A 510,473-nucleotide genomic window follows, 5' to 3' on the forward strand; every position below is an offset into this window, starting at 1 on the left:
ACAAATGTTATGAGTTTCACTAATTTCTTGAGCCAAAGAATGTTAAATAGGTGCTGCTACCTCCCTTAAAGAACTATGAGCCAGTGGCTTTATGAGGATAGATTATTCTTTTGTCTTTAAGGAAATTGAGGATTTTATGTCTGTTTCAATCAACTGCTTCTACATAAATTGTAGGGCCTGTGATTTAAAGCTAAAGCAAATTAGAGGCTTGTGTAATTATTGACATATTTGGGACATACCAGAAAAAAGCCCTGGAAAACCACATACAGCTCATAATGAGATCGCTCCTCTGTCATTCATATGTGATCTCATTCAAGTTTTAGGTGTTAGGCTATTATAATTTAACAATGGTTTTAGACATATACAATGTATTTCTATAGATTTTTATATGGATGTAGTTATTTAAGCCAGATAGATTTGAATTCTAAGCCTAGCTCTATCAGTAACTACATTAGGCATCTTACTTCTCTAAGCTTTAGTTTCCTTACCTGTAAAATGGGGATGGTAGCAGCATCTAATTCTCAGGATTGTAGTAAACATTAAATAAGGAAATGTAATAGAGTGCTTAGCACAGATCCTGTTACACAGCAAAAGCTTAATAAATATCAGCATCACTGCCATCATCATTATTTTATTATTATTATTATTTTTGAGACAGAGTCTCATTTTGTCGCCCAGGCTGGAGTGCAGTGGTGCGATCTTGGCTCACTGCAACCTCTGCCTCCCAGGTTCAAGCGATTCTCCTGCCTCAGCCTTCCGAGTAGCTGGGATTACAGACGTGTGCCACTACGCCCAGCTAATTTTTTTGTATTTTTAGTAGAGACAGGTTTTCACCATGTTAGCCAGGATAGTCTCGATCTCTTGACCTCATGATCCACCCTCCTTGGCCTCCCACAGTGCTGGGATTACAAGCATGAGCCACCGCGCCGGGCCTATCATCATTATTTTTTAAAATCAACCTTTAATGAGGTTTACACACAATAAAACGCACCCATGAGTTTTGACAAATGCAATGCCTGTGTAATCACCACCATAACTGAGATACAGAACATTTACATCAACCTTAAGCTGTTATTTTAAAATAGGAAAACTGGTATCTTATCTAGTAATAATAAACAGGAGAAGTCATTGTGCAGCGCAAAATATGGTATCAACCATTAAAAAGCATGAATAAGTGCTAACTAGAATTATGGGGCCATGAGAATGTGGCAGGAGGCACATTCATTGTGAGGGAGTTGGGGACAGGTCAAATGTACTATACATTATTGCCTCTGCCTGTGCAGCAGCGATCCCCGTTTTCCCTGTTAAATGCGCTGTGCTTGTCCTTTGGTGGAACAACTTCACCCCAGTACTTTACGTTTTTGGAGTGGGGCTGTTTTATCCTTGACTCCAGTCTTGTCATTTCTATTGGAATTCTTAGAAAACCCTCTTCCTGCTAATATTGCTGGGCGTAATTTGGAGAAGCTGAGAGAGTCACTGAGACTGAAGCCACCACAGACAAAGGTCAGCTTGGGGATGGAGAGAGAAACCTGTGCTGTTATCATCTTCTAGATCCCCAGAGGCTGCCTTGAAGCTGGATCTACCCCTGAACTTCTCAGTTACATAAGGACCCATGAATGCTTCATCATGGATCAGATCTGTTCACAAGCTGGTGTTCAGGAACCAATGTGTGACTGGTTCATGCCCACTTCTGATTATATGGGCTCAGAGACAATGTAAATGGGAGTGCTTTGCCAGTGGTGAAGTCTCTACAAATGGGAGGTAATTGCATGGCAGGTGTAAAGTTATTTGGACCATTGAGGCCAGAAATAATGTAGATTTAAAATATACTGATACTGAAAGCAGAACTGTTTGAACTAATTGCTAATTTTAAGGAATTCAGACATTTATCCAAAGGATTTAGGCCAAATGTTGCCTAAATTGTTTCTCTATTTCATATGAAAGTGATTTCTGCGGCTTAACTGTTCTCTTCTATTTATGTGCATGGCCATAACTGATGTTGTCACATGAGTCCTGTTTCTTTCTTATTAAACATGTGTCCCTCCCATTGATGTTCAGCACCTTTGAAGTTCCAATTGCTGTTCTAAGCTGGGGTTGCTGCATTGAATAATACAAAATCTCTACCCTCATGAGCTGATTTTCTGGGAGGAGAAAGACAACTGCACCCTCCATGCGCCAGTTTCTGTACTTCTGCATTCTTCTTTTTTTTTTGAGACAGTCTCACTCTGTTACCCAGGCTGAAGTGCAGTGGTGCGATCTCAGCTCACTGCAACCTCTGCCTCCCAAGTTCAAGTGATTCTCCGGTCTTAGCCTCCCGAGTAGCTGGGACTACAGGCATTCACCACCACGCCCGGCTAATTTTTTTTTTACTTTTAGTAGAGACGGGGTTTCACCATGTTGGGCAGGCTGGTCTCGAACTCCTGACCTCAAGTAATCTGCCTGCCTCGGCCTCCCAAAGTGCTGGGATTACAGGCTTGGGCCACCACACCCAGCCTGTACTGCTGCATTCTGATTCTCTCTTTCTAGTAATACTGCTGAAAGTGTGGGAGGTCTTTTGTGGAAATTTCAGATTAAATTTATGAGAAATTTACACATTATTCACATATACATATTTGTCTGTGAATGGACATATTAAGTTATATGTTTGTGCCACATAGAATTATTAATATTATCTGGGTAAGCTGGTTCAAGTTACAACTCTGGGCCTCAATTTCTTATCTGAAAATATGAGAACTATCATAGTACCAGTATCACCCTGTAGGGATTATATGCATGTAAATAATTTTTTTGTTTGTTTTTTGAGACAGAGTCTCGCTCCGTCACTCAGGCTGGAGTGCAGTGGCATGACCTCAGCTCACTGCAAACTCTGCCTCCTGGGCTCAAGCAATTCTTGTGTCTCAGCTTCCTGAGTAGCTGGGATTAAAGGCATGTGCCACTACACCAGCTATAAATGCATGTAAATAATTTACCATAGTGCCTGGCATAAACTGAGAGCTTAACAAATGATAGCTGATATATTATTGTTGTTATTATTAATACATATATATTATTTTACACACATTTGCCTACTATTCCTCAATGGGATAAAACAAATAATTGTGGATCACATTTTATTTCATTCATTTAGCATGTATTGAATGTTACCATTTATGCTGGCCCCACTGTGGCAGATTATGTTTTTCAGAAATAGCTACGATAATGTCTCCCATTCTTGTCATTCCCCCATCAAGAGGTACAGTCTAATCTCCTTCCCTTTGAATCTGGGTGGGCTTATGAGTTGCTTGTAGCCAATGAAAGTTGTAGAAGTATGTGGCTTCCAAGTGATTCAGGGCAGGCAAGACCCAAAATTGCAGCTTAGCCCAGGAGGCTTCTTGGCTTTGCCCAGAAAAGAATTCAAGGGCAAGCCAGTGGTAAGAGAAAGCAACTTTCATTGAATCAGTGCTGCTCCTTGTGGAACAGGGCTATCCCATAGGGAGTGTGCTCAGGATGGGCAGTGTACAGGGCTGTTGGCAACTGTACCTATACCTACCTTTAATTATATGCTAATTAAGAGGTGGGTTATTTAGAACTTTCTGGAAAGGGGGCAGGGAGTTTCCAGAACCATATAAGGTAACTTCCAGGCCATTGCCATGGCCTGTTGCAATGGCATTTGTAAACTGTCATGGCAATGGCGGGAGTGTCTCTATGCTAATGAGCAGTGAGGGCAACTAAAAGTGTCTTTTTTACTTGCCTGCTGGTTTCTGCTGGCTGCTTCACTGATCCCATTTGGAATGAATCCTGGTTTGATCAGTGGGGTTGTGATTGGAAAACAAGTCCTGCAGGCCTCTCACCTCACAAGGCTAGGTCATAAAGGGTGATACACCTTTCCCCTTGTGAGCTGTATATGTTCACACTGGAGCCTTAAGGCTGCCATACTGTGAGGAAGCCTAAACTGGGCCACAGAGAAAGGCCATATGGAGAAGCCCTGAGTCTACCTTAAAAGTGGGAGATGCCCAGCTAACCATCCACTCCTCCAGCTCCTATCACCATCCAACTGCAATCACATGAGAGACCTCAAGCCTTTGGCTTCCCTAAATTCCTAACCTACAGAGATTGTGAGAGAAAATAAAATGATTGCTGTTGTCTTAAACCATTAACTTTTGGTATCATTTATTCTGTATTAATAGATAACCAGAACACCTACCTTTAGGTGCTCAAGATAAAGCATTAAACAGATTTACTTTCATAGGGTTTCCATTCTAGATCTTTCTCATCTTTGGCAAGTGAAGAACAATTATTTTTGGGTTGTAATTATCTATCAGATAGCTGTCTGGACTTGCTATCAAGTCTAAATTTGTAGATACACCTATCAAACAGATCACATTCATTTATTTATACATTTACTTATTTATTTTACAATTTTTTTGTAGAGATGTGGGGGTCTCGCTATATTGCCCAAGATGGTCTTGAACTCTTGACCCCAAGCAATCCTCTCACCTGGCCTCCAAAAGCTATGGATTACAGGTGTGAGCCGCCATGCTCCATTTATGAATTTAATACATCAATTGCTTTCTTAATATAGATGGGACACCTCTGACCCCTCCTGAGTGAAAAATCCATGTTCCCAAGCACCCAGGCCTTCTATCACAAGGCATGGTTATCGCTTGTTTGCTTCCATCTCACCTCATTCCATCAGCAGCTAAATTCATTCTGTTATTCATCTTTGTATTCTTACCATCTAGGCTAGTGCCTGCACATAGCAGACCTATTTAAAAAACAAACCAACCCAAACAAACATGAAGCCCCCACGTAGCTGAAGGTGGGCTGTTGGTTCCTAGACATAGAGATAATTTATTCAAGGACAGTCCCTATCCTCCAGGAGTTAACAATTCAGCACTAGACACCCTGTGGGACCCAGCCTGACAAGTGCAACGAGTGAGATGCCAGAATTGAGTCCTGCGGTCGAACAGAGGGACTACAGGGCAAGCACTGGGCGTGGGAGGTGGAGATGGCTCTGGGAAAGGATCCATTCATTTATTCTACAAACATTTATCAATCACCGTAGCACACATAGCACATAGTAAGTGCTCAATATCTGTTATTAAATGCCAGCCACTGTGCTAGGTGCCAGGATGCAACAGCGGACAAGAAAATTGCAGGGGCACTTGCCCTCGTGGGGCTTACCGTGTAGTGAAGGATGATAGGCAGTAGACTGTCATCTTATTATGTAAAATTGTGCTAGATGCAGAGCAGGAAAATAACAGGCGGCTGAAATTCTAGTAATGATGCGAGCTTCTTCGGCTGAGGGGAGCCGTGGGCGGGTTCTGAGCAGGAGTGGCCGTGAGGGGGACGGACCGTAGGGGGCGGGAAGACTGCAGGCAAGAGCTGGTAATTTTAAGATGCAAATAACATTTTTTTTTCTGCCTGACTGGAAGAGGAGCGTTTGGTCGCTCGGGATTCTCCCGGAGCAGGGGGCTGTATTTTGAGTGTAAAATCGCTTGCCCCGCAGTGCAGGGCAGGCGGTGGTGAACTGCAGCCCTAGATCCCAGGTTTTTCATGCTTGGCACATCGAGGCTCTTCGTCCCCCAGGACAAGCAGACTCGCCATGCGCGGCTCGGATTCCGGCTGGAGTAGGCGGGCAACGTAGCGGGGGCGGGTGCACAGCAACGCTCACCCCCAGGTTTCGGGGTCTGCAACGCTGGGAGGGCAAGAGGAGGCGGAGTTTGCGCTGCGGACCTAGGCGTTGGCGAGGGCCACGCCCCCAGCCGCAGACCCTGCCTCCAGGCCCCTTTGATTGGATCAAGACCGCGGAAGGGCCGGGCGTCCCCGGGCGGCCTGAGGCTCGGGCAGGGGAGGGTGCGCTGATTGGCCCAGCGGGGATTAAGTCATCGCTAGCAGGTTCGAGCGGCCCAGACACCGGCGGGGCGGCTGAGGCTGCTGTGAGAGGGCGCTCGAGGCTGCCGAGAGCTAGCTAGCGAAGGAGGCGGGGAGGCGGCGTCTGCACTCGCTCGCCCGCTCGCTCGCTTCCCGGCGCCGCTGTGGGTCCGCGCTGCGTTTCCTGCTCGCGATCCGCTCCGTTGCCCGCGCCCCGAACAGCAGCACCTCGGCCGGGTCCGAGCTCGGTTCGGGAGTCTTGCGCGCCGGCGGACACCGCGCGGGGAGTGAGCCAGCGCCACACCTGTGGAGCCGGCGGCCGTCGGGGGAGCCGGCCGGGGTCCCGCCGCGTGAGTGCTTTGGGCGGCGGGCGGCCCGGGCCCCGGCGGAGGCGCGCCCCCCGGCTGGGCGCCGCGGGCACCATGGGGCTCCCAGCGCTCGAGTTCAGCGACTGCTGCCTCGATAGTCCGCACTTCCGAGAGACGCTCAAGTCGCACGAAGCAGAGCTGGACAAGACCAACAAATTCATCAAGGAGCTCATCAAGGACGGGAAGTCACTCATCAGTGCGCTCAAGAGTGAGTGTCCCGAGCCCCGCGGGGACGCGGCTCCGGGGCGGGAGGGACTGGGAGGTGGCGCTTAGCCCGGGTTGCCCGCGCGTCTGCCGGGTTTCTGCTCCCGGTACACTGGGGGACGGGTGTCGACGCCTCCGAGGCAGGAAGGATACGTAAAGCGGGCGAACCAGCAACCATCAGATGAAGAGAGAGACCCGTCGCCCCGCCTTTTGCGTTCGGGGATGGTCGGGAGGTGACCCAGAGCGGGTGGTGCTCTGGGGCAGCGCGGGTGGGCGTGGGCGTGTGCGGCAAGCAGGTGTCCCAGGAGTGGGGCCAGAGTGCAGAGCGCGCCGCAGCCTGCGGGCAGATCCCATCGTGTCCACAGCTCCAGCTCTCTTAGGGGCAGAGTTGCTCAGCCTTGAGTGCCCAGCCGTGAGAATGGAGCGTGCCCTGCCGAGGGGGCGCTGCCTCCCCTTGGGAAAAGGCGGGTTGTGACTGCTTCGCTCCCTGTACGCAGCTCCAGCCTAGTCAGGTCGCCGGGTTCCCTGGGTGGAATGCTTGGTTAGCTTGCGATTCCTTGGAGTATTGGCAGCCAGTAATCTCTAAATCTAGAATCAGTACGTGCGCAGGTTCTGATTCTTGTGTTTAGCAGAAGGTGATAGGGGTGGGAGTAGAGAATCAGAGTGTTCCTTTACTCTAAACTGTGGGCGAGGGTTTAAAAATAGAATGTACATGTCCCAACTCTCTCCCTCTCCTGCTCCCAAGCTCTCCTTTTTACCTCTCCCGTTATCCTTGTAAAGGTCTGAGAAGGAATGTCCATAATCCTCAGAAAGAAGTTCAAAGGTATTTCAAAGATTCTTGGACCTTTTGTAAAACCATTTTTGCGTTTTCTCCTTTTGGTACAAGGGGAGAGATGCAATTTTGCATTCTGCTTCACTTTTGCAGAGCCAGAGAGTTTCTTTTTCTGGCCAAATAAGCGTGCTCTAGGGATGAGTGCTTTGGATTGTGAGAACATTTTTGGTGCCTTTTCAGTCTCCCCATTTAAAAATAGCTCAGTCCATCTTTTAGTTTTAAGAATCAGGAACCACATGAAGGCAGATAGTGGAATTGTCTCTGACTCTGTTATTGTATCTGTTTCTGTGATGGATTTCTTAGTAGGTGATACCTTTCAGCTAAGAAATGTTGCCTTAGCAGAGTAGAGTCGTAGCTGTGGGAATTGTTCCCAGGCCTCTTTAAAGGGCACTTACAAAAGTCAGGTGCCTGAGATGTCATTTTGTCAGCTTGTTGCTTCTAAAAATGAAGAGAGAGACAATAGAATGCCAGGGCAGCCCAAAGTGCCAATCTTTTGGGATGAAATGAACACAGGACTGTGATGTGATGAGGTTTCTTAGAGGCAGATTCTTAGGCTGTGCCTTACCTGAAACATATGAACAGACCCTTCCTTTGTCAATAATCAAGGCCATTCTTGGTTTAGGGGATGTGGGTCCCTGGTTTGGAGTAAGTTAGGGGCCCACTTACAGGTTGGGCCCAGGAATTTTGATTGAACCTCAGGCTGGCTTTAGTGGGTTCTCTGCTTCACTCAGAAAACTTTTAGTGTGATTGTGGTGTACTGGATACTGCACTGGGCACTGAGGGTGTAGGAGTGAATATTTTGCTACTCCTGTGCTTACAGAGGTGTACTTCATTCCAGGCACTGCTTCACATATAATTATCTCATGTGCTTAGATTCATTTTGCAAATGAGAAAACAGAGACTGGGGGAAGCACTACCTCTGAGTCACACAGCTCTAGCAGCAGGACTAGAGCTTTTGAATCCACCTGGTTTGAGCCAGAGATGGAGTCCCTGCCAGTGCAGAGCTCTTACTTCTGCCCCATCTCACTTGCCCGGAATGGAACCTCTTGCACCAAGCCCTAGAATTTGGACTTGTGTTTTCTATTTTGGCATTGAATCTGAGGAGGGTGCGTTTGGGTGACTTGCAGTTTTCCTACTACTAGTTTTTGGGGCAAGAATTCTTTGGTAGGGAGAAACATTGCAGTGATAGAGTTGAAGGGTTCTTTAAGCTGTCTAATGGAATGGATCAGCCCTGTAATCTGGAGGAAAGACTGATGGGGGTCTTGGTGTTCTGTTCTCTCTACGTCCAGCTCTGCTAATATATTCTACCACTAGTAACTACTATTTGATCAGGTCAGGTGACCTCTAAAAATAGAGGGTGGAGTCAACCACTGTGTCCTGGATTTCAGACATTCCGATATCGTGAGATGCTTGCTGCGTTGTGTACTACTATATTAATGTTTGTGTATTATTTTTCTTCAGTCATGTTTATCACATCTATAAACAGAAGTGTTTTCCCAGTACAACTTAAACATAAATACATAATTATATAAACACTGGGTTTAGATAATCTATGTTCTCTTATAGCTCTAAACTTTTGTGGCTTTATTTTATAGCCGTATTTTATTTTATTTTACAGTTATTTTATAACTAGTATGTCTAGCTCTTTGGATTTAGCTTGGTTTTGAGTGTTAATCATAGGCAATAAAACTGTCCTCTAGGGATTGCCAAAGTTCAGGTAGATCATTGTTACTATTACTTCCACTTTATGAATGAGATGCTGGCAATGGAGATGCAAATTCTTTATAGATCTAGATCCCGTAAAGGAGAAACATGCAGCACGTGCTTGATTAAGTGAAAATATTGCCAGTTGTTTTTTAGACTCCGAGCCCTGGGTAGCAAAGACCAGCTAAGATTTTGTATTATCCTCTGAAGTTTTGGAGTTCTTTCTCCATCACGGGCTTTGAAGGCTAGAGGGACAGATGAGAGTGGCTGAATATGTCTTGGCTTTGTAAAGCAGCAGAGTTTCTTTTGGGGGTAGCACTGAATGATTATCAGTGATTGTCTTTTCACTGAGTAATATAGCATTGAACAGAGAGGCCAAAAACCTGTTCTTGGTATGATTCAGTAAGGTAAGTAAGTGGTTCATCCTCTTTGCCTTTTAAAGCAAGAGTAAAAAGGTCAGCATTGAGTTACATGCTTTAAATTAAAGCCTGTCACCCTTTTGTACTTGTTAGAATTAAGCATAGGCGTTTTGCAATACATAAGCACTTCTTGAATGGCATAAACTCTCAAAGGATGTTCGATGCCAACGTGCTTTGTTTAGGAGTAATTATGTTACTCAGAAAATCCTAATGGAACAAATGGATGTGGAGTTGGGTAGCAAAATATTTTCCCCAGATCCTTTGCTTTGCTTCAGTACCTTGTGAATAAAGAAAAGCAAAGGCATTTCCTAATTATTTGTAAATGGTAGTAATTGACATTTTGAATATTACTCATACAAACATAAATGACAGCAGATTAAATTCAAACAAAGTTTTGTAGTTTTTATATAACATTGGCTGAAAAACATCCCTTCATTTTACTCCATTCTGTGTTCTTAGTTGGACTGAATAAATTTGCATCCAGTCTATAGTTCTCAGTTCGTTGACTTTGGCTTAAACCCTCCTCCCCTGCACTTCAAATCATTAATGGACTTTTCTTTCTTTCTTTCTTTCTTTCTTTCTTTCTTTCTTTCTTTCTTTCTTTTTAACAGCAGTTTTAGATTCACAGAAAAATTGAGTGGGAAGTATAGAAAGTTCCCACATAGCGCCTCATACCTGTCCGTTCCAGTTGCCACTATTTCTAACACTCTGCATTAGCATAGTACAGTTGTTATAGTTGATGAACCAATATCAATATAACATTATTAACTAAAGTCCGTAGTTTACATTAGGGCTCACTGTTCATATTGTACATTCTGTGGATTTTGACAAATGTGTAATGACATATAACCACCATCATGGTATCACATAGAATACTTTCACTACCCTAAAAATCCTATGTGCTCCACCTATTCATCCCTCCCTCCCCACTAACCCCTAGCAACCACTAATCTTTTTACTGTCTCTCTAGTTTTACCTTTTCCAGAATGTCATATAGTTGGAGTTAAACAGTATGTGGCCTTTGCAGATTGGCTTTTTTTCACTTAGCGATGTGTACTCAAGGTTCTTTCATGTCCTCTTATGGCGGGGTAGCTCATTTCTTTTTATTGCTGAATAATATTCTGTTATCTAGATGTGCCATAGTTTATCTTTTCATCTATTGAAGGACATTTTGGTCATTTCCAAGTTTTATCAATTATGAATAAAGCTGATATAAACATTTGCATGCAGTTTATATGTGGAAATAAGTTTTTAACTCATTTGGGTAAATACCAACGAGTATAATTGTTAGATTATATAGTAATGTATATATATATAAAATAAAATAGTACGTGTAGTTTTTTTAAGAACTGTCAAACCGGCTTTCAAACTGATTGTACTGTTTTGCATTCTCACCAGCAATGAATGAGAGTTCCTGTTGCTGTGCATTCTGCTCAGCACTTGGGTTTGTCTGTGTTTTGGATTTTGACCATCCTACTAGGTGTGTAGTGGTATCTCATTTAAAAAAATTTAGCTATTTCCTTATGACATATGATGTTTGGCATCTTTTCATATTGCTTTCTTGCCATCTGCATATCTTCTTTGGTGAGGGGTCTTCAGATCTTTTGCCCGTGTTTATTTGGGTTATTTCTCTTTGTTGAGGTTTGTTTGTTGTAAAATATACATAACACAACATTTACCACTTTAGTCATTTTTAAGTATGTAATTCAGTGGTTTTCAGCATGTTCACTGTGTTGTATAATTGCTATCTCTTTCGAGAACATTTTCATAATCTCATACTGGAACTCTGTTCCCATTAAACAATAACTCCCCACTTTCCCCTCCCCCAACCCTGGTAAGCTCTATTCTCCTGTCTCTATTAATTTGCCTATTCTATGTACTTCTTATAAGTGGAATTATACAATATTTGTCATAAATATCTGGCTTATTTCACTTAGCAAAATATTTTCAAGGTTCATCCATGTTAATAGCATGTGTTAGGATTTCATTTCTTTTCATGGGTGATCTTATTGCTGAGTTTTAATTATCAACAGCTGTCATTAAGAAAGACTGTTCTTTCTCTTTTAAAGTCATAAAAACGTATTTTTTTTTCTTTCCATTTCGTTTCCCTTCAGTATGATCACTAACACTTGGAATTGACATATCAATTTATCATGGTTGTCTCTCACAAGAACACTGTATTTATATTTATTCCTTTCAAAGCAGTTACTTGCTTCAGATCAGCATATTTTTAGGGGAATTTTTCATAAAAGGTTAATTGAATTATAATTTACATTCCATAAAATTCACCTTTTAAAATTTTATTTTTTATTGTTTTTATTATTTGTAGAGGTGGGGGTCTCACTTTGTTGTTGCCCAGGCTTGTCTTGAACTCCTGGCCTCAGGTGATCCTCCCATCTTGGCCTCCCAAAGTGCTGGGATTACAGGCATGAACCACGGCTCCTAGCCACTCACTTTTCTTAAGTGTATAATTCAGTGGTTTGTAGTTACAGAGTTATGCAACCATCATCCTAGTCCTGTTTTAGAACATTTTTTAGCACCCCAAAAAGCTTTCTCATGCTCATTTGCAGGCACTGCATTTTTGTCTGAAGCCTCATACAACCACTGATCTACTATTTTCTGTCTCTATAGATTTCTCTTCTCTGAAAAATTAAGCTAAATGGAATCATATAATATGTAGTCTTATGCATCTGGCTTCTTTCACTAAGCATGCTGTGTTTGAGGCTCATCGTGTTGTAGCATGTATCAGTAGTTTGTTCCTTTTTATTGCTAGAAAATACTCCATTTTGTAAACCATAAGTTGTTTATCCATTCACCAGCTGATGATCTGGGTCGTTTCCAGTTTTTTGCTCTTATGAATAATGCTGCTATGAATGTTTGCATACGTGTCTTCATGTGTATATATGTTTTCACTTCTAATTTCATTTTTTACCTAGGAATAGAATTTTGCTGGGTTGTATGGTAAATTTATGTTTAAGTTTAATTTAAACTTGTGTTTATTTAAAAAACCTACCATACTGTTTTCCATAACAGAAGCACCGTTTCACATTCCCACCAACAATGTATGAGGATTCTGATTTCTCCACATCCTCGCCAATACTTGTTGTTGTCTTTCTTTTTGATTGTAGCCACTCTAGTGGGTGTGAAGTGGTATCTCATTGTGGTATTAATTTGCATTATCCTGGTGACCAATGAGGATGAGCAGCTTTTCATGTGTTTGTTGGCCATTGGTGCATCATCTTTGCTGAAATGTCTATTCAGATCTTTTTTTTCCTTTACTTTGTCCCATAAAACTTTTGATGATTAAGTGAACAGCACTTAGTATATTTTCTCCATTTGCCCTCTTTTGGGGACTATTTGTTTCCATGTGCTTCCACCTTAGATGTATTTAACTGATCAGTTTCAGGATCTCAGGAATTAGGAAGGTGGTTCTTATGAGGCTGTGGTTCGGATTTCTGCTCTTGTTAGGCCAGTGGGCATCGCTCTGGGCAGATGCCACAGGCTGGACTTCCTAATTCTGGCCTGCATAAGCTAATGATCCAAGCCCTCTCAATGTACAAAATGAGAACTGGCCGAGGAAGAACTGTTATCACCGCTGAGCTACTGGGGAAAGCAAGTTGTAAAGCGGACTTTGTTATCCTGTCAAGGCCATTGCATTTCTAAAAATTAGCCAGTGGAGGAATAATAACCTAGCAGTCAAAGTAGTTTTTCTAGATTTAAGTTTCTGAGTGAGCCTCATTTTAACTTTTAAAATTATAACCCATTCTGTTTCAAATTATATATTTTTTGCAATCAGAAGAAGAGTTTCGTTCAGCAAATATGGAGAACCTGCTCTGCCTTTACCATGTCCTCCAAAGCCCTAGACTAATGAGTTTTTGGATGGAGGTAACCCATGTAGGAGTCATTAGGGGGGAGATTGAATGGGACGTTTGGGGGCCAGTGGCACGGCCAGTTGTGACTGTAGCAGAGTGAAGGCGAATGCACGAAGAGATAGGCCAGGGCCAGGTCATAGGGATCTTGAATTCTAGAAAGGACTTAGAGTTTTATTCTAAGTGTGATGGGCAGCCATGGAAGGCTGTGCCACGATCGTACTCGTACTTTAAAAAGATTATGTAGGCAGCTGTGTAGAGACCAAGTGTAGTGGAGCAAGAATGGAGGCAAGATGACCAGTAAGGAAGCTGTTGTAATAGGTGAGGTGAGAGATGATGGCACCGTGGGCTAGGGTGGCAGCATCACAGATGGTGGTCAGAGGCTGGGTATTTTTGGAAGTAGAGCCCACAGGATTTGCTGCACAGCATATGGGCTATGAGAGAAAAGAAAGAAGTCTAGAATGATTCAGATATTTTTGGCCTGAGCAGTTATGTGAATGATGGTACTATTTGCTAAAATAGTTTGCTTGGGAAGGATTAGGTTTGGGGTAAAATTAACAATATGAATGAATGACCTAATCTTATAGTGCAAAGACAAAATAATATGACATGGATAGTTCCTGAATACATTTTCATGCAAGCATCAAAGAGTATGGACGTGTACAGTGTAAAAGCACCCACTTTTCCTAGTTAACAATCATTGTCAGCAGGTTGGTATGCATTTTTTCTTGTCCTTTTTCTGTGTGATTTTTTCGTAAATGGGATTATACTATAAGGATTATTTTGTGTTTTGCTTTTCCAGTTGATCATTTGTCTTGAAGACCTTCCATGTCAGTACATGCATGTAGTGCATTCTTTTTAATGACTACAGAGAGCTTTATGTGGATATGCCATAGTTGGTATTTACTCAGTTTCCTGTTGAAGGATATTTGGATTGTCTCCGTTGTTCACTATTAGAAGGCGTGCTGCAGTGATTATTTGCACACCTGCTTTTGTGTGTGGATTCCAGCATTTCCCTGAGACGGATTCCTTCAAGTGGAATGGTTGCTGACTCCAGTTTTTACAAGCCCTTTGACATCTGTTGTTTAGGTCCTTTGCATCCTTATAGCCGGTTGATAGTTTGGTGCTCCTTTGAGTCTGTTAGATTGTTTCTGAAGCTTAATCTTTTGGCTAAATCAGAAGCATCCTTAACAGACCGTTCTGTTAGACACTGACACTGATTCTAAAACAACCAAGGGATAGAAAAAAAAAAAACTTAGTGTGTGTGTATGTGTGCCAGGGAAAGAGAGATGACAATTAATTGGATGTGTCCCTATTGGCCCTGGAACTGCCTGATATGCTTTCTGAGTGGCATGTTCTTATAGGTCAGATGGGAGATGGGATGGGGCTTTGCCCATATCTAACAGTCTATTCTGGCCTCCAGGCTCAGGGACTAAGAAGGAAATCATGTTTATTTAGGGCGAGAACAACAGCATTAGCAGCCAGAGGAATTTTTACAAATTATAGTGACTGGGGTTTACACATTTTTTTAGCAACTCAGAATGGAGAGAGAGGAAATGGTAAGGAAAACAGCTTGGCAGTGTGGGCCACGAGCTGTCATGGCATGTTTGTGTCTGGCTCATTTCACCTTGGTTGGAAGGCACAGAACGCTGCCCTGGGTAAGCTGGAGACTGGGCAGTTTCCTGCTATATTTAGAAAGAGGAGATTCCTGGGGTTAGGGTGGTCTGTGTGTGTGTGTGTGTGTGTGTTTTCTTTGCCAGATAGACAAAGGTTTGAGGGGTTTGTGAATTCCACACCAAACTGTTAACTAGCTGGTTTCTCTGGGCCAAGCCAGTAGCTACTCTTTGACTCTTGCTGCTGCCACACAGCAAAAGCTCAAAAAACTCCTATTTTATATGGTTTGAAAAGATACCGCTGGTAAGTTTCAAAACTCATTTGATCTTGCTATCACATCTGCTTTTAAGTTTACGGCAGGCTAATTTGAACACTTTGAAAATATGAACTGCCTCCTCCTCCGAGACTTCAGATAGATCTACAAGCTGACTGAGTTGAACTTTGGCTGTTTCTGTGCCAAGGAGACTGTCAAACAGATAGGACCAAAGCCTTAGCAAATTCCTGACTGTGTATCTCGTTATCACACTTGTGGGTCAGGGGTAGACAATGAATATTAGTTGAACAAATAAAATAAGGCATTTTTACTTTAACTCATAGCTATGTTTCTTTTTAAAAGGGTTGTCTAAATAGGTAATACCTATAACTGGTTCATAATTTGAAAGAGACAAAAGAGAATGTGAGTATCTCTCCAACGCTTCCTGTCTCCTCATCCCCACTTCTTCCTCTGGAGGTATGATTTTATCAGTTTCTTTGGTATTTTTCAGATGTAATTTATGCGTGTGCCAACAAATACACATACACATTATGCCATATGTGCTGTTTTACCCTTTGCTTTTAATATATTAGATATTATTCTACATTGGTACATAGATAGCTCACTCATTGTTAGATTGCATTGTATTCTATTGTATGAATTAAATATAGTTTATGTAACCATTCCCCTAATAATAAACATTTAGATTATTTCCAACCTTTCACCATTGCAAGTAATGGTGTTGTGAACATCCTGGCACCTCTGGCATGAGGCACATGAGTGACAAATTCCTAGAAATGAAACTGCTGGACCAAAGGGTATGTACATTTTTCATTTTAATAAGTATTTCATAGCAGTGTTTCTGAAAAGTTCTAAGTGAACTGAATTTGATAAACCATGATTTTAGAGTAGGAAGGAAACTCACCATTTTAGACAGTTTATTACAGAATGGTCTCTGTAAATAAAACGATACTTAGAATTTTCTCCATTTTCCCCTTTCCAGTTTGTATGTATTGTTAATTCTGGGATTAAAAGCCACAGCAAAAATCATTCCCTAAACTGAGACAGCTGTACCTAGAAATCAGTTGAATGTAGGATCCCAGAGACCTTGTTTGTGTTCCTAGTGATGGTGCTGTTGAGTTTTTATCTTCATGCGGTGCGTGTAACATTCAGGAGATTCGGCAGGTTTGTTGAAGGAGGGCAGTCTTCTGCCTTCTGTGACCGGAGACCATGATTCTGGTCTAGGGGACACCTTGCCTATCATAGAAGCTTCCCTGTGGGCACTGGAATTCCTGGGAACTGGTGAGGGAGTGGGGAGTTTTGCATGACATCTCTCTCTGGCAGCTTCTCCTGCGGAGCTTAGCACTTTTCCCTGATGGAGGACAGGATCATGCCACATGTCCTCTGCCATCTCTGTTCCAGCTCCTGTTGATGTAGAAGGCTACTTCGGCCAGGTTCCTGGCATGAAGCAGGCACAGTCCTTGTCTCCTAGATGCTCACTGTTTTGAGAGGAGGCAGGGAAACAGGCAGCCCACAGCACAAGGGGGAGATTGCTAGCAGTTTAAAAGGGTCTCTGGGGGAGGGAGCAGAGGCCTGTGGGAAAGGCAACTGAAGGCTTATCAAGCCCAAGGGGGCAGTGTGGTCACTAATGATCAGTCATGTGAAGGGTACCTCTGTTATTTTTGCCCCACCTCACCACCATTTATTTACTTTGAAAAAAGTCTACTCATTACAAAATACATTTATTTCAAAAAGGAGCTTTTGAACCTGCATTCAGAAATTGCAAGTTTGATATGGTTAACTTTTTTTTCTAAATATCTTCAAATAATTATTAAATCATAATCATTACATTGAAAAGTATTTGTTATTGTATTGCCTAAAATAATCCCATATTTCACCAGTGGTATGAGAGTCATTCTCTTCTTAACACTGTCCCAAGGCAGAAGTATGTGGGAGAATGGACGCCATCTGCCCATAACACCCGGGGGAAAAGGGAGGGGAGCAATGCAATCCTTAGACTTGGGTGCAGGTGTCTGGGGCAGGAGGCTGTGTGCCAGCGAATATAGTCTGCTGAAAATCTGTTTTACTCAGTGGAATCACAATTTGAATATTCAAATAAACACTGATAAGTTATAGAGTGGAATGCAGAATTCATGGCTTTTTTTTTATTGTTATGTTTTTGAGATGGAGTCTGTCTCTGTTGACCAGGCTGGAGTGCAGTGGTGTTATCTTGGCTCACTGCAACCTCTGCCTCCCGGGTTCAAGCAATTCTCCTGCCTCAGCCTCCTGAGTAGCTGGGACTACAGGCGTGTGCCACCATGCCCGACTAACTTTTTGTATTTTTTTTTAGTAGAGACGGGGTTTCACCGTGTTAGTCAGGATGGTCTCGATCTCCTGACCTGGTGATCTGCCCACCTTGGCCTCCCAGCATGCTGGGATTACAGGCATGAGCCACTGCGCCCGGCCGATTCACGGCATTTTTGAGAGAGATGATCAGTTGTGGATGAAGAGAACACATAGTCAGCAGCATAGTGCCTGAGGAAGGGATGACAGAGGAGTTAGGGGCATCTCCAGAGTTTCCTTCTTAGGCCTTGGGAGAATGGCTGAACTGCATACAGGAGAGGAATCATGGTGTGTGATGGGGGATACAGAGTTAAGTAAGGTTTGTCCTTGCTGAGTTCCTGCAGGGCATGCAGGTGGAGACACTCACAAGGCTGTGGGAAGCACAAGTCTGGAACTCTGGAGGAAGATGAGGGCTACAGGTATAGATTTGGCTCTCTCCAGATGGTATTTGAGGCCCTGGGAGTGACTGAATCTGTAAGAGTGAGACCCACGCAGGGGTCCTCAGCCTCTGCTGTCCGTTGAAATCAACTGAGGAGCTCAGGACTCACCTTCAGAGATTCTGATATAATTTGGCTGGGTTGCAGTCTGGGCATGGGATATTTTAAAAACTCCCCAGGTGATTCTAATGTGCAGCAAGGGTGAAGAACGCCTGGCATGGAGTGAGAGAAGAGAGTGGAAGCTGAAACCATGGGGAGCATCCACATTTAGCAGGTGGGTAGCAGAGAGTTGGAGAGGCTTTGATGACTTGATGTTTCATCCTGGCCAGTTTAGGTGAGACTGTTTAGAGGCCTTTGGATTTGACCTTTGGAGATGAAACTGGAGAAAGCAGCATAAGTGCAAGGGAGGATAATAAATATCTATTATACCTTACAATATTATTGTGAGGAACAGCTGAGATAATTGTAGATATTGTGCTTAGCAGTGTAAGCAGGCCTGTGGTAAGTGACCTGTTATTGGAATCTGCCTTTAGAGTGTCCTTGTAAGATAGTGGTTCTTAAAAGTGAAGGTATATAAGAATTCCCCTAACTGCAGATTCTCTGGCTTTACCCAAGGAAATGCTGATGCATGAGCTCTAGGCAGGTCTGGAAACCCGAATTTCCTATACCCCTGCCCCCACTCCCTTCCATCTCACCCCAAGTGATTTGCATGGTGGGAGTCCTTGGACCACACATTAAGTCTAAATAGGTCAGAAGAGATTCTGCATAAATCTAGTCCCCAAATCCTGTTCTCCGTTAATGTGCACAGCTGTGCTGTCCAGCCTCATGTGGGCACATCTCAGATATCTGGAGGGTGTTTGCATTACTGCAGGCCTAGGAATGATGCAGGAGGTTTTCAGAAGCGTAAAAGTTCTAGCAGCTTGAGAACATGTCAGCCAGTGTGGCTCCACGCCTGGGATCCAGTTGTTCCGTGAGCTTGGCCTGTGAGCAGGAACCCTTCTGCAGCATTGCCAGCGGATGTGGGGGAGCTCCTGAAAGGAAACTTTTGCTCCTGGGCAATCACAGGGAAACCGTATTCCCATAGTGAGTCTTGGGTGCTCTTGTCAGGGTTAAAGTCATTTGGGGTCAAAGCCTGTAATTATGTTTCACATTTTTTTTTTCCTTTAAAAACATTCAGGAAGCATAATGAGCTGGTTGAGCTGTTGCACAGCAAGGGGAACTCAGGATCTGGGGAGAGGAGGAGAGAGACTGGCTGATGGCTCTGGAGCTGAGATGCCTTAAACCCAGAGAGAGCTGATCTCCTCCTTCTACCTGGAGGTGCCCCTGGGCAACTCATTTCTGGCAAATATTGCTGTCTCTGTTCTGATCTCAGGTGGTTCTCACCCTGTTAAAGCAGGGCTGGGTGACTGGGCAGACCACAGCTGCTGCTGGTGTGATCCCAGGGTGTCACCACCAGGAAATTAGTGCTGCTTTCACTCTGCTGTTTGCTTCTTAAGAAAATCTGTGGGTTGCTCTTCCAAAAATAAGGTTTTCTTGCATTTGTATCTGACTAGTGCACTGAAATGTTTGACACAGACTTTACCGTGGGCGACTTACCCAGCAGATCATCAGCCACACAACCCCTGCTGTGGACAATATGTCATTGTGGAGGCCAGGGCAGGCACTGGAGACGAGTGCCTCAGCATCTGTAGGCTTCGGCCTCCAGATGCTCCTGCTGCATCTGTGTCTGCTGGCCAGGCCTTGCCGCAATCTCCTGGCCTTCTGACTGAAGCTGCCCTGAGCTCAGTGTGCAAGGTCAGCAGACTACCATGTTGCCAGCTCTGTTTAGAGCAGCAAGATGGGTTTCTGTCTGGAAAGAAAGCCTGTTTCCTCTTATGTAGCCAGCATGCTTGTAATCGGTTCCCCAGCAGGGAAGCTCTGCTCCATTGCATAGGAAATTGGAGTGGAACTGATAGCTTTTGACCTCTGTGTCTTTTGGGATATAACTTTGGCTTGCTTCTCATCTCCTCCACCTCTCTTGGCCAGCGCAACTTCATACCATACTGCAAGGAAAAGGCACAGCCCAATGGGGCTTGCTTGGGATTTTGTGCTTGAAACCATACGTAATTTGTACATGAAGATGATCACCAGTTGAAGATAACTTAAATTTTGCTTGTTTTCCTAAGGAGTCTAATCCTTACTGCCCCTAAACTGAGTCTCTTTAAGAAAGACAATTTAAGTGTTTTTTTGATGGTTAAGCAAGAAACTTGTAAAATGTCAAACTGGAGAAGGATGACTCATATCTCTTAATGTGCCGTCTCAATCAGCCATATTACTGAGCTCCCCAAATGGGCAGCATGGGGGTAGGCGATGGTAGGCAGAGACCATGGACGATGTTTTTTAAAAACAGCTTTTTTGAGATACAATTCACACCACACAATTTACCCATTTGCAGCATACAATTTAATGGCTTTTAGTATATGCACAGGATTTTGCATTCATCTTTACGATTAATATTAGCATATTTTCATCATTCCCGCAAAGCAATCCTGTACTCCTTAGCTAATATCTGCCATTCTTTCCATCCCTACCTCCCATCCCTAGGCAACCACTTCCTTAGGATTTTTTTTTTTTTCAGATGGAGTCTTGCTCTGTCGCCCAGGCTGGAGTGCAGTGGCGCGATCTCGGCTCACTGCAAGCTCCGCCTCCCTCCTGGGTTCATGCCATTCTCCTGCCTCAGCCTCCCAAGTAGCTGGGTCTACAGGCACCCACCACCACGCCTGGCTAATTTTTTGTATTTTTAGTAGAGACGGTTTCACCGTGTTAGCCAGGATGGTCTCAATCTCCTGACCTTGTGATCCACCCGCCTTGGCCTCCCAAAGTGCTGGGATTTCTTAGGATTTTTAACTCATGTCTCCAAGTGTGGCACTCTCCTATCTGCTTTGTCTCTTGATCTTGTGAAGCCACATACCCTTTTCCTTCAGTGCATCCAAACAATTTGCAGTTCCTCAGAATGCTGCAGTTCTGACACCAGGATGTTCCGACCTGGCACTGTTCTTGCTCTTCACACATTCTTGTCCTCTGACAGATTTACTAGAGCAACCTGACTAAAGCATACTCACTGCCGAGGGGGCCTGTAGGCCTCTGGTTTCACACTTCTTTTGTCTTGTCTGTCCCTTGGTGTTGATCTTGCTTTAGAGAGAGTAATTGGAATGAGAGCATGTTATTTCTGCTTGAGAATGGGTACCCCAAATCCAGTAGGTAGATGCATTCCTTCATTTCTGCAGAGGAAAAAAATTTCCAGTACTATCCTAATTTGGCTGGTTGCACTTGAGGGTTTCTGCTTTAACCATTTTAGGGACTATTGACAAAAGTAAATTTTTTATGTGCTGAAATGGTGATGTTTGGGGGTGTCAATGGTCTTAACAGAAAAGCCCTTCTTCTTCACTAGCAACCTTGCATTATTCTAGGAAATTCTAGTCCAAATGTAGAGAGCGTGTTTTCTACCATCTATATGTTTTCTCTTTCTCTCATTTGCTTTCCTCCCTTCTTTTTCTTTCCCTTCATCTTTCCCCACACACCCCCCTCATTTGTTCACTGTGTCTGGCCTTCTCCCATCTCTCTCTTGCCTTGCCAAAGGACCAGAGAGGTGACTGATCCCTGATATATTTTTTTTTTTAAATAGACAGAGTCTTGTCTTGTCACCCAGTGTGGTACTACAATCATAGCTCACTGTACCCTCAGACTTCTGGGCACAAGCAATCCTCCCACCTCAGCCTCCCAAGTAGCCAGAACTACAGGCTTGTGCCACTATGCCTGGCTAATTAAAAAACTTTTTTTTTTTTTTTTTGTAGAGATGGGGGTCTCAGTGTGTTGCCCAGGCTGGTCTAGAACTCCTGGCCTCAAGTGATGCTCCTTCCTTGGCCTCCCAAAGTGCTGGGATTACAGGTGTAAGCCATGGTGTCTAGCCCTAATACATTTTTTAAAAAGTTAATTTCTTTAAGAGTTGGGGTCTTCCTTTATCACCCAGGCTGGGATGCAGTGGTGTGATCATAGCTCACTGCAGCCTCGGACTCCTGGGCTCAAGTGTTCCTCCCACCTCGTTTTCCTGAGTAGCTGGGACTACAGGAGCATGCTACCATGCTCAGCTAAGTTTAAAAAAGTGTTTTTAGAGATAGGATCTTGCTGTGTTGCTCAGGCTGGTCTCAAATTCCTGGCCTCAAATGATCTTCCCGCCTTAGCCTCCTGAGTAGCTGGGATTCATCCCTGATATCTCAGTTATGGAGAAAACAAAGCCTTTGGTAAATGGAAATGACCTGAAACAGATTTCAGGAGTTCTAGATTTTTTTTTTTTTTTTTTTTGAGATGGAATCTTGCTCTGTCGCCCAGGCTAGAGTGCAGTGGCATGATCTTGGCTCACTGCAACCTCCGCCTCCTGAGTTGAAGCAATTCTCCTGCCTTAGCCTCCCGAGTACCTGAGATTATAGGCACATGCCACCACACTTGGCTAATTTTTGTATTTTTAGTAGAGATGGGGTTTCACCATGTTGACCAGGCTGGTCTCGAACTCCTGATCTCATGATCCGCCCGCCTTGGCCTCCCAAAGTGCTGAGATTACAGGCATGAGCCACTGCGTCCGGCTTGGAGTTCTATAATTATAGCTAAAATGACTCTCAGATTTGAGGTGACTAAGATGTTCTGGTTCTAGAGAACTCTTAGTCGGACTGTGAGTGGTCTCATCTAGGTAAACAGCACTGTCTAGGGCTCCCTTTCCTGTTATACTTCCTGTGTTACATTTCAGAGTGAGAGGATGTGCTCAGAACCAGGGTGGGCACAGAACATCTGGCTCACTGGTTAGCTGTTCTGATGGGTAACATTTAGTGGCTTATTTTCTGCCTCTCTAATGGGACCTGATGACAGTGTCAAGTGTCCCATTTTTATCTTTGGGGTGGGAGAGTGCCATTAAAATGGTCTTTAACAAAGTAGGTCAATGATTTATATTTCAAGAAGAGAAATTTGGGGACATGGAATGAGAGCATGGTATTTGGGTTAGTTAAACAGCTCCAGAAATAATTATGTATTTTTAATGCCAATTAGGGACCTAGAAACCTATTTGGGGAGGTCAGGAAACTGAGTATGAGGTCTGAGTCTTTGCAGGTGCTCGATCTAGAATCTCCAGGGAGAATGTATTTTGGACATATACAATGAGACGTGGATAAGATGGATGGCTTACATCTCACTCCCTTGGACAGCCAAGCCCACAACTGACAAAGCCACTGACAAAGCCACCAACACCAAAGGAGCAGGCTGACCCTTCTGCCTTCCCCTGACTTTCTGTCTACATAGGTTAGTCATTAAAAGGAAAAAAAGCAATCCAAAAACCTGTATTTTTTTCTTAGATAACATGATTATATAGACAATACATGTTCATTAGAGAAAATTTAGAAATTACAGATGGATAAAATAAAATGCAAATTATGCCTATAGTACTGATTAGAGATTGTCATTTTGGTTTTATAGTCTTTTCAACAGTTCATGATCATCCCTATGTATCGTTAACTACTCTCTAAGATGGTTTTTAGTGGCTACATAATACTCCAAGTATATTGTATGAAGACTTTTTGAACTGGTGACCTATTTTTGGATGGTTAGGTTGTATCTCTCTTTTGTCCATGATTATTAACCAATTCTTTTTTATTTTTTAAGACGGAGTCTTACTCTATTGCCCAGGCTGGAGTACAGTGGCATGTGGCATGATCTTGGCTCACTGCAACCTCTGCCTTCCAGGTTCAAGTGATTCTTGTGCCTCAGCCTGCCCAGTAGCTAGGATTACAGGCACGTGCCACCATGCCCAGCTTATTTTTGTATTTTTAGTAGAGATGGGGTTTCACCATGTTGGCCAGGCTGGTCTCGGACTCCTGACCTCAAGTGATCCACCCACCTTGGCCTCCCAAAGTGCTGGGATTACAGGCATGAGACACCGCGCCCGGCCAATTAATCAGTTCTTTTAAAACCAGCTCCCATTTCTCTGCTTGCTTCCTGACTCCCACCCCATTTTTTTGTTGCTGGTTTAGCAGAACCATGGGGACAAAGAGAAGATACCTTACCAGAGTGTCACAGAATAACAAATTTCATATGTTGAAAGCATGATTTAAATTTATTTGAACCATACTAATAGTACAGTTGACCATCTGTATCTGTGGGTTCCTCATCTGGGGACTCAACCAACCACAGATCAAGAATATTGGGTTGGGAAAAGAGCATCATTACTGAACATGTTCAGACGTTTTTTCCTTGCCATTATTCCCTAAACAATACAGTACAATAACTATTACAGAGCATTTACCTTGTATTAGGTATTATAAGTAATCTTGAGATGATTTAAAGTATATGGGAGGATGCGCTTAGGTTATATGCAAATACTATGCCATTTTATATCAGGGACTTGAGCATCCATAGATATTGGTATCTGTTGGGAGTCCTGGAACCAATGCCCCACAGATACTAAGGGACAACCGCAGTAGAATATCTCCACCATTTAAGTGTTTTCTGTGAGTCAGATGCTTTTGTTAAGTGTTTTATAAACTTTATTTCATTGAACCTTCACAACAGTCTTAATGAGGTATGTACTGCTCTGTTCATTTATAGACTAGCAACGGAAGCATAGAGAGATTAAGTGTCTCAGACAACTAAAAAGTGCTATTGTCAGAATTTGAACCTTGATCCAATGCCAACCCTTTTGCGTGGAACTATTGTTATACTGCTGACTATAAATTGTTAGCCCAGCCCTTAAATCTTCTGTTTTCTCATTTACAAAATGGAGACAAGTGCTTACTTGGGAGCACTGGAAGAGTTAAATGGGGTAGCACGTGCAAAGCAGCAGACACAAAAATGTAGCAGCTATTGCTACTCTAATCACTCATTATTTTCACCTTTTGTGAGATAGTAATAGTATAGACATTTAAACAAATTGTCTCTCTGCTGTCTGTACATCTGAATCTCTGGCTTACTCCGTGGAGATAAATCTTCATAATTATCTCTAGAAATTAGAGTAGACCTCGTACTCTGGCCAGTATTATATTGAATTTAATCCAGATGTCTTGGTTTTAAATCTATCTAGTCACAAGATTCTGCAATCTTTTCTGGACTGTTTGGGAGGCTGAGTTATCAAAAATCATTATAAAAGCAACACATCACATGAGAGCCCCTCCCGTCCCAACCCATCTCACTACCCAGAGGTGATTACTTAAGAGTACTTCTTTGAGTCTAATGTAAGTATCTGTTGTAGTACTTAACAAAAAGTTGCCTTATTTATACAATTGTTTGTGTTAAGGACTGATCTCCATTCCCTGGTCATGAATTATTTCAGTTCTCAGCACTAGAAGTTTACATTTCCTTGCACCCCCACCCATACACACTCCTGCCACTCAGCAGACTCAAACACTTGGGTGGTTCTGGGGTAAACAACAGCACAAGACACTCCAAAACATATCTAGACTGGGTTATGATGGGATCTAGGACAAGGGAACCCTTCTTTCCTTATGTATCCAGGACCAGGGCACTCTTTCCTAATCTCTGCTGAATTTCTGAAGTCATTTTAGTTATAACAACCCACATAAGAAGCTGATTGCCCTAGAAAGGAATCTAGAACTGGGGACTGGTAGAATTTTTTTTGAATACAAATCAAGATAAGGTCTTTATTAATCCAGTCAACAAATGTTTATTGTACTCTAGCTGTATGGTAGGCATTGTTGTAGTGTTGAGGGGTTAGCTTTGAACAAGATTAAATTCCAGCCTTATGGAGCTTTTATTTCTGTGGGCAGACAAACAAGTAAACAAGTAAGAAGGGTGCTACTGGATAGGGTAAAGTACCATAATGGAAATAAGATAACACTGAGTGATGGATGGTAGAGGGTAGAGGCACCTTTAGATTATGTAGTCAGAGAACACTTCTCTGAGGGGCTGAATGACCTTCCATTCTGGGCCTATAGTTGGTGACCACAGTGTTGAAAATTGTAAGGCATCCCTTTATTAAAGGAAAGACTGCTGGATAGTATTTTTTCCCATCGTATTTCTCCTATTTTTGTGGGCAGAATGATATTCTTACTCATTGGAATCATGACCACCTGGAACCTCAGTGATCTTGGTAAGATAGAATCCATTTCTTACATGGCAGGCAGACCAATATTTTAGAAGTCATAAACCTTATTCCACTCTTTCTCATCCAGAATTTCCCAGTGGCTTCCCATGCCATTCGTCATACAGTTCTGACACCTTACCATGGTTCATGTGGCCTTGTATGATCAGGCTTCTGCCTACCTTACCTAATGCCTCTCTCACCTTCCTCTTTCTACCTCACTGTGCTTAAGCTTGGCTGACCTCAGATTCCTCTGATGCTCTGAGCACTTTCCCGCCACCTTCTCTTGCTGTTCCTCTGGAATGCCTTTGCTACAGATTTTTATGTCATCAGCTTTTCATCCTTCAAGTCTCAGCCAAAGGTCCTCTCAAAGAGTCCTCCTCTGACCACCTGGCCTAAAGTCTCAGGTAGCTGTCCCATCCTTCCCCTTCTATCTTGTTACCCCATTTAATAGTCTTTATGTTACTTCTCATCCTCTAAACTCCCCGCTGCATGTTGAATAAATGATGTCGAATGTTCCTTTAGAGGGCCCTTCTCAACCACTTGACTTTTTTCTAGAAGCAACTCGAAGTGTTGATGGCCTCAAGCATCTCTTGGTTCTCCTTAGGGTTTATTTTGCTTTAAAGTTTTTTTTTTTTTTTGAGACAGAGTCTCGCGCTGTCGCCAGGCTGGAGTGTAGTGGCATGATCTCGGCTTACTGCAACCTCCACCTCCCAGGTTCAAGCGATTCTCCTGCCTCAGCCTTTTGTCTTGGATAAACCAGGTGTAACTGCTCTGATAGGGTGGCATCTGGCTTCCTTTGGGCTAGCCCAAGAAATGATGCGTTAAAAGAAGCAAGAATCAGAACTAAGTGTAGATTAATGCTGTCACCAGCCTCCATCTCCTCTCCCATTCTTTTGCCAGTGTGCTCATTCTGTTTCTCTCTTAGGTCTCTATTGCTTTACTTTTATCAGGTAGGGGAAAGGGGAGAGAAATTGAATGTTTCTAAATCTCTTTCATAAGTAGCACTATGCAGGAAGGCCAGGTCTGCTTGGCTGGGCCAGTTGACTTTTGGTGAATTGATGTCTTTCCTAATCTTCACATCTAGAAGAAATGGACTGATGGCTAACTCTTAAATTGACAAAGCTGTTTGTTTGTGTATATGGAACTGCTTTAAAAAGAGAGATTTTGAATATTAGAGTATATATTCTCCTCCCTACCCCTCACATTTAAAGGTGTTAAGTTGGCCGGGCATGGTAGCTCATACCTGTAATCCCAGCACTTTGGGAGGCCAAGGCGGGTGGATCACCTGAGGTCAGGAGTTTGTAACCAGCCTGACCAACATGGTGAAACCCCATCTCTACTAAAAACACAAAAATTAGCCAGGCATGGTGGCACGCGCCTGTAGTTCCAGCTATCTGGGAGGCTGAGGGACGAGAATTATTTGAACCCGGGAGGCGGAGGTTACAGTGAGCCAAGATTGCGCCATTGCACTCCAGCCTTGGCAACAAGAGCAAAACCCATCTCAAAAAAAAAAAAGAAAGGTGTTAAGTTTTAACAAATCATTTTAGTTATAGTACCACTAATGGGAAGGTACACTTTATAAGCCTCCTAATCAATTACAAAAGAGTCATTTTTCACTTTCCTTTAAAATTAAAAAGAAGTTTCTCCTGTCTTTGTCCATATTTCAGGCCTCTCATACATTGTTTGCTGACAGCGTTTCTGTGTTCTAACCACATCTCTTGTTCTTCCAGTAGATACCCTCAGGGCATAGTTTCTGCACAAAATTTATCTGAAATCTTTAGTGACCTTTTGCAGGATTTAATATCAGTTCATTTGGATAGTTCCATGTGCATAAATGGGCCTTAACAGGAATTTAGCAAACAAAAGACAGTGCCTCCCATAGAGCTTCTTATTTTTTAGGCTTGCTAAGTAAAATTTAAGCAGAAGAGACTGTCTCTGTCTCTCTCTTGGGCTCAGTTTCTGTGTTTTTTGTGGAACACTACCATTCTTAGGTAGAGTGGGTAGGGAGAGAGAAGGAACAGCATCACCTCTTCTCTATTTTTGCTCACACAGATGCCCTGTTTGGCGACATCTAAGCACTAGAGACTTATTGACCCACATTTTTTTTCCTCCTTCTCCTCCAGGGTACTGACCGTGCGGGGATCTAGTACCACAGTTACTTCTAAAATGTGTTGCCAAATGTAGAAATCTCTATCCCCATTGACTTCTCAGTTGGAAATTAGTTCATGACCTAGAGACTGAGAGCACCCCGGCTGTGCTTTCAGAGCAGGAATCCTTGGATGTAGCTGTGGAATGAGCAGCATTGGAGGATTTGAAAAAATCCTGGACCTGAAACGTAAGCTGGCCTGTGTTTTCCTGATGTGCCCTGTGCCTTTTATTGTGCTGATTTCTACTATCTTAATAAATAATAACATTAAAGTTCTTTCTGTGTTCAAAACCTTTTCCTTGTTTTCCTATCAAACTGTTTTTGAAGGCCTATTTCATCTATTTTGAGCAACAATGATAAATGATGTTCGTTGAAGGCAGAAAGGTTGGAGGAACTTTGGCCAGCGTGGGGCAGACAGAAACCCACGGGTATTCCCCTTAGGCATCAGGGGCTTTGGCAGCTGCATTCTGCCAGCTTTGTAGAACAGCATGAATCCACTCCTGCCCTCAAGTAGTGGGACCACAAACAGTACATGGTGCATGACCTGGAGGCCTGACATTCGTTCCTCTGCCTGTCCACTGGAATGACCAGGCTGAGACTGGTTGCCAAGCAACCCTGGACCTAAAAGAAGCAGGAGAATTTGCCCACTGATTGTTATATCCCTTTGCTTTTTTTTTTTTTTTTTGTCTTTCTTTAGAGGCTTGAGGGGTCGTAGCTTTGGTAGGAGGAGATGAAGCATGCTAATTTGAAACACTGATGGTGAGTCTTAGTGTTTTAGTCTCTCTGGTCCCAGCTCTAATCCGATCACTTGGTGTTAAGTTAGGAGGCCTTAATGTCTCTCTGAGAGCCCCAGAGAGATGGAATAGATGGGGAAAAGAGAGTTGAACCCCTTCAGGTCTCAGTATGGACATGGAGTATTGGTGAGGAGCTTTGCTGACAGTGAAGGCAGTGCTAGTTATCACCATTCTCTCAGTTGGTTTTATTTATTTATTTATTTATTTCTTTTTTGGAGACAGAGTCTTACTCTGTCACCCAAGCTGGAGTGCAGTGGCATGATCTCAGCTCACTGCAACCTCCACCTCCGAGGTTCAAGTGATTTTTGTGCCTCAGCCTCCCGAGTAGCTGGGATTACAGACGTGCACCACCATGCCTAGCTAATTTTTTTATTTTAAGTAGATATGGGGTTTCTCCATGTTGGCCAGGCTGTTCTTGAACTCCTGGCCTCAAGTGATCCACTTGCCTCGGCCTCTCAGAGTGTTGGGATTACAGGCATGAGCCACCATGCCCATCCTCAGTTGGTTTTAATAAGTTACATTTATAGATGTGGTGCTTCTCTTCTGGCCACACCAAACGGTGTTTTCCATGGTGAGGGAGAGAAGAACCAATCCAAGTGGCTTAAACAGAAAGGGAATTTGTTGTGGTATGTCTCTGGAAAGCCCAGTGATGTTCTAACTGAAGACCTGCCAGACTCTCATGACTCCAAAGATATCAGCAGGCTCTGGTCTCTGCATCTCTCAACTCCACTCTTCTCTAGGCTGGCGCCATTCTCAGGCAGTCTTTTCCTTCACATTGGTGGGATGACTTGGCCAAGATTTTGAATGGAAGCCCTCAGCATGGTTCTCATTGGCTCTTTGCTGAAGCCTGTGCTCATCCTTGAGATAATCCCTGAAGCCGACCTGACCCAGCCCCAGAATAGAGTTGACAGTGGGTGAAATAAGTGTTCTGAAAGTCAGGGAGGGATGATTTCCCAGAGGAATACTGAGGTGCTATAAATACAGAAGGAGGGGGGACAGAGGCCAAGGCAATGCAGTTACTCCACACTGGCATAAGTAAATTGAACACGGTCATCTGTGGAAGAGAAAGGGCCCTGCCTTCCAGATATAGCATGGTTGTTACCCACATTTGAAAATTACTTTGGGCGATCAGGCTGTGGTTTAATAAAGTAACCCTGGACATTCAAATTTGTAGGGGGAAAAATGAGATAGTTTTAGTATTTTAGTATTAGGCACCACCAGGATTGGGCAGACTGTGAGCAGCCTAAGAATAGTGTTTGGGAGTTAAGTGCCTAGAGAGTAGGGAACAGGGATGTCAGGCAGATAGGAGGGAGAGAGGGGACTGCCCCTGTTGGGACAGATGATAAGAAATGAAAGCAAAATGATGTATGAGAACTATTAAGTAATGCCACAGAGTTCTGTAATACTCTGGCCAATGATTGATTGCCCTATAGCCCAGCCAGTACGAGAGCTAGTTCTTTATCTTCCAGAGTCTCTTTCTCTTTATATTTACATTTTGGGAAATAAACTACAACTAATAGAGCTTGTTGTGAATCTGTTGATGTCTCGTATAATGGATTAGACTACAAAGGTGGGCAAGCTTTTTCTGTAAAGGGCCAGTTAGTAAATTTTTTAGGCTTTGTGCACCACATAGTGTCTCTGTCATATCTTCTTCTTCTTTTTTTTTTTAAAAAAATTTATAGCCCTTTAATAATGTAAAAACCATTCCTAACTCACAGGTTATACAAACACAGGACAAGAGCCACATTTTGCCTACCCCCAGAATGGGTTTTGGAGTCAGATAGACCTGGATTCCAGTCCTGGCTCTTGCTCATTGACTGTGTGGGCATTTTAATCTCTCAGAAACTCAATTGCCTCAGTTTTCTCATCTGTAAAGTGAGGCTGATGAAAGTGACCACCTCATAGGGTTATTGTGAGGATTGCTTAGAAATCTGGAATGATATTGTTGACTCTACCACTGCACAGCATGCTCTAGGGAAGAAGAGGCCAAGCTCTAATGGTCTTTGTAATCTCAGTTGTTCTTCTTCTTTTGGTGCCTCCTTTTTCTCTGTTCTGGGCAACTCTTCATCAGGTTTTGGGAACTTGGTGCCAATCTCGGTTTCATTTCTGATGTGTTCAGGAAGTGACCCACATTTTAATCCATATTTGGCAGTAACCAAAATAAATTGGCTTGGTTCATTATCCAAGTGTAGAATATGTACTTGTTTTGCTTCCAGCCCCAAATTCCCTCCGTATCCGCTTTTTCATTACATTACAATTTATCAGTCTATCAAGGCCTCTTATTAAAGCCAGGAGGATAATTTTTTCCAGTTTGAAAAGAGAGAATGTTAGAATTGTGGAGTTTTGTTTGTTGGACTTGGTAGATGGATGTCACCAGGTTTGGAAAAGGGGCTGAATTTATCCCCAGAATCTTAGCCCTATTACCTACCACTTTGTACAGGTAAGTTATGATGGAATGGATAGAAATCATGTGACCTCTCAAATCCCCAGGATCCTGAAAGTATCTGCCTTCTTTAAGACTTTCTCAAATGTCATCTCAGCAAATTTTACCCTGACAGCCTCCCCCATCCCACTTCTCTGCTCTACTTTTTTCTGTAGTACTTATCTTGTTTTAACATGCTGTATAAGTACTTATCTTGTTTTAACATGCTGTATAATTTACTTTGTTTACTAAGGTGTTTTTCAGTGTGTGTATGTGTGTGTGTGTGTGTGTGTGTGTGTGTGTGTTTGATCGTCTCTCCTACTAGAATGAAAACTCCACAAGGGCAAAGATGTTTGTCATTGTTCATTTCTGTATAACCAGTGCTTAGGATGGCATCTGCTGTATAGACAAATATTTGTGGAATTAATGAATGAATTCTTTGATTCTTATATTGGAATGTTTACTATATCCTATTCTCTCTGGCCAAAGAAGACATAAGACTTGGCTTTAAATATTGACTCTGCCACAAATTACCTCTGTCTTTGAGCAAATTATTTAATCTCTTAGGACCGTAGTTCTCTTATCTTTAAAATAAGGGGTTAGAGTAAATGATTGCTAAAGTTCCTACTAGTTCTATAGTTCTGTGATTATAATTGCTGGTTAAAAGAGAAGATGTACTGCTATTAAAATTCCCACATATATTTCCTAAAAACAGTTTGAATTTCATTGGTGGGCAAAGTGAATCAAGAGTTTCAGAAGAAGTCTTTGGAGGTACCTTCTGCTTTCACTAAAACAGTTCTCAAGTATTACAGTATAGTTGTTTTCAAGAACATTTCTGCTAGCCCTTTTAGGATAAAGTTCAGACGTCTCGATAGGGCATTCTGAGCCCTGTGGACTCTGGCCCCTGCCAGCTCCTCCAGCCTCACATTGCCTATGTGTATAAGCTCTCTGCTCCAGTCTTTCTGAATCTGTTTTGATTTTTTCTAATGGATAATGGGTTTCCCAGCATAAGTCCACTGAATATTTCTGTTCCTTCTGCCTGGTGTCTCTGGTACCATCTGTGTCCTCCTTTGTTTGGCCAGTGCCTACTGGTTGTTTAGGTCTCAACACACAGAGGGTGTGGACTTAGGGAGGGATTGGCAGTGGGGTTCCGTTTCCACTGGGAAGCTCACTAGCTAAAGTGTGGTGTCAGAAACTGACTAGCCTGGTTGGCTAGATCATCTGTGCAATAAGAATCCAAAAGTTGTTGGAATTAGATTGTGGAAGGTTTAGGTGACACAGTGAAGAGTCTTTGTTCAGTGGACACTGGGAAGTCACTGTAAGTTTTTTGAGTAGCATAGTGACATAATCAAAGCTTTGTGAACTAAATAGCCCAGATATACCTCTAAGAGCATTGAAAATATCATTTCTCTGATCCCTAAAACATCCTTTGGGAGATAAACACTAGGATACCTGTTTTGTAAATGAGGAAAAGCTAGGACACTTAATGATTAAAGGACTGATTTTCAGCATCATAGGAAAGCAGTTGATTGAGCCAGTGTTTTTATAATTAGATAGAATTGTGATCTGCGGGATTGATGAATGTTGCAAGTAGTTTTGTTCATTTTTCAAGTGGGCAACAAGATGAATATTTGAGTGTTGAGAAGCTGTCCCTCAAAGGTGACTGACTCATGGATTTGTCAGGAAGCTTTGGCAGAGACTTAGATTCTGCTTAGGAGGTAAGTGATGCTTTTGGGCGTGGTCACAGGGTGATTTTTTTTTGTATCACAGCTGTCTGTGCTCACCCTACGTGGTTGCTTTTGTTGTGTTGACTTGGCAAGATCAAAGAACAGGTGGATGCTGATTTCCCCTTCCTGGCTAGTTTAGGAATTGAGAGTTCTCTCACAGCAACCCTTGTCTGTGATTCCATTCTATTTAAACCCTAAGGCAGGTATTTCGGTTTTGCAGCTTCATTAACAAACTGTTTAAAGCTGAGTTTGAAAAGGCAAGTCTTTGGTGGTATGATTGATAATCTCCAAAGACCAGTTCCCGCTCTGTTGGGGGAGTGCTTTTCAAACTTTAATGTGCATCCGGATTGCCTGGGGACCTTGTTAAAATGCAGGTTCTGAGGTGTGGGGCTTGACATTCTGCATTTCTTACAAGCTCCAGTTGATGTTGATGCTGCTGAGTTGCCTGTGCTAGACCAAGTTTCCCTTTACCTGACCCTTCTTCTTTTCCCCTATGTCCCAGCCTTTCTCTTTCTTGATGTCTTGAACAGTGGTCCCCATTTAGGGGCTACTAGCATTTGCCAGGTGGACTCATTGATTAGCTTGCGGCTACCACTATAGCCAGGGTGGTCTTTTCAAAATGAAAATCTGATCACATATGCCACTTCAGTGCTTAAAACCCTTTAGTTGTCTCCCATTGCTCTTAAAATGACCCCCTTATTGTGGTCTGGCTTCCTTTGCCTCTCCACTCTCATCTTACACCATCTCTGCATCTTCCGGCAACAGGACCCTTTTTCTGCTGCCTTTGATGCTCATGTGCCTCCTCTATCACAGGGCCGTGGTACATGCAGTGCCCTCTGATGCAGCATTCCTCCGCTTCCCTTCACCTCTTCCTCCTTTTATGTCTCAGCTCAAATGCCACTGCCTCTGGAAGCCACCTGGTTTCCCAGTCTAGTGACCTTCTGTCATTGGTAGGCTTCTTTGGTGTATAGCTGGGACCAGCATCAGAGAAACAGGCTTGGCTGGGGCATGGTGGGATATTGTGCTCTGATTGTGCTCTCAAATGGAGCATTATGTAGCATTTTAGGAAGTTGTAGATTGCCTAAGAGCTGTCTTTCAAAAGCCACTCTGCCTGGAAGGGTGGTGATGGCGCAAGTACACTTTGTGGTATGTAGCGAGAAGAGGAAGAGCAAAGAGTTTCCGCCCAGGACCTATCATGCCATCTAAAGCTGGGTTTGTGTCTATGTATGCACTTGGTGAACAGTTATATATCCCTCCCCTCTTCCCCATGCTTCTCCTTTTTCTACTGGCCTTGTCATTTTATAAATGCAGGAACTATATACCCTCAGGGAAGGAATTGACTAGTTCAGGGCTGTAGGATATATGGCTGACCTGAGAAAAGAATCCAGGTCTCATTGCAGCATGGAGCCCCTTCATCCACCAGGCCAGGCTGGTCTGGCATTTGAGTGGTAACCTTGAAGGCCCAGTAGCTGCCTGGCAGCTTTCCTGGGCATAGAAACAGCCCTGTTTAGGTGATGCTGTTCCTTCCCAATCTGGTATACCTCGAAGAGATAATGTGTTCCACATTAAACCTAACAGACATTGCTAATTTGGTCACCTTTTCTGCTTTTACTCTTACTGTAAGAGTAAAGTAATGCTGGAGGTATTCACTCTTATAGCAGTGAATGGTATTAGGAGTAACAACTGTGTTGGGTTTTTTTTTGGAGGCATATTGTAATGTATTTTTATTTTCTTTAAAGATATGTGTTTCTGCATTTTGGTTCTTTCTTACATTCGTTACAACTCAGACTATAAGATCCCCTTAGATGCCAAGCTCCATAAGGATAGGGTTCATGGCTATATCCTGAGTAGTTTGCATGGTGCCTGGCACATAGTAGCCATTCTACAAATGCTTGTCAAGACGAATGTCTTAATTTGTAATATGGTGAGAAGTTTACCCTCCATCTTTCAACAGTCCCAAGAGTGGATGCTTTGAGGCTGAGAGTATTTGTACCTGTGAATCCCTCAGCAGGATTTATTCCTTGAGCTGTAGGAATGACATGTACCTTAGTTCATTTTGTGCTGCTCTAACAGAATACCACAGATTGGGTAATTTATAACCAACAGAAATTTATTGGCTCAAAATTCTGGAGGCTGGGAAGTCCAAGACTGAGGGCCCGGCATCTGGTGAGAAGGGGTCTGCTTTCTATGTCATCCCATGTTGGAAGGGGAAAGAGAGGATGAGAGAGGCAAAAGGGAGCAAACCCATCTGTTTATAAGGAACCCATTCCTGTGATAATAAACTCACTCCCATGATTACAGCATTGTTTCATTCATGAGGGCGGAGCCCCCGTGGCCTCATCATCTCTTAAAGGTCCCCACCTCTTTGTACTGTTACAGTGGCAAGTACATTTCAAACATGAGTTTTGGAAGGGACATTCAAACTGTAGCAAAATGTAATTGACTTAGCTGCTTATTCACATGCTTGAGTCACTGGCCTGTGGTAGTGGGACACACAGTGTTAAACGAGCACTTTTGACTCATTGGTACAAATTTAAGTTGGTACCTTCTTATCCTTGAATGCAGACTCTGAGACAGCGATACTTCCCATTGTCTGGCACAGTGATCTAGAAAGAAATACCTGAGTAATAAGTAACTATAAAAAATCCACACTAAGTTTCTAATGATGAATAAAATTTGCACTAACTTAAAGGCTTAAAGATTGAGCCTTTAAAGGGGAACTAGGGAGGGCTCTAGAGACATGCAGCTTATTCACTTCTGTTCTTTAGTGACTCATTGGAGTCCTTCCTCCCCCTCTCTCTGTCTCTCTCTGTCTCTCTCTCTCAAACTGCCATCAGAAGGCCAAGGTCTTTTTCTTTGTAATTTTTTTTTTTTTTTTCTCAGATGGAGTTTCGCTGTTGTCACTCAGGATGGAGTGCGATAGCGTGATCTCGGCTTACTGCAGCCTCCGGGTTCAAGCAATTCTCTTGCCTCAGCCTCCCGAGTAGCTGGGATTACAGGCACCTGCCACCATGCCCAGCTAATTTTTGTATTTTTAGTAGAGTCGGGGTTTCACCATGTTGGTCAGGCTGGTCTCTAACTCCTGACCTCAGGTGATCCACCCACTCAGCCTCCCAAAGTGCTGGGATTACAGGCGTGAGCCACTGTGCTCAGCCTCAAGGACTTTTTCTCGTCTAATTCCATTATTTGTGCTTTGTTAATAGACCTGCTTATGGTGTCAGTTCAGTAGTTTCTTGGCTTTCCACAACTATTCTTGTGAACCTGGCAGCACATTCTCACGTGCTCACGTGTGATTTGACCCCCACAGCTAGAAGGTGTCTGCCTGCAAACTGGAAGGTCTTAGAATCAGGGTGGGAGGAAAGCGGAGGCCGTGGCAGAGAGAGATCAAAATGATGCCAGGTTCATTTTTTGTTCCAGTCTAAGAAGGTATCCAAACCTCCACATTGTGTGACTCCTGTTCCTCCCTGATGGGGAACATCAGGTCACAGATGGGGCTCTGGGCAAGAGTGTGTGTGTTTGCCTGTACGATTCAGTCATCAGCTTACTGCAGGTGCCGTTTCCTGTTCTTGAGGCATCTTTAACTGCATGATGGTGGCTATGTGGTTTTAGTTGGTTGGAGCACAGGTCTGATTGCTTTTTCTTTTTAACATTTTTTCTGGGCATAGCTTTGACTCTTTCCTCTGGGTTTGAGCTGTGGAATTGCTATAGGAGCTTTTTGCATTGTGTTTTACACATCATCTAGTTCTCCCTCCTGTCATCTTGAAGTTCACATCTGTGCTATTCTAGTGCTGCACTGTGGGATAATAAGAGTTATAGTCATAGCGAATAGAAATTGATGACGCCCTATGTGCCAGACCTTAAAATCTTATATGTACTGTCATTCAGTCATCAGAACTTTATAATGTATAGTGTCACTGTTGTGCCACCATCTCTTTTTTTTTTTAGATGAGGAAAGACATGAGATCCATGGGAAAGACACTGGATGCCCCTTTTTGGTAAATACAGACAAACATAAAAACCCCAAACATCTTTTTGAGAAAAAGAGTGGGTACCTTGCCTGAATCCCTGGCATATTTTCAAGACTGCCTGCTAAGGTGTAAGATTTAGTAGAGGGTTTTTTTTTTTTTTTTTTTTTTTTTTTAAGAACTGTTACCAAGGAGATGGATTGCCTTCCAAAGGCAAGTATGATGAAGAATTCCCACCACCCCCCCCAAGCCCCCGCCTTTGGCTGCTCTTGTGTTTGAAGAATGTCACTGTACCCAACTGTTTTCCTTGCAAGGAATGGGGATGAAAGTACCTTGTCTTAAACTTTTGTGGTTAGAGAAGCCCACAGCCCTTAGGGAAACATTGCATTTTTAAAAAATGACTTTAAATCCATGCTGTTGATACTTATGTCTAATGCCAGTCATTGGTCTGGGATCTGTGTGCAGAGTTGCCTTCTGTCTGGTGAGACTGGAGTGGGTGTGGGTCAGATTCCGTAACCTCGTGGAGAGAGGATAAAAACTAGATTGAAAGAAGAACATCAGAGGGGATCTGTTCCCTCTTAAATCCCTGGAAGTTCCAGAGGCTGTGAGAGTTGAGATGAGAGAAACTATTCTGTGGTACCTTTTATATGAATGAGTATTTGTTTACAACAATATCCAGATAATTTTCTTTTTACAGTAATGGCTACACTTTTGCCCCATCCTATTATCATCGGTGATGAAGGCTATAAACAGATGTGTGGAAGTTGATGTTTTTCGGATTTCATTTTCATTTTATTCTGAGCATTCTTTAATAGAGCTGTACCCAGTTAGCAGGATTTACCTTGTTTAAAGTTTGGTCTCCTTTTATTTTTCTGGTCCTTAATTTTAGTGGAGAGGTCCATGTGAAGTCAATTTGCTGAGATCTGCCAGTAGATGGAGGAAAGAAAAAGTACAGTAAGTCCTCACTTAACATTGTCGGTAGGTTCTTGGAAACTGTGGCTTTAAGTAAAATGGGTCCTTGAATAATGTCATTTTGTTCAACGTAGTTTTTATTGTAATGTTGAGGACAAAAAAATTGGTTTTGTTATGTGTTGTTTTGCTTAAAGTTGCAGTTTCCAAGAACCTATCGACGATGTTAAGCGGGGATTCCATGTAATTGTAATCGTCAGTTGAAGTGGCTCTGGAGTGTTTTTGGGATTGAAGTTTTATTGATGAAAAAGTAGGCATTGGCAGATTTTTTTTTTTAACAACTGTATTGAAATACAGTGCACATACTAGGGCACTGGAAATTTAGAATTAGCTCAGGGACACTAGAGTAGACAGTAGACCAAGTCTGGGACTCTGATGAGAGGCCCATTGACATTATTTGTTTGTTTAAATTAGGAGGCCCAAACCTGAGTTTGATTTCATCCTTTCCAAGCCTCAGTTTCCTTACCTGTAAAGTAGAGAAAATAGTACTTGGGCCTACCCCATAGGGCTCATTCAAGGATTCAGTAAGCCTCTAGTCCATATTAAGTGTTTTGGGGCCATGCAGGCCCAACTGAAGTTCCAGTGTGTGGTGGCGGGGAGATACCCCTTAATCCAGCCTCATCCACAGACTCTCATAAAGTTTGCGAACCTTATCTTTCTGGTCTGCATAGTTTCTTGTGGTGAAAGAATGGTTAATTGAACTGAAAGTACATCGTGTCTTGTGTTTGGGAAATAAAATAGTGATCTGAGATGCCAATTAAATCTAGGGTTGCCAGATAAAATATGGGACACCCAGTAAAATTTGAACTTCAGATAAATAATGAAAAATTTTCAGAATAAATATGTCCCAATATAATTGTAGTTTACCCTAAATTTAACTAGTTGTTCTGCATTTTTATTGGTGAAGTCTGGCACCTCTAATTTCATCTCATTGTTTCCCCGTTTAGAATCTTTTGGCTGCCTTTATGATAGCTAAAAATGAGTTGAGCAATTTCAAATAGGATGCAGAGGTATGATTTTATTTGCATCTGCCCCATAGCTCCTGTCCTTTGTTGTTACTAATAGAAACCTGGCCTTTTACGAAAGGTCTCGTCATCTATTAAAACACTGGTTGCATAGCAGCCAAACATTTTTGTTGAGAAATAAGCCGGACGGAAATCTCTGTGGTGACGCTTCCTTCAACCTCACGCTATTGCCGAACATGCGACAAGGAGGATGTTGGGAATGGAATCATAAGAATCCTCCTGCAGCACGTCAGCAGTTCATCCTGGAGCAGTTAGAGGTCAGCAGGCAGGGACTCTCTGGTGGCATCTGGGGATGTGTTCTTGGGCTTTAATAGCAGGTAGGAAGCTTTATGTGGAGGAGTCCAGCGGTGAACATCCCATTCTGCATGCCAAGGGAACGCACAAATAGGCAACACACAAAAACAAAAGAAGTCAAAGGCCTGGTCCTTGATCACTGAGGAGTGTATAGTTCCAGAGAGGGATAGGACCAGCAGGTATTTACACAACACTTCCTTTATGACTTTGTGTCAGCACTGATAGATGCTTTCCACGCACTGTCATAGTAATCCTTACAGCAGCCCTGTGAACAAGATCCTGTTATTATTCCCATTTTCCACATGAGGAGACTGAAGCTTAGGCTGTGGGATGGAGCCTGCAGCTGTAAAGTCAGCCTGACCTAAAAGTTCCTGTTCTGTCTTGACTCCTTATCAAATATTGCAAGTATAGGTTGAATCATATGAAATTGCTAGTATGTAACAATTTTGACCTACAAAAAATGACAGTTTCATATGGTTCAACTTCATCCAAAGAATGAGACCCAATATTATATACACACACATATATATTACAAATAACTTGCTATTCTGTAACTATTACACATAACTTGCCGAGGCTGACTAGGGTGAATGAAATATGTGGACCTAGTTTTGGGCTAACCAGAGATGCTTCTGGGAAGCCAGTTTTCATTCATTGACTCACCCACTCACTCATTGGCTCACTCACTGAATGGAAACTTACTGAATTCTTCCAAGCATATTATTAAGCATAGGTTTGAACAGATTTTTTTATTTTTTATTTATTTTTTGGAGACCGAGTCTCACTCTGTTGCCCAGGCTGGAGTGCAATGGTGTGATCTCGGCCCACTGCAACTTCTGCCTCCTGGGTTCAAGCAATTCTCGTGCCTCAGTCTCCCGAGTAGCTGGGACTACAGGCATGCACCACCACACCCAGCTAATTTTTGTATTTTTAGTAGAGATGGGGTTTCACCATGTTGCCCAGGCTGGTCTCAAACTCCTGACCTCAGGTGATCCACCTGCCTTGGCTTCCCAAAGTTCTGGGATTACAGGCATGAGCCACCGTGCCTGGGCTGAACAGATTTTTTTTAAAAAACTTTTTATCCAGAAAAATTTCCCTCCTGTTCATTTGTAGTCAATTCTGCTCTCACCATCATGCAACCACTAATCTGTGTTTTGTATGTGGGCCATTTCTGGCCATCTTGTATGAATGAAATCATTCAATGTATGATTGTTTGTGTCTTGCTTCTTTCACTTAGCATAATGTTTTTCAGGTCCATTCATGTTGAAGCATGTGTCACAAGCTTATTCCTTTTTATTGCTGAGTAGTATTCCATCATGTGGCTATACCACATTTTCTTTTTCTTTTTTTCCTTTCCTTTCTTTTCTTTCTTTTTTTTTTTTTTTTTTTGAGATGGAGTTTCACCCTTGTTGCCAGGCTGGAGTGCAGTGGCGCAATCTCAGCTCACTGCAACCTCTGCGTCTCGGGTTCAAGCAATTCTCCTGCCTCAGCCTCCCAAGTAGCTGGGATTACAAGCATGTGCCACCACACCTGGCTAATTTTGTGTTTTTGTAGATGTGCGGTTTTGCCATGTTGGTCAGGCTGTTCTCGAACTCCTTACCTCAGGTGAACCACCCGTCTTTGCCTCCCAAAGTGCTGGGATTACAGGTGTGACCCACCGCACTCGGCCCACATTTAGTTTTTCTATTCTCCAGTTCATAGACATTTGGATCATTTTTACTTTTTGGCTATTACGTATGTTGCTACTATGAAATTTTTGTACAAGTTTTTGTGTGGATGTATCATTTCTCTTGGGTAGGTAACTAGGAGTGGAATTGCTTGGTTATGTGGTAAGTTTATATTTTACTTTTAGCAGGTTTTTGAGGAGGGAGAGCGAAAAATGAGTTTATATGAAGGCTCAAAAGTGTGACTGAGGTTTGGAATAGCTAATGAGGCAACTGTAACCTGGAATGAAGTACCAGAACCCAGAAATATGAGCTGGACAGATTTTAAAGTAGGAAGGTTAAAGGCGCTCTGGAGTTAGCCAGCGATCCTGCTGCCTCTCCTTCTCTATGAAGCCAGTGATCCTTTCTTTGCACATTTGGTAGGGTGGGTAAAAGGCTTCTCTTTCCATTGCTGATTTTGGACCAGGAATGTCATTTTTTAACCTTCCAGTGGCAATAGTCCTTAACCGGGAAGTAGCAATGCTCCGCCTTCTAGAGCATCAATTCCCTAATGTGGAAAACCAGTCCCACAGTTTTCTCTGAGAAAAATATGGACAGTGTAATATAATGGGTTATTCATAAACCTAAATTTATATAATGCAAAGGTGTGTGTCTTATTCTTGGAGTGTATCTTTCTTACTATTTTGGAATAATGAAGACTTTTTTTGTTGTTGTTGGGGACAGAGTCTTGCTGTTTTGCCCAGGCTGGAATGCAGAGACACAAAGATGGCTCACTGGAGCCTTGACTTTCTGAGCTCAAGTGATCCTCCTGCTTCAGCCTCCCAAGGAGCTGGGACCACAGGCATGTGCCACCAGGCCCATGTATTTTTTTATTTTTATTTTTTGTAGAAACGGAATCTCACTATGTTGCTCAGGCTGGTCTCGAACTTTTGGGCTCAAGCAATCCTCCTGCCTGGGATTACAGTGCTGGGATTACAGGCCTGAGCCATTTTGCTGGCCATGACAACTTTTTAATTCAGTGATGTTAATATATGTTTTTTAATGGTTGTACATGGCATAATAAGTTATAGGCAATGAAATGTGTGTGTGTGTGTGTTTAGTTTAAGTTGGTTGTTGAAATTCCCAAATCTGGGGACTCCTGCTCCAAAGAAAGTTTTGGGAAGGCATTAGTTAACATCTTTGTATTTTGCCTTCTTCCTTATTCTCTTACATTATTGTGTAGTGTGGGCATCTAGAGTGATGCCTGGACGAGATCACAATGAAAGATTAGAGCAACGAAGAAAAGACAATCCCAGTTATGTACCCCCCACTACTTAGACATGTAACTCTGTGTTAATATATGCAGTTGATGGGCACACGTCATCCTAAATCCTTTTGGTAGTACAAAGAAGCCAGAACTAAGTTTAATTTGGATTTCTTACACATATTTGGAACTAACCAGCAGTTGACTCTGTTCAGGATAAGCAGTTGTTTTCTGTGGATGTTCTGCTGAGGTTGGAGGCTCGGCACCAACTGTATGTGGTGAGGGCTTTGATATAGAACAGCAGCACTGGATCCTAAGTGTGAAGGGAGCACTCAGGCTTGCTATACTGTGCCCGTTCTCAAGGTTGAGGCTAGGGAGAGGGATTTTTCTGTAGCATGATCCTACAGTACACATAGCCACATTCTCCAGTTAATAATGACAACAGTGATGATGGTTGAAATGAAATTAATAACAGTGAAATTAATGGCATGAAATTAATAACAGTGAATGCATTGAGCCAGCATCGTGCTAAATGCTTTCAGGCATGATGCAATTTGATCTTAGCAACAGTTGTGTTAGACAGGTATGGTTATTCCTTTTTTGTGAGAAGCAACTTAGGGGCAGTAGTGTTTGGTTAATTGCACACTTACCTTGCCACTGGCTGGATGAGAGATGTAGAGCCCATTGCCAGAAGGGGCCAAGCCAGGGTTCAAACCTAACCTGTTCTTTTAAAACCCTGAGCCTCTCAGATCAGCAGTTTCTACACCAAATCTTATTCCCAGAGGCCCAGCGCTTCAGTTCAGCTGTGCTGCTGAGGTCTTGTGTATGAAAAGGGAGCTGGGAATGGATTCCGCGGGCCATGCTTAGCAAAACCTCCCTGAGGCAGCCCACGGCTCTGGTGTATCCAGCACACTTTATTGCTGCCCCTCTGTCTACAGACGGCTCTATTGATTCAGCCTTGGGAAGTCTTTGCCCCAGCTGCCCTCTTCACCCCTTTTGTTGATATATTCCCAGAGTGTTGAAGTTCACACCCATGTTGCAACCCTGGCTCCTAAGCCTGAGGACAGGATGTGAGTGCCTGCCCTGGTGCTCATGGGTATCAGCGGGACAGAGATTTGTGCTGAGCTACGTGCTGCTGGCTTCCCCCTTGCCTGTCCTTGGGAACTGGGGACTTTACCCGCTGTCTTTATGCAGTTCTTACAGGCCATATTTTAATGCTGTGTCATTTCTTAGAAAGATGGGTTGAAAAGGATAAACTGGAAGCTTCTATCCATTTCTCTTTTATTTTTAAGAATGTTGTATTTTGGCAGGGCGTGGTGGCTCACGCCCATAATCCCAGCACTTTGGGAGGCCGAGGCGGGTGGATCACGAGGTCAGGAGATCGAAACCATCTCGGCTAACACGGTGAAACCCTGTTTCTACTAAAAATACAAAAAATTGGCCGGGCATGGTAGTGGGTGCCTGTAGTCCCAGCTACTCGGGAGTCTGAGGCAGGAGAATGGCATGAACCCAGGAGGCAGAGCTTGCAGCGAGCCCAGATCGCGCCACTGCACTCCAGCCTGGGCAACAGAGAGAGACATCGTCTCGGAAAAAAAAAAAAAAAAAAGAATGTTGTATTTTAGGAGAACATTGATCCGAAAGGTGATTTACATGTCTTTTCTGCTTGTTAAACTCAGCATATTTTAAGGTGGGGAAATCCCAGTCATCTAACTGGTGTCAAATTTTGTTTAGTAGTAATTTCTGCATTCCCTTTTCTTTCGTTTCCTCCTCTCCTCTTTTTTTTTTTTTCTCATCAGTTTAATATTTGCCATAGTTTATGCTTAGCAACCTGTGAGATATGGCTAGTGTCACTCACTTTCGGTAACATGGAGTCACCAAGGTACAAAATAACTAAGTGGGGTATGCAGGGTCTGGCCAGAAATACAATCTTTTGATTGCTAGCCCAGCTGCTTTCCTTGTTATCACTTTGTGGAGCAGGCTGGACATTGACAATGAGTTCTGAGACTGAGTGGAATGGGAGACCCCTCCCAGCTGGTGGTCGAGCTGCTTAGAGCATGGTCCATCTGTTTGGGACTAGGGTTGAGCTCCAAGATGGACCAATCAACCCCACGAAGAAAGAAACTCCTTCTATCACTGTGGAGTGTACCATAGCTCCTGTCAGCTGCTCTGAAAGTTTTTGCCACCAGAAGAGGGATGCAGAGCATCTTTTCTTACCACAGCTGAACTGAGAACATATGTTTCATCCATATACGGCACCTTACTTATTAAGCTTGTGTCCTTGTCCTTTCTAATACTCTGGCACCTTGCCCATCAGATGGCTGCCTCTTTTTATAAGATAAGTGCCTGTATGGCTGGCTGTTCTGATTTTAAGTCATGAGCTTTGACTTTTATCAGAAATTTACAGCTTGGTTTTCAAAGGACTTAGTTGAGTGTAACTGCATTAAAAGGTAGTGTTAAATTTTATACTGTAGAAATGTTAAAATGGAACTCTATAAAATATGCGTTTCAGTGTCTTTTTTGAATGGTTTTATTTGTGTGTTTTATCAGTCTTAGGCATTTTTATTACTCAAGTAGTCGTTCATTGCAGAATGATTAGAAAATACAGATAAGCAAAGAGAGAGAGGAAAAGAAAAGACAAAATATATGTCTACTCTAAATAAAAGTTCCCCAAGAGAGAAACCAGGATGTGAAGGACTTTGAGCTTCTTAGAAGAAGGGGTCAGATCAGCTGGTGCAATTCTCCATTTCCAGCATCACTCTGTTCTTCCTGTTCTGGACACTAGCGATCAAGACAGAAGTTGTAGCGTCTGAGGATGTCCTGGAGAAAGTCAAGGTGGCTTTTGGTTTGCTGCCCCAGGCAGTGAGTCCCGGTGGTTCAGGGGCCAAAAGTCCTGCAGTTAATCCACCACCTGCAAGGGACGGCTGTGAAAAGAGAAAAATAGTCCTCCTTTGGAGTCCCATTATTTATACAGTTGCTAGCTTTCAAGCAGATAGAGAAAAAATAATCTTACAGTCATGCTTTCCCTTCCCTTCTCCCAGTCCTGCTGGAGCCATCCATTCCTTCATTCATCTGTCCATCCATCCATCCATTCACTCATTCGTTCATTCATTCATCCACTTACTGGCTTACTTCATTCATCCATTCAATACCAATTTACTGTGTACCTGCTGAGCCCTAAACATTGTTGCATTTGGTTCTGGGAATGCAGCATAAATAAGATAAGGCCCTTCTCTCATGGGTCTTACATTGGACTGGTGCAGGTTGTAGTATCATTGCTTCCCTTTCAGCCTTACCTTTCTACAGCTGTGGATAAGATGCCATGAATTCGCGAGTAAACGTGTTTATCTCTCCCTGGAGCAGACTAGACCCCTAGGCTCTGTCCTAGAGCACAACTCACCCTCAGCTGCCCTGCAACCTGATCATCTCCAACAGGGAAGGTGAAGAGAAGGCAGTATTTGGCTGATGAATTCCTCTCAAAATGATACTTTAGTTTTGTCTGGGAGGGGCAGGGGAGCAGATCACAGAGGGAGGGGTTTTTGGCTTTATCAGAGAAAGAAGGCCTCATTGTGTGTTGTTGTTGGAACAGGTCCCAGAGACCTCAGTACAATTATTTGGACAGGGCTGAGCTAAGCTACCATGTATAAAATAATAGTCGAAAGAATAGTGTGGAATTTAGGGTAGTATCAAAGGGAGCTCTGTGTTACAGCTGTCTCCAGGCAGAGGGCATGACTTCAGCCCCAGGTCAAGTCCTGTTGTTAACTTCGTAATATTTTAATGAACATGCCTTTTTGTGTCTGTGTCTGTTCCTCTCCCGTCTCCCCCATCTCTTTCTCTTTTTTGTGTGTAGTCATTTATTAAGGGATTTTGATAGAAAATTTAAAACTTAATCTCTGTAAACTCTTCCTTTTGAACTATGGCATACCTGAGTGGACAGGCAAGTTGCAGGGTTGGGGACATTTGACACAGAGAACTTAGGAAGTTCCAGGAAACCAGTATTTCTGAAACTGTAGTCAATTCTATTATGATTTTTTGCTACATTGATGTAACACCTATTTCATTGTTGACCTAATATTGTTCTTTAAGTGGGAGTGCTTGTTCTTTTTGAAGGGACACTCTGTTTAATAAAGAACTAGTATAATTTGCCCAAAATAGTAAGTAACCATAAGCGTTGATATGTAAACTCTAGTGTTTGTGTCCTACATAAAGCGATTTGTGGTATGCAAGGTCATATACATACCACATTTTGGGAAGTTCTGTTGTAGATTGTACCAGCTGTATTCACCATATTCTTGGAGAGTCAGATGAATAAATCTACCCGCTTCCAGTCCTTTCCTCCCATCTCCCTCTCCCACACTAAAGTGAATTGCGGGGCATGACACAAGTTGGAGAGAGGCCCCAGGGAGTGTTCCAGGACTGAGGGAAAGGAGCATTTGTGGCTACTCTGCACCCTGCCAGTGGAAGTAAAAATAGACCTACCTCCTGGGGTTATTGTTAAGTTTCAGTGAGCCAGTGCATATGGACTTTGCTTATTAGCACAATGCCTGGGCTTCCACTTTTCCTGATCGTCTATAGGCACTGGCCCCTTGAATAACTTCACTCTGTATGCTGGGTACACAGTAATATTGCCAGCGCTGAAGCAGAAGATGCAGACACTGTGAAATGTGCTGTGGACAACCAAGCTGTCCACATGCCAGGAGATTTATTTCCCATCTCTTCAGCAAGCTCTCTCCATCCTGGGTGGCATAGAGTAGAAGCTGAGAGTGTGGGCTCTGGACACCCACAGCATGGGTTCCAATCCTGGCCTGTCCCTTATGTGAAGTTGATAAGTACCTTATTTTTTTCATGTATTCAACAAATAAACATTGTGTGCCTACTGTGGGCCAGCCACTGTTCTAGGCTCTAAGGATTTGCTAGTGAACAAACTGAGGGACAGAATCATGCCTTTGCAGTGCTTATATTCTGGCCTTATTTTCATCTCTTAAATGGAAGTAATAATAGACTTACCTCCTGGGGTTATTGTTAAGTTTAAGTGAGCCAATGCATACAGAGCCTACTTATTAGCCAATGCCTGGCTTGCAGCTATTGCTTAATAAATGCTAGCTTTTCACTTATGATACTCTTGTGCCCAGCCTTGCACCAGGCTTTGAACCCATTTTCATCATTCCATTCCTGCTTTGGCTTCAGTAGCACCCACCTGAAATATTCTCTCCTTATTTCTTGGCCTCTAAGTAATTCTTGAAACCTCCCAGCTCTAGGAACCTCTTATGGCTTGCAGCCTCCTCACCTAATCATAGCACTCTAAGAACTCCTGGTCACCCGCTAAAATAAGCTTACTCATCACCTAGCTGCTGTGATGAGTTGGCATTCTCATCTCCTGGATGACGTTTTTTGGAAAGGATCTTTTGTGAAAGGCTCCCCCCCGCCCATCTACTGCGGTGCTTCCTCTTCACTTCCTGTAGTATAAGGGTTGTTCAGGCAGACATCCTGACCTTGCAGTTGCTGTAAGGATCTTTTTAACCCAGTTCTTTACAGGAAAACTCACTGTAGCATGGTTGGTCTAATACAGAGGTATTTTTTCATATTTTTAGAGCTGGGGTCTCACTTTTTTGCCCAGGCTAGAGTGCAGTGGTGCAGTCATGGCTCACTGCATCCTTAAACTTCTAGGCTCAAGCAATCCTCCTTTTTTTTTTTTTGACAGAGTCTTGCTCTGTCACCCAGACTGGAGTGTAATGGCATAATCTTGGCTCACTGCAACCTCTGCCTCCTTGGTTCAAGCAATTCTTGTGCCTCAGCCACCCGAGTAGCTGGGATTACAGGTGTGCACCACCATGCCTGGCTAATTTTCGTATTTTTAGTAGAGGTGTGGTTTTGCCATGTTGGCCAGTCTGGTCTCGAACTCCTAGCCTCAAGTGATCCTCCTGCCTTGGCCTCCCAAAGTGCTGGGATTATGGGCATGAGCCACCACATCCAGCCTCAATCCTCCCTTTTCTGCCTCCTAAATATCTGGGACTATAGGCACATGCTATCATGTCCAGCTAATTAAAAAATTTTTTTAGAGATGGGGTCTTGCTATGTTGCCCATGTTGGTCTTAAACTCCTGGGCTCAAGCAGTCCTCCTGCCTCAACCTCCTGAGTCTTTGGAATTATAGGCATGAGCCACCATGTCTGGCTCCTAAAACAGGGGTATTGATGCTGGGCCTTAGCAACCAATTATCTTTGGGAGGGCTTGACTGCATGTTAATTCTATATAATTTCTTTTTCTTTTCTTTTCTTTTTTTTTTGAGAAGGAGTCTCATTCTGTCGCCCAGGCTGGAGTGCAGTGACATGATCTTGGCTCACTGCAAGCTCCGCCTCCCAGGTTCATGCCATTCTCCTGCCTCAGCCTCCTGAGTACCTGGGACTACAGGTGCCTGCCACCATGCCCGGCTAATTTTTTTTGTAGTTTTTTAGTAGAGATGGGGTTTTACCGTGTTAGCCAGGATGGTCTTGATCTCCTGACCTCGTGATCTGCCCGCCTTGGCCTCCCAGAGTGCTGGGATTACAGGCGTGAGCCACCGAATTCTATATAATTTCTAAAGAGAAAAATTCTACCTATCATCTCTGTGTAATTGACCTAAGATTTTGTCCTGGGTTCTCAGCCTCTGAAAGGCAATGTCAGGTCAGTCTCCATTGACTTCAGCACTCAGTGGTCTGATAGGACTTTTGTGCTTGGCCGTGCCATATGGCTGACTGTTTCAGAAGGAAACCAGACTACTCTGCCCTTCAAAGAGTGGGAGGGAACTGGGTGACAGGGGTGACTTGGACAGTGTGTGTATTAATCTGCTAGGTCTGCCATAACAAGGTCCCACAGACAGGGCAGTTTCAATAACAAAAATTGGTGTTCTCATAATTCTGGAGGCTAGAAGTCAGATCAAGGTTTTGGCAGGGCTGTTTTCTTCCCAAGTCTCTCTCTTTGGCTTGTCTTCTCCCAGTATCTTCACACGGTCTTTTCTCTGCTGTGCCTGTGTCCTAATCTCCTTTTCTTATAAGGTCACCATATTGTATTAGGGCCTGCCCTAATGACCTCATTTTCCTTAATTGCCTCTTTAAAGACCCTATTTCCAAATACAGTCCCATTCTGAGGTACTGTGAATGAAGACTTCAACATAGGAATTTTGGGGGCCTCAATTCAGCCCTTAACAGTGTGGTTCAGGAATGCAGTTCCAAAATAGACTCCTGTTACATAAGCCTTGAGTTCCTCAGGTAGGCCTCTGAGGGCCAGCAGGGAAGACAAGGTCAGCCAGCTTTAGGCTTGGGTGTGGACTTGGTGGCCACCATTACTAGTTTAATAGGATCTTACTGGTGGCTTAGGCGAGTTGGCTGTTCCTCAGGAGGGTTGGCCAGGCCTGAAGTAGGTGGACAGTGTTATCCACAAGTAGGTAAGCTTTGCTTATTAACCCTTGTGTCCTGGCTACTTTCAGACAGGAGTTGAGAAAGAGGAGTAGGAATAGTTTGGGGAAGAATTTGTTGATGGTAAAAGTGCGATATTGTCCTTCAGACAAGACTCAGAAGTTTGTCAAGAGTTGGGAACACCATGGCTAGAGCCTTCCAGTAATCTGCAACTTCCCTGTTCTTCCTGTTAGATGTGCTGTAAACAGCGACTGCTTACAAGAGAGGTTTGGAATCTGTTGACTTTGGCTGGGATGTAGCCTAAGGAGATTCATCAGTTTCCAATTCCTGTTCTCTCAGGATATTAAGTATTGCCATGAACTGGAAAATTTTTCTTTATTAAAATTGGAGGAAGAGTTGGAGTGTTTTGAAAGAGACCTGGAACAGGAAGGGAGTTGACATGAGACGTTCCACTGCATTCCTTCAGAGATGATTTTTATCTTTTTTGCGTTGTCGGTGCTCAGTGGCTTAAATCGTTAGTACGACAAGGTGAGATAAACAAGTAAATTAGACTCTGGAAGTACTGACATGGTAGCTAGCTTGTGAGGCAGTGTAGCATGGTGACTAAGTGTACAGGCTCCGGAGTCCCACTAACCCGCATTCAGAACCTAGCTCTACTGCTCATCACCTGTGTAACCTTGAGCCAATTATTTAACCTCTCTGGGCTTCAGTTTCCCTATCTGTAAGATGGTAATGATGTTGGTACTTACCACACTGGTTGTTGTGACAATCAGATGAGATAATGCGTTAGTGCCCGTAGACAATGCTTAATAGTTATTAGCCAGTTATTAGCCTCTGCTCTTGTTATCAGTGTAGGATGATTGAGAGGCTGTTTCCCTAGTCAGTTGGCTGGCTCCTAACTCAAGGATAGAGCAACATCATATTACTTATGGAATTACATGATTTTTATTTTTTAGAGACAGAGTCTTGCTCTGTCACCCAGGCTGGAGTGGGGTGGCATGATCTCGGCTCACCGCAACCTCTGCCTCCTGGGTTCAAGGGATTCCCCTGCCTCAGCCTCCCGAGTAGCTGGGATTACAGGCCAGCGCCGCTACACCTGGCTAATTTTTGTATTTTTAGTAGAGATATGGTTTCACCATGTTGGCCAGTGTATTGTTAGTAGAGATATGGTTTCACCACGTTGGCCAGGCTGGTCTCGAACTCCTGACCTCAGGTGATCCGCATGCCTCGGCCTTCCAAAGTGCTGGGATTACCAGTGTGAACCACCATGCCCGGCCAGAATTACATAATTTTTATGCTTGCTCTTCTATTTCTATTTTAGCTATGAGAACTCACTTTAGTCTTTTTTAGAGAACAGCAGTTAAACTGAAGGAGGACATTTCTTTTAAATGGGAAAGAGTATTTTTTAAGTTATATTTTGTGTTTTGTTATAAATCTAAGGTTGGTTAGTTTTATTGGTTAAAAAAGTTTGCTAAGTGATGAGGGTCATGGATTCTTATTCACTGCACACATTTACTGAGATGTCCTTGCCACCTTCTAGCACCTTTCCCTGCTTCCTTTGCAGTCTCCAACCACACTGGCTGTCAGCCCTGGTCCACCACAGGGCCTTTGCACAGGCTTTCCCCAGGACCTGGAGCACTTTTGCCACTTCCCCTTCTCACCACTTTCAGACTCATTCGAGCCTCACTTTCCCCGGCTAGCCTTCCTGGTCCATCTGTGCTACTGCTGCTCTTTTCTTCTTATTTTTTTGAGACCAGGTCTCACTTTATCACTCAGGTTGGAGTACAGTGGTACAATCATGGCTCACTGCAGCCTCAACCTCCTGGGCTCAAGTGATTCTCCCACCTTAGTCTCCTGAGTAGCTGGGACCACAGACATGCACCACCATGCTTATTGTTTTTTTTTTTTTTTAATTTTTGTAGAGATGAGGTCCCGATATGTTGCCTAGGCTGTCTCAAACTTCTGGGCTCAAGCCATCCACCCGCCTGGGCCTTCCAATGTATTGAGATTACAGGTGTGAACCATGGTGCCCAGCCCCTCTGTGCTTCTATAGGACTCTGATTCTTTCCCTTCTACAGCATAGAGATATTGCTAACTGTACACTCATTTGGGTACAATTTGATTGAAGTTTGGCTCATCATTAGACGGAAAGCCCATGAGGGTAGGAACCATGTATTTTTTTGTTTACCATCATATACTGAGCAGCTGAGAGCAAGTTGGTGCATGATCGACACTGGATAAATATGTGTTAATGAGTGAGTGGATATCATTTTGATGTGAAGAGTGTTAGGTACGTGGAGGCTGCAGCGATAAAGCTTGTTCAATCTCTTCCCCTAAGGAGCATCTGGTATCATAGAGAACACAATTAAATAGTGCCATAGGAGGAGTACATGAGTGAAGCCACAATTCACAGGAGGATAGTCACTCTCCATTAGTGGAGAAGCAAAGGCATCTTGTAGGAGATGCCATGTGCGCCCTGGGCCTTGGAGAAAGAGGAGTTGAGTCAGAAGAAATAGGAGGAAGAGACACATGAGATGGAAAGAACTGTGTGAGCAAAGGCTTGTGAAGTGCAGTGTGGCTTCAGGCAATGGGAGTCACATGGTTTGGCTGGAGCCCAGCTGCCTTGCAGGGAAGCAGTGGGTAGTAAGTTGGAATGTATGTCACAGCCACATTGTGGCAGGCCTCCAGTGCCAGGCAAGTCACTTGGGGTTGGTTTGGAGGAAAAGATAGGGGGGAGGTGTGATCAGTCCTTGAGCAGAGGGTTAGTGTGATCAGCACTGTGCTCAAGAAGATAGTGTCCAGTGTGGTTTGCATGGAGTGTGGAGGCAGGAGCAGCGGGAGGGGGAGCAGGTAGGAGACAGAGTGTGGGAAGAAGAGGGCTTACGGAGAAACCTACAAGTGGGCTGTGTAGTGAGGAGAGAGAGCACGTGGATGGGGCTTGGTCACTGACTAGATGCAGGAGCCAGGGCAGAGGGAGGGGACAGAGAGGGTGATGGGATTTTGCATCTTGGGCTTCTGAGACTTTAATGATTCTTTTAAATGAAGGAACATGGAAAACACTCAGCATGGTCCTGGAAGTGTGGGAAGTTCAGTAAATGTTAGTTCTCTCCCCAGTGCCAGAAATCAGGAACTCAGGCAGAGAAGCAGGTGGGAGGGGAGGGGGAAGGTGGAGGTGCTGGCACTGTATTCATTCAGGTGATGAGACCCAGCAGCTGGCTGGAAAGAGCAGGAGCAGAGTTGGCAAGGAACAGCGGCGAGTGCCACCTTCACAGAGTCATTGTTGAAAACAAGGAGGAGAGAAGAGGCTTGGGTAGAACCGGGGAACCATTCCCCTTTCAGGGTAAGAGGAGGAAAAGTGAGAGGCAAGTGCAGAACGATCAGAGATAAAGGGGAAGGGCACCGAGAGGATGGTGCCTTGCAGTCCTGGGTTCATAAGACAGGTCTTCCTGCTGTAGAGGTGAAGGATAAGAGGGCTGTTGGTGGCCTGTGGGTGGGATTGGGTCTGGGGTCGGGCCTCCATTTCAGCCAGCCATCTTTGTTACTCAGGTTCGCTGACCACAGACCTCATCCCCATCCCTGGGTGGCCATGTAGTAAGTGCCCACCTCTCATGAGGTGGTGTGGACACATCAGCACAACTTCAGTGCTGGCCTCAGTGACTTGCCAGGAGCAGTCATTACATCCGTACTCGCCAAATTGCACTGTTTGCCCATGCTGCAGAGATGGTGGAGAGTGGTTGTATCAGCATTATTTTTATAGGACCAGCCATACTAATGTTGAAAAGCTCAGGAGACTTACTTAAAATTCCTGGACAGAACCTGAAATCTACTTGGAGTTTGGGGAATCAGAGTTTTAGTTGTGATTGATTTGTGAACTTTGACAGGTTTGTTGTCTTCTCTGAGCTTCAGGTTTTGGAAATGAGATATGAGTTATAGGGTGTCAGAACAGGTTCTGGGCTTGTAATTAAGGTTCTGCTTTCTCTTTCTTAGCATGTCATCCAGTCCTAACACCAGGAATGTAGTTTCTGTTCCAGTATTTGTTAGGAGTTGGGACAGCTTGGGTATTGGCAGGCTTCCTTGGTTCTGCCTGGCCTGGAAGTGTATCTTTCCTTCCACCGTGCCATGTGGGACCACAAAGGAGAATGCCATATACCAATTATTGTTAAAAAAAAAAAAAAGTCACTCTGGTTTAACACTCTGTGATCTGGGACCAAGCCAGGCTCCACTGGGCCTTGTTCTGGCCAGCCAAGCCATGCCCCGGTCAGGTGGCACAGCCTCTCCCCCAGCCTCTTACCTCTGTACACCCTTGTTTCTTGGTGCCGTGCCCATAGGTGTGGCATTGCTGGCTGTGGTCAGGGACTGACTGGCACAGGAGACAGGGCTGCTGGAGGGAGGACCTTTTGGTGGCTGCACCGTCTGCTGTCACTCAGACAGTAGGTCTACTTGGGGTCTCTGTCCTGTCCTTTGATATCATTTAAAAAAGCAATGTAGTGAGATGGCTCAGACTCTGGAGTTTGGATCTTTTATTTATTATCTATATCACCTTGGAGATCACTTAATATTTCTGAGTCTTCATTTCCTCGTGTATAAAATGAGGAAAATGACGTTACCACCTTCATGGGGCTCTCAAGAAAAACAATATGAGGTAACAATTGTAAAGAGCCCGATTCACATGCTAACATACACAGTAACTATAAGCTGTGTTTGTCGTCATTCTTTCCCCACCATCAGCAGGAGGGAAGAGCTCCAGGTACCCTCCTGTTTGCTCCTTCTTGTGGCACCTCTCACCTGGAGTAATGTGGAGGGGACCCACATTAGAATACCCCTTCCCTGCCCCTATGATAAGGTTCAAGTCCTACCCTCTTTTGGGGTGTATCTGGGAAGGGTGCTCACCCAGCTTCTAGCCTTCCTTCAACTCCACCTGGACATTGGAGCCAGAGCTCTGCAGCACAGTGAGTCTTAGGGGTGATTTGGTTGCAAGGAGAAACTGCCTGCTCAGACCAGCTAAAGAGAAGTTTATTGCTAGGTTGCTGGGATGTCCCTGTGCCTACTTTTTCTCTAGGGCAGCTGGTGTCTCCTCTTACTTGCCTCTATGGACTGGTTTTCTGCCTTAGGAGGTCACCCCAGTCCACGTCGAAAACATTCCTCGGTTTGCATGTCTAACATCAATTAACAAGCTCCTCTGTGCCCTAATTACAAATTCCCCTGAAGAAAAGCAGATTGGCCCCAATAGGTCAGAGGTCAACCATGGTCCTTGCAGTGGGGAGTCTGGGCTGTGGGTGGGTGGGCATTTTCATCTCACTGATGGGGCAGACAGGTCACAAAAAGGACACCTGGACAAGTCAGTCACACCCACAGGTGGCATAATTTTCTGGCCTTCTGGCAGGAGGGAAAGCTCTCTCCTCCCATAGCCTGCTCTGCCAGGCATATGCAGACTGAGGCTGTTAGGTCTTCTGGAGTTTGCCAGAATAGACAGCCTTCCGCATCACAGGCCATGCATGCCTCATAAAATCCCCACATGGTTCCAGATCTCTGGATTACACAAACCGATGTTTCCTGAACAGGAAGAGTAGTCATATATAGGTGATAGGGGAGATGATTTTAGGTGTGCAGTGACACAATATTTTATACTGATAATTATATGCTTTATTTGGGAAACTTATAACTAAGAATCAAACCCACAATTTCACAATCATTACATAGAAAATTTACTTTCATTATAGATGTAAGTAATAATGAGTTTCTTATAAAAATTTACATCGTATGGACTTGATTTTTTTTTTTAAAGTGAAGGTGGGATAATTGAATGATGAAAGTTAAGAAGCCCTGACTGGTGTTGCATACACCAGGGATTCTTACCTGTGAACCTGTGGGAAGACTTCAGGAGGCCTGTGAAGCCCTTGAAGTTGTAGACAACATTTTAGACTTACTTACCGGTCTGCCATTGTTTGTGGAGGAGGGAGAGTGAGTCATTGCTTGGTTTAGAAATTTAGTGTTGGAACTTTCTGGGGGTTATTTATTAAAGGTTCCAATTTCCTTCCCCGGAGATTTTGATGTAGCAGTGGAAATGGAATCCACGAATGTGCATTTCACATGCATTTAGATGAGGAGTGCAGGTGGTTCTCAGACCTCACATTGAGGAACACTGCTTATCAAGAGTTTCAGGAGACCTCAACGTTGAGAATTCAGTTCTGACCCATCCCAACTTCTTAGGATTGTTGTGCGGTGGTTAAAACTTTCTTGTTAAGAGTTTTTGAGATCTTTGGATGAAAGGTTTCTGGATACATTTATATCACAAATTAGTAAGGGTTTCTTAGTAAGGTGGCTCTCTTTTCCCTGATCAGTCATTTTGTGGTTGGGTTTGATCTTTTTAGTCCAAGATGCTTAAAAAAAAAAACAAGCAAAAAAACCCACCTAAGGCTCATATTGAACATTGCCGTCCTGGAGCTGAAGGTGGTAGAATAACTTCAATTCAGTGTTAGAGAGAGACAATCACAAGTGTTTGTGAGCAGCTACGATGGCCTCCAGCATGGTTCTCAAACAGCAGGGGTGTATCTGTGCAGCAGTGGGATGGGCAAAGCTGGACCTTGCCCTAGACATACAGAGCAGCAGTTACACTCTTCCATTTAGAAAACAAAAGCCTTTTCTTTTGAATGGATCTTGATCTTTGCATGTTCGTAAAGGCCGTAATAATAAAACATAAGAATGAAACATTTTTAAGCAATTGCAATGTGTCAGGCACATCACGTATGCATTTTCTTATTTTTCCCAGAACATTATGAAGTGGAGTCTATTCTTGATTGCATTTCATAGACAAGGAAACTCAGACTTCAAGGGTAACTAGGTAGGACAGCCAAGATGACCAGCCTTCTGTCCCTCCACCTCCACTAGAAATCAAATTACCTGGGAAGGCAATGCCAGGTAGTGGTGGGATTAAGTAGCTTTTGCTCTACTTAGAGCAGACAGAATGCCAGGAATGAGGACTCCTTGAGGTGGAACTCAAGTGGAAGATGAGTAAACTGTATCTTAGAGCTATATTACAGAGCTTCTTGATATTCTGTTTTTATTTTCCTTTTATTATCCCCTATCTTTAAGGCATCTTAACTATGTTTCTGTGGACCAAGAGAAGAAAGGGTGAATTACTCACACGTGGGCCAAAGTGATCAAAGGGATGCATCTCTCTACTCCACCCCAAGCTAGTTTGGTGTTGGCAGCCTTCTTAAGGGAGAGTGTTTTTTTTTTTTTTTTTTTTAAACTTGGCATATCATGGACTGCCTTATAGAGGTGGGAAGTTCTTTTGATGGCCCATAGTAGAGTTTGGAAATTTTGTGTGTGTATGCCCACACCTGCAAGTGCACTCATACATTTTTCTAGGTGGTAGAGTCGTTGACTTCCATTTTAGTCTCAGAGTCATCTGTAACCCTGAAAAGATGCCTTAGAGCAAGAGGAATGTTTCATTGCTGGGCCACGGCTGGGAATTATCGTTCCTGGACCAGTACCATCAGCATCATCTGGGAATTTGTTAGAAATTCAGAATCTTGGGCCCCATCTGGTAGCTACAGAATTGGAACTGGCATTTTAACAAGATACCCAGGTGATTTTATATACACATTAAAATTTGAGAAGCACTCGGACTGAGTAACCCTTCCCATTTGGTGAGTTAATTTCCAATGCCAACTCTGTGTAGGAGGAATTTTTATTAAGAAAAGCCATGTTTCCTTACAGCTTTGTTTAGAAAGTAGGGTGCCTCTGGTAAGTGTAATAGTTCTCATCTTTGCCCCTTCCATATTGGTGCTCAGCTGATTATAAATTGAGTCAGATGTAGATAAAGGAATTTTTGTCCTACATAGATTAATTGACATGAGCTGTTAGGTTGGCCATAAAGGGCTGACCCAGCCCTTTGAGAGAAATAAAGTTAGAGATGACAAACTATTAACCTGTTAAACATACTCCAACCCCCATAAAGCCGTTCTTCTAAGAGTTCATTGGTGGGTTTTAAGGAAATGATTGCACTGGCTTCTCAACTTGTCATGGTTACCTTGGAGCAGTCTTTACTGGTCTCTTTTCTTCCTCTTCTTGCCTTTTGCCTAGAACTGGCTCACTCTCCATCTTTCTATCACACTAACTGTTTGATGAATCATCAACAGTAGGGCAGTTTAGGCTTACATTTGCTCAGAGTGCTGCCTGATGACTGAGACTCACAGTTAATAAATGCAGCATCTTTAGTTTTGTGATTGTTTTCTGGTGACATACATGCTGGGCTCTGTTAATCTCGAAAGGGGAAGACTATCTTCATTTTGGCGTGCTTGGATCTGGCAGCTCCTCCAGTTAATGCTGAACTTTAGCTCACTGTTGAACATTAACTCTCTGTGGGTGTGTTGGCAAGAGATGTGCAGGGTTCAATCTCAGTATAATTCCTAAATAGGAAACAAGTATAATGTGGTACTGGAGATACATACACAAACACACACACACGGTGTTTGTGTACATATTTATCAGATACCATATATATATATATAGCTGATGTATATGTATATGTATAATGTGTATACACACACATATTTCTCACTGTGTGTGTGTATGCACACACACCATACATATATGTATATTCATGTCACAATTAAAGTCCATTCTAAATTACAGTAAAGCATTCGAATGGTTGAATTGTGTGTGCTTCTTATTGGTCTTCATTTGGAACCTTGGACACTGTATTGGTTATATGACAGTCTCCCCAGTGGAGGAGTTGTTGAAGGCTAAACCCCATATTATTCCCTTTTATATCCCTAACCTCTAGCCTGGTGCCAGGCACATGGGAGACCAGTCAGTAAATAGTTGATGAGTGATGGATGAACCATCTAGGGATCAATAACTGTACTGGTTCACCAGTGAGCCCTTATTTATTGAAATATGAATGATGTTGATAATAGCAGCTATCATTTATTATGTGCTTACCATCAAATAGGCACTTTAAATACATTTTGTTGTATAATTCAATAACGTTATTGGGCAAGGGGCATCACTATTCCCATTTTACAGCTGAGTTTCTTATAAAGTAACTTGATCAGCGTCATTCAGCTGGTGAGGGTGGAGCTGAGGATTGGACCCTTGGGCCTCTGGCATGGAAGCTCGTGCTAAACACTTGAGCATTTAATTCTCTTCAGGTAAGGACACTGACCTGTAGAAAGGGATAGGAAGCAGCAGGCCATGGCTTCTGCATGGCTCCTGTAACATGATCAGTATATGCAGATTACAAATGTTGGCTACCCCAGTGCCTGGTGCTCCTCCCTTCATTCAGTGTGCCCCTCCCTTCTGTGTTTTTTTTTTTTTTCTTTCTCTTCTTCCCTGCAGAAATAAAGCCACAGACATCTGAATGTGTTCCCACTTCTCCCATTGTCCACCCTAAAGCCTGGCTCTTGGGACTGTGTGACGTTATACACCACTCTTTTTGTTTTTGGAACAAACTGTTACTCTACCGTTTGCTGGTGTTAGTGGCAAACTAATCTCAAGGCACTGATCATAAGCAAGTACTATAAGAAAAAAAATTCCTGTTTCCTTCCTCTAGGCGTAGGACCAAGGGTCTGGTTTGAAAAGTATTTTTATTTTTTAGATTTTGCTAAAAATCAGTGTCCTGCTGTCTTACTGAAATATGAATGTCACGGTGTGTGTGTTAACAAGTATTTGATGGCAATAATTGCTTTTGACAGATTATAGCTTGCTGATGGTTATTTAAAGGCAGTCTTTCCTTAGGTTACTTCTCTCTACCACTGCTTCGGGTAAAATGATTTGTTCTCTTATAAGGCCTGTCGTGACGGAATTTTCACTTTTTAAAAGTGGTCGTCTTATTTGTAAAACTGAAAAGATCTTTTCTTTCAGTGGTTTATAGACAAATAACAAAGCAATGGATGAGTACTGTAAAAGTTTGGGGACGACTTCACTTATTTTTGTGGTTCCAGGGCTGGATGTGACTCATGTACATTTGGCGACCAGCTCCACAGTGGGTTTCACACCATAATTTTTTGTTTGTGGAACACTGTATGAGTTTCAATATGTTTTGTGTGTGTGTGTGTGTGTGTGTGTACGTTTGCTGCAGTTCACGTTCCCATGCTCTGTGTCTTAACAGCTGTGTCCTGGGATGTTCTTGCAGTCCAGGTTCTTGAAGATGTGTTGTTGCTTGCTGAGTGGAGCTATGCTAGTTGCTGTTGCATTGGGCAAAATGGGAATATTAAAAAATCCCCAAGAGCTAAGCATGGAGTAGGAAGCATAGTTCCTGAGGATCTTCCCTATCAAACACCACACCCTGGTTCTCTAAGACAGGACAGAGCTGGAAGTGTGTGGTCCCCAAGGCTCAGTACTTACTGGTTTAGCTGACATCCCACAGGCAAGGCTGCAGCCCTAGCATCAGCAGCTGTGTAAGCTCCAGAGTGGGTGTCCTGGCAAGAGAGCCAGACAGGTGTTTTGTTAAATTATTACCTGTGTGCAGTTTCTGGCCTCTGGTGCCAGGCAGCATGGAGCTCGGCAGGATTAAAAGGAGGTTGATTACACAGCCAGCAAAGGTAGGAGGTGAGACTGCCAGCTGCCGCTGTGCTTAACTCTTGAGACACCCACAGAAAATGGTCCCTGCAGCTGTGTCTCTGTGGGACTTAAGAACATATAGGGAATGAGAGATCCAAACACGATGCATTGACAATGATAGGATTTCCTAGGAAGCCTTATTAATGGGCAGGGCACCAAGAGTGCCGTGGAAGGGGCTAGGCTTTCAGCAAAATATGCAGGAACTATATTTTAGGAGTTGGGGAGAATCTGGCAAATGTTAAATATTTATTGAGGATCATCTGTCCTCTGCTACTACAGGCAGAGAAGGGAGAAAGTGGGCTCTTAACTCTTATTGGGGCAACCAGTAAAAATGGGCCAGCAACTCTTTTCATTCATTATAATTATTCAGTGTCTCCTATATGTAAGAACAAGAGGACCCCTCCCCTCTCCTACAAGCTTGGAAAGTGGGCTGGGATAAGTAGTAGAGGCAGCTGTGGAGCATACTGTTCTCTTGCTGTGCGATCTTGGGGATAATAACAGTGCCTCCTTTACAGGACAGTTGTAAGGATTTAAACCAGGTTATGTATTGAAAGTGCTTACAACAGTACCTAGCACACAGTACATGCTCTATATCAGTAACAGTAACTGTTGCCATTGCTACTATTGCCATCCTTATTGAGTAAGCAGGGGTCCTTGTGGAGGAAGAGGGTAGTTGGGATCCCACTCAGGAGGTGGCCACGAGGGACAGAGGCCCCCTTCCATCCATTGTTGGAGGGCCTGGAGGTCTTGGTGCCCTTCCTGCTTGAGGTGCACATGGGGCTGAGGTTATGGAGATGAGAAGGAGGAGCCTGAAGGCTGGTCTCCTTCCCATTGTCCAGCCCAGCAGGGGACCTATGTCAACGGCCTCTCCTTGGGGACTGCCTGAGTGTCGTCACCCTGAGCAGCACAGGCTCCTTGATTTAATTTGTTTCCTGCCCACAAGCCACCTGAAGTTCAAAGGGTTATTATTTTTCTATTGTAATTCCTTAGCGGGACAATAAATTCCTTCTGGGACATTCAGGACTTTTTTTGGAAAGCTAAATTGGCAACACTGACTCAAGGAAAAGGCAAGTAGTTAAGAGCCAATATTCCGAAGCAAGGTATTCTAAAAAGGCTTTTCTGTCCAGCAGAGACTCCAGATCAGAGAGCAGGAAACTTTTCCTGAGCCAGAAAGTATCATTTATAGGTGTCCTTGGCGGAATCCCTCAGAACACAGTTTTCGAATCTGCCTGTGACAATGTTGCCTTTCCCGTGCTGTGTGCTGCCTTGGGAATTGTGGAATTCTGCACATGATGCATCTGGGTATTTAGTTTCTGGTGGCTGAGGAGAGATGATGAGGAAGCAAAGATAGAAGACCTAGATTTTGTTATCGATTTGCCGGTTAACCCAGGGAAAATTACTCTGTGCTTTATTGATAGAATTAGATCATCTTTCTGTCTCACAAGAGTGTTAATGACCAGTCGGGCAGTGTTGAATCTGGGAATTATTTTTCAAAGAGGGGGATATGATATGTGATCAAATTGTCTTTTATATATTTAACAGACTAATGAACTGATGCTTCGTCTGTCCATATTATCAGGGAACGGGGGCTGCTTCCTAGGTCAGATTTCCAGATAACTGAAGATTGTCCATACACTTGTCATGATAGAGTAAGACTCACATCTGGGGTGGAGGAGGCGCTGTACACAGTTAACTCATTTAACCCCTGCCACAATCCCATCATGTTAGGAATTGTCATACTACCTATTTTGCAGAGCAGGAAATTGAAGTTTAAAGAGGGGTAGATAATTTTTTCAGAGTTGCCCAGTTCATTCAGTTATTGGATAGCCATTTATTGAATTTCAACTACGTGCTAGCATGAGGGTTATTATCACCACGGTGAGCGGACCAGGCTTGGGTTGTCCATAGGGGAGTCAGGATTCTTCCCAGGGATGTCCGGCAGGTGACTTGTCGCCACACCATGTTCTCTCTCACAGGATTTTAGTGGTGGGAGGTACAGGGCCTTCTTGAGACCCATGAGGTGGGGTGATTCCCTGTGTCCCTGGCCCCATCACCAGGTGCGATCTAGTTCTCAGCCCTAAAGCCCAGGTCAGTCTGCTGTCCTCTGTGCCTAGTTCTCAGCCCTAAAGCCCAGGTCAGTCTGCTGTCCTCTGTGCCTATCTCCACGAAGCCCTCCTGCCTGCTACTATTTCAAATGCCAAGACTTGAAAACTTTTAAATACTTGATAAAAACCTGGCCTCCAAGTTAGGCATTTCCCTGCTTTTAAAAACAGAGGAAGCTTGAGCAAAAGCCAACATTTTTCTGGATGACTCAGACCTGTCATTATGTGCTTCATTGATATAATTTTGAGTCTGTACTTTCAGGTTTTCATTTTCTTTCTTTGTGTCACTTGTCACCTCACCTGTGGCCACTGAGATTGTCACTAAGTGCCTCTCATTTCCTTTGGGTTGGCTGTTTTTCATCTGCTGTGAATGAGGAAACTGAGCTTCTGTTTTTTTTTTTTATCCTATTTTTTTCTACCCTATTTTTTTTCTAATGAAAAGCCGGAAGTTGCTGGGTGAGACCTGAGGAATGAGTCAGTGACTGTTACAGCCACCTCTGGTGTTGGCTGACCTCCATGGTTGGTTGTGGCATGGCCCTGTGTCCTGTGGTCATGGTCTTACTACAACTGTGGCCTCTGCAGGAGGGATTGAGAGCTTGGGCACGGGAATCTCCTGGACGTGGGCTCAGGTCCTGGCTCCACTGCATATTAGTTTGGGAGCTGAGTCAGCTTAATGCCTTCAAGCTAAAGTTTTCTTGTCTTGGCACAGCAAGCCCTGCATAAATGATCCCCTTTATTATTAGCGGTTGTAGAATTTGTGGTGCTGGTGGTGGAGGTTGAGGTTGGGGCAACATGACCAGTGAGTGTTTAGGTAACTGTGTAGAGTGTGGGTTAAGAGCATGGGCTTTAGGGCCAGGATGACCTGGGGTTTAGTCCTTACCTCTTCATTCACCAACCAGGTGACAGATAATCAAAGGGATACTTATAGAGGTCAATGGCGTGGGCTGTTGAGTTAATGTGGGAGTCTGTTCCTGGCTCTGCTGCTTACCCTCTGGTGACCCAAGTCTAGAAGCTGCTTTAGGTTTCTCATCTCCAAAACGAGGAAAAAGGACCTACCTGTCAGGATTGTTGGGGGAATTAGCTTAATGCATATACCCTTAGTGTTTCAAACAGTGTCTGGCACATGTAAATGCTCAATAAATGTCAGCCGTTACTAGCTAATGATTCTCCTGGCATCGAGGAAGTGTAGATACTGCTTTTATTTTTTAAATATTGTCATTTATGCTGTAGCCCTTTTCAGCACTTCTTCCTGGTCTTTGTTCCTTTGGCTTTTCTTGGTCTTCCAAGTATTGAAGTAGGACTAGTAGATGGCTCATTCTGGGAATAGTTACGCACGCTATTCAGAGGGAATAGATGCTTTGCTTTGTGAGTTTCCCTGGATCAAGTTTCCTCTACAGGTAGGAATTGTCTCCTTATCAGGCCCTCAGCCTGGACCTCCCTGGGAGCCGCTGGCAGATTGTATGAAATAACAACAATACTCAGGGGATGAAGTATCTTTTAAAAATTCCGAGTGTTGTCCTCTTTGACATCTCCACCCTTTCTTATGGAAAAGATTTTGAGTGCACTGTAGCTGAAAGATTATTCCTGCACTCTGTACGATTCCACTTTTACCCATGTAGTTTCTCTTCTTTTCTTGGTAGGTTTACAGCATATGCACCACAAAATCAGTCGTTATGACTTAAGTTTTTTTATTTCTTTTAAGCCCAACATGTAGGTGGTAAACTAGGGTCCTTCCTGGTCAATTCTAAAATGGTTGGGAAAATGAAAATTAAAAGAAAAGCGTGGAGAAGGAAATTAACAAGCATATATTATTCTTTTCCCCCTAAGGTTTTTGCCTTCACATGGGGTTGCTTTCATTTTCCTGATAATTAGTTGTAACTAAAATACTGTGTGTCTTTGGAATAATTTAAGAAGAAAGGTTTTGCCTCCATGAGGCATCAACCATGTGCAGGGTACTGGTGATGGACGGTTGCTGTGACGGGGGTAGTCTGGTTTGGCAAGGACTTGTCATGTAGGGGATTGTCTCTATATTTTGAGGGGTTGGCAACTCTCTCCGCATGCTCAGGGAGAGTTACCACCTGGCCCATCTGTAGAGTGGCCCAAATCTGGTTTTTGCCTCCTCTAACAAGACGGGTTTGGTGTGCTAGGTGATTCTGACACACACCAGGTCCCCTCATTCCTCCAGCAGCCTGACCCTGTCCTCGGTCCAAATCAGCTAGAAGGCCTGCGTATCTGTTTCACCTGTTTAAGTGTTTCTGCGTGCTCATGATCCTCACTATTGGTGTGTTATTGGAAGTTAGCCACTGTTCAAAAGAAAGGCACAGCTTGATTAAATAGGTTAGTAAGTGCTGGTTAGGCATGTGCTTCTCTTGAGTTAGGGAAAGGCTGGTGGTGATAAGGAGAGGAGGCTTTGAGATTTCTGTAACCTTTCTGTCCTTTAGATTTCTGAGGTTGACACTTGGTAGAAGGGAGAGAGAATGCTGTATACCATCATCTTCTCTGTGCAGGACCCAACCAAGTTGACCAAATGTCCTGGGTCACACCTGCTATCTCAGCATGATTATTAACAGTGCCCCCTTTCTCGAAACCGTCTGTTTGGATCTGGCCACCCCATGTATGCGTCACACAGGTCTCTTTGAAACTTTTGTCAATAGGAATGAACCTCATTTTCCAGTGGCCTTTTCCCCCCTAGTAGATCATGATAAGAGTGAGATCACCTTCTTTTCCACCCAAATTAGCAAGAAAGAACAGTTCTGTGAATGGTTGTTACAATTCTCACCATTAATAACTTCAAAAAGCTACAGATCTGCAAAGCAGAGGGCACTTCACATCACCATTGTGGAGAGGGTGAGGTGCAGTGTGATATAATTGGTATTTATCTCTGTGGCCTGCTTGCCACACTGGGTTAAAACAAACCAAAAATTTCAAGGCTAATTGGCTAAAATTATATGTGTAATTAGAGAGAGTAGAAAAGCTAAAGGAAATGAACTTACCCAGTGTCACCTGGTCAAGTAGGTAATGGAGAACAAAGAGTGTGTGCCCAGGTGTGTCTGGCTGTCTCCACTGCCCCTTGCTATCCACCATATTGGCCTAATGTTTTCCACTTATGACACTGAGGATGGTGTCATTCTCATCATGCAGGGGATGAGCTGATTCAGAGCATGGTCATTGTTCCCACTGCTGTCTTCCCACAGCTAGGAAGTGGCAGAGGTTAGGTTTAAGCTCAGGCCTTTATACCATTGTTACTTTGGGGAGGGCTAAATGGTGGATGTTTTTGACCTGATGAGAATAGTAGGAAGGAGCAATTGGTGTGAGGAAATATTGGTCCAGGGTGAACCTTTTCAAGTTTATTGGTGTGAGTTAAGTCATTTCCCTAGAATGTTGGCCAAGCCTCAGGAACACAGCACGTGGGGATGTTATTCATGTTCAATACATGTCAGATAGCATCCACAGATTTGTGGGTTTGTAAATCCAAATGAAGTGCTGTTATTCAGGTTTCTTGTATGCTCAGGATTGTTAGCATTTGTTTTTGAACAGTTCTAATAAAATAGCTCATTACTATCAAGTATGGATTAAATACCTGGCTGAGAAAAGTAAGGTGATTTATGTATCTTCTAATTAGTGCAATTGAGAGTGACTATGGCAATGATTAAAAATTATTTTGTGGTGATAATAAGTTGCGGTGGAGGGTAGGAAGGGGAAGTGAAGGGTTTTTCCATTTGTGTTATATTTCCACAGGTTTGGGATGTTTCTGACAGTACATTATGGCAATCAGTCTGTTTTTCCATAATTGTGATGACCTCTGAGTGAAGACTTGACTTTTAAAATTAATGATCTGATCAATGCAGTCTTTAATTAATATAGCTGTGCAGGTGGATAAAAAATACCAGTCTTCAAAAAATGTTACCGATAGTATCAATTTTCACTGGGGCAGATTGACCAGACTAGCATGGTTTTGTATTTTTTCTCCCAAGCAGTTCCTGTGGGAGAGACAGACAGACAGATACACCCACAAAATATATAGCCTCTGGGAGTCAAGTTCATCTCTTTGCCATTGCAAATACTTTGGCCATTGTGATTAGTCACTCAGCCAGACTGCTCCATATCCCCCTCTCTGAGTTTGTATCATTTTCCTTGATATCTGATTCCACCTACATGCCTGCTCTCAAATCTCCATGGCTACATCAAAATATGTATGAGAGGTATGTTTTTTCAGACAGGCAAATATGACCTTGCAGATGAGCTCCTTTCATTATTAAGTTTTACACAAAATGCTCTGAATACAAATTATAATAGCACCTACCCTGTAGGAGTGTTTGTGGGGACTAAAGATGATAATCCATATGAAATTCTGATCACAATGCCTGGCATGCACATAGATTCTCAGCCTGTTAGTGTCTGTTTCTTTCTTGCTTTCTGTGGTTCTCTGATTTGCTGTCTCCACCGTGTTGAGTTGGTTCTCTCAAGAGTTCCACTGATCACGATGGAGCCAGATCCGAATACTCTGTGCTCAGTCATTTGATATCTCTGTACCTCGTTCAGGTGCTGAACACTCTGTCCATCCTGGAAACAGTTCTTCTCTGGATTTCGTGACACTGTGTTATTCTGATTTTCCCTCACCCCCTGGCCTTTCCTCATCTTGTTTCCTTTGCTCTTTGGTCTCCTTTTTTCTCCTTGTTGTCCACAGAAGACAATCTCTGAGTTTCGGTGCTCAGTTCATTTAGGTTTTATCAGCCATCTCATTTACTTCTGTGGATGAAATTCAGATATTCACCCCTGGCTTGACTTCTAGGGTTCCATACCTCCATTTCCAAATGCGTGCCTAATTACCTCTGCCTTGATGTTTCATGTCAGCTCAGATCCAACATGTCTCAAATGCAAGCCACCCTCCCCTCCCTTCTCCAAAGTATCTCCTCCTCCTCCACCATACCCTACTCCTCCTCCTCCCAACCCGTACCCCCCACCCTCCGCTGCCCATCCCTGGGTCTTTTGATGGTGAAGCCTTTCTCTCACCACCTCTTCCCTTTACCTTAACACTTTGCTGCTTTTTCTATCTCCCATTATCCAGTGGGTAGCAATTTCTCATGGATTCAACCTTGATGATTCCTTCTTGAATCTGCTTTTTCCTTTCTCTCTCTGCTCCTTGCAACATAGCTACCTACATAGCTGCTTGACTGACTCTTGCGGTGGCTTCTCACCTCCTGTGTGTCTCTGTTTGCATCAGATTTACTGCCCCCTCATCACTCCTCCTAAAGCACAGGTTTGGCCATATCATATCCACCCCCAAATCTTCCCTTGGCTCCCTGTTGTCTATTATGAAGACATACCAAAACTGTACACATGTCCTTTGGTATACCCTGTCAGTGAACACAAGGGATGCTGCTGTTCAGATGGTCACAGATAATACTCCGTTTTTGATGTCAACTTAATGGTCTCCTGGTGAGTGAAGTGTTATCAGTTTCCCTTTAATAAATGCTATGGACTGAATTGTGTCCCCTGCCAAAATTTGTGTGTTGAAGCCCTAACTCCCAATATAACTACTTGGAGATAGGGCCTATAAAGAGGTAATTAAGTACAGTTGAATGGGGTTATATGGGTGAGGCCCTGATATGATAGGATTAGTGTCCTTATAAAAAGAGACAACCGAGAGCACGCTCTCTCTCTCTCTCTCTTTCTGTCTGCACACATGCACAAAGAAGAGGTCATGTGAGTGCACAGCCGGAAGGCAAGCCAGGAGGAGAGCCTGCAGCAGGACCTAACCTTGCTGGCACCCTCATCTTGTCTTCCAACCTCCAGAACTGTGAGAAAATAAAGTTATTTTTCTTATGGCAGCTCAAGCTGGCTAATACAAATAACAAACACTTATTTCGGGTCTTTTGTGTGCCTGGCACAGGACATCTAGGGAAGCGTGGCCCCTGATGTTATGCAGTTTAGGTAAGTCCCTCTGTCGTTGCCCTGATGTCTTGCAGCTTTCAGTCAAAATGTAAGAGCAAGACACTGTGTTGGGCATTGAGTTTACAAAGATCATGAAGAGCTTATATCTTAGAAGGAAAGAAAGAGAAATGATTCACTGGGAGTTGAATCTGCTCAGATGCTTAAGACACGTGTATAGCTGAAATGATGATCTAGGCAAGCAATGTAAGGAATAGATTATAATATTAATTATTTTTCAGCTTAACACAGTTCAGTTTTTTACTTAAAAAATTTTTTTGATTATAGAAGAAGTGAAAAATACATGTATCTGTAGAACATTTGAAAAGTATAATATGGAAAATTTGTAAAGCAGTAGGATGGAATACACTCATGATCTTATCACAGATAACTTTTATTTCTTTTTTTTGTTTGTTTTTGAGGTGGAGTTTCACTTTTGTTGCCCAGGCTGGAATGCAATGGCACGATCTCTGCTCACTGCAGTTTGCCTCCCGGGTTCAAGCAATTCTCCTGCCTCAGCCTCCCGAGTAGCTGGGACTACAGGCACCCGCCACCACACCTGGCTAATTTTTTGTTTTTTTAGTAGAGATGGCATTTTGCCATGTTGACCAGGCTGGTCTCAAACTCCTGGCCTCAGGTGATCTGCCTGCCTCAGCCTCCCAGAGCGCTAGGATTACAGGCATGAGCCACTGTGCCTGGCCCTTTTATTCCTTTTTTAAAAAATGTTTTTTAAAAAACATGTTCATGTACTTTTAAATGTGTACTGTTTCTGTTTTATGGATATAAGATAATTTTCTTACCTCTTAACTTTAAACATTTAGAGTGTTTCCTTTTTAAGTTTTTTTAAAACTATTTTAAATAATATGATGGACATTTTTGTACATACTTTATCCCCCCATTTAATTTCCTTCAAACAGACTCCTTGAAGTAGAATTACTTGGTCAAAGGGCACAAGCATTTTTAAGGGCTTTGGGGACATCCTACCTACCGCTGATATTTGAGTTCTTTCTGTGTGAGCAAGGGTCATGTTTGGCTTTGGCATTGGGGGCGGAGGCCTGGGGACAGTGAGAGGAGAATGAGATGTGGCCACTACCCCTACAGAGTCTGTGTAATCTACCAAGAGAGGCATACACAGAAGTGTGGGAGCTTTGAGGACCTTTTACCTCATCTTTCTGAAACAACACAAAAATTTCAAACTACCACTTGGAAATATCTTGACCTTGGCATTGGTAAATTTTCTGGGATTTCGGGGCCATCTTTAGACTCATAAGTGGGACAGTCATGCTTTTGGCAAGAAAGAAACATACTCATATTTAATAAGCCATGTTCAGTTTTAAACTAGATTTGTTCCAGTTTATCGGGGTGCTTCTTGAGGAAATTTTGATTTGTGGACAAAAAATTATGAGCATGATAATTTGTTTCCTTAGCCACATACCCCTATTTCTCAAAGAGATTTGCCAAGAGAGGCTTATTTTAAACTATTTAAATGTAAGCTTAGCATGTATCCAGAAAAGTACACAACTCAGAAATGCACAGCTTGATAAATTATCACACAGTGAATACTCTTATGTAATTGCAACCCAGGCCAAGCAATAAAAATTATTACCATCCCGGAAAGCTCCATCTCATCTCTAGCCTTTCCCTCCTCTCCTAAAGCAACCATTCTTCCTGAGTTCCAGCAACTTGGATTTTGCCTCCTGTTGAGTTTAAGAAAAGTTTTTAATCATTTTGGAAACTTATTTTAAAAATTAAATTCAAAAGCCCTAGCTAATCTACCTGTATCCCTTATCTATTATGGTATAACAAATCTTCCCAAGCCTTTGATACCAAAGATGACAATAGTGTTTATTTCTTGTGACTCAGTGGATTGACTGGGTGGTTCTGTTGTCCTCTTCTGGGCTCACTTGTGCAGCTACATTCAGGGCGGGGACCACAGGGCCCCTCCCCATGTGGTCTTTCATCCTGGGCATCTACATGCTCTGGCAGCTTCAGAGCAGCTTTCCAAAAGGACAAAGGTGGAAGCGCTGGGCCTCTTGAGGCCTAGGCTTTGGAATTCGCATGGCCTCACTTCTGCCACATTCTGTTGGCCAAAACAAGTCACAAGGGATCCAATTGTATCACAGAATCCAGACAGTGGAGAAATTGCCTCCAACTCTGAATAGGAGGAATGGCAAAGTCACGTTGCAAAGGAACATGCATTAAAGGTGCATGGCCATTAGCAATCTACCATATCACCCAAAGAGTGCTATGATCCTGTGTAGACCAAGTTTATTGTTAGTACAGAACTCTGTAATACTGAGGCTCTGTTCCACCTGGTTCACGTGTGAACACTGTCAGTTGACAGAGCCAGGATGCCTGGGGCTAGTAGGGGATGTATTGTCTCCATCTGATAGAAGAGGATTAGATCAGAAATAGGAGAGCTTTTAAGGATTGCTTTTCTTTGGTAAATCAAGTTTGATCTGTACTAAATCATTTTCTTTTTCTTGATGTTTCTTTCATTGTTTGAAATAGCCTCTGTTTATCTCATGAAGTGATTTGAAGTTAATGCTTTAACAACATGAAAACATTTCTGGAGTTGGAATGGCTGTTCTTCAAAGCACATTGTACCTTAACCCATGAGAGGTAGAATTTATGGTATAGAGATGTCTTCTTTTTCTTCTGGCTCTAGACACCCAGTATAAGAGAGTATTCAGGTGGCCCCATTCATTTAACTCCTGGGTCTTGCAATCTTTATCAAAGTGAAATAGTCAAGGTAATATCAAGTCTATTTGATACAAGAAGAGTCTCTGACTCATCAAAAACATCCAACTGACATATTACCCAGATAGATGCTTATAGGGTGGTTAAGTCTCACAATTTCTTTGACTTGTCTTTTACCCAGGTGTCTTTTCAGAATGGGGGGAAATGGTGTTTTGGATTTGATTTGGTGATTTGGTGATTTGGTAATGATAATAGCAAGAAGTGGGTCCTTTTTTTTGAGCATTTTCTATGTTCATGGAGTTCCCTGAGCTTAGTGCTTTTCACACATTGTCTCACAGGGTTTGTGGGGAATGAAATTAGGTAACCCATGGTTAGCACATGATACATAATAAAAGCTCAATAGTGGTTAGCCACCAACACCAAGAGATGGATAATAATAATTTTCATTTAATTTAGCCCTTACTGTGATCTAAATTAGATTCTATTTGTGTTATTAACTTGCACAATCAAATCATCACAAAACCCTCTAAGATTAGTTTTAGTATTACACCCATTTTATATATTAGGAAATTCAGGTACACAGAGTTGAAACAATTTACAGAGTTAGTAAATGGCAGAGCCAGGATTTAAACCCAGGCCACGGCATCTGAATCCAGGGCATTGGTACCCTTTCTTGGTTCTTGGGAATGGAATCTTCATGTACATTGACTTGGTGTCTCGATTGTTGGAGAGCAAAAGTAAGATATCAACCCACTCCCTCCTCTAATGTTTAATTCCAGGTCCAGACATCCTGGGCAGGGGCTCTGAACCGGTGATACCAAGTTGCTGCTTCACTCAGTTAATGATCTCTCTGGGATTTTGGCTTTTCACTTAATCTGTGGTTCATTCTTCCCCTCTGAAGAGAGGAGCTGGCTTCCTTAAAGCCTGACAGCATTTTTCCCCGGTGATGAACCAGTCATATAAATCATTTACAACTTACTCTTTAAAGAAATGTTCCTTTTTCCCAATGCCAGAATTCAAGATACTCTGTAAGGCAGGAGCTCAAAGCCCTTTACCTGGGCTAATTAGACCACCTATGCTAATTAGAGCACCTCTTCTCATTTCTCTGTTTGAGGCTTCAAGTAAGAAGAAGTCTCCCATGCACTCAGTCTGAAGTAATTGCCATAGTTTTCCTTGGCATCACTGAGTATTTTGAGACATCACGAGGCCTGTGTTTTCACAGAAGTTGTCTCCGGGTTTCTTATAAGAAGAAGGATTGGAATAGAATTGCAGGGTACCCCAGTTTTGGTCTCCCCACGGAGTAGTTCAAAGGAATTTGAAACTGCAAATATAAATAAGACTTTATGGTTCATTTTTTTATTGCCACCCTTCCCAATTTAGAAAATCTTTGGATCAGATACCATACTAGGCATTTTATAGGTATTATTTCATGTATTCCTTAGAACAGTTTTATGACATTGGTATTATCGTACCTACTTTCCAGACATGGAAACTGAAGGACAATTATGTAACTTGCCTCAGGTCAGGTAGGGAGGAAGTAGCCCAGGTGGTACTGAGATCAGAGCTCAGGTTTTTCAGATTTCAAATCCTGTTTTTTCCTGGGTGACTTACCCCATTGATGTGTCCTTCAGGCACCCTTTAAATCTCTTGCAGAACACATTTGGAAACCAAAACAGTTTTTGTCTAAAATTCATTATCTGGAACTTCTGTAGTTAGTACTCTTTCTCCACCTCATCCTCTTTCCATTTTTCTCCTCTGAGTTCTTGGGATGAAGTAATGAAGTTTGGAGGCAAGAAGGCCTGGGATTAGGTTCCTTTTAAGTTACTTGGCAAGAGAAAACAAAAGGGTAGACGTCATGAGAAAGTTTCCCATTGTATCTCTAAGCTCAGTGGAGGATACTCTATTGGAAAGTTCTGTTCTTCCCATGAGAGGAATTAAGGAAGGGAAGAAAGATATTGGCAAAATTCTGTTTTTTTTTTTTCACCCTCTCCCTCTGACCAGCCTCAGTGCTTTGGTTCACTTCTGCTTTCCTCTTCTACCACCCGCCCTGGGTTCCTCGTAGTGAACACGTCATTCGAACTTGGTATCTTGTTACTCTCACGTCTCACTTGAGCTTCACTTGGCGATGATAAGAAGACCTGGTTTTTAGGCTTGCAGTGGCCAGTTGTGCTTGCTTCTCCTGCCTTGTGCCCTGTACTTGCCCTCTGGTACTTTGTGCAGCTGCGGAGCTTAAGGGTGAGCTAGTCCTATCTTTTCTCTGCAGTAGAAGATACTTTTGAATGTGAAATCAGTATTGAGTATTTCGTAAGATCCCTGATTCTTCTTGTTCCTTTTTGGGCATCATGTTTTATGAGATTCTGGATTGGCAGCCTTGGTAGAATAGTTATATATTTATACCCCAGCTCATTCTCTTTTCTTAGGACTAACTCAAACAATACAAAACAGTTTTGCCCCTCACATTGCTTCAGATGAAAGCAGAAGAAAAGAATAGTTATTTATGTGCATAATTTCACAGTAATCAGATCTTTCATTTTTCCCTACAGGGATATTGGCAGATAGCAATCTGAGTGTTTGCAGGTATGACATGTTGAGGGTAGGCCGGGCGCGGTGGCTCATGCCTGTAGTCCTGGCACTTTGAGAAGCCGAGGCAGGTAGATCACCTGAGGTCAGGGGTTTGAGACCAACATGGCCAACATGGTGAAACCCCGTCTACTAAAAATACGAAAATTAGCCGGGCATGGTGGGTGGGCACCTGTAATCCCAGCTACTCAGGAGGCTGAGGCAGGAGAATTGCTTGAACCCAGGAGGCGAAGGTTGCAGTGAGCTGAGATCGCACCACTGCACTCCAGCCTGGGCAAGAGAGTGAGACTCTGTCTAAAAGAAAAAAAAAAAGTTAAGGGTAAAATATTGATTGATTCTGTAGTAATGTTTGTATGGTACCTTAACAAGGAAATAGGTTTTACATTTTTCTTCCTCCTTATAGCCAAGCTTTCATTGTTCTTACCTTTTGATTGAACAGAGAAATACAAAGGAAGTTAATTTTATAATGAGATGGCCAAAGGCATAATGATATACTAACGCAGGTATGAGGTCAGGTAAACCTGGGATAGAATCTAAGTTTAGCCATGCTTATTGGCTGTGTCACCTCAGACAGGTTGTTGAACTTCTCTGAGTTTTGCTTTTATCATCTTGGACAATAATGCCTACATTTCAAGATGGTTGTGACCATTAAAAATAATTAAATGAATTCGTAAGCATCTTGGAATGTCTTGTATATAGTGGGGCTTAGTACATTATTGTTCTTATTTTTTTTGCTACAAATGCACAGAACAAGCTGGTTTGAGGGACTTGTGTCTAGTAGTCATGTTGTGGGATCAACTTTGGAAAAAGAGACAGCTTTGGAATGATCTAGTCTGAAATTTTCATTATGCAGAGAAGGAAACAGACTCAGAAAAGCTAAGTGACCATGTCAAAGCTGTAGAACTGGATAGGGACAGAGCTGAGACTAGAACTCGTACCACTGACTCTTAGCTTATGGTCTTTTTATGCCATCATGACTTATTTGGTCTAGATATGTATACCAGCATCTCTAGGGCAAGATTTCCTAAAATCACCTGGGAAGTAGTAGTGTTGATGTGGTTAAAAAAAGTACATTCCTGGACTCCATCCTAGATTAATGACTCAAATCTCTGGAGTATAACCAGGGATCTGCATTTTAACAAACATTTCAGACGATTCTTACGTATCTTATAAGTTTACATTTATTTTGTAATGTAGTACGAAGTACATTACAAAGTGAGTTTGAGATGAGTCGTTTGAGTTTACTGGGTTTGAGTCTCTGTTCTTATGCTGTAATTAAGATTTGATTTTCACAGAGTTATCTGAGCACCTTCAGGCACTTAAAGAGTGCCTGGCACATAGCAAGCACTTTACAAGTGTTAGTTATAATAACCCCATTTAATTGTTATAACAATCCTTTGAAGGTTTTTTTTTTTTAAATTTCTTTTACAGATATAGGAAGCTAATGTACAGAGCGGTCATATAACTTGCCCAAGGTCATCCAGCTAACAGTTGACAGAGACGATACTTGAACTTCTGTGTGTCTGATGTTGGAACCCATGTGGGATAGTAGATTTTTTTCAATAAATATTGAAAGTTAAAGGATTTTTCTCATTAAAAGAATACCCCTCTGGGTTTGGTTGATATTAGTCTGTTGAGGTAGGCCAAAGGGAGACCTCATATAGGTAAAATAATCCCTATTCTGGTTTTCAAAACCAAAAAGTTCTGGAATGAGGCTTTCCTGAGAGTGAGAAAGCTGGCAAAAATAATTTGTTCAAAAGGGAAAGTTTTTATTTTCAGTCTCTGTGCAAATGAAATGGATGGTTAAGGGAGAAAGTGGCAGCTGGCCGAAGAGCTTGACTCAGCTTCTTCAAGTCCAAAGAGCTCAGAGACTGGAGACCTTGGGGAAGTTTTGTGTGCTGTCCAGTTTTGTGTTGTGAGAGAGAGAGAAAGAGAGGAGAGAGACTGAGCTAGCCTCTGGAGTCATGCGTATTATTTTCCCCATGTTCTTTTGGTTGAGGCAGTTGCAGTGGTCCAGCCAGGTTCGAGGGAATATAGACCCCACTGCCTGGTGGAGGAGTGCCTGTGCCTCATTCGTCATTAAGAAGAATATGTGGGATGGGATGTATGGGTGTGGCTATCTTTGGGAAGTAGAATCTGCCACACGTGTTGACTCTACTGTTGCTAAATAGGTTCATTCAAGGACTGGGTAGTTTATTGAGGTCCTTTATCCTCATAGTCAGTGTGATTTATGGATTTGCTGATGTTAAAAAGGCTAAACTTAAACAGTTTTTGGGTGGAACCTGAACTGTGTTTATTCAGAACTATGTAAATATATGATGGGGAGTGTCTGGCAAAGCCTTACCTCATCATGGAGGAATAATACATTGGTTATTTTTTTCTTTTAGTAGGGAATAAATCCTTAGTCCTTGTCCAGAATCTTAGGCAGTACATAATCACTGTTTTTTTTTGTTTGTTTGTTTTTTGACTATTGTTAAATAGGGCCTAAAATGTCTTAGGGGTTTGTGAACAAGACAGCCAAGGTTCTACTCTGATGAATCTTCAAGTCATGTGGAAAAGACAGACAGTAAACAAGAAAGAATCTGTGTTTAAGAATTGTAGTTCTAAGGTTCCTAGGTAAATGAATGGGGAGGCCCACGGCAAGTGGTAGTTGTCATCATCTTATTTGAGCCTAGTTGGTCAGTAGAGGCATCAGAAAAGCCATGTGAGGAGTTTCACTTAGCCTCTTCTCTGAGGTCCCGGTGTGTGTACTCCACCCAGAAGCTGAGATGAAATTGTCAGGGAACAAACATGGACTTGTTCACAGAATCCTAGAATAAAAGCTAGATTAAGCACCCCTTCCATATCTACTCTGCCAGTTCTTTTTCTTGCCTTCCTGCTCCAAAGAAAGGTTCAGTAGAGGTAATGTAAGAACATAAAAGGAAGTAGTACTTTCACACAGCAGACAGTAAACACGTGGAATTTATGTGTTTTCCTTGAGATGGAAAGTGTGAAAAGATGGAGATTTCATAAGTTCATGAAAACTGGATCTATAACAGGTTATTTAGGGAAGTTAGTAATATTATGATCTATGTCTCACCATTTAAGGATATCCAGGGACCTCCCCTTGATTTCCTTTCCTCATCTTACCCCACCCATACAATAAAGATTAATTGCCTGGCTTCTTTGTATCAGCCTCGGGGGTCTGGGGATAAAACAGCATTCAGGCTTCCTACCTTCATGTAGGCAGACAAAGAAGAAGGCAATGAGACAAAAATCACTGTAAGTCATCAACTAGGAAAGAAACAAATCCTGGGTGATAGGGAAAGACTAATGTCAGATGAAGTGTCAAGATCTGTCCCTGAGGAGGTGGCCACAGGTTTCAAGTCTCACCGTGCTAAGCCCAACACCTAGACTGGAAGATATATTAGGCCAAATCCAGGACATCATTACCATTACGTTTACAGTGTAATTAGGGAAAGATTGGATGGGAGCTGAGGATGCAGCGGTTCCTGCAGTGTATTGAATCCTTGGAGCCTTCACATTGAATAAGAATCCTTTACCCTAGCTGGAGGTGACTGTTTAGTCACACTGAGTGCGGGCAACCCCGCAAAGCTCCTCAGCCTCTGAGCCCCATGTCTGATGGAAACTGTAGATTTCTTGGCTCTGCTGAGAGCTTGTCCCATGAGTACAAGGGAGCAGGAGATGTCAGAGGCCTGACTTCATCTTGGCTCCTGTTTTTGTTGGAGGGCAGTTGCTAAGCAACGCATCCCTCTGGCTGGAGCAAAGTAGATGGCTGGCGAAAGAGGGTAGAGACAAGGAAAGTAGAGTAGTGCCTGAGTCGTGTGGAAGGATGACTTCTAGGAACAGAAATCCATAGAGAGATTTTTGTTTTCAGAGGGAGGTCCTGTTGCAGAATTTCCCATGTTCATTGTGTCTACCTCTCCCCACCTCTCTTGTGAGCTCTGTTCTTGGTTTAGGGGTTCATAGACTTTTGCTCATTTGGTAAGAGCCATGCAAACCTCCAGGTCTGGTGGTAATTACTGAAGCGAGGTGGCCTGGTATATGAGAGTGCATTTTCCCTTGTACAAACCTTCAAGGGGGAAAGGGCCTTTAAATGGGAACTTTTGGTTCAGATTATTTTGATTTGTGTTAATGGGTTGGTTCCAAAGTCATGATTTGCTTTGGGAAATTTAATGGAGAACACTTGCAGGGTGTTATATGTTTGCTTTTTTCAAGTGATATTTCCCCTGCATTCTTCTGTGGTCACCTTTCCTTATTCTTTAGATACTCCACCAACATTTCAAGAATTTTATTGTGTTGTGAAGAGGCATGTTTCTTGAAATTGTTCTTGAAAAGAGAGGAGTGTGGAGTTATCTGGGTATGTAGTCTGTGGGACAGAAGGTTTGTGGCCGCTTCTTCCATTCCTTCTACCTGTTAATATCCACCTCACCCATACTTTGTGTCATTTATGCCCCTGTCTTGTGTGCTTCTAAGCATAGCAGAACCTTTGGTTAGTGCAGTTTATTCTTGGGTTCAGCAGCCAGCACAAGAAATCTTGTGGAGTAGGATAGAATGGAATAAGTTCATCCCTATGTTTCGGGAAGGACTAGGAGAAAAACATGCCTAGAGGTCCCACAGGTGAAACCCAATAATAGATCTAAAAGTGCATAGTAGTAGAGCATGGGATTTAGAAATCTGTCTTGTCACCTACCAGCCCTATGTCTTTGGGCAGGCGCTTAATGTTTCTGAGGCTAATTTCCCATTTGTAAAATGAGAATGGAAATTCCCTCAACATTTCATTTGGAGGATTATAGGAGGTAATATATGCAATAGGCTTAGAACGTAATTGTTTAATAAATGAATGGCAGCTGTTACTGTTGATAATTGTCTTATGTGTGGAGACTTCAGAGATTACACTAGTGATGTTATATTCTTGTGGGACAAACTCATGAAAATTATCCTCCTTGAAGAATCACATCAGTTAGATGGCTTCTTGTAGGGATGTAGGGGACATGGTTCAAAGGTCCCCCAAACCTTTGTTCCCCCATACCCTGGCTTTTTCTTCTGTTGGCATATCTGGCTTGGAGGTGGACCTACCCCGCCTTTGGCAACTTCTTATACTTATTTTCTGGGTTGCTTTCTGTGTCTGGAGAAGCTTGCCATGAATATTCCCTACCCCCTGTAATCACCCTGGAGGTTTCCAAGACCTCTTGGCACCTCAGATGATGTTGGATAGTTGGCTCTGGGACCCAGGCATGCTCCCAAGTCTCTCTGGCTGCTGCTGCTGTTGCTTCCCAAGCATGCAGCTGAGGCAAAGAGTGTGATCACTCCTGGGAGCCAAATTGAGGCCTCTGTCTTTCTGACACCGAGTGGAGTTCAGGGATGCAGGGACGTGGGCTCATTGAAGCAACTAATGTGGGGTTCATCCACTTAAAGATGATACCTTTGATTGCTAAGGCATGCTGTTTCACTAGATTGTCATGATTACAGTGATACCTACCATTCATTGAGTGCTTACTCTGTGCCAGACATGCCAGGCAAACCCACGTGCTTTGCACATTTTGCCTCCTTTTAATCTCAGTAACATACCTATGGAGTAGTGCTGTATAATCTCTGTTTTTCTGGCGAGGAAGCTGAGGGTTTTATGGTACCACTACACTTCCTTATGGCGTGTTGTTTTTTTGATGATTAAAACATTTCTCAGTATGAGTTGTATGAAGACATGGGGCAGGGTGGATATAGTAGAAAAAGCATTGAATTATAAGTCAGGTTCTAACCAATCTCTCATAACCTCTACCTTCTTTCCTTCCACTTTTCCTTTTAGTTTATAAAATCTGGGGCTTGATCTGCAGAAGGTGACACTGTGATGTGGTGATGAAGAGCCTGAGCTTTGGCTTCACACATTCTTAGGGCTGAGTCCTGGCTCTGCCATTTGTTAGTTATGGGGTCTTGGGAAGTGGTGTGCTCCTGAGCCTTGGTTTCCTTCATCTAGAGATGATAACTGTCTCCTTCCATTGTTGTGGGGACTAAGTGAGATAATATACAATAAGATACTTGACAAGTATCATTACATGTGAGCTAAAAGTGAGATTTTTTTTTTTTTTTTTTTTTTTTTTTGAGACAGAGTCTTGCTCTATTCCCCAGGCTAGAGTGTAGTGGCACGATCTCGGCTCACTGCGACCTCCACTTCCTGAGTTTGAGCGATTCTCATGCTTCAGCCTCCTGAGTAGCTGGGATTATAGGTACCCACCACCACACCTGGCTGATTTCTGTATTTTTAGTAGAGATGGGGTTTCGCCATCTTGGCCAGGCTGGTCTCAAACTCCTGACCTCAGGTGATCCACCTGTCTCGGCCTCCCGAAGTGCTGGGATTACAGGTGTGAGCCACAGTGCCCAGCCCGAGAAATTGCTTTATATTAGTCTTTCTCAGACATTCTTGTTCTTGTTTTCTGTGAATGAGTTGGCAGTTTTAAAGCTTTTTTTTTTTTTTTTTCTTTTTCAGGGTAGTGTCAAAGACTTTGAAATATGATGAAAGTTCAGGACAATTTCCCAAGAAAATGCCTCTTTACCCAAAATTCATTTTCAATTTCAGAGGGTTCAGGGTCAGGACCTTCTAGAGCTCTTTGAGAACTCCAGAATAAGAACTCTTTTAGGCTGGGCGTAGTGGCTCACGTCTGTAATCCCAGCAGTTTGGGAGGCCAAGGCGGTGGATCACCTGAGGTCAGCAGTTTGAGACCAGCCTGGTCAACATGATATCATCCCGTCAATATAAAAATTAGCCGGGCCTGGTGGTGGGCTCCTATAATCCCAGCTACTTGGGAGGCTGAGGCAAGAGAATCGCTTGAATCTGGGAGGTGAAGGTTGCAGTGAGCCGAGATCACACCACTGCACTACAGCCGGGACAATAGAGTGAGACTACGTCTCAAAAAAAAAAAAGAACTCTTTTAGTTGATTGTAGGATGGTAGCCCCTGTTTTGAGGGCCATTCCTCACCTGCTCTCTGATGCCTGCTGAACTTAACTGAGACCAGCACATGTGGAGGAGCCCTCTGTGAGGACTGGAGGGATGCACTTCCTTTTCCTCTTCTCCTCTGTTCGCTAATGAGCAGCCTCCTGATTTCTTGGCCCATGTTGCTGCCCAGAACAAGCACCAGGAATATCCTGAGGAGCTGCAGCTCTTGAGGGAGGCTGCTAGGAGAGCAGGGAAAATCAGTCTTTCTCTTCCTTGGTTGGGTTATTTCAGGGATGAGAGGAGAGGGAGCAGCAAAGACTCTGGGATTTTAGGAAGAACCAAGCTACTGTGTGTTGATCGTCTGTTCTGTACCAGGAACTGTGCCTAGGTGGTTTGCATTCATTATTTCTCATCCTTAGAAAAACGCTTCCCTGTGGGTATTTGTTATCACCCCGCTTCACAGATGAGGAAGCTGAGACTCAGAGCAGTTAAGAATAGCAAATGTCCAAGGTGGGAGTCAGGTCAGCTCTCTGAAATCATGGAGGTCTTCTGTGCCATGCAGTTCCCCTAGATGGAGTCAGGCCTCTGGGGTAAAGGGTGACTTCATGCCCTTTGCTGATAAAGGAAATGCTTTTCCTTCTGGTGGCCAGACATCCGCAGTTGCTGTCTTTGTTATATGCTCTAGATGGCCTTCTCAGTGCTGAACTGCAGACCCGTGTATTTTTAGAAAAGGAAGAGGCTTCTGTGTGTACTGTTTATGTACAGACACATATCAGCTTCTGAATACTAAAATCAGCTAAAGCAGCTGAGTGTCAGCTCTGGCTGGTGTCCAGCTAACTGGCGGTCCTGTCTTCTGGCTGGCAGGTCCTCACCATGATGGCTTCAGGGACAAGACTGACCCCTCACGTCTCTCTTCTTGATAGACTAAGCTCTGAGTCCCCACAGAGACCTGCCTCTACTTCCTCCCCAAGCTCAGCTCCTGGCTTGTCAGCAGTTGGTCAGGCTGCATCCTTTTCTTTTTTTCCATTTCCCTGCCTGCATTTTCTCCTTGTTTGCTCACCCACACTTCACTCACATGCCTTTTTTTCCCCTGTGAGACCAATCGCGTTTTGATTTTTTTGTTGTTATGGTCAAAGAGGTGTATTTTGTGCACCGCAGTGAAACTGGCTACCTAAGGTATCCATGTGTGAAAGCCACGCATTGGTTTCATGGGAGGGCGGTGTACTGCAGCGTTTGGGTCTCTGTATCACCATTGCCTGCTCACATTTATAGCTGACTCATGTTGAGTTATATGCCAGATGCTGGCTTTGTGTATTACCTGTTGAGCCACAGTTACCTGTGTGAGGGTGGTTCTGGTATTATCTCACGGGCCGGAGACCTTTCCAAGGTCACATGGCTGGAGTTGTATCCGAGCTCAGAGGGGTGCTGAGGTACATGTGTTGGGTGAGGAGGAGTCACCAGCACATAGGCGGGAGGGTGGGGCATGCCACCTTTCGTGCCTGTCTCTTGCTCCCAGGGGAATGTCTTTTGGTGTGGCCCAGGTGAGCCAGAATTTCAGGTCTTTTTGAGGATTAGTCTGTTTGACCTTCTTCTCCTCTCTGGCAAAGAGGATTTGGATGGGATTTCCCTTCAGTGGGGATTTTGTCTTAGTAAGGGCTGCAGAACTGGGCCTGCTGCTTCTAGGATGTGCTATGGCATTCCTGCTCACTCCTCTGCTGTGACAACCCCTACCTCTTCCCCTTTATACCCCAGAATGAAGACTGCATCTCACAGACATTTGGGAGCAAAAGAGACTTCTACATTTTGTGCTGTCCTGTGAGGATCTGTATATAGGATGTTGAGTAACCACTTGTAAGACACTTTGGTATCTTATTTGAGTAGTTTGGCAGATGTTCTTTAGTCTTGTTTTCTCTTTCTTCATTCATTAATTCATTATGTATTGATTAGTATGCTTAAAGCATATATGGATGTGAATAACTCTCCTTTAAAGGAGGATACCATGGGAGACAGTGAGATCCAGAACCAGTCGGTGTGCTAAGGACTTTTCATGTCTTATCTCAGAACAACCTTATGAGGTGGGTAGGAAACCGAAGAAGGGGTCTGTGAAAAAAGGGGTAGTGGGTGGTGATTCATGAAGGGCCCCATGTGGGGCTGCCAGAGTGAGAATCTCAGCTCTGTTGCTTGCTGTCTGTGCACCTTGGGCAAATCACTCTGCCTCTCTCACCTTCTGTTTTCTCATCTGCGAAATGGAGATAACAGTGCCTGTCTCATGGGATTTTGAGTGTCAAATGAAACAACGTTTGTAAATTTCACAGCATTTCTCTGATACACGGTAAGATCTCAATAAAAGGTGGCTATTTAAAAAATTACTATTGTTAGGCACTGTTATCTCCTTGTTTTCAATATACAGAACCCAGGCCTTGGGGAAGCTGCCTCAGCTTAGGTCACACAGCGAATACAGCAAAGGATGGAGATGTCTTTTTTTTTTTTTTTGAGACGGAGTTTCGCTCTTGTTGCCCAGGCTGGAGTGTAATGGCACGATCTTGGCTCACAGCAACCTCCGCTTCCCGGGTTCAAGCTATTCTTCTGCCTCAGCCTCTGGAGTAGCTGGGATTACAGGCATGTACCACCATGCCTGGCTAATTTTGTCTTTTTAGTAGAGACGGGGTTTCTCCATGTTGGTCAGGCTGGTCTCAAGCTCTGGACCTCAGGTGATCCGCCCGCCTCAGCCTCCCAAAGTGCTGGGATTATAGGTGTGAGCCACCATGCCCCGCCAGGATGGTGATGTCTTAACTGCCATTAGGTGGCACAAATAGAGTGCCACTAAGAGGCTTAAGGGAGAGAAGCAGGACCTGTGTTGTATGGGTGGTGGTCAGTGCTGCAGGTGGACTGGCGTGGGCCTGGGAGGACTCCATGGACGAGATGGCATTTGGAGGATTGGCCCATCTGGACACCTGGAGGTGGGGAAGTACAACATTGTTGGTGGAGTGAACATCAGGGCAGATATTCAAGATTGAGAATTGGGTTGTGTGTGAGCTCAGGCATCCTCTGATTCAGAGCAGAGGTGGGGCTGTGTAAGCCCATGAGGGCAGGGGCTGGGCTGGGTTAGTTCTGTCCTAGAAGAGTGCCTACCACCTGGGAGGGGCCCCACACACAGTTGTTCAATCCAATTGAATGGCAGTGTCTGGAGGTGGCAAGCTTTAGTTGGTGAAGGGGAGTGATCTGGGAGAAAGGAATTTTGAACTTCAGTTGGAGAAGTTGATTTCTTCCCACAGTGAGACGTGGAATTCTTTCATTTGTATTGCAAAAGGCTAGCTCTCTCAGCCGCCTGGTATTAAACTGTAAGTTGCTCTAGACACTAGTTTTGGTTTTATCTGGACAGTGAATCTGATACTCTCTGAGTTGTTTGGTCAACATTGCTTATGGTAATAGGAGATTACAGGACTGGGTGGCCATCACTCCCTGGGGTCTTTTAAATTTAAGACCACAGAACCTTGAACCAAACAAAAGCTTGTTTGAAGTAAATATCGTGTGTGGCCCTGTGGTTTTCCCAGTCCCATTTTCCTCCTTTACTCCCTTCCGGTTCTTCCTTGTTTTCTGTGGTCAGATTCTCACCATAGGTGGTTCTCCAGCCTTGGCACATCAGCTGAGTGCAGGCGCTCCTCACTTCGTCTAACATGTGTGTTAGAGTAAGGCTGTGTGAACATCATAGTTATGTAGATGGCGTGGAAGCTGCCGAGGTGAGCACAGTGTGAAAGAGTCTTGCTTATAATGAGTCCTTAGTGAGGCAAAGGACGGCATTAGTTTTGAACATCTGTACCCTAATTCTGTATATGATTCTTTGCATGGTTTTTATATGTTAGGTTTTCCTGTAGCAGTCTACAAAATTGGAAGCTCCTTAAGACAGGGGCCTGCTCCCTCACTATGTAACCTAGCCATGGCTTGTGGGAATTAACCAGTGGGCATCCGATTTATGGGCCAGGCAGCTCTTTCTTTCCCGCCTACTTGGTTTCTTGGCCCTACTAAGTAATGACTGTCAGAGGACAAACATGGGTGTGTTAGAGATCTCAGAAGTAATTAGTTATCTTTGCACTAAATTGGTTTTAAACTAGAGGTAATGATCTGAAATTTACTGAAAGTCTCTTCCATGTTGTTTATTGGTTCCATGGTGATACGGTGCCCAACTCTAACTTGATTTTTTATCAAATGTGTTTATTACCCTCTTCTCTGAGCCACAAACAACACTTTAGAAGGGCATGAAGGGATGGGAGTCAAGGTGAGCAGTTTTGAGAAATTATTTGAAAGATTGAAACCATCTCAGGATAATTTTCACTAGCTAAAGCAATTCCAGTAGGTTTTCATTGTGAAGTAGGTGTGGACTCTTGTGTTCTCACTCTTGGGTAAGACAGGTTCTCACACTAAAAAGACCCAAAACTTCAGAGCAGGGGAGGCACACCTCTTATCTCTCCCCTCCCAGAGCATTCCCATTTGTATTTGGCTTTTCTTTTAAAAAGACAAATGGTGCTTGAGAAGTTGTGCATGCTTTCAAACATTAGCCGCCATGAGATTTTGCTAACATTCCCTCTCTGTCTTGAAATTCTCTCCTCCTCCATTGACAGTGTGCTCTCCATGCTTCATTCATCCCCTTCTGAACGTCCCTTCCTTGCTCACCTTCTTTGTCCTGTGGGTCTTCTCAAGGTTCCCTCTCTTGTGGTCTTCTCCTCCCCAACCAGAAGGTCTGCCTCTCTTTGTCACTAATCTCTCCAGTCCCTAGCTTCTGCCACCACCCACATGAATGTGGCTCCTAGACTTCCCTCTGGCAGCCCCAGCCCCTCTCCAGTTCTTTAGTTTCTTGATGTCTGCTGGCATCTCTAATCTGTATGCATTGCTGGTGCCTCAATCCTGCCATGTTTCTGTCCTGTTTCCTCCAGTCTGCTTCACCTCCCATGCTCACTGTTTCTGTTAAAAATGCTGTTGCTGTCCCCGTCATCCAGGCACAACCTCTGGACCCACATGTGATGATTTGTTTCACCCAGTTAGTCCCCAAACCCCACGGGTGTTCTTTTGCACACACTCTTCTCACCACGCCAACCCCTGCTGGTTCAGACCCTGGCTGCCTCTAAACTAGGCCCCAGACAGAGCCACCTCACTTGGATCTTTACTTCCCTTCCTCTGTGGAGACAGAGACTCTGCTCTGCTGCCTCCTGCAGCCTCATGCCCTCACTGTGTTCCCCAGGCCTCTGCAGAGCTCTGCCTGCCTCTCCCGCTCTGCCTGTGGCTTCTCCCCTTCTTTTGGCCCTACTGTTTCCCGTGTGTGCAGCCCAGTGTCCTGCCTCTGTGATTTTGTTTAAATTGTCCCCTCTTCCCATAGGGGTTATTCTCCCCATCTCTCCTTGGTCAATTCCTTAGTGACCAGTTTATTCCTTCCTTAGAGGAACATCATCCTTTCAATGGGGGCGGTTTCTCCTCTGACTGAATACTTACTACAGATGATCTCTCTCTCTCTATGGTACTTACTGCTTGTTCTTTTTCTTGTAACCAACGTTAAAAACGACAACAACAACAACAACAAAACACACACAAAAAAACAACATTCTGTATTTTTGAAGCATGGTAGAGTTGTTAAGAGTAAACTTAGGGGTCAGACCTATACTTGCATACAAACTTTTGAAGTTATTAGCTATATAAGGTGGAAAAATTTCTTATATCTCTGCGCCTCAGTCTCTCCGTAAAATAGGTATAATGATGCCTTCCTGATTGAGCTCTTGGGAGGATTGAAGGAGATGGTATAAGTCAATGTCAGACACGTAGTAGGTCCTCTGTTAGTCCTGTTTCTACCCTCCTCCCTTCTCATTAGGCTGCTAACTTCTTGAGTCTGCATATGTTTTAGTTTTGTATTATGCAGAGCCCTGTGCCTCATATGTAGCAAATAAGGGATAGCTATTAGCTGGATAGCCAATGGATCTGAAAGGACTTTAAAGAGAAAGGATTTTAAGAGAATCATTGGTATAGCCAATGGTTCTACTATGCAAATGTCTAGCATTAGAGCAGTGGATAAGCTTGATGTGCAGTGTCAACCAGGCCACAAGAAGATTTCTGTATCACCTCTGAGACAAGGATAGTTTACACTACAGATTAATCAGGATGGATTTGACGATGAAATAATTTAATTGTTTCACAGATGAGTGGATTTTGTATTTTTGTTCACATGGAAAATACATTTTTTTTTTTTTTCCTGAGACAGAGTCTCACTCTGTCGCCCAGGCTGGAGTGCAGTGGCACGATCTCGGCTCGCTGCAAGCTCTGCCTCACGAGTTCAAGTGATTTTCCCGCCTCAGCCTCCCGAGTAGTTGGGATTACAGGTGTGTGCCACCATGCCCGGCTAATTTTTGTATTTTTAGTAGAGACGGGGTTTTGCCCTGTTGGCCAGCCTGGTCTCGAACTCCTGACCTCAGGTGACCTGCCTGCCTCGGCCTCCCAAAGTGCTGGGATTACAGGTGTGAGCCGCTGTGCCCAGCCGGAAAATACATTTTTGACATTAGCTAAGATAACATCAGGCATTAGCTTGTTAGCAAACATTATTCTACCACATCCAGGCTTGAGATTGTAATTTTAGTAGTTCAGTTCAGTTGTTTTATTATGAACAGCTTGGCATTTTGCCCCTCATAGGCTCATGTACAAGAACTGAGTTTTACCTCATAATCAGAAGGTAATTCCCAACTATTTATGGATCACTGATGGAACTAGTGCCTCCCTGGCAGCTGTGCAGAATTGGTTATAATCCTTTAGGCCCTGTGTGGCCGCCCCCTCCCTCCCATTTTACACTGGTCTCCCCACCCCTGCCCTTTCTCCCACGTGCTGGTCTTTAGTTGCTGTGTTTTCTCCAGCCACGTGGTCTTGTGCACCTGGTGTTCTTTCGGCATGGCCTTCTCTTCTCTCTCATCTTTGTCAGGTTGACTATTTCTGCCTATTAATTTCACACTTTGTCACACAGAGGTCCAGAGACTTGCCTGAGGTCATAGCAGGTTATTCATGGAGTCTGGGTATTTCCAGGGTTCACTCTACATAGGCACGTAGTCCCTCCCCAGTCTTGGAAAGATGATTCATGTTGACCAGAAATTCAGCTGTCCTCTAGCAATAGTTTGGGTTTGCTGACAGTCTCACTCCTTCCAGAACTTGATAAAATAATGATAAGCACTTGTTCTAGAGGGTTGGATAGGTTTTCTGTGAAGAGGCAAGTAATGCTGTGCAGAGGAATGTTAACGAGAAAAGAAAGAGTGAGGCATGCAGCTGCCGGCAAAGCATCAGAGAGGTAGTTTGTCCTGCAGGGGCTCTGAGTGGTCAGAGGTAGTTTAGAAGGGACAGATCTCAGGTGGGAGTCATTCAGCCTTTGCAGTGTTGTGGGATGCTCACATATGTTAGTGAGTATTGTTGAGGGGACCTCATTGTTCTCTGGGGACATGGAATTGGCCCTCCTCACAGGCATTGCTGAGTTCTTCTTTACTAGTGCAACAGCTGGGTAAGGTCAAAGGCATTCTTGGGAAAGCAAGTCAGCATGGCAGGATCAGCAATCTTAAAACCATCTTTCTAACTCTTACAAAATTCAGGGAGACTGTCCTGGAGCAGATTTATTTTATTTTTCCCTAAATGACTAATTATAGCATTCGTGGTATTAATATGGATGCCTATGGCTTGTAACAATAGGGATTTCTATCCACATCTCACATGCATTCTTGCATGTTGATGCATTTTGGCTGCTTGCTGCCTGTGGACTGCCAGCAGTTGGATTGGTTTTGCATGATTTGGTTGCGTGTCTTGGATGGAGACAATGGGAAGGTTCTTTGATCCAGAGGAGGTCTGTGTTTCCCTGGAACTCTGTCATCATGACAACATGATCTCACTCAGTAAGTTGGTGACTTACTTATGTTCTAAAAGACCAACAAAACAGAGTTTACCATGTAGAAGCCTTGTGTGTTGCTCTGCCTGCAGTCAGGGATTCGAGCTGCTGTCTCTGCATGTCCCGTTGAAGCACCATGATATTGAGCCTCTCCTTTGGCACAGAGATGTCAGAGTCTCTCTTTTGCAGAGAGCTGCTGCTTTGAAACCTTTGACCTCCCTCATTTCTCAAGCTTGCCTTTATCAAGCTCCAAAGGTGGAGGAAGTACTGATGGGGGGAGGCCAGAGAGTCTACTCAGCAGAGAGCAGTGTCAGCTGATTCTCAGTTTGGCCCAGAAAAACTACTTAGACTCTGAAGTGGGTTTCTGGGGCAGTTGGTGAGAACTTATCTTTATGGTAGCTTAGATTTTATTTTTTAATTTTATTATTATTTTTTTGAGACAGGGTCTTGTTCTGTCGCCCAGGCTGGAGTGCACTGGCGCCGTCTTGGCTCACTGCAACCTCCACCTCCTGGGCTCAAGTGATCCCCCTATCCCTACCTCTGCCTCCCAAGTAGCGGGTACTACAGGCATGTGCCACCACATCCAGCTAATTTTTGTATTTTTAATAGAAACGAGGTTTCACCATGTTGGCCGGGCTGGTCTCAAACTCCTGACCTCAAGTGATCCACCTGCCTTGGCCTCCCAAAGTGCTAGGATTATAGACATGAGCTACTATGCCCGGCCTAGCTTAGATTTTATATTGAGGGTTCTAGAGTCAGGCTTCTGGGTTTTCACCTTGGTTCTATCACTTACTGGCAATTTTCCCTTTTGTAAAAGGGATTTAAACAATAGCATCTACCTCATAGGGATTTGGGGAGAGTTGAATGCATACTATCTTTGAAAGCACTTGGGGGCTAGCACAGAGTAAGCTTTCAACAAATCGTTGTCTATTATGATGTTGAAAATCCTTCAGAGTAGCCTTGACTCCACGTTCTCAGATGCTGTAGGTCCTTCTCAGTGTGTAGGCAGCACTTACGTTTTCCACTTGAGTCCACACTGGCAGGAGGCTACAAGCTTCCAGAGAGTTGGGTTATGCGTGTTTCTATTTGTAGTGTAATGGGAAACACTAATGGACAGTACTAGCCCTTAGTACTTATATTAATAATTACTTATTGAAGGAACGAATGAAGCTGTGAGCAGGCCAAGAACAACAATGTGGCAGGGTGGTGTGTTTCCTGTAGCTAAGTCAGTTTTGTTAGTTTATGACTACAAGAACCTTCATCATCCTGGAGATCTTGAGAGATGATAAATGAGTAGCAAAATATTGGGGAAATTATTATGTTTTTAAATATAATAATTTTAAATATAAGTTTGTCACACAAAAAACTGCATGTGTTTAATGGCACACTTTGATAAACTCTGTTACCTGTATAAATTCATGAAGCCACCACACCAATATTCAGAGAATTCTTAATGCCTGTCTCTGAAGTGTTTTATTTCTCTGTTGCTGATAAACCACTTCCACCTTTGCCTTGAATATGGCTCCCTGCCTCATAAGGAAGGTAATGGGAATCTGCTTTTTCCTCTCCACCATATTCCTTTCTAGCTTGCATGTGCAGTTTTACATTCTTGCCACTGAAATTTTCAGTGTTAATAGTGTGTATTTGTTGAGTGTCTGTCTCCAGTAGGTTGTAGGTTTGGGGAACGGAAGGACTGTGTCAGTTTTGTTCAGTGTCTTATTCTCTGTGCCACCCACAGTCCCTGAAATAGGAGGTGCTCAATGAAGAGTTAAAGGATGAAAGGGTGAGCCTATTGCCAGAATAAATATATGACACAGTTCTAATATATGGCCCTGAGTTGGAAGCAAAGGAAACTTGAGTTGTTCTTGGAGATTAAAAGTTATTCTTACCTTCAGCAAAGGAAAATGAAAGGGAAGAAAGGTCTCCTAGGATCTGAATTACTTTAACTTCATTACTGATATGAGACCAAGTAGACCCTGGAAATGCAGGGAATCTAACATGGCTTAAGCCAGACCCAAAGATGAGGCATGTTGGGGTATTGTGAGACCGCTGTCATTCTAAGACCCGGCTGCTTTGTAGGAGGTTAAATGTTAATGTTGGGGCTCTGTATTTTTGTTTTATTGCAAACTGTTTCTCTACTCTCGGCTGCCATGGAAGGGGGCTTTAACTGGATGTGCTGTTCGAAGGACCCACCCAGTCCCTTTTTTTCTCCTTCAGCTTGTGGTATCCTTCCCCTGCCTCCCCATCATATATGACAGTAAGGTGTTTAGAGTCAGCTCTGGGTCCCTCAGAGAAAAGTCTCTCTTAAGGCACTAGATAAAAGAAGAATCACAAAAATAATAATTAAAAATGATACAACCTGGCAGTGGTGTGTGGTATGTGTTTTGGCAAGAGTGAAGTCACCGTTTTAGAACATAAATGCTCTCAGTGGTGGAGAAAGACTGGCAAAACAGCCTCTTAAAACCCCCATTACAGAAAGAAAGGGCAGGGGTGGGAAGAGAGAGAGCATATTTGTGTTTATGAAGCTGTTTTTCTACTAAATGTTTACAGAGGAGCTGGAATGCCGGATGCATTTAGAGTTATTGTTTCTTTCAGTTACTAGGAGGCTGCTGGTTGGTCTGAGATGAAATGAAGTGGAGGTTTTAGAGGTGCCACTTAAGGAGGCTCTGGTATCTTTTGCACTTTTGAGTTGTGCTTTATGCACATTTCATCCCAGGTGCTTTGCTTCCTAGATATCCATCTGTCCTTCCATCTGCCCATCATTATTGACTGCCTGTTACGTACTAGGCCTATATCCATACATCTCTCTGTCCATCCATCTGTGCATCCATCTATCCTGCTGGCTGCCTGTTATGTGCTAGACACTATTCCTTCCTTCTATCCATCCTCAGTGTCTTCATCCTCTGTCCATCCAGCATTATTGGTTGCCTGTTATGTGTCAGGCACTGTTCTCGGCCCTGGGTACCCTGAGTAGGAAATAATTTAGCTGGGAAGACAGGCTCATGAGCAAGATTGTTTTATTGTTTTCTGGTTTGGATGTGAGGCTACTAATGACTGACTTATATACCCTCACTTGTAATGCCATGAAGGCACAGGCTGTCTACTTTTTACTTACTGTTGTCTCTCTAGTGACTTATACCAGGAACGTAGGTCCACAATACATAGATTTTTGAATGAATAACAATAAATGAGTGGTCTTTATGGCATAGTCTACTCCTTTAAGAGGTGTATAATCGCGGCTGTGAGAAGTCACACAGCAGACAGGCCTCATTTCTGGACCAAGTAATGAAGAGTGAGAGACGTCTCTTTATGTCATTGTGTTGACTGTCTGTTTGCTCCTGTGGACAAAGCTGAAGTGAATACTGGGCTGTGGGTGGTGTACAGGACTGACCTGGTCCCTGTCTTCTTGGAGCTGCCCACACTGAGCAAGTGTGAAAAGTGTTGGGAGAAACCCAGGAGCTGTGGGCACACAGTGGAGGCCAGCCTGGGCCATGTGTGTGAAGCCACACCTTGAAAGGGGTTCCTGGAGGGCCAGGTGGCGGTCGGTTGGTTGTGTTGGTCAGGGTGGGAGAGGCCTGTATGAGGGTGCCGATCTGAGGACATCTATCTTGGAAGATCGCTGTTTGGCCAGTGGGTGGGTGACTCTGAAGTGAGGCTGAACAGACCACCTACAGTGTTGAAAGAGCAAGGTTTCCTTTTTTCGTTGCGGCAGAACCCCTAGGATTTGGTAACAATATGACTTTAAGGCCCAGGCTCCCTAAGGAAGGAGGTATATTAGCCTCTTTAGGCTGACATCACAAATTACAGCCAGGCTTCTATATCTGTGGGTTCTGCATCCATGAGTTCAGTCAACTGCGGATGGAGAATATTTATTGCATCAGTACTGAACGTGTACAGACTTTTTTTCTTTTTTCTACTCTCTAAGCAATACAGTATAACAATGATTTACATAGCATTTACATTGTATTAGGTATTGTAAGTAATCTAGAGATGATTTAAAGTATACAGAAGGATGTGTGTAGGTTATATGCAAATACTATGCCATTTTATATCAGATACTTGAGCATCCATGGATTTTGGTATCTGTGGGGAGTCCTGGAACTAGTCCCCATGGATCCCGAGGGACAACTGTACCATGAACTGGGTGGCATAAAACAACAGAAATGTGTTTTCTCACAGTTCTGGAGGCCAGAAATCTGAAATCAGTGTCAACAGGGCCATATTCTTTTGGAAGGCTCTAGGCAAGAATCATTCCCGGCCTCTTCCTGGCTTTCCTTGGTGTTCCTTGGCATGTAGCTGTGTCACTTCAGTTTCTCCCTCCATCTTCACAGGGCCTTCTTCCCCGGGTGTGTGTGTGTGTCCTCACCTCTTCTTAAAAGGACACCAGTCATTGAATTTAGGACCCATCCTAATCCTATATGACCTCATTTTAACTAGTTACATCTACAAAGACCCCATTTCCAAATAAAGTCACATTCTGAGGTTCCGGGTAGACATCAATTTCGAGGGTACTGTCCACTACAGGAGGGGATATTGAAGTGGGTGGACCTGTACTAGGAGGCTTCCTCCAAGTCTTTTCATTCTTCAAGGTTCCTGGGTTGATGGGGCCAGTGAGGCTGCTCGGGGGAGGGTGGGCCAGCAGCTGCTAGGATTCCTGTCTCTGGTGAGGGCTCCTGGGTACAAGGTTCTTCTCAGGTGCCCAAGAGAAGCTGTGTGACTGAGAGAGGTGGCCCTGATCATGCATGCCCCTGGCTCAGGGTCACCTCGTCCCTCCTGCAGCAAGGGAAGCATGTCAGGGTTTCTTTCTGGCTGTCCTAGGAGCACCTTGAGATAGGAGGAAGTGTCTGTGAATAAATAGCTAAAATAATTAATGACCCTAGCAAACAATGGCTTAGGGTTTTTCCACGGTTCTTCTCTCCTCTGGGAACGGTTTCCCACTGCTTTCTTGGAGGTGTGTTGCCAGGGACTTTCCGGGTCTTCGGGACATCACTTTCCTTTTCTTTCTTGTTTCTCTGCTTTCTCAGGTTTAGTGCTATTAGCTTCTTCCATTTCTCTGGTATTTAAATATTACCTGCAGTGTCTTTCTATAACAGTGGTTTTTAAACTTATTGTGCATAGGAATCATCTGGAGAGTTTATTTTAAAAAGGCATACTTCCAGAAGTATTTTCCAGAATTTCTGATCCTATAAGTCTGGGGCAGTCAGATTCAGGTGAAATTCAAAAGCCAAATCAAGAAACACGTCTCCAAAGAGAGAGGGAGAGGGAGAGGGAATGAGAGAGAGAGAGAGAGAATCTGTGTGTGTGTGTGTGTGTGTGTGAGAGAGAGAGAGAGAGAGAGGGAGTGTGTGTGTGTGTGTGTGTGTGTGTGTTGCAGGCATGCTTTCCCTCAAGTGATATAACTGATGTATTAGAAAGGATGGTTTTTGTATTGACCTGATGTTAATTGGCACGATTTGTCACTAGTTTATTTATTTAAAATTCTGGCCTAGATATGCTGTTTAGATACACACATGCAAATTCTTCTTTTATCATTTGCCCAGAGGCAAAGTGGTTTTAAAATAATATCAGTAGTACCTTGAAAACATTATAGGCATCTTGTTGGCTAAGGAAGAAAGTGAGTGGGGAATGGAAATGGGTGTTTTATGGCTTCAAGACTAAGCCTAAGAAATGGTGTTCTAATGAGAACACATGGACACAGGAAGGGGAACATCACACTTCGGGGACTGTTGTGGGGTGGGGGCAGGGGGGAGGGATAGCATTGGGAGATATACCTAATGCTAGATGACGAGTTAGTGGGTGCAGCGCACCAGCATGGCACATGTATACACATGTAACTTACCTGCACATTGCGCACATGTACCGTAAAACCTAAAGCATAATAATAATAATAATAATAAAATAAATAAATAAAATAAAAAAGGACCTCTTGTAAGGCAGGTATGGTGATAATAAATTTTGTTAGCATTTAGAAAAAAAAAAAAAGAAATGGTGTTCTGATTGTTTTGTGTGTCGTGAAGGAGTGAGTAATGGGATGGCTGTTTTGTCTACGTTTCTGGGACTTAGCTTTCCCTTTTTAGAAAAAGGGGATTGCAGGGTTTATCATTCTTCTGACTGAACTCTTAAAAAAGGTTACACTCTTATTTGCTTGCTTATTTATTTATTTAGAAACTATTGGGGGCTTCTGGCATGCTAGAATTGTGATGACTATCCTTTTATGAACAAAACAGTCACGGCTACTGCCTGCCTGGGGTTTATAATGTCACTGGAGCTGTGCACCTTAAACAGTCACCAAACTCAGAGGAGATTACCAATTGAAGGGATAAGAAAGGGAATTCTGGGGAGCTATGAGAGTGTACCCCTGGGGTGAATAGGGAATGCGAGGAGGCTGCTTCCCTGAGGAAGTGACCCTTCAAGGAGAATCTAATGGGCTAAGGGGCAGTAACTAGGTGGGGAGACAGGGGAGTGTTTCAGGAAGAGGGCACAGGACAAGTGCTAGGCTTTGTAGCTGGATGGCCACCTTTGAGAATCTGCAAGTTGGCCAGTGGACTGGGTATGGAGTGAGGGCAAGGCCAGTGGGGTGTGCAGACGAGGCAGGTTTTGTAGGCCTTGGTTGGATTTATTTTGAGTGGGATGGGAAGAGTTATAATCAGGGAGGGTATGGAAGGGACTATCAACAAGATCAGGTCTGCCTTTTGAATAGGTTGTTCTGGGCAGCTGAGTGACAAATGGACTGGGAAGCATCAGGAGGGAAGCGGGGAGGCCAATTAGGAGTCCAGGCCAGAGATGATGGTGGCATGGACTCAAGTCTTTCTCAGGGTACCAGTTGGAGGAGAGGAGAGCTAATTGAGGTTGTAAAGCAATTCCAGGGTATTCCCGTGCCCAGGACCAGGTACTTAATCTGTGGGGCTCCTTTTCAAAAAGCAGACATAAGTACTGTTAAAAGCATTAAAATAGAAAGCTGTTTTCTTTCTTTCCTGGTTTCTTTCCTGACGTGTGGTGGTATTTTTAATCTGCCCATGTTCTTCTAAAAAGGAAGAATTAAAATTTTAAATTATTAGTATGAACTCTTCTGTTCATCTTTATATTGTACAATGCCAATTTTCAATAAGATCATCTGACTTATATGCAGAATCACTAGAATTATACAATCCATATTTCATAGCTCATGTGCATTTATTTCATTCTTCCAAGAACAGTGGAAATGTTGCACAAAATCAGTTTTCATTTTTCTTCGTGATGCATGCACATTTTCCCAGTGTGCTCCACCTTCGGCTTACGATGTGTGAGGAGGGCCTGAAAGGAAAGGAACTATGGGTTGTCCAGTCTGTCTCTGTCCTAGGTTACCACGGTCAGTGTCAGTGTTGGCTTATTCAGGGAAATAACATGAGGAAGAAGGCTATGATAGGGTTCCTGGGCTGTTCATGTTTCTTTGGATGCCATTGTCTCATTGTCGTCTTCTTGCATCTGGCAAGTTCTGGTTGAAATGGTAAGTGTAACCCCTCAGGGCTGTCAGTGTTGCCCGTTACTCAGTCGTAGATATAAGACACTTACCTTGCACTTACTTTGAGTCTCACTGAGCTCCCACACATGGTGGGTCCACCAGAATTCTGTGCACCGGGGCCACAAGGAGCCCCAGTGGGCCCGCATGACATCCAGGTTGTTGTACCTGTCTCCTCTACGCACACATGCTCCACTGTCCCACTGGATCTTACTTGCAAAACACAAGTTCAAAGATAAAATTATTAAAAATTTCAAGACAGCTACAGCAGAGCATTAAGCCAAGCAGGCCCTTCTGAGCATGGGACCCTGTGCATCTGTACTGGTTGAAGGCCCATGAAGCTGCCCTGCCTATACCTCAGGCACTTGCAATTTTCAGCTGCCCTGTGAGCCTGTTTTCTGGATTCACTTGAGTCTGTGTGTCAGGTTTAATATTTGCAAGCTCAGAGAAGATTAGCTGGGCAGAGCCTGTATTGGCAGCTCCAGCCTAGGACTGTAGTCCAAGAGTGCTTGGCTCTCCAGCTGCCTCTTCTATGGGAAGCCTGCTTTCCGGATTGGTTTCTGGGCAGTCAGCTCCAGGGCCATTCATCAGCTCCAGGTGCCATGAGCTGGGTTTCTACAAAACAGAGATGTGTTCCCAGTCAGTTGTGTAGGCTTCAGAATAAGGAGACATGATTGAGAACATGTTTTGAAGAAGACTCAGGCTTCGGAATTTGTGATTTTTAAATTGAATTAGGGTGTTTCCTCCTCCCACCCCTGCTGTCACCTAGCTTTCTTCTACCACGAGCATTAATTGCCTGCTTTGGGAACATTTGTAAACCCGCTGTCATGATTTAGAAGATCCGGCTTGCTCTGTGGAGCTCCACCTTTGTCATCTGGAGGGGTTCCATTACTGGTACTTAGTACTAGATGTTCTGAAGGGTTAGGTGATATCAGCTCTCAAACTTCAGCATGCGTAAGAACTGGCTCCCAGGCTCCTAGGCCTCAGCCCTAGAGATTTTGATTGAGGGTGGGCTCCCTGGAAGGGCTCTTGCAACACCTATTGCAAGCGGTGTTCGGACATGTTTTGAGAAACACTCATCTTTGGCCTCCCTCATTCTGTGGTGGTCTGCAGTGGCAAGGAGTACTCCTTGCTGGAGCATGAGTTCCTGCCTGGACTGGCATCCAGGCTGGAGAGGAGACGGTGCAGAGTGGGGAGGCGGGGAGCCTGGGGATTTCGTGGGCACCTATCAGGAGGGTGTTTGCCCACTCAGACTTCTGTTCTTGGTCCCTGGAGCACAGCCTCCCCTGAGGTATAGCAGAAAAGTGACTAATTAAAGAGGGGATAAAAGAAAGTGGAACCAATTTCTGGGAATGTTATTAGGTGTGTCTTTGTTCAGAATGGCTAGGTCTTTTTTTTTTTTTTTTTTTTCTTCCAGAAACATGAATTTAATTCAGGGGGAGATGAGTGGATTTTTGTTTTTTAATTGAATTTATTCTGATGCTTAGGAGTTGCCACCTTGCTTCCTGTGGTATTAGTGGCAAGGAGTGTCTGAGCTGTGTCCAGGGATCAGGTGGATTCAGTTTTGACCCTAATTATGCTGCATGGACTGACGGTGAGGAGGAGGGCGAGAGGAAGTCAAAGTGGTAGGGGCTGGGTGGCTTCATTGTCCTTTCATTTTTATGCAGAAACAAATCAGCCTGGCATGTTATTTATTAAATATATATGTAAATGATTCTAATACCTATGGTTTATTGAGTGTTTGCTGCCGGCCAGGCCCTGTGCTAAGCACTTCAATGCATCATCTCTCTTCTCACAGGAACCTCAGGAGGCAGGTTTCCCTTTAGTGCCTTTTCACACAGGTGGAAATTGAGTACTTTGTAAGTGGGTGAAATGGGATTTTGAACCCTGGGAGTCTGTTAACCACAAATCTAAGCTTATTTGGCTGGATGAAGGCCTCGATTTACTCACCATGCCTTGTTTTTCCCTTGATTGCCCTCAAATTCATGTTAGCTGTTGGTAGGAACAGTGCAGGGGTTTCTGATCCTTGTTTATGGCTCCAGGTTCTGCTGTCTGTGACTTTCTGAATTCACAGCTGTTGAATGCCAGTGAAACTCTGATTCTTTGGGCTTGGTTATGGGTTGGCTTGTTTGTTGTTCCTTTTTTTCTTTTTCTTCTTTGCTAGAGAAAGCGAGAAAACTCAGGGGTTGCAGGGAGGTGACAGACCTTGGCTTCTCTTTTCCTGCTTTTCAAGTGAGGTTCTTGCTTGCCCAGATTTGTTCAGGGCAAATGTGACTGCATGGACCCTGGAAGAGGCAGGCCTAAGGATGTGGAAAGACAGTAAGTTGTAGAACTTACAGACGTTGAGTTTTCCATTCACAGTTCTAACTCCAGTCAGAAAACCTTGGAACAGAAAGATTTGCATCCTGTGATGACCTGTGGAGAAATTAATTTGGCTGGAAATGTAGTGTCAGCCCTAATTTGTTATTTTGCAGTTGTCCTCTTTTTCATTTAAAAGTTTTTCAATTATTTTGGTAAATATTTCTGCAGACTCTTCTGAGGTAGCAGTATTTTCCTTTTGGAATATGCATGAAGAAAGGCATAGAACAAGGATAAAATGGCAGTCTTTTGATAACTCCCTGGTAGAAGTGGTGGTACTCAGATTTGTAACTGTTTAACCAATTTCTGGGTTCTGTCTGGGTGCGTGGGCCCTGACTGTGTGAACCTGGACAGGCAGAGCAGTCCTGCCCAATTTCCTCATCTGCTTGACTTCTCTGGCTCTTTGTCCTGAATTCCATTTATTGGCAAGGCCTTTCTTTTACTTATAAACCTCTTCCAAGAAGGTCTGGCTTTCACTGTAAGTTTACGACGATAAATTTTCAGATGGTACACGTCACCCTCTTAATCTAATTGAGCCAGCACATCATTGTGAAGACATCATTTCATTTGGGGGGTATTAGTTGCTATGGTTATTTGCTGAGACTAACAGTCTGTGTTCTCTCAATTGGATTTTTGGAAACTGCTCTTTGAGAATGACATAGAGGTGTGCCTTGCTGTAGGAATATCCAGTATATAACCTCACTATTAAAAATAAAAGGCACAGAAAAGATACTTTGGGAGGGATCTTAGAGCTAGAGAAAGGGATTGGCTCCTCGGTTTTCAAGTGAGGTTTTTTTTCTTTTTGAGAAGGAGTCTCACTCTGTCACACAGGCTGGAGTGCTATGGCACGATCTCAGCTTACTGCAAGCCCCGCCTCCTGGGTTCAAGTGATTCTCCTGCCTCAGCCTCCGGAGTAGCTGTGATTACAGGCGCCCACCACCACGCCCAGCTAATTTTTGTGTTTTTAGTAGAGACGGGGTTTCACTGTCTTGGCCAGTCTGGTCTTGAACTCCTGACCTCGTGATCCGCCCGCCTCGGCCTTCCAGAGTGCTGGGATTACAGGCGTGAGCCACGGTGCCCAGCCTCAAATGAGTTCTTTAAGGCCGAGTGTGTCACATAACTTTCCCTAGGTTCATGTGTATAGTTGGCTGCACAAGGAGACAGGCCATTTCTGGTTCTTTTTCTAGGTTCTTTTCTATTAGGTCTGCAACAGCTTAAGTTCTCTCAAGGAATTTATTCATTCATTCCTCCAATATATATTGAGGTCCTGTATGTTCCAGGCACGTGCTAGGAGACTAAAGAAGCTGTGATCTTTGCTCTCAGGGTCTTGAGTGAGAGTCCAAACCCTTGCCTTAGAGGGTGTGGTGCCTGGATCAGCACTATTGGCTTCACCTGGGAATTAGAAATGTAGACTCTTGGGCTCCCAGGCCTGCCGAATCACATGGGAATTTTGACAAGATCCCAGGTGATTGGGTGCACCTTAAAGCTCGAGTAGCTGTCTCTGCGGCAGAGGAAAAGGCATTCCAGAAACAAAATCTAAGTCTTGAGGCTCAAGCCAGGATCAACCCTCCCAGCCCCACTGCCTCCCATCTGCGCACCTGCTTGGTGTTGAGCAGAACAGAACTGCTGAGGTGTTGAGAGAGAGGAATCCCCGCTCCACTTGCCCCTCCCCACCATTTTTAGACCTCTATCTCCCTCTGTCTCCACCCACCAGCCCCTACCGGTTTTTCCAGCCCTAGTCTGACCCAGTGAGTGGGTCTGACTTGTGTGGTCTCCTCTTAATTCACCACCCCCTCCCCTTTCTAGAAATGTGTCTACCTTAGGGGCCAAGCTCAAGTTCCACCTTCTGAGGAAGCCCAGTACTTCAGGCCTGTGAACGCTGTCAGTCTCTTGTATCTTAAATGTCGTCTTAACACACTCATTCTTTTATCTGTTTCATCTGGGGCTGGCCTGCCTCCCCAGGCAGTGGACAGTAAGGATTTGATGATAGCACTGTTTCTCTAGTGCATTTAAAAGGCACGACTTGAGCTTAATAAACTTCTCAAAAAGAAACCCATACTGCTTTGAGTTCATTTAGTTAAAAAATGGTGTTATTTAGTCCATCGGGGTTTTGCCTTGCCTTTCATCTGCCAGGGGTGAAAGGAAATTGTAAATTTGTAGAAGCATTAGGGGTTTTCTGAGCACTGAAGAAAACCCTTAGGAACTCAGGTGTGTTTTTAGTAGTTCACAAGAATGGGGTTGATCTGGTGACTCAATGAGGCAAAAATTGCTCAATTGTTATGCTAATTAAGATTCTCCTTTGGTTGATTCTCCTTTCTCCAACCTGCTGGTAAACTTCCACTCCACCTCTGCTGTGGGAAGGAAAGCAAGGCAGGGCTGAGGGCATCCCTGTCCTCTCTCTTCCAGAACACGTTTCTTTCCTATTTTGAATTCCCACAACAGCCCTGTGAGGTACATACTATCCTCACAGTTACATACATGCTTGGAAAGGTTGGGTAATTTGCCAAAGGCCACACAGCTGGGAAGTGAGAGACCGGGCATTTAAGCTGATGTTTGCGCAGCCAATGCGCGTCATACGCCTCTGAATTACCTTCCCCTTGCCCCGTGTGTGTGTGATATTTGTACTGGAGCTGCCTGGAATTACCCTCTCTTTTTTGTTCCCTCACTTGATTAGTCCCTCTCAAAACGGGTTTCTTTGTTTTCATTAAGCAAATGTCCACAGTCTTCCTTGAGGGAGTTTTTCCTGTGGTGACCTTCTGCTGTCTTATCATGTCTTGGGGCAGCATGTGAATGCAGTTGTTCTAAATACAGTACCTCAGTTCTCTGTGCCAGGGCGGAGCTGGGGCTGGGCCCTTTAGGGTTTGAGTTTTCATTGGAGATCCAATGCTGACTAACTCACTTGACACAGCGGTCATTGATCCAGTAAATGTTTATTAAGCACCTACTATGTGACTTGCACTGTCATTAAGCCAGTCCTTAATTTCTTCATCTAGAAGCGGTCAAGTGCTTTCACTTAACTCTCAATGTTCTTATGAGGAAAAGCCAATACAGCACTTTGGAAATACATATGTATTTGTATACATTATTTGCATATAGTTATGTATAAGTCATAGTGGGCCTGAACTTGGAGTTTTCAACACGGAAAAATTTTTTTTTTCTTATAACTCTTTCCTTATCTCCTGGCTGACCGATGGTCTGTGCACAAATGTCCAAGTTGAGAGGTGTTCCCTGTCATTTAGTTACCTACAGGGAGAATGCCCTTTGGCTGTGGTTGCACATTCTCATAGTGAAGCATGTTGGAGGAGTTACAGTAGGTGTCTTCAACAAAGTTCTGGGCCAGCTCCTTCGTAAAAGGCTTAATTGTTGTTTAAGTTGATCTTGTTGCTCCTCTGTATAACAATCCAGTTCCCATTTCTTTAAGGGAGTAAGTTCAAATTCCTTAGCTTGGCATTCAGGTCCTTCCATGGTTTGATTCTAACCGGTCTTCCCACTCTGACCTCCTGTCCATCTAGTTAAACTTGCTGCTTTTTCTGGGTAGGTTCTGCATTTTGCATCTCCTTGCTCCATGTTTCCACTTCTACAGCATCTTCCCACAACTGCTTCCCTGCCTTGTACTGCTTCCCTTTTCTACATATCCAAATAGGACTGAACTTTAAGGTTCAGCTCAAATGCTACTCCCTGTTCTTTTTCTTTTTCTTTTTTTTTTTTGGAAGCCCCCTCCAATGGTCCTAGCCGGAATAATATCCCACTTGCATTTCTGTAGCCATTTTTGTCTACTCTCTGATTGCCCTAGCACAGTCTACCTTAATTTTGTAGTTTTGTACACACAGATTAGGCCCTTCTAAAAATTGTATTCCCCTTAAGGCACGGAATGTATACATACCATCTTTTCATTTCTTTGAATACATTGATACCAGATTCTCAAATATTTGAGTAAATGAGGCAATATAGTGTAGTAGTTAAGAGTTTTGGAGTCAGAGAGACCAAGTTTCTTACATTACCACTCATTCCTTGCATGATCTTGGGCACATTATTTAACCTCTCTGAGCCTCAGTTCCCATCTGCAAAATGGAGGTAATAATATCTACTCAACAGAATGGTTGTGAGGATGGAGGGATTTAAAGTACTTGGTAGGTACAGTATTCAGTAAGTTAATGTATATAATATATTCATAGTTATTTGGATGTAGATTAAGGTGAGTTTGGGTAGCCCAAATTATTTTTAAGGGGTATTTCATCTAAATAGAATTAGAAACCTCATTTTGGAAAGAGGAACACTTCTTCATTCTACTTGATTTCATTTTAAAAATCAACTCCGAAAATTTCATTAGCCTTAGTGCTCTGGTTGGAAAAACAAATTTTCCAGAATCAGTGCTGGTGATGGCCTCATTTAGGAAATGCTGTTTTAGGGAAATGGCCTCAGGAAAAGCACGCAGATGTATGATCAGAATGCATGTTACGTAACGTACTGTGGCTGATGTGGTCGGTGGGCGCATCATCCGCCTGGGTGAGATAAGAGGTTTTCTGAATCTGCTCCAGCCAGATCTGAAAGAATGTGAGAGACACTGTGGTGGTGACTTCATCCCTATACCCCTCCCACTCCATGTCTCAGGCTTGACTCGCTGTATGAGAGCACAGGCCCTCTGAATGTGTTAGAGCACTTCTTCCCACGTGGAAGCCAGGGCCCCTCTCTCAGTTGCTGAGTGTCCACTGGACATTTCTAGGTGGTTATTTGTACCTCAGTGGGACAGGATCCGTTCTCAGCACTGCCTTTAAGGCTGGCCCTGTCATTTCTCCTTGAGTCTTAGCTGTTGTTTAAATTAGCTCCTTGGTCAAGGTGTTCTCTGATGTAGTTGATTGCCACCTAGTGGCCACAGGTAAGACCGCGTGTCACGGAAACGAGAAAAATGCTATGGAGAATTTTGTTTCATTCTAAGATTTGCACAGGGTGTGTGTGTGTGTGTGTGTGTGTGTGTGTGTGTGTGTGTGTGTGTGTTTTGTTTGTTTTTGCTAGTACAATGCCAGGAGTCTGGGCTGCAGAATGGTATTTACAAGGGACTGTAACTTGCTTTTCTTATAGTGAAGCACATCGAACTACGTTTAAAATGCTACATACAGACTTGGGGAAATGGGGAGTCGTGGGAAATGCCTCTCTCCAAGCACAGTTTCTGATTGGATGTGTTTTCAGTTTTCCCAGATATGGGGAGAAAGGAAAGAGGGATCTCTGGGGCCTCTTCCTTAAACTGTTTTAACTGCAACCTGGGGCTTGTGCTGGGGCTAAGAGAGGACAGTTGGTTGTGGCCAGCAGTTGGGTTGTATGTAGCTCATTTCTCCAGCTTCCTTGGTATAGGTGAGGTTTTATTTTATCCTCCTGCTGGTGGAAGCTCTCCCTCCAGCTCTGTGGGACTCAATGGACAACATGAAGGGAGGTGGTCACATGCTAATAGGAAGCACATTCCCACATATATATCAGGCTCTAGCCAGACTTACGTAAGTTGGAGAGTTTGTCCTAACTTACCTGCTTTTTTTTTCACATGTCAAACATTGAGTTGGGAGGTTCACCTTTGATGAAGGCTAATGGACTTATGGAGTGCCCAACTTCCTCTCTCTTTGTTCTTTCTGCAATACCTGCTCTCAGTCAAGCAGTAGAGTGTTGGGCTTTGGGGATAGAGTGGTGAGCATGAAGGGATATGATCCTCGTCCTTATAGAACATACTAGTTGGGGAGGCATTACTTGAAGAGAAGAATTACCTGAACAAATATAAAATTGCTCTGAAGAAAAGATGTATAGTACTCAGAGAGTGAGAAATAGGGTTGGGTTCGGCCTGATTAGAGAAGTCAGGGAAGGCTTCCTGGAGGAAAGAACTTTTGGGCCAAGGGCTGCAGGCAGAGGTGGCATGTGGTGGCAGGTAGGAGTTGGGCATGCCCCAGGAACTGGCAGAGGCTGGAGCAGCTGGAGCCCAGAGAGGGGTGTGGGGAGGCCAGACCCTGCAGGGCCTCTCAGGCCTTGGGAGGGACTTTTGTCTTCACCTCCAGAGCTCTGGGAAGCCATCACAGGGCTCACTGCTGGTATTGACACAATTGGGTGGAGAACTGACTTGATGGACAAAAGTGGATGTGGGGAGGCCGGAGAGGAGCAGTTGCAGTTATCTAGGCAAATGGAGGTGTTTTGTTTAGGGGTTGCTGATAGTGATGGGAAGGAGTGGGCAGAATTGAGATGTGCTTAGGAGACAACATGGACAGACTTGGGAATGGACATGGCACATGGAGGAGCCTGCTGTGTGAGAGGATGACATATACTGGTGACTTGTGTGGCAGGGTGAACGGTGGTGCCCTTCATCACACTGGGGATGCAGGAAGAGGCCCTCGGCTGGCTCTCTGGGGAGAGGGTGGCAGAGGGTGTTTCAGTAGAGAGAGTTTTGTTTTGAGTGTGTTGAGTTTGACCTAGGAATGGGGGTGTGGGCTAAACCTGAAGTTTCCCTGGGGCTCGTGTCCATCCATGTCTCAGCTCTCTGTCATGGGTCCTCTCTGGGGACTCTCAGGTGTTCCACCTGTAAGCCAGCTTGTGTTTCCTTGCCCGTTCACATCAGTACAACAGGTTTTGAGGGACATTGTGTCCAGCCCTGTCCGAGGCACTCTTTGTGCATTGTGACATGAAGCCATTCATGAATAGTTCCAGAATTATTCCAAATACAAGGTGATTTGTATTCCAAATACAAGGCACAGAGAGTAATTGGCGTCCAGGAAAGGGAGAGATTAACAAGGCCCGGGGACTTTGGTATTCTTGAGCTTTTTTAGGCAGCCATGAGGCCAATCCTGTTGCAAGTTCTAACCTCAGTGATGGCCTTTCTGAACTGTAATCACTTTCTTTTTTTTTCTTTTCTTTTTTTTTTTTTTTTGAGACGGCATCTCACATTGTCGCCTAGGCTGGAATGCAATGGTGCAACCTCAGCTCACTGCAACCTCAGCCTCCTGGGTTCACACGATTCTCCTGCCTCAGCCTCCCTGAGTAGCTGGGATTACAGGTGCACACTACCACACCTGGCTATTTTATTTTATTTTTTTGTATTTTTAGTAGAGATGGGGTTTCACTATGTTGGCCAGACTGGTCTCGAACTCCTGACCTCGTGATTCACCCGCCTTGGCCTCCCAGAACTGTAATCACTTTCTAAGTCCAAAGAGAAAGATGTGACTGAGCAGCAAAACATTTCAAGGGTAGTTAATACACAATTTTGGTAACTTTGGAGGTCACAAAGGCAATAGATGCATTGAAAATACAGTAGTAAGGTTACCTGAGTCCATGTTTGTGTGTGTACATGTATGTTAAGTTTTACCCAAGGAGAAAAAGGAAATGGCTTGACTTGTGGTATTACTGGTACAACTTGTATAAAATTAAGGTAGATTCTAATTTTTAAAAGATTATGGTAAACCTTCTGTGTTAGTGAAAGTTGGATCTATTTGGGTTAAATTCTCTTAAATCCGGTGCAGATTAATATCTGCTGGCATCTCCAAGAAAAGAAGGGTACTTCCTCTGGTCCCTGAGTGAGCAGGTGGCTCTGGGAGCAGTCTCTCAAGGCCCAAACTTCTAGCTGCTTCCATATTTCTTAGCCATCTGGTCTCCTCACTCAGAGAAGCACAGCCCTACCTACTCTGGAAAGCAGATACTTGGCCTCCCCAGATGCCGGCAGTTATGACTTCTCTCCACTCTGGCCAGGATTCTGCTTTTCTAGCAACAGATGTTTCTGCAGAGTAAATATTATTGACTCTGCTTGGCTCCTTGCTGTGTCTTGCACTGCCTGTACATGAAACAGCAGGGTTATATGAGGAGGGTGCCACGACGCTTGGCATGCACCCAGCACCAGTGCCAGCCTCTTCTCTTTTCTCCCTCCTCTTACTGGAATGTGTGTGTTAGATTCCTGTGTGCATCAGAGGGAAAGCTCTTGAAATAAATCTTTGGGCTGCTCCATATCCAAGGTGAAAATTTACATAAGATACCACCAATCCTACTGGATTGAAATAGGCAAGAAACAATGGTTTTTAGGTAGAGAGTTCTCTTTTTAGTGTTGTTTTCAATCTCTCAAGTAGCATAGAGGGTTTACCTTAATGGGGTGAAGTGGTATGGTGTTCCCACATACTACAAGGATCTCAGTTCACAGGACTTAAGTCACAGGTCCTCTCCTTAGTGGCCTTGCACTCTTATGTCAGTCCTTTAACTTCTCCAAGCTCCAAACAGTTATTCATGCTTACCTTTCCTGGTTCCTCTTACTGGAGGATTCATCTATAAGGAAAGAATAGCCCAGCTATACCTAGAACTGAGTCTTGAGATGTGCAGAGTGCCTATACAGTGTTTCTCACTGGATCCTCCCTGCCTAATGCACAGGCTGACAGCCTCCGTCAGATGAGATAACTGAGACTTTACGACTAACCCAGGGTTGGTTACACATCTGATCTATGTTGGAGCTGGAACTTGAACCCAGGAGCTGTGGGATTGGGGTAGGGGCAAGGGGTTGGGGTTGATCACCCTGTCACCAGCACCCCATAGAATGCAAGTGGAGAAGGGAGGTTCTCCAAAACAAGCTTGAGATGCTGTCCCAAAGTCTGGGGAATGGATTCCAAACAAGTAAAAGGACAGGTGTCCACTTTAGCTTTACTGAAAAATTCCCCTATCAAGCCTGAGGTGAGTTTCTTTTTCAGGTCCATTCATTAGGATTCTCACTCTACCCAGCTTTCCTCATTGGCCTGAAGCCCAATACTGACTCCATACCAGCAGTCATTACCTAATCATCTATCGGGGGATCAGCCTGTCCCTCAGCTTCATGGGGTCCTCACTGCTTCCCAGGCTTGCACTGTGGCAGGGTGTGCTCCATGCCAGTGGACAAGGAAATCAGGTCACCTGCTGGTCATAAGCTAACAGGCCCTGTGCTGATTCAGTGGGTCCCCCTGTGCAGAAGCCTCACAAAGGCCCCGTTGTGCATGACCAGCCACTCCCTGATCCTCATGGCAGCTGCCCTTGGCAGTGCGGCTTTTCAGGTGTGTGCTGGGAGCTTTCCTGAGCCTGGCTTGCATTTCACCTGTTTCCACTTTGTTGAGGTGATTGAGTTTCTCTTGCTTATGGGGGAGGCACAGGATTGTCAGGTGGGTAGAAAGGCAAACCTGTGTTACTCTTAGTGCAGACCTTTGTGAGTTCTCATCAGGAAACATTCTGACTAAAAGGGGAATGTGTATAACCACACCCACATTTGATGCACACACATTTGGAGGCTCTAACAGAACATTCTCTTCCACTCTAAAATATTATTCTTTCCCTTTTTTCTCGTGTCTACCTGTAGCCTCCTCCTGCCTTCCTACCCACGGTGTTCTGGCTTTTGGGTGCATCTGTTTCCTTCTTGGCTTGCCTTTTGTGATTTGTGTTCTGAGGGATAGCCTCAGCCTGGGCTGGCCATTTTTGTCAGATGCCTGAGTACCCTGCCAACATCTTTTGACATTTTGGTAAGGACCATTCTGTGAAAGTGACTGAACGAGGGAGAGATCAAAGACTGTTGGCTCCTGTGTTCCCCTTCTCCACCCCAAGTGCCTTCTTTTGGTGTAGAGCAGAGCGCTTTGGACAAGCCGCAGCTAGCTCGGGACCGTGTCATTACAGCGTGTGGGAGGGCAGTCCAGGAGCAGGAGCTGCAGCTGCTCTCCATGCAGTAGCTTGAGCCCTGGTCCTGAGAACAGCAGCACAGCCCACGCCCAGCTCTTCCACTAGCAGCTATTGCTTGGAATGAGCACTGGGGATTGGATTTGTATCCAGTGCCCCCCCCCACCCCACATTTATTCAGCATACACTGAGCAGGATGCACTGCCAGGTACACAGAGGAAACAAACCAAAACAAACAGAAAGATGGAAAACACGATCCCTAACCTCAAGGGACAAATCTGGGAGCTAAGAAAAAGGACTGGGAGTCACGGATGCTTTTATTCTAGTAGGTTATGTTGATCTGTGCAGCCACAATACATCCCGCCCCCGCCACCCATATCTTATTAAAGCCAGGCCTTGTTGCTGGTTCTGCCTCATGTTTCCCTCCCTTGGGCATTTGGACATAATGCCATTTCCCCTTCAATGAGGGAACCATGTATGAGGGTAATTTGAATGATTAGCCTAATCTACAGGAAGACTGCACATGGAATTAAGTTAAGCACATTTGTCCTCAGCAGCCAGATCTGCCAGTCCACTTAAAAGTACCTTGGTGGTTTCATACCCTTAAGAGACGTTGAAGGCTCCAGAAGGATCACTGGCTTTCATTACTATCTTCAGTGAAAGTTTATGATGATGACTTTTTAATGATAAGGGCCCTTGAGAGTTTTTCTTATGGATACTGTCTGTGGAATGTGCTTTTACCCTAATACAAAACATTGCCGGGGCTTTGTTCTCCTGGTGGTGTTGGATGTGGCCAGCCAGGAAAATTCAGGTGAGCTTTGTCAGGCTGGCGGTCCACTCTGCTCATGAGGAGGATGGAGAGGATTGTGAGAACCTGGGCCTCGCCTGTGCTTGAGTCAGAAGAGGAAGGCCAGGTGCTATGGGCAGGGCAGTTCCCAGCCCCTCCTTCCAGCCTTCTCCAGGCTCCCTCCCTAGTGAAAGTTTGTGTTGTGAGTAGGACCTAGGGGAAATTATTGTTGAGTCAGACGTGTGGGGGAAGCTGCACTGACTGTGTGGAGGGTCAGTGGCAGAGCAGACCTGCAGGCTGTGGACACTAATGTTGGCTCTGATCCAAGCTTTCTCCCTGACTTCCTTTGGCAAGTGGATTCCCACATGTCAAACGGAGATGACAAGTTGCCTTTAGGAAGCAGAGATAGAACTTAAATTGTTAAAGCCAATATAACAAAAATATTAATTTCTAGAACAAATCAGTGCTTCATGTTATAACCAAGTGTTGACTGTTTTGAATTTATATTCTTTTGTGCTTTGAAATGGACTCAGGAACAAATCTGCCTCCTAAGATATTCCTAGAAGGACCAATAAGGGCAGCAAATCAGAAAGCCAGTTTAATTTTAGTAATTCCTGATTTTTCCTGTCTTTTTCTTGCTAGATTTGTCTTCAGCGAAGCGGAAGTTTGCAGATTCCTTAAATGAATTTAAATTTCAGTGCATAGGAGATGCAGAAACAGATGATGAGATGTGTATAGGTAAGTCATAACTGTGCAGAAGATAAAAATGTTCATTGTTTGTCATAGCCTTCAGTGTCCCAGCAGAGCCTTTTTCCTGAGATAGGAACTCTCTAAGGTTAGTAAAGAAAGAAGTCCTTAGTGGAAGTGGAGGGCCAGAGATACGTGAAGATCAGAGCTTGGGGCTACTTTGGTCTTCTCGAGTTTTGGGATTGCCTCACCCTCCAGCATGCAGGAGAGAAACTTGAAGTTTTTCAGTGGGACTCTCCTTTCCACCTCCCTTTAGTATTTTTCTGGCTAGTGACGTTCTTCCCCTCCAACCACAGTACTAAGAGCTTAGAGCATACGCAGAACACAGGTAGATGAGGGGAAATTTAGATCAGAGGTTGCAAAATGATAGGCTGAGATGAGAACACAGCCCAGTTTTCTTTGGCTCTCATTTTAAAAAATTGAATTACCATATAAATTCAATTTATAATCTAAAATTCCAGTTTTCCAGCTTCTTCGAAAAGTTTGAGAATTTGATCTACTGGCCCCCTCTTCTGACCTGGCAGCAGTTGGCTGAGCTATGCATCTGCCACTGCCTTCAGATAGGGAGAGGAGCTCCGTATCTGGTTCTCCTGTGCTGTGGACAGGGAGGTCCCCACCTCTCCTGTTTCCTTAAAAAGAGGCTGAGGTGTGTTACTGTTTATCACCACGGTGTATTGCTTCACTCTTCACCATCACCTGCCTTGGTCTGTAGGCAGCCGTAAGCATGGAGGATTTGCAATGTCAAGACACCTTTCTTTGCCAGGGCCTTGTCATTGCACACTATTCTTCTATGGGCACCTTGGTTGACTCCATTAAATGAGCAAGAATTGAGAAAGTTTTATTGGATTAATTAATTCATCAAATGCTTATTGAGTTCCTGTTGCCATGCAGAACATCAGCATCCGGGGCTGAGTACAGGCAATTGGGAGACAGCTGAGAGTGGTGAAAACGTGTCCTTGTAACTTGTGAATGTATGGCTGCTTTTCCCAACATATGGCTCAAGGGTCTCGAGTATCCTCAGGGCCATTGCACGTAATGCTTATTGCTTTTATGAATAATTTTGGCAAAGACGACTGTTCATGTATGAGCACCATGCTTCGAGCTGCATTCTATTAATGAGTGGCTTGAGGACTCAGAGAGGAGGAACCCAAAGAGAAGCCAGAGATGTGGCTTCCAATGCCAGCAGCACTGTTTGTTTAGCTCTGGCGCCAAAGAAAAGGCTGGGTTCTGACGCAACGCCATGACAAAGGTTGAGGAGGTCGAATCCGGACAGGAAATCCTTCAACTCCTAAGCGGAACTCTGCCCCTTCCAGCCCGGGGCCTGGAAGCCTGCCAGCATCTCACCAGTCCTGGGTACTCTCAGGAACAGGCAGATCTTTTCCTTGAAGAAATCGTTCCCTAGCTAGGGTGCCAGGTGGAATTAACCTGCGTTTCTGGGTCATCCTTAATGGTTAATGATTAAAAAGATGAAGGGAGCCTTGGGAAGCAATTGACTTTAGGCATCTGTATGTGCCAAGGAAATGAAATCCATAACAATAGCCAGAGCTAGAAAGGCTCCCCAAGGCCCATGACACTCCTTCCACCTCATGGCCCCTTTCTGTTTTCCAGCAAGGTCTTTGCAGGAGTTTGCCACTGTCCTCAGGAATCTTGAAGATGAACGGATACGGATGGTGAGTAGGGCTGGGCTACTCTTGGTCCCAGATAGTATATTCATGTTGAGGGAGCAAGGGATGGGTTATCAGAAGAACTAGATTCAAATCCAGACTCTGCCATTTGAATGTTTTGAGCTCTTCAGCAAGCCTCATCTTTGTAGAATTTGAAGGCTTTTGTAAATATTAAAGGATTACCCTGGTGGATAACTTTAGAACAACGTAGTTAAATGATGTCCTTCTGAAGATTCATTTTAAGGTCTTTTCATAAGGTGTATGACTTAAGGGTGGATCTTTTGAATTATTTCACTTTTTTGGGCCTCGGATTCTCTACCAGCAGAATGGGAAAGAAGGTGCCCCACTCTGCCCCTCCCCCCATCTTATTGAACCTGATGAAGAGCTCTTTGAGGGCAGGATCACTTTGCTCTTCATTTTTAAGCACCCAACACAGTGCCTGCCAGGTAGGAGGGGGACCCAGTAAACAGGTACTTTGTAATGAAGGTAACTATAAAAAGCTCTTCAAAGAGAGGCATTGTCCACATTTAAGAGTCAAATGCTGATCTCCAGATTCTTAAGATATATCTTTTGTACTAGAATTTATTGTTCTGGGAGACAGAGAGGGTCTCACTCTGTCACCCAGGCTGGAGTGCAGTGATGCCATCACAGCTCACTGCAGCTTCAAACTCCTGGGCTCAAGCGATCCTCCTGCTTCAGCCTCCTGAGTAGCTAGGACTATAGGTGTGCACCACTGTGCCTAGCTAACTTATTTTTGTTTTTTGTAGAGATGAGGTCTTGCTGTGTTACCCAGGCTGATCTCGAACTCCAAACCTTAAGTGATCCTCCTGCCTTGCCTCTCAAAGTGCTGGGATTACAGGCATGAGCCACCCTGCCTATAATTTATTCTGATATAGTTCAGCATTAGCAGATAAGAGATTCCACATCTACAGGAAGTTCCTTTGCATTTTCCTCCATATCCCTAAGATATGAGGAATGAAGTCCCCTGCTGCCTGTACACTGATTTTCTGCTAGGAGGGCGTGTCTTCAGGTAGCAGTGCTCCAAAGTCCTAGGAAATATTGCATCAATCAACATTTTCTTTTCTTCCCATGCTAACAGTTGGTAGTTTGAACACTATTCACCAAGATGTGTTTTCTATTTTAACCCCCATGATGACTCTGGGAAGTGGTATCTATATTATCGCCATTTTTCAGATGGAGATATTGAGGTTTACAGAGGTTAAGTAACTTGTCACAGATCACACAGTTAATAAGTGATACAGTCTGGGTTCAAACCCAAGTCTGCATTATATTAAAAAATATTAAAAAATGTGGGGGCCAGGTGTGGTGGCTCATGCCTGTAATCTCAGCACCTTGGGATGCCGAGGTGAGAGGATCGCTTGAGCCTAGTAGTTCAAGACCAGTCTGGAGGCAACATAGTGAGACCTCATCTCAACATTTTTTTTTTTTAAGAAGCCTGGCATTGCGACATATGCTTATAGTCCCAGCTACTTGGGGGGAGGTAGGAGGATCGCTTGTGCCAGGGAGGTCAAGGCTGCAGTGATCTGTGATTGCACCATTGCACTCCAGCCTGGGCAACAAAGCAAGACCCTGTGTCAAAAAAAAAAGGAAAAAAAAAAAGGAGGATTTCTTTAAAACTCCAAACAGAGTAGAAGCCTCTTACCTTCTGCCCTATGGAAAGACCAGTTTCTTTTGATTGCTCACTGCTGGTGCCTGAACCAGAATCAGAAGGGTGGTGGCAGCAGCAGTGGGGGTTGGTGGTGGGTGGAAGCAAGGGAAAGCTTGTGTGTTTGTGCACGTGCTGGTGCCTAAGAAAGGGAAATGATTCTTTTGAGTCTGATTCTTGGCTGAGTTAGTATTTGGGGGTGGGGGTGTGGTAAGCAAATCACCATGAATACCCTGCAGATTGCTATGGCCTGTGGTAAGGGAACAATGACTGGATTATACTTTTCAGCTTGCCTCTGCAATTTTATTATTAATGTCAGTGAATTGAGTTTCTGCTGTCTGCATCTGAGTATCTGGCCATTGCAAGCCCCTTCTCTACCTCCTTGCCCTGTGACAACTCCATCAGTTCAGTTAAGCTCAGCAAGCAAAGCCACACCTTCTCTGGGAAGCCTTTCCTGACTTCCTGGGTTATATGGCTACCGTTGGTATTTTCTTAACATCCAGTTCATGCTTCTGATCCTGTGTTTACCACATTGTGTCCTGATAAACATTGTACCTGTCTGTGCCCTGTAGTAAATATGAGTTCCTCAAGGGCAGAGAATGGGCTTCCATGTCCCCAACATCAGGCAGTGTTGGAACCAAGTGGATGTTACACAGTCGTAGAATCTTAGACTAAGTGGGATCTTATTCCTCACCATCTGCAATTGCTCATTTGACAGATGAGAAAACAGGTCTTATTAAGGCTGATAGCAAGTAGTAGTATGGCTGGGCCTAAGGACTTGGGTGTCCTGATTCTCAGGTGAGCAGTTGAGCACTTTCGTATTATAAGCGACTACTTATGACTGCATTCTCAATCATGGATGTCCACTGGAATAACTTGGGGAGTTTGAAAAATAGTGATGTCTGGGACTAAGTCCAGGGATTCTGAGTTAGTTGGAGTGTAGCCTAAACATAGGGATTTTAAAAACTTTCCAGGTGATTCTATTGTGTAGTTAAGGTTGAGAATCATTGACTTTAGGGGCTTGGCACACCTTTGTAAGCTTCAGAGACTTGCAGATGATTTGTGGAGAATACTTCAGTGAACTGATTAAGTAACATCAAATAACAATAAAAATCACAAAATCAAACCAATTAACACCACAACACTCTAGTCTTAAATTTCACTCTTCTGAAATAAGTGATCGCCAAATTGAGAAAAAGGCAAATAGGAATAAATTTGGAGACTTGACTTTTTCTGTCCCTTACATTGTTCAGTTAGTTCTTTACTGTGCCCATCTGTGACTTCTGGCATTTACCCGGTTAGTTTCATTGCAGTGGACATGCATGTGGTTTAGGAAAAATAATGCTTTGTTGCAGCGAGATTCCTGGAATAATTGGTTGAGCAAAGAGTGATAAATGAATGACTTAAAAGGAGAAACTGTAAAATATTGTACTGCCTTTGAAAAGACCATAGAATCTTAGAGCTGGACAATTCAGCCCACTCGTTTTGCAGATGACGAAATTAGAGCCCAGAGAGGTTAAATGTTTTGCCCATGGTCACACAGTTGGCAGCCAATCAAGAATTAATCCATTCATTCATTTAGTCATTCAAAAATGTTTGAGTGCTGCTTTGTCTCAACACTCTTCTTTGTTTTGGGGATAGTGGTGGCAAAGTGAGCCTTTACAAGATACTGGTGTGTGTGTGTGTGTGTGTGTGTGTGTGTGTGTGTATAAGTGTGTAGTGTGTAGTGGTGAACCAGAACACACTTGGTAGGGGAGGGAAGTTGAGTTATGTTGGTAGTCAGGGAAGGCCTCCCTAAAGAGGTGACCTTTAAGCTGAAACCTTAATTACATGAAGGAGCTGTCCCTGTAAGGATTTGGGAACACAGTGTCTGAAAGAATAGCCAAATGCTATGGCCCTGAGGTAAGATGAGTTTGGTGCGTTTGAGGTGCATTGGAGTGCCGGTAGGTTGGAATGCAGGACCTGAGGGGTGAGCCCTGTGAGATGAAGTTGAGAGGCAGCCAGTAGTCAGGAGGCACAGGTGTCCTGGCTCTAGTCCAGTCCTGTCTTGGTAGAGCAACACAGAATCAGGCTTGAAAGGTTTTTACGCCATCAGATGTCCAGAGGTGTTTTGTTTGTTTGTTTGTTTTTAACCTAGACTCAGTGTTGATCTACTTTACCTATAACTTGGGTAAATGAATATTTGCAAGAAAATGTCACCTGAAGCTTGTAACTTAGACCCTACTCTTTCACCAGTTCCCCTCTGCCCCTTCAGAGGGTTGCTTACAGTTTTAGAGTTCCTCATTTTTGCTTTTAAAGAATCCATATTAATCATGCATGGGAGGAAGATTATCATGTTTTGAAATGACAGTTTTGATTTGACATGCTATTAGTTCAGAGGTTGTAAACAGTTGACATGTACAACACTGCCTCCCCCAATTTTATCTTAAGACATGGGGAGGCATCTCGTGCTGGAGCTGCTGTAATTCTTTACTGATACTGCTTTTGTGTCTTCTTTCCCCTACTCTTGTTCTTCACCAGATTGAGAATGCCAGCGAGGTGCTCATCACTCCCTTGGAGAAATTTCGAAAGGAGCAGATCGGGGCTGCCAAGGTGAGAATTTTTTAAGCTTTGGTCTGGATTTTAGGGTGAGAGGTCTGGAAAACACAGCACCTTCTTTAAAAAATGTCTTCAGAAATGTCTTCAGAAAATCGAAGCCCACCTTCTTCAGAAAATCTTAGGCAGAGAACTCTATAGAGCCCAACTCATCAGTTCTTTACGGGTGACTGAAGTACGACCATCTGAGCCGTCAACCCTGGAGGAGCCATTCTGGATTGTTATCTCATTGTTTTGTGCTTGTTCATAAATCATCCAAAGGTAGAAACCACACCTCATTTGTGTTATTATAATAGATAGCTGTGTGCTTAGACAATTGCCTTTATCGGACAATACATTTATTTTTGTGGAATTGTATTTTGTGGAGATCCAGGACATGCAGCCTAAGCAGGGGTTGCAGATTTGTGCCCTGTGGGTACAGGGACTTTCTTTAAAAGGAGGCAGCTAGTACTTAGGTTTAGCTGATTTTTGTTGGGTCTGGAAATGGGCCCTCTCTTGCTGATTCTTTAAATGTTTCAAGACAAACTGAAAAGCCAGTTTTATGTGAAATTTCTTGTTGGCAAATAATTTTAAAATATATATTACCCATTGTGCAGGTCAAAAAACGACATCTGCAGGCCTGCTTCAACCCAGAGATCACTGTTTGTTGTCACTGACCTGGAGGGACTGTAGCCTAAGCTTGACTAATTCTGATGTGTTCTTGAGAGACTGCAAAGGGAATCCTGTTCCTTTTTAAAAGGTGGATTCTCCAGGGCTCCTTTGCCCTGTAATAAATCACTAGGAGGGCTGGGCGCAGTTGCTCATGCCTGTAATCCCAGCACTTTGGGAGGCTGAGGCAGGCGGATCACGAGGTCAGGAGTTTGAGACCAGCCTGGCCAATATGGTGAAACCCTGTCTCTACTAAAATAGAAAAATTAGCTGGGCATGGTGGCGGGTACCTGTAGTTCCCAGCTACTCGGGAGGCTGAGGCAGGAGAATCGCTTGAACCCAGGAGGTGGAGGTTGCAGTGAGCCGAGATCGTGCCACTGACTCCAGCCTGGGTAACAGAGCAGGACTCCATGTCCAAAAAAAAAATCACTAGGAAACTCTAGCTGGTTTGACCTTCGGTAGAGTGTTAGAGGCTACCTGCAGAGAAGATGTTTTCATTGGAATCAATGAAAGCAAATAGATTTCCAACATTTTCTTCCTGTTTTTCTGGAACTGTGAGTCAATTCAGCTGCGGTCTCTTATGCCACCTGCAGGGGCTTTTGGGCAACACCACCCTCTTACTTTGTGTGGATTTTGCTTAGTTGCAAAATGAGGTATTCCTCACCCCTACCACACACACCCCCCTAAGTGCATCTGCTTTCTGGAAATAGATATGATTAGGGCCTGCAAAAGATGATGTTTAGTCAGGGTCTTTCTGAGGGATGGTTGATCACAGTTTGAAAGAGGGACTGTGGCAAAGACTTTCTCCCAGTTTTAGGGTATTTTCTACTAATTTTAGTTTATACATTTATGAGGAAGTGGGAGCTCACTGGTGTTGTATCAGAGATTAAGGAATGTATAATTTGCACGAAGTCTTATTCCACTAAGAATTCATACAGACTGTGAACCAGTCCAGTGATGGCAGATAATAAGCCGTGAGCAAATGCTCCTTCAGTTCTGGCAGTGCAGGCCCTGCCCGCAGGCCTCCTCTTGGTGGCCTTGGGGCCTGTGCCTCCCCACTCTTGAACATGCTTGGCAGTGGCTTCCGGGGGTTATGCAGAGCTTTGAGACTGAGGCAGAGCAGACCTGTCTGTTGAGTCATCTATCTTTTCAGTAGTTACTTCTCCTTCTCAACACAGATGCCTCTCTCTCTGACCTCTTCTCTCACTGGCTTGAGGGTTACCATGGTTACCAAGGAGGTGAGGCAAGAGTCTGAGTGAGCTCCCTTTGGGCTTAATACCAGTGATCTAGCTACTGTCCCCCGGGGCGGGGGGGTGGTATAGATGGTGACATATTAGAATAAAAGAATTTAAATAGTCACTCACCAAAGCATGTTTCCCCTCATGCATATTCTATTCTCCTATTCATTAAACCATGAATAATTATTGATTATTAAATAACTTTTGGATGATCACTAAAGAAGAATTGTGATGACATTTGGGTGATTTCTCATCCCTCCCCATTTGTCATTTTTTCCTCCTGGTATGTCCTCCTTTGCATCACTCCACACACACATACATTTATATCATAACATTATGTAAATTTAAGAGAAAACAAACAAGCAAACAACAGATCCACTTCTAGGCGACCCAGGGAGCAGTCTCAAGAACATCTCAGAGCCAGCAAGTGCTCTTCAGCTGGTTTTGGTATCGGCCAAGTGGAGGTTCTGAACTCTGTGCCATGCTAAAATTACTTTTTCCTCCTCCTCCACTCTCTGGTGCTGCTTCAGTTGCCATAACAGCCTGTTGCAGAGTGCACCGTGTGAAGGCTGCCAGGGAGGAAGATTCTTGGGCATTCTTATGCTAATGTGCTACTCTGGAGTAGGGCACGAACCCGGGTGCTTAACATAACCATGGCCCTACGTTTCTATTTCCAAGTTTGAGGAAATTATTTTTTCCTGTATCAGAGGTACATTTCGAATGCTGGACTCTAGAATAAGTATTAACAGACATAAGAGAGTAGCGTAGAGAGTGGGTCTACAGCTAGACTGTCTGAATCCAAATCTCACTTCTGCCATTTGCATGTGGACTTGGGGAGGTTACTAAACCTCTTCATGCCTGTTTCCTGATCTCTAAAATGGGGGTAATAATAAAACTTGCCTCGTAGAGTTATTATGAAGAAGAAGTGAGTGAACTCCTATCAAATGCTTAGAACGGTGTCTGTTGTGTAGCTACCTGAACATGTGAACAAGGTCATGTAGTCGTTCAATGTTAGTGATTATATTAGATACACACAGTTCATTTGTTTAAAAAATATGTGAGAGCCTGCTGTGTGCCAGCACTGTTCTGTGCCTGATATTTGGTGGAGAACAAGGCAGGCGTGGTTGCTGTGCTCATGAAGTAGCTGGGGTGAAAGACATTAGAAAAAAAGATACAAAGAAATGTCTAATTTCCAATTGTACTAGGTTCTTGGGAGGGTTACCTTCATGGCACACGAGACATGGAAAGCAGGTATGCTCTTGATAAGAAGGAGGCAGGTTTAGGTGATGAGCTCACCCCTGTCACCACCATTGCTGACATTTATTGAGCACTTTCCATGTGGCAGGCACCCTGCCAAGCACTATATGCGGTTTATTTCATTTAACCCTAGAAATCCTTTGAGGAGGGGGTGTTCTTATTTTTATTTTGTTATATGGCCCTTGAGCTGAAAGAAGAAACCTGAGCAATTATCTAATCATCCTCAGTTTATTGTTGAGGAAATTGAGTCCTAGGGAGGGATGGTGATTTGTTTCTAGCCAGTCCATATTGAGTTGGGAATAAATTTTAGGATTCTAACTCAATCCTTCACTTAACTACCCCACAGTAGACTCTCTGGAAGGTGAAAACCATCTTGTGTCCTGAGTAATGGACACAGTCTCCCATCTTAAGAACATTATCTAAGCTGTAGTACTTTTTTGCAGCAGAGGTCTTATTGCTGTTTTTTCAGGACAGAAACGGCTTCCCTTTCTCCTTATTTCTTTCTCTAACTTTGGGTGTCCTCTTAAACATGGAATGTGGAGGCACAAGTTGCCAGAATGTCCCAGAATGCCAGTGACTCATGTTCCCTGGCCTTTTCTCACCTCTGGCCAGCTAGACTGTCTGGGACCAGGATTCTCCTTTTGGGGTTGCTGATAAGGCTGGTGGGAATGGATACATGTGAGTAGCATTTGGAGTTGGAGCCCCAGTTCAAAGTTGCTGGTTTCACTAATGGAAAAGAATTGCTTGAGTCAAGTCTCTTGCCTGTACACTCCTCAAATTTGAAGGAGTAATGTGTCCTCAGGTTTTTTCTTCATTTGCTGCTAAATGTTTAATTGTTCTTGTATGTGAGCAGTCTTTTAAGCAAAACTGAGATTCATAGAAATGAATATATGTCAGCTAAAATGGATATATGGTTATTCTGCCCACTCTGTGAGCCATGTACCAGATGAGTGGTATTCTGACATGGTGGAGCTTGTTAGCTGTGGGTGGTGGCTTCTTGGCTCCGAGTGTCCTGCCCCAGGGCATTTGCACTTGTTGGTTCTGCTCTAGAAGGCTCTACTCTGCTCCTTCTGTATTTAACAGGTAGGTCTCAGCTCACATCTCCCTTCCCCAAATGATGCCTTTCCTGGGTGCCCTATCTAAAGAATCTCTGTGACTGTGCCCTGTTTATTTCCTTTGTAGCACTTGCAGCAGTCTATAATTATGCTGATTATTTGTTTACTGGTTAATCATGGTTCTCCTACTAGAACATTTCTATCATGAGGGTTGGGACCATTTTTGTCTTGTATTTCTAGTGCCTATAAAGTAGAGCCTTACACAGAGTGGTTGCTGATTATAAATTTGTTAAAGGAATAAAGAGATGTGTCTGAGCTTCTCTATTTGGCCAGAAAATATCTTTTCTCTTCTAGGCTTTGGAGTTGCAGAAAAACATCCCTATGGGTTCAGGCTTCACATGAGTCAAAAGCAGGAATAATCTACCCAATTAGCAAATTTGATCCCATTTATCAGCCAAGTGCCAACCTTCTTCCAGCTTCCTTGCCTGCTCTCCCCATTGGAATGTGGAAGGAAGGCAGACTGCCTGTGACAATCTGTCTCAGCTGTGGTGGAGAACATGGGCTTTGGAGGCACATTGTCCTAGGCTCCAATCCCGGCTCTGTCACTCTCCGTGACTTTTTACAAGTTCATCTCTTTGGGCCCAAGTTTTCTTATCAGTCAAATGGGAGATAGAAATAGAACCACAGTGATCCAGTGATTCAGTGGTGGGGAGCAGGGATTAATTATGATAATTATTTTTCATTTTGAAGACAATAATACGGCTAATAATTTCTTAAAGAGAAGAGAAAAATAACTGTTACCCCATTACCATAACTCAGGTATTTGCATATAAGTAAATTCCCACCTCATCTTTGTCCATAGGTAGACACACTCTATGTAGGATGCAGCAAGTTTATATGATGCTGATTTACTTTTCTCTCTAGTTTTCCAATGACTAGTTATGCTTATTGGATGTTCCGTACTTTAATTATGCCAAATGCTATCCTTGGAAGTGATGTTGCTGCTGCTGCTTTTATTTATTTATTTATTTTTTGCTAGCATAAATGGTGCCGTAGTAAACAAATTTGTGTGAAGATAATATTGTTGTTTTGAATTATTCCTCAGCTTAAAGACCTGCATGTGATATTAAGTGTCAAGAGATATTTAGGCTTACATACCAAGAAGTGTTTTTTGGACAGTATTAAGGCTGGATCTAGCCTTAGTCTAGACTTGTCTCATTCAAGCTGTAAGGAGATCTTCCTTCCTTGGTGTTAGCTTCATAGTTACCCACACTGCTGCTGCCCCCCAGCCCCCAACCCCCAACCCCTGGCCGCCTTCTGGCCTTGAATATCCTTGTGAGTTAGAAAGTAGAAATTTCTGTTTCACAAAGTTCTTAGAGGGGGAATCTTGGCTTTGCCACCATTAGATATTCGTATTTACCTCATTTCTGGTCTTGTCCTGGTTGGTGCCTCTCTGCTAGACACTCAAACCCAGGGGGCTGTTGATGGGTGGCTGCAGGATTTAATGGGCATTACCTGAAAAGTAGGAGCTGAGTCATCATCTGTGTTCTGAGCAGCAGAAGGATCTTGAGAGATGGAGGCTGCTTTTATTCCTGCAACGTGTTACTCTTTTTCTTTTTCTCTTCTCTTTTTTTGCCAGGAAGCCAAAAAGAAGTATGACAAAGAGACAGAAAAGTATTGTGGCATCTTAGAAAAACACTTGAATTTGTCTTCCAAAAAGAAAGAATCTCAGCTTCAGGAGGTAAGAGACTTTATTAGTATCCTGAATAAAGTGTTCAATTTGTACATGATGCTGTGGATATGTGCTGGTTGCTCTTTGCTGGAAAATCTTAGGGTTAGAAGGGACCTGGGAAGTCAGGGGATTGCTCCTGATCCCTCATCCAATGCCTGATGCCTGGACTGCCTTTGTGTCCTCCCATCCCACCCCACCCTTTGTAGCTTTCCCGCCTGTCAAGATGGAACACACTGCTGGCCGAGATGACCACCTCCTTGTTGGGCTGCCCTGATTGCTAGATGCCTTCATTTCATACTGACATTTCTTTTCCTGTTTCTCTCACCCTTGGCCTTAATTCTGCCCTCTATTACTTTACCTTTTGACTTCCTGCCTCTTATCAGTGATTTGAAATGTTAGCATCTCAAACACTATGGTTATCCTTCCTTAATATTAATTTTTTCATTATTTCAACCAGCACTTGACATTAGTTTTCTTTCTTTCTTTTTTTTTTTTAAAGCAGTGCTTTATTGTCCTGTATATGTTTTGTGCTTTGGTAATGTTGTTTCAAGAAAATACATTCTTAAATTTGCGCTTGGTTTTTCTGGGTTTGCATGGTATCTTTTAAAAAGTAGTTCACTTGGAAAGAAAAATGATGGAGCCATCGCAGCCATGGAGCTGTGACCATTTTTATTTAGTTCATGAAGATTGGCATGTTAAGGGAGTTTATGCTTCTTGGAGATAGGGAGTTTCCTAGTGGAACCTCAAATTTGGCTTTAAAAATGTCATCTTATTTAACTCAGCAGTTTGCTTGACCTCTCTCATATTTTTGCCAAAAGAGGCTACCGTGGCTTCCAGGCTGGCCCCTGTTTTTAAATTTTAATTCTTTTTGAGCAGATACCATGCCAGTACTTCTGTTAGGTGAAAGTTCATATGAGGACAGTAGAGTCAGAGGTTGAAAGGTTGAAGTAACTCAGGAGATGGTGGAGTTCAATCCCCTCCCAACCACAATTGGTTACACATCTTGGGATAGGAATGTGGTGTTCTCAGAACTCTTTGCTTTGAAATGAGTATTTAATCCAGTTTTTAGAGTAGTGATAAGGACCATTACTCAACAACAATGACAACTGTAGCAGCAACAAAGGTTTATAATGGACTTTGTAGATCAGTTCTTGGCCAGCCAATAAACAGCATTGACTATTTGGTGTGTGCTTTACAAAGTAGAAAATACTAATTTATCCTTGAAGATCTTGTGCCTGAGTAGGGAAAAAGAAGCAAAAGCGGAGGAAGTGCTTCTTGAAGTGGCATAGCTACTCAGGTAAATCTTGTCAAATGTGATTGAAAAACCTAAAAAAAAAAAAAAAAAAATCTTATTTTCACGAGATACAAAGGCTATCCCAACTTGACATGAGGATATGGCACTATCTCACAGACACAGATAATCCATGATAAATATGGGATTCCGTTTAGAATCTGTCTTGATACCCTCACTTTTTAGTTATTCTTCTGGCATCACTTGGCATTTAGGATTTGGAAACTAACTTACATTTAAAGAAAAGCTTTTTGGCTGTGCTTCACAGTGACCAGGTCTGCCCAGCTCTCCAGTTTCTAAGCAGGTATAAATTACGGATTAGATGACTATGCATCATTATTAGTACAGATATTCAGAGTATTCAGAGTTGAGCAGGTGTGTGGTTATTCTAGCACCTACTGAATCTGGGAGGCCCACAGCACAGTTACCCTGTAGGCATGGCATTCTCTAGAACAAAGGTGCTTCTCCACTAGATCCATTCTCTCCGTGGTCAAATATTGCAGACTTGGTCTGGAATGAGTCCAGCATTTTCTTTTAGGGCTGTGAATGTCTTCTGAATTACCACAGTGTTCAGAATGCTGGGCTGGCAAAGAGGATACCTTGCCTCAAAACCTCTGCTGTGTATTTACTCTGTGACCTGGAGCAAATTACTTAGATTCTCTAAGCTTTATTTCCTTTATTTGTTAAATACTCATGAAATACCTGTCCTACTTATGTTATACATGGGAAGGCAAATATAACTGCTGCTCAAGTATAAAGTATTTTATATTTAATATAAAATGTGTAAATATCTTTATGATTGGCCTGTTCCGCTCCATTTTCTGTTCTCAGATTGGATGCCACTATTCCTGACTTTGACAGTTCTGTATTTCAGTGGATGTTTTCCATTATGCTTTTTTATTATAGTCCTTTATGTTCTTGCCTTTGACCTAGTCACACTTTCTAAGTACGTTGAGTGTAAGGATTGGGTTGCAGATCTTGCAGGTTCTGGTCTGTTCGGGTCAGTTCTCAGGCATTGCTTTTTAGTTGTACCTGAACTAAATTAAACAGTATAAAAATCTAACACTAAAGAGGTAAAGAGATCGAGACCATCCTGGCCAACATGGTGAGACCTCGTCTCTACTAAAAATACAAAAATTAGCTGGGCATGGTGGTGGGTGCCTGTAGTCCCAGCTACTCAGGAGGCTGAGGCAGGAGAATCACTTGAACCAGGGAGGCGGAGGTTGCAGTGAGCTGAGATTGCGCCACTTCACTCTAGCCTGGTGACAGAGACTCTGTCTCAAAAAAAAAACCAAAAACCAAAAATCAAAAACCAAACAAAAAAAAGAACAGTGATGATATTACTACTGCCACCAACCACATCAATAACAACTATAATATAGGGAAACATTTGTTGAATGCATATTTATGGCCCGGGTACGGTGTTAAGCACTTTACGTGGAATCTTCTGGAATCCTCACCCTAAGAGGTATAGATGTGGTTATTACTCTGTTTTACACATGAGGAAACTGAGGCTCAGATAGGATAAATAGCTTATTGGTAATGAGTCAACTCCAGCACTGGCTGTGCCGCCCTTTCCCTTCACCCAGTTTGCTTTTCTACGTCTCTATCTGGGGAGGGATGTTGAGGCTCTCTTGCCTGCTGACTATGTTATTTAATGCCAATGTCATGATATAGAATTGGAGAGAGGGAAGGACCTTAGTGATCATCCATTTCAAATTTCTTGAATTACATTTTATGAAGGAACTGAGTTTCTTGTAGGGGTCAGGTGTTTTGCTCAAGGTGTTCAGCTATGTAGTGATCATTTTCTTCACATTTATTAAAAATTCAACTTTTAGGAACATTGTTGAGCACCTGGTACACCTTTGATGAAACCTTCCACTTTGATTATCCAGAGTTGTTCCGTGATTGCAGGGTTCTGCACGGAATACTTTTAAATTCCAGCCCATCCCTAGATCCCTGGAAGTAGAAACTACAGGGCAGTGATGTGGAATGGCACTGCCATCTAGTGGATGATTTAAACAAATGCATAGTTTTTGAATGGTAAAAAAGCTCGCCTCAAAAACAGTAGTCATTGATTCAACAAATACTCATTGGACGCTTCTGCAAAAGTCTGTCCAGGCACTGGGTGTTTTGTAGAAAGTGAAATGAAGGATCTTCTTTCATGGAAATTGCAATCTAGAAGGAAGTCTCTTTTCCAAGAAGTGCAGAATGGTTGACGGGTTTAATCAAGCCGGTAGATTTATAGCTTCTCAAGTGGCAGGCAGGGAAACTGTCTTGAGCGGTCTGCAGGGTGGGTTGGAATCCTGGCTTATAATTTCATTGCAGGGGGCCCAAGGATGTGATGGATTCTGTGGCCCACACCATTCTGGGGCATTGGCAAGAGAAGCATAACATTCCACTTAGGATTTCTTCTTCCTTTTCCTTTGGGAATGCATTGAGTTATGCATTTGTTCTTAGTTCTGGGTCACTGACGGGATGTGCCTTTGGTGCTGACTGATGGCCACGTGGGGATCAATTCATTCATTCTGCATGCATCTGTTGAACGTTTATTATGGGCCATACACCATTCTGAGCACTGGAGGAGAAAAATGAAAAAATTAGACAAGGTCTTTGTTCTCATGGACTTTATATTCTAGTAGTCTAGTAGGCCAGGCGTGGTGGCTCATGCCTGCAATCCCAGCACTTTGGAAGGCCAAGGCGGGTGGATCACTTGAGGTCAAGAGTTTGAGACCAGCCTGGCCAACAAGGCGAAACCCTGTCTCTAGTGAAAATGCAAAAAAAATTTAGCTGGATGTGGTGGCACGCGCCTGTAATTCCAGCTACTTGGGAGGCTGAGGCACGAGAATCACTTGAACCCAGGAGGCAGAGTTTGCAGTGAGCTGAGATCATGCCGCTCCACTTCAGCCTGGGCAGCAGAGCGAGACTCTGTCTCAAGAAAGGAATAGATAAGAGTTTAAATTGGGAGATGAGACAGAGATTTCCTGGTAACCTATTTAAAATAATGTAGTCAATGAAAGCCTCTCCTAAAGAGGTAACATTTAAACTGAGCCCAGAAGGAATGAGCTAATGAAAGGCCAGGACAATTCTTCTTCAGGTTGTGAGTGTGCTGCAAAATCACAATTATTGGGTTATATAATAGGGTAGGCTAAAATAGAGTAAAAAATACGAGGCCTGGTGCGGTGGCTCATGCCTGTAATCCCAGCACTTTGGGAGGCCGAGGTGGACAGATCACCTGAGGTCAGGAATTCGAGACCAGCCTGACCAACTTGGAGAAACCCCATCTCTACTAAAAATACAAAATTGGCCGGGCATGGTGGTGCATGCCTGTAATCCCAGCTACTTGGGAAGGCTGAGGCAGGAGAATATCTTGAACCTGGGAGGAGGTGGAGGTTGCGGTGAGCTGAATTCACGCCATTGTACTCCAGCCTGGGCAACAAGAGCGAAACTCCATCTTAAAAAAAAAATATCTATATATATATATAGATATGAAAGTGCATTGCACTTAACCATTATGTGTGTTTATTGATTCATAATATAAAAAGTATTTCTTACTGTATGTTGAAGTTAAAATGTGTGTTTATCTAGGAGAAGAGGTTTTTGGGCAGAAGGAACACCAGGTGCAAAGGTTGTGGGAAAGAAAGGGGTTTGGAGTGTTAGAGGACGGGAAGGAGATCCAGAAGTTACTCATGTCACCATGCTGGAGCAGGGTGACAGTGGGTTAGGATGGGAGGAGGTGAGGCTGGAGGGTTGGGCCGATTATTACACAGGGTCTTGCAGACCATGGTAGAGGCCATGAGAAGCCCTTGAAGGGGCCATGAGACCATCTGATTTAGATTTTAAGGGAAGATATTCTGGCTCCTGGGTGCAGAGTGGATTGGGACAGAGGGAGAGAATGAAGACAGAGAGACCAGTTAGGAGAGAAGTGTAGTAGCCCAGAGATGATGTGGCTGATTTAGGGTAGAGCAGGAAGTGAGACCCCTGTGTTCTGAAGTGCCTGGTGACAGCAACCACTGACATGCACAGGACACTTTCCAGTTTTCAAATGGTTTACATCATTTGGCCCATTTTCTCTTGGAAACACTCTACTCAGAAGCAAGGGCTGATATTATCTTCATCTTCTAAAGAAGATCAATGACTTGAGCAGGTGTCACCAGCTAGGATATAGCATTGGAGCTTGCACTTGGGCAGCTCTCTGTTGTGGGAGTCAATTCTGTTTTCCTTATAGGAATTTCCTTCTGGATCCTTCATCCCTGCCTTTGCAGATTTTCAGAATGATTTTTCCTGTTTTCCCCCTCTACTTGCAGTGTCAGTTGGCAAGCCCAGGCAGAGAGAAGCTTCGAGGTGTGTGGGGTGGTCGGGAGTAGATGCATCTCTCCGTGTAAGCATGTTGGATTTGGGCTACGAGAAGATCAAAGGCTACAGGAACACATGAGGCTTAGCTGCAGGAGCCCAGTTGGAAGGTGTATCAGCCCAGTTGTCTAAGCAGCCACATGATGCAGGAGGTGGTGGTGGTGAGAAGCAGGACCTTCTGAAACCTGTCTCCAAATAAAGATTCATCAGTGCTCAGATATCTCCTTTCCCTGCTTGGAAGCCTTAGAAAATGCCCCCAGTCTTAGCCTTTCAGATTGGTTTGATCCAGCAGTTACTCAGCAGACTGGCTTTTGAGTATGAGAATGTCTATTGCTGCGGGAGGAAGTTGCTAGCATGAGAGACTTGAATATATTCTTTCGGGGTGTTTTATAACATATTGTGTTTTACCAGAGCTTATAGTTTTCTCTTAACTTATTTGACTAATGTCTTTTTTCTTTACTATGCTGTAAGTTCTATGAAGGAAGTTTCTTTTTGCTCATGATGGTGGAACGGATAGATGATTTGCTAAGCTCTTAAGATGTCCAAGTAGCATATTGTATTTGGTATAATGGAAGTAGGGGTCTCTTCCAAGTTTCTTCTGTAGGAATGTTGACAAAGGAACACTAAGAGAAATATGCCTTTGGGAGCTGTGTCTTAGTAAAGGGTGTTATAGAACGGGTTCTGACTGTGTCATTTCTAAGGAAAACAGTGTTTTGTTTCTTACTAGCAGGATATTAATTTATATTAAAAATATATATTCACTTTAGTGTTTTGTCATTGAAATATGCTTTCAGTGTAATTATCTGCTTTAAAGGAGTGATTTGACACAGACACATTATGGAAAGGTGTAGAGCTCTATAGTGAGAGTTGAGATACTTCCCAGCATAGCATCTTGCAACTCCATACATGGAGTTTCTCTCTGGGTGCCAGATCCCAGATCACTGGTTCAATTGTACCCGCTCGTGGGCCTGTCCTGGACACACACCTGCACAGAGGGAGAAGTGAAATTGAGAGAGAGTGTTGAAATTTCCCTGCTTGGAGTAAACTGTTGTTCTTATCACAAAGAAAGTATTTGGGACGTCTGTGAACATGGCCCATGGCCTTTTCTGAGATTCCCTGCCCTCTGACAGCTTGTTTTGTGTATTGGAAAGGTCTAGATGAGGATGACTCTGCAGGAATTTCTTTTTCACTGTAAGAATCTGTCTCCCATGGAACCCAGGTTGTCCCAGGGTATGAGGAGACAGTGGAGACTGGTGGTTTCAGGATGATCCAAGGGCCTTAGGGGCAGATCCACCAGGACAGAAATCCCAGCTCTGCCTTACACTAGCTGTGTCACCTTAGTCAAGTTCCTTAATGTCGATGGATTACATTTTCTTCCTGTATGTTAGAGATACAGATAATATCTCTTTTCTAGGAATTTAGTGAAGATTAAATAATTAAAATTAATGAGGATTAAATAAGGTAATGTATGTACAGCTATGGGCATGATTCCTGGCACAAAGTTAGTGCTCAGATAACCATTATCATTATTCTTATTTCTGTTTTGTTTGTTAGATTCGAGTACTTTTAACATGTGACATACTATTTGGGCTAATATGACGTCGGTTTGGCTCACCCACTTAACTTTTTTATTGATATGTAGTAATTGTACATATTTATGGGGGATGTATGCTATTTTGATACATGCCTATAATGTGTAATGATCAAATCAAGGTATTTAGGGTATCCATCACCTCGAACATTTATCATTTCTTTGTGTTGGGAACATTTCATATCTTCTAGATATTATGAAATATACACTGTACATCAGTTAACCATAGTCATCCTACTGTGTTATGAAATACTAGAACTTATTCCTTTTATCTCACTGTATTTTTGTACCCATTAAGCAACCTCTCTTCATCCTTCCCAACCCCCCCCACCCCCCCACCCCCCCTTTTTTTTTTTTGAGACAGAGTCTTGCTCTGTCACCAGGCTGGAGTGCAGTGGCGTGATCTTGGCTCATTGCAACCTCCGCCTCCTGGGTTCAAGTGATTCTTCTGCCTCAGCCTCCCAAGTAGCTACCATGTGTGCTACCATGCCCAGCTAATTTTTGTATTTTTAGTAGAGATGGGGTTTCACCATGTTGGCCAGGATGGTCTCGATCTCTTGACCTCGTGATCCATCCGCCTTGGCCTCCCAAAGTGCTGGGATTACAGGCATGAACCATGGCGCCTGACTCCCACCCCTTTCTTAGCCTCTGATAACTATCATTCTACTTTTTACTTCCTTGAGATCCACTTTTTTAGCACCTACATATGAATGAGAAGAAGTGATATTTGTTTTTCTGTGCCTTCACTTGACATAATGACCTCCAGTTCCATCCATGTTGCTGCAAATGACAGAATTCCATTCTTTTTCATGGCTGAATAGCAGTCTCTGTGTGTGTATTTATCCATTCATCCATTGAACACTTAGGTTCACTTCATATCTTGGCTGTTGTGAATAGTGCTGCAGTAAACATGGGGGTACAGGTATCCCTTTGATATAGTGACTTCCTTTTCTTTGGATAAATACCAAGTAGTGGGATTGCTGGATTATATGGTAGTACTATTTTTAGCTTTTTGAGAAATCTCCATACTGCTTTCCGTAATAGTTGTACTAATTTACATTCCCACCATCAGTTCCCTTTTCTCCCCATCCTTACCAGCATTTGCTATTTTTAATCTTGATCATAGCCATTGTAACTGGGTTGAGATGATATCTCATTTTGGTTTTGACTTTCATTTCCCTGATGATTAGTGATGTTGAACGTTTTTTAATATACCCTTTGGCCATTTATATGTCTTCTTTTGAGAAATGTCTATTCAGATCTTCTGCCCACTTTTTGATGGTATTATTTATGGGGCTTTTTTTTTCTGTTGAGTTGTTTGAGTTCCTTGTATACATTTACCTTTTTAAACCAATAATCTCATTAGAAAGCTTTTTTTTGTTTTAAAAAAATTGTATGTATTTAAGTTGTATAATATGATGTTTCAGTGTACTTTTGCATAGTGAAATAGTTACTATAGTTATTCTTCTTCTGTGTAATGCTATTTTATTTGTTTTTGAAAATTATCTCCTGAGATTTTTTTTTCTGACCTGCTTTCGGAATGCTATCCTTGGGTAGTGATTTGATTTTTCTCTTAAATTCCGTCTTGTTTGTAGGCAGACAGCCAAGTGGACCTGGTCCGGCAGCATTTCTATGAAGTATCCCTGGAATATGTCTTCAAGGTGCAGGAAGTCCAAGAGAGAAAGATGTTTGAGTTTGTGGAGCCTGTAAGTAGATATTCAGGGTTTAATGATGTACCCATATATTCATCCCTCATTCTAACTAGTAGTAGATTACAAAATGCTCTAAATTGTTGATGAAGAGGTTGAGCAGCCCTGACGCTGTCCCTTCTGTAAGTATCAGTGCTTTGTGAGCCTGGCTGCCCTGGATTCTTCCCAGCAGCCATTCCTGTACAACACATAGCAATGGAGATAGAGCGTCCAGGAGTCATTCCTTCCTCTAGCTACCCATATGATTTTCAAGTGGACAGAGTGGAAATGGGAGTCCAGAGGGGAGGGGTTCTTTATCTTGCCATGAAATAGTGATTATACCTTAACTTCCCTCCTCTCTCCTACCCTTCTTCTCCTCCTCAAATAATTCAGATGTAGTAGTCACCCAAAGACATAGTACATTTCTGTTTTTACCCTCTGGTTCAAAGCCCCTTCTCACCCCATTCAGGTATTAAAGGATGCTATATAAAGTTTCTCACATGGATTTCCCACATGGATTTGTTATAAACAGAACAGCATAGAGACTCTGCTGAGTGGACCGTGATGGAATTTGGACTTGGACACTGTCCCACTGAACATGAAGATTGCATTGTGGGAAAAAGCCTGACTTTAGTTTAGGCCACACCAGCATGGTTGTGGTTTTGTTTGGACATGGTGCCACTCCACTTTGCTGGGTGTGGCACTGGTGTGGAGAATCCACAGCAGGAAGACTTCATGGAAACACCAAAATAGTATATGGACCTCAATTTAAAACTCTCGCAGACTGTGGATTTTCGAGTCAAAATGCAGCCTCTGATTTAGACTCAAGCATGGCATCTCTGTACAAATAAGATTCTCTACCTAGATTTAAGAAAGGATAATTTTCTTTTTTCTTTTTTTTTTCTTTGAGACAGAGTCTCGCTCTGTTACCCAGGCTGGAGTGCAATAGTGCAATCTCAGCTCACTGCAGCCTCTGCCTTCTGGGTTCAAGCGATTCTCCTGCCTCAGGCTCCTCAGTAGCTGGGACTACAGGTGCATACCACCACGCCTGGCTAATTTTTGTATTTTTTAGTAGAGACGGGGTTTCACCATGTTGGCCAGGATGGTCTTGATCTCCTGACCTCGTGATCTGCCCGCCTCAGCCTGCCAAAGTGCTGGGATTACAGGCATGAGCCACCACCCCCGACCAAGAAAGGAGAATTTTCTTAAGCAAATAGGAGTAAAACTATAAGAAACTGAAAGAAGTGGCCACTCTTTCTAGTAAAGAGCATTCTGTACCCCATGTCTAATTTATAAACTTTTGGGGTGGATTTTTTTAGGCATGTAGACTTGCTAGTAGTTTCATCAAGACTCCAATTGGTGGCCAGGCACAGTGGCTCATGCCTGTAATCCTAGCACTTTGAGAGGCTGAGGCAGGAAGATCACTTGAGACCAAGAGTTTGAGATCAGCCTGGGCAACTGGGCAACATAGTGAGACTCCATCTCTTTAAAAAAAAAAAAAAGATTCCAATTGGCTTTGGAACCTTATGTCTACATCTTTTACTATGCTAGAACTGTAATTTCTGGATACCACTCCCAGCTACCTCATTTGGTAGATTCGTTACAGTCGTCAATTACTTCAGTCTCCGTATATGAATATTAAAACCTTAGACCTAACTTCCTGTCCAGCAGTGGTTTCAGTCAAGGTCCCAGGTCAAAAATCCCCATCTTTCCACAGGGTCTGTTAGGTATGAGCAGCTATCTGTCAGATAAAGCAGCCTTATTGATTTTCCTGCTTAAAGCATAAGCTGGCCTTTCAAGCAAAGGTTTACTGAAGACTTGCTTCCTGTGGTCAGGGCAGGAATTCAAATGCTGTCACATAGAATTTGCCTTTAGCGTTATTTTTATTTGCTTTTGCCAGAATTGCTAGAGAAAAAGAACAGTGCATTTCTAATAATCTTTATATATACTTCGATTAATATTATTCCAAATTTGCTTGCTTTTGATGAGTTTTTTTTGTAATTGGCCCATCCAGTTTTTTTGAGGTGAGTGTTTTGTTATCCACTTTGATCTCTCAGTAGGTGTACCTAGTGAGTCAGGTATTTTATCTGTTGGCTTTTGCTGAACGGTATCCACAAAACCTCATACAACAATAGATGTTTACTTTTCACACATCTGTGAGGTTCAGCCAGCTTAGGCTGGGCTCAGCTGGATAGCTTTGCTGATCTCAATGGGTTTTCCTCCTCCTTCTTCTCCTTCTTTTGTCTCTCCTCCCCCTCTTCCTTCCTTCTTTTTTGAGAAAAGAAATCTCTAAAGATTTACTATTCCATTTCCTGGCATTCTGTTGTAGTGTGTCCATGTCTTAGGGAGTTTTCACTTTAAGAAGCAGTAGCATCATGGTTAAGGATTCTAGAGCTAGACTCCCTGAATTTAAATCCCAGCCTAGCCATTTACTGGCTGTGTGTTCTTGGGCAGGTTATTTCTCTGAGCCTTACTTTCCCCATCTGCAGAATGGGGATAGTAATATCACCTACTTTATAAAGATGTATGAGGATTGACTAAGTGTTTATCCATGTGAGGTGCTTAGAACAGAACCTGATTAGAACCCAATAAAAACTTAGCAATTATTATTTTTTTATTTATGAGCAAATGAGTGAAGTACCAATATTAATAGGGCCTACCTGTTTTAATATAAACAGTTTTGGTAGCTCTAAATGTATGTATATTTATTGAATACCATAGAAAATGCTGAAAACCCAGATGCTGTGGCTGAGGCATTCACAGCCTCACTGGGGTAAGCAAGATATGTATAGTAGAGAGCTAGTCAAGGTAGCAAGTAGTTCAGTGACAGTTTGGACAGGATGGATGCTATAGATGTGCCAGAGGGATTTAAAAGTGTAACCATTGTAGTGTGCAGATGTTTTTCAGTTCATACAGTGAGAAACCTGGAGAGCTAATGAAAAGAAATTTTCAGTCTTATGTTAGGACAAAGAGATAGTAATAGGGATTTGCCCAAAGTTAAACTAAATGTTGAGAGGCTGGATATAGGATTCAGATGTTTGGCCTTTGCTTTTCTACAGAAGTTATTGTCTCTGCACATCAGCTTCTAGGCAGGTCAGTGGCTTCAGGAGCTGGGGATGGGGAGAAGGTATTCATACAGTGAAAAAGCTACTGAAGAGATGGGTGATTCTCAGTGTTAGACATGCACATTCTCAGGCTTCATTCCAGACCTGAAATTTAAGGGAGGGGCCCAGTAGCCTGTAGTTTAGTAAACCTTCCCCATGATTCAGCTGCACATTTCAGTTTGAGCCACTGGCCTAGATTATACAAAGGAAGAACATGAAATAACAATTGATGATATTATCTGAAACTGTCATGTACCATGCTAAGCGCTTTACCTAACAGTATGTCAGTCAAACCTTATAACATCTCTGAGGGTAAGTACTGTTTTTATCCCAATTTTCAGATGAAGAAATGGAAACAAATAAGTTTCTTTACCTGTCCAACATCATATCTAGTAAATAGCAGAGCTGGAAGGATCTGACTCTTCATCTCCGTGAAATAGCATTTGATTGCTTACAGGTGGGAAGGAAACCAGCAAGAAGTCTATTGAACTAAATTGCTGGAGTGGGTATTCATATTTGAGTTGGTTACAGTCAAGGGAGTCTTCCAGTCATGTAAGGGACCTCTATGCAAATCGACTGTGTTCATTTGTTTCTTGAAAGTAACTTCAAGTACCAGGATATTATTGACCTTCAGAAAAAGAAACAGTTGTAGTGTTCCCGAGGAAGAAAAATCAGACTTCTGGGATCTAAATCAGATCTTCTGGGATACACACACACACACACACACACACACACACACACACACACACACACACACACACACACACACACACACACACACACACACACACACACACACACACACACACACACACATAGACACACACATACACATATATGTATGTGCATATATATGTATATGTATGTATATATTTGCACTGGAAGCCTTAATTTTCTTGTCACAGTACTAAATGTTCTTGAGATTTGGATTGCAGATTAATAACATGTTGACTCCATGAAGGTGAAGCCACATTCCCTCTGTTCCCTGAGTTTTCGTAATTGAAGGTTGGGTAGTGCCTCAGAGAACTCATTCTCCATGTTCATTAGGCCTGCATCCTCCGAGTTTTACATCCTGAATATTTCTTGGTGCAGTGTCTCTTCCTCTCCTTTCCGTCTGCTTCTGTCCCATTGCAGGCCTTCATTCTTTTCTTTGGACTTTGCATTCTGCCCTGGGCTTCCCTCTTCTCCAGTCTGGCCTGGACCAGAATGCTCCTTCTAACACGTCAGTCTGATTCTCTCTCTCTCTTTTGCCAAGAAGCTCCTGACAGCACTCCTGTGCTAAGCCCGTTACATGGATGATCTGAATTAATCTTCACTGCAACTCTGTGCAATAGTAAAAACCACTGTTATCCTCCTGTCAAAGATGAGTTAAAGGGAATTATGTGGCTTAGCCCCCTCAGCTTTTCATCACTCTACTGGCTGCCCTTCTCTTTGTTGCCTGTGTGGATGATTCTTGGTAGCTGTATTAGTTTGCTAGGGCTGCTGTAACAAAGTACCACAAATTGAGTGTCTTAGAACGACAGAAATCTGTTGTCTCACAGTTCTAAAGCCTAGAAGTCTGAAGTCAAGGTTTTGGCACCAAGATCTCTCTGAAACCTGCAGTGAAAGGCGACTTCCTTTCCTCCTTCTAGCTTCCCGTGGCTTGTGATCATGTTTGGCATTTCTTGGCTTATAGATGCCTCCCTCCAGTCCTTCATCCTCACATGGCCATGAATGTCTCTGTGTCCACATTTTCACCTTTCTAAGGACACCAGCTATGGCATCCTTGTAAAAGTACTAGGGCCCACCCTAATGTCCTCATTTAACTTGATTACCCATGTAAAGACCCTATTTCCAAGTAAAATCACCTTCAGAGGTATTAGGACTTCAACATATCTTTTTTTGGGGGACACAATTTAACCCAGTAAAGTAGGTCTGTTCTATGAATGGTGACAATCCAGAGTGATGCAGCCAGCATTAACTTGGGCAATTAGATTTTTGCTTTTTAAAATGAAAATATAAATTATGTTGTCAGCTAGGAAGTAGGAATAGGTTTTGCTTATGGTTATTCTTTTAGGATAACAAGGATGGAGAAGGAGGCACAGGGAGGTGGGAAAGATCTTTCCTATGTCAGGCTGTGATGTTGTGGTTGCCCCGTGGACAGCTGACCCCTCTTATTTGATAACCAGGTGGGACTGCAGCAAGCTCTTCCTCCTAGTGTTTGGGTAGAAGCATTTCTTTGAAGCAGACAGCTCCCCTATCTCTGGAGTCTCGTGGGCTTCATCTTGCCCCCTGAGGAGTGGACTTTCATTTCCCACTTTGTAATAGTTCAAAGGTTCATATAGTGTTGGGGGTGGGGGAGAGAAAAGGTGCTGGGAGGGGAGAAGCAAGGGGGAAGTGGGCCAAAAATAGCAATATGTTAAGGAGTCATTTCCCATAGAAAAATGGACAATCAAGGCATGAGATCAAAGGAAGAAAAACAAAATAAATATTAGTAACTCTCTGCCTTTGGGGAGCACTTGCAGGTATGCCCAGGTGGCATCTTAGTGAGCTGTTTGAGAATATTTAATTACCCCGAGCAAGAGAGGCTCTGTTTACTTTAAGTGAAGGATAAATCATAGTTAATAGGAGGAATGACCTTGGAATTAGCTGCTTATCTTCTGCGTTATTCTCAAGTCAGGGGTAGTGTCATGCCTTGGAAAGGCGATGGGGCAGGGCATTTGCAGACAGCAGGGAGAGCAGAGATAAGAAGAGGCAAAACAGTTTTCATTGTGAATGCTGGGACTCGGTTTGGCAGAGGAGCCCCTTCTCCTGTATTATTGGAGCCATCTAGAAGGAAAGGTATGGGTCTTCCTCTCAGAAAAGTATGTATAGAATGAGCCCAAAGCCTTCGGTCATCTTTGAAGAAAAGCATTCATTATCAGTCTCTAGTGACTCAATGGCGCTTACCACTCATTCACGGATTTATGTTAGGGGTCTGTATATGGTGCCACTGGATAGTTTTATAGCCAGAGGACCCAGCAATGCCTACTCTCCCACCACCCATAGAATCTAAGGGGATAGATGGGCCGGGGACAGTGGCAATGGGAAGTTAAGGGCCATATCGTAAGGGCCATATCGTCATAATCTGGGTTTTATCTTCACAGTGCGCAGATCTTTGATTAAACCGGGCTGGCCTGCCCTCTGAGTGTAGGTCCAGTGCTATATACTTTTGTGCTGACTATTCCTGCTGCAAACAAGGTGGGAGAGTAGGGGGAGGGTGGGCGGTATGAGATTCCTTTACAGTCACTTATTATAGCTGCCTCTCAGAAAAGGAGAGTTAGTTAGGTGAAAATAAGTGGGATGGGATTATGTTTAGTAAGTAAAGTAAATTTTTTTTACATAATAAGTAATGTTTAACAAGTAAAAAAAAAAAAATCATTTAGGGACTGAAAATCCAAAGACCACAATGTAAAATAAAGCAAATGTGTCTTGGAATAAGGTGGTATGGCAGGTCAGGGAGGTCAGAGTGGACCCCTCAGAAAATGTGGGTCAGCCTTCAGAAGCCGAAGTTAATGGGATAGTCCCCAAATACTATGGAGCTGTGCTTTGTGATAGAGGTGAGGCGCTGGTCTTTCCTAAATCTCATTTGGGCTTTTATTCTAATCCTTTCTTCAGGTTGAAGTTTGGAACTGAGGGAAGATGTGTAGAACTTGAGAAGGGGCCAGGAAAGCATAACAGCAGTGAGGTTTGGATGTAAGCTCCAAGAGGAAAGACCACAGGAATGTTGTTTGTTTAGTTTGGAGAAATGAAGGCTGGTAGGGGCTCAGGGAGGGGACATTAATAGTTTTTAAGTATATGAAGGCATGTGGTGAGCATCGTGGTGAACAGATGTTTTTACCATTCACTAAAGACAAGACTAAACAATGAAACGGGCTTACCTTTTAGCCTGAGGGATTTAATTGAGAATTTAGGGAAACCACCATAAGTGAAAATGTGGGAATATGGAAATATTTTAATAAAGGAATCCATAGTGTTTACTTTTGAGTAGTTTGGGGAAAGTACAGAAACACACTTCAGTTGGATGATTTTCTTTGATTTGACTTTGCCTGTTAGACTGTAGACTCAGGACACCCCACTTCCTTTTCTCCCTTCCTTTTCTGTGTAATAACCTGATACTACAAATGTACTAGAGGGAAACTGAGTCAGAACCCTGGTCTTTGGTTTCTGAGGAAATGATGTTCTCAGCAGGTGGTGAGGCCCGCAGGGCAAGGGCATGGGTGTTGGTGCCAAGGAGACCTGGTTTCAAGTTCTGGCTGCCACTTACTGTGTGTTTTGGGGCAAGTTTCTTAACCTCTCTGAACCTGCTTCCTCATTATTAAAATGGGGATAACAGTAGTGCTTAGGTCATGGGATGTTGTGAGTACTCTCTCAGGGCATGGAAGGGCATAGTGCCTGGCACACAATTGGTGCTCTTTAAATGTCAGCCATTATTATTCTCTATTTTAGACTTTCAACCCAGTGTTGGGAGCTCAGATACAGCTACATAATACCTCTTTTCAACCTGGTTATGTGACCTTTGCCTTTCTTCCTTCATTACAGCTGCTGGCCTTCCTGCAAGGACTCTTCACTTTCTATCACCATGGTTACGAACTGGCCAAGGATTTCGGGGACTTCAAGACACAGTTAACCATTAGCATACAGAACGTGAGTGGGCATAGGGACAGGCTTCCTTTCTCTGGTTAACGAAAAACAAAATATGGGCCTGATTGCCCTAGAAACCATCCAGGTGGCTTGGAATGTAGGTGAGGAGGGTGGGTCTTGCTTGGGTTCAGAGGGAAACTAGGGGCAGGCGTTTCTAGAGTGCTTGGTGGTTCTGAGTTAGACCATCATCCTCTTCTCCATTATTTCAAAGCCCTATTTATGTTCTCGGAAGTGCTGCTGCTGATTATGTTTCAAATCTGTAGCGTCTGTAGCATTGGAGTCAGGATTTCCTTTGGCGGTGGAAATCCCAGCCCAACCCAGCCTCCATTCTATGCATCTAGCTGCCTGACTACATGAGACCGTGTGGAGTGTGTGTTCTGGGGATGGGGGCTGGGGACATATGCTGGCCTCCAGCTCAAAGGATGTGCTCTTGTCCAACTCTTAGGAAGGCTGGCAGGAAATCCAAATCTGTGCTTCACTCCCAGCGTGGTGAGCATTCCCAAGTTTTAGACACAGGACCTTTTGGTGCACAGAATCCTGCATAGGGCTTTTTGGTCAGCAGTCACTGGGGCTTGAGCCCCCTTCTTCACTGTGGGATTGGACCATGTTATTCTTCATATTTTCTTTGTCTCTAGGTGATCTTGTGTCCATGTAGGTTGTACTGCATGGCTTTTAGAAGCCTGGAGGTTACATAGTAGTCAGTGTTGTCTCAGAGAACCGGAAGTTGCAGAATCTTGGAAAAGGTTTCACAAAGCATGGCTTCCCCTTAGGCCAGGTTTCTCAGAATGCAGGCTCTGAAATCGAGATTGACATGCAGCGGGCTTACCGGAGGTGGGGGCAATGCTGGTAAAAACACCTGTGACAGAGTGAGGGCACCTGGACTCGCAGAGGGGGAAATAGAGCTGTGATGCAGATGCAGCAGAGGTCTCAGTGCAGGGGAGGCTCTGGAGCTGGGACGATCCTTCACAGTCACCCTGAATACAAGCAAGGGGGCCAGGCTTTCGACCCCTTCTGCCTTTCCTCTAGCCTTGACTAGTCATTGGGTGCAGGCTGACCTTGAGTGAAGGAACTCCCCTTTTAAGGAGGGACTCATCTGTGAGCCATCAGCAAGCAACATTCACGGCAGCTGGAGAAATGAACGCCTAGGTCCTTAAGTCATACAGGCCTCTAGAGCATCTGAATCAGAATCACCTGGGAGGCTTATTGTAAAACACACTTTTTGGCATCCAGAGGTGCTGAATTGATCTGTAGGAGTGAAGGCTGGGCATTGGCATTTTCTATAAGATCTCTAGGTGATTTTGATGGTCACTAGAGTTTGAGAGTCATTCTGGTATAGGACTTTAAGGCCAAAGTATACTTCTCATAAGGGAGTATTTGGCCAGTTCCTGGAAGGTTGAATGTCCTTTATCTCATTTTAGATCTAAGGATTCTATTAGGTTGATCTGGATTGTTTAAACAGATACTTCGTTTCTTTGATTTGAATAAAATTATTTTCATCCTAGACAAGAAATCGCTTTGAAGGCACTAGATCAGAAGTGGAATCACTGATGAAAAAGATGAAGGAGAATCCCCTTGAGCACAAGACCATCAGTCCCTACACCATGGAGGGATACCTCTACGTGCAGGAGAAACGTGAGTGCTTTGACTAGCAACAGCTTGGGATGTACTCAGGCCTCTTACCTAGAAGGTGGAGGGTGTATCCAGCAGTGCCTACCTTACTGTAAATACATGCTTGGATAACAAGAACAATTTTATAGTTCATCTTTCCAAAGGGAAAGATGATGTCCACAGAATCTTGTCTACCTTTGTTTTTCTTTATGAATGGGAATTCCTTTGGGAACCTGCAATTCTTTAAGACTCTGTGGTTGTTCTTCTCTCTCTAGTGTTACTCTACTCTTGAGGTTCCTATACCCCTAGTCCAGCTTTATATAGCATACCCTGAATATAGCAGCCCTGGAAAGGTCTTAAATGCTAGGCCTCTGTTATCTATCAGCAGTGCATCCTTTGGTAGACTTAATACTTGGTGATTCTGTTTTCATTTGACATTGTTTCAGCAAGGCCCAAACAATCATGACTTAGGCCTTTTCCCTCTTCTCCTCAACTCATTTCATTCCAACACTTGAATTTTATGAAAAGTAGAAACAAAGGCTCATTCAAGAGCCAGGAAGAAGGCTGCATGCAGTGGCTCACGTCTGTAATCCCAGCACTTTTGGAGGCTGAGGTCAGTGGATTGCTTGAGCTCAGGAGTTCAAGACCAGCCTGGGCAACATAGTGAAACCCTGTCTCTACAAAAATACAAAAAGTAGCCGGGTGTGGTGGTGTGCACCTGTGGTCCCAGCTACTTGGGAGGCTGAGGTGGGAGGATTGCTTACTGGAGTGAGCCTGTTGAGGTTTATAAGAGCTCAGGAGGTGGAGGCTGCAGTGAGCTGAGATTGCCACCACTGTACTCCAGCCTGGGTGACAGAGCAAGACCCTGTCTCTGAAAAGAAAAAAAAAACCAAAAAACCAAGAATACCCATTGTTCTGCCAGTGATGTCTAGGAAAGGAATAGGAAAGGAATGCTAGGTGCTGCTAACATGGACATTTTAGTGATGACTCCCAAGTTCATGCCTTATGGCTGGGGAAAGGCTCTGTGATGGGGCCGTGCCATTTAGGATAGCACATTCAGACTTAATTCATGTATGCAATGCTAGGAATGAAAGAAAGTGAATGTTTTTTCTTTAATGGGTAATTCTTCTCCTAGTCCTTTGGTAGAGAACATTGTCTTTCCAGATTTTTGCAGGTTTTGTGTTCTTTCATGTCCTTCTTTTCATGTAGAGTTAGGCAGATGTCTTCACTCCTAATAGCTTTCTGATGGAATAGAATAGAAATACTTGGTTTCACTAATTATTCTATTTAGTAATTACTCAAAAATTTGTTTGGACTTAAGTTTCCTGGTAACAATGAGGCAGTAGTGGTGTTGGAGGTATTGGCTGTGATGAGGATTACATTCCTTATTCTTACAGGGATGAACCTGTTGAGGTTTATAAGAAATGTAACTACTTCAGTTGTGTGTTTTGTATATGCCTGAATACAAAGTGATCCCCTCTTTGCCCAGTGAGAAGATCCCTGCAAAAGGTTTTAGGTCTACTTGAAAATATAAATTTTTAGGACTCTAAAAATATAGTTCAAAGTACCTATAATACTTAATTTGTTAATATATCATTCACTTACATATATAAAATCAATGTTTTTTTTGCACTGTTATATTATATCACACACTTTTATTCAGACACTTCACATGCTCTTTCTACATTAGTGTGTTGATTATCACAAGAACACTTTTTTGTTCCCTAACACAGTCCAGAGCACATGATGGGGATACAGCACTTTTTTTAAATTTTAAATTTTTTGTAACTTTTTATTTTGAAATAATTTCAGACATACAGAAAAGTTGCAAGAATGGTGTAAGGAATAACCATAAACCCTTTACCCAGTGCACCAATTTTTAACATTTAGCCACAATTATATCATTCCTTCTTTCTCTGTGTGGGAGTGTGAGTATGCACGTGAATACAACTTGCATACACACACACACACTTTTTTCTGAGTCATTTGAGGATATGGTTGCATATACCATGCTTTTTCAGTAGTGAGTATTTTCTAAGAATAAAAGATACTCTTTTTATGTAAACACATCTGTTAGGTTGGTGCAAGAGTAATTATGGTTTTTGCCATTAAAAGTAATGGCTAAAATCGCAATTGAACTCTTGCACCAACCTAATATCAAATTTAACATTGGTGCAATATTTAATCTGAACTACAGTCCATATTCCAGTTTTGCCGGTTGTACCAATAATGGCCTTCTAAAGCATTTTGTTGTTCTCCAGTACAGAACCTCATACTGCATTTAGTTGTCATGACTTTAGTCTCCTTTAATCTGGAACAGTTCTCCAGCTTTTCTTTGTCTTTCATGACATTGACATTTTTGAACAACACAGTCCAGTTCCTTTATACAGTTTTCTTCAGCATGGGTTTATCTGGTGTTTCTTCATGATTAGATTTGGATTATGCATCCCTGGTCAAATCCTACATAAGAGTTCTTCTCTGGGGCCACATGTGGACACATGTGGTGTCAATCTGCCCCTCAGTGGTGATGTAAATTTTGATCACCCAGTCAAGGTTTTGTCTGGTTTCTCCACTATACAGTCACTATTTTCCCCTTGCAACTAATTAGCAATCTGAAGGTAACACCTTAAGATCATGTAAATATCCTTCTCCTTATCACACTTTACCTCCATAGATTTAGCATCCATTGACAATCCTTGCCTGAGCTGATCTTTACTATGATGGTTGCAAAATGGTGACTTCTCAGTTCCACCAACCCCTCCACATTTAATAGTTGCCATTCAGTGTACTTATGTAAGGAAGAGTCCTGCTCCTCTTTCTTCCTCCCTCTCTCCCTTCCTACTGTCTATCCATCCATCCGTCTGTCCATTATCCGTCTTTCCATTGTCAGTTTGGATTTATGGGTTCCTATTTTGTTCAGGAGGCTATAATTTATCACCGTCCTTATTTATCTTGATGCTCAAGTTGTCCAAGATACAGTGCTTTGGGAATCTTTGTGTTGTTCATTTGCTGGAATTTTTTCCCCAATCTGTAAGAATACACTAAGATGGTTTGTATTTTCATTTGTCCTTGATGGCCCAGTGGAAACATTTACTGTTTTGTTTTTTAAGTTTACTAAATGACATCTAACACTTGCAGTTGGCAGTCATGCCATAGCATTGACAATTATTAAATGTCTGCTAATTCTCTTTATGTTTAAGCAATTTTTTTTTAACAATTTCTGCTGTGTGATCTCCATAAGCACCTAAAACTAATATTGGTTGAAGTCCTTTGCAGGCTGACTAATGCCTTCTTCCTTTAATAGTGCTTTGTTTTCAAGTAATTGGCTAAGCACTGAGTAAAATCAGAGACTTGGCCAGAATACGACTGCATGGCACCTCCTTCTTGAGGTGACATACTAATCTTGAGGGACATAGTCCTTAGAGGTTACATCTGGGCATTGACAGTCACGTCCACTCTGCATCTCTGGTGTCTCTGAGGTCTCCTTGTCTGCTTTTCAGATCTTCTTGAGTTTTGCTAAAGTAAGTTAGGGGTTTGGAAGTAGGTCAGAACCCCTGATGTCTGTGCACAGAGTCACAGATCAGCTGTGTGGGAAGCATGATGTCATCGTAACAGATGGGGATGGTCACAGGCGCTTGGAGGAGGCTTTCTGCGTTCTCTCCTCAATCATCTTACTCCTGTCAGCGAAGAGAGTGGAAACTTCAGTTGGGGCTTGATGATGGGAACATGGATTAGTTTCCCCAGGGAACCTTTACTTCCGTTGTATTTTAAGACCCACTGGATGTAGCATTAATGGGAAACAGTCTTCTTTGGTCCCTGGGGGAAATCCCTGGGTTGGTTTCATTTGAGCCCGTGGGATCAGATTTCTGTCTATTCATTCTAGCTGGTGTGGAGAATATATTACTTCTAACATAGTTTAAGGATAGATGAGCATTATGAATTATGGGTTGTGGTTTTTCCAGCTCACGATGTATAGCATACAGTGGAATGTATAGATATTTTGTGGGAAATATTACCTTTCAGGTCACTTTGGAACTTCTTGGGTGAAGCACTACTGTACATATCAACGGGATTCCAAACAAATCACCATGGTACCATTTGACCAAAAGTCAGGAGGAAAAGGGGTGAGTTCATTTTTAAAATTTGATGTTTGATTTGCTTGGCTAACATATAATGATTATAATGCATGTATAAAGTAACACCTCCAGTGTTTTATTTATGTTTCATTATAAATTTAAAATTAATAATTTAAAAAATTTTTATACAGTAGTTCCAGGAAGCCTAAGAGGCTGAAGAATCGCTAAAATAAGATGATTACTCTTAGCTCTAAATTATGTTAGGAACTGCAATTAAGAAATATTTTTGTATTTCACATATATACAATATCAAGCGTGTCAAAGATTTTTATATGCTAAAAATTATTGAATGACCTCATCCTGTGAAACTGACTCAATCCCACTCCCACTTGATACCTGGAGAGCTGCCAGTGGCAGCGTAGATGTCCTGGTTACCTATTGCTGTGTAACAAGTCACCCCAAAACTTAGCAACATTTAAAACAACAACAATCATTTTAGTATTTCTTATCATTTCTTTGGGTCACGAATTCAGGGGGCATTTGGATGGGTGGTTCAGGCTTGAGGTTTCTCATAAAGTACTAAGCAGATGGTAGCTAGAGCTAGAACAAGGAGAGTATGAAGCAGCTCAAGTTGGCCAGATACAGCTGTCTTCCTCTCTCCTGTATCCTTCTCTTCCCTTTTCCTTCTTTCTCTGCATACTCCCAGGGTCTCGCCATTTGGTCTCTCTGTATTAACAAGTTTGGGCTTCCTCACAGCATGGTGGCCTCAGGGCAGCAAAAGGTTTTAGGAGTGAATATTCTAGAAACTAAAGTAGACACTGCATTGCCTTTTCATGACTTAATCTCAGAAGTCATAGAGCCTTACTTTTACCTTATCTGTTGGTTAAAGTGGTCACAATAGCCCTCTCAGTTTCAATGGGGGAGGAGGTAGACCCTGCCCCTCCATGGGAGGGGCATCAAAGTGTCATTGTAGGAAAAGCACGTGGCATAGAAGGTGATATGTGGCTATCTTTGGAAGAGACAGTTGGGCACATGTGGCTCCCTGGTGTCCCTGCCATTGGGCAGCTCCTTGAATGCTCCTAGTTCTTCCCTCCTCCTGGCTGTTGCCTCTCACCTCCTGCCTGCTTGTGAGTCTCCTCTGAGTGTTCCCACAGCAGGCCACATGCATTTCTATGGAGGCAACCTGTCTTTTCTCTTTGCTCCTATACTTTATTTTCTGCCTTTGATATTCTACATTTCATTATGATAGCCCTAGCTTTGATTTTTTTCTTTTTTAATCTATTGCTTGGGAGTTTTTGGTTTTCCAGGATTTGAGATTTGGTCTCTTCCAATAACTCTGGAAAATTCTCACCAATTATCACTTTGAGTTTTGCCTCCTTCCCATTCTATTGTCTCCCTCTGGAGATATTTAAATGTTTTTAATAAAAATATTTACATGTTTCATCTGAGTCTCTGGACTATATTCTGAATAATTTCTCTTACTCTGTCTTCAGCTTAAATAGCTTTTCATTTGTGTCTAACCTGTCGATAAATTAGTCCTCTACAAGCATTCCACTTCGGTCCTCTCTGCAGTACATTTTTATGCAACATGTTGAGTTTGCGTGTGTGTGGGCATTATAGAGTAGGGGTTAAGAGTGCTAGCTTTGCTCTCAGTCTGCCTGGGCCAGTGCTATTAGGTGCTGTTGTCATTACTGTTAGGTACTCAGCCATGTTGTGCCCCTTGTTCTCTTCCACTTCCAGCTTTTCTTCCTGGCTTTCTTTTACTTAAGCCATGATAGAGAAGTTTATCAGCATCTCTGTTCCTTCCCTGAATCAAAGCAATAACAAAGCCCTTTTTATGTTTCTTGGCAGGGGCAGGATTGATTTATAAATAATCTCAGGAAAACAGACGTTAAAATGTCAGAACAGTGAAATTACATTTAGGAGGAATATTAAAAACCTACATTATTAGGTGTCCCCTAGTTTTCATGAAATTGAAACAGAGTTGGGCCTGCTTTCCTTGGATTGAGCCTTAGTCCCTTCCCAATTCTTAGTCCTTCTAGAAATCAACTTCACCAAATTGTTCTCTCACACAGTCTGTTTTTGAGCTTTTTATCTTGGGCTTTCTCAGACTTTTAATGAAGAACTCTTGTATTTTCTCTATTCCTTTCTTATCACACTTGAAAGTGAAGGGTAGAAACCAATTATAGTGGATGTTTGGTCCTCCAAAGACTTTAGAGAGATACTAGAAAGCATGTCATTGGGTAGTGAAGAGGTTTATGTGAATTAGTATATATAAATTTTTTGGAACAAATCCTGACACGTAATGGGTGCTATATTAGGACCTTGATATTATAAGAATTAATTTTCCTAGTAATTCCTTACATTTATATTATGTTTTGTATTTTTCTACAACCTTTTATTATTCTATATTATCCTGTTTGGTCCAGTTTTCCTCCTTTTACAAAGGAGGACATTGAGGTTAGGAGAGATAATATGATTTCTAAGGTCATTTAACAAGTTACAGAGCTGGTGCTCAAACCCTCTTTCCACAGTCTGAATCTCCTGATTCTGAAGTCATTATACTTTCCATGACATCACTATTTCCTCAGCTTTAGGGTGAAGGAAATATGAGGACTGGCTGTCTAGAAGTGATATCTTCTCGATTATGCAGAGGAATCATGTGATGTTGTATATATTTTTTAAAAATAGAGACTGAGGCCAGACGTGGTGGCTCATGCCTGTTAATCCCAGCACTTGGGAGGCCGAGGCGGGTGGATCACCTGAGGTCAGGAGTTCAAGACCAGCCTGGGCAACATGGTGAAACCCCATCTCTACTAAAAATACAAAAATTAGCCGGGTGCAGTGGCGCATGCCTGTAATCCCAGCTACTTGGGAGGCTGAGGCAGGAGAATCACTTGAGCCCAGGAGGTGGAGGTTACAGTGAGCCAAGATGGCGCCATTGCATTCCAGCCTGGGCGACAGTGCGAGACTCCATCTCAAAAAAAAGAAAAAAAGAAGAAATAGAGATGAGTCTCACTATGTTGCCCAGGCTGGCCTCAAACTCCTGGTCACCTTGGCCTCCAAAGTACTGGGATTACCAATGTTTTCTACCATGCCTGGCCTGCATACATGGTTGAACAAAGCTCTTCTAGGAGCTAGAGGTAGATAGAACATAGATAAATAGATAACATAAATAATCTTTTAACCTAGATAATTGGGTGTTTTCTTTTCCTAACATGCTTTCTCCACCTGTTAGTTTCCCTCACTGTCCTTTTCATTTGGATTATTTTCCTTTAAAAGTACCCACTGTTCTCATAGCTTCAGATCTGGAGTTGTGAGCAGTTTTGCCACATCCTCCTGGAGACCAGACCCTATGTGTGACAAAAGAATTTCCCTGCATCCGACACTCTGACCTGAGGCACCTCTGCAAATCTGGAGCAGCCCAAAACCGATCCTATCCCTTCTTTTGATTGAAACCCTTCTTTATTTTCCTGCTGCTCTCAGGATACAAATGAGAATCCTGCATGGTCTTGCCTCTGTCACTCCTCAAACTCTTCTTCTTTCTACTTTCCCTCACTCTGGGCTTCTAGCCACACCAGCTGCCCTGCTGTTTCTCCAAGCCTATGTGGACCCTGACCCCAGGGCCTGTCCACTTGCTCCATTCCCTCCTCCTTATTTTATTTCCTATGAATTCTTTCAGTTTCAGCTCAAGAAAGCTTTTCCTAACCTTCCTGACGAGGTCAGATCTCCTTAACTTTGGCTTTTTAAAAATAGAATTTGTCATGGTTATAACTTTTCATTTACTTATTTAAGTGATATCCATGTTCCCCACTTTTTAAAGCAATCAGTAGTTGAACAGACCATCTTTATAGATTTTTGCTGATATGGTATGGTCATCCTTGGAACAGAATCTTAATCTTCCTCCTCTTTCTGCATGTATTTGGTGATCCTTTATATATCCCTATTCCCTCCCATTTCTCTGGGACACCTCATGTAATTTTTCAAAATGGAAGCTGGTCCATAGCCATTAAATCGGATTTATAGTTAGACATCAGCAAAGTCAGAATCTCTTTATGTTTGGGTGTTTTCACTCAGATATTTTACAGACTAGAGAAAGAGCAGTTCTGTCTGAGAAATTAATCTTTGCTATTCAATGGAAGACAATAGGTGTAAGGCCTGTGAATATAAACTGTCTCCTCCTAGGCCTTCTGTGTTTTGTTTGCTCTTCTGGTATTAGTGGGTGGTTAAATTTTACCTTATGTAGCCACACTTTCTGTTATTTCAACAAACTAGGCAAGCTTGCTAATTTCCCCTGTTAGTTTAGATAAAAAAGATTGACAGAGGCAGGAGAAACAGAAACCCTAACAAATTCCTAAGTGACAGTAAGAAGAAATCAGGGACAGCAACTTCTGTGTTTCTGGGTAATAAACTAGTGCTATGAGATGAAATTGTCGCATTCAGTTGAACAATGGAATACTACTCAGCAATAAAAAGAAATAAGCTCTTGATATGCACAACAATATGGATGAATAGCAAAGCAATTACGTTAAGTGAAAAAAGCCAGACAAAAAGAGCACATACTGTGTAGTTCCATTTATATAAAATTATAGACTATGCAAACTAATCTATAGTGACAGAAAGCAGATTCAGTGATTGCTTGGGGATGTACTAGGAGGAGGGATGGATTGCCAGGGGATACAAGGAAACTTTTGGGGATGATGGAATTGTTTGCTGGCTTGGTTGTGGTGTTGGTTTCATGGATGTATATGACATCAAAATATATAAATTGTACAGTTCAACATATACAGCTTATACCTTAATCATATGTCAGTAAAGTTGTTAAAATGTATTTATTGAGGAGCTACTCTTTTCTAGGATCCAGTTGGGCTCAGGAGACAAAAGTAAGCAAAATTTGACCCAGTCTCTGTTCTCAGGGTCCTGTGGTCTAATGGAGAGAGAGACATTATTGTATTCATCACCTATATCAATGCACAGTTTCAGCTATGGTCAGTGCTGTGATGGAGGGAGAGGTACATGGTGCTTTGTGCACACGTTCTGGGGATATTTGTTCTGGTCCAGGAAGGTTTTCTTGGAGAAGTGATGACCAACCCAAGATCATAGAAGCTCAGAGTTAGGAGGAGACCATCTTCTTCTACTCTTATCAAACCTGCAAATTAAAACAGTGTCAACACTCATTTATCTACCATGGACTGATGCGGTGCCATCATGATCCACCCGTACTAAAGATGTTTGGGTCCAAGTCTAACATGGTGGACAAATGTAAGCTGCATGAGGCTTTGTCCTGGAAAGGTTTATAGTCACCCTTCCACTGCCCATGGTCATGAGCACTCAGATTTGAGAAGATGAAATGATTGCTCCTGTTTACATGTCATGTATGTCCTGGGAGGAGTAGAGCTCCCATTCTGGCCTCATCTTGATAGTCTGTGTGTTCCCACTAGGGAGAAGATGAATCAGTTACCCTCAAATCCTGCACACGGCGGAAAACAGACTCCATTGAGAAGAGGTTTTGCTTTGATGTGGAAGCAGTAGACAGGTGAGTAGCTAGCACGCTTTTCTCAGGAGCAAATAGAGCTGAATTTCTATATCTTACTTTTTCTTTCCAGTCAAAGCTTTTCAGCTTTTTTTCCCTTCGCCCCCTCCCTCCTTCCTTTCTTTCTACATCCCTTCATCTATGTCCAGGGTGCTGGATCCAGGCCATTGCTGATTTGCGAGAATCATTAGAGCCTCCCTATCTTTTGGGTTCAGCACTGAATCACTGGCTTGGTTTTGTTTTACTTTAATATTAGTGCTTTCATGCTCAGAAATGTGTGTTGTATCTCCAGGAGATTGAGTAGACTTTTAAAGAAAACTATTTAGCATGATTGTATCAGCTATTTGAATTTTTTTTAACTGAAAAAGTTAGTATAATGATTCGAAAGGCATTGGAATGGAAGAAATTTTTCTCAAATAAAAAAACAGCTTTTAGTTACATTTCACCTACCAATGTGTGTGTGTGCCCAGGAAAGACACCAAACCACTTGTGAAATCACAATTTTTTGGAGAGAGCCGTGTGTTGTATTCCTCGAGATTTATAGAGTCTCTCATTAAGTTGTACCATTTCGTGGTGTTAAGCTAGTTTGACAACATTCCAATTCTTTGAGACACTTTACTTGGCAACAGGTTAATTTTTTCAATGAAACCCACGTGTTAAGCTTATTTGAGCTGCCTGTTCAAGATCAGGAATGCTAGCACCAAGATCCTTAAATCTCAGCATGATACTCCATATAATGCCATTTAATCTCTCCCTTTTATTAAAAAAACATTATACCATTTCATCAAGCCAGTACTTACCCCTCCCTGGGAAGTTCACCTGTGGCCACCTTTCTCTGGCTCTACGGCATCCTGAGACTGAGTACTGCCTGGGGTTGCACTGCCTTCTTCTGGTAGGTGTCTATTCTGCACTGCAGGCTGCTGGGGCTGCTGGAGGCTGTTAGGCCTCCCATGGAGACAGCATGCCCTCTTAGCCTGTATCAGAAGTTCGTGGAAACTAACTGCATCTCTTAAGCAATTTAGTCATTACACCTTTGGCTGTCAAGCCAGACAACCTGGGTTCAAATTTTGACTTTGCTGCTTAGTAGCCATGTGACTTTGAGCAAGTTATTTAATCTTTTGGAAACTTGATTTTCTCACCTGGAAAATGAAGTTCCCAGGATGGTTATGAGGATTCAAGGAAATAATGCATGTAAAATGCTTGGCAGAGGGGCAGATAATAAGTGCTCAACAAGTATTAGCTGTTATTCTTTTTTGCTAATAGCTTATCCTGTGTGCTCCTCAGACTTGGTATTTCACTTCTAAACACAGAGAGGTACATATCCTTTACTGTGTGTAGAGGTGTGAGAGGGGAAGGTAAAGAATGGCATGGGTGTAGGGTTGGAGGATAGGTTGAATTGGGGTAGCAAAGGGGAATTGCAAACAGCCTCCCCCAAACCAAATTTGGTTATTATTGGTTTTAAACAAAACCTAAACCTTGGTGCTTTAAGCATCTCTCTTCTCTTTTCTAAGCATGTGATTGAAGGGAATTCATATTATTGGCATCCTTGAAGGAGGTTCAGAAGATCTGTTTGCATGGAAGTACAGCCACCTGTGATGCTCATCAAATGCACAGTTCCTAGAGATAACCATCTGCTGCAGAGCTGCTTTGAAGAGGGCATGCTTTGTGTTGCAGCTCTCTGTCAGATTGAAAACAAGCCCAAATTTGCTTTCTGAAGCCGAATTATTTTTGTATTTTCATCTTCAGAAGTTTCCCGAGAAGTTGTGGAGAGTGACTTTTTAGGCGATTAAAGCTCACTGTGGCACCTCCATCTTGTTTCCACCCTTGCCAGCACTTCCTAGCACCTTCCCTCCTTTATGACTCCCACAACAGCTGTGCATGTCCCAATCATAAGCAAAGAGCGAATGTGTCACATTCAGCATACTGAGTGGGCTTGCGAGTCGATTGCTCCTGAGTTTCTGTCCCTGGTTCCCTTTGCATGGCGTGGAGAGATTTCAGTCATGGTTCAGATGAGGGTACTGAATCTCCTCTTTTTTTTTTTTTTCTTTTTTGGGATGGAGTCTTGCTCTGTCACCCAGGCTGGAGTGCAGTAGCATGATCTCGGCTCACTGCAACCTCTGCCTCCCGGGTTCAAGTGATTCTCTTGCCTCAGCCTACCGAGTAGCTGGGACTACAGGCAGTCGCCACCATGTCCGGCTAATTTTTTGTATTTTTAGTGGAGACGGAATTTCACCGTGTTGGCTAGGCTGGTCCTGAACTCCTGACCTCAAGTGATCCACCCACCTTGGCCTCCCAAAGTGCTGGGATTACAGGCATGAGCCAGCACGCCTGGCCTGAATCTCCTCTTAATATACAGGAGGTAAGTAGACCATCCTAGGAAACACCTCCTCTCAGTTTTCTATGTAGGTCCCAAAGATTAGGTTACAGTACAGCAGGATTTTCCTCCTTTCTCCTTTTTTGACCCCAGTGCCTTTCTGTTTTTTTTCCCCTCATTGTTTAGAAGGGGGCCCGGGTAGAGAAGGAAAAGGCATTTTCATGCGCTGGGTAGCTGCATCCCTGGGAACTCTGCCCAGAATCCTTTTCTCTTGAAGACTCCTGTACTTTCCTTTTTCACCAATGTCCTTTAGCGAGGAGGCGATTGCTGCTAGATGCCCTGCTGTCCTGCCTTCCACAGGTTCCCCAGCTCCACCTGCTGGACCAGAGAGGCAGAGGATCAAAATGCAAGTTTAGCACCTAGGAAATGTGGAAGTGAAAGAGGGGATGGTTATATTTAATCGCATAAGGGTTCGAGGTACTCCTGGAGTATGTTAACTGGAGAATACACAAACATTTATGTAGTAACTAGAAATGTTTTATTCTATCAAGATACAAATACATGTTGAAGTGTGAAGTATGTGACTTAGAATACGGGATATTGTGGATTTTTAAGATTGAATACATTTATCCTTTATACTTAATGCTGATATATCATGTTATTTTGTAACAAAAGCTGTAGCCTTTAGGAGGTGATATCCTAGGACGTCAATATTGTGAGTTGATTACCGTACATCAATGTATTTTACTGTGGTGAAAACCACGTGCACTCAGTTACAGATTCCTGGTGCTTGTCCCACACCCACACAGTTCGACTTTCTGGGACTGAGACCCTGAAATCCATATTTTCAAGCTTTTTAGTTGTCCTTTATTCTTACTACTACTTGGTATGTTAAATACAATGTGTTTCACAATACAGTTTCATCAGAGCACATGAAAACATTTTCCTAATTTGAAAAATCACAACAAGCAACTACAGCAAAACAAAACAAAAAAAATTCAGGCTCCTCTACTAAGGAGCTGAATGCTTACCTGTATGGAGGAGGAGAATGTAACTGCTAGGAAAGGTGATTTCTAGTCTCTGAGACAGATTACTTGACCAGGCAAAAGGCAAAAACAACCACCACAATAAAACCCCTGCCTTTTTAAAGGATGTGAAAACGGAGGAGGAGTGAGGCAACTGGTAGTATCAGAGCATTTCCTATAAGCTGAACACTTTCATCCTTGTTTTGTGTCATCCTCACTACAACCCAGGGGGGTAGGTCCTCCATTATTCCCATACTGCTGAGGAATCTGCAGTGTAGGGTGGTGAGGCCGTTTACTCAGGGCTAAGGTGGGATTTGAACTGAGGTTCGTAGGAGCCTGTTCCAGGGCACATTGGTGCCTCAAGACTTTGGATTTTTTTTTTTTTTTTTTTTTTTTTTTTAGATAGAGTCTTGCTCTGTTGCCCAGGCCGGAGTGCAGTGGCACGATCTCAGCTCACTGCAACCTCTGCCTCCTGGGTTCAAGCAATTCTCCTGCCTCAGCCTCCTGAGCAGCTGGGATTACAGGTGTGCACCACCATACCCAGCTAATTTTGTATTTTTAGTAGAGATGCGGTTTCGCCATGTTGGCCAGGCTGGTCTTGAACTGCTGACCTCAGGTGATCCACCTGCCTTGGCCTCTCAAAGTGCTGGGATTACAGGCGTGAGCCACCACACCTGGCCTAAACTTCAGATATTTTAGAAACATTTTCCAGTGATGAGCTCAGAGCTGTTGGTGGTTGCATTTCAGAGACACCGCAGTGTCCAGTTTTCAGGCTGTGAAATCTGGGAAGTGCTATTGGCACCCTGTCAGATGCATTTGGCATTATAAACTACAATGAAACTGTACAATATAAAGTACAATGAACTGAAGCAGCAAACTTGCCTCTCTTCTTACATCTACTCCTCTGTGACCTTCAGAAAGTCCTCATGTGACTAAATTAAAAGAGGCAATGCAGATAGAGCACAGTGACAGGCACATGGCACTGAGTAGGTGTTCCATGAATGGTTTTTTGGTTTCTGTACACCTTTTCTTCCGTCTTTTATTTATTTGTTTAGAGGTGGGTGGGGTCTCCTCATGTTGCCTAGGCTGGAGTTGAACTCCTGGGCTCAAGCAATCTTTCTACCTCAGCTCTCGAGTAGTTGAGAAGATAGGTACACCACTGTCACTGTCCCCAGCTCCACCTTTTATTTTTAAGGTGACACTCTTTTTTTTTTTTTAATCCAGGATAGCTAGCATGAGTAGGAGATATCCTAGCAGTAGTATCACTTGTCAGCTAATTGTTTTCATTGTATCACAATACATTGCTGTCAGTTTGTTAATCCTCAAATCCCTGACACGTAAGTCCTACAGAAAACTGTTGTTGTTCTTTGACCAATGAATGAGCTGAAAATCAAATTAAGTGTTAATGCAGGTCAATGGGATTTAGATCTATGGTTCTTGAATTTTATGTGTCAAGGATCCATTTTGTTTTATTTTGTGTTTTATTTTATTTTATTTGTTTTATTTTTGAGACAGTCTTGCCCCGTCACCCAGGCTGGAGTGCAGTGCTGTGATCTTGGCTCACTGCAACCTCTGCCTCCTGGGTTCAAGTGATTCTCCTACCTCATCCTCCTGAGTAGCTGGGACCACAGGCGTGCACCACCCCGTCTGGCTAATTTTTCTATTTTTTCTATTTGTAGTAGAGACAGGGTTTCACCATGTTGGCCACGCTGGTATCAATCTCCTGACCTCAGGTGATCCGCCTGCCTCGGGCTCCCAAAGTGCTGAGATTACAGGCGTGAACCACCGTGCCCGGCTGAGGATCCTTTTTAAAACCAAATACATTTCTAGAAATCTACTTTTAATTCTTACATATCTAAGTTCTTTTACCTTTGATATTGAAAAAGTAGACCTATACTCTCGTCTCTGTGTCCACACCCTTTCGTATTGGCTTCTACATGATTTCAGAGGCCACATCTCCTCTAATTTCTTTCCTCTAGTGCCTTCCTTTTTTTCAGAACTAGTTTTGGGGGGGAAGTTCAAACCTGAACTACTGAGGACCCTGGGATTACATGGAGCAAATGTTTCACAGACTAATATTAGCTCTTCATATCTCTGCTTTCCCTCAAAAGGATTTCATTGTTCCTAACATTGAAAAGCTAAAGTTTGTATAAATTCTTTGTATTTCTTCAATCTGAAACTGAAAACTTCTTGGATCAAGGTATCATGTCAGCCCAATCAATGTAATGATTCTTCGAAGTTTCCTTCTGATTTCTTTTGAAATTCAGTTTAAAGACTCCAGCATTAATAATATGATATGGCTTTAAATAAATGTAACTTGTAGTAGTTGTGTGGTATGGCCACAACATGCTCCAAAGGATAATTTAAAAAAATTTCCTAGCAGATACTAGTTATAGATTAAATTGTGTCCCTGCCAAAATCATATGCTGAAGTCCTAATCCCCAGTATCTGAAAATGTGGCCTTATTTGGAGATTACTTGATAGAGAAAATCAAGTTAAAATGAGGTCATTAGGGTGGGCCTTAATGCGGTATTACCATTGTCCTTGTAAAAAGGGGAAATTTGGACCCAGAGATGGACATCTACACGAGAAGATACCGTGTTAACATGAAGGCAGAAGTCGAGGTGATGCACCTACAAGCCAATGAATGCCAAAGGTTGGCAGCAGAGCACCAGAAGCTAGAGGAGAGGCATGGAGCAGATTCTTCCTCCCAGACCTCAGGAGTAACCCTTGATCTTGAACTTTGAGTCTCTAGACCTGTGAAGCAATAAATTTCTGTTGATTAAGCCAGCCAGTTTGTGGCACTTTGTTACGGCAGCCCCAGGAAATGAACACAGTGTTGAATAGGGAGGGCCTTTCTCGATGAAGCAGCACTCATGCACCCAGCAGCCTTAAATGGATAACTCAACACCTACTGCTTGAACAATCCCATTGCCAAGGAACCCCACTTCACAAAGCAGCCCATTCACATAAATTACCTTCTTCCTTTCTTTTCTATTTTTTTTTTTTTACATGATGATAGCCTAAGCTTTCATTAGCTTTTTAAAAATCACCCTTTTTTGGCCTAGTGTGATGACTCATGCCTGTAATCCCAGCATTTTGGGAGGCTGAGGCAGGTGGATTATTTGAGCTCAGGAGTTCAAGACCAGCCTGGCCAACATGGCAAGACCCTGTCTTTACTAAAAATACAGAAAAAAATTAGCTGAGCATGGTGGCAGGCATCTGTAATTCCAGCTACTCAGGAGGCTGAGGCAGAAGAATTGCTTGAACCCAGGAGATGGAGGTTGCAGTGAGCTGAGATCGCGCCGCCACACTCCAGCCTGGGTGACAGAGGGAGACTCCATCTCAGTAAAATAAAATAAAAATCAATTTTTTAATTCTTTAATAAAGCAGCATTCTTGGGTGCTTTTGTATTACTTTGCCATAGCACCAAGCATTTGAAGGTTTATAATTTATATTGGTTAATTGAATAAAGACTAGATTGATCATTACAAAATGTGTCAACTCTTTGAGAAGATTTAGTGTAAAATTTCTGGGTTAAAAAATGGGACATGATTTCAAAGCAGCCATTAGTGGTAGCAGGATGTGAATCGGTAGTACTTGCTCATGTCTGTGTTCTGTCACTTTGAATAATTAACTCTGTCATGCAGTGTCTTAAGGAAATTCATGAGCAAATATAGGGAAAATATTTGTTTAGGCTAAAGAATCATGGTACTAGTCATTTGCCAGCATCCCTGGATTTGTTTATTTCTAAGAAATTTCTCACAGATGTAAGTGACACGTGGATATTTTCTCTCAAGTGTTTTCCAGGAGGACCTAGTAAACCATGTGAAAAATAAAACTTTTTCTGATTCCCTGAATCAATAAAGTCTCTTGAGGGGCAGTGTAAACACTGCCCCTCAAGAGTAAATGATTACTTTTTTCTGGGATTAGCTGACTCTCACCAATGTCCATACATTTGAAAATGCTGTGTGTTAAGTGCCCCTTTCCCAGCATTGGTACTCTCTAGAGGTGGGCAGCAAGGATAACTTCTTAGAGATGGCAAGGATATTTAGTGCTGGAGTTGTAATAAGGGATAAGGCAAGAATAAACTTGTCTTCATGGAGCTTACCTTTGAGTTTGGAATGCTCATATATATTCAAGCAGCTAAGGTATAAACACCAGGATGTTGAGTGTTCCAGCAAACCTTGAGGGCCAGAATACTGGGGGGAAATGTAACAAACAAGAGGACTTTACCCTTCCATTCTTACAGGGGACGATGGCATGACTGGAATACGCTGAATTCATTCCCTCCCTCCTTCCTTCCTTATTTTATTGAGCATTACTACATGCTAGAGACTACTGGCAGTGGAGATATAAAGTTTACAAATCTATAGGACTTTCCTAACAGACCTCATCTGATTTTCTTTCATACCAATTCCAAAGTCCTTGTTTTGCAAGCTTTCCATGAATAGGTAAAGGGCAGTAGCTCTCCTCTGATCTAGTCCCAACCTAGCATTTCACATCCGCTGTCAACTCTATTCTTCTTCTTCCCAGGTAACCTGCATTTGCACAGTAATAAGCTTTTCTTTGTATTGGTTGGTTAGGTGTTTAATTAGGTATGTTTTATATACCTCTGTTCAATTCTAAATATCTGTCTCAGGTGATTTGCTTCCAGAAGCAGAAAAACATTTTATGCAGCTTTTAATACAGTAATATGTGCATATGGCTGTTCAGTTTTATTTTTTATGGTGACATAATTTTGAGATGGATTAATTATTTTCTTTGAGGCCATGGTAAACTATCGTGTAAGAGACTAGAGGAGCTTAATCAAGTTAGTTGCTATTTAAACTAAAATTTTAGCAGGTGCCCACGTAACCTGCATTTGTGTAATGTTAGGGAAAAGACCCAGGAAAATTGAAGGTTGGTGAAAGTCAGAATAGTGGAGGCCAGAAAGATTTTTGAAAGATCTGAAGAATCTCCTGGAACCCTCAGCACCCTCATTTCAAATATGTTTGTATGGCAGGCTGCATGATGCAGGTAAAAAAGATAAGAGCATTCCTAAATTTGAATTTGGGATCTGTTCCTTACTAGCTGTGTGACTCTGGGTAAGTGGTTTAACCACATCTGTAAGATGGGGTGAGTTATCACTACATTGTAGGATTTTTTCTGAAGGTGGAACACACTAATATTCCCCTCTGATGGAGTCTTATGTCTGAAAACATGGCTGTTGAATTTTTTACTATACCCTAAAACCTGGGACTTTATTGTTGTGATGGTGAACCTTAGCTTTGGTGGATATTCCTGTGAGCCTGCTTTTTGTCTTAATGGTGCTCCTTTTCCTGTAGTGTCATGAGTTTTCAAGTTATCTATAAGCTGAGAGGAAATACAGGTACATTCAGGTTATATGTGCGAAGGGCCTGCTAGGGTAAGATTCCATTTTCAAACTGTGTATGTGATAACCTGTTATTGATACATACTTCATATAAAGATAAAGTTTTATGCCCTCTCTTTCCAATTTATGGCCTCAAGAAGAAACTATATTAATTTTAAATTAAAATAATATTGTTTCTTCTAGCTTGGTAAGAGGTGTGTGTGCATGCATTTGTGTGTCTTTGTGAAATTGTGTGACTGTGAGATCATGTGTTTTCCAAAAAGGATCATCTTATGTAACAGACTTTGTTTCAACATTCAACCTCTAGATGGCAGTTTTGTGTATGTATTAGTAACTATTAGAAGGTCCAGTTGAAAATCAGCTGTCCTATATACACCTTGTATACATTGACAGAAGAGTGTGTGTGTGTGTGTGTGTTTTCTGTAGAAAAAAATAATCATGTGAGTATTATTCCTTAAAGGAAGAAGAGTATCCTAAATGACTCATTCATTCTCTAGAAATTCCTTCCTCCCACCCTTTCATCACAAATCATTCATACCCACTTTCTTGCAGAAACAAACATGCTCAGTTAGTTGGGCCTCTGTTTAAACATGACCCTTTACCTGGCTCTTTGAACTCAAGTGCCAGGCCCTTTGCTTTAGGAATGGCTTATTTAGGATGGTGCAGAAAAGATGAGTGATTTCACTGTCCTGTGTGTGCTGAGAACCTGGCAGTCCTACTTTTCCCTCCTGGTGCAATGTGCCTTTATCTTTTGCAACACGTGAATCCATTTTTCCTGGTTTCAAACTTCCCCTCCCTCCCCTTCTCACCCCTTGTTTGAAATAATATTTGATTTTGCCTTCCTGCTGGTTGGATTAAAGTGCTGGTCTCAATGCCATTGACATTTCAGGCAGGAAATGGCGTTTTCCTTCCTCAGAGGGTGTTATATGACTCTGACTTCCATGACTTGAGTTGGGGGAAGATACCATAGTTTCTGAATTGCTTTTTGGCTTTTCTGTAAAATAAGTTAGTGGAGAAGTTCTTGGAATCTTAGAATTCATGTAGTTTGAACTTATCATTGAGTTTTCTTTTTTCTTTTAATTAAATGAGAGCATGCCTGTTTGCTGTTTGATTCTGGTTTAACAAAGAATGGGATATGGTGGTTAATGGACTTGATTGGGAGGGTGATTGAGGCAACCCTATTTTTACTCTTTAGTCTACATGGTGAAATATGGAGTTTTATTGGTTGAGTATACCAGTTTATTTACCAATTTCTAAATATAAGATGAGTTTGTCTTTTTAAAATCAAAACCAAAAATTAGCTATTACGTAATTCTGGATAGAAGAAACAGTTCAACCAGTACATTCCACTTATGTACATTTCTGTTGATTGTGAGATAGAATAGTAAAAATGAAAAAAAAAATACATGAAACAGAAGCTATATTTTCATAGTTTGTTATCAATAGTAGTAACAGGTATTTGCATTCTCCTTGAGTCTCACTCGTCCCATCAGTGAATAATGCCTTGTCCTTATGCAGTGTGTTAACATTTGCTTGCTTCTATGTCCCTGATACCTAGCATCATGACTGGCACATAATAGGAACTCAGTCAATATCTGTTGCATTTAAGAGCCATGCAATTTAATATGCCAGAGATGTCTTTGGGCTTCCCGATGTTTTACGACTTCAGTCTCTCATAAAAATGTAAGAACTTATCTGATGTGGTTGGTGATACCTACTTTTTAGACTATTATTATTGCTATGATCCTAATTATTTTAGGAACATTCCTCTAAAAATACCAAGGTTGCAGGCTTTAATAGGTTATGATTCATTCATTTATTAGGATCAGATCATTTCTTTTTTTTTTTTTTTTTAGACGGAGTCCTGCTCTGTCGCCCAGGCTGGAGTGCAGTGGCGCGATCTCCGCTCACTGCAAGCTCCGCTTCCCGGGTTCATGCCATTCTCCTGCCTCAGCCTCCCAAGTAGCTGGGACTACAGGCACCTGCCACCGCACCTGGCTGATTTTTTTTGTATTTTTAGTAGAGACGGGGTTTCACCGTGTTAGCCAGGATGGTCTCGATCTCCTGACCTTGTGATCCACCCGCCTCGGCCTCCCAAAGTGCTGAGAGGATCAGATCCTTTCTAAATAATTGATTAGAAGCTACTTCCAAAAACTTCTTAGAGGGTTGACCCTTGCTTCCTCCCTCCCTCCTCTTTCCAACTCCCCTTCCCTCCCTCCCTCCTTCCTTCCTTTCTTCTTCCCCTTGAGATTCTGGTCTTTCTGGATCCCAGGACATGTGTGCTACATGCACAGGGGGGCAGTACAACATTGTCATTAAAGCATGGGCTTTGCTTTAGATTCAGGCACACCTGGGTTCAAGTGCAGGCTTTGGCACTTACTAGTGGTATGACATTATGCAAGTAATTTATGTGAGTCTCAGCCTTTTCACTTTTAAAAAAAGAAATAATGGTAGTGTCTACTTCATACAGTTATTGTGAAGAATGAATGATAATACAAGTAAAGTCCTTAGCACAGTGGTTAGCACAAATCTACCTGTGGTTTGAGGCTGCCAGTTGCAGCATCTTCTGGTTTCTTACTTCCTCTGTCTCTCACCTGTACCACACCCAGATTGTCATGGCATATTATTAATTCTTCCCATGCACAAAGGTCTTGCAGAAGGACCTCAATGGTTTATTACATCAGAGCACGCATAGTAGTGCAGATTCATACGTTCTGTCTCTAAATAGTAAATTACCATTGCCTTCCAGTGATGGCACTGCGTCCTTGAGTATTGGAAGAAAAACGGAAGTAGCCCAAGTTCCTCCTTTGTGGATGACCTGGAGATACTCTCCTGAGTTTGACTGTAAGGTGAATCAAGAATATAGACAGGCATCCTTCATTGTTGGTCTTAATGCATGAGATGGATGACTTTATAACATGCAATGATGACCTGGGGTGAAGCTCAGATAGATTCAGAGGAAGACACAGACAACAGAAGTTGCAAACTGGTGGTCCACAGACATGCTTGGTTTGGCTTGAATAGTGTTTGAGGCAACAGTTTAAAACTGGAAAAATCTTTAACTGCTGATCATGCCTTCCCACATGCCAACTACCGGTTGAGCTGAATGACAGATACTTCCTTTATGTGGGGTGTGTGCTCTCTGTTCTGCCACAGTCCCCACCATGCCCTGTTGCCCACCTCCCCCATGAAGACAAGTGGCAGCTTTTTGCTTTGCACTTGCACTGTTGTTTTTCCCACAGAGGGGAGCTAATTCTTTGTTCTTTGTATCTATCTGAAAGTAAAACTGCAGAAGGAAAAACCAAGAGCAACATGAGACCAAGTCTATTTTCCTTGGATTAAAGAATTTCTCATCCAGTTTCCCTAATTTTTCTCACTTACCTAGTCTCTGTAGACATTTGGGTCTGTAATCTCATGAACAGACATGGAAAAGGTGTCATTCTCCAAGATTATTCTATGTGGCTTTGGCCATATCTTTGTGTAAATGAAGCTCTTCTGAACCCGAACCATTGCATTGTCCAGGAACTGTTAGGAATTCATTTTCCCAGTAGCACTTTAGAAACAAAGGACCACTTCCCCTCCCTGGCACTTGCAAAACTCTTCTTGCAAGTTGATGGCAGCTCATGCTCCATTCCTTATCATTCCCCTTTGTCTCCGGAATAAGCATAAGGGGCAGGTTTCAGACACAGGCTTTGAGATTATGTGTTCCTGTGGGTGCCTCAGCTCTTCTACTTTGAATTTGACCCTTAAATATACAGTAGTGTGGATGGAATGAACTCTTGCCAACAGAAGATTTATAGTCTCATGAATAAATAAATTCTAGATCTTTGGAGGTTGATTTTGAAAGAACGGTACTGTTAAATTCTGAGTGTTTTTGTTTCAGTGGGGTGGAGTTAGTAATAGCTTTTCCTTGTCCAATAGGAAATGGGTAAATTGCCAAACCACTGAGATCACTATTGTTGACTCAGATTCAGGAATAAGATTAGCGTAGGAAAGCTGTCGAGTAACCCTGGAATTGGGGCTGGTTGTGATTCTGTTTGCTCTTGGCTGGTGAGCAGGCTATGAGTTGATATAGCCAGTGGTCCCAGGATCCTGAATGTGTTGCTAAACCATATATTGCTTTCCATGGGCTGTTTTTGGGGGTCAGGGTTGAAAGAGTTATGGTGTTGGGTAGCAACTTGCCCTGTAATAGATGGAGAGCTGTTTTCTCCATGGCTTCTGCAGTGTGAGAGGTGAGGTGCCAGCTTAGAGAAAATTCCAGATCCTCGTTCTTGATTCTTAAGCAGATCCAGATATAGCACTAAGGACATATTCAGAGTGAAAAGGAAGTGCTGTATTTTAAGTGGATTCTTAGGGTTGAGCTCTACAGAGGTTTTTTTAAGTCATTTGCTCCTTCTCTCATCTGGCGGGTGGAGGGAGCTCCTTGGCAGATTTTTTAGAATTTGCCAAAGACCCCTTCTCTGTTCTTATTAGTTATCAGATGTTAATTTTAAAAGGGAGTGGTAGGCCACTTTGTTGCGTTACTCAGGAGGAAAAAGGAAATGGCCATTATGTCAGTGCAGGTGTGTCCCTTCAGCTCTCAGCCCTGTGTGCTTTGTGGTAGAGGCATGAATTTCAGTGCTGTGTATGAGCATGTTGGGAGTGGGAATCACACACGTCATTAGCACCTGTGGGTTGTTTCTTTTCCTTTTGAAACTATACACACCTGCCCTTCTGCAGCCGTAATTTTAACCCTACCCCATACTTACCATCCTGTTCTGCTCACCCCACCTCTACCTGCCCCTGTGATTACAACTAATTTTTGGAGCATTCACCGTGTGCCTGACACTTTGAAATGCCGCATACACTTCTCATGTAACCTTCCCAGCATGCCCTGAGGTGTAATCCTGATAACGCTGGGAGACAAGTAATTGAACTGCTCTATGCTACTGTTCTTTAAAACGTAGTTAATACGAGTAGCACAGAATAGTTCAATTGCTAGTCTGCTGTGGTTATACATCTAGGAAGCACTAGAATGAGGATAACTAGTGAGCCTAAGTTATTGATGAGAAGTCATAGCTCTTGGGTATTTAAAACAATTTTTACTGAGGTGTAATCTCAGTAAAATGCATGAATCCAAGGTCTGTGTTTTAATAACTTTTTATACACACACAACTGTGTAACCACCCAGATGAAGATATAGAATGTTTCTGTCACTTCAGGAGATACCCTTGTGCCCCTTCTCAGTCATTGCCCATATCTCTTTTCAAAAAAAAAAAAAAAAATCACTGTTCTGACTTCTGTTGCCATAGATGAGTTTTGCAAGTATTTGAACATCATAGAAGTGGAGTCACACAGTCACATAATCTTTTGTGTCTGTCTTCTTTCCCTCATCATTATGTCTCTGAGATTCATTCGTGTTGTTGCATTTAGCAGTGGTTGACTATTTTTTTTAAAAAAATTGTTGTATGGTATGTCATTGTTCAAATATACAACAGTTTATCCATTTATCAATGGATATTTATTTGTTGTTGTTTTTGCAATTTTTGGCTATTCTAAATAAAACTGCAGGTATTCCTGAATGCATCTTTTGGTGGACATATGCACTTATTTCTCTTGAGTATATATGTAGAGGTAGAATTGCTAGGTCATAGGGCAGGTGTATGTTTAGTTCTAGCAGATATTGCCAAAGTAGTTCCATCAACTTATTCTCCCACCAGCAATGTATGAGAGTCCCAGTTACTCTACATTTTTTGCCAGTATTGGTTATTGGTGGCCTTCTAATGCCTTCTATTCAGGAGGGTACTTGTTATATCTCATTGTGGTTTTAATCACATTTCCCTCATAAGTAATCAGTTTGGGCTCTATTTCTTAGCCTTATTGGCCATTTGGATGTCCTCTTTTATGAAGTGCTTATTCAAGTATTTATTGTATTGGGTGGTTCATTTTTTCTTACTTACTTGTAGGCATTCTTTACATATTCTGGATATGATTCTTGTAGGAGATAGATATTACAGATATCTTCTCTCACTATGGTTTGACTTTTAATTTTTTAAATAAAAGTAATTAAGTAATTAAATGCATCTTTTGATGAGTGTAAGTTCTTCATTTTGGTGAAGTCCAATTTTTCAATATTTTTTCTTTATGATTAGGACTTTTTGTGTGTGTGTGTGTTTTTTTTTTTTTTAAAAAAACTAATTGCCTTTCCATCTCTTGAGTATTTTAAGACAGATAAAACATGGAGAACCACTTCTATAGAAAGTAAGCCCCAGTTATTCTGGACGCTATTGAATTCTTGTTTTGGATTAGCTGTTTGCCTAGAGTAGCGTTGTAAGCCCTCATATTTATGAAGCACTTTAGGTTTTTACAGAGCTCTTTATCATTCAATCTCATGTAATCCTGTGCAGGAGCTCACTAAGGTGTTTGCAGAAGTGCATGGCTGATTTTGACATCAGAGGACTTGGGTGGTCAACGTGAGCTCTCTGGGGGCTGCGGTGCCATCACATTTGCCATGGCATTGTGCACAAGAGTTAAGGGTTGGAATGCCTGTGTTCACATCCTGGCTCGTATCTTGCCATCTCTGTGATTGTGGACAAGATACTTAACCTCTCTGAGCCTTGGTTTTCTCATCTGCTAAAGGGGAATAATAAGAATATACTTTTCTCATGATATAGCTGTGAAGATTAGGTGAATTAATTTATATATAGTGCTTAGCACAGCAACTGGCATATACTGCTGGGTTATAATTATTACTGTTCTTTTATTGTAGTGGGTCTAATAGGCTCACAATTCTTTGTAGAGGTAAAAAGATCTCTGATCATTTACTCCATTTCTCTTTCATTGTTTTATATGTTTCCTTCCTCATTCCATATTATCCTCTTTCTTTTTTTATTTTGAGACGGAGTCTCGCTCTGTCGCCAGGCTGGAGTGCAGTGGCATGATCTTGGCTCACTGCAGCCTCTGCCTCCCGGGTTCAAGTGATTTTCCTGCCTCAGCCTCCCGAGTAGCTGGGACTACAGGCGTGTGCTACCACGCCCAGCTAATTTTTGTATTTTTTAGTAGAGACAAGGTTTCACTATGTTGGCCAGGATTGTCTTGATCTCTTGACCTTGTGATCCGCCCACCTCGGCCTCCCAAAGTGCTGAGACTGATGTTAGTCACTGCGCCTGGCCTATCCTCCTACTTTTAATCTCTCTCTTCTCTGTCTCCCCTGCCCTGCCCATTTTTTGCTGTGAAGAACCACATGCATTTCAAACATGAACTAAATTGGCATCCTGTAAGAGAAGGTCTCAAAGTATGTTATTGTATAGGGACTGACATGGAAAGTGGAGGGTCGTTGAGGGTTTTGCTTGTTTTATTTTGTTTTGAGGGATAGTTGTTAGTAGGGGCGTAAGGAAGGTAAATATGGAAAGAAAGTTATTGTTTTACTCCAGAATAAAGATAGTTTACCCTTTTTACCTTGGTTCTTGGAAATTCACATGCAAGACATGTGAATCCGTCCCCTACCCCACTTCCCCTGCAAAAGGGAACAAGACCACATGTGGAAAAGAACTTGTATTTTGATATTTCTTCTTGGAATGAAAACAAATCCTGTTGACGTTCCTGGTTACCAAGGCCAAGTGGCCCACCCTTCACAGCCTCTGAGGTTGTCGAACTTCCTCTTTGTGGCTCGGGGTGGAAATCTCACACTGTGTGCCATGAAGTTGATGTAATATATGTGAGCCCCTGAGACCTTGGTATGTAGACAGCTCTTGTGATCTCACTGTTTGCTGGTGAGCCACTAGCAGGAAACGAACTAGAGACGTGTTGGCTCCTTGACCTCACTGCAGAAAGGAGGGTAACTTTGCTCTCTAGGGCAGGGGGAACAGGAAGGAAAAGACTGGGGATGGAGTGGACAGCCCAGGGTGTGGGCCTCAAACTTAACTCTGCATCAAGATCACCTGGGGAGTTGGTTAAAATCCAAGTTCCCAGGCACAGCCCGGTTCAGATTGAGTAGAGTGGGGTTGGGCTGGAATCTCCATGTTAAGGTAATGTCTGATTCTGAAGCAGGTGGTACAGCAGCAGCACTTACAGCAACATTCAAAGACCCAAAACCGGGGACTTGAGAGTTCTGCAATAGACAGTAGCTGCAGAGGCTTTTTGTTTCAAAGCTATTAAGATGTCATACTTGGTCTTTAGAGAAAGGTGGAAGGGTAGAATCAGTTCATTGTGCCCTCAAGCCACAGGGTCAGTTCTGTGGAGCCACCACTGTCAGCTGTCTGCAGATACCCACTGAGTCTGGTACACTGAATGGGTTGATGGTGGGAAGTGGGCACTTGGTTGGGTCTGAGAATGAGAATTTCTGAGAAGAGGAGGGAGAGTCCTGGAAGGTGCTCATGGAGAGAAGAGTTATTCCATCTTCTGAGTCATCTTTGTATTATGGTGCCAGTCCCAGTGTGACCTTCATGGGAATGACCATCCTCTTGGGATCAGTATTCCACCATCATCAACACGCCCACCCATCTAGCTGCCCACACATCCCACCCACATACACCCCCACTCCCCTTTCTGTCTCTTGCTTATTTTCTCACTCCCTTCTCTTGCTCGTTTGCATGCTTTCCCTCTGTCTGTCTCTCCCGACCCCATACACATTTACACCCTCACACATTCACACCCCTACCCCATGCCCCTTGTATCCCCAACCTGTCTGTATTTACATGCCCACGGCTCTAAATTTTTTTTAAGGGGATGTCGAGGAATGATTAATGAAAAGAATCAAATGTGACTTTTAAATTGTGTTAAACACAGATAGGTTTAGCATATTCGTTGGAACTATAGCTATAAGCCAGAAGCAGAGATGATGGGCGGGTGAGAATGACCAGGCTTGGGTGCTTATGGGGCCCAGGCCTGTGCTGCTCAGGGTGTTGCTCAGCCTTTGTGGTTTTAATACCATGTTGTTGTATGATCATTAGCAGTGTTTGTGTACTCAGACAGGAGTCGGACTTTAGTTCTTGCCCAGTGGACCTCTTCCTCCTTTTTAGGCTGTCTCAGATTTTAAAGAGGATGGTTTTAACTAGCAATTCTTAACTTTTTGAGGGTTGCAGTTCTCTTTGAGAATCTGACGGACAATTTGAATTGTTTCTACAGAAAAATCCACATACATTTGAGGGAGAGGAGGAGGTGGTTTGGGGACACTCTGGGATCTGTCTTCACCCTAAATGAAGAACTCTTGCTTTAATGGGCATAGAGGGCTTTCAGCCGCTTCTCCCAAGGTCGTTTTTATGGCGCAGTCTCTTTTTCTTGTGGAGTACCATTTGTGATGGGAACTGAACAAAACCCTTTTGATATTGTGTGCATGTCTTCTGGAGGGCTTGTGCTCAGTTTTAGAGAGCAAGCAGATTTCAGTGAGTGAAATGATCTCATGCATGTAAAGCACTTAGCACCTGACATGATTAAGTATTCATTTTAAAAAAATACTGTGCACATTTAATCATAACTACCAAGATGATGACACCATAAAACTTCTCCATGTCTGAAGCAGTTTAGAAGCAGTGGACTAGATATTAGGAGACAGGCATGCTTCCAGCTTGGATGTTTTCTCCTCTTTTTTATCTTGAGTCCAGTAATTCCATTCACTTCCACAAACATTTATTGCATTTCTACTGTGAGTAAAATACTCTGTTAAGCATTTTGAGGTCTAGAAAAGAATAAGATTTCAAGGACCTGAACAACGTCTAAAGGAATCACTTAACTCCTCTATGTCCCTTACCTGTAAAATAGGATCAAGTCTTCTGTGTTTCTGCCTCTCTGAGGGAGATGGGCTGACTGATAGGAATTTGGGCCGTTCTTTCTGAGAGTAGAAGGTGGCTTAGTAAAGCCGAGTGTTGTGCCCCTCTTTGTGTTGTTAACCCTAGCAACCACTGACTCTTTTGAGTGGATGTTTAAGATTTGCCTTCACCAATCTCTCTACATGTGGCACTGGTTTCATATCCATGTCCCTCCTTTCTCTGCAGGCCGGGGGTTATCACCATGCAAGCACTGTCGGAAGAGGACCGGAGGCTCTGGATGGAAGCCATGGATGGCCGGGAACCTGTAAGTAACAATTCAGGGAAGTAGAGCAAGAATGAAGGCCCTGAGTTGTTTGTTGCTTCCCCAGTGCAGTGATTTTTGCTGCTGTTCTAAAGCCTTGGGTTCTTGAAACCAATGTACCAGAGGTGGTTTTTTATTCCTAGGTTTATGTTTGTGGATATTGATATTGCTTCTGTATAGATGTAGTTCTTGAGCTTTGGCCTCTCTGTCCTAAGGCATGGCTTCGGCATAGAATTACACCAGAACTCCCATCTTTTATCATTGACTTCTGGTTCAGCCTCCCATAGTAACTTACCTCCCCTTATAAGCAGTGGGACATTATCAGGGTGGATGGAGGGAGGTGAGCCTGGTAATATGATCCCTGCTGCCATTTCAGCGATGCTGGCCTGAGCTGGGTGATGTAATCTTGTAGTTGTTCTGCATCTTGTGACGTGTAAAATCCGTAAGAGCCCTGGAATCATTGTAGTCATCTTATCTTAGTTCCAAGGATCTCAACTCCAGTGTTCAGCAAATCTCAAGGTTGCAGAAATCATAAGAGTACAGTCTAACCATGTGCCACCAACAAAAGAGAAAAAGAATCTACAATGCCAAAGGGACAATAATTGATACTTACACAGGTACTGTCCAAAGGGAGGAAATGTGTGCAAGGAAGAAGTAGGCCATGGGCTCCATTGACTATAGAACTCTGCGTCAAGCTGGATAATGCCAGCTGATTTGTGTGTCTCTTTCTCAGCTTACCCTGGTGAGATGGTCTGGCAACATAGATTATGTACCTTTCTACTCCGCCATATTTTATACAAACATGGGACGTAGTCAACTAAGCATAAAGAAATAGCTAGTATTGTATGACATTGTATGACATTTGATAATGTAGAGCAAGATCTCTTAGTGATTTAGACACAGTTTGCTAAACTATAATTTAGCATTGTTTAATCTTAATTCTTCTCCTGGGCTAAAATATAAGATAGCTGATTATCTCTGAATACGTTGTTACCCATAGGAACCCTCAAAAGCAGATACACATTTCTACCTTTGAGGCTTTATGGGCACAATAGCTGTTTGATGTCAAAGGCCTTTGAAAGAAGCTTCCCAAGTAGGTCTTTCTTTTTGCTAGCATTATCTACCATTTGTTGAGCACATTTTTACATGTTAGGCACAGGATTGAGCACATTACATCTCTTAACCTGTTTATTTCTCTTAGCACTTAATGAAATAAGTGCTGTGATTCCATTTTATAGATGAGGAAACTGAAGCTTAGGGAGGTTGAATAACTTGCCCCAAGTAGCACAGATGGTAAATGGCTGTATTAGTAGGGTACAGGCTAGGTTGCTATAACAGAGAGACTCCGAAGTATGGTGGCTTATGTAAGATAGATAAGTGTATTTCTCTCTTAGAGCCGAGAAGGGAGGAGTCCATGCCTAGTAGGGTCATTCTGCTATCCTCAGCCCACGGCTTCCCACATTGCTCTAGTCATTGCCATTTTCCAGCCAGAAAATGAGGGTGAAAGCATTTCGAAGGACCCAGAAGATGCACACGTCACTTCCATTGGCTCAAACATAATGGTACAGCCACATCTACCTGCAAAGTAGGCTGCGAAACCTAGGCTGTACATAGGCAGTCATGGGCCCTGCCAGGACCCCGGACATGTTATTACTTCAAAGAAGAAGAGGAGAAAGGATACTGTGAATAGTTGGGAGTCTCCATCCTAGTGGCAAAGCTAGAATTTGACCCATGTCTAATCTTAGACATATTTGGTTTTCATCTTTAATGGAGATAAAATTTCAAATTGCCTTCTAAGAATTCTCAGTTCATTTTTACAGTACTTTCACTCACTCCCTTGAATGATTCTTCAACTCATAGGGGAGGAAATGCCCAGGAAGAACAATCCTGTATGGCATTCTATTCTTGGTATGGGCAAAAAAAGCCAAATTACGACAAAAAAACCCGAACCCACTGCTATCTCTCCCTCTGCCCCCGATAAGCCGGAGTTCCAAAACTGCCTCACCAATTAATTCCATTTTAAGCCTCCCCATCCTCTCTCCCCACCACTTAGTTGTTTGTTCTCTGTCTGTGTATAATTGGTCTTCTTACTAACCACTTCAGTTTTCCTGTAGATTAACATCTGGCCTCTGCAGATGGAAAGTGTGCTGTTGAAAGAAACATCTTCTTGCTCCAGAATGTACAAATTAAAACAAGTTTAAACACAAAATAATTTTGTTTCTAAACATGATATAAAATTGTTTCCTCACAGGAGCATATAGCTTGCACTGAAAACCACACTTCTGTGTGCTTTTTAGTTTCCTAAAGAGAGAGATAAATATAGACAAATGATGTCTGTTTAATTGACAGTAATACTAGGCTTAATTTTGTCTCCCATTGCTGAAAGCCTCTAGGGGACATTACTAGAGATATATGTCCAGTAGACAATTAGCAGCTCCAGCTTTAATCACCATCTCCCTAATTAGTTAAATCTGTCCCCGTGGGAGCTTTGGATTTCTCTAGTTAGCTCTTTCTGTAGTCGGTGTTAGTGTCGTTGCCTTATTTCAGGGAGATGTTATAGTGGCAAGTATCTTCTGTTTTATACTTCTATCTCAGTTGTTCTTTGATGGATTATTTGGTGTTGGTGGATTTTTTTTTTTTTTTGGAGGGGGTTAATTTTAGTTTCTGTTCTTTTTGTTCTTTCATTGTCCAATAATACCTTAGGATGGTTGGTTGAAAAACAAAGAAAAGCTGAATGAGTCCCAAATCAGTTGATTTTGCAACATTTCATTTTTAAATGTTAAATTTAGTTTTAGCATTAAATCATACTTTTTTAATACACAGTCATATCCTAGTCTAAAGAAATGTTGAATGTCTTTATGGTGTTGATGGACATATAATGGAGGAAGAAATTAGAATTGTCTTCCTACAATAAGCATTATGGATTTTATCTATGTAGTAAATTTGAATTATTTTAATTCAAATGTAGGAAACTCAATTCAAACTTGAGGAAAAGCTGGATTTATTGGGTTACATAACTGAAAAATACTGGAGTCTAATAGTCTGTGGCTCATCCGAATCTGGGAACTTACATAATATTTGGAGTTGGTTTCCTCTTTTGTATTGGCTTCATTTTCCAACATGTTCTTTTCATAGAGTGGTGAGATGCTTCCTTACTATTCATTCCAAGCTTACGTCTTATTATTAAAAACATGGGTCAGTAACCTTTATCTGTAATGGGCCAGATAGTATTTTAGGCTTTGTGGGCCATGTGGTCACGGTTGCAGCTACTAACTTTGCTGCTGTGGCTAAAAAGCTGCCATGGACAATATGTAAATGAATAGGTATAGCCTTGTTTCAATAAAACTTTATTTACAAAAACAGATGGCTGGCTTGATTTGGGTCATGGCCCATACATAGTTTGTTGATCCCTGATCTGTAAGTCTAGTGGAAAGAGAGCTTTTTGTAATCATTCCAAAAAAGTTCTTTATTTGGATTTTATTGGACTAACTACTTGGTCTAGAGGCTAGGATGGATGAATTGACCAGAACTTACTCATGTGCCCATTGCACTGGAGCTGTATAAATGATGGCGGAAGGTCATCTTCCTCTGAGAGAAAAAGCATTGTTGTATGAGGGAAGGAGGTAGACACTAGTCAAGAAAAGCAGCACAGTTTCTACTTACTCTCAGATATATGTTCCTTTACATTTTATGTTCAGAAAACTTCCTCTCTGATACTTGGCCAAAGGTGGAAACACCAAGTTTACCACTAACATCATAATTAGGGTAAAAGACTGAATGCTTTCCCCCTAAGACTAGGAACAAGTTGAGGGTGTTTGCTGTCAACACTCTTACTCAGCAGAGGACTGGAAGTCCTAGTCAGTGCAGTAGGGCAAGAAAGTAATATAACAGGCATACAGAGTGGAAAGAAAGGTATACAACTGCCCCCACTTTCAGATGACACAATTGTCTATGTAGAAAATCCTGAGGAACACACACACACACACACACACACGCACACACACACACACACACACCCCCCTTCTATGATTAGTAGGTGAGTTCAGCAAGGTCACAGGATACAAGATAGACATATACACAAAATCAATCATATTTCTGTAGATTAGCCATAATCATATGGTGATCAAAGTCAAAAGCGTAACACCATTGATAGTCAGTCTCCCCAAAAATGAAGTGACTAGGTATAAATCTAATTAAGCATGTAGAGGGCCTGTGTGTTGGAAATTACAAACTGCTGCTGAAAGAAACTAAAGAGGATCTAAGTAAATGGAGAGACATTAATGGGTTGGAAAAATCAACATAGTAAAGATGTCAGTTCTCCCCAAAATTATTATAGGTTTAATGCAATTCCTATTAGAATCACAGCAAGATTTCTTATAGATACAGACAAGCTTGTTCTAAAATTTATATATAAAGGCACAGAAACCAAAATAGATAAAACAATTTTAAAAAAGAAGAATGAATTGGAAGTAGTCTCTCTACCCTATTTTAAGACTTTCTTTTTCATGACAGTAATCAAGACTGTGGTATTGACAGAGGGATAGACACGTAGATCAATGGAACAGAATAAAGAACCCAGAAATAGACTCACACAAATATGCCCAATTGATTTTTGACAGAGGTGCAAAAGCAGTTCAATGGAGGAAGGATAGTTTTTTTGAGAAATGGTGCTTTTTAAAACTAAACATCCATAGGCAAAAAAGAAAAAAAAAAAAAAAAAAAAAAAGGCCTTGACTTAAACCTCTTATCTTATACAAAATTTAATTCAGAATGGATGATAGATTTAAATGTAAAATGTAACACTTTAAAACTTTTAGAAGAATGTGTGGAATCTAGGACTAGATGAAGAGTTTTTAGATGCAATGCCGAAAGCATACACAACCCATAAAATAAAAAATGGCTAAAATTTTCTTCATCAAAATTAAAAGCTTTTGCTTTGTGTGTGAAAGACCCTGTTAAGAGGATGAAAAGGCAGTCTACAGAATGGTAGAAAATATTTGCAAAAACATATATCTGATAAGGGACTTATTTACATCTAGTTCTTTTTAGATCTGGGATTAAATAAATAAATAAATAAATAAAAACTCTCAAAACTTAACAGCTAAAGAGAAACAGTCCAATTAGAAAAAGGGCAAAAGACACAAGGAGACATTTTACCAAAAAGAATATGGCGAATAAACACAGGAAAAGATGTTCAACATCATTAGCCATTAGGGAAATGCAATCTAAAACCACTATGAACTATCACCTTCCAGAATGACTAAAATTAAAAGTAGTGAAAATACTGAATGCTGGCAAGGATGCAGAGAAACTAGATCTTCTGTACATTGCTGGTGGGAATGTAAAATGAAACAGCCATGCCGGCAAGTCACTTGGCAGTTTCTAAAACTAAAAATTGCTGTTACTCTATGACACAGCAATTGCTCTGGGGCATTTAATCCAGAGAAATGAAAACTGTTCGCACAAAAACCTGTATGCATAAACCTCCTTCATAGCAGCTTTATTCATAATAGCTTGAAACTGGAAATACTACAGATGTCCTTTAATGGGTGAATGGTTAAACAAACTAGTATATCCATGCAATAGAATACTGTTTGGCAATGGAAAGAAATGAACTATCGGTACACAACAACCGGGTGCATCTTAGGAGCATTATGCTAAATGAAAAAGACCAGTCTCAAAAAAAAAAATACTTTAATTTTGTAACATTTTTGAAGTGACAGTTTTAGAAATGGAGAATGGAATAGTGATTTCCAGGGTATATGGACATTGGAAGTAGGAAGCAACTATAAAGTGGGTAGCACAAGCAAGTCCTTGGTGGTGATGGAATAGTTCTGTGTTTTGATCTTGGTGGTTAGTTATATGAAACCATATTAAAGTAGTTATGAGAAACTACAGCAAAGTATATGTGTATACTTCTGTACAATCCTACATACACACAGGTGAACTCATGTCAAAACTGATGGAGTTTGAACAAAGTGTATAGTCTAGTTAACAATATTGTGCTAGTGACAGTTTTCTGTTTTTGATGCTATGTTATAGTTTTAAAAGATAGTATCATTGGATTATGGGGGGAAGTAGGGCGAAAGATTCACAGGACACTACCATTTTTATAATAGTATGAAATTATAACTTTAAAAAACAACAAAGTTAGCTAGTCAGATAGTCAGATAAAGCTTTGAAATGATTCTGCTGGATTTTTTCACTTTCTGTTAAATCTGGGTTGGCAAACAATAGGGTCACTGTTGCAACTACATAAGCTTTTGTTTTACTTTTGTGTGGCCATTGTCTAAGGCTTGGGAACAGATGACTTTTCATATTAAATTGGACATGGAAACCTTAGTTCAAACTGCATAAATACCACAGCTCAGGAAAATTTTAGAGACAGCAGATTTTCTTTGGCGAGTTTCCAATAACTAAAGTTGTCTCTCCTTTTCTCGTTGCATATTGCTGGTAAGCATGTTTGCTAAAAGAAAGTAGAATAGAATTACTACCAGCCCATCATCATTGCCAACATATGCACACCCAACTCGAAGTATTTAATATCCCTCTGCTATGGAAAAGATGGCTCAGGAAGCCAGGGAGACTCAGGGTGATCCACAGCTTCAGGGCTTGCATAGCCTCTTAAAACTGCATTTCCATATATCCCCTTAGCTGTGATTAGTGGTGTCTTTCTGGAACTGCTTATATCACCTCCTTATTTTAGATGTATTAGTCCTCCTTCACATTTCAAGGATTCTTTAGTTAAATTAAATATTTCTCCACTTTGAGCTGGTACTTGAATCTCTTTTGACAGCCACAAGTTATGAAGTTTGGCAGATGCTAGAATTAGGTGGAATTAGATTAAGAAGGTAAGAAACAGATACTTTAACGTCAACAATTGTGTGTAAGTCTGTGTATTAGGAAATCACCACTCTTGTAGGTCAAAAATAGCCAGATATTGGCAATTTCTTATGGCTCAATCTCATAGCTGTGGAGCAGGAAGAAGCAAGCCCACACGTAAGTCAATATCATACCCTTATTTATGGAAGAGGGAACACTGCCTAAAAAAGGCTGGTAATTGGTTGATCTCGGATAGATAATTGAGATCTGTTAGCTTCCAGTTCTGTGCTGTTTTTGCTGCAACACACAAAAAATTGTTGCTGAATTATTAGGAAGTCACAGTTGAATGGTATCCACCTTTACTTTCTAAGTAGAGTTACTCTGCTGTGGCTACAGCAATGGACGAAGGGAAAAGAAGGAAGAGGCTAAGGAAAAACCACTCCTCTAGTAAAAGACAATGTTACTTCCTTCTGCTCACCTCCATTTTAAAGATATCTTCTGTTTTTGTCTTTGTGGATTTTGGGGCTGAACAAAATGTGTCTTCTCTCACCTTTCTCTACCGTGCCCAAGCTCTAACCCCCTAGTGCTTCTAGAACTCCTGGAATAAATGGGCAATTGTATTGCATATGTTCTGCATCTAATATCTGAAAGAGTAAGCTGTGGAAAGTATTTAAAGGAAAAAGTAACATTGATTACTGTTAAGATGAGATCTCAGGATTAGAAGCAGAATGTTATGGTGGTTGAGAATGTGCACTCACACAGCCCAAGTTTAAATCCTACACCACTGCTTATTGGCACTCTCAAATTGGAAAATGACAGTCTCTCTGAGCAGGTTTCCTCACCTGCAAATTGTGATAATAATAGCCCTTACCTCATAAGAGTGCTTTGTAAGGATCAACATATATGTAAATACCTGTACATGGCAAAGTGATCATTTAAAGCTAGTTCTTACTATTATCTTTTTGGAGAGGAAGATGGATATTGGGATACCTGGGTTCTATTTCTAGCTCTGTTTTTAAATTACTTGATTCACTTAGACAGCTCAAGTCACCTTGTTCCAGTTAACCAGAGTGCAGGGCAGGGACTGCTTTCAATAGTATGCAAAATGTGATTTCATTTAGCAGTCAGTGTGAACTTTCAGGATATGACTGGAGGAGCAGGACGTAATCTTTAGCCTCCTTTGCTATGATGCATCCCAGGCCTGGCAGTTCATAATCCTGCTGTATGCTAACCTCAGCTCACCAGTCTGTGGCTGATACTTGCGTTTTTCTTTCTTTGTTAAAATAAGTGATTGAAAGAGTATGGATAGTTAAGAAGGTATGGGGTGAGCTTGCTAGGCTCTAGTGTGACGATGCAGGCCTCACTCCTTTCTGAGCTTTCTTTTTATTTATTTAATTCTTTTTAACTTTTAGGTTCAGGGGTACGTGTGCAGGTTTGTTATGCAGGTAAACTTGTGTCACGGGATTTTGTTGTACAGATTATTTGTCGCCCAGGTACTAAGCCTAGTACCCAATAATTACTTCTCCTGATCCTCTCCCTCCTCCCGCCCTCCACTCTCAAGTAGGCTCCAGTGTGTCCATGTGTTCTCATTTAGCTCCCACTTATAAGTGAGAACACGGGGTATCTGGTTTTCTGTTCCTGTGTTAGTTTGCTAAGGATAGTGTCCTCTAGCTCCATCTGTGTTCCCACAAGGGGCATGATCTTATGCTTTTTTATGGCTGCATAGTATTCCGTGGTATATATTTACCACATTTTCTTTATCCAGCCTACCATTGATGGGCATTTAGGTTGATTCCATGCCTTTGCTATTGTGAACAGTGCTACAATGAACATATGCATGCATATGTCTTTATGGTAAAAGAATTTGACCAGGCACGGTGGCTCATGCCTGTAATCCCAGCACTTTGGGAGGCTGAGGCAGGCAGATCATGAGGTCAGGAGATCGAGACCATCCTGGCTAACACGGTGAAACCTGGTCTCTGCTAAAGATACAAAAATTAGCTGGGTATGGTGGCGGGTGCCTGTAGTCCCAGCTACTCGGGAGGCTGAGGCAGGAGAATGGCATGAACCCAGGAGACAGAGCTTGCAGTGAGCCGAGATTGTGCCACTGCACTCCAGCCTGGGCGACTAAGTGAGACTCCATCTCAAAAAAAAAAAAAAAAAAAAAAAAAAAAATTTATATTCCATTGGGTATATACCCAATGGGATTGGTAGGTTGAATGGTAGTTCTGTTTTAAGTTCTTTGAGGAATCGCATTACTGCTTTCCACAATGGTTGAACTAATTTACACTCCCATCTGCAGTGTAAATTGTGTTCTCTTTTCTCCACAACCTCACCAGCATCTGTTATTTTTTCACTTTTTAGTAATAGCCATTCTGACTGGTATGAGATAGTATCTCATTGTAGTTTTGATTTGTATTTCTCCAATGATCAGTGATATTGTGAACTTTCTTTTTAATATAACGTACTATGAATGGGTGAAGAGTCTGAAAGTGAAATCCCCAGTGTGGTTTCTGTTTCCCCGTCTCCCATGCTCACCCACCCCCGATGGCTAGGAAATTACGTTATACCCCTCATATTATTTCGTTTGCGTGTCTTTTCCTTTAACGGGATCGAGAAGCCTGTTGCAAGCTTCATTTTTGTGCCATGTAAGTGCTTTTATTTAGGTGGACTTCATAATAGGTGCATATGATATCACATCAGTGCGCTGAAGTCTTACATTTAATAATATTCACTTATGTCCTTGTTCTCTTTGGTTAGATTATTCAGAAGAACAATTTCTCATGAAAATTAGGAAATATTTAATTAACCAACCTGAGTTACAAGGTTGGAGAAAAGAGAAAGAGGTCAGTTAAAATTGTTTTATGTTAGAGAGTTGATGAAATTTTCTAAGAAATGGAAATTTTGATAGCCAGAGAATTTTTGCTTGAACCTTATGACTTATATATGTTGGTGGCACTTACTCAGGTCTTAGACATTCTTCTTTCAACATTGAGCAAATATATTTAGATTGTCCAGCAATCACTCTGATGGGTAGTAAAGATACTAAGATGAGGATGGGTCACATTAATAGAAATTTCTTTTTTTTCTTTTTTTTTTTTTTTTTTCTGTACTTTCCCCATTGCCTAGCACAGTGGCTGGCAGAGTAAACATTCAGCAAGTATTTGTTAAACAACTAGAGTCAAAACTAAAGGGAAGGGTGGAGGATGACCAAAATTGTTTCTTAGGGAGTTGAGTTGCCTTTGTTATCTGAGACCTGAATTCCTTGATTTTATGGTTCATCTTGACACATATTTACCTACTTGTACCAGAATTTAGCTCAGAGATTACATTTTTTGTGCCATGGATACATTTGGCAATCAGGTAAAGCCTTTAGATACTTTCTCAGAATAATGCTTTTACATGTATAAAATAAAATACATGGTTACAAAGGAAAAAATTATATAGAAATATAGTTATCAAAGTATTAAAACATTTATGATACAATAAACATGAAATAAGATATCTGGGCAGGTGTGATAACTTCTATAAGTGATATTTTGGGCTGTCTGCCTATACAGTAATGCTACATGGATTTCTACTGGTGACAAAGTCACAGGTACTACTGTGGTGTGTTGCCTGCATTCATATTTGAAGGAAACAATAAATTTAGAAGTTAATGAAAATAAAAAATTTTTTTGTTCCCACTCTGAGTTCATGGACTCCCTGTATCCTCTCTCTAGACCTCACTTCTTCATTCTTTGCAAATATATTTAGAGACTTTTCCTATGAAGTGCTTAACTCAGTCAGGCATTATACATTGATTAGTGGGACTATTTGATTAATGTCTGTCTGCCTGCTGGATTGTGATTGTGGTGGGTTTTTGTTGTTGTTGTTGTTGTTGTTGTTTTGGAGACAGAGTCTCACTCTGTTGCCGGTGCTGGAGTACAGTGGTAGGGTCTCAGCTCACTACAACCTCTGCCTCCCAGGTTCAAGCAATTTTCCTGCCTCAGCCTCTGAGTAGCTGGTATTACAGGCATGTGCCATCACACCTGGCTAATCTTCTTTTGTATTTTTAGGAGAGACGAGGTTTCAACATGTTGGCCAGGCTGGTCTCAAACTCCTGGCCTCAAGTGATCCACCTGCCTCATCCTCCCAAAGTTCTGGGATTGCAGGCGTGAGCCACTGCGCCTGTCCTGGATTGTGATCTTGAAGTGATAAGAACATGTGCGTTGATTTTTTGTCTTTGTGGCTTTGGCGCATAGTGTCTGGCCCAGCGTAGGTGTTCACTAAATATTTGTCAAATCATTAGATAAACCTAAGGAATATTAAAGTATGGTTGGCTTGTCATGACTTCCTATCTGCGACTGGTTCCTGAAGATTCCCTGCTGTCTTAATCCATTCAGGCTGCTATCACAAAATACTATAAATTGGGTAGTATAGAAATACATATTTATTTCTTACATTTTTGGAATCTGGGAAATCCAAAATCAAGGCACCATCAGATTTGGTGTGTAGTTAGGGCCTATTTTCTGATTTATAGATGGCACCTTTTATCTGTGTCCTCAGACAGTAGAGGGGCAGGGCAGCTCTCTGGAGCTTCTTTTATGAGGGCACCCATCCTATTCATGAGGGCTCCGCTGTCATGACATAATCACCCCCTAAGGCCCTACTTTCTGTTACTATCACATTAATGATTAGGTTTGCAATACATGAATTTTTTTGGGGGGGAGGCACACACATTTAGACCATAATGCCCACCTACCTTTAAGGATGTTCAGAAATCCGCTGTTCATTATTCTCACTTCTTTATTAATTTATTGGTTCTAAATATAGCACAAAAGCCCCTTTGATTGTCTTTAGCATTTTTTGCAAGCCTCAGATCATTGTTGATTTTATCTTCGTACCACTACCTTTATAGGCTTGAGCACCTCTTATTTTAATTTTGATTACATGTACTTCTTTAATCTTTTGCCATTATTTTTGTCTATATTAACTTAACCTTTGGGGAATAGGATTAGTTGTGAGACTTTTTGAACCTTCTTAATTTGCCTGAATTTTTCGTAGTGCACGTTAATTTTGTTATTAAATAAAAATCCTACTGGTGGGGGTCCCTGTGAGTCTCATTTATTCTTTGGCCATCTAAAGAATGACTTTTTCTTTGTCATTGGCATTAGTTGCAATTATGTAGTCTTGCCTGGGTTTGTAGAGCCTCCTATCCTCAGCTCTAATGTGAGGGAGAAGTCCCTCTCTAGAGTTAAAAGTGTAGTGTGATTCCCTCCAGAGCTTCTCCTGTGTGTTTACTCCTGTACCTGCACATCTAGAAATAAACCCTTCTGTTGTGTAGCATTTTTGACATAATAATAGCTTTAGTAATAGATTATTAGACCCTTAGTCTTTTACATTTAGGTTGTTTTCAGCTTTTGATGACATCATTATGAACAATGGCTTGGAAATCCTTGTATGAACTTCACTGTTTACTATTTTGAACATTTTTCTAGGATACGTATCAAGTGGAATTACTAGGTTGAATGGTATGCACATTTAATATTCCAGTAGATATTGCCAAGAGATAGCCCCACAAAAAAGCACCAAATTGTGCTCCTTCCAGTCACTTATGAGGGTGCCCATTTTCTCCACACCTTTGCCACTTCTGCATTTGATGAGCCTGTATGTGTATGTATATGTGTGTGTATCAACCTGAGAGTGGAAAATTGTATCTTGTTTTCATTTGTATTTCTCAGATTACTAATGAGATTGACAATCTTTTCTCATGTTTATTGGCCGTTTATATTTATCCTTTTTTATACAAAATGTATGTAAGGTACTTAGAACAGTGTCTGGCACATGATTCATGTCATGCAAAGTAGTAGTATTCCTTGTTTGAGTTTCTGGCCTTGGGATTATACCCATTGTTTTACTCAGTTCTGCTTCCAAAAGCCCAAGGTACAAACCTAATTTTCTCTTGTGTTCTTTCCTTAACGGATTAGGATTCTCCTGCTTTATCCTGGCTGGTGTATCCTATTTTCTAGCAGCACCCCCCCCCCCCGCCCCCGCCACAACATTGCTCAGATTTGGAGCAGTGAGTAACAGAGGGTGTGGCAGCCAAATATGCACTCCTTACCTCTCACCTGTGCTGTTCTTATTCACCAGGCTGTGTGATCCGACAGGGAACCCACGGATCCTCTGCGTCTCTCTGACAACAGCCAGTAACTTGTTGTATTTCCCCCAGTGCTACCAAGTCCTTTCTAACTCCCGAGTAGAAAAGTACCCCATCCCATCTCAAGGAGCCACAGGAGCTGCCATGTCTAACCAATGCAAGAGTTCTCAGCTTAGAAAAGCTCCCTGAGGGGTATGGGTCTCTGCCTGGCTGACGTGTGTGCTCTTTCAGCCTTTCTACCTGTGCTTCTATCTCAGAGAAGAGATGGAAGATGCCTGCCACTCTCTATACCTATTCTATTCTAAAGGGCAGTCTCTGTTCTGCCTGCTCTCCTTTTGTTAACGCTACACACAATTTTATATTTTCTGGAATTTCCTTCCTCCATTTTTGTGGCCTGGGTTAACTACTGCCCAGTCTCCTCTGAGGAGGTTGATGTGAGGGAGGCCGCAACGTTGAAGGTTTCTATCGCCAGCTGGTTGCTCATTTGATTCAGAATTAAGGCCAAATTAAGAGTTCTCTATTTTGTTTCCTCCATCTGGAAGATGATATTTTGGCAAGTCAAGAATTTATCAGAGGCTTGGTTGTATGTGTGTGTTTGCATTAGCTCATTAAAAGTTTTTTTTAAACTTTTTATTTTGAAACAATTTCTGACATAAAAATGTTACAAAAATATTACAAAGAATTCCAGAATACTTTCCACCCAGATAACCTAAATGTTAGTGTCTTACATAACACAGTACAATGATCAGACCTGGAAATTAACACTGATACAATATTTTTATCTGTTTTACAAATCTTAAATTTTGCCAGTTATCTCACTAATATATATATTTTTCTGGTCCAGTGTCTTTTATCCAGGGTCACACATTGCAATTAGTTGTCACATCTCCTTAGTCTCATTTAACCTGGAACAGTTAGAGGCTTGGCTTTTTAAAGGAACATCACCACCAGCTGATGTCCAGATAGTTGAACATCAGGACAGCATCCTCTCTCTGTTCCCATCTTGCAGTGTATCTGGGGACTGTTGTCACTATCCTCCCTTCATCTAGGTAATAATTCATACATTTCCATAATCAAACCACTTACATTTCTCTCTCTGCATCTTCTAAAGCCTCTCTGACGTATATTCAATCTCAGGTTTGTAGATTTCCTTATAATACATCTATTGCTTTTGAACATTGTGTCTTCTACCCTATCTACTCACATCATATATTCTTCCTTATACAGTTTGTTATCTATATTGTAGTTGTTGGTTTAAAGACATTTGAGGCCATAATATGATCTTACTAGACATTCTGAGGTGTGACCTCTCACCTCCAGCAACAGCACCAGTTACATTGACCCTCTCTCAGATATTGGGCAGTGATTCGTGGGAGTGGAGATTATGGTTGGATTAGCTTCAACTTTTTTTTTTCTTTGTGGGAAACGCGGTTTGCAAAAGAAAGTTCTTATAAAAGTGACTTTGTTCATTTGAAGAATGATGGAGCTGGCTTTTCTGTCAATTTCTGCAGCTTTTTCTTATTCTTTAAAAACCAGAAAGTGGTAATATTTGTTAGTGATCAAATCAAAGATGATATTTAAAAACACATGTTGACAGGAGGACCTAGAGGCGTTATGAGTATTAGAAAGTCTGCAAATTAGGTTGTTTGCTTTGTGGTGAGGTGTGAAACAAGATACGCATTTTTGAAAATGTATCTTTGGATATGCTGAACTGGGCTCAAATGTGGTCAAATTGAGACAGCTTATGATGCCAGTTTTACTGCATTCTTTTTAGTTGTGTTCCCCAAAATCCTGCCCCATGACCTTTACCAGAACAAGTAAACATATCCTAAAAACAAAGTTATTTTCTAGTATGGTTTTAAAAGTCTTCATTTTTGGTTATTTGGAAAATAGTGCAAACGTGCGGTCTAGTGGTTATGGCCAAAGGCAGAGCAGAGGGAGTGCGGCCTTTGCCAGCCCCAGCCAGCTGCCATTGCTCCCACGCTCTGTGTGGTCTTGACCCAATGCCCAGAAAAGCAAGGTTCCCCACTTTCTACCTCTTTATTTTTAAAAGTTAAAAAAAAAAGAGAGAGAGACAGATGGGGTGGAGGGTGAGACCTCTCAGGTTAGAAATATGTCCTCTTAATTGCTAGTTAGTTTTCACTATAAATCTAAAGAGAGCTTTATCTCAGCCAAACTAAGGAAATCATCAACATTCTTGGGGTAAACTGATGTGGACTTTTTGTTTGTTCATTTGGAGAGGGGGAGGGAGGGATGGTGGTGCTGCTGCCTAGCATTGAGATATACTGGAGTACTTCTTAACTTAATCTCTTCTTATTACTAGTTTGCTGAGATGAATGTCATCTTTCTCCTACAGTAGTTGTTGGCTATGCAAGGCATTTTGGATGGATACCAATACCCTTCTTTGGTAATTTCTCTACCTAGTTCTTACCTCTGTGTGTTGTCATGCCAGGGAGATGTTGACCTGCTGAGGGCAGGGATTGATCCTGTCTGTTATAACCTTAAAATTATCTATTAGGGTGCTTAGTAGAGTGCTGTGAAACACCATAAGCACCTATTACTCACTGAATTAACTTGGAGGCAATAAATTGAGTGGTTTTCTGTTAACTAGTCTGTACTCAAGTTGATTTGTTGAATGTCTTGGGTTTTATTCATTATTGGGCCACTCTGAATAGAAATCCATGAAGGTGAGGAGCTTGACTTTCTTGTTCTTCACTATGATCCCAGAACCTAGAACAGCCCCTGGCCAAGATCATTGAGTATATTGATTGAGAATCCATGTTCAATAAATATTTATTGTTAAACTAGGTGCAGTGGTGTGCGCCTGGAATCCCAGCTACTTGGGAGCGTGAAGGGGGTGGGTCACTTGAGCCCAGGAGTTTGAGGCTGTAATGTGTTGTGATTGTACCTGTGAATGGCCACTGCACTCCAGCCTGGGCAACATAATCATACCTTGTGTCTTAAACAAAAATTTTTTTTGAATGAATGGATTTAAAAAAGAGAGAACCCAAGAGCATATTTCTCTTTTTAGATGCGGGCTTTGAGCTTAGTACCTTCACTTTCATGCAATTCAGGATGCCTTCTCCTTTTCTTAGTAATTTTTAGTATATGGCAGAAACCATACACTAAATGCCACACCAGAGAAAGTCTCAGGTCAGAAGGCTTATTAGAGCTCAAGGATCAGGAATTGGTTGAGAAGTTTGTAATACTGTCTGTAGCACCAGCAGTAAAATTAGGATGAGTGTGCATGTGTGTATATATGAATATGTGTGCGTATATGAATATGTGTATATATGACTATACATACTTGTGTGTATTAAATATATATATATATTTTAATTTCTTGCCATCTGCTGGCTTTCTTTGAATTTATGAAAAATATATCATTGTGCCCAGAGCTCTGGTTCCTGGCGGTTGTGTTGCCATGTTGTAAAAGCAAGTGTGACCACCAGTGTCCCTGTGGCCATGCTGAAGAAGCTACATATTGATAGTTAACAATTGATTTTAGTCAGCCTTCCATTTCCTGAGACAGTTCCTATACTTTCCTTAGCTCTTTTTTTTTTTTTTAAGAATGTTAAAAGCAGAGGTTAGAAGGGGATTTAAAGCAAGAAAACAAAATAATAATACTTTAAAAATCTTAGGACTTAAAATTGGAGGGAAACATGATTCTGAAATTCAGGCCAGTTTCATTAATTTTGTGTCCATATGGTAAGAGTACATTAAACAGGTCGGGTGTGGTGACTCATGCCTATAATCATAGCACTATGGGAGGCCTAGGCGGATGGATCACCTGAGGTCAGGAGTTTGAGACCCACCTGGACAACATGGTGAAATCCCGTCTCTACTAAAAATACAAAAATTAGCCAGGCATGGTGGTGGGTGCCTGTAATCCTAGCTACTTGGGAGACTGAGGCAGGAGAATTGCTTGAACCTGGGGGACGGAGGTTGCAGTGAGCCAAGACTGCAGCACTTCACTCCAGCCTGGGTGAAAGAGCGAGACTCCGTCACAAAAAAAAACAAAACAAAACAAACAAAAAAACCATTGAAAAAAGCACAGAAATGTCCTGCTGAAGTTTTATAGTTGAATTTCCAGAGAGAGAGAGTTGAGAATAGTAGCGAGCACTACTGTCCAGTTTTTGTTGCAAAGGATTCAGAGGCCAAGTGATGAGTATGTTCCTCTCTATGAACAGGCTCAGCACCCGAGCCATATCACTTACCAGTTCCAGTAAGCCTTCAGTTTTGCCACTGTCATCTCTCTAACCCTAAAATGCAATCATTATGAGTATTGTCCTTTTGCTATTCTTTGGTTGGGGCCAATATTAGTGCATCAGAATCAGTGTTTGGAAGTTCAGATCAATTTTACCCAGAAGGTAGGCTGTTTCCTTGGATAATAGGTATCAGTCAGTATTTTTTCTTTGGCTCAAGACTTTTCAGTACAATGTTCTAAACTCCAGCTACCATGTAGTTGACTTTGTCTATTTATTCATCAGAATCAAAGGAGGGTTGGTACAAGCAGAGGGAATAGACACAAAGAGCGAGCATGAGGGGCAGAGTGGGAGGTAGGTAGCTGGAATGTGAATGAGCAAACTGATTTGGTGAGCAGGGCTTCTCACTCTAGGATCCATGGATCAATATGGACAGGGGCATAGTGGTCATGTCTGTGAACCCTCTGCAGTGGCATACAGGGTGTTGGAATATGGACAAACTAAGGAGAAAAGTTCATAGCATTTATTAATTTGTCAAAGGGCCCTGTGGCCTACTGCCAATAAATGAAAACTGTGGACCAGGTCATTTCATGAGAATAAGTATTTGGAGGAGGTTGCTCTGTTCTTAATATCCAGAAAAGTAATGGCACATTGTCTCTCCTGAGCCCACTTGTGAGCTGAAGAGGGCTTTGGAAGGTCTCACAGCTGAGTGCATCTTTCTGATGTCTGCCTGCATTTTGATCTTGCCCAGAGATAAAATACAACCTTGTTTCTTTCACAGATGAGTTTATAGAGAGAACAAACTTTTAGGTATGGGTAGGGTGTGCGTGTCTGTGTGTGTAGTGGAGGAGTGAATGGGGAGGGGCAGGACAGGCAGAAAGCTGGAGGCGGAGAGAGAGGGAACCCACATGCATTTGAGAGATGTCTTCAGTCTCACCATGGGGTTTCCATGTTGGATTAAAACTGATCGTATTTACTTCATTTTGATTAGCGTATGTACTTTCCTTTTTGTGACTGCAACAATTAACAGTTAAACTAGTGGTGGGATTTTTTTTTTTTTTTTAAGTTTTTGGGATAGGTTCTAAAAGTTTTACTTGCAAGAAAGAGAAGTAGTATCAACGCTGCATGTTCTTTTTCCTAAACAACTCTATTCATTTCTTTTTCTATTCCTGGTTCATACAAGAAATCCTTAAGGTGATCCTTTTTTTGCTGCATTTATTTTTTGTTTGGTTCCACTATTGTTATCAGAATGCCACATTTCCTACAGTGACACCCAATTTGAGTTATTGACCCAGGAAGTCAACCTCAAGGTTATAAGAAGTTCTGTGCATCTGCCCTTGTTTTAAACTTATCTCAGGCTGAATTATGATGGAGACCTATTTAGATTAGAGAGGGCCCCTCCCAAGTAAATGCAGAACACAAAGATGACTATATGAGTTATAGAAATAAAGAAAACTGTTCAGGAATGTGGAATGGGTCCCATGGAAGGCTAGCATGTGTCAGGAGAGCCCATCTTACTTGCAAACCAAGTTACTCCTGTGGTGTGTTTCTTGTGAAGTAGATTCTAGGTTGGTAGATCTTTGAGAAGTGGGAATAAGACCTTTCCCTTTCCCTTTCCCTTCCCCTTCCTCTTCCTCTTTCCCTTTCCCTTTCCCTTCCTCTTTCTCTTTCCCTTCCTCTTTCCCTTTCCCTTTCTCTTTCCCTTTCCCTTCCCCTTCCTCTTCCCCTTCCCCTTCCCCCTCCCCTTCCCCTTCGCTTTCAGAGACAGAGTCTCACTTTGTAGCCCAGGCTGGAGTTCAGTGGTGCGATCTCAGCTCACTGCAACCTCCACCTCCCAGGTTCAAGTGATTCTCCTGCTTCAGCCTCCTGAGCAGCTGAGATTACAGGCATGCACCACCACGCCCAGCAAATTTTTGTGTTTTTAGTAGAGACAGGGTTTCACCATGTTGGCCAGGCTGATCTCCAACTTCTGACCTCAAGTGATCCACCCGCCTCGACCTCCCAAAGTGCTGGGATTACAGGCATGAGCCACCACACCCGGCCAGACTTTTTCTTAAAATGGTAGTTGTTTTAGGGACCTTTAAGGAAGGCTGGAAATGTAAAAAGAGAAAGAGGAAGCACCAATATTTATTGCTTATTTAGGCCCTGGTGTCTCTGTGTATTATTTGGAGTAGCAGAAGGAGGATCAGTTTGGGATTTGGGCTGGGATCTAATCTAGTCAGACTTTAGGCCAGTTAGCTAACTTTCAGGGCTTGATTACTGTCAGGGTGCTAGTATGTCTGTCTTGAGGATCTTATCGTCCTTTAAGGGTCCTTCCAGCTCTGAGATGTGAGTCCAGATCTTCTGACTAAATAACCAGCCACGACCTGGCCACTCAGCGTAGAGGAGGGCCCTATCTTAGGGAGTCCCCAGGCTGCTGTGGCTGTTCATTCAGAAAGCTTTTCTGCACCTTCCAGATGGGAGGTGAACAGACCATGAGGGGAATACCTGAGTTGGAGGTATGGCATGTGGATTAGTTTCCTAGAGTTACCATCACAACTTCCACCAACTGGGTGGGTTACAATAACGGAAATGTATTCTCTCAGTATTGGAGGCCAGAAGTCCTGAACCAAGGTGTTGGCAGGGCCATGCTCCCTCCAGGGAAGAATCCTTCCTCACCTCTTCCAGTTTCTGGTTGCTTTATGCATCCCTTGGCTTGTGGCTGCGTCATTTCAGTTTCTGCCTCTATCTTCATGTGACCACTTCTCTTTTGCTGCTCTTCTGTCTCTAGTAAGGACATTTGCCATTGGATTTATGGCCCACTCAGGTAATGCAGGATTATCTTACCTCCAGATCCTTAATTACACTTTTTTTTTCCAAATAAGGTCACATTCACAGATTCTGGGGGTGAGGACATGGACCTGTCCTTTTGTGGGCCACCATTCGGCCCACTAGAGCAAGGGACTTTTCTTTCTTGGTCTCTGCATTTTATGGGTGTCATAGGCCATCTTTGCTGCCAACATTCGGCAGTGCAGTGAAAGATGCCTCTAACTGGGGAGGTTTCTCTTCTGGGAGTGTTGTTTTATTTCTTTTTCTGTTGTCTGAGTCAGAGGTACTCTCATCTGTTTTGGTGTTTGCCTAGAGATGACTTTCTTATTCCCCCTCAACATCCTATGTACCATAGTGTGTCTGCAAACAGAGGAAAGCCTTGATACCTTGGTGGAGGTGATAGCGTGGAGTGCTGGGGCACTGGTGATAGAAGAGTGCAAAGTTATTTTTAAAAAATGGACCTGACAGTTCTGTGGACCATTTTTTCAGCTATTCAAAGGTACTTATATTTACTCTTTGGGAGATCAGTCATCCCGTTACCACTGGCAATTGGCTGTTACTGTATATATTTTTTAGCATCCTAGCTGTACTTTTTTTTTCTTTTTTGACGGAATCTCGCTCTGTCACCCAGGCTGGAGTGCAGTGGTGCCATCTCGGCTCACTGCAACCTCTGCCTCCCGGGTTCAAGCAATTCTCTGCCTCAGCCTCCTGAGTAGCTGGGATTACAGGTGCCCTCCACTACACCTGGCTAATTTTTTTGTATTTTTAATAGAGATGGGGTTTCACCATCTTGGCCAGGATGGTCTTGAACTCCTGACCTTGTGATCCTCCCGCCTCGGCCTCCCAAAGTGCTGGGATTACAGCCGTGAGTCACAGCACCCGGCCCCAACTGTACTTTTTTGTGTTAAGATGATTTTAGCCACAATGTCATGGAGAGAATATAACTTATAACACCTTGCACTAGCTAGTCCATGTAAGTTGTTCTGTGGTTTAGCTTGACAAAATGAACGCCCACACCAACCAGGATTGTCCTCACTGGATTCCCACTACTGCTCTCATTCTTGACATACAAGGGAAGGTGAGCTGCTCTTCAAAATTTTGAGCCTCTGAAATTTAATTCAGTGAATATTTATTGGGTATAAACTCTGTACCAGCCACTGTATAGGTGCTGAGAGAGTCAACAAGCAAACAGATTGGTCACCTGCACTTATGCCGTAAATAGTTCCCTTTTTCCTTCTCGTGTACCTTTTTCTAGCCCTGTACGGTGCAGTGGTTAGTTATCTTAAACTGAAAAACTTTTCATTTTTAAAACTTTTATGCAAAAAAGTCTTTGAGCACTAGATATATACAGATGTGGTCCATCATAGCTGGAGTCCATTTCTCCTGGGTTTGTAGCTTTCAACAGTCTAGTTCAAGCACCTGCTTGTTTCACCACCTTCTTCCTTTCTAATAGGCTCTTCAAATCCTGACCCTGGAGAACACTGCCTGTTAGGCTGGTTCACTATTTTGGGACTTGCCAAAATTAAGGCAGCCTGTCCTGTATGGACAAGACTGTCCTTTTATTCTTTTTTAATTTAGTGAGGTAAAACTTATGGAGTGCCAATTGACAAGAGACCAACCAAAAGAATTTTACCGTGTCCCCTGTTTTCTTTTAGATGTAGTGACTTGGTATTACCTCTGCCTGAAGGTAGGTCTCTCCACCATCTGCCTGAGATAGGGGCACAGAGCTGTCTCAGTTTAGCACTAAAGAGGACTTCCCACAGAACCTTGGTTGACATCGCCCATTTGGGGTGGGGTGCTAGAACCACACTCTTCAGACTTGGGTCTCTGTTGGTATCTGATCATAATTTTCTTGTCTCCTTTGGAGCACCAAGGGACAAGTTTCCTCATTTTAAAATATATGATACATGGCAAGCAAGTATGCTGTCTGAGCAAAGGCGTTTTTAAGCGAGAGCTGTACAAATATTATGCGTTCTAACCCCACAGCCCATCTCTGGGAAAGGGCACCCAGACTTTGGGGGCTGTTGTTAAATACCACTAGGCAATCATCAAGATCTGTTTGTCTCATTCTTTCCATGAAATATAAGAATGTTAGGCCCCATATATGGGATTTTCCTGAGAATTTTTTGTAATGTTCACTCAATGCAGAGCCCACATCAGGTTATGCTTGCTTTCTCTGCTCCTGTGGTCAGAATTTTATCTGAGCCTACATCTACCCCTTTAGCTTCTCGTAGAGTCCCTTTATTCTTATAATTGAAAATTCCCAAGGCTACCTGTACTCTGTGTTATAAATAAATATGGTTTCTAACAAGTTGATGAATTACACTTCCCATGCAACCTCCACTCTTCTGGAGTCATTCAGTTGGTCCTGTTTTCTCTCCAGCTCTGTTTTCTGTGTCTCTTAAGAACACTCAGGTTCCTTGTTAGTCCACACTCCCTGGCTTCTCATCCAGGATCTCTACACCCTCCCCTCTGGGGATCTTGCCAGTTCCCTCACCCAGATCAGTAACATTTTCAGGTGGCATATTATCTGGCACACAGTAGCATGCAGTACATGTTGAATAAGCATATGAAACTTGACTAGTGTCCAGTGGTGATATGATGTCAACTCAAATGTGTTTCAGGTGTTCTGATGCCCAGCTGACTAGATGTAGCCCTTTGTCCTTATGGAGACACTGCAGTATCTGTCTAAGGGTTTTTCTTTGTTTAGGAATGTGCAGTATAACTTTTACTGAGATATTTGGTGTAGGGCCAGTTCCTGCACTGCTTAAGTGTCATTAATTCAAAGGCTTATCATCAATTTAATAATCACTTTTGAGGAGCAAGAGGGAAACATCTTGTTAAAGATAAAGAAGGATTATAAAATGCATTCTGGGCTGGGTTCAGTGGCTCACGCCTGTAATCCCAACACTTTGGGAGGCTGAGGCAGGAGGATCACTTGAGCCCAGGAGTTCAAGACCAACCTGAGCAACATAGTGAGACCTGTCTCCACACACACACACACACACACACACCCCGTCTCTGCACACACACATACAAGTTTGGTGTGTTGGCATGTGCCTTAGTCTCAGCTACTCCAGAGGCTGAGGTGGGAGGATTGCTTGAGTTCGAGAGGTTGAGGCTGCAGGGGGCCGTGACCATACCACTGCCCCAGACTGGGCGACAGAGTGAGACACTGTCTCAAAAAAAAAATTTTTTTTTAAAGCCCCACAAAACAAAACAAAGAAGATGCATTCTGATTGCAGAAAAAGAGGTGTTTGAGAATTGAGAAAATATGGTACATAGAAATTCCTGGTGATGTGCTGTGATGGGCCTAGAGGACTGAATAGGAACATTATGTACACAGGAAGTTTTTGATAGGAATGGTATTATCAGAGACCCCTTCAAAAATCCAGTGAATACTGTGGACTCTCTAAGAAATTTGGCACAACACTTATGGGGATTTATGAATCCTCTGAATCTACCCATATCACAAACCTCCCGCCTCAATCATTGTAGAAGAGCATGTCCTTATTTGACACTGTTGGAAAGCTCTCCAAGATATGACTGAGGAAGAAATTTGTGCTGTTTTCTATCAGGAACCTTGTTTAGATTATTAATACCAAAAGGTTCTTTAGGCCTTTAATAGGGAAAATGGAAATAGACAAACGACCGGTTCCAGATGTTAGTCTTGTTGTGGCCTCTTTGGCCAGGGTGCATCTCATGCTGTCTCCATGTTGCACCCTCAGAGTGAATCCTTATGAAGCTTTCTGCTTACTTGGCTTTACTACCTCAGAATGCCAGAATCTTGGCTGCAGCAGTGAGTGGAGTCCAGCCAGCCTGGTATTTCTTTAGAACAATCTCTGGAGGGCTTCTTTTACTTGGGACTCTTGAAGACAACAGGGAATTATTTGAGAATACTCAAAGCCATATTGTATAATGAAACCAGGCATTGGTATTAAGCATAATTGTGGGCCAAGGCATCCTTGTTTATCTATGTTTTCATTATCTGAGTCCCTGAAGTTATGATTAATCAAAAATATTAACTGATGACTGACCACTAATGAAATTAATCACAGCTCAAATAGTCCTCCCTGCTTAATACTTTGATTTATTTTAGGACATCTTGTCTGTGTCCTGGTCTGTCTCTGAATGACAGATAAATAATCAGAAGCATGCCAGGCATAGTGGCTCATGCCTGTAATCCCAGCACTTTGTGAGGCTGAGATGGGAGGATCACTTGAGCCCAGAGATTCAAGACCAGACTGGGCAACACAGCAAGAACTGGTCTCTACTAAAAATTTTAAAAATTAGCCAAGTGTGGTGGTCCATGCCTGTAGTCCCAGCTACTCGGGAAGCTGGGGCGGGAAGATTGCTTGAACCCAGGAGTTCGAGGCTGCAGCGAGCTATGATTGCACCACTCCATTCCAGCCTGGGTGACAGAGTGAGAGCCTGTCTCAAACAAAACAAAACAAAACAAAACAAAACAAAACAAAAAAGCAGTGCAAACAGAAATTGTAAATCATTCAAGAGATCTGTGACTTTATGAAGTCTATGAACATGATATTGGAGACCTGTATTAGTCCATTTTTACACTGCTTGATAAAGACATACTTGAGACTGGGCAATTTACAAAAGAAAGAGGTTTAATTAGACTTCCAGTTCCACGTGGCTGGGGAAGCCTCACAATCATGGTGGAGGGTGAAAGGCACTTCTTACATGGTGATGGCAAGAGAGAATGAGGAGGAAGCAAAAGCAGAAACCCCTGATAAACCCATCAGATCTCATGAGACTTACTGTCATAAGAATAGGATGGGAAATACCGGCCCCCATGATTCAATTATCTCCCCCTGGGTCCCTCCCACAACACGTGAGAATTTGGGGACATACAATTCAAGTTGAGATTTGGGTGGAGATACAGCCAAACCATATCAAGACCTCTTGAATTGTGTACGTTGTCATAGACAAAGGAGGATCTGGCATATTAGAACACTTAATGAAGAGAAAACACATGAGTTGATGACTTGATGGGCGCTTGAAAAGAGTGATTTGAATCAAAAGGATGAGGATGGATTTGGGGAAAATTGATGAGGCTCTCAATTGCTTTTGCAAGAATGATAATCTTTTTGATAGTGCTGTAATAAAGCCAAACTTAAAGGCTATCTTACAGCATTATCATAAAATCTTGTAGAAAAAATTGTGTCTCTCATCAGCACTTAGTCTTTGTGATTTCGTACACAGTTGAAATAAGAACATAAATCTTACGTAAATATAAGGTTACCTTATTTTGATTATTATGTTATTTTTCAAAATAAAGTTCCATTTAGCTCCCTGCCTTCCCTCCAAGACCATCATTGGACCATAAGATATCGGTCCTCATGTTAGGGGATTCACTTTGTGGCTCGTTTTTGTACCATTGGTAATAAGACCTTCCTTCCTATACACTACATATACATAATAGGCAGTGGGTTTGATACAGATTTCTAGATCCTCCTCCCTATGGAGAGTCTCTTCCCTAGTTTGATCTAGATTTCCGTGCTGCACTGTTTTTATTCTCTGCTACCCTGTGCCAGGAAGCCTCTTCTTGCATTGCAGTGCACACTGCTTTTTATAGAAAGTGCTCCTGCACTCCATGCCATGACCCAGAGTTCAGCTTAAGTACAGAGAATTTAGCAGTTGAATGGCAAGGAAAACTTGTGCCTATCAAAACACTGCAAACAGCACTCTTTTTCTCTCTCTTACCCCTTCCAGTTCCTCCCACTTGCACGCATTGCCTTTTGCACATGCTCAGGTTCTCGATCTGCAAACGTACTTGAACTGTGGCATAAGCCTTTGAGAGATGCTGCAGATAGCTTTTCTAGAGAGATTTTTGTTTCATAATGCTTCAGTTGAGAATGGCATGCAACTTTAACATAACTTGAACACATTTGAAATAACAAAGGGGAATGTGTGTAAAGACCCTTCTTTCTGTTTGTTTTAAAATAAAAATTAGTAGTGAAAAAACTGAAAGGACAGATATGAAAAATTTGAACAGAGGCCCCCAAACCTATATGGTCATTTTTGTCAGGGAGCATTTTTTTGGGCTTTAAGTCATGTATTTAGATAAACCATTTCCCTTCCGCCATTTCTCCTCCTCCTGGTTTGGCACCCAGATTGTGTTTTAAACAAGTTTTAGGATTATGTTAACTCAGCTTTTATGCAAAGATGATCTATGTAAAATGCCTAAATATTTAGTTAATTTCAAGATCGAAAAGGCTCTGAGGTGGTATTGTAACCAGAGCTAAAGATAAATGCACCAATCATATGTTGAATATATTTAAGATCAGTATAAGCAGATTCTGGCCAGGCATAGTGGCTCATGCTTGTAATCCTGACACTTTGGGAGGCCAAGGCAGGAGGATTGCTTGAGTCTTGGAGTTTGAGACCAGCCTGGGCAACATAAGTAGACCCCATCTTTACAAAAAATAAAACAAATTAGCTGGTTGTGGTGGCACGTGCCTGTAGTGCTAGCTACTTGGGAGGCTGAAGCAGGAGATGGCTTGAGCCCAGGAGGTTGAGGCTGCAGTGAGCTGTGATTGCACCACTGCACTCCAGCCTGAGCTACAGAGCAAGACCCTGTCTTGAAAAACAAAACAGTATAAGTAGATTCCTTTTTCAGCAGCCTTCCTTAACTATTGTGACCTTGAGATACAGGTATGCTAATTAGCTGGGAAAAATGAGTGTCATTAGCAAATTCAACATCGGCCGGGTGCAGTGGCTCACACCTATAATCCCAGAGCTTTGGGAGGCCAGGGCTGGAGGATCACTTGAAGCCAGGAGTTCAAGACCAGCCTGGATGACACAGTGAGACCCTGTCTCTTAAAAAAAAAAAAAGAAAAGAAAAAAAAAAGAAAGGAAAATATATAGAGGAAAATGTGCATATTTGTTTTTAGTTGTTTTCTAATGTAATAAGGAATTATTAAACTTAGAGACTATCAGAGCTGGAAAAGACCTTAATAGTCATCTTGAGCATTTCTCTCATTTATAGAAAAAAGGCCCAGAGAAAGAAAATTCATTTTTGTGAGTCACACAAGTGGCTGGTAGCACAGTCTGAACCCAGAGCTGCTGGCCCTTAATTTTATGCTCCATTATGTCATGCTATTATGTGGACATTTGTACAGATGATAGAGCAAAAGCACATTCATTTATTTTATCATTCTTTGTCAAACTTACTAGACACTCACTTCACCAAGTATATTAGTTTTCTGTCAGTGTAACCAGCCACCACAAAATGATTAGCTTAAAATAACCTCCATTTATGAGCTCGTAGTTCTGAAGCTCAGAAATCTGGCATGGTGTGTGTGTGTCCTCTGCTCAGGCTAGAAATCAAGGTGTTGGTTGGCTGTGCTTTCACCTGGACTTGGGGCCCTTTTCCAAACACATGTCTGTGATTGGCAGATTGGGTTTCTTGTGGTTGTAGGACTTGAGTCCACAGATCCTTGCTGGCTGTCAGCCAGGACCCCCTCCCAGCCTCTGGAGGCAGCACCATGTTCCTCCTCTTGAGGCTCCTCCATGTTCAAGCCAAGGCCAGCATGTTGAATCCATCCTATGCTTCACATCACTCTGACTTCTTTTGCTACCAGCCAGAGAAAACTTCCTGCTTTTAAAGAGTTCATGTGATTCAATTAAGCCCATCTGGATATCTCTGTATTTTAAGGTCTACTGACTTGGGGCTTTAATTATATCTGCAAAACCCCTTCACAGTAGTACCTAGATTAGTGTTTGATTGAATAACTACAGGATGAGAACCTCAGGGGAGCTATTTTTAGAATTCTGCCAGCCACATCCGACAAGTCTGGTGGCCAAACTTTGGAAAAACCCTACCATGTGTGACACTGTTGTGAACCTGGAAATAAAGGTGGGAAAAGGCAACTATATGGGATTGGTCTGTTTTTGTATTCCAAGGGCCCAGTAATAGAAATGGCCTCTAGGCAGCAATGACTATCACAAAACCCATGTGCTTGGTTGAATAGAAAAGACAGAGTCATGGCCTGATGGCCATAGCTGAAGCTGTCTCATCCAAATAAGGCAGCTAGGACAATCTGATATAGCAAGAAGTGTTTGCTGGTAGCAGCAGCAGAAGAAAGTATACTATAAAAGCACAATTATCTGGGTTTACATACTTCTGTCCTCCTCCTGATGACAGAGCACCAAGTAGTAATAATGAGCCTAAATTGACAAAATAAGTTAAGTTCTATATACTCAGTCTAAGAGCAGAAAATTTATAAGCAGTCCTCTGTTATCCATGGATTCACTTTCCATAGTTACCTGTTAAATTAACTGCAGTTCACTGCAGTCCCAAAATATTAAATGAAAAATTCCAGAAATAAACAATTCATAAGTTTTTAATTGCACATCATTCCAAGTAGCATGATGAAATCGCCCAGAGCATGAATCATCCCTTTGTCCAGTGCTGTCTATCCATTAGTCACCTAGTAGCCATCTAGGTTATCAGATCAAACAAACAGCAGATACAGGATTTAGTACTATCTGAGGTTTCAGGCATCTACTGGCGTCTTAGGAGGTGTCTCTTGTTATGAGGGGAGACTACTGTAATGTGAAAGAACCTCCCGTTGAAAAATGGTTTAAAGTTTTGTACCTAAAAAGGCTAAGCTTAACTTATTGAGAAAAGTAGTTCACTTTAGTGGAACCCCAATGGCTTCTCATTACCTTAAATAAATCCCAGACCTCTAGTTTGATCAGAAAGGCAGCCTCACTGGCCATTTTTCTATGCCCAGCATGCCAATCTATTTCCCACCTTGGGACTTTTGCTCATGCTGTTCTGCTGGTCTGCAGTGTTCTTCTTCAGTTTTTCACTTGCCTCTTTCCATAGCTCACTCTTTCTTCTTCACATCTCAACTTATAGGTCACCTTCTCAGCTCTCTTTCCTGATTACCTGATTTTATAAAATTACCACTTGCCTCTTCCCCACCTCTAGAAGCTTCTATCAAATCACCTGCTTATCTTCTGTACAGCCTACTATGTTTTCTTGTTTATAATTTCTCTTTCCTTTAGAGTGGCACTCCTTGAATTAGACCTTATCTAACCCACCTTTGTCTCTTCCATGTCTAGATCAGTGCCAGGCACACAGTAGAAAGCCATTGTTTGTTGGAGATTTAAAAAATGGATCCACGCCAGGCACGGTGGCTCATGCCTGTAATCCCAGCACTTTGGGAGGCTGAGGCGGGAGGATCGCTTGAGCCCAGGAGTTCCAGACTAGCCTGGGCAACGTGGTGAAACCCCATCTCTACAAAAAATACAAAAAACTAGCCGGGCGTGGTGGTGTGCACCTGCAGTTCCAGCTACTCGGGAAGCTGAGGTGGGAGGATTGATCGAGGTTGGGAGGTCAAGGGTGCATTGAGTTGTGATGGGGCCACTGCACTCTAGCCTGAGTGACAAAACAAGACCCTGTCTCAAAAAAACAAAAGGGGGGTCCAGAGAGTTTAAATGTCCCATTGTCACAAAGGAAAATCATGGCATAATAGGGAGTAGCACTCAGTTTAAGGGAAATATCAGCCTGTCACCTGACCTATGGGTATTCCTGGCTATGAATTTGGCAACTGGGATAAGAATGGCTTAATGACTAGCCCTCGTGCAGTTAATCATAGTAAGAGATAAAGGCTAGCCTCCTGTGCCCTTGATATTTTCAGCCATTCTCCCACAAGGAAATGTGTTGAAAATATTCAACTTTTAGAATTCTTGTCTTTGTTAAATAAAATTAAATAAATGATCATCTTTTAATGTCCCATTTGAAGTGTTTTTTAGTTCTTCTCACTATTCATATTTTTCCTGCTTGCAAATTCTCTTTTAAATTTGTTATTTTCATTTTCAGCATCTGTTAGACAAAAATGACGACAGATCCATTTCTTGGTAGAAATTACACATCTTTTGAATGGTGTTCCTAATCCTCAGCATTCCCAGATTTGTTTAAAATATCACTGACCCTTTGAGATACTGCTGTGTTTGGTACTGAGACTGAGTTAATGAGAAACTTCAAAAGCAAAGCAGGAGAAATGCGAGTGGCGAAAAAATAGACGATGGAATTTTTTCCAAAATAAAACTCCTTCTGCGCCTGTCTTCTACAGATTATACCAGATATTTCATGCCCTACTGAAATGTAAATGAGGGTTATTTAATTTGGGCAACTCCATGTGAATTTTACCTTGACAAATTTGAAATTGTGCTTTCAGGTTTTTGTTTGTTTTGCCTTTTTTGCATCCTTTAACCTCAGTTCAACTCTCAGCCAGGAGCTGTCTTGAGTAAGCAGGAATTCACTATGTGCTCTTTGGGTGGGGTTGCTTTTGGTTTTTAACAAATATAAAAGAATAAGGGAACATAACAAGAACTAAAAGAGCAGGAAAAGCCAACACCCTTTATGCCCCATTTCTAGATCATTTCATTGTTGAATAATAATATGATAACTGATACAGGGCATCTTTATAGTCTTAATCTTTTCCCAGGTTATAGGCTGCCAACCAGAAATTCACAAGAATTTTCCTTGGTTGACTAACAGGCCTGAATGGCGAAAGGTTTTTTTTTGGTTGTTTACTTGTTTGTTTGTTTTAAATGTCTGGTTGATAAAGCTATCTATGTACAAAGCTTTGCTTCTACTTGAGTGTGAGATAAGTAACCTGAACCCCCAAACAGATGAGCCACGTGAACCGCGGGTAGAACAGAGGGTGGCACAACTTTTTCCACAATTAGAGAGGCAGCTTAACTCTGTTTGTTTTTTTAACTTTTATTTTAAGTTCAGGGGTACATGTGCAGGTTTGTTACATAGGTAAACTCATGTCATGGGAGTTTGTTATACAGATTATTTTGTCACCCAGGTACTAAGCCTAGTACCCAATAGTCATTTTTTCCAATCCTCTCCCTTCTCCCACCCTCCACTCTCAAGTAGGCCCCAGTGCCTGTTGTTCCCCTCTGTGTTCATGAGTTCTCATCATTTAGCTCCCACTTGTAAGTGAAAACATGCAGTATTTGTTTTTCTATTTCTGCGTTAGTTTGCTAAGGATAATGACGTCCAGCTCCATCCATCTTCCCACAAAGGGCATGAGCTCATTCTTTTTTATGGCTGTGTAGTATTCCATGATATATATATATATGTGTATATATATATATATATATATGTACCACATTTTCTTTATCCAACCTGTCATTGATGGGCATTTAGGTTGATTCCGTGACTTTGCTATTGAGAATAGTGCTGCAATGAACATATGTGTGCATGTGCCTTTATGGTAGAACGATATATATTCTTTTGGGTGTATACCCAGTAATGGGATTGCTGGATCAAATGGTAGTTCTGTTTTTAGCTGTTTGAGGAATTGCCGTACTGCTTTCCACAATGGTTGAACTAATTTACACTCCCACAATATAAGCATTTTCTTTTCTCCACAACCTTACCAGCATCTCTTTTTTTTTACTTTTTAATAATAGGAAGGCTTAACTCTTAATATCTGAACACCGTACTTACAAAACAAATTAGGATTAAAATAATTACATGTCAAAATTATTACTAAATCTCAGATCTCAGCCTAAATGTCAACTGCGCCTTCTCAGAGAGGTGATTACTCCTGATTACTCTGCTTTATAAAATTAGCACTTTGTCTCTTCCCAACCTCTAGAACCTTCTATCAAATCATCTGCTTATCTTCTGTGCAGCCCACTATGTTTTCTTGTTTATAATTTCTCTCCCTCCTTTAGAATGGCATTCCTTGAATTAGAGGATCTCTGTGCCTATTTTGTTAGAATATCTGCAATATTTTTTATAGATCATCAGAAATTTAACAGAGTGGAAAACTGAAAGTTGAAGTGTTCCAAGTCATTAAAGATTAAAAAGTAACCAGAATTCAAGATAAAGCAAAGTTATAATGATTTTTTAAATGGACATAAGAATCAATGGGAAATCAAGATAAAGCAAAGCTGAAATTATGGTATTTTGATGGACTTAGTGTCTAGTTTTAAATGTTTTGTTTTGACTGACAGAACTGAAATGCTAGACTGTCTGTTTCTATATAGGATACCTGGCAACTGAACTAAGACATATGATATTAAAATATAGCCTTTTACCCTGAAGGATATAACAGTTACGTTGAGAAGATGAAGACATAAAAAAGATAAGCATGAAATGTAAGTAGGCTTAATGCAGTTTCCCAAACTGTAGTTTTCCCCCTACCCCACTTTCAGTTTTGATCATATCCCTGTAACATTTGTTCTATTTACTAAATTCTTTACTTTGATTTGATTCACTTTATTTACAAAATTTCCTTTTAAAAAAATAAGTGCATATCCTACTACCTATATCAGTATCACTTGCTGAATAAGGAAACCCTAAAAATAAGTTAAATGGCAACAAAACTATATTGTTAAGTTCTAGCTAGATACTTTGGCTCCTCAAGCCACTGAGCTTATGCCCTGCTTTTCTCTATTTAAACACACACACACACACACACACACACGCACAAAACAACAAAAAAACCGATGTTAAGAACCGTTAAGTCTTGGAGACATGCCAATATCAAGTAGAGACTTCTTTTAGGCTATCTCACCAAGTTTAAAAAAGACTAGGAAGGGAGTATCTTTCTCAGGTCGTGACACACAACCTGAGATGCATTTCTGGATCACCCGAAATTATCTCTTGCACGGTAGCCTGTAGGGGCCAGCTCCACAGGGTCAGTGGGCTTCTCCCTGTGTGCGGTGACGAGAGAGTATAGAAATAAAGACACAAGACTAAGAGAGAGAAGAAAAGACAGCTGGGCCCGGGGGACCACTACCACCAATGCGTGGAGACTGGTAGTGGCTCCGAATGTCCGGCTGCGCTGTTATTTATTGGATACAAAGCAAAAGGGGCAGGGTAAAGAGTGCGAGTCATCTCCAATGATAAGTAAGGTCACGTGGGTCACGTGTCCACTGGACAGGGGGCCCTTCCCTGCCTGGCAGCCAAGGCAGAGAGGGAGAGGAGACAGAGAGAAAGACAGCTTATGCCATTTTTTCTGCATATCAGAGACTCTTAGTACTTTCACTAATTTACTACTGCTATCTAGAAGGCAGAGCCAGGTGTACAGGATGGAACATGAAGGCGGACTAGGAGCATAACTACTGAAGCACAGCATCACAGGGAGACGCTTAGGCCTCCAGATAACTGCGGGCAAGCCTGACTGATGTCAGGCCCTCCACAAGAGATGGAGGGGCAGAGTCTTCTCTAAACTCCCCCAGGGAAAAGGAGACTCCCTTTCCTGGTCTGCTAAGTAGCGGGTGTTGTTCCTTGACACTTTTCGCTACCGCTAGACCACGGTTTGCCTGGCAACGGGCGTCTTCCCAGACACCGGCGTCACCGCTAGACCAAGGAGCCCTTCTGGTGGCCCTGTTTGGGCATAACAGAAGGCTCGCACTCTTCTGGTCACTTCTCACTGTGTCCCCTCAGCTCCTATCTCTGTATGGCCTGGTTTTTCGTAGGTTATGATTATAGAGCAAGGATTATTATAATATTGGAATAAAGAGTAATTGCTACAAACTAATGATAAATGATATTCATATATAATCATATCTAAGATCTATATCTGGTATAACTATTCTTGTTTTATATTTTATTATACTGGAACAGCTCGTGTCCTCGGTCTCTTGCCTTGGCACCTAGGTGGCTTGCCGCCCACAGTAGCCTAGGTGCCATACTTGGGCAGTCCAGGCTCAGTAGGATGCTGCGGAGACCTAGCCACAGTGATTTTGTTGGTCTCGTGTACTGGGAGTAGAGGGGAGTTTTTGAAAGCCATCCAGTGTAAATAGTTGGAGCGTTGTGTTTTAAAGGGCCTGTAAAAATTTTTAGTTTAATCTTTAATAGCCGGTTCTAAAATAAGCCTTTTGTTTTCTCTCTCCCGCTCCTTTTCCCCTTGCATTTTGGGCAGTTTGGTTTCTGTTTTCAGTGGTTTGCTTTGTAGCATGCAGAATGGGAATGATTCTATAAGGTTGGGATGGCAGAGAAAAGAGTACAGAAAAGAGTCAAATATTGACACGCACACTTCTCTTTCTGTTTGTAAGGTCTCAGCTGAGGAGTCCCACATAGGAAAACTGTCGTAATCGCATTTATAACGTACTATAGGAGAGGGCATGCACACCTACACAGACAGCTCTCAGGTATCTGTATGGATGACTTTTGGCCTATTTGGAATTCTGTGACTAATTTCCTCCTGCTCCCTGATAGGGTTCAACTTTGTATTATTTTTTTAAATTTTCCTGAGTACTTTGACATACCTGATCTCATTTTATCTACATGCCTTCTGTTGGCCTGTGAAGTGCAATTAAGAAGACAACTATTCTGTAAAAGTATGTGTAAATATTTGGCCTCCTAATTGCAAACAGAATGACTTGGGTTATGCTCAGCGTTGTTTCCTTCCATGAGTATGAATAATAAAGTGTTGATTGTAGGTGCATTTAATTGTTAAAACCCTTCAGAACAGCCATTTGGCCATGAAAGACTTTGTTGTTTATTTAATAGCTTTTGGTCTAATAATCTCATTGCTGGAAAAATGTATTCCAAGTCTGTAATTGAGAAGAAGAAAGATAAAGATTCTATACAGGAAAATCGTTCATTAATGAGTTATCTTTTTGAAATTTTTTATTTTACTTTAAGTTCTGGGATACATGTGCAGAACGTGCAGGTTTGTTACATAGGTATACATGTAATGAGTTATCTTTTAAAAGTGTAATAGTCTGTGTTTTAGCCAACAAGGCAGTAAGTAAACTATGGTATGACAACCCTCTGAATGCTTATACTGCTATTACAACCATAAATACTGAATGCAGAAAAATGCTTAGCCAATAAATGAAAAATATATGAGGATATATGCACGTTACTATAATAACTCTTTGTGTGTATATAGTGCATATTGTACATATTTATATGATACCACACATAGACACACACGCACAAACACACATACATACAAAAACCCACAGAAGACAGAGGAAAATAAAACAGCTGCTGTTAGGGTGGCAAATTTTTTTTAAGGTGTTATTCTTAATGTTCTTTTAGTGCTGTAATGTTTTTATTGGAAGTAAGATTCAGGACAGGGAAAACAGAAAGATAAAAATTGACCACATATGTATAAAAACAAGTGCCCGTAAGACAAAGTGAACTCTAGTTGTATAGAGAAGTCAGATATATGTGAATCTTAGTAGAGCCATTCAGTGTCAAGCGGTTAGAAGGTGTGTGGCATCAGTTTAACTTTTGATGGTGTGGTGACCTCCCAGCCTCAGATACCCACCCTAACCTAACCTAGCACCTAGCACAATGCTTGGCTTGTTATTGTCATCACTAAAGGATGGATGGAATCACTGGATGGTTTTCTAAGAACATAAATCCAAATTAGAATTTAAGAGGCCGGGCGCGGTGGCTTATGCCTGTAATCCCAGCACTTTGGGAGGCCGAGGCAGGTGGATCACAAGGTCAGGAGATCGAGACCATCCAGGCTAACATGTTGAAACCCCATCTCTACTAAAAATACATCAGTATTCTATTGATGTGCCAATCTAGGCACTTAGATGATAGAATAATGAGGTAAGATAGGTGGGAAACACTAATTAGAACCAGAAGCATTTAGTTGGGTAAATAGAAAGAAGGAAAGAACACAGTTTGTTAGAGAACAGAGGATCTGCAAGGCTGGGAAAGTAGCATTCTCTTGGGTATGAAAGCAGGAAAGGGTGGTGCACGGATGTGGATGATGGCAGCTGGGAGGTGGGTAAACTGATAAAATCAGTGATGAGCAAGAGTTTGCTAGAAGTTCCTGAAGCTTCTGGAGAGGTGGTCCTTGCTACTATTAAAGGCATTGTTCAAAGAAGGGCCAGAAAACCCTTGGATCAGGCTTGTACTCGGAATTGTTTTTAGATGAGGCTCCTGGCTCATAGGTAATAGATCCGGAGCAGCTTTACTTCTTGCTTCTCCTCTTCTTCCTCCTCCTCCTCCTCCTCCTATTCCCCCACCACCATTACCACCACCATCATCATCCCTTTTATTATTATCATTTAATCCTCATAACAACTCTATGAGGTAGGTTGTATTTCCCTCAGTTTACAGTTTTGGAAACTGAGACACAGAGAGATTAAGTATTTCACCTAAATTCGCACAGCTAATAAACAGAGATAAAATTTGAACCCAGACCATCTGGTATGAGAGCCAGTGCTCTTCTCCACTGTTACACTGTACAGTTGCCCCTGGGTAAGCAATGATTATTTCCTTATTAAAAATAAAGACCTATAGCCTGTCTTTATAATAAATAATAAAGACCTCTCAGCCTGTCCTTTCTCAAAAAATTATTTTAGGATCTCTGGATTGTTTTTGTGTGATATATTTCAAAAAATTTTTAACACACAAATATTAGATATGCTCACTCTCAAAATGCAAATAATATGGAAGTAGTATGAAGAAGATAAGAATAATTACCCTCATTCCTCCCTTCTAGGGATGACCACAGGTAATTTTTAGTGACTATCCTTTCAGTCCTCTCTGGATGTGTATATATTTACATACATAGGATTGCACTTCCTTTATTATTTTATACATATATCTTTACATACACATGTGTTGTGCATATGGATGTACATGTGTTGATGGAATTGTGCTTCACATGTTCTTTTGCTTTTTGTAGTCTTTGTATCATTGTCACTGAGATCTGACCATGTTAATGAGTTTAGGTGTATATCACTGGAGCTCTTTGATTTGCCTTTGTGTATCCCTTCTCTGACAAACTGCTGGCACATAATAGATGCTCAATAAATATTTGTTTAATGAATTGTGTTGATTCTATTATCTTATGCCACAATGTTTAAGTAGTCATTTTTTATTTTACTCATTTATTTACTGATTTTGAGACGGGGTCTTACTCTGTCACCCAGACTGGAGTGCAGTGGCGCAATCATGGCTTATTGTAGCCTTGACCTCCCAAGCTCAAGTGATCCTCCTGCCTCAGCCTCCCAATTAGCTAGGACCACAGGTGTGCACCACCATACTCAGCTCTTTTTATTATTATTATTATTTATAGAGATGAGGTCTTGCCATGTGGCCCAGGCTTGTCTTGAACTCCTGTGCTCAAGCAATCTGCCCACCTCAGCCTACCAAAGTGCTGGGATAACAGGTGTGAGCCACCGTGCCTGACCAGGTAGTCATTTTTTAAATGAACGTTTAGTTTGTTTCCTGTTCTCCACTACTATAAAAAATGCCATTTCCTCATTTCAGGAAGGCTGGCCATTTTGTGATGAGACCTTTACAGTTTGGCAGGCTCTTGGCAGGATGAAGATGAGCTGTTTTCTCTCCATCTGGCCAGGTATTTACTGGCTGCCATTGATCAGTCCCAATGGAGATAATGACTCTTGGAAAATTATTTCCTCCTACATTAGAGGCCAGATTTAAACAAACAAAGCTTGATTTTATGTTGGCCTGCTCTTTAGAGACTCTTTATCTTTGGTGGTTAGAAGAGCTCCAGTTGGATTATTTGTCTTTTCCATGAATAATGTTCGTTTAACTGAATTAGCAGGGGAAGAGCAATGAAATATTAGATATGCTTATTGTACCCTTTAGAGTAGTGCTTCTTAACCTTTCTGTAATCTCAGAGCACTTTTAGAATGGCTCTGGGACTAAGCTGTGGGTCCTCTGCTTAGAGAAGTGCACACGGGTGGTCAGTGTATCACGGCCCCTGAAGATGGAGGAGTATGGGTTGAGGACCTCTGTATTTAGGGGAGCTGTTGCCTGTATTTGCCTTCCCTTCCTGCATAGTCTTTTTGCTCTTTTTCTGTGACAGTGTTTTGGTGACACTTCTCTGGAAACTTCGGTGGCTTGTTGTTGTTGTTGTTTTTGATATTTTTGAGGTTGGGGATGTATGTAAAGAATTAACAAGTGGATTGCATCTTGGTAGGCAGAAAGGAAGAATACAGCATTTTATTTTCTGCCAGTGTGTATAAACAGCCCACACCAGGGACTTTTTGTAGATACTGTTAGTCATGTTAAGCAGATGAACAGGGTGCATATAAAGTGTTTGTTGAACATGAGAGTTGGTTGTAGGAAAATTCCCACTGAGCCCAGTGCTGCACACATATTCAGCACTCGTGAACCAGGCCTTCTGCTAGATTACAGGAATAGAAAGATAATGAATCCTAGTTTCTGCCCTTTAAGGGCTTATGCTCTAGGAGAGGGTAAGGGTCATGAAATGAAATAAATGGAGTAGTTTTATTAGTGAGCATGGTTTGTTTCCAAAGGCCAGAAACTGGCTCAAGGAAAAAAGAGAATTTTTTGGTTCATGTATCTGAAAATTCCAGAAGTAGCCTTTGACTCTGTTTTCCTCTCTGTTGGCTTTATCCTTAGGTTACATCTTTGTATGTGACCCACCAGCCATCCACTTCTGGCGTCTCCAACCTCATATCACCCTTAACAGTCAGCAGTTCTGGCAAGAAGACATAATTCTTCCCCTATTGTTCCAATACAAGTCTTGGAGTTGGGTCACATGCGCATTCCTAAGCCAATCATTGGGGCCAGGAAGAGGGCAGATAGAATATGCTGATTGGCCAGGGCGTAACAGACAGGGGAGCCGTCTGGACTGTCATTTGGGGAGGAATGGTTCCCCAAGGGAGAATCAAGGTATTGTTACCAGAAGTGGGAATGGATGTGGGGCAAGTAGAAGCAAGGACCACTACAGCAGTAATCTACTAACAGAGGTTTCTGTAAGATATGGGTGGACAAGGAAAAGGATGGGACGGTCACTCTAGAAGGCTTTCTGGAGAAGGTGATGCCTAACCAAGTTTCTAATGAATGAGTCAGTGAATCAAAGAGTAAAATAGCTATCTTTCAGGACATAGGATTCTTTCATATGAAACTTTTTAAAGTGTGATTGTGTTAGTTTAAATTCTGGTTTCAATCCCATTTTGGTAAAATTTAAGATTCTACAAATTTTTTGGGTGGCATTGGAGGTTTAAGTAAATTTGAAGACTGAGATACAAATTTGAAAATAATTTTTTTTCAGAGATGTCCATTATAATAATACTTAATGTGGTGGGTCTATATATTTGGTACATATTCTAAGTAGGAGGAAAATAACCTAAGTTATAACTGTTTCTCCTTATCACTGATCATTTGTAAGGGACTGTGCTTGGTACAGTACTATAAACTCTTGATTTGTTGGTGGGGCAGAATAACCATGGTTATAAGTAAATAAAACTAGCATGCTTTTGAAGAGAATGAAATTGCAGGAGAAGGAAAGCATCTATATCTTGGAAGGTTCCAGGTGCCTGGAACTTGACAGTAGCCATTGGGAGACTGCTAACCGGTTTCTGGTCAGATGTTTTCTTGTCTCACTGAAGCCCTGGATTAGCTGCTATCTCCTCAGCTGGGGAGGCCCCAGGGTATCACTAATTAGCAGCGCTGCAGGAAGTTTGAGCAAGTTTAATCATATCTTTAAGCGAAATCTTCTGGTAGTGCTAGACTACTCTTTTCTGTACCTGCTGATTTTTTTTTAGAAACGGAGGCTGATGACACCTTTTGAGTACTTACTGTATACCATTCTTTCTGCCAAGAAAGTCTCGTGTATTGTTTCTTGGTCCTGTGAAGGTAGACACAATTATCCCTGTTTTGCATTTGAGGAAACCGAAAGCTTAAAGAGGCCATACCCTCAACTTTTTCAATTTAGCACCAAGCTAATCTGAGAGTGCTTGAAGGCTTCTCTGATGAGCCCAGAGAAAGACAAAAGGAAGCTGACATTAAGGATGAGGTTGATTTCATTTCCTATGTGATACACGGAGTTTAAGATACAGTTGTGGGCCAGGCACGGTGGCTCACGCCTATAATCCCAGCATTTTGGGAGGTCGAGACGGGCAGATCAGTTGAGGTCAGGAGTCCGAGACCAGCCTGGCCAACATGGTGAAACTCCTTCTCTACTAAAAATATAAAAATCAGCCGGGCGTGGTGACACACGCCTGTTATCCCAGCTACTCGGGAGGCTGGGGCAGGAGAATTGCTTGAACCTGGGAGGCAGAGGTTGCAGTGAGCCGAAATTGTGCCACTGCACTCCATCCTGGCTGACAGAGCGAGACTCCATCTCAAAAAAAAAAAAAAAAAAAAGATGTGAGGTTACTTGATGATGAGGAGCAAGTCAGAAGCAGTGAGGGGTGACTGCTGGCTGGCTTTCATCATGGGAAGGCCTGCTCACCTTCTGCTTCCCTTGCCAGGTCATTTAAGATGCTACTTTGCTCAGAAACCAGTTGCTGTCTGCACATTTTCTTCTAATATTTGAGTAAAAGGAAGTTCATCTGAATAGGGAACTTGGAGCCAACACTAGGGGACTGCCTTAAAAGACTGTTACCTCTTTGGGGGGCCTTTTTTTTTGTTTTTTAATAAAGGCTTAATCCCAAACCTTTGTATTGTATTCCTTATTTTTAAAAATAACTTTTATTTTGTGTGCTTAAGGCATATGACATGATTATAAGATACATATATATAGTAAAGCAGTTACTATAGTGAGACAGATTAACATAGCCATCATCTCACACAGTTAGCCATTCTCCACTTGCCAAGAACAGCTGTAATCTCGTTTAGCAGAAATCCTGAATGCAATACACATTATTAACTGTAGTCTTCCTGTTGTATCTTTAGACTTGTTCATCCTATATATTTGCTATTTTGTGTCCTTTGACCTCTACACCTCATCATTTCCTTTCCACTACCCCAAACCTGGTAATCACTATTTTGTTTTCCATCTCTGTATATTTGACCTTTATTCTTTTTTTTTTCAGATTTTACATATAATTGAGATCATGCAATATTGTATTATTTTAATTTTTTTCTATGATGTTTTTAAAATGGTAAATATTTCTGTGTATTAGAAATCAGATTCTCTAAACAAACTTTTATTTCATTTTTATACCATATTTTATTAAACTTTAATTGTTAATAAGGATTGATTTGGGGTTGTTTTAGAGTAGTAATTCCCCCTAGTCCAGTTAACTGAGAGTTAACTGCAGGATGAAAATGGACTCTGACAGCTCAGAGTGGGCTAGAACAAATGCCAGACCTACAGGTAAGGATGTTTGTTGCAGCATTGGTGGAAAAGCTAAGATAGATAGAAGAGATAGTTAAAAAGGCATTGCTCAAAACAGCTTACTAGTATGAGACTCACAATTTCCATTATGTGTATCCATACCATGGAGTCCTGTGCAGCATTTTCTCTGTGATGCAGGTCTGTGTGTCCTGTTAAGAAAAGCACTGTGACAGTAGCGACATCCAAAACTGCTTGAATAATGTGATCTCATTTGAGTGAATAAAAAGATGTTTATGAAGTCTGTGCACATGCTCTTCCTCATATATAAATAATTTCTGGAGATGATACTCAAAGCCCGTTGAAATGTTTGGGGAGCGAGAATAGAGAATTTTAACCTTCCATTTTTAAATTTTTCTGTATAGTTTGATTTTACTCCATGCACAAGTATTAGTTTTATTTTTAAAATAACAGTCCTAAAAGTAACACTTACTGGTTATGAATGAAAGAGAAATTTCAGTAATAAAATCCAGTTAAGTTCCTTAATTAAAATAAATCCACAGGTGTGGTTTTAAGTAGCTAGGTCTGTTGCATACCTTAAGACCCAGGACATTTCTTTTCTTTCCCTCCTCCCAGGCTTTATGAAACTATAGTTATTTATTTCGTAGATGTTTAAAAGTAGGTCAGCAACACAACCAGAAAAAGATTCTCCGTTGGTTTAGGGGGAGGTGGGTGGGAGGGCGCTAGCAGAGGACATCAGGTTGGCTTCCTTGATCTTCCTCTGCCTTTTTATGTTTGTTGCTGGTTTCTAACCTTTTTCCTCCCTTTTCCCACATACATTTTGAAGATTATTTTAGACTGGGCAGTGCCCTAACATTTTTAGCTTTTGCCTTCTGTATTTTTACAGCATGTTTTTAGAGTCTGTTTATTTTCTTAGTGTCTATTTGATCAGTTCTTTTAAATTTTATATCTAGTGCTTTATTGCTTCTTATCCTGCTTGCTTCTGCTATAGTTTAGTGTGCATCTGACTTTGGTCATTCTGTTGCTATCCTGTTCCATTTATCCCTTTTATGTTTGTACTTCAGTGTTTTTTTTTTTTTTTTTTTAAATATCTGAATAATTCAATGTCTCCAACCCAAATAGCCAGTGGAACTTTTCTCGATCTTCCTGGTTACAATGGCTGAAATGATACAAGCAACCACCAGGCAGGAAGGGCTCTAGTTCTCGATGGTGTATTATTGTTCTGACAGCTAAACCCTGGCAGGATGATGCCTACAGGCTCCTAATATGGAGCGTGAATGTTTGGAAATGTTGGAAAATTAGAGGCAAGGGCCCTCTTTACATGGGCTTTTCATGGGAATAGATGAATTCATATACAAATATTGCTTAATGTTTTATTTTAAGAGGCAGTAACTTTACAAACCGATGAAATGTTTACAATGTGTTTTTTCTGAACATTAACTCATGTAAAGTGTTTGTGGTTCTCATGGCTCCCATCATCGGTGGATGAGGAAGCAGAGCCTCCTCCACATTCAAGCCTTCTGACTGCAGGGCTCCGCTCCCGCCTGAGCTTTTCCTTCCATCCTCGCTTGTCTTCACATCAGTAATACTGAAAGTATTTGGCAAGCTGAGCTTCTAGAAAGTGATACATTTTTGGAACGATTTTTTCCTCCTCAACTATTTAGCATCGTGAATAGTTTCCCCTTTTGTTCCTTTCGCCCTCCGTCCCTCAGGCCGTGTTATTTTCAAGACCTTCCATTCCATTTTGCTAGCCTCCCTTTTTCCACATCCATGCCTCCCTTCTCATACTTTTCATTCCACCTGAAGAGTGGGTAATGGCTTTTTCCATTAATCCTGCCTCGCTTTTCCTGTAAGATCTAGCACCAAACCTCCCTCTTCCCAGAAGTCTTGTCTGACATCGTACATCCAACTTCAATCATTTCAAATCTCCATTGGCCCTCCCCATACAGTTCTGAAAGATTCTATCTTACATATGGGGTGGTCACGGAGGGGAGGCAGGTTTGTAATGGAAATGGTGGTAGATTGAGCAAGGAGATGTGGTATCTGCTTCCCTTGTGCTGCTAAACGGCATGGCCTTGGAAAAGCTGCTCACCCCTTCTAGGCCTGTGGTTCTGCAGCTTTAATATAAAAGGGGTAGTACTAGAGAACTGCATCTACAGTAGTGATTTTCAAATTATGTTTCAAGAATCTTTGGGACTCTACAGTTGCTGAGGTGAAAGAAACCTTTCTCCCAGCTTCTTCCAGAGCTTCCCTGCCTTCATCTTGCTGGTGTACTGGGGTTTCACATTCAATTTTTATCTGTCTGTCTATTTTTGATAAAAGATATTCTGTACTAATAGTTTTAAAACCATCAGATTAAATGACCTGAATATGGTTATTGTTTCTTACACACAGTTAGCTACTTAATAAATAGTTTTAATTCAACTTAGCTTTGATTATTTAGCAAACTGTAAAGATGATCTGTGAAAGTTTAGTCTTAGCTTTGTTCTTTAGATGTTTCTTGTGTGTATCATCTCCCAATCGACAGTCAATAAACTTCATCATTCCCAGTACCTAAGATTGCAGTGTGTATACTTTATTACCCAGGGTCCCTGAGATTACTTAATAAAGGATTTTATAGGATAAAAGTAGCTCCAGTCTTTGTGTCCTGGGTTGCCTGGAGAGTATTAAGAAAACATAATAAAATTGGTCAAGGTGTACCATACATGTATTTATCTTACATGAATTCAACTATAAGCATTCTGCAAATAACAAGAATATAATGTGGCCTCTGAACACCAGTAACTGCTTTGTCTGGTGCTCAGCTGAAGAAACCACCGTATGGAGGAAAAACTCTCTGTGGAACTTAGTGACAGGCAGTACAGTACAGTTTAAACAAAGCAAAGTATATTATGCCATATGCCCGGCTTAAGGGCTTTTCAAGAGCAATTCTCACTCTATCTGGATTTTGCCTTAAATGTTAGCTGTAGAACCTAACACCCAAGTAAAGATATGGTATCATCATATTCTATTTCACTTCATTGGAAGCTCTTTCCCATGAAGGATTCTGCAGATTTTTAATACATGGTGATGCTTCCATAAAGTACTCCTTTAAAGCATTTGAAAGAATCTTTTTGAAATAGGAATATGAAACCATTTAAAAAGCACCTCTCTAAAGGAAATTAAGTTTATGAAGTGAATAAGTGAACTAATGTCATGCTAGCAGCCTGTGTAGAGGATCTTCTGCTTCTGAGGGGCAGGGGTTATCGGCTAAAGGAAGGTCAGATCCTCTTGATCCCTATTTGGCCCTTTTGCTAACCCTGAAAGTAGCCCAAGAGCAAGGCCTCTGAAATGCTAGGACATTTGACCCAATCACTATGACTACATTTTTGTATAGTCTTGATGAAGTCTTTAACATCCATACATAATAAATGTATCCATCCAATATAAATTCAAGGAATAAAAGCGCACCGAAGTAAGACTGTGTATTGAAAAATGCAATGTTCATAAGATATCCTGTTGGGAAAAGATATTTTTTTACATGCCAAAAATACAAATTGAGACTTTACTAAACTAGATTGGAAAGACAGTTCTGTAGAGACATCTGGTTCCCTGTAGGTGGAATTTCAACTCTTAAAAGCGAGCATATCAACTTAAATAGTATGTGAACTAGAGAATTTAGATTTTGAACCTACTGGTTCAAACTTTTCTGTGTTTGCCATCATCCTCAGGTAGGTTCTTCTCATCGTGTCAAAGATAGGCCCGTGGAGACCAGGAGAAGCTCCTGGTCTGTACCCTACCCAATTGCACGCGAGAGTACACCTCTGTGGTAATAGTTCCAGCAAAAGTCCCAGGGCAGGCTTTTTCATTGGCCTGGGCCAGGTTCTGTATTCATCCCTGAAGTGGTCACTGTGACTGAGGCCACTCCTGAGTCATATGCTAGCCCTGGGGTTAGCTCCACCCAACCACACAGACAGAGCTGAGGGAAGGAGTACACTAAAGGAAAATTGAGAAGTTTTAGTTAGAAAGTGGGGATAGATTCTGGGCTAGCAGAAAGAACAGATGTTCCTCATAATGAGCAATTGCAAGGGCTCATACAAGACAAGTTTCAGAGGGGCTATTGATGGTGTGGGTAAAGAAAATTATATAAAAGTAACACCTCAACCCGCGGTTCTTCCTTGAGATTGTGGTTCCTTTTATTTCACAATTTGTGGCATTGCTGGGCCAATAAAGAGAACTTCAAACAGATATTCCACATTCTTTTATTGGCACACAGAGAGCCATCAATTAACCTTATTTTTAAAAAAAAACAGTGGAAGAATCCTGTTTTGAAATCTTGATTTGCTTTAAAAGCACATAGATGGTTGTTGATAGATTTTTGTTGGTCCTGGGGCTGCCACAGGTCAGCCAGGTGTTTTTTTCCCCCTGCGGGATACGGATCTTTGGACATTTGCCTCCAGTCTTCGTGTTGAACCCAGCAGTTTCCTGGGTGAGGAGGCAACCTTTGTGTGCTCACCTTCTTCCAAAGCAGCTGTCTCTAGAAATTGCTAGCCGTCTCCTGGTTAAGAAAGAAGATGGAAGGTGGTAGGGAGAGGAAGCAAAAACATTTCACACTGCCTCCCCCAAGACAGATCTGTTATCCTGCCTTGACCACAAAAATTCACGGAGGAAGTCAGTGAGTCAGAGATGCGCCAGGGTGTAAGTTGTCAGCATAGTTCAGTGAGCTCTGGTATCTTGTGTTTCTCTGTTCGTACCACTACTGCTTTCCTTCCTGGCTACATTCACCAGCATGAAGAAACTGGAGCAGCACCTTGAGAGGTTTCATCAGCCCGTGGCTGGGATGGTTGACAGATCACTTGCAAAGCCATGGGAAAAGGACCTGGTTCCTCTTGACTCCTCTGACTTATTTTCAATGATTCCGACATCTTGAAAATATTTTCCATTTCACTCCTAGGTTCTTGTAGGCCTTCTCACAATGAGCACATTCAGTCTTAAAAAATTTTTTTTCTGCCTTAATTGGCGTGGGGTCAGATCGCTTCTCCTTGGGTCTTAACTGTATTCAAAGGGGCTAGGGTTTGCCCAAGGCCTTAAAGGCCATGAGTGGTAGGTCATGGTCAAAGCATGTCCTCTTTCCTCAATAGCAGTGTTGACCTAAATTCATTCTCCACTTCTTCGACTCTCTTTCTCTTGGGTGATAAGGAGGTGTGAGATAATGTGTGAGAAATCCTTGGCCGTCTTTGGAGAGAGGGGCACTGTCTATGTACCTGTGTCCCTATCCAGAAAATACATAGCCAGGGTTGGCTGGTGCTGCTGTCATCATTGACATAACCAATCTGAAACTGGAAACCGAAGCACCAGTATAGAATGGTGGCCAAGAGGGTGGTCTGGTTTCAGACAACCTGGGTTGAATTCAGGCCCCATCCCTGACTACTTAGAATAATTTTATGCCCCAGATTCTTATCCGTTAAATGGAGATGATTTTAACACTGACTTCATAGAGTTCTCAGTGCAATTGAATGAGATAATCCATTGAAATCAATTGGCATGATACTTTCCACCTCTTGAACACCCTATAAATGTTATTATTATCTTAATCCTGGAGCTTTATGTCAAGAAAGGAGTTTGCCTTTTTTTTTTTTTTTTTGTAAAAATTGAAAATTCTCAAGATAAAAAGTTGGGGGAAAATATAAAGAAGCATAATGGATAATATAATGGCCAGTCATGTCTCACCAGTCAGCTTCATCAAATCTCGACACTTTACCACATTTATTTTTGAAAAAGGAATTAAAGCATTGCTGATTCATATCCTCTGATAAAGCAATGCTAGGGTAAAGGAAAAAGGAGGCAAAACTGTTTAAAACAAAAGTGACTTAAGACACCTAATGAAATGCAATGTGTGGACTTGGGTTGGGACCTGACTTAACCAAAGCAATTATACAAAGACCTTTTTGAGGCCATTATGGAAATCTCAATGTGGGCTGCCTATCAGATGATATCAAGGAATTATTAATTTTGCTAGGTTTGATAATACCATGGTGAAGATGAAAAAAACATTATTAGCTTAAAGAAGATAGGAATTTGTAGGAGAGAAGTTTGTCTTTTTAATGTTTCTACTTTCTGCCTCCTTAATAAATAACAGTGTTACCTTGGCAGTTTCATCTAGGCGTTGTTTCTCTCCTCTCTACATCATCCCCCAAGTCTACTGAATTTTGAGGTCCCGGCTGGTGTCAGAGTTTTGCTCTGCAATTGCTTTTTTCTGTCTCAGTCTGTGTGTCCAGTTGGAGTGAGTCTGCTCAGAAAGTGGATTCTTCCACCTTGGGAACCCTGTGCATCCAGAGACTATGGGACATCTTCCTTTTGACTCAGTGTTTCACTTGGGATCTGGCAAGCATAGATGTATCTCTTGAGGGCTAGGAGTGCCACTGATGGGGCCACATTATCAACCGCTGCAGAAGAAAACAGCAGGAACAGGCTGATGGCTTGTGAAGTATTTTTAAAATTTCTTCCATACACAATCAAGGAAAAAGGAAAATGCAGAAGTGGAGGCCCCAGCTTCTGTTCTGGCTGTATTGTTTGCCTTCCAGGCAAAGAGAGTATTTGTGTGAGAATTAAGGGAAAGTGTCCCACTGTGAGCCCAATCCCAGAAGATAATTCCATATGAAGTTTATTCTCTGCAGGCACTGTTGTGGGCGTGCAAGAAGGGGGAGCGGAGTGTGGGAGGTGGGCAGACAGCACTTCCTGCCTACTATAAATCCCTGGCCAGCAGCTGGAAACTCTGGAGTGAGGCCTTCAGAGAGGAATGTCACCTGGAGTGGATCATGCTGTGTTGTCACTTTCAAGCCAAATTTATAAATATGTGATCACCAACCAGATCAAGATGTAGAACATTTCCAGCATCCCAGAAGGCTCCCTAGTGCACTCAGTCAATACCTTCCTCGCTCACCTTCTCCCTCCAGGTAACCACTCTTCTGACTTATATTGCCATTGATTAGTTTCCCTGTTCTTGGTGCTTCATGTAAATGGAAACATATACCATCTACTCTTTGTGTGTGGCTCCTTTCATTCAGTATAAAACCTGTGAGACTCATCCATGTTTCCATGTAGCAGTAGTTTGTTCTTATTGTTGTAGAAAGCATTTCGTTGTAGAGAGCATATCACTAATTATTCATTCTTCGATTGAACAATGTGTTGTTTGTAAATTTGAGCTATTGTGCATAAAGCCTCTAGGAACCTTTATTTTATTTTATTTTACTTTTTTTGAGATGGAATCTTGCTTAGTTGCCCAGGCTGGAGTGCAGTGGTGTGATCTAGGCTCACTGCAACCTCCGTTTCCTGGGTTTAAGCAATTCTCCTACCTCAGCCTCCTGAGTAGCTGGGATTACAGGTGCCTACCACCACACCCAGCTAATTTTTGCATTTTTAGTAGAGATGGGGTTTCACCATGTTGGCCAGGCTGGTCTCGAACTCCTGACCTCAGGCGATCTGCCTGCCTTGGCCTCCCAAAGTGCTGGGATTACAGGTGTGAGCCACCTCACCCGGTCTGGAATGTTCTTCTACAGGTGTTTTGAGGCCATAAGTACTCATCTCTTGAGTATATTCCTGGGAGTGGGATTGTTGGATTATAAGGGACACAAATCTTCACCTTAGTAAATATTGCCACATAGTCTTGCAGAGAGGTTGTACCCATTTTCATACCCACCAGCAATGTGTGAGGGTTTCAATTGTTCCATGCCCTCACCTATGCTTGGAATTATCCATCTTTTTAGTTGTAGCCATTCTAGGGCATATGTGTGTATTGTAGTGGTTGTTGTCATTGTCGTTGTAGTGTCACACTTGGTGTTTATTTGCATTTCCTGGGTGAGTAATGATGTTTGGATATCTTTTGAGAAATGCCAGTACCATCTTTTGGCCCTGTTTTCATTGCAAATGTATCCTTTTTATAAAGGTGATTATGAACATCAAAAGTCATCATGGAAAGAAAAATGCAGATAGAGAGGCTGCATGTGGCAGCAGTATCAGCTGGTTAGTGATAAAGAACATAGGCATTGCTGCCTGACAGCAGGAGTTCAAGTCCCAGCCTTGCTACCCACTAGTATGGTGTTAATTCACTTTCTAATCTTATTTCCTAAACTGTAAAATGGGGATAATAACAGTGCTTATCTCACCAGTGTGCTGGGAGGATTCAATGAGACATGCATCCTTAAAATACCTCTCTCTGAAGCAACTTGGGCCACGTGAACAGAGCATTAACAACACACAAACACAAAATGTAGTCTAAATGCCCTGGTGGTCTTTCTTGAGCCATGCAGGCACCTTCCTCTGCCTCCCTACATTCAGAAGTGATAAGGCCATGAGCTACCCTCATGATTAGGTTTCCTAAATCTGTAAAGTCTGCTTTATTATCTAGGGTGCAAGTTAGTATTTGGAATGTTGTTTGAAGCCCTGAGTGTGCTCTTGATAGTCATTATTATTATGAGCAGCAGGTTGGCTCCTTTCCTGCAGAGCAGAATTATCTTAAATCAAGTGACCTTTCTGTATACTTTCTACTTTAAAGGATTAATTGCGTCTTCCTTCCTGTCTCCCTCTTCACTTCTGCAGAACACTCGGCCCAAAACCAAACTGGAGTTGCCTTTGTCCCTAAGTGGTGCCGTGGTACCACCACACCCACAACCTGGCTCAGAATGAATTCAGCACCCATTCCTTGCTTTTTAAACCTCAAAAGTTCCCGACTCAGTGAAAGGCTCCCATTTTCCTATCCTCTTCTCTGTCTGCATTTTACTCTGTAATTTATTGACATAGAAAAGGCCTCGTGCAGGCTTTCATTGCATTAGTCCACTTGGAAGTCTTTTCTCCAATCCATTTGACCTCAAGCTGCTTTTTTGCTGCTGCTGCATATAAGCTAGACTGATCCAGCTCACCTTATGCTGCTTTTGAAGGCTGAAAAGCCCTGTGACCAAATGTTTAGCAGGCTGTTCAGACAGTGGACTGATGGCTTGATCTAAGTTCATTTCCTGCGTTACACACACCTCCCCATCCCCCAAGGCAAAGGTGGGAAACCCAGCAAGTTACATAAGTTGTTGGAGCAGTCCAGATGGCTGGCTGCTAGCCCAGGCAAACTCAGCTTTGGAGCACTTAGGGATGCCTGCACTGGCAGTGAAACATGGGCTCATTTTTTAATGGGAACAACCATTTTGTTCAGCTGTATGAATCCCAGTAGTAGAGTGAGATCAGGGCTGTGATCCCTTAAACATGGCTGCTGGCTTCCCTCTGGGGCAGGACAAGGGGTGTCTTGTAGTGGGAGGGTGTCTTGTCCTACTGTTTGGACTTTACTAAACAGGAAGGAGTGGGCAGGGCTGCAGGACAGGAATTACACCATTGTACAGCCTGGCAGTCCTGTGGAATTGGCTGGATAGCGGAAGGAAGGAATCTGAAAAGGAAGGGAAGGATCTCACCACCCAGTGTGAGCCAATTCCAGCCTCTCTATTTTATCTGCCCAGTGACTGATCTTAGCCTTTTGTTGTATACCTTTCTTCTTGAGAGGTTTTGAAATGGTATGCATTCCTTAGCTTTGAGGCACCATGTGGTTGCAGTTAGTCAGACTAGCTCCAAATCACAAGCTTGGATTGTTGAACCTGTTATTTCTAGAGTGGGAGGAAGATGGACCAGAAATTGATGTGAGGCCCTGGGATCTTCAGTTCAGGTGGCCAGGGGTATGGCTCACAGGATGGTCATCTCTAGGTCTGACTTCCCCTGTGTGTTGTCCTGATGTGACCGGGAAGCAGCTGTCCAAGTTGCCTGTCCACTTCTGGTAGCACATGCAGCCTTGCATCTGGGGTTGGTGGTTATTTCGTGCAGGTGACCGAGAGCTGCCTGGGATTGCTGTGCTTGCCCAGCCCTCCACAAGGGGTTGCCCTTTGTTGGCTGGTGGTGTGGAGGAGGACAGGTCCCCTGACTGCCGGCTACTCCAGTGCATCTGAAATGGAGACACCTGTATGTCTGTGATCTCTGAGCCTTATCTTCCCTTGCTACCCCACGGTGAATTAGACCTAAAGATGCTATGCTGGTTCGTTTTTTTTTTTTTTGAGATGGAGTCTCACTGTGTCACCTGACTGGAGTACAGTGGCACGATCTCTGCTCATTGCAACTTCCACCTCCCGGGTTCAAGCGACCCTCCTGCCTCAGCCTTCTGAGTATCTGGAACTACGGGCATGTGCCACCACACCTGGCTAATTTTGTATTTTTAGTAGAGACAGGTTTCCACCATGTTGGCCAGGCTGGTCTTGAACTCCTGACCTCAAGTGATCTGCCCTCCTCGGCCTCTCAAAGTGCTGGGATTACAGGCGTGAGCCTCCACGACCAGCGTGGTCCTTTGTTTCTATTGTTTTCAAAATGGTCTGAGAAATAGGAAAAATCCCAAAGTCTACAGAACGTAGATATAAAGGTACAGAAAAGAGAGAATGCAGATTTTCGTGTATTTTTACGTCAAAAAAATAAACTCTATTTTTTGACTGATAGAGTAACATAGAGCAACAAACAGTAGAAAATGTGGAAAATAACTAAAAAGATGAAGAGGAAAATGAATATCACTCATCTTAGAAAACAGTGGTTAATTTTTGATGTTTGTGTTTTCAACTCTTTTCTATCATTATGTGTTTATATATATCTAGACACACATCTATTCATATATAAATAAAGCATGCATCCCTTTCAGGTATTGTACTTTAAGTAGGATTTTCATTTAATTTTTTATATTTTCTCATATCTGTCAGTTTAGCAGCGAGTTTTGCTGCAAACAATTGAAAATCCAACAAATAATGGCTTAAAATAAGTTTTAGGCATTAATATATACGATAGGCCACGTGGGACAAATAGGGTGGCTCTGTGAAGCCATTAAAGACCCAGCTTCATTGCATCTTTTTACTCCTCCTTAGAGTGAGGAGGATCCTTTAGGATGTAGGCTTTTGTCTTCCTTGTAGGCTGCTGCACCTCCTGGCCTCACATCTGTGGTTCAGGCAGGGAGAAGGAAGGCAGGAAGAGGAAGGAGTGGTGTCTGTGTCAGTGAAACAAAGGTTTGCCAGAAATCCCCTGTATATATCCACTTATGTCTCATTGGCCAGAACTGTGTCATATTCCTAAGAGGAGTGTGTGTTTTCAGCTGGGTAAAATCTTGCTCCCACTTATCAAGGGTCTGATTAAGGAAGAAAAGGAAACAGACATTGTACAGTCCATTAGCAGTAGCTGTCACACTTGTTTCTAAATACTATTCTACAACCAGAAGTGTTGAGTGACTTGGAAACTCCTTTGATGAAAGAAGAAATAATATTAAGAAAATTGTGAACACTTTCCTCAGAGAAGTATATAATTTGTAACATTTTGTGTATAAGAAACAGATCTGTGCATTCATCTCTCAGTGGGCTGCTATCCATGATTCTTTTCTTAGCATAATGCATAGAAATAGATTTGCTTGATGAACATATACAGTCACACACCATATAAAGACATTTCAGTCAATGACAGACCACACATACCTCTGTGGTCCTATAGGATTATAATGGAGCTAAAAAATTCCTATCTCTTAGTGCTGTTGTATCCTTCATATTACTGCAACACATCATTCATGTGTTTGTGGTGATGCTGGTGTAAACAGATCTACCACGCTCTCAGTCGTACAAAAGTAGAGCACATGCAATACTTGATAAAAAATGACTGTATTACTGGTTTATGTATTTACTACAGTCTACTTTTTATCGTTATTTTAAAGTGTACCCCTTCTACTTATTTAAAAAAAAAAGCGGTCAGACAGCCTTAAACAAGACCTTCAGGTGGTATTCCAGAAGAACGCATTGTTATCATAGATGACAGCTCTACGTGTGTTATTGCCCCTGAAGACCTTCCAGTGGGACAAGATGTGGCGGTGGAAGACAGTGATGTGGATGATCCTGACCCTGTGTAGGCCTAGGCTAATGTTTGTGTTTGTGTCTTGTTTTTTTTTAACAAAAATAGCTTAAAAAGGAAAATAATAATAATAAATACAAAAAAAAACTTGTTGAATAAGGAAAAAAATACTTTTGTACAGCTGTACAATGTGTTTGTGTTTTAAGCTAAATGTTATTACAAGAATCAAAAAGTTAAAAAAATTAAAAAGTTTGTAAAGTTACAGTAAACTAAGGTTAATTTATTATTGAAGAAGAACACTTTAAATAACTTTAGTGTAGCCTAGGTGTACAGTGTTTGTAAAGTCTACAGTAGTGTGCAGTAATGTCTTAGGCCTTCACATTCACCCACCACTCACTCATTGACTCTCCCAGAGCAACTTCCAGTCCTGTAAGCTCCATTCATGGTAAGCACTTTATACAGGAATACCACTTTTTATCTTTTTTTTTTTTTAATTTAAGTTCTAGGGTACATGTGCACAACGTGCAGGTTTGTTACATATGTATACATATGCCATGTTGGTGTGCTGCACCCATTAACTCGTCATTTACATTAGGTATATCTCCTAATGCTATCCCTCCCCTCTCCCCCCACCCTACAACAGGCCCTGGTGTGTGACGTTCCCCACCCTGTGTCCAAGTGTTCTCATTGTTCAGTTCCCACTTATGAGTGCGAACATGCGGTGTTTGGTTTTCTGTCCTTGTGATAGTTTGCTGAGAATGATGGTTTCCAGCTTCATCCATGTCCCTACAAAGGACATCAACTCATCCTTTTTTATGGCTGCATAGTATTCCATGGTGTATATGTGCCACATTTTCTTAATCCAGTCTATCATTGATGGGCATTTGGGTTGGTTCCAAGTCTTTGTTATTGTGAATAGTGCTGCAATAAACATACGTGTGTATGTGTTTTTATAGCAGCATGATTTATAATCCTTTGGGTATATACCCAGTAATGGGATGGCTGGGTCAAATGGTATTTCTAGTTCTAGATCCTTGAGGAATTGCCACACTGTCTTCCACAATAGTTGAACTAGTTTACAGTCCCACCAACAGTGTAAAAGTGTTCCAGTTTCTCCACATCCTCTCCAGCACCTGTTGTTTCCTGACTTTTTAATGATCGCCATTCTAACTGGTGTGAGATGGTATCTCATTGTGGTTTTGATTTGCATTTCTCTGATGGCCAGTGATGATGAGCATTTTTTCATGTGTCTGTTGGCTGCATAAATGTCTTCTTTTGAGAAGTGTTTTGATTTGCATTTCTCTGATGGCCAGTGATGATGAGCATTTTTTCATGTGTCTGTTGGCTGCATAAATGTCTTCTTTTGAGAAGTGTTTTGATTTGCATTTCTCTGATGGCCAGTGATGATGAGCATTTTTTCATGTGTCTGTTGGCTGCATAAATGTCTTCTTTTGAGATGTGTCTGTTCATATTCTTTGCCCACTTTTCTATGGGGTTGTTTGATTTTTTTCTTGTAAATTTGTTTAAGTTCTTTGTAGATTCTGGATATTAGCCCTTTGTCAGATGGGTAGATTGTAAAAATTTTCTCCCATTCTGTAGGTGGCCTGTTCACTCTTATGATAGTTTCTTTTGCTGTGCAGAAGCTCTTTAATTAGATCCCATTTGTCAATTTTGGCTTTTGTTGCTATTGCTTTTGGTGTTTTAGACATGAAGTCCTTGCCCATGCCTATGTCCTGAATGGTATTGGCTAGGTTTTCTTCTAGGGTTTTTATGGTTTTAGGTCTAACATTTAAGTCTTTAATCCATCTTGAATTAATTTTTGTGTAAGGTCTAAGGAAGAGATCCAGTTTCAGCTTTCTACATATGGCTAGCCAGTTTTCCCAGCACCATTTATTAAATAGGGAATCCTTTCCCCATTTCTTGTTTTTGTCAGGTTTGTCAAAGATCAGATGGTTGTAAATGTGTGGTATTATTTCTGAGGGCTCTGTTCTGTTCCATTGGTCTATATCTCTGTTTTGGTACCAGTACCATGCTGTTTTGGTTACTGTAGCCTTGTAGTATAGTTTGAAGTCAGGTAGCGTGATGCCTCAAGCTTTGTTCTTTTGGCTTAGGATTGTTTTGGCAATGCGGCTCTTTTTTGGTTCCATATGAACTTTAGAGTAGTTTTTTCCAATTCTGTGAAGAAAGTCACTGGTAGCTTGATGGGGATGGCATTGAATCTATAAATTACCTTGGGCGGTATGGCCATTTTCACGATACTGATTCTTCCTATTCATGAGCATGGAATGTTCTTCCATTTGTTTGTGTCCTCTTTTATTTCCTTGAGCAGTGGTTTGTAGTTGTCCTTGAAGAGGTCCTTCACATCCCTTGTAAGTTGGATTTCTAGGTATTTTATTCTCTTTGAAGGAATTGTGAATGAGAGTTCAATCATTATTTGGCTCTCTGTCTGTTATTGGTGTATAGGAATGCTTGTGATTTTTGCACATTGATTTTGTATCCTGAGACTTTGCTGAAGTTGCTTATCAGCTTGAGATTTTGGGCTGAGACGATGAGGTTTTCTAAATATACAATCATGTCATCTGCAAACAGGGACAGTTTGACGTCCTCTTTTCCTAATTCAATACCTTTTATTTCTTTCTCCTGCCTGATTGCCCTGGCCAGAACTTCCAACACTATGTTGAATAGGAGTGGTGAGAGAGGACATCCCTGTCTTGTGCCAGTTTTCAAAGGGAATGCTTCCAGTTTTTGCCCATTCACTATGATATTGGCTGTGGGTTTGTCATAAATAGCTCTTATCATTTTGAGATATGTCCCATTAATACCTAGTTTATTGAGAGTTTTTAGCATGAAGAGCTGTTGAATTTTGTCAAAGGCCTTTTCTGCATCTATTGAGATCATCATGTGGTTTTTGTCTTTGGTTCTGTTTATATGCTGGATTACATTTATTGATTTGTGTGTATTGAACCAGGCTTGCATCCCAGGGATGAAGCCCACTTGATCGTGGTAGATAAGCTTTTTGATATGCTGCTGGATTTGGTTTGCCAGTATTTTATTGAGGATTTTAGCATTGATATTCATCAGGGATATGGGTCTAAAATTCTCTTTTTTGTGTGTGTCTCTGCCAGGCTTTGGTATCAAGATGATGCTGGCCTCATAAAATGAGTTAGGGAGGATTCCCTCTTTTTCTTTTGATTGGAATAGTTTCAGAAGGAATGGTACCTGTTCCTCTTTGTACATCTGGTAGAATTTGGCTGTGAATCCGTCTGGTCCTGGATGTTTTTTGGTTGGTAGGCTATTATTGCCTCGATTTCCGAGCCTGTTATTGGTCTATTCAGGGATTCAGGTTCTTCCTGGTTTAGTCTTGGGAGGGTGTATGTGTCGAGGAATTTATCCATTTCTTCTAGATTTTCTAGTTTATTTGCATGGAGGTGTTTATAGTATTCTCTGATGGTAGTTTGTATTTCTGTGGGATTCGTGGTGATATTCCCTTTATCATTTTTTATTGTGTCTAGTTGATTCTTCTCTCTTTTCTTCTTTATTAATCTTGCTAGTGGTCTATCAAGTTTGTTGATCTTTTCAAAAAACTAGCCGCTGGATTCATTGATTTTTTGAAGGGTTTTTTGTGTCTCTGTCTCCTCCAGTTCTGCTCTGATCTTAGTTATTTCTTGCCTTCTGCCAGCTTTTGAATGTGTTTGCTCTTGCTTCTCTAGTTCTTTTAATTATGATGTTAGGGTGTCAATTTTAGATCTTTCCTTCTTTCTCTTGTGGGCATTTAGTGCTATAAATTTCCCTCTACACACTGCTTTAAATGTGTCCCAGAGATTCTGGTATGTTGTGTCTTTGTTCTTATTGGTTTCAAAGAACATCTTTATTTCTGCCTTCATTTCGTTATGTACCCAGTAGTCATTCAGGAGCAGGTTGTTCAGTTTCCCTGTAGTTGAGAGGTTTTGAGTGAGTTTCTTAATCCTGAGTTCTAGTTTGATTGCATTGTGGTCTGAGAGACAGTTTGTTATCATTTCTGTTCTTTTACATTTGCTGAGGAGTGCTTTACTTCCAACTATGTAGTTAGTTTTGGAATAAGTGTCGTGTGGTGCTGAGAAGAATGTATATTCTGTTGATTTGGGGTGGAGAATTCTGTAGATGTCTTTTAGGTCTGCTTGGTGCAGAGCTGAGTTCAATTCCTGGATATCTTTTTAACTTTCTGCCTCGTTGATCTGTCTAATGTTGACAGTGGTGTGTTAAATTCTCCTATTATTATTGTGTGGGAGTGTAAGTCTCTTTGTAGGTCTCTAAGGACTTGCTTTATGAATCTGGGTGCTCCTGTATTGGGTGCATATATATTTAGGATAGTTAGCTCTTCTTGTTGAATTGATCCCTTTACCATTATGTAATGGCCTTCTTTGTCTCTTTTGATCTTTGTTGGTTTAAAGTCTGTTTTATCAGAGACTAGGATTGCAACTCCTGCTTTTTTTTGTTTTCCATTTGCTTGGTAGATCTTCTTCCATCCCTTTATTTTGAGCCTATGTGTGTCTCTGCATGTGAGATGGGTCTCCTGAATACAGCACACTGATGGGTCTTGACTCTTTATCCAGTTTGCAAGTCTGTTGTCTTTTAATTGGAGCATTTAGCCCATTTTCATTTAAGGTTAATATTGTTATGTGTGAATTTGATCCTGTCGTTATGATGTTAGCTGGTTATTTTGCTTGTTAGTTGATACAGTTTCTTCCTAGCATCGATGGTCTTTATAATTTGGCATGTTTTTGCAGTGGCTGGTATTGTTGGTTCCTTCAGGAGCTCTTGTAAGGCAGGCCTGGTGGTGACAAAATCTCTCAGCATTTGCTTGTCTGTAAAGTATTTTATTTCTCCTTCACTTATGAAGCTTAGTTTGGCTGGATATGAAATTCTGGATTGAAAATTCTTTTCTTTAAGAATGTTGAATATTGGCCCCCACTCTCTTCTGGCTTGTAGAGTTTCTGCCGAGAGATCCGCTGTTAGTCTGACAGGCTTCCCTTTGTGGGTAACCCAACCTTTCTCTCTGGCTGCCCTTAGCATTTTTTCCTTCATTTCAACTTTGGTGAATCTGACAATTATGTGTCTTGGAGTCGCTCTTCTTGAGCAGTATCTTTGTGGCCTTCTCTGTATTTCCTGAATTTGAATGTTGGCCTGCCTTGCTAGGTTGGGGAAGTTCTCCTGGATAATATCCTGGAGAGTGTTTTCCAACTTGGTTCCATTCTCCCCATCACTTTCAGGTACACCAATCAGACGTAGATTTGGTCTTTTCACATAGTCCCATATTTCTTGGAGGCTTTGTTCATTTCTTTTTACTCTTTTTTCTCTAAACTTCTCTTCTCACTTCATTTCATTCATTTGATCTTCAATCACTGATACACTTTCTTCCACTTGATCAAATCGGCTACAGAAGCTTGTGCATGCGTCATGTAGTTCTTGTGCCATGGTTTTCAGCTCCATCAGGTCATTTAAAGTCTTCTCTACACAGTTTATTCTAGTTAGCCGTTTGTCTAATCTTTTTTCAAGGTTTTTAGCTTCTTTGTGATGGGTTCAAGCATCCTCCTTTAACTCAGAGAAGTTTGTTATTACCGATCATCTCAAGCCTTCTTCTCTCAACTTGTCAAAGTCATTCTCTGTCTAGCTTTGTTCCATTGCCGGTGAGGTGCTGCATTCCTTTGGAGGAGAAGAGATGCTCTGATTTTTAGAATTTTCAGCTTTTCTGCTCTGGTTTCTCCCCATCTTTGTGGTTTTATCTACCTTTGGTCTTTGATGATGGTGACGTACAGATGGGGTTTTGGTGTTGATGTCCTTTCTGTTAGTTTTCCTTCTAACAGTCAGGACTCTCAGCTGCAGGTCTGTTGGAGTTTGCCGGAGGTCCACTCCAGACCCTGTTTGCCTGAGTATCACCAGTGGAGGCTGCAGAACAGCAAATATTGCAGAACAGCAAATGTTGCTTCCTGATCCTTCCTCTGGATGCTTCATCTCAGAGGGGCATCTGGCTGTATGAGGAGTCAGTCGGCCTCTACTGAGTGGTGTCTCCCAGTTAGGCTACTCAGGGGTCAGGGACCCACTTGAGGAGGCAGTCTGTCCATTCTCAGATCTCAAACTCCGTGTTGGGAGAACTACTACTCTCTTCAAAGCTGTCAGATAGGGATGTTTAAGTCTGCGGAAGTTTCTGCTGCCTTTTGTTCAGCTATTCCCTGCCCCCAGAGGTGGAGTCTACAGAGGCAGGCAGGCATCCTTGTGCTGCGGTGGGCTCCACCCAGTTCGAGCTTCCTGGCCGCTTTGTTTACCTACTCAAGCCTCAACAAAGGCAGACGCCCCTCCCCCAGCCTTCCACCTTTCAGTTCGATCTCAGACTGCTGTGCTAGTGGTGAGCGAGGCTCCGTGGGTGTGGGACCCTCCGAGCTGGGTGCGGGATATAATCTCCTGGTGTGCCGTTTGCTAAGACCTTTGGAAAAGCGCGGTATTAGGGTGGGAGTGTCTCGGTTTTCCAGGTACCATCTGTCACAGCTTCCCTTGGCCAGGAAAGGGAATTCCCTGACCCCTTGCGCTTCCCAGGTAAGGCGATGCCTTGCCCTGCTTAGGCTCACACTCCGTGGGCTGCACCCACTGTCCAACAAGCCCCACTGAGATGAACCCGCTACCTCAGCTGGAAATGCAGAAATCACCCGTCTTCTGCGTCACTCATGCTGGGAGCTGTAGACTGGAGCTGTTCCTATTCAGCCATCTTGGAACCTCCCCCACTTTTTATCTTTATACCATATTTTTACTATACGTTTTCTATGTTTAGATATGTTTAGATACAGAAATACTATTGTGTGTCAATTGCCTACAGTATTCAGTATGGTAACATGCTGTATAGGTTTATCACCTAGGAACAATAGGCTACACCATATAGCCTAGTTGTGTAGTAGGCTATACCATCTAGGTTTGTGTAAGTGCACTCTATGATGTTTGTAGGGCAACAAAATTGCCTAACAACGCATTTCTTAGAACATATCCCTGTCATTAAGTGATGCATGACTGTATATTTATCTTTGAAGCTTGCTCTTCATGAAGACTGTGCCAATTTATACTTCCATGAGTTGCATATGGGAATATCCATTTCCCTGAGCCTACATCTATACTAGTTGCTACCAAAGTTTTAGAAAATTCTTAACTTTTTCAAAAAGTAAAACATATTATCATTGTTATAATTAGGATTTTTTTTTGTTTTTGAATATTCCCTATGCTTATTGAATTCTTTTTCTCCTTTTGCAATTAGTTTATCCTTTGTACATTTTTTTTTCTTTTGGTGTATTCACCTTTGAGTGTTAATTACTCTTTCTGTATTAAGGCTGTGAGATACTTTATACATCCTATCTTTGTTTGAATGGATTCCCATTATAAGATAAATATTTACCTGAGATTTGTTTTGGCATCAACATATAATGTAAGGTGAAGACCTACCTTGATTTTATTCCTCCAAATGATTTTTATTATCTTAACACTATTGAATAATTAACTATTTCACAACTGATTTGAAATGCTCCAAGATGATTTAAGAAGTGCAGTAGTGATTTTTTTTTTTGAGAGGGAGTCTTGGTCTGTCACCCAGGCTGGAGTGCAGTGGCGTAATCTCTGCTCACTGCAACCTCCTGGGTTCATGTCATTCTCCTGCTTCAGCCTGCCGAGTAGCTGGTACTACAGGCACCCACCACCACGCCTGGCTAATTTTTTGTATATTTAGTAGACAAGGGGTTTCACCATGTTAGCCAGGATGGTCTCGATCTCCTGACCTCGTGATCTGCCCGCCTCGCCTCCCAAAGTGCTGGGATTACAGGCATGAGTCACCATGCCTGGCCAGTAGTGATTTTTTTTTAAAGCACATAGGGTATGCAAAGATCAGCTGCCATACAGAAACCATATGAACTGTCATCCAAGACATTGTTAATTTTCATAGCTGACACTGCTGGGTTCTGTGCCTGGCCTGATGCGGACTCCTTAACCTTCTTGGGGTGAGCACAACTGTAAGTGAGCAATTTAATACTTAAAATGCTGCTAGACAGATGGCAATTTGCTCTTTCCATATTTGGAGAGCTTCCTGAGTGCTAAGTTCTTATTTTTATTTTTATTTTTTTTGAGATGGAGTCTCGCTCTGTCACCCAGGCTGGAGTGCAGTGGTGCAATCTTGGCTCACTGCAACCTCCACCTCCCAGGTTCAAGCAATTCTCCTTCCTCAGCCTCCTGAGTAGCTGGGTTACAGGCACCCACCACCATGCCCGGGTAATTTTTGTGTTTTTAATAGAGATGGAGTTTCACCATGTTGGCCAGGCTGGTCTCGAATTCCTGACCTCAGGTGATCCACCTACCTTGGCTTCCAAAAGTGCTGGGATTATAGGTGTGAACCACCGTGCCCGGCCCTAAATTCATTTTTAATTACAAACTGGATTGTTGATTTTTTTTCTTTTTATTTGAGACAGGGCCTCGCTCTGTCAACCAGACTGGAGTGCCATGGCATCATGATCACAGCACATTGCAGCCCCAACCTCCTGGGGTCAAGCTATCCTACTGCTTCAGCCTTCCTCCTGAGTAGCTAGGACTACAGGTGCATGCCATCATGCCCAGCTAATTTCTTTTTCTTTTCTTTTCTTCTTTTTTAAGTAGAGGCTAGGACTCCTTATGTTGCCCAGGTCAGTCTCAAATTCCTGGGCTCAAGTGATCCTCCCACCTCACTTCCCAAAGTGCCGGGATTATAGGCAAGAGCCACTTTTTGTAAACTGTTAATGTAAACTGAATCTAAGATGTGCATTGACAACATTTTAGATGGCCTTGGTTCCTCATGTCATTCAACCAGTGTTTATTAAATGCCTGCTATGTGCAAGGCCCTCTGGTCTACCAGGATAAATTTGTCACCTTGCATTTATTTCAGAGTGAAAAACATCAGTGTGAGGTGTGAACATAGTGCTATTGAAATAGAACAGATGATTTTAGACTGAGGGAGTTGAAGGCAGCTTCATAGAGGAGGACGTATAGGTAGGGCATTGAAGGATGTTCACGGGCAGAGATGCATGGAAGGGCTTCCTTGGCAAGAAATATGGCAACACAGATTCTTAGACAGGAAGCATGCGACAGATGAGGAAACAGCTAGTAGTTGCATGTAGATGGTCATGAGGTTTGGGAAGGGAAAGTAGAAAAGTAAGGTAGGAAATGTTGGGGCCAGGTTATCAGAGGCCTCACATAGAAATCTGGACATTATGCTGTTAAGGGATGACGCAACCATAAAGGATTTGAGCAGAAGTGATTTCGGAGCTGTGGCCACGTGAAGGATATGCAGTTTATAGGAAGGCAGAGAGTAAACCACTGTGAAGGCATTCCAAGCAGGAGGTGCTGAACTCCCAGATGGGACTGTTGGGACTGAAGAGAAAGATACAATCATGCTGGAAGCACAATCCAGTTATTGTCACCTGATTAGATATGGGAGTGAAAAGACAGGACTTTAAGATCTTAGGTCTAGCCACTGAGATAAAAGTGATGCCATTAACCAAGATAATGATTATTAGCTGCTGTTTACTGAGCATTTACTCTGTGCCATGCATAGTGCCAGCTGCTCAGCTGCTGCTACCTTCTACTTTATGCGGTATGCTCTCCATTTTATAGATGGGGTAATGAGGCACAGAGAAATGTCACAATGAGAAAATAACAGTTGCTAGATGAAAATAGGCTTGACAAAAACAAACAATGGGGAAAGGATTCCCTATTTAATAAATGGCATTGGGAAAACTGGCTAGCCATATGCAGAAAACTGAAACTTACAACTTATACAAAAATTAATTCAAGATGGTTAAAGACTTAAACGTAAGACCTAAAACAATAAAAACCCTAGAAGAAAACCTAGGCAACACCATTCAGGACATAGACATGGGCAAAGACTTCATGGCTAAAACACCAAAAACAATTGCAACAAAAAACAAAATTGACAAATGGGATCTAATTAAACTAAAGAGCTCCTGCACAGCAAAAGAAACTATCATTAGCATGAACAGGCAACCTACAGAATGGGAGAAAATTTTTGCAATCTATCCGTCTGACAAAGGGCTAATACCTAGAATCTACAAGGAACTTAAACAAATTTACAGGAAAAAAACAAACCCATCAAAAAGTGGATGAAGGATATGGACAGACACTTTTCAAAAGAAGATAAAATTTATGCAGCCAACAAACATATAAAAAAAAAAAGCTCATCATCACTGGTCATTAGAGAAATGCAAATCAAAACCACAGTGAGATACCATCTCATGCCAGTTAGAATGGCAATCATTAAAAAGTCAGGAAATAACAGATGCTGGAAAGGATCTGGAGAAATAGGAACGCTTTTACACTGTTGGTGGGAGTGTAAATTAGTTCAACCATTGTGGAAGACAGTGTGGTGATTCTTCAAGGATCTAGAACCAGAAATATCATTTGACCCAGCAATCCCATTACTGGGTGTATATCCAAGGATTATAAATCATTCTACTATAAAGACACATGCACACATATGTTTATTGAGGCACTATTCACAATAGCAAAGACTTGGAACCAATCCAAATGCTCATCAATGATAGACTAGATGAAGAAAATATGGCACATATACACCATGGAATACTATGCAGCCATAAAAAAGAATGCGTTCATGTCCTTTGTAGGGACATGGATGAAGCTGGAAACTATCATTCTCAGCAAAGTAACACAGGAACAGAAAACCAAACACTGCATGTTCTCACTTATAAGTTGTGTTCTCACAACTCCCACTCCCATAAGTGGGAGTTGAACAACAAGACCACATGGGCATAGGGAGAGAACATACCATACCAGGGCCTACTAGGGGGTGGGGAGCAAGGGGAGGGATAGCATTAGGAGAAATACCTAATGTAGGTGACGGGTTGATGGGTTCAGCAAACCAACATGGCACATGTATACCTATGTAACAAACCTGCACTTTCTGCACATGTATCCCAGAATTAAAGTATAATAAAAAATAAAAAAGAAAATAGGTTTGTGGCTGGGTGCAGTGGCTCACACCTGTAATCCCAGCACTTTGAAAGGCCAAGGTGGGCAGATCACCTGTCAGGAGTTTGAGACCAGCCTGATCAACATGGTGAAACTCCGTCTCTACTAAAAATACACAAAAATTAGCTGGGTTTGGTGGCATGTGACTGTAATCCCAGCTACTCAGGAGGCTGAGGCAGGAGAATTGCTTGAACCTCAGAGGTGGAGGTTGCAGTGAGCCAAGATCACACTACTGCACTCCAACCTGGGTGACAGAGCAAGACTGTGTCTTGAAAATAAAAAAAAGAAGAATATAGGTTTTTGTGTGCATATGTGTGTATGTGTTTCTGTTCAATGGCCTTGCTGTCACCTCACTAAAAACAAGTACTAATTTAGTGGCTTGTTCACAGGTTTTAAGGTGTTACCCCTCCTATTGCCTTGAGAAACCCTTCTTGGTGGTTGTAGGAGGGATAGGTGCTAGAGTTGAGGTTAGGGGAAATTCCTAGATGAAGATGGCCAGCAAACAGTTAGAAATGGAGGTCTGCTCCTAAGAAAACTGGAGGGAGATTGGGGTTGCAGATTTAGAGGTGGGGCACCATCTTCATGGAGGCATTGTTGCAGCTATGGGAATGGATGAAATTTCTAATTGTGGTTTATAGAAAGAGAGAGAGAGAGATGAGTAAAGAGGTCCAAGGAGGAGCTTAGGGAATTTTTAGAGTAGGCTATGGAACTCTCATAATGTACTGCTGGTGGGAGTCTTAATTAGTACAACCATTCAAAACCTAGTAAAGTTGAATATATACATATCCTACAACAGACTGTTGAAACTACTCAACTCTATTGTAGCACAAAAACAGCTATGGACAAGTAAGTGAATGAACATAGCTGTTTTCCAAAAAACTATATATATATGCATTTACATATATTCATATATGTATATTGTATGTGTGTGTATATATATATATACACACACGTATATATCCTCATTATTCATGGATTCCATATTTGTGAATTCATCTACTCACCAAAATTTATTTGTAACCCTAAAGTCAATACTTGCAGAGTTTTCACAATCATTTGTAGGCATGTGTAGAGTGGTGAAACATTTTGATCATCCACTGTGCATGTTCACTGCTGGTGTTGCACAGCCCCTACTCTACCTTCTTGCTTCAGCTCTCATACTGTAAACAAATATCATTTTTCTTTTTCTTTTCTTGAGGGGTTGGGGGACAAGTTTTTGCTCTGTCGCCCAGGCTAGAGGGCAGTGGCTCCATCATAGCTCACTGCAGCCTCGATCCCTTGGGCTCAAGTGATCCTCCTGCCTCAGCCTCCCAAGTAGCTGGGACTACAGGTGCATGCCACCATGCCTGGCTGATTTTTTTTTCTTTTTTTTTTTTTTTAGTAGAGACAAGGTCTCACCATGTTGGCCAGGCTAGTCTCAAACTCCTGATCCCAAGCAGTCCTCCTGCCTTGCCTCCTGAAGTGCTGGGATTAGAGGTGTGAGATACTGCACCTAGCCCAATAAATGCCCTTTTCACACTCCATTTAGTGCTACTTTTTTTTGTGTGTGTGGTTTCTTTTGGTGATTTTGCTAAAGTGGTCCCCAAATGTAATGCTGATATCCTGTCTAAGTGAAAGAAGTTTGTGATGTGCCTTGTGACATAATATGAAAATACTTGTGAGATGAACTTTGTTCAAGCATAAATTATAATGCAGATGGATATGAGCTCAGTGAAAACAATTCAGCAACAGAAATTGAATAAGGTGATGTCTTTGGACAGAAACACACATAAAATAGGGTTATATATTGATTGGTTGATGAAAATGTTGGAACCAGAGGCTTGCAGGAACCTGTGTTTCTCCTAGAAGCAATGGCTTAGTGTTTGCTAACTCAGTGTTTGTTGCTGTGTTATAAAATGTAACTCCTGCAAATGACTCTATATGTATGTGTGTATATATGCACTTATATAGATTTTATATTTATATTTATGATTGTATGTGTATGTTTATATATTCCTTTTATGTTAAGATTAGTACAGGGCAGAGGAACCTGTGGAGAGCTGTGGAGCAGGGCTGAGTAGTAGAGCCAAGGAGTGGTGGACATTTAAAGGACACAGGTGGTCAGCTATATCAAGCACAATAGGAAAGGACCCAGAAGCAGCCTTTGGATTTGTGTGTTCATCTGCCATGCTCTCAAGACAGACATGCCCTAATCTCTCCCATCCTCCACTCTGGGGAGGGGACCCTATTGGGCTTAGTCCACTTGGTTGCCTTGGCTGCTGGCTGTGCTTGTAAACGTATGTTGGTTGCTCAGGTCCGGTGTGCTTGGGTTCTCTCTAGAGAAGAAGCAAGAGAGGCTTGGCTAGGCACTTTGAGCTTTTGATGTGAACATACTAACAACCTGTTTCATCCAGGTCAACTTTAAACCACATTGTTCAGTGAGCTGTGATCGAGCCACTGCCCTCCAGCCTGGGTGACAGAGCAAGACCCTGTCTCCCCACCCCCTAAAAAAAGAACAAAAAAAAAAGAAAAAGGAAAAGAACATTTGTTTACAGTATGATAACTGAAACAAGAAGGGAGAGTATGGCCTGTGCAACACGAGGTGGTGAGCTAGTCTGATCAGCAGCTTTCCAACCTGCTGTCCCTTTCCTTTCCAGTTCCTACTCCCTCCAACATTTGCAGGACCTTATTCCTAGTCAACTGTCAGCAGATCCCAGTTTTGCTGTTTGCTGGTAAGATTTGAGATGTTACCATCCTAATGTATATATGAAATTATTAAAGTGCCTAGAGAGCCCTTCAAGACCTAAAGGAGTTCATTCATGATGGTGAAATATTAAAAATTATAGGTACTAAGAGTATGGAATTTCAAAGCTGGTTTGTTTCAGGCCCCCCTTTTGATGCCTTAGGAAATTAAGATACAGAGAGAGGAAGAGATTTGATCAGGGTCCCACAATAAGGCAGTGACTGATTGGGGCCACTATACTTGTTAGCTCCCAGGGCTCCCTGCCCATTCAAATCATAGCTTATAGATGGCCATGTAGTCAGGTGAGTCCCCTGAAAATTAGCCTTGAGCATATAGATCTTTACAATGCTCAGCACACTTACCTGCTTGTCCTTTTAGCTGAGGGGGTAGGAGGCAGATCTCAGTTTTATTAATATAGTGAGGGTTCCCAAAGGATATATGAATCAATTCTGTAATATGAGAACTTTTTGGGGGGAAGGATAAAGAGAAGGAGAGTGAGGCAGGTTAAGGCTACTTGTTCCTAAATTTGTATTTAAAACCAGTGAGTTTCAAATCTAGGTTATGTCTCAGAAGCACCTCTAAATAATGTTTATAAACTCGGCTAACTAGGGGGATTAATTCAAGGTGAATTTTTCTTTCTGGCCGCTGTAGAGGTTAAAAAATATCAAGGTAGGTTATAAACATAAAATCTAAAACTATAAAGCCTCCAGAAGAAAACATAGGACAAAATCTATGCAATCTGGGATTGGCAAAAGTTATTTAATAGGACATAGAAAGTGATAGCCCTACAAAAAAAGAAAAAAAATTGACTGCATTTTAATGAAAAACTAGTGCTTATCAAAAGACACCATTAAGAAATCAACTGGCAAGCTGTAGAATAAGAGGACATATTTGCAAACCATATGTCTGACAAAGGACATATCCAGAATGTATAGAGAACCCATAAAATTCAGTAATAAAAAGAAGAACCTAACTAAAAGACAGAAAAAAGACTTGAAGAGACGCCTCACAAAAGATGGCCCAATACATACATGAAAAAGTATACATCATGAATCATCAGAAAAATGCAGTTTGAGACTATAATAAGATACTACTATGCATACCCATCAGAACAGCTAAAAGTAAAAGATTGACAACACAATGAAAAGATTGGCAAGTGCTGGTGAGGATGTGAAGCAACCCAAACTCTGATACATTATTGGTGGGGGTGTAAGTAAAATGGCACAACTACTGTGGACAAAGGCTTGGAAGTTTTTTGTTTAATAACAAATAAAAAACTCTACTGTAGAATCCAGCAGTTCCACTCCTAGGTATTTACCTAAGAGAAGTGACAACACATGTCTTCAAAAAGATTTGTACAAAAACCTTTGGACCAGCTTTATGATAGCCACAGACAGGGAACCACCTAGGTGTCCATCAACAGAGGAATCGATAAAACTATGGTATATTCAAACATTAAATTTCAACTCAGAAGTAAAAAGGACTAAAGGTATTGGTTCACACCACAACATGGATGAATATTAAAAATTTTATGCTGAGTGCAATCCTGTTACTGGGTATATACCAAAAGGATTATAAATCATATAAATCATTCTATAAAGACACATGTACACGTATGTTTATTGCAGCACTATTTACAATAGCAAAGACTTGGAACCAATTCAAATGCCCATCAATGATAGGCTGGATAAAGAAAATGGGGCACATATACACCATGGAATACTATGCAGCCATAAAAAAGAATGAGGTCATGTCCTTTGCAGGTACATGGATAAAGCTGGAAGCCATCATTCTCAGCAGACTAACACAGGAACAGAAAACCAAATACTACATGTTCTCACTCGTAAGTGGGAGTTGAACAATGAGAACACATGGACACAGGGAGGGGAACATCACACACCGGGGCCTGTCGGGGGATGGGAGGCAAGAGGAGGGAGAGCATTAGGACAAATACCTAATGCATGCAGGGCTTAAAACCTAGATGACGGGTGGATAGGTGCAGCAAACTAACATGGCACATGTATACCTATGTAACAAACCTGCACGTTCTGCACATGTATCCCAGAACTTAAAGTAAAAAGAAAAAAAATTTATGCTGAGTGAAACAGAGTAGCTATAAAAGAATATATATGATGTAAGTCTGTTTGTATAGTGATCTAGAATAAGCAAAACTAATTGGGGGTGCAAAACAAAACAGGACAGTGGTTGCCAGTGCATGGGGTGTGTGAGGGGTGGGAGTAAGATGGAAGGAGGTCTGAGGGAACTATCTGAGGTGATAAAGATGTTTCTATCTTGATAGAGGTTTAGCTTACATGGGTATATGAAATTGTCACAATTCATGATTGGCACACTTATGAATTGTGTATTTCATTGTATGTACATTTTACATTTAAAATGAACAAATATTGAACTTTAGATGATATGTGTTCTGAAATGTTTAAAAGTGCTGATATATGCAACTCCTTCTAAAATTTATTAAAAAGCAAGATGGACTGATGGATGATAGAAAGATGGCTAGATATGAGATAAGGCAAATATAGCAAAATATGAACAACTGTAGAATGGAGGTGATGGGTATATGCATGTTTACTGTCTCTTTCATCTTTTCTGTATGTTTGAGAATTTTTATAAGGGTATGTGGATTGGGAGTAAATGTGCTGTTCTGGCTGGCCTAAGTCACACTATTCCTGGAGTCGGAAGTGGAGTGGATTCTGCCTGTGATGGAGGTGGGGGACCCACACAGAGTACAGAATTCTAGAACCTACAGTTCCATTTTAGAAACCTCATTCTGCTCCTTGGGAGTTGTAGGAGAATACTGAGATTCTCCATGTGATCACAGTGCTGGGGATACCCTTTCCTGCCAGCTCAAAGCAACAGAATAAAAGAGTGAATATTCTCAGAATCTCTTGTTGCATGCATACGAGTTGGCATCAAGATTATTTTTGGATTTGGGGTAGGAAACTCAGCTTCGAGTCATAGATCTGGAAATGCAGTCCTCTGAACTGACAGCTGTCTGCGGCAAGGGAAGAAGCCACCTTTCCCTGTGTCTGTGTTGGATAACATAACATTCACCTTCTGCCTCTCCAAGGGGCATTGTGGGGATGAAGGCGATCATGAACGTGCTTTGAGTTTGTCTGACTGCATCAGCCTCAAGTTGCAATGAAGACAGCTATGCATGCCACTGCCTGGAACCTCCTGGAAGGAGGGACTGGAAGTTGAAAGGAGCAGCATGGTGCTGTGACTCACTCTCTGGCCGTGGTTTCTCCTGGGCTGGGCCCCACTTGGGCAGCAGAAGAGCCTTATGAGCTCCTACTTTGGTGTCCTGCATACCATCCTGAGGAATTTCTCATTTGCAGTTTTCTAAAGCATCAAAGAGCAAGGTTCTCTCTTCTGCTAACAGAGCTGTGTAACTATTTCCAAAAACACTGGGTTGGGGGTTGGGGAGGGGAGCACAGAAAGACATTCTCTGTTTAATATTTCAGTTTCTTTTGGGGGGATGGGAGGTGGTCTCTCCTCTCACTGTGAAATGGCATGCTGACAGATGAGTGGGTTCACATCCACTTTTTAATGTTGCATCAGCCTGAAGCCAAGAAGTGCTAGAGCCATAAGACTCCTCACACTGTGACCTGGCCACATCCTACGTACACGTCAGCTTGTGTGCCATCTACTTAATTGTCATGCACTTGATAGCCAATGAGCTTGTGCCCTTTCTGCTGCCTTTAAAAATTTCCTGAAACACTTTTCTGACTTGTATATTACTTAGATTTCTTTCTTCCTCTTTTGCATCCAGTTTTTGTTTATGTTGGCTGTGACTCCAATCTTCGGTTGAAAGCTAGGGAAGTTGCTTATAAAGGTTTTCAGGATTGCTGAATACGAAATGCAAGGAAATTGCATAACATTGCAGCGTTTCCTCCTCTTGTTGCTTGCTTGTTACCCAAAATACAGTAGTTCCTTCTAGAAGCTTGAAGAAATTTGGCAGATCCTACCCTCTGATGGTCTATTGTGGTCTAGAGAGTCAGTGTTATCCTGATTTGAGGTTGAATTTTTCTTAAGGTCAAACAACAAAGCTTCCTGAATTATAACTATGGCAACAGTGTTTATATAACACACAAATCAAAGTCACGGGGTAGCCGAGGAGAAGCACCCACAACAATCAGTGTTAATAACCCCAGAACGGTTAGCCTGTGCCTAATTCACCAGAACCAAAAACAAGTTAAAATAAATGGCCTACTCCTTCACGGGTTATTGGGGTGTGACCTACCACCTACATGCTCCAGGAGGAGCTGTTTCACCTTTTCTCTTGAAACTATATCAGCTTAATTTGAAATTTCTCGCAGAGAAGTGCAGTAAGTGCCAGTGACACTCAAAATGTGAAAGCATTGCTATAAGGATAATTTGCTCATCAAGGTCATTATGACCTGCCTCTGACCCGCAGAGAAAGACCCAGACAAGGAATGCGCATCCTTAAGCCCCTTGTCCTTTAATGAGGAATAATTTCTTGGACACTGAATATATGCAAACACTTAGATGCCACATAGATCACTTCCCCTAAACCCTGCCCCATAGAAATGTAAAATTGACCTTGATTGGAGATTGGAAATGATGAGAATGAAAAATTATATTTGGAAGTATTAAATTCTGTAGAATATAGACTGTAGGAGCAGTAATAGATCAAAGAAACGAGAGATTAAGGTTGTCTGCAGCCATCAAGTAAGTTAGGAAATATTTGTGGAGTAAGGAAAAGGGAAATAACGTTTTTGAGCACCTCCGGTCACTGTAATAACTATTTTAAATTCTGTTAATACTCTCATAAGTATTATTACTTAGCTCTACTTTGCAATGAGAAAGCAGACTCAGAAATGTTAAATGATTGTCTAAGGGCACATAGTTCAAAAGTGGTAGAACCAGGTGACAAAATAAAAACTTCATCCAAATTAAATTTAAAGGAGTTTAATTGAGCTATGAACAATTTGCGAATTGGGCAGTCCCCAGAATCACCACAGATTCAGAGAGACTCCAGGGATGCCTTGTGGTGAAAACAAATTTATAGACAAAAAAAAAAAAAGGAAAGTGACGTACAGAAATCAGAAGTAAGGTACAGAAACAACTGGATTGGTTATAGCTTGGTGTTTGCCTTATTTGAACATAGTTTGAACACTCACCAGTGTATAAGTGGTTGAGGTATGGCTGCTGGGATTGGCCAAGACTCAGCTGTTGTTATAGGTAAATATTCCTAAGTTAGCTTTTCAACCTTGTCTACCTATTAAGTTAGGTTACAGTTAGTCCACAAGGACTCAAATATAGGAGTATGGAGTCCTTCTCAGGCCATATTTAGTTTGCTTTAACACAGACCTTAATGCCAAGTTTCCAAAGCCCACAGCATGCTCCATCCACCACTTGACTCAACTTCATCCAAATCCATTTCTCCCTGTTTTGGAATCTGTCCAGGGCCTATACCAGTGAAAGGATTAGACTAACAATGATTAAACCCCAAATGCAGCAAAATTAATCAGCCCAGGAATGCCCAGGATGCCTTCTAGACAGAAGGGGGCTTAGGTCTCTGTGTAAGAGGATGCTGGGTCAGCCTCCTGCTTTAGTGGACCATGAAGAGCTCCTGTCAGTTATTTATATTCAGCTGAAATCTGCCTTCCTGGGGACTCCACCCTGACCTTCATCTCTGTACAGCACAATAAGATTTCCCCTTCATCACATCACTGCCCTTTGAGAATCTGAAGACTGATATTGTGATGTTTTGAAGCCTTCTCTTCTCCAACCAACACTGTGGTTTAGGGAAACACATCTTGCAGAGCAAGTGAGCAGAGCCAGAGAGTGGAGCCAACAAGAACTAGGATATAGCCAATGTCAAGGTCTAGGTGAGAAGGCAAAGACAATCTGACCTTGGGCAATAGAAAAAGACGTGGGGATGAGGAATAGGTTCAAGATATATGAAAGTAATAGAAGTGATACAACTTGGAACTGATTGGATATGTGAGGTAGAAGGAATGGGAAATTCAAGGATGACAGCACAGTTTCTCTTTCAACTTTGTTGCACATTTTTCTCCTTCACTCTAGAGTTCCTTATAAAGCACAAGTAGGCTTTTCTCTCATGCACTTAAAAAAAAAATTACCACAACCCTTGTCTGCGAGCAACAGAAACACAACTAAAAAATAAAAAGGATGTTATTGATATACTATGGAAAGAGCAGGGATGAGCTTCTGATATGTTAAGATAAAAGGGCTCAAATGATACCATCAGAATCCCATGTCCCTTCATTCATGGCTCTGCATGTCTTTGTTTGACCTTTTCTGCTCAAGGCTTTGCCTGTGTGGTAGCCGAAGTTGGCCTCAAAAGCTTCAGGTATGCATCCTGTTTTCCTAGCAACACAAGGCCTCATTTCCAATAGTTGTAGTAAAAAATGAGTGAGTGTCACTGGCTGCGTTTGGCTTGGGCCAATCACATGTGCAGTAGGATGCATAGTCTGGATCAGATGCAACAAACCTGAAGATGGAGTTGGGATCAGCCCCACCCAAACCATATGGACTTGCCTTGGCAGGGAGGTGGCTCCCCAAGGAAAATAAGGGTGGTATCCCTGGAAAAAGAGGGGCATAGATGTTGAACAGTAGTAATCACAGGTGTCCAGAGCACTTTTTTCCCCCAATGTTACTGAGCAATAATACAAAGAGATAAGTTGCTTATATCCACAAGGTACAAAGCAGCAGGCAATGCTTAAACTAATGGTAAAGAAAGTTTACTTTTCTATTCATCATCATTGTTGTAATCATGTTTTGAACAGCAAGCAGCAATTTTTATTCACCAGCAAGAAGGCTTCCGGGGCTGTTAAAAGACTCTGTCTTTTGGATGGCTGTAGGAGCACAGCCATTTGGTCACTTTTTATTGGGCCATTTTCTAAGAGACTGCCTAGTCTTGAGATGCCTCTGATTGTGTAGGGGAAGGGACTCGGCACCAACAGGTACAGAATCCCTTTCTTAGCCCTTATTTCAGAACTCCCCAGTGGTACCATAGGCTCCAAAACTATTAGCAGCATTCGTTGTCACCTGGTGGATGTAGAGCTAACACACAGGGGTGGAACATAGAAAATAAATGGCTATGTGAGGGATTTTGATAGCCTTGAGTTAAGCCAAATAAGATAAATCTGTATCCTATTTTCTCCTAGGAAGGCCTGAATTGTCTGTTTTCACACCCTTGTAAGAAAGATTCATAGAGAATTTGCCAGGTGTTGGGGAGAACAAAGCAGTCACCTGGACACCTGAGCACACATCTAGCTTGCCTTTTCTGTCTGGCCAATGCATTGTCCTCACCAACTCCACCTTTAGTGTTTTTTCTGTTTTTTTTTTTTTTTTTTTTAATTGCAGTTTCTCTCTTATTCTCTCTATTCATCCAATCAGTACTTTCTGAGTGGCTGGCTGTGTGCCAATTACTGAACCCCCTTTATGTATAATTCTACAGGGTAAGAGCAAGGTCTTGACATTGGTTCAGGAATCGGTCATTGGGAAGTGCCATCAACTATATTTTTATTGGTTTCACATTTGAGGGAGCCTCCCTAAGACAGCAAGTGCAACAGTGGTAGCAGTGGAAAGGGAAAGCCTGGCAGAGTATTGTCAGCTGAGAAACAGAAAAGTAGCAACAACCATCTTATTTTTGCTCCACTGAGCACATTTCACCACTCAGACCATGGTGATGAGAGTCACATTTCTAATTGGAGGAGGAGGAAGAACCAGTAGCTGGCTCCCTGGCTCTGACCCCTTGAGTTGAGACACATCCTTATTTACTCCAGGCTATTCATGCTTCAGATTCAAACAATTCCTTCCCAAAAGCTTTTCCAAGTGTGGCCTGTGGCCCATGGGTGAAAAGAGAAGTCCTGATCTAGAAAAATCATGTCCATTCATGGGTGGCATTCCACAGACTAAGGGTGTCTTACTAGTAACTTCTCAGGGGTGTTATTAAAAGTTCCTAAGGCTGGGCACAGTGGCTCATGCCTGTAATCCTAGCACTTTGTGAGGCCGAGGCGGGTGGATTGCCTGAGCTCAGGAGTTCAGTGAAACCCCATCTCTACTAAAATACAAAAAATTAGCCAGGCGTGGCCTGTAGTCCCAGCTGCTCAGGAGACAGGAGAATCGCTTGAACCCGGGAGGCGGAAGTTTCAGTGAGCCGAGATCGCACCACTGCACTCCAGCCTGGTTGACAGCAAGACTCTGTCTCCAAAAAAAAAAAAAAAGTTCCTGAATTTAGCCTGTATTGGTGTTTGCCGAGCATTCTAATGTGCTCAACTGAGAAATCTGCCACAGAGTCTTTGGCAACCCTGGCCAGTTCTCTCTGTATGTGCTGATAGGTTTTAGGAGGGTTGTTTTTTGGGCATCCTAAAATGTCTCAAGCTGGTCGTGGTTTTTAATTACTGCCACACTTGTATTAATTGGAAGTTTGTAGAATTCCTGTTATGCTTAAATTGGGTGGAAATTTTGTTATTACATAATGGTTGCATTGTTGCCATTTTAATTACTGCTTAGCCTCTTTTGAGTTCTTTGTTAATTGGCAGGCTGTTTTTCCTCTGGAAAGCAGGACTGGGTGGAGAGGTTGTATGAAGTTGTGGTTGAGTACAGACTCTACTGTGCTCTGCCTAAATCAAATCCTGGCTCTGTAATTTGCTAGTATGTAACCTTTGGAAAGTTAATTAACCCACATGATGCTATGAAATAGAGGCAGGTGTAGTACCCCATAGGCTTGAGGATGAAATAAAATCATTTGTTTAAACGCTTAGTATGGTGCTTGGCACATAATTGATAGTGAAAAAGCGGTTGGTGGCAGGTGGCTATTTTTATGTTTGATTGCTGTTTTAAAAAAGATTAAGAACCATTGATTTAAAAGTTGACCTTAGATTGTCTCCTTTCCTTTCCCTTCATCTCTTAATTAGTTTCAGTTGGTTATATTACATTGCCAACAAGACCAATGCCACGGGGTCCCTCAAATGACATTTCCCATCCTTAGTCGTTTATCCCATAGGGGATACGTTTCCATCACCAGAAGATGCTTTTTGTTTTGTTTTTTTAAACACAAAGTGGGAAGAGAAGGAAGGAGGAAAATGACAGTGATGAAGATGAAAGTTAATCCTTGTAGAATGTTCAATAGGCCATAGAATTTACATTCAGTGCTGTATTGAATATTGTATATCTACGATTCCATTTAATTATTACAACAATCCTAAGAAGTGGAGAGTATTAGTATCCCCCTTTTTCAGATGGCAAGACTGAGGTCTGGGGATGATAACTGATGTGCATGTTAGCCAATAAACAGTAAAGTTGGACTTTGAACCTAAGCAGTAGATTACTACAAATCTGTTGCCACTGACAGAAACAATTCAAAAGAGCAAGCTCTTTTGACTCTAGTGATGGTGGACCCATTTTGTCACGCAGAGGAGATGAGATGATATTCGATGGTGTAGAAGCAGCCCGTTGTTTTAAGATGTTGACACATTGCCTTATTCAGTGTGTCTCCACATTGGTACATCAGGGGAACAACCAGGTTGGAGGAGACTTGGAGAAAACCTCAGGGGATCATAGAGTTTGGATGTGCATTTAGGTAAAGATGGTGCAGTTTAGAGAGGAGCATGAGTTTTAAACAAATTTCCTTATGAACCTATTTCCCCAGCATCTTTATTTTGTCCAGATTTTGATCCAAAGTGTGGTATGCCTAAGCTCTAATGCAGTTGTGTGTGAAAGGGAAAAGTTAGATTGTTTTGTCAAATTTTTGCTTTACTTATGTCTTTAATATCTACATTTGAAAAACAAGCCTCTCTGCTTTCTCCGTATGGCTTGGATAATGGTAATAAAGGTACTCATAGAAAAATTCTGGGAATCCAGATGACTCTGTGTATTCTCTGTTAATTCTGTAGGGACATGTAAACTGAATTGGCTCAGCAGTGAACAGAATTTATTGCAAAATCACATCTTGGTGCAGAGGAAGCATATGAAGGCTTTCCTCACCCTCCTTTGATTTATTAAATTGTACTTTCATTGTAGCTTCTGGGTAACGACTCAGAATTGCTGTGCCCTGTGATTTGTATCAAAAAGCTACTCTCTGCCCCTGGTGTTTATCATCAGGATCGAACCCTGTGTTTCAGAGAGAATATGAAGTGTTACTTCTACACTAGATGCCAGCTGGTTGCATGGGTTGGTGGTAAATACTCCAGGCTAGAATCAGAAGGCTGTTCCCAGTTTCATTTTCTTTCTGACTCAGGGCAAGTTCTTCCTTCTGGTGATTCACCTGCCCAGCTGCCCACAACATCTCACCTTTATCATCGTCATCATCATCATCGTCGTCATTGTCATCATCATCATCACAATGACTTATTGATCATGTGGTTAGTGGTTAAGTGCTTGGGCTCTGGAGACAGACCGTGGGAGTTCCTGTCTGGACTCTGCCCATTTCCAACTGTCTGACGTTGGCCATGTGACCTAACTTCTCTAATGCCTCAGTTTTCTCATCTCTGTGACAGGAATAATTAGGCTGGTATGAGAACCAAATAAGACAATGCACACAGAATGCTTGGCATGGTGTCTGGCACATGGCAGGGGTTTTGTCATCATCATCATTATTAACTTCTATCTGTCATAATTATTCTTTAATGACTCTTAGATGGACCGTGATAAGATAAAGTAAACACATGTAATTTCTCTTCTTCAGAAGCATATACTTGAAAATAGATACTTGTTGGCATGGATCTTTAACAAATCTTCATATACAATGGTCAGTAGAAACTAGACTATACCTACATCAAAGTATAGAAACCCAAAGGAGATAATGTTCCCAGGTTTTAGAGTACTCTAGCTAAGCAGAACAGGTGGAGCTTAGCTTCAGTTGGGTTGTCGATGCATCAGCTGTTTCAGTCTTCTGAGGAGCCACAAATCAGGCATTTAGTGCCCCTTGTCCACTTGGGTTGCTCCTGAAGAGTTGGGTTCTATTGTATTAAGGTAGATGCTCTTGAGAGGCTTACCTGAAAGCATATAAATTTGAGATTGCTAATCATAAGACAAAGCTATGGTCAAAGTGACCTTTCAGGACATTGCTATTGCCTCTGAACCTCAGTCGGATGCTAGTGGGCAACTGTGAGATCTGGAGAAGAAGGATAGCCCAGAGCAGACTCACCATTTCCAAAGGGTGAATTGCATGCTCTTTGCTTCTGTCAGTATAGAAGGTATTTATGAACCATAATACCAACCACTGGAGTGACTTGGTAGTGATATACATTTGCCACTGCCTAGAAAGGTAAAAGGGTATTGGAACATCCTTTTAAAGGCAAGATAGAGTAGTACACCACTGACCAGCTCTGTGTCCCTAGACAAACTGTGTAACCACTCTGGGTCTCAGGTTCCATATCTTTAAAATGTGAGTAATACTAGACCTCATCCATATGGTGGTTGCAAGGATTAGATGTTGCCATGTGTGGCACTTGGTAAGTGCTAGGTAAACAAAACCATTCCTGCTTAGTGCTGTGACTGAGCCACCATCTGGTTGCTTCCCCACCCTGGGCCTTCTTTGTTGGGCCCTGTAGTCACAAAGTCCTGGTAAGCAGGATTTGTTAGCTTCATTTCAAAACTCATTCTCTTTGGCTCATTAACCCAAACCAGACAGAGATTAACAGCCTGGCCTCAGAGAAGCAGGTGAGTACATGTTTCTGGTGCCTTTGGCTCATTGATTACCCTTCTCCAATTCAGGGAATGCTTGGGTGTTCCAGGAAGGGGTCTCCTGAGACCCAGGAAACCTTGAAAGAAAGTAATTTGGCACAAATTCATCTCCTAATGAAGGAGGGCTGGAAGTCCTGCATTTTACTATTCCTTCTGGATTTTGCCAGCTATAAATAGAAGCAAGTTTCCCTTGGATAGAATGTTTGAATTTACTAGGAGAAATGCAGGGATCAAGGATGGCTGAAAAAAAATACTTGCCAAAGTGCGGTCTTCTCTTCTGCACTTCCCTTGCCCAACTTTCCAAGGTTAGTGAATGCTGGTCACCATGGATTGCTGGTCCTAGCTATTACACTGTGACCCATTTCACTCACAGGTCACAAGGCTCTACAGGATCGGATTGCTGCCCCTCTGCCCTATCCTCGTCTCCTACCCCTGTCTGCATTGCACTGATTGCTAACCACACTGGCCTTCTTCCTTCAAATGCAATGACTTTTCACCTTCCAAGGACCTGTACTTTCTGTTGGCACTAGCCCCCACATCTTCCCAAGGAGGTGCCCCTCATCATTCAGGCCTGCCGCAAACGTCACCTCTTCCGAGAAGCATTTCCTCACCTAAAGTCCACAATACACCCCCGCTTTTTTTTTTTTTTTTACTTTCACCGATGTATTTATCAATATTTGAAGTAATCATAAATGTGCATCTGCTTATTTCTGTTTTCTTCACTAATTGGAAAGTTTTTTAGAGCAGAGATTACAGATGTCTAGTTCATCTGTATCCCCAGCACCTGGAACATTGCCTGACCATTATAAGCACACAGTAAATATTTGTTAAAATGCATGGATAAATAAATGAATCGCAAGCAACATGGGAAATTACTATTTAGGAGGTCTTCAAACTTTTCAAAGCCGCTATGCCCTTGTTCAATAGCCACATGAGTAAAATGGATAAAAGCCAAGGGAGGGGTCATTTGGTCTTAGCTTCTCTCCAACTCCTTTGTTTGTGCAGGTGTTGTAGGGCTCAATTTGGAAACCATGATCCAGCTCAAGTTCATTTATATAGATGATGCTGCTGAGGAAGAATGGGCCACGGTGTTTCCTCTTTTAAGTAGAAATTACACAACCTCTATGTCAGCCTCCACCTAGACTTGGTGGTGACTTTTGCCCTCCCCTCAAATTCCATGAATATTAAACGTTTCTTTTCTCAGTAGTAGAGTCCAAAGTGCTTGCATTGTGTTGTGCTGTTTCAGTATATTTCTTTGGCACAATCTCATTTGATGTTCACAGCAGCTCTGGCTGAGTTAGTCAGAAAAACCTATCATCGCCCACATTTTATAGATGAAGAAATTAAAGTTCAGCAAGATGAAGTTACCAATGGGGAAGCCCAGGCCAGGATCAAAATCTTTTGACTCCTTATCTCTAGAACTTTTAGGTATATGCATTGATGCCTTTTCATTCATTAGACAATCCTCTTTAAGTACAGAAACCTGTTCTCTTTATCCTCATCTTTCTGACCTTTAATAAGTGGCCTGGTAGCTTTAGTTTTCTTTAGAAAATTAATAATGAAATGGGATGATTTGTTATATTTAGAGCTTGATAATTCAAAGACCTTCTTGGGCGACTCCTTCAGTTTACAGATGAGGCAATAGATGCCCAGAGAGGCTAAGAGACCCAATGACACAAAGCAGCTGAAGGGCCAAGTGGGACCTCTTGACCAGCCATTCTCCATCATATTTCTTAAGTGAAAAATCCCTTTCTGGATTTAATGGTTCTTTTCAGAGGTAGTTGCCTTGGTTTCTTTAGGGGTTAAATAAGTGGTTCTCAACTGAGAGTAGCCATTAGAGTCACTGGAGGGATATATTTATATATATACATACATATATATATATATTATGATCAGGTTCACCTTATGCCTTTCTATACCTACAGAACCTTAATGACCAAAGAAGGGCTTGGGTTCTATGATTTTTTTAAAATTTATTTTATTTATTTAAGACGGAGTCTTGCTCTGTTGCCCAGGCTGGAGTGCAGTGGCACGATCTCGGCTCACTGCAAGCTCGACCTCCTGGGTTCATGCCATTCTCCTGCCTCAGCCTCCCAAGTAGCTGGGACTACAGGCACCCGCCACCATGCCTGGCTAATTTTTTGTGTTTTTTAGTAGAGACGGAGTTTCACCATGTTAGCCAGGATGGTCTTGATCTCCTGACCTCATGATCCGCCCGCCTGGGCCTCCCAAAGTGCTGGGATTACAGGCGTGAGCCACCGTGCCCAGCCAATTTTTTTCTTTTCTAAAGTAGAGGTTTCATCTTGTTTAATTATGACAGCATATCAGAGATGGGCAAACTGTGATCCACAGACTGAATCCAGCCCACCACCTTCTTTTGTAGAGCCCATAAGCCAAGCATCATATTTACAAACAAACATCTATAATTGACTTTATAAGGAAAACTAACTTTGAGCACCAATTAAGCTAAATATCAACCTCTCTTAAAAAAAAAACTCATTCTTCTGATTAGTAGGCTTGCATTTCAGAAAATCATACTCAAATATTATTAGATTTTAAATTTTGTCAAAAAATTTATGAAAATGTACTTTCTATCTTGTTGTAGAAGTACCTACATAATGTCATTGATTTTGCCTCTTGGCCTACAAAGCATAAAATGTTAATGTCTGACCCATTGCAGGAAAAACTTGCTGACCCTTGCAATATGTCATTGTGTCTTTTATATTGGGTATTTTCTTTTTCTTTATTGGGGTACTTTCCCTTTTTATGATTTACATTATTTAAGGGGTTTCTATGGAAAATATATATTCTCCTTATAACATTCAAACTTCTAGAAGTATGTAGAGTAAAAAGTAACAGTTCCCACTCCCCAGTATTAACAGTCAACAGTTTTTGATGTAAAGGTCCTGACTTTGCCACTAAGTAGCTGTGAGACATTAGTTAACCCCTCTAGGCTTCATATTCTCCATCTGTGAAACAGTGATAATAACAGCTCCTGCCCAACAGAATTGTCATGTTGATTATTTCAGATCATTCATGTGAAATGCTTAGCACATTGCCTGGTGCGCAGTTCATGCTTAATGATTTGTAACTAATTTTAATTTTTTTATCTTTTCTATTTATGTACGCATATACATTTACTTTCTTAAAAAGAGGGAATTTTTTTTTCCCACAATAAAGTTGCACAGATGATTCTGATGCACACACATTTAAGAACAGCTAAAGTAAATCCTGAGAAGTAGATAATTATTGAATGGGTTCATATTTGGGAGCCAGAAATTACCTTCCACTTCATGGTGCAAACTAGGGAAAATGAGGAAGATAATGGTTTTCTACAGTGAACCTATAGGGTGATATAAAATGCACACAAGTGAATTTTTATTTTTATTTTCCAGGTCTACAACTCGAACAAAGACAGCCAGAGTGAAGGGAGTAAGTACGATGCTTGGGTAACCTTCTACAGCTGGGGTTGGGAGTGGGCTTTGAGAAGTTGCTACTCCAGGTGTGAACCACCAGGCGGTGCTGTGGGCATGGTGGGTTGGCCCCAGTTCCCGAGTGCAGTGGGACATGCCTCCACCCCAACTTTCCGCCAGTGACTCCAGAGGGACGGTAAGTGAGCCTGGCTGGCAAGGCTGTAGTGACACCTTACATTGAAATAACGTGTCACACTTCACAAAGCATTCTCGTGTACATTATCTCCTTTAATCGTATGTCTTAAGACTTATAGCTCATCACCACTTAAAAATTACTTAATACAACAGTACTCAACTCCAGGAGAGCCTTATCCTGTGGGAAAGCCAAAGTTGCTCTTGCCTCCAGCACGGTCTCGCTCAAAGGACTGGAGAGACAATAACTATGTTAGGTGATTTCTTAGTAACTCTGTTTTCTTTGTGGTCTCTTGGGGGAGGAAAGAATGGTGATGAATTCTATGGTAATATTCTTCTCTGATGGAAGTGTCCCTGGGCAGCCTCTGTAGAATGTAGTGCATTTGCCCTGCTGCTGCCTGTAAGCACTCTGGTTAATCATGATTTCCAAGGGTATCTGTAACCTTGTAAAGGCAATGGGATTAAAATGAACCTGCTACTGGTAGAATGTTTGGGCTGATTATCTCCTTGGTGTATAGGAGAAAAAACAAAATCCTTCCAGGTTGCTGCAAGAGTACAGAGGAAATCCTGTCACCTTGCTTTGTAAAATCCAATTGAGAAAAAATTTAAAGGTTGCTCTACTGTGAATTCCAGTTGTGTTAGGAAAATCAGTAGAACAGTGCCTCTCCATGTGGACCAAAGGATGAAGTTGTTTTTTTCTGAAAGCCGTTATAGGACAGATATTTTTCCCCCCTTTCTTTATCTTCAAAATATAATTTTTTACCCAGGAATTTTGTATGAAATATTAAGTAATTTGGAATGCCTGCTGTGAGTAGGTTGAGAGGCCTTTACGAGATGAGAAAAAAATGTTCCCCTCCACCTCCAAAAAAAGTAAAATGAACAAGGGAAAAATTTCAAGTAAATATGCAAGGAAACAAAGAAGTAATTCCACCCTACCCCACCCCCAATTAGGTAAGATTGTTTTAGAGCACCTGAAGTCAACTCTGGCTAACTGAGGCAAAAACAGTAGTAACAATAATGAAGGAATATGTAAGGCTGTATGGTAGCTCATAGTATGGTCGGAGGAGCTGAAAAGCTAGGCTTGGGAATAGACGAGTTCTGGAGACCCAGGAACCTGGTGAGAAAGGGTCTTCTGGATAATACGATAAAGTTCTAAACTGTTTGTTGTCCTTGCCTCACCTTTCTGAGCATTGAGATTCCTAGGCATCAAGTTGGTCTAACTTGGGTCCACCCAGGGAAAAACTGTACATTTTGATTGAGAGTTTCAAGACTGCTGCAAAAAATGGGAGCAGAGTAGTTTCCCAGAGGGAAATCAGGGAAGCCATCAGGACCAGAGGGGATGGATGCCAAGCAGGCTACACTAACAGATACTCACACCTGGCCCCACCTGGGACACACTGCCTCCATAATAAAGGACCCAAGAGTGGTGGGGGAGGAGAGGCACGTGAATGGAGACCTCCCCCCACACCAGCCAGAAGTTTACTTGTAACTTGTGACCTTATGAACCTACATCTCTCTACTTGGGATAAATCCCAATAGATTTGAAAGACAACCATGGCTCTAGTGGTGGGCATCCCAACTGGTTCTGACATTTCTTAAGGCATTTCGAGAATATGCTTTGGAATCCTTAAAAAAGTGACCACCCTCTAACTCCCCAACGGCTTATCCTAAAGGAATCATTAGAGTGCAAAGATAGTTTGTACAATAAATAAGTTTGTTGGGGCGTTGGTGATAATAGCAAAGAATGAGAGACAATCTAAATACCAAATAGGGAGTTGGCTAAATAAATTAAGGAGTAATACACAACCTTTGCAAAGAACCAGAGAGGGCTGGATATATTTGCAGAAATTGTGTTGATAGTTTGTTAATGACTGAAATTTTAAAAACATTAGGCTATAGAACAACATACATAATAGCATGCATTACTTGACCTCCCTCGAGAAAAGAATAAGACAAACAGTTTTATTTTGGAAAATATAAGCAGTTGTGACATTTTGCTTTTTGCACCTCATTATTCACAGAGCAAAGAGAGTTGCTTGCCTTGGGTGTCTAATGATTCTTCAGTCATTACCCTTTCATCTAGCACACAGCAGATAAAAAGATGGGTTAAAAAAGTTGGTCACTTTTGCCAGCGCGGTGGCTCATGCCTGTAATCCTAGCACTTTGGGAGGCCGAGGCAGGCGGATCACAAGGTCAGGAGTTCGAGACCAGCCTGGCCAACATGGTGAAACCCTGTCTCTGCTAAAAATACAAAAATTAGCCAGGCATGGTGGCACACGCCTGTAATCCCAGGTACTCAGGAAGCTGAGGCAGGAGAATCACTTGAACCTGAGAGGCAGAGGTTGCAGTGAGCCAGGATCGTGCCATTGCACTCCATCCTGGGCAATAGACTGAGACTCCGTCTCAAAAAAAAAAAAAAAAAAAAAAAAAAAACTGGCCACTTTTTCAGGAGTCGTTTAAATAGGAATTGTTTTTTTTAGGGTATTGATTGATTTCTAAGCTGGCAAACCAGTGTCATGGTCTGGTTTAGTGCTTCCTTGCCCTTTTTTGAGTTTGGACCCTTTCCCACGTGGTACAGGTTCTTAGCTTCCCCTCCTTGGTGGGGTTGTTGTACTGTATCTCTTGATGGCAGTAATTTGCAATTTAATGCAAACCCATAGGGCTCATCTACCACAGGTGGCGCTAATGCTCTGGGTCTTGATTGTTCTGCAACACTCCTTCTGTTTATGACACAATCTAAACTCTTTTAAAGATATGAAGCCAATCTGATATGAATTTAAGAGTGAGGCACTGCTCTTCTTAACCAGATTCCAAATGTCTAGAGTCCAAATTCCCAATGTCCGGCATTTTCCTTTCTAGGAAATGTTTTGGTGGGAATTTCAATGCAAACATTTTATCACAGAGCCAGAATGTTCTGAAGGAGCAGATAGCAAAAGGGAATTTCTGAATTCGTTTGCTTTCATCTCGAAGTTTCTCTCAGGGCATACGGTGCCTGTGGAGTATAAGACAGGGCCATAAGTAATGTCTGTCAGCTGCTGGTATTTTCCAAATGACCCAGTTGCCAGGGAGAGGATGGCAGCTGATAAATATATGTACATTTCTTTGCAGAGCCTTTTCTTCTCCTCTTCTCTATGCTCTGTTTGGATCTCAGGTTTAGAGAGATGAATTCATCACACTCCCCTGTTCATGGCACATTATCAGCACAGGTTTCTTGATTCATTCATTCTTTCCTTTTGTTTCATTTTATTTATTCATCCATTCCCTTTTAGTTCTTTTTTCTAAAATGTGTGTCTTTTATCTTCCTGTGTTCTTAATAAATGGTGTGTGTTAATAAATGGTTCTGGGTCTTGTTTTATTTCTTACTTTGTGCCCTCATCATTGTGTCAGGAGTCATTCGTATTCCTCTGTGTCCTTCTATGCTGTGGCTTCTGATTACTGCATAATTTGTGGTACACAGCACTTTGTATCTGTTTTTGTAGAGATGTACTCCATCTCCTCATGCCTCCAACTCCTCACCACCACTCACACCACCACAAGGGACATCTTTGTACATGTCTTCCTGTGTGAGAATTCCTCTGGGATACACCCACCCAAAGCATTGCTGGCCAAAGGCTATGCATATACTTAGTTTAAGCACTCTCTTGTATTGTTCTCCAGAGTGGTTGATCCACAGTCCCACCAACGCTACATGCAAATTTCTCCATTCCTGCCAACTCTCACCAGTATTCAGCTCTCTAATTTTTTGCCAGTCTGGTAGGTGTAAAATGATAGTTCATTGTTGTTTTAATTTGAATTTCTCTGGTAATTAATGAATTTGAGCATCTATTCATAGGCCTGTTCGTTTACTGGGTTTCCTCTTCTGTTAATTGCCTATTCATGTCCTTTGCCCATTTTTCTATTTCAGTTACCATCTTTTCTTTTTGATATGTAAAAAGTTCCTACTGATTCTAGATACTAATCCCTTGTTAGATTTAGCCAGTTTAAATATGTTCTCATCTTGTCATCTGCCTGTTAATACATGATATCCTTTGACTATAAAGCCTTCAAAGCCTTTTTATATATTCAAGTCGTCTCTTTTTTGCCTTCTGGTTTATGATTTTCAAGTTGTGTTTTGGAGAAGGCCTTTATGACCCATATCACAAAGATGTGTACCTATGTTTTCTTTTATTGGCTTTATGAGTGTGTCTTTCACATTTAAGTTTCTAATTTAGCTCATTTCCACCACTGTATGAGATGTTCCATGAAGATCCATTCTTATTTTTATCCTTGGGAAGAGTTAGTTTTCCTATCAACATCTACTAAGCTATCCATTCTTCCCTTGATTGATTTGTAGTGCCGGTGTTCTTGCATTTTAGGTTTGCATATTTTAGTTCTGTCTCTGAGCCCTTTATTCAGGTTTTTTGTGTAGCTGTTTTTGTCCCAATACCTCTCGGTTTTTAATAATAACTTTGAGGCAACTCTTAATATCTAGTTATTTAAGTCTTCTCTATTTATTCTCCCTTTTGAGGTTTGACTTGGGTATTTATGAGTCTTTACCCTTCTGTATAAATTCTAGAATAAGTTTAAGAAGTTTCTCCCAAAGTAAAATTTTTCTTTGGAATTGCATTGAATCATACAGGTTATTTGGAGGAAGTTGACACCTTTGTAATACTAAGTCATGTCTTCCAAGGGCTTTGAATGTCTTTCCATTTATTCAGACCACCAATGTTTTTTATTAGGATTTTATTTTTCTGCCTAGAGATCGTGTGTGCTCCTGGTCAAGTTAACCCCTAAATACTAAATTTAAAAACCAGTATTTTATTTTGCCAGCCCTGCTACCCATGGGGACCCTTCCTGGATTTGCTTCTAGAATGTCAGGAATCTATATCAGTGACACCAGATTCTCTAATTGGTCAAACTCTTACCTAGTAGAGAAGTAAAGGGGAAAAAGGGAGTATTGGTAATAAAGAAGAAAGTATGATATTGTTTCTTCTTAAGCTTTTTTTTTGAGGAAGTGGTCACTGCCAGTGTCAGTCACCTAGTTATCTGATACTTGTCATTGATTCGCCCCTTTCATTATTACAAAGAACAAGACTTCCCTGGGCAAGAACCGTTTCTCCCATCTCACCCCCTGCAGCCCCGTTTGCTGTATCTCCCGATGTCTTTTTGTCTTTTTGCTGTTCCCTACCTTTGGGTACAAGGTAGGGAATATCTTTAGGGAGTTATAAGATTTACTCCCCAAAGACTATGAGAATTGGTTCATTTTTCTTTGTAATGAGTCCAGGTTGGAAGCAGGATGAGAGGCCTGTTCTCAGCTCAGGCTGCTGTTGTCGTGCCGTCCCACCTGAGGGAAGGTTAGAAAGCCGAGAACTTGTCAGAGAGAACACACCAGTCCAGTGCAAGGGAGTAAGAGAAGAGCAGGCTCTTATAGTGTGAGTTGGTCTTTTCCAAGTTTGACGTTTTAAACAACAAATGTCACTGCCTACTTAACTCTAAAAAGATTAGCTTGTTTACAGGAATGCTGACCTCCCATTTTTTCTCCAGCTGCTTGAAGGCTGAAGTCTGACAGATTGAGGCAGAGAGGGCTCAGTCTCCTGATCCTGACTTTATAATGCCACTTTCCTCCATGTGGGTATTAACTCAGATTCCATAGGTTAATCGGGTTATGTTGAAAGGAATATGCTGAAGTTGCTGCAGGCATGCCTTCTCATGCATGTCAGGACCTGGCTTAACACTGGCCATCTGGCTTTTCAGAATGGCATTGTGTAGTTCACTCCACTTCTCACTCTTGTTCAACATTTTCCTGTTACTCCCACCTGGATCTTGTGCTGGATGAAACTGCAGGAGTCCAGGCTTCCTGTAGCTCTTCCTTCAGTGAATGCCTCTAGAAGTTCTTGCACTCCTGGCCTCACACGATCCTTCCATCTTGACCTCCCAAGGTGCTAGGATTATAGGCATGAGCCACCATGCCCAGCCTTCTGGGAGTTCTTAAGGGCAGGTGGCACTGAGATATATGAGTACCGAGAGGTAAGGACACTCATAACTAGAACATACATCTGTCTCTACCTTTAAAGCTCATGTGATCTGCTGTGGAGGTTCAGACCACAGGGGAACAATAGACAGATGGCCCAATTACATCGTGTGGGTGTATGTCACATTCATACCATCTACAGAAGTACCCAGGGTGCAGACTACATGCCCAGAGCTCATGGATTTGAGAGTGAGTTCAGAGTGGGATTCCATCTTGGTTAAAAACACTTAAAAAATGGAAATTTCCTCCCTTCTCTCCTCCCCAGAAGAAGAAAATATAACACTTCCTCCTCTTTGCATCCAAGTCCTAGTCCTTTCTTTCCTTGTGGTTTGTTTTTAATCTAGTGCTTTTTTTTTTTTTTGAGATGGAGTCTTGCTCTGTCACCCAGGCTGGAGTGCAGTGGCGCGATCTCCGCTCACTGCAAGCTCCCTCTGCTGGGTTCACGCCATTCTCCTGCCTCAGCCTCCCGAGTAGCTGGGACTACAGGTGCCCGCCATCACGCCCAGCTAATTTTTTTGTAGTTTTTAGTAGAGACGAGGTTTCACCGTGTTAGCCACGATGGTCTCGATCTCCTGACCTTGTGATCCGCCCATCTTGGCCTCCCAAAGTGCTGGGATTACAGGCGTGAGCCACCGCGCCCGGCCTAATCTAGTGCTTTTATAAGAATCCTTTATATTTGAATAAAAATGCTGAAGAACCCACTGCAGTTTGCCAATTTGTCATTCACACTGGGAGGTGGGGAGAAGAGCAGTGATTGTAGAAGGAAATATGAACTCATTGTAGAATATTACAGAAATACAGCAAAATGATCTTGAAACATTCAGTCAAAAATCATTGGTAATATTATTCCGAGAGATATTTCCTTCTTGCCTTTTTTAAATGATGTCTTGTATTTTGTCAATGTCAGTATGAATTTTAATTTAACTGGCATTATGTTGAATATGCTTGTTGTATTCTGCTTTAAAAATTACAGACATTTTCTGATGTCATGAAATGTTTAGAAGTATCACCTGTCATGGTTGTTTAATATTCTGTCATAAGACTATATCTTAATTTGTTGAATCATTTACCATTGTTAGACTAATGTTCTTTCCAGGTTTTTGGTATTATGAATAACATTGGCCTATGTTATTCATAATAGCTTCAAAAGTTATTAATTTCATCAGTTATTGGCCTTGTACATCAGCCTTTGTACATATCTCAGATCGTTCTCTTTGGGTAGATTCTGCCACATGGATTAGAGAGAGGGTTTGCATGGAGGAGTACTGTGTGGCTGGTGTAGAATAGCATCCTGGGTGTAGAACCTTGGACAGGTGGTGCGCCTCTCTAAGCTTCCATTTCCTCTTCTGTAAAATGGGGATAATAATACCCCTGCTTCATAAATTCATTGTGAGAATGAAAGTTCAGCACATTAGTATCTACACATTAGTTGGTAAGTGCCTAATTACTCTTGGTTATTGCTCTTATCATCTGGCCAGGCCAGTTACTCTCACAACAAAAGGAAAACCCACTGGAAAGGAAAAGCCAGCTGGATTGGTAACACTGATCTTGAAGGGAGGAAGACAACTTGCTACTGTTTCTCAGTCTTGGTGATTTATAAGTGTTCATTCATTTAATCCTCGTTACTGTATTTCTCAAAGTGGGGTGTGCACACCACTGGTGGTACACTAGGTCATTTGAGAGATATATTTTAAATTACCATTTAGATTTCTATATTTATTTTAATGTGTATTGTGGGGAACATAAGTACTCTTAAATCCCCTGATTTTATTTTATTTTATTTCATTTATTTTTTTGAGACCCCCGTCACCCAGGCTGGAGTGCAGTGGTGTGATCACGGCTCACTGCAACCTCTGCCTCCTGGGCTCAGGTGATTCTCCTGCCTCAACCTCCCTAGTAGCTGGGATTACAGGTGCCTGCCACCACACCTGGCTAATTTTTTTTTATTTTTAGTAGAGATGGAGTTTCACCATGTTGGCCAGGCTGGTCTCGAACTCCTGACCTCAGGTGATCCACCTGCCTCAGCCTCCCAAAGTGTTGGGATTACAGGCATGAGCCACTGTGCCTGGCCAATCCCCTGATTTTCCAAATGTTATTGCTTAGCACAGGGGTCCACTTTTTTAGTAAAGGGCCAGATAGTAAATATTTTTATTTTTATAGGAGTATTCAACTCCGCTGTGGTAGTGTGAAAGCAGTCACAGACAATATGGAAATGAGCAGGTGTGAGTGTTTTCCAGTAGAACTTTGTTTTACAAAACAGGCAATGGTGAATTTGGCCCAGGGACTGTAGTTTATTAAACCTTGGCTTAACACAAGGCTAAGTTTTTAAAATTAGTCTAAATAGGATGGCATGAGGTTTTGACAGGGAGCATGAAAGTGTCACATGATGGGCTGCCATTTGCACAAATGCTGTTCACAGCAACTGAGTTTCCAAAGGAGCTCACAGGCTTAAAGAGGTCAAGGGAGCACAGTTGAGAAGTAGTGAAGCTCATACTCAAACCCTAGCCTGCCTCATCGCCAGGGTCATTTTTTTCCTGCGACACTTCATATGCTTGAAGTCTTTGATCCATTCTGCCGTCCTGTTCATATGTGGTCCACCCATGGGGGCTGGAAGGAATTTCATCTTCAGACTCCAACATCTAACCCCTCTAGTTCTTTGTGGCTGAGGGGCCATCCCATATTCCTTCTTAGTGCACCACCTCATTAGAGCCCTCAGTGGTTCTTCAAACACCTGTGCACAGTGCTGCGTGCACAAGGGTCACACATTTCACTGACTGGCTTCCCCAGGGTCAGACCCTTAGCGTGGCCCACCACTCTCCCACAGGGATTTGGCAACACAACATAACGCTTTATATGTTGTTTCTGTACATCCACTCATCCTTCTTTAGGCCGTCATTCAGAGCAAACTCCCTGATGGCGTTTTATTCAGGTTTGCCTTGTTTTATGAGGACAAGATTGAGGACCAGGAGAGGAGATGGGGAGGGACATCATTACCATTGCTCTGTTTCCCATTGTTGTGCCTCTGACTGTACATTTCCTTCATCTCTGTGCCTTAGCTTCCCTTGATCTGTAAAACAGAAAAGGAGATTTAGGCTTGGCAACTGTAGGGAAAGCCTTGATGGGATCGCCTGGGCCGCTATTTTTAAAAGGCTTCTAAAGCCTTCAGCCGTTACCAGAAATCCACCGTCTCATGAAAGCAGCAGAGGGCAGAAAAGAGGATTTTTTTTTCTTTTGCTTCTAGTCACCTTTGGCCTTTTGCTGTTAGAACACCCACAGTTGAGAGGCAGGAGGAGGCAGCCACCGGTAACCAGGATCCTTTTGGGATCAGAGCCATCCAGAGGCTGCCAGGCCTCTACTGGTCGGTGGCTTATAAATAGAACATTTCCCCTTTTAAACCTGAGAAGGGTGGAAGGCATTAATGGGCACAGTGGCCTGGCCTTCTATGCACTGGCCCACGAGGCAGTCAGCTGAGTGCAGCATCCCCTCCAGCTTTCTCTCCAGGCCTGCCAGGTCTGAGCTGATAGAGGACAGACACTCTGCCTCCCTCCCTTGCCTGCGTTCCTTCCTGCCCTCCTCCCCACACCCTTTTTCTTTCCCCTTTCTCCTTTCTCCTGTGCATGCAGTTTCCGTGGCCACCACTTTCATCTTCTGAGCCACAGTCAGGCGAGGTGGTATAATTCTCTCTCTCCATAGCTGGTGACTTTCTACACCTCAGTTTTCATTATGAGTTGCCTGTGCAACACAGTTGCTGTGGTACATTGAGCTTGAATTATATTTAGTTGAGCTGTAATACCCCAGCTCTACAATAGCCCTGGCTCAGAGGGCAGGGGGCTGGAGAGAGAAGAAGGGGCAGGAACAACTTGTTTTTGCAGATATTTTATTATTTGAGTTCCCAGCTATTTTGCTTGATGAGACCCTGGCCCCCAAAGCTATGACTGGTGGTGGTACTCCTTGGACTCGCATGGATAATCAGAAGCCTTTCTGCTTGTCCTAAAAGACACTTGACAAATCCACCCTCTCTCTCAGCTAGCTTTAGACTGGCAGATGCAGACAGTGTATGCCTTTGCCATGGCCTAATATTCCCCTTTCCCTCAGTGACGTGGGCTCTGTACTGACAGCAGGCTGCAGCCTGAGCAGGTGTGAGCCACCTGTTGGCATCCCAGTCTGGGCTTCAGCCAAGAGACAGTGAGCAGGTCCCTGGCTACATCTTTAACCCCTAAAGTCCAGTGCAAGGGGTTATTGAGACAGAGACTAAAATATTTCCCCCACTGCCACTGAGTACAGGCTTCCAGTTATTGTGGTTAATGTTTATTGAGTACATACTGGGGAGTGGTCAACATGTTCACTGCTTGATATACGTTGTGTCATTTGATCCTCCTAAGAACCCTATGAGCTAGATACTACTATTGACCCTGTTTACAGATGTGAAAACTGAGACTTCATTCTGAGGGCAAACTTGGTCACTCCCTGCACTGATCAGAGTTGTCAGAGCCTGCAGCTCACATTCAGCATGTAAGATTGAGCAGAGGGTAGAGTAGTGCTTAGAAGTGTTAGCTCTGGAGTATTCCACACGTGGTTTGAAATCCCAGCCTCAAGAATTACTGAGTGTGTGATTTTGAGAAATTAATTTCACCAGGCCTCAGATTCTTTGTCTGAAGGTGGGAATAGTTTTAATAATTAAGTCTTTGGTTTTTTTGGAAGAATAAATGAGGTTAGGATGGCCATCCTTTGCTCAGTGGTGCCTGGTATTATCGGCAATGATTAAATGTTGCCCTTTATTCTTCTTATTACCAATAATGTCATCATTATCCAAAGCCAGAGCCCATTTATATAAAAGCATGACACTGTACATGTCATGTACAGTGTCATGACAAGTACACTTTAAAAGACAAGTCTCTTTAAAGTTCCTCCAAGCATTGCCTTATTTGATTTTCACAACACCTGCATCTTATATGTGAGGGGAATGGGTCAGAGAGGTGAAGTATGTCCAGCTTACACAGGCAGTTTGTGGAGACACCAGGGCTCAAATCTTAGGCCTTTGATTCTGAATGCCCTCTCTTTCCCTGCCCTTCGCTGCCTCAGAGTTTGTTGTGACCAACAAATTGTTCTTAAAGCATTTCGAGGTAAGAGGACAGATAGGTAAATGCAGGAAAGTGACCTTGATGGGCAGAGGCAGTTGGTTCTCTGTTTGAAACACTTCCACCCTCAGAAAGCTGGTGATGATCTCTTTTGGTTGAGAAATCAGTGCAAAACCACCAGGCCTCAAGGCAGAAGGGAATTGAGGCCACTGTGTAATTCATTCTCAGGATGTCCAGATCCCCATGTAGGAGACAAATGGTCCTGATTAAGCTGGTCGGTGTTACTGCAGTGTGCATTAAGCCTTGCTCTTTCACTGCTATTCTGATTTGGAATTTTAAGGAGGACTAGGAGATTGCAGAAGTAGAAACCCACAAAGAAACACTCCTTCCATCCCAGGCCGATGTATAGTCCTCAGCCTGTGCTGTGCAAGAACCTACGTGCTGTTACCTTGGATGCCTGTCTTTTGCCAAGAATTGGAACACTCTTTAGAACCTCCCTTGACTGTGGCTGAGAGCTGGTAGGTTTATTCCCATCCAGGCAGGTTTTTGTTTCTGTTCCTGCTACCTATTTTACTTTACTCTATGTCTCTTTCAGCTTATTTTTCTGTGTGTTTGTTTTCAGGAAACAATGAAAAAAAAATAGATGCCTTTGTATCTGGCAGGCTAGGGAAGAAAATTCTGACTAGCAGTATTCTTGCTTTGAGGTCAGGGTATGAATGAGATCTCTGTCAAGCCTGTTTGTCTCATGCTTCCCACTGCAGGGGCCCTGAACTCTAGAAGGTACCAATATATGCAGCCACCTGTCACTATTCGAGGCTTCTAGAACGTGGAGACTTTTGGCCTGTTGGCTCCTCGTGTTTCAGCTGGTGAAAACATGGATTGTATTTATTCTTTCAGGAAATATTTATTGAGATCAGTCATGAACAGGGCAGATTGTCTCTGCTCTCATGGAGCATATACAATGAAAAGAAATTGACAACAAAGAGTAAGCAAGTAGACAAAGGTATAATTTCTGGTAGAGATGAGTACTCTGCAAAAATAAGGGCTGGTGGATAGAAGATAAGGGAGAGGAGAGAGATTTTTGATACCTGGAGCAGGAAAGGTCTCTCTAAAGAGGTGACGTTTGAGAAGAAACCTGAACAAAGAGAGGGAGGGAAGCGTGTCAGGAGTGGGTAGATGAGTGTTGTTGATGGAGTGACCAATGTGTGCAGAGGCCCTGAGGTGACGTGAGCTACTTGTGTTCTAGGAATATCAGGAAGAACAGTGGTGCCCGAATGGGAGAAGGCCCCGGGGGCGAGTGGTCAGGTAGGCTAGGGCTAGACCATGTGGGGCCAGGAGATAAGACTGCATTCTTAGTGTGAAGAGAAGTCACTGGAGAGTTGTGATCAGGTGCATGACATGAGCTGATGTATGTTTTTAAAAGATGACTCTGGCTGCTGGTGGGGAATAAACCGTAGCGGGGTGGGTGGGGGTGGGGGGCGGGGGCAAAATTGAAGCAGCTGGGAGACTGCTGTAGGCAGTCTAGGCGAAGGATGATGGCAGCTTGGATCAAGGTATTAGCAATGGATATGGTGAAGAGTAGTTAGATTCTGGATATGGTTTTAAGTTATTAGTGACAGGATTGGCTAACGGATTGGATGTGGTGTGTGAATTGGATATAGGGTGTGAGAGAAAGCAAAGATCAAGGGTGATGTTACTGGAACAGAATATCTTGCAGGTAGAATATGGTCCTCTCCCATCTCATTCTTTTAGCCAGGTTGAACATAGTGCATGTTCTGGGACACATTAGGACTTGAGCTCCCCAATTTATTATTTCTGTCACCTTCATGATTTTTTTTGCTTTTTTTTTTGAGATGGAGTCTTACCAGGCTAGAATGCAGTGGCACAATCTCGGCTCACTGCAACATTTACCTTCCTGGTTCAAGCGATTATCGTGCCTCAGCCTCCCAAGTAGCTGGGATTACAGGCACCTGCCACCACGCCCAGCTAATTTTTTTTTTCTTTTTTTTTTTTTAGTAGAGACAGGGTTTCACCATGTTGGCCAGGTTGGTCTCGAATTCCTGACCTCAAGTGATCCATCTGCCTCGGCCTCCCAAAGTGCTGGGATTCTGGGTGTGAGCCACTGCACCTGGCTGACTTTTTAAATATATGCATATACTACTTTTATTATTAATTTACTTACTGGTTTTAAACCAATTCATCCCTTGTTTACCTCAGTTTATTTAAAAAAAAATATTTTGCTATGTGTGATAAATCAGTAGATTTCTAATATTCATTAAAATAAATGTATAACTGAGAAATGTTTGTGAACCTCTTGGAATCATCCCATATGCCAAAGTGGCACAATCCAACATTCCATATTAAGATGCATAGCACTGGCAAATAGTTGTTGTCCAGCAGGGAATGTGGTATAGATACTGGCAATTGACTAAATTAAGTCATTTTTGTTTGTTTTTGGTGGTAATAATCTTAATTGCTTAGTATATAGTACAGTGTTTTTCCAAGTGGGGTTCTCGCATGTACTGATGCATAATTGCTGGGAGAGGGCCCAGAATCTGCATTTCTGCAAGTGCATTCTTGTTCACTGGAGCTGAGAGCTGCTACTGGAATAGAAATGGTGGGATCCACAGAATCTGATCCCCAGCCCCCAGTTCCTTTCTGACTATCTCTAGCAGAAAGCAAAGAGTAGAAGAGGATGAGCCCAAGAGTCAGACTGAGTTAAATAAAATCTTGGTTCCACTACTCACTGACGCTATAATCTTACAGAAATTCCTTAACCTGACTGAGCGTAGGTTTCCTATCTACAAAATAAGGATGATGATGATGATGATGATGATGGTGATGATAAGAAAATGATGCACCTAACTGTGTAGCTCAGAGCAATGTAGTCTGTGCTCAGTAAGTATTAGCCACGGTTATCATTGCTGTTGTTACCACTTAACATGAGTCTGGCTTTCCTCATCATAAAAACTTAGCAGAGATATTGGGAAAATCAAATGAACTATAGTTTATTAATTTATTTTATAAACTGTAATGTATTATCCCTCATTACACTCATTAGTGTGAAAACACAGTAGTTATGAGTAAGAAGAGTAGCAAGACTTACCCCATGGGGTTATCAGAAAGATAACATGAACTTGAATATGAAAAGTATTTCATCAACTGGAAGGTTTCATTCAAATATCAGGATATAGTAACATTCTAATATTGGTAATACTAGGTAATATTGGTAATACTAGGTAATATTGGTAATGATCATGTATTGAATACCAAGTAAATCCCAGTTGCTATACATTTCGTTTGACCCTCATAGCATCCTGTTGGGTTATCCCCATTATACAAGCGAGGAAGGTGAGCCTCAAAAAGGTGAAGCTAAGGTCATATCCAGCCAGAGGTGGCTGAGGCAGGGTTCTAATCCAGGTCTGTCTGGCTTTATAGCTCGTTCAGTTTCCACTACCTACACTTCTGTCTGTGTGACTTTAGTTAATATTAAAGTTAGTTCACATTCCCTGAACATACCAGCCAGGGGGCAGAGAATAGTCTGGTGTAGGGATGGTGCATGGGGGTCCCTGGAGTGCTGATCTGGGATTAAAAATTGGCTGTGGGTAAACTCCACAATAGAGAATGCACACCGGGATAATTAAGAACCAGTTGGCCACCTTTCCTGGGCCCCACTGAAGCCTCTGAGAGCTGCCACCATGAGGACAGCTTTCCAGGGGCCACAGCCCAGGGAGCCCTGGCAACCCTGGGGCTTCACATGATTAGGGGAAAACAGGCAAGCCCTTCTGGTCTTCCCTCTGTGTGTGTGAAAATTGGAAATTATTCTTCAGGTGGAATTTATGTTCATTTCAATGTGGGTGGTTTTCTCAATGGCTTTTAAGGGTGCTGAAATTGATTAAATTCAGAATGAGGGAGGCCAGCAAGGCTGTATAAAAAGCAAATCACATTGGAAAATTGAGTAAATTTCTGTGGTGAGAACATGCCCCTGAAGTGGCCTGCTCACAGCAGCTCGACTATTTCCTGTATTCATCTGTCCATCCGTGTTAGAAATCCTTTACTTCTCAGTATTTTTTTTTTTTTTTTTTTTTTTTGAGGCAGGCTCTCACTCTGTTGCTCAGGCTGCAGTGTAGTGGCATGATCATAGCTCATTGTAACCTCAACCTCGTGGGCTCAAGCCATCATCCTGCCTCAGCTTCTCAAGTAGCTAGGGCCACAGGTTCACACCACCATGCCCAGCAAATTATTTTTTAACCTTTTTGTAGAGATGAGGTCTCACCATGTTGCCCAGGTTGGTCTCAAACCTCTGGCTTCAGGCGATCTTCTCACCTCATCCTCCCAAAGTGCTGAGATTACAGTTGAGAGCCAGGGTGCTCAACCTCAATCCTCTTGTTTTTATGCATAACCTACAGTGCTTCCAGCAAATTCCATTTCTCCCACAAAAAAGGTTTGGTTTGTGTTTTTCTTTTTAATCAAAGGAAAATTGAAAAAGTTTCCTGGGGAAAAAATTCAGACTAGGAAAAACTTGTTGAATACCAGCTTTAGGGACAGTAACCCTTTCTAGTTCATGTTAAGGCTAATTCAGTAGATTAGCTCCTCTCCTTTGGATGAGGATTTCCCTTCCCAGGGTTTGGTTAGAATTCCAGGGATGCAGGTATGGGGTTGTTTGGGGGCATGTCCTAGTGTGCTGTTTTTATAGATTATATATATGTGTCCATCAGTCAACTTATAATATGGTAAGTTTTCTTCTATTCAAATTGGGCGATTTGGCCACTTCTTGCCAAATTTCTTGGTTTTCTGAGTACTGAAGGTTGGAGTTGAGCAACTGCAGGTCAGTGATTTTCAGAAGAGGGGCTCTTGAGCCTGAGGAATCAGGTCTCACAGGTAGCATGAAGCTCTAGCGGACAATACTTGTGTTTTCCAGGGGCTCTCTTGACCCTCAGGCCTCAGGCCCTTCTTGACCCTCATTTAGGTGGCCGAGTTAGTGTAATATGGAGAAGCCCTCCTCTCAGCCCCAGCTTCACACCACATGCAGCTCAATGATGATAATGCCTTGATGGACAAAATGCAGGAGGTCTAAAAGTGTCCAGGAAAACCTAAATTTGCTTTTGTCTCCTATGTTTCATGGCTTGGCTTGTGCCACTTTTGTTCTTCCTTTTTCTTGGGCCCATTCTTGGGCTTTGCTGCTAGGTGGCATGTCTGTATTGATGCAGGAAGGAAGGAAGTGGTTAGATCAGCCTATTCATTTCTTTATTTAACCTTTATATCATCACAAAAAAATGAGAAAGCGGAGGACCAAAAGGTTAAAAGAACTCATCTACTCTCAGAGGGTTTATATCAGTTGAGATATACCTAATGTTAAATGATGAGTTAATGGGTGCAGCACACCAGCATGGCACATGTATACATATGTAACAAACCTGCACATTGTGCACATGTACCCTAAAACTTGAAGTGTAATAATAATAAAATAAAAAAAAAAAAGAAATTGAAAGGTCATTTTGACACACTGCCCCTCGGCAACTCTCTCTACCATTCATTTACTAATTTACCTATTCATGTATCCAAAATGAAAAATGACACATGCATGCACACACTTCCAATTCATATCCAGTGGTATAGTTGGTGGTGAAAGATAGAGCTGTAGTAGCCAGTGAAGTAAATATACCTGGACCATTGCCCTCATGAATAAGTATTCTAATTTGGTAGACATTTTTCACAGAATCACACATATCAGTGTAAACTTGCAGTGGTGCATCATAGTCTGAAAGAAAGGTTGATGGTCCTGTATCTGAGTGCACAATGGGGGCTTTAACCTAGATGGGAAGGTCTGGGTGAGTTTCTTGAGGAAGGGACACTTGAGGGTAATGTGAGTTGGGAGCCAAAGGGCTCCCATGTGAAATCCACAGTCTGTGCTGGGAAGAAAGCATGGTTAGTTGAATGTTCTTGAAAGACAGCCAGTGTGGCTAGGTGCTCAGAGCTGGCACAGTGGCCCCCGAAGAAGCTGGAGGGCCAGGCAGGGCCCCGTCACACAGAGCTTTGTGAGCAAGTAAGGATTGGGGTTATTCTCCCAAGGGCAGTGAGGTGCTGTAGGGAGGTGATATGCTCTGATTTTGTCAAGACCGTGGGGGCTGCAATGCAGAGGGCAGACAGGAACAAGAAGTATAAGAAGACCAGCCAGGAGGTTAATTCAGTCATCCTGGCAACAGATGATTGAGATAGGGACCAGGATGGTGATGATGATGATGGAGAAATTGGACAAAATTGAGAGGCATTAGAAGACACAATTGAAGGACTTGGTAATAATTTGGATATGGGAGGTAAGAAGTAGGAGTGGTGCCAAGGGTGATACTTGTGATTTTGTTATAATTTTCCCACCACCTACACACCTCTTTTTTTTTTTTTTTTTTTTTTAATAGCTGGGAGGAGCCAGTGAAAAGTATCTCAGGTGAGGTCCCAGAAGCTTCAGGGCATGGCGTTGACCTTATGGTTGTATAGCAGTGGCAGTTATGCTAAAATCCATGTCTGTCTCCCTGGCCCACCAGCCTCCTCCTTTTATTTATTTTTATTTTTTGAGACAGAGTCTTGCCCAGGCTGGAGTGCAGTGGCTCAATTTCGGCTTACTGCTCTCTCTGCCTCTTGGGTTCAAGCAATTCAAGCCTCCTCCTTTTAGATAAGAAAATCATTTGATTATACCTTATAGTTGTTCTTTTAATCCCTTTGCAGTAAGACAGCTAGTCTCTGGATGTAACCTGCCTCCCTCCTCCCAGGGTTCATATCCTCGGCATGATAGCCCAAGGCATCCTCTTCCCGCTTCTGTGGTTTTCCCTAAGATTCTTCAAGGTTACTGAGCATAAACCCACCTCTCCTGTGTTCACATGTTCTCCAGAGAACTTGGAGAAAATGGACTTTGCTACCCTAGCGTGCTGCCTTCTCTGAAAGGAGACAAAGCAACAAGGCTTCAAAAGTTGAAATGAAAGTTAAGAGGATGGCACATTTCTAACCTGGGAGGCCAACCTGGATATTTGGTGCAAGCTCTGCCAGCATTCATGATGAGACAACTGTTTGGGCTGCCTCGTGTGTACACTGAGCAGAGCTGAACCTGAGGCTGAGGGAGGGAAGTAAACCAGCCGAAGCCTCAACTGCAGGATGGTGGATGTTGGGCCTGGGAGACACAGGTCCTGCGACAACTCATCGCAAGTCAAATTAAGGGACTAATGCAAGCCTAGTAGATATTTAATGAGAGATTATTGTTGGAGATTATAGGGATACAGAAATTGCTAATAAATCCCTGACCTTTTCTGAGCCTTGGCTCAGTGAAAGAGCTGAATCACCTGCTTGAGGGGATTAAGGACAGCCGCCTCCATCTGGCGGGCCACTCAGACTTTTTCTGTCATTAGCAAACGCAGCTTGGTGGTGATAGTGTTCTAAACCTTCTAGTGGGAATTTGCTTTTCAGACTAGGAGATCTCAATTAACTCAGATTATATCCCTACTGGGCAGAGATCAGGACTAATGATCTGGTTATGTGTGCACTGTAGTCCCTATCACATTATGGTACTTGGTCCATGATAAATAGTAAAACAGTTGTTAATTATTAGTAATCTAATCATGATGTCAGCAGGAAACTCAAGTTGATGAGAGTAGAAATCAAGCTGTTTGTGTGTGTGCATGCATGCACATGTGTGTGTGTGAAAGAGAAGAGACAAAGAGAGATGGGGGTCCCCAGGCAGTGGGCAATGTGATAATTTACACTAGTTCCAGTTTAGAGGTTTAGAGCAGTGGTTGCTAACCTATATTTCTTGAATTCCTTGTTGGAGAAACTGTTGTTTGAAAGAGATTCCATTTCTTAACACAGTATTATCTGTTTATAGGCTGTAAATAATTATCATCAACATGCAATTTTAATACATTAGAGGCTAACAGAGTTATCTTGAGCTCATAATGTTTGACTTTGCAATATGTAAATATCATATCCATTTGAACTTAGACAACTAAGATAAACTGAGAAATACCGGATTACACATGTCATGTGTAAGACCTTTATGTGTAACATCTGTGTAAGACTTAATTCCAAGAAAAGGAGTTTGCTGGTTTCAAACAAATTGGAGAATCTCTAACGTTGGGAAAACCAAAGGAGGAACATTTACTCAGATTGAATGTGGAGGTTTTGCTTTGCCATTTCCCAAAAGAAGTAATTGTAGTAGTGGGTAAAATTTTGATTATTTTCTGGATGTATTTGGAAGGGTCCATTTTATTCTTTTCCATTAAATATTACTTACCTAGAAGAGGATGCACTTCCTACAGTGCCACACACACACACAAAAAGGTTCAATGACTGATTTGCCTCTAGAGGGTTATGTCCACTAATTGGGCTGATGGCTTTACATGCATGTATCTTCTGACTACTGGGGTCATCACTGTCAGATGCTAGGTTCTTTCTAATTTTTCAAAACTTTTATCAATGTTCAGAGGGTAAAGAAATAGCCTTTGTCTAGGGCAGAAGTTCATCAATGCCTAGAAGAAGACCATGTTCACAAGCCTACTCTTAAAACATCCTAGTTCAGAATCAATGTCTGCAGCTCCCCATAGCACTGAGCAAAATGGCAATTCTTTCTCTCCCAGACTTCTTTGATTCTCATTCCTATGAAAAGATGATCTTAAGCACCTTTCAAAAGAAGAACTAAAAGGCTTCACCTGACTATGGAATCGTAGTTATAAACATTTTGGGAAACTCCTTTAGCACAAAACGTAATTCCCCATCTGACAAATGCTTTCCAGTAGGCTCTATTGTGACTACTGTATAAAGGAATGAAAATCCTCCCTGCACATGAAAAGATTCCCAACATGATTAGTCATTAGGGAAATACAAGTCAAAACCACAATGAGATACCTCTTGACACCCACTAGGATGGCTATAATAAAAAAGACAATAACAAATGTTGGCAAGGATTAGGAGAAATTGGAACCCTCATACATTGCGGGTAGGAATGAAAACTGGTGCAGCTGCTTAGAAAACAGTTTGGCAGTTCCTTAAAAAGTTAAGCATGGAGTCATTCTGTGACCCAGCGATGCCACTCCTAGGTGTATACTCAAAAGAAATGAAAATACCAGTTCACACACAGACTTGTACACAGATGTTCATAGTAACATTATTCACAACAGCCAAAAAGTGGCAACGGCCCAAATATCTATCAGCCGATGAATGGATACATAAAATATGATATATCTGGACCATGGAATATTATTTAATCATAAAAAGAAATGAAGTACTGATGCTACAACATGGCTAAGGCTTGAAAACATTGTGTTAAGTAAAAGGAGCTAGACATAAAAGACCACATAGTGTATGATTCCCATTTATGTGAGGTGTTCAGAACAGGCAAATCCATAGAAAAGGAATTCTCCCCACAGCTGGGAGAAGGGAAGAAATGGCTAATGTGTATGGGTTTTTGGGGTAGGGAGGAGGGCAAAAATGTTCTGGAGTTAGATAATAGTGATTAATACACAGCTTTGTAAATACTCTAGAAATTGCTGAATTGTATACTTAAAATGGGTAAACTTATGGTATATGAATTATATACCAATAAAGCTGTTATTTTAAAAAAAATCCTCCCCTGGATTCCAACAGGTATTTAGCCTCTGTATTATAGGTTGTTATTAAATTTGAAAAATGCCTGCTGCATGAGTTGAGTTTTATTTGGAAGAATTATTTTGATTTGGCTTTCAGCCTGTAATCAGAATCTTGAGATGCCATAATTTGCAGAGCAAATACTTTATTTATACTGGGAAAAACAAGGGATTGAGTTAATAGGCTCCTTACCATTTTAAGGGAATAAAAAGAATGGTGTATATAGCAAATAATCTCCAGGGAGAAAAACATTGTTTTTCTGTTTCTTTTCTGGTACTTTACTTACTATCCTAGAGGCTGAGTGTATTTGTAATAAGCATCACTAAGCAATAAGTATGCATGTAAGTATAGGAACTATTAATATTTCAGTTTGGGAAGAGTTGTTTTAGGAATTAGCATTCCTTTTTAGTTTAATTTTGAGAATTCTCGGTGATTAAAAAATGTTTTAAAATCTTCAGCACAATTCACAATTGCAGAAACATGGAACCAGCCCAAATGCCTATCAGTCAACAAGTGGATAAAGAAACTGTGGTATATATATATGATGGATTACTACTCAGCTATAAAAAGGAATGATTAATGGCATTTGCTGCTACCTGGATGAGACTGGAGACTATTATTCTAAGTGAAGTAACTCAGGAATGGAAAACCAAACATTGTATGTTCTCACTCATAAGTGGGAGCTAAGCTATGAGGATGCGAAGGCATAAGAATGACACAATGGACTTTGGGGACACGGGGGAAAGGATGGGAAGGGGGTGAGGGATAAAAGCCTACAAATAGGGTGCTGTGTATACTGCTTGGGTGATAGGTGCATCAGAATCTCACAAGTCACCACTAAAGAACTTACCCATGTAGGCCAGGTGCGGTGGCTCACGCCTGTAATCCCAGCACTTTGGGAGGCTGAGGCGGGTGGATCACCTGAGGTCAGGTGGCCAACCACCTGGCCAACATGGTGAAACTCCCATCTCTACTAAAAATACAAAACTTAGCCGAATGTGGTGGTGGGTGCCTGTAATCCTAGCTACTAGAGAAGCTGAGGCGGGAGACTCGCTTGAACCCAGGAGGCGAAGGTTGCAGCGAGCCAAGATCATGCCACTGCACTCCAGCTTGAGTGACAGAGTAAGACTTTGTCTCAAACAAAAAAAAAAAAAAAAAAAAAAGAACTTACCCATGTAACCAAACACCACCTGTTCTCCAATAACCTATGGAAATAAAAAAATAAAATGTTCATTTTATCTAAGTTTACCCATATATGCTAAGAATTAAAGAAAGATTCATTTTGGATTAGATCCAAGGTGAGTTCAGGTTCTGCTCACTTCTCAAATATTACAAGTTTATTACTTTCCCTGAGATGACCGCAAATCATCTATAAATACTTGCTTTTCTACTTTCTGCCATTTTCTTTTCCACTCTGACCATTAAGTGGTAGACTATCTTGACCCACTGTCCTAAGAAGGTCAAAGATGAACCCATTCTTAAAGATTATCACTGGGTAACCAAAACATGGGGGTGAATTTTAGGGAATTTCCAGCCTTGTTGTCAGGTTAGAAGTTTCCAGCCTTGTGTGGTTCTCTGCTGTGGAAGAAGTTGCTGCTGTTGATCATTTATTTTCTGGGTGAGAACCCTGTCACCACTTGCTCATTTCCCCCTAGAGGATGGCCCCACTGCCTTCATGCTGCTTCCTTAGGTAGTGTCTTTGTTCTTGGCTGTTTTAATTTTCCTCTGAATCATTTTTCTTCTTTTCTTCTTTGTTCTATTTTTCCTTTCTTCTAGTCACCTGAGCAGGATTATACTTAACTCAGGGCCACATTTAAGGCAGTTTGATGGTATGGGCTCTAGAGCAAGTCTCCATGTATTGGCTCTGCATCTTTGGTCAAGATACTTAGTTTTACCAGGCTTCAGTTTCTTCATCTGTAATATGGGCTAATGATAATGTCAACCTGGAGGACTTACTGGGATCAAGTGAGAAAATCTATTTTAAGCACTTACCCAACATTTATAGACCACTTAATTTGTGCTTTTTGAAGGAGACCGCAATTAGTTCTACAGCTTCTGTTAATAGCAGAGCAATGTAAAGGTACCTATCACCTTATGCTGCAGTTTCTTCACCTGTAAATTGAAGATAATTTTACAGGTTACTACAACTTGAGGTTACTATGAGAACTAAATGAGATAATACATGCAAAGCACTTAAAACCATACCTAGCATATGGAAAGCTCTCAATCAATACCAGCTATTATTATTATTATGTTATTCCTGTACTGTTATTGGGAAAAATTAAAAGGATATGTGACCACAGCATGAGATTGATTCATCCTGGTTTGGTTAAACCCTATCCTGAGGTTGATTTCCATGGCTAGCAACTTGACTACCCTTCTCTTGCTCTTTCAGCTGCGCAGTTGGACAGCATTGGCTTCAGCATAATCAGGAAATGCATCCATGCTGTGGAAACCAGAGGTAAAGTGGTTTAACAGATGGCATTGTTCTCATAGAAGGTCACGCATCTGGTGAGGAGTCAGACCTGCTACCTGCTGTTTCCTGACTTTAAGTGACTCATTAGCTCCCCAAGTGCCATTGTCAGTGGATTTCCACAAGTCCTGTTGGTCTCAAGCAGGAGGTCCTAACTGATTTTGTGTCACCAACTTCTTTGGCTGATCAGAAGAATGTGTTAAATATCTAAAATACATATGATTATATAAACCAGTTACTGAAATTCAATTTTTAAAATATTAAAAAACACAGGGTATCATGATATATGTGTTTCTTTGTTAACACTTTATAAGTGATAGTGGTGGGTCTGATAGCCCACATAATTTGGGAGCAGTGATATTTCAAGATATCCATAATAATTGTAATGTATTATGAAAATATCTGTGATTTCTGACCAAGTTGCAGGTACCACTAATGGTCCTGTGATTTGTTGCTTACATCCATAAAGGAAGGAAATGCTTAATGTCAGTTATAGGTTAGTGAAGATAAAGATGTAATTGTTTTCCTGTGTAAGTTCACAGACACCCTGAATTTTCTCTGGCAGACATCTTAGGGTCTGTGAACCCAAGATGCTCTGGGGAGCTAGTCCCTGGGGACCACCCAGGTAGAGAAAAGGGGTCAGGCCCATGTTCACATTGATCTTTCCCAGGTCTGTGGGAGCAGGACATTAAGATCAAGGAGGCTGGTTCATCCTGATGGTCTCCATCCCTTCTTCAGAGACAGCCACAAAGGAGATTCCTCAGTCCCAGCAGTTTGAAGCTTTGAGTTTGCTGGTCTGTTGTACCTCTGAGAAAAGCTATTAACCATCTTTCCACTGGATTTGATTTGAACCATTGTCAGAAATATGAATCTTATTTACTCTACAGCCGCTCAGCCTACCAGCTCTTTTTAAGCAGTGGAAAGAAATTCTCTCTTTTGAAGCAGGATTCATAACTCTTACCAGTTGAGAAATATACACTTTTTTTTTCATAAGGACTGTGAGGCATTAAGTAGAGGGAAGAGAGAGAATTTAAAAACCTACCCTTATGTATACTGTCAAAAGATATTTTTTCTAAAACAGTTGTAATGTATGGAAATATTTTTTAAAATGTTCAGTTATTTCTCCTGTACCTCTCTTAAATAAAGAGTTAAGGCAGCTTGTAAAGGTATGTAAGATATATCCAGAGAGTATAAAGTAGAAGTAGGTGACATTTCTGGGAATTGGTCTTGAGGAAATAAGGATATGGGCCAGATTGAGCCATAAGGATGTTTACGCAGTGGCGATGTTAAGGTACAAAATCAGAAACTGGCCAAATGTCTCAAAAATGGGTTGAATCAACAATGGTACATCTGTGTAGTTAAAAACTATGAATCACTAACAATGCAATGGAAATACATTTTTTGACCTATGGCTTTTTTTTTTTTTTTTTTTTTTTGAGACAGAGTCTCTTTCTGTCCCCAGGCTGGAGTGCAGTAACGCAATCTTGGCTCACTGCAACCTCCGACTCCCTGGTTCAAGGGATTCTTCTGCCTCAGCCTCCTGAGTAGCTGGGATTACAGGCACACACCACCACGTCCAGCTAATTTTTGTATGTTTAATAGAGACGGGGTTTCACCATGTTGGCCAGGATGGTCTCAATCTCCTGACCTCGTGATCCACCCACCTCATTCTCCCAAAGTGCTGGGATTACAGACATACGGCATTTTAAAAATTATTTATAATACATGAGAAATGCAAGTTACAGAGCAGCTGCTCAGTATGAGCCCGTTCTGGGAGCAGTGGGGAGAGGAGCTGTCGTATTGCACAGGTTTCATTGTGTTCTCAGTGGCTCTCTGCTGATTTTTACTGTTTCCCTTTGACTCATCTATTTACCTTAACTGTAGTTGCTAAGTTTTTTTGAAGTGTTCATTACTAAGGTAATTTTTCTTTTTTCTTTTTCTTTTGGGATGGAGTCTTGCTCTGTTGTTAGGCTGGAGTGCAGTGGCTCAATCTCTACTCACTGCAACCTTGGCCTCACAGGTTCAAGCGATTCTCCTACCTCAGCCTCCTGAGTAACTGGCATTACAGGCACCTGCCACCATGCCCAGCTAATTTTTGTACTTTTAGTAGAGATGGTTTTACCACATTGGCCAGGCTGGTCTTCAACTCCTGACCTCAAGTGATCTGCCCACCTTGGCCTCCCAAAGTGCTGGGATTACAGGCATGAGCCACTGTGCACGGCCTGATTTTCAACAGGAGTTTTAATTTTTTTTTTTTTAATTTAAAAGAAAAGACCGAGAATAAAATGTATAGGGTTTAAAGGTAGAGGCACAAAAATGGAGCCAAAAGCGAGTCTAAAAAAAAAAAAAATTCTCTTTCCCTAGTAAAGTTCATATACTTGCTTGAGCTGGGCCACCTGTTCATCTCTCAGTCTTCAGCAGCCAAAATCAAGAGAGAAACCTAATCATTTAAAACTGTTCACAGAGTCTGTAGTAAATGCAAACTGGTAGCTCAGGAGGACAACTTTTTCTGATGTAAAACTACAAAATAAGTACAATAAGTAGGAGAAGAAGAGGTGTACAAGTTCCTCTTCCCCCTCTAAAATGAAAATGGAAATGATGTAATTTAACTTCTAAGAAAGTCTTCATTGAGCACAAAGAAGAAATAAGGACAGTATGAGTTAGGTGCCATTTTAGCGTAAATAGTTGAAAAAAGTGGGTATCTCCCGATTGCAGTGTGTGTATGTGCATACGTATTTATGGTGACCAGAGATGAACAGACTTCCCATACTCTCTGGGATTTGACAATTGTCCAGTGGGAGGTGGGATTGTGTAAAGTCCTGGGAAAGCACAAGGATAGAAGAAGTAGAGACACTTAAGACTTTTCAAGCCCACAAGCTGACATGTTACTGAATCAAGTTTCTGCCACTGAGTAACTTGGGACCCATCACTTAGTTTTTGAAGTTTTTGACCAGGGGCTCCTAGTCCGTGAATCACGCAGAATGATGTACATGATTTTACAGGTCCTTTTTAGCTGTAAAATCCTATCATTCCAGACCACTTGTTTTTATTCATTAGTTCCATGTCTACATAGGTCTTGTTGAAAGTACTGCAGAATTGGTCCTTTCCCGAATTTCTTCCGGAAGATTGTGTTTTGGCCCCCAAGTATTTTATACTGGCCTTGATGGAGTATAAACTCAGTGTTTTGTTTATTACCATGTACCATATACTGATCCAGGGGCTGAGGATATAATGCTGAACAGGACACGATTACTGTTTACATTCTATTGAGAATGTAACGGAAAAAACAAGTAAAGAATCAAATAACAAAGATAATTTCAGATATTGTTAACTGCTATAAAGAAAGAAAACAGGGTAAGGGAATGACCAGTAGTGTTGATTGTGGATTGCTTTAGATTGAAGCGGTTTTATTTAAGCTGAGATCTGAATGATGAAAAGCTCTGGGAGAAGAGCAGTCCAGGTAGAGGAAACAGCTGGAGCAAAGGCTATGAGGTAGGACCATGAGCTTGGCATGTTGAGGTGACAGGAAGGCCAATGAGTGGAGCAGAATGCATGTGGTCAATGATGCAATCAGAGGTAGTCAGTGCTCAATAGTATAGGCCTTATAGGCCATTGTAAGTAGTTTTGATTATGGTCTAAGTGCAATGGGAATCTATTGGAGGGTTTTAAGAGAAGAGGTGGTGTGAACTAATTTGTGCTTTAGACAATTCACTTTGGCTACTGGTTGAAGAATGGACATCAGAGGAATAAAATAGGAAGCTGGAGCTCTATTACTTGAGAGGGGTCAGATATGATGGGCCTGGAACTAACAGGAGAAAAATCATTTCAAGTCACCTGGTCTAAATTGCCTTCTTTTGTAAGTGGTACAGTGGTGATCTAATCCATGTATTTAAATGAACAGAAACACTGCAGTGGGTTAGTTTTTGATTCTTTGTTTAAATGTTTAATTTAAAAGTAAACCCTTACTAGTCTAATTATACAGTTCCTTGGGTTGAAATAAAGGTGGTCTTTTTTGATAAAGAATATTTATATTATAAATGAATGGATCTTCTAATTTCTCAGTCTTGGCTAACATTCCTTAAAATTAAAAACGTTCTTACACCTCCATATTTTCATTTTATATGTAAAAATAGATTATAAAGTGTCTTTTTCTGTTGTATGAATTTTTAATCATGTCATTTTTGGCATTTTAATTTTAAAAATTGGTTAAATATGACATATTTAAAAGTGTACATTTTGCATCTTTTAGAACTCTTCAGATGCTGCCTTTGGCAAGAGAAAGGAAAGCTTCTTTCGCCTCTGATGACTGAACTAACATGAGGGCTGAAGTGTGCAGCACATCCGTGAAATCCTAGACAGCTGTACCAAATCCCACTCCTTTGCTAGGAGCTGAGCTGAGTGACAGGGGACTTTAATTAGAGCAGCTCTTAGGAGGACTGAGAAAATGGAAAAAAAAAAAAAAAAAGAAGTGCATTTGGCTGGATTGGCCTGACTTGCGTTCTGACGTGCCTCTAATTAAATCATCACTGTTTCTTTCCTCAGGGATCAACGAGCAAGGGCTGTATCGAATTGTGGGGGTCAACTCCAGAGTGCAGAAGTTGCTGAGTGTCCTGATGGGTGAGTGCCGCAGTGGCTCTGCTAGGCAGGTCCCTGGGTGGGGGGCCCACTCTGAAAAGTCACCAGGTCTGTGAGTAGATACAGCCTGCGGCAAAGGAATCAGGGTGTCCATGAGCTGTCACCTAGAAGTCATCTGCCCCATCGGTCAGTTGTCATGGCTTCAGACACTTCTGGGAAAGGTTCTGAGTAGGACTGGACAAAATAAAAAATGCCAGGGCCCAGACACCACACCCTCTCTGTCTGCAGGCTCAGTGCTCTGGTCCAAGTGGCACTCGGTCACTCATGTGACCGCCACACCCTACTCTGTCTTTAATAGCTTATGACTCCCTCCGTTCTCTTTTGGGACAGGTATTTAGTGGGACACACCCAATGCCCAAGGAAAGGCATCATTCTGGGCTCCAGAGGACCTCAGAGTTCATGTTCCTGATACTGAGCAGGTGTCATGTAACTCTCAGATAAAATGTATATAAGCTGATAAATCTTCTGATCCTCTTTGCTTCTAGATTTCAGCTGAATACCTGTCACTTGAGCAGCAGAACCTCCTTTGCCACTGGCTGATATATATACAAAAGCACTGTCTCCAAATGTGCAGTATTTGAATCAAAAGCCCATGAGTCCATGAGCCAAATTTGCTTAGGCTGCAGATTTCCTGTATTTTTAGATATGAGTGCAGCCAGCCTCCATGAGTCACATGGATCTAAATGGCAAACAGATCAGATTTCACAGAGGCTGTTATTCCTCCGCATGGAAGCCCTGGCTTGTAGAGATGGACTGTCACTTGGGGTACCCAGCTCAGTGTTTTGGACAGGGACAGTTCTTGTGTTAGTATTTGTAATTTCTTTTGCCATCCCACTTTCTGAAAATAGCTTTCTTATGTAAAGAACTCTCTTCTCTCATGTTGGCCAGAATGACTGTCTTTACCTCTTTTTGAGAGAGTCGTTCACTTCTTGTAGCCAAAACCCTATTGTATGCTAGTTAGAGTGAGATCTGTTGTTTGAAGCTATGATTACTTGCGAGGTACTCTAGCAATGAGTATCTGGGTTTTTTTGGTTAAGATTTGAAATATGGTTAGTTTTTGTAAAAATTAAACTTTTCATTTTGAGATAATTGTAGATTTACATCCGGTTGTAAGAAAAATATAGAGATCCTGTATACCGCTTACCCAGTCTCCTCTAAAGGTAACATCTTGCAAAACACAATTTTAATATCACAACCAAAATATTGGCATTAATTTAGTCAAGATGCAGAACATTTCCATCACTAAAAGGATTCCTTGTGTGTACAAACACATACCACACTTCCCACCTTGCACCCTGTGTCTAACCCCTGGCAATCAGTAATCTGTTCTCTATTTCTATAATTTTGTCATTTCAAGATTATTATTTAAATGGAATTATACAATACAGAACCTTTTGGGATTGGCATTGTTTTTCAATCAGTGTAATGTTCTCAAGATTTATTTTTGCTGTTCCATGTATTAATAGTTCTTTTTTATTGCTGAGTAATATTCCATTGTATGGATGTACTGCACTTTGTGGAACCATTCATTTATTGAAGGGCATCTGAGTTGTTTCCAGTTTGGGGCAATTATGATAAAGCTTCTATAAATTTTCATATGTAGTTTCTGTGTGAGCATATGTTTGTTCCTCTGGGATAAATGTCCGAGTGTGCAATTGCTGGGTTGTATGGTGATAGGGTTAATTTTTGAGAAATTCTAATATAAGGAAGAATTAAGAGTCTAATAGGTGTCAATCCTTAGTTTTTCATTTCTGACCAGAGCTGCAAACATTTGTGGGGTGTCTGCTGCTTAGAACGGATGTCAGGTGCTAGAGATTAAATTTTAGAAAGAACTGTTCCTTTTCTGTAAGGAGTCCTGATAGGGTGAAATATGTGTGTATATGAAAGCTGTAATGTAAAGTATGATATTCATGCTTAATCTCTGCAGGGTCTAGACGACTGAGTAGTGTAGTGAAAGAGAGAGTAGAAGAATAATTCCAATTCAGGAAGTATTCTGAACAAAGGGTCTATGGTGGCTACAGCGAAGGGTATTGATTCTATGATTATTATTTTAATATTTCTGAAAGACTTACTTGAGGCTGGGACAGGAGAGTTTTAAAGCTGAATAGCTAAGGTGGTCTTTTTTGTTGAGGAACTTGAATATTGAGCCAAGGTGTTTGGGGTTTTTTCTATAGGAAGTAAGAAACTATTAAAAGTTCTCAATAGTGGGATTATATCCATTATGATGCTTTTGCACACAAAAGTTTCAAGAAGACAAATTCAGAATAGTTTACAAGGAAAAAAAAAGCATTTATTTGATCACATAACTGGTAAATCCAAGACAGAAGCATGGCAGAGTCAGGGATGCCAATGATGTCTTTACTTTTGCGAGATCCTTTGCCCCTTCCTTCTTCTGGCTTCTCATGTTCTCTGACCTCTTCTGGGCTTGGTGTGGCTTTGTTCTCTGTGGGAGTGTCCCAGACAGGTTCAGCCTCTGCAGTCCTTGGAGCCTGTGGTCACTGAGAAGAGAGTGCCTTTCTTGACCGTGTTGGCAGAAGGCTCCAACGAGGACTTTGCTTGGCCAGTATGGGACCATTCACATGATTAGTTTCTCAATCTCAGACCAGTCACATGGCCCACAGCAGATGGCCTGGATCCTGTGCCTATGTTGGGGGATGTGGGGGATGGGGTGGACAGTTGGGGTGGGGACGGGGTTAGTCCCTGAAACCCAGTGGACTGAGCAGGATTATTGATAGGAAGATGGAGAAGTGCTTTCCTGAAATAATGGCTGTTGCTAGCTTTTTTAAAAATATATATCTAATACAGATGTAACAATATCAGATTCTAGCATTAGGAGCATAATCTTGGCTACAATGTGGAGCATGTATTTCATTATGGAAAGACATGGAGGAAGAAGATGGTTGTAATAGATTAGGTAAGGCAAACCCTATCAAAGGCTGAACCAAATAGGTGCTCTGAAGTCAGGAAAAAAGGACACACTCATAATGAGTATACAGAGAGAATCAACAGGACTTTTAACCAACTTGATATGGGGGAACAGAAGGGGCAGAGAGATTTCAAAGATGACAGATTATTATGTAAGATGACACTAATGAAAAGAAATATGACATTTTAGACTGCTTTGCTAATCCAAAAAAGAACCACTTTAGCTCAGTTGTGTTAAGCAAAAGAGTGGTTATGAAAGGATCTTCTTTTTATCACTTTTCTTAGTGGCCTTCACACAAGATATTTGTCGTGTTCTCTTCCTTGATTTTCCTGGGGATAGAGAAAATAATCATGAACATTTGAGAAATGTCATGAAAAAGTAATAACTAGCAGCTGAAAGTCACGAGGGCAGCTGCCTCTGCCAGGAGGACATTACAGATAGACTGGAATCTAATCTGAGATCCAACCAGAGCTGCAAGATGACCACAGTGTAACATCTAATTGAAAGTTGAGAATGATATCCAAGATTCTCCCCACCAGTTAAGTAAGTTTGAATCTCTCAATTACGGAATCACCAGGGCTCTAGACCTGAAGGGGGAGCTTCATCTTCTCTTTTGCGAACATGCCCTCAACTTCATCAATTCTTGGTACTGGTAGTGTCTGGGCTAGCCAAGAGTATAAAATAAACATGGCACCTGTGCTCCAAAACCTTCCCCTGAGATGGTTGGGCCGAATGAACCTTTCATTAACTATTTCTTTATCATACATTCATTGGATGCTTATTATGTGCCTGGTACTGTGTAAGATTTGGTTTATCTGTCCAAGGCTCTCAAAAGTGGAGTAGTATGTTTTGGTTATTGAAAGTATGGCTGGTCAGGCATGGTGGCTCACGCCTATAATCCCAGCACTTTGGGAGACCGAGGCAGGTGGATCACCTGAGGTCAGGAAGTCGAGAGCAGCCAGGCTAACATGGTGAAACCCCATCTCTACTGAAAATACAAAAATTAGGCAGGGTGTGGTGGCTCACACCTGTAATCTCAGCACTTTGGGAGGTCAAGGTGAGCGGATCACCTGAAGTCAGGAGTTCGAGACCAGCCTCACCAAATAGTGAAACCCTTTCTCTACTAAAAATACAAAAAATTAGTCAGGTGTGATGGTGCATGCCTGTAATCTCAGCTACTTGGGAGGCTGAGGCAGGAGAACTGCTTGAACCCGGGAGGTGGAGGTTGCAGTGAGCCAGGACTGCACCATTGCACTCCAGCCTGGGCAACAAGAATGAAACTCCATCCCAAAAAATAAAAAATACAAAAATTAGCTGGGTGTGGTGGTGCGCACCTATAGCCCTGCTACTCAGGAGGCTGAGGCAGGAGAATCCCTTGAACCCAGGAGGTGGAGGTTGCAGTGAGCCGAGATCACACCACTGAACTCCAGCCTGGATGACAGAGCAAGACTCGGTCTCAAAAAAAAAAAAAAAAAAAAAAAAGGCTGAGAATTAAGTAAAACCAGAGACTTTTTTGAATTACTTCGAGTTTATTTTTTTGTACTCTTAATTCATTGGAGGACTTTGGGTTGGAAGAGGAATATGAGAGCCAGTGCTTTGAGAATGTCTTCTTTGTACTGATCAGGATTCCTTAAGAAAGCTTGCTAAAATTCCTCATAGCAAGTGCAGTGTGGCTTTGTACTAGTGTCCTACCAAGAGCTACCCTTGATCCCTTCCTCCTAGCAACAGAAGTCATTAGTCTTTGGAGAGTGAAAAGGACTCTCAAAGGCTTGCAGATTCCTAGAAATAGAATGCCTTCTGTGTGTCTGGGGGTTTTCCCCCCTGAATATTAAGTAAAGATAAATCTTTCCAAATTTTAGCCCAACTTTTTAATCTATACTATTTAATATATAAATCAGCTATACACTTGTTCAGTGTATGTCTGTCTCTCTTCCTGTCTCTCCGTACATATTTTAAATAAATTTTTTCCTGATGAAAAGTTATGAGTGGTCATTGTGAAAATTTGGAGGAATACAAAAAGTAGAAGAAAATAACAGTTCTATATACTAGAGTTAACCTTTATTAACTGTTTTGTCATATGACATGAAAATGTTATATTATTACCTGTTAAATTTAGTATAGTATACTATACTAAAACAGTATGTTTACAAAATTAAACTCACTGTGCAGATATTACAGGTTTTATTCATGTAACACTATAGAGTGTCTATTGTCACATGTCATTCAAGTTCTTCTAGAGTGTGATTTTCTCAGGCACATATTGCACAGATGCTCTATAACTTTTTTAATCAGTCCCCTGTTCTTGGATACATGGGCTAATTGCAATTCTTCATCATTCTAGAAAGCACTCAGGTAAACATCCCCATAGAGGCAGGACAGAGGGTAAACATCCCCATTGAGGCAGCAGAGACTAAGAGCGTGCATTTTGAGATTAGACAAGTTACAGTTCCACCGCTTATTTCTTTGACTTAAACAAATGATTCACACTGGTCTAGTCATCTATTTCCGCATCTGTAATAATGGCTCCTGCCTCCATAGTAATGTGAGGATGGAATGAAAAGATGCCTGTGGGTTGCTGAGTCCAGAGCCTTCACATGTTAAATATAAAATGTTAGCTGTTATAATTTTTATATGCATCTCTAATTATTTCCTCAGGACTTATTTTAAGATGTTGAATTGCTGGGTCAAGGTATGTACATGTTTTCAAGGCTCTTAAATGATATTCCCAAGTTTGTAGTTAGCAAAGTCTGAGGAGACTATCCTACACCCCACGTCTTTGCCATGCTGTGTATTACTGTTTTGCATATAAATTATTAACATTTTTAAATGTATCTTTTTAAATTTAATTTTGCATTTCTGTAATTTTGGGTGAGGTTAGACTGTTTACATATTTATTGCTGATTTATGCTACTTTTGTTGAATTGCCTGTTTGTATTCTTAGCCTATTTTTCTATTGGTATGTTCTTCTTTTTCTTTAAAAAAATTTTTTTTGTTTTATTTTTATTATTATTATTATGCTGCTCTGTTGCCCAGGCTGGAGTGCAGTGGCTAAGTGTTGGCTCACTGCAACTCCTACCTCCCAGGTTCCAGTGATTCTCATGCTTCAGCCTCCTGAGTAGCTGGGATTATAGGTGCATGCTCCCACGCCAGGCTAACTTTTGTATCTTTTTAGTAGAGTCGGGGTTTCACCATGTTGGCCAGGCTAGTCTTGGATTCCTGACCTCAAGTGATCCACCCGCCTTGGCCTCCCAAAGTGCTGGGATTATAAGGCGTGAGACACTGCACCTGGCAGTGTGTTCCTCTTTTGATTACAAGACCTTTTTAGATCTATAGACTATATTTTCAATATGTTTTTTCAGATTAGTATTTGTCTTAAACTTTATGGTGCATTTGTTTTTGTTGTCTTATGACTATTTTATTGAGATGGGGTCTCACTCTTTCACCCACGCTGGAATGCAGTGGCGTTATATTGGCTCACTGCAACCTCCACCTCCTAGGTTCAAGTGATTTTTATGCCTCAGCTACCTGAGTAGTTGGGACTACAGGTGTGCACCACCGTGCCCAGCTAATTTTTGTATTTTTAGTAGAGACGGGGTTTCATCATGTTGCCCAGGCTGGTCTCAAACTCTTAAGCTCAAGGGATCTGCCCACCTTGGCCTCCCAAATTGCTGGAATTACAGGTGTGAGCCACTGTGACTGGCCTATTTTAAATTTTTATGATGTCCAGTCTGTTATCTTTTTTCTAAATGAATTATGCCATAAAAGACCTTCCCCAGGCCAGGTGCAGTGGCTCACACCTGTAATCCCAGCACTTTGGGAGGCCGAGGAGGGCGGATCACAAGGTCAGGAGTTCGAGACCAGCTTGGCCAACATGGTGAAATCCCATTTCTGCTAAAAATACAAAAATTAGCCAGGCGTGGTGTTGCACATCTGTAGTCCTAGCTACTCAGGAGGCTGAGGCAGGAGAATCACTTGAACCTGGGAGGTGGAGGTTGCAGTGAGCTGAGTCGTGCCATTGCACTCCAGCCTGGGTAACAGAATGAGACTCCGTCTCAAAAAAAAAAAAAAAACCTTACCCAATCTAGAATGACAAAGACCTTAATTTTCCTTAAAATCTGTCATGCAAAGTGGAAACTCTTCTTTTTCCTCTAATACTTATCCACTTGACCAGTATCCATATGAGTCATCTTCCCCCTTCCCACTACTTTTATATATCACCATGTAATCATTTATACACATTGGGGGCCACTGAAGGAGTTTTTATACATATTTTTCTAAAGACAAACAAATCTCTTTATGTATGTTTTTCTGTAATTCTCAATCTTTTAAACACACCAACATTTTTCACCTTTTTAATGCTTAATTTTTCTCCTGATTCTTTATATTCCAGCAAAAATTCTCAAACTTGTCCTCCATCTCAGTATTACTCATTTAAAATTGTAGGGTTGATTGTGATTATTATTTTGCTGTTTATAATGCAGATTTTAACTTTTTGTAATGGATTTTCCAATGTCTTTATTATCTTTACTTATTTAACTCCTTTTATTTCTACTTTTCAGGTATAATCTTTATTATTTCAGTCTGCTACTTGTTTTATTTTGTTGTCTTAGTTTCTGGCATCCATATTTTTAGAATTTTACTTATATGACAGAGCTGGTGTTTTCTGAATTATTTTTCAGAGTGCTTTGGTCTCTGTATTTTTTGCCAACAAATATTTTATAGGATTTTTTTATCTTCTGTTTAATCAAACCTTTGCTCTTAAGCTCACTGTGGATAGATTCTCCTTGTTCTGCTATTTTCCTGAATCCTGTTAGAATCATTATCTTACATGATGATTGGAGGGCTGTTGTACATAATTTGAGCCAACTTTCTGGTATTCTTAAAGCTTTCATTTAGTGAACCTATAAGCCTGCATTGATTTTTCCTGGTTTTGCTATTTGGTCATGGTCCTGGGAGAAGCCGGATTTACTCCTGGATAATCTGAAGCATGCTGTGGTTCTTCCCTCATGACTCTCATGTTTATTCTAGGGCTTTCCTTCTGAATTCACTTGCCTTGATATAAGAGGACCCCCCTCCACTTCTGCTCTGCAGTCTGATTTCATTGCCTGGATTATAATCTCATGACAGCTCTGGGTGCCCCAGAGAGCAGCCCCCAAAAGTGTGTTTGCTGGAGTGGGGTTGGGGGGTTGCAGCATGGCCTTTCCCCCACACCCCTGGGTGGCTTGGGCTATGTTTTTGGTGGGCAGAGGGCCACCACCTATCACATTGTTTCCCCAGCTGGATTTTCCTCAGGCCTCCATCTAAGCTTTGCCTAGTGGATATCCTGGTGGCAGGAGAATGTTGACTGAGAGCCTAATTTTCTGTGCTGTTAAAAATTTGTGTTCCTTTTTTGTGTGTTTTTACCATGATGATAAAGGACTGCAAATTCAGCATCACTGTTTTTCTCGTCCTGTAACCTTTTTTGTTCTTCTTCTTCTTTTTTTTTTTTTTTTTTTAAACCACATTTAAAGCAAACTTAGTAAAACAGAGAACACAATGAAGGTATTATAGAGCAGTGCTGTAAAGCACAGAATTATAGTAGCATGCTTCACCCACTTACCGCCGATCCAGCCATGAACTATCCTTCTTTACTCTGGGACCTTGAATGTCTGCATTTCTTTTTTCTATGCCCCTTATTTCCCATACCTTTTCACAGAGTGGCATTCAGAATGCTTTATGATGATTTCTAAGACCTAAATGCTTACATAGGATTAAGTGGAAACAGCCCAGACTTTGAAGACTGTAGCCTACTGGAGTAGGGGAACCATGAGAAGAGCTAACATCCAATTTTGTCTACCAGTAAAGGGTAACAGACAAAGGATGACAGGACCAGAAGATGATAGACTACTTGGATAGAGGATTGATCATTCTGGGAGCTAGCAATACGGCTACTAATCACAATCCTGAGTCCCTAAAGAAGAAACACACAGATGGAAGCTCACCTCCTCCTCTGCTCCAGCCACAATCACCTTTGCCTGTTGGGATGCTTCAGGCAGGCTCTCCTAAGACTGGGTCTTGAGCCAGTAAGAGCTTTTGGATCTCAAAACAGAAGGGACTGTTAGAGATAGGATATGCACATAAAAAGCTGGCATTAGCAGTTGCCTCTACCTTTTCATGTATATCTGGTTTTTTTTTCTTTGAATTCTTAACATGTGCGTGTATTACTCTCTCACTTAAAGAGAGAAAAAGATTAATTTGCATACACTATAATGCATTATTAGGAAATTCAAGAGTACATAGGTAACTTTCCTAATAATTTCCTCCAAAATATCCTTCATTTTGTCTGCAACACAGTGATAGACTAGATGGCCCTTGGGACTGATCCAAGTGTGACATTTCTAAGACATTCTCCCCTTATAACCACTGCTTCCAGTCTGTGTCTTCTGATTTTCTGAATTCATGTGATAGTAGGTTCAAGAGGAAATAACATTCATTCTGCTTTCCCCACATGATGCCTTTTGTACACCGGATTGCTCCTCTAGTTTAGATCTGTTTTACTAAGCAGCAGTGGTCAAGGGACATGGTGGAGAGAAATGTACTGAGTTCTAAAGAAGAGTGTAAATGACGTGTCTGCGGCATATTCAGATGCCATCAGGAAGTTTCTGCAAGTGAGGGTAGCATCAGGAGGGAGGTGTGGAAATCAGCAGCACTTTCTGAAAATGGTGTAGCTTGGGAGGCTGTATTCAACTTAGTTTGGATTTTAAATGAATTAAAATGGATGTGCTCAAGTTATGAGCCTTGCCTCATCAGTGCTATAAAAAGCCCTTTAGCCGGGCTGTAATTTGACTCTCTTCTCTAGTGTTACGCAATATTCCTATGGTTACAGAGCCCGAATAAGTGGAAGCTAATCATTAGTTTGCTAAATGTGGTTCATGGAACAGTTCACAACTCCCAGACTTGCCAACTGCTGCTTGTTCAGTTTCATGTTCACTCTTCTTGGGTAGAAGTTGGTTTCTTCTTTAGAAAAATGTACAGTAACATTTGTCTCACATCCAGAAACCATGCAGGATGGCAGCTCTCCATGTGTCTTAGGATGGGGAGGGAAAGAGGTCATGCAAAGCAGAGGTTTTTGATACATACTCTTCTGCAGGAAAAAGCCATTCATGGAGTGCAAGATGACAAAGACACGAATTAAAGTGGCAGACATTTTGGATACTGGCAAAATCACATTTTGTGAACTTTTCAGAAATTTGCTGTGATAGAACTCTGTAGAATTTACTGTTCTGTGGCCCCAGAAATAAAATTATGCTCTTGGGCCAGGCGCAGTGGCTCATGCCTGTAATCCCAGCACTTTGGGAGGCCGAGGCAGGCGGATCACGAGGTCAGGAGTTCAAGACCAGCCTGGCCAATATGGTGAAACCCCATCTCTACTAAAAATACAAAAATTAGCCGGGCATGGTGGCGCATGCCTGTAATCCCAGTTACTTGGGAGGCTGAGGCAGGAGAATCGCTTGAACCCAGGAGGTGGAGGTTGCAGTGAGTCAAGACCGTGCCACTGCACTCCAGCCTGGTGACAGAGTGAGACTTTCTGAAAAAAAAAAGAAAAAAAAATTATGCTCTTTAGGTTCTTCCTTGTTTGTTTCATGTGACAAGAAAGACTTCATTTTATTGCTCGGGGTCACCTGCAAACATCATACGGGTACTGTGCCTTTGAGAGCTACATGTTTCTGAGCTGGGGGCCCTTTCCTCTCTCATAACCCAGTATGTGTCAGAGGAACACACGGAGAGCAGTAGATACCAGCTGGATTTGTGCCCCTACCTGGTGATGATAGGCTAAATCCTGAAGCCATTCATGAGTATTTGGTCTCTTTCTATTTGGATGAAAGTGGTTTCTTTCCCAGGAAATAGAAAATGTCTTCTGCCCACCTGTGCCTTAATTTTTTCCAGCTGAAAGGCTGTTGGCCCTGCAGGAGGAACAGCTTTCTTCATTGATGTCCCAGAATTATTCTTGGAGACTGTTCAGAAAGATGCAGTCTGGTGGCTGCCTCCCTTTACCTGGTGCATCATTTAGATCTCTTTGCATTGTAAAAAGACGGAAAACCTGACCTCACCTGGCTTAAGGGGAAAAAGGAATTTACTGGCTCACGTGATAAGAAGGAGAGGCAAATACAAGGGTTCAGGATACACCATTTCTGCTTATCTCATCTCTGGGTTGTCGGACTTTCAGGCTCTGTGTGGTGGCTCCTGGCAGTTACATAACCTCCTAGTGCAAGCCCAGCAAACAGCAAATATCTGTTCCTGACTCCTGGAGAGTTACTCTGGGCAGGCTTAGGTCTTGGGCCATCCCTCATCCAGGCATTGAGTCCAGAGAGTTGATGTACTTTTGGCCAGTCTGTCTTGAATCTCATTCTCCACCCCTGGAAAAAGTAAGAAAAGGGTTGCTCTCCTACTCAAAATGAGGTGCTATGCAGAAAAAAAAAGGACTGGGAGTTGGTGGCACAGAACTAGTCTTTAGCCAGTATGAGGGAGCTGGATTCTCCCTCCTGTGCACTGAAAAAGACTCTGTGACCCTCCCACCAGTACATGTATGACCTGGCCTGCCTCACCAGGGACAGGATGGGGATCTGTGAAGCGATTACACTCCCCAACCTCTGCCTCTTCTTCTCACCTCCTTGTGTGCTACTCAGGAGGATTATAAGAATTATCTCTCCTGTTCTTTTATCATACATGCTTGTTTAAAATATACTGATTTGTTTAAAAGTCCATGCAAGAAGAGACAAATTGTCAGAGCTGATATAGTTATGGTGGTTCTCATTGCACACTTGAGCTTAAAGCAGTTTTTTTAAAAATACAAAAGTAATGGAATAAAATCATACCACAGTCCACCACTTTAACCCAACCACTAATTTAGAGTATTTCCTTTCAGCCTTGTTCACATAAAAAGTTCACAGAAAAAGTTTCTCACAAACATGTCTTTTTTTTTTTTTTTTTATTTGACATTATATAATGCAGGCATTTTCCATGTTGCTTTACAGTCATCGTTGTCATATAAATCGGCGAGGTAATATTCCATCAGGTAGACAGACGGTAATTCACTTAATCATTCTTCTATCGTTGGACATTTAGATTGTCTCCTTTTTTGTTTTTTCTGCTTTTACAAAGAAAAGTGTGTGCTGAACATTTCTGGGGTCTGTAAATTTTCTCATGCCTTATCTTATTTTCTGAGGATAGACTGTGAGAAATGAGATTACTGGTTCAAAGGGTGTAAACATTTTTAAGACTTTGATACATGTTACCAAATTGCTTCTCAAAACTCTTGCATTTGTCTCTCCTGCTGCCAGCAGGATAGGAGAGGATCAGTTTCACTGCATTCTTGCCAGCAAGAGATAATGGAATTTTTAGACATTTTCCTAATTTAATAGGTAAAAAAAATACTTGTCGTTTTTGTTTTACTTTGCATTTCTCTAGTTACTAGCAAGATTGGATGCCTTTATGTGTGCTTATTTATTAGTTCCATTTTATGCTGTGCTTTATGTAGTCTTTTCTTCATTTTAGACCCCAAGACTGCTTCTGAGACAGAAACAGATATCTGTGCTGAATGGGAGATAAAGACCATCACTAGTGCTCTGAAGACCTACCTAAGGTAGGGACTTTCCATTTGCAAGGCAGAGTGCCAGCTAGTTATCGTGCAATCAGGAAGAAAGCAGTTTTATTTTCAGACTCCGGAGAGCTGTCGGGTGGGTGTTTGAGATGTGGAAACAGCTTCTGTGTGGGTGCGTTTAGCTCAGCTGGTCAAACCAATTGTAAATCATCCATAGTTGATGGGTTGCCTTTGTGCAATGACACCATGAGTGATTTAGGAAACTTTGTTCTATATGAGAAGTATTGTGATAATTAGCCTTGAACAGAACCTAAAATGGGGTCTTCCCTGAAGTCCCTGAATAATCTGTTAAGAACACAAGGAATCATGAATCATATTCTGTTAAGAATGCATGATTACATACCTCATGTATTTTGATAGTTTCATACTTTACACAGAGTACATTGCTGACAATGGTTCTTAAAAATGAGAACTTAATGGAACTCCTTTTTGACTCCTTCCCTTACACTGGACAATATTATTTCCCTGGAGAGACTATTTTCCTTGTATCATTTATGTGTGATATTACTGTACCCTCTCTATGCCTCCTTTCATTATTAAAGGTTGGGTTATTTACCAGCTGCCTGCATCTTAGTTTCATGAATAGACCAAAATATTTATGCTGGACTTGAAGGACAGGAATACCATAGTTCTTACAAAAAAAGGTGGGACCTAGTCTTCAAAAGAGAGGGGAATGGTCATCAGAAATAGCATAAGTCTTTGTGTGGATTTTTTGAAGGTGCAACTGGCTGGAAAGCAAAGGAAGGAGGCCACAGAAAAGGAATTGCTAATGTAGATTTTATTGGCTATTGGGTAATTAGAGGCAAGAGTAAGATATAATGTAAGTGTTAACTAAAACTAGGAGTCGAATTAAGGGACCCAATGAGAATAAAATCTGAGTCAAGAATAATGTATAGTCCTATTGAGAAGTTTCTTATTTGAACTATCAGAAAAAAACCCTCAAGTTTATGGTTAAACATACTCATACCCCAGCAGGTAAAATTTGTTTATATCATACCTAATGTTAGGGGTTCTAGCATTCTGGAGCAATACTCCATAGTGAATTCACCACCAAAACACCTACAAAAATCTTTTATAGTGTTTCTAGATTAATTGATTCTAAAAACAAGCCGCTGGGAAGATCAAGAATTGCAAATATGTAGTTAGCTGCCTGTTTCTCAGACACATCTTAAAATGCTGTTGTTGATAGATGAGTCACTGACTGAAAAGGAAATCTCTTAGTTTGTGTTAGACTCTTGCATTAGCACTGTTTTAGTGTTGACAATGAAACATAGTTGTATCTATTCCTTTAAGAAAGAGAGAGAATAAAAATTTTGGGTGAAATCTCAGAACCCTTGCAATAGGGAAACTACATTGTTATTGTTTCCCTGTGATCTTTGTCTTCGAGAAATGTAATACAGTTTGTCAGTCTCTAGGCTGCTATTTAGAGAGAATATGATTATTCTTATTATTAAGCTGACTAGCCTATCTCCTTTTCCTCCAGAATGCTTCCAGGACCACTCATGATGTACCAGTTTCAAAGAAGTTTCATCAAAGCAGCAAGTAAGTCTTTTTTGTCTCAGTTTTAAGGGGAAGAGAATAGATTTTTTTATTTCAAAGAAGAGTCAGTATCCCAAAATAAATATTACCTAACCCTTCACATTCAGCACGTAAACTGGCCACATAACATACTCATGAGATTCTAACATGGAATAAAAATGAAACAAATAGGGATTGCTAAGGGCCTTTCTACCACATTGAATTTACAGCAGAAGGGAGAAACTTCAGAAGTCTTTTTTTTTTTTTGAGGGGAGGAGGATATTGGAGGGATAGAGAAAAACAAGTTTGCCTTTCTAGTTTTGATTATTGGAGTTCTAACTTCTTAGGTTTTTTCCAGCCTTTGAGTAGCATTTTGCAGAATGAATCAGACATTGCACATTACCTAAATTGAGCATTGGAAATGTTTCCCTGAATATGACACCATTTATATAACTTCACAGTCCTCTTTTCCATTATGTCTTCCATTTACAGCTTCTGATCATTCTTCAACTATATCATCCAGGTTCCTGGTGTCATATTACTGGTATTAAAATACATAGGGATTAGGTGCAAGCTACTCTAAGTATACTGGAATCTCTGGCTACATGGGTCAGGCCTCTTGTAAAGGGGCAGAAAGATTCTCTATCAGATTTAAATCCGGCATGAATCTTCACAGTATTATTATGTCGATAACTTGTGCCTCTCCTGGGTTCCTTTCAGCCTTTAGAATTTATTTACTCTGGTAGCTACTACTGGCCTAATTTAGTAGTACCTAATGTTCTGGTGTCCTTATCTACTCATAGTTGTCCCCTTAAAACAGGAAGGAGAAAGCCAGGAGTGAAGGTGGTGTTTCTGTCATTTCTTTCTAGAGAAATTACAAACCCATAGCAACCATTCTCTACTTAAACCTTACATCAGTTCTATAAATAGGTGTGATGAGTACCATCAATCTATTTGCCAGAGTAACAAAGCCACTTACCTTGGTTCAACCAAGAGAACGTGACAAGCCATGATTTAGGTTACAAGTTGGCAGAAAGACTTGAATATTTTATCTGCCATTTCTTTCTTTCTAGCAGGCTGGTTGTCATATGTGACTTGAGGATACTGGACATTTCCTTTGATATCTTTGATGCTGTCTCGAGGTGTTATTTTGATATTTGAAACCCTTGCAATGTTGTTCATGTAAGACTTGTTTATCACTTTACAAGTGCATAAAGTTCCTTACTTCCTTGAAATGAAGTCTTCCCTCTAGGGAGCCAGCTACTCCTGAGTTTGTTCTCAGGAGCAGCTCTGGGTGTGTAGTTGACTGGCTCCATTTCATCACGTCATCATCTTGGCTTGGATTTTTTGATGACAATTTTTTTTGGCAACCCTGTTCCAGAAAGCACCATTAAAAGGACTTCCAGATCTAGTCATGCTGGCCACGCAGTATGCACACAAGACAGGATTGTAAATCTTTGAGAAATACCTGGGCTGTTAGTGCTCATCCTTTGGTTTCCCTTGATTTTTCAACCTTAAAGTTGTTTAGCTGTGACACTGATAAAATATTACCTCCCTCCTTCCTTTGCAGAACTGGAGAACCAAGAGTCTCGGGTCTCTGAAATCCACAGCCTTGTTCATCGGCTCCCAGAGAAAAATCGGCAGATGTTACAGCTGCTCATGAACCACTTGGCAAAGTAGGTTTAAGACCAATTACTAGCCTTTTTCTTACCCCTGAAAGTTCTTATCTTAGCAGTGAAGCTGGTCTCAGTTCTGCTTTTGTTTCTCTCTCCCACTATTGCATCAGGTATGCTGGAGGCTTAGGAAAGAAATGTGTGAAATGTTCATTGCAGTGGAGAACAGCAGCAAATGCCAGATGGCCTTCCCAGAGGATGCTGGGGAAGTGCTCATGCAACCAGGCCACCAAGCAGAGTTTTCAGGGGGATTTTACCTATGGTGATCAAGGGCAAATTGGAGTGTGTTGTCCATGATACCAGGTCACCACACAGAATTTTGTGGGATTATATGTTCTTATGCTCATCAAGAACAAAAAAAAATATGTTGTGGGTTTACAGAATTTGGGTTTTCAGTAAAGAGGACTGGATTCTAGAGCTGACTCTGTTATTAACCTGCTGCTTAACCAGCCCTGAACAAACTGCTAAACTTTCTATTCCTTAGTTTCCCCATCTGTCTAATATGGATAATAGACTCCCCTTTTTCTACAAGGATCATTGATTATTGAAGTTACATGCATTAAAGCCTTTGAAGAAGTATAAGGAATAAAGGAATTATTTTTGGCAAATACTCACTTGTCATCTGAGATAATCAAAGCATTCAGTAGGGACCTGATTTTCTTGGAATGGTTTTGAATATTTGTGTATTTACTGTTCCTTGACCCTTTTACAAATGGCATTGCTGACTTCCCATGCTGCATTCGTCACTACTTGTGTGTGTGTTCTAACCTTCCGTTGACTTTGATGGTATGTTCTTGATTGCAGACTGGAGCACAAGAAAAGAATGAGAGCATAACAGTTAACCTAAATTATTAAACCCTACATTCTATTGAACTGATGTGTTATAAATTTGGCCCTTATAATCCATACTTTGCTATGCCATTAGGGTATTTCTTGGGGATAAGTTGATATTCTTCTGAGGGAGATCGTAATGGTTAGTTTTCATCTTTCTGTCAGGCACTTGATATTGCCTTTGGGAAAAAGAGTGATATATATCATGAAGATTTCCACCATTTCCTCATTTCCATCAAGAAGCCAAGAGTGTCTGGTGTGTTATTGGGAAGCAATTCGGCAAAGCCACAGTTGCTCCGTTATTGACCAACTTTTTTTCTTGGCTTGCCATATCAGAGCTGCTTGTTCAGGAGTACTTAGGAAGAATAGCAGATAACATGCAAGTTTACAGGAGAATGCCCTAAAGGTGTCAAAGGATCCCGATGAAGCATGTTTAAAATAATGGGAACTGGGCTTTAAAAAGTAACTCCAGATGCTCTGAGATGACAGTTTAGTACCGGTTCCACACAACCTAGAGTCAGGCATTTGTTAAGCAGAGAAGCTGGTTTAGATCTTAGTTGCAAAACTGCACACTTGAAGGACAAACACCAAGACATAGGAGGTTCCAGGTGCACCCTCCAGCCTAGTATGTGTGGGGATGCTTATGACTGCTTCATGGCCATCGGGTCTGAAAGAGGCCTTCAGGCCTGCAGAGAGCAACTGGAGAAGGGTTAGGAACCATCTGAAAGCCATGGGCCTTTTCAAGCTGTGCAATTGGAAGGAGAGCTTAATTGAACTGAGAGAGAACGAAAGTGAAGGGTGACCCAGCAGAGCCAGTGCTGCGTTTTTCCTACTTTTAAATTTCCTTTAGAATTGTTAGGATTCTTTAAAGAAGAAGAAAAAAGGATTTAAAAAACAAAACCAAACCCTTAAGGTAGATCTTGAACAGTTGAACTTGTTCATCTCCTGGTTGGATGACTCACTTTCTCCTCCTTTTCCCACCCTTTCCCCCTCCAGTCCCATTACATTCAGTCCATCCTTGTTACTAACCTAAGAGTTGTAAACTGGAATTTGCAAATCACAGTTGTGACCTTGACACTTTTTTGTTTTTTTGGCCTTCTAACCAATTTAAGGCAATTTTATTTTTGGAGTTGTTTACTTCATAGCATTTCTTGAGCATTGTCTTATCTGTGAAACTTGAGAATGATTTTCTGTGGTTTTATGGCATGTTTTGATCATTTAATTATCAAGAAATCTACCTGTAGACAAGCTCTCATGCTGTATGTAATGTGAGTTGGTTAGAGCTAGTGTTAGACTATAGCAGACTCAAATTCTTAGCGTGCTGTGTTCTTGGTCTCCCGAACCTCTATATTTAAAATGTCCCTGTGGAGAAGGATATGAATGAGCAGGGTTGAATCCAGTAAAGAGTATTTATTTAGGTCTGAAAAAATTCTTTGGCATCCAGAGGAGTTCTAAGATTCCACTTAAACTTTATATTCTCATTTACAGCACTGTCCTTATTTTAAAATCAAGCAGTAAGGGAAAGTTAACTTGGGACAAGAAGTTTGTCTAATTCCAGTTTTCTCAGGTTTAGACTTACCCTAGGCTATGCCTGAGCTATTGTTCCTCTGGGCTACTTACTTAATGGTCAGCTTCCTTCCTAAGTTTTGGTTTCAGGGCTGATTCCGCTGGAAAACTGGTGTTTACTTCTCTTATTACTTACTGTTTGCCTTGTGCATCTCGGAATTCTGGTTCAAAGGCAAGCATTTTGTATTGTATATTTTTTAAAGTACTCTTTTGAAACATTTTCCAAAACTGATTTCCCTTAGCCACAGAGGGAGATTTAAGACATTTTATATTTAATCCCAGCTAAAAATTCATTCAGAGGGAAAAAAAAGTATTGGGTGGGGGGAAGGATAAAAACTCCAAACCTCTAAAGCAAATGATTACCAGGGTACATCCAAATCATAGAGATGTTGGATTTGTTTCAGACCTCAGAAGGAACATAAAAATTATAGGCGACCATGCACATATTTTTGTAGTTTCAGCTTAAATCTACTATGATAATTAGATGTTTTCTGTTTGGATCTTGGAATCTAGTATACAGTCTGGAGTCATGTGCCTCCAAGCATGGTTAGAATAACCTGGGGCGCTTGTTTACATTGACATTTCTGGGCTCTGTGGGTCTACTCAGTGAGGCTCTCTGCCTGGGAATCTGCATTTCTGATTTATTTCGCAGGTGATTATTATGTGAACAGTGATCTAAGAACCACTGGCCCAGAGAATGGGCCATATGCAAGGATTTTCTAGGAGAGAGAAAAATGGTATTGAGAGGAATATGGATTGGGATGTAGGCGAATATTAGAATTAGAAAGAAGAAGCTCAAAGCAGTGAGTTCAAAAGGGAGATTTTATTGTCGTGATTAAATTAGCTTTTAAAAATCCAGTTTTGACTTTCCAAGTCTTTGCAGTTTGACTTTGCGTTGAGTTTTCAACAAATGTTTTTGTTTTAAAATCATGCAAAAGGCATTTTTACTTAAGAAAAAAATTATTCCCAGCTAGTTGTGGATCCTTGTGCCAATTTTTCTACCTCTTTGAGCCTCAGTTTTCTTTCTCTTCCAATTGTATAATTCTGTTATTTTTATCAGATGGAGCAGGACACGAGAAAAGTATCCCACTCTTATAATCATAAGAGGAAATAAGAGCAGATGAGTAATAAAGACTAATTTCATGGTAATTTCCTAATGTTTACATATTATGACTCCAAGTATGTTCGATATCCCCACACATACCATTCGTAGTGGCTCATTGTAGATTTATTACGGTGTATGCAGTGAGGAAGGATTTCAAAGAACTCTTCATACATCAGGAGTAGATATTAAAAATACCTTTTCACAGCTGGTTTTCCCAAAATACTTATTGAGAAATAAACCTTAGTCTCTTTCCTTTTTTGGAGCAACTGTTCCTTTGTTGCAGGGGCGTTGGAGAGGCAGAGCACTGTCTTGCTTCCCCAGAGAGATAGGGTATCATTTAGGATGCTTTGAGCTGCAAGAAACAGAAAATCCAATTGAAAATGGCTTAAACAATAAGGAGATCTGTTGTGTCATGACACAGAATCTGTCCTGAGAGTTGGTTAGTTTCTCAGCTCATGAAGGACTCAGGTTATTTCCATGTTCCTGCGCAGCCAGCGTCTTCTGTTGGCTAGCTCCTCGCAGAGTCCCAGCATACTGCATTGTGTCCTTGCATGTTAGTGCTTGTCCAGAAGCAGAAAAGGCATTATTTCTTCTCTGAGTCCCTTTTTAAGGGCTAGGATGATACTTGTCCCAGACATCCTCCAGCACACTTAATGTCACATCTCACTGGTCCAAAGCAGTCATTGGGGACCACCATGATTATTTTCCACCCAACAGGATTTATTTGAGCCACTTGTGGGGGGATTGGATATTAGAATAAAGGCAGAGCTTTGACAGAATAAAGACAGCCCACGGTGTCTACAGCAAGTAGTCTTGGTAAATCACATTCAACAGAGAGTATTAAGTCTATTGCATGGTGTGCTAACACAATCAAGATATATAGGACGAAAAAGACCAATTTTGGGAGGAGAGATGAGTACATCTGCAGTGTGGGCACATAGGCACTAAATTACAAGATTTTAACTGGTGGGAGGTAAGAGAGGGTAATGAAGAGGGCAAAACTGACTTTACTCCATTGCCTCTTGCTGATTCCCTATGTGTTCTTTTCATTACCCAATTGTCTAATGTTTATTTTGATCATCTGTTATATGTTGTGACTTTCCAAAATGGACAAAATTCTGTAGATCACTGGGATTATAAAGGAGTATTGTGGGGAAAATGCTTGGCATACAAGTGAGACCTTATCAAAATATGTAGACTCTGTTGGCAGAAGTTATCAAGGATTGAGCATGTTGTAGCTTGGGTTTTTTTTGTTTTTTTGGTTCCTGTGACTTGAGTCTGAGTACTTCCAGGCATCCCTGCAAATCAAAAAGGATGTATTCATATTTCTTTAATGATCTAGAAACAATGAATTGGGTTCATGTACAAATGCTTGTCGTTATAAAAAAAAGTCTTGCCAGGCATTGGCACCAAGGAGGATGAGACCTAGTGGTTCAGTAGCATTCCTTGAAGTTCTTAAGAAGGGTTCAAAATAAAAGGAAGTGAACATTAAGACTTAACATAAGCACATTTTAGATACTCTAATATTCCTTCTTTCTCCATCCCAAGTCTAGAAGATAAGATTTAACTTACCAATGAGCTGTTAAACATGAGAAGAGCTAGTTATTCATTTGCTGTCAAGACTAGTCCAAATAAAATAGCCGTAGAATTTTACAAAACACATTTAAAGAAAACAGTATTTTGTGATGATGGCTTGGATGGAAAGCTCCTGTGAGTTTCTCTGGCTACCTTCCCTCAGCCGTACACCCTGGCTCCGGAACCTTTGTTCTCTCTAGTAACCACTGAATGCTGCAGTGCTGCCAGTGCAGGATTGCTTGGCCGCTGGGCCACTGGTGGTATGGCCTGATACCCCCATGCAGCCACATTGACCCCATTCTCCAGTCCCATCGGGCTTTTCCCTCACTGACTCCCACCAGGAGTTCTAGTGATTTTAACCCTTTTCTATCTCTTGAATCTGTCTACTTTTCTCTGTCTCCATCAGTACTCCTGTAGTCCAAGCTGCCATTGTGTCTTTCCCACACTGCTTGCGAAGGCCTCCTCCCTGTTGCTCTGGCTGGTGGAGCTCTGGCTCTTCTCCAGTCCGCAGAGTGCATGTTGTGCTTCCAGGGAACTTTGAAAACTGCAAATCTCAGCATGTGATTCCCCTGCTTAAAAAAACTTCAAAGGCAGCTTCCCCATTGCTCTTAAGATAAAACCCTGGAAATGGCCTCCAAAGCCCTGTCTGGACCAGACATTTCTGGAATTTGCAGTTTCATCTTGTGTCTGTTTCTCATGATCACCATCCTGTCCCTACTGCATGGCACACAATAGACACTCAAGAATATTTGTTGAGCAAACGCATGAAGAGTCTCTTGACCGCTTCTCAAATACCCACCTCCCTGCTCCATCTTTTTACCTTTTGCAATTCATTTTCTCCTGTCTGGAATGGCCCCTCCCCAGCCTCTGCCTGCCAAAGGCTACCTCATTCTTCTAGCTTCAGCTCAGATGTCACTGCCAACAAGAATCCTTCCTGCCACAAGTGCCCTCTTGCTTTCCTGAGCTCCCACAGCCTTTGCTTGTTCCTCTCTTTTAGCATGTATCACATTCCACCTGGTGGAACAGTTTGCCCAGGTATGTATCTCTCCCTCCTGTGACATCTTAAGCTCTCAGGGGATGGGCAGTCTGTCTCCCTTGTCTTTGTTTCTTACCTAGAAGTTACAAACGAAACCCAGGGCCAGAGCAGCCCACACATGTTTGGTGGTGGTGGTGTCCTACACATTACTGTTTTGAAACTTTGAACAGGTTTCCAACATCTTTAAAGGGGGCGATTTTACTTGAAAAATTCGTATCTCACCACTGACAATTGGCTGGAGCTGAGTAGCAGCCACACCCTATCCCCCAGGGTGTGCCTTCTCCAGTTCGCCTTAGTTCCTAACAGTCCCTGTTGTCTCTTGCTCCCGGCCTACTTCTTTCAGGTCTCCTACCTGCCTGGCCGTGTTGTAGGCATTTGGGTTTTCAATCCTTGCCTACCTATTGGCTTATGCCAAAAGAGGAGCTCGATATTTGGTGAATCACATAAATGAGCAAGCAGAAATGGGCTAAGGGAGTTACTTCCTTGACTGGCTCTTTTTTTTTTTTTCTCCTGAAAGATTTATTATTTCTGATAGATGGGAGGTCCATGAAAGAAGTGAGTGATACCGCTTCCTGGCCTATTTATGGGTATGGGGCAGGAAGAAGAGTGCATTTTTTTTTTTAAGACTAAGAATGGGATTCTCAAAGGACCTTCTCCAGCTATTTTTGGCAGAGCCAAAGGAAAATCTATTTAAAGGGACAGTGCACAGAGCACAACGACATATTTTAAAGCAAATAGACAACTTAGCACTTTAAATTAATGGAAATGGAAAGGAAGAAATCAGAGCTCAACATTATTTAGCCTCACCGCCAGACCTTTGCTTACTTTCAACACAAGAATTTGTCTGTTCTGTGGCTTTGTAGCCTTTAGAGATAGGAGAAAGAAAGATATCAGTTCAGTTTAAATTGTTTGCCTTAAAAAACCCAACAAAATTTCTGAATTCAAGGAACTAAATCTTTCACATGTAACGCCCATTCTGAAAGGGGAAATGCTTGACTTCAAGCTGTTAATGTTCAGCAGTCTTAGAGCTCCTTTGATTTGGGTCTCTTGTTTGTTTTGAGTTGTTCCACTTATGTTTGCATTTATTTTCTCAATAAATTTCCTGTTTTCTGATTCATCTCTTCCTTTTCTGAGTCCACGGAATCCCCTCCCAAATTAAGGGAGGAGTGGGAGGAAGACACTCTGTTTTTCTTACTTGGTGCCGCCTTTAATTTCGGGAGTATTATAAAAGTGAGAGAGTATCAGCAAACATGAACATGACTCAGTTTCTTCCTTGCTAATCCTTAACAGAGCTTAGATTTCTTATACATTGGCCTTGGGAGCGTGTTCTTCATGAAATGCCTCTCTTTTTGGCTGAGTGGTGGTGGATAAATTGATTCGCTCACACTGTTTTGGGCACTGGAGTCCTCTCTTGCTGCATCCTCTTTGAATTGCATCATGAGTGTTATCTGCGATACTTATGTTCTCACATTGACTGGTTACTCACCAGCTCTTCAGAACAATTGTGGCTGAAACGTGGCAGCTGGCAGACTTCTACGTATATGAAGTTAATCTGTAGGGCATAAGAGCACAGTGGTTAAGAGAGAACATTCTGTAGCCAAACTGCCTGATTTTGATCTCATCTCTTATGTAACCTTGCATGTGAATTATTTCTCTCTGCCTGAGTTTCCTAATCTGAAAAAGATGATAATAATTGTATCAGAAAGTTTTAACTTAGCACATCAGGTTTTTTTGGCTTCTCCTGTTTGTATTACAGCCACCACTGAGATGACCACTTTTGTGTGGGCTCCGCCGCCCTTCCTGCAAGTGCAGCCTGGTAGCCTGAAGCCTCATGCCTGCGTTTCTTACCTCCCACCCTAGGGAGACATGACACAAAATGGCATTCACACATGGATACACTGGGACAAGGGGAAGTTAAAAAACTCTGAGGGGAAAACCTTTGGCCAGTGGGAGAAGGGGGCTGAGTATCTCAGAAGCAATTGTTCAACAGCCTCTTTGAAGATGGTCTCAAGAGATTGAGCAATTGTGTTAGTGCTTGAACCAGATGGGGTCTAGCTTCTCTTCTCCGCCTCATTCTCCTAAGAATCCCCTGGTAAAGTAGTGTCAGGTAAGCCTTTATGTACAGTTATGCGCCACGTAACAACGTGTCTATCAACAGTGAACCACATATATGACAGTGGTCCCTTAAGATTATATCATGTTTTTACTCTATAATTTCTATGTTTAGCTATGTTTAGATGCACAAATACTTCCCATTGTGTCACAGTTGCCTACAGTGTTCAGTACAAACATGCTGTGTGGGTTTGTAGCCGAAGAGCAATAGGCTATACCATAGAGCCTAGGTGTGCAGCAGGCTCGACCCTCTATCTGGGTTTCTGCAAATGCACTCTATGATGTTCACACAGCAATGAAATCGCCTAATGACATATTTCTCAGCATATCTCCATTGTTAAGCGATGCGTGACTGTACTTCAAGTCTCTTCTTTCTGGAAAACCTAAAGTAATACAATAATAGTGCCCACCCTTTTAGAGATGTGCAGATTAAATTAATCTACACAAAGTTCTTAGAAGAGTGCCTGGCACATAGTATACCTTCCGTAAATGTTAATTTCTACAATCTGTTGGAGAAATCAGGGAACGGGAGAAAGAGGATGATGGAGCTGGCTTTAGGGTGTGGGAAATTGGGGCAATTGTTGAAACCAAAATAAGTCGTTCTTGCTGACTAGATGGGGCTTTCTTCATAGTTTTGTTATTGGCAAGCAAAACCCTTAGGGCTGGATGCTAAAAACATAGCACACACAGCTGTTGTCCACTTGGGAGGTTTCTGTGTGTGCATGTGTATATTTTTGCCTTGCTTGTGTTTTCTTGGCAGTTTGTGTGCATTTGGCCCAAAGGGCTGAGCATCTCTCCCTTCCTACCAAAAGATGAGCCAGCACAGGGCCAGCTGGGAGAAAGAGCTGTTCATATCTGGTTTCAGGTCCTACCTTATTGCAAGTCTCACACTTCCCTGTGAATATCAGGGCTCTTCATGATTCAGATGCTCCATGGAGTGGTGCACCTGTTTGAAGGAACAAGCCATGTGGGGCTGATTTCCATAGAGGTTACCTCCCCCTCCCCCTCCCCTGCCCCTCCCCCTCCCGCTTCTGCTTCTTGGTGTCGCAAGGCTGATTTCATCTCCGATGCAGCTGTCTTTGCTAGAGTTTAATAACTCTTAATTTCCTGGAGGGGGATGGCACGTTATATCATGAAGACTCATCTTTGTCTGCATGCTCTGGAAATTTCCACTCATCTTTGTGATCTTTGAGATGTTTCCCTTTGTGGGAGAGTCTGACTTTCCTTCTGTTTTACTCAGTTTGACTGCCCTCTCAGATGCCATTCCCAGATTAAACATGACCATCCACTGTGAAAACGACCCTCTTGACCTTCCAGTTTCCCCCTGGGAGCAGTCTTCACATGGATTTCCTTCCCCGAGTTACTGAAATCTGTATTGAAGTATTAATCTATACTCTAAAGGAGGTCATGCCTATATTCAGCTTCATTCTGTCTCGGTAGATATTTTTTCACTTTTGCAGTTTCACCCCAAGAAAGGGCTTGAACAAAAGTTCAGGGGGTTTGAATTTTGGTGTCAGTCTTTTCTGCTTCCACACATGCACAGGAAAGTTTTTCTTCCAGCAGTTTAGCATCCTGATTTATTTTGTGTTTCCAGTTTGGTATTATAAGTCACTATTCTTGATTCTCTTCAGTAGGCAGTAAAGGAACACAAAATGTTGGGTCTTGTTGGTATATTGTAAGCAGGTCTTGCTATGTACTTGGAGATGCCTAGAATTGGGTAGAATAGGGTCACTGTTTTATTAAAGTCAGATATTCCATGAGGAAATGGGGCACCTTAGGCCTCAAAAATCAGTTTGTATATTAGTTCTTTGGCTGTAAGCAACAGATGTCAACTGTGGCTAATTTAAAAAATAAAAACAGGGTCCAAGAGCAGTGGCTTACGCCTGTAATTCCAGCACTTGGGGAGGAGGCCAAAGCAGGCAGATCACTTGAGGCCAGGAGTTCGAGACCAGCCTGGCCAACATGGTGAAACCCCATCTCTACTAAAAATACAAAAATTACCTGGGTTTGGTGGCACTTGCCTGTAGTCCCAGCTACTTGGGAGGCTGAGGTACGAAAATCGCTTCAGCCCAGGGAGGCAGATGTTGCAGTGAGCCAAGACCATGCCACTGCACTTCAGCCTGGGTGAGAGAGCAAGACCTTGTCTCAAAAAATAAAATCAAAAATAAAAGGAACAAAATATATCGAAAGGCTCCTGGGTCAATCACGTAATGGAAAGTAGAATTGAACCATCAGACATCGCAAAGCAACCTCAAGGGCCCTTGTGGTACCTGGCATCCTGCTACGTTTCTCTAGGCCATTTCTTCTTCTCTTCTAGATGATCATCTCAGATGTTGCTTTTCATTCCACAGAGAAAATAGACACAATCAGAAGAGAACTTCTACAAGCTACCACTACAATATCCACACCTGTGCCCATGTTTCTGCCATCTCTCCTGTGTGACAGGGGAACCCAGTGCTCCTACCCAAAGGCATTCCCTTTCCTGGGACACTTGAGCTGATTGATTCCCCATTGGATCTGTAAGGACTTGGGTGCTTCAGTAGTTTCTCCCTCTATCTTCTATGTCATTAACTTTTCTGTCTCTACTAAATCTTTCCCATCAGCACATAAGCATGTTGTAATTTATGCAATCCTTTGAAACATAAAAAAGGAAAAAGCAACAACTACAAAGAATCTTTCTCAATCCCATATCCGCTTTTAGGTACTATCCCATTTTTCTGTGCTCTTCCCAGAAGAACTCAAATAGTTGCTTGCTGTTCCCACATCCTCTCTTCCCACTCATTCTTTCTTGAACCTCAGGCTTTTATGCACACTAGTCCACTGAAATGCCTCATATCAGTATTGCCGATGACCTCATGTTGCTGAATCAATTTCAGTGTTCCCTTCCTTAATTGCTCTGAAGGATTTAACACAGATTCCCACTCTCTCCTCCTTGATAAGCTTTCTTCACTTGGCTTCCAGGACACCATACTCTCCTGGTTTTCCTCCTTGCCTCCTTGACTTCTGCTTCTCAGTCCTGTTTGCTGTGCCCCAGGACTCTGTCCTTCAGGCCTCAGACCTCATCTCCCCTCCTGCCATCCTCTCTCCTCCCCAATGAGGTCTTCCTCGATTGTTTTAAGATTGCAGTCTCTAGCTCCTTCACTCCCTACCTACTAGAATTGCTTAATTTTTTCCCATAACACATGTCAGTATCTAATATACTATATATTTGATTTGTTTACTCATTGTTGTTTTCTTCTCCCTGAAATGTAAGCTCCACGAGGTTGGCAATTGCTGTCTGCTCTGCACTACTGTATCCTTAGCAACTAGATCAGTGCCTTGCACTGCTCAATAAATATTTGTTGAATAAGTGAATGAGTGGAAAATATCCAGGTAACTCATAGGTAGCCCTTTTCAAGCACTACCTTTACGATGTCTCAGTTCCAACTACCTTTGTCCCCTTGTGAATCTACTGCAGGTTAACATTCCTAGTAAAAAGAGTTATAATGGTCTCTCCTGGGTAAGGTCCCCACATCTGTAGTAAGGCGGTAGTTGGGGACTCACCTGTCTTTCTTGATAGGACCACATGTAATGGGAGAAAGACATCCAATTGGAAATTTTCCAAGGAAAAATTGGATGCCATCATTCAAAAGATGCCAAACAAGTGAAAATGTCAGCTGTTTATAGGAGTTGTGCTTGCTGAAATTCAGTTTTTTGCCTTAGATAATTCCTGTTTTATATTAGAAGTTTCAGGTCTTGGTACAAATTTTAACTCTGTGATGGATCTTGTAAGTGCCTCAATAGCTCTATTATGCATCATTATGTGGAAGATAAGACCATCATCATAATAAAACAAAACAGCAAACAGCATTCAGATATTTTCCTAATACTTGGTTACACAGCTTGGTTCCCCAGAAGCCTGATTCTGTTTTTGCGGGAGCTAGCACTTCCCAAAGGCCTGGGCTCCCTTCACAGCATGTCTTCAGACGTCCCCTGGGCCCAGAATTGTCTCCAGTGGTGTTTGGTGGAGTGCCGATGGTAGCTTCTTGGTTCACCAGTCCTCAGAATCCAGCACATTTAAACCTGTTCTTTTTAAGTCACCAGGCAAATGGGGGGGTTCCCATGTCAAATATGCCGCTCAGGCTAGCTGGTTAGTCAGGTTTTCTTGTTCTCTGTATTAAAAGATAATCTTGCCATTTTGCTACTTTAAGAACTATATTTCCCTTCATAATAGAACTGCCACTTAAATTGCTTTGCATGCTACCTAGTTATGAGCTTCCCTTCCAAATGTTGTCTGTCCTACAAGGTCATTCTCCCCAGCCCTAGCCAGATTGTTAATGAAGCGAAGAACACTGGCAAACATGTAGATTATCCCTTCTTTGTTATGTTATTAATGTATAGTGACTCTTGACATAAATAGGCACATACCTACGCATAAATTTAACCAAGAAGATTGAAAACTTCTACAAGAGAAACTACAAAACACTGATGACAGAAATTGAAGAGAATACAAACAAATGGAAAGACATCCCATGCTCATGGATCAGAAAAATTAATATTGTTAAAATGACAGTACTACCCAAAGCAATCTACAGATTCAGTGCCATCCCTATAGAAATACCAAGGACAGGCCAGATGAAGGGGCTCATGCCTATAATCTCAGCACTTTGGGAGGCTGAGATGGATGGATCACCTGAGGTCAGGAGTTCGAGACCAGCCTGGCTAACATGGTGAAGCCCCGTTTCTACTAAAAGTACAAAAATTAACCGGGCATGGTGGTGTGCACCTGTAGTCCCAGCTACTCTTGGGAGGCTGAGGCAGGAGAATCGCTTAAACTGGGGAGGCGGAGGTTGCAGTGAGCCAAGACTGTGCCACTGCACTCCAGCCTGGGTGACAGAGCAAGACACTGTCTCAGAAAAAAAAAACAACGAAAAACAAACAGGGACATTCTTCACAAAAATAGAAATAAAAAGTCCTAAAACTTCTATGGGACCACAAAAGACCGTGAATAGCAAAAGCAGTCCTGAGAAAGAACAAAGCTAGTGGTATCACACTACCCAACCTCAAAATATACTACAAAGCTGTAGTAACCAAAGGAGCATGGTACTGGCATAAAAGCAGGCCCATAGACCAATGGAACAGAATAGAGAACCCCTAAATTAATCTGAATAGCAAAAGCAGTCCTGAGAAAGAACAAAGCTAGAGGTATCACACTACCCGACCTCAAAATATACTACAAAGCTGTAGTAACCAAAGCAGCATGGTACTGGCATAAAAGCAGGCCCATAGACCAATGGAACAGAATAGAGAATCCATAAATGAATCTACATATCTCCAGGCAGTTTATTTTTGACAAAGGTGCCAAGAATACTTACTGGGGAAAGGATAATCTCTTCAATAAATGCTACTGGGAAAACTGGATAATCTACGTGCAGAAGAATAAAGCTAGACCACCATCTCTCACTCTATACAAAAATCAACTCAAAATGGACCAAAGTCCTAAATGTAGGATGCAAAACAATGAAACTACTAGAAGAAAACACAGGGGAAATGCTTCAGGACATTTTTCTGGGAGAAGATTTTATGAATAAGACCTTAAAAGCACAGTCAGTAGAAGCAAAAATAAATGTGGCCCAGGTGTGGTGGCTCATGCCTGTAATCCCAGCATGTTGGGAGGCCGAGGCAGGCAGATTGCCTGGGGTCAGGGGTTCGAGACCAGTTTGGCCAACATGGTGAAACCCCATCTCTACTACAAAAAAATTAGCCAGGTGTGGTGACATGTGCCTGTAATTCCCAGCCACTTGGGAGGCTGAGGCAGGGGAATTGCTTGAACCAGGGAGGTGGAGGTTGCAGTGAGCTGAGATCGCTCTACTGCACTCCAGCCTGAGTGACAGAACAAGACTCCATCTCAAAAAACAAACAAACAAACAAAAATGTGATGTCAAAGTCCCATTGTTAAAAGTCTCTTACACAACAAAGAAAACAATAGAATGAAAAGAACACCTACAGAATGGGAGAAAATGTTTGCAAACTACTTATCTGATGTATAATATACAAGGAACTCAAACATCTCAACAGGAAAAAAAAAATCCCAATACAAAATGGGCAAGTGATCTGAATAGGCATTTCTCAAAAGGAGACAGATGGCCTGCAAATATATGAAAACATGTTCAATGTCACTAATCATCAGGGAAATGAAAATTAAAACCACAGTGAGGTATCATCTCTAGGATGACTATTATCAGAAAGGCAAAAAAATAAATACCGGAGAGAATGGGGAGAAAAGGGAGGTCTTATACACTATTGGTGGGAATGTTTTCCATAGTACAGCCATTGTGGAAAGCAGTATGGAGGTTTCTTTAAAAACTGAAAATACAACAACATGATCCAGCAGTCCCACTACTGGAAATGTATCCAAAGGAAACGAAATCATTATATTGAAGAGACATCTGCACACTAATGTTTCTTGCACCACTATTCATGATAACCAAAATATGGTACCAATCTATGTGTCCAGCAGCAGATGAATGGATAATATGTGGCATGTATATATACACAATGGAATACTATTCAGCCATAAGAAAGAATGAAATCCTGTCATTTGCAGCAACATGGATGGAACTGAAGAACATTATACTAAGTGAAGAAACAAAGTTAAATACTGCATGTTCTCACTCATGTGGAAACTAAAAAAGGTTGATCTCATAGAAGTAAAAAGTAGAAGAGAATATATAGAAGTAAAAAGTGAAAAAAGAAGTTACTGGAGACTGGTAAGAGTAGGGGGGAGGGAGGATAGGGAAGGATTTGTTAAAGGATACAAAATTACAGCTAGATAGGAGAAATATAGTCTAGTATTTTATACTACTCTAGGATGACTATAAATAGTTTCAAACAGCCAGTAGGAGGATATTGAACATTAACAATGAATGTTTGAGATGATGGATATGCTGATTACCCTGGTCTGATCACCATACCTTATGTGTAGCAGAACATCACTATGTACCCCATGAATATGTACAATTATAATTTGTCCATTAAAAAAATAAAATTTAAAGAAGAAATTGTTTTAGTAATGGTTAAATCTGATCTTAGCTGAAACTTAAGGCAAACCTTTTACAAATATCTTGATGCTTTTTGTTCCTTCTAATTTAGCTCCTCCTTAGGGGATGAGGGGAATCCACCTGAATTCCTAATAAACTAATCCATAAAGGACCCAGAATAGTGCCTCATTTTTAAAAAAAGTTTAAAGGTAAGTTCCAAAGCAAAAATTGTAAGTTACATGCCAGTAACTTTGGCATGTAAGGAGGCTGTCCTTGTATCCCTGTGTTCTTTGGGATTTGACAGCTTGTTGAAAACTATACTCTCTAGTGTTACTGATAAAGTTGGGAGCATCTCTGATTAAGCTGGCTCAGACAGAGCCAGACTGAGGTAAAGGAATGGGTCAGCCCAGCTGGCATCATTCATTTCACCATGCATTAATATATTAAGTAATTGCTATGGAAAAGGCACTGGCTTATCTACAGGCTAATTATTTATTTCCCTATTAGTGGTAGGGGAGAGCATTGGCCCAGCAGGCAAGAGGTTCTAATCCTGGTTCTTACTAACTCTTTTTATGTATGATCTTAGGCTAATGTACCAGGCCTTCAGTTTCTTCATCTACAAAATGAAAGGGATTACTTTTGTATTTAAAAAGTATGTACACACACTGCAGTCAAGGAAAACTGTCTAGAAGGGTAGCCATCAGTATCTTAACTTGGGTTTTCTTCTCCTGGCTTCTTTATTTTTGAATTTTTATGAAATAACTGTGTGTGCTATTTAAAAAGTTGTAATTATTTTTTAATGAGAGGAGCAGACTCTGTGACTCTGAGCTCCCGTTAACTTCGAAGACATCTATGATTTTATACAGCAGGACTGGGTAGGACAGCACAGTCAATCCTTGGTTATTCAGAGACAGAATCCCTTTTGTCTGCTTTTGCTCCCTGACTTTTGTCTGCTTTTTGCTCATTTGCATTTTTACTGGAGAGCGGGCAGCAGAGAGAAAGAATACATTTTAGCAATGTAGAAATGGTGGTAAAACTTTTTATCTTGAAAAGGTTTTTGTGGCTTTTTTTTTTTCATTTTAACTAGTATTGCTAATGACTTTTAAGTACATCAATTTTTTTCTGACTTCCTTAGACATTAATTAGTTAATTAGTGACCTTTCCTGTTATATAGAACTGGTTTAAAATAAAAGAAAAATAATAATAACAAACTGTATTATTTTGTGTGTGTGTTTCTGCATTGTTTTTGTCCTACTTACAGGTACTGTAAGGATCCACTGACTTTTCGTCCATTATAGAACTTTCTCTTCTCTTTTACTTCTACTTCATCTATTTCAGTCTGTCTGGTATCCTGGCCTTTTTCCATTAATCTCTCTGCCCAGGTCTGCTAGAGAAGGGGTTGGAACACTCCATTGCTGGTTCTTGTATGACCTATAAGCTAAGAATTTTTCTTAACATTTTAAAATAATTGAGAAAAAAATCAAAAGAAGAGTAATATTTCATGACACATGAACATTATATGAAAGTCAGATCTCAGTGTTCATAAAGTTTTATCGGAACAGAGCCATGCTCATTTATTTACGTGTTACCTGTGGCAGCCTTCGAGCTAGGATGGCAGGTTGAGAAGTTGCAAGAGAAACCACATGGCTTGTAAAAGCTAAATATTTACTCTCTGGTCCTTTAGAGAAGGTCTGCCAGAACTCCTATACTTGAGATTCCTTTTCCATTGGATGTCTCAGACCTAAGACATGTTTGGACTTGCCAACTCATTCAGCAGCTGTTTTATCACATGCCTACAGCATGCCAGACACACTGCTAGACACAGGTATCCAAAGATGGACATGATACCTTCTCTGTTAGGAGGGAGGAGCTCACAGCCTAGAGGGTAGCATGGGCCTGTCCACAGGTGAACTACACTCCAGCTCTGTGTGCTGGTGCCAAGGTGTGAGATAGGTGCTGGGGAAACTCGGGAGGAGGACTGTGACTGCCTGGGATGGGAAGAGGAGTGGTTATCATTAGATAACGGATAGCAAAGCCTGGATAGCCTAAAGCTGCATGTTTTTTGTGCTGGTTACTTTTTAATTATAACTCTAGAACTGTTCCATTAAAGTTAATTGTTACCTAGAACAAGAGTTGTCATAATTTTAACAAGTGTGCCTTTAACATTTCAATTGCACATTAGAAATATTCCTCTATTATAGGGTCAACATTTTACAGAGCTATGTAAGTAAATATTGTATATAGTGATTTTAGTTTCTTATCAAAATATAAATATAAATATATATAAATATATAAATATAATTTTATTAAAAATATGTATAAATTTATTTTAAGAGTTGCTTTGGCAAAGGGGAATAGACTTTTAGGTTAAAATAGCAATTTTCATTTGCTTTTAAGTTTTTGAGTTTTTAAAAAAATATTTCTCAGAACATTTAACAAAGGCTTAACTATTATACCATAGTAGGGATGTTTGGTTTTGTATAAAAAGGAGATCACTGGGCCTCATTCAAGATTTCCTGAATTATAATGGTGGGGATAGGCATGGCATGCAGGGATTTCTATTTTTAATAAACTCCCAAGTGATTTCTATTTACACTAAAGTTTGGGAACTACTGCTAAGGACAATATTGATTAAATGTGCATTTTAATAATTGTTATTAACTTTTTAATAGTTACGTTGTGTTTTTGTTTTTGAGACAAGGCCTTGCTCTGTCACCCAGGCTGGAGTGCAGTGGCGTTGTCTGAGCTAACTGCAACCTCTGCCTCCCGGGCTTCAGAGTTCCTCCTACCTTAGCCTTCCAAGTAGCTGGGACTACAGGAGCATGTCACCATGCCCAGCTAATTTTTGTATTATTTGTAGAGATGGGGTTTTACCGTGTTACCCAGGCTAGTTTCAAACTCCTGGGCTCAAACAGTCCACCCACCTCATCCTTCCAAAGTCCTGGGATTATAGGCATGAGCCACTGTGCCTGGCCTTGTTTTTGTTTTTGTTTTGAAACAAGCTCTCACTCTGTCACCCAGGCTGGAATACAGTGGTGCAATTACAGGTTGCTCCAGCCTGGACCTCCTGGGCTAAGGTGATCCTTACCCTCCCGAGTAACTAGGACTACAGATGTGTGCCACCAGACCTGGCTAATTTTTTTTTTTTTGAAAAGTCAGTCTCGTTATGTTGCCCAGGCTGGTCTTGAACTCCTGGCCTCAAACTATCCTCCCACCTCAGCCTCTCAAAATGCTGGGATTACAAGAATGAGCCCCCATGCTTGAGCTTTTCTGTCATCTCTGTCAGCCCCTGAAGTATACTGCACTTTTTAAAATTCTCAAAGACAATGTAAAGGAATCCTGATTGTCCAGAATGTGCACAGTCTCCCTCTTCTTCCTTTTTTTATTTTGAAATAGAGCAAAATGCACAAAAAATAATTTGGAGCATACATATTTGTATGTTTTGCTATAATCTTTCATGTATATATTTATACATATGTTCATATTTATATAACAGCTGACATTTGTCAGTTTGTTCCTTCTCCCCAAATGTTAACATTGGCATCCTCTTTTGGCACACCCTGTTCAATTCCCTTTGCCCTCCAGTGGAAAGCATTAACATGAATTTTAGCATATATCCTTTTGAACTATGTTTTGATACTTTAAAAGGGATTATTTTGTGTGTCCAAATATAGACGTCTGGTATTTGTATATGTGTTGTAATTTTCATAAATGCTATCAGGGTATACTCTAATTTTTCAGCTTGGGGTTTTCATTCAATTTTATTTTTTGAGGTAAAAACTAGTTCATCTCTTTAAATGCTGTGTAAATATGCCACACGTTATTTATCCCTTTCCTCATGTTCCTAAGTGCACTGATAGGTGCTTAGAGTTGTTTCTAAGTTTTTACCATTATAAGCAATGCTGCAGTGAACATCCTTGCAAACATCCTTTTGCACATGTGTGAGTTTTAGTAAGATGGATACCTACCTAGGAATGGAATTGCATAGTTTTTCTAGATATTGCCGCATTATTCTCTGTCATGACTGAATTGGCTTATATGCCTGAAATACTTTTCATTTTGGATCAATGGCTAGATATGGATACAGAATACTTCAGATGGCACTTAATGTGTCCCAGGCAGCGCTCTAAGTTCTGTGAATGCCTCAGGTACGTGGGCGCCAGTATTTACCATTTACCATGAACTGTAAAAGAGTGGAGCAGGTTAGCTAAGCTACAGTTCTTGGAGTGGAGGCTGGTGGAATTGTGTTCCAGGCCAAGAATTGGAACAGCTTGGCTGAAGACCTAGAATATCAGGGAAGAAAAAGAACCCAGGAACTGAAGGATTAAATATCTTCATAGGATTACAGATGGGCTGATGTTGAACCACCCAGAGAGATCTGACATAGAAAACCCCAGCACCAGTTCTTCTCATTGTCCTCACTGGGGCTTTGGCAGGTCCTGCTTATGATAAAATGCAAAGGCTCTTAACCCTCTGCCACAAGCCTCCCTAAAAAGAGCTCTACCACCTCAGAAGCCAAGCAGCAGCAGACAGAACTCATAAAAGTCTCACCGTAGATGACTAGGGCTTCTGGCTTAAGCAGGTCGCCGTGGCTATGGGGTGCCACCATTTCTGGCTTGCCCAGATGATAGGGCGCTGCCAGCGTCTTTGTGGAAAGTCTGTCTTGAGGATGGGTCTGAAATGTCTGACTGTTGTGAGCAATTTCTAAAAGTAAACTGTGCAATCAAAGAGAAGTCTGTCTTTCTGACCTTGGGTCTGCATAGCTATTCCGATCACCTAGAGGGTTCGAAGGCCAAGAGTGGGGTGGGGCTGTAGCTGTTGGTGCCTAGGCTCTTCTTTTCTGGGATGCAGACTGAGCTTATCTCCCCTCCCCCAACCCTGGTTTCCAGGAATCTCCTTAAGCCCCTGATTGCCTCTCACCTTTGCTGCCAGCCTCTAAAGGCCAGTTCATCTCTGCATGCCCTCTCCTATATTCTACCACCATTGAAATGAACAAACTATTGTATTTTCTCACCTTCTGTGAATGGACAGGAAGAAGGGAGGGAGTAAGGAAGCTAGCAGGCTAGTCAACAAAGAAAGAAAAACCTTAGCAAAGATTAGGTTCCTGCATTACCCAGCCAGTCATGTTATGCTAACTCAATAAAAAATGAAGTTTCATTGCAGGGAAAGTAAGTCAGGATACCAAAATGATGTGTTAGCAGGGCTGGGCCTAGGGCGAGGCAGAAGAGACACCTGGGTGCAAAATTGAAGGAGGCAATAACCTGCAACCATCCCGAGAGTGAGTGAGGGCCTCTTTAAATGTTGTGGCCTGGGTGTGTCTCCTGTCTAACTCTAGTCCTGCCCCTGCTGGATTTCAATTCCGATTTTGGTTTTTTATTTTGGTCAGTATCCAGACCTGAGTGTGTCCCTTTTATTCCTTCAGCTGTGGACACTGATGGACCATGCTAGAGAAGAGATTGATTCAGTCTGTTTTTAGTTTGCCATCTCAGACTACATCTGGAATTTTATAGCAGTCGGGCGGGGTGGGGGAGGTTTTCAGATAATAGTGTTTTGTTTTAGAGAAAACTTTTCAGGAATGTGTCTTGCTGGTAAGCAGAGACAATTGAAAATTGCTTCTCTCCTATTAACATCAATAATTTAAACGTGTCCTAGAACTTAAATTATAATTGAGGCAAGAGGCAGATATTCAGACATATTCATGAAAGCTGGCCTGTGTACAACTGTGGCAAAATAAGACAGGTGGTTTTCATTGGCCTAAGAGGTGGAAAAATCAACTTTAGAGACTTTCTTAGCATCTGAGCTCTTTGGGTTGTTAAATACTTTCTTGATGGCTGACTGGTGAAACAGGTGGTTATGGTAGCATCACTAAACATATGTGGCATTTTTATTTCAAGAAACCAACCTTCCAGACATGTACCTGATATCTTGATTGTGCTCTGCAAATGCAGAGTAATTTCCAGCTGGATCAGTAAAGAATAATATTGGCTGTGGAAAAAGTGCTAGGATTATTACTTTATCTTATCATGTGTTTAACTTTTCCTTTGTTTTCACATAACTAGTCTGCAGAAGGCCTGTCTCTCCCTCCTCTAACTTGTGCTCTCTTGGGAGTGCTTACAAGCTTTGTCATGTCTGAGTGCAAAGTCAGTTTGGAAACAGTAGAGGGATGGGAGGGCACAAAGGATCTATAGAGCTGGACAACCAAACAAGTTAGGTGGAGGAAGCCTATGAAACATTTTTTACATCTACTGTGAAGTAAGCACTTTCTCCTTTGGAGACTGCTAGAGCAGAAACCTCCCCATTTTTCTCCTTCTCTGTTTCCAGCGTCCTCTGTGTGTCTATAAACACCTTTGCTACCAGGCTAAGATTCTTTGGTCTTTGTAGTCAGCATGGGAGAAAGGCAGGCGGGGAGATCACTCAGGAAGCTCCCTTTGCCTTTTCAGAGTTAACCGTTCTGTGCAGCTGATTTGATTATTAAATTTAACTGAAAAAACTTGCAGGGTCTGCCAGACAGAGGACAACAGCCTGGTATTGTCGGCCCCATACAAACCCTTCTCACTGTCAGACCGGATTAAATGAACATGTTTTTAAATATATTTACCTTGTTCAGGTCTTGGAGCAAGCACTTGCTTCATCTCAATGACTCCTTGGGATATTGTTATGTGTACATTGGACCTATTTTACCTTTGGACTCGTTTCCCTATAGCCTTAGCATGGTAATGTTGGTGGAAATTGATTCAGTGGTGCAGTGTGCCTAGGGAAAGTGAGCTTGTTTGACAGAAGCTTTGCAGGGCCTAGGGAGAATCTAGAGAGAGATGAGATGCAGGATTCTCCTGGTGCCCAAAGTCTAGGCTCATGTTGCCTCACATGGTCTTCTCCCTCTTTAAAAGACCAAGCCAGCTGTCACATAGCTCCAGAGCATCTGGATGGGGAGGATATACTGGGGAGCCTCAGAAGTGTGACCTAACTCTGGATAGTGGGGGACCTTATACTATTCAAACACAAGTTCAGATGGCCATTCTAGTAGGTGAGTCCTGGTCACTGTTCTGCCTATAAGATGGGAGTTGACCTTTATATGTAGGACTGCTAGGAGCCTTTCACTTATTCATTCTTCAAATATGGGGATGCCTATTATATACCAAGTGCTATTCTAGGCATGGGGATATAGCAGTGCCCAAGACAGAGTCCCTGCTGTCTGTCTTAGAGCTTAAATTTAAATTGAGGCAAGAGGCAGATATTTGCACATATTCATTGAGCACCTACTCCGGATTTACAACCTGTGAATACAGTGGTAAATTAAAAAAAAAAAATGGAAGTATAGACTAAATCCATTATAAAGATAATTTCAGGTGGTGGTAAGTGCCCTCAGGTAAGAGTAAGCCCAAGTATTGAGGATGGACAAGGAGCTGTGTTAGACCAAGTGGTCAGGGAAGGCTCTCTGAGGAGGTAGCATTTAAGCCATGACCTGAATGAAGTGAGAGAGCAAAGCCCTGTGAAGAGGTAGAGGAAGGTTCCTCCAGGAAGAGGGAACAGCAAGTGCAAAAACCCTGGGAAAGGCACCTGGGAAACACCCTGGGCGTGGTCACGGAGCAATAAGATCTATGTGGTACAAGCTGAGTTTGCAGAGCTAAGCAGGGGCCAGATGAGGTGGTAGCTTGGGGACCTCAGGAAAAAGTTTGAATTCCGTTCTAATTGTAATGGGGAGCCACTGGAGGATTCTGAGGGTGTGAATGGCACAATCAGTGGTGAGGGTGTTTCTTTTCCCAAGGACACCCAGTTGCTCTATGGCGAATGAGCTGAACAGGAGCAAGTGTGATGTTGGGAAGGCTGATGCAGTAGTGCAGATGAAAGACACTGGGGCCTGGACTAGGGTGGTAGTGGTGGAAATGCTGAACAGTGGGCATATTTGGGATATATTTTTAAAGATAAGGCCAACAGGATTACCCAATGAGCTAGATGTGATATGTGTAGGGAAGGGGGATAAAGGATGACTCCTGGGTTTTTGGCCATCATTGGGGGAGAAACGGAGGTCTTGTCTTGTTTTATTGCTTGGTGGAGTGGGTGGGTGTTGGGGTAAAGACACCAAAAGTTCCACTGGGAGCTCTCAGCATACAGATTATTCTTTCTTGTGTATCAACCACAAGACTGATGAGATCACTGAGGGCAGGTCTGTGGATAGAGGAGGAGAGGAGCCAGGACAGAGTCCTGGGGCTCTATAGCATTTAGAAGTGGGAAGAAGAGGGTCTGGCAGTGAAGATGGGAAGGAACAGCCTGGGATCAGAGCAGAGCCTTTGGCTGTATTCTAGTCAGGACTCACACCATAGAGAATAAAATAAAATCAAACTCTGGAAGACTAAGCATGCTGTTTGGGGAATATATTACTTGGTTGATTTAAGACAATGGCCTATGTTTTCCATTGATGTAATTGGAAATGGCACAGTTTTGAAGAGTGGAAGTCCTGGAGTCAAACAGACCTGAGTTCAAATTCCATTTATAGCACTTACCAGCTGGGGGACCTTCAGGAAATTACCTACCATCTGAAGACGGTGAAAACAGAGGTGTCCTTGTTTATAAAATGGGAAGAATAATAGGATCCATCTCAGAGTCAGTGTTGTCAAGATTGAGTTGATGCATGTAAAGTGCATATCCAGTTTCTGGCATGGAGTAAGGGCTTAAAAATGGTAGCTTTTGCTGGGAGCGGTGGCTCACGCCTGTAATCCCAGCACTCTGGGAGGCCAAGGCGGGCGGATCACAAGGTCAGGAGTTCGAGACCATCCTGCCGAACACAGTGAAACCCTGTCTCTACTAAAAATACAAAAAAATTAGCCGGGCGTGGTGGTGGGTGCCTGTAGTCCCAGCTACTTGGGAGGCTGAGGCAGGAGAATGGCATGAACCCAGGAGGTGGAGCTTGCAGTGAGCCGAGATCGCGCCACTGCACTCCAGCCTGGGTGACAGAGGGAGACTCCATCTCAAAAAAAAAAAAAAAATGGTAGCGTTTACCTGAGTAACTTTTCTCTGGATCTGTTGCTGGGGACGTTTGAGAGTTTGGAATACTGTATTTTCTACTTTGCATTTTTGGGTCTTGCTTTGCTATTTATAACTTCTGTTTAGTATTTGTTGCTGGCTCTTAGCATAGTGATAATGCCATGATTGCTTCAGTCTTGACACTTGTCCCAAACCCCAAGACAATAATTATGTCACCCTGGAGGTGTTAGGAAAAATTCTTCTAGGATGAATGAATTGAGCATTCTCTCTGGACTGTCACAAGAATATGGAGTTGTGTTTACTGTTCCCATCCAGAAAGAAATGCTCTCATCACTATCTGTCCCTGCTCAGAAGTCACGAGGAATAACAATTTATGCCCAAGAATTTATGAGGAACATAAAAAATGATAAAATTACTTTGAATTTGTTGAAAACCTGTTATGTGTCAGGTGCTTTAGATATCTGGTATCTACTATCATTGCAGAAGTCCCCAGAAGCAAAAATTGGGATTTTTAATTTACAGAGGAGAACACTGAGATTCAAAGTTACATACCTTGCCCAAAGTCACACTGCTACCAAGTTTCAAAGTCAAGAATTGTATTCATGTTTCTGGCTGAGTCTTGAGCCTATTTTGTTCTCACTATACTGTAGCCGCACATAAGCATAATTACAGATCTGAAACCAAGATGATGGAAGTTGTATATAGCTCACTTTAGACATACCTCTCCTTCTAATGTATTTTATTTCTCTTTGAATTTCATAAAATAAGATTATTCCTTTTGAAATCACAAAAGCCTAACTGATGTTTTCGCATGGCTTCTATTTAAAAGAGTTTTCCTTTTCTACAGAACTTCACGGGTTTTTGAGTTTAAAAATGAAGGGAAAAGGTTGATGTAGCTCATTTTTATTTTGGTATTCATAGCTAAATATCATATTCCTTAAGCAAAGATTGTCACTGTAGAGTGTGCATTTTGCTGGACCATATCGATGAGTTAGAGCTACCAAGAATCTCAGCCGAGTATAATTCAGCAATCGAAGGCAGTCTCTGTGTATCTTGGGGAAGCTAGAGCTGGAGACTTTTTCTTAGTCTTCTTCCCTTTTCTTTTTCCCATTAGTCACAGGTGTCATTGTTTCCTAGATATGAGCTAGTTTACATTATGAGGCCATGGATCACTTCCTCTGGAAACTGGTTTACCATGCAGATATGCTCCTAAAATTCCGGCTTTATTTCTGCTCAAGCATACATCGCAGTAACTGGCCTAATGATCAGTTTTACTCCTGCCAAATTTATCTTTGTCTCGTTTTCTCCCCCTTTGCTCCACTCAGACATACCTTGTGAGATGAGAGAGCAAGTCTTATGTCTCTTAATATCCCCAGCATCCATTCTGTTGATCACATCATAAGAGCACAGTAAATATTTTTTGAGTGGAGAAGAATTTCCTGTTTAAGCTTTTTTACTTCTTTTTGTTGTTGTTTTGAGACAGAGTTTCGCTCTTTTTGGCCAGGGTGAAGTGCAGGGACACAATCTTGGCTCAATGCAATCTCCGCCTCCTGGGTTCAAGCGTTGCTCCTGCCTCAGCCTTCCTAGTTGCTGTGATTACAGTCACCTGCCACTACACCCGGTTAATTTTTGCATTTTTAGTAGAGATAGGGTTTCACCATGTTGCCTAGGCTGGTCTCAAATTCCTGACCTCAGGTGATCTATCTGCCTCTGCCTCCCAAAATGCTGGGATTATAGGCGTGCGCCACTGCACCCAGCTGCTTTTTTATTTCTTAACTCAGATTCAATATATCTTTCTCCCATCTTATATCTCAGACTTATCCCTCTAATAAGAAAACCTTGAGATACTTTATTTGCAAAGGTTGAGTTTCAAGTCATTATATTACATGTCATAAAAATTAAGGCATGATTTTAGAGCAAACAGTGTTCTTCAAGATAAGAGGAGACACTCTTTAGTTCTTTCCACTTTAAAGCATCTGCAGGCTCTCGCCGTCCACATCATTGACTTTTATATGATGCCACCAGCCCATCCGGATGCATTCAAAGTGTGGTCAAAACTATAATTGAGTGGGAATTTAACAGCCTGAAAAAGACTCTGCCTTAATGACCCGACTGTAGGGGACAGATTAATTTTCAGTAAGATTTGGGATCATAACTGTGGTCACAGTATTCCCTGCCATTAAAACTTAATCCTACTTTAAAAAATTAAAAAATAAGTTTTTTACTATATACTATTAAAATAGAAAAAAGAGAACAAGAACGAGACAGATTTAGCTGTCTGTGCCCAGCCATGAGCTCCAGATTCTCATCACCCTGTGCTGAGTGATTTGCAATGGCTCATAGAAATGAATTTGGAATGCATGGAAAAGCTGTTCACCCTCTTTTTGTTCCCTTGAGCGGAATGCATGGGGTGCTTATGGGAAATCTGGCAGAAGAGCAGGGGAAGGTTTATGGCCTGAGTTTCCACAGATTTGGAGGGAGGCGTGTTTTTAACTAAAAGGGAGCCCTGCCCTTTTTACTACCCTACTTACAGGGAACTCTGCCCTCTGCAGCGTGGCATACAAAGACATCTTGTGATCTGGACACTGCTTCCTCTCCAGCCTCGCCTGTCTCCACTCCATGCCAAAGGCTCACTGCTTTGGGAATAACCAGCTGCTTGTAGGGCCCACAGTCACACCTCTTTGCCTTTGCTTATGCCAACATCTCCGTTAGAAATACTTCCTCGGCTGAGCGCGGTGGCTCATGCCTATAATCCCCACACTTTGGGGAGGCCGAGGCGGAAAGATCACGTGGTCAGGAGATGGAAACCATCCTGGCCAACATGGTGAAACTCCGTCTCTACTAAAAATACAAAAATTAGCTGGGCATGGTGGTGCGTGCCTGTAATCCCAGGTACTCGGGATGCTGAGGCAGGAAAATTGCTTGAACCAGGGAGACGGAGGTTACAGTGAGCCGAGATCGCGCCACTGCACATGAGCCTGGGCAACAGAGCAAGACTCCATCTCAAAAAAAAAAAAAAGAAATGCTTTCTGCATGGGTAGAGTTTCCTCTCCCTCACCCCATGCATTGTGCGAGTGGTGGTCCCAGCCCCGGAAACTCTCGATTCACTTGTTTTTCTTCCTCTCTGTTAGAAGACAAGCTTCTTGATGATAGGCCCCAGGGTCTATCACATCATTTGTCCCACTCGGCCTGGCCTGCAGTAGGTGCTTCATAGAACATCCTCTGGTGGCAGATAGTAGGGGAGACATTCACCAGTTAGTCTCATATACATATGTGATGAAAAACCGAGGCAGAGCATAGGATCTCTAATTTGGGGATAGGGGAGTTGGGTAATGTAAAGAAATTGAGAAATTAGTTGAGAAAAAAGAGGGGGACAAGAGGGAAGAGATTTCCAGTTAATGGCATGTGTGAAGGCAAGCAGTGTCATAGGAGTACAGAGAGGAAAAGGTCAAGGTGCAGATTAGCTTAGGAGAACTCGACAGAGGCTATAATGTAACTGCTTATAATGATGAATTTTTAAGCCAGATAATTAGTCTGAGTTTTATAACTAGGCAGGCAACACTGAAAGTCAGAGCTGACCCTATTCATGCTGTCGCTGTCCCAGACTTTGAGGGTAGCGGCGGCAGATGCAGAGCGCTCCACAGCATTGGTTCAGCTAAACCAAGTGTTTATCCATCTGGTTGGATTTGAGTGAGTGCCAAAAGTTAGCTGAGGATTCCCAGCCCTGAAGTGGCTGTGGGTATGAGGAAGGAAACAAACCTCCTTAACCAAAAGAATGTCCTGAATTTCAAACTCATTGGAAACCATCTTGGTTGCTCAGATTGTCTTACTTTTTAAAAAATGGTTTCTTTTAATATTTAAATAATTTTAGCTACATTTTCCCTATTATGCAAGGAAAGGTTTGACTTCCTAAGGCTGATAGACTTCCCATTAATAATTTTTTTCACAAAGAAACAAGGCAAAACTCTTGTTTTTATCCTAGTCTTTGACTGTCAGAGCTGGCCTTTCAGGGTTCCTTATGGTAGCTGCTAATGGTGGCTTCTATCACCTGTAAAAGAACAAGAGTTGATCAGATCTTGTCATCAGATATGATGATAAGAAAAATGTTGGAAGAATGTTTTTCTCTCCAGAGTATCTGGAGAAAGAATTATTCCAGATGGCTATATTAAGTTGCATATAGCCATTCAAGGAACTAGAAAACTGCCAGTCCCCTCTGGCATTACTAAAATGACACAAACCCATTGTTGATCATTTTTCTAGAATTTTGACTGTGGGGGAAATAAACTTAGGCCTCCATCTTTATTTTTAGTGTCTTATACAAGCAACTTTTGCCAGCACACTTGGTTGGGTTCCTGAAGAGATGAGAAAGTAAGAAGTTGCTTCAAAGAGCCATAAATTGGGAAATAAACTTGGGACTCCATCGTTATTTTTAGTGTATCATATAAGCAAGTTTTGCCGGCATACTTGGTTGGGTCTCTGAAGTGATGAGAAAGTAAGAAATTACTTCAAAGAGCCATAAATTCAAATCCCAGGTTCCTTTCACCTTGGACATTCTAGTCTGAAGAGTGAAATGCTCACTGCTTTAGGGTTTATTAGCTGGAGATTGAGCCAGTCTGCCTTGTATTAGTCAAGATGTTTCCTGTCTTTCTTAGCACTTAAGGCTGCTGGTGAGATGCTTTGGCTATAAATTTTCTTGTCCAGCCTAAGTCCACATCTTGAGTCTTCCCTCTCGCTCAGGGGTCTTATTACCACAGAACTAACTTTAGTTGATACGGAGGGGGGCCACTGGACATGACTGGTTCTTCCAATGCTCAGATATCCATGAGTGTCTGGAGCCACTTTAAAGTTTTGGATCCTCCCTGCCTACCCCCTACCTCCACTGTCTCAAATATTTATTGATATCGCCCATTTGGTGCAGCTCCCGCAATTCAGTCTGCTGAGTTTTACGAGCTTGCTAGATCATGTTCCAAAAAGATTCCCAAGCACTAAAGCATTTGCCAGGGTCCTTGGCATTGTGACTCATGTGTGTTATCAGGGGCCTCAAATATACTATGCCTTAAGATTTGTGCAGAATTCAGAGTGTAGTTACTACCTCTTTAGAGTCCAGACTTCTCTGCTAATGAGGACCTGCTGAGGCATCAAGACATTAAATATGATTCCTTACATGCATTCAAATTAAGGTGTTGTAAGCCTCCCCTGTTTTCTCACACTGTGGGAAGCCAGAGCTGCTGCCACTTGTGCTATAAGAACTTGGTTCTTTCATTGGAATTAAAGGAATTTGCCCTTCAGCAACTATAAAAGGATGAGTATCTAACTGTTGTGTTTGTTTGGAAAGCAGTTTAGTGCCAGAAAGGCATGCCTAATAGAGTTCAGGAGACTAGTCCCTCCTAACCCTTTTGTTTACTCATGGCCAAATTTAGTATATGCCAGCCCCTAACGTCTGGCGCTGTGCTCCCCATACCCTCTCCATTGCAGCCATAGTAGCCTTCTTTGAGTTCTTCAGACATGCCCTCCTCTCTCTGACCCTAGGGCTTTTGTCTGTTACCTATGCCAGAATACTCCTCCTCATCTAATTAACTCTGGCCCATTCTTTTTTTTTTTTTTTTTTTTGCGACGGAGTTTTGCTCTTGTTGCCCAGGCTGGAGTGCAATGGTGTGATCTCAGCTCACCAACCACAATCTCCACCTCCCAGGTTCAAGTGATTCTTCTGCCTCAGCCTCCTGAGTAGCTGGGATTCAGGCATGTGCCACCACGCCTGGCTAATTTTGTATTTTTAGTAGAGACGGGGTTTCTCCATGTTGGTCAGGCTGGTCTCGAACTCCCGACCTCAGGTGATACGCCCGCCTCGGCCTCCCAAAGTGCTGGGATTACAGGCATGAGCCACCACGCCTGGCCTTATCCTGGCCCATTCTTTAGAAGAGTGAGTCCTTCTCAAACATGAATCACCTGGGAAGCTTGTTAAAATGCAGATTCTTCATTAGGTCTGGAAGGGGTCTGGGATCTGGCATTTCTAAAAGGTTTCACATAAAGCTGGTGCTACTGTTCCTCACGGAATCCTTCCCCAGTCCTCAGTTAAGTCAAAAGTTCCCCATTTTGTGTGCTTCTGAGATTATATATCCGTCCTTCATAGGGCATTCTTCACGATTGCTTATTTCTTTTTACTTGTGCCATTTTCTGATTAATGTTCATCATTTACACTAAACTGCAAGCCCTATGTGTGCAGTGACCACCTGTGATCTTTGCTCACCCTTTTGTTTTCAGAACTTGTTATAGTGGGACATATACGGTTGTACTATATATGTACTAGGATATACAGGTAAGTAGATGATGGTTGTATTGGCTGTTGACAGAATGGTTAAATATGTTGTTCTGAGATGCCATGATGATCATAAAACTCAGGGGTTTGGACCAAATTGTTAAAAAAAAAAAAAAAAAAGTGGTTATGTCTTTATTATTTTCAAGGTAAGGACCTCCTGGAACATTTAAATTTCATGTGAAGCAGAAAGAACCCAAGATAATCTGAGATTGAAAAAAACTCATGATAATGCTATAAATAAAGTTTCGGTGCCGCAAAAGGAATAGCACTCGAATATAAAATTTTCTTTATAATTCTCAGCAAGGCAAGTTACTTCTACAGAAGGGTGCACCCTTACAGATGGAGCAATGGTGAGCGCACACTTTGACAAGGGAGGAGAAGGGGTTTTTATCCCTGACACATGTGATCCCTGCTGCTGTGTTGTTCCCCTATTGGCTAGGGTTAGACTGTACAAGCTAAACAAATTCCGATTGGCTAATTTAAAGAGAGTGACGGGGTGAGTGGTTTGGCAGGAAAAATGGTTGTGACAGAGCAGATAATCGCAATGAGTCAGGGGGTAGCAGGTAATGGGAATGAGTCGGGGTAGCAGGTAATCAGAATGAGTCAGGGTGGAGCAGGTAATTGGAATGAGTTAGGGTGGAGTAGGTAATCAGAATGAGTCAGGGTGGAGCAGGTAATTGAAAAAGATTGCTTTATGAGGAAGTTAAGTTTAAAAGTAGAAGGCAAATAGTTGAACATACTGACGTACTGATTCTTTGAAAATAAATTTAAAACTTATATCTAACAATCCCTCCTCTCGCATTTCCTTACAGCTTTCTTTTTAAACTTTTTAACGTGTCTTGGCTTAGTTGTTTTGCTAGATTTTCCAAAAGAAGAAGCTTCTTTGGATAAGGTGGAGGATAGTTAAGGGAGGTTTTAGTAAGTGCCATTTTTATGAGCCTCTGCACCAACCCACGGATGCATAGTGTGACACAGCACCTGACAAGAATAAGTACACCCATTATGGCTGTGAGGGAAGTAAGAATTGAGGCTATTATTCTTTTCCATTTACCGAACTACTTTCTATTCATGCTGTAAAGGGGTCATTTACCCCTGAGTTGTTGGCTACCTCATTGGACAGAGCAGTCAGACCTTGCAATGCCTTTGTTATACTTCCATCAGGGGTGGTGGTGTTTGGGATGAAGGTACAACATTGAGTTTTAATCATGATGCAAACTCTTCCTCTTTTTGCTACTATCATGTCTAAGGCTATCCTGTTTTCCCAAGCCATCTGGCTAGTAGCCCCTAATTGCTTAGCTATTCCTTTAACAACATCTCTAGTGTAGTTAATAAATCACTGTTGGTTGTAATAGATCTAGTTTATCCAATCTACATTTTTATTAATTTTCACTCACCAAAATATTGACCCAAATTCTGCAGCTATTTTATTTCGGGCTTGAAATTGTTCTGGTATTCCCCATGGGACTCTAATTATGTCTAAATAGACGTGAGAGTTGAAAGACCCATAAGGGCCTTCTCTCGCTTCACGATGTCTTATTTTTTTCTTTTTCTGGTTGATGAAATGCCAGGGTGAAAGGGATAGCCGATTGGACTAAAGCATAAGTGCCACTCCAGTTATTCAGCAGAGTGTCCAGTAAAAGTCCACCACAATACTACCACACATCCGTTTGGGGATGAACAAGGGCTGAGTGATTGATGAGCTCTTGAAAATTCTTAAGCTCACTGCATCCTTTCAGGTCTCCAAGGAACACTAAGTTTCCTCCCTGTCATGAATTTAGTGTTGGAGATGGAAGCTGGATGGCCCTTGGGGGCTGACCCACAGGGTGCCGGACTTTGGGATATAGCAGAGAGAGAGCGTGGCATGACTTGTTACTCCAGGCTGTAGAATCCTGGGAAAGAGCTACCATGCAGCCCATGCCCGGTTGACTGGAGGACCACCCTAGTGGAAAGGGGACAGTCTGGGCCTCTGGCCTGCTATGTGCACAAGCATAACAATTGCTTTTGTTTAACATGTGAATGGAATATTTGATCCTTTCCAACCAGGCGTTTGCATCTTGGTATCTTGTCTTAATTGCCAAAGTTTGTTTTAAGTCTTTAACTTCTACTATAGCTATCTTGGTCATGTCATTAGATGGAGAAGGAGCAATTGTTCCGTTGTGAGAAGTTTTGGAAGAAGGCTTAGAGGAAGGTGCAGGTGGCAGGGGATCAAAGAAACGCATTTCAAATAATCTAATAGGGTCTGTCCCTGAAACCTCAGCCCCCATAGAAGAAGGGAACTGGCTTAGAAAAGGGGGAGAACTTGAGGGTTTGAGATAATAACCTGTGTAGAATTACACTGGGTTAGCTGATGGGAGAGGGCTGTCCCTCTAGTAAAATGAATGTATGGTTTTAGGAAGTTGCAAAAACCGGTTGGGGCAATCCATTCTTGCTCTTTAGTGGTCCGCAGAACATTGGACCAACTACGTCATAAAAGCTTTACATTGGGGAGCAAGACTCCTGGTTGATACTGGGGTCTTCATCGAAATCTCCCCAGATTAAATGGTCCCAATTCACTAATGCCCAGTCTTAGGAGATTCAGGAGGGACAGAGGTACTTTTCTGAAGTAGAGAGCTGTCTTTGACTTGGTAAGTCCCCACAGAGTATAACAAGACAAGCATTAAATGCAATAGTTTGTGGCAAAATTGACTTGGTTATGTTAATAACTAGATAGTCAGCAATAGAGTGAGTAAAGAAGAAAGAGTAATAGAATAGATGAATGAAAGTTAAATTTCTTAGCTTTAGTTTGGTAGGGTTTTCCCCTGGGACTATGGCCCACGACTCTGGAGGGGATGGCGCTTTCTTGACTCTGGTGTGATGAGTCCATCCGCTTTCCGCTGTATGAACAGCAGTCTAGGTGGTTAGCAGCACAAGGTAGGGTCCTTCCCAGGCTGGCTTGAGTTTTCCTTCTTTCCATCCTTTGATGAGAACATGATCCTCAGGCTGGTGCTAGTTTACTGGAAATTCTAGGGTTGGTACCTGTGCTAAAAGACTTTTAGTTTTGAGGGAAAGGAAAGTGGAAGATAAACCAATTATATAATTTTTAAGAAATTGATCTTTTGTTTTAAATGTGGGGACATCAGCAGTGGACTTTATAGTCCTTGGTGACTTTTTACTGAGAAATTTCCTTTAGCACCTATTTTTATTAGTTTCTAGACCAAAGAAAGCCAAACACCATTTTATATTTGACACTGCTTCCTGTATGATTTTTATACCAGATAAACTAAATTTCACCTTTATATTAGTGTGTTATTAATGTTAAACTCAATTTTAATAAAACTTCGTTGACATAGTTATCCAATTTTAACGTCTGACCGTAAGGTAAGATTTTTATAGACTCTTTTTAATCCTTTATAATTTTTGTTAAAGAGCAGGTTAGTGCTTTAAGAAAGACCTGTTGTGCTTTTATTTTAATATCCAGTTCACAGAAAAACTGGATACCCCTTTAACTTTAGCCAATATGTTTACACACAGAATTTCCTTTACAATTAATGTTTCAAAACTTGCTTAAACCTTTAAAACAAAATATATATTTTTAACCTTTTAATGTAGGTAGAAATCCACATTCTTATGCCTCCTTATAATCCTTTTACCAAAGGTTTATTTTACTTTCCTTATACACCTTGCACATAAACTGTTTCTTCAATAGTTTTACATTCAGGAGGCCTAATTACTTTTAAATTATACAATATTTCTTGCATAAATTCCCTTTTATAACTTTTTTTCATGACTTTTACAGACAATTCTTCGACATGCCTCAACTTTCTGACTTGTTGCAAACATCTCTCTGTTTTTTTTTTTTTTTTTTTTTTTTTTGAGACAGAGTCTCCCTCTCACCCAGGCTGGAGTGCAGTGGCACGATCTCGGCTCACTGCAAGCTCCGCCTCCCGGGTTCACGCCATTCTCCTGCCTCGGCCTCCTGAGCAGCTGGGACTACAGGCACCCGCTACCATGCCTGACTAATTTTTTTGTATTTTTAGTAGAGACAGGGTTTCACCATGTTAGCCAGGATGGTCTTGATCTCCTGATCTCGTGATCTGCCCACCTCGGCCTCCCAAAGTGCTGGGATTACAGGCGTGAGCCACCGCACCCGGCCACATCCCTTTCTTTAAACAACCAGTTAATTTATTTTAGGACAAGAATTTACCATATAACATTCCTTTTTACATAAATTCTCCCCCAACCCTTTTTTTTTTTCTCAAAAATGATAACCATTCTTTTCCAAAGTGAACTTCCTTCATGTCTGTGGACTAGACTAAGGCCACAAGATTAGAAGTTAGGATAATACATGTTACACTGTTAACTTTTAGTAAACTTTACTTTTGTTGAAAACCTTTTAAGTTTGGGATTTCAATTATTCTTTGCTATTAATAAGACCTCGTTCAGTCCATATTAACTTAGAATTGGTATAGATGGCTCTTTCCTGATTCAGTAAGCACTTTAAGGCTTGACTGAGTGCAAACAGCTCCCACGTTTGAGCAGACCAATTATTAGGCAATTTTCCTAACTCTGCTTCTTCAAGAGTTTCCTTATCACTTACTGAATACCCACTGTGTCTTTTTCCCTCAATCACCGGGGAGGAACCATCTATCGTCCTGTCCTGAAGGGAGTTCCTCCTAGGTCTGGTTGGACCTTCGTATGGTAATTAAGATTTAGATCCCCTGTTAGGAAACCTGCTGGGTTAAGGGAATTTTCAGTGGTAATGTTAAATCATCTTTTTCTAACTGAATAGCTTTATACTTTAAAGTTCTTGAGTCAGTAAGCTACCTTTTTGCTTTTTTTTTTTGGACTTAGGATAGTTCTGATCTGATGAGGTGTGCTCACAATGAAGTTTCCTTTAAAAGTTATTTTTCTACTTTCTTCTGTTAGCAAAGCAGTTGCCGCTACAGATTGAATGCATTTGGGCCATCTGCGGGTTACTGGGTTAAGGATTTTTGATAGGAAGGCTACTGGTTGTCAGTGGTCTCAGTGCTTTCAGGCCTTGTTTACACTGACAACAAGGTGGTATTGGAGTGTTATAGGGTCAGGAGAAGACCTTCAATTATCAATTATTGGTTTTAAATTTACCCTGGATTTTAAAGGAATAGGGTACACTGTTTTCTCTTTAAAACTTCTATCTCTTTCTCTCTTTCTCTCTTTGACTTTCTGTCTCTTTCTCTCTTTGACTCCCTCTTTGTATCTATCTTTCTCTCTCTCTGCCTCTCTCTTTGACTCCCTCTTTGTCTCTTCCTCTCTCTCTCTGCCTCTTTCTCTCTTTCTTTCCTCTCTCTCTCTCCCCCTCTGTCCTCTCTGCTAGTCTTTCCCTGCCTCTGCCAGCCACTTATGCTGCTGTTCTCCCCTCTCCTTCCCCTTCCCCTAGGGGAGGGACCAGCGGGAGTGGAGCTACTCTTTCTTCCTCTGAGAAGAAAGGAAAGGGGGGTTCCGAATATTTTTCTTACTACCAGAGATTTGTGTGAGGTTCAACCCCACACCATGCGGATTTCTCACCTCTTTTTGAGGTTCAACTCCCACTTCATGGGGATTGCTGACCTCTTTTTGAGGTTCAACGCCCCCCATGGGGATTTCTCACCTCTTGTTGCAGTTCAACCTCCCCCCATGGGGATTTCTCACCTGTTTTTGAGGTTCAACCCCCACCTCCTCGTGGGGATTTCTCACCTCTTTTTAACCTCCAAGACATCCCGACTAAGGAATACTCCACCACCCCTCCCCCCCGACTCCCCCGCGCTGCGGCTTTCTTTCCCTAATCCCGACTAAGGAATGCTTTACTGCCCCTGCGGTTTCTTTCTCCTTGGTATGTCCTAACCCAGGAATGCTTTGCTGCGTGGCATCTTTTTCCTTAGTTCGGACCACCAAGGAAATACCTTACCAGCTCCCGTGGCTTCTCCTTCCTTGGTCTGTGCACAGAGTCGTTGCCACAGTATGTGAGGATCCTTTAAGCTAGGTTGCTGGTCAGTTTCTTTTTTTCCCCCGCGTTGCTGAGAGCTGGGGTTATTCCTCGTACTGGGTGGGTCTTGATTTCTCACCCCTGAGGCTGCCACAAGGGGGTGGGGCGCACCTCCTCACGAAGGAGAACCAGAGATCGCCCCCAGAGGGGAATGTAATCCCAGAGGAGCCCCTAATTGTTATATGTAAAGTTTCAGTGCCACAAAAGGAATAGCACTCGAATATAAAATTTTCTTTTTAATTTTCAGCAAGGCAAGGTACTTCTATATAGAAGGGTGCGCCCTTACAGATGGAACAATGGTGAGCGCACACTTGGACAAGGGAGGGGAAGGGGTTCTTATCCCTGACATGTGTGGCCCCTGCTGTTGTGTCGTTCCCCTATTGGCTAGGGTTAGACAGCACAGGCTAAACTAATTCCGATTGGCTAATTTAAAGAGAGTGATGGGGTGAGTGGTTTGGGGGGAAAAATGGCTAAGACAGAGCAGGTAATCAGAATGAGTTATGGTGGAGTAGGTAATCGGAATGAGTCGGGGTGGAGCAGGTAATCGGAATGAGTCAGGGTGGAGCAGGTAATTGGAATGAGTCAGGGTGGAGTAGGTAATCAGAATGAGTCAGTGGAGTAGGTAATCGAAAAAGGTTGCTTTAAGAGGAAGTTAAGTTGAAAAGTAGAAGGCAAAGAATTGAACATACTGACATACTGATTATTTGAAAAGAAATTTAGAATTTATATCTAACAATAAATAGACTCATGTCTCTTGGTTTTAATTCTGCAAAAGGAAATTGTGCCATATCACCTAGACTTTTGACTTATGGGTTCTAAGATAATATATTCTTACATATATACATTCATTTTAGATATATTCATATATTCATTATATATTACTATATAATATATAACATATATGTATAAAAGAACATATATACACAGTCACATACAATTTTTTTATTGAGGTGAAATTCACTTATCATAAATTAGCCATTTTAAAGTATACAATTCAGTGGGATTTAGTACATTGACAGTATTCTGCAACCATTCCCTCTAAGTCAAAACATTTTCATCACTCCCAAACGAAACCCTGTTCAAGATACTATATTCTTAACTCAGCAGTTCTAAACCTTTTTGTCTCAGCACCTCTTTACGCTCTTAAAATTTATTAAGGACTTCAACAGCCTTTGTCTGTGTGGATTCCATCTGTTGATGTTTTACAGTATTGGAAATTAAAACTAAAACAATTTTAAAGCTTTATTTATGAATTTATTAAATGACATTTTACATTTTTGTAAATCTCCTTAATGTCTGACTTAATGGAAGATGACTGGATAAATCATATCTTCTTTTTTTCTCAGGCTGGAGTGTTGTGCTGCAATCTTGGCTCACTGCAACCTCCGCCTCCCAGCTGGGTTCAAGCAGTGTCATGCCTCAGCCTCCCAGGTAGCAGGGATTACAGGCACCCGCCACCATGCCCAGCTAATTTTTGTATTTTTGGTAGAGATGGGGTTTCACCATGTTGGCCAGGCTGTCTCAAACTCCTGACCTCAGGTGATCCACCTGCCTCAGCCTCCCAAAGTGCTGGGATTATAGGCATGAGCCACTGCTCCAGGCCTCATATCTTCTTCTTCACTCAATCTATTGTCATACAAAAATCAGTCCTAACATATGCATATAGTCATATAAAAATGCATATTGTCATACAAAAATCAGTCCTAACATATGCAGATAGTCGGAAAAGGAAGAAATATTTTTAGTAGGCTTTCAGATATTCTTTTTTTAAAAATCTACCAACGTTCAACAAGTGGTAATTTTTTAAAAAAATTATTACAGTGTGAAAAAATAAAATCATATTAGTGAATTGTTCACATGCAGTTACATTAAGATCTATTGACCTACCTTGTACTTTGAATGGATCTTTTACTTATGCATGATTTTTTCTTAGCTTACATTGCTCATTTAGAAAATATTACTTAACTGAGTTGTGCAGATCTTCCAATGCAAACACATTACATCATATAATATCAAAAAATTACGTTTGTTAATATCACCACTTATTTTAAAAAGTCATTAAGTATTGGGAATTTGTCATGCTCATGGTGCAGATCCAGATTTTCTAAAATTATGACTTTTTCTTGAAAGCATAAATTTTATCATTGCAACAAATATTACTGTTTTCCTTAAAGTAGACACTCACTTGGTTCATTTCTGAGAAAGTGTCTGCCAAACACCCAAGTGTCAGTAACCATATTTTTTCTGTCAGTTATTCTTTTACGTTTACATGGTGTTTCATGTAAAAAGAGGTTCGGCTTGCAACTCAGTTGCACAACTGCTTTCCCTCAAGTCAACTTCAGTATGCAGCAGAGGTGCTTTATGCACCTTTCATCCTTCATTATTATATAAAAAGTGTGCTAAAGGGTCAGGATTAAATAAAATTAATAATTTTACTCATTTATCAAGTAAAGCTAGGCTTTTTTTTTTCTTTTTTTCTTTTAACCTGTGAGTGTGTAGCAGTGAAGAATACAATGACTACTGATATAACTTGGTACCACTGTCTAGATTCGTGCTAAGCATCACAGTTCAACTCACCATTTTTTTTGCATCTCATGGAACCCCTGAAGGGTCTTGGAAACCTCCCCGTAGTTAATGGACCAACAGTTAGAGAACCACTGTCCTAGAGAAAATAAAAATCACAAAATAGCTTTGTATGGCCTAAAGAACATAATATCCTTATTCTAGCCACCTCTTAAAAGAAGCATGTCTGGGCTGGGCGCGGTGGCTCACGCCTGTAATCCCAGCACTTTGGGAGGCCGAGGCAGATGGATCACATTTATCTCCATTTTCTGGACTCAAATAGAGGCCATGTGCGGTGGCTCATGCCTGTAATCGCAGCTTTTTGGGAGGCCAATGTGGGAGGATCACTTAAGGTCAGGAGTTTGAGACCAGCCTGGCCGACATGGCGAAACCCTGTCTCTATTAAAAATACAAAAATTAGCCGGGCATGGTGGTGCATACCTGTAATCTGGTGTGGAGCGGGGGAGGCGGCTGAGGCAGGAGGACCGCTTCAACCTGGGACGCGGTTCCGAGGTGAGCCGAGATTGTACCACTGTACTCTGCACTCCAGCCTGGGCAACAGAGAGAGACTCCATCTCAAAAAAAAAAAAAAAAAAAAAAGGATATCCAACTGTAAAGTACAAATCAGAGGGAAACTCCCTGTGAGTATATTCAGGTAAATTTACCTAATTCTATAGAAGTCGTCATTTACCTTCCTGAGAACTTGACAAATTCTATCGAAGCAGAGCTAACGTGAAAATTGCCCCATGCAACAGCCGGGTGCGGTGGCTTATGCCTGTAATCCCAGCACTTTGGGAGGCCGAGGCTGGTGGATCACGAGGTCAGGAGATCGAGACCACCCTGGCTAACACGGTGAAACCCCGTCTCTACTAAAAACACACAAAAAAATTAGCTGGGTGTGATGGCAGGCGCCTGTAGTCCCAGCTACTCGGGAGGCTGAGGCAGGAGAATGGTGTGAACCTGGGAGGTGGAGCTTGCAGTGAGCTGAGATCGCGCCACTGCATGCCAGCCTGGGTGACAGAGCGAGACTCCAACTCACAAAAAAAAAAAAAAAAAAAGAAAAGAAAATTGCCCCATGCAACCTACTGACGTCTAAGATTTTTTAATTCAGATATCTCTGACATATTTAATTTGGTGACAGTGTTCAGTGGGACATATTTTGTATTGGTTGTAAAAGTCTGGAGTTTTTTTAGTGAATTATTTGTAGCATTCCAATTTTTAAAAAGTTGTAGTTCTGCCTTGGAATCTTCTCAGAATTCTGTACAGTTTTTACTATACAGAAGAGCTCTTCCTTTATAATAGCGCTGCCTCAATTTTGTTCTACTTGAGAACCTAATTAAATAATTTGGAGTTTCAAGCTTAGAATTCTCATTTTAAGCCTCCTTTAAATTCTTGTTCTACAGCTGTGCTTGACATATTTGACCATAAGTTCTAATGTTAGGGTTCAGACCATATATTCTTCTTTAATATTTACATTGGATAGCATAACTGTGAAATGGTATTTTAAAAAGCCAATTTCTCCTAAGCATGCAATTCCACAATGTCATTTTAACAATAACATAGGTGATTTTTTAAATTTTTAAATTAAATTTTGTTATATTTTTTACAAATATGTTACTCTTAATGGTGAATTCAAGTTTGACTTAAAACCAGTTCTTGGGAATAATTAGTATGGGAGGTTTAATTGACAGTAAGGTCAGTGTGAAAAAACAGATTGATCGATCTACCCTCAAAAGCTAGTGTAATTTTAATCTACATTAGCTGAATTATTTTATCTAGAAAAGAGAAAGAACAATTCTTTATAATATTATCAACAATGGGTAGACATGACAGGAAAACAATATTCAGCCCATAGTATTGCGAAGAGAATAAAACATGAAGATTGGACTTGAATCATGAATCTGTTCCTTCTTAGCTAGGTGACAACCTTGCTAAGTATTCAATTCCTCCGAGCCTCAGTTTTTTCATCTTTCAAATTGGAGTAATAACTTCTCCTTCATAGGAACTGAATTTAATAGTATAACACATATTAAGAAATTAACACATTGCCTTAGACTTGATAGACATTCAATAAATAGGGTTAGTGTTAAAGTATAACTTTAAAAATATTTTTTAAACATGACTTTGTAAAAGTATAGTATAGAATGAACACATGTCAAAGGTCTATGAGGCTACCAGTAGAAATAGAAAGTGGCTTCAAAAGAGGACAGCAAAGGCTTGTTTATATGTCCGATGAAAGACACAATGCTGAAAAAAGGTCACAAAGTTAGATTTAAAACTGGTTAATGTTCTGTAGGGCAATAAAACCTCAACTTTTGAGATTATCTTTTCTGCTGGACAGAAATTATTTGCATCTCTACCAGACAAAAATAATTTGCAAACATACCAATTTTAACTCAGTTTGATATCTGTCTTTGCAAAATCTGAGTCTTCATTCATAGTAAATAGCATAAGTTAAGCAAAAGTTACATATCCCTAAAAAATTATATTCCCAGAAAGTAAAGACCTAAGCTGACAATGTAGCTGCCCTGGGCAGGTGAGAGGCACAGGTAGAGGAATATAGAATTGCCAGTGTTGGTTAACTTGGATTTCAAAACCATGTGAGAATGAAGGTGAGACAAGGGGACCACTTGTGGGGTGGAAGAAGTTGGAACTGAGACCCTACCTTAATCAGGGATCCTTGACAGGCCTCACCATCATTGAAAGGATGGACGAGATAAAAAATCTACTTTCTAGCACAGGGATTCAATAAGCAATTTATTTTTCTATCTCAGCCTGTAAGGAAATTTGTAACCACATTCAAATTCATTTTTGCAGTGTCACTCAGTGATACCTGTTGTATACTCACTCTGTGTGCACTTAACCTGTGTTATTTAGGATTTCCATAAGTGAAGTTCCTCTGCTGGTAAGTCCAAAATTATAAACACACAAGGAAGTAATCCACCATTAGCTACAGTGGTGGCAATAGTGGAAGCAATGTGGAGGAATATCAAAACCCAAGAACTTCAAGAATAAAATCATAATAGAAAAATTCCATTGAGACCATAAAATAGTTATGTTTCAAAAATAAAAACAATAATAAGGGATTAAAACCAAAAGAACAGGCATATTTGAAAGAACCAACTAGAAGTTACAGAAATTTTTAAAAATCGTTGAAATTAAAAACGTAGCTGATGCAATAAATATCAGACTAACCAAAGTAGATGCAAGACTGAGCAAACAACAAAATAACTTTAGACAATTGCCAGAATGCAGTCCAGGGAAATAATGAAATAGAAAACACTTGAAGATACATGAAAGGCAGTATGAGAAGGTCCAAAATATGGCTATGGGAGCTCCAGGTGAGACTGGAGCAAATGGGAAGAGGTCATATCTGAAGAGAATGGCTGAGAATTTTCTAAAATTGAGAGACGTGAAATATCAGGTTCAGTATCACAGCCACTTCTGAAAAGAAAAATAAAAGTAAATAAGTCCACACAAATACTCATCCTAGAGAAGCTGCAGAATACTTCTTGTATACACAAAGGGAAAATCCATAAAGAATAACCCTTGAATAATAAATAAGAGCCAAACAGCCATGGCCTACATTGTGTGGGAAATAGCGAAGGAACATCCAATCACTAGCCTTACTCTTGGCACCATAAATCCTGGTAACACTAGCAAGTTAAATGATGCAGACTTTCTTCTCTGCTGTGAAAGTAGTTTTACACTGACATCCCTTAGATGTGGGATTTACAACTGGACATTGTTTCTTGTACTTACATTATCACCTCTGATTTTCGGCTTACTCACCTCCTGTGGTGTGAATTTGGGAAGCTTAGCTTCCTTTCTTCCAGTTTTAGGTTTTGGACATAAAACCCAGGTAGTCACTGCTTGGCAGTCTCCTTAGGGACTCTGCTGGCTTTGGGGGCAGGAAATGAAGTCTGTTTACCTTAGGCATGCACTTGATTTTCCTAAGGTGCTCCTTTGCTTCTCTTTTCTAGTATGAATGGGTACATGTATCTCCATTTTCTGGACTCAAATAGAGGCCATGCATGGTGGCTCATGCCTGTAATCCCAGCTCTTTGGGAGGCCAATGCGGGAGGATCACTTAAGGTCAAGAGTTCGTGACCAGCCTGGCCAACATGGCGAAACCCTATCTCTACTAAAAAAATTGAAAAACTAGCTGATTGTGGTGATGTGTGCCTGTAATCTCAGCTACCTGGGAGGCTGAAGCAGGAGAATGGCTTGAACCTGGAAGGCAGAGGTTGCAGTGAACGGACATTGTGCCACTACACTCCAGCCTGGGCAACAAAGCAAGACTGTCTCAAAAAACAAACAAACAAACAAACAAAAAACCAAAGAGTTCTGAAGCTATTCTTCACTTGAGAAGCATCACTGAGAATGCGTCGTATGCCAGAACACCTCTCTCTTGGATCATTGCAAGAGAGTTAGGAAGGAATGAGAATGAGTCTGGCAGGAAGGATGCATTTTTAAAGATGAGGGCAAAACAGAAAATTACTCTGGTTTGAATGTGTCATTTCTCTTTCTCATAATTTTTTGTTTCACTTTCAGTGCTGGAGACCAAGAGGTCTCTTGATGTAGGGTTGTGGCCCCATACACCTTCTATTTCTGCTCGGGGAGTGGTCCTTAAATGTGTCTTTCCTGGGCCTTCGGACAGTCCTCACTCTTTCCTTTGGTTTTTATTAACAAAAGGTGATTGTTTTCTTAGCTCTTTGGGGTGACTCCTTCTCATCAGGTGTCACCATTTCTGATTTTTTTCCGTCTCCTTTCCTCAGCATCTAACTAGGCAGTGCTTTGGTGTTTGTCAGATATAATGCTCTTCAGGTAATGTCTTTCTTTAATTACTTTTCTCTTCTTTTTTTTTTTTTTTTTTAATTTCCCTGAAACAGACACACACACTGTTGCCTTGAACAATTGCTTCCTACCTCCCTCTCTCTGGGAACTGGATTAATTTTTTTGTCATTGCTTAATGGAAATGTTGACATTTCAATTTCTGCTGCATGTTCTACGCAAAATTTAACTGGACAAGATAGGGAGAGAAGCTGGGGGAAAGTTCGTCATATGACATAAAAGCTTTTTTTTTTTTTTTCCGTAATGGTTTGGAGTGTGCCTTCCTTAAAAAGGGGGAAGCAGCTACTATGGCAACGGGTTCTATTTTCCCGAGGGGCTGTGGTGGCGCTGGTAGAACTGGAGTCTGGAGAACATGAAACAATAGCCAGGAGCCCCAGGAGCCTGCAGCATGTTTTTTTTGTAGTAATTACTAGCCTTTTTCATGATTCAAAACTATGTGTTAAGTGGGACTGGGTAGGTTGGCAGTGGTTTTGTTTCTGAGTGATATAGACAGCAGGACCGTGAGTAAGGGACCTTCTCTACATCTCACAGAGAACCCGTACAGTGCGCGCCTGGCTAGGGAGACTGCTCTGCTCCAGCCCAGATATCCCTCCCTCTTCTCTTCACTTCCTGCCTTCCAGGCCTGGGGCTCCCTCCTGATAAACTTCAGTCTGTTCCATTAGCAAGTACCAGAGTGTGAGTCTCCCCTGGCAGGTCTTCCTAGAAATGCCACCTCCATTTCTTTCAGAGGTTTCCCTTCATTAAAGACCTCAGTGTCAGCCCCAAACATGCAGAAAAGGGGTGCTTGTTTGACTCTCCTAGAACAAGTTCTTATCAGAGGCAATCTTTTTCCTCCCCTAACTCAGAATGCTGATCCTAATAAAGCTTGAGCAACAGTGCTTGGTTCTGCTAATCACTGACTTCCCTGCTGGACCCATGCCGGTCACACAATTAAAAGTTGGCGTTTGGGACTTTGTGGCCTGGTTACACCCCTGTGCCTGTTGCGTCGCCCATCCGGGCTCTAGGGAGACAGAGACTCTTTCATTTCACAGCTCATGAAATACCAGAGCAGAAAGCTTGCTTTCTTACCAAGGCATTCTTCACTAATAACGTTCTCTGCATATACTCCAATCCTGCCTCTTTGAAACTTCTGTTTAAATTAGTTCTCCTCCTCCTTCTCCTTATCATTGTGCTTTGTACAGCCCTTGATAATTTTCAGTACTTTTTTCACCTCCCTTGCTTGTTTTGTGCTTACAACATCCCAATGCCTTTATGAAATAGACCAGGGAAGAGGCAGCACAATCCGTTTTTGGTCTCTGTGGCAGCCACAAACGTTTATATAATGCCTCCCAAGTGCCATGGTGGAGTCTGGTAGAGTCTGCCCAGCTTCACAGGGGGGATCTGACATCTCCCAACTATTTCTCTTCCCCATGAAAATTTGTGAAAGATATATGGATTATAAACACAAGGATACCTTAATAGGTGTAGAGCTTTATTTAATTTTTAAAATGTAGAACTAAGGTGCCATCCTTGCCTGGTATGTTGTCTTCTTTACCTGTTCTTTTGATTTGCTTTGCTGCAGACTAATTGTGCCTGGGACCTTAAAAGTCACTGGATCAGTAGACATGGGAAAAAGTTCAATATCATTACTCTTCAAAGAAATGAAACTTTTAAAAGTCAGGAAACAACAGATGCTGGAGAGGATATGGAGAAATAGGAACGATATTACACTGTTGGTGGGAGTGTAAATTAGTTCAACCATTGTGGAAGACAGTGTGGCAATTCTTTAAGGATCTAGAGCTAGAAATACCATTTGACCCAGCAATCCCATTACTGGGTATATACCCAAAGGATTATAAATCATTCTACTATAAAGACACATGCACACGTATGTTTATTGCAGCACTGTTCACAATAACAAAGACTTGGAACCAACCCAAATGCCCATGAAGGTTAGACTGGATAAAAAAAATGTGGCACATATACACCATGGAATACTATGAAGCCTTAAAAAAGAATAAGTTCATGTCCTTTGCAGGGACATGGATGAAGCTGGAAACCATCATTCTCAGCAAACTAACACAGTAACAGAAATCCAAACACTGCACGTTCTCACTCATAAGTGGGAGTTGAACAGTGAGAACATATGGGCACGAAGAGGGGCACAGCATACACCGGGGCCTAACGGTGGGTAGGGGGGAAGAGGAGGGATAACATTAGGAGAAATACCTATTGTAGATGACAGGTTGATGGGTGCAGCAAACCACCATGGTACATGTATACCTGTGTAACCAGCACATTCTGCACATGTATCCCAGAACTTAAAGGATAAAACATATATATATTATATATATATATACACACAGTGGAATATTATTCAACCTTAGAAAAGGAGATCCTGCTATTTGTTACAACACGGATAGACCTAGAGAAAAAAAAAAGAGAAATGAAACTTAAGATAAAAGCTTTCAAAATAGCAATACCTTATTTTGGTGCTAGTGAAAGCACCAAAAGAAAAAATAAAGGTCCTAGGGAAATGGGCATATTAAAATTTTCTAGGTGGGAATGTAAGTTGACATAGATCTCATGGGTGACAGTTTGGTAATATCTATTAAAAATATTTATGCTGGCTAGGCACAGTGGCTTACGCTTGTAATCCCAGCACTTTGAGAAGCCAAAGTAGGTGGATCATTTGAGGTCAGGAGTTCAAGACCAGCCTGACCAACATGGTGAAACCCCATCTCTACGAAAAATACAAACATTACCCTGCAGGTAGTGGCACGTGCCTGTAATCCCAGCTACTTGGGAGGCAGAGGCAGGAGAATCGCTTGAGCCTGGGAGGCTGAGGTTGTGGTGAGCCGAGATCGCACCACTGCACTCCAGTCTGGGCAAGAGGGTGAGAACCTGTCTCAAAAAAACAAAACAAAACAAAACAAAAAAAGTATGCCCTTTCATCCAGAAATTCTATTTCTATGAATTTATTCTAGGGAAAGAAAGATATATGCACATATTTGTGTACATATTCACTGCAATATTAGTGGAAACAATCAAATATTGGAAACAATCTGACTGTCCAATAATGGGAGATTTCTAAATTATGGAATACCCATACAGTGAAACACTGTGCCACCGTAACAATGTTGAGTGAGACAATGAATGGTACTTGAAAAGTTCATAGTAATGCAGTAAAAAACAAGTTATAAAACTAGGTGTCTGCAATATGATTCCAACTTGATTTGAAATATGAGTGTGTGTGTGTCTGAAAAGAACGTGGAATGTAACATGTATACCTTAAAACATTGAATAACATTTAGTTATTTCTGGATGGTAGAATCACTGGTGATTTTTATTTTCTTTGTGCTTTTTATCAATTATTCTGCAGTAAATACTTTCACTTATCAGAAAATAAAAGAGAAGACATGTATCTTTTTTCCCCCTAACGATAGCACTGAAAGAAAGAGTAAAGGGTAAGCTATTTAAAAATAGGCCTAATCGGCTGGACATGGTGGCTCATGCCTATAATCTCAGAACTTTGGGAGGCCAAGGTGGGCGGATCACCTGAGATCGGGAGTTTGAGACCAGCTTGACCAACATGGAGAAACCCTGTCTCTACTAAAAATACAAAAAATTAGCTAGGCGTGGTGGCGCATGCCTGTAATCCCAGCTACTCAGGAGGCTGAGGCAGGAGAATCGCTTGAACCCGGGAGGTGGAGGTTGTGTGAGCCAAGATTGCGCCATTGTACTCCAGCCTGGGCAACAAGAGCAAAACTCCATCTCATAAATAAATAAATAAATAAATAAATAAATAAATAAAAATAAAAATAGGCCTAACCTAAAGACCAAACTGACATTAGCTAATGTCATTACATGATTCTGTCTTAACGAAGATAGAAGCATTTTATTGCGTAAGTTTTCTTCTGTGTGTGGGAATCATATGTGGGTGTATATATGTTTAAGGGGTATGCATCTGGGTAGACGTTTGTGTGTGGACATGTGTGTACAGGTACATAAGTACATGTATCATAACCTTGGTACAAGTCTCATAGCCTTGCAGCACTGTGTTCCTGGTGGGAATGGCATCTGTCTGCATGTCTGAAAATGCCACGTGTGCATTCTGCTGATCACCAAGGTTCATGGCTGTAGGCATCCTCTCTTCAATGCGTCAGAAGTCTGAAGAACATGTAGCTGCACTGGGGCGTTATGGGAAAGTAACGTGTAGGATTTATTAACTCATTTCTTGAAGCCACTCACTGTTTGTTTTTAAGTACCAATTTTTATTTTCCATTGCCAAATAGAGAAGAGACTTTTTTTGGTGAGTACAAGTATGGGTGATTTTGTTTTTTTTGTCATTTTTATAGTGAACTATCTGAATCCTGACTTCGCAGAGTAGCAGGACTCCCTGAACTGTGTTTCTTCCTCTCCCCACAAGTTTACCAAGCCCAAAGGGTCTTTTTAAAGGGTGACTTTTTCTTTTGTTGTTTGTTTTGTTTCCCACCCTTACTTAATGATTACTTAGCTCTTTATATAATCCAGCTAAATGCTGGTACATAGCAACAGGATTGTGGTGTGGCTTTCTCCTTGATGTAAATTTCTGGAAGATGGCCTTCTGTATGGGAGACTGAGCACTGGGATCTATTAGCGACATGTTTTTGGGAGGAGCTGCTTCCTAAATGGGTTGAGGCTGCAAAGATGGGCAGGAGGAGCAGCCAGAAGCCACAGGGTGTTTGCATCATTGTGCGGGTAACCACATGGTGGCAATGATTGCAGGGCTTCCAGTTGTACTCAGCAGCTGTTGACACAGACTTCAGAATTCCCATGGAAAAGGAAGTGAACTCCTTTGGAATACAATGCATTGGGCTTTTTTTTTTTTGAGGTGGAGTCTCAATCTGTCACCCAAGCTGGAGTGCAGTGGTGCAACGTCGGCTCATAGCAACCTCCGCCTCCCGGGTTCAAGCGATTCTCCTGCCTCAGCCTCCTGAGTAGCTGGGACTACAGGCGCGCGCCACCAGGCCCGGCTAATTTTTGTACTTTTAGTAGAGACAGGGTTTCTCCATGTTGGTCAGGCTGCTCTTGAACTCCTGACCTCAGGTGATCCACCCACTGCGGCCTCCCAAAGTGCTGGGATTACAGGCATGAGCCACCGCACCCAGCCTGGGCTTCATTATAAAGAGGTCTCAGGCAGGCATCGCTGATGCTTATGGTTGAAGATACAACTTATTATTGCCTAGGTGTTTGAGGGTGTGATTTGTCATCTGCCTCTAGGCTGTAGACTTCTGGACTGCACCGTTTGATTAATGGGCTCAGCTCACAGGTCTCTTCCCTAGAGAGGCCTTCCTGGCCTACCTAAGTTGGTTCTCTTCACCAGGTTTCGTCATATACCTCTGTTTGATTTCTTCATGGCACTTCTGTAATCTGACATTTTTACTGATGTATCTGTGTGTTATCTGCCGTTGGTATGAAAGCAGGGATCTTGTCAGTCTGGTTCACTTCTTTATCCCAGTGCCCAGAAGGGTGCATGGCATCTCATAGGTGTTCAGTCGGTATTGGGTATGAGCATACTTGGTGTGTTTAGGAACAGACAGAAGGCCAGGGTAGTTAGAGCTCTGTGAGTAAGAGCATGGTGGTATGACATGAGGTTGGAGGGGTCGGTAGGCAGGGGCTGGATCGTATAGGCCACGATGAGGTGTTTGGATTTGCTCAAGGATCTGGTATTCATTAAGTGGTTTCATCTCTGTAGATTTATATACTCTCCAGATTGGTCTGCTAAAGTCAGTTACTGATGGCTTTTCTGCTGGGAATTGTGCATCATTGTGTCCTTGAAGTGCCACTGTAGCCTACACTGTATTTCTCCTCCCTATCTCAGCTGCCATCAGCTTGGCCTTCTTCACCCACCTTTTCTGTTTAGCCAAGCAAAGCAAGATGACAGCAACTAAGATGTCAGGCTGTGATGCCTGCACAATAGAAAGCATTTTAGAACTTTGTCATTAAACACTTTGACTTCCCCTTTGAAAAATATCTGTTTAGGTTTGGGCTTTGTGAGTGACTCTTGCTGAGAGTGTGAATGTTGGGTGGATCAGGGACCCAGATCTCGACTTCACTCTGAATCGTTTGGTGTCTTTGTTACCAGACACGATCTACTCTTCTCTGCCTAATGATAGTTGGTTTGCTCACCTTGGATCTCTGGTTTCTGTTGTCAACCCTGTATTTTAAAATTTGCTTTCATGGTAGCAGAATTCAATGAGTTTCCAGCTTTGTGCCACCTTTGAGGAGGATAAATCAGCTTTTGCTTTACATGTGTTGAAGTAAGAACTTTATTGGCTTCATTCCCTGACAAATCTATTTTTGTGATTAAGGCAATAAATATAACAGAAGGGTTTGTGTGTTCACTCTAATCCTCACATGTACCAATATATATAAACATTGTTATTTTGTATGGATGAATAAATAAGAGGAACTGTTGTATCCCTTAGGCTTGAACTTACATTGAAATTTTGGGAGGTGATGATTTAGTGCAGCAAGGAGCTAGGAGGTGTTGCCACAGAGTTTCAGGAGGAGAGGGATATAAAGGTGTAATCAATTCAGATTGTTTCTAACTTTTATGGATTGTGAAGATTTGTATTCCTTTTTTTAGTGGATTCCATTCATCAACGTTAGACATGTAAACATATGGAATGTTGATGTACTATACCAGTAATCTTCATGAATGTTAGAGATCTAGGATGTTTTTCACCTTTTACCCTATGAATTGACCTCCAGAACTTTTCCATGGGGTCTCAGCTCTTGTACATGAAGAGCATAAACTTTTTTGGACACCATACATTACTGTTTTTTTCTCTCTTCTAATCAAATATCCAAACATAATCTAAAAGTACCATGACAGGACATGTAGGTTTGTCAATTCCAGTCACTTTGGTAGATTGGCCCTTGAAATAAAGCTAATGTTTTCAACTTCAGCCTCCCATTTTTTTTCAGACTCATGGCGGGGAATGTAATTTTCTGTTTGCTTTTTGGGGTGAAAGTACATTCCATTTCAAAAATATGCCAGTCACATGAGTTATTTCCCTCATTTAAAAAAATCCCCACAAAAGGAGATAGTTTACCTAGGGTGCGTATTTCATGAGTGTATGCTTCTCTATCAGTCTGTCCATCTCTCTGTAACATTTCCCATGAACCCATCTGTGGATTTGGAATCTTAGTCCTTCCAGAAAGGATTATCGTCATGTCCATAGAAGCTGCAATGAGATTTACGTCTCTTGGGAAGTGACAAGCTCCCAGCGCTGGGTCCCAGAGCCACTGTTCCTGTTGGAGCTAAGCCACATGGCTAAGGGCCAGTCCCTTAACCTTTGATTTAGCTCCTTTTGTCCCTGTCCTTTCATCTGTAAAATGGTGCTAGTAATGTGGATCTAGTTTCAGAAGACTGCTGTTTATTTTAACTAATTAAAGATTGTTACATTGGTGAAATTCAATGGACTCTACAAATGTTAATATTGGTGCTGATCATGGGTGGCTATTAGCTGGGTAGCAGGTAACTCACACCTAGAAGCTCTTACCTGCTCTAGGCCCCAGTTCAGGTTTGGCTAAGATTCTGTTCTTCCACCGGGCTTCCCAGTAGAGGTCTCCAGCACAATGACCAAGAGGAAAATGGGGAACAACTGCAGAAACCTATAAGGTTAACACAGATATGTAGGCGCAAAGGCACAGGGCCTGACACATTTTAATTAAATATGAACAGTACTGTAATCTGGTTTGTATATGTCTTGAATTCTCTTACTGGGTTTTATGCTAGCTTGTAAAGTTCTTATCTCTTTTTGGTTTTTGTTTTTATTTTTATTTTTAGACAACATCTTGCTCTCACGCAGGCTGGAGTGCAGTGGTGCGATCTCGGCTCACTGCAACCTCCATCTCCTGGGTTCTAGCCATTCTTATGCCTCAGCTTCCCGAGTAGCTGGGACTACAGGCGCACCACATTTTGTGTTTTTAGTAGAGATGGGGTTTTGCCATGTTGGCCAGGCTGGTCTCAAACTCCTGGCCTCAAATGATCTGCCCACCTGAGCCTCCCAAAATGCTGGGATTATAGATGCAAGCCGCCACACCCAGCCATATCTCTGTCTCTTTGAATGTTAAGCAACCTATGGAATTTCAGCATTTAGGTCTTAGTTGAGACCTTTCTGAGTCTACAGAGAGGATGACTAATACTGTTACCCCTCTGATCAGAATTTTCTAATTGCTTTTCATCTCACTCAGTGAAGAACAAAGCTTTTACAGTGGCCTGCAAAGTTTTCCAGGATTTGCCACCTTCAAGTCCGTTATGTCTCTGACTTTTCCTAATACTTGCCCCGTTGCTCTCTGGGCTCCAGGTACACTGGCATTACCAGCATGCCACAAAGGTACTTACCCTGAGGTGTTTGTACCTGCTGTTTCCTCTGCCTGTAGCTCCATTCCCAGATGTCCTCATAGCTTGTCAAGACATGCCTTCTCCATGAGATGTCCTTGACCACCAGTCTAAAGCTACAAACATTTCCTCTATACTCCCCATCCCTTTCATGCTGGCTGTTTCACCATAGCACCATATATTTTGTTTGCTTATCGCCTGTCCCATTCCAAAAGAATGTAAGCTTCTCTAAGGCAGGAAACTGGAGGAGTCTGTCTTGTTCACCAGTATATCTCCAGCACTTAAAGCAGTCCCTGGCACACAATGGGTGCTAAAAAATAGTTGGTAATTGAAAAATATATGTTGCAGTTTTGGCCTTTGTGCTGGGTCACCTTGCACTTTCTTCGTTGGGTAGAAAGTCCCAAAGCATTGTCTCCATGGCTTGCTTGACTTTGGGACAATGTTAGCTTAAAGGTGGTAGGTTGTGTAGTTGAAGGAAATGTCACTAACAACAGGAACCGGCATTTGCAGCACTTGGTAACACCAGACTGGCATACACATGTGCAACTTTTAAACCTCCTCTATTTACCCTCTGGCATCTTTTTCTAGATGTGAGAACTAATCAATAAATCAATGATAATGAATGTGAAAGCATTTTATGAACTATAAAATGCTTTGCAAATGTTAATTACATTGGACTTTAGAATGAATTGTTATGTAATTTAAAATAGTTAAGTAATTTTCCAGGAAGAAAGGCTTTCTGAGTCAGCTTCTCTGCATGTCTTTTTATATGTGAATGCTGCTCTTCCCCATCTGCGCCCTGTGGACTGGGACCAAGAATACAGCTACTAGCTGAAGCCTAAACTGTCCAGGATGAGATAGGTGAAAGCTAATCAGTTAACCCCTGGATCTAAGGAATGTGTTTTCCCTGTGCGTAAGACTTCCAAATCCCAGGTAGCTGAGACAATGTAGGGCAAATAAAATGCAGATTGGCCTGTTTAATCTCTAAATGACTAATTTTGGAAAACTGGGCAGCTTACAGCAAAAGTATCATTCTTCTTGGGTTCTAGTAATTCCCATGACCCAGATTAGCTTTATTTACCAATAGAAAAGCTTAGAGATTTTATACTGTTGTTGGACATAGATGACCCTAATATTCTTGTTTGCTTTCAACTTATCCTTGTAAAAATAATCAGGTTCTTCTTTGACCCATGATCTCCCTAAGGTTAGGCCATGTAGAAAAGAAGAGAAGCAAATGAGATAAAATAACAGGATATGTATTGTATCTCTCTTTCTCTCCGTCTGTCTGTCTCTCTCTCTCTGCCTCATACTAGAGCATTTAAGAGCAGTAGCTTTGAAATCAGACTGCAGACTTTTTGGTCTCAAATTCTAGATATGTGACCTTAGACAGATTTCTGAATTTGTCTGAGCTCCAGCCTCTCTATTTGGGATATTAATGGAATTTCCCTCCTAGGGTTACTTTAAAGATCACATGAGATAATTGAGGGAGTGGTTATCCCTGGCTCACAGTAAGTTCTCAGCTCATGTTAGTTGCTGTTACTGTTGATGAAAATCCTAGTAATAATCAAAGACAGGCAGGAAATAAAGGAATTTCAGAAATGGATAAAGAAAAGGAGAGATAGGAGACACTGTCTTAGAGAGCTATTAAATGTACTGAAAGGATCCTGGTATAGTAGTGTGAGCTCATGCTGTATTATACAATGCATATTAGGTAATGCATGTAATAATTATTAGACCTTGTAAATATTTTTTTGGCTGTTATACCTTCCAGATTGGCCAGGGAGAGACGCCTAGTGCATTATATGCTATCTGTGTCAGAATGAGCTGCTGTGGCCAACCACGCCCCCCATCGCCCCCAGCTTGGCAAAGGCTCTAAGACAGCAGTAGGTGACATGTTTAACCCAGGTACCTAGTGCAGCTCAGCCTTGACACACTTAGAAGAAGGTGGCCTCCCAAAGCATCCACGTGCTCCTTTATTTTCCATTCAACACATGATATGCAAACTGCTAGGCACTGGCGTGTGGCAGTGAAGGAGGCTGATGACATACCTCTCCTCTTGGAGCTCTGCTAAGTAGGGGAGACAGAAAATGTCACTTCCATGAATGGTGATATATTTATAATTCAATAAGTACCAAGAAAGAGAATTGAAGAATTAGAATTATAGTAAGGGACCTGACCTAGCGTGAGGTGTCCAGAAAGACCACTTTGAGGAAGAGTGGCAAGGAGGACAGAGCCAAGTCAAGAGGGAGAGGGGCTACAGAGTGGCCCAGGAATGGGGATCAGCATTAGGAAGGAAGAAACTAAGGCCCAAAGAGAATTTTAGCTCAGAGTTGGGAGAGTACAGGGACTGGGTAGAGGAGGGCCTTGAGAGATCAGCTGGATCCTGTAGGTCCTTTGCCAAGGGTTTTCTTTAAGAAAATATATTTTTGTTGTTATTGTAAAATACATATAATGTAAACTTTACTACATTGACTATTTTTAAGTGTACAGTTCAGTGGTGGTGTACAGTCACCAACACCATCCATCTCCATAACTAATCTTCTAAAACTGAAACTCTGTATCCATTAAACAAAAGCTCCCGATTCCCCTTTCATCCAGCCCCTGGCAACCACCATTCTACTTTTCAACTCTGTGAATTTGACTACTCTAAGTACCTCATATCAGTAGAATCATACAACATTTGTCTGTCTGTGACTGGCTTATGTCACCTAACACAGTATCCCCAAGATTCATCCATGTCATAGTATATGCTAGAATTCCCTTCCCCTTTAAGGCTGAATAATATTCTATTGTTTGTATGTAACACATTTTGCTTATCCGTTCATCCATCAGTAGACATTTGGGTTGCTTCTGCATTTTAACTATTGTGAATAATACTACAATAAAAATGGGTGTACAAATACTTCTTTGAGACCCCATTTTCAATTATTTTACACATATACCCAGAAGTGAAATTGCTGGATCATATGGTAATTCTGAGTCTAATTTTTTGAGGAGCTACCATACTGGATGCTAAAGAGTTTCAACTTGAAATTTAGAACAGTGAGAAGCCTTTGGTAGATTTTAAATAGGGAATGGAGTTGAATTAGAGAAGACGAGTGGAAATAGAGCTAGTTACACCCTCAGATTTTAGAATACCTCTGCATTAGATTGCAAGCTATATGAAAAGAGGTATCTTGTCTTTTTTTTAAATTCCGCCAAATCCTTTTTCCTTTTCTCTCAACAATTTTCAGTACCAGGTGGGCCTCTGTTAGTGGAGGTTAAACTGGACCTAAGTAATACTGAGCAGTACTTAACATCTCAGCAGCCTTCTTTACCCATCTGATATGTAGCTATGTGTTTCCCCAGAAGCAGAGAACAGTTTGCTAGTTATTCACAGAGCTTTGACATCCTTGAATGAAAGCAGTACAGCCTGGATGAATACATATATGGCCATAATTATCTCCTTTTTGGACTACAGAACCCATTTTGGCTATTTTTCCCTCCTTTTTTTTATTTCTCCTTCTCTCTCAATCTTACAGGGCTCACTCTTTCATTATTAGGAACTGGCTCTGACTGTGCCAGCCAGCTATAAATGGAATGCCATCATATTTGAGGGTAGTTCATCATTTTCATAATTTTGTCAAGTGTGCAGCCATTTTCCGCTGCAAGAAAGAGGAAGAAACAGTGTTTAGTCCAGTATCACTCCCACAGGCATAAATGCTCTCTTTCTCTCTTTTGTTTTTACTTCTTCCAATTTAGTGATTTGTGAAGTGAATGAGGGAGAGGCCCTCTTTTTCCTATTGTAACCACTGATTTTTCCCCTACGGTGACTTCATTTTGGGTTGAATTTTCTGAGGAAGAAGAATGCCTTTTTAGCGTAGGTTGGACTTGGCCCTGGTGGTGTGGGAGCAGGAGAGAGCTGGGGTTGGGAGTATGGACTCTGCAGACTTCATTCCCCTCCTGGCTTTGCCCGTCATTAGCTGTGTAACCTTGAGCCAATTACTTACCTTCTCAGTGCTTCTCTTTCCTCATTTGTAAAGTGGTAGTGATAGTGGTACCTGCCTGCCTCAAAGGTTCTCCCATTAGGAGACACTGTGTAGAAGTACCCACCATAAGCACTCAATTAATTATTCCAAGCTTCCTGTCTGGCTTCTCACTAGATAACCATTTCCAGGAAGATGTTAAATGTGGTTGGTGAGCCAGGTCTCAGTCAGTACACAGAACGTTGTATCTGACACCCTCATTCTGGTGCCACCATTGGGGCAGTCCAGCAAGCTGTGTTCATGGCCCTGACGGGTGTTCTCCACAGAGGCCTCATCAGCACTGTTTGGAGCAGTCCTGCCTCACCGAGTCCAGGTAGTATCCAGGCAACACAGAGTCTGACTTGGTAGAAAACACGCAGTGAGTGGCAGTGAGGATTCCCCCCGTCATCCTGTGTTATATACTAAGGATGGATTTGAGGCTGGTGAAAAGAACCAAATTGACAGTCCTGGAAACTAAACTTGTCTGGTTAGCCACAAAAAAGTGTTGTTCCAGCAGCTTCATTTCCAGCTAATCCTCTTCAGCCTAGAGCTTGGAGCTTCCCTGAGAGGGTAGTAGAGAGAAGGGTGATATTGACTGCAGCTTAGGTACCCGCCCACGTACCTATAATACTTTCAGAATTGGTCATCTCAGGCCTACCCTAGCACCTGCCTGTGTTCTGCAGAAGATGCATTCCAAGGTCGTGATCCAGCCCCTAGTCCTAACGTATTTGTGAACAGGGAAGCAGCTGGTGTAGAAATGTCCCATGGGATTGACCGTGACGTATCTCTTAGAGGAAAAAGCTTGGTATGGCCTCCAATGGTCAGTGGAGTGCTCAGAACTGTTCTTTGTAGGGTGGTGGGCTTTGAACGGTGGGGGAGAACTTGCTGGGCAGGCTAGGGGCATGATGTTGTTGGTGTCATGAAGGCAGAGTGAGTTTGGTGGCTTTGCTTTGGCTCCATGTGAGGCTCTCAGCCTGTTGTGCCGGAAATGCTTATAGGGAAGTGATAGAAAATAAGTACTATAGCCAGGTATAGTGGCTCATGCCTGTTATCCCAGCATTTTGGGAGGCTGAGGCAGGTGGATCACCTGAGGTCAGGAGTTCGAGACCAGCCTGGCCAATATGATGAAACCCCGTCTCTGCTAAAAATACAAGAGTTAGCCAGGCGTGGTGGTACGCACCTGTAATCCCAGCTACTCCAGAGGCTGAGGTAGGAGAATTGCTTGAACCCGGGAGGTGGAGGTTGCAGTGAGCCGAGATCACGCCATTGCGCTCCAGCCTGCGCAACAAGAGTGAAACTTAATCTCAAACAAAAAAAAAAAAAAAAAAAAAAACACGAAAGAAAGAAAAGAAGTACTATTATGATTTGAGGTTTTCTATAGATTCAAAGTATTTCATAATTTTTTTTTTTTTACACAAAAGAATGAAAAGAGGAGAAATACAAATAGGTAGGGTACAGAAGTCTTTGAAACATAAGTGGAGAAGATGCGACCTCTTGCCTCAAGCAGAAGCAGGCCACTAAGGGTTCCTGGGCAGGATACCAAGCGAAACTACCAACTAACAACGTGGCTTTAACTTGGCACTTGCTGCTACTACTACCACTTTCATCAGCACTACCTCGACAGCCACCATGACAAGAGCAGATGTCATTTATTAAGCTATTATTTCATGCTAAGGGATTTACTTGCAGAATCATACTTAATCAGCCTTTCAAATTTACAAGCTGCAAGCTACATATTATTGCTCCCATTTTATATGTGAGGAAACAGGTTTAGAGAGGCCAGGTGACTTGCCTGCTGCCATCCAGCTGTTAATGTGTGTCTGATTCCAACTACTGTGCTATGATCTCCCTTAGCTTTATTGTCCAAATTTGCAAATTGGAGGGAATATTTGCACTTTGTACCTCTATAGCAGTATTTCTCAAATAGTAGTTCACGGCATATAAGTGGCTCATGAAAACAATTTATCGGATAAAAATAGAATAGAATAGGATAGGATGGCAATAGGAAATATCAGAGTGTGTCATACGTACTATTCCTGAAAACTTTTGTTTCTGATATGGTGTGGGGGTGTGTGCCTGTCTGTTTATGTATGTGTGTATTGCTTGGTAAAATATACTTCCTACCTTGGGTCATTGTCAGAAAGTTTGAGCGCTACTATTATAGAGTTATTATATAGGTCAGATAAATGTAAAAAGTTGTTGTAGAGCTTTTTTAAAAAGTCTAAAATGCTCTGTAAACCTAAGTTCCTGTTTAATATTGGAAGGTGAAGCAAACAAGGAAGGGATGGTGGATAAGTGGGATGGGCTGTTGCTCTACCCATCCAACCCATGGTACATTGTGAATCTGTCACTACATTGTATCCAGTGGAGCCAGTACTCCTCTTTGACATTTTTCAACATAACACTCTAGGCCTCAAGATGAAACTTATCTGCAAACCCTACAATAAGCTTATGTATTGTTGGAATACTTTAGGACCAGTCTGGTGTTTTAAAGTACTACTTAGCACTTATAGAGCTCTGGCTCTCATTTAAGCCCTAGGAAAACAGATGTGATCCCTATGACAGCCTGGGGGTCTCTGCCTTACAAGCCCTACAAGGGTTGGCTACTGCTATTCCCATCATAATGCTCCCTCTGCCACCATGCCCACCACCATCTTTATCTAGAAGTGATTTACCTCCTTCTGCCACTCAAAGGATATCAGACCAAAACAGAGTCTCTATCTATTTCCCCTTAAAGCAAAGGTGGCAAGAGGCCCCTCTGCCAAGGCCATTTTCATGGAACATGCTCTTTCCTCATTGATTCCAGTTCATGCGGGAACTGCCTGAAACATGGGGTACCTATTCTTCCCCACCCCCAACAACTGCCCTGAAGTCATGCCCCTCAGGAGATCCACTGCTTCTCAGTGGATGCAGCCATTCTGATGATCACAGAAGAAACTGGGTCTCTCCCAAGTGAATATCACATGCAAAACTGTTTCTCTGTAGCATCCAAAGGAAGCCTATGGAATTGGCAGTTCTTTCAAAAGACACCACAGCAGAGTAGTCCACGTGGACGTAGGGATCTGAAAGGCATGTGTCAAAGACTCCTTCACTGCAGTGTGAAGTGTACAAGAAGTTTCTTTGTGTAGATTTTAAGTCAAGACTCAACATGACATTCTCAGCCGTGTGAGGAGGAACTCAGACAGCTCAATTTGACAAAACAGCGGGTTCTCTGTGTTTTATAGACCTTGCTAATGAACGAGTCCCGTGGCCTCTGCTGGACCGGCTCTGCTCTGCTCTGCCAGCCTGTTTCCTATGCATCTGTAAATTCATCCAGCTATAACGGATGGCTGGTGCCTGCAGAGGCTGAGGTCTAGGCCTTTCTGTCCGGGATACATGGAGATCTCAAGCCATTAATAATTCATTCTGGAGTAATGAACATGGCTGTACCAAGTTGTGAGCAGTAATAATCAAGTGACGGATCAATTTATTACTTCAGTGTGCCGAAATATAATGGTCATTAATAATGAAAGGTGTAACTCCTCCCACCCAAAAAAAAAGTTTCCTAAGACTTAGATCAATGTGAGTTTTAAGTTCTAAAATAACATGGGTCATTAAAAGGGAAATGAATTATGCTGGGTAACTTCAAGCTTATTTATATTCAGAGTTGCTAATCCAGAATTACTATACCTTTTTTCCAAATGCCTTTGGGCACTGGGGCCTGCAAATCAGAGTAATTATTACTCATTAATTAAGTCTAAGAAATGGAACATAGCTCAAGACTTTGAAAAGGGAGGTTGGGATAGTTGAGATACATTCCCCAAAAATCATTTGAAGTTTAATGAGTAAGTAGCTGGGTTGGGAATTGTTTTAGGCCTACTCAGAAACTCCCCTCATCTTTTAATGCCTCAGTGAAAGCTCATTGTGCACCTCCTGTGCCAAGCAGTGTGCTCAGCACTGGTGCTACCAAATAAAATACCATACTTCCTCTTCTCAGGCCTTGGTAGGGATGACAACACTGTAATAAATGCAGGAGCAGGCCAACACTTCTGCCTTCACTGGGTATAGAGGATTGGAGAAAGGTGAGAGGAAAGTACAGAAAGGAATGGGCCATTTGAGCTGAGCCTTGCATATTAACAGTTTGTCAAGCAAAGAAAGCAGCAAAAGAACATTCCAGGCAGAGGAATGATATGGACAAAGGCAGAGAGGTGTGGAAGTGGAATGAGAGTGAAAAGTGAATTAGTATGATAATTACCACATATCCCATGCATTATCACATTTAATCTGTACAACATTCACATGAAGTAGGTATGTTATTCACCCAACCTCTTCTTTTTTTTAAAGATGAGGAACCCAAAGCTTAGAAATATTGAGTCACTCTGCCCAGGGACCCAGAGCTAGGAGGTGGCACAGGAAGGCCTAGTGGTGATTTTGAGAAAGGGTATGCTGTTTTATAAGAGTTCAGTCTTTGTGTTAAAAATAGTCGGGCAGGCCAGGCACAGTGGCTCACGCCTATAATTCCAGCACTTTGGGAGGCCAAGCTGGGAGGATCACTTGAGACCAGGAGTTCAAGACCAGCCTAGGCAACATAGCAAGATTCTGTCTCTACAGAAAAATTTAAAAACTAGCCAGGTGTGGTGGCGCATGCCTGTAGTCCTAGCTACTCAGGAGGCTGAGGCAGGAAGATCTCTTGAGCCCAGGAGTGTGAGGGTGCAGTGAACTATGATCATGCCACTGCACCCCAGCCTGGATGACAGAGAAAGGCCTTGATCACACACCGGGGACTGTTGTGGGGTTGGGGGAGGGGGGAGGGATAGCATTAGGAGATATATCTAATGCTAAATGACGAGTTAATGGGTGCAGCACACCAACATGGCACATGTATACATATGTAACAAACCTGCACGTTGTGCACATGTACCCTAAAACTTAAAGTATAATAATAAAAAAAAAAGAAAGAAGAAAGAAAAACAGTGGGGCCCACTACAGGTTTACAGTCGTCATTATCAGAACAATTAAACAATAAAAGCACTGCTAAACATTCACATATGCCATGCCATTGTGTTCTCGCCAGGGGAGGTGTGAGAGCTGAGTTTTAGGTGGAACTGCTGATAGCAGGGAGGATAAAGCTGAAGTTAGAGGTTCTTGGGTCAGGAACCCTAGTTAGGAGGCTGTTACTTGAGTCAGATGTAGTGTGGAGAAGCCTGACGGGGAAAAATGATCATCATCCAAACCACGTATTTTTATATTGGTCTACAATTTGAAGGTACTTTCATAAAAAAATAGCTTGTTGATTCACTTGCACACGGGACTTTTGTGACAAGAGGGTAAGTTTAATGACTTAGCTCTTTTGGAAGGGGAAGTATAAGGACATAGAATTTCCTTGCCACACAGAGGAGCTGATGTTGAAAGTAGTGATGTTAAAAGCAGCTTGTAAATATGCATACTTGCTGATTGACTGAGGCACAGAACCGAAGTCTCTCCTCCTTGCCAGGTCAGAATTTGACCATCTGCATTAACTTTGTCAGACTGGAAATGTGATGTGATTCTGGGTAGAATGGAAAACATAAGTAAAACCAGGAGACTCAGCAAGAACTAAGAAAATGTTTATAAAATATTCTTTATGTGGACCAGAAACAGGCCACTCTCCCTGCTGCAGGTGTTGCTTAGCAATCAAAAAGCAAATCCTCTTTCTAACTGGGCTGTGCCACAGTTAAAGTTTCATAAACCTAACCATGCTCTGCCCACCTTTAGAGGAGAAAGTTAAACTCTTAGCCCTAAAAAAATTATAGAAAGGTACACATCTGCTAATAAAATTGGTTGATATGGTATTTCAATAAAGGCTCAGTTTAAAAACCAGCACTTAAGGCAGTATAATCTCTTTTCTTCCTTTAAAAAAAAAAAAAAAAAAAAAAAAAGTGTACCAGAGAAACAGTGAGAAACACTGCAGGCATTTATAGAATTGTGTAAAAAAATACTCCATATAAATAGCACTAAATGCTAGGGAGGTAGGTCTGTGCAAACTGCCTATCTCTACCCAATTTGTCTCTAGTTTCAAGTTAGTAATGAATAGCTTCCTTCTTGTAACAGGTGATTTAGGGAAGCTCTTGATATTTTCTCAACAAAACTGAATGGCATTAACTTTTAACTTATTTGTTGCCAAGTAGATGATTTATATGTTTTTATACATGGGGCCAGCAAGTGAACAATTGAGTTTTATAGCTAGGTCCTGGTGGCCTGGGTATGGAGTTCAGATACATCTTTTGAGTAGTTGTTTATTCAAAAATATGCCTGCATCTTTAGCAAATTACTCACAGGGTCAGCGACTGTTGACCCTGTGTGTTTGTTAGACTTTGAGTATAAGTGACAATATAAACACAGCCATATAGATGAATATACACTAGTGCATTTTTATTTCTGTTTATGCCACATTTCACTTAATGTGAGCCACATGTTTAATCTGATCGGCTTTTAATACTTTAAATCTAAAGTGCTGAATTTCCTTACTTGGTTTTAAATATCCAGATCTGCCCATTTTAAAAATTATGTCTATTTAGTGCTTATGTTTGCAAATGTATTAAAGCCATCAAGAGGTTTTACATTTGCCATGGAGAAAAATGCTAATCATTGCAGTTTAAGCAGCTGCCAAGTACATAAATTGTAATTAAAAGGGATTAGCAGTTACCTGGACTTGCAAAACAGGGATTCAGATGTTCAAAGGTTAGTAATTTGGCAGATAGTTGCTTTGATTGGTTGGTTGTTCTAGGCAAAATGGAAATGATAAAGCGTGTCATATCCTGAAGTAGCAAAATAGCCTGGATGCTGAAGATTTCTGAAATGTGGTAGATTTTCTGACTCCTGTGGCATCTGACGATGTCCCAGGTTCTGGCTCCTACAGATGAGGAGTCTATAGATAGGAAGATAGGAAGGATACAGGGTGGTTGGTATCTCTGTGTACACAATTTCTCTCATTGGTACCTTTTCTTTTCCCTCCTCCCAGTGTTGCTAACAACCACAAGCAGAATTTGATGACGGTGGCAAATCTTGGCGTGGTGTTTGGACCCACTTTGCTGAGGCCTCAGGAAGAAACAGTAGCAGCCATCATGGACATCAAATTTCAGAACATTGTCATTGAGATCCTAATAGAAAACCATGAAAAGGTAATATGTAATTGATCACTTGCAGTGAAGAATGTACCTGGGGGGAAGCTGCATTGGAATTGACCTTCAGAGTTGGCTCAGATTTGCATTGCTAATCGCTCTTACACTGTCGTGATGATGAAGTTGCTGGTGGTGGTAGTGCTGGTGGTGGTGATAATGTAAGGGTGGTGGTAAAGGTGTCAACTGTGGTAGTTACGATGACAACAGCGGTGGTTATGGTGGCGGCAGTGGTGGGTAAAATTGATTGAGCATTATGTGCCAGGAACTGTGTTAAATACTTTATATATATTGTTATTTTATCCTCACAACAATTCAATGAAGGAAGTACTCTTATGAACCTCATTTTGGAAACACCCTTTGCCCATTTCTTACTTGATTGTTTTCTTATGAATTTATGAGTTTTTTAAATTTTCGGGATATTAAACTTTCTTCATTTGTGTTGCAAATATTTTTACCTATAGTTTGTCTTTCAATTTTATAAATGGTGTTGTATTTTTTATACAGTTTGTGTGCGTGTGTCTTTATGGTCTGTCCTTTCTTTTGGGGAATTGGGGTTCCTAGTCTTTCTTTCGAAGGTTTTCCTCATCCCCCAATTTGAAGAATGTTAACGCAGAGCTGCCCTTATAAAACTGGGGAGGGGACATAAAGCTTCAGTCCTCTCACCCACTTCATTGCTCTTATGAGCAAATCCATATGAAGCTTCTCAGAACTTGTGCAGGGTTCCCTAAAGCACCATTTGGCAGCAACAAATCTGGAATCTAATAAAAAATGCTGTTCCTCTTAAGTAAAAACTTTGCCTAGAATGGCAAATTAATCACGCACAATAAATCCAGCATCTGACCATGCCTCACCACCTACACTGATAATGTTGTAAGCCACCACTGTCTCTTGTCTCACTTTTTACAAGAGCCTCCTTATTTGTTTCTTTCTTCTACCCTTGGCCTGTCAATTCTGATGTCAGCCACCAGAATGAGATTTTTTTAAATGTTAAGCCAGATAGTATCAGTTGTCTGCTAAGAATTATCCAGTGGCTTCCCATTTCATACATTCGCCCACATAGTCTCTGTCCTCTTACTGTTACTACCTGATCTTGTCTCCTGCATCTCTCCTATAGCGGTCTTGTTTCTGCCTTGCTGTTTCTTGGACGCCACAGGCACATTCCTACTTCAAGGCCTTCGCAGTTGTTGTTCCCAGTGGCTGGAACACTGTTCTTCCACAAAACCACATAGCATATTTCTCACTTCCTTCAAGTGTACTAAGTGAAGCCTACCTAGATCTCTCTGTTTAAAATTATAATCCCAACTTCCTGCATTCCCTTTTCCTTTTATTCCACTTAGTCTGTTTTCATGTCAAAAGACAAAATCACAACAAGTTTAGTTTAAAGATGTTAATTGACTTTTATTTGCGATTCTAGAATTGGGCAACACCTCATTCTGTAAAATAGAATGAATGTTCCAGGAGCTGAGCAGAGGGGGTTGGCTTTATAGACAGAAAAGGGCTAAAGAAGAGAACAAAAAGCAGATTAATTGTTTTGAAGTTACTTTCCTTGTAAAAGTTAAAGCAGAGGGGACTTCCTTCTGTGCTGACTAAAACTGGCCTGTTTGGGGATTTGCCTGTTATCTCTCCCCTCATTTATTGGAAGGTCAGACAAACAACTTATTTTTGGCCTGATGGCATAGAACTTCAGCAGAAGTGACTGCATTTTGATTTGGTCTCTTGAGCCTAGGGCAGGAGCTCAGTCCAAACCAATGACCTCCTATCAATTTTATTTAACACATAGGACTTCACAAATTATAGAGCATGTAATAAAATTTACTTACTGATTAGATCCATTGGCTTTCTGACCTCTCCAAGCATGTGTGCTTCAGGAAAGCAGGGACGTTGTGTTTTGTTCCTCAGTAGGCACTAGTACATTGGTTTTGGGTGAATGTGGTGGCCAGCCTCCAACATGGCTCCCAGTGATCCTGTCCACCAGTGTTAATTCCCTTGTGTAGCCTCCTCCACCTCTGAATAGAGCTAGCCTATGTGATCAATAGAATATTGCCAAAGTCATGGTATTTGACTTCTGAGAACAGAACATGTACGTTACTCTGGGAAGGTCGTCCTTCATATTCATAGGGTTTGTCGTCTTTGTGAAAGCAATTGGAATAAGCCATCTTGACTCCTTTTTCAGTGTAGCTTCAGGCCTAGCCTGGTATGAAGCAAGGAGATGCTCCCTCAGTCTTTTTTGGAAGTCTGTGGTGTTCATCTCACAGCAATTATAAGCATCCGTGGCTGTGCTCTGGCCTCTGGCTTTCTGGAGATAACACTTTGTATAAACTCCCTGCCAATAGAACTTAATGTTAGCCATCAAATCCAGAGCAATTTTATGTCCTCAGAAGGATGTTGTCAGAGTCTTACTCTTTAAAATCCACAATGTTGGCCAGGCATGGTGGTTCACACCCGTAATCCCAGTGTTTTGGGAGGTTAAGGTGGGAGGATCATTTGAAGCCAAGAGTTTGAGACCAGCCTGGGCAAAATAGCAAGACCCCCATCTCTACAAAAAATAAAAATGAAAAATCAGCTGGATGTGGTGGCACATGCCTATAGCCCTAGCTATGGGAGGCTGAGGTGGGAGGATCACTTAAGCCCAGGAGTTCAAGGTTACAGTGAGCTATGATTGCATCACTGCACTCCAACCTGGGTGACAGTGAGATCCTGCATCTAAAATAAATAAATAAAATGTTTTAGAACATAAAAATTCATAGTATTTAATGTGTTAGTTAATATTTACCAACCATTTCCTTAGACTTGGCTTTAATTTTCTATGATGGAAACACACACACACACACACACACATACACACACACAAACACACAATGTCTAGGGGTGACTATTCTTCTGTCTAGTCTTAGTGTCAAAAGTTAGACAAAATCGTGAAACCCCACTTGAAGAAATGCTTTCCAGCAGCACCTTTTCATGTGAAACAAGTTTGCTTGAAACAAGCACTGCTACAGGGCTGAAGTATATATCCCCCATAGCGACTAGCACAGTATTCTCTCATGTTGTTAACATTTTATATAAGGTGTTTACTCTGTGCTTCGGAATAATCATTAGGAGGGCTCTAGGAATAAATGGAACATAGCACTGAAAAGAAGGTGTGGAAACCTAGGCATCTAGCCATTGGAGCCACTCCATTGACGGAGAGACGGAGAGAGCCATGAGATGTTTTAATTTTCTATTGCTATATAGCAAATCATCTCCAAACCTAGTGACTTAAAATAGCAATTATTTTATTACTCTCAATTCTGTGAGTCAGAAATTTGAGAAGGGCTCATGTGTGCCCCTTGTGGTATCAGCTGGGGTGGTTTGACTGGGACTGGAGGGTCCACGGTGGCCTCACTCCACACAGCTGGGACTTTGGTACTAGATATTGACCAGAATGCCTTGATCCTCTGCCACAAGACCCCCCTCTTTCCAGGTGCTGTCCCATCATTCAGGAGTCCAGCCCCAAGTTCCAAGAGGGCAAACACGGAAGCAGCAAGGGCTGTTAAGGCTTAGGCCTGGAACAAAGTATCATTTCTGTCACATTCAGTTGGCCAACGCAAGTCACAAGTCCAGCCAGATTCAAGGTGGGGGGAGCTAGATGCCACCTCTGGGTGGAAGGAGCAGTGTGTGCACACAGGCATGGGAGGATTGTTGACTGTTATCTCTGCAGGCGATCTATGGTACCCAGCAAGTTTGCATTTAGTTCCCTTTAGGAATGACTCTGCTTTCTTATCAGTGGCTTGTGCTGAGCACGGGTAGCAACCCAGCGTTTTTATGGAGAGTGCTTTTCTGCCTCCTCTCTGCATTGCCATTTTTTATTCAACCAGGAGCCTCAGGCATCTGGTGGTAGTCACAATTTCAGCCCTTAAATGCCCTTTGTGAGCCTTGGTATGGAGAAGCAACTCATAAATATCTAAAATTGGAAAAACATTTTTAAGATTGGCATTAAAGAAAAAGGAAAGAGAAGTGGGTAATTCAGTTTCTTTAACCTGGTAAAACAGCTCTTTTTCAATAGAAGGTAAGAGACCTCTGTGTTCTAACTAGCTAAGGCATACAATCTTTTCTCTCTTTGCCTACCTGTCTTTCTCCTGTTTTCCAAGGGTTAACATTAGACATTCAGCAGAGGGGTTAATAGTGAACATGATCTCCTTTATTTTGTCACTCACATCCACACACCCTCAAGATAGTACCTGCAAGTCTAGAAACACCCTATCCGCCCAACCCAGAGAATCCATCTATATCTTCCTCCTGGGAGCCATAGTGATATGTTTCACACACAACTTGTGTTTGGTCAGATAGAGTGCACTAACGACCTGCTTACCCTGTCACAGTGGTCCAGAACTTCTGTCCTCCACCTCTGGGAAGGAAGCAGTGTTTGGCACAGTTCTGGGAAATAAATATCCTAGATTAGGAGGAGACAGAGAGGAAAACAGCGAGGAGATATGATATTATGTTTGGGGGCTCACGGAAATTTTTCTTTTTCCATGTTGGTAATACATACTGATTGTTTACTCAATTAAAATTAATGAATCCTTTAAATGAATACAGTCCAGAAATAATAATGATGATAGTAATAGCTAACTTTTACTTACAGCTTATTGTTTACAAGATTGTGCTAAGCAGCTTTATATCCATCATTCAATTTTCACAGCAACCCTATAAGGTTAATATGTTTAGCTCTGTTTTTGCAAATTATAAGCCTGAAGTGCAGACACTTTAAGAAGCAGCTGATTAGGAGAGGAACAGGGGTTGAACTTAGTACTACTCTCAGAACCCAAGCTATTAAAATCTACTCTAGTTAATCTCTTTTCAGTGCAGTAAACATTTTATTGAATATCTACCATTAGCCAAAGATACGTAAAATAGTTCCTTCATTTTTCAAGGCACTCCCATTTTATCAAGATAGAACTAACTATAATACAGTGTGCTAAATGACCTCCAGTAAGATGAATAAAGTGTTATGGCATCACTGAGGATAAATAATTTAATTCTACTGGCATTGGGCTCTGACAGATCAATAGAAGTTTTCTAGGCAGAAAAAGAGTAGAGATAGGAGGGACAGCCACTCAGAGAAGCAGCATTAATCAAGTTGTTTGTATTAAAATGACATGGTTGTGAAAGACTGTGGGTTATTTGTTAGCAAGTAGTGGGTGATGATGCCAGAGAGTTGGATTCAGTCCATTTGCTAAGGGTCCTGAAAACTATAGGAAAAGGTTTTGAACTGACTCCTGAAAACTGGGAGCTCTCAGAAGTTTCTAAGTGGAGGCTAAAATGATTATGTCAGTACTTTAGAAAGACATCCTTGGCAGCTGAACCAAATAGTACCTTGATTGCTGACATCAGAATCACACATTAAATAAATAACAACACAATAGAGTTAACCACACTGTTCTAAACTTGCAGCTCAGATAGTGTCACCTTTGACCTACAGGCTTTGCTTGGAGGTTAGAGAGAGATTCTTAATTTGTTTCTTTTTGCCAGACTTCCTAAGGGGAAATACTAGCTCATAGCATCATTTCCTATTAATGACTCCATACCCTGGACTCTCCTTGAATTATATGAGAACTAAAGAGTAGATTTGATGGTGTAGCTCTTTTTAGCTACAGTCAAGTTTCAGAGTTGAAAGCTCAGATGGCAAAGATTTTGGCTCTTCCCACGCTATGTTAAGGTAGCAGTCAATTATGCAAAATTACCATTTCCGTATGAACAGAATCTTTTCCCCAAACTCACACCTTATCACACTGAGTCTTAAAACATAAAGTAGGCAAAAACTTAAGGTTATGGTTAAAGCAACCAATATTTTTATGCTTCCAGCTAAGATTTTCAAACAAAATATTGAATGCTGTCATGGTCCAAGATCTCAAAGCCCAGAAATTATATTTCTTACAAGGTTTTCCCTTTACTTAGTGTTTTAAAGGCTTACTTGCTAATGACTATGACAATTTTAGATGTTTAAGAAGGACAACCGTATCAAGAAAACAAACTGCTTGCTTTTCATAGTTTTGGTTCAACATGAAATTTCAGGCTACTTAGTGTGTGTGTGTGTGTGTGTGTGTGTGTGTGTCCCCTTGCTGTTAAATTCCAACACATAGTAGTAGGATCGCACTTGTTCTGTAACAATCCATGCTGTTTCTTGTGGCTGCGGCACTCCAAACGGTTTCTGTACGTGGAGCAGGATATACGTGTGTTCATGTGTTATGTACCACAGGCTTTTGCCAGCATTGCCTCTTTTGATGCTTATTAATGTTTGACAAAATAAGTTATAATAATTCCTTCCCCAGTCCATCAGTTAGCTTTGGAAGACGTGGGAGTGTTGATCATTGAGCTGTTCTCAGAAATCCCCAAAGATCAGTGCCCCTTTTTAATGTGTTAACTTTTAACCTCAGATGTCAAGGAGAGGAGCTAGCAATCATGGATGACCCCACTTAACACCTGGACTAAGCACTAAATCCTAAGCAACCTTGCATTCCCAATAAAATGCTAGTGACTTACAATGTAGTTAGCTCAATTTGAGTTGATTTGGGCCACCAATCTGCCTTGATCTGCTTTTACCGAAATATTGGTGACATTGAAATCCATTGCACTAGTTCTGGACTTTGTGCACAAAATGTGCATTAGTTAATAAAATATAGTTGGTTTGGCAACTGACAGGTGTTTAGAAGTCGCATTTTATTTCTTTGATATTTCAAACAGTTGTTGATATGCAAAATTAATAAAAAGGTATGCCTGGATGCTTCACTACATTGAGATAGTCATTGGTACTCTTGCCTGCTCAGGGAGCTAATCTTGTCCAGTGGTCACGGCTTTTGTAATTTGTTCATCAATTTTTATTTTTCAATTTTTTGTTGATTTTCCTTCCAATGGTTCTTGCTTGTACTCTTTTTGTTCCTCTCCTTGTTAGGGTTCAGAAGCAAGCTAGATTTACTTGGGTGTTGAGCTAGAATGCTTCTGCCACAGGGCTATTTTCTTTTTTTAGTGACAAGTGCTGTGTAAGATACTCTTCATTAATGTGATAAGGTAGGTTGTGCATTTGAACACATATATTTCCCCCAATAAATCCCAGATAAACCAATAATTGTTTGAATTGTGAAGCTCCTTTAATATTACTTAAATAAAGGTAGAGATTGTTGTTGTATTTTAATCTATCCATCTTTGTCAGCAAAGAGAACAGGAAATAGAATCTTTCTGGAGATATGGAAAATCACAGCTCTCCATGGATTACCCAAGCTGTCTATATATACCCTCAGTTACTAAATGTAATTGGTTCCTTTTGAGAGATTTTTAATACAACTACCCAAACTACTTTCTAAATTGTTGATCCCTCTGCCAAAATGCTGATATCAACAGGACATAGGACTTCCAACTGTCCTTAAAAAACCTCTGCAGTTACAGCCTCCGAATTTGGCTTCTTAACAGTTACAATACATAAGCCCTGCTAAGACTTGCCTGGCTTCCACTGTGAAGGTGCTGGGTTTATGGCTTCTCCGAGCGCACCATGCAGTCCTCGGTCCCGTTGTCTGTCATGAGAAGGAGCGAGCTGTGCTCAACAGTTGTAGGTCTGCATTCCTAATGCGTCAGACAAACCAATCACACATTACTAGGGACCCTGGTGCATTTGTGTCTCGAGAAAATGCTCAGTCTCATTTCTTGTATAAACCTTTCTGTTTTGCTTTGTAATCCCCAGGCCTCTGCTGTTGATTTATTGTCTCAGAGCTACTTTGCAGTTATAGACTAGGAGCTCTTCATCATGACCTGATTTCCCTCCCATAAAAATCACAGCACATAATAAAGAGTACACCACACACATTACAGGGAGACTCCCAATCCTTTTAAATTGCAGGCGCATGTGACAGATGGGATTGAAGAAGGTCTAAAAATGTGTATGTGACATGGATAAGAACAAATTCCACAAGTGTCAATGCTCTGCAATGTCAAGATGGGCCAGAGGGGGAATATGTGAAATTTAAATTTTATAGACAGTGCAAGGGAATAAGAACAGGAAATTCTGTCATTGCTGTAAGCAGTTAAGATCAATGTTTTGCAAAGAACAGTAATTATATTTACACTTATAAATTAAATCCTCATGTCCTGACTGCAAATAATCCATTGTTGAATCTCCAGTTATTTCCCTTCTTGTGTGTCTCCTTTTTTATTGACTACAGTAATATCTTTTGAACACTGAATGTCAAACTGTATTAGGCACGTCAGTCCTCACCACAGTCCTGGGACTTTTTACAGATAAGGTCTCTGAAGGTCAGAGAGTTATATAATTTGCCCAAGGTCACAGAGCTGGTAAGTGACTAAAATCAGATCCGCCAGACTCCAAAACTTATGTCTTCCCATTTTGTCCTCTGTCTCTCAAATTAATAGTAGCTATAAAGACCACAAGTGCTTAAGACCCAGACAGTCAAGCCATCTAGGTCCCAGTCCAGCTGCACTCCTTATCTATGTGACCTTGGACAAATCAGTGAATCTCAAGGAGTCTCAGTTTTCTCATCTCAAGAGGGCAAGAATAATATTACCTCCCTTACATGGTTATTGTGAGTAAAATAATCCATGTAGATAATCCACGTAAATAACTTAGCATGATAAGTGCTCAAATTCTGTTTGTTTTTATTGTCATTTATACCACCACCATCTCATGCTTACTCTTTGCCACATACTGCACTGAGCATTTTATGTGCATTGTCTTTTCAGTAGCTCTGCAAGGCAGGTATTAGATCCTTGCTTGCACAAGGGAAACAGACTCAGAAGGGTTAATTATCTTGACTGAGATTACATAGCTAGTAGGCAGCAAGGTCAGGATTTGAACCCTACTCTGTCTAGCTCCAAAGCCTGTTTGATTTGTACCCGTATGATGATCTTAAGTTCCTTTCCTGTATTTGATATGATGATATGGCAGTGATGTCAGCGTCAGTGATGGTGAGGTCCGTGTAGCTGTAGGTGTTGCTGCCCACTGAAAGAGAAGCAGAACCAGAATCATCCCAGGTCTGTCTGACTGCAGAGGCCAAACCACCCCTGACCACTGTGACTCGCAGCTTAAGGCGAAACAGTAGCTTGGTATTTATGGATCTGCTAATTCCACTTACAGGAAGCTTGAAATTGGGGATACTTAGAAGAGTTACCCAGAGTTACATTTTTGTTTTACAATTTTATTCCCCAATAGGTTCCAGAAGGCTTACAGTCTTCCTTACTTTTATCTCTAAGACATTCCTGACTAAGTCGGAATTACTTTGTGAGTTTGGACAGTATTAACAGGGCACTTGGGGCAGAAAATAAATCTCCCCCTTTTGTGTTAATTTGGAAAGTCTCTGTGAAATGAGTAGATTGTTCCAGCCACATGGTAGAGCTCCATAAATCCATGGCTCATAGGTTATATGAGCTCCTGCTTCCGTCATTCAGCAGGGTTGTTTGCACAGTGATTCTTCTCTACAGACTGAAGAAAACTTCATTTGATTCTCTTGAAATCATCCCTTCCAAAATGAAATAGGATTGGAATAACCAACAAAGTTGTGAATAATTCAGATTCTCATTAGAATCCCAACTCGAGCCTTTAGCATAGAGGCAAGCCCGTGGCCAGACAGTCAGCAGGCTTTAAACAATTTGCATGTGTTCAAGTGTCAGAGTTAAATAAACAACAGTCACTTGGGGAATGATTTTCCAGAGTCATTAATGAAAGTTTGTGTCGTCTGCTCTGACTTGATCTAATTTGCAAAGGCACCCTATACCTTGGAAGAACGTGTAATAGTAATTATGATAATCACATGTCTGGCACTGGACAATTTTGCAGTGTGCTTCCTTGCACATTATCTCATTTGATCCTGAGAATAGCCCTATCAGTGGTCTTCAGGAGCCTGGGCCTGGCTCACAATGAGTCCCAGGGAACTGACCCTTGGGACTATGGCTCTTGCCCATGGCAAAAATCTCCTTGCAGAGCTGATTCTCTTATGCTTGAATAACTTAATTATTTTAGAGGAAACAGCTGATGAGCAGAGTGAACTTCTCCCTCGTTTGTTACCATGTCTCTTCCTGCTCTGCTGTATATAAATATTGTCTTGGAAGCAATTTTTCACGCATCTGTCTAAAGCCATGATCCTTCCTCACAAGTTACTCTTCTTTGTTTCTCCAGCATTTACTACAGTTCTCAGGAAATAGTAAAAGCTCCCTTTTTTGTTGACAGTTGAAATTGAAGTCCATGTTATTTTTGCTCCCATTGTAATTGGGTGAGGATCTCATTTTCAGTAACTCATTAGAAAAAAAAGAGACAAACTTTGGAGGCCAGGGGCAAAGCAGGATGAGAGGGAAAATAATGAGAACCAGGCCTATCGCTAACTCTGAGTTCATTTTCAAATGCTGTTAGCTAGGGATTGCTGAAGGTGCTGTAACTGAGGCCAGAGGCAGAAAGGTACTAGAAGACACTGTTAGGTTGAAACGCATCCTTTTATGTTTGGGACACCAGCTTTTGTAGTGAAGATTGCCTGGAGATTAGCCGAATGAATGGCTGCTGCAGCCCTGGGACTTCACTCCTGGTCACTCTCCTGCTTAGCTGTGTGGCACTGTAAGATAGTCATCCAACTTGCTGTGCTGTTGGCCTCCAGCTTAGAGATGCATCATGGGATGCATCTGCCTAGCACAGTGCCTGGCAGGTACAAAACTCATACATAGTAGCCATTTTTAAATGTCGATGATAATGGTACACAGTGAGGTTGTCACCTGGGGATGGCCAGATAAAGAGCAGGGGGAAACCTTCTTAGAGGTTGCAGTCCTTGAGCTTTTCTTTCTGTTATAGAGGCTCGGTAAGAGACTGGAGATGTTTGCAGCACTGGTAAACTTGTTTTTTGGGGTTCCAGCTGCTCGGGAAGTTAGGAGTTTTTTCTTGCTTTTACTTTGTTTCCTTCTCTTCTTATTCCCTTGCCCCAGTTGAACTCAGCTACGTGTAGTGATTCAGTTTATCTTGTTGAAAATTTTCAGTCCTCTAGGGAAGATATGATACTGGTGTTTTCAGACAGCTGTGTTTAGGAGTGAGACTGATTTAACCAGCTGGCTGGCATCATTGGAGCCCGAGGACCCGCCAACCCATGGAGAGCAGCTGTTAGGGCTGAAATTCTTGTAATTCTTATGATTTTGTTTCCTACATATCAGCTTTTGAGTTCTGTTTTTAAATGCACACAGAAAAGGAGAGAGGACCATGAGAAAGACTGATGTGTCTAGGGCCACTCATGGGTGAAAGGTGGCCCTAGACACATCAGAGACTGTTAGGAAGGAGAAAACTCAGGAGGGAGGAGACCAACTTCAAAGAATAGGAGATGGTAATGAATGGATCCATAAATTTTGATTTTTCAATATATAGTGGGGGCGTTATGCAGCCATTAAGAATCATGTCTGAAGATTTTTTTAATGAATGAGGAAATACTGTATAATGTTAGATGAAATGTATATGATACAAACAGAATAAAGAATATAATTTCAATGATGAAAAGTATGTGTTAACATTAACTGGGGTAATTCATACAAAGCATTTAACTTAGTGCCTGGTGTGGCAAGGACTCAGTAAGCCATAGCTACAGGAGGGCAGACTCTCTAACCACAGAACATGTTTGCCTCCTTCACTGTTATACCCATAGTGCCTGCTATAAAAGAGATGCTTAAAAGATGTGTGTTGATTGAATGAATGAGCATCAGTATTATTGTATCCATTTAAAAAGGAATCTGGGGGAAAAAAACTGTTATCTTCTGAAATTGTATCTACAATTGTGGCTACTGAACCTCTCTGAGCCTTAGTTCTTCATTATAAAATGCTGAGGACATTACCTGTTGCTCAGGATTGCTGAGAACTGAGTGAGCTACATAAAAAGTACACAGTATGATGACTGGTACCTAAGGGAGTCTGCAGTAAGTGGCGGCTACTATAATCATGGTAAGCACCGTATAAGTATTAGCTGTTATAATTATTACAGTCTGTCACACTTTTATCTGTAGAAATAAAGATGAGAGTTGTCATTTCTGTCTATCATTTTCTTCTCATTTTTTAGCATGAACTTTTAGAAGAATAAAAGCCCCTCCTCCAAAAAAAAAAAAAAAAGCTTATAAATAAATAAAACCTAAATGCTAACAGTGGTTATCTCTAGGTGGTAGAATCGAGATAATTTTTTGTTTTCTTCTTGAGACTTTTCTGCATTTTTCAAATTGTCCATAGTACGTGTGTGGGTGTGTGTATGTGTTACTTTTATCAAGATAAACGAGGAAAACCTCAGCATCACAGATAACACGGAGCTGCTGAACTAGAAAAGGATGCTGCAGCTGAGGACAATTGATGAGGATTGGGAAATGGTGCCCTGCCCTGGGACCCTTTATGAAATGTTATTTAAATACATGTTTCACAGTTTAAGAAAGTTATGAAGTAATTGTTAAGAACTTAGAACCAATGAAGAAAAATAAAGGAATTTTTGATTCATTGGTTCTGGACAAAGGTAGTCAAAAAACTTCAAGTGCTGTTAACAGACAGTGGCTTCTATTGAGCACAGCTGCTTTCTTTTTCCCTGGAGAGAACAATGAAAAGACGCTCAGTGGAAATTGTGGCAGAAGAGGTTAGAAATGGAAGTGGGTGGTTATCAGACTCTGGGATAAGCTTCCAAACGAGAATGTTTAATGCCATTTCCTAGAAAAGTTTAAAATGAAGTCTTGAACAACTGCCAGTGGTCTTCTCGGATCTTTTCTTGCTAATTCCAAGACACTGCCAAGCTTTCCATTGTACTGCTTCAGGCCTGTTTTCTTCCCAGTTCACAGATGTGAGTAACCTTGTTGTGAAACTTTGTTCGCAGATATTTAACACCGTGCCCGATATGCCTCTCACCAATGCCCAGCTGCACTTGTCTCAGAAGAAGAGCAGTGACTCCAAGCCCCCGTCCTGCAGTGAGAGGCCCCTGACGCTCTTCCACACCATTCAGTCAACAGAGAAACGTGAGTCTTTGCTGCGTAGGGTCAGCGTGGCATGCAGGGACATCCCATGCTACCTGCACGGCTCAGGGTGGACACTTCCAGCTTTTCTCTGTGTGCTACTGGCTTTTTGTGTCCTTGAAGACTGTATCATTGTGCCCTCCCAAGTGCCTTTGCTGAGTAACCCTGATAGGACAGGAAGCAATATTATTGAGAATGAAAGAGAAGGGCTGCCATTGAGGATTCTCTTTCCAGATTGCCTGTGGACAAACAGCTGAGTCTCTTTTCCTCCTGCTCCTACACAATAAGAGCTGAGCTCAGGCACTGCTTCTTAAGCTCCCCTTTTGTTAGCAATTCCCATAGAGCCAGTGTCCTTTCCTTTTCTCAGTTGTAATGAAATACCCATTAGTGTGAGTCACATGCCCTACTAGAATGTCACATGACTCTGTGAGGGTGGGACCTTGTACGGCTTGATGTTTTACTCCACCTCTCATGGTGCCTGGCATGGAGTCGACACCTAAAAATATTTGAAATTCATTAGTGAATTAATTAGGGAACAATACCTTACTTGTTCCAAATACCAGCGTGTTATCACCACAATTATATCACATCTGTTTTTCATCTCAGGATTTCTGAGTTCTTTGCAATGATCAGGTACTGACCCCTAAAATACACAGTATTGTTTCAGCCTTTGCTCTAAGAGAGCCTCCGTTTGCTCATCTGTAAAATAGGGATAATAGGACCCACTCATAGGAAGTTATGCGAATTAAATGAAATTATGCATTTCAGCATCTGGCATAAGGCCTGGGACATGGCAAGGGCCAATTACTGAGAGCAGCTACTACCATTATTGGTTACTGTTTAATCACACACAGATAACCAAGGCTGGTTCATTCATGCAGCTGACGTTTACACGACACCTACCAGGGACTGGGAATATAAACATGGGACTTGGCTTTAAGGAGTTCAAAACTGAGTAAGGAAAGTAGACAAGTGACTACAAATGTAAATCAGCATCACAGCTGCTTCCTTAGAGATACGTACATTGAGAGAGGCAGCAAAACACAGTGGTTAAACACTCTCTGGCCCCAGGTCATCTGGGTGTGATTCTGCCTCTGCTGCTCATCAGCGATGAGTGGCTTGGGAAGTTACCTAATATCTCAGGGCCCCATTCTCCTCTTCTGCAAAATAGGGTTGATGCTTTCTATTTCATGGGGTCGTTCTGAGGATTAAGGCCCTTCAAATGTTGCCAGGATCAGAGTCAGTGCTCAGTAAATGCTGGGTGGTGATGGCGCTGGTATTGCCATCATCATCATTATTACTCGTTTCTGTGAGGTACAGTAAAGGGACAGAGGCAGGACAGTGAGCTACTTTGCCTTGAAGAGGAGAGGCTTCATATCTGGATTGGTATCTTTCTTTTCATCATCAAAAAGATGCTTATTTAATCCCCTTGTATTTCTAAAGTAATGGCCTTCCTTACCATAACTCCTAAAAGCAAACCTTCCCCATCCCAAAACCCTTACTGCACTTAAAGATGTCATTGAATCTCATCATGTGGCTGTACCTTGGTATATTTAGCATCATTCGGGTTGTTTCAAATATTTTGCTTTTATAAGTAAAGCTACTATTAACATCCTTGTAACTAAATCTGCTCTTTTTTCATGAACATTTCTTTAGATAAATTCTTAGAATAATTTCTAGGTCAACAGATATACAAGGTTTCAGGACTTTGACCCTGTCCTGGGATTGGCTTTCCTTCTAACAGTAGCCTGTGTTCCTTTTAAATATCTGGCTGGGGTCATTCTCACTGTGGTCTGCACGTGGCCTGGGCCCCTGCTAGTGTACCAGGGAACACTTGGAACAGAACTGGCCTCACACACCTGCTGAATGAATGAGGCATCAGGCTATGGGGTAATGTGCTTCTCAGGTTTCCAGGACAGCCACGGTCACCTAATGTTTTGTACTGATCAGTGTACGGTGTAGATTAGGAGAGGCTAGACAGTATTGGTAAATTCCCTAAGCTTAAAATAGTGCTGGGTATGTGGTTAGACTGAAGCAGAAGCAGCTTTGGAATAGGCTTTAAAGAATTCTCTGGGAGCTCATAAGAATGAAGATGGAGATCAGGAGAAAATCAACTAGATCTTTGTCCAAGATTAATTTTATCACGCAAGGCAGAGGATGAAAGTTACGGATGTGTGAAAGGAGGTCTGTCTCAGCTGCAGAGCAAGCTGCTCTGTCCATGTCTGCAGATGGTAGACAGGGGATGCAAAAGGGGAAGACAGTGAACAATAGGGCCTTTCTCTTAATGTTAGGAAGTGCTCCCTGGAAACATGACCGGAGCATACAGGTACGCTCAGATATTTGTAGGGAGCCTAACTTTCCCTCCTTTCTCAGAGAATAAACATTTTAACTGCAAGTCTGTGTGTTCTTTAATTGCAATTTATATGTGTGTCTGTGTGTAAATATTGGTTTGTTTTAGAGACCCCTTTTTTTCTGCGAAGCTAGCATACTATCCAAACCGGCATGGAAGGCACCCTGTGGGGGGGGCGGTGGGAGAGCTGACTGGGGAAGACTGAGCTAGGAGCTGGAAGGTTCTGCTGGGACCTGCCCCCTCCCAGGTTGTAATCCAGCCACCCATCACTGTCGGGTGAGCAGGTGATAATGCACTGTGAAGTTTTCACACACTTCACCTTTCTCTTTGTCTGGTCTATGGACAAAGACAGAAAACTTTATCCTAGCGCTTTGCTGAATTTACTCTTTGGCATTAAAGTACAGGTAATGATTATGCAAATATAATAATTTGTGAAAAAAAGTATGTATTTCCATATAACAGTGATTTCAGTTTGAGGCCTCCTGATACACCTAGCTCAGTGCTTCCCAAATGCCAGTCATGTATATAACCGCTCATTCACCATTTGTGCCACAGCCACATAGCACATGCACTGTGACTTATTTAATATACTTCTTTAAGTTAACCTTAAAGCAACTCACTTCTTTCCCTGGCTTCATCCTGATACATAAGATCTCTAAGAACATGACTTCAATGGTCTCACTGCATTATTCTCTAATATATGTTAAAATAAATATGTAAGCATTAAGATGGAAAGTGGTCATCCATATCCCACCTTAGAATTATTTTGTGTACCACTTGTGGAATGCGTACCACTGTGGAATGCATACCACTGTTTGGAATCCACAAACTGGCTTTTAATTTTGACTGACTTCCATCCTTCCTCTTAATTTAAGTATACAAACTCAAGTTCCTTTTGTCCACTCAACTAGAATTGGGTTCAGATATTGTCAGTGGGCTGTGAACACTTGCTGTTCATGTCAGTTTCCTGCTGTGCCCTTTCAGTTCATAGTGACACCTGTCCTGGTTTGATGTGACCTTACCTTTCATCAGGTTCTTGCCACAGAGCAGATGCCTGGTTGGAGGGATGTGCTGTGAGGGCACACATGCACCCATAGGCACGTGCACATGCGCACTCCCGCATACCTCTCCTCTACCTTCACACTTGCCCTGCGATCGTTTTCAGAACCTCATTTCTTTTGATAAGTCTGTCCACCTGATCCCTTGTGAGTCCAGTCATTCTCCTTTTTCTCTTCATTGATGCACTTGCAAGTTAATGTTTATTTGGCATTCCATTTGTCAGTCCTCTCTCCAGTCCCCAGTTGAAATGCTTAATGGGGCTGAGGCTTCCAGAGTAGCTCACTTAGGTATTTCCCTCCAAGAGACTCCAGGTGTTGTTGGCAGCATACATTTTTCTCCCAGCCTCTCTGCAGTGTCCTTACTCTGTGCAAAAGTTGGAGCCCATTGTTTGCTCTTAGAGGTGAATCTTGGCCTTGGATTGTCATTTGCCTCTTCCTTCCCGGAGAAGAAGCTCCTCAGGCTTAGGCATCTGCCTTTGCACCTGCACTTCAGGCTCATGGTCTGGGTTATTAGAATATGCTCATAGATGTGTGTCTTATTTTTCCGAAGGGGTTTTTCCTTCAGTGTGAGTAGACCAGTTGTGTGCCCAGGTCCCTGCCTGTGACTCTCTCTCTTTAATCTATGGGTATTAGTATAGTCTTCTCTAGGTGATTTTGTGTTTTGTTTTGTTTTCCTTTTCCTAAACGTAAAGCTGTGGTCTATTCTCAGAATGAGGAGCTTGATGGTTTCTCATGCTCTGTGAGCTGGGCAGGGACTTAGGTCAGTTATAAGACAGCAAGTGGCTCCTCATATCATAGGCAATGTGTGATGGAAATGGGGCTAGGAGTGAAATGGGAGCAGCCTCTGAGATGAAAACTTTGTGGACAAGAGGAAAGGGAATGATGGGGAAATGCAGGATTTGGAAAGCATCATAGCAACAAATACAAACCATCAGGAAACCACTGAATATTTTAGTGAGGAAGGAGTTAGATATCAAAGTTATCTGTAGACAGTCAAGGAAGGTTTTCTGAAAGGAGGAGTTTTGAGAAAGATACAAAATGATATGAAGGTCCCATTCTGGTCCAGTAGATAGGAGTGATCTGTGATGGGAGAATCTCTCTGTGAGTAGCAGTGGGCAGCTCTTGTCTGTAGAACTGCAGAGAGAACTGTAAAAAGGTGATTTAGCCAAATTGAACCTGGAAGACATTTTCCCTAGAAATTGATTTTTTGCTTGTCTGTGTTTAATATCTGTGACTATATAACTTACCAGGTGGTTTCTTGTGTTGGACATTGTGCACCACAACATCCCAATTAATCTTTAAAATTATATGACACAGGTACTGTCCCGATTTTACAGTCGAAAGGAAATAAAATCTACATTAAATAGTGTACATTCAGGGTTACACAGCAACAACGTAGATTTGAACCCTGTTACTCTACCTCAAAGTGACACTGTTAACCAGTCGTTATTTTGCTTTCAAATTGTGGGATGGTTCCCCAGGAGATGCGTTCTATTAGGGTTAGCTATTGTGACCTAGTCTGCAAACTCATCCTTATCTCCAAGGGAAAATGTTTCCAGTTCCACTTAAGAACCTGGAGTTCAAAGTTTCATTAAGCTGGGCATCTGCCCATAAAATGCTGAGGGGCTGGGGTGGAAGTACAAATGGATACATTTGGTAAAGAACTTTCAGGCCAAACTAAATTTGAACCTCATCTAATAATAACAATAAAAATAAAAATAATTATAGCTCTACTTATGTGCCTATTAACCTCATTATCTTATGTCATCCCCACAATTGATGATAATCCTGTGAGGTAGGTTCTTATATCCACATTTTACGGACAAGTAAACTGAGGTCAAGAGGTTAAGCAGTTACACTGTTAGCAAATGGCAGAGAAGGGATTTGTACCCAGGTAGTCTTCCTTCCCTATACTTTGTTATCTCCAAAAGGGTGCTTTTGTCAGTTCTTGAGCTACAGAAGTGAAAACCTTGCTAGCCTGAGTTACAGAAGCAATGAAAACCATCTGTTCCAGCTTCCAGGGCTACATGGGGGCAGCTGAACCATATTGAATGGGTTCCTAAATGTGCGTCCTGTCAGGCTGCAGCCACATGACAGTCTCCCCTCCAAATCTAGCACCAACTACACAGAGAGCGATACGTGTTGAATGGTAGCTTTAATATGCTCAGCCAAGCCACTCACGCTCATTTGCGATCACCTTCGAACAGATGGAACGAGGTTTTTCAACTGTGCTGCCAGATGAATGGCAGCAAAGGAGATTACTGTTTAATCTCCAAGTTTCCACACAGATACACCATCCAGCAGAGACTGTACTGGTACATCTAGGTGAAAGGTACTGACACACGCGCTGTGCTTTTTCTGGACGACTGTAGAAGGGGGAGCCAGAAGGATTGAAGGGAGCCAGCAACAATGTCTTGTACCTTATAGATTTCTTCCAAGAGGTTGCAAAGTGACACTTAGGATTTATTCTGTCTCAAATTTTTAGCATTTATACCAAGATGTTGAAATGCGTTTCTTGGAACAGTGGTTCATAGACTTGAGTGTGCATTTGAATCTTGTAGGGAGCTTGTTAAAAATACAGATGCTTGATCTCCTACCCAGGATATTCTGAGTCAGGAGGTCTTGGCTGGGGCTCAAGCATCTATATTTTTAAAGCACCCTAGTGATGCCGATGCTAACTCAATTTAGAGAAGTACTGGCTTGGGAAGGTGGGGACAGTCAGGGTGGCTTGTCTTCTGTCATTAGCAGAACATCTCTTTGAATCACTGTTGGAGTTTGTAGCACCCTGGCATGGTGGTTGAAAGTGGAGACTCTGCAGTCAGACTGAGATGTTTTAATGTCATCTCTATCACCTACCACTCTGAGACCTGGAGTACATTACTTTCCTTTTCTGAGCCTCCATTTTCTCATCTGTAAAATCTATCACTAATAATAGCTTCCTTGGAGGGTAATTGCCATGATTAAGTGAGCCAGTATATATAAAGTACTTGACACTGGGCCTAGACCGTAGTAAGCACCTAATAAATGTTAGCTACAATTATGATGATTATCATCAGGCTATAGTTTTATCTTACAACTGACTAAGGAAATATCCTTCCCTTTGGAGCCTGCAGATTCCAAAAGAGAGGCCCATATGTGAGGGAAATGCAGAGTCCCCCGGCCCCTGAGACAGCCTGTTTGATGCTTGAGTGCAAAAACATCAGCAGCCTAGGACACATTGTACAGTGTCGGTGGGGGTGGGGGTGGGGGAAGGAGTGAATTCTTGGGCCTTGTTTTACATGGATCATGTTAACTAGCTGCTGAGATTATAGCTCTGAATAATTTTTTTAGTTCCGTTAATTCATCCTGGACCCTCTCCCAGACAGGCCCAGTGAGAGGTTGAGAATTCAGCTTATATATTTCTCATGTGTGTCTTCCTTGTTGAAAAATGACTGGGAATTATACTATTCAAAGGCTTACGTAATGCCTTTCTCTGAGCAGTCAAAGCTGTAGCATGTGCCCTTTCTCAGGTTGCCTTTGCAGATCCCGGGTGCCCTGGGCACACCTGTTTGCTTTGGCAGATGACACGTGTATTCACATGGATTCCTATTGTCACATGGGCTGCAGAAGGTGTGTAATGTGTTTCTTGGGTTAATTATGTGTAATTACTACACGTGACTGAAAACCACGTTGATAATGTGGCCATTAAAAAATGATGCTGTGGAAAGCTGGTGGCAGGAAAAAAGTTCCAGCTAGACCCATTAAATGAAAACAAGCACATTCTAGGTGCATACTTTTGGCACTATCACCAAGTGAACAAAGCAGATACCATTAAGTATGATGTGAGTCTGCTTCGTTAAAAAAGTACATGTCTGTGTGTGTGTATATGTATATATTCCTCTGTGTAGCAGATCGATTGGACATTTACACACCAAAATGAATACAGCTGGAGGGTGGCCCATATGGGATATTTGTGTGCAGATGCAAATGCTTTTCTATACTTTCTGAATTGGAGAGAAATGCATATTTCTTATATATTCACTTGGTTTTAAGTTATTAAAAACAAAACTCCCTAATTGTACCTTTCATGTACTATCTCAAACCCATTTTGCTGTGAGTCATGGTATAAAAGTAAGTAAATGTGTAGTTTCCTTCTTTCTAATGAGCAAGAATATAAGCCGTCTGTACGTGGACTCCTTCAGATCCCAGTGAACTGTAAGTTAACGGGAAACCAACTTTTCCTAAAAGCAAGTTCTCACATAGAAAAGAGGGCTGTCTTGTGAGTAATAGAGTGTCCATTTAAACTCTGATCATTCAACCCCCTATTCAACATTCATCAGAGGCCCATTCCTCCCTTGCAGTTTCTGAAATGGTGTTTTAGGGCCAGTCCTCCTCATTGTTCCTCCATGTCTCTTTGCTGTGGATCAGTGCAATCCCAGGCCAGCCACAGTGACTTCCCCTTTCTCTCATGAAATTCAGTTTTATTGGCATTTTTTCCCTTTGCAAAGAAAAGGGTTATTACAGGTGCCGTAGGGAGTCAGTCTGTCCACACAGAACCAAAATCAGAAGTCGTTTTGCTGAAGATAATCTGTCAAAGGTTTTAATATCATCTTTCATGTACTATGAACAAAACAACAGATTGACTCTACTTTTCCCTTTTTTTTTTTTTTTTTTTTTTTTGAGGCAGAGTCTTGCTCTGTCACCCAGGCTGTGGAGTGCAATGGCATGATCTTGGCTCACCGCAACCTTCACCTCCCGGGTTCAAGTGATTCTCCTGCCTCAGCCTCCTGAGTAGCTGGAACCACAGGCGCCTGCCACCACGCCCAGCTAAACTTTGTACTTTTAGTAGAGATGGGGTTTCACCATACTGGCCAGGCTGGTCTCGAACTCCTGACCTTGTGATCCACCTGCCTTGGCCTCCCAAAGTGGTGGGATTACAGGCATAAGCCACCGCGCCCGGCCTACTTTTCAACACAATGTATAGAGTCTATCATCACCCAAACTCCTTTTTAAGATTTTTTTTTTAAAAAAAGCATTGCCCAAGCTGTTTTTATATACCCAAACATATTATGCAGACTGCTTTTTAAGTTTATTTTTATCATAGGGACTGAGGCTGCTGGGTCAGCCTGAAATGAGACCACCTCGGATTTTAGTGTGGCTTGGCATGTCACTATTATCAGGAACAAGAGCTACAGGGGGTAAAAATTGCTTCAGAAAGTCTGATTCCAAGCTTCCCATGTACTTGGGTATTTCCCAGAGATGGTAAACTCAGAAATTGCTGTGCACTCATCACTTTTTATTGCAAAATTCATTAAGCTGCCGTGCTATTATCATCCCATCTTGTCAAGATGATACATTACAGACTTCATTGCAAAACTTTAACAAGTAGGAGAAAGTACACCTCTCTCCTGACCACAGCACAGGAAAGCCTCTGGGTATTTTGTGTTTGCCTTCCTATTTTTTTAAATATAAATCTCCTTGTCTTGGTAAAACTTCGCTCTGTCTGGTAACTCCCTTTTCTCCTTGTTTGATCATGTGGAGAGTCTGTTCCCTCCTTTTGGCTCTATGAGGCATCCTGAGATGCTGTTAAAGAACAGTCCTCTAGCCTCTTATTTTTGCCCTCTACTCTTAGGCACCATGGAAAGTTGGGATATTAGCCTGTATTCTGACAGAGTCCCATGCATGGTGGGAAACCTCCCGCAAATGTTTCGTATTTACCCTCCAGCTCTGTGTATTCAGTGAGCCAGACCTGTTCGGGCCTGCCAAGACGTGTGAATTTGGCTTGGCTCTGTGAGTGCTTTCCTGGCCTCGCCTCTGGGTTCTGTGATAAACAGAGCTCCTGCCTCCCCTGTGTGATGGGGTTGCCATTAGAGTGGGTCGGAGTCGCTTGGTAAATATGGAAAGTGAAGTTGCTTAGCTCTCAGATTTCCATGGCAACCCCCAGAACAAGTACAATATCACCAAAATTATTCTGCGGCTTTCCTTTTTTAGTTGCAGTGATTTGGTTGCATACTCATGTTTTTCCATTCCTGATTTGTACAAAAAACAAAAACTCTGCCCACTGTCATCAGTACTTTGGTTTCAAGGACGTTTATGGTCCCTGTCTAAAGCACCTGAAAAATTCAGTCACACAAAACTACCTCTTTCTGTTCCAGCAGCATAAATTTTTGACTGTGTATTATTCCCTTATATTTAATATTTATCTTATAACCATTCACGGAGCCTTAGTGTCAGTGACCCGTGGGCTAGGCACCAGGAATGGATTGCTAATGGTGACCTCACCTGCCACGTTGATGGATGCTGTATGGCCAGACAGCATGTCCCTGCCCTCGGGTAGTTTGCATCCTTAAGGACCAAGTTCACATCCAGTTTGTCACTCCTTATAGAACATATGTTTGTGAAAGCACTGCCAATGCATGCTTACCATTATTTGGGGATTTATTTTATCATTTTTTTGTTGCTGGGGTCTTGTTTTCTGTGATTGATACGAAGACAGATTCTTGTTGACAAACATGTTTGAGGTGGGCAAGCATTCTCACTGACTTCAACCAGTTGAGGCATACTCCTGAGTTGTGGGCATTCTTTCCTTTTTGACATGGTCCTCTATGATCTTGTTGACTTGACTCATAACTAGCTGTTTTTCTTTTGAAGCCCACTAGCCTATAATCTTTTTCCTTCAGCAACATAATTGCCATCAGTCCTTCTTATACCTTCTATGAGGATACCAGAGCTGGATTGAATCATCAGTGACTCAGGGAAGTCTAGCTATGTTATTTGAAGGATTTGCTTAATTTTAATTTTTATTTTTTAAAGTGTCTTCTAGGTTGCCTGTTCTTGTGTGCTTCTGTCAGGAGCAGTACTCGTTTGCCTAGCTGATGAAAAACTCTCCTGTTTTGAGTGACATTACTGGATCATTTTTTCTTTATTATTATTATTATTTTTTAAAGGAGGCAGAGTCTTGCTCTGTCACCTAGGCTGGAGTGCTTTGGCACCATCATACCTCACCACAGCCTTGAACTCCCAGGCTGAAGCAGTTCACTTGCCTCAGCCTCCCGAGTACATGGGACCACAGGTGTGTACCACCAGGCCTGGCTAATTTTTAACACTTTTTGTAGAGATGGGGGTCTCGCTGTGTTTACCAGGTTGATCTCAAACTCTTCGCCTCAAGTGATCCTCCCACCTTGGCCTCTGAAGGCGATGGGGTTACAGGCATGAACCACCATGCTTGGCTCATTTTCTCCTTATTTCCTAATTGACTCCAAATGCTTTAAAGTTTGTCTTGGTATAGTTTGCTATAACCAGTAAAACATTTGATTGGCTATTGGTCTTATTCTCCACTCTTTCCCTGGAATAATCCTCACCTGCCTACTCACCCTCAGTAAAGATTGTCAGCCTTTTGGCTTAGATCTTCTACCTAGATGTTCTCAGTCTCTTTATGTATTGTCTACAGATGATGAGACCTTTCTTCTACAAAATTATAGTCGTTTTATAGTCAGGGAGTGCCAGGTTTCTGGGTTTTCTTGTCGTATGGCCCAGCAAGGGATACCAATAAAGAGTCGGCCTCTCAAGATGCATATTTGGCCCTCTTGGCTGTAAAACTATGAAGCCTTATGATACATTTTTATACCCTCCTTTACTAATGGATAGTAAGGGGGAAAAATAATCTCCTGGTAACATTTTAGAAAGATGAATATACTTTTAGCAAGATATTGTTTTTAGTTTGTAGAATGATAATCCTCTCCTGGAAAAGTAAATATAATCACAGGAGAAATGTGAGCGATAGTTATGCTCTTCTGTTCCCTAAGAATTCTGAGAATTATGTCATGCAAACTTGGTCCTTTAAGCTCCTTAAACTAAAGTTAATAAAACTGTTTCTCTTCCTGTCCTGTGAAGCAGTAAATGTCTCCAACTGAAGCCCAGGGAACTGTCCTCACTCTCTCTTTATATGGTAGTCTCCAGCTCCTCATGGTCTTTCGGGCATCTTTGTATGCGTGTTTTGTGAAAAGGAAAATTTTACTGATACTGATTCATACTGATAAATGGCACATCCAATCTCTCAATGATCCCCTTGTTATGTAATCTTAGCGTTGTTTTTCTTTCTGGTAGGAAGTTCCCATTTACAGGCCCTGTTAGTCCTCCTACATCTTGGCTCAGTGTAACTCTTTTGGTTTCTCTTTGTAGTCGTTTCTGTTCAAAAACGAAGCTCTTAAATTATGAACAGTTCTAAATCTCAGGCATCAATTCAATCTACTTTTTCCAAATCTACTTTGAGTGCAGTAGTCAGGAGATAGCCTCATAGGGTTTTTCTCTCTCCTGTGGGGCTTTATCCAGGGCATTAAGGATTTGCTAAGATATCAGGGGTATCGGGGTGAGTGTGTATGTATTTAACGTGAGGCTTACTCTAAAATCACTTCATAAGCATACTTTATTTTTACAGACATGACTCGTGCAAAGGGAAAAGTATATGACACATCACCCTCTTAATTGCCTAAAGAGACCTGAGTTCAAATGTTGGCCTTTAAATTATCATACCATTGACTCTAGACTGTCCTCTGAGGTATATATTGTAACATACCCCTGACTCACTGCAAAAAGGTCCAGAATTAGCCTAGATATGATGTTTAAGTGAATTAATTTTCAGAAATATCCGTTGATTTTAATATGGTATATCTGTAATAAATAGGGGACAAGAATCACATTCCACATCTATAATATTTTGCTATAGCAATGGTGGATGCTGGTACCATTTAGCTAAATTATCTCCAAAAATTGTGTTTTCCATTTATGATTCCAAGTTTTTAAAGATGGGAAGAACATAAAGTTCTGTTCTTTGAGCAGTATTCTGAAGTTTACAAGATACATTCCTGCCCATGATCCCACTTGATCCTCATGACAGTTCCACAAGCTGTGAAAGGCAGTTCTTCTTCTCTCCATTTTATAGATTGTTAACCAGGAATCCAAGATCAAGTAGAAATTGCCTGAGGCCACATAGCCAGTCAGGGCTTGAAGAGAACTCAGGTTTTCTGTCTCTTGGCTTGGCAATATTCTCCAAGCATGAATATGACTGCTGGGACTATGGACTCAAGTGTTTTGTTGTTGTTTATAGGCAAACCATTCTGCAGCCCATTACAGAGCGATTTATCAAAGAATTCAGTTGAAGTTAAACACCAAGTACATGGAGCTAGAGGCAATTCAGAAAGATGTGTCTGAGAAAGGGTCAGGAATTTAGACTGGTGGAGTCGTAAGGACATTGGTGGCTAAATAGTAGATCTTCTCTGGTGAGGGGCTATGGAATTGGAGGTGGGACATGGCCTGATCAATTAGAGCAATATTAGAGGCAGGAGTTTTAGAATAAAAGGTGAGTGTCACAGAAGCCAAGGCGATCTGGGTGAATGTGAGGGGTCTTTGAAGGTGTTTCTCTACTCTGGCAATCTGCCAGTCAAAAGAAGATGCAATTTATGGTGCCATGGTAGGGCCACTCTTAGAAAAAATCCTGGCTTATATTAAAGGGGAGATATATCCTGTTACGATGAGGAAGGGGGTTTGCTTTAAAATTTCGAGTCACCTGTTCCCCCTTGACTCTTCCTTTCCCACTTTTAATTCTTAACCTTTTCTATGTTGTTTCTTAAGCTTCCCTGGGATCAGAGATCTTGATCCAGTCTTATTCTTTATACATTTTTGTGCACGTAGCAATAGACTGTCCCTATGCAATAATATTAATATGGAACTTGTGGCTTTCTTCCCCCAGAGGAACAAAGGAACAGCATCATCAACTCCAGTTTGGAATCTGTCTCATCAAATCCAAACAGCATCCTTAATTCCAGCAGCAGCTTACAGCCCAACATGAACTCCAGTGACCCAGACCTGGCTGTGGTCAAACCCACCCGGCCCAACTCACTGTAAGTATGATGTCCAGCTGCCTACCCCACAAGGGCTTTGGTCAGCCATTCCACCTAGAATTTGCTATCTGGCTCCATCTGACTTTGGACCATTGTCCCCTGAACATTATTTAAACCTCCTCCCTAAACTGGGAGCTCAGCTGGCTTGTTGTGGGTTTTTAAAGCATCATCATCTCAGAGGGAGTCGTTATTCTTAACATACTGCTTCTTAGCCTTGGTGATTTTTGATTTACCGTCCTGCTGAGATGGCTTTGGTGATAGCTATTGCCTGTGCTGGCTGCTGGGCATGAAAAGCAATTTCTGTAAGTTTTACAAACATCCAGGGATTGTAGCAGCTCTGTGGCCGAGTTTGTTTCACTCATCTATGTTGTCTCGGTTTCCCTCCCCACTGACTATGTTGGAAATGTTTAGTGCCACCTCCGTGTCCACTTCCATAAGGAAGAGCCCCCAGGAGCCCTTTGTTTCTTCACATCCTCAAACCTTAGCATGACTATGACTTCTTGACAGAGACTATGAAAGAGAAGAACCCTTTTTGCTTTATTTTTCAGCATTGAGCACCCATAATCAGGACAATTAGTTTGGGGGCTGGTTGTCTAGCCCTCCACAGAAACTAGATCTACTCTGCTAGGATCAGAAAGTTCTCCCTCATGGTTTCAACCCACATTGCTTCACATGCTTCCTTAGACCACCCCATAAATCTTGTCAACTAGCGCCCTTGCAGAAAGAATGTGAGGCCATGACCAGAACAGTTGGACTCTCAGGCTACAGTTATGTAAGACTCAGGAAAAACAGAGATGATTTTCCCTTTCTCTAAGTGAAAATAGATTGAGGTTCAGCCACAGACTGTCTTCAGGGCAGTTGTTTTGCGTGGGGAGACACTAGCATGGCGGTGAGATGCTAGGATGTCGGTAACCTTTTCCTGCTCCTCCGCATGCCATAGTTTCATGACAGCACCCTGCCATTCAATTGCTTTGAGATATTTACAAATCCGCAAAATGAGTCTGACAATTTTTGCCTTAGAAGACACTAAGGGCTATTAAATGCTTGGGAGGAGAGATGACTCCAAAATGGATTTAAGAGGTACATAATAAAAATGTTACTATACTGTAGGATGAAATCTTAAACTGAGAATATCAGATCTTTTTTCTTGTTGACAGCTTTAAATCATACTGATGTTCAGGAAGTTTAATTATTTGCCCGTTGAGTGGTAAATCACATGTTCCTTCACCAAGAAGTGGACCAGCGCCTCAGGACCTCAAAATAATTGAATTTGTTTGGCTTATGGGCAGTGAGTCTCTTCTGGTTCTCCATGGCTGGGCTTGCCTAGGGAGCCTCCCTGCCTTGAGGTTTGACCTTCTCAGGTTCTCCTATACCTGCTTTCCTAGACTTTAGGGAGATTCTATTTTCTTTACTTGTTTTTTTCTTCAGTTGGTTTAATTTTCTGTACCTAGCAGTTGCTGAAGTTATTTCTTGCTCTGTATGAGCAAGGTTGAATTTCTAGCCCAAGTTGCTTAACATCCCCTGATTTTAGCCAGCCACTACCAACTAGTGGTCTGTAATTTTTTTTCAGTGGCTGGTAGCTGTGGGCCCCTGAGTCACTGCTGAGTACAGTGTGTACAAAGAGGTTGCTTAAGCAGCTAAGTGGAAAAGGGGGGTGTGTCTTTTAAACAGGTCCTGAGGAGAAGGCTTGGGATTTTTTATTTTTTAGGTGTCTAGATACGATTTATTTTCATAACATCCTAGGAATCACTCTGCCCACTTCACACCACCCAGAGGGACTGTTCCCTGCCTGGTACAGATCTGGGGGGGCTGTCCTGGGGAAGGGAGGGTGATAACAGGAATGGTTCTAATTGTTTGTCTCTGGAGGAGGATTAGAAAAAGAAGTGTGGGTGTGCCTCCAACAAGACCACTGTCCTTCCAAGCCGAGTGAGTCGCTGATTGATACCTTTGAGTCTTGAGGTCAGGGAAGGTTGTTCCTGAGGTAGAAGCAGTACCAGCACCAGCCCTGATACCAGCATCTGCCATGGCCCTGAGTGAGAGCTATGTCAAAGTCCCCCATAAGCTCTGCAGGCAGGCTCACAGCCACTTCTCAAACCCATGGCAGTGAGGTGATTTTCCTGGGTTCCTGTCTCCCTGATATTTTCTGCCTGGGATTTGCTGGTGTGGATCATGCATGGCTGTTAGGCAGTCCTAACAAATGGACCCACAGTACTTTCCCTGAGCAATCTGATTCCGAGAAATCTGCCGGCACACAGATATGCCACAGTAACAATCACCTGAGACCACTTGGGTCTCAGCGTCAGGTGTGGACCCTTTCGTTCCCTCCATCGTTGTTGAGTTGGAAGTATCCAGAGATCCTCCAGTGGGAACACTTAATGATGCAGATGAAAATAAAGAACAAAGGTGGGCTGGGAGGATTACCATTAACTTGACTATTAAATAGGCATGAGGTAGGGAACCAGTCACCAGGAAGCTATCTGTTCTTTTTATTTCACTATTTTTCATAATGACTGGGATATCATTATGACCAGATAGAAATCATAGTGAAAAGAAACATGTTTGTTACTCATAATACATTGGTACCTCTGATAACACATTTTGCAGTATTATTAATCTTCCCTAATTCTCCAAGGACATCAGGGCCCTCTTATTTACATGAATGTAATGCTAAATCAGGCACCAAAATTAGAGAGGCCATCGTTCTACCTGTGCCAGGGCAAGGCTGCTGGGTTTAAATCTTTGGCAGGTCCTCAGCTTGACTCCTGAAGTAGCCATCTCTCCTGAAGAACAAAGGACAATTGGTAAGTCAGGACCAAAGTCCAGCTAGTCTGAAATTGTTAGCAGCTGTGGCTGAACCTATTTTATGCCCAGACCCATGCATGCCAAGCTACCTGGGGTAAACAGGAATAAGAGGGTTCCTGTCTTCCCCAAGAGTTCACAGTCTAGCTAAGGAAGGAAGGCAGTGGCATATGGCAGTGCTAATGGGGACTTACAAGTCATAGTGTGTTCAGAGTTCAACCCACTATCAACTGAATATCTGGTGAGCACACACACCAGGCTGAAGTAGTGGGAAAGGTCGGGTAGATGGAGTGTGAGGTGGGCATTAGGAAAAACTTAGGTGGATGGATGAAGAGCATTCCAGGTAAGAGAGATGATTATCCAGGATGGATAAATGCATTCTGCAGACATGTGTATTAGGGGAGGAGGGAGCTGTAATTCCTCCGGTACCACTACCACCAAAAAAAGACTTGAACAAACCTTTAAAATCAGGAGTCTTCACATAAAATTCAGATTTCATGCTGGAACAACTGGACATCCATATGCACAAAAATGAGTCTAGATACAGACATTATACCTTTCACAGAAATTAATTCCAAATGGACCATAGGTCTAAATGTAAAATGCAAAACTGTAAAACTTCTAGAAGATAACATAGGAGAAAACCGAGGTGGCCTTGGGTATAATTATGACTTTTTAGATACAACGTTAAAAGTATAATCTGTGAGATAAAAACTTGTTAATTTGGACTGTGTTTAAACTAAAAACTTCTGCTCTGTGAAAGACACTCAAGAGAATGAAAAGACAAGCCACACACTAGGAGAAAATATTTGCAAAACACATATCTGATAAAGGACCAGTATCCAAAATATACAAAGAACTCTTAAAATTCAATAATAAGTAAACAAAGAACCCAATTAAAATATGAGCAAAAAATATGAACAGATACCTCATCAAAAAGGACATACAGGTGTCAAGTAAGCATATAAAAATATGATTCACGTCTTATGTCTTCAGGGAAATACAAATAAAAACAACAGTGAGATACTACTACACACTTCTGAGAATGGCCAAAATTCCAGAACACTGACAACATCAAATGCTGGCTGGGATCTGACTAGGATGTGGAGCATTGGGAACTCTCACTCATTGCTGGTGGGAATACAAAGTGATACAGCCATTTTTGGAAGACAGTTTGGTGGTTTTTCACAAAACCAAACATATTCTAAGCATACAATCCAGCAATCATGTTCTTTGGTATTTACCCAAATGAGTTGAAATTTATGTCTACACAAAAACCTGCACATGGATTTTGTTAGAAGCTTTATTTATAATTGCCAAAACTTGGGAAGCAACCAAGATGTCTATCAGTATGTGAAAATGGATAAACAAACTATGGTGCATGGAGACAATGCTATATTATTCAATTATTTTAAAAAATGAACTCTCCAGCCATGAAAAGACATGGAGGAACTTTTAATGCATATTGCTGAGTAAAAGAAGTCAGTCTGGCGGGGTGCAGTGGCTCACACCTGTAATCCCAGCACTTTGGGATGCCAAGGCCAGCAGATCACTTGAGGTCAGGAGTTTGAAACCAGCCTGGACAACATGGTGAAACCCCATCTCTACTAAAAATGCAAAAAAATTAGCTGGGCATGGTGGTGTGAGCCTGTAGTCCCAGGCTCAGGAGGCTGAGGCAGGAGAATGGGTTGAACCTGGGAGGTAGAGGTTACAGTGAGCTGAGATCGCACCACCGCACTCCAGCCTGGGCTACCGAGCAAGACTCCATCTCAAAAAAAAGAAATCAATCTGAGAAGACTACAGTATGATATGATACCAACTATATGGCTTTCTGGAAAATGCAAAATTGTGGAATTAATAAAAAGATCAATGGTTGCCAGGGATTCTGGGGAGAGGAACAGGGATGAATATTTGGAGCACAGGGTATTTTTTTCACGGTGAGACTATTCTGTATGATGCTGGAATGGGATATACACAAGACATTATGCATTTGTCAAAACCCATAGAACACAAAGACTGAATGCTAATGTAAACTATGGCCTTTAATAATAATGAACCAATATAAATATTGGTTCAAGAGTTGTAACCAGTGTATCGCGTTAATGCAAGATGTTAATAATTAAGGAAACTCAGAATGTAGAAATAGAGAGGGTATGTGTAAAACTTTCATGCAATTTTTCTGTAAACCCAAAACTGCTCTAAAAAAGTCTATTAACACATCTTTTTAAATCCAGATTTCCAGCTTCTTTTGAAGTGTCAGAAGAGGTGGTTACACTAAATCTATGTGAAACTTGGGAGCAGATGATACTCTCTGGTCTCTATAATCTCACAGCTGGCCTGCGTCACTTTTATACCTAATGCCTGTAGGCCCATAGTACATTAAAAATGGCCACAGAATCTTTGCAACCCCTCCCATTAAGAGCTGGAGCCCTTGAATCTAGGCTGACCTTTACCCTTTGACTTATTTTGGTCAATAGAATGTGGAGGAAGTGACATCATGTGCCTTCCTGGGCCCAGGCCACAATGCCTCACAGCTTTCTCTCTCATCCTCTTGGAACCCAGTCACCATGTAAAGAAGCCTGTTGTAGCCTCCTTAAAGATGACATTACTGGAGAGAGAAGCCCGGCTATCTCTCTCAGTGCAGCTCAGTATCGGGACCACCAGTCAGTTGAATGCAGCCACCGGGGTTAGTCAGGCAAGACCAGCCAAAGCTTCCCAGACAACCTATAGATTCATGATAAATATCACATTGTTATTGTTGGAACCCAGTGAGTTTAGGGTAGTTTAATATGCAGTGATAGTAAACTGACACAAGTCCTGTGAGTTTGTGCCCTCGGACTCATGGGCAGCTGTCTTGGGATGGGGCTGAGCTTTCTGCATGAATAGAAAGGTATGGAAGGGTCTCACTATAGCATTGTGCAGCATGGAGACTAGCCTCTCAGTTTTCAGAATCTTCTTGGAAAGAAAACAACTTGTAACTGAGATTCTAAGAAATTTAAGAAACAAAATTTATGGCTAATGGCTGAGGCAAACAAGAAAGGTGGCTCAAACATTGGAATGGAAAGCAGGAAATCCTAGGTTTTAGTTCTGGCATCGACATTGCCTGGCTGATGATACTGGTCTCTGGACCTGAGCATGCCCACTACCACCATCTTCCACTCTCTCTGGTGGAAGAAATGGGACTGATCCACCTCCAAGGATGAGGGTCGTTCAATGGGTGCTTACCGAGGGCTGCAGAAATAAATCATTCTCTCCTTGCACAGTGACCAGTGGGGCATCATGCCAACTCCTTTCTGGGAGAGAGTGATTTTAAAGGAGGAAGTAAACAAATGCTGAGAAAGAAGTCAGGGGACGTCCCACCAGGGACATAACATGCTGCAGTAATTTCCCCAAATTAGAAACTACTAGGTGAATGCCTTCTTTAGACCACAAAGATTGAAAGATTGAAAGAAAGCTAGGAGGGCCGGGATGATTACCGCAATGACGGAACCCAACCTTGGAGTTCTCTCTGCCTAAGTGGTCCCCACCCCTAAAAAATAACTAACTGCTCAGTAGCCTCATAAATAAAACTAATTTTTCTCGTCCTTCCATCTTAACACACATGCTCATGCATTTCCAAGTTATTTCTGGTGACCTAAAAGACGCACGCATGCCAAACGCCTGCAGATTCTGCCAGAGTCAACCTTCCTCTCCTGTCTTAGTGGCCAGAGAACAGTCCCTGGAATTCAAAGGATAAACAAGGCCTGCGTCCGGACAGAGTTGTTTCTCTGAAACATTGCTGGCTTCTTCTGAGTTTGATTCAGCTATTCTCTGATGAAATTCAGGGAAAACTTGCCTTCAGAGATATCTCTCAAATTTTACTTATCTTCAGCTTTAGTTGGTCAACATTCATTCCACAAATATCAGTTGAACTCCTACTGTGGGCCTGGTGGTGGTCTGAGTGCTGAAGATACAGTGATTTAAAAATATTAAAAAAAAAAAAAAAAGAGTTTCTGCTTTCATGGATTTTATATTCTAGTGGAGACAGGAGATAAATCAGTGTTAACACAGTATGTCACACAGTATATTGAGAAGTTCCAGGGAGAAAACTAATGGAGAATCAAGGAGATAGGGATTTGGAGGAGAAGGAGGCAAGTGACTTTAGCTCTCTGTACCTCAATTTTCTCATCTATGAAATAGTGTGATCATAACCTCCTCAAATAGGTGCCATGAAAATTAAGATCATCTTTTATGTATATATTTTAGTACTATGTATGGCAATTACTAGTATTATTTTGGAGGGCTCCCCCGACTCACTGTCCTTACTTTTTCTCCAGTCTCTCAGCCATGGTATGTATTTTTCCTGTGCAGAGAAATGTCCCAGGCTGTCCCACTCGCCTTCCCCCACCAGCCTCCTACCTTGAATCTGAGACTGGAGCTATAACTCAGTCCAGGCTTTAAGTGATCAGTGAAGAGGAGGAAGGAACTTCTGCTGTAGAGGCAGGTGCTACCCCTCCTTAAAGCAAGACCAGCTAGGGTAGACACGCCACGCCCTGTTCCTGAAAGATTTGGAAACCTCTAAATCCCACAGGGTACCTGATAATTGTGTGCATAGCTGTTATTTATTGAGACCAAATGAATGGCAAAATGAATAATATGCCTTAGACAAGTGATAATTCATAGCATATTTTTTTAAAAAAAGCAATTTTACCATCCTCATGCTATTTTATGCCAAAGGGTTACACCCAAACAGGCAGCTATGATTTTACTAGAATTGTCTCTATTTGTCATCCTTTGGAATGTGGGGCTTTGAAAGAGGAAGTTTTCCTCTGTGGCTGGATCAACTTTTTGTGGAGAAGGATCTTTCCTTTTAGATAGAGAATTCTGTTTCTCACCCACCTCCAAGCAGAAAAGATCTCTTCAGACTGGTTTGCCTGAGTTGGTGACAGGTGACATTCCCCACCTTTGGAAACAACCTGAACGCCTCATTGTTTTCAAGAGGATTCATTTGCCCCTCCTTGCTCCCCACAGTGCCCTTGGTGATTCCAGATTAATTACTCGTTCATTGTTGTTTCTTGGACATGCCAGGTACCCTCCCTGTGTCACCTCAGGCTCCTGGGCTGTGGAGGCCACAGCTCTGCCCCGTAACTAGGCCATGTTCCCTTGACATTTTCAGTTTGTTACTGGTGTGACCCATTTTCTGAGTGGCTTCATGTCCACTTTTCTCTTTCCCTAAGCAAGATCTCACTCATCAATCGGGAGCCCAGCTGGGCTTCCCTTGGTTGAGGGTGGAAATTCCTGCCTCCATCCGATTTTTATGAGATAAATGTGTTGGTTATTAGTGGTGGTTCTTTTTTAAAATATAAAAATTGCTTGAGACAGCCCTCGCACTTGGTGACCCAGCAGGATTTCTTTCCCAAGCACCAGGGACCCATTGGTGGCACTTGGATCTCTACAGCCTGTCAGCAGAGGGGGTATGGGAGGAGGTAGGGGCAGAGTGCCGTTTGAATGCCTAGCCACATCTCTGTTTTCCAGCAGAGTGGAAATCACAAATGGAAAAATGTTTTCCTTTACACATATTGTTCTGTTCTTTTCTCCTGTACAAGCTAAAATCATATAAAGGGTCTGTATTAATTCTATAAACTTATAAATCTTGCTAAATAACCTAAAACAGTTTCCAAAAATTGCCCTGACGTACACAGTACATGCTTAAAGCTTTGGAGTTTAATTAAAGGTGTGAATGACTGAATTTCATTTTGAATTTAGCTGCCCTCAAATGCCTTATGACACTATTTTATTTGTGTAAGTGTTAGGCATTTTAAATCTCAAATTTTTGGTAGAATATTTGGGAAGGAAATAGGCTTAAGATTTTTGCATGGCTTTTTCAGCATTGTTATGCCTGTAAGGGAACTTTGAAGGAACTCTAAAGTGTTATTTTTCTTATTTAGGATTAGATTAGAATTGTTTCTACCTCTGTGTATTTAATCTGAGGGATCTTATTCGTAGATTCAGATTCTAAATTGGGTAAATTAAAAGTACATTAGAGTTCAATTTCTGCTTTTGAAACCTTTTTTAGTCAATCTGGAAAGCAGATGCTTGCTTAGCTAGGAAAGCATTCCTAGTTGGAAAGAGCCTTAGAATCTTGTTTTTAACTCCTTCTCTGCATTAGGGATCTGGAAAGCCAGGCAGGATCTACCGTAGGCTTCATTTGGTCTCTATTACACTGGTCTTCCAAGGCAGACCCTTAGCTCTGTGCACTGGTTCTCAGAGTGTGGTCCTGGGACCAGCATCATTGGTGTTACCTGGGAGCCTGTTAGATCTACAGAATCTCAGGCCTCACCCCAGACCTATAGGATCAGCATATTCTGGAAGAGGGCCCTGCAATCTGTGTTTTACCAAACCCTGCAGATGATTCTGATACATGCTCAAGTCTGAGAGCCATAGTGCATAGTGATCTAGTGCGTTAAGCTCATGGACTTCCACCAGAATAAAATCAGGACTTACCTCAGTCTAAATTAGCTCTCAAGGCCAAGCCTGTGTCATCACCAGCACCGTCTGATTGTCTGTGCAGTGATGACAGTACTGGGGCTTAACTGAGCTCTGCCCGTGGCCTTTGGGATCAGTCACAGCTTATACAGCTGAGGAGGGATGGGTTTGCTTTTCACAGGAACCTATTAGCTCACCAGTGCTGCACTTTCCATCTCCCCCGAAAAGCCCAGTCAGCTGCTTCGCAAATGCGTGCCTGTTGGTTACAAATCAAGACAGGGTGGGTGCATCAATTAATCAAGCCACTAGATGTTTTTATTGTTTATCTATTGTGTGTGTAACATGAAAAGATCAAGATGCTGGTATTGACAGAAAAATAGCTCTCAGGCTATGTGATACTGAAGGTGATGGATGAGCATCAACGTGGACAGATTAGAGATGTCTAAATCAGCATTTCCCAAACTGGTACAGGAAGGGAAGGGGGCAAGAGCTGCTTTGGACTAAGTTCAACAAATTCTTTCTTTGTTTTTTTTTTTTTCTCAAGACAGAGTCTCGCTCTGTCATCCAGGCTGGAGATCAGTGGTGTGATCTCAGCCCACTGCAACCTCCACATCCTGGGTTCAAGCAATTCTCCCACCTCAGCCTCCCAAGTAGCTGGGACTACAGGTGCACACCTCCACATCCAGCTAATTTTTATATGTTTTGGCAGAGACAGGGTTTCACCATGTTGGCCAGGCTGGTCTTGAACTCCTGACCTCAAGTGATCCACCTGCCTCAGTCTCCCAAAGTGCTGGGACTACAGGCGTGAGCCACCATGCCTGGCCAGTTCAACAAATTATTGACTAGAGAACTTCTGAGCCTTTAATATGCCCATCTTGAAGGGGCATCTGTTATGCTGCATTTCCTAAATACATTGACCATAGTACATGATTTCTACAGCACTTCTCTTAAGCGTCTTGAAAGAGCATTCCATGGTTTGGGAAATGCTATTCTAAATCAACATTCTACTTTCAAGGGGGGAGAATGTATTTCTCATAATGGATGGCATTATTATGGTAGAGATCCTTTCAGAGAACAGAGATTTTGTTTATATATAAGTGTATGGCCACAAATAGCTTTCCGAAGACTGAAATGGGTTATAGGGTTATATCATGTGAAAAGCATTGGTAAGCTTTAGAATCTGGGGCAGGGCAAAGCCTGTGTGGCCTGATTGTGGATCTACCAGGGTCAAGCCTCAGATCTGCCATTTCCTAACTGTGTAAACTCGGGAAAGTTATTTGCTATCTCTGAACTAAACCTCTTCTGTGAAATGGTAATAATAATAATAATACCTACTTTCAAGGTTATAAGATAATGCATTCCTAACTTAGTAAATGGCCTCGTTCAGAGTATCAATCAATAAAACCAATCAATAAAAATTGGTTTCTACTATTATTTTTATTCCTTCTTATTATTTGCTCTCAGACTGCCCCCCCTACCAATGAACAAACCCCTAGTATTGATTTCTTTCCATGGTGGCAGCAGATGGACATTCAATGTTTACTTTTATTTGTTTGATCCTGATGTAACATAAAGCAACCCAGATTAAAAACATTGATATAATTTTAAAAATGAATTAAAATACCCCAAATTAAATTAACTATAAATAATAAAATACACTGAAATCAACAGAAGTGCTCCTCTTCCAAGACAGGCATCGAACTGTTTACACAAAGAGCGTTGGTCAAAGCCCCCTACCCTATTGTTCTTCTGTTGGGTGGAGCCAACTGGAAGCTACGCTAATTAGACTAGAAACTAATTGCAATCTCAGCTCTCCACTGGGGAAGAATTTAGCCTCAGAAATTCCTCTCCAGCCTAGGACTCTGTGTTGATTTGACTGTCATGGCAGAAAGGAAAAGAGCTTCTGAAGAAAAAAAAATTACCTGAAAATGTAGCATCTTAGTCATTCACTGCATTTGCACTATCAAATTCTCTTCTAGTATCTATCACCTTCCTTCACAAGGAAGCAGTGGAGTTTTCACTAAGGCATTGCTTTAATGTTCCTTCTAATATTCTTTATGAAGTAAAGGCAGCTGGTGATGGGGCTGTTCCCTGGCTGTTGTCAAAAAAACTCAGAAAAGGGGTAAAATAGCTGCATTACAGACTACCCTATTACCTCTTGTTGCCCTATACAGGAGAAGCCTTGTCTTCAGGGAAAACCAAGATGTTATTGTCCACAAACAAACAAAGACAAAGGTGTTCATTCAAGGATGATGTATTAGGATCCTAAGAAGAAACTTTGGTGCATTCGAAATAACATAACTCAAGGAGGGTTTATTAACAAAAGAGTTGGTGCTGAGGAATCACAAGAGATAGTAGAGTAAGCCAGGGCTAGCAGCTGCTGCCCAGTCACCACCCTTAGCTGAGAGGACATGAAAGGAAAGTGGTACAGGAACCCAGAAGGATATACGAGTTGGCGCGTTGACAGGAGCAGTGACCTTTGGTCAAGGGACACAGCCAGACCTTTCAGAGATGGAATAAATGCCTTGGCCCTCTCTTTCCCCCTGCTAGTCTAAAGAGCTCCCCATTGGTGAACCCAACAGGAAGCCAGAGGTTGCAAAAGCCCTGTTGAAGAAATCCATGCTGGTTAGATCCCACAGAAGAAATCAGGGTAAAGATTGTGTCTGGAGAGGCAAATTAATGATGTTCAAAGAGTGGAAACAGCAGGAATAGCTATCAATAAAGGACGGCCTAAATAAATGGTAGAGTTGAGTACTATCCAGTACAACAGAGGAATTAGGTAGTTCTGTATGTGCTGGTCTAGAGCTACCTTCAAAGGCACATTAAGGGGGGAAAAAAAGGTGCAGGACAGTGTGCAGCTGTGACTCTCAGTCCAGATGGCACATTAGCACCACATGGGGAGCCTAAAATAAAAAATACCAACACCTAGGCCCCTTCCCTGGAGCCTCAGAGTTAACTGATCTGATGTAGGGTCTGAGTGGTGGTATGTTTCTGAAGCCTCCCAAGTGATTTTGATATGCATCTAGATTTGAAAACCATCAGTGTACATTATATGATACTATTTTATATAAGAATCCAGGGATATAGACACAGGATTTATAGACACACATGGGTGGGTGTAATATCTGTAATATTTCTGGGAAGATAACAGGGGAATGAATCTGTGTGGTTTTCCCTGAAGGAGGCAGATGGGATGGTGATCTGTGGCAGAAGGAACACTGACTTTTCATTTTAACACTACCCTTTTGTAGTGTGGGATTTTTTTTTTTTTCACATGTGCATACATTGATTGTTTAGCTTCAAAAACTCAGAAATACATTTGCTTAGTTTTGAAATGACCATTCATTCATTCTCTTAAAGCTTTGGAACATGTCTTTGTGAGAAAATATTTTTCTTTTTTTTTTTTGAGATGGAGTCACTCTGTCGCCCAGACTGGAGTGCAGTGGTGCGATCTCAGCTCACTGCAAGCTCTGCCTCCTGGGTTCATGTCATTCTCCTGCCTCAGCCTCCCAAGTAGCTGGGACTGGAGGCACCCACCACCACGCCTGGCTAATTTTTCCTATTTTTAGTAGAGATGGAGTTTCACTGTGTTAGCCAGGATGGTCTCGATCTCCTGATCTCGTGATCCACCTGCCTCGGCCTCCCAAAGTGCTGGGATTACAGGCATGAGCCACCACGCCTGGCCAAGATTTTTCTTTTTAACCTTAAAATTTTTTATATTACCTCAATAGCTAGGAATCTAAATGAGATGCTATTTGACAGAAGAGTGAGGCCTTTACCAAAAAGTTGTTGCTTTAGGTGTTTTTTTTTTTTCTTTCTTTCTTTCTTTCTTTTTTTTTCTTTTTAGACAAGGTCTCACTCTGTTTCCCAGGCTGAGTTCAGTGGTGCAATCACAGCTCACTGCAGCCTCAACCTCCTAGGCTCAAGCGATCCTCCCACCTCAGCTCCTGAGTAGCTGGATAATCCCAGGCACGTGCCACCATACCCAACTAATTTTTTATTTTTTGTAGAGACGGGGTCTTGCTGTGTTGCCCAGGCTAGTCCCCTGGATGCAAGAGATCCTCCCACCTCAGCATCCCAAAGTGCTGGGATTACAGGTGTGAGTCATTGTGCCTGGCCTGGTATATTTTAAGTGAAAATGAAATTAAGGCCATTGGTCATTGAATCATTCCGTCAATGACCAAATGGCTCCCTCTCTCCAGGCTGGCCTCACCCAGGGCTCCGTGTCAGTGTAGTAAGTGGTAACTGTTGGCACAGCAGAAGAAATCATATATGGAGTTAACTGAGCTCTCGCTCAGGCAGCGGAGTAGAACCAGTTAGACTGCAGCCTCTGGGCTATTTCAGATTTTTTTTTTTTTTTTTTTTTTTGAGATGGAGTTGCTCACCCTGTTGCTCAGGCTGGAGTGCAGTGGCGCGATCTCAACTCACTGCAACCTCCACCCCCTAGTTTCAAGTGATTCTCATGCCTCAGCCTCATGAGTAGCTAGGATTACAGGCGCGCGGCACCACACCCGGCTAATTTTTGTATTTTTAGCAGAGACGGTGTTTTACCGTGTTGGCCAGACTGGTATCAAACTCCTGACCTCAGGTGATCCACCCATCTTGGCCTCGCAAAGTGCAAGGATTACAGGCATGAGCCACTGCGCCCGGCCTCAGATTTCCTATTAAAATTAGGGAGCCCTAACTTAAGAAACCAGAAAGTCAATGTTAACATTGAGCAGCTACTCATGAACTCCTCCTCCAACCCCCAGCCAACATTGTGAAATGTAAGTAGTTCAGTTATGTTGAGCTATATATAGTTCTTTCCCTGATCTTCATCTGTCATTCTCCATCTGCCATCTACCCAATTTCCTTTGAAAGCTCCATTTTAAAGCAGAATATATAATGGAAAAACCTTAACTCCTGACCTTTATGGAGATATACTAGAGTTACTCAATAGTAATTAGCCGTTGCCCTGGTAACCTCAGACTTACTGCTTAAATCACCCGTATTTGTCACTATCCCCTGCCTGCAGGACGATAAGATCACCTGCTTTGTGCTAATGAAAATGCGGACATTTTAGTAATTTTATAATCCTTTTCAGCTTCTATTGTAAGGGTAAAAGTGATATTGTTTGTGATTATGCTCACTAAAAAGAGGCTTTTTGTTTTGTTTTGTAGTTACCAAAGCAGTGAGATAGAAATCATTCTGGGTTTTGAGCAAATTGGAAAGACCTGTTCAGTCTATTTTGTTTACCACTGTATTGAAAACCATCGAAAACTTAAGTAGGTGAAACTTGTAGACTAGAATTTAAGGATGATGGCCCTGAGATAGAAAAGGAGAATGAAATTGGCAAGTCTGTCATCATATCAGATGTCACAGACAAAGATGAGTAAAGCCCACTAACTCCAGCACTTTGACTTGCACAATGCTGCTGGAAGGTTGGTAAATCCAAAGCTGAAGCACAGGAGAGATTTCTTCAAATGAATGTGTTGGCTTCTGCTCTGCCTCGGAGGAAGCCTGCATCCCCTTTGTAGCATCCATATACTGTGCCTTACAGAATAGACCTCATGGTAGGAGCTCCATATAACTCTCTGCTTCTTCTGGAGGAGAAACAGACACCCTGCTCCCAAACACACACACGCACACACACACACACACACACACACACACATGCATGCAATCCCCTTTCCCATTTTTCCCTTGATCCTTTGCGTGGAAGTAGAATTAGAGGAAATATGTCCTTAGTCATCCCATGACAGCACTTACAATGTTCAGTTGTCACAGTGAAAATAAACTGGCAAGAAATCAGAAATCAAGAAGTGGAGTCATGGGAATCCTGGACATGCTCATCCAATAGAGACAAGATCTACATGTTAGTGATGGCCATGGCCAAGGTAATCATCCCAGACAGCAGTCAGACTCTGCACTATCCCAAGAGAAGACTACAAACATTTCATTTCATATGAGGAAATGAACACCCACCAATTGCCCTTACTGCCCGCTTTCCTCTTCAGCCTCAGTGGAACACAAACTTATTTTCATCTAATGTTTCCCTTTGGAATATGGCATCGCCTGTTGAATATTTGCTACTGTAGCCTAACTGCACTCTGGAGCACTTGCTAATATCAGCATCCAGTATCGGCCAGCTCTGACAGACAGTCTCTTCCCAGTCAGTGAGCAAACACGTATTGAACACTTACTGTTTAAGACACTATTCCAGGGTAATCTCAGCACTTCAGGAAGATCACTTGAGCCCAGGAGTTTAAGACCAGCCTGGACAACATGACATACCATCTCTATAAAGAAAAAAAAAAAAAGGTTAAGCTGAGTGTGGTGGTATGCGCCTGTGGTCCCATCTACTTGGGAGGCTGAGGGGAGGACTGTTTGAATTCAGAAGGTCAAGGCTGCCATGAACTGTGATTACACCACTGCACTCCAGCCTGGGTGACATAGTAAGACCCAATCTGAAAAAGAAAAAGAAAGACACTATTCCAGGCACTATGAAAAAGACTAAAATATACTCACCTTGCTGCTGCTCAGATGAGGGAGATCAGATCTACATATGTGGGGGAGCATTGCTGCCAATGCAAGATACATTTTAAGTAGTAAGTGAGCAGTTGGGTCATTTACTCAAAAATATTTATGGTTGAATGAAGTATCTTGGCAATTGTAGGCAGCGTTTCCAATAATTTCCCTAGTTCGTTTTCTAGATCTGCTTTGAAGTGTATAATTTCCTTATCTGCCTTGGTCTTATTGCTGTGAGTTGAGTAGAAGGAGTTCTAGGTTTGTTCGTTTTTTTGTTTTTTTAAGATGGGAGTCTTGATCTGTTGCCCAGGCTCGAGTGCAATGGCGTGATCTTGGCTCACTTCAACCTTTGCCTCCTGGGTTCAAGCGATTCTTCTGCCTCAGCCTCCCAAGTAGCTGGGATTACAGGGGTGCACCACCACACCCAGCTAATTTTTGTATTTTTAGTAGAGACGGGGTTTCACCATGTTGGCCAGGCTGGTCTCGAACTCCTGACCTCTGGTGATCCATCCACCTCGGCCTCCCAAAGTGCTGGGATTACAGGCATGAGCCACCACGCCTGGCCGGAGTTCTAGTTTTATGATCCAACTTTTTTCTCTTGTTCTCCAGGGGGCTTCCTACCTCTCAGACTCTACCAAGCTATGTCCCCAATTTTTTGTTTTTTTTTCCCACTGAGACCTCTGTGGCTCTAATGTTTTAGATTTCAAGAAAACTTAAAATTTGGACTGTAAGAATGACATAGAAAGGAAAAAATATCACAAAGAATGAAAAGCTGCAATTTGATCATTTGCATGTGTTGCATTTTTGAAGTCCTCCCCACCCCATTGAGACAAGAGACTTTATCTTTAGGTTGTATTTGTTCTTTTTTTTTTTTTTTTCCTCCCAAACATCTAGCAGTTTACTAATATTTGTAGTGGGCAAAAATTTGTAACAATTTCTTATATAATGCACTATATCAAATATCTTATTAAAATAAAATTTAGTTCCTATCTTGAAGGATTATTTTCTGACCTTATATGGAAAAGGAAAGGAGAATGAGTAGTTCTTTAAACCCTGAATCAATGTAACCAGGAAAAAATAAGTGAAGAGAGACTATACTTTGCCATGGGTCAGGGGAAGTTTTACTATCAAATTTTCATGCAATACCCAAATCTCTGTATAGGTATGAGGGCTCTCTTTTCTGTTTCTTTGTCTATAAGAAAATTCTAAATTAAATTTCCTCTTCCTTACAAGCCAGTTATTAAGTTATTAAGTTCTGCCTTTAATTTCAGCTTGAATCAATTAGGTTAGATGCCCACAAGCAAGTGCCCTGGTTCATCATTTCAAAGAATGAGACTCTTTTTGCTGTATTTTTCTTTGCCTCCATGGCTGATTTTTCTACTCTTCTGCTAGCAGCTCTTCTTCCGCTTCCAGGAGTTTATTCTTTTCACTTGTATGCCGACTCCAGTGGCATTACAAAGGGAGGGTTAATAAAACTTGTATTGAGTTGATATTTTGACTATAGCTAGCTCTGAATTGGAGCATAGAGAGTGCTATTAGCCATAACCTGAGTGTTCCTGTTGAAACTCAGAGCCAGCTTTCTGCGTTAGTCATCATTTTTGGTTCACTTTGTGTAAGCAAGTTCCCAGTGTAGCCCACTGGCCTTGGCACACCTCAGGAAGAATTAGGTCTCTATGTACAAAAATTTTCAACAGAAACCTAAGACCCTCATCTAGAATCTGAATATATAATCAGTGTGTCGGGCCCCAAAACAGAAGAGCAATGTGATTTCATGTAGAACCCTATTTGTATGCTGCCACAGCCCTATGGTTTGCTTTACTTCGGATTCATATAGAAATCCAAGAATTTGTAGTAAGAGAAAGAAAACACCATCTCTGCTCAGCTGAGCTGGCCCGTGTGCCGAACTAGGAAGATGGCTTCTTTCCTCTGGAGAGGATATGATCTTTTCAAGATTGCTTTTTTACACATCACCATGGGGCTGGCCTGGTTGCATGCTGAAGCTGTGAAACCTGAGTGTGTATCTGTGCAAAGCTGGGGTTGAATCAGGGCCCCTAGGGGCCCTGCACTGGTTTTGCTGAGTGGAACATACAGGTTGGGGTTTTTGGAGGCTGGATGGGAAAGAGGATGGAGAGATGAGGGTGTTGGCAGTGAGGGAGGAACTTTGGGGAACAGAAATAGCTAAAAGGAAGTTTAATGGACTTTCTCGTACACGGTGCGTGATGTGAATCCTTGTCCATGTCACCTCACGAGGGCTTTGGTAAGAACCACTCCCTCATTCTTCAGTCTTCCACAGTATTAAGAGCTTGGGTTCTGGGGGCAGATTTACTGAGAGTTCACATCCCAACTTTATTAGTTGTTTTACAATGAACACTTCCTTTTTAAAATTTATTTTAGATTCAGGAAGTACATGTGCAGGTTTGTTACATGGGTATGTTGTGTGATGTAATGAGGACTGGGCTTCTAATGTACCCATCACCCAATAATGAACATTGTACCCAATGGGTAATTCTTCAGTCGTCACCCCACCGACCCTCCCCACTTTTGGAATCCACAGTGTCTGTCATTTCTATCTTTATGTCCATGAAGTGTATTATTTATTCCCTGCTTATAAGTGAAAACATGTAGTGTTTGATTTTCTATTTCTGAGTACAACAAACAGTTCCTTGCCCTCTATAAGCCTCATCTGTTAAATGGAAACAATAATAGTATCTACCTCCTAGGGTTGTTAGGATGAAATGAAATAGTTCATGTAGAGCACTTCACATGGCTTCTGGTTCATAATCAGGGCTCAGTAAAAGTTACCTGCCGTAATTATGGTCATCGTTGCTCTTTTAACAGGCACTGGGAATTTGGAATGTGTTTGGAGGGTTGTACTGAGGTGCAGAGTCCTGCTTCGTGATGGGCACAAGGTGAGAAGGGAGGCTGCTCTCCGTGTTCCAGTCATATCTCAATTAAAGAATAACACACGCCCTTCCCCTAACTCATCTAGAACAACCCCATGTACATAGCTGGCAGTGAACGCAAAAGCTCTCTGAGTAGCTGGAAGAGCCCACAATTTCATCAGCTCTCTAGACCTGTTGGACACCCTCAGATCAGGGTGACTGAGGGAGTGAGGGCAGGAAGCCCAGGCCAGGAATCCAGGAGAGGCTGCTTAGGGCTTTGGGGTCCAGGCAGAGTGGGAACTATAAGGAGGTGGAGCCACTTGGAGGCAGGCGAGGACCAGAATGGAGTGGAGTGGCTCTTTTGGCTCCACATGACCACCATTTAGCTACTTGGTGTGTTGGCCTGTCTACATCCAATTGCTGCTTCTCAGTGCTCCCCTCTGGCTTATTCTTTCCCACCATTCTGTGCCTGGGCTTTACTCTCCCTCACAGCTTCTGCTTCTTTGTAGCTTTGGATTGCCATGACCCCCGACGGCCCCAGTGCTTTCATAGCCTCATTCTCCTTAGAATTTCACCTGCTGCTTTGCTAAATTCTCTGCCACCCAGCCCTGAGGGAAAGCATCTATGGACTGGAGACCTTGAGGCAGGGGATTCTACAGTTTAATCATCTGTAGCCACAGGGAACTGGGTTACACAACCTTTCAGCAGGAACTGAAGGTAGAGCACGTTTGAAGACTGCCAAGTCCAGGACATACCTTTTGCAGACAATGACAACAAACTTGGCTCCTTGGCTTTCCGCCATCCAGTATTTTGGAAGTAACAGTCATACCACAAAAGGTAGTTACATTCACAGAATAGAAAGTTAATAATTGCTGATGAGGCAAAGTACAGAAGAACTTTTTCTGAAGTCATAAAAACTGTAATAATACAAAGGTCTGGATAAAGAACTAGCTACCCTTCAAACCCAGCAGCAGCTTCTTTGGTCACAACTGTATAACAGCCAAGACAGTATTGATTTTTATAATTTTCTCACCTCAAGTAAATTGCATTTGATATATTCTGTCTTTGAAGGTAGAAAAATGTGTGCCATGTTTTAGAAAGGTTTCCATTGGTTGACCTGGCACGGTGGCCCATGCTTGTAATCCCAGCATGTTGGGAGGCCAAGGTGGGTGGATCACTTGAGGTCAAGAGTTTGAGACCAGCCTGGCCAGCATTGTGAAACCTCATCTCTACTAAAACAAACAAACAAACAAACAAAAAAACACAAAAATTAGCTGGGCCTGGTGGCATGCGCCTGTAATCCCAGCTACTCAGGTGGCTGAGACATGAGAATCGCTTGAACCCAGTGGGGAAGAGGTTACAGTGAGCTGAGATCACACCACTGCACTCCAGCCTGCATGACAGAGCAAAACTCTGTCTCAAAAAAAAAAAAAAAAAGAAATCCATTGTTTGTAATAAGAATAGGGGCGCTCAAATGATTACATTTCATTTGTTTGTAGAGTTGTTCATCAGTGATATAGATTGTGTACCACAATTCCTTAGGACCTAGAGATGGCAATAGTATGGGGGCAAGCACATGACTAAGCCAGGCCAACCATAGTATTTTCATGGATTTTTTTGTTTTGTTTTAACTGGAGCTGGGTTAAGAATCTGTCTTGCCTACCAGAATATCCAGCAGCCGTGTTCCCCATCACATGGAGAAAGTTCAGCTGCAGCCATTCCAATGTGCAAAGAGAAACTGACAAGAGATAGTGGAAGCATTTTTTTGAGCTTTTTTAACTCTCTCTGCCATTCAACAGATTTTTCTGAATGTCTTCAATATGTAAACACATTAAAGATGAGTTAGAGGGGATCGTGCCCTTCACGATGAGAAATAACAGAAACATAAAGTATCCCTGTATTGAATGGTCTAGGTGCTACAGGATAAGGTGCTGCTGGAATTCCTAGGCAAGAGAGATGACTTTGAACTGGGATGATCAAGGAAGGCTTTGTGATCAAACTGGCACTTGAGCATGCATCTTGAGGATAGGTTGGATTTAGACAGGGAACAGTGGGAAAAGGCTCAGAGGCAAGATCATACAGGGCACATGGGGGAGCTGCTCATAGTTAACTTTGAACATATACTTCTCATCTGTAATATTACAATTGTTTTGTTTTCTTGTGTCAATATGCTTTTTACCTCTTTAGACACTAAAGCTGGGGAAGCCTAGTAATGTTGTCTTCCCATTCCAGAATTCCATGCTAGCTAGATCCCGATGGAACATCTTCTGTCAATTTATTTCATGTAATTGACTTGCCTGAGACGTTCCCTATTTTCATCACAGTTTTGCTTCATAGTCAAATAGACCTCACCATCTGGAACTCTTTTTCTTTTTCTTTTTTTTTTTTGCTCAAATTTTCTTCCACAAAGGGCCTGTTTTGGTTTCTAAGTGTCACACAAGATCCTACGACATTCTGCATCATCTTCTTTGCTTTGAGTTTTATAATGTTAAAAAGCCAACAAAATAGGTTCAAAAATAAGCTGTATTCCTCTTCTGTGTTGCAACCCAAGACTAAGCACATCAGACAAATTCTGACACCTTCAGCTTTTAGCAAAAGCTGTTTGATTGCCTTGAAGTTAGGCTATATCTCTAGGAGATTAGCTCTAGGCTCTGAGAGGGTAAAGCAACTCAGAAACAATCAGGATAGACCAGATTCATGGTGGGATTAACAAGGAGAGGATATAGATAGTGATCACATAGACTTACAGAAAATTCCTGCTTATTTTTACTCCTTACACAGAGTCGTTTTGTTTAGCCTTCACTTGCTATGCTAAACCTGCTAAAGTACATGTGGTATTTATTTTCATTTGGATGGGTAGCATCCCTTCTCTTTCTCAAACTGTAAGTGAACTATGGAAACTGCATCCCAGACATTCAGTGGTGATAGTCTGACACATTGTCACAGAGCACCATGCACTACTAAAGTGACTGTTGGGGCCTTTGCTTTTGCAATGTTTGCATTTCTCTCAATCCAGGGCCTCTCTGGGCTCTAACAGGAGCTATTCCTGTCTTCCTCACATGTTTCTGGAAACTGAACACTGGTGTAAATTTCCCTAATGTGACATCTTTTACATCTACAGACAGTTCTATTCAAGACCCTGTATGTCAGCTTGAGCAGATTTACCAATCAGTGTTCTTGATTGCAAGTAACAGAAAACCTAGCCCAAATAAGTTAGGCTAAAATGGAACTTACTGGTTTTCCAGTGTGCAGGAACATTTGTATTCAGGCATGGCTGGGTCCAGGGGCACAGGTGTTGCCATCAGAACCCAGCTCTTGCCAGCTCTCATTTCAGCTTTCCTCTTTGCTGACTCTCCTTAGATAAGCTCTTTCCTTTTGATTGCAGGGTGGTTACCACCAGCTGGACTTACCTTCTTAAAAAGCCCAAGCCCAGCAGAAAAGAAAGAGAGAGCCTCTTTTTCTCAGCAGTTTGAAATACAGGCTGAGCCTAATTTCTGTTGGTCCACATTGAGTCCCATCCCCATCCCTTAACCAGTCTTTGTGGCCAGGGGTATAAGTGAGGCTCTGCGGGGCTGGACCTGAATCACCTGTTCACCCTTGACTGGGTGGGAGGGGAGAACAACACCCAAGGCACACGGACTCTGCAGATGGAGAAGGGGTGGTCCTCAGAGAAGAGACAGCTACAGATGTCACTACACTGGACCTTTCTTATGGGGACTTCGTGAAGGATTTCGTGACTTTACACTCCAGAATCCAAATTTGTACTGCTTTCTTTCCCCTCAGTAGTGTCTTATATGCTCTCTGAAAATAGCCCCTTTTTTCAGTCCAAATGCTTCTTGCATAATTTATTTTATTCCTAGTTGACTGACTGCCTCCTTTAAGAGTAACGTATTTTATAGTTTTTTAAAAATGAAGAAAATGTTATCTTCCTACTTAGCCCTGGACACAGTTGATTCATTTAAAAAACAAATTTCTGGGAAAAGGCTTTCATTATCAGTGCCCATTACAGGTTATTAGAGAACAAATGGCAAACACCGGTGTGCTGGGGTTGGCCTCCATTCATTTTAATGACAGTGTTGTTGAGAGTGCATCTTAGAATGTGACTAAGCAGAGGAAAAAGAATCTGAAAAGGACTGGCCCCTTGTCTTCTGTGAGAGCCATGAACATGCAAAAACAGTGGCTCAGCAGCTCTGAGAGCTCCTCAGACACAGGCCACTGGGTGGTGGCATCTTTTGGTGGCCTGCCAGAAACAGTGGGGCAGCCAGCATCCACCTCACGAGCTTTGCAAAAGTCTCCAACTTGTTGTGACATTGTCCAAAACCTATGAGCTTGGATAAGAACTGTTTCTTCTGCCAGGAATCACATTGAGCGGCTGGAAAATTCCACCTCAGTTTGATCTTCCAGTGCCTGGTTCATATCCTGAGAACAAACTTTGCTCTCAAAGGTTGAAATGAAGTCTCCATGAGCTATGGTGATGATAATGGTGGTAATGACAATGATAATTCACATTAAGGAAGCCCCAGTGTCCCAGGCATTTTACATGTGTGTACTTATTTAATCAACATAATGCTGGAGGTACTGTTGTACTCCCCATTTTACACATGAGGCACAGAGAGATTACCTAACTTACCTGAGGGTAGAGGTGGGATTTGAACCCAGGAGATCAGGTTCTAGTACTGCCCCACCCACAACCACTATGCTCAGTTGCTTCTGCGGGCAATGGTTGGATATTGGCGAGCTACAGAAGCTGGGTGTGTTGGGAAAGAGACTGAAGCAGCCCAGTCACGTTTCTTCTTTTTCTTGCCCTCCACTCTCTGGTATCATTCAAGTGTCAGAGGCTGGGGGAGTTTGGGGAGACAACAAGAGCATGGGAGAATAGGAAGCAGAGAATGAGTACCTAAAAACAGAGGTCAGCAGGCCAGAGTTTAAGAGAAAAAGAGAGGGGAAAAAAGCAGGAAATCCTTGAAAGGAGCTCTAATAAAGGACAGAGAATATAAAGGATAAAAATGGATTCCAAGGAGGAAAAAGAATGGGAGGAATGTTTATTGACCATCTGCTGTTGCCAGGCACTAGCCTAGGGCTTTTCCATATGTTATCTAATCTTAGAACCCAGTTAGATGAACAACCACTATCAGTATTCCCATTTTACAGATGCGGAAACTGGGTTTCAGGGGGATAAAGTGACTTCCCCAAGATCACAGAACTGGAAAGCAGCAGTTTGAGCTGAGGCCTGTGTGACCGCCCCAGCCAACAAGTCATCCATCATCTTGAGGGCTAGTCCCTCATTCCTGGCCATGGTTTGTAGCCCTAGATGAGAGCCACACTTGAGATCTTGAGATTTGACAGATACTTGGAGATCATACTCCAAGGAATATAGCCATTCCTTTGCTGGGAGGCAGTTGCTGTGTACTTGCATCACAAGGAGGAGAGGGGAGGGGAGGGGAATAAAGTTTTATGGGACACCTCATTACTTCCCAAGTTTCAAACTTTTATCAAGCCAACTCTTTAAACTTTAAATATGTTGCCAGAGGTGCTGTCACTTCCTTAAGCATTCCATAACTCTCCAGTCTCAGGTAAGCTATTTTTTTCCCATACTTGTGAGATTTCCTCCTACATTTGCCCGTTTCTGCCATTAAAAACACAACTAAAAACTTTCCCTCAAAAGCTGACCATCTGCTTGTCACTACGCTTTCTTACAAATTGAAGAGGTGGTAGCAGGATGTTTGCAAGCCCAGTATTTATCTCTGGCGTAGGCACAATCCCAGCATCTACTGATTACATTTCCCATTTACTGTTAGGTTTGTGATTTGGGATTTGAACTTCCTCTGCATTTTTTTTTTGTTTCCTTCCTTTTATTTCTTAGAATCCAGGTCTAATTGTCCCCCTAAGGGCTAGACTGGTTTCAATAGATTTATTAAGTGATGGCTTTACAATGTGGGTGTTATGTCCATCTCAAAATCTGTGCAGGCAACCATCACATACACGCTTGTCTCCTATTGCCAGCTAAAACTGAGGCAGCATTTTCAAGAATGCCAAGCCTTTACTAAGTGCAGGCATTTGTTTGTTATTTCAAGTCTTTGTATGCTGACAAATTCTGTATATGCATGTGTGTGTTTAGAGCACAGTTGGGTGACATGTGCCAGGTATCTGGTGACAACTGTCCTCTGAGCATGGTTGATAACCAAATAAAATCCAGGAATGTGAGGCTCGTTACTCTTTCAAAAAAAAAAAAATACATGTACAGTTGAGTAAAATGAGAATAAAAAATAACAGATTAACAAAGGCTGAGAGAGGAAGAGAGTAATTCATCATAAAACTGTCCTGAGCCACCTAGCAGCCATGACAAAGAAGGGAAAAAATATAATGGAATGTTTAGTTCAATTGTCTGTTCAAAAAAAGCATACCAGTTCATCAAGAGCTACAAGTTATAATATTAATTTGTCATGTGAGTCTCTATATTAATGATTTTGAATAGCTCAATAGATATCTGCCAAAGCAGTTTCATGCAAAAAATAAATGAGGCCCTCTTTATAGAGCTGTTACTCCCATTGGTTTTGATTAAATACAGAGTCTGATATTAAGCTGAAGTATTGAAAGGTTGTTTTTACTGTGGTGCAACAAGGAGAACAGCCTGGAGAAAGCATGTTTGCTGGTGATCGGCCTGGTAACAGAATGATAGATGGAAGGCAGGATCCCTCTTAGAGGATCCCAGTTGTCTTGGCCATGCTTTTGATAGGAGCTACATGACATGTATTCTAAATTGAGGTCTGTGGGAATATAAATACCTGAAGGGCAGATACCCATGTTGTTAGTTGAAAGAAGATGCCAGAGGCATAGATCATGTTTTATTGAGGCCGACTGGAATCCTTGTCTCCGTAGGGTTCATGTGAGTTCAGCAAGCAGTTACCATGTCTACGGCATGCCAGGATAGTGTTGGGAAGGTAGTATTCTGGGTACGTGAGACCTGCACGCAGGTTCCTTTAAGGTAGCCTGGCAGTGCTGTGACAGAGACAGACTCAGGATGCAGTGGGACCCAGGGGAGGGACGCTGAGCCTCACCCTCTGGGCTGCATCTTGGTAAGTGAGTAAAAGTTACCCATGGGAAGATGGGGGACATCGCAAGCAAATGGAACTGCGCAAGCACAAACAAGGAGAAAAAAAATATGAGTGGCCTCAACTGATCCTCCCACCTCAGCCTCCCAAAGCACTAGGATTACGAGCATGAGCCGCTGCACCCGGCTCATGCTGCATGCCCGAGAAGTAACAAACCATTCTGCAGGGTGTGCAGGAGCCATGAGGGCCTAGAGGGAGTGGAGTCAGGAGAGCGGAGAATCATCACAGGCCAGAATTTTCAAGAGACGTATTTTTAGGCAGGGCCAAGATGTTTCTCCAGAAACGAAGTGGCTTTGCATTGTTTTATTAATAAGAGTCAACATTTCTGAATTCAGGCACTTCGCTTCGCAATTTATGTAGGCATTGTTTTTCTTAATCTTCACAGTCACTTCTCAGAGGTGGGTATTATTTTCCCATTTTTACCGGTAGCAGCCTCGGAAAGGTTAAGTAACTTGCCAAAAGTCCACAAAATCTAACTGCAGAGACTTCCCCACCTCACCATTTGGGAGCTGTTTTGTCCAGAGACTATGAGTTTCCTAAATCAGAGCCCAAGTAGAATTGGAGTTCCGAGTCATGCTGTGTGGAGGGAAGAGGTGACCTTGACCTAGACTGCACCCTAGGCTTCCCTATGCCTAAAAAATTTACCTTGAAGATGATTTTTCTTTGGTGAAGGCTGTTAGACATTGAGGCTGGTCTGCCCACCAAGATGAATCTGGTTTTGGCAAAACTAAGTAGCTCCTTTTCCCAGGATTCATTTGCTGTTTGAAGGCAGCATCAAAACCGAGAAGTGTTGTATCTTCCTGTGTGTAAGGCAGGAAGGGTGACGTCTGTTTCTTCCAATAGCCTCTCCACGTTGTTTAGAAATCAGTATTTCTTAAAAGGAGGATGGCAGCAGGGTAGAACAAAATGTCAATATTCATTCAGTGCCTCTTCTGTTTTATCCAGCTCAGAGATTCTGTCCCATGCAAAATAAAAGATAGGTAACAATCTATTGTTCATTGTTAAGGATCCGGTTGGGTATGTTGTTGTACATCTCCACAATGGCATGCTACATAGCCACTAAGAAAGAACGAGGAGGCAACTTTTCGTGTAATGATGGAACAATCTCCGGGAGATACTGTTAAGGAAAACAGGCAGGATTCAGAACAATGTGAATAACTGGCGGTCATTTGTTTTTAAAGGGAAGAGGGGTGTGAAATCACACACACACATCCACCCACACCAGCTTGCAAGTTCGTTTAGTATCTCTGGAGAAAATATGAGAAACTCATACTAATGGTTACTTCTGGAGAGGGAAGGAAGAGTTATTTTTCCTATCCACCCTTTTATACTGATACCCTTTTATACTGTCTGGAAATTTTATCAACTGATATAATAGCCATTCCAAGCAATAGATTAATATAAAAATTAAAGACAGAAAATGCCCCATCCCCTAAACAAGTTGAAACATATTCATATAATTTATTTGTAGATATATACCTCTATCCCATGGTTGTGAATTAGCCGTCATATGAGTATTTTAAATTTGTAGTCTATAAGCAGGCAACTTTTTAGCAATATGGGATTACGTAGGATCGTAGGTAATTGGAACCCTCAGCCAAACACTTGCTGATAACACTACCTCTGAGTTTCTAAACAAGTGAGCAAGAAAGTCCTGTATGGAACTTCTAAGCCTCATACCTGTCAGGGACTGATAAGTACACATGGGCAGGTTCTTTGATATGTTTCCAAGTCCATTATCAGAGATAAGCAAGCTTAAGTGTAAATCTGTGATTTAACTACATTTCAAATTTGATATGGAGCTACAGGAAGGATGCCAGAGAGAACCTGTGTGCTCCGAATACATCTGTTGCTCTAGCTCTTTAAAAGACTTTCTTTTCCCCACGTAAAAGGAGCCCAAATGTTCTCTCTCGTATATAAGGCTGTTTAACTGACCTAAGGGCTAACTCTTACTTTTTGGTGCTTCACAGATGACTAAGTGGTGGTATTATTTTAACCAGTAAAAATTCAGAAATCTAGGGTCAGGCTTGCAGCTGGCAGAACTTGTAAATAGTTAATGATTGAAAGGACTGATCAGCATCTTGAAAGGCAGCTCATGAGAAGCATAAGCAAAATGCTTAGGGGTGCCTGCAGATAGAGGACTGTGGCACTCTGTGGTGACAGCGAAGGAAAATGTGTTTGATGTCATCTTGTCACAGAGAAAGGCTATCTGTCATACCTCAACTTAGCATGAGTTTTTCTTTTGTAAGTGTGTAAGATAGTTTCAGAAATGTTTTATAAAAAAGGTTGTTTTTTAAACCAAATTTTCAGTGTCTACTCGAAAAAAAGATACACTTTTTTTTTAAATGAAGAATGATGGATACCAAAATGTAAGAGATTTCTAATAAACAGCCCTTCTCAGTTGGTACAGACTTCAACACCTGGTCTAGAAGTTTTATACTATTGGGCATATGTGGGGTGTGGGAATTATTGTTTGTTTAGTATTTTTGCAAGAGCAAGCTTGGGTTTCTTTCTGATTCTTATTTAGGTTTGAGAGAGAACTGCCATAAGAAGGTTTTTGTTTTTAGCCAATTTTGACTTTTTCCCTTAATTTTTAAATTTCCTCATCTGAAATATGGCACAATAGGCCAGGCATTGTGGCTCACACCTGTAATCCCAGCACTTTGGGAGGCTGAGGCAGGTGGATCAACTGAGGTCAGGAGTTCGAGACCAGCCTGGCGAACATGGTGAAACCCCTTCTTTACTAAAAATACAAAAATTAGCTGGGCATGGTGGTGTGCCCCTGTAATCCCAGCTACTCAGGAGGCCGAGGCATGAGAATCACTTGAACCCGGGAGGTGGAGGTTGCAGTGAGCTGAGATTGCACCACTGCACTCCAGCCTGGGTGACAGAGTGAGACTGTGTCTCAAATAAATAAATAAATAAATAAATGAAATATGACAAGTGATAATGAAACAGAATCGTCTTTATGAGATTTGTGTCTTCTCTTAGCCAGAGATTAGCCAAGCATTTGTTCCTTAAAAATGAAAAGTCATGATGCCTGTGTAGTGAGCCATCTGCTGCTCAGTAGACTGCATAAGAGACTTGCCAGCCATGTCTGCTTTTATATTTATGAACTGACGTTCACTTCTTAGATGGTAGGAATTAATCCAGTGGGACTCTACTTTGAAAGTAAGTTGCTCATGGGAATTTACCTGCAGGCTTGGCAGGTGAACGCTTTGGGCAGAATAGTGACTCCCAAGCACCATGGCATGTTTGTTTTCGAGAGTTTTTGTGTCCCTCCTCTGGTTCTTCTTCCTGGGAGCACCACCTCCATGCTCGTATGCATTGACATAAAAGTCCTTTCACCACTGAATGTAAAGAGCCAGCCTAAAAATGAGAAATTAATTTACCTTAGCCCCAGGGTAGCTTAGAGACAGCTTTTAAATTTTGATGTTAAAAAGCACTTGGAAAGACAGTTCATTTTGGAGCCTGCAGAAGGAATTACTTTAGTTAAGGGCTTAACATAAACCTAAGTAGCAGACCATTAGGCAGAGGTCTACATTTGGCATTGAAACAAATTTCAATACTATAATGAAAATTTCCACCGTAAAAGAGACTTGGGTGTCTGATTTTCATCGTTCTGCAATTTTCAGCTCATAATCTCAGAATCAGTAAATGCCTTTAGGATCTAATTTGCAAAGAGAATTACGTATTGCAAGGAGCCATGTAAAGTATATAACTAGTTCTGTGGATAGCAAAGCTGTGAGTGACATCTAATTAGGCTACAATATCAATGTGCTTTGGCTCTGGCACTCATCTGTCATTACTTTGAACAAGCCATTTGACCTTTATATTATATGTAGGGACCATACCTCTTCATTTGCCTGTTAGTTCTGTTGCCCTGGTATAAATTTAATTGTGCCTTTCTGCTTCAATGTGCTGGTTTGGGTGATAAGTTATATGATCATTCACTATATACAATCTAGAATAAATGATAACACCTCATCATATTAGTTTCTCAAGTGTCTTTTTCACTAAGTTGATCATCTGTGGACCAAGGACCATCTAGTTGGCCTCTCAGAACAGTGTTTGGCTTTTGTTTGCTACATAGTGCTTGTCAGATGAAGGAATCAGCTTCTCAGGCTGCATCACGAGCCTGTAGGATTTGGATCCGTGAAACGTATGTGAGATCACCAAGCATAATGCTCCCCAGTGAAAACAGGACTCATCGAATGCCAAGACACTCAGTCATGGTTGATTACCAGACCACAGAAAACCTGGCAGAGCTGGCATGTCAGTAACAGACACGTACATGTATTTGATATGCACGCTCACCCATAGCTGCCTTGGAGAGAAGGTGTCGTCGGCAGACCAGAAGTTGGGAAGAATTTGTGATAGGCTTAGGATCTGGCTGGCACTGTTGTCAGGAATAACAATAATACTACAAAATATATTTATAGTGCTTTTCAGTTTTCAGAGCCACTTGAAACAGTTTTCAGAGTGTTTCATTTGATTTTGGCACTAACCCAAATCATAGCACTTGGCATACTGTACTATAGTTGCCCATTTTCTTCTCTGATTCCTGCTCTAAGCTGTAACATAGGTCAGGCCCACACCTGTTTCTTGTTCACTATTGTTTCCCCAGCACTTGACGGTGCTCTTTCCAGGTGATAAATACGGATCAAAAGCATGATGAGTGCAGAGCAACTATCTCCTACATTTTCTAAATGAGGGACACTGAAGCTGAGAGGGCGTGAGTGGCCTGTTCAAGTCTGTGTGGCAGTCTTTTTTTTTTTTTTTTTTTTTGAGACAGCATCTCACTCTGTCGCCTGGGCTGGAGTGCAGTGGCGTAATCTCCGCTCACTGCAACCTCCGCTTCCCGGGCTCAAATGATTCTCCTGCCTCAGCCTCCCAAGTAGCTGGGATTATAGGTGCATGCCATCATGCCCGGCTAATTTTTGTATTTTCAGTAGAGATGGGATTTCACTATGTTGGCCAGGCTGGTCTCAAACTCCTGACCTCAAGTGATCTGCCCACCTCAGCCTCCCAAAGTGCTGAGATTACAGGCATGAGCCACTGTGCCCAGCCTGCATGGCAGTCTTAACCTGTAAGCTCCTGTTCAAGCCTGGACCTTTGGATTCAAAGTTCAGTGCTCTTTCTGTTGAATCAGTACCCAGAAGAATGAGCATTGTGTTCATTGTATGAGGGTGACAACTTTGCAAGAAACATAGAAAAATGGGAGACTGCAGTTCCCTCCACATGGGATTTGCTCCCCCTGCCTACACTTGCTAACATCTGCTGTTTCTTTTAGGATCCACTGAGACCTCCTCCAGGGAACCTTCCCTGCTGCCCTGCCCCTTGACTGGCTTAGGTGCCACTATTCAGCGCTACTACAATAGCTGGTGCTCATTCCTGTCATTGTACTTAACAACAGCTGCTGCTGCCCATGGGGGCTCCCTTGGTGCCAGACACTGAGCTGAGAGCTTCACATTTCCTCACAATTGCCCCAGGAGAGAGGCTGTTCATACTTCATTTTTCAGGTGGGAACCTGAGGTTCAGGAAAGTCATCTAACTTCCACGAGGTCACACAGCTTGTAAGTGGTTGAGCTAGAAATCATCTGACTCTAGGCTGCTGAGCCCACCACACTCCACTTAACTAAATACATGATTTTTTTTTTTTTTCAAGGAGTCTCACTCTATCACCCAAGGAGGAGTGCAGTAGCGCAGTCTCAGCTCACTGCAACTTCCGCCTCCCGGGTTAAAGCGATTCTCCTGCTTCAGCCTCCCAAGTAGCTGGGATTACAGGCACCTGCCACCACACCTGGCTAATTTTTATATTTTTATTAGAGACCGGGTTTCACCATGTTGGCCAGGCTGCTCTTGAACTCCTGACCTTAGTGATCCATCTGCCTCAGCCTCCCAAATTGCTGGGATTACAGGCGTGAGCCACCGCGCCTGGCCATTTGTCATGTATCATGATAAATACATGATTATCAGACATTCATATACCAGCTTTCCCCCACTGGACTGCACATTCCTCAAGGGCTGGGATGAGGGCTTATTCCTCTTCAGCATCTGGTACCTTTCCTGGCACCAAGGCAGCCCTTAACTAAATACAAGTGAAAACAGGGACTGCATCAGCTTCTTGGACCAGCCTGGGACCTCCTGGGTTGCGTTGCTTTTTGTGACTGGCTTTCTGCTCTGCTGGCTGTGATCACTGCTCCTGCATGTTGCCCTTGCTGCTCAGAACAGACACTGTGAGCTATGCCTGGAGGTTCTTGGCCCTGGGGCATCTTCCCCACACCTGGGGCTTGGCTCCCTGGGAGAGAAGGAGAGTTTTTAGCTACAAGCCATTGGGTGGCCACTTCAGAAGACATCTGGAAGAAGAAATCTCCAGAAGGTTTCTTGGGCCTTTTCTTGTCTGAAGTAATTTGCTCCCTTTTATTTCCCATTTAAAAAATCTGGAGTTATTTCCAATGTTTGGTAATTCCACACTTCATTTGTTATTGTGGGGGAAGTCCTGTGCTGAATTTTTTTTCATCCCTACTCTTAAAACTAAATATAGGAATGCCTCATGTCAGCCTGCATTTTGTACCCACTCAACCCACTGACACTGCCTCTCACCAAGGTTACCATGACCTCCCTGTCAAACCTCATGACCCCTTTCACGCCTTGTTTTACTTGATTTCTGGCAACGATGGTCATTGTCAAGAGCCTTGTTGGTTTAAAACCCTCAATTTGCTTTTGTCTTTGGTGGCACCACACTCTTGAAGTTTTCTGGACATCTCTGTGTCTCAAAGGAGCCTCCTTTGAAGGCTCCTTGGCTCCTTTCCCCTTAAAAGTTCTTATTTCAGAGACTCAGATTTTAAATTCTCTCTTTTTTTTTTTTTTTTGAGATGGAGTCTCGCTCTGTTGCCCAGGCTGGAGTGCAGTGGCACGATCTTGGCTCACTGCAACCTCCACCTCCTGGGTTCAAGCGATTCTCTTGCCTCAGCCTCCTGAGGGGCTGGGACTACAGGTGCACACCACCACACCCAGCTAATTTTTGTATTTTTAGTAGAGACGGGGTTTCACCATGTTGGCCAGGCAGATCTTGACCTCATGATCTGCCCACCTCAGCCTCCCAAAGTGCTGGGATTACAGGCGTAAGCCACCTTAAATTCTCTTCTTAACTCCAGTTGATTTTGTCCCTTTCTATAGTTCCATTTATCAGCAACATGTCTGTGTTGGTGCATTTTGTCACTGCTATAAAGAAATACCTGAGACTGGGTGATTTGTAAAGGAAAGAGGTTTAATTGACTCACAGTTCCGCATGGCTGGGGAGGCCTCAGGAAACTTACAATCATGGCAGAACGGGAAGAGACATGTCTTATATGGCAGCAGGCTAGAGAAGTGTTAGGATCGAAGAGGGAAGAGCCCCTTATAAAACTATCAGATCTCATGAGAACTCACTATCACGGAGCGTTCACCCCCATGATCCAGTCTCCTCCCACCAGTCTCTCCCTAGACATGTGGGAATTACAATTCAAGATGAGATTTAGGTGGGAACGCAGCCAAACCATATCAATGCCAAAAACCATATCCCAGATCTCCTACCTGTTCTTTAGGCCCATCTACCCAAATGTCTGCCAAGCCAGTTGACTGTTGTACATGAATGGTTCCCCTTCCTCCCCTGCACCCACACCTGTGTGTCTCCCTGTTTCCATGAATTCCATCTGGTGCATGGAAACCTGGCCAGCTTCCTTTACTCATCACTGACTTCTCATCAATGATCAAGACCTGTTGATTCTGTTCTCACAGCAGCCTACCAGTCACCATCCCAACTGCCACCACCCCAGCCCAAGCCTTGGCCATCTGGCCTTCCTCACCCTTTTTACTGGCTCATTCTCTATACTGAAACCTGTGGGATTGTTCTACCATGCAAGCTTGAACACAGCACTCTCCTGCGTAAGAGTCTTTGATGGCCCCCATGGATACTATATACTCCTGAATCCTTTTATTAACTGGGAGGCCTGGGTGACCTACTCTGGCTTGCCACTGCAGCCTCTGTTTAAACTCTTTACTTTGATCTTACTGTACTTGTTGCACTTCCGCAAACTTGCCCTGTTTCCTCTCACCTCTGGGGAACACTGTGTTCTTAAACATCACTTCCTTCAGAAAGCCTTTCCTGCTTTCCCCTCCTCACACCTTCCTCCTCCATGCTTCCTAGACTTGGTGGGAGAACTCTCGCGTGTTACGGAAGCATCATCCCCAGTGGGGCACTTATCAGTGTGTTGTCATCACCTGGTTATTTGTCTCATTCTCTGTGGGCCAAACCTGTCTTCTCAGTTGTATCTCCTGGGTGCCAAGCACAGTGGCTGGAACATAGTGACAAACATTTATTTATATGTGACATGAATGAGTAAACAAATGAAATAGACTGGAAGAGATTTCTGGACAATTCATTTTGCAAAAAGAGGAACTTTAGCTCCCCACTTTGGAGATGCCAGTGTCTTTGAGATGTTAAGGATTTTTTGTTTTGTTTTTGTTTTTTAATTCTTTAACTATGTTACAGGTTTAGCAATGCCTCCGATTCGGGAATTTGTTTAAAACTCCCCAGTGGCTTAGAGCTGCACATAGAATAAAATCTAAACTGTTTCTCATGGTCTACATGGTCAGCCGTTGTTTACCTGACTTAACTAACCTCTCCGACCTCCCCTGACACGGCTGCCTCCCTGGCGTGTATGCTCCTGTGCTTATTCTTGTCCCCGTACAAAGCACATCCATCCTCACTGCGAGGCCTAGCAGCACCTGCTCCTGCTGCCTCAGAAGGTTCTTCCCTAATCCTTACATGCTATAGCCTGCCCTGACCCTTCTGTCCCCACATCCATCACTGTCTACCACATCACTCTTTGTTATTCCCCTAATGGTAGTAAGAGTTGACAACTCTTACTACTCTTACTACTATTAACTCATCTCAGCTACTATTCTGGAGGAACACAAAGCACTCAGCTTTGGTGCTAACCCACTGGGAGTTGGCCTTATCCTGAACAGTTGCAAAACTCACCCACAGTTCATCATCTGCTGGAAAGCAGCTTGCAGATGATGAACTGGGAAACTCCATCGCAGTTTTCTCTGAAATGTTCTTGCCTGGTAATTCACTCATTTGTCTCTCCTCACGACTCTAAGCTCCATGAGAGTAAGGACTGTCCCATCTTTTGTATCACAGGATTCTCAGCACTTAGGATAAGACCTGGCTCTGATGCTTCCTAAATATTTGTTAAGTGAATCCATTTTAGTTTAAAAAAACAATAAAACTTGGTTTGTTGATAAGCTACGAACTCCTTTACCCAAAGCCTGTCATTAACATGGAAGGTGCACAAGATCATTTATTATCTACCCTAGCTAATTGGCCTAGGAGATAATTCACGTAACAATTGATTTTTATATACTCATAGCCCTGAAATTTCCTGGCTATAAAGACAAATCCCTTGCTCTATGTGTGTAGTGGCCTGGCCATGCCAGTTCTCTTAAGTAAACAGTCACTCTGTAGTTATCCACCCGATTCTCAAAATCAAGCCCCATGTAAATAGTTATCTCCATAAATCCTGTCAAGCAAATTAATTTTTAGGGTATAGTCATTGGTTTTATTGTAGTCCTTCTAATCCTGTGTGACATAGATCCTTTGGAAAGTTTGGTGCTACCAGTTGGGAAGTGCCCCAGCAGGCCCTGTGGTTGTCTGGCTTTGTTGACTGTCTGAATGCAACACGTTGACAACAGGTTAGCCGCTTTGGTTTTAGGGTTATTTTCCTTATGCCTCATGCAAATGAAAAGTGGCAAAAAAAAAAAAAAAAAAAAAAAAGAAGAAAGAAAAAAAAACTCATTTCCTTTCCTAGATAAGGCCTGTAGGGGAATTTTGGCTGTTCTTGGTGGCAGTATAATCTCACAAAAGATGTATAAACACAGTGCTTTGCCAAATATTTAAAGAGCTGAGGGGCAAGAGGTGGGTTGGTGTAGGGCCAGATTAAAATGTCCTGGAAGGTTTTCTGTGATTCCTCAGAATGCCAAATTCATATACATGGTCTCCTCACCTGTGAAATGGGGCTAATGGTAGGACCTGCCTGCTGATCTTGTCGTGGGGATTGAGGAGATAATGAGAGCCGTGTGCTCCGTGACCTGCCTGGCAATAAGCCTTCAGTAAATGTTAACTCTTAGTACTATTAGCTCATCTCAGCTACTATTCTGAAAGAACACAAAGCTCACAGCTTTGGTGCTAACCCACCAGGAGTTGGCCTTATCCTGAACAGTTGCAAAACTCACCCACGGTCCATCATCTGCCGGGGAGCAGCTTGCAGGCAACTCATTTCTTGAGCTCTTCCCTGCCCACACGTACTGTGAGTTGCCAAGAAAGCAGCAGCTGCATTCACCAGTGGAAATTCCCCCGGGGCCTCCTCGGAGGGCACCCCTACCTCTGGTTATGGGCAAAGGCGTACCAGGGGAATCGCTTCCTCCACCAACTCCTTAGTGTCCGATGTAGGTCTCTGACTACCAGTGTGAGTCCTGTGGCTCCTCAGCAGTGTCTCTGCACCTGTCTCTGTCATCCTCCTAAGCAGGCAGAGATGCTGGTGCAGAATATAGTAGAAGGGACTTGGGGAAGGACTCCATTTTCTTAAGTTTCAGTAGAAGTTTGGATAACCTGTGGTTCTTAAAGATTGATGCTCCTGCCTTCTTTCCTCTCCTCATAGTAACCACATGGTTTGAAGTTCCCTTTGCCCCTGTTCAGAATCTCTGACCCTTGAATAAAGGGGTAAAGTATTTAGATTCTGAAAGTTTCATGGGGGAAAGGGGTTAAGGGAAAGCAGCATATGTGTGCAAAAGCTGACAGTCTGAATATTACATTATCTATTTCAACAAATAAACCTTGGACCAGATCAGGCTATCCAATACAGAGACAACATTGATCTTTCAGGAGGGATTTGCCAAGTCCGAAATGCCAGCTGTCCCTTCCTGCCCATTAAGGGGTAGAGAATGCCTCTTTTGGACTAGCTGTAATACTCATTACAAATATTCAGGCCTCCCCCTAACCTGAATTAATGTATTATTGCTTATCCTTTTGTCTCTCCCTTAAAAACACGTATAAGGAGCATTCCCTGGTGATTCCCTGAGGGTTATGGAGGGACATTTTACCTGCCAGAGTGTCTCCAGCATCACAGCTGGAGGTGCCGTGGGTGGGGGTCTGTGTGCATGTGTGTGCGCAGCATGTGTGTGTCTGCTATATAAAAGCTCATTCATTCCCTTGCTGTAATTCAGTGTTCAGACTCAGCTTGCTGACTGATGGACTGGAGGAAGCCAGTAATTCTTAATTCAGGAGAAGAGGGTAAGGGAGAACAAATCTACCCTCCTGTCTCTCATTGGCCCCCTTGTTCTGAAACACTGCAGTGGTTCAGAGAAGTCTCCTCTTAGAGCTTTCGTTTTTTTTGGAGGGATGGTTTGAACCTAGACTGGATCTGCCGCATTTTTGCCTTAGCAGTCTTGATGAGTTCATTGGACAGAAGCAACAAAATCCATATACTCAAGAGACTGAAAAAGGGGAGAGGAGGGAAGGAACATGTGTGAGGCCAAATTGCCCCACTGGGGGTGGGATTATAAAGGAGTGAGACCTTTCTGGCAATATGTGTTGTAAGCCTTATGATGGGCTTATCTTTGACTCAGCCACTGCACCCCTAGTATTTATCAGGAGGAATTAATGAGAGGTCTTTGCAACAGTGAGTGGATTTTTACCCCTATATTATTTACAATAGTAAGAGAAATAATTTAAATGTCCAACAATACTGATGGTTGGGTGGTTATCACACAGCTATGAACTACAATGCAACTACTGAAAATTATGTTGCTGATAACTGTTTATTAATATGGGGATATTATATAACAAAACTACTTTGTTGAAGAAAACAGAGTGAAAAGTATGTAAATTATGGTGTCATTTTAATGCACAAGATGAAATATGTATGGATGCGTATATACACAAAGAAAGGTTCTAAAATAGTCACTAATGTGTTAACTGTGGTATCTGGAGTAGGAGTGTTGATAAGTTTGGTTTGGTTTTGTCTTTTGCCTATTGTTTTTTAACAATAAGTATGAAGTCTTTTTATAGCTAGAAACAACAAAGTTTCTTTCTGTATTAAGAAAAAATTTCTGCATTAAAAATATATGTTATGGGGCATCCCTCCTTTTTTTCTTTTACCAAAAACAAAGGAAGTAGAAAGAAAGTAAGCTGGCTTTGAATCTTTGAATTAAGCAGAGCCCTGGAGTCCTCCTTGTTTATTTTTGCTTTTCCAAAAGCAAATTTTTCCAAAAGCAAAAAATGGCTGCACACACCCTAAGGCTATTTATTTCCTTCCTTAACTCCACTACTTTATCCGATTCAGCAAGTATCAATCCTTGCCCTTCTGTCAAGGGAGCACTTTCTGTTTACCAAACACAGTGCCCACCTCTTGATGTATGTTAACTCCTGCAGTCCGCACAAACACCCTTTAGGGTAACTTTTACCCTCGTTTTCAAAGGAGGGGAGTGAGGCAGAGTTGTCACAAGGCTGGCTAGCAGAGGAGTGAAACTTCCCTGCCACACTCTGCCTGCACTGCCCTTCCCTTGCTTTCCCATTTGACCTTGCATCCTGGTGGGAAGTTTCTCACTGAATGTCCTCTAGGCCTGTCTTCCTAAAGGAGCCATCCTATTTAAAGAGCCAGGATTTAGCTTCTTTGCAGAGATGAGGGGAGGGAGAGAATTAAGAAGTTAAGAGGCCATGGCTCAGAAGGAAAAGGAGGGAGGAAAGCTATTGCAGTGACCCACCTGCCACCCTCAAGAAAGTCAGCCATTCTCAGAAGCCTAACATTCAAGGATCCAGTCCAGCCTACCTTGTCCAGCATAGGAATGGGAACTGTTTGTCACTCACCTTGTGGAATATTATAATATCACCTTGTAGAGTATTATAATAAGAATGAGCAGTGCCATCTCTGGCAACATTTGTATGAAACGTATGTGATGCTGCTTTTAAGAACATGGAGTCCAAGGATAAAGCCAACCCCAAGGAGGAAGTAATGCCCTGTGACTCTGTCCCTTTCCCCCAACCCCATCCCCACTCCATCTCCACATGGGGCTTCTAAGAAGCCATCCACAGCAGTGCCTAGGGACTCAGACTCCTCACTATGCCACCATCAGTATGAGTGTGGACTGGGAGGTACTGATTCTTCCCCATCTTCCCAGGCCTATTTGCTACAACATCAAGCCTCTCTTTGATAACACCAGCTTTTCTTTGAGCAAACCAGTGGAGAAACAGACATCTCCTGTTTTCCTGCCCTGAAAGAAGAGTCTGGGGCTTACTGAAGTTTCATAAATGAGCCAGAGCTCAGGATTGACACCTCCATGTGAACATGAAATTTTGAGCTTTGGGCACAGGTAATTTGATACCTGTGGACCTATTTGCCACTGGTAATACAACCTGAGCACCTATGAACTTGTCTGTGTACATTTTCCATTGGGGAGCTTTGCTGTGCAGACACAGTGACAAGGCTGTGCTAAGACGGGGAAGTAATCCTACAATGAAAGCTCTAGAACCTGAGATGTAGTACTTTTTCTCTCTTTCCATTTGGTTGCATGATGATGCAATTCTGTCTTCATTTTCACTTCTGTGTGGATCAGTGCCTTAGGATTTAGAGATGGTACAAATACCAAGTCCTTAAATCTACTCTTCATTTTAAAATAAAAGCAGCATTTTTTCAGGACAAGCCAAGCATATTGTAATTATAACAGCTACCATTTAGTAAACACTTACTATATGCCAGGCTTTAATATACTAAGTATATTGTATATATTATCTCCTTTAATTATCACCAATCCTATGAGGTGTAAGTATAATTAATGATCCCCATTTTGCAGGCAAAGAAAATGAGGGACACAGAGGTTAAGTTGCCCAGGGTGACACAGCTAATAAGTGGCAGAGCCAGTAATTGAAGGCTATCTGACCCTAAACTCCTGCACTTAACTGTTAATTCAGTATTCTTAAGAATATTGTTTTCTTTTAGAAGTCTTCTTATCAAGTTTGACAAGTTTTCTCTGAAAACAGATAACCCATGAAACTATTGAGAAGCGTACAAGCCATTTTTTCTTATTTTCTATTTACTGTGTATTTATGAGATCATGGAATGGGATTTCACCTGTTTCAACAGCTTCTAGGGCAATTCAAGCAACTTTTCTGGAAGTCTGCTTGGTTTGTGTCAGGCATTTCCTGGTCCCTTGTGTCTGCCGGGCTTGTGGAGGAGGCGTGTGGAAGCTTTTTTTCTGAGCCATCCGCCCTGTGGAAGCCACACAGGCAAGGCCAGAGCAGAACAGTGGCACAGGCATTCAGAAAAGCCCAGGTTCCCGACGTCAGTTTGCCTGAGGTCAGGCGGAGCACCAGCACTTTCTGGCTCTTAGAAAATGACTCAACCCCTCCAACCTGCAGCTTACCCCTATGCAAAATCAGGGCTGCCGTTGCAGGACTGTTGGGACGGGTCAGTGACGGGAGTGTCCAGCCCTACTTGGCATATCATAAGTGCACTCTATCCATTGGGAGCTGTTATTTTAGAAGCAGGACTTCATGTTGTTGCTATGTCTTGCCTCAGCAGAGAAAAACATTTTGCTCTTGACACTGATTCTCCTTTCTCAGCTGTAAGGAGGCCACAGCCCCCTTGATTTTGAACCCAAAAATGGAAAATGAGAGCATTCCATCTCACAGGACACTTCCGCAAACTACACCAGCCCAGTCTGATTCCTCCCTTCTCAGAATCCCTACAGTTCTTTTGACCAAATCTCAGATTAGCACTAAAAGTTTATTAATTCAATGGATAAGAAGCTTACACATATTTCCAGAGCCAAAAATAATAATAAAATCCATGCAAACAAATAAAAGGTTTTAGAGGAACAAAGTAATCACAACAGTGTTTTGCTACCAAGTACAATAAGTGGGGCATTCACACTTCCCAGTCATTTCCAGAGCTGACGTAGAGCACAATAGGAACCAAGATCAGTGGTTCCCATCTCTGGTTGCTCATCAGAACCACAAGGCCAGAGCAGGAATAGTATTTTGAAAATATAGCTTCTTAGGCCCCAACCCTGCCATAGTCATTCAATTTCTTGCTAATGTGAGGACTTGCCATTTTGTAAAATACATTTGATTTTCTTTCATTTTTATAATTTGCTAAATTGTCATTTGTAATAGTCCTTCCCGGAGAGGAGTCTCCCTTCCTTCCTATAGTTTTCTGGGAGAATGACAGAAAGTTTGAGTATATGTAGAGTACCATTTTGTCACGATAAGGCTGGGTGACAATGTTGGAAGAAGGAAGAGCTGACAGAGACATGCTGTAGGGTTTTGGGGATGACATTGTGGAAAGTTTACCCTCACTAACATTTCAGGTGGATATTTTTGAAAGTGTAGACTGATGATTTCTGAAGGGAACTGAATGAGCTTGTACCACTGTGACCATGAATACTGTTGCAAGTGAATTAACATAAATATACTGACAAAAAGTGAGTAGAACTTTAGAACTGTTACATCTCAGGTAGTGAAAGTGAGGGTAACCTAGAAAAAGGAGGTGTAATAACTGTAGTATCAAACAGTGTGTTGCATCCTGAAAATAGCTAGAGATGTGGCAGGTTACATAGAAGAAGAGAAGTCCCTGGGCTGTTTGTTTGGGGCTTGTGTAGTTCCCCTTTTCCAAAATGGAACAAGCGACATACTTTTTTAAGGGTGCACAGAGACTTCATTGAAAAGGCAAGCATTTGTTTCCCTAAACAGAATGACTTTTTAGCTTTACCAAGAAACAATTTCTTGCAGGAAAAGTATGTTTTGCTGTTATCAGCTATTACTGGGAATTCTGCTACAGACAGGCCAATGTTTACTACTGATCTTCTTTCCACAGTTCTTTCAAAATAGGACCCTTTCCATTAAGTTCACATAATATTCTGGGAAAAGTCTCTGTGATTAAGCAAAGAGACTGTGAAGGAGTTTAGGCAGAAATGGGGGTTAGCTTTGTTTTAATCCTAAATGTTTAACCATAAAAAAGATGCACTGGGGCTTGAGACAGTGAGCCCTCAGCGTCTACTTTGTTGAGGTCTCAGCTCAGATGTCACCCAAAAGAAGTTGCCCTAGCCACAGAATCCAAATTACACCCACACACTCTCCCCACCCAGGCACCTGCTTTCACACTGCCTTGATTTTAGTTGATTTCATAGCTCTTAATACCACCTAAAATTATCTTCTTTGGTTGTTTACGAGTTTATTTTCTGCTTTACACACTCATAAGTAGTATTTCCTAAATTTTTTCCATTACGATAATAAAATATTATCAGAAAGCATGTACTTCCAATAAGTGTTTGTTTGTATTTACTTAATTGTAAAGTATATACCTGCTTTAGTAATTGCTATATTACACACATTAGAAAACATAAAAAATGTAAATGTTATAAGAATCAGATATTTAAAATGCTAATAGGAGCTTTGATATTTTTCTCCTGCACCAGCCTGTGTTCTCCCCCACCCTACCTTGAAGCCTACTGAACTTGAATGTAAGCTGCCTGAGAGCAGAGGCCTTACTTGGCTTGTTACCTGCTGTGTTCCAGTGCCTACAACTGTGCCCGGCATGTACTAGGTGCTAAGTAAATATTTGATTATTAAATATTTATTGTTGAGTAGTAAACAAGGCTAAGGCACAATTCACTCTTCCAGGCTCCTAATAGCTAAGGTTTTACTACATCTTTGGAGGACAGAAGGAGGGGGAAAAAACAAAAAACAAAAGCAAAACCTGGTTTCTGGGGTTCAGAATGCCTTCCTAATACAATATGTGCTGAATACGGATTTACTGTAATGATTCAAATCCTTCACCAAAGAGGTAATTACAGCTTCCTTGGTAAGAGCAGAGCTCAGGCAGACAGACAGGTGGTTTCTAGTTTCTCTTATAACAGATGGCACAAATGGACCAGCTTTTGAAGCTTTTTGAGGAAATTTGCTCATAAACAGTTTTAAATATTTTTCTTTTATATCTTCCAACACATGCTTCTTAAAGTAAAAATGCTTCAGTAGATTGCAGGCAAGGGCACATATTATGAATAGTGCTGCACGGGGCAGGGTGCTTGCAGTTTGCCTGAGTAGCAGGTACAGCATGTCAGGAACGTAAGAGGGAGGCTCTGTGCGCCATGGTGGCTAGATATACATTGAATTTTCGAAGTGCTTAAGGAAAAAACAAAGCTGTCAACCAAGAATTTTATGATCAGCAAAACTATTCTTCTAAAATGAAAGTGAAATAAAGACATTCCCAGACAATTTCTAGAAGAAAGCATAGGAGAAAATGTTTAGGTTAGGCAAATACGTCTTAGATTTAACACCAAAAGCACAATTTAAAAAGAAACAAATTAACAAATTGAACTTGACCAAAATTAAAAATGTTTGCCCTTCAAAAGACACCACTGAAAAACTGAGAGGACAGGCCACACACTGGGAAAATATATTTGCAAATATTATCACTAATAAAGAACTTGTATCCAGAATCTATGCAGAAATCTTACTACTCAATAAGAACATGGTGTCCATAGAATGGAATAGAATTCAGTAATAAACATGAATTGACTACTTATACACGCCAGAACATGGGTGAACTTCAGAAAACATTATGCTAAATGAAATAAGTCAGACACAAAAGACCACACAATATGCAATTCCACTTTTGTGAAATATCTAGAAAAGGCAGATCTCTAGCATTAGAATGCAGATCAGTGGTTGCCTGTGGCTGAGCATGGGAGCAGGGCTTAACTGCAAATGGCAGGAAGGACCTTTTTGGGGTGATGGTGACATTATAAAACTGAATATGGATGATGCTTGCACAGCTGTATCAGTGTTCTAAAAGTTCTACACTTAAGACAGATAAATTTCATGGTATATAAATTATACCTCAATAAAGCTGTTTTAAACTCTCCCAGGAGTACGAAGCATTCCTTAAATGTTGATAACTGTTGTTGTTTTTATTATTCTGTACGTAGTGTAGACAAATGATACCAAAATTAAGAGAGAAACATTAAATGACGGTGTACACCTTGGCTTGAGTGGACAAATATGCTTTTCATTCATTAAATTAGCTCTTCCAAATAATTAAGTAGATCTTGGGAAAATATATGCCACACTTTTACAAGAGGGTATAAAAGGATTAGTGGCCAAGAACAGAAATTTCCAAAATGTGAGCTGTGTGACACTGAGATAGCTGAAATAGCTTTAAATGGTGCTTGGGTGAACTTTCTTCTATATACTAATAATAATGAGATATTATTTGCAATGGACTAAAGTAGACATTTGTTAAAGAGATCAATCTAAAGAAAATATTAAGAAAATATATATTAAAATTACATGTGATACACAGATGTGACAAACGTCATGAAGGTGGGACACTCATGACTGAGGTTGGGCACCACCACCCAGTAGCCAGGAGCAAGAACAATGCCAGTGGGTGGCTGAGAATGAATACTGAAACACAGGCATTCATCCAAGTTTATGCCCAATGTGCCTGTCTCCCTCCCAACCAGAAATGAAATGTCTGAATCTCCCCTTCCATCGTATTTGTCAGGCCTGTCTTAGGCAAGCCGACAAGTGGCCATATGTGGAGCTGTCATGACAACACCAGAATGAGAGCTGTACTGTTTTATGACATCAGATAATTCTGACTCAGAAATGTCTGCCTTCCCTGTCTGCCAGCAGTCTTACCCTTGGTTTCTGGTAGATCCATTTCCTTTCTTTTAACTATTTACTTGATCCTGTGGAGTCTTTCTTAAAAATACAGTCTTTAGATATTGTCAGTTCTAAGCATTCACAGTGTGCAAGAGACAAAAGAGGGATAAGACAACTGCAATTCAATGTAGCATCAAGATGGGAAGAAAAACACAGCTCTTGAAGATTCCAAGGAGAAAGATCTAACTCACTGGAGAAAGATCAAACTCATTGTGATATCAAAGAAGCCTGAGGAAGGAGATCGCATTGAAATGGGCTTTGAGTGGCGGATGAGCAGTGGTTACAGGAAAGGGAGAGGCATTTCAGATGGGGACAGCAGCACCAGCAGGAACATGGAGATGCAAAAGCTTAAAGCATACTCATGGCACAAGTAAAGCCATTTGTCTAGAACAGAGGTAGGCAAACCAAGGCCCACAGGCCACATCCAGCCAGGTGCCCATTTGTTCTATGGCTTGTGAGAAAAGAGTGCTTTTCCATTGTTACATTTTAAATGGTTATATAAGTAGCTAAATAATATTCTCAGTTTTGCTTCTTGGCCTGCAATGTCTAAACTATTTACTTTATGGCCCCTTAAGAAAAAGTTTGCTGACCTGAAGACCCCTGGGGACTTTGAAGGCAAGTAATGAGTACTGAGAGGGGAGTACTGAGAGAGGCGTTGTGAAACGCCTTGAAATGAGGAAACCCAGCTAGCTTAAGGGAAAAAAATGGAAGTCATAAGCTGACATTTTGGGAAGTCTCATGGTGGATCTAACCCTCAGCACATTTGGATTTAAGAGCCCAAATTATCATTTTGCTTGGCTCTTCTTCCCTCTTTTTTTTTCATTTTAACTTCATATGCAGACAGATGTTGGCCATGTAATATGAAAAAAGATCTCTGGTCACCCTAAGCCAATACATTTCATTGTTGGATCCAGAAAGAAGAGCATTCATATGCAGTAGGCGCTCCTCATCTACAGTTTTGCTTTCCTTGGTTTCAGTTACTTATGGTCAATGACTGTCTGAAAATATTAAATGAAAAATTATAAAAATAAATAATTTGTAAGTTTTAAACTGCATAGCATTCCAAGTAGCATGATGAAGTCTTGCTCCCCGCATGATGAAGTCTTGCTCCCCGGGACAGGAATCATCTCTTTGCCACACTGTGGACACTGGCCACCCTTTAGTCGTTTAGTAGCTACCTCAGTTATCAGATTGACTCCAGGTATTACAGTGCTTATTTTCTTTTTTTTTTGTTTTTTTTTGAGACAGAGTCTCACTCTGTCACCCAGGCTGGAGTGCAGTGGCCAATCTCGGCTCACTGCAACCTCCGCCTCCCAGGTTCAAGTGCTTCTCCTGCCTTAGCCTCCTGAATAGCTGCGATCACAGGTATACAACCACCACACCCAGCTAATTTTTGTATTTTTAGTAAAGTTGGGGTTTCACCATGTTGGCCAGGCTGGTCTCGAACTCCTGACCTCGGGTGATCTACCCACCTTGGCCTACCAAAGTGCTGGGATTACAGGCATGAGCCACCACACCTGGCCTACAGTGCTTATTTTCAAGTAACCCTTACTTTACTTAACAGTGGCCCCAAAGTCCAAGAGTGGTAATGCTGGCAATTTGCATATGCTAAAGAGAAGCCATAAAGTGCTTCCTGTAAGTGAAAAGGTGAAAGTTACTGACTTAAGGAAGGGAAAATATATGCTGAGGCTGCTAAGATTTATGGTACAGTAAGATATTTTGAGACATTACATTCACATAATTTTCATTATATTGTTATAATTGTTTTATCATTGTAGTTGTTCATCTCTTATTATGCTTAAATGTATAAATTAAACTTTACCATAGATACATACATAGAAAAAACATAGTATACACGTTATTCGGTACTATCCATGGTTTCAGGCATCCACTGGGTATCTTGGAACATAACCACCAAGGATAAGGGGGGACTACTTTGTTAGACTCCACAGATGAACAAGGGTCAGTTGTCCACGCTGACCACTGTGGCCAGCCTGGATCACATGCCTGCCCCTGCAGTGAAATCAGCAGGACACTGGACTCACCTGGGTCACTTAGGATGGAAAAGAACTTCTCCAAGTGAACCAGAAGAAGGGGAATGCAAAAATTCTAGAATAAACTGTAACTACATATTCTAGTCTGCCAGAGTAAGGAATTTATTCTACATTCGTTAAGTAACGAAAAGTTTATGAGCAGGAAAGTGCCCTTCATTCAACAACATTCAACAAATATTTATTAAGCTATGTCTTTAGCAGGTGTTTGTACTTACAGTGCACAGTAGGGTGGACTGGAATGGTAAAAGGTAAAGAAAAAAGGCTGGAGAGTCTTATAATAGTCTAGGTGAGAAGGCCTTATCCTATGATCAATGGGGAAGCATTGAAGTGTTTTAAGCAGAGAAATGATGTAATCATCAGATTTGAATTTTGAAATGTTCACCAAGAATAGTTCTCTTAAGTTAAGCATTTATGTATAAAACCTTTTTGCACTATAAGTTTGCTTAGTAGCTCATAGATTATCCAGAGTAAATTTGGATCCACCTCAGATTTGAAAAAAAAAAAAAAATTTGTGAGATCAGAATTGTGTTTTGCCATGTCTATTTTTCATTGACTTCTCTGTGGATATTTGGTTTTGAAGTACAAGAACTAGAAGAGAATATAAAAATGATTTTCCTTCAGTTTGTTTTTATTCACAGATGGTAAAACTCTTTTTCTCCAGCGGAAAGGGTGATTTTGCTGGAAAATCATTTAAAGTTTTTTCCAGTCAAGTCAATAAGCTCCTCAGAACCAAATGAACAAGGGGTGAAAATCACCATGAAGCTTAGTAAGATTACATTCCTCCATGGCAGCCTGCGCCAGCCATTGTGGAGGGCCAGCGGGAACACAAGGAGAATGTCGGGTTTGTGAATGGTCACACTGAAGGAGCAGGGCCAGGCGTGGAAGATATAAATGGAGTAGAGAAGAAGCTTGAGTAGATTAAAATCAGATCAGAGACAATTTTCCACATGTTTAGACTACTAAATAAGCACCAGAATTAGAGGGAAGGCTGCTACTCGGTTGGAGGGAAAGAAAGAGACTTGGAAACTTTTAGCCTTTTCATCAAAGTTCATCTCTCCTTCTCTCTCTGCCTCATCTGCCTTTCATGGTATCCGGACCAAGGTTCGTGCATTTGCAAGAGTTTAACTTAATCATCCTGGACATCATCCTTGCACAAGTGCTGCTTCTATTACTGAAAAGTCCTGAACATAGTGAAATATTATAGGCTCCTTACGCAAGGAATCTCCTCTCCAGGGTTACCTGTAAGCTGAAATGCCTTGGGCCACTGCTGCTAATTTTAGTTACTCCTTTGTTTTCAGCAGTGGACATTTAGATTCTTATTAAATCTTTTTCCTCCCCCAGTCCAAACAGGAAATATTCCCTGAAAGTAGACCATATAGGAAAGTATGCCAGAGAGCCAATGCCTCTCAGCCTGTGTTGTTAACATGTTGTGCAGCTTACTCAGAATGCTGCATCAGAGACATCCTCCTTGACGTCCCTCTACCCCAGGTAAAAGGAAGAGACCATTGATTTACTGTAATAAGTTTACCAAAATAAAAAAGTCTCTAAAAGAGTCAACATAATTTCTCAGTGCAGTAGGCAGAGAAACAGTACAAGTTGGGAGCTGCCAACTGTATTATGCAACTTAAACCATGGATTGGTGCAACAAAGGCTGAACTATCATTTTGCCTCTATTAAACATCCTTCTTCTACGGAGTAAAAGTCGTAGTTTGGGTGGCTGGGGAGATTTTTTTTGTAATATTTATTAAGTTGTGGTTATAAAAGTAACATGTTAATTGCAAAAATATGTTTTAAAAGCACAAAACCTTCGTGTATGGGGACGAGGGGTATAGGGGAACTCTGTACTTTCTGCTCAGTTTTGCTGTGAACCTCAAGCTACTCCAAAAAAATAAAGCTATTTAAAAGTTACCTTTAATCTCATCACCCAGAGAATGCTACTAATATGTTAAGGTACTTACTGTTCATGTTTTAAGATAGGCTTGAACGTGTAATAAAGAGTACATGAAATATAAATGTACGTCTTAACAAATTATTATTTAGCAAACACCCCCTAAATAATACTAAATTATTATTTAGTAACCACCCACTCACCCCCCACCAGTTAAGAACTGCAACCTTGCTGGTGTCCACATTTCTTGCTTTCTCCTCCCCCATCACAGTCCTCTTCTTCCCCACAAGGGGTCTAATCTTATGTTTATGGTAATCAATTAGTTTTTATTTATATTTTTACCTCATAAATACAGTCCATTCTTGTTATTCACGGTAGTCATTTTCTATAAAGTCACTGCAAACACGGAATTACTGAGTACTAAGCCGTTGCATGGAGGGGAAATACAGAGTGAGTTTCCTGTAAGCCCCTGGTCACAACATTTTCATCACCTGATCAATACATCACCCTGTTTTATATGTATTTCTGCCTAAAGACACCTCATTTAATATTATTGTTGATTTATTAACATTGAACTTAGGACCAGCAACACTATTAACTCGTGCCTGGAGCTCGTCTGACACACATATTTTCTCTGTAAGGCACATTACAACCTTCTTGTGCTTAGGAACATTTGGCAGTGCTTCAGCTGTATGCTTAGGGGCCATTTTAAATGGCAAAATCACCATCAAAGAGCATGAAAATGTGGTACTAGGTAGACCTCAAACAGACACTTGTTTACAGTATGAGAGCTGAAACAAGAAGGCAGAGCTTTGCCTTGTTTGACCTCAGCTGGGAATGTGCCATTGGGCGACTCAAGGTTTTTGCTGCTCTGCACATGTCCTCAGATGACCTCAACGGCACCCCAAGTATTGATTTTGAGGTTACAGATACATTTTAGCAAGTAGGTGAATTTGCAAATAAGGAATATGGAAATAATGAGGATAGATTGTATATATCCCTAAATGCAATATTTTATTGTTTTGAGTTTGACTTCATTTGCTCAACCATATTTAAGTCATTTATGTTGCTGTAGTTCATTTTCATTGCTGTAGAGTGCACCATTGTATTAATACATGAAAATTATTTTTTCATTCTACTTTTTCTAAAATTTTGAATTTCCAGTTTCTGCTTTTACAAGTAATTTGCTCTACACATTCTAATACACGTCTTCCAGTGTACACATAACACACCTTTCTCTAGGGTGTATGTCTAGCAATGGAACTACTGGGTCTGAGAGAATGGTATCTTCACCTTTGCTGGATAATGCTACACTATTTTTGAAAATGATTGTAGCAATTTACGCCCCTCCTGCAGCAAAATATGAGTTACAGATGTACCTCATCCTCATAAACCTCTGGTATTTCCAGCATTTTGATGTTAGCTATGTAGTCATTCTGGTGGGTGTGCAGTAACATCTCACTGTGGTTTTAATCTGCATTTCCTGCAGCGCAGAAAGGTTGAGTGCCTTTTCTTTTGGATTTTCTCTTTTAGCATCCCTATTCAGGTTTCTTGCCCATTTCCCACTTGGTTGTCTTTTATTCACCAGTGAGAAATCTTTACATAGTCTGGTTATAAACCCTTTGTTCATTTGTATGTTGTAGGCTGCCTTTTTACCCTTTTAATATTGTTTTTGATATGCCCTCTCTATGCCCTACTGGATAAATTCCAACCCCTGTTTGGGAACCTTCAGTTTCTGGAGTTATTTCTTCTAAAATCTTTATTGTTTGCCTTTGGCATTTAGGTCTATAATCCATCTGGAACACATTTGTTATGTATGGTGTGAGGTAGGGGATTCTGTCATTTTTTTCCATATAGATATCCAGTTATTCTAGCACCATGTATAAAAGAGCACTTTCCACTAGTAGTATAAAATAGTATAGGCCCATGATAAATTCTGAACAGTATAAATAAAAAAGTGAATGTCCAGTCCATATCTGTACATCCCGTTCCCCACTCTCAACCCCCTGAGGCAGTCATAGTTTCTTGCTTACAGATTTCAAGAATCATGTTTAAACATCTCTAGCATTTAAACAGTGGCTTTAGATTATACCCCAGAACAGTGAAAGATTGGATGTAGTAGCACTATTGCTTTCCTTTTATTTTTATGTTACTTGAGTGAATTTGTTTTGGCAAGCACAATATCTTCATTGTGTAGAGAAAGGCAATTGTACCACACTCAATTTACGAGTTATATGCCTAGTAAGGAAGTATTGGGATTTCTTAGCAACTATTTAGATCTTTTGAGATAGCAAATGTTACCTTAGGAATACTTTATAATGCCCCCAAAATGCTTTAGTGTTTTCTTACAAATAAATTCATAAATTATGAAATTTTTTAGTTGAAAGAAATTTTTATTTTAGGAAGTTCTGTTGTGCCTGAAATGTGGTATTGGAAAAGATTGAGAGGCTACACTTAGGTTCAACAGGAAAGAATATTAAGGTCAATAAGTATTGTGAGCCACAGTGCACAATAGAAGCATTCTGCCCATTTAACCTTTCTGATCCTTTCACTTGAGGTTTTTCTGTACAATGAGCAATTGAACTAGGACTGTCGTCCAGATGTCTTTGTTTCCAATCTGGATTTTTTCCCTCTACCTCATATTTGTGTATTACTCAATGAGAAAAGATTCGGATTATTGACTTGGGGAACATTAAGGATGATGTATGTGCTATTCCAAAATCTTGAATTTTGTTTAAATCATGGAATTACTTGCCATTCCTACTCTCCCCATCTAAGTTTAAAGTTTATTTAAAACTTCAGAAATTATTTTATTTGTGTAAATAATTTCAACTTTTAGATTCAGGGAGTATATGTACAGGTTTGTTCCATGGGTATATTGTGTGAGGCTGAGGTTTGGGGTACAAATGATCCCATCTCCTAGGTGGTGGCCACAGTACCCAATAGTTTAAGAATTATTTTTTAAAGCTAGAAAACAGAATCACTGCATTGTAAACTAGTCAAGCTATTTTTAAAGTAAATTATTGAAGAAGTATTTTAAAATGCAATTCCCTATTATTATTAAGACCTTAAGGGGATTTCACTAGTTTCATTAAAATAAGAAACAGAACTCTGTCATTATTTAAATAAAAATGTGTGTTAAATTATATTAGATGAGGGGAAGTAATCTGTGCAAAGACATCTGCACATGAGTAATAGAAAAGAACACGGAACAGTCAAGCTCAGGGACGTGGATTTTTTCTGCTCATAAAGTTGTGAAGTACATACTGAAAATCCAGGAGGTTAGACTTATATAGGATTTCTGTGTTGTAAAAGCTTGAGTGGACACACATAAGGAATATATGTCTTCAGATGTTCAACAGATAAAAACTGGTTTTGTGTCACTTGGTCTGGTTCACCAGTAGCCAATTTACCACTGTTCCTTTTGGCTCTATTTTCTTGGCTGAAGTTTGATTTCCCTTTACCTTAAGTCAAGCCAGAAAGGGATATTTTCCAAGGAAGAAGAATTCAGTGAAATGGGATTAGATTAGATAGGACATTTTAGATTTTCATGGAATTTTCTTCTCTTTTTCAACATGGGGCAAAATCAAAGCCGCCACCTGTTAGTTTAATAGCACCATCCCCACTTAACAGTCTAACCTGGAGGGGGAACTGACAGCATTAAGACCAGCCGTGGCCGGTGATCCGAGGCTCAGCCCAAGCCTGAGACATATCACTGCGGACCTGGACTGCAGATCATGGGCCACTGCCTGGCAGATACGTGCAAATGCCAATTTTGCTGCTTCTCCATAGTCTGACACTGTGGAGACTCTTAGTGCAAGACTCTCAGGCCCTTCCTTGTGTGCCTTATCCCTCCTACTTCATCCTTGTTTTGAAAGTCCTACACTAAGCTACAAATCCACTACTTTCTTTTCTTTTGGAAGCAGCCATACCTTTCAACTAGGGGATCTCACATCTCCAGGTTGTGGATATCTGTCTCTTTATGCATCAGACTGTCTCCTTCCCCACACAACTCTCTTGTCAAAAATGCCCTTTGGAAAATTAAACATTGTTTTCACGTGGAAACAGAACACAGGAAGGGAATTGTATTCATTCGTACATCACTGAAAAGACCAGGAAAGCAAAGAGTCCAGGGTAACCTCTGAACACTGAAAAAATGTCCATCTAATTTTTTTCTAATGATCATGTTCAATGTTGGTGGTGTCATAGTGAGAAGGAATTCTCAGTGTTGGTGGAAATGCACAGCAGTAGAACCTTTCTGGAAAGCTATTTGGCACGGTATATCAAGACCTTTAAAAGAAACTCCTAGCCTTTGACCCACTAATTTTACTTTCAGGAATTTATGCTAAGGAAACAATTGAGACACTGGCAGGGATCCTTCACAAAGATGTGAGTTGCAATGCTATTTATAATAGCTAAAGGGGGATAGGAGTCTGAATGTACACAATAAGAAAATGGTTACAGAAATCAGAGTATACCATACAACAGAACACCCTGTAGCCATTTTAAAAATCTGTTATCAAAGGCTATATAATTGCATTAGAAAATGCCTTATTAAGGGAAAAAAGGAGGGTATTAACTACATGTGTAGTATAATTCTCCAAAAAAAGTGAGGAGAAATATGCCAGAGTATTAACAGTGATTATCAGTGGCATAAATTATGTATGGTTGTATTTCTTTTCTTCTTGGTTTTTGGTATTTTCCAATTTTCTACAAGGTTGTCAGTAATTTTCATTATTGGAATTTTGAAAGATTAATTTTCTTCTTCGTGGTCAGCTTACTCCTCCAGTAACAGAACCTCTCATCTTGTAGCAGCTCTACTACTGTGGTGTGGAGACCAGAGAGGGTCTGCCACATCCCTTGTCAGACTGGGAGCCTGCCTGGGCAGCCCTGCCACAGTATGGTAGGCATGCCCTGGCTGGTCCAGCAGACGTTCCATCATTCAAGTGAGTCACCACAGAAGGGTGTCAAGCTGATGATATTGCTACACACTGTACTTGAACTATCAGCCACAACCCAGTATGCTGCCAAGCCTTTTAGCCTTATCTTCCTAAACCGTTATTCTTTCACTGTCCAGTGAATTTCAGAGAGACTGACTGGGACTGTCTGACTCCTTTTGAGGACACTGTGGGCCAGCAAACTAAAGTGGATGTAAGCCTACCAGTTGAATCCAAACCAGACCAGCAAATGTTCCTTCCATGCTAAAGTGTAGGCTGTGTTGTTGCTGTCATTTGGCCTAGATGTGGGGGCCTGGCAGGACCCCAGGAATATTTAGGGGCACTGGGCATTCAGCTTAATATGCCCATCTGGACTCTGAGGGTTGTAGGAATGCCTTTAGGAGTCATCTGCTAAAATTGTAGTTATAAAATCATTTTCTCCTCTTTTAATTGTTTGTTATCCTTGGCTTCATTAGTGGGAAAGGGGTTGCAAATTTGATATTGGAGGTTTCAGAGCCAGGAGTGAAATTGACCATTTTGAAATTTGTCTGTTTTGTTTTGGGTTTGGTGAGGGGCAGGAGGGAGCAAGATTTTTATTTTATTTATTTATGTATTTATTTTTGTCTGCTGTTGTCATTTTTAAGTAACCTACAGCCAGACACTTCTGTAGTGAAAGGAGAATTTAAGATTCTACAAAGAGTCTTGGGCCATAATAACCATCCCTGTGCATCTTATATCTCACATATGTGTTCTATGAGTATGAGAACACGTAGTCATACACCCTTAGTTTTGCATCAGAACTGAAATACAGCGTGCTCTCTATTTCTTGGAGGAGTGTTCATCTGTTTACAGTCCTTCTGTTGCAACAGGCATCATTGTGGTACATAAAAATGTGCAGTAGTATTGTTGATAGGATTATTACCATGACTCTAAAGTACAAATAAACAAAAGGCATAATTCCTTTAGTCATTTAAAAAAATCACAGAAGTGAAGAGTTCTGTAGATGTCTATTAGGTCCGCTTGGTCCAGTGCTAAGTTCAACTCCTGAATATCCTTGTTAATTTTCTGTCTTGATCTGTCTCATATCTCAGTGGGGTGTTAAAGTCTCCCACTATTATTGTGTGGTAGTATAAGTCTCTTTGTAAGTCTCTAAGAACTTGCTTTATGAATCTGGGTGCTCCTGTATTAGGTGCATATATATTTAGGATAGTTAGCTCTTCTCGTTGCATTAAGTTAGCTTTTCTTTTTGCATTGATCCCTTTACCATTATTTAATGCACTTCTTTGTCTTTTTTGATCTTTGTTGGTTTTAAGTGTTTTATCAGAGACTAGGATTGCAACCCCTGCTTTTTTTTTTTTCCTTTCCATTTGCTTGGTAAATTGAAGTGAACTCCCATTCACAATTGCTACAAAGAGAATAAAATACCTAGGAATACAACTTACAAGGGATGTGAAGGACCTCTTCAAGGAGAACTACAGACCACTGCTCAAGGAAATAAGACAAGGACACAAACAAATGGAAAAACATTCCATGTTCATGGATAGGAAGAATCAATATCATGAAAATGGCCATACTGACCAAAGTAATTGATAGATTCAATGCTATCCCCCTGAAGCTACCATTGACTTTCTTCACAGAATTAGAAAAAACTACTTTAAATTTCATATGGCACCAAAAAAGAGCCCGTATAGGCAAGACAATCCTAAGCAAAAAGAACAAAGCTGGAGGGAACACGCTACCTGGATTCAAACTGTATTACAAGGCTCCAGTAACCAAAACAGGTACTGGTACCAAAACAGATATATAGACTAATGGAACAGAACTGAGGCCTCAAAAATAATGCCACACATCTACAACCATCTGATCTCTGACAAACCGGACAAAAACAAGCAATGGGGAAAGGATTTCCTATTTAATAAATGGTGTTGGGAAAATTGGCTAGCCATATGCAGAAAACTGAAACTGGACCCCTTCCTTACATTTTATACAAAAATTAGCTCAAGATGGATTAAAGACTTAAATGTAAGACCTAAAGCCATAAAAACCCTAGAAGAAAACCTAGCCAATACCATTCAGGACATTGGCATGGTCAAAGACTTCATGACTAAAACACCAAAAGCAATGGCAACAAAAGCCAAGATTGACAAATGTGATCTAATTAAACTAAAAAGCTTCTGCACAGCAGAAGAAACTATTATCAGAGTGAACAGGCAACCTACAGAATGGGAGAAAATTTTTGCAACCTGTCTATCTGACAAAGGGCTAATATCCAGAATCTACAAGGAACTTAAACAAATTTACAAGAAAAAAAAACAACCCCATCAAAAAGTGGGTGAAGGATATGAACAGATACGTCTCAAAAGAAGACATTTATGTGGCCAACAAACATATGAAAAAAACACTCATCATCACTGGTCATTAGAGAAATGCGAATCAAAACCACAGTGAGATACCATCTCATGCCAGTTAGAATGGCAATCATTAAAAAGTCAAGAAACAACAGATGCTGGAGAGGATGTGGAGAAACAGGAATGCTTTTACACTGTTGCTGGGATTGTAAATTGGTTCAACCATTGTGGAAGACAGTGTGGCGATTTTTCAAGGATCTAGAGCCAGACATACCGTTTGACCCAGCAATCCCACTACTGGGTATATACCCAAAGGATTATAAATCATTCTACTATAAAGACACATGCACACGTATGTTTATTGCAGCACTATTCACAATAGCAAAGACTTGGAACCAACCCAAATGCCCATCAATGATAGACTGGATAAAGAAAATGTGGCACATATACACCATGGAATACTATGCAGCCATAAAAAAGGATGAGTTCATGTCCTTTGCAGGGACATGGATGAAGCTGGAAACCATCATTCTCAGCAAACTAACACGGGAACAGAAAACCAAACACCACATGTTCTCACTCATAAGTGGGAGTTGAACAGTGAGAACACATGGACACAGGGAGGGGAACATCACACACTGGGGCCTGTCAGGGGGTAGGGGGCTAGGGGAGGGATAGCGTTAGGAGAAATACCTAATGTAGATGATGGGTTGATGGGTGCAGCAAACCACCATGGCACGTGTATATCTATGTAACAAACCTGCACATTCTGCAAATGTATCCCAGAACTTAAAGTATAAATAAAAAAAAAAATCACAGAAGTACCATGGAGTATGCATTTTATTATTATACCAATTCAAACATAGTGGTAATAAATGTTAAAATGCAGTCACTTTATACCAAATGTTACTGCTATGGCTAAAACATAAACAAATGAAATTCTGAAATTCTGTTGTTAAAAATTGCATTTGAGGCCAGGCACGGTGGCTCATGCCTGTAATTCCAGCACTTTGGGAGGCCAAGGTGGGTGGAACACCTGAGGTCAGGAGTTCAAGACCAGCCTGACCAACATAGTGAAACCCTGTCTCCTCTAAAAATACAAAAAATTAGCCAGGGTTGGTGGCGGGGATCTATAATCCCAGCTACTTGGGAGGCTGAGGCAGGAGAATCGCTTGAACCCAGGAGGCAGAGGTTGCAGTGAGCCAAGATCGTGCCATTGCACTCCAGCCTGGGCGACGAGCAAAACTCCGTCCCCAAAAGAAAAAATTGCAGTTGATACTATGGTAATTGACATGGAGATTGAGGAGTAAGTTATTATAATAGTTATGAATATCCTGCATTCCACCCGCACCCCCAGATAATTTCAGCTGTGTACTTCTGGCCAAGAACCACTTAGATATCTGAGGATGTGAAAAACATTTAGAACCCACATTGTGTTCACAGAATATGTTCCCAACTATGCCATTAGCCAAAGGCATAATTCTTGGTACAGATGGAATAGAAAGCTGGAGGTGTTTCGTACTTATTAAAGTCATTTAAAAAAAAAAAGTTGGAAGGACTTTTTAATTGTCCTGTGGTAACCACTGACCAAAAGAACAGATTGGTACAAGCCCCTGGGTCTGGGCTGTTCTCTTGAACCTCCAAATTGTCTCTGGTTCTGCTTGGGTTCCTGGGCTGGGCTGTGGTTTGAAAGTTGTTGCCAGGCCTTGCCTACTAGGTCATTGTCTGGTGGGGCAGGGTTGTGTTGAGAGGACTGAGAAAGTGAGGCCTCTCTGACTAGCAGCAACTGTGGAAGAAAATGGGGACTGCACAGTAGAAAGGAGTTGACACTTTTCCTAGGGCTCAAGACAGAGTCAAGCGGGAGCCAGATATTAAGCTAGTAATAGCTTAGCCCTCAGCTGATGGATCTTACTGCCTTACATTACTGTTGTTTTTAAATCTGTCGCTTCTTGTCAAATATATTTTAAGCTCTTGAAGTCAAGGGACCTTGGCAAATATCATTTATTGTCTCGAACATACTGAGTGCTCAATGACTAGTTTTTGCTGGATTAAGAAAAGTTTTAAAGAGTCATACTCTTTACATTTTATTTCTTCTCTTATATGAATTCCATCTGCTATATGAATCCGCCAGACCGAACACTGGAGGCAGGATTGGGGATTTTGTTGGAATTTAGAATATGTTGAGTCTTATTGTGATTCTCTATCACTGTATTGTTATTTTCCCTTGCAAATAGGGTAGGTATCTAAAGGAAACACATGAATCAGTGGTTAAGAAGAATTCTAATGCTATGACTGAGTCTGTAAAAAACTTATGCACATCCTCCCATATATATTAAATCATCTTTAGATTACTTATACTACCTAACACAATATCATTGTTATACTATATTTTAAGAGATATAGGTATATATTTTGTTTGTTTGTTTGTTTTTGTTTTTTTGAGATGGAGTCTCGCTGTGTTCGCCCCAGTTTTTGTCTTCGTTGCGTTGGTCATAGTTCTGGTAGCTGTGCCTTAAAATGGTTAACAATGTTCCTCCAAAGAATTGAAACTCTAACACCTTTGTAATTCTCTATATCTCGCTGTGAGATATAGAGAAGTGGAATTATTGGATCAATGCATTGGAGTGCAGTGGCATAATCTCGGCTCACTGCAGCCTCTGCCTCCCAGGTTCAGGTGATTGTCCTGCCTCAGCCTCCTGAGTGGCTGGGATTGCAGGCGTCCACCACCATGCCTGGCTAGTTTTTATATTTTTAGTAGAGACAGGGTTTCACCATGTTGGCCAGGCTGGTCTCGAACTCCTGACTTCAAGTGATCCATCCGCCTCAGCCTCCCAAAGTGCTGGGATTATAGGCATAAACCACCGCGTCCAGCCAAGATTTATATTTTTAATTGCAGTATTGTTATTTTCAGTGTGTTTCCTTAATATTTTTGATCTGCAGTTGGATGAACTCACAGATGTGGAACTGGATGCAAAGGGTTGACTATACTATTATCTATCTTAATGGCTGTATTGTATTCTAGCATATGGAAGTACCATAATCTATTTAGCCATTTTCTTCTTGGTGGGCATTTAATCCTCCCCCTTTTATATGCAACTATAAACACAAAATACTGTGCTAAACATCCTTTTACACGCACAATTGGCAACGTGTACAATTTTTTTTGGCATAAACCCCTGTAAGTCAAATTGCTAGGGTACAAGGTATGTGCATTTTAAATATACATACTGATAAATTTTTTTTGAAGAGATACTGTAGCCACTTAAACTCCCTCCAACAATTTTTTTTAATTTTTGCTGTGGCATTATTTGATATACAGAAGTTTGTTATTGTTGTTATTTTGTCATAAAGTTAATGCTGCCAGAAATTTTCTTTATTGTTTCTGGCCTTGGTGTCATGCTAAGGTTAAATACATATTTTTGTATATTTATTTTTAGTAATTTTTATAGTTTTAAAAATGTCATTAAATTCTTAATTCATAAAAATATATTTTCATGTATGATTTGGGGTAGACAAAGATTAGTGAGAGTTGATTTTTTTTAATGGTTTTGATGTAGTTGTTATACATGTGCATATGAGGTGTATTTACCTCAGCATATGATACCTTGTGTAGTAATATTCTGAAGTTTGCTTTTTTTTCCCACTCATTGATATGGTTTGGAAGTTTTTTTGTGCCAGTGCAGACAGCCCTATCTTATCTTTTTCTACTTATGCATCATATTCATAGTATGGTTCTGGCATAGTTTATTAAGCCAGTCCCCTGTTGGTAGTCATTTGGAGTTTCCAATTTTTTACTATTTCAACTACTGCTACATCACTGTACTGTCTTATTATGAACATGTGCCGGTGTTTCTCTGGGAGATATAGAGAAGTGGAATTATTGGATCAATGCATTGTTGGGTCAATGCATGTCTTTTAATAGGCACTGCAAAATTGCCTTCTAAATTGGCTCACCAATTTTACATTCATACTGGTAGTATATGAAAGCAACCTTGCTTATTTAAGATCTCTCTTTTACCAATACCAAATTCCCAGAGTCTTTTTCCAAACTCTATTCTATTCTACTGATTTGTCTGTTTCACTGTTTTGGTAGAATTTGGAAAATTCATGAACAAGGGTCAGGCCTAAAAGCCATGTAATAATTCCCACTCCTTTATATATAAACATATAAGGCAATTATTTTTCTATAATCAGTTCCTAAAATGCTTGAGTGAGCCTTTTGTGTAGAGTTGTCTTCCTCTCTTTTCTGCAAAGGTGTTTGAGTTTTAAAAGAACTACAGCCAGGTGCAGTGGCTCACGCCTGTAGTCCCAGAACTTTGGGAGGCCAAGGCGGGTGGATCACCTGAGGTCGGGAGTTCGAGACCAGCCTGACCAACATGGAGAAACCCTATCACTACTGAAAACAAAATTAGCCGGGCATGGTGGCTCATGCCTGTGGTCCCAGCTACTCGGGAGGCTGAGGCAGGAGAACTGCTTGAACCCAGGAGGAGGAGGTTGCAGTGAGCAGAGGTTGCGCCATTACACTCCAGCCTGGGCAACAAGAGCAAAACTCCATCTCAAAAAAAAAAAAAAAAAGAATTACAAGGGTGTTGGAGTTTTGGTTCTTTGGAGGAACATTGTTTACTGTTTTGGGGCACAGCTACCAGAACTATGACTAATGCAATAGAGAAAAAAACTGGGGAGAACATAACAAAATTTCTCTATATGCCCTTTTGAAATGAATTCTATCAGTTCTGTAAGATGGGACAAAAGATGGGTATCAAGGTTTCTTGGCCAGACACGGTGACTCATACCTGTAATCACAGCACTTCGGGAGGTTGAGGCAGGAAGATCATTTGAGCCCAGGAGTTTGAGACCTGCTTGGGCAACATAGTAAGACCCTGTCTCTACAAAAATTAAAAAAGTAGACAGGCGTAGTAGCACATGCCTGTAGTCCCAGCTACTTGGGAGGCTGAGGTGGGAGGATTGCTTGAGCCCAGGAGGTCGCGGCTATAGTGAGCTGTGATTGTACCACTGCACTTTAGCCTGGGTGGCAGAGTGAGACCCTGTGTCCAAAAAAAAAAAAAAAAGAAAGAAAGAAAAAATTTCTCAGTTCTTTATGTGATCCTATGGAGGCTGTCATTTCCCTTTGGTTCTCTGCCGGGGGAATATCCGAGGTATACTAGTAGAAAAAAAAGGTCTCTTTTCATTGCTGCTATTGCTTTGCCTATTTTCTTCATCTTAAGGTTTGGAGAGTGCTTTAGGGTATAGAACATTACAATTTAAGAGTGAACATTATCAGAACTGGGGACACAAATTCCTAGAACACAAACTGTTTAATTACTGAAGCTTTACAATATACTTGCCACCTGGTACCAGTCCTTTCCCATTTTTCTTCTTTTTAAACACTTTTTGGGCTTTGATCACACATTTATTCTTCCAAATAAACATTACAATTAGTCTATAAAGTTTAAATATGGGATTAGAGTTTTTGTTTTACATCTATACATTTACTTGGAAAAATTAATCTGTTTATCATATGGAGTCTTATCAAATGATTTTTCTTTAATCAGAGAATGTTTGGAATAGAATTATTAATGTGGAATTGGCCATAATTAAAATATTCCTATGAAACATGAAAAAAAAAAAAAAAAAAAAAAAAAAAAAAAAGCTTGGCACAGGCTAGAGGAACAGGGCAAATCCTGCTATGTCAGAGGGAGTACACTGGCTGCAGGAGTCCTGGGCTTAGAATCAGCAGATGAGGTTTGAACCTCAGCCCTGTTACTTACAGCCCTGTTACTTACAGGGTATCCTTAGGGAAGCCTCAGCTTAGCCCAGGTTTCCACATCTGTGAAATGGGAATTATAGCAGTACCTGTTTGTAGGCTTGTCGTGTGGGTAAATGAGACTCATTAATTTACTCCATAATGATTTGTTAAATATAGTACCTACAGACACTGGATATTTTAGACACTGGATATACAGCAGTAAACAAAACAAAAGCCTCTGTCTCATGGAATTTATATTCTAAAAATATACCTAATGGAATTTAATAAAGTGTTTATCAGTCACATTAGTTTGAGCCTCTCTGATGAACTCACACTGTGGTTTTTGCTGTTATTTGTCTATAGGTGTTACAACAGTAAGTAATTAGGGCCATTATTGGGTCTCATGTTTGAATTGGTATAACCCTAGGGAAGTCCCAGTAAGTAGGACATTTGTGTGTGCCTGCTAAATTGCAGTACACTTAGAAAGTCTGTTCCCCTTGAACCGGATTTCTGTCATTTTTGCCCCCATGAAGGGCTTGATTCAAACAGTTCAGCAGTCCGCTGAGATTCAGGAGTGGCAAGTGGTGGTGTGGCTGAACTGGTTTCTCTCCGTCACTGGTGTTTGCACTATTTGTGATGTATGATTTCACAGAGTTGTGAAGGTGCCTGTGTCATTTGTGGAAATAAGTCAAAGGGCTAACACAACCAATTAAAATCCACAAGCCACATTTCAGTGAGTAATTTCAACCTTTCCTCTCCAAACTTTTGATTAGCCGCCCGTCAAGGAACAAAATGAACAAATTGAAGGTTTCAGTTCGTTTTTTTCATTGCCTTCCCTCTGGGGCTTTTTCTTTGAGTATCGTAATGCCCAAATTCCACGAAAGGAGAAAGGGCAAGCGCAGGCAGCGAACCTCAGAGGAACCACATTCTGCTGGTAATTGCATGCCATTTCCCAAGAGGTGTATCTGTATTCACCTGCATCAGCTATCACCTTCTTCATGCAGTACGTCAGATCTCCAGTGGCACACAGCCCATCTAGTTAAAAATGCAAACACGAAATTATTTTCTCACCGAATGACCTTTGTGCCTCAGAAGAAAAAAAAATGGTCATTTCTGCTGAGACATAACCTGAAAAACACTCCCTCAAGAGTGGAAGCTGAAGGCTCGCTATAGGCTAGCCCTGCCTCAGAACAAGGCTGGTGATAGCATGTGGGTGTGGGAACTCATGTGCGTGAGCTCAGGGCATTTGTCACCAATGGACATGATTGAAGAAGCTTCTATCACCTGAAAAGCAGTTGTTCAGCAGGGCAAAGCTTGTTGATACTCCGAGGAATTACAGAATAGACGTTTACTTGGACGCGGAGGTTTGGTCTGGAGGAATGTGACATGGCCCTGACAGCACGTCCCTGGGTTTCGGTGCTCCTCTGCTCTGCCCAGCTTTCCGTCATCTGGCCTCCCATGACCTCCTGTGCTCCCATTGTGGTTTCCCTGTGTGCTGACAAGTTTTCTGGTTGTTATGTCTTGCAGCCCCCCGAATCCAAGCCCAACTTCACCCCTCTCGCCATCTTGGCCCATGTTCTCGGCGCCATCCAGCCCTATGCCCACCTCATCCACGTCCAGCGACTCATCCCCCGTCAGGTCTGTTGCAGGGTTTGTTTGGTTTTCTGTTGCTGCCGTTGTTCTCTCATTGGCTTGGTCCTCTCTTCATGCAGTGTTCAGCCTCCTCGTCAACTTTGTTCCCTGCCATCCAAACCTGCACTTGCTTTTTGACAGGCCAGAAGAAGCGGTGCATGAAGACTCCAGGTAAAATCTCGGATGATGACCAATCTGTTCCCGTTTATCCAAAGCTGGCCAGGGACAACAGGGGGCTGCCCCTGCTCTCCTGTGGTTCCATCCTAAGAGACCAGAGCTAAAAGGGACCATTTGCATGAACCAGCATGGCATTTTTCACACCCTTTTCAACCCTGACTCAAGTTTCTGAATTAACCTCTCTGGTGCCTAGAGTTAGGGGAAGGAGCACCTCCTGAACCAGACTCTGGTTTTGATGGCTCTCTCAATTTCATGTGCTCTCTGTGCTTTGGTGTAAGATAACATAAGAGGGAACAGTGTTGAGACATGTGCCAACCTTTTCTTCTCTCGTTTTTATCAGGTAGCATGAGGCAACATTTATTTGTGGGGTTGGGCCCCTGGCCCTGAGCACTGACACCAAGTCACTTATACCAGATCCACTGGGGGAGAGACATCGAACACAGAATAAAAGCTTGAGAGATGAAGCGATTTCTCTTAAACTGCTCATGGCTTATGCCTCCTTGTCCCCCACATACTGCCGAAACCATCCATGCTCCCAGCCTGCTTCTGTCTCTGTGTGTCATGAAGCCTGAGCTGTCGTGGGAACAGGCACTACCTCTCTCTGAGGGAGAGCAGCTTGACCTAGTTCCTCTTCTCAGGGCCATGCTGTAGTTTTCCCTGCTTTTGTGACTTCTGCACTTAAGTTCTTTGCTCTTGTACTCTTTGGGAAAAAAAAGAGCTCTTTACAACCAGGAAAAGAATGAATAGGGATCCTGCAGAATTCCTATGCTGTGGAGCTCCTAAACGTGCTTCTCTCTCAAGCTTAGTCTCAGCTTTCAGACAACCAAATTGTGGAGCCCAGTTATAAGCATCAGAAGCGTTTTGGGCATTGGGAGTATTTTCCCTTCTGTCTTTTTCTCCAAAGGGTGGATCCAGCAGAGAGGCTTAAATAATTTATGAAGCCGAGTTTCACTTTTAGAAGAAAAGAAAACCCCATGCTATTTATATATATACAGATACATATATTACTTTATTCCCCACTAGGCGCTTACACATCTATCATTTCGTTCTATCCTCGTGTGAGAATGAGAAGAGAAATGGCCTGAACCCTATTGTGGAAAAAGAAAACTAAAGCACAGTGAGGTGACTTGGACACAATGCCATGATTAAATGAGAGCCAATCCAGAATTCAGGACTTCTCCCCCTCAGCTCAACACTCTTTCCTCCAAACACGTGGGTAACCCCAACTTGGAGTTTCCATGCAGCTCCCAGCCCAGAGCCTGACTTGCTCTCTTAGGTTTTATACAGCTTTCTACCTGGCTTTGTCCTGGATGATGGGAAGGAGATTTTCAGTAATCCTTTTTTTTCTTACTCTATAAATAAGGGAAATTTTCAGATCATGTCTTCCTGACATTCTAGCGATTTCCTAATCATTTCTTGGACACCTTCTGGGCACTTTGGGAGACATCAGCTTTCTAAGATACCAGAAATAGCATAGATTATTCTCATTAGATCATGAGGACCTGAACCAGAGGAAACTAAGTGACCACAGACAAGTCAGCTTCCAAAATGTCTCACTTACTCATTAGAGAAACTTGGGCTTTAGGAGAATGTAATTCCTTTATTTTTATCAAAATGGAGTAAAAATCTTCAAAATATTGGCCCTTTGGACGAAATGGGTTAAGAGACTCAAGAGAGTGAAATCACTCAGCTAAAATCCTAAAATGTCCTCTCTGCCTTGATGGTACTCACTTTTTTGTGACTCTGAGATTTGGGGCCCTGTGTCTTGTCAAGTATCTCTACCTCTTCACTCGTTTTCATCTCCCCAAATATTTCCAGACTGTTTTTCCTTCCTACTTCTTCCTACCTCGCAAAGTATTTCCAGATTGACAGAGGGCAATGGCAATAGAATCTGCCCATCTTGCGTGTCTGGGGTCACAGTTACTCAGTACCTCCTCCCCTGGCCATTGTTAGAATAGCACTATTTGGACACCCTTTAGGAAGCTGCCCTCTTGAAATAGTCAAGGCAGGCCGGGCACAGTGGTTCACACCTGCAATCCCAGCACTTTAGGAGGCCAAGGTGGGGAGATCACCTGAGGTTAGGAGTTCAAGACCAGCCTGGACAACGTGGCAAAACCCCGTCTGTACTAAAAATATAAAAATTAGCCAGGCCTGGTGGTGGGCGCCTGTAATCCCAGCTAGTCAGGAGGCTGAGGCAGGAGGATTGCTTGAACCTGGGAGGCAGAGGTTGCAGTGAGCCAAGATCGTGCCATTGCATTCCAGCCTGGGTGACAGAGCTAGACTCCATCTCAAAAAAAAATAGTCAAGGCAGAGTTGGACTAAATGTGTGTGCCCAGGTGAGCACAGGTAGCAACACTGCTGAGGAGCTAGCCCATCAGAGGAACAGAGAGGGCCGAAACCTGTACACTGTAGTGTATAGCAAAGAGGTGGTGGTATACACCCATTATTCAGGTCCAGTGGGGCCTCCCTCAAATCCACTTCCAGAGCATGAAGCTTCAGATTTCCTTCCCTGAGCAAAGCCTTTAAAAGTAAATATTGAATTAGATCTAATCAGTGGTCCCATGAACTTCTGAATGATGTCTCCTCTGGAAATTGCTTACTCTCTGAATTAGTCTGTTTTCATGCAGCTGATAAAAACATACCCAAGACTGGGAAGAAAAAGATGTTTAATGGACTTACAGTTCCACGTGGCTGGGGAGGCCTCATAATCATGGCAGAAGGCAAGGAGGAGGAAGTCACGTCTTTCACGGATGGCGGCAGGCAAAAAGAGAGTTTGTGCAGGGAAACTCCCATTTTTTAAAACCATCAGATCTCGTGAGACCCATTCAGTATTATGAGAACAGTACAGGAAAGACCCTCCCCAATAATTCAGTCGTCTCCCACCGAGTCTCTCCCACAACACGGGAATGATGGGAGCTACAAGATGAGATTCAGGTGGGGACACAGAGCCAAACCATATCACTGTCCCCTCTTCAAACCATTTATAGACCTTGTTTGTTCAAAGTCAGGGATGAAGATGCCTTTTGCAGCACAGTAGAGAAAGGGTGCTGGAGACACATTCCCTCCGTATTTCCCTTTTCTTTCACTTGCTCACCCCTCCCCCCAAAAAGCCCATAGCCCCAAACCCATAACTTGCATTTGCCCAAGGGTCCCTGGAAATTATGCCTAAATGACCAACCCCTTTCCACCTGCCAGTCTAGCTGGTCCCACCTCCCTGTAGTGCCATATGATGGCAAATGGGTCATCATTTTGCAAGGTTTGCAAGGGCATTTGAGGGAAACTCCTGTGAGTGCTTTCCAGGCCTTGTGCCATGCTCACAAGTGAAAATTAAAAGGGAACTAGCAGGAGGATCCAAACCTGTTCATGCCCTTGAAGGCCCAGCTGAGGTCTGAAGGGCACTGTGACAGGAGCAGCCGAAAACTACCCCAGGCTCTCTGTATCCAGTTTTGAGATGCACTGTGGAGAATAGGAAGCCAAAGAACCAATGATGCCTGGTGGAGATTTTTTATTTTTATTTTTTTTTATCAGAGCCAAAGCCTACAAATACAATCTCTCTGCCAATAGGATTTGTCTGTTTTGGTAGGAACCCTACCTAAAGCAAACCGCTTAAGACCTTTCAGAAGGCGTTATGGGACACTTGACTTGTTGGGCTGACAAGCTTTTAAGAAGATAAGACTTTTTGGGTAGGGTTGCCAGATTTAGCAAATAAAATAAAAATATAGCATACCCAGTTAAATTTGGATGGTAGGTAAACAACAAAAATTTTTTCGTATACGTATGTCCCATGCAATATTTGGGACATAACATATACTGAAGAAATATTTATTGTTTATTCTGCCATCCAAGTCTAACTAGGTGTCCTGTATTTTATCTGGCAACCCTACCCATTCCTATTCCTTGGGCAACAGGAATGGCCCCCTTTAAATGCACCTCTTCTGTCATTTCTCCCATTTTTGTGCCTATCCTAAGGCAGTAGAGGGAGATCTCAAGGGAAAAGCCCTCCCATAGACTGTCGGTTGCCTATCAACTTGAGGAAAAAACAAGGCCCTTTCTTGGCTTGCTTATTTATTTATTTATTTACTTTTTTTTTGAGACAGGGTGTCACTTGACTAGAGTGCAGTGGTGCAATGTCAGCTCACTGCGGCCTCAACCTCCTGGGCTCAAATAATCCTCCTGCCTCAGCCTCCCAAGTAACCTGGACTCCACACGTGTCCCATCATGCCTGGCTAATTTTTTTTATTTTTTTGTAGAGATGGAGGTCTCTACAGTCTGGTCTTAAATTCCTGGGCTCAAGCAATCCTCCCACCTCCCAAAGTGCTAGGATTATAGACATGTGCCACAGCGCCTAGTTTGTTATTTTTTAATGTACTATGTTATTGCCACTTCATTATTCAATTTCACAAACCTAATATCAATGGAATGTTACTCCTTTTGAATGATAATCTTGGGCACCTGGACCACTCCCTTTTATTTCTGCCTGCCAAATACCCCTGCTGGTTTCCCAGCTTGCCCCTGTTTTGTCCCATTATCCTTGTTCAGTGAGGTTAATAAATAATGTTTGCGAAAATCCAGTCAGAGGAGCCTTTCCTCAGATGCTGCTTCCCTTACTTTTAGTCCCCCTTACCTGGTCTCTTTGCTTTTTACCCACCTGCTCTGCCCTGTCCTCAAGAGGCAGAAATACTGCCTCAAAACCTGGTCTCTGAGACCCTGGCTAATATGAACTGGATTCTCCTTTCACCTTCAATGTCAATGTCATAACAGGCTCCATTTGCCTGTCAGTATAGTCTTTCATCTGTTTTAGCGCTTTTCACAGCCAAGTCACTCCTCCTCTCTGCTTCCCAGCCTCTCAAAAAAAAAAAAAAAAAAATGCCTCTATGTTCCTCCCTGGAAAGTTGCATATAGGATGTTTGGTCCTTCTGGCCAATACATAGACTTGGTTTCTTTGGCTCACAGACAGTGCCCCTTGTCCTGAACTTTATTCTGTCATCATAATTAGCCAGGAAGAGCTGTTTTCCTGTTGGAGCTGGTGAATACTAAGGACTCTTCTTTCCTTTGTTCCCAGGGGTCCCACTTCATTTTCTCCCACTTTCCCAATGTTTTCCCACCTGGCCATCATCTCTTGGCTCCTAGAAAACCAGAGGGAACAACAGTAAACTATGGCCCAGCAATAAATTCGAGATAACCATTTACTCTGATCACCCTGCACAATGGAGACCATGTGGCTCACAAAGCCTGAAATATTTACCACCTGGCCCTTTGCAGAGTTTGCCACCCTCTGCTCTAGAACAGTGGTTCTCAACCCTCACTGCATGTTGGAATTACTTGGAGAGCTTTTTAAAAATACTGATGCCTGGCCGGGCGCAGTGGCTCACGCCTGTAATCCCAGCACTTTGGGAGGCTGAGGCAGGCAGATCACGAGGTCAGGAGATTGAGACCATCCTGGCTAACACAGTAAAACCCTGTCTCTACTAAAAATACAATAAATTAGCCGGGCTTGGTGGCAGGCGCCTGTAGTCCCAGCTACTCGGGAGGCTGAGGCAGGAGAATGACGTGAACCCAGGAGGCAGAGCTTGTAGTGAGCTGAGATCGCGCCACTGCACTCCAGCCTGGGTGACAGAGCGAGACTCTGTCTAAACAAACAAACAAAAAATACTGATGCCTATATAATATCTGCACATCTGGGTAGAACCCAGACATCTGCATTTTTTAAATGCTCCCCAGGTGATTCGGATGCACAGTGAGAGTGATTGTAAACACTCAATGGACATGAGAAAAGCAAAAACAAACCGAAAAAAACGCCTCATGTCCCCTCTCCCTTCTTCCTCCTCCCCACACTCCCCATACAGGTGCACGTGTGTGCTCATGCACACACATGTGTAATTGCCCTCATGCACCTTGTCTATTCCCTCCCCTGGGGGTTGGAGAGCTCCAGCTCTGGAATCCTGTCTCACCAGCAAGACCCAGCCTAGTAAGAAATCAGGAACATCTGGGAGAGCTCATGTCCGCCTGTGGCCTGGAACTGAAACTTGGCTTTGCTGGAATTTCTCCTTTTTGACTCACTGAGCATTGCCAGCTTTCAGCAGGTTCTGTTGGGAGTGTGTTCCCCAGAGCAGCTTGGAACTTCTTTCCTGCCCCTGCTTTCCTCCCTTCCCCCAAGGCACTCCTGCTCCAAAAATGGGGCCCAGCCTGCCCTCCCGCTGTTTGGCTGTTATAACTTCCAGGTAAAGTTTTAACATGGCACAAGTTGACCCCACAAGAAGTGTAGTTTATTGAAGCTTATGGCTTTTCTCTGAATATTTCTCATTTTTCTCCTGTGACCTTTGCAGCTTTCCCACCTCATGTCTTGCCATCTGGCTGCCTTGCCAGGCACTTCCCACGAGAGGGGACTAGGTAGCTTACAGGGAAAGGGAAGAAGAGCGATGAAATGTCTGGGGCTTTCTAAGGGTTTTTTCAAAAATGTTAAATAAACTCCTGTTTTCACACAGCACACCGTTCCGGAAGGCAAAAGCCTTGTATGCCTGCAAAGCTGAACATGACTCAGAACTTTCGTTCACAGCAGGCACGGTCTTCGATAATGGTGAGTTTCTCATCCCCTCACAAAGATATGGGCGGGGGGCGGGGGCAAGGGGAGCACATAAATAACTGGCATTTTCAAAGCTCCTCCCTAGGGAAAATCTCAATACAATGGGTAAGAAAAAAAGCGTGTGTGCGTGTATGTGTGTTGGTTTCTGTGTCTTTTCCCAAAATAAAATAGCAGCAGCAGGACTTCCGGAGACATTGTGAAGAGTGGACTAGTGTAATCAGCTCCATGTTGAGTTGTTACCACTGTAAATGAGATTGTGCCTGCAAAAGACCCAGCCCAGGACCTGGAAGTGGCTTTAAGAGATCATACACATCACATGTTTAAAATGGTACTCAACACATATTAAGCATTCACTAAGTTAATATTTTTATTATTAAAACCATCATCATCATTGTATCCATCTTCGAAAAAGGCCCTGATGCTCTCATAGTTCACAGTGACAGTTTTTCCTCACTTTTGTCTGGGCAGTGGGTGCTGCACCTGATTCCGTGGGTCCTGGCTGCATCTGTAAACACATTCCAGGCCAGAGCAGAGATGAGTTCCTGGGACCAGCCCTTGACTGTACTCACATCCACAGGGGCTGCCATTGTGTGTGCCCAGCCCCTGCATTCAGCATAGCAGAGATATCCATCAGGTACAGGTAGACAAAAGGGGGAACAAGGCACAGAGCATGAGGGTCTCTCCCAGGTCACACTCAACCCTTGGCCTTCTGGGTCAGCAGGAGTGGGAGGGATTACCCCAGAACTGCATGTGGGCATCTGAGTCTGCATTCCCTTTTATCGTTCTCAAAGCCTCAAGCACTGTCCTTAAACCTTAGCTCCATTAACTTTCATCCAGGCCCTTTATAAATCAAAATGCACAAACAGCCAGCCCAGCCACCTCTCCTGTCCACAGCTGGTGCTTGCAGGCCCCAGCAGACTGCAGGTGCAGTGCAGGTGCAGTGGGTCTGCTGAAGGCTGTCCAAAGCCATTTCACTGGTGAGTGTCCCCCACACAGGCCCAGGTGGCGGAGTCCTGGCCCTGCCATAACACGACACGGCCCTTGCAGAAGACAAACCAGAATGGGCTGCATTGCTTGGGCTTCTGCCCCCTGCTTTGTCAGCAAGCAAGGGGCTTCTGCCTATAGAAGAGCAGGATTTGAGAGATTCCTACATTGACAGGTGAATCCAGGGCTTAAAGGTCTGTCCTCTAAGTCCCAATTCACTGCTCATATGGGCAAGGGATCATCATGTTTCTATCAACCATTCCCTCTGACAACACAAAGGACTCCTGATCTCAGGGGCAGAATTGTTTTAAACTATTAAAAGTTATGTATATGCTTCTATCTTCTTTGTGATTCATTTTGGTGAGTGCAGCCTTCTTCCATTTTTTAACGGTTTATTAAGATAGCCATACAACATACAATTTACCTATTTAAAATGTACACTTCAATGGTTTTTAGTATATTCAGAGATGTGCAACCATTGCCACTATATAATTCCAGAATATTTTCATCACCCCCAAAAGAAACCCCATACCTCTTAGCAGTCATGCCCCACTTACCACAACCCATTTCCATCCAGCCCAAGGCAACCACTCTTCTACTTTGTCTCTCTAGATTTGCCTGCTCTGGACATTTCATACAAATGGAATTATATCGTATGTGATCTTTGAAACTGGATCCTTTAGTTTGCATAATGTTTTCAAGGTTCATCCACATTGTAGCGTGTCAGAACCTTCTTCCATTTTATGTGCGTTGGTATGGATATAGCACATTTTATGTAAGGTCATTCATCAGTAAATGGGCACGTTGTTTTCACTTTTTGGCTACTTGAATAATGCTGCTGTGAACATGTGTGTAGTTGTTTGTGAGGGCATAGGTTTTCAGTTCTCTTGGGGATAAACCTAGGAGTGGGATTGCAGGGTCATATTAATTCTGTGTTTAAGTGTTTGAGGAAATGCCGAACTGTTTCACAAAGAAGTTGCACCATTTTACCATTTTATGTTCCTACCTTCTTTCATTTTTAAGTCTTTCTGCAGTAGCTTAAATTGTTAAGCATAAAGGGGGAAATAAAAGAAGAGAAGCCTGGATGATTGTTAACTGCCAAGTCCTTTTTTTCCCCAGCAGAGTGTCCTTCAGCTTCCACAGCCATCTTCACTGCCACGCCGAAGCTCCGGGCACCTCCACCTCTCACCTGGGCACTTCCAATGGCTGCCTGACACATCTTCTCACATCTGCTCTTGCTGCCATAACTCCCTCTTTACAGAGCAGCGAGAGTGATCTTTGAAAAATGGAAATGACATTAAAGCCCTTCAGTGGCCTCCCATTGCTCTGAGAATTACTTACAAGGCCCTCCAGGGCCCAATTCCTGCCCCTCTGACCTCACGCCCTCACTTGACATACTACAGCCTCATAGGCCTTCTTTATGTTCTCAAGTAAGGTCAGCAAACTATGACCTGCCTGTCAAATCCAACCTGCCACCTGTCACCTAACAATTCTGTAACTGCTCCCGCGTACAATGTGGTAATCATCATAAATCCTATAGGTATTGTTGATAGCAGGAGAAAAGTTTGGTTGAATGAGTGAGAGGCCTTACCCAAACCTTCCTGTGGTCTCTAGGAGTCATGGCAGAGTTCGCTGACACTGGTTTGTTTTTAACCAGTCTTGCCAGTGACCTTTCAAATTCCCTGAGGAGCAAAAGGCCAAATTGAACCTGAAAGAAAACACCTCTCAGTGTTGACTGAGTTGCAGTAGAAAATGGACCTGACAAAATGTTAGTACACTTTCTCGATTGGGTTAGCTCAAAATATGTTACTAGGTCTTTTTTCCAGAGGAAAATGCTTACATAGACCCTCTTCTTCCCCACCCCTTTACTTCTACAGGAGAAAATGAGGCATTACAGAACACTATTATTCTGTCAGGTGGTGGGTGGGGTGGAGGGTCTTTTTCCTTGTTCCATTTCTTGTTAGTTTACTGCTGGGGATATGAGGTAAAAGCTGTTTAATTTGTATGCTGTGTAGTTGTCAGATTAAATCATCAAACCAATCAGAAAGTGCACGTGTGTGTATGCGTGTGTGTGTGCGTGCGTGTGTGTCTTTTTGTGTGTTTCAGGATTAAGAAGAATGAATAAGGAAGAGGAAACGGGAGGGGCCCGTGGAGGGGAAAGTCTGTTGTTTCATAATGATTAATCTTGAAGCCTTTGGATTCCAGGGGCCCCTACTGTGACTCTGGAGTGGCTGCCGCTGTCAGCTCATGGACTTTGTGCAGTGGGAAATGGCTGTGCAATACCTAGAAATAATTCCAGTGTCATCCCTGGCCAATCTACTGGGAAACTGTCCATTTCAACAAGAGCACCTCAGACAGTAACTGGAAAGAGAAATAGCTAATATTCTCAGGAACGTTAGTGATCTTGAAGCAACATGATTTGTGATACCTGGAAAATGCACATGGCAGTCACTAAAATTAGGTTCTAGGGATACTTTTAACAAGATTTGAGAGGAGCTGGATCTATTCGTTCTCATGGTACCCAAAACAAAACCACTACACAGCAGGCCTGTCCCAAATTTCCTTTGCTGATGGAGAACATCCTCACGGGGGAGCCCCCAAGCTGCCTAGGAAATGGGTTAACGGGAGAGCGCTCAGGGATCTCCTTCAGCTTCTCCAGCCATCTTTGCTGCCACGCCCAAGCCCAGTCACCTTCATCTCTCACCTGGGCGCTTCCACTGGCCGCCTGACAGATCTTGTCGCTGGCTTCCACTCTTGCTCCCAGAACCCCTTCTTCACATAGCAGCAAGTGTCATCTTTGAAAATGAAAATCACATCATGTTCTTTCCTGCTTAAAATCTATCAGTGGCCTCCCACTGCTCTGAGAATGACTTACAAGGTCCCCCAGGGCCTAGTTCCCACCCCTCTGACCTCCTCTCACCCTCACTTGACATACTGCAGCTTCTCAGGCTTTCTTTATGTTCTCAAGTAAGGTCAGCCAACTATGACCTGCCAGTCAAATTCAACCCACCACCTGTTTTTGTAAATAAAGCTTTACTGGAACACAGACACTCATGCCTTTGTGTCTGCATATTATCTGTGGCACTACAATGGCAGAGTTAAGGACAGAGGCACACTCACTATGAGGCCCTTTAAGAAATACATGCACACCACTGTTCTAAAATCACACCCAGCTTTTTCCCATCACAGGGCCATTGCACTTGCACTACCCACTGCTCTAGTCTTTCTCTCTCCTTTTACCACTACCTAAAATTACATGCTTGGTTATTGCTTGATTGTCCCACCGAGCAAAATCTTGTCTGCTTGTTCTGTGCTATGTACAAGGACCTAGCATGGTGTCTAGCATTTGGTAGTTGCTCAGTAAACATTTGTTAAATGAGTGAATGTACTTTAATTACCCAGGGGTCTGCACCTCTTTTAGTTAAGACTTCTTTTGGGGACAGTCAGCCATTAGAGACCTTAGTCACACACTTGCTCCACATCCATGGTGAGTGAAGGAGGGCAGAAGACATGAGTTGTGTACACAGGGGTGTATGGTGTACACAGGTAGAGCCGAGAGAAAGTGGTTGGCAGGAAGCACACCCATGTCCCCAGCAGCTTATATTTAGTATATGCTGTTGGGCTGGAGAGCCACTTAGGCAGCTTGCAGCAACACCTTTTGTGTTTGTATAGCATGTTGGACACGGGTGCAGTTCAGTGTTGCACATAGGCGCCATTCAGCCCAACAAGCACTTAGCATCTTTGATGTTCAGAGCATTGGGCTAGGCAACAGCAGTAGTAGTTAAGACGACAGACTCTGGGATCAGATGTCCTGGGCTCTGATTCATTTCCATCGTCTACCAGCTATTAATATTTAATTTTGGCCAAGATGCTTAACTTTTCGCAGCCACAGTTTTTCATCAGTAAAGTGAGGATAATAGCACAACCAACTCCATAGTCATTCTGAAGATGAAAGGAGGAAACGCAGGTGTGAAGCACGTATTCGCAAAGGGTCTGCCACCTGGCATGTGCTCAACATGTTGTCATCCTTATCAGCATGGGTCACACTCTCTGGTTAAATAGAGGCCTGATATAGTGGGAAGGGGGTTGGTCTCTGGAGTCAAACAAGCTGGGTTCAAATTTGGTTCCAGTATTATGACCATGCACAAAATATTTTACCTCTCTGAGCCTTAATTTTCTCAGCTGCAAAATACAGATAATAATAATACAAGCTAGGATCCTGAGGATCAAATGAATCAATATGTCTAAAACTCCAAGCACACAGCAGCTTCATAACATATCTAAGTGTTAGCTTGTATCATTATAATTCACGAGGCAGAAGGGAGTTACTGAAGGTTGTGGAGCTAGGAAGTGCTATAATCCAAACCAAAACGCACTAAAAAACTAGATAGAGAAGCAAAGCTTAGCACATTTGAACAGCATATAAATAGGACCCATGAATACTATGCGGAATGTACTATGAGCATTTTAGGTGTCTGGAGGAGGAGGGAGCAGGTAGAAGGGATTCCATGGTAGTATTTACAAAGCAAGTGGGGCTTCAGCTAAGCCTTAACGTGGAAACAGAAGACAGCAGAAAGAAAGGGGGCACTGGTGCTGCCTCCCTCCTCCATTAGTAAATGACAATTTGCATTTTAACTCAGAGGCATTTGGGCACAGAAAAGTTATAACTCCTAACTTCCTATGAGCTAGTGAAAATACAGGTTCCTGGGTCCCATTCCCAGATATTCTGCTTTAATTGATTTGCCATGTGGCCCAGGAATGTGCAGTTTGAATAAGCATCCTGAGGGTTCTGAAGCACATGGTCTGGGATATGCTTTAGTAAACCCTGGCTTGAAGGCTCAGTGAGTCAGCAGTCCAACCCAAAGGCTGTGTTATCTCCTGCCATCTCCTGTGACCTACCTTTTGGCCTCCAGTTTGGAGGGCCTCTCTTGTCCCCTCTAATTCTTCCCTTAGCCCTCAAATTGCATTGTAAATGTTTTTACCCCAGTACCTGTGCTGTGGGTGAACAGCTAGCCAGGAAAAGGAGAAAGATCTGAAGGAGATGGACTCAGTGCATCCAGTAGAGTAACAACTCAACTTGGAGCTTTGCTGTAAAGCGGGAGAGCCTGGTTTTTGTTTTTTTGTTTTGTCAGTCTGGCTGCTTTATTCTTTCTAGGTTTTTATTTTGGAGAATGGGTTTGATTTGTTAATTTTATTCTAAGCATTTGATTTTTCCTGAAGCTTAGGTGGGTGGTAAGGGCCATCTGGTTTTACTAGGTCTCTACTAGGAGGGGGTCTTGCTGAGCAGTCCCGATCCAGGGTCTCCTACTGACTAGCCTGTACTGAGCATTTGCTCTGTGCCTGGCTCTGTGCCGAGTGCTTTAGCCACACCAGCTCCTTTCATATTTGCAAGAACCCAGTAAAGGGAAGAGGGTCTTGTCACCAGTATGAAGTGCAGAAACTGAAGTGATCTTGGAAGCTTTGGTTGGATGGATGGGCAGAGGGCAGGGGTATTTTTAAGAATGGCATGGGAGAGCTTTGGTCATTGGAGAGGCCAGGTTGCTTTTAAGTTGTGTCTTCTCCCAAAGCACTTCTCTCCCAGACTGTCTCTTGTGTGGGTTGTCATGAACCCAAAGTATCTTTGCTGTTTTTTCCTGAAGCTTAGTGATCTGAAATTGGCCAACTTTGGAGGCCAACTAATAGATGTTTAACCTTGTCTTTTCCTAAGGAGGCACTCAAGGTGTACCCAAAGTTGACTGACGCTGATCTTCTGGAAGCCTCAAGGCTGATTCTTTTGCTGCCTCCCATTTGCCTCTTTTGGTTTCTGTTCTTGCGTCTTTCCCTACAAACTGAAACTAGAATTCTGTAGCAGTGTCGGAGCGGAAATGCTTTTCTAAAACAAGCTCAGGAAGTCATTTAATTAGCCCAGGAAGGGAATAGGGGAAAATCTATTATCTCCAAATAATCTTGGAAAATTGGAGTTTTCCTAACACATTAAGAGTAAATGCCCTGCCTCTCTGCAGAGTGATCTGTATATCTTCAGTTGACAAGCATGAACATCCCCCACCTCTTAGTCCCATGATTCCTTCTCTCTTCCTTCCTGCTATTGACTACTTTGCAGACTCAGCTGGATTTTAGATAATCTTTATAATATCACAATGGTTTCCATGGAGATGGATCATGATGTCACAAAAGTAGATATATATTCTTTGGATACTGAAAAATCAAAGGGCAATAGAGGGAGGAAGAGAAGAATTTTCAAACTGGTATATAGAGGAGGGGGAAGTCTAGAGAACAGGAAAGAAAACTAAGAAAGGGTGTGAGTGAAACAGAGAAATGGCTATTCAAAGGCTATTCAAAATGACAACAACCAAAAAAAAAAACCCCAGAAAATTTGCAAGGAAATTAGAAGCAAGGGGTAAGGATTTGAAGGAAAGTAAGATGATGACGAGAAGCTGGATTGATTGATTGAGACAGGGTCTTGCTCTGTCACCCAGGCTGGAGTGCAGTGGCGCAATCACGGCTCACTGCAGCCTCGACCTGCTGAGCCCAAGCGATCCTCCCACTTTGGCACTCCCCCTTCTCCAAGTAGCTGGGACTACAGACACGCTCCATCAAACCTAGCTGGTTTTTGTATATTTTGTAGAGCCAAGGTTTTGCCATGTTGCCCAGGCTGTTCTCAAACTCCTGGGCTAAAGCAATCCACCTGCCTCAGCCTCCCAAAGTACTGGCATTATAGGCGTGAACCACCTGGCCCAGCCTCTAGAAGCTGGGTATCTTTAAAGAGTAATTCTTAGTAGTCTTCCGTGGGCACTGCACTGAGTACATAGTTGATACTGGGCAGGTGGGTGGGTGGATGGATGGAAGGAAGGAAGGAAGGAAGGCAGGCAGGCAGGAAGGAAGGAAGGAAGGAAGAATGGAAGGATGGATACATGTATGGATGGACCAGGACAACTGTTGCCCTCTAACAACAGTAGGAATCTGTCACTTCTTTGTAGTTTAAACCAGGAGCTTCAGAAAATCCGTGAAACCCGTAAGATTGTATGCAAAATTTTGAATGTCTGTGTCTGTTTCCTTTTTCATTGTAAAGAAAGTTCAGGACAGCTTTCATCAGAAGGCTTATATCCCACAAAAGGTTCAGAACCTCTGGTTTAAACTTCTAGAATGATGTAACTTAATAAGTGATTGTACTCATTGTCCAAGCTTCCTTTACACACACATACACACACACACACACACCCCCCACACACACATCTGCCGCCTGCTCTATCTGTAATGCCATCTCTTCTCGCTTTCTCTCCCCTTCCTGTACAGTTCACCCATCTCAGGAGCCTGGCTGGTTGGAGGGGACTCTGAATGGAAAGACTGGCCTCATCCCTGAGAATTACGTGGAGTTCCTCTAACCGTGGGCCCCAGCAGAACTGCTGAGCTTTACATGGTATCCATGACAACTGCTGATTCCAGTGTCGAGGCCATTTCTCTTTGCCACTGAGAAATGCAGCGTGACTGACTCTGTTGCTACCTGTCAACATGAATGTTTCTGTGAGCTCTGGTGTCACTCATCTCCATGATCATCTCAGCCAACACGCATCAATACTGCAAGAAAAGAAGTCAATCAGCAGAGGAGACCATTTGATAACTAAGAGGAAGACTTGCAAAGCCATTTTCTCATGAGTACCCCGAATAGGGGGCACTCATTTCGTTTCAACGGTCCAAACACCCAACCTTCAGAAAGAGGAAGTCAGATAGAAATAGTCCCCGAGAGCACACTGCGTAGCTAAGTCTGCTGGGGCTGGGTGAAGAAATTGGCGCTGAGATCCAGGCTGGATCCATTGCTTTTGTTTACAGTAGGCACTCTCTCTACCCCACCTCTCAGTACTTGAGACTTAAAGTGCTACAGGCAGCTGGGTCTGTTTGCATGCAGGATGAAGAGGGTTAAAGCACTGTTTATATATGATCCAATCTCTCACCATCTCTAAAGCAGCCGTTGGCCCGTCATCAACGAGATACAATCCAGTCTTCTCATGCACGGGAACACACACACCCTGCGTTTCTCCCTCCCAGGCTAGGAACCTCTCTGCCACCAAGGGCTGCCATACATCGCCTAGTAACCACGGCAACCCAACCTACTCTAAAACCAAACCAAAAAAATAAAATAACACATCCTCTTTGCGTGACCCATTTTTTCTCTCCCCTTTTTGGCACACTTTTTTTGAATGGTTTTCTAACAACTTGAAGCACAGGATCAAGGAATTAGGGTGGTCTACTTGAGGCAGATGAGATAGTAGCTGGGAACTGTTCCCTTTCTGATGAATTTCAGCAGCATCGGGATATATTTGGAGCACACCTTAGTAACCTCTTGAGATTAAATTACATAGTCTTAATATTTCTGTTCCTCCATGCAACTGATGTTTGTTTTTTAAAGGGTAAGATGCTGCCTCCCAATGGGTGACGCCATCTGACTGGTTTCCCCATGTCCTCCCATTCACCCATCTCTGCTCCCACCCTTGCCTGCCTCTAACCCACCACTGGCCAGCCCCCTTGCCCTGCTCTGGGCTGCTGAACACTGGTGCTGTGGTGGTTTTCAGGGTGAATTCCTAGGCTAACCGTATGGCCTATAGTTTAAAAGGACATCTATGTTCACTGCCACTCCGAAAAAGGGAATTATTTCTCAGTCTTTCAAGGCTTGAGACTAATATAGGCCATTGTGATTCAGGAAGAAACCCAAGGTTGGAGGGTGGGATGGGTACCCTCTGAAAAAGGGAATTTGCTGGTGAAAAGAGGCTGGATCTTGTGGAAGACTGTCTTGGATGGGGAAGTACTACCTGGACATTTCAAATTCACTTGGCCTGCAGACAACAGAGTTATCCGTGTCTTCCACATGTGAATGTCATTGCAAGGGTGACTCTAGACAAACTACAAACCGATGGACCGTCAAGCTCCCCAGGAGCCCCTTGGATGGCAGCGTTGCTTCAGAGTGTTTCCTGTTTCTGGAATTCCTTGTTAGGGAACTTTAAAGAAGAAAAGAAAAACTTGAATTGTGTTGAATTACTGTATCTTTTACTTTTTTTTTTTTTTTTGAAAAGATAAACTTGTAAATAGAGTGATTTGAAATACTATATGGCAAAGTTTTATATTTGATATTCTTTAAGCTAGTTGCTCACACACTTAGGCTTCAATTGCGGAAGAAGTATGTTTAAGAGGGAGAGAGGGGAGGCAAAGCTGAAGAGAGTCAAGGTCACTGTCCCCCCTTCGGCCTGAAGGAAAGAGAAGACATTTCTATGGCCTTGCTCTCTGCTGTCCTGTTGGTGGGCACAACGCATCAGTGGTGTTCAGTCTTTATGTGTTTTTAAGCATCCTTTGGGCTTTGGATTTGGAGATGGGAAGAGCATCTCCAGGCAATGAGTTTTTCAAAGACTGCCTACTTAGTAGTAAGATGAAGCTCAGGATTTAAATAAGTGGGGTCAGGCATTCGAGTTTTTGTCTTTCTTCTCAGGTGTATTTCTTGGTACCCCCAAGATATCAGGCCAGAAAGAGATGAGTCAATTGTTGTGCTCTTCTTTTTCTCCACATCTTCTGAGGCTTTAGAAATGTGGACAAGCTAGTTTTCAAATTTTGTGTGCGTCTGTAAGTTCTTAAAGAACCAGCTTCTTAGAATGTTCAGTTCTTAATGTGCTGCTGCTTTCCCTTCTCCTAAACATTTTAAAACTCTTCTCTTTCACCTCCAATTCCCTGTGATCCCAAAAGAAGAGGAAGACTCCAGGAGGGATATAGATTGTGCCATCATAGCTTTACAGGTGGTTTTAAAGTTAACAGGGGTTTGTCATGGTGATTCACTACTCAGTTTATTAGCTCAAGGATTATACAGCTCTTTTCCAGGAACTCACCCAGGAGCAAGTGAGACACTACCATTGAATCAGGGAATAAGAATTAAGAATGGACAGGACCAAGATAGAACTCAAGAAAGCCACTGGGGAAAACTCAAGAAGAAAGGCAGTATACTAATAGGTTAGATCTGTGAACTTGAGGACAAGAAGACCTTGGGAAATGGGGGCCCCAGGGGATGTGCATTCACATACTATCGTGCTTCCCAAAGAGAGACCAACATCATGCATTTAACACATTTGATGAGTTTTTTATTTGTGTTTTTGTTTGTTTGTTTTTTGAAATGGAGTCTCACTCTGTGACCCAGGCTGGAGTGCAGTGGTGCAATCTTGGCTCACTGCAACCTCCACCTCCCAGGTTCAAGTGATTCTCCTGTCTCAGCCTCCCAAGTAGCTGGGACTACAGGCATGAGCCATCACACCCAGCTAGTTTTTTGTATTTTTAGTAAAGATGGGTTTTTGCCATGTTTGCCAGGCTGATCTCGAACTCCTGACCTCAAGTGATCTGCCTGCCTCAGACCCCCAAAGTGCTGGGATTCCAGGTGTGAGCCACTGCGGCCGACCACCTTTGATGTTTGAAGTTGTAATCTGTCCCATCATAAACTTACCTGGAGCTCATGTGGAGGAACAGAAGGCCAAGATCCTTGCTATGGGGGTGCGTCACGAAGCATCCCTGTAGACACTTGGCCCCAGCTTCACTGCTTGGAAGCATGTCCCTCCCTCTTGAGTTGGCTCTGATTTGAAACCGGGAGAAACAGAGCTGCTGCCAATGGGATCTTTTAGGTACCCCCTCCCCAGCTTCTCTGTGGCTGTGCTGTGCCCTTGACAGATGGCTGCTCTGTCTCCCTTTGCCCAGCCAGGCTCCCCTCCTTCCTATTAGCTACAAAACTGGATAAACTTCAGAATATGAGCCAATGAGTAGGAAGGAACTTGAAGACTAGAAGATTTTACTCTCTCCCCTATCCATGCCCCCTACCTCTGACGCTCTCTGTGTGAACAGCAAACTTTAGGGTAGATGAGGAGAATGAATTGGTTATCAGAGTGGAAGACCATGGCCCAGGATCCCTGAGCTTTCCCAATAGCCTCCAGTTTCCTTTGTAAGACCCAGGGATCACTTAGCCATAGCCTGAATCTTTTAGGGGTATTAAGGTCAGCCTCTCACTCTTCCTTCAGGTTACTAACAAAATTTCATAGCTAAAGAATATCATGGCTGGGTGCGGTGGCTCACGCCTGTAATCCCAGCACTTTGGGAGGCCGAGGCGAGCAGATCACGAGGTCAAGAGATTGAGACCATCCTGGCTACCACGGTGAACCCCGTCTCTACTAAAAATACAAAAAATTAGCCGGGCGTGGTGGTGGGCATCTGTAGTCCCAGCTACTCTGGAGGCTGAGGCAGGAGAATGGCATGAACCTGGGAGGCAGAGCTTGCAGTGAGCCAAGATCACGCCACTGCACTCCAGCCTGGGTGACAGAGCCAGACTCCATCTCAAAAAAAAAAAAAAAAAAAAAAGCCATGCCAGGAGAAGATAGCTGGTTTCAAATCCCTGCCCCCAGGCAAGTAAAACCCTGACTTGCTCAAGACAGAAGATCTTTTCTCCTGTTTTTCAAAATAAACATATATAGGGATGGACCCTGTGCATTGTGGCCTGCCTTGGTGTCCTAGAATTGGAGCCAGTCTTTAGCTTAATGTCTGAAGTATTTCTACGGCCAATATATGTTTCCAATATGTGTTTTCTTATGTCAGACCAAACTGTCTTTTTGAACATCAGTTCATTTCCTCTCACCAAGTGCTTTTCGGTGAGAGGCAAAGAGAAAGAATGAACAATCAAGTATGGACAGACTGCCATTAGCAGGACAGAGCCATACTAGTGACAAGGGCATCCCAAGGCACTTGCCCAGAGCTACAGAGTTGTGTGTGCCATACCTGTGGCTCAAAGGGCAGGCCTTCTATCCCCTGAGTTTCTATCACCTGAAAATGGCAACTGCTGTCTCGGTAAAAGCTCTGTCTTGACTACAGAGGCTCCAAAAGCATTCACAGTTGAGGGAGAGAAAGACAGAAAGAAGAAGCCAAAGATAACCTGATCCCTGCCTGTCTGTTGGCACCTGTCATCCTCTGGCTTCTGCTCCCAAAAGCAAGTCTGGATGACTGAGTTTTGTGGACATGGCACTCCCGGAGACAGCAGTGGCCACCATGGCACCCAGAGTTTGCCCAAGTACTGAATGTTTTGTGAGCAACCATGTTCCCCAAGTAGGTAGCCAGCACTGCAGAAACCAAACAGCCTCTTAGCTACCTGACTTTAAAAGGAATGACCTAGGTGTTCTGCCAAAGGAGTTATCTATCATCTCTGGCAAACTTGACAATCATCACTTACCTCGACAACCCTGCCCCACATCCCTTTATAAAGTCAGCAGGATGTCCTCTCACCCACCCTGTGCTGGTGTCTAAAAAATTTATCTTGTCATGCTCAAATGTGTTTGGCAGCCACACCGATCGGCTGGGTGCTGAACCGCCTCTCTGTAATTGTAGCAGCAAAATGACAACAGCAGCAGAGCAGCGAATCTTGCACAGCCCCACAGCATGCCTGAGACAAGAATCCAACAAGTAATAATTAACTTTTTTTCTCCTGCCGCCTACAGTACCTGTCTAACTAAAGAGCTTCCCAAAGTGGAGGGAAAGGCCATAGAGAGAATCCAGGTGTCATTCAGAGCCAGTCCTTGCTGAAATGTGGTCTTCCAGTGGAAGCACCTGTATTATTGAGAGGAAAAGGTGTTGGATGTAAAGTAACACCAGGACCAGAGAGAAAGAGAAAGGTGAACCATCCTAAGGAGCTTTGGATACTTTTTTAGAAGGATAAATATTGTGCTTACTGAGGAGAAAAAAAAAGCGATCACAGAAAAATTGCACAGCTAATATCTTTACAAAAGTTGTGCCAGACATTACAAAGTGAAAACGTCTCTCAAGGTGGAATGCTTTAGAGAGCAAAGGCTTAGCATAGACCTAGACCCTTGTGTGGGTATGACATGACATGTACATGTCAAAATTCACTTTAGTCAGAACCAGAGTATTGATAAACAAAATGTCAGTTACCTGGAGCAGTCCTGGAGCGGTTAAGACATTCTATACTGTTCTACATCAACCATTTCTACAAAGTTGTCCAGACACTTAAAAGCAGCTTTCTTGGTTATCCAGATGCCAGAATCAACCTTGTATCGGACAATGCACATCTGTTGATTCTAAAGTATATTTGTGTGTGTGTGTGTATGTGTGTGTATGCAGCACATATTTACAACTATGAAGACATAGACACTCATAGAGACCCACATGAGCTGGCACTTTCTGAGCCTTTACAGCTTTTAAGACTCGGAGTTTGAGAATTAGAGACACAAGAGAGGCTGTGGATGGCCTATTAAAATGATTAAAGATGTAAATTCAGTGCCATTTTAAAACTGTTCATATTTATCAAATGATTACTATCTACAGCTACATTCTTTGTTAACTTACTTAAAGTCATGTTGCAAAAAAGATCAAACCCATGAATGCTTAGTAGCTAAGGCTAATGTGCAAAAGCACTCTAAAAGACATTTTGTCCACGTTTTGGAAAAGAAAATATTTGCATGTTTAATTCATAATTTAGGCTATCTTTGAGTATACTGTAAAGTGCTGTGTGATATAATATCAATAAAGTACTTATTAAATGGCACTTTAATGTTTTCTTTTAAAATAACGCACTGTTCTAAACTTCAGTATTGACTATTGACTGGTGCATAGAATCCAATGCTGTAATTAGAAAGTAATCTGTGACTAGAATAGACCTTTGTGCCTGTTAGTAGCCCTGTTGCCATGTTCAGGCTTTTAAAAAATGTGCTTTGGTGTCACAAAATATATCTATAAAGAAAACAGAATTTCTGTTCAAAGGCCTCTGAAACTTGGCTTTCTTACATGTGGTTGGTTTATGTGACAATCCCTATGAAATGAGTGGACGTATGATTTTTGAATTAAATGACTTTTCCATTTGGTGGTATTTTCTTGAGTTTCTGATAGAGTTTGACTCAATACATACTTTAATATGTCTTCAAATAAGCATATATAGATGATGATCAAAGGTCACAAGTCTTGGCTCCTGCAGTTTTTGGTGACAACCACAGTACTGATTTCTGATGAGCTCTGAGAAGCTTTGCTTTCCATTTAGGAAGAGGTCAGATGCTAGGAAACTTGAGAATTTGCTCCTCAGGCATATTAAACAATTGAGCCCGAAGAGTCATAGTCCACTTCACATTTCTAACGTTCTTCTCTTAGAATACATATTGTTTTATTCTTCCTAAATTTGACTTTCTAATCACGTATTTTCTGAGACCTCATGAACACAAGGATGGCAATTATCAGAGCCAGAACACAGGCAATGCCCCCAGCACAGCTGGTTTGTAAATCAGCTGTTTAGAGCTTGTTGCATGCTGTCCCAGGCCAACTCAGATCACTGACTCTTCGCATTCATCATGTCCCTTCCAGATACATTCTGAGTGGCAGCCTGGGACCCAGGCTTCCAGTGAGCTCCCAGCTTCCGCCACAAGCACAGAGGAATTCCCGATGTGCTCAGTGCAGTGGGCATGGGGAAGCCAGCACTCTGGAGACTGAGGGTGAGGCTTCTGGCTTCAGATGCTTGCCCTGGGAGAGGAGGAAGGGATGTGAAGTTCCCTTGGTCCTGGTTCTAAGGGGAGGGGGGCTATTTAAATGCGTGGGTCACGTGTGAGCTGTCTGCTTGTCCTCATTTGCCACTTAGGGCACTCGTTTACCCCTGTGAACAGCACAGGCTGGCAGCAGCTGCTGCCCTCACTGAGTTGACAGCCTCCTCTGGAAAACTCCCCCAGCACTGAAAACCTCCCACATGTGTGGGTCATCCTGTAACTAGGCGAGGCTTTCTGAGTATGGTGTACATCTATGTCTGATCCTTCATGGAGAGAATGAAATACGTGGTGTGTATTTTATCTTTGTCCTTGGCCTTTCCAATAGATTTCCCAATCACTTCAACTTTCATGCCTTCCTAGCAGAAGGTTTTAATTTTGTTTTGCTTTTAACAGCCACTCAGAGCAGAGCGCAAACTGTCACGTCCTGTGGTTTTGCTTGGTGTTTTTCACTCAGTTCTGACTGCATGATTAGTCCTAAGAGCACCTGGGTTAGAAGTGGATTTGATTGACAGTTGAAATTAGGTAAATGTTAGAGAGTGAGTGTGATGAGAGATTTTCTCAGACCCTGAACATGCTTGCTCATGAGAATTAAGTCATGGCTCTAATTTCTTATTTTCTCAGTTCTTTCTCAACCTCCACTCAGATACCACACTTCTCTCCTACCTGAATGTGTCAGTGTCATTGGCTTGCCCTGCTTTTAATAGCACCAAGCTAAGCTGCCATTAATTAACTATGTGGGGTTAGTCAGTATTGGCTGACTGCAGCCTGCACAGCAGCCAAGGGAGGCTCTAACCTCCATGGTAACTGCTCGGGGTGGGTGAGGTTCCTCGCATGGAAGAGCTTTGAATAACCATCTGCAGGGAAAGGGCATGCCCATGCCAGGGTGCATCCTTCAGAAAGCCACCCTGCAGTACCCAGTCAACATCAGACAGTGAGGACCAAAGCCAGAAGGTTTTAAGTTGAAATGATCAACACGGAGACCCTCTGTATCCCACAGCACTTAGCAAGTCCTGTCACTGTAAATCTGTCACGTCTCTTACGTCATTGGCCCCATGAAGCTTGCTGCAACTTCCTATTAGCTGAAACCCAGGTAGCTTTGCTACCTTCCCCAGGCCAACCAGCAAATTAGTAAAAACGTGAGTCCATGGGTTCTTTCTTTAGGTGCCAAATCACATCTTACCCTCCAGGTCTTGTGCCCACCGTAAACTTGAAATATTTGTTCTGACACTGTGGCTGGATGTCCTTTTGGGATTTGGGGGTGGGGGTAGATTATTGGAAAGAATTATTAACTGTTTTTCTACCTTTTCTGAATCTTCACGACAAAGAAAAGGAGTGGTCATGCTTGCCTCACCTGTGATGAGCAAGTTGAAATTATGGCCGTAGAGGATGGCCATCTTTCTGTTCCACCTTTTCTCCTATCACACCATTTTTCTCCTTCATGTACTTTCTACCTATAATTAATTCGTGATTTGTCATCAAATGTTTGAGGCCCATCTTGCTCTTAATAAACAGCTCAGTTAGGACAGAGACCAGGTCTTGTTCATCTCTGCCCAGTACCCAGCCCAGGGCTGGCACACAGCAGGTGCTCATAGCCCCTGGGTGGGCTGACCAAGGGGGAAAAAAAGTGGGAAAAGCACTGCACTAGAAGGCAGTTCCTCCTCCCTGTTTTACTCTACAGTTATAGTCGGAAGAAAGAAATTGCATGTTATTACACTTGGGTACTTGAACACAGGGTAACTTTGTGACCCTTGGCGAAACACACCATTTGCTCACATACTGGGATTGGAGCTTGTGGGAGGAAGACCTCCCACCCTCCACTCAGGCACACACAGCCACATTCTTTCCCAGCCTCCTTGGCTGGTGCTGGGCACAAGAAACCATCTGGAGAAGCAGCTGACCAAGAGCCAGAGACCCTGTGCTGTCATCTGGGTTACTTAGGGGTTGTTTCATGAACCTTATGTGAAAAGGGCCTGCCTTCAAGCAAAACCACATCAGAATCACCCCCAAACATAAAAGTATTCCTTTGTAAAGTCCCTTCACGGAAATTCCACACTGTCCCACAGGAGTTTGGTCTGGTATCTAACACTCTCACTGAGGGAATTCTTTGGGTCTGACTGAAGTTTCCCATGTGGCAGCTTAAGTCCATTTCCGTTCTGTTTTTCCTTACAGTGGGGAGTAACTGGCCATGGCCCATTGAGAGCAATCACTCTTGATTTTTTATGCTTCCATTCAGCAATCACTTATTGACCACCTCTTCCATGCCGGAGCTGCTACAACCAGGAAGTGTAAGACATGATCTCTGTCTTCAGGGAACTCAAAATTGGCTTCTGCCACAGGGAAATATACAAGGAACAGCGTTTGCCATGTGGTATGACCATACTAGCAGTGTGTGGCAGGTAGTGTGGTGCGATGAGGAAGAGGGATCCTTCCTACTGGGAAATAGGAACCAGAGAAAGTTTCACAGAAGAGGTGGCATTCAAGATGGACCTTGAAAGATAGACAAGAGTTTCCCACTTAGGCAAATGGAGAAATGTCCCAAGCAGAAGGACAGCAAGGATCAAGAATGAAGCGGGGAGAGAGAGAAACGGGGAAGGTGGGAGTGGGGAGAAAGAGCAGAGAGAGAGAGGTGGCTAGGTGGTTAGGTATGATTTCAATGTGACTGAAACATGAGGAGTCAGGGCTTTCTGGAGAATTGAAAACTCTAGTCATCCTTACCCACCCCACCTGTTAGCCTTTAGGCTCTGTTTTCTCTCAATGACTGACAATATTAGCTAACATTTAACTAGGTACCTAACACTGTACTATATTAATCACTGAATCCCCAAGACATTTGAATGAAGTTCTATAATCATCTATAATTATAGATGAGAAAACTGAGGATCAGGGAGGTCACACAAGCCAGGTGGCAGTAAACCTAAAGTTCAAACATAGGTCTTTCTGCTTCTACAGCCCATATGACTTTCTTTTTTTTTTTTTTTGAGATGGAGTCTCACTCTGTTGCCCAGGCTGGAGTGCAGTGGTGTGATCCCAGCTCACTGCAGCCTCCGCCTCCTCGGTTCCAGCAATTCTTCTGCCTCAGCCTCCTGAGTAGTTGGCAATACAGGTGCAAGCCACCATGCCCAGCTAATTTTTGTATTTTATTTATTTATTTATTTTCAGTAGAGACAGTGTTTCACCATGTTGGCCAGGCTGGCCTCGAACTCCTGACCTCAGGCAATCCGCCTGACTCGGCCTCCCAATGTGCTGAGACCATATGACCTTTTAAAACTTCCAAATTTATTTATAGATACACACACATAATTTTACATAAATGCATAAACATAAGCACATCACACGTGATCATTTTAAAATTTCGTGGCAGTTTTTCCTTCTGGTTTTGATTTGGTTCTTCCATCCCCCACATCAGCCTCCTCCCTTTGCAGAACCCATGTCGACAACCTCATTTTGCCCTTCTCAGCAGTGAGCCCTTCAGAAAGCACAATCTCTGGCACACACTCAGCTTTGGTTTTGCAGTGGCAGGAATAAGAGCAGGAAATGTTTGGATTAAAAATTTTCTTTCCTCCTAGGAGCCCTCTGCTTACTCATCTTGGGTGAATAGTTCCCCATTTCTTGAGCTCTGTGCAGATACTCCTCATTCGCTGGGCAGCCCTGGGGACTCCAGCTGCAAGTGTTGGCCAGTCACTTCATCTTTGGGGACGTGGCATGGAGGCAGCCCCCACAGAGGGCACAGCCGTGCTTTGCTGGCTGGAAATATGTAATGTGAAATTTTTAAAAAATTTAACAATGTGAGGCCGGGAACGGTGGCTCACAACTGTAATCCCAGCACTTTGGGAGGCCGAGGTGGGCAGATCACGAGGTCAGGAGATTGAGACCATCCTGACTAACATGGTGAAACCCTGTCTCTACTAAAAATACAAAGAATTAGCCGGGCGTGGTGGCAGGCGCCTGTAGTCCCAGCTAATTGGGAGGCTGAGGCCAGAGAATGGTGTGAACCCAGGAGGCAGAGCTTGCAGTGAGCCGAGATTGTGCCACTGCGCTCCAGCCTGGGCAACAGAGCCAGACTCCATCTCAAAAAAAAAAAAAAAAACTTGACGATGTGAAAGTGGCTTCTTTCTCCACCCTGATCCAGCTGCCGACAACAGACCTTCAGGCTCTATGGGATTGCCAGGGAAATCCCATGAGCGTGTGTCTTCTTCTGGGAGAACCAGTGTGTTTCTAACCCGATCTACTAATGCTTAAAAATAGATCATTTCATGGCATTCGAACCCCCTCTTCAGCCTAATGAGATTTAAAGAAGTCAGAGCTAGCAGAGAGAGCATGAAGACTCAAAGCAGATGATGGGTGAGTTTCTGTAGGGCACAGGAATAGTGGGAGTCAACTAACGTGGGCTTACTGAGCAAGACCCTTACCCAAGTCTCCTACACTCCCTGAAGGGGGCTAAACTGTTGCATGTTAAGAGGCCAGTGATGAAGTCTGTCTCATTGATGGAGCACTTTCGTGTTATGGGCATTGTACTAATTGCTCTACATTAGTCTCATTTAATTCTCAAATCAGCTCTATGAAATAGGTGCTGTTGTTACCCTATTTTGTAGATGAAGAAGCCAAATATTAGATTGGGCAACTTGTTCAAAGTCACAGAGTTAATAAATAACAGAGCAGAGAATCAACTCCAGTGGGCTGACACCAGAGCTTAACGCTTAACTCCCATACTCTTGACACTCTTAATTCCCGTACTATTCTCACTCTGGGAACGATCTCAGAAGCTCCACCCCCGAAACGTCCTTCACTTCTTTCACCCCAAGGGAATATCTTTTGTTTTGTCTGCTTGGCATCCAGTACCCCTCTTTCTGGTAACAGCACCTCTGTTTTCCTTTGGGGAGCCACCCTGCCTCTCCCCTCACCTTGGGTTCCATGGGTTTGGGTGAGCTGGCATCAACCCGTGATCCAACCGTGAACCTGTGACCCTGCTCTGGCCTATGAGATCATCACATCTACCCAGCCAAAGTGATTGATTGATTCAGGAATGGGCACAGGGCCTAGTTAAGTCCCCAGTGCTAGGGCTTTGTCCTGGGGAACGGTATACAGGACACAGCAGAGGAATTCATCCTATCGGGAAAGAATAGTAAGTGATCTTTCCCCCAGCCTCAATGTCTCCTCAGCATGAACACTGTCTGCCACTTGTCTTCGTTTAAAGGCCCAGTATAAAGGCCCCCATACTTTACGTTGACTATTTACTGAGATTTTAATAGTGTACCTCTTAGAAAAGTTGTTTCAGATAGCAAGCAGAAGATGTGAAATATTCATTGCAATATAAGATGGACAAACAGTGTCCCACTTTGATCAATCCTGGAATGATTTCACTAAAAGAAAAATCTAGGCCAGGTGCTGTGGCTCATGCCTGTAATCCCAACACTTTGGGAGGCTGAAGTGGGAGTACTGCTTGAGCTTAAGTGTTTGAGACCAGCCTGGGCAAGATGGTGAGACCTCCATCTCTGCAAAAAAATGTAAAAATTAGCCGAGCACAGTAGCACATGCCTATAGTCCCAGCTTCTTGAGAAGCTGAGGCAGGAGTATCCCTTGAGCCCAGGAAGTTGAGAATACAGTGAGCCGTGATCATGCCATTGCACTCCAGCTAAGCTACAAAGTGAGACAGTCTAAACAAAATTAAGAAAAATTGAAAGAAAAGACTTTATGCCTTCCTCCACTCTGGAAGCAAAGCTTATTTTTAAAATACTGACTTTCGTTCTCCATTCTGGGCCAGGAGAAGCCATGACTGGATCTCATAAGAATAGGGAGGAATTGTGTCATACAGAGGCCTCTGCAAATACTTTCCCAACCACAGTTGATTCAAGTCGTCACTTGGTGATTTGGCCCATCCCAGGGGTGCATCAGTGTTGAGACATTTCACCCTGGAATTCTTACAAAGGACCCCTCAGTCAGTTGTAATAAAGAATGGCAATAAATCATGCCCAGATCATGACACGGAATTGGATGGCATAAAATGCTCCTCAGTTCAGAAAGATGTTCACACACCTTGGGGGCCGCACCCAAACCTGTTCAACCATCCCACAAGCATGAGTCTGAGACACTCTGGGGACACCCGGTTCAGACCTTCACCTTCACTGGGGTGGGACAACTTCGTTGGAGGCCCTGAAAGGGGGTAGGTGTATCTAATCTCAGATACCCTGCTGCTGCTCTTTCTCCATGCCGTGCTCACATTTTTCTTGTTTCAAGGACTGCCGGATAAAGGGATTCCAAATCTTTTTTCTTTTCCTTTTTTTTTTTTTTTGGATACAAAGTCTCGCTCTGTTGCCCAGGCTGGAGTGCAATGGCATGATCTCGGCTCACTGCAACCTCTGCCTCCCAGGTCCCAGTTCAAGCAATTCTCCCGCCTCAGCCTCCTGAGGAGCTGGAATTACAGGCACACACCACCACACCCGACTAATTTTTGTATTTTTAGTAGAGATGGGATTTCACCATGTTGGTTAGGCTAGTCTCCAACTCCTGATCTCGTGATCTGTCTGCCTCGGCCTCTCAAAGTGCTGGGATTACAGGTGTGAGCCACCGCTCCTAGCCAGGGATTCCAAATCTTGCAGGAACACCTTCACTGGCAAGGAGGGCACTCCTGGCCCATAAGAGATAATACATTCACTTAAGTACAGCACTTCAAAATGTTCAAGGGATTTTTCCTGCTCCAAATTTTGATCATGGCACACCTCTGATCAAAAAATTTCAGAAGATCCTTGTGGCCTGGAAAGGAAGGAAGGAGGGAACAAAAGAGGAAAAAAAAAAAAGAGAGAGACTCCTTGCTCCTTAGCATAGCATTCAAGGTTTTTCCCAGTATGGCCCCAACCTCTTCTCCAATGCCCCTGCATGCAACTCATGTCCCAGAAGCACCGACTCTTCATCATATTACAACCATCTGAAGCAACATCCATCTATCCATTCATTCATTCTGTTTGTTGGGTCCTTACTTGTATCCACACCCAAGGCTAGGAACTGTCTCCCACTTGTGTTCCCGAGGTTCACTCGGGCTTACATGCCCTCCATTTCTCCCACCCCAAGGAAATATCTGTTGTTTTTGCCTGTGTAGCATCCATTACCCTTTCTTCTGGTAACAGCACCTGTTTTCCTTCACGGAGGTCCCCCCTACTCCTCTCAGATCCCATGGGTTAAGGTGGCAACAATGGTTTATTTATGAACCCAGTCTGGCCTATGAGATCATCAAATCCACTGAACTAGAGTGATTGGTTGATTCAGGAATGAACCTAAGACCTAATTAAGTCCAGAGAAAATCAATATTCTAGATTTTTTAGATAGGTAGTGGTGAGAGACTTGGTCTGCTAGATTTGGAGCCATGAGGACTGCTGGTGGCTATCTTGTCCCCTTAATGAAGGAGGCTGTCTGAGATCTGGATGGCTTAAGAGCAGTGCCGAGAGAGACAAAGAATAGCAGCACCCATGCCATTGGGCCAGATGCACCTGAGCTTTTCCACTACATCAGCCAATAAATTCTCATTTTGCTCAAAGCAATCTGAATTGGGTTCTTTCTCTTACAATAGAAATCCTGAGCTCTAGATAAACTCAGGGGTGATTTCTGCACCAGCCCTCTGTCCAACTTGATTGTCTGCTCCTCTGTGAGTAGTCAGAGAACCTGACATCAAGTGTGATTCTATGGGATCTTGAGGTAATCGCTCCTCTTCTTTGAGTATCAGTTTACTCATCTTTAAAATGGACATAAGAACACTTCCCTTCTAAGGCTATATGGATTAAATGACATCTATTAATGTGCTTTATAAAGTTCATTGCCCTCAAGTCAATAATATAATATCACAATATGGATTGTTTTTTTCAATTTGTGGAAGGAGTTGGCAATGTCTGGATGTTTCCTAAATTGTTGCAGAGCCATTACTGCATTCAGCCTGCCAGTCTTGGGAGTCACCTGGGGCTCTATGGGTTCTGCCCATTACCACTGTAAAGGACAACCCTACATATCAGGTGTCATCAATTTCTCCCCACTTGCTTCCCTGGCCATGGCCAAAAGGACTAGACAGGAGTAGACACCTGATAGGGTCCGGATCTGTGTCCCTGCCCAAATTTCACGTTGAACTGTAATCCCCAATGTTGGAGGTTAGATCATGGGTGTGGAATTCTCATGAATGGTTTAGCATCATCCCCCCTTGGTCTGTATAGTGAATGAGTTCTCATGAGATCTGGTTGTTTGAAAACATGTAACACCTCCCATCTCTCTCTCTTCTCCTGTTCTGGCCTTGTCAGATGTGCCTGCTTCTCCCTCACCTTCCGCCATGATAGAAAGTTTCCTAAGGCCTCCCTAGCAGCCATCATGCTTCCTATACAGCCTGTGGAACCGTGAGCTAATTAAACCTCTTTTCTTGATAAATTACTCAGTCTCAGGTATTTATTTACAGTAGTGCAAGAATTAATACAACACCCAAGCCAGAGGCCATCAAAATGCCAGTGGTCTGGCTTAAACACATGATGCAGGCCAATCAGATTTTTGCTCCTGTGAGTTTGACCTTTGAGGGAAGCTGTCCTTAGAGATGGGTGCATGAGTTGAGAGCTCCTGATGTCCAGCTAGGACTGGTGGTCATGTTGCACTGGGTACAAGTTTAAGACACAAAGAGGCCTATCTGCAGAGGCAAGAGATTGGTGCACAAAGAAAAGACCAGAACCAGAGAAAGCAAAAAGCTGCCTCAGTCCTGAACAGCTTTCTATTTTCCTAGAAGGACTGGGTTCTGTGCTCTGTTTTAGGATCCCAGATGATCCCTGCATCCTTACAATTAACACTTCATAGTTTTTGGGTGAATTTGAGTGACTTCTCTTCCTTACAACCAGAAAGCCCTGTAGTAGTCTGTTCTCACATTGCTAATAAAAACATACCCAAGACTGGATAATTTACAAAGGAAAGAGGTTTAATGGTTTTACAAAGGAAAGAGCTTTCATGGTTTAACTCACAGTTCCACATGGCTGGGGAGGCCTCACAATCATGGCAGAAGGCAACAAGGAGCAAGTCACGTCTTACATGGACAGTGGCAGGCAAAAAGAATTTGTACGGGGAACTCCTCTTTATAAAATCATCAGATCCCATGAGACTTATTCCCTATCATGAGAATAGTATGGGAAAGACCCAATCCCATGATCCAATTACCTCCCACTGGGACCCTCCTATGACATGTGGGAATTGTGGGAGCCACAATTCAAGATGAAGTTTGGGTGGGAACACAGCCAAACCATGTCAAGCCCTTTCTAGAGCCATAATAGGTCCCAAATGGCAACGGGGAAAGCCAGAGGTTCTGGCAGCCCAAGGTCAGGTAGAGAAACAGTTTTCAGCCTCTGGGCTTTTTAGCCTCAGTCTGGTGCTCCAGAACTGGGGTGCCTACCCTGAGGTTTCACACCAGGAGAGAGAGGGAGTGTGGATATTGTGCCCCCTCCCTTTCCTGCTAGAGTTGGGAAAAATAGGTTTAGAAACTTGCAGGAGTTGGGCTGGCCACTAATTTCCACAAACTACCTTAATGTCTTATTGTTATTAACATTAGCCATTGCTCTTAAAACACACACACACAGCAATGATGTTGCAGGGAGAGCCAAATAGAAATGACAACTTTTTACTCCCTCAGCCTACTTAAAGCTCTTTCCTTTGGTAATACCTGGAATGGTTTTCTATTAAGGGCAAACCCTAGGGCCCTGAGGACTGTGAACAATCTCAAGCCCTCTGTCACATTGCTCCTCTCAAATGCCAGGGGAAAAAGGTTGAAAATCTTGAGAGGCAGGGACAGTGATTTTCTTTCCTTGGAGGCCTAAGCTGACCATGTGGCACTGGCCCCATTCATCCGCTGTGTGGCAGAGTAAGTTCTGCTTCTCTGCCCCATCCCTGTGGTAGCCCCAGCTGAAGCTGATGAATCTTATACTTAGAGTCCCTGGTGTGCTGGAACTGGCTCATCTCAGGTCACCAGAGCCAGCTTGAAACTGGCTATGGTGGGAGTTATTTATACCACCAAAATCACCAAGTGCTACAAATCAGCCCTCCACCTCCACCCTCACCCCCACCCCCACCCCCACCCCAGCCCGTTTTTAAACACCTCCTAGCACACCACTGCTTAGTCTACTTGGGTGTTAATATGATAGATGACACCTGAACTTGGCTCCATACAGCCTAGACTGGTTTCCACCTAAGTGAGGGTGGGCGTGTGGGAATGGGGGTGGGGTGGGTGTAGAACTAGAGAGGTGCAGAGTCACCTTTCCCAAGAGCAGGCAGTACTCTGCCCTGTGAATCAACAGCTCGGTTTTGTTTATTTGCACTGGTTTTCACCAGATCTAGAAAAAGGAGTTGGTTCCTCACCTCCCTCAAACAAGCTTCTTAAAACTTGCTTAGAGCTGCCAAGACCTCTGTACAAGTCCTGTGCATCAGAATACTTAGGCAGTGATGCCTTCCCTCTGCTGCTCCATTTGCTGCAGGAGGGAGGCGGGAGCTCAGTGAGACAGAAGCCACCGCAAGTTCATTCTCCAAGGTCAGTGGAACTGTCACTAACCATTCCAGGTCTGATTGCCTCACTTGGGGACCACAGAATTACTCTTTCCATTGGTAACTGCTAAGGGCAAGAGGCCCAGAGGTTGGCATTGCCAGTATACAGCCAGCTGTGAGACCCCAGGAACCAAGCTTGGTCAGAGGCCCCACCACCTCCGAGCTCACTTACTGACTGACTTTTAGCGTCCTCTGGAAAGCTTATTGAAACCAAAGATCCTGACTTGGTGTATGTGGGATGAGGCCCCAAATTCTGCAGTGTGTGTGTGTGTGTGTGTGTGTGTGTGTGTGTGTGTGTGAGATAAGATCTCACTATGTTGTCTGGGCTGGCCTTGACCATATTCTGTGTTTTTGATGACACTTGGGATGATTATGAGGCTGGTGACCCTCAAAACTCATTTTAGGGTCAAATCCAGACATGAGTGATGCATTAATAGACACATTTCTTTATTTATTAAATATTGAGCTTTTCTGGGTTCTCTCTATGCTGTTGTTAGCAACTTTCCTTGTGCCACGGATGTATGAATAAGAAGCTTCTTCACTGTGTCATGATTAACACAAGCATAATATGGAAAAATCCATATTTAGGTAGATCATAAATTGGTAGCTATATGATGAAAGACCTCACCAAACTTTTCCTTTAAATACTGGAATGAACTCACTTACTTTAAAAGATTAGATTTTCAGTAACCCAATTGCCATAAACTACTTCAAGCACACAAGGATTCTGACAGGATCTAAATCGACACACCTTCCTAACTTTAGTGCTGATTAGAGTCAGGGAGGCTTTTGGCCAAAGCAGAAACCACTACAAATACAGGCTGTCAGTGACAAAGCCATGGTTTCTCCTTCACCTCCTCTGTCCTGAATAGAATTGAGTAAGTGGCAAAAAAGAATAGAGGCTTAAGTATCCCATCTGCAAAAGAAAAAATATCTTAAAGGGGCAATGTGTTCTGGAAAAAATCATGGGATTAAGAGTGGGCCTTTGAATTCTCATCATAGCTTTTCTGACGGGTTATTTATCCTGTCTGAGTCTTTCTCATTTTAAAATGGGGCAGGGAGGTGCCAGGCGTGGTGGCTCACACCTGTAATCCCAACACTTTGGGAAGCCAAGGCAGGTGGATCACTGGAGGTCAGGAGTTTGAGACCAGCCTAACCAACATGGTGAAACCCCATCTCTACTAAAAATATGAAAAAATTAGCCAGGTGTAGTGTTGCGCATCCGTAATCCCAGCTACTCATGTGGCTGAGGCAGGAGAATCACTTGAACCCGGGAGGCGGAAGTTGCAGTGAGCCCAGATCGCACCACTGTACTGTACTCCAGTCTGGGCAACAGACGGAGACTCTGTCTGGAAAAAAAAAAAAAAAAAAAAAAAAAAAAAGGGTGTGTGGTGGGGGAGAGGAGATAATTCCTGTGTGGCAGAAACATCAAGAGGGATCCCCACCTCACAGAGTTGTTTTGACAACTGAATGAATTAAATTTGATCGCTAATGAATTAAATGAAATAATTGTGTCTGGCAAACATTTGGGACAATTGAGTACCAAAATAAATATAGTAAAGAATTCCAACAGACATGAGTGATTCTTTAATGACACATTTCTTTTTTTATTAAGTATTGAGGTTTTCTGAATAAAGTAAGAATTCATGAGTCCATGCTGATATAAATAAATAAGGCATACAAGAAAGTTCTTCCTTATGGTTGAAAGCCAATTAATAACTGTAGAAGGAACGAGAGAATTAGAATATCACCATTTGGCAACCATAATAATAAGTATTTGAGTCATCAAGAATCATCAATGAATGATCCACATAGGATATTTACACAGTTTCAAAGTATCTCCTCACAAGAGACTTATTAATCACAAGGGATAAAACAGTAGCTGTACGGTAGAGAAACCTAACAGACACCAACTTTAAATGGGACTAACTGACAGCATGTCCCTCCTATGAGGCATTGAGAAGAATTGAAAAAATCCTGGGGAAAAAAAACCCCATATAACCTGAATCTCACCATAAGAAAGATAGACCCAACTGAGGGGCATTCTACAAGATAACTGGGCTGTTCACTTCAAATACGTCAACGCCATGAAATAAAAAGATTCAGGAACTATTCTAGATGTCCGTGGACATGACAAGCAAATGCAACACATAACTGGGTTTTCTTTGGCTAGAAAGGACATTATAGGAACAATTGGCAAAATCTGAGGAAGGATTATAGACTAGATAATTGTGTTCCATCAATGTTAACATTGTGATTTAGATAATTGTACTGTGGTTTTGAGAGGCAGAATTTTTAGGCAGGCTTTTAGGAAATATACATAACTATTTAAGGGAATAGGGCATCAGGTCTCCAATTCACTCTTAAATGGTAAAAGAAAAAATTTAAAGGGAGATAGATGATAGATAAGGCAAATGTAGTAAAATGCTAACTTTTGGGGTATCTGGGTAAAGATTGTCCAGGAATTCTTCACTGTTTTAGCAACTTTTTTGTAGGTCTGATGTTATGTTTTAAAAAAGTATTCAGTACATACTGAGACCTGCTGTTTTATCTTAATGATGAGAATAGAACATTGAGTCTATTGTAAGGAGTTTAGAAGCCAAAAAGAAAGCAAATACAAAACCAACACAGGGATTTGCTAGAGGGAAGTTTGGAGTTTTATAGTGCAAAATGTAACTGGCCACCAACCTTCCCCCATTCACCTTGATTTAGGTCCTCTTGGTGGCTCTGGTCCCAGGACTAGGGGCTAAGGTGGAAGGTGTGATCTTATAGGAAGCGCAGGCTTTATGAAGCATGTCCTGTGTAAAGCGGAAGCCAGTGTGCTTCACTCTGATGTTGTTTCTTAGGCTCATGCCTGGAAGGTACTGCAGGATACCAGATACTGGGTCTACCTTCCAGCCCCAGAGGACACTGTAAGAAGCCATCTCAGGCTAAAGGTTTCATCTTGGCCCTGTTTCTGTCTATTTGGAGGACATAAATATACGAGAGTACTTTTGGCCGTACAAAGTGCCATCCACATGTGTCAGTCACATACACGTGCTGGTGGAGCCTGTGGCTAAGAGGGCAGCCTCTGGAGTCAGACAGGCTGCTTCCAAGTCCCAGATATGCCACTTACCCGGTAGGTGATTTGGGGGAGGTCATTTAACCTGTCTGCCCTCCACTTTCTGCATCCATAAAATGGGGATAATAACTGTGATATAGAGCAAACTAATAGGATTGGTGTTCAGTAAATGAAACAGTGCAAATGGCACAGGCCTCATGCTCATGCATCCCAAAGTATCTTCAAGTGTAAAATAATGCTATCATGCTATCCTGAAATTACCTAGAATCAGAGCAATTGTATTAGAATTTGCTGTAACTTGTCTCGTTCTCCTTGGCCTGTCCTGGCCAGCCTATCTTCTGACGGCACAAATCACCAATTGCTTTTAGTGTCGATTTTCTCTTGGTGCCAGTTCCTACTGGGCTTCTGGGGTGGGGCCTGGCTCCTCTCCTACCTCAAGATTCTAATTTGCTAGGAACCTTGGGACTCCTGAGATTTCTGTGCTTCTGCAGGAATTTATCCTGCTTGAGAAGCTCACCTGGAAAACAAGCGGCTGAAGATGGAATTTCAGTGTTAGGCCCCAGAGTTGTGGAAGGTGTTTTCAGTTTGGCCTTCTTGCCAGGCACACTTGAGCCTGCACAAATTCTGTTCCCCACGCAGAGACAGGGAAAGAAAGCTGCCTTGCTGTTAGGACTGTAAGACTACACCCAGGATCTCAGAACAGCACTTCCCCCACCAATCTGTCCACGGTGGCCTTAGCCAAACCCGAGGAATGGAGGCTTAACAGGAATGTGTCATAAGAAAAATATTCCATTAGAGTTTTCTCTCCCAGATTCCACGCCCACATTTCTGCCTGCCTGTTGGACATCTCCAGTTAGATGACCCACAGGCATGTCCTTACCAAAACAACATGCCCAAAACGACACTTCACTCTCTCTTCCTGTCTTGGGTAGTGTCACAAGCCAACTTAAAAGCCTGGAAATCCTCCTCCCACATCTCACCCCTCCTGTTAGGAGGTCCTTTCCATTGCAAATCCCAAATGGCCCAGATCTGATTCTTCCTCTTCGTGCCGCACATATTGACGTTCAGGGCTTCAAGATCTCTCGCCTGGACTATTTCAGCAGCCTCCTAATGAGTCTCTCTTCTCCCAGCTCCCGCCTCTGGCTCCTCTGCATGTTAAGAGCAAAGTCGCCCCAAAGCAAGAAATGGGATTACTCTCCTATCGTGATGAAGACTGTGTTGCCTCTCCCAGTGACTCAGGGATGGAGTGTGGACTCTTGAGTTGCCATGTAAGGGCCCAGCCCATTTCCCCAGCTTCATCTCGCCATGAACACCCCTCCCTCCAGCATCCCAAACTGCTCACGGGTTCCCTAACTCCTCCCTAGGCATTTGCTGGTGAGCCTTTGAACAAAACCTTCCCTCTGTCTGGACCTTCTCTTCTCCCCCTTTTTTAACACGGAAGATTCCTACTTACTCTTCAAATTCAGCTGAAAAGTCACCTTCTCTGGAAAGGACGTCTCCCTATGCCCTCTTCCTTCCTCCCAGAGCAGGTCTTCAGGGCCTTTTGCATCATAATATATTAGTTAATCTTGTGGTTGTTGGTTTATATATTTACACTAAATGCTTTTCAAGATCAGGGATTCTGCCCTGTTCACTTCTGTGCTCCCAGGTGGACATGGTGTTTCTTCAGGAAAGGGTGCTTGGGTGGGTGTGTATATAATGCACCAATAGTGCCACAGAGCAGCCCTGATATGGTTTGGCCGTGTCCCAACCCAAATCTCATCTTGAATTGTAGCTCCCATAATCCCCACATGTTGTGGGAGGGACCCGGTGGGAGGTAATTGAATCATGGGGGCAGGTTTTTCCCATGTTGTTCTTGTGATCATCAATACGTCTCACAAGATCTGATGGTTTTATAAATGGGAGTTCCCACGCACATGCTCTCTTGCCTGAAGCCATGTAAGATGTGCCTTTGCTCCTTCTTCACCTTCTGCCATGATTGTGAGGCCTCCCCAGCCATGTGAAACTGTGAGTGCATTAAACCTCTTTTTCCTTATAAATTACCCAGTCTCTGGTATGTCTGTATTAGCAGTGTGAGAACGGACTAATACAAGCCCTGTACACTAGAAGCATTGCCCTTTGCTGTAGCTTCATAATTCTGCCTAAGTACTAGAAGGTTGATGCTATGAAAAGTGGCATTCAAGGCTCCAAATTCACCTTCATCTCAAACTTCTTTCAATAGAACTTGTCTCCTTTCTTTACCTGCCTTCCTTACCCCCTTTCTCAGCAGATCTCTGAGAGGCCATAAAAAAAAAATTGTATTCTGTATTTGCCAGCTACAGAAATTTACTTTCCTGTGGAATCAGAGAGAGAACTGATCTTGTTAAAAGGCTCTAGCTATAATCCCTTAGAGAGAGGATCCACTGAGTAGAAAACTGTCAACAGTATAAAACGCTGACACTTTAGGTGTCTATTTCCACACCCAGCCATGTTTACATATGATATTTAGAACCAGGATTCAACTGACCCTGGCACTCAACAGCCTTCGTTCTAATTTCTTCCACGTTGAGTTTTGTTCCAAGTTTCTGACCGTTTCTACTTTGGAAGGTGGCCAGGGTCCTGGGGTGGCCATGGTCATGCCAAGTCTCAGTGCCCCCTCTGCTTCAGGGGCTTAGACCGCCACTTGGAATGTGTGCATTCTGGCAGGTGCGGTGCATGCAGGGGTCAGACCCCTATGGTTTGATGAGATAAGAGCCTCCTGCACAGAATCTCATTTTTTCTCCATCTGCACCGCCATTTGGGCCTCAGGCCTCATGACTCACACAGTGGCTATCCATCTGCCCATTTACTCCAGAAAGGGAAAAGGACTTCTTCGCACACAGTGAGTCATCGTATCACATTTCAGAGCCACCTGCCTGACTCATAGACTATAGCAGAGCTCTGTAATAATGGGGCTCCCTATTGCACGAAGATGAATATTACTTGCATATGACCCTTTACACCCCCAAACCAACTTGATATTCCCACCCTGAGCCAATAATGGGATAGGTCAAGGTTGGCAGATTTTTGTCCTCCTGTTCTTGAGTCCCCTCCCTGCACCTTGAAGACATGCTAATTGATGGACGAGCTTTCCTCTGCTGAGGCCAGCAGAGGCCTCAGCGTCAGAGTTAAGACAACACTCCTAGCGGCAGCCCTTCACAATTGGTCAGACTTGGTTCCAGAGGTTAAAGCATATTGATATGCTAAGGTTAGATTGGGAAGACAGGACTGTTTTCAGGGTGAGCACTGTGGTCTCCAGAAGGCTACCCTTCTTTTCTTACATAGTTAATTATTTGAATCAGGAATATGGAGGGAGGTAACATACACACAGGGTGCGAAACTCAAAAGGTATGCAAGAGTTTGTAGTGAAAATTCTCTTTCCCGTCTCAGCTCCTCAGTTCTCCTCCTAAAAGTAACCAATATCATCAGGCTTTTTTAAAATTTTTTTATTTTTATTTTTTTTAATTGGGACAGAGTCTCACTCTGTTGCTGAGGCTGGAGTGCAGTGGTGCCATCTTGGCTCACTGCAACCTCCGCCTCCTGGATTCAAGTGATTCTTCTGCCTCAGCCTCCCAAGTAGCTGGGACTACAGGCGCATGCCACCACACCTGGCTAATTTTTGTATTTTTAGTAGAGACAGGGTTTCACCATGTTCGCCTGGCTGGTCTCAAACTCCTGGCTTCAAGTGATCTGCCTGCCTCAGCCTCCCAAAGTGCTGGGATTACAGACATGAGCCACCATGCCTGACCAGGCTTTTTAAAATGTGTATTTTTTTCCATACATTATATTGACAGATACACACAAATATACACAAAAATATTTTGTGTGTGTGTATACATAAGTGTATGGATGTATAGATAGATAGATAGATGATGATTGATAGATAGATAGATAGTAGGTGGGTAGGTGGATGGATGGTTAGATGGTTGGATGGATGGATATATAGATAGTAGGTGGGTGGGTGGATGGATGGATGGATGGTTAGATGGTTGGATGGACGGATGGATAGATAGATAGTAGGTGGGTGGATGGATGGATGGTTAGGTGGTTGCATGGATGGATGGTTGGATGGATGGATGGACAGATTGATAGATAGTAGGTGGGTGGTGGCTAGATGGATGGATGGTTAGATGGTTGGATAGACAGTAGGTGGGTGGATGGATGGATAGATAGATAGTAGGTGGGCAGGTAGATGGATAGACAGTAGGTGGATGGGTGGATGGATGGATGGATGGTTAGATGGTTGGATGGATGGATGGATGGATAGACAGATAGTAGGTGGTCGGGTGGGCAGATGGATGGATGGTTAGATGGTTGGATAGATGGATAGATAGGTAGCAGGTAGGTGGGTGGATGGATGAATGGATGGTTAGATGGTTGGTTGGATGGACACATAGATAGATAGATAGATATGCTATATTAGTTTCTAGGGTTGCTGTAACAGTGTGCCACAAACTGGAAATTTATTATCTCACAGCTCTGAAAGCTGGAAGTCTGAGATCCAGGTGTGGGCTGAGTAGGTTTCTTCTGAAGACTGTGAGGGTGAATTTATTCCATGCCTTTCTCCTAGCTCCTGGTGGTTTGCTATCAATCTTTGCCAGTTCCTTGGCTTGTAGAAGCATCACCTTGATCTCTACCTTCATATTCATAAGGCGTTCTCCCTGTGTATGTCTGTCCAAATTTTCCCTGTTTATTCAGCACACCAGTCATATTGGATTAGAGTTCAACCTAATGACCCTTATTTTAACTTGATTACCTCTTTAAACACCCTATCTCCAAAGAAAATCACAGTTGGAGGTACTAGGGGTTAAGACCTCAACATTTGAATTTTGGGAAGGGCACAATTCAACCCATATACCACAGGGTTATGGTATCTAAGTATATGCTAATTTTTACACAAATGCTAGCCCACTCTCAACACTATTCTGTGTCTTGCTGTTTTTCATTTTAATATTCTTGAAGATTTTTCTACATCAATACATAGAGACCTGCCTGCCTCATACTTTTTAATGGCTATGTAAACCTGCAGTGAATCATATGGGAGTAAAATTATTTACTCTCATAGTGAGGGATACTTAAGCTCCATTCTAACTTTTGTTATTACAATAAAGTTTCAATGAATGCCCTTGAACATATCAGTTCACACTTTACGTGAAGCACAGCTGTAACATATTAAAAATGGAATTGTTTGTTGGTAGGGTAAGTGTATTTTGATTTCAATATCTACATAAACTGTTCTTAGAGAGAGGACAGAGATGAGTTTATCAGATTAGCTAACAGCCACCATGGGTCTATTTCAGGTTAATATTCAGGACTAGGAATGGTTCATACAAGGAAGGAGGGGGATCTTTTTAAATTGACACTCATGAGCCCCCCAGTTTGAAATGACGCCCTTGATTTGTGCCACCAAAAAGTATTTCTCTGTGTCTGCTGTAAGACCATATCTTCACTATGGAGCCCATGGACTGAAACTGTGTCCAGAGATTCTAGAACCTTCCTGAGGCTTGAGCACAGTGTTTGGAGCAGCACTGGTAGGTGGAGAGGAGAGAGAGGAGTGAGGGACTTGGAAGGTAGAGGGTGGTGCCCCAAACACAAAAGAAGAGATGTTCCGACTGATGCGAGGCCTACTGTGCATGTCATTTCCTTTCTTGTTCTCTCTGGTTCCCTGTCTAGGAGAATGTCTGTTCAGCTGCTGTTGAACCAAACCTCCAGGTTGATTTTGGCCAGGATTCACCACTGGGGATTCCTGGTGGAGGGCTCTGAACTTGCTGAGGATGTGAAGGTATCTGAAGTCAATCAATCAGGTTACAACATGACACTTTTTATCTTTTTAACCTAACTGCCAGCTGGAAACTTGGAAATCCTCCCTCAGTTTTTGCTTATTATGGGAGTCTGACTCATGGACATTAACTTGCTTCCAGCCCTTTCTAGCCCTACCCTCCCTGACTCAGCATTTTAGTATCACAAAGAAGTCCAGAAGTCATGTCCTTGGTGACTGTTGAAGCTGAAGCACAAAGAAGTGAAGTGACTGACCCAACTTTCTATAACCAGGAGCAGCAGAGCCTGGGTTACGCATCCATTCACCCATAGGTGCATGCATGAGACTCATTCAACACACACTTATTAGCATCTACCAGGTTCCAGGCGCTATGCTAACTCCTGGGGCTACAGAGTTATAATTAAGATAGACCCTCTTCTTGCTCTCTTAACACTCATGGTCCTGTAGAGAAGATAGTCATGAAAGGAATAATTTGCATTTGTAAAATGTGCACAAATAAAGAAATTAACAAAAATGAAAGATGTGAGAGCTGTGAAGGAGATATTCATGGCGCCATGAGAGTGGGGGGGTGGGTCAGAAACTGCTCCAAAGGGGAGCTGCATTTCAGCTGTGACCTAAAGATGTCTCCATCCATGAAGAGGCTTGCTGCTGAGGTGCCCTCTTCCCTTGGACCAGAAAAGTAGGACAAAAAACCATTCCTCTCACTGACCACTCCAGACTTAAACAATGAATAAGAAAATTCCCTGTCAAGACAGGTAGCTGGCCATGTCCTGCTGAAGAAGCCTAATAGAGGGACTTTCCTGGCCCAGGAATAGTTTGGAAGATTCTTTATAAATGACTAAAGGACTATTCGCTGCAAGTTCTAGCTTTCCTGCCTCTTCTCTGGACGGGGAGTTAGAACACCTTGCCTCTACTTCATTGTTAAAAAAGAAAGCTTCTAGCTCATCAGGCATATCTAATGCTTCCTACCTGGCAATGAGGGGCCTGCTGGCCTCCACCCCAACCAGGGCAAGGGCAGCTGTGGAGGGGATTTCTTTTTTAACTGTGCTCTTGAGTCTGGCCTTCCTTAGACCCTGTTTTGTACCAGCAATAATTAAGTAATTGATGTATTCCTAGTTTGAAGACACAAGCACAGGCCTGGGACCTAGCATGTCTGGAGCTGAGCCCAGGCATCACCAGCTCAGTGACCCAGCAAGCATCACTCAGGCCTTCCTTACTGGATCCTATGATTGCGAAAATGTGGGAAAGGAACTTATCTGTCGTTCATGAACACTGAAGAGAGAACCACTGTCTTCATTTCACTCTAGCACCATATGAGGTTGATATAATGATCTCCATTTTACAGATGAGAAAACAGAGGCATGGAGTTTTTGCCCAGAGTCACAAAGCCTGTAACTGATAGAGCTCAGATTTGAACCTGTATCTTTCAGATACTGGACCTTGCTTATAAACAGTCATCTAAGGCCAGGTGGTCAACAGAAAATAGACCTTATAACACAGTACAGGACTTTCTTCCCTCTCCACCCCTTCCTTCTTGTCCCAGGTAACTTACTTCAGCAGTTCATTACCTAGCAAGACAAAAATAATGAATATGGGCAGAAATGGGGAGGCTGGCCTTTCTGTTTGCTTTACAACTAACCAAGGGGAAGGGCGACTGTGGGGAAAGACGTTTTAGGGGGATGGGAAATACAGCGGGGATTTGATTGTTTCCCAAACAGTCATCTAATTTTGTGACGGACGAGGGGCAGGTTTAGAATCTTATCCCCTCATCAACACATGTGAACCTGTAACTGCCGGTGGGTCCCTCTCTCAACTGTCTCAGGAGCAGTCCCTGTAGCTTTCCTATCACAAAAGCCCCTCTGGGAGGCCTGATCATAAGATGGTGTGTGCCAGTGTGAGGTGCCACCTGGCATTTGGTGAGGTTTCTACTTCTCCAACCCCACTACTCAGTTGTGTTCAAAACAAGGACCCAGGCAAGTTCCAGTATCTTTGCATAAAAATAGGCCAGTCCTTTGAAACTGATGGCAGTTGCCAAATTTTTGAGCATGAAAGCAGTAGATGAAAAAGTTCCCTACCCATACCCGCATAGATAGAAATGCGCCAGGCCCACAAAGGGTTTCTGTTGAGTCTTGGTCATCTGTTTCACAGGTTCCCAGGCACTATGCTTCTCATTCTTACTGCATTGTGGACAAGAGCAAGTTAGACCTTGGTCAAATGTATTCCCTCCTTTGAGTTTCAGTTTCTCATTGATAAAATGAAGTGATTGAATTAGTCTGTCTGAGATCATATGGATTCAAAATCTAAAGTTCCTCTTCCTTCTGCTGCATTTGTCAGACCAAGGCAGAGTTGGGGAATGGTAGGGACAGGGCGGGAGGAGAGAGTGGGAGCAGTGTGCCCTGGGCTGGCAGTAAGGAGGTGTGTTGTCTATACAGAATTTAAACAGATAAAATCAACTAAAGGCTGGTGTCCTTCTTATTATGAGCTGGTAATTCTAAACAAGGTTATGATAAAACACTCCTCCCTGCAGGGTGGACTGATGATGCAGGGTATGATGATGAGCATACCACCCTGCTCTTGGTATGCCACATACTGAGACTCTTTTGGTTGCTAGTGAAAGAAACACAACTCAGAATGGCTTCAATGAAAAGGATTTTATTGGTCCACATAAGTGAAAAGACCAGACATAATTGTGCTCAGACAGGGCTGTTTGCAAGTGCTCCGTGATATCCTCAGGGATCTCCCTCTCTTCATCTCTTAGCCTCAGCCTTTCCCCTGACTGTACTAGCATCGCTCCCAGCAGCTCCAGGCCTGCACCCTATCAACTAAGCTACCTCAGTGAGTCTCACTGACCCAAAACTTTCAGCGAAAGTTTTGGGCTTTCTCCTGGACCAGCTCGAGTCTCATGACCGTCCCCGATTTAATGAGATGGAATATGCTGACTAATCTGCCTCCTCATAGAGCAGGTCATCACATATATACTGAGAAAGGTTGGGCGGGGTGGGGGTGGGTCATTTCTCCAAAGGAATATCGAGGTGGTATTGCTAGAAGAAGGGAGGATGGATGCTCAATCACCAAAGCAATACTGTCTATCATATTCCTGCCTCAAAGATGAGCTCAAATGATCTCCCTGGCTTGGAATCCTCCATCCACATTTTCCCGTTTCTTCCTTCTAGTGCTGAAGATCCCACCTCCTACTCTCATGAAGGCTTCCAGATTCCTGCAGCTTATCTTCAGTTCTTTTTCCTTTCAACTCCGAAGAATTGTCATGCATACCTGTCATTCTGATAGTTAACTACTAATAAGATCAACTGCTAGTTCGTTGTCCATTATGAAGTTAATAATACATGTCTATTTTAGGGAAAAATAGAGAAGTAAAAAGAAGAAACAAAAATATCATCTGTGGCCCCTCCATTACATGGAAACTAGAAAGAAGAAATTAAAACCACTAGGTTTCTTCTATGCATAATTTTTTTCTATTTTTAAAAGTATAACATAGGCCCCTTATATAACATACATATACATATATGTATATACACAAATCAACTCAATGAATTTTTGCAAACTGAACACATCCATATCACCAGCACCTAGAATTAAGAAACATAACATTATCAGCATTCCACAAGCCCCTCCTTCCTGCTCCTTCCAATCAATACCCCTCCTGTAGGGTAACCAACATCCTAATTTCTAACACCATAGATTAGTTCTGCCTGCTTTTGAACTTTATATAAATCATACATTGAAAAAACATAGTTGAGATCATTGTTCACTGGGTTTTGTTGTTGTTGTTGTTGTTTTGTTTTGTTTTGTTTCTTGAGACAGAGTCTCGCTTAGTTGCCCAGGCTGGAGTGCAGTGGCACAATCTTGGGTCACTGCAACCTCTGCCTCCCCGGTTCAAACAATTCTCTCGCCTCAGCCACCCCAGTAGCTGGGATTACAGGCATGTGTCACCACACCTGGCAAGCTTTTATATTTTTAGTAGAGATAGGGTTTGGACATGTTGGCCAGGCTGGTCTCCTGGCCTCAAGTGATCCGTCTGCCTTGACCTCCCAAAGTGCTGGGATTACAGGCATGAGCCACCTTGCCCCACCTGCTTGTTTTATTTAAAATGATGGTGTGAATCTTTTCTATTTTATTTATTTATTTATTGTTTAGGAGCAGAGGTTTAATAGGCAGAAGAGAAGAGAAACAGAAACGAGAAACAACTCTCTCTATAGAGAACAAGGGTCTCCCAGTGGAAAAGACCAGCCGTCAGCAGATGTGCTGGATTTTATAGTCAGGTTTGAGGAGGTGGTATCTTATTTACATAGGGTAAAACTTCCTGCACATTGCATACACAGAGAGGATAAGAGATATGGCAGTCATGGACAGGAAAGGAGGAAATTACCATAGGAAAGTTGGAGATTCTGTTGCCGTCATCCCATTGGGCGGTCGGAAGCTGGGGTCAGTCCAGAAGCCTTTGGATAAACCTGGGGGTAGCCCCAGCCAGAAATCCTCAGTTGCCCCACGACTTCTTCCAACCCCAAGTGATGGCTAAATCCTCCGTGAAAGGAAGCTGGTTCAAACATGGCCAACATGCCCAGCAACCCATGGGTGCTGGGGGATTCTCCATGTTCTCCCCAGAAAGCCTGTCCCCAGAGTCTTGTAAGGCTGGCAGCCATGCTAATCGTTTTTAAATGGCTGAAGGGGGCCCAGTATTTGGCTTGATTTGGTTCTAAAATCGGGGCCGAGAGCCTTGAAATGAAAGGACAGAGTTGGCGCTGGGCGCAGTGGCTCACACCTATAATCCCAGCACTTTGGGTGGCCATGGTGGGTGGATCACGAGGTGAAGAGATCGAGACCAGCCTGGCCAACATGGTGAAACCCTGTCTCCACTAAAAATACAAAAATTAGTTAGGCGTGGTGGTGCATGCCTGTAGTCCCAGCTACTCGGGAGGCTGAGGTGGAAGAATTGCTTGACTCTAGGAGGCGGAGGTTGCAGTGAGTCGAGATCGCGCCACTGCACTCCAGCCTGGGCGAAAAGAGCGAAACTCCATCTCAAAAAATAACACAATAACAAAAAAAAAAAAAAAAAGAAAGAAAAAGAAAGGGCAGAGTTGGAGTCCGCTCTTCTACTCACCGTTTTGATGAATGTTCTTTCTTGGTATCCCGGATGAGGTCCCCAATATGAAGGGACTGCCTTGTCTGGGGTATATACCCTGGGGTTTGTTGTCTCACACCAGGAAAATTTAGGACACAGACACACACGAGGAGTTTAGGAGCAGAGGTTTAACAGGCAGAAGAGAAGAGAAAGAGAAATGAGAAACAGCTCTCTCTATAAGAGAGAGAGGAGTCCCCAAGCGGAAAATATCCTGTTTTCTTTCTTTTCTTTTCTTTCTTTTTTTTTTTTTTTTAAGACAGTCACCAGGCTGGAGTTAGTGGCACGATCTCTGCTCACTGCAATCTCCGCCTCCCGGTTTCAAGTGATTCTTCTGCCTCAGCCTCTCGAGTACAGGCGCGTGTCACCACGTCCACTCTCAGGCATGAGCTAACGCTGCAGTCCACAGGTGGAATTTCTTCAAAAAAACTTCGGTTCTACTTGTCAGGCCTTTCAAATTATTGAATCAGGCCCACCAAGAATTATCTAGGATAATTTCCTTTAGGTAAAACCAACTGATTATGTTAATAGATGTTAATCACATCTGCAAAATACCTTCACAGCTACACCCAGAATAGTGTACGACTGAATAACTGGGGACTGTAGCCTAGCCAAATTGACACACGAAACTGACCATCACAATTATTCCAATAACGTTTGGTTTATTAAAAGAGCCATTCTTTCCTCCATTGCTCTGCGGTTGCTGCCTTCAACATTAACCATGTGCATTATCTTAGTCTGGGTATCTGTTTCTAGGATCTCCACTGGCCCGTTCAATTATCCTCTCCCAATACCAGACTTTATCAATCATTTTATCTTTTATAGTAATTCTAAACATGTGGGAGAGTCCTTCCATGCAATCTTAATATTTTCAAATATATTGTATAAGCTATTTGGAAGAATAATATGCATATTCTCGTGTATTATATACTGATTTTGACACGAGAGGACATTCCCGTTTTAACATGGCTATCAGGCTGACTCATTTTTATGGGATCCTTTGATTTAAACTTCTATTATCATTATTACGCATATATTAGAAATTCTTTCTTAGTCTTTGAAAAAATTGAGATCTGGGCATATATATTTGCATATGTAAAATTGTACAAGCATGTATACTACTATGGCACATACGTACCTCACTTAATTAAATAATAGTTAAATTCTAGGCAAGATTAAATCCCGCTGCTCAGTGTATGTTCTCTTGACAGTTTATCTTAGAATGATATTTGGTAGCTGGGTGCAGTGGCTCATGCCTGTAATCTCAGTACTTTGGGAGGCCGAGGTGGGCGGGTCACTTGAGGCCAGGAGTTTGAGACCGGCCTGGCCAACATGGCGAAAGCCTGTCTCTACTAGAAATACAAAAATTAACCAGGCGTAGTGGTGTGCACCTGTAGTCCCAGCTATTTAGAGGCTGAGGCATGAGAATTGCTTGAACTCGGGAGGTAGAGGTTGCAGTGAGTTGAGATCACACCACTGTACTCCAGCCTGGGTGACAGAGTGAGATGCTGTCTCAAAAAAAAAAAAAAAAAATGAGATTCAGTAAAGTTATTAAAACTAATGAATATTTAGCAGTGGCAGTAATATTATTATTGTAATTTCAGTTTATAATTGAGATGCTTTGTTTCTGTTTTTTATATTTGTGATAAGGAATGTAAACAGTAAGATATTCATTCACTCATACTAATTTGCTAAATTCTTGGTGATTTTATGACTCAATATTTAAATTAATTTTTCATTTCTTTAAAGTCAACCGTTAAGTCATTTTCTATTACCCATCTTTTAAGTTTCTAAGCCATTTTAATAGAAGAGTAGCTTAAGATTGTGAAGTAAACTGGTGAAGACACTATTACCACTTGCAGACGCTTATCTGTGTACATCAGGATTATTTTTGATAAATTGGATCCTGAAGTTTACATGGAATATAAACTATCAGACCTAACTTATAATTTAGAATTTTTTGAGCCCACTAAAACATAAATATAAATTTGAACACAATGTATACTAATAAAATGCTAATCAGATAGTCTTTATATTATATATGTATCATATAAGACTTTGAAAAAGGATCTGCTGCTAAAATCATTATACAGCTACTGTATTAGTAAAACTAGTATTTCTGAAGTGGATAAGATCCATATACATTAGTTTACTATTGTTTTAAAATAACCTAAGAAATACCCAATCATTGTGTAAAAGTTAGGAAACTGTAAGGGATTAAAACCTCTAGAGAGATTCTACCATTCAGAAATAAACACTATTAACATTGTCGGGTATCTCCTTCCAGATACTTTGTGCATGTGTACGTGTGTGTGTGTGTGTGTGTGTGTGTGTGTGAGAAGACATTATAACATGGTGGTTAAAATCATGGGCTCTGGATCCAGTCTTTTTGGGTCTGAATCACAATTTTGCCACTTACCAGTTTTGTGATCTTGGGAAAGTTCACTTTTCAATGCCTTGTTTTCTTCACTCATAAAATGGGGATTATAAAAGTACCTATTTCAAGGGGTGTTGTGAGCATTAAATGTAAAGCACTATTCTGAATAGTCCCTGAAACATAATAAATGTTCTATAAAATTAGTGATTATATATTATATAATGTATGTATAGACCTACATTGAAAAAAATTGTTCATATATATACACATACATACACACACACACACACACACACACACACACACTGTGGTCATATGCAGGCTAGATTTTTTCATTGCTTTCATAAAAGTCAGTTTTATTGAAGTATAATTTACATGTGATATGATGTACCCATTTTAAGCAAACAGTTTAATGAGTTTGAAAAATATATACACTCCTGTAACTACCGCAGTCACAATCAGGATATAAGGCATTTCTATCATCCTCCCAAATTCCCTCTTACATAGTGTCCCAGTCAACATCTACCTAACCTTAACCCCCGGCCCTAGGCAACAACTGATCTCCTTTCTGTGACTGTAGATTAGTTTGCCTTTTTTAGGATTCCAAATAAATAGAATCATACAAAGTGTGCTCTTTCGTGTCTGTTTTCTTTCAACAGTTTTTGAGATTCTTCCGTGTTGTTGCATGTACCACTCTTTTTTATCACAGTAGTATTTCATTTTATGAATACACTATAATTTCCTTATCTATACACTGTTAGTGAACATTTAGTTGTTCTCAATTTTTGACTACTATGAAAAAAGCTGCTATGAACATTTTATGTATAAGCCTTTGTGGGGACGTATGCTTCAGTTTTCTTAAATATAGATATTTTAAATAGAGAAACCTAGTAGTAATTTGCCTTGTTGGAGAGTGGGGTGAGCCAAATTCAGGAGTCCAGAGTGGCATTGTCACAGAACAGGACCGGGTCCCAAAGTGCCACATCTATCTTTGATGGGAATGGCTTGCCTACTGTAGCCCCATCAGCAAAGAAGACTGTTTTAATGGTTGTCATTCCATTTATTGTACTGTACATTTTGAGTCAGAGAAAAGGTGCCTTTTCTAGTTTCACATGCAGTTTACATGAAACTAAAGCTGATTCAGGATGGATTTTTATGGATGATAGCAATGGCTAACATTTTTAAACATTCAAGATGCTGACCATTTCCCATGTTTTATTATTGAATTCTCATAACAACATTGTGAAGTAGGAACTGTTGTTTCTCCAATTAGAAAACCCGAGGCCTGGAGAAGTTAGGCAACTTACCCAAAATTATATGCCTAGTAAATGGTAGAGTCAGCATTGGAACACATTTAAACCAAGGTCTTTCCTCCCCTCCCCTCCCCTCCTCCCCCCTCCCCCTCCCCCTCCCCCTCCCCCTCCCCCCCCTTCCCCCTCCCTCCGTTTTCTTTTCTTTTCTTTTTTCTTTTCTTTCTTTTCATTCTTTCTTTTCTTTCCTTTCTTTCTTTCTTTCTTTCTTTTTTTTCTTTCTTTCTTTTCTTTCTTTCTCTTTCTTCTCTCTCTCTCTCTCTTTTTCTTGTTTTTAAGATGTCTCACTCTGTCACCCAGGCTGGAGTGCAGTGGCGCTATCTCAGCTCACTGTAACCTCTGCCTCCCGGTACTAAAGCAATCCTCACACCTCTGCTCCCCGAGTAGCTTGGACCACAGGCGTGCACTACTATGCCTAGCTAATTTTTTTGTATTTTTTATAGAGACAGAGTTTCGCCGTGTTGCCCAGGCTGGTCTCGAACTCTTGAGCTCAAGTGATCTGCCCGCCTCGGCCTCCCAAAGTGCTGGGTTTACAGGCGTGAGCTACCGCCCTCAGCCCTTATCCTATGCTCTTAACCACAAATTACACTCCACATAGTTCCTGACTCATACTTCTTGCTAAGTAATATTAATGGCGGTCTATGCTTAATTGCTGATAGCTTTCTGATAAAGTCATTTTGGGTAGACTCATCCTGCTGTATCTTTAATTGTGTTGAACTAAAATCAAAAGCAGGTATTTTCCCCACTGCCTGCTCCCCCCAGGCAAATCCTTCTAAAAGAGCACAGATTATATTGTAGATCCAGCCATTCATCATTTCATCCATGTCGTCATCAGATATTTACTGAATGCTTTGTAGTAGACACCGTGATTGAATCTAAAATATCCTTTCTACCTCTAGAGAATTAGGATTTTTAGCCAATGATGATAAATCTGCTCTCCCTTGTCACTGATTGGTTGAGGGGTGGGCCGACTCTAGCCTGTTTGGGCTAATGAGAGGTGAGTACAGGGCTGTCAGGATCTTCCGGGAAGAAGCCCTACCTCCACCGCCCTCAAGCTGGTGTCTCCATCTTGCAGCCCGAGGGAGGCCTGATGTGGCGTGAGGCTGCGGTCTGCAAAGTGGAAGGCTGCGAGAACCTGGTTTGGAGTCTCACCTTCTATGTCTCCAGTTAATACGAGGTACAGCTTTCCTTTTTTTCATTGCTTAGGCTGATTTGAGTGGAGTTTCTAGCACTTGCAGCCCAGTTTCTGAGATTCCTCCATGTTAAGTACCTGCCCAGGTGCCTCAGGGCGTCTCTCTCACCCTGGAGAGGCAGGTGCTCGGCAGCACCTGGGCCTGCTCGGTTATGGCTCTTGACAGGCACTCATGTTACCCATCTCCCGTGCTTGAATGTAGGCTCCCTGTGGACAAGGACACCTCCCAGTTCATTTTGGGATCCCCAGGGCCAACCTCGCAGGATGCATGTGGTGGACAACTGCTGTAGATGAAGGGAACCATTATGGGGGATTGTGTGTGCGTTTCCTCTGAAAGAACTGAAGGTTCAGGGAGGGGATTTACATGTTTGCGTATCTACTCTCTGTGCCAGGTGTTTTACACATACGTAAATTCATTTCTTCCTTGTAGCAATCCCAAGAGCCAGCCACAGCAGCAATTCCATGTTTTATAGATAAAGAGCCTGAAGCTTTCATCTAGAGATGAAATAACACTTATTTAAGGTCCCACAACTAGTAAATGTGCTAGGAAATGCTTAAGAATAGAGCTTGAAAAATCCCTTTAATGATTCTCTCCCTCTACAATTTTTGTAAGTATATCTATGTAAGATAGATGGGTAACATTTTCTTTAATTCTGGTTTATAATGGCTTAGGGTCATTATTTCAGATATCGGTTTTCATCAATTAATTAAATTTTTGGATTAACACAAAATTTCCCCCCGACTTTACTGAGGTATAATTGACAAAATTGTATATATTTAAGTTGTGCAACATGATGCTTTGATATATATATATATTGTGAAGTGATTGCCAAAATCAAGTTAGTGAATACATCCATCACTTCACAAAGTTACCTCTTTTGTGTGGTAAATAAAAAAGGTAACTTTCTGATCTTTCTTGGCAGATTTCAAGTATACAATACAGCATAATTATTGTAGTCACCATGTTGTACATTGGATTGCCAGCACGTATCCATCTTATAGCTGACGGTGTGTATCCCTTCACCAGCACCTCCTGTTTCCCCTACCTCCTAGCCCCAGGAAACACCATTCTACTCTCTGTTTCTGTGAGTCTGACTTTTTTTAGATCTCATAGATAAGTGTGACTATGTGGTATTTGTCTTTCTGTGCCTGGCTTATTTAGCATAATGTCCTCCAAGTTCATCCATGTTGTTCCAAATGACAGGATTTCTTTCTTTTTTATGACTGAATAGTATCCCATTGTGTGTGTGTGTGTGTATATATATATATGGACAAAGAAATGTAGGGTGTATCCCACACAATGGGATACTATTCAGTCATAAAAAAGAAAGAAATACACGCACACACACACTCACTACATTTCTTTGTCCATTTATCTGTCCAAAGACACTTAGATTGTTTCCCTGTCTTGGCAATTGTGAGTAATGCTGCAGTGAACATGGGAGTGCAGATGTCTCTTTGAGATACTGATTTTGTTTCCTTGAGGTGTATATCCAGAAGTGGGGCTGCTGGATCATATGGTAGTTCTGTTTTCAATTTTTTGAGGAATCTCTCATAGCATTTCCTATAACGGCTGTACTAATCAAACATTAAGAGATATTATAGATATCTTGTAATTAGATGCTAATCACTGTGCTAAGTTGTGAGTGTACATGAGCAACACAAAAGTAGGCCTTGGCTTTCAAGCACACACATCTATAGTGTCACGAACTTGGCTTGAGTGTGTATTGACCCTTACAGCCCCTGCTAACATCCTAGAATTTTGGATTTGGAGTGTAAACAGTAAAGTTGCACTCATTTTCTTTAAAGATAGAATGCTAAAAACTATTATCAGTGGATTTTAGTGTTCTGGTTAGTTGGCCCTTTGTTGATCTTCATTATAATTGAGATTTTTCAGCTTTTTTCCAGACAATTGAACATCATTGATGATGTTAATTACTGTCTTTGAGACAGATTTCTGCCCACATACCCATAATTGGCAGGGCAGACAAAGAATCCTTTTAGGATTACATTTAATGCAGTGCCTTATTCCCATGTTATAGATACAGAGCAGAATCTCTTATAAAACACCGCACTCTCCAGAAACTTCAGTATGTTCTAGATAAATTTGTACTCAGGGTACAAAGTAATGCTGAGACATTTTCCTTGTGCTCCTAAAGGCCAAAAGATGGATCTGGCTAGAGCAAGGAGTGCTAGTGAAAAATGTTTTCTCAGCTCTGTACTGTATATTTTTTGATAAACTGTTTTTTTTAAAATGAATTCTTGGGACACATCAACTATGAAAGAGGTTGCAGCACATCCAGCCTTTCACCTGAGTCCCTGGCAGTTTTGTATATGAGAGGTGGTATATTAGCTTTCTGGTTCCTCTTTGCGATTTGCTAGTGCGTTTTTTGGACTCTTTGCCACAAAGAGGTATGTAATCTGTGGCCTACTGTATTTAAGTAGGAGGCAGCTAAACTGTTCATGGCCCCCGGTCACAAAGATGATGCCATGTTTGATCCGTTCCATCACCCTGCTCTGACACACTGTATTTTTAAAAATTGAGATATGATTCACCCTTTCAAAGTGTAATTCAGTGGTTTTTAGTATATTCACAAAGTTGTGCAACCATCACCATCATCTAATTCCGGAACATTTTCATCACTTGAAAAAGAAACCTTGTACCTATTGCCAGTCACTCCCCATTTCCCCGCTTCCCTTTGCTTTTGGTAGCCACTAATCTACTTTCTCTCTTATGGATTTGCCTATTTTGAACACCTCATATAAATGGAATCACACATTATGTAGTCTTTTGTGACTGATTTTTTCTATTTAGCAATGTTTTCAAGGATCATCCGTGTCATTGCATTTAATAGTACCTTATTCTTATTCATGGCTAAATAGTATTCCATTGTATGCATAGGCCACATTTTATGTATCCATTCATTAATTGATGAACATTTGGGTTGTTTTCACCTTTGACTATTGTGACTACAGTAATTCCCCCTCTATTTATGGGGGATACATCCCAAGACCCCCAGTGGATTCCTGAAACTGCAGATAGTACCAAACCCCATTGTGATAGTCCATCTGGTAACCAAGATGGCTACTAACTGACTAATGGGTGAGTAGTGTATATGTAGCATGGATACACTGGACAAAGGGATGACTCATGTCCTGGACAGGATAGTGGGATTTCATCACGCTACTCAGAATGGTGCATGATGTCAAACTTTCAAATTGTTTATTTCTAGAATTTTAATATTTTCAGACTCTGATTGTGGGTAACTGAAACTGTGAAAAGTGAAACCACAGATGAGAGGGACTACTGCAGTGCTGTTATGAACATTCATGCACAAGTTTTTGTGTGATTATATGTTTTCAGTTCTCTTGGGTATATATCTAGGAGTGGATTGCTGGATTATATGGTAACTCTGTGTTTAACTTTTTGAGGAAATGTTTTCCATGGTGGATGTACCATTTATATTCCCAGTAATGTATAGGGGGTCCAGTTTCTTAGTATTCTTGCTAATACTTGTTATTGTTTGTCTTTTTACTTATAAATTTCCTAGTGGATGGTGACACACTGTATTTTGCTGGAAGAAATGTATAATCATCATATTTTCATGTTTTCAGCCTTAAAGACCTATTCAATACAAAAATAATCATTTTCTCTAAATCTTTATCTTTTATCTATCGAAGGCTATCATTGGAATAATTCAATTATGTTATTTACTTGAACTTATAGGCTAATCATTGAAAATTCTTAATTATGACTTGAACTTTTGCCAGCTCTGAGGTGGATTTTATTGAAAATTTTAACCACATCTAAAAAAACTCATTATTTAGATGAAATTTAAAAATTATTTTAAATCACTTGACTATGTTCCCTTGCCTCAGACTATTTCCAGTGCCTCAGACAGTTAAATAATGTTATTGAAACAAGTACAAACACAAGATTTTCAAAGTCATTACTAAACATTGCAGAAGAAATATTCGCTTCCTTGCTTTATAAGTCACCCTGGCCAGTGCCTTTGAAGATATTTTCAAATTGTTTACTGGCATTGTGCATTAAACTCTTTCTTCAGAGTAGGCTCTGTGAGCCAGAAAAATAGTAACCTTTTTCTTCGTTAATACTAAAATTTATGTTGACCGTATGATTCACAAGCTTTTGACATTATGTTATCTCCTTGTGGTGGTTACATTATCCCTTTGAAGACAGATATTAATATTCTTCTTGTATATATGAAAAATATACTCAGAAAGATTAACAATTGCCTAAGTATTCACAACTAATAAGTTGCTCATGTAGGCTATTTCGTTCCTCTTGATTTTTTTCCCTCACACCTGTGAACCCCGGATATCTGAGACAGGTGTCAGTTAATTTAGAAAGCTTTTTTTTGCCAAGGCCTGTCATGACACAGCCTCAGCAGGTCCTGACCACATATGCCCAAGGTGGTCAGAGTACAGTTTGGTTTTATACATTTTAGGGAGACATGAGACATCGATAAACACATGTAAGATGAACATTTGTTCAGTCTGGAAAAGGTGGGACAACTCCAAGTGGGGAAGGGGCTTCCAGGTCATAGGTAGATAAGAGACAAATGGTTGCATTCTTTTGAGTTTCTGATTAGCCTCTCCAAAGGAGGCAATCAGATATGCATTTATCTCTGTGAGCAGAGAGATGACTTTGATTAGAATGAGAGGCAGGCTTGCCCTACGCAGTTCCCAGCTTAACTTTTCCCTTTAGCTTAGTGATTTTGGGGCCCCAATATTTATTTTCTTTTCACACAGAACTCTCTTCTAAATGTAGAATGCTCTCTTAACAAATATAAAAATGATGATATTAATACAATTTTCAATAGTTGCTCTTACTGCTTTAGTGATATGAAGAAACAAAAATTTAACTTAATAATAAAATCTCAGTAGCATCTGCATTTACAAGTCTCTGGTCTACCAAAACACCCATTCACTTAGAATAGTGCTAGGTCCTGGAGAAACAGCTGGGTCAAGACATGGCACTGGCTGAGTGTTGTGGCTCACACCTAGCACTTTCGGAGGCTGTGGTGGGCGGATTGCTTGAGCCCAGGAGTTCAAGACCAGCCTGGGCAATTAAACCTTGTCTCTACAAAAATACAAAAATTAGCTGTGAGTGGTGGCATGCACCTGTAGTCCCAGCTACTTGGGAGGCAGAGGCAGGAGGATCATTTGAGCCCAGGAGGTGGAGGTTGCAGTGAGCTGAGATTGTGCTATGGCACTGCAGCCTGGGTGATAGAGTGAGACCCTGCCTCAAAAAAAAAAAAAAAAAAAAGTATATGGCCCTGTTCCTGAGAAGATCTATCTCACTTTAGGGAGCGTAGGGAGTGTAGACAAGCCAATTGACTGTAATGTGTGTGCTGGATGCTGTAAAGGAGGTGTGTCTTGTGGTATACAGGGGAGGGGATGGGCCCTGGAAAAGCCTTCCCTAAGATGATGCATATGAAAGAACCGGATCAGAGAATGGCAGTTCAGGTAGAGGTAGCTCTATGAGCTGAATGGTATGGAGGACCAGAGGAGATGTTGAGTGGAAATTTCAAGTGGTCTGAATATGCAAACTTCGGGTGTATTTGCATATATTGAGTTAAAAGTTTGTGTTGGGGAAGATGGAACAGAAAATAGGCCTGAAGAGGTAAGTTAAGACTAATTTGAGAAGGGCCTTGCCAAATGTCTTTGGTTTTTTATTCAATCCATGGAAAAGCATCAGAGGCTTTTGAATGGGAGACCTGCATGATCAGATTTGATTTAGAAAGAAAATGGAAAGCGGTGGTGAGGATGGTTTGTGGTGCAGTGAGAAAACAATCAGGACAATCGGTTGAAGGTTTTTGCTGTAACTCAGGTGAGGAATAATAAGGACCTGTATGGCAGAGCTAGTGGTACTTTAAAAAAAGATAGGTATTCCAGGTTTTTTAGTTGGAAAGTAGAATTTTCATATGTTAGTGATGGTCACAGTTTGTAACCTGAGAATGTTTATTTGAACTCTTTTCTAGTTTCTAATGTTCTTTACTAAATAAGGACATTTAAGTCTGTGACTTACTGATTTTTTTCTAAAGGCAGTATTTGTTGGCTTACGGAAGTTGCAGATTGCCTTACAGAGAACTCTGATTCTGCAAGTTTAAGGGTTTTTTGCATTTGTTTTTAAACTTCAAATTTATTGAGACCTAATTTACATACAGTAAAATTCACCCTATTTAGTGTAGAGTTCAGAGTTTTGACAAACATATATCGTCAAGTATGTAACTACCACCACAATCAAGGTATCAACCTATAAAGTTCTTTCCTGTGCCTTTGTAGTCAGCTGCCTCCTCTAACCCCCAGCCCTTGGCAACCACTGATGTGATTTCTGTTCCTATGGATTTGCCCTTATTTACATAATATCACATAGATGGAATCATACAGTATGAAACCTTTTGTGTCTGACTTCTTTCACTTAGCGTAGTACTTTTGAGATGCATTCATGTTAATGCATGTACCAGTTATTCACGTTGACTGCTGAGTAGTATTTCCTTGTAGGAATATACCACAAATTATTTATCTTTTCATTTGTTGATGGATGTTTTTATTGTGTCCACTTTTTAACTGTTGTAAGTAAAGCTGCTGTGAACATTCAAGTACAAATGAACACATCTTTACATGGACATATAATACTTTTGGATTAGTACCTAGAGGTTGAAAGTCTAGATTATATGGGAGGTGTATATTTAACTTTTTATGAAACCACCATACTGTTTGTCATAGCAGTTGTACCATTGTACATTCTCATCAGTAGTGTATCAGAGTTCCCATTCCTCCACATCTTCACCAACACTTGGTATGGTCAGTCTTTTAAATTTAGCATTGTAATAGGTACATAGTGATAATCTCAGTGGGTTTAGTTTGTATTTCTCTAATGACTAATAATGATCATGTTTTTATGTGTCTATTCTCTATCGCATTTCTTCTTGGTGAAGAATCTATTCAAATATTTTGCCCATTTTTGTGGGGTGAGGATTTTTTTTCTTATTTTTGAGCTTTTAGAGTTCTTTACATATTCCAGACACAAGGTTTTTTTTTTTTTTTAATCAGATTTATGCTTTGCAAAGGTTTTTCTCACAATTTCTGGCTTGTCTTTTCATTCCCATAAAATTGTCTTTTGAAGAGTAGATATTTTAAATTTTGATGAAGTCCAGTTTATCAGTTTTTTAAATGAATTTTGTTTTTAGTGTTGTGTCTAAGCAATTTTTGCCTAACCCAAGGTCACAAAGATTTTCTCCATTGGTTTCTTCACCCGTTTTATAGTTTTAGATTTTACATTCACGTCTTTTTTCCATTTTGAGTTAATTTTTGTATATGGTGTGATCTATGGATCCAAGTTCATTTTTAAAAACATATTTAGCTAATTCTCACAGCACATTTGGTTAAAAAAAGGTTATTCTTTATTGCATTGCCTTTTAAAGGCTATTTTTTAAAGAGAGGTTTTAGGTTCACAGCAAAATTAAGAAGAAGGTACAGAGATTTCCCGTATACTCCCTGCCCCCCAAATCTGTAGCCTCTCCATTATCATCTCGCCATGAGAGAGAGAGATTTATTACAACTCATGAACGTATATTGATATATCATTATCACCCAAAGTCCATAATTTACGTTAGGGTTCATTCTTGGTATTGGACATTCTTTATGTTTAGACAAATGCATGATGGCATGTATCCAACACTGTAGTATCATAGAGTATTTTCACTGCCTAAAAATTATCTGTGCCCTGTACATTTATCTCTCCCTCTCATCTAACCCCTGGCAACCGTTGATTTCTTTTTTTTTTTTTTTAGCTGTCATCATAGTTTTGCCCTTTACGGAGTTACATAGTTGGAATCATACAAGGATGTAGCCTTTTCAGATTGGCTTCTTTCACTTACTAATGTATATTTAAGGTTCCTCTGTGTGTTTTCATGGCTTGATAGTTCATTTCTTTTTAGTGCTGAATAGTATTCCATTGTCTGGATATACCACAGTTTATCCATTCACCTACTGAGTGACATCTTGGTTGCTTCCAAGTTTTATCAATTATGAATAATGCTGCCATAAACACCCCTGTGGATGTTTTTGTGTGGACATAAGTTTTCAACTCTTTTGGGTAAATACCAAGGGATGCAATTGCTAGATCATATGGTAAAAGTATGTTTAATTTTATAAGAAACCACCAAAGTGCCTTACAAGATGGCTGTCCCATTTTGCATTCCCTCTAGCAGTGAATGAAAGTTTGTTTTGTTCCACATTCTTGTCAGCGTTTGGTGTTGTCAGTGTTCTGGATTTTCGCCATTCTAATGGGTGGGTAGTGTTTGCTCGTTATTGTGATTTTCACTTCCCTGATGACATATAATGTGGAGCATATTTTCATTTGCTTATTTGCCATTTATATATCTTCTTTGGTGAGATGCCTGTTTAAGGTCTTTGGCCCATATTTTAGTTAGGTTGTTTATTTTCTTACTGTTGAGTTTTAAGAGTTCTTTCTGGGTTTTGGATAACAGCCTTTTATCAGGTATGTCTTTTTCAGCTATTTTCTTCCAGTCATTGGCTTGTCTTTTCATTCTCTTGACATTGTCTTTAGCAGAGCAGAAGTTTTCAATTTTAATGAAGTCCAGCCTATCAATTCTTTCTTTCATGGATTGTGCCTTTGGTATTTGTATCTTCTGGAATTTCTCCTATATTATCTTCTAGGAGTTTTATACTTTTGCATTTTACACTTCGGTTTATTAATGTTGAATTAATTTTTGTGAAGGGCATAGGGTCTATGTCTAGATTCATTTTTTGCATGTGATGGCCAGTTCCAGTGCCAGTTGAAAATTCTTTGCTCCATTGAATTGCCTTTGTTCCTTTTTCAAAGACCAGTTGACTATATTTACACAGGTCTATTTATGGGCTTTCAATTCTGTTCCATTGACTATTTGTCTATTGCTAATACCGCACTATTTTGGTTACTGTAACCTCATGGTAAGTCCTGAATTCAGGTAGTGTCAGTCTTCCAACTTTGCTGTTCTCCCTCAATATTGTGTTGTCTATTTTGGGTCTTTTCCCTCTCCATATAAACTTTAGAATTGGTTCGTTGATATCCACAACATAACATTTCTGGGATTTTGATTGGGATTGCATTGAATCCATAGTTCAAGTTGGGAAGAACTGCTATGTTGACAATACTGAGTCTTCCTATCCATGAGCATGGATTATCTTTCCATTAATTTAGTTCTTTTTTGATTTCTTTCATCAGAGTTTTGTAATTTTAATTCTATAGATCTTGTACTTTTTTGTTAGATTTATATCTAAGTATGTTATTTTTGGAGGTGCTAATGTCAATGGGGTTGTGTTTTTAATTTATAATTCCACTTGTTCATTATTGGTGTATAGAGAAGTGATTAACTTTCATATATTTACTTTGTATCCTGCAACCTTATTGTAAGTGATTTTTAGTTCCAGGAGTTCTTTTGTCAGTTCTTTCAGATTTTCTACATAGACAATCATGCCATCTGTGAACATAGACAATTTTATTTCTTCCTTTCTAATCAGTATATATATATATTTTTTATAATCTTACTGCAAATTAGCTGGGAATTCAAGCACAGTGTTGAAAAGGAGTGGTGAAAGGCAACATCCTTGCCTTGTTCTTGATCTTAGTGGGAAAGCTGCTTGTTTCTCACCATTAAGTATAATGCTAGCTATAGGTTTTTTGGTACGTGTGTATTTTTTTAATCAAGTAGAGGAAGTTCTCCTCTATTCCTAGTTTACTAAGAGGTTTATCATAGATGGGTGTTGGATTTTTTTTCAAGTACTTTTTCTGCATCTGTTGATAGGATCATGTACTTTTTCTTCCTTAGCCTGTTGATGTGATGGATTACATTAATTGGTTTTTGAATGTTGAAACTTGCATGCTTGGGGTAAACCTCACTTGGCTGTAGTATATAATTCTTTTTTGGATTTGATTTGCTAATATTTTTTGAGGATTTTTGCATCTGCGTTTATGAGGGATATTTGTAGTTTTCTTTTCTTGTGCTATCTTTGTCTGGTTTTGGTATTGGGGTTATGCTGGCCTCATAGAATGAGTTAGGAAGTATTTCCTCTACTTCTGTCTTCTGAAAGAGATTGAGAGACTTGGTATAATTTCTCAACCTCAAGTGTTTGGTAGAATTCACTAGTGAACCCATCTGGGCTTGGTGTTCTCTGCTTTGGAAGGTTATTAATTATTGGAAGGTTATTAATTATTGATTCATCTATTTTTTCTTGTGTGAATTTTGGCAGATTTTTGTCCTTCAAGAAATTTGTTCATTTCATCTAGGTTATAAACTTTGTGGGCATAGAGTTTTTCACAGTATTCCTGATAATCCTTTCAGTGTCTCTGGGATCTGTAGTGATGTCCCCTCTTTCATTTCTGATATTGGTAATTTGTGCCCTCTTTTTTCTCCCTTAGCTTGGCTAGCGCCTTATCAATTTTATTGAACTTTTAAAAGAAACAGCTTTTGGCTTCATTGATTTTTTTTTCTATTAATTTTCTGTTTTTGTTTTTATTCATTATCCTCTAATTTTTATTATTGCTCTACTTTTGCTTACTTTGTATTTAATTTGCTCTTTTACTGATTTCCTAATGTGGAAGCTTAGATGATTGATTTTAGGGCTTTTTTTTCTTTTCTAATATATGTATTCAGTGCTCTAAATTTCCATCTAAGTGCTACTTTCATTGCATCCCACAAATTTTAATAAATTGGGTTTTCGTTTTCATCCAGCCCAAACTACTTTTATTTTATTTTTTGAGATATGGCCTCACTCTGTCACCCAGGCTTGAGTGCAGTGGCATGATCACAGCTCACTGCAGTCTTGACCTCCCAGGCTTGGGTGATCCTCCCACCTCAGCCTCCCGAGTAGTTGGGACTATAGGAATGTGTCATTGTGCCCAGCTAATTTTTGTATTTTTTTGTAGAGGCTGTGTTTCACCATGTTGCCCAGCTGATCTTAAACTCCTGAGGTCAAGCCATCAGCCCGCCTCTGTCTCCCAAAGTTCTGGGATTACAGGCGTGAGCCACCACACCCAGCTTCAAACTATTTTTAAATTTTTTTTGAGATGTCTTCTTTGACCCATGAGTTACTTATTAATAGAAGTATGTTGTTTAATCTCTGTGTATTTTGAAATTTCCAGTTATCTTTGTTATTGATTTCTAATTTAATTCTACTATTGTCTGAGAGCATACCTTATGTGATTTCTGTTCTCTTAAATTTGTTAAGGTATGCTTTATGGCTCAGAATGTCGTCTGTCTTTGGTGAATGTTCCATCTGAGCATAAGACAAATGAATTGCCTTTGTGCTTTTATAAAAAATCACTTGTTTTTGTATATTTATATGTGGGTTTACATCTGGACTTTCTATTCTGTTCCATTGATCTATTTGTCTGCCTTTATGCAGTACCACACTGTTGTGATTACTATAATAACTTTTGGAATCAGATAGTGTTAGTCCTTTAACTTTGTTCTTTTATTTCATAGATATTTTGGTTGTCTTAAGTCCGTTTCATTTCCATGTGAATTTTAGAATATGCATGTCAATTTCTACATAAACCTGCTGGAATTTTTATTGTGATTACACTGAATCTGTGTGTTAATTTGATGACAATTGACATCTTAATAACACAGTTTCAGCATCCCAAGCTTGAAATCCTAAATACTCCAAAATCCAAAACTTCTTGAGCACCAACATGTTGCTCAAATGAAGTGCTCTTTCTAGAGCATTTTGGATTTCAGATATTCAGATTTGGAATGTTCAACTACTCAGTATAAAGCAAATATTCCAAAATCCTAAAAAATTTGAAATCCAAAACATTTCTGATCCCAAGCATTTTGGATAAGGAATACTCAACCTGTATTAAGTCTTTGAACAATATCTATCTCTCCATGTATTTAAATCTTGAACTTCCACAGCAATATTTTGTAGTAGAGGTTTTTAGCATTTTGTCAGATTTGTCTCTTAAATATGTCATATTTTTGAAGCTATTATAAATGGTATTTTTAAAAATACTAATTTCTGGTTAATTGCTAGTATGTAGAAATAAAATTAATTTTTATGTTGATTTGGTATCTCAGGCATCAGAAAACTTTTCCTGTAAAGGATCAGGTAGTAAATATTTTAGGCTTTGCGGGCCATATGGTCTCTGTTGCAACTACTTAACTCTCCTTTTACAGTATAAAAGCAGCATAGACAATATGTTAATGAATGAGTATCTATGTTTCAAAACATTTTATTTACAGAAACAGAAAGTGGGTTGGGTTTGGCTGTAAGTCGTAGTTTGCCAAACTCTGTTGTTGTATCCTGCAACCTTGCTAAGCTTGTTAGTCCTAGTAGCTTTTTAAAAAGTAATAATTTATTGAAGTGAAACTCGCTTAACATAAATGTAACCATTTTAAAGTGATAAAT

At 42.0% G+C, this 510,473-nt stretch overlaps 1 protein-coding gene and 2 long non-coding RNA genes across 16 annotated transcripts; 2 read left to right on the forward strand and 1 right to left on the reverse strand.

Annotated features, from left to right (window-relative positions):
- The first annotated feature begins 5,886 nt into the window (after positions 1-5,886).
- Positions 5,887-467,955, forward strand: ARHGAP26 (Rho GTPase activating protein 26). Of its 11 annotated transcripts, none has more exons than XM_054556006.2 (24): positions 5,887-6,429; positions 109,289-109,384; positions 111,002-111,063; positions 115,244-115,315; positions 121,156-121,257; positions 130,079-130,189; positions 137,836-137,940; positions 139,440-139,569; positions 143,569-143,669; positions 149,063-149,157; positions 167,839-167,917; positions 249,676-249,712; positions 272,996-273,061; positions 277,616-277,690; positions 290,169-290,256; positions 291,758-291,816; positions 293,363-293,468; positions 356,758-356,917; positions 369,766-369,904; positions 383,037-383,187; positions 446,222-446,332; positions 446,468-446,497; positions 452,989-453,080; positions 455,190-455,323. In XM_054556006.2, the coding sequence occupies exons 1-24, from the start codon at positions 6,276-6,278 to the stop codon at positions 455,282-455,284; spliced, it is 2,316 nt and encodes a 771-aa protein (XP_054411981.1). In that variant the 5' UTR covers positions 5,887-6,275; the 3' UTR covers positions 455,285-455,323. The 11 variants fall into 11 exon arrangements, with proteins under 11 accessions (XP_054411981.1, XP_054411982.1, XP_009239421.1 ...); XM_054556007.2 differs by having other exon boundaries at positions 455,193-455,312; XM_009241147.4 differs by lacking the exon at positions 455,190-455,323 and adding an exon at positions 461,364-467,955 and having other exon boundaries at positions 5,888-6,429.
- On the forward strand, positions 6,436-37,239 carry LOC129059558 (uncharacterized). Of its 3 annotated transcripts, none has more exons than XR_008525529.2 (3): positions 6,436-23,221; positions 24,996-28,350; positions 32,093-37,239. It is a non-coding gene; the product is annotated as an uncharacterized LOC129059558 (long non-coding RNA). The 3 variants fall into 3 exon arrangements; XR_008525527.2 differs by lacking the exon at positions 32,093-37,239 and having other exon boundaries at positions 24,996-25,146; positions 25,969-26,484; XR_010140044.1 differs by lacking the exon at positions 32,093-37,239 and having other exon boundaries at positions 6,436-15,934; positions 23,033-23,221; positions 24,996-26,484.
- Positions 453,432-460,136, reverse strand: LOC129059559 (uncharacterized). 2 transcript variants are annotated; one of them, XR_008525530.2, is made up of 5 exons: positions 459,061-460,136; positions 456,775-456,865; positions 455,662-455,778; positions 455,077-455,346; positions 453,443-453,591 (listed from the first exon to the last, which is right to left on the reverse strand). It is a non-coding gene; the product is annotated as an uncharacterized LOC129059559 (long non-coding RNA). The 2 variants fall into 2 exon arrangements; XR_008525531.1 differs by lacking the exon at positions 455,662-455,778 and having other exon boundaries at positions 453,432-453,591; positions 459,061-459,200.
- Positions 467,956-510,473: the final 42,518 nt, after the last annotated feature.

This window comes from Pongo abelii, chromosome 4 (genome assembly GCF_028885655.2).
Source record: "Pongo abelii isolate AG06213 chromosome 4, NHGRI_mPonAbe1-v2.0_pri, whole genome shotgun sequence".
NCBI lineage: Eukaryota > Metazoa > Chordata > Mammalia > Primates > Hominidae > Pongo > Pongo abelii.

Excerpts from the sequence above, each read along its gene's own strand:
- ARHGAP26 (XM_054556004.2), top strand. The coding sequence starts at position 6,276 with ATGGGGCTCCCAGCGCTCGAGTTCAGCGACTGCTGCCTCGATAGTCCG. Across the intron at positions 167,918-249,675 it reads CCATGGATGGCCGGGAACCT|GTCTACAACTCGAACAAAGA; the intron begins GTAAGTAACAAT and ends TTTATTTTCCAG. Across the intron at positions 249,713-272,995 it reads AGACAGCCAGAGTGAAGGGA|CTGCGCAGTTGGACAGCATT; the intron begins GTAAGTACGATG and ends TTGCTCTTTCAG.